At 44.1% G+C, this 576,716-nt stretch overlaps 10 protein-coding genes, 2 long non-coding RNA genes, 1 other non-coding gene and 3 pseudogenes across 23 annotated transcripts; 8 read left to right on the top strand and 8 right to left on the bottom strand.

The window, feature by feature from the left end:
* Positions 1 to 707: 707 nt before the first annotated feature.
* On the bottom strand, positions 708 to 12,729 carry LOC139054208 (uncharacterized). Its single transcript, XR_011511075.1, has 2 exons — positions 12,147 to 12,729; positions 708 to 2,760 (listed from the first exon to the last, which is right to left on the bottom strand). It is a non-coding gene; the product is annotated as an uncharacterized lncRNA (long non-coding RNA).
* An 8,386-nt stretch (positions 12,730 to 21,115) lies between these two features.
* Tango10 (transport and golgi organization 10) lies at positions 21,116 to 49,213 on the bottom strand. 4 transcript variants are annotated; one of them, XM_070530886.1, is made up of 7 exons: positions 49,109 to 49,213; positions 48,394 to 48,500; positions 47,879 to 48,029; positions 39,336 to 39,568; positions 36,659 to 36,907; positions 34,679 to 34,866; positions 21,116 to 23,572 (listed from the first exon to the last, which is right to left on the bottom strand). In XM_070530886.1, exons 4-7 carry the CDS (start codon positions 39,516 to 39,518, stop codon positions 22,786 to 22,788), a joined length of 1,407 nt encoding a protein of 468 aa, XP_070386987.1. In that variant the 5' UTR covers positions 39,519 to 39,568; positions 47,879 to 48,029; positions 48,394 to 48,500; positions 49,109 to 49,213; the 3' UTR covers positions 21,116 to 22,785. The 4 variants fall into 4 exon arrangements, with proteins under 4 accessions (XP_070386987.1, XP_070386988.1, XP_070386986.1 ...); XM_070530887.1 differs by having other exon boundaries at positions 47,844 to 48,029; XM_070530885.1 differs by lacking the exon at positions 47,879 to 48,029.
* On the top strand, positions 48,622 to 58,624 carry LOC139054209 (malonate--CoA ligase ACSF3, mitochondrial-like). Of its 2 annotated transcripts, none has more exons than XM_070530884.1 (7): positions 48,622 to 49,127; positions 49,694 to 50,255; positions 52,881 to 53,135; positions 53,715 to 53,881; positions 53,954 to 54,099; positions 55,207 to 55,440; positions 58,188 to 58,624. In XM_070530884.1, exons 2-7 carry the CDS (start codon positions 49,710 to 49,712, stop codon positions 58,562 to 58,564), a joined length of 1,725 nt encoding a protein of 574 aa, XP_070386985.1. In that variant the 5' UTR covers positions 48,622 to 49,127; positions 49,694 to 49,709; the 3' UTR covers positions 58,565 to 58,624. The 2 variants fall into 2 exon arrangements, with proteins under 2 accessions (XP_070386985.1, XP_070386984.1); XM_070530883.1 differs by lacking the exon at positions 48,622 to 49,127 and adding an exon at positions 49,251 to 49,396.
* A 12,239-nt stretch (positions 58,625 to 70,863) lies between these two features.
* On the bottom strand, positions 70,864 to 147,923 carry LOC139054211 (terminal nucleotidyltransferase 4B-like). Of its 3 annotated transcripts, none has more exons than XM_070530889.1 (9): positions 147,350 to 147,923; positions 98,569 to 98,692; positions 97,679 to 97,725; positions 95,934 to 96,054; positions 95,314 to 95,409; positions 90,227 to 90,578; positions 87,841 to 87,964; positions 81,400 to 81,576; positions 70,864 to 72,980 (listed from the first exon to the last, which is right to left on the bottom strand). In XM_070530889.1, the coding sequence occupies exons 1-9, from the start codon at positions 147,706 to 147,708 to the stop codon at positions 72,548 to 72,550; spliced, it is 1,833 nt and encodes a 610-aa protein (XP_070386990.1). In that variant the 5' UTR covers positions 147,709 to 147,923; the 3' UTR covers positions 70,864 to 72,547. The 3 variants fall into 3 exon arrangements, with proteins under 3 accessions (XP_070386990.1, XP_070386991.1, XP_070386992.1); XM_070530890.1 differs by having other exon boundaries at positions 81,400 to 81,561; positions 147,350 to 147,912; XM_070530891.1 differs by lacking the exon at positions 147,350 to 147,923 and adding an exon at positions 119,652 to 120,123.
* Positions 99,663 to 99,839, bottom strand: LOC139055027 (U2 spliceosomal RNA; annotated as a pseudogene).
* LOC135908508 (uncharacterized) lies at positions 141,449 to 143,289 on the top strand (annotated as a pseudogene).
* A 530-nt stretch (positions 147,924 to 148,453) lies between the features above and the next one.
* Positions 148,454 to 149,020, top strand: NHP2 (NHP2 ribonucleoprotein). Its single transcript, XM_070520701.1, has one exon. It carries the CDS (start codon positions 148,454 to 148,456, stop codon positions 149,018 to 149,020), a length of 567 nt encoding a protein of 188 aa, XP_070376802.1.
* Positions 149,021 to 164,171: 15,151 nt separating this feature from the next.
* Positions 164,172 to 190,351, bottom strand: Pgi (glucose-6-phosphate isomerase). Its single transcript, XM_070530892.1, has 15 exons — positions 189,930 to 190,351; positions 188,527 to 188,758; positions 184,074 to 184,208; positions 183,742 to 183,885; positions 183,592 to 183,663; positions 183,395 to 183,493; positions 183,268 to 183,328; positions 181,422 to 181,501; positions 178,968 to 179,051; positions 176,160 to 176,322; positions 169,535 to 169,611; positions 165,612 to 165,740; positions 164,926 to 165,001; positions 164,777 to 164,843; positions 164,172 to 164,654 (listed from the first exon to the last, which is right to left on the bottom strand). Exons 1-15 carry the CDS (start codon positions 190,067 to 190,069, stop codon positions 164,531 to 164,533), a joined length of 1,683 nt encoding a protein of 560 aa, XP_070386993.1. The 5' UTR covers positions 190,070 to 190,351; the 3' UTR covers positions 164,172 to 164,530.
* LOC139054941 (protein GVQW3-like) lies at positions 177,753 to 178,268 on the top strand. Its single transcript, XM_070532667.1, has one exon. It carries the CDS (start codon positions 177,753 to 177,755, stop codon positions 178,266 to 178,268), a length of 516 nt encoding a protein of 171 aa, XP_070388768.1.
* A 19,585-nt stretch (positions 190,352 to 209,936) lies between the features above and the next one.
* Positions 209,937 to 212,784, top strand: HemK1 (HemK methyltransferase 1). 2 transcript variants are annotated; one of them, XM_070530896.1, is made up of 7 exons: positions 209,937 to 209,999; positions 210,136 to 210,296; positions 210,377 to 210,462; positions 210,522 to 210,735; positions 211,391 to 211,408; positions 211,482 to 211,711; positions 212,508 to 212,784. In XM_070530896.1, the coding sequence occupies exons 1-7, from the start codon at positions 209,972 to 209,974 to the stop codon at positions 212,752 to 212,754; spliced, it is 984 nt and encodes a 327-aa protein (XP_070386997.1). In that variant the 5' UTR covers positions 209,937 to 209,971; the 3' UTR covers positions 212,755 to 212,784. The 2 variants fall into 2 exon arrangements, with proteins under 2 accessions (XP_070386997.1, XP_070386998.1); XM_070530897.1 differs by lacking the exon at positions 211,391 to 211,408.
* A 246-nt stretch (positions 212,785 to 213,030) lies between these two features.
* Positions 213,031 to 304,286, bottom strand: Spg7 (SPG7 matrix AAA peptidase subunit, paraplegin). Its single transcript, XM_070530893.1, has 19 exons — positions 303,877 to 304,286; positions 303,696 to 303,792; positions 303,546 to 303,623; positions 303,303 to 303,466; positions 300,142 to 300,222; positions 299,217 to 299,450; positions 286,478 to 286,627; positions 277,301 to 277,445; positions 269,429 to 269,537; positions 264,453 to 264,517; positions 260,194 to 260,258; positions 259,764 to 259,926; positions 257,928 to 258,038; positions 247,885 to 248,000; positions 241,957 to 242,040; positions 240,256 to 240,328; positions 222,636 to 222,802; positions 215,974 to 216,051; positions 213,031 to 213,345 (listed from the first exon to the last, which is right to left on the bottom strand). The coding sequence occupies exons 1-19, from the start codon at positions 304,069 to 304,071 to the stop codon at positions 213,133 to 213,135; spliced, it is 2,388 nt and encodes a 795-aa protein (XP_070386994.1). The 5' UTR covers positions 304,072 to 304,286; the 3' UTR covers positions 213,031 to 213,132.
* A 150-nt stretch (positions 304,287 to 304,436) lies between these two features.
* LOC139054214 (ankyrin repeat domain-containing protein 12-like) lies at positions 304,437 to 373,462 on the top strand (annotated as a pseudogene).
* Positions 373,463 to 386,340: 12,878 nt separating this feature from the next.
* On the top strand, positions 386,341 to 477,734 carry LOC139054215 (uncharacterized). 2 transcript variants are annotated; one of them, XM_070530894.1, is made up of 10 exons: positions 386,341 to 386,492; positions 387,119 to 387,378; positions 406,950 to 407,198; positions 416,433 to 416,642; positions 419,567 to 419,771; positions 426,345 to 426,567; positions 446,728 to 446,859; positions 465,453 to 465,587; positions 470,941 to 471,019; positions 476,999 to 477,734. In XM_070530894.1, exons 2-10 carry the CDS (start codon positions 387,193 to 387,195, stop codon positions 477,182 to 477,184), a joined length of 1,605 nt encoding a protein of 534 aa, XP_070386995.1. In that variant the 5' UTR covers positions 386,341 to 386,492; positions 387,119 to 387,192; the 3' UTR covers positions 477,185 to 477,734. The 2 variants fall into 2 exon arrangements, with proteins under 2 accessions (XP_070386995.1, XP_070386996.1); XM_070530895.1 differs by lacking the exon at positions 386,341 to 386,492 and adding an exon at positions 386,548 to 386,734.
* TRNAS-AGA (transfer RNA serine (anticodon AGA)) lies at positions 456,337 to 456,411 on the bottom strand. Its single transcript has one exon. It is a non-coding gene; the product is annotated as a tRNA-Ser (tRNA).
* Positions 477,735 to 494,668: 16,934 nt separating the features above from the next.
* Positions 494,669 to 507,003, top strand: LOC139054218 (uncharacterized). Of its 3 annotated transcripts, XR_011511077.1 has the most exons (3): positions 494,674 to 499,479; positions 500,701 to 500,815; positions 501,282 to 507,003. It is a non-coding gene; the product is annotated as an uncharacterized lncRNA (long non-coding RNA). The 3 variants fall into 3 exon arrangements; XR_011511076.1 differs by having other exon boundaries at positions 494,669 to 500,815; XR_011511078.1 differs by lacking the exon at positions 500,701 to 500,815 and having other exon boundaries at positions 494,669 to 499,479.
* On the bottom strand, positions 505,230 to 555,817 carry LOC139054217 (twisted gastrulation protein homolog 1-A-like). Its single transcript, XM_070530898.1, has 5 exons — positions 555,461 to 555,817; positions 520,813 to 521,026; positions 517,656 to 517,853; positions 510,348 to 510,555; positions 505,230 to 507,249 (listed from the first exon to the last, which is right to left on the bottom strand). Exons 1-5 carry the CDS (start codon positions 555,800 to 555,802, stop codon positions 507,051 to 507,053), a joined length of 1,161 nt encoding a protein of 386 aa, XP_070386999.1. The 5' UTR covers positions 555,803 to 555,817; the 3' UTR covers positions 505,230 to 507,050.
* Between the last annotated feature and the right edge of the window lie 20,899 nt (positions 555,818 to 576,716).

The raw sequence follows: 576,716 nt of genomic DNA on the forward strand, positions 1-576,716 counted from the left end.
TCTGCTTATGAAGTGGCTCCAAAGTTCACAAAATCGGTTTTCCATGGAAATGGTAACTTCACCTGCAACACAATTTTTTTCATGCCATGTTCTTGCTTAAATTTTTGTTTTTGACTGATGCACACATGATGAATAATAAAAGATGTGAAACAGAACCTGTTTTGACAGCTTGTGGAATTGCCCATGAGTGGTAAAATGGGCTTGGAGATAACTGGAAGTTGCTTGGTGTAGATGGATGTTTAATGTCCCATAAATAATCATTTACTTGTTAAATTATTGTTTATTTATAAATGCACCATGCAAAGTATTAATATGTACCATACCTTATTGCTTAGCAAAGCCATGCATACACCCCCCCCCCTCCCCCAAAGCATATCGCCAAACAAAATAATCAGGTTAACTTTCTTCTTTTAATTTTGTGGCTTTTTATACTCATGGGCATTTGGTTTGAAGTGTTTATGCATATCCACAAGGCCAGCAAATGAACACAGAGCTCTCTGTCTCCCTAAAAAGTTTTGAGACTGTTCAAATGTTTTCTGTGTACCTGAATGCAGGACCAGAGTCACCGGCCTAATATTACCTACTGTGTGTTTCCACTTGGAAAATGTGTTTTACAACCTCTTGTGAACTATTAATTGCTACAAAAGGACAGCAGCGGAAGAAAACATCCTTGCCATTCTTCCCATGCACTAAATAAAGGTCACTGATGCTCACACAAAAACAAACAACAAACTTTATTTAACAAAGAAGTACCTACAAAGAAATAGATCAACAATACATTACATTGCACAAGACTGTCCCCAGCCAAACTATGGTGGCCTTCTAGCTACCATACCATAATCACAAATCAATGCAAGGGCTTTCGAAGTATGCATATGTGATTTTTCACTAGGCTGCATCCCAATGAACATTTCTGAAGAGCTATGCAAACTGAATCCTAGCACACACATTCGGAGGGGGACAGTGCAAAAATTTCCGAAGCAGGCTGGCTCCATGAAAATCACAGTAAAGAGTAACTGCAGTGGGAGCATCTTCTGCTACCCAGAGCCAGTGCCAGTTTATCAAGTGACAAGGCTATGTAGTACAATACTGGACAGCAGAATGACAATCTCTGTTCTTGGAAAATTATTGCAAACCTACTAAATTACAACTAGCGCTCAAAAGCCAAATAAGCTTCCCAATCCTTTTACTGGCTTAATTACTTTTCATAAATGACTGAATCCATCTTTTACAACAAATACCCTGTTTGTAAGAGCCACTGTTGGCATGGGAGAGAGCAGAAAATTTGCAGTGCACTTTGTGTTAAGAAAGGATGCACCAATATGTCAGGGCAGCCACAGTGCATTCTTATTATGAAAGCAATATTACATGCCTCAAGTCACAGCAAAGCTCTGGCTTCTGGTTCCCAGAGCAGTAAACACCAGACAATGTCCATCTCATGGGCACGTTCATGCACAATGTCAATTTACACTTTAAAACACTGCAGTAATATCAGCACTCAAAGATGAATTATAGACTAGGTGGAATACAGACTAGTTTCAATACCTAAGCTTTTTCTTTTATTTTAAAGATTTTACAGACACAAACACTGCACCAGATCAACACCAAACAAAATGAACACACTACCAAGTTTGCAGCCAATGATGCAAACACATGGCACACCACTGCTATTTCAAGAAAACAGCATGAGGCAAACTGTTACAATCCTAAGCAACCTCAGAAAGACAGCAAATGGTAAAATGGTGGTTCGCAAAAGGAGTCACAAAGACTACCACAAAAATGGATGCAACTACCTGATAAAAATGGTATCAACAGTGTGTCACCTGTTCCAGCATGTTTGTCTAACCCTGGTCCTTGTGCCAGAAACACCTACACATCAAATCAAATCAATGTCTGTCTAACTCTGTACACTTTAGTATAACACTGCTTAAATAACATTGTCCAATAAAGACCAAGATGTCTCTAAATGGATATGAATACTATAACTCCTTCAAATTACGATATGTAAAATGAACTGTGGGTGATAAAGAGGCTTTCCAGAATTCAGTTTCTTGGACAAGCAGCACCTTCTAGTGCACAATAAGAAAACTTTCTTCAGTTTTTGTCTTGATCATATGTCATGTGCCAATGCACAGGAGAGTCCACAAAAACTTCAGTCTGAGGTAAGAACTCATCAAAATACACCTACGAGAAAGAGTGTCACGCTTTTCAAAACATAAGACAGCAGCTGCTTTGACTGCAGGCTGTTTTAATGATAGCTGCTCTTTAGGCAGATTAAGGGTGTGGGAACATCATACAACCGACTATGGCAACAACATTTCACAATAGAGTTGTCAAACTTGCACAGATACTCAGTCCAAAAGTACTTCTTTAGCTTTTATCAGACACATATATGCCAAGCAAGATTATCTATGGAGGCAGTTATTTGTTCTTAACCTTTAGGATCTCAAAAAGGTACAAACAAGATACTATGCCACATGTGCTGCAATACAGTTTTTTTTTTTGCCTATACAGCAGCCATATCTTTCCTTCACGTTACTTTTGGTATGACAGCCCTACTGTCTTTTTTTTTTCTTTTTTCTTCATGGCATCAACATTGCACCTGGAAATTTTACTCTTCATTACACATGCAACACACAGTGCTTAATGTTCCTGAGCTAGGTTATACTGCTCGGTGACACCGGCTTGCTTTCTGTTCACTGCTCATCAAATGGATCTTCAGTTCCAAAGAAAGCCACAAACCTTTTCGACTATAATAATCTGTGCCGAAAGTCCAAACATGAAGTGAAATTAGGAAAAAGAAAAAAAGAACTGCAAACTGATGCAACACAAAAGCAGATAATTATTATTCTTTGCGTGATATACAAAATATGCCCACATTTCATATGTACAGAGGTCTGTTCTTCTGACATGCACATGGAACAAGATTGCTACAACAAAGACAGTAATCTTTTTAGAATGCTTTACTTTCAGAAGTCTAAGCTGCAGGCATGGTATATTTTGCATACTTTGGATCCCATAAATTACAGTAGATTTCAGCACAGTTGCAATCATTGTTTTTTGTAGTTTGTACTATTTTCAGTGTTTACTCATAATTTTGAATAAATATTTTCGAAAGTTCTTGTGCAATCTGTTGTCCATGTTTTGCTCGACAGGCAGACTAAAAAGCTACACTGAATATATCACATTAATTTGTTATGGCCAGCAACCTCCAAAGCAAACATATTAATCTAGCAAAAAGCTGCACATTTTCCAGGGACAAGCATAGAGTCAACAACAGCTTCTTTCCACATGGTTTTGCATGTCCACTCAAAAATAGCCCAGAAAATTATGTTCCCAAACCAGCAAAGATCCAATATAAATTGCAAGCCATACAATGAACAAAGGTAATTGGTGTAATTTATAATTTAAAGGGGTTCTTTAACACCCCCCCCCACCTCCCTCTTTTGAAAAAAGTAAATAAAACCATCCCTGTCAGTATAGAATGATGTGTTTGAAAAAAATATTCCTGTATTTAAATGCCAGCTGCAGAGAGCCTACAATATTGCTCCAAGATTGCTCGTCCTTTCCAGCAACATTTTGAAATACTTGCCACACACCATGAGCACTGGGTTGACATTTAAGCTAGAGGCTAAATGAGCTGCATTCCTTTAGTGGCCATGAAAATGCAGTGCCAGTTACGAAAATTGAGGGCTGAGATCAGTAAGTCAAGCAGCAGATGAAGCAAAAGTCAAAGTACAAAAACGAAAGTGAGTTACAGTATGTCTCATCACAATGGCATTTAAATGTGGGAGGGAGCCAGTGCATCCACAAATAATAAACACAGTTGTGTACTACTGAAAACTGTACAAGACAGTGAAAGTGAAGGGTTGTGAAAAGCATCTGAAGCCATCAAGAGTACTACAAGAAGAATTACTGTATGCTGGTAACACTTAGCAGTGCAATCATAAATGTCAAAAAGACTTCACAGAATATTTTAGCATCTTGTTTACTTGAATCGAAGCATCCTCTTTTTTTTTTCATGCTCATGATGATCAAAGTACTTTGATTCAAAGGAAACAGAACAATATTCCAAAGTCCAAAACAGAAATATTTTCTTACAGAAAAAAACATTAGGCAGTTCAGTGTGCCTACCGATGGCAAAGGTACAGATTGAGGAACCATTCGGAGATATCAAGACTGTAGCAGCAGCCTCCAGTGGGAGTTCAGTGCCAGTTAAATGAAAAGTTAACAAAGCAAATTACTGCTAACAGCCACCATACTCATTTATAGTTACTGGCTCAGTAACTTGACATGGAATACTCTGTGCTGCAGTTTGAGCTGCTGCTCCTGCTGCTCTTGGTATCTCAGGACAAATTGACAAACTTTTCCGTGAAGTCCCTGTGTGAGGCCACCTTTTATAAAAGCATTTGCCCCGTCAATGGCTCAAATGCCAACAGCTGATATTTAAATCCAAAGGGGCTGTTACATTCACGTATTCTTTTTTTTGTCCTCTTTATCCTGATAATGCAGGATACTTGCATTTGAAAAAAAAAAAAAATTGCTGTCAGTCTCCGTGGCCAAGAAGAGCTTATTCTACTTGCAAGCAGACATAGTAACACACACATATGTATTCTGTCATTCTGTCGTACGACCTCTCTCCTTTGTTGCAAGCGAAGTCAAGGTTTCATTATGCTGTATGAATTTATTGAGGCCACCGATGTAATAAGCACTGATGCAAAATATCTGTGAACAACTTATGCATTGAAGTGATTCTTCATGCAAAAGACATTTTGCAACTTTGCCTTATAGTGTTGCGGGACCTTTTCCAGCAAAAATAATAGCTCTAACCTAATTTCAGTCGTGTTCTCACAGCATCTAATTTTAATGCTCGCCCAAAAGCAGTATTTCTGTAGTCATCACATAAATAAGCAAACCAAATTTAAAACTTCAGAGACCTGGTCAAGCTGGGAACTGAGCCTACAGTTTTTCAATTGTCATTAAAGGCCAACTGCAATGAAATTTCACTTTAGCTAAATTTATTATAAATGAGTAATATATAGCACTAAAGCAATCTTGGCAAAGCCACAGGGCTGGTAATTGCATTGTTTTCTTGTTAGCAGCCTCTAAACAGCACTTAAGCAGACACCTGGTGGTTGTCACATGACCCAAGTCCCAGCCTGCCACCTTTGAGATTTCTTTAGCATGCCGCAGGTGCCACCTCATCCTAAAGGTCATGAGGGTCATGCTGAGGAGCCTCGCGCTCTAGGTCATGTGCCACTTCTGTCGAGCAATAATGGCAGTGTTCTTTTCAGTTTCGGTATCAAAAGCGGTAATTTTTGCCGTCTTTTTCTGATGCTTCTACCTGTCTTTTCAAACAACAAATTTTGCATGGAGGCTTCTTTATATCTACACTATCTCAAACTAGGCTTTTTATGCACTCCAAAATTTTGTTGCAGTTGGCACACAACCATGAGCCAAGCAATAGGAGCATGTACTCGGAGAAGCAAGCACTGCTTATGGAAGATGCCATGCGTGCTGCAAGACATACACGAAAATAAGCAGAGCTGTGCTGTAGATTTGCCATGGATTTGTAATCTATGTATACATCATTGTGAAAGGTGTTCAGAAAATGGCAAAGAAAGCAACTCGACTAGCGTACAAGAGACAAAAAAAATTAGTCAAAGAGCGAATCTGCATGAAGCCAATGATACCGATGTCGCCAAACATTGGGGCACTGACCCCCAATGGTGTAAAAACATACATGTTACAATGCAGAGGATGCATGGTGTGCACCGCACCTGCGCCGTTTCGCACATGCGCTTGGTTTTCGCTGCTTGCCGTACATGGCGCAGCATGAGCCATGCGCTCGCATGTTCCCTCCAACAGTGGACCAACCTGTACATCGGGGTTCTTGCAGAAACAACTGAGTGTAGGGTTTGCAAATTATTTGGCCGACAGCACAAAAGTATAGATAACAAACTTAAAACTAAAATTTTCCAAAACTGCTTAAAGGATGCTAACTTCCTGAAACTTCCTACACCCTGCAAATTTTCATAGGACTCACTTGCTTATTCAGTATTACTGTGCTTGAAGTTGCTGATGAACTGGCTATAACCTTGTTAGCTGCCAGCTTCCAACTCTGCTGGTAGAGAAACTGCCGAGGAAACGTGGTGGTGCTGTGTTTGAACAAGATGAGCTTTCCTGCTGTGACATTTTATTTCTGAAGAAGCCATACAAATTTCTTTAGTGGCTTCATGTTACTTTCTATCAGAAGCCTACCTTTCTTTTCACTGTTCAAAGTTGCTTCAGACAAGATGGGCTTTAAAAGCATTTTGTGTTTAAGGCCAACATGACTAATAATGCTTCAAAAAAAGAGAGAGAAGGCATTTCTTCCAATTTGAGGGACAAGTCACAAGATGTATGGCAATCTAGTGTGATAAGTAACTGCTACACAATGAGTTTTCAGATTTTTCATCCCCCCCCCCTCCATGCGTGGCTTCTTCAACTCGCATAGCACGGCTGGCCACAAAGAAAGCCCCCCCCCCCAAAAAAAACACTGTACGTGGCATGCATACTCTTGAATGCATGCATCCCCCCCCTCCCAATGTACAGAGTAATACCTACGTATGTAATATCAGCGGCAAGAAGGCCGCATATGCAAAAATGCACGGCCTTTGTGGCAATATAAGGAGGCCTGACTGAGTTAGCCATTTATACATTTTTATACCAGCTTAATAATGTACAACAAACACTCATCGTAACAAATTTACTTGATTTCATTGGCCACTTTTCTCAAAGTGCAGCAAAAATGTGCATGTGTTTGATAATGGATTATTTGAAGTGAAGTAACAGAAGCCTCAGTTGTTATAAGGAGAGAACCAGATGACAAGGTGAAAACTGCCTTCTCTGCATGTCCCGTATCCATGCCTACACACGCATTGAACTCAATGCATCAGGTAAGTTGACATGGAGTATTAGAAAGGTAAGAATGCGAGGATAAGGATGGCCCACTTTGGTTTAACTTTGTCTCCACTCTCACACAACTTTACACATCAGTGCAGATAGCTTCCTTTGGGAGTCAAAGTGCATGTAGAGCCTGTCTGCACTGAATGCAGCTACAAATACAGCCTGCATCAAAGGTTGCATGGCACCTTTTGTGCTTCAGAATGTCTGCGAATGAGTGGCTCACATACGTCACTGAGGTTTGCACCATTGTTCTCGAACAACCCTCACAATGCTGTCATGGTTCTAGAAGCGTGGTACTAAGTATGGCCATCATTAAAGGCCACTGCAAAAAAATGTTGGGCCATGTAAAAAGCCTAGCTTCAGATAGCATAGATATATAGCAGCCCCTGTGCAAAATTTCACATTTTAAATATGAGTGGATGCATCCTGAAAAGCTCACAAAAACAGACACTTTTAATACCAAACAGGGAATAGAAAAAAAGATGGTGCTCATTGTCTAGGCACTGTAAAAGCAGTGTCATGCATAACCCGATACCCATCCTGGACAGAAAGTCATTGTGGAGTGTGACAATGCACAACCTCAGTTTACTCCCTTACCCTTCGGACAAAAAAAAAGGGAAAAAAGTGGAAGTTACTTCGTGCCCACACAACAGTTGTAATAAGGTAACTTCATACCTGAATCAATTTACCCCTCTATGCTTCTTTTTCTTTTCTTTTAGCAAATCACAAAAATATTTTGAATTTTTTAATGACTGATTTATTTAAAGAGCTTTCACTATTGCAATATCAACAGTTCATCTGTCATTTTCTGTCATCTTTTACTGCTAGATCTTATTTTATTTAAAAAATTTTTCGTCTAAGCAAGACCACAGAAACAGTATATATGAAGCTCAACATTTCTTGGAACCGAAGTCACATGTGGGTCTGTTGTCCTACATGCAACATGTTATTCCTCGAGCCATGAGGAAAGGAAATAGCAGAGGCGCCGGTGGCAAAGCATTTTTGTCGAGCCACATCCACGCAAAAAAGAGCTCCAGTCAGGGACTCTACATCTTTCTCACAAGTCAGTACTAAGTTGAAGCTTCGAACAAGACTTTTGCAATTTTTGTTGTTTATTTTAGCGAAGAAATGTCAACAATCACGATTCTAGGATTAAAAAAAGGTGACTGCCGTCATTGCAACCGCTTCGCTTCGCACCACATGTAAAAGCCAGGTTGGCCAGACTTCTACTGTGTTTCCATCAACGGCGCCCTCAAGAAATCTGTTTTCTGGAAAGCTGGTGCCATATCATAGCTCAGCGTTCACATCAAACTCATGCAACTACTGCCACTCATATGATGCACTCTGTAGATGAAAGGAAATACTTGCATTAGCGAGACTCATCTCTGGCATATTTTGCAGAAAATGCCTGGACGAGTGAGACTCGTCTAAACATGTTGTATAATTTGTGTTCTACAAGTCCGTATGACAGCTATTTGAAGTGACCCAAGCAACAGAGTTCGCCAACTTCAGAAGGCTGGCGAACTCGGATGGCGAACAGGATGGCGAGGGTAATTTTCAAATGGTAAAAAAAGAGAAAAAAGTAAGGAATGAGGACTTAAAAGGAATAGTATCCACTATGAAATGTTACTCTTTCACTTCCAATATCGCAGCAGGAAAATTGAAAAAAAAAATACTTTCAGCAGGACCCTGCTATATAAAATATGTTATTTCAACTCACAACTGCACTAACATTACTGAGGAAACCACAGTACCCCTATGTGGTGTTCAAAACAGAAAAGAAAATAGATTTTAGTCCCACCCTTTACTCCCTGGCTTTGTTTGTATATAAGCATCTTGTATTAAAGGGCCCTGAATCTATTGTCAAACCTAGGAGAATGTATTAAACACAAGAAGTGTCCATTCAATCAATACTTTTTCACAAGAAAATTCACTGCAACATGCTGTATTAAAAGAAGGTGCATATATAATAAAATTACTTGCATTCCAAGCAGTGGCCTATCTCCTCAATTCAAATTTTATTTGTCTACATCTATGTTCCACTTACTAAGGTACAACATTGCCCCTTGGCATGTGTTGTCTACTTTCAACCAGTCTGAGTAAGTGTGCTTCTGCATCTTTTGCCTCCACTGTGGGTATGCAGGCTCCGAGGTAATAAGGTACCGACTACACCCTTAGCGCATAATCATTGCCTGCACACACAAGCTCCTGTAAAGAGTTAAGGTTGACACCATGCCTCTTCATACAGAGAACATTGTGAAATCACAGTATGTATGGTATACATGCCATACTTAATCCAGAATATTTTACCTTGTTTAGGGCCCCGTTAAGGCTTACAACAAGAAACCTAGATACCTTTTTTTTTTTCAGTCATAAAAATGGTTGTAATAAAAGAGAAAATTAAATTATGCATTATTTGTGATCGAGGCTAGCGTGAGGGCCTGAGACACTCTTTCCAATAATTACAGTTTTTTTTCTGGTGTCAGATATAGCTTTTGGATGTATATTCTTAAAAGTAATTTGTAGCTACTAGGTAATACTTGTCACCACATATTTAATCCCATGAATTTGGTTTCATACCACAGTTATATGTATGATGATGGCAGGGCCTCAACACTGCTTTCTATGCATTCTTTATAAACACAGTGTAAAAAACTCGTGGCTATAAGATGTGCTCACTCAAGTTACCACAAAAAAAAAAGGAGGCAAAGTGTCATGTAAATACAGTTGACCATTAAATTTGACTCTGATGTAATCAAAAGAAATGGTTGAATTACCCAGCAGATCAATGAAACAAAAAAGAGAAGCTGTCTCTTAATGTTCTACAAATTCATTTGCCAACATAATCTGTGACCATTACCATTAAAAAAATACTTGACATTTAAATTAAGAGTGTGCAAATGTTATAAATTTCCAATATAGATCTAGTACTTCTGTTTCAAACAGAAATGCCTGATTCAAGAATTTGATGTATGCTTTCTTCAAATATTCACATTTGATTATAGCCAAATACACTATGACTATTGTTGCTTGTTTGCCATGAGAAAGGGCCGATTCACATGACACACTGGTGTGTAAGCGTCTGTTGTGTGCCAACCAGCAACTTAGGTGACCCTTCTGTGTGTGGACTGAAAATGTGTGGCTGCTAGTTGGGACCTTCCCCAACTGCATCGTAAGCAAAAATTCAATGAACCACAGTTACATCAACAAAGTCCACTAGAGTGACAGATAACCAGCAACCCAACCCCTTCATGTGAATAATATGGTTTATAGTCAACAATATATAGTGACCAAAAAAAAAGGCCTTATGATAAAGATCAATAAAAGTGTGTCAAAGTTTAAAAAAGAAATAGAAACCAATAATGCTGAACCCTACTTCAAACTGCTACTTGCACAAAGTACTGTTATAGTATAAACCATAACTCGTCGCCTCCGCCATCACTTGATGGCGAGGAAGTGAGATATTGACCACTGCCACCCACATGCGGTGCACTGAGTGACTGCATTGTGTGCCATGTTTTGACTGACTTCCTGAACACAGCAGCATGGTAGACATCATGCTAATACATCTCCAGAACTCCATGTGATTTTAAATAAAAGAAAATGTGTTTCCTGAACTATTCAATTACATGTCGCAATCAATACACATAAGTTTCTCCAATTAATCTTAACATTATGTGCATTGTGTATAAGTTCAGTGCATTTTTGCTTGAAAATTGAGTTTAAGCATGCTCATTTCTTAACGGTTAATATTCACCAAGGTAGTCACTTCCACTCTAAAGTGGAAGTGCAGTTAGTCAAAGTACCAAGATGCCTCAAAAGGTGCACCCTCCTAAAGCAGCACCCTGCCAAATTAAAGAAGTGCAGCTTTTTGTACACGAATATTTTTGTGTTGCAGTTTTAGGGTCAGTTCATATATATATATATATATAAAATTACCAAATGGGATTCCAGTTTATTAAATATCTATATATATGGTATGCACTGTACAGAGTAAAGCTCTAGACAGATGGAGAGGGAACAAGCTATCAGTTTACTGTATAGGCAGGTATAGATAAGCAAAATCATCTCCAAAATGTCGCTACTGGAAAGACTGCTTGAACAACAAACAAAAGGTTTGTTAAATAAAGCTTATCAACAAATTGTGTGAATGTGCAGTCCCCAATGAATCAAATGAATACATTAAATTCAAAGTAATCAATACATTTTACGTTTCATCTTGATGTTCTGGGCAATTCAAACCAAAATACAATAATTCAATAGTTAAATCCTCTCCTCACTTCAGCATACTATAATGAACAATTAAAAAATGTGCCCATAAGTTTCTATAGTTCTACAGACAATAAAGCTTAATTTTGAACTTCACAGTGTCAGACATTGGATAATTTAAACTAGCGGGAATCAATGATGAGTAGATTATGAATGCTAACAGCCATTCTAATAATGTAACAGCAATATTTTCTGATCAAGCTGTAAAACCCATGTCATCAATGCTGCTACATGCCATTTTCCAGGTGCATGCAGTATTTTAAAAAGAGATGTGAACAGGAGAAAGCCAGAAAAAGTGATGGAGAAGTTGGGGGGTGAGCAGGTTTTGCAAGTATGATAAAGGCACTAGATTCATGTGCAATAGATAATCAGTCATGACAGGAACCCACATGTGCTAGAATGGACATGTGAATTTTCAAGTGAGCTTCTTTTGCAGGTTAGCATATCTACATATCGTAACCCCTCTATGCCTTCATTTAGGTTTGTATGATCACGACAGGTTGAACTCAACTTTGAGACAGAACACTTTTTCCTTTCATGGAAACAATGTTGACCATGCTTTACAGTGTATGTCGCTGTTTAATGATTATACTTAGAGTACTTGGTTACACGACCACCTATTCACAATATTTTGCAAAACAGATATTGATATTTTGGAGCACATTTGAATTCATCACTTAGTTTGAACATAGGATAATTTAAATTAGCTTTGTGTGTCTTGGCAAGGTGTGATTATGGAGCTGAGTGTAGTCATTCATGCTAGTTTAAGGCAGTAGATGTGATGGCATTGCATGTTTTTTTATGGCCTTCCAAGCACGTACAGGGCAAATGGGGGGGAGGGGGCTAAGTTAGTGGAAGCACACAGCCGTGCAGTTTGCATTCCATTCTATGTTAGATGTAGCATGCTAATGAATGCAGTGGGGACATACCGCACAAGTGCAAAGGGCGAAGCGAAAGTTGCCTTCACCACACCATCTGCCATAGCATCGATGCTGTCTGATTTGCTGCGAAAAGAGACCGATTCATTCACACCAAATGTTGCTCAGCTTTTCCCTTCTTAGCCAAAAGCCATAAACCGAGCACACTGCAGATTAACTTCCAGTGCTCAGTAATGGGCCAGCAAAATAGAACTTAGCACGCAACAGTCAATTTCTTTTTGTGGCAAGCTAGTCTGCACCCAGTGCCATAGGAGATGACACTTCAGAAGCAGCTGTCTCAATGCTGTTTGCGCCAGTGGAGTGGACTCAGTTTTGCCATCGGTGCCTGCATCTGGCAGAAGAGGGTTTGTAACCCATGCACCTGTGCATTACCACTAAGTTTAACTCCAACTGAATGCGTCACAATGCTACAGAAGGTACAGCAGGCCAAGAGCTCATATTATCGCTGCTTGATTCAGTGAGGGCTATATGAACAGAAATAAACTGCAGCATCTTAAGCTGGATAACACAGGGTGTCCTAGACAACACTAGCCAAGCTGTTAAAACAAAAAAAAAAAAAAAACTGGTGCAAGATACCTACGGTGTTCGGTCATTAGTCCTCTTCAGTCACAAGGATAATTTTTTCACATTAATTACCTGACTAATTAGAAAAGACTAACTAATAAACTTCTTTATTTTTAATTAAGGGCATGGCTTCCAATGGGAAAGCTGTTCTCTCCTCCTAAAACATCCCATTCTGTCATTTTCTGTGTGTTAGAAACTAACTGCAGCTGCCGAGCATTCCTGACTTGGCAGCAGCCTGTTCATCGTGTACGTTGCAATCTTCATGCTTAAAACACAGCTCGCAATCAGCAGAAGCCAACAACAACATAGACAGCATGCCACTTCCAGGAAAATTGCCGAGTCAGGTATTGAGCAGAGTTGGTCCCTTCAAATAACTGCCGAGGCTACTAATGTCGCAACATGTGGGCGTGTAATTTTGCAGCACTTTTTTATTTTACATGGTACAAATAAAGCGTGGAAATAATTGTGCAGGTTGTAATGCACTGAAAATGGTGGAAGGGGATGTTTTAGGATGGTATAATAGCTTTCTCATCAAAAGCTACGCCCATAACTCAAGAATGAAAAGTTGATTATTTTTTCTGATTGGCCAGGTAATTAGTGGACAAAAAGTATTGTGACAGTGGAAGAGGACTGTGACCAACACCATAGATTTTATAATCATATAATGTAGCAGTTTTCTTTTATAGCTTGGCTAACATTAGCTGGGACACCACGTATATGACCTGTACATTAAAAAATCATGGAAGCACCCAAAGCAGAAGCCTTAAGCCATTAGTGGCAGAAAGCTTCCCTGGTATGCCACCATGTGTTTTGGTGCATCATGTGTTTTGGTGCTAACACCAACAGCTTTGGAAATAAATCAGTGGTCACTACAAGAAGTTGTGCTCTTTAAGAAATGTAATAGCACTGCCAAGATTGCTGGTGTTCTCTACTACAGGTTTATCAAGTTTCTTTCATTGCTATACTGAGACTTCTTGCCACAGCAAACGTAGGAAGTTAATACGGACTACAAAATTTTCTTTTATTAATAAATTGTTAATACCTGCAGAGATATAATTTTCTACATCATGCAGCTTTGGGTAGCAGTAACAAGTAGGGCATAAACTACAGAAATAGTAAAAGCTCAAATAGTTTCATACACGAATTAAATGTCTACTATTCAGTTGTTTGAATATAGAGCATATTAAGTGATATAGATCCTTTTAACAGTTACACAAAGAGGTCCCACAAGAGTACCTGTTTCTCTCGCTGGAATAGCCTGCTCAATTTAGTGGGCAATGAAGAGAATAGCAAGTTGCAATAGCTGGCAGATATGTAGGACCCTCTAGCTGGCACCAATTTTGCTGCGCAGTTAAAATGTAAATTGATTATATTTACTCCGAAACACACAAGCAAGCCACATACATAATCTCAACACACAAGGTGTGGTTCTTATAAATGAATATATTAAGAACACATACCAATAGTTTAATACAGGACAAAATACTTTTGTTTTCTTAGCAAACTTGGATGCTGAAAACATGCGACTGGAATTTTTCTGGGGTCATAGACACACTGCTGCCACAGCACAGAGAAAACTATCTATACCCGCATTCGACATCTGAATCGCACAAAGCCTACAATGAAAGGTCTACCTAGGGTAGCAGGAATATGAAAGGTAAATAAAAATAACAGCAAAATTGGCAGTTGCAACCAAAACTATTTTCATTGCCCCACCCCAACGCGCAAATGCATCTTCAAATCCAATTGCAATGCACACTTTGAAGTGGCTGGCAACAAGGACCAAGAATCCACAAGCTATATAGAAATACCACAGTAAAATATTATGCACGGATGTGGGCGACCTGACAGTTAAATGCTACATGGCATTGTTCACAAAGAGTTACAAAAAAACTAAACTTACAGCGCCCCTAGCATGTATAATAAAGGCAACAAAAACCAACCTCAGCATACAATTTTTCACTTCTCCAGGTTATGATTACATGATTAGACTTTTTTTATTATTATTACAGCATTCAAGAAAAACTGTTACGGCTGTTTCAGTTTGCTTTTCTGATTTTCCTTCGTTGAAAACTGAATACATTAAATGATAGTATCTGTGAAAGTATTCTCCTAGAAAATAAATATTACAGTGCCTTTCCCGAGATGTTGGCGTGGCCTTAATCTCGCTTCAGCTGACACCGAATTTATATCTGAAGCAACTATAGGCCCTTTCACTGTTTACAAACATAGGCAGAACGACTTCCAGTTTTGCTCACCTATGTAGCCAGCTAAATCTAGCGAGCAAGAAAAGCATTGGCCGCTATAACAAGTAGGAGCAGTGCATTAAAAGCTAAGCACGCAGATTTTTAACACTTTTCCTCTGTACATAATGACAATTTTACAAGTCAACATTACCGCAAGTTATACGAGAAATTTTATGTATTAATATTAAGGCGTAATGCGCGTGTCTTTATCACAAAACTTAAAAATAGATTTTCCGCATAGTGGAAGAACTTAAAGGGACCCTGAAACGATTTTGGCGATTTTCCACAAACGTACTGAGTCGTTAGAGTAGGTCCTTCTGATCATTAATTGATGCATCTAAGTGCTCTGCGTAAAGCGCGTAATTTATTATAAGGTTTTAAAAATACACATCGCTGCCGATCGTAGCACACTGCTCGGCGGAATTTTAAGCCGCCCCTACCCATATGATGCAAATAACCCATATGACGTCACGTGGGCGAGCTATCTGATTGGCTGACCAGGGCGCGTGGTCGATAATTTTTCCAACTGTATGGTAAACAAATAATCTTCGTAATAGTTGGAATGTTAGTTCATTTGTTTTTATAAAAAGAAAGTAACATAAAGAGAATGCACAAGAACAATTTTTCCATACACTTCAGCACTTCCAGCACACAGCAAGTGTTGTCTGCTTGTGTTACAACGTACTCCATTTTGACGAGAGCTCCGCGGTCAGAGTCGGTCTCAGTCTTTTCGCAAGCACTATGATTCGACTTTGTTGCCTTGTGGACTGCAAACCTAGCGACTCGCAATATGTCAAGCTGCGACATCGTGTCCCTCTGCAAGGCAGTATACAAGCGAACTGGCTGCTGCGCATGGGACTGCCGGTATCCGATCGGCGCCAGGATTTGCGCGTTAGTGACCGTCACTTTACACCGGAAGATTATTAACGCAATACCTTTTCGCGAGTCCAGTATTAGGGCAAACGCAAGCGCAAGGGGACAGGGTCTGGCCGCTTGACTGTGCAGGGATGAGCCACGAGATGAGCAGAAGGGCAAATGTGAATGGTCTGCACGGTGCAGCCACCTGGTGGCACAGAGCTCAACCATACACAGCAGCAGCAACGAAGTGTATTCTTCTTTGCTGCTGGTGTGTATTTTTCGCAGGAGTGTAATCATCAACACGTTGATTTATAAATGTTTAAAATGCTTTACACTTGGTTAGAGCAATATTAGCGCTTTGTTTGACTGGTTAAGCGCTGCGCCAGCAAGTGTCTGGACCGTGCAGACCGATCAGGCTGCTCACGTACGTCTAGGCTAATGTTCCTTCATCAGCTTGAGTTTATGCCTCCAGTCATTTGCCGAAATGACCAGCTTGCCTGTTTTTAGCGGAGTATCGGACACGTTTGGCGCTACGACAGAATGCTCGCAACGCACGCTGCTTCGATAGCTCTCGGTCGACGGCCAAGCGGCTAGCAGAGAGGTCTCGCGCGGGAGGGGGCGTGCTCCTAAACAACCGGAAGTGAACGATGTGACGTCGCATCGTGACGCTAAACCAGTGAAGGCGGAGCTTAGCGCCGCTCGCTCGGCGAGCGAGTTGAGGAGGAAAAGCATAGCTAGGGAGGCGGGTAACTTCTAATCGCTTGCAGCTCCATTAATACGTAACGCTTCACTTAAATTGTGGTGCGAATGTTCTACTTAAGCCGTACCCTACGCGCCTACAAAATTTGTCCGAAACGTTTCAGGGGCCCTTTAAAAACACGCTTTGTGTTCCAGCACACCATATTGATGAGGCCTGTGACTGGAAGTTCCTTGGGGCTGCTCTCTCACTGTTGTTATCGCGCGAGTGAAACCGTCTATAGGTTGGCATGAAAGACAAAGCCTGTCACAAGCATCTAAATAAGCACATCAGCAAAAACATATAAAAGGTAGACAGTTCAACCCTGGTCAGTGACATTTCAGAAAGCTCACTTGAGTTGTAATCAGTAAGAACTGATTTTCCAAGCACACGACTAAGTTCTGCGGTCTACAAAGAATTGTGTGCTTCTTATTGAATGCACACAATAAGCTCACTATTCAGAATAACAAATTTCAAAAGCACATAGTTTTCAATAACCCAAACAATGAATCACAAGTAAGAATGATTTGATTTGACATTCAACATAGTATACAGTCGAGCCAAGCCACATTGAATTCAAAGGAAACTACACAATAACATGATACATCAATAATAGACTGATGGATCGAGAGATGGTGGTTATGTTCCAAAGCAACCCTTGGGCAATAAGAACACTAATGGAGGACTCCAGATTGATTTTGATTACCTGGTACCTCGGGTTTTTTAGCATGCACCAAAGCTCAGCACAAAAGCATTTCTGTATTTTGCCCCTACTGGGATGTAATGCGGCAACTGGGAGTTGAACTCCGGATCTCTTGCTCAGTATCAGAATTACATAACCACTACACCACTATGGTTGATATAGGGGGTGAGACATGCAACAGTTGCTCCACCTGAACACAGTGCAGCTAATTAGAGATGGGAGATGCAGTCAATGCTCTGTGCATGCTCATATAGGCTGATGCCATATTTTCTTCGTATTTTTGTTGCGCACTGTATAGTGAAGTGTGCATGCTAAAGTTGCAACTATCGCCAACATCCTTAGATTGTTTCGCAACAAACTGACGAGTGCAAGTGCTTGTAGCACACACAAATATATGGCTGTATGTGAAAACTGTCCTGTCGGGACATGACTCTGCACCAAGCCCATATTACTTGACCATGGTTACGCCTCACGTAGCAATTACAACTGCCCACACGAACTACAGTCGAACCCACTTATAACAATACCGGTTTAACAATATATTGGTTGTAACAATGAGAAGCTGCTGCACCGTCAACTTTTGTATGTTTTCCATGATGAAATAACCCGCTTACTACAATGCCCTGACACCAAATTATTGGTTATAATGATGAAGTCTGGCTGCTGGGTGTCCGTACCAAAAGGTAGTGAAATGCGAAATCCTTGAAAAGAAAAAAAGAAAACGAGAAATTCGAGGCCTGTTGCCCCAACAGCCGCCATGCGCTCATTTTCCAGCCTTCTCTGCGTGCCTCTCTCCCATCGCCCTTCCACCCCTACGAACTCAAATAGGCTGCGCCCATAGCTCTATGCCATGCCACCCTCTGAAACACGCATGGACCATGCCAACTGCACTGCTCCCAGATTGCTTGCTGGCTCCTCATTTAGCGTAGTTCTGCAAACAGCTTAATCGCTTGCGTACATTTTTGTTGGTTGCTTCGAAATCGTTCCCGGTCACGTGGTTTTTCAGCCTCGTTTGACTCGCCGCCAAAACGGAAGATGGCTGATCCGCCAACTCATCATCGGCAATGCACGACATTGCCGGTGAAAAGAAAGCACACGGCTATAGATTTGGAAACTAAGTGCTTCTAACGGATGAGGCGATCGTTGTGAACGTGCTTGCATTGGATAGCGACGACCACGACAGCAGCAATGACATGGTAGGGCAGGCTGCCTCAATGTTGTCCATCACAAGAGCTCCGGCAAATGATTCAGTCCCTCCAGTGCTTCGTTTTCGTGAGGAACATTTTGCTGCACTATGTGGAGCACCTGGATGCCTTGGAGAAGGACGTTGGCAAGCTTCGTATAACGCATGCAAGGCTGACGGACATAGGGTTTTCTCATGCAAGCCAGTCAGAAGCACGTTGCGAGATGCTTGTGGTGATCTCGCCTCAGCGTTTCTTTTGGATTTCTCAAACTGACAGGGTGCTGCGGCAACCTTCTCGCATATTTTAAAAGGCCCCTTTTGGATCCACCATAGTGATGCCTTGGCAAAGCTCGCATATCGCTTGCCACCCATGATAACTCTTTGCAGTTGTTACAGCAGTGCCATTCTTTAACGCCGACAGCCACAGCTTGTTATACGCGATTGGAGTGGCCAGGAAGCTGTTAAACGAGTGAACACAATCAGCAGCCAGATGGAGGAAGGTGGTGGGGAGGGATACTGACCTTCCCACCATCATAGTTTTCTCGCAACAGCTCTGCCATCCCCCTATTTTGTTTTCATGCCGGTTATAACAACTATCGGTTACAACAATGAAATTTTCACGGCTCTTGAATATTGTTATAAGTGGGTTCGACTGTATTCTATTCGGGCACACACATGAATACCATCAGTGTGCTTAACAATCTTGGGCCTGATGCAGTCGGTGCTTGTTGCCTTCTAATGTAAATGTTGATGTTTCTTGATTCATTTGTGCGCAGGATTCAATACATTGACGAACAATCAGTTCATGCAGTCATTGCCACAAAGTTCATCAACTGAGAGATCATTGATACAGTCTACGCTCGTTACAATGGACCCACATACAACAGAATTTCGGATATAACGGACCATATTTCAACCTCAGTTTGCTCTACCTATTTTTTTAATGCAATGACGTTCACTCTTAACGGACCGCGCTATAATGGACTATCTGCTACAGCGGACGAAATTAGCGTCAATTTTTGTCAAAATCGGGGGTATAAAACGGACTTTTGCCGTGTCGACACAGGCTGGCAATTGACTTGCGGGAATCATCCAATGATTGCGGCTAAATATCGAGCGCGCAAGGGAGGGAGGAAAGTGGGGCAGAAGTGCGCAGTCTTTCACGCGCGAGGTACAGGGGGGTTCTACTCCGGTGGCTGCCGTTAATAGTGTGGCTGCCGTTAATAGCGCGGCTGCACGGGTGCCATATCTTGAAAGCAATCTGCGATGCGGACAAAGTGCGCACCCACGCGGGCGCAGTATCCAGAAAGTGATCTGCAATGTGGACAAAGTGCATCAAGTGCCTGTGGCTTCGTATGTGCCGTGCATTCGACATTTAATTCACATTGAGCTAGAGATAGCATGAACGTCAATTCGCTCGTTGTTGCTGTCGCTTCTCCTCACTCCAATGTTTTGACAGGAAGTTTCCATGGCCAACAAGCGAGATGTGTTCAAGTTTACTTGTGCGGGCGTGACACGGTGCTTGTTAATTTAATTAGTAAGCTAATGTTTACAACTTTATACGGCCGATAAAACTACTATCCCTACTTCACGTAGCTGTCTACTAATTTGCTATCGCAATCAATGCTTTGCCTATCAGGCAAAACTGATACTTTTTTGTCTGTTTTTTACTTTCAACATTCGTCACTCACTCTTTACAATAACATTGTTAAACATCGCGACCAAAGTTTTGAAGTGAGGAGTTTCGAATGTTACGGACTTCGGATAAAACTGACATTTTTTGTCGGATTATCAGGGTCTGTTGTAACAAGAATCAACTGTATCATGATGCTCTTTCAAAGCACAGGATCGCTTACAATTTTAAACAGGCCCTTTTGCCTCTTCATAACATAAGCAGCAGCTGTTATTTGACATCTTAATCTTCAGTAAGCGCTGAAGGCATTACGCAAAAATGAAAACTGCAGCCTTTAATATATGCATCCGAGGCAGCTATCTAACGCAGGAAATGGCTCTCATAGAGAAATATAAGGCTGTGAATCAAGCTTGCAATACCATGTACCACTGAGCATAGACAACTTCTAAAGTGCCAGCAAGGAAAGGACCGTGCATACAGCTGTATGGATAGCATCTTTTTGCATCTTCTCTTACCTCATGGGCTTCGCTAGTTTAGGGTTATTGTAGACCAGAACATTACATTGGGCGCTTGCTCGTGCAATCTTTTGAGCCTATAGCTGTACTTTTTAACAATCCATTTCATTTAGCAATCTTCCTTTCTTATCCGTCCCGCTGTGTGTCCCATCTAGGCGATAACTGCAGGGTGTTGTCATCAGAGCCAGTTATGAGTGTTGTAATAAATGGTATGTGAAGTCTATCATTACAAAATGTGCCCCATGGACTACATACCTTTATAAGGAATAGCAAGCTTCCGTTACCAATAGCTTGAAAAGTGCCGCTTTTCTGCATGGATGGCAATTCAGTACACTCTAGGTTGGAAACAAATGCATGGCTGCTGTTGCTGTTTTGGGTACGTAGATTTGTCACACGAGTACAGCAAGGTCATTACGTTAACTAAGAGATGCAAACAAGTCAGCACTGGGCAATTGCAAGAGGTATGAAAACGACACATTGTATTCACAGCTGGGCATTGTCACGCTTGTCTGAGGAAAGCAGCTAGCTCGTTTGTAAAATGGGCCATCTTAAATCACAATAACATTGAAAACACGTCTCGTTTCATAAAGTGTGTTTCTTTTGTGGATGCTTTCACTACAGAAAAAAGCTTGTTTCAAGTGCACAAAGCGAACAACACAGCCCCATACATCTGTCATCCTTAGTGCACAGGCGGGACAGCCGCACTCTTTCTCCCATACGCGATTCTGAAGTCCACAGTCAGGTAGCTTTCAGTGGTGCCCCTACAGGCGGCGCACACAGTCTAATATGATAAGTCAGTGTATAAAAATGTGCCAATGTGGCATATAACTGAAACCTTCAATTCATCTCTGATAATTTCCTGCTATCGTGACAAACTGCAGTGTCAAGATTATTGCAATAAATAACTGCAAACAAAATGAAGTACTCAGTTGCAGAAATGCGCTCAGCTTTTGCCCACCAATTGCATTATGCAAATTGCATACTGATAACTGGTGTTGTGGTGCAGCATGACAACGCATGATCACTGGGCAAAAATTACTAAAATGACCACGTTATGCTTGTCGTACACTCTGTGCTTGGCACATATGCCCACATTACGAGGCACAATGCATAGCAATGAATGGTCCACCTAAAATGTGTGGTACTTTCACAGCTGCTGTTCGTTGTTGCTCATCAAAGAGGGCATCTTGAGGAAAACAAAGAGATGCAGGCATTACAGTGACTTATTTTTAAGTAAATAGATCATGGCCAGTCATGTGCATTCCACTAGCAAAAGCAATCATCAGACCTGAATGCCACATGGACCTTCCACGGAGCGTCGAGTGTCTCTGAAACACATCTATTGCAATGAGAAGAAATTGAGGTCACTCAAGTCAATGCCAGCCAGGTGGAACTGCTCAGACAGACATCCACTTCATAGGGCACAGTGCTGCATGCAGTTCAATATGTTGAATGAATTGGTGGAAGGAGTTTCAATGTAGCCCCACAGTGCACTTATACATCTACATGGTATTTTCAAGAGCATATTTTCACTGTTCGATGTAGGCAAGAATTCAAGCATCCAGGTTCGACATATAAATGAGCTCGAATGCAGTGTGAAACAAGTTATATCTACTAGCGACTACATTCTTGGCCTGGTGAAGACATATTCAAGGTAAAAATGGTGCAACTACAGGCAATCAATAGGAAATATAAAAATTTTAAATTCAACAATGGTAAACAATATAACAAGCATAAACCACCATGAGTTAGCCATGTCCAATGCAGGAAATTAGAACAGTGAAACACAAAGCTATGTGTTACCTTGATGATGCCAACAGTCACAAACATAACTGCCTAATCTTTGCTGCAGCAAGCAAACTGAATATACTTCTGGTAGGTTAGCCATGTCACTTGACCATGATTATGCCTCACATAGCAATTAGAACTGCCCAAATGAACTATTCTATTCAGGCCCACACATGAATACCATCAGTGTGCTTAACAAGCTTGGGCCAAATGTCATGGACCTTGAAAGTGTGCAAGATGACATATTCACCATTGGTCTTCACTTAATTGAGCGCACTTAGAGCAGCACGTACACCACCCTGCTAAATGCCGCAGATACAATGGCCACAACTGCAAGTCCAGAGAGAGGCCAGACATCTGAGAAAGGCACAAAGACCAACAACCTGAAGTATAGCCCTGCATGCCTAGCTCTTACGGCACAGGGGTGTGATGGAGATGCGCAAACGGAAGAGGTCACAGTGGGGCCCCACAAGGAAAGGCGAGGCACCACGGGGCACATCGTTGAGCTCCGCATAGGGTACCAGGTCATCCAAATTGAGCATGCGCGACTCCTGGGTGAATGTGTGCTCGCGCTGCACTACTGTGCGCACATGCTCCACACCATCCTGCATTCCACTCACCAGAATGCTCACCACCACCGTAGTGTCCTCGTTGAAACGACTTGAAGTAAGCGACAGCCGCACAGTCTTGGTCTGTGATTCTGGCCCTTCTAGCGTCTCACGCAGTGCAATCAGTAGGAACCGGTGGAAAAGCACCCCCTTAGGGTACACATCAACAGTCCATTCAAGTAGCTTGTCCGCCAAGGCTCCCGACAGGCTGCCAGGTGTCATAAAGATGAGTGTGTGCACACCAAATCTAGTCCGGCAGGGGTAGTTGTCAATGCACAAAGAGGCTGACCATGTGTCCGACGTGTAAATGCGAGGCACCATCAGTTCGGGCCACTGCCGCCAAAACCCATTAGTACGTGCTCGTGTTTGGAAGTCCAGTGCTATCACCAGGCGGTCAAAGAAGATACTCTGGAAGCGCACCACCAGTGGGTGCGAGAGGAGCCCATCCAGCTCATCAAGTGTCAGCATGGGGAACCGCACATGTGCCATTACCTGGCTCACCAGCTGCCCAAATGCTTCCTCGTTGCCAGGCCGGGCACACTGGGGCCATGGCTCCTGCAGGGACAGCCACCGGGCGGCATAGCTGCCGGGACCACACAAAGATTATTTAATAAAGTGTCCATTTGAGGCTTGCGACACAAGGCTTCTGCTTTGTTAACATAAACATAGCCATCTACACATAGGGTACATGAGAACTCTGAAAAGTCAATGATTTCTTGCCTTCATCTCGACCCTCTAATCCTATCATGGATCATTTGCTTCCTGACAGATCGCCTCCAGTTCACCTGTGTTGGCGGTCGCTGTTCAGATACTACCAAAGTAATATCCGGTGTACCACAGGGATCCGTCCTCGGCCCACTCCTTTTTCTAATATACATTAACGACCTCCCAACAGACATATCATCCACAATACGTCTATTCGCCGATGACTGTGTTATTTACCGTCGTGTCACTACTAACACTGACCAATCCATTCTGCAAAATGACCTAAATTCTATTGACAAGTGGTGCTCACGCTGGATGATGGATCTAAATGTCTCCAAATGCAAGTTAATGCATGTATCACGTAAACGCTCTACATCCAAATTTCTATACTCCTTGGGCTCTGTGAATTTATCCGAGGTCGACAGTTACCGCTACCTTGGCGTTATCATCACTAACAAACTAAATTGGTCGAACCACATCCAACAAATAACCGCCGATGCTTCAAGATCCCTTAACTATATTAAAAGATCCCTATCCTTGTCTCCTCCGTCGATTCGTAAACTAGCATATGAAATTTTCATCCGTACCAAGTTAGAATACGCGTCTGCAATTTGGAATCCACATCAAAAGTACTTGACTGACACTTTAGAAGCTACTCAAAATCGTGCCTCCCGCTTTATCTTATCGAATTATGACAACACTATCAGCGTTACTAACTTAAAGTTATCCATTGGTCTACCCCTTTTAGCATTAAGACGCATAATTTCGCAACTCTGCCTATTCCATAAATTGTACTATAACTTTCCTGACCTTCGTTCCTCACTTTTATTTCCACCCATTCGCTCATCACATCGTCTATTCAATTCTTTATGTATCCAACGCCTTCATGGTTCTACAAACGCTTTTAACAAATCCTTCCTTCCCTCTGCAATAGAACAATGGAACTCGCTCCCGGAATCCATTGTTGTAGAGCGAAACCCTTCGAAATTTCGAGAGTTACTAACCACCCATATTTGCAGCTAATCATGCAAAAACCTGTACTTCTAGTGTCTTTTCAGTTGTTGCCTTTGTTTTTTTTTTTGCTTTGTACATGACTATTCATTCGATGTTTGTATTATTGTTTTGCCTCCCCCTTATGTAATACCCCAAATGGGGCCCTTAAGGGAATAATAAATGATGAATGATGATGATGCAGATGCAGCACAAACATCACCCACCCTATACTGATATGCTGAAGTCTGCATTCAGCTTGCTTTTTTCTAGTGGGGGTTGTTAAGATAACCAGTCAACACTATCTGCCTATATTGAATTAGTCAACATTTATATTTGTGATAGAAACATAAATTTCACCACAGAGGGTGTCATCCAACAACAACAGTTTCTTCACAGCAGATTGATTAATTGATTGATTGATCTTAATGTTCTAAAGAAACATACACATTGTAATAGCCGAGAAAGATAGATAAGCAAATGTCTACGGAATGTCCTGTCCCTCTCTCTGCTCATTTGCATCTTTTTCCTGCTAGTACCAGCTATCTCAGCTTTTCATTCTCTTTGACAAAGGGACTATTAAAAACAACATAGTGGAGAGCTCAAGGTTAATTTTGACCACCTGGAGCTCTTCAACATGAACAGAGAGAATTTCTGCATTCCACCCTCATAAAGACGTGTCTGCAGCAGCAAGAACTCAATCCTGTGACCCTGTGCCCAGCAGCAGAAAGCTATAGTCACTTAACCACCCCAGTGGCTTCTTCAGAACAGACAAGAGCAAAATTCTGGAGACCATACGAGTGGCGACAAAACTGCATTGCAATGTCCTCAGACATTAGAATGCCTACATTGGAGATTGGTGTGATGTGCATGCACTTCTTTTTTAATCTGCCAATGTACTCATTGGGCTCGTTAAACGGCACACACACAAGAATGCCGGAGAGAGCACAAGGTGCTGCTCTGGCAGTCACTGTGCACACGTTGCTTGTTGCTATCGAAGAACAGCAAAGTCTCGAATCTTCATCATGCTTATTACTTTACTTTCGAGAAGGACAAATCTGCAGTAGCTTTGCCTTATTTTTTGTCATTCTCTCTAGGTCTTCTGTCTTTTAATGCATGTGTCTGGGCAGATGGTACTACAGTCTACGCTTGTTACAACGGACCTGTACACGATAGACTTTCGGATATAAGGGACCATATTTCAGCCTTAATTTGTTCTACCTATTTTATCAGTGTAATGAAGTTCACCACGCTACGATGGACTATTGGCTACAGCGGACGAAATCAGTGGCAGTTTTTGTCAAAATCGGGCGTATAAAACTGACATTTGCCGCGTTGACACCAGCTGGCAACTGACTTGCGAGGGTTAGCCAACGATCGCAGCTCAAAATCTTGCGCACGAGGGACGGAGAAAAGCAGGGCAGACGCACACCGCCTTTCGTGTGCGAGGCACAGGGGGGGGGGGGAGAGTGGGGGGATTCTACTCTGGTGGCTGCTGTTCACGGCACGGCCGCGCGGGTGCCGCATCTTGAAAGCGATCTGCGATGTGGACAAAGTGCGCACCAGTGTGGGCCCCGTATCTTGAAAGCAATCTGCAATGTGGACAAATTGCACGCCCATGCAGGCCTCACTTTCAAAGCGATCTGCGATGTGGACATAGTGCACCCAGTGCCGGTAGCTTTGTATGTGCTGTGCTTTCGACGTTTAGTTCGCAATGAAGCAAGAGACAGCACGAAGGTCAATTTGCTTGCTGCTGCTGCCAACATTACTAGACTAGCTTCAGTTGTAAAACTCTCCGCCCGTGCGCTTACAGCCGCTGTCGCCACTTCTGTGACAGCCGCCAGATAGCAGCACCGTTCCATCGAGCTCCACTGCAGGCGCCTCGCCGCAGCCTCGAGCTTGTGCGGACAGGCAGCTTGCGCATGTTTCACGCTCGCTGGCATTCTCCCTTGTCCGAATTAGTGATACCATGAGAAAGCGATATCCACCTACAGCAACAAGATTTATTGGGACAGTTGGTTCATGCTGAAACGAGGGTAAACTGCACGAAAAGAAAAATGCATACAGCGAAGCGCAGAAGCTGCATTTCTTCCTGTCGTCTTAATGTTTTGAGCAGTTTCTTAATGTTTCGCGCAATTTAGGCTCAGGAGCCTGAAGATCTGGCCAAAGTGCATGATTGTAGGATGATCTTCATCCCTACCCAAGCTTCTCACCATGCCAAAGAAGCGCTACAAAAAGAAAGATGAGGTCGGTAGTCGAACACACAAGCCACACACAAAAAATGTTTAAAAATAGTCGGCTCTTCCACTCCGTGAAGATGGTTAACCAGCGAAGCTGAAACGTGCAGCCTCTGTGTTTATCACTGGGTTAATCCCGAAGGTTCATTAAAGTATTTCTCAATTATGAGGTAACACACACAATCGGCTGCAATGGAGAGAACGACATCACTGACGGTAAGCACGCAGTCTACTGTTGTCGCTCGCGTTCAATGTCTCAAGTTTGCTCGGCGGCATGGTTAGCAACTTTTGCCCGCCATTTGCCGCTTGTGATTCTTCGAAATTAAATTTCTTCAAAATTAAATCTGACCGTTACGTAAGACTGAGTGGCTCATACTCCCCTATGCAATGGCTCATACCCCTATAAACGCGGCCTCCCCATTTCGACGACAGAAGAGAAGTGAAATTCTACACTGGAATTGATGAATGGCAACGCAGCCAGCTGTGGAAGACGACGACGACAAACGCGGGAGCAGTGGCACGAGCGCATGCCATGGATTTCACATAGAGTTGTCGGTCGGCATGAGGAATCGCCCTGTTACATGCCGAGCGAAGCGTCGCATTGCTGGGAGCACAGAAAAAGTGGTGCATCGAACTGTCGACGTCGTTCCGATAGCTGCCTATGCAGCCAGGTACGCAGCACGTTGGCATCGTCTGCTGATATTCTTAACAAACTCGGCGAAGGCTACAGTTTCACGGATGACATACTTGCTGAAATTCACCGTCAACAACAAACCACAGAATACACCAAAGCTGCACCGCGTGCTTAGTCCGGCCCACCCGCGTAGCCGGCTAGTGAGGAAGTGAAGCTGGGCGTGACTGCAGCGCCACGAAGGCGTGGGCGGGTGGCGATTCCGCGCAACGGCGCAGAGTTTGAAAACTGAAGCTAGTCTAGTAATGTTGGCTGCTGCAGCGCTTATCTTGCTTAATTTGCTATCGCAATTGATGCTTCGCCTTTCTGGCAAAACTGCGCCTTTTCTTTGTTTTTTTTTTTACTTCGGACGTTCGCCACTCACTTTTTGCAATAAAGTTGTTAAACATTGCGACGAAAGTTTCGGAAGTGAGGCGTCTCGGATATTACGGACTTCGGATAAAACGGATGTTTTTTGTCGGATTATCAGGGTCAGACTCTCGTTACGAGAGTCGAGTGTATTTGGAATGAGCATTACAACTAAGGTATTGGTTTTCCATAAATCCCCATATTAGCGCACAGTGAGCCCATTGCTGGCTGGGCTTAGCAGTGAGGTCACCTGAGGTAACGTAAAAGTATTGTTGTTCATGCAGGGAAGAGTCTAGCAAAAAAGCATAAAGAGGCCGGCATGCGATGCAAGACATCTGACATTCTTCAACGCCATCGAGCAATATGTGCACGGCGCCAACTTTTTCTTTCCATTCTTGTTGCATGCCATTGAAACCTCCACATGAGCTGTCTTCCAGATAAAAAAAAAAGGATGTATTTGCCCAGTACACTAGCCTTGAACGCAGGAGCACCAATGTCAGAGAGCACAGCAATGCAGTTAGGCCGCCACTCCTTTGGTCTCCAGAATTTTGCTCTAGACAGTATCATCAACCTGCTAATCACTTCAGACTGAATGCTTTTCCCAAATATTATAGTCACGAACAGAAATGAGACGATTTGCTAATTGGAGCACAGAAAATGAAATGTTAGGATTTCTCATAAAATACTGTTTCATGGTCCCACTGTTCAGATTTCCTGAACAAGTGGTGTTCTCCGAGGGTTTTCATAACTTGCTCTGACTGTCTGTCAAAACACTACAGCTCTGTTTACAAGTATTCTTTACTATCTGTCAATTAAATAACCAAACACTTAGTCAAAGAGATTATCATTAACTTCATAACAAATGGTAACTATATGTATAACACAGCAATAATTATCTGGATAAATCTACTCGCAAGAAGCTTAGCTTTGAGTGATCATAAAAAGTGATCTGCATCTACTTAATAGTTCGTATTGACCAATGAAATCATGATTTAAGCTGCTGATGTATCACCGTTAAACTTACTGCAGATGCAATACTTACTAAACAAATTTTATTGTTTGGTAGAAAGGGATATTGTTAAGAGGTTCTTACTTACAATATATCAAAGACAAAAAGTATGATGCAGACACTGAGCAACTGCTTCACAGGAGTGTGAGTTAGAGTAAGACAGTGATACAAAGTGCAGCAGCGTAGTACATGGGAGAGGGAGAAAGAGGGGTAGAAAATAAAGGAGTATTTGCACACACAAATAAATTGCTGGCGCTGAAGTGCAATTTATTGAGACTGTGAGTGTGCACATGCACTTGTTATTATAGCAAAACAGAACAAACAAAACTGAGGTAGGTACAAGGGTTCAAAAATATCACCTCGTTTTGCACTAAAAACATGGAAAGCATGCTGGCAAACTGTTCCCCATAAGGTTATAGTTCCACTAACTTCATGGTTATTTGTGTGCACTGATTGTTATTCCAATGTACAGTACAACTGCCAGAAAATTGTGTGCGTTATAACCACCATAATAAGAGTGAAAAGTTACTCAAACTTCCACTGTTAAAAAGTTTGTCATGATCCTGCTTAGTGTTGTTGTTTGCCTTTTGACATTGTAATGCACGCTGCACTAGAGCAGTATCTTGTGCATGACACATTGTCCACAGTAAACAAGAAGAATCATGAAAACAGGGATATTGTTAAGTGAATAAATTACCTAAGAAGCCAACATTACCAGAAGACAAGGAAAGCAAAGGTGAATTAAAGTGACTTTCAAGCAATGTGAGAGGCAGCATTTCATAAGTTCGTTAGAGCCATAATCCACATAATATGATTACACAATTAAGTGGCAAGGTTCAAATGCCTCAAAGCAACAAAGAGGCTAAGAGAGATGCCATAGTAGTGGGCTTGGGATTAATTTTGACCACCTGGGGTTCTTTAAGTCACAAACAAAGCTCCGTGCAAAAGTATTCACGCATTCTGCTCAAACAAAATGGAGCTGTCACCGTAGGGGTCAACTATACATTGTGGCCAGCAGCAGAATGCCACGGCCACAACTAACTGCCTGCAGCATGAGAAGTCTATCACCAAACAATGTCACATTTCTTGTCCCTTCAAAAAAGCTGCAGTACCTAGACGAAATAAATCTGGCTGTATATGTTCCATGTCTTAATATCAACTTTGTAGACATGCTGTATAATATATTGTACAAATCATTAATGCACCATTCCACCAGGGTCCACACAGGACACTAATTTATTCACAAAATGCAAAAAAGAAGAAATAGCTGATAATTTTATCAGCATTCACATGAATTGCTGCAATCCGCCAGTCCACCAGTACTTGGTTAGTACCTTCACATATTTGTCAAGCACACCAAAATTCAATGAAATTGTTTCATTCCATTTATATATCAAGCATACTTATGCTATACTTGCATCTGTGATGCTTCATAAAAAGAAGAGCAAAAATAAACAAGTCAAAGAAAACAGTCAAGTAGCAAGCTTATTAATGGGTTGATCTGAAACCAAGTGTGCACTCCTTTTAGTATGGTCTCTTGTGATGTACAATCCAGCCACCAGATGGTGCCTCAACTACACAGGGTGAAATTAATTCGAAACCATGTGACAAGCCTCAACATTGAGAGACATACATGGGGGCCTGTGTGTGTATCCACTAGAATGAAGTACAGTCGAATTCTGCATAATGAATACTGATTCAACAAAATTTCTGGCACAACAAAGTTTTTGTTATTCCTTATCAGTGTCCTCTAGAACATAACACATCAAAATTACCGCTGCAAAGAAGTCTGCAAAAGATGCATGCACTTGCACTACAATTAAATTATTCACAGGGCAAACCTGGCCACTGCCATTAGCGAAAGCTAAAAAATCTATACTCAAGAGCTACTCTGGCGAGTCTTGAAGCTGAAAAAAGAAGAAAATGGGCTTCTTGCACCATTTACTGTATAGGATAATATATATTATACAATGAAGGAAAGTGTGGCATTGTGCACCAAAAATGTATCCTCCAACACTATGCTATTTCCGCCTACCCTGCAGCACCAAGCAGGGGAACACGAGTTTACCTGCAGTGTGGAAAGTGCCTTTTAGCATGTAAATACAGTCGACTTCCATTAATTCGGCCCTGACGGATCTAACAAAATCGATATTATAATCTGGTGGGTCGAATTAAGCGAGATGGAGAAAAAACGCTATTCAGCAGTATTTTCCCCGATTCTAACATGCCCCCGAATCAAACGTGCACCTGTTTTATATGTGTTCGAAGTAGAAAAGTAACGCAGAAATGACATTAAAGCTCCTAAAGAAGTATATATCTAACATGCGCCGGATTTTTATAGCAAGAAAAATGGGCAAGGGTCTAATATGTGTTGTTCAATAGCCACCGGCTTTCTATAGTCAGCTTTGCCACACGGTTTTTAAAGTCAGCTTCGCTGCCGTACACTCTTGTTATGCGGTAGAACATTCGACTGCTGCAAAGCGGGAAATGTGTCTGCACCACGCAGGCAATTTTCAGATAATTTTCTTTTAAAAAAAAGATGCATTAGAATTGGGTAAACATCGAACTTCCTAGGGCAGGCCGTAAATAGGTGTTTTCTATGGGAGATGACATGTGTCCAACGCATTCACTGTCTCCTAAGCTCCGCTGAGACAGACGCTGCCACTAAAGGGGTTGCTATTGCGGTCACCATAACGGTCAGGCACGTGCGTGCTGACTGGTCAAGTTCGAATTACCCAGGGAAGGCCATTTTCAGGATTTAAATAGTGAAAGCTTGGGCCCATAGAAATGCATGGGCGCTGGCCGGGTCCTTCAGCCAGGATCGATTTTGACAAAAAAAATCAAATTGATCAGAGACGAATCAATGGCATTATACTGTAGTTGTGCATCATAGATGAATTGGTAAGTTTAAAGTTTAGCTGGTCAGCTTTGAAAAAAAGATGTTTAACTCTGATATAAATGTGTCAAGAGCAGTTACAAGCCCGAGTTAACTAGGAATGCCTGAGTGTCTTTTCTATCTCTTTAAATGTTGCTGCCTTGCCATGCTTCTTATAGATTTTGCCTCTGGTAAGGCACGTTATTAAAAGGAAGAATTAACTTGTCAGGGTCGTATGGATGCTTAATCGCAGTGGACAGCCACATTCAATCATGATAAACCAAGAATGCCTCCTTGGTTGTGTAAACACAATTTAGTGACTATGTTGTAAGAAGTGCAGAAATTAAAAAGGTGTTTCACTACAAATTCTGTTCAGAGCACGCGAAGCATAACTGAATCTCCTCAGCCAACAGTAGTTTCGTTGACGGGCAAAACACCAAGGCACTTTCAACGAACTTTTAATTGCTTCTAACCTTTTTCTTCATAAGTATGACTAACTTGGCGAGCGATAAGCTAATGTAAGCTGAGCGTAAATAAGTGGGCAGACCTTCATGTATATAGCTTTGACTGTTCTGGCTGCTTATGCATGTTTGGAAATGCATGTGCAGAAAGAAGCTTTTGTTGCAGGAGACAGTGAAAACAACACATACTTTTTTAATGGCACAGAAAACAATATTATAAGCAGATTGCTCGCACATCACTGTCAAGACAGATTAACCCATTGAGGGTCGAGGCCGTAAATATACGGCGCCGCGAACAGGTCCGAAAATGGTCGATGCCGTATATTTACGGCGCCGTCTGTACGTTTAAAACGCGCGCTAATTTCCTAACTTTTTCTTGCCTGGCATGTGGTGCTACTATGTTGGAATACATGAAATTTTTTTCTCGCATCTCTCTCTTTCAGTTTTCGTTCTATAGTTTTTTCTTGCTCCGGCGCGTCTGCTACCGCTCGCACATTGGCGCGCTCGCGGGCGCGCGGCGGTTAGTTTCGGTTTTGTTCCGCACGCGGTTTCGGCTTCTTTTGCTCGCAAAACTGATGGCTATCTCGTTCTGGTCACTCAAAGGGTGACCGCCTGTTACCCGCTCGGTTGTAGCTCACAAGGGTCTGCATACGAAGGATGCCGCCGTGCATGCGTTTCCTTTTCTGGCCCTTTATTCCTAAGTTGCCTCCCACGTCTACTCAGGGAAGCAGTACCCAGAGGAGGTGCCATGTCTGCGCCAACACCACTCGGCAGCAAAAATATCGCGAGGACACAAGGTACATGCGCGCTGAGTGCAACAAACCGCTCTGCGTGGAGCCATGCTTCAAGAACTACCACACGCTGAAGAAGTATCAGTGCAAAAGGAACATTTGAGACTTGCAAAAAATTTTCGTGTGCGCATTCTTCTTGTGTATTTTTCTCGTGTGCACATTGTGTATAACAATGCGCCAATTTTTTTAAAATCTTATAACTTTATTTGCTATTTTTTATTGTTTTTCGTGAATAAACAGTCCATATATGCCAACGCCAAACATTTTTTTCTCACTTTACGGTCAGCCTAGAAAAATTACACTAATTTTTTTTCGAAATAGTTCCCTCTGAAGAATTTAAATGTGCAATAAAAAAAATCGACCCTGAGTGGTCGCATGTGGCGAAAAAAGTCGACCCTCAAAGGGTTAAAGAGTACTAAGGTGGTAAGTGGTAAGTGCAATAGAGTAGCGCTTCCTAGGAATACAGAACCTTGGTATAGATAAATAAATGCTCTTAATATAGACTGTAACATATGGGAACCAAAGTTTTGGGATAATTAAAGCAACACATAGAAGTTCCCTAACCTTCTTATTCCTGCAAATTTTTGTACACATATTTGATTTTGCAAATATAGTGTAAGTGTGATCTGTCATTTTTGTGCCCACAGGAATACAAAATCAAAGTAATCCTGGGAAGAGACTAGTCTTAAATTTGAAAATGAGTTTTATCCCTGGAGGTGATTCAGAACAATGTGCTGACATGAATTAAATTCATTAACTAAAATGATCAACTATTAAGATATGCTTTGGAGGCCACACTTGTACAGTATAGTCAAGCCATAAATTCATCTGTGCAAGTAGACAATAAAACTGTCACATGTAGGTCCCATTAGCCGTCATCAAAACTGGTTCCACATTCCTTGTTAAATTTTCACTCTGGCTCACTAAACACATGAATGTTGACACTAAAGCGAATACACTTTCTCAGTAGCTTTTGCTTTAGTGTGTAAGGATATTTCAACTATGAAATCATGAGATGCAACACTGCCTATTCCAACTATTGCGATTTACAACTCACCCTGCCTACTGTTTAAAATGGAAAAAAGAAAGTCCACTGGGGATTGCACTAAATGAACTAAACGACTTGAAATGGCCTGAGGAGCAATGTTGCTTTCTACCAAGCAAAGGACACTAGTCATGACCTGAACACACAAAACTTATCATTAGCAGTAGTGGTACTATAATTACCAAGGTCAGAGCAGTTCAGGTTGCCAACTTTAAAGTGTTTTGTACACTGTCTAAATTGTTTCTTGTGTTTTAATTACTTTAGAAAGTATGACAAGGGCCACAAGTCTTTTCTTTTCAATATTGAAACCGTCCAACCCACCTGCACCTATACATCAAGCACATTCATCTGGATTATGTTAAATGAACAAGCCAACATTTTCCAACCATGTACAAGACACCGACAACTTCCTGTTGGCCACATCCGTGTAGCATGCACCAGATTTGTACATTACTTATCTAGGTCACCTAGGAAGATTTAAATGTATTGCCTATCAACATTATATGTATCTTACAAAGCTTCAAAACAACCACTTACTTGAACAGCTGAAACTCACTGGCGATGACTAAATCTGATCTGCGCAGAAATGAGGTCAGGACATCCAGCTCAATGTTTCCAAAGTCTTCTGTGTTGGCTACAAGCTCAAAATTCCAGGCAATAAAGTTGCTAAATGCTTTGTGCACTGCAGTAGAGCCGCAGTTTAGTGTGTACCGGTACCAGGAGACCTAAGAAACAAAGAAGAAAGATAATTATCAACTGCCAGCATAAGTCCTCATGACCCAAAGTTGTAAATATGGTTGCAGTAAGTGTAAGAATGAAAGCAGTTTAGTGGAATCACCCTGTGAGCCACCAAACTCTGAAGTTAAAGATGATATGCCAGGTACTGACAACAAAGAAATGACCTACCTTTAAAAAAAAAATCAGTAGCATGCTCACACACAGTACTGCTCAAAGTATACAAGTCACTATGTCATGCACAAATGAGTAATTTTGTATCCCACTTTACAAACACAAGTTCAAGTCAGCTTATTGCCATGCTATAATGAACCTCTTCAGAAGGTCATGTGCGCCATTAACGGCAGCCTGCTGCAGAGTGCAGATGAAAGCACACCCGCTCCGCAATCATCTGCTACCACGATGTGTTTGCATGGATGTAATGATGGGCACTAGCAACGTCAGGTGTTTTCTTGCTGTTTTAGGTGAGCAGGTGCTGTGTAAGCAGTCTGAATTTTTCTCATATGTACAAATATTCGCTCATCGCACGTCAAAGCTAGAAAAATGATGTAAGTCAACACGTCATTATGTTGTTACTGGGAGTACCGTCGGCAAGGGACATGCATTTTTCTCTTATACTGCAGAAAAAAGATTTGGTGCTTACCACCGCTTCATTCTTGCTCCACTTTTGCAGAAGGATCATATTTTTCGACCGGGTTCGCTCAACGTAAGACTTCGTGTCGTTGCTTGCCTAGTTTGTCAAAAAAGAATTGCGAATTTGTGTTCTTCTGCACCTTTCGGATGAATCCCGCAGCAATAATTCGAAGCAAATCTCAAAGGCCATTTGCTGCCCCTTTGCAGACAGCATAAATGACAGTACAGGCACGTTTCAGATATTACAAACTGCGATGAGTGCAGACAAATGTAAATTCGCAGTTTTGTTCTCGACACATCGGAGAAGTAACAGTAAGAGGCTCTATACATCTAAATAATGTCTAAAACATGGTGGCTATGTCACTTCCATTGTCTGCAATATGGTAGAGCATGGCCTTTGAGATTCACTTCTATTATTGCTTGGCGGTGCATCTGAGAGGTGCAGACGAAGACAAATTAGCAGTTCTTTCTTGACAAATTATGCAAGTAACAGCACAAAATGTTACAGTGAACATGTTGTCTTGAGCTAGTTTTTTTGCCAGCATGTGCAACATGATATGTACATTATAAGAATAACAAATGAAAAAACAATTTCTTTTAGATATTTTTGTCTCCAAGACTTATGTCCCCTTTTAAATTTGACTGTTATAACAGACAGTGAACAATCAGTAGCTAGCATAGTGGTATCATCTGCATATAAATTATATACAAGATTCTGTGTTAGTAAGGTAATTAGGTATGAAGATCAGTAATGTAAATTAAAGATAAGATAGGTCCAAGAATTGATACTTGAGGCACACCTTAGTGTATAGACATGAAATGCAATAACACAGGTAGAATATATACTGCTTGTAGAAAACCTTTATTCTACTGCTAGATAGCTAGATACATCTAGATAGCATCTAGATAGCATCTAGATGCTAGATGCTAGATAGCTACTGCTTTCTACTGCTAGATAGAAAACCTTTATTCAAAAATAAGGTAGGACCAGTAACACCCATTGTGGAACTTTGTTCAATAAAATGTCATGAATTAATAAGTGAAGTGCTGCACTGTTGCACTTGCAGTGTGCCTAGTGCCATTGAAGTGCACAATACAAGACAAAAAAATGATGCAGTAATTCTTTCAACTGCTGTATGCAACTCTCACCAGTTGGTTGTGGTAGGCAGCAGACACAATGTGGTGAGCCATATAGCTGATGCAGAGGCGCATGAGGTCCTTGACATTATACTTGTCGGCTAGGGCCACCAATGGCAGCACACGCAAGTGGTCAACACGCATGCGGCCGGTGTACAGATAGCCAAGGAAGTCACCAAAAACAGTTTCGCAAAGGGGTTCCTCCTTTAGCTCAATGTGTGATGTCCTGCTGGAGCTCCACTTGGGGTCCATCAGCATCACCTAGTACAAGGACAGTATGGTGTACACACAGAGGTCCTCGGCCAAGCAACTGAAGCTGATGTAGGAGTTACCTGTGGCCCTTGACTAGACTAAAATGCACCTGTAAGCTAGCATATGGGAAAGAAGCTACTACTGCTCAAGAGCCAGCTGAATATCAGAAAAGACATTGATTGATACAGTAAATGATGATGAGCCCACTCCTATGCCACTGCAGTTTATACGAGAGTTTCACTCCAGCACCGTCATGCTACCATAGTTTTCATGACAGTCTCACTCTAATAGCATGTGCACTTAGTATTTTGCAATATCTGTAAAGCCACTATACCTCTTCTACACAACCCACAGACCAGATATAAATATCAGTGAACACCTTACCTTGGTAGTTTGCAAAATTAAAGTTATATTTAATGAATACATAGCCATATTCAGTTTAAGTACATATGTTCTAAAACAAATAGGGTTTCTGGGAAGCGCATCGTCACACTGATCAAAATTAGAAAAATGAAAAATTTAGTGCAAGTAGAACCCTGTAGATTGTACAGTAGTTTAAGACACAAAAGTCTATATCCCAAGCAGAGCACTTTGTCCCACTAGTATTAACAATAGCAAATCACTTCAATTTATTTTTGAACACCTAGGCAAAAACACAATAAAAAATTATTTTTGGAGCATACATGGCTGATGGAATTTCCCTTTAGCACGCAAATTTTCATTAGGCTATGTTCAGAACTTTTATAGTTGTAGCAGCCAAAGCGTAATTATTCTTGTTTTGCCATTTGTGCTATATAAACATTCTACGGGATACATATGTTACCTACTGACAGAGCAAACAGTATGTATAATAATATCCATATTTATGCATACAAAACAGTACATTCTTTCGTGAAATTAACTGCTAACGGAAGACCTCATGTTAAATTTAAACCATCCTCCAAGCATAGTGTTAATTTTTTTTTCCCTGATTCAAAGTTCAGAAAGTTCAACCACCACACAACTAAGTATTGCGGAAAGGCCAGCCTCTTCATGTCTTAGGTCGAATACAAATGCCAATGAGAGGAAGGTGAAGTGGTTCAGCAAGGAAGCTAGAGAGACAAATAAGAGAGAGGGGGCAACAGTGCACTTGGTACAACCAAACCTTTTGATATGCTCAATTGAAAAGGCTTACCCAAGAACTTTATGGTCAACTAGAGCCTCTTTACAGCACTTTCAGAGAGGCACATTGATAGAGGAAGTTGCAACAAACACAACAGTGGCATAATGCCTTCCACTGCATTGTTTTCTGGATACTGGCTGCCAACCAACGGTGGTTGCATTATTGAGCGCAATCAGCCTATCTCCTAGCCCATAACTGGTGTTTGCAGAAAAATCAGCTGAAGGTAGGTTGTCACACAAAATAATGGATACTACAGTAACATTGTTAAATTGTCTTTTGTGACAAGCAATGACCACTCTCATGTCAAATTCAATTATAAACCAGCTACCCAGCCATTGGCGCACTGTGAAACAATCTGCTTCCCTGCTTTGTGCCCATACTCTGTGGACAATGGCATAGTAATTATCCCTGCCTTTCAAACCCTTTCTTCTGTCTCTCTCTCCATAATGTTTTTGTGTGAAATTATGCTGAGGGTTAAGTAAAGCATTTACAAAACTATGCATGCTAAATCAGCAGACGTTCTTGGAGCACCGAGCACTGTGGCATCAGTGTATAGTGCAGCCATGCCTCACTGTAATGGATCATTCATCACACTATGCTAAAACACCTCATTTTAGGCAGATAGCTGCAGTTGCATAATACATTTATTCACTCATGCTACAATCATACTATTAAGTTTATTTTATTTTCTTAGCTGTCAAAGTCCCTTTCCAGATTATAATGATGTAACCACAGTAACTTCACTGTAACAAAGTTTCCCTGGATGTATTATTGGAGTGTGTAATGCATGAGATACAATATACGAGTGACAAAGCTGATGGCTGTCTAATGTGTTGAGAGTTAAAGGAGAAGCACTTTGCAAAACACAATGGACAGATCATCAGCAAAGTGGCTCAAAAGGCATGGCACAACAGTTTAGGTGGAGCACAAATGGTGTCGAATGGTGCACTGCCAATGTCAATTTAGTGTGTACAAAATGAAGAAAAAGATGGAACAGGAGAACATGGTATGCATTTGAGTGTCAAGAAAGCCAGTCGCTTCTACTGCAGTTTTTGTGCCCCAAGTTCCCTCACCAGCACTTGCATCCCTGCTCTCTCTCTCTCACGCACGCACGCACACACACACACACACACACACGTGCACGCGCATGCATGCATGCATACATACACTTATTTATTTATTTATGTGAATATGGTATATGCAGCTCAGCATATCAACACAACAACATTGAAATCAAATCTTTGTCCATGAATGGTAATAAAGACTGGAACTCACCTGAAAAACATCGCTGGAAGCACACAGGATCAGACGGTGTGCAGCATACTGCTTTCCACCAACTTCCAAGGTAATATCACTGAGGAGACGCTCTGCATACAGGCCAGCAATCTTCTCCAAGACCGTTGAAGAGTTGTCAAACTGTTGCTCGTGATCAGTGGTGCACTTATCTCGGTGCGCCATTGTCACCCTGCGTGCCAGTCACGCAGCTCTCCAACGTCCACGGCTATATGCTGAATGAAAAACATAAGCCAGAGGGATTAGATAAGGCACCTTGCCTAAACTTCCCACTGATGAGACAGAACAAACAGCTCATACAGTGATTTTCTAAATGTTCAACATTCTTCCCTGTACCTCGCCATAGAAAAACTAACCTTCTGCCTATCATACTATTTTAAAAATAGTGCTCCAAAGTTTCTCTTTCTTCTTACTACGTGACAATTTTGACACATTATCAAACGGAAGTGTGATTTCAATAACATTCATTTATGTGAACAAGGTAGTGAACAAAATTTTCAAGAGAAATGCTTCACTGTGTCGCATGCGATCACTATTGTGCATTTCCTTGAAGTCAAAAGAATAAATATTTTTTTACTAAACAGCTAGCTATCTAGGTAAAAAAGGTTGCAATGAGATGGACTCTACACTGGACTCATCACTACAGCATGTACGATAGCTCTTGTTCATCAGACTATATAAAGCAGTCCTATCCCCTCAGGGTGACTTTCTGACCCAAAGTTGATTTATTCTTTATCCTGCAAGTCCCAGACTTTTCTGGTCTTTCTCTTTCTTTTGTGCCAAGTTTCTGCTATGGGAAACAGCAGTTAATAAAGCGAGCACCACTTTTTGCTGTTGTCAGCACTAAAATTAAATTTGGCCACACTTTTTTTTATCTTTTCCTGCTATGTCGTGTATTAACAAAAACCACCTGTGACTTATAAATGCACTCTGCTTGTGCTTGGAAGGAGAAATAAAGCTTTCCAAAGCAAGTACAAGCTAAGCTCATCTCTAGTAACATGCATGCAAATCATGTGAATGAGTTGAACTAGAATACAATAAGTAAAAAAGTAAATTCACTGTTGTTGTAGATGGGACCAAATGAACACATATTAAAGTACTGTCTTTATGCAGAATTTTTGTGCAATACATGCACAGGTTGAACAGACATTTGTTTTAACTTTCAAGTAACTATATCAAACAATTCACAACATTAAATGACAATTTATTGTCATTTTAATGACATTAAAACAATTGCACACCAACTCTACTGGAGTTGTCCAAGTATGCACAAGCATTGTGCTACTTGCTTATCTCTATGCATACGACACGATGTATGTTGTTTACCACAATTGACGAAGCAGTAGACAGTTCATTAAATGTATGCTTTATTGGCCTTGTAATATGTTTTGGTTTGACCAGTATAAACCCTTACCAACCCTTATCGGTCGTTATCAACCTGATCGAGATTGATCCAACCCTTATCGACCCTTATCAACCTTTATTGGTCGTTATCAACATGATTGGGATTGATGCAACCCTTACCAACCCTTATCAACCTCTGTTGGTCATTATCAACCTTGTTTGACTCAATCCGACCCTTATCAACACGTATTGGTTGTTATCAACCTTATTGGACTCAGTTCGACTCTTACCTGCCCTTATCAACCATGATCTGACCCTTATTGCTCCAATCATTATAAGCCCTTCAGCACCTTATCCATCTGTGTTAAACCATTATCAACCACAATCAGACCAACATAACCCCTTTATCATTCCTTATCATCCTTACCAACTCATTGACTGCTTACATGTCTGTGTTGTTGCAACATGGTGCAACACATTCATATGGTTCAGATATATTTGCCTTCTGCAAGTGTGGGCGTTTAGCCCACTGGGTAAGACACTCGGCTTCTGAGCGTCACACGTCAGTGATGGTTTTCCTCAGGGAGTCGACATAGAAATGCTTACGCATTTAAAATAGAATGTTAACAAAACGCTTATGCTGAAATGAAGCTGAGAGGAATGTGGCAATATAGTATCTGTATAAGTGAGGAATTATAGACAGTGACAGGTCAAAAATGTAGGAGAGGCTCTCCCCCCAAACCATGTCATGCATGCTCTTTGCACTTCATGCAATGGTTTTACAGATAGCATAGGCACAAAGAAGAGGTGCCCCAGTGCTTCAGAAAAAATAGTCATCATGCACCACATGAATAGCCTGTCAAGATTAGCCAATGTGTAAATGAAGTAACATATGTGCAGTAATACTGTGCACCTTGGAAAGTGATTAAAAGAGGGATTCTGATCCTGCCTTGCATCTAAGGAACCTGTTCACTGCTTGCCCTTAAAGAACTTGCTCAGTGTATTCCTGAGAGTGTGAACATATGGGTACTGCAGCATTTAGCTGCAGCAAGCATTTGGCTTCCGAGAAAAGAGCAGGACAAGATGCCAAACCTGACTGTTCATTTTGACCACTGAAGCTCAATAAAAAGTTATTTTAGACAGGAAGCGCAGAAACTTTTGAAGTAAAACTGAGTTCACCAGGTAGGACAAGATGTGTTTACCTTTCAGGAAAAATCAGGATAAGATGGAAAATTTGACTGTTCATCTATATTTTAGACTTCGTTCAAGCTTGAGCTTGTCAAGCCCCCTTCACCTATGTTCCCATTCTTTTTTCTTTCTCATATAATAACATGAAACACACTCGAGTTATTCTTTCTTGAACATTTTAACCCTTTAACAGCCAGATTTTCTTCTGGGGTGCTCCTCGACCTGTGCCATATTATTATGTTTTTTTCACGCATTGGTTCAGTGGTCATTTTATGCTGCACAGACGTTGGTTCCTCATAATCACTTTTGTCTGAATCAGAATTTATCAACACTACATAATTTTTCTCATCTATCAAAGCTTGGATCGACCTGCCATGCTAACTTACCATGGCTGCCCTGCCGAGACATGTGCACCAGCTAGTGTCAGAAATTTATCATACTTACTCTAACACAGGTTGGCCTCGATTCTAAGCCAACCCATAAAATTTGGAAGGTCAGGATATCCTTGAATACAAGCCAGCCAAGACAATAGTAAATGACAAAGCCACAAAGAGCAAATGACATTTATTACCAATGTCCAGCGCCAACCACATACTTGCCCCAGCTCGCGATGTACTGCCACCGCATGCTCAGTGCTATTGTGTCAACGTCTCGGCGAAACCGAACATAAAAAAAAAAGAAAGAAACAGTGACTGTGCCCACACTTTACGTATTCAATGCAGTCAAAATGACGTACCATCACAGTGAGCTGCAGTACAGTGAGGCTGGGGTGGTAGATAGTAATGGCTGGTGCAGTGTATTTTAGAGCTGGCATTAGTCAACATGCAATTTTTCCAGTTGTGACAGCTCCAAATGAAACCCTCAAATCTAAGCCGGCCTAGGAGTTTCGTAGCTCATGTTTAAAAAAATGAGCTACTGGCGTAAATAACAATAAATATGGTAATCTACAAGTTCTATGCATTTAGCTGACTTCATGGATGGCACAATGGGTCTGCAATACTCTTTATTTATATGAGTTGCTTCGGGAGAGGCATGAAATGCGTATATATTCAGGAGTAGCAGGGAGTGTGCAGGAATGAGTCTCTGAGCTATATCAGGAGTGGCATTGTAAGAGTTAATCAGTTTTATCAACCTTATCACCACTTTTTCATGCCTCACACAATGTGATTCATTAAAGCAAGGCAAAGCCACTGTCATTTTAAATGCTCACACATGAGTCTGGGAACTAAATTAATTAATTTATCTGTGAAAATTATTATATTTTAATTATTAGAAGGCATGCACGTCCCTTTTAGCCATGACTGTTGTAACTTTTACAATAAAATAAGGTATGTAATTAAATTAAAGATTTCTTTTTTTTCATATGCTATTACAAGCTAGAATGTTCCACTTGGTCGTAGTGGCCATTCGCTTAAGTACCATGACATAGATACATCTAACCAGCCTCAATTTACACTTAGCGGTAAGTGTTTACTGACTTTGTACTGGAGACACCAATTACTGTTATAAAAGGGGGGGACTAAAAATAATGAAACTTTTTTTTTTTTTACTGTGGCGGAAGAGTTAACATCGACGCCTGCCTAGTGGCATGCATATTATGCGTTCTTCTCCATCAGTAGGCCAAGTAGTGTCAAGATTTGTATGCTTACTGCATTGCTTTCTTTTGAACCTTTGTCCCCATATCTGTGTCAATTTTGCGATGGCAGATGCCAAGAAACACGTGTGCACCAAGTTTTGTTCCCTCTTGAGAAAACTATTTACATCAAAGAACTTGTTCATTTTAAATTTGTATCACAAGGTCAGAACATCAACCAGGGGGCATGTTCTCAAGCGGTCACTTTTGGCAATATCACTTTCAGTGCACGCTTATTGGCTGGTTGAGCAAAACCAGATGAGCTGATTGGCTGGTTGAGCACTACATCACGTGAAAGCAATAGTATCACCGAAAGTGATCGTCAGAGAATACGTCCCCAGCATTTTTATACTGAAGTGCTTAAGGAATTGTGCGGTGCAGTTAAAAAATTATCCAATCTGCAAAACTCAAGCTTGCTCACTACCACAGCGCTCCCTTCCACACAGCACTGAACCTGCAGGACTTCCTGTCTATAGTGAGATGACAAGGCTACTTCACCCTTCCTGCTCCCTGTATCCTGCACCTTGCTGAAATCAGACCGGAAACTGAAGCCATACTTAAAGGACAGTGTTTTTTCAAAAAGTGAAGAAGGTAAAGAAGAAAATGACCGAAATACTGGGGCGCATCAGTTTGTAAGTGTTGCTGAACAGTTTTCAACAATGGGTCAAGAGGCGGGATAATTAAATTGCATCTCAGAGAGAGAGAGAGGAGGTACCAGGAAGGTGATAGATATGTTAATGCTATCATGATATGCTAATGTTAAAAACAAACTATGTGAATTAGGAGTCCCCCCTCGTATAATCCTTCCTTAGCCATCAACAGTACCGATAATAGTAAAGACTGCCTCAGCACATATATAGTAGCGCTAGTAACCTGTTACCTCCACAAAACAAAGAACCTCTGATGTCAATGAGAATATCATGCATTCAATACACTAAACTTATCACTGAAGTATGTCAACTATTCAAATCCTACTGCAGCAACCATAAGCTATAAGGTGGCTTCCTTGATTTTCCATTTTTAAGTCCACCACTGCAGGTTCTTAAAGTTCAGCTACATAAAATCTGCCCCCTACATGTTGTTGAAGAATATTTCATTACATTTAAGAACCAGACTTTCTTCAGGCCATGAGTAAACAGTGAAATGTTACATGAATCATGCAATAAGATGCAGCTAAGTGAAACACACTCCACATTTCTCATATTGTGAACAAAAAATGAAGGCCTACTCAGACAATCATGGAAAACCTCACTACTTGTAAAATCTTTTTGATGGAACCAGCTTGCCACAACGGTACAGGAAATTAAAGACCACTTTGCATGTGCGCGTGTGTGTGTGATACTAGGCAGCAACTTCTGCAGTCCTCTTATCTCACTGTACCATTTAGATCACTGCAGCTTCCTGCTCCATTTTATGCAGCAAGAAACCTGTGACAATAGCTTAGTGGCTATTACGCTGCTAAGCTTGAGGTCACGCATTCGATTCAGGCAGCAGCGGCCACATTTTGGTGGGGGCAAAATGCAAAAACACTCATGCACTTGTGCACGTTAAAGAACCAAAGGTGATCAGAATTAATTCGAAGTTCCCCACTACAGCATGCCTCATGATTAGATTGTGGTTTTCGCATGTAAAACCCCAGAATTTCATTTTTTTTTTTGATGCAGCAAGTGTTATTTTAGGTCAATCACAATTAAAATTTAATATTTCATGTGTACCTCTGACAATATCTTTATTAAATTCAGCAGAGTTATAAGAGAATGTCAGGTCCAGCTTATTAGACAGCATAATATGAAATGAAAGTAACTGGAAGTTTGCACCTCGATATTTTTTAATCATTTCTTACTTTTCCAAAAACCACATTTTTCACAGATGTAAGAATGCTGCAAAGTCACTAACTACACATTTCTGCTTTTGGTATCCAAAGAGCAAGACAGAGTTAAATAATTATCGCTTAGAGAAAGCATTGCAGTACATAAGGCAAGGACAAAGAAAAAAAAACAAGAAGAAAAGACACAGGGGATAACAGTGCACCTTGTGCATGTGGTGTCTTCTGTGTTTCTCTGTGTGTCTATTTCTTGTGTGCTACAATGTTTTTGAAGTATCTGTTGTGTTGTCAATCTACCATTCTCAAAGCAACGGTCAAATAGAACGTTTTTAACAGGGTTCTCAAAGATTAAGTGCAACTGGCAGTATTGAAACAGCGACCTCTCGAAATAGAAGTGTTACAGTACCTTGCTGTTTACCACAGCACCCCACATGCGACAATGGGTGTGCCACCAGCCGTACTTATGCATAGTCATGCTTTGCGCACTATGCTGAACATAGCTGAGTGTCCCAGCACATCCTTCTCAGAGAAGCCTACACCCGAGATCGTCAAACTGCGGGAGAGAGTGAGAGAAAGACAGAGGACCTACAAGGAATACACAGATAAAAGTAGATGCAACCAAGACTCCGAAGTTTCATCAAGACGAAGTTTCATTGTGAGGGTGAAAAAGCCTTTCACTTTCAGGAAAGGCGATTTGTTGTTCAGCAGAAATATGAAGACAGTGGGTCAGAAGGGACCCCGTGCCTTTGTCCTTGAAGATCACAGCACGTGGAATGCTACAAGACTGTCTCACAAGCCTCGTACATCTCAAAGCTACCCTCATGATGGCTCAGCACTGGCATTAACTTCTACTCTGTCGATGGGTTCACAGGCTGGTGTATCAATTGTGCCTGAACCTTACGACACTCCACTGCCATACTTCACCTGGCAAGACAATGGAGAACAGCTGGCAGAACAAAGAGTATAGAAGAAGCAGGTGATCAAAATTCAATACGATCCTCTTCCAGGCCACAGGATGAGACCTCACAGACCTCTGGCCTGGCTGAACAATTTTGTGACCATATACACTGTGAACTGTCTTAGCTGTGTCCCCAATATATTTAAGGGGAGGAGTACATTGTGTTGTATACCTAGTTCTGGTTTCGGTTTCAACTCTGTATCACTGTCATCATAATCATGTGTGGATACATCATATGTTGAAGTAATAATATTTGGACACTGCCAAGTTAGGGCAGACACAACAGGAGAAGGTGTTGCGGTGTCAGTTGACGAGTGCACAAGCGTGCGGTCCATAAAGCTACCTCAGGCGTGGCTAGATCTCCATGTGACAGTTACCACAGTATCAGTACCCAAGTTCAATAATCAGCTTTGTTGGAATATTTGAGAGCATTACACTGCAGTCTTATGGAAAGCAAGCCTGCAACGTATGCGCAGAGAAACTATACTATACCTGGAAGGAGAGCAAAATAATGTACCCATGCTTTTATTACACCACTAGCTCCCACTAACGAGTCCTTACTGTGTTCTTCATTTACATCTATGTCCTTAATGTATCCACCAATCCGGACATAGTCACTCATTACCTTCACGAGTAACCGAACATTGTGCAACATTTGTTGACTTCTGTGTCTACTCAACTGCGCTTTGCAGAGAATTAATTGCTGATAGCATAGCTAGTAAACCTGCATACAGGGAAAATGAACACAGCAAAAAACAACAGTAGTTGAAAGAAAAAGCTTCAGATGTTTGGGCATGTTTTGTGCAAAGAGGGTTTCCACAATGAAATGAACACCGAAGATGTTCTTCAACATAAGCTCACCTCCATACAAATGACAAGTCGCTTCTATGTTACTACAAAAATGGCCAAATCATAAGGACTATACTACAATCCTGCTGCTAAACATTGTCATGCACACACACATGCAGCCTGCTACTTTTAACAAGGCTGGTTGAACACTACACTCTAGCTCTGGCCTGAACCGCAGAAAACAATCAATTAGATCACGGCGCGTACGGGGCCCGAAACGTCATGTTCTTTTTCTTTTACTCTTGGCGAGTGCATGTTTTTTGGGCACCAGAAAATCGGTGCTGCGCTGTAACTTGCGTATTCCAACGGTCCCGTCACTACACCACAAGAAAGAATTGGCAAATAATGGGAACCACAGCCCCTTTCACAAGTCACAGTATTGCGGTGGAACGTTAGGTATCAAAACAAGATCAAAAACAACCCGAGCAGATTATTGCAACTATTAGTAGCTTAGCTCAAACCATTTAGTTTGACCAAACTGTCTTTCACTTCTTCACTAGCAGTAATGAACCGAAACCATTAAACCATGCATTTGGTAAACGTATTTCACTATTTTTTTTTTCTAGCATAAGCTGGAGTATTCAGGTTGAAACTGCAGCCTCCGCACTTTCAGGCTACCGCTAAGCAAAATTAACTTGTCAACTATTAACACACATGGGGGAATTACTGCGGTTTGAGGGCTGTCAAACGTACTCTAACGCAGTGGTGCACCTCGTACGACGACGCACCTGGGTAGTTGTGTTTAACGGAGAATCAGCTGTTTTGTTCCAGTAATGTTTGTGGCAGCAAACCGCAACGTGGAAGCAAACGCACAGCCTTGCGGCAATTTAGATTGTTGTGGCTTAATGCGTTCAGCGCACTTGCGGTCAAATGTCCGAGCTGCAAAGGAGGAAATAAAAATGTCCGCCTTGCAATAAATTCACAATAGATCATAAGAGTGATCGGCATCATGAAAACAGTCTGCAGACGTGTCTAATGCTGATGAAATCTAAGTGTGAAAGTGCAGCATAATTTGCAAATGAGACAGGTGCACTGCCCTGTTGGTTTCACAGAGCTAGTGGAACGGAACCACCAAAGCATGCAGCTTGTTCCTCAATCCGAAAGCCAGACTGCGCCACATAGGCGAGTCTCTAACAGTCTGCTACCAGGAAAGTGCTTCACTACAGTGATGAGTAAGTATTCGTTATTCATGCTACGACTTCAATGAGTTACGAAATGAAATGCTTGCTAAGCAGCAGCTCACCTGATGGACAGGAGGACGCATTTGTTCAGCCACGCAAAGGTACCGCCGAGGTTTCGGAGTCAAACGTAAACAGCGATTAAACTTCAGCTGTTAAGCTGAGCTAACAACTGAAATGAATAAATCCGCCTGTTATTCTAAAAATTACTAACAAAGTACCTATGCGTTTGTAATAAAAGAAGCTATTTTGAAAGTTAATGACGCAAATCGGTGTTTTCTGTGTGAATGCTGTGGTTGTTTTGGTTGTTTAACCAGTGGGTTAACCTCGTGGTTTGACCACAGTCACGGCCCAGTCATAGAGCATAGATCATTTCTCTATGGTTTAACCGGTTTAGCTCTATGATTCTATGAGCGCACGGTTCTTTATTCTGTGGCTCTTGGCTATGGCCAACACAACTCGAGTGGTAGATGACTGCCGTGTTTATGCAACGCATTTATAACGGTCCCAGAAAACCTTAGTGCTTAAACCGAAAGCACGGTCCTTGTCACAGCACCAAGCAGCAAGAGTTGTTGAGATTTTACGAAAGCGTCCAGTGGCTTCCTTGTCGTGCCGTGATGTAGTTCCTTTCATTCAGGCAAATTTCGTTCCAGTGACAAGTTCGTGGGTTTGGCGAATCGTAACGAGCGGATGTTTCGGAAATTGTGTTGTTAATCTCGGCGGCAACGCGACAACGAAACGAATAAACAAAGAGGAGCCAGACACGGAAATTCTACACACCTAGAGGAACATCTCAAATGTGAGCAAATTGGACCACACCTCTGCCTTGTCATTTTTCACCCCCTGTGTATGTGCAGGCCAGCCACTGGGCTGGCCGCGTACGCGGCAACACATGGTAGGCATTGGTAGGTGTGGTCACATGTTAGTGTACGATAAGCGGCAACAGCCGCAACAGGTGTTGGGAGCGTAGTTGGGACGAAGCCGTGCACTTGGCTATCCCATATTCTCGCTAGGCTACAATAGTACCAGCAGTAATCTGCTTTCTTGTTATTCCCTTGTGCACATAAGGTGAGTCATACAGTAAGATTTGTATGATGCATTAGTGGAAATATTGGAGAAAAATATAACGGCGAGGAAATAGTTTGCTGAAGAGGAGCTGACATAGCGCGTGCATGTAGGAGGGGATGTTGCAGCTGAATGTGACGGGCGATCTCTACAGCTCAGTACATGGGGTACTAAATATCACCAAGCCTGTGCTTTAAATTGTGCTTAAGTGTTTATTTCACGCTGTCTTATTTTACATTATTAATGACAAGTGCTTTCCTTGGGGTGTTTTTAATTGAAGTATACAATTTCTTTTTACAGGGGCTTTTAAAGAAAAATGACATTCATATATTTTGCAAGGTTGCCAGGAACCCTTGCGAACAAGTTCAAAAATCTGCGGAAGCTAAAACTAGGACCTGTTGCCTCCATAAGATGTTCCTCATCAGCCACTTTCCCACCCACATTCTCTCCAGTGTTTGGAGGCATTCAAGAGCACTTGGACAAGTTAGCTGTGGTTGATGCACTTGGCTCACACACTTATGATGAACTACTTAGCTTTAGCCAGCAAATCCAAAAACAGATATCTAAATTTGCAAGCTCATGTGATCAAATGCGAATTTCATATTTGTGCCCTAGTGATGTTCGATATGTTGCTACACAGTGGGCATGCTGGCTGGGTGGTAACGTAGCTGTGCCCCTCTACCATCAGCATCCAGATGCCATGCTGGAATACTACATTAAAGATTCGCAGACATCTATTTTGCTCACAACCCAAGAATACAAGGAACGCATTCTGACGCTTTCAGAGAAACTTTCTCTCCCTTATATTGTAATTGACAGACCAAGTAAAGAAAAAGCAGAAGAAATTGAAACCAAAGATTGGGTAAGTCCTATATCACAGACATACTAAATTGATGTGGAAGTGGAATAGCCAGCTTCTAAGCATTTTTGCTCAACTTCTTCATATATTCTGCCGAGCTGGATTGTCCGAATGTCAGTGCTGTGAAAGTGTGTGTGAAGTGTGTTATTTGTGGTTGTTTGCCAGCTGCATACATTTTTGCTGTGAGTGTCAATTTGGAATACTGCCACAAATATTGCTGATAGATGCCTGTGCATACAGGTTCACTAATACATACTTTAAAGATAATTATTGGTGCATTTTTATCTGATTTAAGCTTGTGTTTGCAATTTTGTAAACGTGTTGTGTAAGACTGCTAATGCTGAAAAATTCACCTTGCTGCTCTGCAAGAACATTTCAAACTCTTCTTCTAATTTCATGTGTGCTTAGAAATCTGAACCATTACAGTGAAGGTAGGCAATAGATGAACAAAAATGACAAAAATGCAGCTTGTGAGACATGCTAACATGTATTTTAAAACTGAGATTAGTAAGGCATAGAAAAGCATTCTTCTAATTGTAGGTCTGCCCTTGTGACAATTTCATTATTTTTGCAGTAATTCACCATGCCAAGTTGTGACTAGTGCAGTGCATATATGTGTGGAACATGCATCTAAAAGAGACCTGAAGTGGTTAGGTTGAAAATTTAAAGCTGCACTCTACATGCGTGCAGAACCAACTCGATTCACTAATTCTAGGCTGTGTTGCCCGGATGCAGTAGCATTTCAGCTCTTTCAGAAATCCTGTATATTGTAACCTTCAGGTGCCCATAGTTTGCAGGTAGCTTTTGAAAAACTTGATACTTGTGCACACTTGCTACATGGCTTCAAAGTTGGCAAGTTGTTCAAGCAGCATTTTCTTCCCTTGTGGCATATATTCATATCTTCGGCTAAGTTCTTTTTCCTATAAAACTTATTAGCTTACCTACCAAAGGAAACATGATTGTGCGCATTTCGATGGGGGCGAAATGCAAAGACACTTGTGTACTTAGGTTTAGGCGCACATTAAAGAACCCCAGGTGGTCCACATTTCCGGAGTCCCCCACTACGGCATGCCTCATAATCAAATAGTGGTTTTGGCATGTAAAACCCCATAATTTGTGTTTGTGTGTGCGTGAGCAATCATTTGAAAGTCTGTGTGTCACACGGTGCACTTTCGATCATAGCAGAGTCCAATAGGGATCGCATTTCTTGGTCATGATTGCCTCTTTTATGCAAGCTGTGGGAGGGAGCCAATTGCAGTTGATAATTTTGATCCAGATCGTGCCCTATAGTGATTGAAAGTGGTTGCATGATACCAGTATAAGCTAGCCTTATTGCCACCAATTTTGTTTTTGTATAGAGAAATTGTTCAGCCAAAACCTTTCTATTCTGTACGAGTAATCGTTAACATTAATCAAGGTCCATTTATCTAAAAATTTTTATTTTATATAGCTAAGCTGTTTTATGTGAAATAAGAAGCTAATGTGAGAGACTATTGAGGAAGACAGTTTAACAATTTTTGATGTACGAAAGGGTAACATCCTTGTTTAATGCAATTGGGACCTTCTGTATATATCAGAGTTTAAGGTAACGTGCATTAGAACAGTGATGCATTTGCCTGCAGAATTTTTGCCTGTATTCTTGAAAAACAGGGCGCTACGAAGACGCGGACTAAAAGAAGAAACATGTACGACTGACAAGGCGCTACTTCCAACTAAATGTTTTTTTGAAGAAACAGGACTTTAAATAGATACAACCTAGAATGGCCCATCGTGACATCACGACCTCCTTATCTCATTAGAAAAGCTATCTCTTTTTCGGTAAGCGTCACTGAAGGGCAGCTAATGCACGTGCCCTTGGCCTTTGCAATGTAGAAAGCTTCTAATATCTCCCGTTCTAGTCTATCTCTAGACCGTGCCAGAAACCTGGTGTCGCGAAGATATGGACGGCAATTGTGACGTTTACAGAGTTCTGCCAGATGGCCCCCCGCATTGTTATTTACGGCCCAATTGTGCTCACGCGCCCTTTCATTAAAACACTGTCCGGTTTGACTGATATAAACCTGTTGGCAACTTAGGGGTATCCCATATACGACATTACTTTTGCAAGTCATGTATTGCGCTGCATGTTTCTTAGAGCATGGTTCGGGTTTTGCTTTTGTCATCATAGGGCATATCTTGGCCAGCTTACACGGTGCACTGAAGAGAAGATTAACACTGTGCCTTTGCGCCACCTTCTTGAGGTTGTGGGACACCCTGTGCCAATAAGGAATCACATGTAATCTCTTCCTATCAAATGACTTTTTTGTGTTAGTGCCCTCTCTTGCAAAACCAACTTGCCCACATCAAGCTTCTGTTGCCTGTATTGTTTACATTGTAATTTCAGTACTCCAATGCTAAGACAGATGTGAATGTCTAATAATGGGGTTTTATTAATGTAAATTGTGAGGAAGGTGATTTGGCAAAATGTGTTATAGAATAAATAAAGAAAAAGAGGGAGAAAGGCAATGGCAGATGGGGAGGGGTCATTTGTACCACTGTGGTGCTATGAATCTGTTTGCAATATTCACATGTACAAACTGCTTATACTTCATGTCTGCATGATTAAAACACACTGATCTTCTGTTTCAGGAAAGCTTGAAAGAACAGGATGCTCTGATGATGTACACCAGTGGGACGACAGGGCCTCCAAAAGGAGTTGTCCTTTCATTCAGCAATGTGCACTTCCAGGTGGCACAGATTAGGAAGGCCTGGGAGTGGGCACCTGCAGATGTGATGCTACATGCACTGCCACTCCATCACACACATGGAATTATAAGTGGCCTGCTCACACCATTGTACTCTCGTGCGGCTTGTGTGATGCTACCCAAGTTTAACCCTGCAGAGGTACGTCACATGGCCTTTGGCTACTTGAAATCATGCAGTGGCGCACCTAATTTTGCTTTGATGCTTATCCTTAAGCATATGTAGATAGCAGACATGAGGGATGATATGTATATTTATTTTTTTATGTCATGTGGATTGACTTTTTTGTGTGTTTTGAAAATGTTTCTGTGCATAACAGATTAATGAGCCACAGTTTATTCAGCTTGTTTCTAAAAGTCAAGTAGTCATCCAGATGAAAAATGTGCAAACCACAGTCATTAATATCTCCAGGATTCTGTGCTAGGTGGCGCTCAGTCCAACTTTTCATGCTGTTAATTTCCTTCTGGCCTTTGCTGTGTGGGTCTATAGCCAACTTCAAATTAAGGTTTTGTGGTACTAGCTCAGGCTGACCTCTTTGCCTTTCTGTTAATAAATTTCGCACTCACTTGTGGCTTTACTTTATATTTAACAAAATTTGGAACCATTTTTAATGCTTGCACAGTGCAGTTTTAATGCACATTATTTACATTTCAAACAACCATATGCTACTGCAAGGCTTGTTTTTTATTCACATTTCCTGGTGTACTTTGCATGTGAAAGGTGTGGGAACATCTGCTGCATCTAGATAAGAGCAAGCCAGCAGTTTCGGTCTTCATGGCTGTACCTACAATGTATGTAAAGCTGATTGAGCACTACGAGCAGCATTTGAAACACTGCAAAGAGACAGCACCGAATGTGGTTCGTGACACATTTGCAAAAAATATCAGGTATGCAATTGAAATCACCGACATACACCAGTGATGATACTGAATTAACTTGTTCTCTTTAATTTGATGCAGGTTTGTCATTAGTGGTTCAGCTTCTCTTCCACAACCTATATTTGAAAAATTTCACGACATTACCGGTATGACTATATTGGAAAGATATGGAATGACTGAAGTTGGTGTACCACTGTCAAATCTCCTTCACGGCAAAAGGCATCCTGGTACTGTGATTCTTTTTTCTGCATAGCTTTTGCTGTTTACGCAGTGAACTTCCATCAATTCAGCATGGGTAATTCAACCTGCCATTTAATTCACTCAAGTTCGAAAATGCCAAGAGTTGCCCATGCATGTTAAACACTTCATTTAATTCTGGCATCAGACATTTTGAACCTATTTTGCATGTTTTGTCTGGGCCAAATGAGAAGGCGAGTGCATATATGCTTGCACTCAACTGTCTCAGTGACAAGCTCCTATAGTGATTCTAGCACTTGTGGCTTTACTTTCAATTCATCAAAATATGAAACTTTTTTTTTTTCATGCTTGCACGGTGCAGATTCAATGCAATGAATGTGCAGGGCTTCTGCTTTATTTACTTTTCCTGATGTACCTTGTATGCGATAGGTGCAGAAGCATCTAATGCAAGCTAATGTGCAGTACACACACAGAAAAAAAAAATTTTGTGGCTTTCCTGCTGCTACAGGCTTTGGTTTCAAATGTAACAATTTCTGTCACTTATAGGAGAACACTAATTACATAAGATCACATTGTCATAAATACTCTAAAGCCTGTCTGCGGCATAAAAAGTGCTGCTACTATGTTATAGCTTAATACAGCCATTTATGAAGGCATCCTTTTAACACCGGACTTCATGTCACACAATATGCAGACTGGAGCATGAGTATGTGCTGACACAGTGCTATCACTGTGCTCAGTTGGTTCTGGCTTCTTATTGCTGCTGGCAACCAGGTTTCTTACTAAAATTAGAAAAATTATGGATGCAATTTTTATTTTCATGCCTGCCTAAACTGACTGTGACATTGTACTCCTATGAACATCAAATTTACCATTTCTATGTTGGTCAATTCACATGAATAGTAGACGTGTTTGTGCTAGTTTCCTTGTGCAATGTCTCTCTTATAGTTAAAGTGGTTATATACTAGTACTAAGCAGTAAGAGCATCCTAAGGATGGCTGTGACTCACAAAGTCATATTTTTCCATATATGGCATAAAGGAAAGGAGCTCCTGTACTTTCTGACTTCTTTAGCCCTGCTGGCATTTGCATACATCATGTATATTAACATTGCTGCTTCCTGAATTTTCTTTGTAGGATGTGTGGGATACCCTACAGCAGGTGTTGAAGTGTGCATTGCTGAAGCGGACAAATCCAAATTAGGATACAAGCCTCTGGTATTGAGCACAAATGGAGAGACAAAGTACCTTGAAGGATCGGAAAACAACAGTGGTGAACTGCTTATTAGAGGCCCTAATGTGTTCAAGTACTACTGGAATAGGCCTGAGGTAACAAAAGACTCATTTACCCAGGATGGCTGGTTTAAAACAGGTAGGCATTTCTTTGTGTCCATTTCAACTTCAGCAATCACACTTGCGGGTGCTGGTCGAGACAGTGGGAGAGGGCATGTCTCTTGCAGGGAAGGTGGGCCTCAAGAGTTCTTCACTTCTATGTCTGCTACTACTTAAACCCTTTTTAAGAATTCTTGCTAGAACACTGGATGGATGACCGTTTACAATTCTCCTAGTGTCAAACCAAAATTTCTCACATAGCCTAGTGAACGCCCTTTAAAGAAAGCCATGCTTTTAGAGTGATCGAGCCCGTTGGCACCTTGGGATCAACGTGTCAGTTGTGTACACTATTAGCATGGTGGGCAATGTCTGTGTGTAATGACCGAGATTGAAAACTAGAACATAGGTAATGGAAAGATAACTTCCTTTCAGACCTCAGTTCCAGTTACTGACATTAAAGTGTGTCACATTCTTCTTTCTTTCTTTCTTTTTTTCTTTCATTCTTTCGAATGCTTAATTCTTTGTATGCTTAGGTTAGTCCACATAGAGACTCTGTGAGTGCCTAGCTTGCATAAATTCTAAGGGCTTTATAGGCATCTGCAGCCTGGGCAGTCCAAAGTCTTATGGTTTGTAGATACTCATTTAAAGTAGCTTTCATATACCGCAACACTGTAAACAGATAAAAGAGCCAAAAGGGCCATGTTGTAAAAGAACCTGTATTAGGATCCTATTTACAAGTACTCGCTGTTCCAGAGTCGACATTGTAGAAAACTAGCCATTTTCTTAATACCATAATTTATTTATATTGCGTCCGAACAAGATAGGTCCACGGGAACATGAAGACTTGAAGTGATCAACAGTGGTCGAGGGACTTACTATATGTCTCAGACTGGAGCCACTGTTCTGACCAGGGAACAGGGAAGGGGGAGGGGGACAACTGTTGTTGCCTTGACAACGACGAGTTCCCTTGAACCTTTTTTGCCCTGATGAAGGCAGGTCCGCTTGTCAAGAAGTTGACTCCGGCCTGAGACTTTCCTTGTTTGACCACGGCTGATAATTTCTATTGCGTATCACATTTGTCAGTGTTTCAGTACAAAGCATATCTTTTTAATTTGCTCAATATGCCTGCTGCACTGCTCAATATCCAGATTAGTACACTTGAACCTCATTATAACGAAATGCTATATAACGAAATAATGGATATAACGAAGTAAATAAAATTCCCCGTGAAATCTTCTAGAGGTCCATGTATTCAAGATTTCGTTTTAACGAAGTGAAATTATTCGGCCAATGGATATAACCAACTGTATACGTCTCGAAAACCAAGATATGCTTGACTGTTGCGCACTGAGTACATCGCTTTCCACGGAGTTCAGCACTCATTTGCCGCGGCAGTTAAAAAAACTCCCGCCTCCCTGCTTCGAATGCGTCTTCGAGCAACACTGGTCTTTCTCACCTCCGCACGTAGCTGCGCATCTATGTACAAGCAGGTATTGCACTTCTTCACTGACCCCTCTCTCTCTTGCGCGTGCCTGGCTGCACGAGACGTGCGGAAATGCGAAAGGCGCGTGGCAATGTAAAAGATTAGTGCATATAACTTCTACTGCGCGCCACGCATGCAGGCACAGCCAACTAGTCTAGTAACGTTGGGTGCAGCGGGACACGGCCTCCTAGATCTCCCCGGCACAATCTCAAGTGGGGGGGGTCACGCAGAAGCCTGTGTGGCTACACGTGGCAGTGCGAAAGAGTGCATTCCTCTACGGCACGTTGCGCTGGCAGCCACAGCTGGGCCTGGCCTCGGAGATCTCCACGGTGCACTCTCGGGGGTCACGCCGAGGCCATGCTTTCATTTCCCGTTCTTCATGCAGCGGGCCGCGCGGGCTGGCAGCTGGGCGTGACCGAGTTTGCATTGGCATTGGTGCAATCTCGAAGGCCACAAGCCAACCGAGCCGCCGCGGCGAAGTTCACTTGCCTCCTTGATCACACAGCACAGCGCTGTGTTGTGTGCCATGTGCTGCTCGACTACAACGAGCCAAGTGAAAAGCGGACGAAAAAGAGCATCACAGTGAAAAAGAAGGCAGCTATCTAAAAGCTGTCGCGTCAAGTCGCGTCACACGCCTAAAATTATTTTGTTGTTGTACAGTATTAAAATTTCATCGCATGCGTGGCTGCATAGTGGTTCTGCAGGCCGTAAAGCCGTGTTGTGCACGGCTTTTTGCAATTGTGCACTCCGTTAGGCATATATGGCAGTAAATGACAATATTGGATATAACGAATTAATTTTGGCTTCCCCTTCAACTTCGTTATAATGTCGTTCTCGTGTACTGTGACTACAAGTTCTGGAGAGATTTAAAGAAAAAACATTCCTTGCATTGGCAAACAATGAAAAGGAGATTTCAGCTGTTTTCACGGGGCTAACCACATTACCAGGAAGAAGACTTATGCCCCTTATTGACTACCACTTTCTACTGCATTTCTGCTCTTAGTGAAAGCCTCTTTTTGGTTTAATTTCTGCCTGGAGAGTATGAACACACTTTAACCATACTGTATGAGCTGTATTCGTTGTTCGATGACCTTTGTGGTGGTGTGCAGAGAATGTGTGGACATGTACTGTGCATCCCTTGGACATATATTATGAATATTGGTTCACATGGTTGCCTAATTAGTGATGTCTACATTATGCACCTCATGAAGGACGGTATGGAATATGCCAATTTATTGAGGGCTTTACACTAAGGGACTGTATGGTCTCTGCATGCAGATCCCCTTATATGAGAACATTTACAGGTGACAGTGCAGCATGCATTGATGGTGTCTACAAGATCCTAGGTCGTACATCAGCTGATATCATCAAGACTGGTGGTTACAAGGTCAGCGCACTAGATGTAGAACGCCACTTGCTGGCCCATCCATCCATTAAAGAATGCACAGTAGTGGGAGCCCCTGATGCCACTTGGGGTGAACGTGTTGCTGCAGTGGTTGTCTTGCATGAGCCATCAGCCACCCTGGAACTTGAAGCCCTTCGAAACTGGTGTAAAGAGCGCATGCCCACATACAATGTACCCAGTATTCTGCTGTGTGTGCCTGCTCTAGAACGCAATTTTCTGGGCAAAGTCAATAAAAAGGAACTTGTAAAGAAATTGTGGCCTGCCCCACAGGAATAGCATAAACACTCATGCAAGTTAGGAAACTGCACAATAAAATTTAAATATTTGTAATCTAAAGTTGTGTGTTTTTCTTTGGGCTTCGGCTGGAAGCTCCGTTCAACCCGCCGTGGTTGCTTAGTAGCAATGGTGTTAGGCTGCCAAGCACGAGGTCGCAGGATCAAATCCTGGCCACGGCGGCTGCATTTTGATGGGGCGAAATGCAAAAACAGCCGTGTACTTGGATTTAGGGGCATGTTAAAAACCCTAGTTGGTCCATATTTTTCCAGAGTCCCCCACTCATGATCAGATCATGGTTTTGGCACGTAAAAGCCCATAATTTAATCCTTTTGAAGCTCCATTCAGTGCCAGTCTTGAATAATCACAAGACAGGCCCCCGTTTCCACTGACCAACATGCATGTGTAACGACAGAGCTTGGAACAGTGCTCTAGCAAGTCTACAAATAAGATAATGGTTCCAATGTCTTGTTTATTTAAGCAGCTAAAACGTGCTTGTATTTTGCACTAGTCTTTTCTGTCACAAACAACTGCCAACATTTGGCCAAAAGCTTTATATGTGGCTGTTTGCCTCCCCCTTCACACAAGTCTGAACATGTAAATGAATCATTAAGCTTATCTTTTGCAGTTAAAGCAAATCTGAGAAATTAAGAGTTAATAGGAGCATACTTTTATTAATAATTCAAAAAGGTGAAGCAGCAATCTTTTTACACCTTCACAGCAATAGAGTAGCATTGTAGCAAACACTGTAGCAAACAGAGTAAAACAAATGAAGTGTTGATGTGGTTTTCTTGTGCTGTGTCAAAAAAAAAGTAAATAGACTTGGTTTTAAGCAAAAGGTGCAATAATCAGGAGCTACAGTAGGTGCATAATCGGTAACAAACTAAAAATTCAGGTACAAAAATGTCCCACATCTGCTTTTCATCCCTATGCACTCCAGAAAACAGTTCCCTTATAGCTCACACAGGCTCAGAGAAGTGCAAGAGAGATTCAGCTGTGAACTATAAATGTGCAGTATGCTTTAGTTGCACACTACACAAAGAACAGCCAGGACTGACGTGTGGTAGTGAAAAAGACGCCCGACTATACAAATGCATGTGCAGTAGCAAACACGGTGGACATTGCACTGGTCAGACTAGGGATTATCCAGACGTCACTTCCAAAAATCTTCCACGCTGCCCTCTCCCCTCTCCCTGTAGAAGAGCAAGGTCATACACTGCTGCTGAGAAGAGGCACCAGCGAAGACAAGCTGATTCCTCCTCTCCCTTGAGGAGATCTATGTTATTGCCAGCACTCCAGAACCTGACTAGGGCAAAAGTGAGAAAGGTGTATTGAAAGGATGGAGAAGAGGGGAAAGTCAAGAAAGACAAATGGCTGATGCATGCCTACAAATTCACATAGAGGTTTGTTTGTCCCTGCATGCTGTAAGGACTGGCAGGCTAGTTTGTTGTGCATAATGTGGAAAAGCCCAAAACTAGGAGTATGGAAAAAAAGATGGTGGTGCTGACTTAAAATGTTTGCGTTTATTCTACTGAAGGAACAACACGCTTGCAACGCAGCCAACAAAAGAGGAGATAAAGCGATCTACATAGGCCTATGCCGTCATGCCCTCTACTTATCTGCTAAGTCTCACAAAAGTATCTCTTGCACGCTATAAACAATTCTCGTTTGTTGCTAAAGGGATACTAAAGAGAAAAATAATTTGAGCTGTATTAATCGATAATCTTTTTACAATACAAAAAAGCCACTCTTATGAGAGGAAGCTTCGTAGGTGCGAAAAGATGCCAAAACGAAAGACTGGTAGTGATGCCTCGTTGAAATTCCTGCACCAGCTTGCCGGAACTTCATTTTTGATGGCGACTGCTTAGGCCTAGTTAATTTTTCATCGCTTATGGTGGACTACATTGTATTCTAAAAGACACAAGGACTGAACTTGGCAAGTTTTAAGTACTCTTACTGAGCCATAACAGTTCAAAATAGGAAAAAATAGTTTGAAATCGATGATGTCACAATGTTGTACTGGCACTGAGGTTTTGGAGCGAAACTCGAAAAATAAACTTTGACCTTTATTTTCTCTTCTAATAATCAACCTATAACTACAAAAATAATGAATATAGAGGTTTGAAATAATACTTTATCACTCTGAAATGATTTAGTGTTTCTCTTTAGTGTCACTTTAAAAAAAAGCAATGGACAGCTTGCTAATGATTCTGTCCTTCAACTCGAGAATACACCTTGGTTCCAAAGTAAAATATTTTTCTATCGCCATATCCAAGGAGCACTTTGCAGTTTGAAGTTCAGGTATGTAGCCACAGTTGCGGCAATGCAGCCTGAGGTGTTCCGATAGCAGTGGTGGGATTGCAGTTAAGTTGGGCTTCCTCCTTCCCCCCAACTTTTATTCTGGGTAATGAAGCACACTCTCCCTTTAACTGGCAACAAATCACTACGAGAAAGAAAGTATTGTTAAATGGACAATAGATGCAAACAGACAAACACACAGAAAGGACAGACAATTCAAGTCTGTCATCCATTTTAGCAATGTTTTACTAACTTAGCCTAGCAAGAAGTAGACCAGCAGATATCTGCAATGGCTGCCTCCACAACAAGAGAACGCAGCTGTGCTTTCTTTCTGATGTGGAACACTTAAATAAAGCTGTTAATTATAGACCCCAGCTGTTTCCACAGCTAGGCTACAGTTATGCGAACAGTACCAGCAAAAAAAAAAACTAATTTGACTTATTGCTTAAAATGCCCTAATTAGCATTTTAATTAGTCCTTTTAGGCCACATGTTGCAGTTATGAAATTGAAGCCAAGCAGCAGTGGTCAACAGCAGAAATCCTAAGACTAGCATCTCTTTCAAGGTAACCATCCTTTGAATATGCTACGAAATACACCAGCATTCCATTTGTTTCTGAAAAACCATCCTCTAGCAGTTCGTGACAATCTAAACTGAACCGCCAATGCATTTTTTAGCAGATTTGACTTCAGTACTGTACTGTTTCAATTTTGCAATTATTGCATGCATTCTAAAGTGAAGAAAACCCACCGTGGTTGCTCAGTGGCTATGGTGTTGGGCTGCTGAGCACGAGGTCGCGGGATCAAATCCCGGCCACGGCGGCCGTATTTCGATGGGGGCTAAATGCGAAAACACCCGTGTACTTAGATTTAAGTGCACGTTAAAGAACCCCAGGTGGTCGAAATTCCCGGAGTCCTCCACTACAGCGTGCCTCATAATCTGAAAGTGGTTTTGGGCCGTAAAACTCCATAATTAAAAAGAAAGTGAAGAAATATAACATAATCAGCATATTTGAGGTAATTAGCCATATTATTCCTGAAATTTCCTTTGCTGCTAATGCCTGCTGCTATTATGGCTGTCAGAAAATTTACCAAAATATACTTTTTATTTGAATCAGCTACTGACAATTATGACATTTTATAATCTAACAGTGAAGTTTCTGGTGTATTAAGGTACGTCATCACATTTGCAAACGTATGCACCCCACCCCCCCTTCAAGTAAAATTAATTTACAACATTTTAAGCACCAATAGACATTGAAAAACATGTTGCATAAAGAATTGTGTAGCGTTTATACATTTTTTATTCAGAATCTATAGGCAATTCTTGAACTTGGCGAACAAGTTCATGGTGGCTAAAAAATATAATTTTCTACACTTTATTTACGTGAACACTCACTACGAATAGATGTTTCAATAAAGCTGTGTATGCTCCTTCCTTACCATGCTGTGTAATAGGATAACTGAAACACTAACATTTAAGGTGTATGATTTTTATTTAAAATTGTCTAAAAATGGTAGTTTCTTTTTAGTGTGCAAACTACGATGTGCTTCGACTCAACATAGCATTCGCAAATGGTTATCTGTCCACAGAGAATGAACCACTGATCCCTACTGCGATAACTGGTTGAAAGATCGTGTCACTGTTGCTTGAGTGCCTTACGTGTTGCAAAGATGTAGTTTGCAGCATCGAATGGACACAATTCATTGTATTCCAGTGACATTACATGGCGTCCATAAAAACGGTGGAAAGCCTTGGATTTATTCTCTTCTTGAACAGCTCTAGCCGAAGTTCCCTTCATGTTATAGAAAGGCGAGAGTTTTTTGCCATTGTCTTCTTGCCTGTATCATCAGCTTCACCTCCATGTATTTATCAACTTTTTTCTCGCCTTCTTAAATCCTGATCCCTTGCCCCCTCCCTAAGCTGAGTAGCATGTCAGCAGTCATACACATGCCAGCAAAAGTTTTAAAAAGAGCTGCTCTCTGCTGCTTTGCACTCCCGCAAGGCCCACCATCGAACTGTGCAGTACTGTGATTAGCGATGCACGTGTGGCAGTTGTACAACACTTTGCACAGATGTACAGAACGCCTACGTATGTCGCGATATCACTGGCTATGGTGCAGCACATTAAAGTTGACCTGCATGGGGAAACAACAGAAACAAGCAGCATGCTTAGCAAGAGATAAAAAAAAAGAACAGTAAGAACTAGTGATACGTCCAATTTAATTGGCAGCACGTTATTCACACCAACAGTTGTCAGAAATTGAGGAATTAGCTTTTTAATTTGCAACATGCATTTTGCCATTGTAGAATAAAGACAGTCAATGCTCAAGGCATGTCCATATGGCGGGTATACCAGGACCTGCAGCAGTTCAATGTGTCAGTATGCAAATGTTTGTGGAATGCAGTCATTTCACATATTTTCTGGGAGAGAGTCACTATTGAGAGCTGAAGAGCTTAGCCGACATGCCTTGTATGCTACCCCAGGCGATTAGGGTGAAAGAAAACAAATGAATAAAAATGCACACACAACTGTAATGCCTCACACTGTCCTATGGGGCAAAACAATGTGGACACCAATGCATACTGCAAAAATTTTCGGGACCAAATCTTTAAAACTGGTCTTTGATTTAAGAGACCAGCCGAAGTAATTTATAAGACTGCTGTACGCAATAGTAGCATTAAGCATGCAGCGGATCTGAATGTTTGAAGTGTTAAGTTTTTGGCAACGTCTGCAAGTACTGTCCATCAAGAGACAACCAAACAAAACAATGCATATCTAGAATCCCCCCCCCCAGAAAAAAGTACAGTATGTATCATGTTTAGAGAGAGAGAGAATAAACTTTATTTACACACATAGAAATGTTGCCCCCTGAAGGCGGTGCGTCGCCAGTGCTCGAGGGACCTAGTCCAGGGCCCCGCTGAGCCTTGCCATCCTCTCTACCCTTTGGACCAGCCTAAGCTGGTCTTCAAGGGCCGGGCTGGAGAGCAGTGCCTCCCATTGTTCCTTTGTATTGTTCATGCAATATTCTTAATTGTGTAATGTACACTCCCACATGATGTGGAACAGAGTTGGTGTGGTCCCGCACCATGGGCATATACTTCTACAAGCTGTGAGGTAGAACACATGTAACCTGTGTCAGTTTGTGTTTGTCTGGAATCTACGTAGCGATGCAGACTCCATCGCTTATGTAGTGGTGCATCCTGATCAGTAAGCTGTCATTAGAGAGTTTTAGCCCAGCGGGTTTACGGCCAGCGGAGCGGAGCGGGCGAGCGGAGACGCGACTGCGCATGCGCACCACGCATGTAAACCATATCAACTATGGCTAAAAAGATAATCTATTATTCATCACTAAAATTTTCTTTTGTTATTTAGCAAATCTAATGTTTCAGCGTTTAGAAAATATTCATTTAAATAATTTAGTCCAAGGTAATGATATATATATTCCTCATTATGATTACTTAGACATTATATTTAGATTTTCTTAAGATTTAATTACTGTAATGCCAATATAATATGCTAAAAACAAAAAAGCATAATACTACACCTATTTGAAAGAAACCTTCTAACAAGCTCATTAAACTAGCATGTGTTTTTGAGTCATTTGTAATCAAACCAACAGTTGAAAAATAGTATCTTGGCAGTTAGAAAGCTATATATCAACCTTAGCTAGTTTAGCCACAAACCTACCCCATTGGATCCTAGGTTTAGCTTCAAACGCAGCATAGTACATTCCTGGCTTAGTGATCGACTTACCAATATTAGATGCGCCGCCTAATTACATAATATAAAAGGTTATGCTTTGATTGTAGTTGGGTTAAGCTCATTTCTACTAATTGATAAATATGCGGGACAAGCTTAATTCAGACTGTAAGCTATGCTGCTATTATTTGCCAAAACTATTTTATTCAGGGGCAAAAACCTCATCCATCGAACCAAGTAGTCCCGCAATGTAACCTGCAGCGAACAGTTTGAACGCTTGTCATACAAAGTATAACATCACAGCTCCTATCACCCGCCGTGGTTGCTCAGTGGCTATGGTGTTGGGCTGCTGAGCACGAGGTCGCGGGATCGAATCCCGGCCACGGCGGCCGCATTTCGATGGGGGCGAAATGCGAAAACACCCGTGTGCTTAGATTTAGGTGCACGTTAAAGAACCCCAGGTGGTCAAAATTTCCGGAGTCCTCCACTACGGCGTGCCTCATAATCAGAAAGTGGTTTTGGCACGTAAAACCCCAAATATTATTATTATTACAGCTCCTATCGTAGCAGAACGGTACCCACGCTGTTACGATCGTCGCGTATGTTTCATGGCTCCCAAACCGCAGCTTAGAATTGACCACTTGCAGAAGTACGACTGCGCATGCGCCAAAACCGGCCGCGGGGCGGCGCTTCGTGAGCGCCGTCTCCGTGGTTGGAAAGCAAACTGCGCTGCTCGGGCGTGACATGCCGGCCAACTGAGTCGCTTTCGGCTGCACGAGCTGTTATTATGAAAATGGACATAGTAATTTCTTCAAATTTCCGCCCGCGAAGGTTAATGTGGAGAAGTTTGTGGACGGCAGCGGTGAAGCGGTCGAACCCGGACGGCACGCCGTGGCAGCTAACAGTGCATTCTAGGATCTGTGGCTTATGCAGGCGACTTCTATTCCCTTGTCATCTCCTGCCAGTTCTGCAACGCTGAACAGAAGGCCAGCGACGTGCTGGCAGGGCTTGCTGAGGCTGTAAAATATAAAGAATGTAGTTTTCCTTCGCGCTCGTCACTGAGTGACCCTGAGTATATGCGAGTACGATTAGGCGATTTGTGAAGAACGGCGCAAACAGATGCGGCCAGTCTATGTACGTCATGTCATTTGTGAGTCTGCGCTCGTCTTCTTTTTTTCCGTACATGTCAGTTGTGTTGCGCTCTCTTCCAACATGACTTTGAACCAATTCGTCAAACTATCTGCCTTGATGAGTATTCGCGAGTGAGCGGGTGCGTATTGGCCTGCGGATGCACGCGCTGCCCATATTTAAGCTAATATAACGTATAATAAAATAGGTTGGCGTAAGCTTTGAGGCCTTAGCGCTCGCAAAAACAGACTGAATAACCTACCGCGTACATATAGCGCATGCGAAATCTGGGATACGGCTTCGTAAACCACAAGCATGCAACACAGCAGTTTGGCGAAACAGCACGAGATGAATATCAAATTTGCAAGCTAGAACGCGTACATCTGTTATTCCATGCAACAACTAAGAGTTCGGGGAATGCGACAGGCTTAAAGCACTCATCCGGCCACACATTCACAGTGCTCTCCGGCAATGTCGCCAATGGCTTTTGTGAACCACGCTGTAACCACGTAGATGCCCGACTTCATGGATGGCGTGTACGTAGCTCCTATGAGGCCAAGTGGAAGGTCCACGGTGTTTACGTTAAGTTTTATGTGCTTAACTTAACCCTCTTTCTTTAAAGCCCATCGGTGGTGTGCCTGACAAACGGACGAAGTGTTGGCATGAAGATAACCGCACGCATTGTCGATCATTATCCAGCGCTCTGAGAAGTCAGCTGTCCGTCCCATTTGCAAAAATGGCAAGAGAATGAAGTCCTCTTCAATCATGTTTAAGGCAGGTCATATATGGCAACTACCAAAGAACGTCGACGCTTTCACAAAACGTGAAAGAAGCTCTGCAAACACAACGTCGCCACTCGATGCCGCCGTACCAAAGCAAGGCTGGAGCCGGGATGTTTTCCAACCAAGCGGCGAGGCGCAAGCTTCCCGTTTTTCGCGCTAGGTGGCGCTCCGACTTCTGCAAGTGGTCAATTAGAGGATAATACTACAATAAGGTCACATTAATGACTACAACATTCAGAAATACACAACTGATCTCCGAGGATGATTGTAGGCTCAAATATGCACGCACACATCGCGCTGCTTGTTCCGTCCACCTCAACGCCAGCAGAAATTCCGGCCATAACGCCTTAAACCACTTCAGCACGTCTCACAGAACCGTTTACCACGTAGGATACGCACGTCATACCAAACAGAGGAGGCTATGGCCGAGCGTATACCTGCCATGCAAAAGACCGCTTTCACCCAAGCCAGTATGGCGCTGCTCATAGGCGGCGCCACTGAGCTCACAATATGGCGGCGCCTACGAAAAAACGAAGCGCGCGAGCATGCGTAAGGGCGCGCGGGCGTGTATGGGAAATGCAAGACGGCAGCCGCGAACATGAACGCCGGCAGTTCTGCATCGAAGACGGCGACTGCCGCGCTGACCCGTACAGTAGTACTCAGTACATAATTAACAAATAATGCACTGAGAACATGTAATATATCTTTATTCAACATTTCTTGCATAATAAAAGCAAGCGTAATTCAATTTCATTTCTCAGTAACTCCTATTCGAACCACTAGGTGGGGCAGCAGAGCGCCTCGCTCTTTACCCCGCTCGAGCGGGTGTTCCGCTGGGCTAAAATTCTTTTTTCGCGAGCCGCTCCGCTGGCGCAACGGTGGAGACCGCTCCGCTCCGCTGGCCGTAAACCCGCTGGGCTAAAACTCTCTATTGGCTCTTTCCGATAAACAATTAATATTTTTGCACAAGCAATGACATCAATGCATAAAATTTTCGCTTTGATTGTGCAACATGTTCACTTGGCTGTGACTCACGATGGCTGAGTGTGAAAGTACAACCTGGTTTTTGATTTTAAAAGATTGTTGGAAATTAGTGCAGTGCATGTCCTTGTGTCCTCTTTCATCCCTTTTAATCACAACTACAAATTTATAAAATGTGCAAGATGAAGCAGCACATAGATGCCCAACCCAAAGCATTGTTCTTGGTCTTACACAATACTTCCCATACAAAGCTGCAACCCAATTTAAAAGGGGGGACCTGCAAAAAACTTAGTGGAGATTATGAAGCAAGCCCACTGCCAATATCTTGCAAACGCTTCTCGAATTCATAACCGAGGGTGAACTTTACCACAAATGCAGAATCTGTCCGAAACCTACTGTATGCAATGAGAGCTGTGCCTGCATCCCTATTTAAAGAAACATTAAATGATCAAGCTCGTTAAGGTGACACTTTTTTGACGACTTGGTTCATATTGAACTGCTAAGGAAGATTAAAAGTATCAGCCCCGTTACTGTTGGTGCACCGAGAAAAAAAGCTCTCCGCATAAAATAAAAGTGGTGGTGCAATATCGTTATCAGCCAGATTTAGCTTAGTGCCACTTATGCTCCACTCGCATTTAACGCACCGAGATGCTGCAGGGAACTATGTAGATTTATTTGGCAAGTCTGTCTTGCCAAGGCATGAGCGACGCACGATTAGCTTGGTCGCGAAACCACAGAAGCCAAGCAGACTCGTTCAGACGCTGTGCCCATTTGGCTTGCAAGCGGAGCAAGGGAAGTGATCTTCGTTCCACTGATGGCGCAAGTGTCGTGCACTAGCACACGAGTGTTCCCACTAAGCAGTCGTGTGGAAGTAGCTAGAATATGCCAATCTGAGCAGGCCAGCCAGTTCGCTGAACTAAAACACCGTTACAACATTTGACACCTATATCAACAATCTCTGGCAAAAGCACGGAGATTCTAGAACTTTGCTTCATTGTGTAGTGCAAAGTGGAGCCAAGTGGGAATGCTACACAAGCACACAGGGGAAGGAATACTGATACTTTGGGCCACATTTTCTTCACAATTCTTCACCAATTATTCACTTCCTCTACATGGAATCTGCAAATGATCACTGCTGAGCACGCTGAAGTACTAGTTCCAGACTTGCCTTTCATTACACTTGCATTTCCTTGAGAAGCAAGTCCTTGCAGGTCTGCACTTAAACAGTCAACAATTGAAGGATTACTGCCCATTTCTTTAGTGGACATGGTCCAACCCAGTAATTACACCATGAACAAACCCTCGATTCCTCGATAATGCAACAAATAATTGCACCATGGCCAGATTATTACAGAAGGAATTCTGGCTCTTCAATCACTGCGCCACCTTATGGGGCATAGTAAAAATTGTTATACGAATTGGCATGGTTTCATAAAGGAAAATTTTTTTTGGTGGTTCAATTGTGTTGCTTTATGCCCTGAAAACAATATAGACAAGTGTCAATATAATAGCAATGTCCAGTGCTATAATTGCAACATACGTCACTAAATCTAAATATTTGGTAAGTAACAATCATGCATCACTATTTTTCATATTAAGTTTTGCTTGCAATGCTCAGAAAACTACCGAATGGTAGGAATTGTCGAGTATCAAGAAGGGCAACATAGCGGTCTGACAGGCAGTATTTGAAGCCAGGTGTAAACTAGGAAATCCCTGTACTGCCCATCATTCCTATGCTGGCTGGACCACTGATATGTAGCATGTTTTGCTGGATGCTGCCTCGCTGCTTGCCAAGCTGGTGCACAGGTGAAGCCAGCAGAAATGCGGTCTTGCAGCAGCCTGTCCCAGAAGCAAGACATGCTGCACTTCGTAGTGCACTTGGTCAGATAATATTGTGGCTGTAACAGCTTTTCGTTTTGTTCTCTTCATGCCTGGTAAGGGCTTTTACGATAATCTGAACCCATACGGAGATTTTTCCTACATAGTGTTTTCTCAATCACTAGTGTTTCCAGCACATGCCACTCATGCTAGTGACGCTGTCAGTGCAATGATGGCGAATTCTCGATGTACACCAAAAGTGTCACTGCAACGTGCCGAAGCCTCGACATCCTGGACAATGCAGCTTGCTTCCAGTGGCTTCAGTCAATGGTGCTCGATGCACTATCCAGCCCCCTAAAGTAGAGATAAGAGGGCTGAACAGTTATACCAGCACCAAATTTCCCTAATATTCCTTGCAACACAGCTTTATAGTCTCAGACTAAATGGAATTGTGCTGATGTGATACCTGCACCACTGATAATTGCACCTACGTAATGCCCATGCCACTGAAATTAGTGCATTGAGCATACAATGGCACAAGAGGTGGTAAGAGAGGAATGCCCCTGTGTTCACATGGAAACAGCAGAGGACCAAGCCTAAGCTGCATCAAATGCAAAGAAGAGCTGGATGAAGGATGGAAGGGTCAATGGGGTGGCAAACAGCCACCCCTTTGACCTGACAAACTCTGACAGACATTGTTCAGACTTAAACTGCAGCACTGGCCTACTGGTTTGTGACAGGGTCCAACCGAAACTTTTTTGTTCCAATCCAGCAAAAAAAGCAAAAGTTCAGTTCCGGTTCAACGCCGGAGTGAAAGCTGCACAATTTAAAACCTGTTCATGATAGTTTGTGAAACGAAACAGTTGCAGGTAAACAGCATAGATTTCTTTTGTACAACTCAATAGTGCTAAGCAGCATGGAAAAGAGTGGGGGGAAAAATAAAGTGCATGTTGCATGTACAAAAGAGGTCGCATGCTATTAGAATAGCAAATTGGGCAAGCTTGAATGATCTGTACTACAACAGCACCACTTGCAACAGGGCCGAGCAAAGAGAACACAGCACAAATCCTGTTATTGTTGCTCATCACTGTTGTAAGTGGTACTGTTGTATTACAGAGGTAAGATGGGTGAGCCACAAGTGCACACAATGCATGGATGAAAAGCTCCGGAGAAGGTGACCAGCCTGATTCGAATAGAGCTTTTCGATTTAGTTGTGGAGTGGGGGAAAGAACATACTAGTTCAATACCCTGGTTTGCAATACCACCTGCCCAGCACCTTAATTTCTAAACTGCACTGCACTTACGGTATTCTTCAAAGCCCATGTTTACAAAGGAATGTTGCTGCACTAGTGGCATTGCTTGCGCATGTTGCTCGCTTTGCCAGGCTGCTATAAAATGCGGCCTTTTCTCTAGTTTCCATGTTCTGAATATCTTGTGTGCAAGCTGTGCTAACAAAGCATGGTGCCTATCATAACGTTAAGAAACCAAGCACCTTTAAATAAATACTAGGCTGGAGCAGTAGCACAGGCACACAAGTTTATAGAGTTCATGCACTACAGAAGCTTGAGGTGGAATGCACTCGATACGTCCAAGTCATGATGATGTGTCTTGTTTATTCTTTTGAAACATTTTTTGATGAGCATTCCCAGCAAAATGTAGTTACAGTGCATAGTTATGAATGCCTTTGCTGGGAGGTTTAAGTAACACAACTGATTTTTACACACAGTGGCAACATGTACTGTAAACTCACATTCGTGTGACTAGGATGACTTGACATAAATGGAAACCACAAGATGTACTTAATATATACATCAGAAGTTTTCGCAAAGCAGCCTAAACCTGGCTGCTATGCCATTTCGCATTCACCTTGTATTTAAACAACATGACCAGGTAGGTGCCCATAAATAGGAGTCACCACTTTCACGTCATAACCGTGAGCAGTGAATGCCCCTCTGGGCACCAAAGCCACAGTGCAAAGTGAATTGCCTGGTAAAAGGAAACTTGCCACCACAAACAATTGTGAGGCAAACAAACACTGCATGTGAGCAGCTTGGTAGGCAGTATCCTATTGGCACACCACGGAACATGGACTAGCTCCTTTTAACAACTGCCACCATCCACTTGCAATGGAGAGCGATCTCCACAGCTGAGAGAGCACAATGTGACACTGCCAAGAGATGGCACACTTTTCACAAAACATAGGACATCCAATGAGAGCCCACTCAAGAACTTGAAATGAAACGTGGAGACTTAAAAGGAAAGAGCAGTACAGTGTCCATTTCTTGAGAAACATTGTCCAAGGCCTTCATGAAGCACCAAGTTTTGAGCACTTCACAACAAACTTGTATAAACAGCCAGTAAGCACAAAAAAACTACACTGAAATTTTAAAAAAAAATCTTCATATATATATCTTTCAAGGACACAGTACTCCTCAATGTCACAGCACTTTGTGGATAGAATTTAAAAAATCCTAGAAACTGTATAGCAGTAGATCAGGAACGAAAAGTTCTTGTCAGCACTGAACAAAAAGCTGCAGTTCTAGTGCAAGGTACAGAAAAAAAAATCCAAACATAATCCCTCAAACCACTGAGTGACCTGCTTTCGTTTTGAACATTGTACATTATTAGTAAAGAAACGGTAGAGGATTGGTTAAAAACATGTACACGATCTACATCAGAACATTAACATGATTATGTACAGAGTCACGAGCACTGTTTTCATGAAACTAAAAAATATACATGGCAATATATTTGTAGATGTGTATACTGTCATCGCTATATACAGACAAAACCACAATAATGACATCCACAAATAAGAATAAATACAATTCGTTGAAAAATCTCTGTACTATAACTTGACCACTCATTCATAATCACACACATGCACAGGTGGGGGGGGGGAGGAAATAAAGGAGGAAAGAGGGAACTAATCCAGCATAGATGCTTACTTAGCCAAACTAAGAGTAGCAGCCCAGCATTAGGCTGCACTTGCATAAATGCAATTTTTTTTGTGTGCAATATTACATTTCAACTTTATCGAATTTTTACTTTTTTTTCTTTTTTTTTCTTTTAGCATACATACAAGACAAACTCATACATTCCTCAAAAAAAAAGTTAATAAATAACTTCATTCAACATAAAAACAAGTCTGTAGCAAAGAGAAAGAAAAAGCCCACAGACAGGTGAAACCAATGGTGCACAGATGGCACAACCGAGCAAGGTCCCAGAGTCGATGGCTGACTGCCACCAGCCACAGCAGTCTACGCAGTACATGGCACTACCTGAAGGAGGCCACTGTGTACACGTCCCGGTGCACAAGGCCCTGTGCCACCAGCACCGTCTCACGGGCAGGCCGACTCAAGTTGCGCTGTCGTCGCCGGGCACTGCTGTTTGAAAAGCCCCGACAGCTGCTGTGCTGCTCGGCTGCCTCAGGAGTGCCAGTCGAGAATTTGCGCTGCTTAGGGAAGAAGGTGCGGCTGGTAGCAAGTTGGCAACCATCAACCAGCTGCCCACCAGCTTCACAAGGTGCTTCAGAGTCCTGGGTCCACACAGCAGCCACGCCATTGGTGCACGTCCCTTGACTCCTGGCAAGTGCTTCACCACTCACGCTGTCACTACCTATGCTTGACCCCGAGCTGTGCTGAGGACTACCACCAAATTGTCCACTGGAAGATGTTGAGCTGCTGTCAGCCTCATTGGTGCCACCCGTCCTGCACAAAAATGTTTGCCCACCACTGTTCACTGCAAAACATTAAAGCTTGAATCCTTGCAAAGGCACTATTTCACACATGCCTTTAAGGGCCAAATGAAATAAGGCACTAGAAAGGACTAAAAATTATTTTCCAGAAGGGTCAGAACATTAAACTTTGCACTGCAGGCTGCCCTTGCAGACCCGTACCAGAGTTCAATGCATTGATGCAAGTCACATAAGAATATTAGCACTGCCACTGTAACACAAGTTCGTAAGATTGGGTTGTCCAGCCCGTGCTCTTATTTGAAAAGTGAAAGGCAGATTTTACTTCCTGTGGCTTTGTATTCATTTACCCGTGACAGCAGTTACTCTTCCAACTCCAAACACTCCAAACCTTGTGTAAACGTTTTGAACTATTAAACTGCAGCATGACAATGACAGTGGTGCAATGGCAACAATGTCAATGTGACTTCATCTTGTGAAGAATGTGTTGGATGTGAATGAACAATGGGAAATGCTGCTGTACTGAAAACCATACTGTAAAGTGTTGCATCGCACACCAGTTATGCTGCACAAGCATATTGTATTGAGTGCTGCCGCCTCCAAAATGCCTGCAGACACCACCACTCTGAGTCAGCATCGTGGACACTACATCGCCCAAACATCGCATCATAAGCTCAGTGGTTGGCATGTCTGTACTCCACTTCATACTTGGCAGGCAATGCTGCAGAAGCTATAAAAGTAGTGCAGTCATAGAAGTCTTACTCCATGTGTTTTGAAGAGCAGTTTTTAATCTGCAAAGCTTTCTTAGGGTGTCTATTAAGTTGACATTTCCAAATTCCCAGAGTTTTTCAGGTTTTCCCCGAGTATCCTTGCAAAACTCCCCGAGTGACAGAACTTTGTTTTATGTCAAGACGGGCTGACCCCATGTTGCCTGACGCTGTCACTCTATTAAAAAAAAAAACTAAATCCAGTTTGAATAGCAAGGAGTAGTGTTTATTTTATTCAAAAAGAAAACAGAAGGAAGGGTTTGGCAATACGCACAGCAAATAAAATGGTAATACCCACTGCAAATGGAGTCTAACATTCTCAAATGTGAATGAAAAGGAGATGCATGCAGAAACATATCTTCAAGTGAGCTAGTTCTCTCAACTGATATCAAGCTCATTGGTATGAAGCCCGAACTTTGTCACAAGCGAGATCCTCTTCTAACAGCTGGTAGATCAACCTCACCTGTCCTGACACTCTCTCAGCCCATGCACGACCCCTCAGTGTTGCGTTTCACTGCTTTAAAGAGTTCATTTTGGTTTGGGTGATGGACACAATGGCGTATGCCAATGCTGTTTTTTTAAGCTCAAGCTCCTTCAAAGAAGTGGCGGCAGACTTCCCTTCCCGTTCATTACTCAATGCGTAGGTCCTTTGTGTTCTTGTCTGCCTTCCACTGCACGTTCGCTACACGGACCATTTGAAGCATCCTCTTAGAGAGCTTTACAGTCAAAGTCTGATTTCTCAAACTCCCTAGGGACCGTGAAACGTCCAAAAATCAGGCAGTTAAAAAAAATGAAGGCATATCTTTTACTGCCCTTAAAAGGCCCCTCACCAGGTCTGGTCGTTTTGAGCTGATAAGCGCAGAGCATACAATAGGCAATAACGATCGTAACGCTTTGCAGACACATCGCTACGTGCCACGGAAAGACCTGAAATTTCAAACCGAATGCTGTTTGCCCTTCTACACGCGGCCGCTGCACTCCAAGCCGAAGGATGGTGTACACGTGGTAGTGCGCCTACCTGCACGTGTGTGTGTGTGTGTGTCTAACGTCACTCGTGGTGACATGTGACAGAATTATTCAAAGCAACACCTAGGGAAAACGGGGAAGGCAGGAGATGGAAAAATCAGAACAAGGTGAAAGCAGGAGTTAATGTTTCGACAAGTGGACTTTTCTTCAAGGCCACAGGTTCAAGGCAACATGTTATTTGTGTAATATGTTGCTTGAATAGACAAGTTCAAGCTTAGAGAAATAATAAAACACAAACCGAATGCCAGCATGTTTTTTTGTTTTACTTCACACCACAGCAATAGAGGTACTTCCGCTTCATCTGCTTGTTCCCACCCACATCATGCAGTCATGCGCGCAGACACCGAAACTAAGTCACTTTCTACAGTGTTCCAGCGTGCGATTGTGTTCTGTTGTGCAGCATGAGTGAGCACAATCGTGTGTAGTCATGAATAGTCATGCTATAATTCATGTAGCACTGACTTATACCGCTAGTCAGGTGTCCTCGTGCACAGTGCACAAAATCGTGCGCCGTGTAAAACGAGACAATCACAACAGCTCGCACACGACTCCGTCAGCAGAAGTGCGTCGCACCGCAAAAAAGCGAGGAGGCAAAAAAATGATGGCGGGGCCCCTGACGTATGCATCACACAATCCTCGAGCTCGGGTATGGGAGAAGGCAGGGAAGGAATTTCACTTGCGGAGGCTAGACGAGGCATGTGGAGAAAGCATCTATATTTGCAATGAAGCTCACCTCCTGAAATTATGGGTTCGCGGCACTAAATTATTTCTATCTCGGCTATTACTGAGCCGATTGGAAAATTTTTTGCGGCAGAACGCTCCCTAGAGGACAACAATTTCCAGCATATAACCGAAGTTTGCTGGGTGACCTGGTCAGGGGTCCTTTGAGGGCTCAAATCACCACACGCACATCTTAAGAAGATCTGAAGGCCTGCCAGTACACTTATTGGGCATATCGGTGCTCACACTATGACAGGAGATGGAGGTGCACACATGTACAACTAAGGAATACATACTGTATCCAGTGACAATTGCCTCTTCCCACGCTTGTTATGCTTCACTGCAAATCCATTTGCGTATGCTTCACGGCGTAACATTGCTGTACAGAGGAGATGCTCACTTTCGGCAACCGGCATCATGCAATGCGTCATGCTTTCTGAGCTTCGAAGCCACTCGCAAGGATCACAAAGGCAGAGCCGGTGCCACTGCTGACAGCGGCGAATTCTTTCAAAGAAAAACACGATACCGAATGGCAAGAAGCTTAATAATGAACATCGAAGCAGCTAGGCCTAGTGTTACTGCAGTAGTGGCTACGGCTGCCAGCGCATCTGCGTGCGAGAGTGCCGATTTGAGGCAGTCAGGTAATCAAAACGGCCGCAGTGGTGGCTTTGATTAATGCCATTAGTGCATGTTAGACGAAACAGCATAAGCGCGCGTCTGGGAATTTAGCTCTAAACTGACTTTGCACAGCACAGTTCAAATTGAACACGCTTGCATAGCAAAGGTCACGTGAGCTGTACTGGCTGCTCCATTCAGTCACTCTGAACTGTAGATCTGCAGCACCGATAGTTTTGGCGGTTTTGGCATCCAAAACCACCCTGTACTTACTATCGTGTAGCTCAGATACGGGCGTAGTACATGTATGCCATTTGCAATTCTGCACTGTGCGTACAGCTGTGCAAATTGAGAACGCACTGCCATTTGTCAAATTTGTAGTTACATCCTGTGGCAAGTAGCGCCACCTAATGCTTAGGTGTTGTCCAAAACATGGCAGCAATGATTTTTCTGGCTCCTAAAATCACTTCCAGTGCATGCAGCCACGAAGAGCATGCCCTTTGAGATCTGCCATTGCTGGGTCATGGATTTGGACACCGCCTAGTAAAAGCTTTCGAGGTAGGGAGTCCTGTTACTGCAGCCAAGTTTGCGAATTAACAGCTTTATTCTGTAACGGTTCGCTCTGGCTGTTACGTCTCGGTTACGTCACCCGGAGAAAGAATGGAACACCATGCCGCAAGGGAGACCAATGAATGAGCGGCGTTCTGCCACGAGGTCACGTCATAATTTGTTTCTACTTTGGGAGGGAGGATGCTATAGTAACTGAAGGATGTTGCTAATTTGGTAAAAAATATTGGTTTGTATACAACACTTACACATTTAATTTCCAGTAATAACTGAGCTTCCGACACAGACTGCTGATGGTTTAAAGAGACACTAAAAGTTACAATGAAGTCAAGTTAAAGTGATAAAGCGATGCTCTAGTAACCGAGAAATTGTGGTAAATGCATGACAATTTGAGACCCTCCAGCAACATTCCAGCACTAGATAGATGACGAAGGCACTCCTGTCATAATTTATGTCACTAGTACTCAACTACTCGTATTAAAAAGATCATTTCATTAGGTTATAAGACGGAAGAAAATGCTACATGTCTACTTCTGTTCGATTCTGAAAAAAATAACATTTTGACGTTACCCTTCCGTAGTATGCGTGGTCAAAACGTTTCGTTTTCACTCGACTCTGCTCGCTCGACTCAGCGCGGCGCACGCTTTGGAGTTTGTTATTTTGTTATCGCGTCGTGCTGCGCTGGTTCTGCTGGCTCGCGAAACTTGCATTTGGAACAAGCAGCGAGAATGCCACGTCCATGTGATGTGGGATGCGCGAACGGTCTGCGAAACTAGGCCAAGGGCAGTTGCAGTGGCAAATCCAACGCTAGTTATCACTTTGTGCGAACGAGTGAACCTCTTTGTTTGAAGTGGTTAAGTGCCGTACCTCTGCCACAGTGCGTTGGCAAAGAGCTGAAAAATCGCTGCACTTTTGTCCAGAAGATTACGAGTTCAACGCCGACTTACTGAAGTCGTGTGGAGTGCCTTTCAAAGCAATGCTTTCCCATAGCGCTGTTCCGTCAGTCTTGCCTGCATTCTCTGAAGCGCAAGAACAACTGCAGGTCGAAGACGGGGTTGGTGAGTGCGGCATTTGGTTTTTACGAAGGAAAAGCTAAAAATGTGCGAATATGTACAGCCATGACATACAGTTGCCGTCGTAGTAGTACGCAACGTCGCCGGAAGCGCGAGCCCTCAGCAGCAGGTCGCTTTCATCAGTGCTTAAATCGCTGAAGTCGAGCCCAGCATCGCAAGGCAATGTGTCGTTGTCAGGGTCATCCATTGCAACGAGCATCAAAGTTGGCGTCATAAAATAAAAAACCAGCTTATTGTTGCGCGCTTTCCCTTCCACTAGCCACTATAGTTCCGCTTTCGCACTGCTGTCGGCTCTGTCTTAGCTCTGTTTCTGGCCGCGTGTTTGCGTTTTGCGCAGAAAAGCCATAGCGCCATCTGTGGGTGCCGATTTACTCACCGACGGCGCAGTGTCACTATGAGACCATGACGTCACCAATCCTCGATCGGAGGGTGGGCGAGTTGAACTGCGCTAGAGGTACGCGGATGCTTCAGAAAGCATTCTCTCTTGTAATAAGTCTCTTCTTCACATGAAACAAGAGTTTTGAAGTTTCTGGGATGGTATTTCAACAGTCCACGTTGACTTAATATGAACTTTTAATGTCCCTTTAACTTTATCTGTTTTATTGTATATATATATATATATATATATATATATATATATATATATATTTTTTACGCTAGGTGGTGCGGCATATGTTAAGCAATCAAAATGGTTCTTTGCGTGTAGGCCGTGGCTCTAATAGGATTTCGTTTAGCCATGGCTGAGCTTAGGGCGGACGACAACTTCAAGAATCTTTCCACGGCCAAGGAACCGTTCTTAACTGCAGCTTTCTCCTGCACTGTGGAAAAAAATCTTGCACTCCTTTTTTTTAAGTTCCCTCAACCCTAATGACCTCAACCGTAATGACCCTAGCAACAGCACTAATGATGCAAGTGACTGATGGGTGCGACAACCCAATAGCTTCTACATTCCAGATGCACTTCTGAAAACAACCTGTCGCAAAGAACACGCAGCGCACATAGCACTTACGTCGCAGTGTCAACACTAAATCTTGTGGTCCACGATATTCTGGCTCGTCGCAAACCGATCTCACTCCGTTTTTGGACAGCTTAAAATGCCTTTGGAACTCTCCTTCGCTCATGTGGAACATGTCGGGCCGTTGCCTCTCGTCATGTCGTTTTTGGCCAACATTCATCAGCAACACAACCAAAGAAGCTGCTATCAGTGCCTCTCTTGTCATGCCGGCCAGCAAGAGACTAGCAGACGGCCACAGTTGTCCTACCAACCCTCGAGATGATGGTTGCAACCGCGCACGACCCTCGCTCGAGCAAACCACTTCTCTGCGGTTCTGCTCATAGCGGACGACAAAATTGCTGCTAGATGACTGACAACCTTTGCGACAACAAAATTTCTTGTCACGCCCATCCGGGATGATGACAATGAATTGCCGACCAATGACGTTTGCGAGTGTGAACCGGTCCTAAAGTGAACCGTTACGGAATACAACTCCAGCACGCAGCAGGCTGGCTGCTTAACTTATCCCGCCACATTTGCATGGAAAATGTGGGGACTGAAAATTTTACAAATGATCCGATTCTCAACTAACCGAGTTCAAATTGCCAAGGCTTTACTGTACTGCCAAATGAGGCAGTGCTGTATTTTGGGTCTTTTTATCCTCTCTAGTTTGATCCACTGGGTAATTCAATCAGTTTTGTCAATTTCATCAAGGTGACATTAACAGAAGTCTACAGCATTTTTCTTTTGCATTGTGACAGAGCAAGTGGAGTGTGGCACTGAAGAATCAGCTGACTGAACAAAGAATACAATTTGGCAGGAAGAGTGCAGAACATCTTCAGGCAGCCATCTTGTTTATGCACCATTGCTGCAGCTTCTTAACCCTATAACTAAACCTCTTTAAATTTATGCTTCACGAACTGTGCCCCATGACATGTTACATTTTTTTGGGGGTCACAAATGCTAGCAGCAAGGTATTTCTAGCCTTAGTGTTGCATGCTATGCACGAAATGGAGTGTAGCACCTAAATGGACATTGTTGCTTTGGCACGATTTCAACCTACAGCGGCGGTAGCAAGTAAAGTTTTGTTTTCTGTCATATAGAGCCGAATCTTGATATAACGAACCTTGATGTAATAAAATTCCCGATGTAATGAACTATTTTCATTTCCTGATCTTACTTGGATTAAAAACAGTTTTCTTTCGCAATTTAACAAAGTAATTTCGTGAGATGGTTTTGGTTTAACGAAGTTTTTGGCCATCGCAAGCATGAACTTGCGAGTCTGTATAGCTAGTTTATCTAACAAAACTAAAAATGTCGGGCGAGACAAAATTTATTTCAAAAGTCTTCCCGCATTAAAAGTTTGAGCGGCAAAACCGCCGTCAAAGCGCACGTCAGTACGCAGGAAATACCACTGCGCCATTTGTCGAATTGGTAAACAACCTGCAGAAGCAGTGGGCATGCGGCAGCTTGCAGTGGTCCGGAGAAACGCAAGACCTGATGATGCCTTCTCCGCACAAGGGATGGGGAGGGAGTGACCGCAGGGTAACATGATTAAGCATATGATGGGGGGGGGGGGGGTGAAATGTGTGCGTCGCATTTCACGCATACACTCTTCGCGGCAAGTGCAAAGGTACGAGTTGAAATGGTTGGTGCCGTCACACGCATTTTGTTGTTCCCACGTGTCTAGTGTTGGCAGTCACAAAATGTGAAGTTTCCAAAACCAAGCACACATGACGCCAACAAAACTACAAACCTTACTTAGTGCAATTTCTTTGCTATTGTCATCAATGTTCTGCCTTTCTGGCAAGAAATACTTTTTCTTTTTCTTTTCCGAGGACGAATACCCTTATCTTTTTGCACCTTTGGTTTTAATTTGTGGGCACCAGCTGCAGGCACTAAGCGCGGTCAGCCATGGTGTCCAAGATTTACGGCACCGCACGACACAACAGACAGAAGTCTCTGATGCTGTGAGCCCCTTCGAAGCATTGCTCCTGATGCAATCTGCACCGCACACGCTGGCACTCATGTTCACGCTATTATGGCCCGCCCTTCTTGAAATTTGTTTATAAGCACTTACTAACAAGTTACTATCTACAAGGAATGTTCTGGGAATTTGTGAAGTTGTTTTTAATGCTGGAACTTTCAAACCTCGAATTAATGAAATTTGCATTTGAACAAAGTTTTTCGCTGCAAATACAACTTTGTTATATCAAGGTTCGACTGCAGTTAGCTGCAAAGGTATCATGATATGACATGACAGCAGTGCATACCACAGCATAAAGGAAAGAAAGAAAGACTTCGATACTGCATGGGTGGGTAGCTATCCCACTTTCGTAACCCACAAGTGGCTGTTTAGGTTGGAAGCAATCCAATAATGGTTGTCTTTGATTAAAGTATTTACAGTACTTCCTCAGAAGAGCACAGTAAGAAACTAAGTCAATCTGCTACTTTCACAGAAAAATATATGGCACTGTAGCAGGTACAAATCTGCACTAGTTCAAGGCATTATCCAGCCCCTTCTGTGAACTCTTCGAGCTTCAATACCTTAACTGTGCTTCAACTACATGTTTCTACAAGGCAACCAAAGTCTATAGGTGACCATCGCAACATTCTACTAGACCAACACATGAAAACTTGTCCAAACAGCATGAACTAGCACTACTAACTCACCTCTTTCCATGGGACCTATTGTTGGCTTCCTGCCTTGTGCATTCAGGATCGGGAGGCTGAAGTGCAGAAAGCTCTTCATTGTTGTCCACAGGGAACTTCTCTTGAATCCACTGACGGTACTGGATGACCTCGTCAGTCACTCGGATGATCCTACCCAGTATGCTGCAGCAACAGAAACTATTGATTGGTTGTAGCTACGTGCAAATCACAACATTGAAAGTGCTTGTATGCTTAAGGTGATCCCAAGTTCAAACTTCAATTTTTTTTTAAGAAAGCAGTTGTTTTTTGCCCAATTAGATGAGGGATTCATTGGAGAACATCTTGAAGCAAGTATTATGTTCCTGCACTTTCTCTTTGTTAAGATTGTGGGACTTGTAACTGCACCTAGTGTATTTCTTTTATGTTGACCCTTTGTTGCACAAAAAACAAACATGCAAACTGCGGTTTCTTTTACTTTTCTATCTTATCAGCATTGAGAAAAAGCCAAGAAAATTGTTTTCTGTGCTTTCAAGTGCTTATTTCACAAGATACAGAATGTCCACTACAGTGGACAACATGCGCACCAGCTCAGGCGAGTGTACACACTGACAGCTTTCTTTTGGTTCAACAGGCAAACTTTTTGCCACCACATTAACAAATTTACTTCAAAACAAAAGTCTAGACACGGCGCACATTACCCTGCCTTATGGTAAAGGAAAAAAGCGGCCACTTTTGCCAGTAATGCGCAAGCATACCTTGCTGTGACACTGCCAACAACTTATTTTTGGAGGCAAAGGGGTGACTGGACAGGCAAGTGTTGTGGCATGTTGCTTTATGCCACATATCCCTATTCACAGGAATTCCAGAGTGGGGAGGAGAGGGGTACACATGCACGGTGTGAACCCCTTTCCCTCTGCCCCCCTGGCTACACCTGTGATATCTTGCGTGGTGCACAACTGTATGTCGCTTTGCACTTGCCAACCGACATTTCACATATTTGTACAGTAAATTATTTTCAACAGAAGAGACGAGTAGCATTTCAATGACACACGCAATGGCAAATAAACTTTCTTAGGCAGGTGGCTTTCGTTTTGCTGCGGCAGGAGCTGCAGGTAACTCACTCAATCTGCCTTTCTCATGGCGAACGGTGCATGCACCCTGCCCTAGCAGATTAGTCGCGAAACATTTTGGAAAGGCCGGGCGCGGGACCACGTACCGGAAAGTCCCCAGAAAAAAAAAAAAAGTGCTCGGACGTGCGCTGCTGTAAACACTCGTGCCGTCTGCCGCGCTGAAACTGCACTGGTAGCTTGACGTTGGTGCAGTGCCGGAAACGTGCATAGCATAAGACTGCAACTCCAGTTTGAAACAAAGCAGTCAGGGCTTTGTCCGAACTGCACCGTGAACCATGTAGTTGCCCACTTGCACTGACAGCTATCAAGTTTAACGAAAAACCTGTGCGTTACACTTGAGCAACACTTAACATCACATTGCTGATGAAATCTTGCAGCATTGGCCCTCTCTTGCAGGTGGTGGCAGCGCGTGCCCGACTACACGTACTTGTTTAAGAGGCGCAGTAACGATGGGTCGATACGGAACCGACAAGACGCCGACGACTGACTGACTACATGGTTCATGCTGGTGTATATGACAAACATTCAAGGGTTTTTAAGGACTTTCAAGGTCCTGTGTGTGGATTTTCAAGGACCACATGCAGGGCTATAACTATGCAGCCGTCGACTGATTTTCCGGACTTCGAAAATTTGGATATGCCCGATTATTCGGTCAGCTTCGCGGCACCGCCATTCTCCCCATAGACCATAATGTAAAACAACTGCCGAAAGTTCAGACACCTTGCAACCTCTCGTCTGATTTTTCGGACACTCCTTGAGCCAACTCGATCAAGAGCATCATGCACCGACTCTCACCGGTGCATATTTCGACTTGCTGAATGCCATTTTTGTTTTGAATGGAGCCTCGTTGCTGCCCCACGAAGTGGCGCTACTGGAAATCCCCCCTCATCATCATCGTTTCTGCCTGCTTCGATAGAGTGGCTCTACAGCAGTTCCCGTTTCAGCTTAGTAAGCCACGTCAAGACAATCCGGCAGCTGATTTGTTTCTTCGCGCACAACGCTGCGAGCAGGCCATGTTTTTCGTTTATGCTACTGGTGTCGGCATGGTGGTGTTTGCTTTGTGTGCCGTGTCGAGGTTTCGGTAATCCAATGCGGCGTACGGAAACATCGCGTCAAGTGTCTAATGGCGCCGACAGTGCCCGCACAGACTGCGCTGGGGAATGCCGGCAAGCGGGTGCCGGGAGGCCCAAGATTTGTCGCCTTCCGATGTGCTTCCTACTGACGCAAAAAATTTTCTGCCAAGACCTGCGCAGTGGTTGCATTGCAATTCCGGACACCATCTCATTTGACAGTTTCACAGGTGCTGACACTGCTGTACTGCTATGCGCAGAACTGGACGACAGCGAGATCATTCGTCAGGTTTCTGCTGCACCGCCGGACAATGACTCCAAGTCGGAAGATGACGCACCATGTGCTACGCTGTGTTAGATATGGCGCCGTTTCCTGAGGCTACTTCGAGTTCCCCAGACCACATCGAATCGCAGCACGGCTAATTGAGGAATGCAGAAGCAGGAAAGCACATTCCAGAGGAGCGCCCGAGCAGGAGCGCCCGAGCAAACAAGTTGAAGGCCACAAGACACGTGCAAACAAGTTTGCGGCCCCCAGGTCGTGTGCCACCGAGGAATAATTCAATGCTTGACTTTTCCAGAAAGCGAGGGGATAGCACGGCATTGTTGGAAGTAAAGTGGGTGCCAAACCAAGACGGCGGTAATGCGCTGAGACAGCCGGACGTGCCGGGAAGGCCCAAGCGTACCTCTTCATCGCCTTTGAAGAAGACATTTGCTACCGCTGCGCGGCCGTAGCACTGGGAGCAGATGGGCACTCGGACAATGGAGCATGAGCACCCCCCCACTTCTCCTTTGAAGAAGCGCATTACAAGTCTGCGAGGCAAGACCGCAGAGAGCCGCAGGGTGTGACAACGCGATACGGGCGCCAACCATTGGCTGAAAATGGCGTCATCTGAGCGGACTCTCCCATTGGTCGAACATGACGCGACTTCTAGTCCTCGAAGGGTTTAAAAGAAGCATTCCAGAGAGACCTGAGGATTCTGGAGCATTCCCTGATTCCCTGATTGACCTCTCTCGAACTTCTTGCCGCGGGCCGCAGCGTCCGAGTTGCTGCCGGCCCGTAATGACTGTACGACTGTTACTTGTCTCTCACCTCCTTGTAAATAATGTACAATAAATCCTCCCAAGTTTTGTTTTCCGGAGTCCGTCTTTCAACCCCTACAGCTGCCGTCGCATGCGGAGCGTGCACAAGCAGTGACTGTGCTTTCAGCCGCCTATAGTGATCGTACGACCCTCTCCGATATTCAGGCTTATCTGACTGCGCGTAAACGGAACAGTGTGCAACAGCACATTCACGATTTCTTCAAGCCTACTGCCGAGCCCGAATAAGTGCGTGGAAATAAAGAATCTAATTTTTTTTTTTGTAATCTGCTTTTTCAGACACTTGTTTATTCGGACATTTCCGCAGTCCCCGTGAGGTCCGAATAAACGGTCGGCGACTGTACATGCGTGTATAATTATGGAATAATATAATACGTACTGTGTCCCGTGACAATTGCCCCTTCCCACGCTTGTTAAGCTTCACCGCAATACTTCACGTACGCTTCACCACGTATCGCTTTGTTGAGGTGCAGCTGCCTTTCGGGAACCAGCATTATGCAATGCGCCACGCCTTCTAAGCTTCGAAACAATACGCGAGGATTGCAGATGTGGAGTTGGTGCGATTACTGACAGCAGTGAATTCTTTCAATGAAAAACACAGCACTGAACGGCAAGAGCCTTAATAGCGAACGTCGAAGCTGCGAAGCCTAGTGTTGCCACGGTGGTAGCTACTGCTGCCAGCGGATCGGCGTGTGAGAGCGCTGGTTAATTTGAGGCGGCGAGATAATCAAAACGGCGGTGATGGCTTTGATTAATGCTATTTGGGACCTGCGGTCGCGGCAAGAACTCTGGAAAATCTGATAGCGAAGGGTTCTTGCGTCTGAAATTAGAGACGTTCTTATACCTAGACTCTGTGGGACACGTGGTGGAGCCTCAAAGCCGTCCGCACTATCAGGCATTTCACTAAAATGGGGCATCCAGAAAATCGATTGTTGACTGTACACAGGCAACTTCTCCAGCCAACGACACGGCGTCAAAGACAATTTGTAACGAGTCCTCTCTTCTACTCGAGCCAGCAGTAGATCGCGACTTTCGTTCCCTTTCAATAAAACGACAGCCAATTTTCCCTGATTGAAGCACTAATTCCCCGAGTTTTTTTAGTTTTACCAGACAATTTAAAATGCCTGAGAATTCCCCTTTTTTTTTAACCATATCGCAGCGGGAATTCAGGAGGGTTGAAATTTTCTCGAATACAATCACTGGAAGTTTAATAAAAATTTAAATTTAGGAAATTCAAGGATTTTCAAGGATCTCCGAAAATTCCAGGACTTTCAAGGCCTTGAAAACATCTTTTCAAATTCAAGGGTTTTCAAGGGTTTCAAGAACCCGCACGAACCCTGAGACTATTGTGCGCCACTGAAACCATTTTATCAGACCAGGCCGACAACAACTCAACCAACGAATATGAGTTGACGCACTGCGATGGGCTTTCTTGTTGATGGCATCGATAAAATCAGCGTGCCGACCATCATTCGACCGAAACCCGCATGATCGGCCACCGAACTGACAATGCGATAGCTGAAGAGTCTTCGCTTGTATGTATAATTAAGTGCGCTCAAAATGAGTCAAACAGGCCGACCAAGCTGAAATGCAGAAGCTTTAACCCTCTCAGGCCATGCACATGAAGTTTGAGCCAATGTTGATCCTGTTAAGCGAAGGCCTGGCACCGTCGGGTTTATGCATCCACTATAAATACACTAGCAGACCTGAATTGAAATGTAAGCAGTTAGGAAGATAGGATCTGCTTTTATAGTTCAGTTCTGTCCTTACCCATTTGAAATCAGCTACACTGCACTTCGCACGGCGCGTACACAATAAGCCGCAAGCGGCGACACAGCACTGTCCCAACATCTGTACGTTACTATACCCGTAGGCTGCCGGTCGCATTCGCTACGTAGATGGGTGGGTCTATATGTGTTATGCCGACACATTTCTCAATTTCAGAGATGCACTGTTTACATCTGCATCGAACGAGAAACATGAGACAGCGCCTTTTGTAAACAGCAGCATAAACAACTGCCTTGCTCAGTTACCAACAGTGTCAGCTATGGAATCCATATTTTCGCGAGGGAATGACATGGCCTATAAATGAGCACTTATGCGAGCACTGTTTTCTCTAATAATGCTTTATGGCATGTGCCATTGTAAGTATGAAGGGGTTAAAGAAAAGCGAGAATCAGTAATAAATTAACAGCCCGTAATATCCTTATCTAGATCACAGTTGCCGTTGTTTAAGTGGTTCGGCCGCTCATATGGACTCATCTCAGGGTAGAACAACACGGCGCATGTGCGTAAATATGTATGTTTTGCTACATTTTGACATTTCACATCAGCGATGCACCTTTTCTCCAATATTTCACGCTAACAATGATCTGTGGCTGTAGGTGCGAGTGCAAGCAAGTGCAAGCTTTGCTAAACTTCGAAGACTTCTTGAATATGCGAACTGTCTAAATAATGTGCAAAAAGAACACAAAAAAGCAAGCTCCAAGTGCAGAAATCAGCAGCAACAAACTACAAGGTGTCCGTATCGGCAAACGGAGCTCAGCATGCCTTTATCGGCTGCACTGTTTGCACAACAGTGCACTCAGGCCTGCTCACCCAGTAGTTGGCGAGTGCTACATAGGCAAAAATAAAACAATCAGGAAGGGAATTTAGCTTTCCTGAATGTTTTTAGTGAGCATTACCAGTTTCAAATCTTTTTTTGTTGATTTTCTCAGAAGTTATTTTTTTGAAGTTCTTTCAAGCCAACGAAGAAGTTTAAAGATAGTTAAATGAAACTGCACACTGTCTCTCCAAAGTAACTGCCAAAAATTGTTTAGTTACGATCAGCTAAATTTAAGTGATGTGCTGGCGTAAGACCCGCATTTGTGAATTCCTTATTAAATAAAAAAATTGAATTTTTTTACAAATTATACAACACTTCAACTTGTACGAGATGAACTAGTCTCATGCTCACTCTTAAATTTTTTTTTTCCAAACTTGACCTCAACCTTAATGTATACACGACAAAGGTATTGCAGCACTTATGCCCTTTAGCCTAAGATAAAGCCAGGATGCAAACGGCTTTCCACACAATATCCCTGATCATCCACTTGTCTTAATTTCTGTGAAATTAACAAAACTTATTTAGTCCCTAGGATGCAAAGCTCAATTTACACACTAACCTTTGTTTTGGGTCACTCGTAGCAGGATGGAAAGAATGTACGGCCTGGTTGAGGACCATGTAAGCATACTCAAATGCTTTCTTCACTGTCAATGCCCCATACGAGCTACGGCCAATGTCATTACCTGAAAAGTCAACCAGCACAAACAGTTCAGAATGAAGTCTCGAGTTCTACACTGGATGCATTTTTATTTTTGCAATTCTGGGGTTTTACGTGCCAAAACCACCATTTCATTATGAGGCACGCCATAGTGGAGGACTCTGGATTAATCATTACCACCTAGGAATCTTTAACATGCCCCCAATGCACAGGACATGGGCATTTTTGCACTTCACCCCCATCGAAATGCGGCCACTGCAGCCAGGATTTGATCCCACAACTTCGTGCTTAGCAGAGCCACACCATAACCACTATGCCACCGCGGCGGGTATGCACTTTGATAATTCACATATTGAATCTCTCTCTCTCTTTCACACACACACACACACACACACACACACACACACACACACACACACACACACACACACACACACACACACACACACACACACACACACACACACACACAACTTCCTGCATTTGTATGAACGAAAGAACAGTTGAATAGAGCTGGGCCATATTTTAAGATAGGCCTGATAAGCATACCTGCTAGCGACGAAGTTTGGTACCTATTATAGAAAACGTCGGACATTAGAAAGAAGCTTTACTTCATGACTTTCTCCCATTTTCCCTATTTTGAAATGCCCAGACACAGAAATACCTCTCGGACAGCTGCTAAATTATTCTGAAATTTGATGCATTTAGAAAGCTGAACTTTACAAACTATTCAACACAAAATTTTGACAAACGGCCTCAACATTTTTTTATTTCCCAACCTGAAGCTCAAATTTCACAAGTCCATAACTCTGCACTCAGCAGATACTATTATAATTCTGCAGACCGTATGCTAGATCGTCAAAAATGAAGAAATGGCATGTTTACTGCATTATAGGTTGAGGGTGCCATTCTAGTTACGAGTTCACAGAGTATTCTAATTTCCAAGATCATTAGACAATTTTTATGTACATAGGCCTGACGAGACGCATCGGCACAGAAACGATAGGATTGTTGCTAATAGAATGTCTTGGCTAGGATATGTTTGGCACAAGGCAATGATAGCGCCCTGCCTTAACTTTCTGTATGTTTGCTTTCCCGTACATTAAAACGAGTCTTCAAGGGATGTGCACTGTAGCATTCTGCAAAGGCCTTGTGTCTAACGTACGTCAGGCGTCAGTCTCAGAATAGTGTTCATCTACTGATGCTCAAGTTCCCCCCAAAATTCAGCAATATCTGTTAAAAGTTGATGCCCCCCCCCCAACAAGAAGAATCAGTTTTCAACATCTGATAAATTTTAACTTCTACCTTTAAGCTAATAAACCTATCTTGATATGTTCCGCAAATGCCGAACAAAACCATTTCTACATTCCCTACCTCAAAATGGAAAGCAGCAGGAAATGCACAATAAAAACAAACACCCAAGTTTAACAGATTTCACGACAATGAATACCTAAACACGGCATCTCAGAATAACCAGTTCAATATGTTCATATTACTTTTACGGGGCATGTTGATGCTCATTGGCCTACTTTTATAGATGAACTGATAACGCTGCCAATGGGACAAGAAATTGTAGCAATAGCTTCCTCAGATGTTCCAAAGTTACCGTAAGGAACACACAAGACTTGAAGAAAGGAACAAGACTTGAAGAAAGGGACAACACAAAGCGGTTGTCCCTTTTGGACAACCGTTTTGTGTTGTCTCTTTCAGCAACTTCCCAACATCATGAACCACCAACTGGCCTAAACCCACACTCCAGGGGGCACATTCCTCAGAATGTGCCCCCTGGAGCAATATGGGAGGGAACACTACAATTGCTTAGTGTTCCCATCCTGTGTTCAACAAAATTAAATGTGAAAGCAAGTTGTGTGGATTCGAACCCCACATGTTAATATGTAACATGAGTAATAGAAAGATTTTGGTGTTTCCCCTAGTATTGCTCAGAGCTTTACATATACAACAATATGCATATACAGCCATTATTATACGAGAAAATAGTATTACATAACAAACACCTTAACAAAGAAGATAAAAGATGCCAGCAAACAGCATACAGAATCCTCATATGAGAGTGCACATTAAGATACTGACAACAAATTTTTTTGTTAATGAATGTGTAATGAGCAACCAAGACTGACACAATGAAAAATAAAATTATTTTCAGTTCAGATTTCTGTAGGCTCAAGCAATGCACCAAAGTGGCTGGTTTGTTACTGTCTTCATAACTCTGAACAATTTGCACAGCCTTAATATGAGTAATAATACGAGTAATAATAAGTAAAATCACCTGGAGTGAGAGGATCCTCTATGCAAAGAATTGATGGACGGTAAGAGTCTCCTGCATCACGCTGCATCTCTTCTTTCCGTATATATGCACCACCATCCTTGATGCGAATTCCAGTCACAAAATAGTTGAAGTGTTTTCCATACAAGTCAAAAAACTCCAGCAGCAATGTGCCAAGATTTGGAGATGGAGCATCCCCACCTCGTGGGTGCAATTGTAGAAAGCTCACAGTCATAAGGATCAGAGAGTAGGAGCTGATACCACCAGTGAACACTTCATTCAAATCCCGTTGCAGCAGAAACTGCTTCAGCACCAGCACCAGCTTGGGAAGTGCAGGAAACTTCTCCTTGAATGACTGCATGAGAGAGAAAATTATTAGTAAATACTAAATCTTGCAGAAAAAGAAATATGTTTATCCTACAATTCAATAAGGAACACTGCAATGTTCTTGAAAGTGTGCAAGCAAGAGTATGCTGAAAGCACATGCAGAGCAGAAAAAGCTGCAGGGCTTTGTTACAGGTAGAACTTGGATGCGATAAGAACACCAAGTGTAAACGCAGAATGGTAGAGGAGGACAAGCAAGGCAAAGGGTGGAGAGAAGTTGGAGTTGTAGGTGTTGGGGAAAAGAAATCTAGAATTGTCAAGCAGTATGGATTCTGTATACTTGTTCCAAGTGATGTACAGACTCGGCCACTGCTAGCAGGAACGCGGAGCCTGTGGCGTAGCTCCGTGGAATGCCCCACCACCGGCGCCTCCTGAACTCTTGCGGCGTAGGTGCAATCAGCGTGACTGGCGAAAAGCCCAAATGACTCGTCTGCTATGGCGGGTCATTTGCTAATAATTCACGAGGCGCCGGTGGTGGCGCTCCACGAAGCGCTGCCAGCGGCTCCCGTGTTCCCGCTAGCAGTGGCCGCACCTGTACATTTCCGAGATCATGAAATATAAGAAATGACCAATGATATCTACCATTCATCACCATACACTTATGGTTGCCAATGCAGTTGAGATTTTTATAAGCATGTTCAATTCAACTTCTCACAAGTGGCTGACTAGTATACACACTGATGGCCACCTGGAAGCCCATCTATGGGCTTGCTGAACGTAAGAGCAATCAATAGACAATGTGTCAATAGAGCAAGTAACCAGCAAACAAAGGCTAGCAGCATCTTTCAAAGTACAATGATAACTGTTCCAAATACCCTCATGATGAGACACGAAAAAACTGCACAGCTGCTTTCAAGATGCTAATGTGAAGCACTAAATATGTAAATTACACTTTCAGGATTATGCCTCCATTTGAGCGACTTATTACTGAAACAAGGTACCCTTTGAAATTCATGCTGACATGGGATACTAATTGTTTCCACTGAATTTCAATGCAGGAACTGCATAAAAATTTCCAGGCACACTGTTTTTTTAATGCAGTTTAACGATTACATATTATTTGACTTCGATCGAATTTTCGCTACAAGCTATGGAATCAGTGTGTATAGAAATTTCATAATGGTGGTAGTACACTTCATGTTTCGATGTTTCAGTTGATGCACTAAATGGAGTTGAACATTATAGGAAACATGCGCACAGTCGCTGCCGCACTCTAGAAACATTGCAACAGAAGTGTGAATTTGCATTTGCCTCATGCACAAGGTGCACTCTACTTTTATGCACCTTTAATGAATGCCACGATATTGTCACGTGGTAGCGACTGAAGAAAGCAAAACGATGAATGGTGAAACTAGCGTTTTATTGGGCAAACTTGTGCCCACAAAAGCAAGTTACACTTAAAGGAGAGCAATAGCGACGAACACGATCGGCGGTCGTCGAAATCTGATCAGCTGGGCAAGCGCCTCGGCTTTTATACATCAGTCGAATGTTCCAGAGTAATCGCTGGAACCTGCGTGTCTTCCACAAAGTTCTACATTATTCGCGTCGCACATACATGCAACCAGATTACACAAGGTTTGGTCACAGACAGTGGATGGAACCATCGATAACATTCCAGAAACTTCCGATACATGCAAGTGCGTCCTGCGCTGTGCGATAACATTTGTTAGGCGATGAAACGTCACCCGATAAAGATAAACAAGTACACGTGTCAATATCATGGCAAACCAATCTTCTGTACGATATTTCTACGCATGTGAATGATGACCAGTCAACGTGCTGCTTAGGCAATGAAGAGAAGCTTGTTGCATTTCTAGCAGCTGTATCAGTGAAAGCGAGTTGTGCGACCAAACATGTGTCGCATCAAAATGCAGAGAAAATACACAAGGTAGCTACGTTGCCTTGTGCCAATACCAGATAAGGTGCTACTGCACACTTTTTAGCAGTAATCAGTGACACTTCATGACTGCATTTCATATAACTGGCCTACAAAGTGGCCTACAGCAGAAGATGTCATGTCATACCCAGCAGCTTGCAATCATGGAAGCAGCAAGGTGTGGACAAGAACACCACAAATGTAGCCATGCACATAATATTTGAAATACCAACTGTGACAATCAGATAATAATGGTGTGCTGTGAATTAACACTTTATTTCTTCACATTATTAATCTGAATCACTAAAGCTGCATAGGGACGAGGACTTCTGCTACACCTGCACACTTGTCATTCAAATTTAATGTGTTGGATGCCTCACTAAAAGAGAAGGAAAGAAAAACATTTCAAATTTGAGATAAATCTGAAGAAACTGAAGCTAGCATGCCCATTATTATAGCTTCTAATACATCCATAACCTGATACACCTCTTCTGACACACCCTTGCGACCATTGTGTAAAGCATTACTAAATAACAATGAAAAAATTAACACACTAACATTGCACCCAGAAGACGCGATTGTTACGATACATAATGATCATAGCACATATTTTTTAACAGATGGCTGTATTTTCAGTTTTATGAGTGCGTCAGCTGCAAGCTGGTTTGCGCGTGTCGACGAGAGACCTCACGCCTACCTGTGACATCAGCCTACAGATGCTGACAGCTTGGCTGATCTTCGCATAAATTGTGCTGTGCTATGCGCGTGCATAGAGAGATAGAATACATGGAAAGTCAGGGAGGTTAAACAAATTTATATATATATATGGTTTGCCATCTTGCATTGGGTAAAGCGGCAACTAAATAAGCAAGTACACACCTTCGGGGGAAGTGCAGGTGGAATGTCTTGCTGAAGTATAATCGCTTGCACTTGTGAGCGTGTAAGTATTCAAAGTGCTAAGTGACGGCATGAGTGGTGATTTGGACTCCGACGCAAATATAGCCGGCAACACATAAGGTATGATCCGGCATCTGACTTGCACCAGCAATTTCCAACAAGTTCGAATATAATCCAGTGTCAGATTGGATGCTGAACAATGACAACCTGCCTGTATGTCATCATACGATGGCAGTAGCGAGTGGACGCTTGCAGCCAAACAGCGCAAAATGTACGTTATGTGGCAGTTGCCTGCCACATAACCAGCACCTTCAGCGTGCCTGTTCCTTAACGGTCCAATCAGCTCGGCCGAGGTGTTCACGTCTATCACAACTCACAGCGGCACAAGGATCAGCTAAAATTTGTTTCTAACATGAAATAGTTTTGAATTGAATTTGGGGGTTTTACATGCCAAAACCACGATTTGATTATGAGGTACATCATAGTGGGGAACTCCGGAATAATTTTGACCACTAGAGGATCTTTAACGTGCCCCCAATGCACGAGACACGGGCGTTTTAGCATTTCACTCCCATCAAAATGTGGCCTCCGCAGCAGGGATTTGATCCCACAACCTTGGGCTTTGGTGTTGTGCTGCTTAAGCACAAGCCGGCATGGCGTGTGCAATAAGGATATGTCGAAATTGCACCTGTTCAATCCACTGGAGAGATCAGGAGCTGCGATATGCGAAGATTTTGCAGGCACGCAGCACACACTGGCAGTCTCAGCAAGGCGTCTCTCTTAGTTTGTATGTTGGCCCTCTTCGGACCGATGGTGTCGAGAAACCCATTTGTCTTTGTTTCATATGTGTACAAATGTTAATGTGTGTCGCCCAAAATATGTACTCTATGACAAGGTGGAGCTGGCTCGCAAGTGCCGTCAACCCCGCTGTCCAGTGAGCTCTGCCTAGCAGCCCTATTGGTAGCTGTCAACGAAGCCACCAGTTGATGGCGTGCTGTGTTTGTTGCATCTGCTGGCATGTTTTTATTGGCAATATTAGCATAAAACAAGGCAATAATCACGCAAAACAATGCAATAACCATGTAAAACAAGGCAACGTCGTCCAAAGATGTTTCTTTTGCCCTTATTGACGAGTATATGAAACCTTCCAAGAGTATATGCAAGGCGCCGTGGTCTAGGCCACCGTGGTCTAGGCCACCGTGGTCTAGGCCACCGTATTCTAGGCCACCGTATTCTAGGCGGAGGAAGCGCTGGTCACGTGTCTGTCTTATGTGTCCTAAATTGCCATATGCGGCAAAATTATGGCACAAATAAACTACACATTGCACATCGTTTGCCACCCTCCATACCTCTTTATGCTGACCGAGGTGCAGGCTATGCAAGCGAATGGGCCATGATGAGGGAAATGAGCGAGCACAGCAATGTGGCCTTCGAGATTGCTTCAACTGCACAGAACCATCTCAGAGGCCACAGCTGCAGTATCTAGTAGGATTAACGTAACACCCTGTGTATTGCAGCATGCCTGTTCAGTGCAGCAGTTTATAATAAAATAATTAAATTCATTATTTTTTACTTTATTAAGCATAATTACTTAAAAATATTAAAAACAGTGCTACGTTTGTCATTTTTAGCATCCCAGCTTTCACTTGGGCTAAAAATCTTGGGGGCAGAAGTTTTATTCAGTATCCCTACGAGTTTGAGCAAGGCATTCAATCCCTAAGGCTCATGGCAACACGAAGTGGACAAACAAAGGTCTTGTAAGTAGAGCAGCTATAGGGTGCACTTGGAAAAAGAAAAATCACCCCGCTGCATGAGGCTCAAACAGTTTCACAGCGTACCAACACTAAGGCTGTGTGCCTTTAGATACCTGTAGATTGCAAGATATGCCACGAAAAGTTACATTACTCGCAGCTTAAAGGTGATCAAGGATTACCTGAATGAGGCAGGCACTTTTTACTCCATTGTTCATGTTGAAGCTGATGTCAACCTTGACTGTTGTTTTTGCATCAGTCAGCTTCACAATGGGAACCTAGAACATTTGAACTGCAGATGTGTGCTCAAGACCAAAAATGTGAGGAACCATCCAAAAGAGAAAGCATTGTCTACTTATACCATTGCAATATTCTTAAGAGTATCAAAAGCTTACGGAGATATCTGAACATTATTAGTGCTTGGCAATGCCAAGGTACTCCAAAATTACGAAAAAAAAAATGCATAAAATGAGGACCAGTCTGGTATCAATTTTCCTTGCACAGAGCCCACTGCCAATGTGAAATTGAACAATCCTGAATTATGTTTTCCAGAAAGCAGCTAGGAACCTTAACTGAAGTTCATATTTCCTACCCACTTACATAATTCTGACATGATTCACAGACAGGCAAGAGATCCTTGCCCATCCATGCACAAATACATCTACTACTCAGTTGGGTATTTAAGATTATATGAAATGAAAGAAAAATCCGCAGCGACCTTGCAAAAATAACTACTCTGCGCAGCTCTCCCCAAACACATAACAGTAACATTCACACTGTTTTACATTAAGAAGGAACTTACAGAGGCCTTGTCAAGGACCTTAATAGACTGTGGTTCAGCTATCCCATGACTTAGCAACGCCTTCTCCAGTGTCCACATAGGCAATGTTTCCCACTTGCCAAGGACAACCACGTCAATGTCACTAGAAGGAGAAGAAAAAAAGGAAAGAAAGTTGAAAGCAGAGCACAAGTTTAAAAAGTTATGCAGATCCCACGCACCATGGGATCGATGTAAGCAAAGCTTTCTGTGCTGTTTGTTTTAAATGATGACAGAAGTGATGATGGCAAATGTTTAATTTCTTCAGTGTTTAGTCGAATATGAGTGGTGAGTTGATGTTAAATGTTACCTTGCATACACCACTGCTGTTTGTCTGGCTAGCACACAGAACACACAGTGAGAAGTGTTTACTTGAGGCGTTGTTGTGCACAGTTGTTCATAACCTCCAAGAAGTTTAGCGTGGTCATTACCTTACACGGCACATTGCATCGTGGCAGAAGCTTTAATCTAATTTAATTATGGGGCTGCACGTGCTAAAATCACAAGAGGATTACGAGGCACGCCCCAATGGCAGACTCCAGCCTGGAGTTCTGCAACGTTCACCTAAATCTAAGTACCCGAGCATAAGTATTTCGACCCAGTCGAAATGCGGCTGCTACGTTCAAGATTAAACCTGCGACCTTGAGCAATGCCATAGCCACAAAGCTACTGTGGCAGGCAAAGAAATGTTGGCTTGATATGTGACCACTTCCGTATTGTCACCTAAATGCTACGGTGCTTTAATGTGTTGTGCATCAATTGTACGCTTGAAAATTTTGCATGGCGTTTATTTTTCAGAAATAGCAGAAACGTACTGTACCGTACCCTGAACTTAGATTTACCCAGTTTGTTTGCAACCGCTGTCATGCCTAGTAGTGGTGTTTCCTTGCCTCCTTACGTGGCCTTTTCCCTCCACCCCCCCCCCCCCCCCCGTGTATGGGTGCTGTGACACTTCCTTTATAGCGGACACCTACACAGATAAGTCAAGCTAAGACAAAACAACATACAATGCCGAAAATATGGATTTTTATGGCAAAAGGGCCAGGTATCACCAAAGAGTTTCACAATACACATTGCAGTCCTGGTAACAGTGTGAAAGAAGCTGGGAATATACGCAAAGTGCCTCGAGCAACCAGTCGAGCGGCAATTCTGCATGCACTTGCGGGCTCCTTTCACGCTCGGAAAAACATTTATGTAGCATGCATTGAGCAACAGAAAGCTGTATCGGGAGTTTTTCATGTCACTACAATTTTCTCATTGACACTTTTCATCTAATTATAATATTTTAGAAGTTGTCCGGTAAGTCCTGAAAGCGATCTGCGATGTTGACAAAGTGCACCCAGTGCTAGTAGCTTCGCATGTTCTGTGCCTTCCAACTTTAGTTCGCATTGAAGGGAGAGACAGCACAAAGGTCAATAAGCTCGCTGCTGCTGCCGCGCTTGCTTAATTTGCTATCGTAATTGATGCTTTACCTTTCGGGCGAAACTGCGACTTTTATGTTTGTTTCTTACTTTGGATGTTCGTCAGTCACTCTTAGCAATAAAGTTGTTAGACATCGCGACAAAAGTTTCAGAAGTGAGGCGTTTCGGGTAATACGGACTTCAGATAAAATGGACATTTATGTCGCATTATAAGGGTCCGTTGTAAAGAGAGTTGACAATATATATAATATTCCTTATACATATTAAAAGAATGGACCATGGTCCTCATGATAGAAATGCTTTGATTACCTGGTTGGAAGGTACAGGCCTGTCCGAAAGCTCCCAAAAATCTCCACCTGAAAGCAGCAACTCATGTATAAAGTGAATCATTGTTCCTTGAAACTTCAATAAGCACAGCACGACCAATATGCAAACTCGGGAAGACATGGCGTCTTTTCCTGCTGTGTGAATTCCACCTATTCAACTATATTGTTCTGCCTAGTGAATAACTAGAGAGACATGCAAATGCCAACAATAAAGTAAATAAAAAAAACTTTTGGACACTGATAGAGACTTGCATTAACATACCTGTCCTGTTACACACACACAAAAAAAAATGCAAACTTTAAGGCAATTGTTAACTAAATGGCAAAAGTTTCTAGATGAGTAGCTTTGAAGCACCTAAGCTTGCACACAAACTACCCCATTACATGAACAAGTGCAATATTCTGTACTGTCAGCGTAACACTGATGACATGCGAAAGTAAAAAAACTAAACTGATGCATAGATCCATAAAAACAAGCGATGCCTTGCAATAAGAGTTGCACCTATGAACACACAATTTATATCAGTAATATTGCTTATTGCACCTGCATGCCAGGCAACATTCAGAAAATGATTAGTATGCAATATCACTATGCACGGTAACATCGAAGTAAAAAATTTAGCATTTTTACAAATCAGACATTTACAAGATTTATCCAAGCATTTAAATCCACCTCCCTAAAAAGAGTTAAGAAGGCTCAATGTTTAAGTAAGGTGTGAATTTACACTTCTCTTGCTCGTTGACAGCAAAAAAAGTTGTTTTGATTTTATTATTTATATCGTCTAACAGCAACAGCTTCCACAATATGTACACGTGCATGAGAAACATACTGCTGAAAAAAATGGTAAAAGGAATGAGAAATCTAAAAAGCACCTCTGCTTGTGGCCAAAGGCCTAGGATGACATCTTTTATCCTTTGGATTACCCCCAACCGCATCTGATGCTCTGCTGGAGTTGGCTGCATATATCTGTAGAACTCTTCAATCTCGTCATGAAGTCTGTAAAGGCAAGAGCAACATAAATCTTAGAAACCAGTAATAATGGAATAAAGCAGTAGACAATCTGGAATGAACTTGGGTTAAAAACTGTTGCAGATACAACCTTTGGCTCGCATAGCAACAAAGTTGCCCACATCACACACTTGATCGACAAAACAAGGAATGGTTGTAATCACACCTCATTTGGTCATAAAGTTATTAGCATTTGCAATTCCTTCAGACAACCACTGTTACAGTATGCTATATGCAAATAAATAATTGGGAGGAAACTAATAGCTTTCTGATAAAGCAACACACAAACATATGATAATACCCGAAAATCAAATATGTATAAAAAAGATGTCAAATATTTGCTTAAATATTTAACAGCCTTTTTCACCATTAGTATAACATAATATTGGCACTCAGCATTTGCTACATTCACAAGTTTGCAATTAAGCTGTTTATTATGAAGCAAACGTTATCAGAAACTTGAATGGAGCATCATAAATAAATAAGCCAGATTTTTATGAGCGCTTGTTATGAATTAGCATAATGGAGGTTTAAAATGACTTTTGTCAGTCTATTAGCATCCGAATATACCTACGAGAATCAAACGAAAATGCACACTAGCTGCTGCAATGGCTAAGTAAAGAAAGCACTTTGTCTCCAGTTGGAATGGTCGCTACAGACGGTGTCACTATAATGTCAAATGATGCTGTAATTGAGTATTTAAATTAAATCCTAAAAAAAGAAGAAAATGTGCAATTGCAGTGTCTATAAATATTACCAAACAATACTCATTGCCAAATGCCAGTGAAATTTGAATGCAAATGACTGGTTTAAACGAAAAAGTCCCGCTTTCCCTGTAACCCATCGCGTTGCTCTGCGGAAGTTGTAAAATTTTATTTTAAAGCGAAGCTGTATACAGCTAGGTTCTGGGAAAAATTGCATGCGTCTGTTGAGCCATGTAGATCGGAGAATTTCTCCCCATACGTCGGCCGATCCCGAAGATAGTGCAATACCGGCCTGACCCACGGTGGAGTTGAAGCAGGCTCTAAGCACTCCGCCAACTTCCAAAAATAAGTTTAATATCTTAGGTCCAAATACAACCCGTATCAGATACTAAGCTGATAACAGATACTACACTTTGACCAGTGTCAGCCATGTCTATGTTCATGGTCATGTCAGCCATGTTCGCACCGCCCTCTTTTTGTAGGCATCCAAGCGCATGCATGTCTCCTTTCCTTCTGCTCTCCCATGTTGGCAGTCCCGTAAGCATGCAGCCCGCCAGGACCGCGAGGCAGAAAGAAATGCGAACCCAGGGCATCTACCAAGTTAACATTTTTGAATTTCCAGAGTTTTCCAGGTTTTCCCTGAGCACCTTTGTAAAATTTCCTGTATGAGCCAGAACTTTTATGTCAAGACAGGCTGATACCATATTGCCCGATGCTGTCGCCCTCTATTAAGCATGTTGAAACAAAAAAATGACAATCCAGTTTGAATAGTAAGGAGTAATATCTATTTTATTTAAAAAGAAAACAGAAGGAAGTTGTTAGTAAAATGCACAGCGAAAAAAATTGTAAATTCCAAATTGAGTCGAACATTTTCAAATATGAATGAAAAGGAGATGCATACACAAGTAAATATTTTTGAATACGAGCTATTTCTATCAACTGATAGCAAGCTCATCGTTATGAGGCCTGAACTTAGAACTAAAATTCTCTCTCAGCAGCTGGGAAGTTAACCTCAACTGTCCAGACATACTCTCAGCCCATACACAACATCTCAGTGTTGGGTTTCACTGCTTTAAAGAGTTTATTTTGGTTTGGATGAGAGACACCTGCACCTCGGCGTCAGTCAACACTGTTTTTTTAGCTCAAGCTCCTTTAAAGAGGCGGCGGCACGCTTTCTTTCCCGTTAATTCCTCGGTGCGTCCGTCCTTTCTGTTTTCATCCTCCTTCTGCCACGCGTTCACGCCATGGATCATTTGAAGCATCCTCTTGGTCAGTTGTACAGTCAACGTCCGATTTTGCGGTCTCCATGGGCCGCAAAAACAAGCAAAAAATAGGGCAGTCCGGAAAAACTGAATGCATGTCTTCAACTGCCCTTAGGGCTAAAATTGCCACAGGCACGTCCGAAAACGCTCTGCTCTTAAGGCCTCCCAGTACACGGTGCTCGTACTGTGACAGGAGACGGGGGTGCACGCGCGTTCAATTAGGGAATACATACTGTGTCCCATGACAATTGCCCCTTCCCACACTTTTTATGCTTCGCCGCGTAACACTGCTGTACTGAGGCGAAGCTAACTTTCGGAGCCTTGCATTACGCAACGCGCTGCGCTCTGCGAGCTTCTCAGCCAGTCGCGAGGATTACAAAGGCGGAGTCGGTGCCATTGCTGACAGCGGCGAATTCTTTCAATGAAAAACACGGCATCGCATGGCAAGAAGCTTAATAGCGAACGTAGAAGCAGCTAGGCCTAACGTTGCCGCAGTAGTGTCTGCTGCGGCCAGCGGATCTGCGTGCGAGAGTGCCGGTTCGAGAAGGCGAGATGATCAAAATGGCGGCGGTGGTGGCTTTGATTAATGCCATTTCAGTACTGCAGTCAGGGCAATATACATTGACTCTATGGAGTATGGTGGTGCCGCAAAGCCGTGCAAGTTATCGGGTATCTCCAAAAAATCGGGCGTCTGGAAAATCGGTCGTTAACTACTCTGGAAATACCTCGTGCCGGTGACACGGCGTCAATGACGATTCGTTGCGATTCCTCCGTTACTGGGGCCACCATTAACACGACTTTCGTCCCCTTTCAATAAAGTTACCGGTAATTTTCCCTGATAGAAGTACAAATTCCCTGAGAATTCCCGGTTGGTAGACACCCTGGAACCATTCATGTGGCCCCGATCCCGCATGCTTGGAACGTTTCAGCAGAGCAACGGCCAGGTTTCAGAGGGACTATGTGGGGAACCAATTTTGTGGGGCTTGTGTGTGACCGCTTGTGGTTTTCAAGTGACCTCACAACCATTAATGCACTGCGGGATGTTGACCAACGCACGATCGCCTTGGCTACGGTGAAATAGTGTGTGCCCTCGTAGTGCGGTGAGGTGCTTGTCTGTTCTACGTGCCGGGATTCGGTAGTAAAAGGTGTGCTGCGTTTTGCAGCAATACATGGGTATGTAAACCCTCCGGAGTCTGCTCACCTTCCGAGGCTCAACATCGTGGAAGAGCGACTAGTCACGCCTCATCTTCCATTTACGTGCATACGGCGTTTGAGGCACGGCAATGGAAAGCTCACCATTAAGGGGCCCCACATACACAGCTTCGTTGGTCATCCACCTTCACAGAGATGAATGGAACTGCATTTTTTGCTTAAAATGAACGTAGAAACGCAGAAAGTCACTAACAGCACTAGGCTTCCCAGAGTAACCGAAAATGTACCGTACTTGAACCAAAACAGGGATCTTATCTGTCAAGATTGTTTCAATCTACTTATTTTTCAACTGATAACTGTTTGTTCAAACTGCTTATTAGAAGTAGTTGAAATTCGCTTGAAAAAAATTTGGGAGTGGCTTAGCTTTTGATTGCAAGTCCAGGTTATTCTGGTTGTCTAGCTATGTTGCGGCGTTGCCAGTAGTTCGGCGCGCTGTTCGTCTGCTTCCTAGGCGATTCGTTTCCTCTTCATCTCGTTCCGATGTCGACTCCAGGCCTCCTCCTGCTTATCAGAGTTGTCGCCGTAAATACTGCCGCCTCAACTGTGGTTGTGGCGCACGCGAGCTGTCCTTTTCAATCCTCCGATATGTTATCAGGCATGCGACGCAGCTGGCGAAGCGAGCGGAGGCGAGCGCAATGACGAGGAGCATGGTGTGACGCCATACCAAGCGGCGGCGGCGGAGAGGCGCGGCGCTGCGCAGCTGCGGGACACCTGTGGCTCGGTGCTACTAGTGGCGCATGCGCAGTAGTGAATAGGGAGCGAGGGAGAGAAATATCCGCGGCGAGGCGTGCGTTGTGACGTCATGTGCCTCCTCGGAGCACCGCCACGGTGAAATCTCAAGTTCGCGGCCAGTAAAGCTTTTGCGTTAAAAGAAAAAAAAATGAAAAAAATCCTCCCCCCTTCCCAGTCCGTGAAGATCGTCAAACAGCGATGCTGTGTTAGTTACTCAGAGTGTTACTGTTACACCATGGAAGTCAAACTTCGCAAGCAGTCTATATTGCATATCTTTTTTGTTTCACCATTCTTTGACCTCCCGGTGCTGCCGCTGTGTTTCCGCGTCTTGGGCGTGCACTTCGGCATCGGCCTCCCAGCGCTGCCGTTTAAACTTGGCATCTCTGGCGCGCAGTTCGGGGTCAGCCTTACGACGACAAGCTTGTTCACGAGCCAACTCACTTTCGCTGACGCTCGCAGTAGGCAGCTTCTTCCTCAGGAGTACGCACTACTCGTGGTCTTCCCGTAGTTGTAGCTGGGATGGAATGTGCGGAACCACTGATCCAAGGCTCCGTATATCGGGTGCAATGCCCACCACTGGAGATATGGGCGCTGCAATCGTTTTGACGATTGGTTAGACGTCTGACGTGGCTGCCGGCACTTCTTGCTAGCGCAAGAAATGCCGGCAGCCACGCGCTCTTAGTATCGCGTTTTAATCGCTGGGCACTGTTCGTTGGCCGCAAACCGCCAGCATACATTTGTTTCTTTCGCTGTAGGGTGGAATCAATCCAAGTTGACATTTGCAGGTTTTCCCCGAGTGCCTTTGCAAAATTCCACGAGCGTTTCATGTCAAGACGGGCTGACACCATGTCGTCCGATGCTGTCACTCTCTAAGTAAGCATGCTAAAAAATAAATTACTTAATCCAGTTTTCATCATCATCATCAGCCTATTTTATGTCCACTGCAGGACTAAGCCCTCTCCTCCAATTACCGCTGTCCTGCGCCAACCGATTCCAACTAGCGACTGCGAATTTCTTAATTTCATCACCCCACCTAGTCTTCTGCCGTCCTCGACTGCGCTTCCCTTCTCTTGGCACCCATTCTGCAACCCTAATGGCCCACCGGTTATCTAACTTACGCATTACATGACCTGCCCAGCTCCCTTTCTTTCTCCTAATGTCAATTAGAATATCGGTTATCCCTGTTTTCTCTGATCCGCACCGCTCTCTTCCTGTCTCTTAACGTTATGCCTAACATTCTTCGTTCGATCCATCGCTCCTCGCGCGGTCCTTAACTTGTTTTCGAACTCCTTTGTCAGTCTCCAAGTTTCTGCCCCATATGTCAGCGCCGGTAGAATGCATTGATAGCACACCTTTATTTTTAATGATAATGGTAAGCTTCCAGTCAGGATTTGAATGCGCTCCAACCCATTTTTATTCTTCTGTAAATTTCCTTCTCATGATCAGGGTCCCCTGTGAGTAATTGACCTAGGTAAACGTACTCCTTCACAGACTAGAGGCTGACTGGCGATCCGGAACTATTGTTCCCTTGCCCGGCTATTGGTCATCTTTGTCTTCTGCATATTAATCTTCAACCCCACTCTTATACTCTCTCTGTTCAGGTCCTGAACCATTTGTTCTACTCGTCCCCAGTGTTGCTGAACAGGACAATGTCATCGGCAAACCGAAGGTTGCCGAGATATTCGCCGTTGATCCTTACTTTTAAGCCTTCCCAGTTTAGTAGCTTGAATACTTCCAAGCATGCGGTGAACAGCATTGGAGATATTTTGTCTCCTTGTCTGACCCATTTCTTTAAAGGTATCTTCCTACTTTTCTTGTAGTAAGGAGCAATGTTTATTTTATTCAATATAGAAAAGGAGGGGTAGTAAAATGCACAGTGAATAAAATATCCTCGAAAAAAAGATGGTGAAGCCCATTGTAAACTGAGTTGAGCATTTTCAATTACATATAGAAAGAGAAGCATACAGAAGCAATTATTTTCGAAAATGAGCTATTTCGATCAATTGATAGCAAGCTCATTGATATTAGGCCCGAACTTTGTCACAAGTGAGACTCTCTCAGCAGCTGGAAAGTCAACCTCAACTGTCTTGACATACCCTCAGCCCACACACAATGCATCAGTGTTGCGTTTCATTGCTTTAAAGAGTTTATTTTGGTTTGGATGAGGGTCACCTGCACCTCGGCGTCAGGCAACACTTTTTGAGCTCAAGCTCCTTCAAAGAAGAGGCGGCACAGTTCATTTCCCGATCATTCCTCAATGTGACGGTCAATTCTGTTGACGGTCAATTCTGACGGTCAACACAGGCTTGCGAAAGCGAGGGTGACAAGGCGATGCCTTCTCCTCTCAGGCAACACCTCGCGCTATCGCGGCGGCAGGTGTTCCCTTTCGCCCGCTACGCTCCGTTGAGGCACACTCGTGACGTGGCGTCGCAGCCAATGGAAACTTATCTGCCGTTTTGCGGCTACAAACGACGGCTTTTTCGCTGAATGGGCCACTGGACACTTTCGCCATAGAGAAATTAAAGAAAAGGGAACACTCGGCGAAAACTGGCAACAGGAAATACGTCTCGCTAGTATTAAAGCCGTCCGTTAGCTGCCGCGAGCATCGGAAAAAATTACTGAAATTAAAAGACTTATTTTTTTCTATTCTTTCCCGCTCAAGCTAAAAAAGATTTGCGTATAAATGAACTCATATTTTGCGACCCATTTTTCTTGCTTTACCCTATAGCAACAAGCTGACGGCACGTTAGACCCGACAGATGCGTGCGTCATGCGCCATAGCGAGCGAGGCCGGCTGCGCATGTCAAGTTCGCATGTTCGGCGATCCATCCTTTCAAACATGAAATGCTTTTAGCTCCCGTTGTCGGTCACCTTCAAGTGATTTTTAGCCAAAAGCCAGAGCCATTATCCGGCCACTCAAACGAGAACATCCGGGATAGTTGCGAGAGCAAAACGAGATCATCCGGGCAGTCAAAACTTTCAAAAATGCGGTCTCTAGCCCCCAAACTTTTGTACAGGACCGCACTACATACGCTAGTTACACCCGAACAAGTTGCAAAAATATTGTTTCCGAGTTCTTCACATTTTCACAAAATCAATCAAGCTGTAACTTCTAGTGCACTGAAGTTTTTGTAGCTTCCAATAGCGCCGTTCAAAATACAGATGCAGGGCACCATACACTTCATTGTCATCTTTTAGCCTCGAGAGACAGCGCCACGCTGCGTGGCGCCTCTCCCAGGCGCTTTTATACCCGCCGCGGTGGCTTAGCGGTTATGGTGTTGCGCTGCTAAGCACGAGGTCGCGGGATCGAATCCCGGCCGCGGCGGCCGCATTTCAATAAAGGCGAAATGCAAAAACGCACGTGCCCCGTGCATTGGGGCCACGTCCGACCACCAAGGGATCCCTGGTGGTCAAAGTTTAGCAAAATAGTTAGCAAAAAAGCTGGTGACAGTTTGGCATGTACTGAACCTTAGTGGGACATGTTTGTGAAGCTTTCTATGGCCCGGTAACATATACCTTCTCTCAGTACTCATGCTAGCCGAAGACGCGACGAGCGATTGCCAAGAGTGGTAACACTGGAGTGTGTTGCTTGCGCCGGCAGAACGCGCAGAAGAAAACTCCAACGAGCTCAAGAACTCAAAAATTCTGTCTTCTGAACGACTGAAAACAGGCTTTGCACGCACGCATTTGTCATGAGTGCGAGTAGAAGGAATTCTGCCAGCGTCTCGCATGGTCTGGCTGAGAGCCTGTGTTGTGGCCAGTTCTGTAGTATGTAGTTCAGCATCACGTTGGCTGAGACCAAATTGTTTTGGAAACGCGCACTCACCCGCGTAGTTGTGCTCTTAAAGTGCAGGAAATAATGACCAGGAATGAGGAATGCTTGCAAATCAGATGTTTTCTTATTTTATGGTATTGTTTGGAATGAGTCGCATATTTTGTACGCCATGTGTACGTAGATGCGAATCGCTTTGGTTTGTAATGCCGCCCATTCACGACTTGGGCACGCTTCGCCTCTAAACGCTTTATTCCTAAAGGGTCTAAACATCAAAATGACAGTTAATTTTTTTCAGCTGATGTCATCCGGTGGAGCTTCGTGCGAGAACTACTACTGCTTACCTGGTGCCACAACATTGGATGAACGCCAAAAAAGCCCGGAACAAGCATTTATATAGAGTAAAATAAACATTTCCTAATTTACAATGCGTCTTGAGTCTGCGTTATGAAACTGCATGTGGCACAGATTCGACGGAGGCTTGTAAAGATCGTTCGCAACCATTTGTGCTAAATAAAACGATTCCGTACAAAGAACGCGCGCGGTTGAGCAACAGAAGCAAGCGAACAAACAAAAAAAACGTGCCGATTAGCGAAGCCGGCGCAACGCGTGCTAGCTAGCGCTCAAAACACGCGCGCCCAAAACCGAAAGACGTTAATCTCATCCGCTTGGTGTGCTACAGTCAAGTCGGCCGCTGGGCTCTATGAGAATGTCCACTCTTGTTTAATGTCTTTTTCTATGCCTCAACGCCGTAACATTTTGTTTGTAGCAGAGCCCGCTAAGTTGCCGTAACATTTTGTTTGTAGCAGAGCCCGCTAAGTTGCCGCCACAGCGCAATGCAAAAAGCGCACTGATGTCGCTGCTCATTGGCTTTGAACCGCAGTTCAGCCCCAGCTTCGCGACCCTGTGAGTTTACCTTGGGCGCAGTCTTAGTAGTCATTCCAAGCATTTTTTTCTCCGACCGACAAACAAGCAAATTGTGATAGGAAATTACTACACTGGTGTTGTGACGACGGCGGCACGCCTTAAAAGCGCAATGCATTTTCGGCATCCTGAAAAAAACAGCGATACCCAGCACTCCCACAACGCTACCTGCCCTACTAACACTGCTGCGTGAGATCATGTAAAGGGGGCCATACTTGAGGGCCTAGCGATATACCGCTGCGTTCGTCTGCAGGATGGAAGCGCCACTTTTCAACACGCGATGGCCGAAAAAAGAAATTACTCACGCGAAGAAAAGCTCGCAGAAGCGCTTAACTTTAAGGCAATACTATAATGTATACAAGCAAAACTTCCTGCACAGCTTCTGGGTTACGTGACGGTGAACAGATTAGTTGAGCTGTTTCACCGTCGAGCGATACCCCATGTCACTTTTGCGCCTATTTTCAGACCCAATATAAAGATAATTCCAGCTGAACTGAAGGGGGGGGGGGGGGGTCGTCTGATGGTGAAAGTGAATAGGTCAACCGATTTCTTTTTTCGGCAGTGACTGATGTGGCGAAACTTATCGCCACTTCAAGCTGATAATGGCTATGAAAGCCATCGACTTGCACCGTCGGGTCATACCTGTAAGTTTAGTGCGCTATTTTTATGGGATGCAGGCATGCTCGTGCGTCAATGTGGCACACAACCTAACTTCCACCGCAATCCAAAGACATGTTACGAACGGTAGACCGAAGAAAACACAGCGGCCGTCGTTCCCAGGCGATGGAGAACTATACTATTTCGGTCAACGTTAGGGTACAGTCGCTGAACTCGACGGAGGCGTCGTATACAGCAGGCGTCTCCGTGCCTTCGCTTGCCGCCAGATGGCGGGAGCGCCGCTATATGCGGGTGCACGTAGATGGATGTTATGAGCGTCCCCTTTGGAACGGGACGGTGGGTTGCAAGCGCCACCAAGCTCTTATTGCCTAATGTCCTACCTATGTTAAAAATAAAAAGTTAAAAAAAAAGATCCCACGATGAATTCCCACAACCAAAGTTTCTGAACTCCTATTGTGAACTTTGTTTTTTTACGCCTCCGTTGTTTGTCGTTTCCCAACCTTTCTTCCACCAATCTTCCAGTCGCCTCTTGCTGATCTCTATTGCGGACATGTTTACTTCCCCCCTGCTTTCGATGAACCCAAGGGCTTCAACGAGGCCAGGGATGCCTAAATCGCCCGCTGGGCAGATATCTTCACACTCTAATAAAACATGCTCCATCGTTTTCCTAGCTTTGCCGCAACAAGCACATGCTTAAAATTAAATTATGGGGTTTTACGTGCTAAAACCGCTGATTATGAGGCACGCCGAAGTGGAGGACTCCGAAAATTTCGACCCCCTGAGGTTCTTTAACGTGCCCCTAAATCTAAGTCAACGAGTGTTTTCGCATTTCGCCCCCATCGAAAAGCGGCCGCCGTGGCCGGGATTCGATCCCGCGACTTCGTGCTCAGCAGCCTAAAACCATAGCCACTGAGCAACCACGGCGGGTAGGCACATGCTTCTTCCTTCTTATATCTCGCTTGTTAAGTGCGTGTTCTAAGGCATTCTAATCTCGCTTAAAAAATTAATGAGCTTCCCTTTGAGTTACCATAAATTGTTTCTTTCCCGATTTCGTTTTTCCTCTTAAGTAGTTACTCATGGCAGGTTTCTTTTCCATCGCGGCCAGCCATGAGATTAGAGAGGTTTAGCTCGTCCGGTATTCGGGTAAACGCAGGTAGACTAAATAGTAAAATTTTACTTAGCTGCAGGTGTAAATTTTTGGCAACACGATTACGCCAGTGCCGAAAATTTACACCAGCAGCGAAGTAGAATACACTTGGTTAAACAATATTAGCTGTTTTTGTCAGCTCTGCGCCAACAGGTGGCTGCACCATGCAGACCGCTCACGTTTACGCCTCCTGCGTTTACCCGAATACCGGACAAGCTAAACCTCTTATCTCAGTCTCTGACTTTCCGCTTGACGTTCTTTGTTGCTGTGTTGCCCACCATACAGGCCGCATACTTGCTGGTAAGCTTCGTAGTTCTTTTCCTCCACTGTGAATCAATGTTATTCCAGTACAAATACCGCAACACTCTCCCAGCCCATTTAATTTCATCCGTATTCCGCATTCGTTCTTCATAATTTTACTGCGAGCTTCCCTCACTTCAAAATTAGCCCAGTCCATATCACCCTGCACAGCTTCATTTGTAGTCTTCCCGTGAGCACCCAATGCGAGGCGCCCCACCGACATTTGGTTCCCACCTATAGTCGGATACAACTTTAGTCGCGGAGCCGATTGCCTCCGCGACTGAAATAGTCACGCTCGAAAAACCGTGCTCCTGAAACGCGTAATTCTCGGTATAAATAAATACTTTTGTACTTTGATGACTGGTTTAGTAGTGCTCTTATGTGCTACAGCACATGCCGGATCGCGAGAGAAAAATAACCCCGTGCCTTCTACAACGCTGCCCGTCGTCAGCTCTTTAGCTTCATTGCAAGTAACAAAAGTAGAAAGAGCAACTCTGCAAGGCTTTTGGGCTTGTTCACATGTACACGGCGTGTATACAGTGGCGTAGCTAGGTCGTCTGGCACCCGGGGCCGATAGCTCTTCTGTCACCCCCCCCCCCCCCGGGTGTAGTCGAGTAAGGCGAGGATATCGACAATTTTCGGGTGTTTTCAGACGTATATGACACCCCCCCACGCAGTTGCTACGCCACTGCATGTCTACTACTCGTTTTCCAAGCTTAACATGAATCAGTTGCTATTGAAAAAGTACTTATATAAAACAATGCATTTATCGCAACCATTACAAGCCTGGGGGAGAATACGGTCGAGGCAGGAAGGTACAAAAATGCTTCATTCATCGTTTTAAACAAGTACTCGGTTTTAAATAGCATAAAATTAATATTTTCTTTTGTGTGTGTTTTCACAATTTCACAGCACGCATCCTACAGCTTGCGAGTGTAGTGAGCACTGGTGGACAGCAATCAACCGACGGTGCTACACAACGCTCGAACACCGTCGCTAGACTCTCGGCTATCTCACTGCTGACAATTATCGTTCACGCTAAGTTGACGGCGATAAATCTGCGTTGAAGGCTTCTGCTGTTGAGACACTCGTAAGTTTGTTTCATGCGCGCACACTTTTCTGATTTCGCCTGAGAATGGTTTTGCTCAATGACTTCATCCCGTCCGACGAAAAACGCAGCGACACAGTACACGAACACACCCGCCGCTAACAGTAGGCACCAGTCTTTGGAAAACTTTTCTCGTCGTAACTTCACTCGGGAGCGAAATAAAACAACATGGAACAAACACGCAGGTTCGTAGCGGTCGCCGCGGTATCCTGTTTTCAGGCAAAGTGCAGCGCAGCGCCAGCGATGCTCGCTGCAATGTTCCTTCGCCAGATCACGGCTCAGAATAAACTCGCACGGCACAAATGCGGCATCGTAAGCTCACAGTAATATTTCCGGCATGATAGACCATACAAACAGTTCTGGAATCCACTCTGACGAGGGGCTGAAGCACACAGCTGACGCGACCTCGCCCAGTTCGAAGCGCGGGCGGCCATCTTCGTCGGCGGAGTCACCGGCCGTCCGGCCCATGACGTCGGTCCAGAGTGTGCGCCCATTGGTGGATGCTCGTGTGCCTCCGCCTCGGAGGAGAAAACGCCCCCCTTTTTCTAAAGTTGTATCCGACTATAGTCCTGATTGTACCCTTGATTTCAAGCAAACAACCGCATTTCCAAAAGTAAGTCCTGGAACCATTACACCTTTCCGCATACCTCGGAGCACCTCGTACCTATTGTATCCCCATAGCGCTCTGTGCTTCATCATGTCCACATTTCTTTTCCCCTTTACTGTTATCGTTTTTTCCTGTGTTTCCATATATCTATTGCCTTTGTTTATCCATATACCTAGATATTTATATTCTCTTACGCGAGGTATTTCCTGGCCCTGTGCTGTCACTGTCTGTCCGTTGTTTTCATTGTCACTGTTCGCGCGTGATCCGCTGCAACACCACCTGACGGAGGGCATACTCGGGCGCACAAGGAAGCGGCCTCCTCAGCACGCGCTCAACTGGGCGCTTCACATGATCGTCCCACGGGCGCCTTATCGTTCACTCGTGTGTTCGCTATTCCAGGATTCGTCAGAATGAATGAAAGAATGAATGAATGAATGAATGAATGGTGTTTATTGGCGCAAGGGCCAGGTATGACCAAAGAGTGCCAGGTCCGTGGTGATGGGTTCGCAGTGTAGGTATGAGTTCTATGAAGTTGACCTGACGTGGCTGTAAAGGAGCCTAAAAATAGTCGCTCTATGGTGAGTAAAATATCTGTAATAAGATTATGTCGGTGACAAATGACATGATCTATGAGCTTTAAAATCCATCGTGAGAGAATGATGCAATACAGAAAATATGTGAGATGGTAAAATTACCTGGAGCACTAATGTCTCGCCAGAGCCCTTGAAACACAAGAGCCTAGAAGCATGTGCTACACGAAACAGCTATCACAGCGGCATCCTCTGAAGAGAGAAGACGCTACGAATGCGTGGCGGCTAACATGTAACAACATCTTTCAAGAAACCTAGGACTGCGTTGGTGTCAAAGAGTGGTTCTGGGCCGAGTAACATTACAGGATGAAGGGGGATGTGCTGCCGGTATGCTAGGGGAAAATGTTTCTCTCAGATTCGGCTTCCCGACACTCCAGGAGGAAGTAGAGGACTGTCAGCCTCTCCCCGCATCTACCACAGGTTGGAGGACCATTTCCACTGAGTAAAAAGTTATGCGTGCCAAATGTGTGCCCTATTCTGAGACGACAGAATAGCACATCTGTTCGCCGTGATTTTGTTGCGGAGGGCCAAGAACCTAACTGTGGCTTTATCACATGCAGTTATTTATTTCTGCGTCCCACATACATTGCCAGTGGTTTCGTAGTTTCATTCGTAAGAAGGGATTCAGGTCTGTGACAGGGACTGCAGCGGTAGGATTAACAGCATGCGATGAAACTGATGTGGCCATCTGATCCGCTAGAACGTTACCCTCGATTCGCCTATGGCCAGGTACCCAGCATATAATGATATGCTGGTTGGTTAGATAAGCTTTGCACAGGTCGGAATAGACCTCAGTAAGTACGGGATTTTTATGTTTGCCGAGTGACATTAAGGCAAAAAAAAAAGTTATGGGGTTTTACGTGCCAAAACCACTTTCTGATTATGAGGCACGCCGTAGTGGAGGACTCCGGAAATTTCGACCACCGGGGGTTCTTTAACGTGCACCTAAATCTAAGTACACGGGTGTTTTCGCATTTCGCCCCCATCGAAATGCGGCCGTCGTGGCCGGGATTCGATCCCGCGACCTCGTGCTCAGCAGCCCAACACCATAGTCACTGAGCAACCGCAACGGGTAGTGACATTAAGGCATTCACTACACTTAGGGAGTCTGTATATATAACGGCTTTTTGGAGTTTTGATTTCCTTATATGCTTTACAGCCGACAATAATGCGTAGGCCTCTGCCGTAATGATACTTGTTTCTAGATGTAGTACATCGGATTCCGAGAAGGATGGACCGACGGCTGCATAGGACACTCCGGCATGTGACTTGGAGGCGTCTGTGTAGAACTCTGTGCACGAGTTTTTGTGCTGAAGTTCTAGGAAATGCATTCGGATTTCGACCTCTGGAGCATGTTTTGGAACTTCTAGAACGGATACGTCACATTCTATCACCTGCCAGTCCCAAGGAGGTAATAGCTTGGTTAGGCGCATTGAGCGAAGCTCGAGGTGTGGGGCATGCATTTCATCGTTAAGCTCTTTCACACGCAGCGAGAAAGGCCGTCTTATAGAGGGACGATTGCGGAAAAGTGTAGCACACGTCATATCGGTAACGGTATTAAAACATAGATGTTCAAGATTAGAGTGCACTTTAAGGAAATAAACAAAGGGAAAATCAGACATCCCCCCGTTCGTAGCAATTGCTACAAAGGAAACCCATACGGGTTCCTCGAAAGAAATACGTAAAGCGTAAATAAGTAAAGGAAATACGTAAAGCTGATGTATGATCTCTGCAGGTGGAGCGACCACTCATTCGATTCGGCATATGATAAGCTTTCAATCGGGCTTGTTCTGAAAGTGCCAGTGGCTAAGCGGATACCTAGATGGTGGACAGGATCCAGCATCTTTAGCGCGCTCGGGGCGGCAGAGTTATACTACGGCACCATAATCCAATCTTAACGGAATTAGGCTCTTGTAGAGATTCATTAGACACTTCCTGTCGCTACCCCATGTAGTCTGGGATAGAAGTTCCATTATGTTCATTGTTTTTAGACATTTTTCTTTCAGATATTTGATGTGTCGAATGAAAGTGAGTATAGTCAAGTATAATACCTAGGAATTTCTGCTCTTTGTTGATAGGCATTTGTTGTCCACACAGTTCTAAGCAAGGATCCGGGACCAGGCCTCTTGTAAAAAGAACACAAGAACTTTTGTTAGGATTGATTTTAAATCCATTTTTCTCTGTCCACTTTGACACTTTGTTCAAGCCATGCTGTACCTGTCTCTCGCACACTGCGAGGTTACAGGATTTGAAAGCTATTTCAATGTCGTCCACGTAGACAGAATAAAAGATGGCCGGTGGTAATGAAGCACGAAGCGTGTTCACCTTCACGATAAAGAGCGTACAGCTGAGCACGCCTCCCTGGGGTACACCAGTTTCTTGCGTAAAAGGACATGACAGTATATTGCCCACTTTTACCCGGAAGGTACGATTGGACAAATAGCTTTCTATTAGGTTTAGCATATCATGGATGCCCATTTCTGACAAGTCTCTGAAGATTCCGTAACGCCACGTTGTGTCGTACGCCTTCTCCAGATCGAGGAATATGGATAAGAAAAACTGTACAAATGCGTCACGGATATTTCCTTCAATACGTACAAGTTGATCAGTTGTGGAGCGCCCTTCTCTGAAGCCACACTGATAGGGATCAAGCATTTTGCTCAGATCAAGGAAATGAATGAGTCGCCGATTAATCATTTTTCAAATACCTTACAAAGGTAACTTGTGAGGGCTATCGTGCGGTAACTTGCCACTGAGGAAGGGTCTTTGCCTAGTTTCAAAACAGGGACCACAATGGCTTCTTTCCATGCAGTTGGAAGGTATCCTACAGCCCAAATGGTGTTGAAAATTGTGAGTAGTGCAACTTGGGTGTCATTGTGTAAGCTTTTGATCATTTCATACACTCTGAAAACGGTTGCACCCTTTGGGGTGTATATTTGTCCCACAACAATAATCGTCATCTGTCCTGCCCGCGTTTCCTTTCTTTAACGCTGCGAGCCCGGTACTTCCCAGTCACGAACGGCATGCGCGTTATCAGTGTGACGCAGCATTCTCGACAAGAAAGTAGCGAGCGCCGAGTTTTCAAGAAAGGAAACGCAAGCAAGGCAGATGACGATTATTGTTGTGGGACAAATATACACCCTAAAGGGTGCAAACTGTTTTAAGAGTGTACGTGATTCTGTCAGATCCCGGTGCAGAGCTCTTGCATGCGCTCAAGGCAGCTCTCAACTCGGCCATACTAAATTCGTCGGGCTCCATCAGAATGTTCTATTAGTTGCAAATTGGCTAGTTGGCATTCGTGCATAAAAGCAATAATTGCCATTTTGTTTCTGCTACTGTGCTGTCATTAAGCCCCAACCGCACGCATCGGTTCGAATAATTTAAGAAAGGCTTACAACCACTGTTAAAAAAATAAAGTATGCCTTATCGGAAATCCTTATAACAGGGTATAGCTGATGCGTAAATACATTATCCTCAGGCGGTTCCTCGAACGTGCCTGCCTGGATGGAATACGCGATGAAGCAGAGTGCCGCGCCAATCCACAGTAGCAAAGAGAAACCTCCAGAGAGGGTATTACAGAATTTCACCCACTCTGGTGTCTGCTTAGTGGGCGTTAAAAAGTCTAGGCCATCCCTTTGAAGAATTTCTCTAGCTTGTTGTGAATAGTAGGAAATTGTGGGAGAATAGTAAAAATAAATCCGCGACACTTTCTCTTCATATACTGAGCCTTCTCGCGGAGCAATTTGTTCTAGAGAAAAGTTATGGCGCTTTCGGCGGCGCGCCGCACGTCGCCTTAGCGACAGCGCACGAATACGAAACCGTTACCATCACCTCTTCCACCTTGTTTCTGTGCGTTCAGCTGTCGGAAATGCAACTGACTTTTCGCTAACGCACTGTGCTCCAATCATGCTGGATTGAATGATGCGGATTGAAGGCTGGTGCAGTAGTATGTTGCAAAAATAGTGACTGGCATATTAAGGAATAGAATTAAATGAATGTGTAGCGAAGTTCGGGGACCGCTCCTGTAGCTCTCCGTACGTGTTACCGGCACTTCGAGATCCACGGCTTTCTTCAAGGATACAGAAATTTGTTGATCCGCCAGCGTTATATCGCTAACCTTCAAAGAAAGTGCTTCAGCCCCGGAACGTCGGCAAGAGTGAGTACTGCTCGTTAAACAAAGACGAAGAGAGTAGCGCCACTTCCTGTCATAGCACGTTTTGTGCATCTACACACATCTACCGCAACTGGCGTGGAATCCTATGCACACTATCGCCAAAGTGTCAATAAGTAAATAGGCGCACACTTGAATACATGCGAATGACGGACTACACCGATAGCGCACAAACGGTTGAATGTTAATGTTTCATGACGGTCCACAAGAGTAAGTGAGTTACTGCACTAACAAGTCTTTGCTACAACGTGCTACAATATGGGGCTCTTGGATTGCCAAGGGGGCGCTGCGAAAATGGTGCTAAAAAGCGCCCTCTGTCATGAACTGCATAGTACCAAGTTCGGTCGCCTGCTTCGCAAAGCACGTTTACAATATGGACCCACCACTTTCGGTTTTGTTGTACCACGGCTTGCGGCGAAGATCGGGCGCCGAAGATTTTTTTTTTTTTTCAGGGGTGGCACGTGTACGTGTACGCCGTTTAAGAAATAAGCGGCGAAGATTTAGCGCGGTGTCAATCGCAAGTGAAACGAGTCGCGTACGAAGTTGAACTTCAGGTAAGGTTTGCACGCTGCTAGATTCAGGCGCACAAACGCGAGGAAATGCTTGCTACAAATGAATTTACAGCAGCGATAAGCAGACATGTGTACGGAACTGCTCGAGGACACGACGGTACGCGCCGCGACGGCAGCGGTCTTTCGACATGCCGTTTCGCGGCATGTCGCAGTAACATAGGTGCGAATAACGTAGCTCGAAATAACGTAGGTGCTAATCGTGCACTGCTCGCTTGATGTAGCTTTTAATGACAGCGCTCGAACATCGATGTGCTGCAAACAATACTACCTTGCTGCGCTGCCTCAACGTGCTGGCTTGAGGTCAAGCATGAGCACATTTAACTCTCTAACCTGTGCTGCTCGTAGTGGGATAGTGAATTGACGCCGAATCAGCCCGACTATTTGTGCTCATTTGCACACACCTGGTCACTTCACTACTTCGCATCGGCCGAATTGTTAATTGTCGCTGTGGCCGGGTCTCGAATAGTGAATCGCCAGCCATGCCTGCTGCTATGTCGGTCTGCTGTCGGGTCTGTAGGCCGAATTTTAGAACGCAGGTAATCAAGCTTGGCGCGAAGTTTCGCTTGCCCAGCGCGACGAACTGCAGCTATCCAGCGCGCCCGACGCTCCGCGAGGCCTTGAAGGAAAGCGGTAGAATCTGGTGTTGGGATTCAGGCCTTGTTCATGGCAGCCCGCGACGCAGAAGTAACGACGGTGACGTTTTTTCGAGGCTGAGCTAGGTCTCTGGATCGGCGTCGCCGATTCCTTCTGCTAATTCCAGCATTACGTCTCACGGAGAGTTCGTTTTCGTTAGACTAATGGCAGCGGCTAGCTCGTAGCATGGTCGGCGTTGTCTGTGAGAAATGAGCCTTTCCGCCCTCGCAACAGGGCAGAAAAAAGCACCGAGACGGAAGCAAAACACGCATGTATACACACCGCCAAACCACGTAAAGGCCGATCCACACGACGGACCAAATTGCTCTTTGGGACCGCGGTCTACGCATCACGTGATAGGACGTCACCAGTTCGTGCGTACCGCCGTTGGCCCGCGCAAGACCGCGGCCCTCGCGGTCCAACAAATCACCGAGGCTTTCCCCGCTTGTTTTGGCGGCGGACCGCATGCAAACCGCAGCAATTTTGGCGTAGCCAACGATTGTAGGCCGGCAATAGTGTCTTCAGCCAAATCCAATCTAGTTTTCGGCTCAGCAAAAGCCAGTCCAGCCAGTCGCTTCAAGTACGCCGTTCCGCCTACACGTGCGTGCAGCAGATATATTTTTGAAACACTCCTCTTGGAGTGACGAGGAGTTTTTTTTTATTTTGTATCCCTCGTTGAGCAGTTCCCGGATTTGTGGGACTCGAGCCGGAATGATTACAATGACAACGCGAAAAAGCGTTAGTGTAGCTGGTTGGTCTGCTCTGCCGTCTGCTATTGCGGTCCGCCGTGTGGATGTGCTCTGCGCCGGACCGGACCGCGGCGGGCCGTGACGTCGCATCACGTGACCGAGCGGCCCGCGGACTTGGTCCGTGGTGTGTATCGGCCTTAAACAGCCGCGGACAGTGCTTCGCCGCGCCGTGCTGACCGAGCATAGAGCGAGAGCAGCGCCACGAGATGCGAGAATCGGTGGCGAGTCCACGCAGTCACAGAAGTTTGAAAACTACCTAATCTAGTAACGTTGCTTTTGATCGCATGTCTCAGCTGGAGAATGATAGGAGACGGAACCGGAATGTTACTAGCCTGCATGCAGCATCAGTGACAGAAGCTAAGTGACGGTAAAAGGGCTATCAGTGTGAAAGAAAAATTGCAATATAGTATGGCTGTTTTTGCTCCATTCAAATTAGGGGCGTTGCCTTCAGACGGGTTACAGATAACACAACTAGCGAAACCTACTAAAGGTGATTGGCGATAAGACTAAGAAAGTACGCACGCAAAAATGGGGAACGCCCACCAAGATCACAGTTCCCCGCCGTTGAGCCAGTTTCTGTGCCGACATAAGCAGCGCACATATATTAAAAACGTCCTCCAACTGCAAAAATTTTAGGAGCACGAATGCCATTTAGTAGCAGCCAATCATCCGCCATAGGTCTTCCGTGCTTCGAAAACTGACGGTCGAGTATCCAACCACGTCCGCCTCATTCGTATTCATCAGACTCAGCTTAAATTGGCCATGAAGGCGTACGATTAATGAATATATTGCGTAACGCGTCACGTTGGCCACATTTTCAATTTTGTATAAGCAATGTTGAACTTATATCGGACAGAACCATTCCGAGTTGCCCTCCATAAATGCGGACGACCCTGCACAGCCGCCGTTAAGGCTATCCACAGCGTGGGAGCACGGCGCTCAGCATTTGTGCCGGCTAGTTAAAACCAAGGAGGAGTGCCGCTTCTGTACATGCGACAGGCCACCTCTGTACGTGCATCGAGCTGCTTTATGTACCATCGTGACACCATAACTGTCGAACGGAGCGAGCACCACGGCGAACACCGGCACGGCGAGCACCGGCACCTATTAGGATCTTCAAAACGCACACATCGAGTTCATATTTTATCGTGTGGCTTCGGTAACTAAAGAGCAAATCCGTACCAAGACCGAAGGGACACGAAAACTTAAAAATGAACTACAAACATTCAGTGCGAAACAAGTTCCACAGAGCGGGTACAGTGGGCAAAGCGTTAAATTCTTGCGCGTGCGCCACGAATAAACCAACAAGCCGCTTAAAGCAAACCGGCATCGCGCGACCATCGTCGGGCTGCCAACCACCCCTGTCACGGGTGAGGGGAACTGCTTTTGGCTTCGAACGCCTCAAAGCAACGCTGAAACAACACGGAAACCACGATAGTGGACGAGCTCCGCTAGGACGTTTACCAGACTAATTTGGGCCAAAGTTCCGGGATTTACGTATGCAAAGTGGCTGCGAGGAGCTTTCCCGACGAAGACCGGTATGAGAACGTAGGTAACGCGGAAAGCATTCGCGCGCAGCCATGATCGGCAAAAGGAAAGAATGAATCGCCGAAGAACACAAATGTTGGCCGAACGTGCGCGATTTGCTTTCGCCATGCTTTTTTGTTTTTTCGCAAATGGGGAAGGGGGAAGCTAAGCGCCGGCCATGACGAATTAGGCGGAATTATCAGCGTCCCCTCTTCACTAAACAGGGCAAAAGAGGCCTCGCAGTCAGTATAGCACGGATTAGTCACGTCAAAGGTGCCCTCTGCAAATCGGTGAAGTGCCCCGAGTCGGGCGCGCTTACCGCTGCAGACCCTGGCGTGGGTCCCTGCACCAGAAAACAAAGCCTGGCTGCGTGTAGATCCCGCTCCACGGCTGTCGACACGGCGGCAGCTGCAGCAGGCTCATCACACTTTTCGCACCGCTGGCGGCACTGTAAGCAACTCTCGACCAGCGCGCTATCGGAGCGGCTGCCGGTGGCACACTGCCGCGCCCGGTCCAGATTGCAACATCATGGCCAGCGTCTTTTTTCCCGCTGACCGCGGATAGGTGGTGTGCGCAGCGACGCCAATGGCGATCTGACGATAAGGAACCATTCGTAACTGCCGCCAGACGAGGCTTCGCTGATCGCGGATTTCACAGCGAGGGGTGCAATATACACCTGCCACATCTTCACAGATCCTCTTATGCACGGTGCTCGACAACGCCAGGCCGGACCCACACTGACGCTCCGAAGAGAACGCACCAAGCTAGTTGAGCGTCACCAGAGTCACTTCTATATACGTTCGCCGCACGCTAAAGGACGTCCGAGCACGTGACAAGAGAGCAACTTCAGGACGGCACCACCATAGTTCAGTCCGGCCGCATTGGAATGCGGCCGGGGACGACCTAGTTCGTGCTAAGCAGCGATGCCATAGCCACGGAGCCACCGCGGCGGGTTACGTATCCTAAAAGAGCCAAAAACAGGTATTTGCAGTCTTTGGCTTAGTGATATTACTTACAGGGTCACAACGGCCTAAATAAAAAAAAAGTTTTGAAACACGTGACGAGACAGATCTCAGCGTAAAATTCAGAAAATGAGCTATTCACCTTCAGTTTCTCTTGCCAAATTGACATTGTTCTGAAACAATACTGTAAGCTCACTGAGCACTTCTCTGTAGTGTGATCACTAGAGTGTCAGCAGACCAGTAATGGCAAATGTGCTAACCAGCGCTGTATCTTCGCGTGCCAACAACGCCGAATTACACCGCCAAGCGAGCAGAGAAAACCTTACGGTATAAATACAATTTCTTGGCGAGACCTCGCTTTTCCATATCTAGTATCTGAATGTCTAGCCTTTTTCATGGGCCGATCCCGAATTATATGGTGCAGTTAAAAAAAAAGCAGGAAAAAAACATTCCGACGTTCCTCCTACTCCCCTCACGCGAGGAGTGACGCGATACAGTGACTCCACCATTTCAACTTCCAGTTCGCTCAGGAAGACATCTTTGATTAGTGATTTCGAGCCAGATAATTCACTGCTCATTTGGACACAGTCTGGGCACCGGCCAGAACGCAAAAGCGCATGCGCTACAGCTTGGCCGGAAGCATCCGGATTTGCGTCGGAAACGTTAATAGGGGCGCGCTTTCGTTATCGTTCAAAATGCCCTACCACTTTCGTGGCCTCCCTACCAGACGGTGTCAACATATATTAGTTGCACACTCAAACTGCCGCAGAACTTACTGACAGTGCTCTGTTCCTCGTATCGGCCATTCTTTACGCACGACCACTTCACACCGCTCTAAAAAAAAAGGCTTGTGTGCGCGAGCACGCAACAACCGCTAAACTTCATGCCGGTGCGCGCAGCTATAGCCCCGAGGATTACCTCACCAAGATTAATCGACAACAGAACCTCGCGCAGAGCGCCTAGGTGTTGCTGCGGCGATCGCAAGAAACGGTACATGTGCAAACTTCGAAATAATTTTGATCGGACATTGATCTCAATATCGCTGGACGCCACAAGCACGATGGCAACCGACGCATCGCAACGGCGGACAAAACGCGTCATTCAGGTCGCCACGTCTGTTGATAACTGAGATAGCTACTGCAAATGCAATGTACTATTCTCAAAAAGCATGGCCGCCATTATCCGCCGTGTTTCAAAGCTTCTAGCGAGAAACGCAAACTTGCGTAAAACGCAGTTATGAAACGCGACGTGCAGCGGTAGTTTTTTACAAGTAAACGTTTTCCTGGCCCTTGGCAGCTACACTGAAATGTTTGCGTTGCGAAATACATGTGTTACATACAACCGTACTTAACATTTACACAGTCCTGGAAGTCGCGAATCGGAGTTCCGCGAAAATATTAGTGTTTGAAGATATCCGCCATTATCACTTGCTCACTAGTTGAAAATTAATGCGAGTTACGCCAAAGATATCTGTACTGCAGGTGCAGGTTCGCCACCGTAATTTGGAGAGCAATACACGGCCACAGAATGGCAAGTGAGAGAGGCTCGAGTACTGCCGAGTTTTCGACGCGTTCATACAGTGTGAAATTCTTGCGTTCGTTGCTTAAGAGGAAGCTTTAGCTGGGGGCCAACTCCAATGCCGCCTATTCAAATACTTGTAACACGCAGAAATGCTTCTATGAGACATCCCCTGGCACGATTTCAGTAAAGTGTGTTGCATTTAAGAAAGATTAATTCCAGCGGCCGTAGGAAGCAAATTTTTTATGAAGGTCATTGATTTCGTTTACAAAAATTACCAGAAATCGGCAAGTAAAAAAAAATGCAGCATGTTTACAAATCTCCAACGTTGCGCCAAAAACCGATATCGTAGTTCTGAAATTGCATCCGTTAGAGCATATAAATCGGAAAGATCAAATGATATATCAATTTATATGAAAACGCGGCAGCGTAAAAGAGACACGGACGGAGACAAGACGACAAGGGCGAGATATTGGGCCCTATAACGTTAAACAATATTGCAGCCTGTTTTTATTCCAATCTCCCGACGTCAAATTTAGGTAACCGCTGATGCAAGCATCGGCCAGTGACCCACAGCGTTGTCTGAACAGCCCAATCAAACGCACTCCTCGAATATAGGCCACTTTGCTTTCGAAACGAATAACATTGCCTACATTGAGCGTTTTTCGTTACTTAATGAGCTGACAATAGGCGAGGATCATGCTCAAGTGGAGAGGGTTTCTCGCAGGACCCGAGCCAGCGCAGTAAAAATGACTGAAGATAGATAACTGGATGAAGAGGGTGCTGCCGGCGTCTGCGATTGTCCGCTTCCCCTTCTTAGCTTGCGGTGGCTGGTCGAAAATCGCGGGGGCGTGTAACGGAAGGTGAAAAATGCCGCTAAAACGGATCCTCAAGAAGTTGGTTAAGCGATCTTGTAAACGTGCCGAAAGGGCTCGATAACCTTATACTGCCGCGCAAAAAGTTGTGTTATACGCAACTAAATCGATGCTCTCTGCCAGGTGCGAGGAGCCAGTGCCTGAGCGATCGGCGGGCAGCCATTTTCTATTGCTTTCGGAACGGGGCAGTACTCGTCTATTCATTAAAAAAAAAAAATTGTTTTGCTCGGGATATTAATGCATCTTCAACGCATACACATCACTTTGACGCGGTGAGTTTTCGCGGTTTCGTGCCGACGCGTGACAGAGAAGCGAAGTGGGCACAACCCGAAATTTTTTATCAGTAGCAGAGGGCTAATGGCCAAAAGGCGTCGAATCTGAAATAATTATTTCTCTTTCGTTCGGTCTAAAGCCATGTATTATCAGTGTGCACACGTCACATCAGATGGGGAGCTATCGCGGTGTTCGTGACGTTTAGTGACAGACAAGCGAAGTGGGTGTGGCCCGAAACTTTTTTTGACCAATAGTGGAAGGCTGATTGCAAAATCGGAACAGCTTTACGTTAAAGCGCCCCTTGTCTCTGTCCGTGTCCATTTGCGCTGACGCCTTCAAATATGTACCAACACGCCCAATTCGCCACATCAATTTATACCTTACGTGAATTTGTTACAATTTTTACGAGGATTTTGCAAAAGTCCTACTCACATTTAAGTGGTGTACTTGAGAGCCATGAATCAATTTTGCCCGCTTTTGATGTGCTATTATATGCAGTTCAGTAAATTGATATAGTTAATTGACGAGTTACGGAGTTGTAAACTTGACAGTCTCGTTTCTTGAAAAGTTCTATTTTCATCGATTTTTATAAAAATTATTGCCGCTCTAAATCGAAAATTCGCTTTCTACAGTCACTAGATTGTAATTTCCTTTTAAATGCGACCAACCTCACAAAATTTAGTGCAGTGCTTGTCGAGAAAAAAAAACGATTTCTCTGTTCCCACATATTTAGAAGGTCATATCTAGAAGAAATAAAACGTCACTCCACGCCTGGATTGCAGCGTTCTTGAACGCATTTCGAAACAGCAAAGCCCGGACGCCGAATAGCAAAACAAAGAAAGCGATCTGCCACTGTGTCAAGCCGCATACGTCCCCACCGTCATTAGCTTTAGAATGTCGCCTTGTGTGCGCTAAGCGCCAGCCTCTTTGCGCAACGTCACAGTCCGCCTCCCTTCCGTTTTAGCAGTGCAACGTTACCGTACGGAAAGTGCGGTATACTAACCTACCGCGATGACCGAAGACGTTCGAGCCTTGCAGAATACAAAAAAAAAAAAAAAAAATTACGGGCTGCGCGCGAAATATTCATTTTGGCGAAAACTAGAAAGCTTCAGCCTGTCCATATTTTTCTTTAGGGAAGCGCCCGGTTACGGCAAACGTGGTCGCCAGTCACAACGCCGGCAGCGACATCTTGCGACACTGTCATACACCACGCGAAACTTTTTTTTTTTTTCTGTCTAAGCAATATATAAAAGACCGTTTCTTCTAAGTTGCCCCGTTTCCGACACTTTACACCCGCAGATAAATAGAACGTACTTAATTACTGCAATAAAAACTCTGCGTACCCTCTAAGCACTCTGCGTCACTAGATGCGCGCCACCAACCCGAAGAGGAGTTTTTTTTTTGCCACTTTTTATTTTTGATGATTTTCGATTTTCTAATATTCTTTTCTCACTCGACCTGAGTATATTACTCGCCTGTCACGAGGAGTACGGCCACAAGTTAGTTCAGCCCAAATTTACCTTCCGGTTAGAACGGCTGTCATACCTGGTGCCGCTTCGTCAGGCCGCAGAAGGTGAATTAAAGTTTAGTGTCTTGGTCCTATAATGGCGAAAAACGTACGCGAGACACGGAACGGCGTGGACTCCGTGGCCGATGCAAATTCCTTGCTATGTTTTCGCTTGATGCGGCTCTGCTCGCAAAACACGGTGCAAGCCGAGCTATAGTGTACTAGAGATACACTATAAGCCGAGCCTTAGCGACTTCTTACCGTCTAGAATGCCGTATTGAAAGTATCCGTAATGTGCACGCATGCGCAGTCCTCGGCCGTAACGGTATTACCGCACTTATCGTACGGTAACTTGTCAGTGCTAACACTCTATAATACCTATAGTTTAACCAGCGCCTCCTGTAACTATAGTAGGATACAACTTAAAGCAAATAACAGAAGAAACGAAGTCGTTTTCAAAATGGCGTCGCACTTGATTCCTCCGAAGCGTAGGCTGTTCTTGAAGAGGCTTTTCAAAGGCGGAAGCGAAGAGGTGTGCAACAGACATGGACAAAGAGTATGGAGTCTGAGCATTTCACTGCTCACCCCGTTTTACTCACGAACTTCACGGCAAACTGAACTGAAACTTGACAGTATATAGTTGCAGCGAAGCAAGTGTTTTATGTCAGTTCAATAAGGAATTAGGCTTTCACCTTTCCACTATAACATGCGAGTGAAAACGTACAAAATTGCGCGCTTTTAACTTTATTTTTGTGGTTACCGCCTTATTTGGGTACAGTGGCGTACCATTTTTCGAGTGGGGGGGCAAGACATATCATAAGCAGCCAACAATGACACCAAGGACCGCATAGGAGAAATTATGTGCAGTACTTAATTGAATTAAATTATAATTAAATGGAAATGAAAGTGGATGAATAAACAACTGGCCGCAGGTGGGATACGGACCCGCGTCTTCGTATTACGCATGCCATGCTCTCCATTTTCATTTATTTATCCTCGGTGCTCTAAAGCTGTAAGCCCGAGGACGTACTCGCTTTGCGAACCGCGTGTATTCTTTTTTTTTCTTTTCCCGCATATGAGCTGGACCACAAGATCGCCGGAACTGGCCGTGCGTTGTATACGTGTATTGTGAAACCGTGTTTCTTTCCTCAAGTTGCCGCTTTTCTGTGTCCCTTCCGGGCCCCTTCACTATTGTGCCCCCCATCGCCCTATTAAACTTGCCCCCACTTTTCCTTTTCGATTCTGACTGTGGGGGGAGGGGCATATTTCCCCTCGAACCGGTAGACACACCTATGACGAACATGGTGTCAGCACGTATAGACTAATATAAACACATCTCATTCGATGACCACGAGCACTTGCTGTCACAACGCTGACGTGACGAAGAGCGCCGGCAGCAAGAAGCGAGTGCTTCGTGCTGCCTCAGTTTCCCCGCGAGAACACCTTTCACGAACAAATAAGTGAAAGTAGCCTTCAAAGTTCTGGGAACCTCAATTGCACTATTGAGGTTCAAATGCACTATTGACAGACCAAGTAAGCAAAATCAATGTCTAGATCAAGACTTGAAAGACTACTGCACACTTGCAGAGGTGGGGAAATTTACCGACTGTTACCGAGTAGACTGTGTGCTATATAAATACCAGTGATGAGTGCGCTGAAGAACCAATGTGGCCGAGACTCCCCGTGCAGCTGGTGGATAGGCCAGACCCCCCATTATCAGGGCTTCAAGCCGCTTTCTGTAGACCCGAGTGATCTTGGTTGGGACTCTAGGCGCGTATACTCCCGGGTTTCAAGTGGGGGGGAGGCAAATTACCTATGTTGCCCCCCTCCCTGTCCTGAGAGGGGGGGGGGGGCAAGTGCACCCCCTTGCCCACCCTCGGTAGATACGCCTGTTTAAGTAACAGGGAAAGATTGCCGTACAAACTATTTGCAGCCTCGCGGAGGAGATGGCTGGCGGTTATGAGGGCGTGAGGGGGGGGGGGGGGGACTTCACTGCAGACTTGAGTTGTATCCGACTATAGATGCCTGTGACGTGAGCTAGAAACCCGCTGTCCTTTCCTTTCCCTCCTTTCCACTTGATATTGCCACCAGCGTCCCTTGCGGTGGACGCTTGCGACAAACCGGCCACTACGCAGCCAGTAAAACTCGAGCAGACGACGACCGCACGTTATGATCTATGCGTAAGCCCACAAAATTCATGCTAGTTCCTCAATCACTCAGCTTACCGTACGTTTTGCTCAGTAATGCGCCACTGCAGCATGCCACAATGTTCGCATAGACAGACATACTCGGATGTGCCTTTCCATGAGATAACTTCCGACAACAGCTTGCGTAACTAGCGGCTAAGACAATTTCGAGTAGGGATTAAGGGCCATTAAGTTACCCTATAGTGCTCCGTAGTGTGCAATCAGCACATCCACACTGTACTCAGATTATTTTTTGCATTCCGCCTAATTAGATAATTCGTGCTAATGAATTAACTTATCAAATATAATTAGATGAAAATTGTGAAGGAGAAAATTGTAGAGCAACATGAACTCCCGATACAGCTTTCTGTTGCTTAATACGTGCTACATAAGTGTAAGCCCGCAAATACACGCAAAATTGCCGCGCTACTGGGCGCTCGAGGCACTTTGCGTGTATTCGCGGGCCTTGTATAACGCTCGGAAAAACGTATTGAGGAATATAAAGCTGTATCGGGAGTTTTTCACGTTGGTCTGCGATTTTTTGAATCACACTTTTCATCTAATTATATTTCAGAAGTTAATTAATTAATTAAGGCTAACTACACGATCAAAAAAGTTTACGCCCTTTGGGGTGTATATCTGCCACATAACAATAATCGTCATCTGCCTTGCTTGCGTTTCCTTTCTTGAAAACGCCGCGACCGCTGCTTTCCTGTCGGCAATGCTATGTCATGCTAATAACGCGCATGCCGTTCGTTACTGGGAAGTACCAGGCTCGCAGCGTTAAAGAAAGGAAAGGCGGAAAAGACAGATGACGTTTATTGTTGTGAGGCAAGATACGACTCAAAGGGTGTAAACATTTCCGAGAGTGTATATAATCAGGCGGAATGAAAAAATAATCTGAATATCTCCAAGCGACGGCAAACAACATTACTTTGGTTCAGTCCAGCTACGTGGCATTTGCATATTTTTTATAACTTCTCTGCCTGCCGAATCATCGGCGTATCAATGGGAAGCTGCCGTCGTTTGTACTCTCACACTCTAAAACAAAATTACACCCTTTCGGTCGTATCTTGCCACACAACAATAAACGTCATCTGTCTTGTCCGAGTTTCCTTTCTTTAAAGGGGTTGGGACACCAAATTTTAAGGCTATAAAAAGTATGTTGTAGGCTGCTTCCGTATGCAAGGACACCCAGAACGAGGTATTGGACGCTACAAACATTTCGAAATAATTTTAATTCATCTCCAAAAAGTCATTAAAAACTCCTCGTAGTCGAGACCCATCGCTAGCGCGGCAGTTACTACGTCACAGAGGAGGAACGAAAATATTGACGTCATAGCACACTAGCACAAAAACGTGACGTATGATGAGTAGCGATGAAATGCCGATTACGGAGCCTGCTGAGCCGAGCGACCGAGCATAGCCTCCACTATGACCGAGCTTCAGGCATATAGAAATCCTTTCTTAATGCAAAGAAGGGGTAAGGCGTGCAGACATGGACACAAGAGGAGAGAAGTGGACAACACGAACGCCGCACGGCGGCCCGCGAACGGCAAACTGCGTGCGGCGAGTTGCCGTGGGGACGAGTGTAACACTAGCCGGCCGACTCCGAAAGGGACCAGGATATGCGGCGTTCGTGTTGTCCGCTTCTCTCCTCGCATAGTCGCATAGTTCGGCAGCTCGGAGCGGTCTCTCGTTCGCTTGGCCTTTCTCAATGTGAAGGCCCGTCCATGTTACCGGCACGGAAACTAGCCGCACGCCGTTTGCCGTTCGCGAGCCCCCGTGCGACGGCGGTTTTGCTCGCGAACGGCGAGATTTCCTTGCCGTAGAGAGGACGGGCCCGGGACCCAGTTGTGCGGCAGCCGCATGGCGAAGCGGCTAATCAGCGACTGAGGAGTGGTCACTCTGGCACCGACGGCAGCTTCACCGCCTCTGATCGTTCGGCGCCGCCGATATCGTCTCTAGGCCTTTTCCGGTTCACTTCAAAGCTAAAGCTTACGGCGCTTCGGAATGAATCACAGACTCTCACAAGCCGCAATATTTTCTTACCGCTGTTGTCGCTCTTCGCATTAATTATAATAATCGCGACATGCACTTCGATTCGCCAGTTGTTGACCTCTGCTGGCAGAGCACGCGTATGCGCGAGCAGACGACGCAGCATAGTTTTACGTCACTATTTTTTGTGGCCCACGTGACCAAGCCATGTTGCGTTTCCTCCTCTGTGACGTCATAGCATCCCCCGGAGCCCAGAAACCGAAACCGAAATCGCTCGGTATAATAATGCTATTATTAAATTATTTATCGGATATATATGAATCCCGCTGTGTGTATCGTGCTCCCCGAAGCATGACGCAACGTTTGAATAAAGAAATACATGAACGAAAATTTTGATGTCTCCACCCATTTAACGCAGGGAGCCTGGTACTTCTCAGTAACGAACGGTACGATCGTTACCAGTATGACATAGCATTCCCGGCCGAAAAGTAGCGGGCGCGGCGTTTTCAAGAAAGGAAACGCAAGCAAGACATGACGATTATCGTTGTGTGGCAAATATACACCCCAAAGGGCGTACATTTAAGAATGCATGCACTCTCAAGCAAAATTACACCCTTTTGCCACACAGCGATAACCATCTGTCTTGTCCGCATTTCCTTTCTCTAACGCGGCGAGCCCGGTACTTCCCAGCAACGAACGGCATGCGCGTTATCAACATGACATAGCATTCTCCACAGGAAAGTAGCGGGCGCGGCGTTTTCAAGAAAGGAAACGCAAGCAAGGCAGATGACGATTGTTGTTGTGGGACAAATATACACCCCAAAAGGTGCAACCGCTTTAAGAGTGTAGCAGTGGCGCAACTAAGTTGCCTCGAGCACACATTTTTGGTTCTCGCTATTGACAAAAAAAAAAACATGTACTATCAGCGTCAAATGAAAGTTGAACAGCGGAGCGCGTGGCCCAAGCATAAGTGAAGATATAGTGCGTGCCGTCCAGTCATCACCATTGACAAGCGCGCACATCCGATTTGGCCGCACTGCGCGATCCCCCTCTAGTGAGATAATTTCGCTTCTGTCCTAATAATAATAATATTATGGGGTTTTACGTGCCAAAACCACTTTCTGATTATGAGGCCCGCCGTAGTGGAGGACTCCGGAAATTTTGACCACCTGGGGTTCTTTAACGTGCACCTAAATCTAAGCACACGGGTGTTTTCACATTTCTCCCCCATCGAAATGCGGCCGCCGTGGCCGGGATTCGATCCCGCGACCTCGTGCTCAGCATCCCAACACCATAGCCACTGAGCAACCACGGCGGGTCGCTTCTGTCCTGGTTCTTACATTTGAAAGGGAGGAAATAAAAAAAATAAAAACGAAGCTAAAATATTGCAGTTTACGGCGAGTCTTGTCGCACACATCGCCGAAGCCACAAGTGCTGTCAGCGCGAATCATAGAGTTTCTCACTATAACACCTAGAGGGTAATCTGGCGCCACCGTCTATGGGAGTTTCTTAAGGGGGCACCGTGCCGTCATGGGAATGACGGTATATGTGTCTGCGAGGCTCGTGTTGGCTGGTGTTGTAAGAGGTTTCGTCTAAAACGTGGATATGGCTACGCAAATAACGCGTTCTCAAAGTAAAATCTTCATAAAATATTTCTATTCACGCATATTACATCTTTACTCACCCCCGATGCATGACCAAGCGAAGAAAAGCAAGAACAGGCGACCAACTGTTGCAAAGCGAGCACGAACCTTGTCGTCTGTTCTCCAACTTTAGCGGCCCGCTGATACTTTTTTACGTAACGTGTAGTCGTACACACCATAACAAGTTCTCATAGTTAAACAAAACATGTTTTCGCGTAATAATAAAGCTAAAACAGCTTTTCACGTGCTGTTCCAGTAGAAAATGAATCATTGTGACAGACGGAACGGTACTTGCCAAGCGCGTCCAAGGTGTCCTGTCTCCACGAGAACGATGCCAATCCGAATCCACAATATACCGGCATTCCCATGCATACCACAGCGCAGCAGCGCCAGATTTCCCTCTAGGTAATGTAGTGATAAACTCTATGGCGCGAATAGCGGTGCGCGTGGTGCAGTTTGCACCGTCATCGCCCGCACCGCGCGGGCGAATCTACCTTGCGATGACGGTGCACGGTGCGGGCGATGACGGTGCAAACTGCACCACGCGCACCGCTATTCGCGCTGACAGCACTTGTGGCTTCGGCGATCTGTGCGACAAGACTCGCCGTAAACTGCAATATTTTAGCTTTGTTTTTATTTTTTATTTCCTCCCTTTCAAATGTAAGAACCAGGACAGAAGCGCAATTATCTCACTAAAGGGGGATCGCGCAGTGCGGCCAAATCGGATGTGCGCGCTTGTCAATGGTGATGACTGGACGGCACGCACTATATCTTCACTTATGCTTGGGCCACGCGCTCCGCTGTTCAACTTTCATTTGACGCCGATAGTACATCAATAAATGAGCACAGAAGAATTCTGCTTGCCGAATTATTAGCAAAGAATTAAAAAGCGGCCGCTGTTGGAACTTCTGCTGGAGGCGCCACTTACAATGGGGTCTGACCCGCTGTTTCAACTGCCCGCAACGACCGCTAAAAACTATTATGTGAATAACTGTTGCCGTCTGCTGTCGCCACTCTGCGGCAACGCTACTGTGTTCTAGAATACTCTAAGACACGCCGTAGCATGGTCGCCTAGCGCCTGGTGAGGATTGCTACCCTCAATATCCTGACTCTAACCTTAAGTGGCGGCTACAGTGTGCTAGTGGCGGCTCTATAGATGACGGCAGTTTTGCGGTCATCTAGCAGGTATAGAGTTTCCTACAACATACTGGAGGGAACTCTGGCGCTACAGTCGTTGACCCACCATGGGAATGATGGGAAGCACATGGATCTGTTTGATCTTCGGGCTTGTTGACTGAGACGCTCTTGTGGCTTTGTTTATTACGCTTTATATGTCTTCGTTGTCGTAAACTTGAGAGCAATCTATACTTTTCTAAATGCAGAAGACACTGCGAACATGCTCAATAGCTACTAATTGCAACGCTTGAGCTTGTCGAGGTGGCCAAATCGAAACGCGCCAAGCGTCTCAAGGCACTGGCATGCCTGCGATAAATTCATAAGGGCGTTTCACATCGCTCGTCGATGCATGCATCCGTGGCTTAAAGGGACACTAAAAGCAAATAACAAGTCGACGTGGACTGTTTAAATACCATTCCAGAAACCTCGCACCACTTGTTTCATGCCAAGACTTAATTTACGAGAAAATTGCATCTGAAGGGCCCGAATACCTTTATCGAAATTCAAATCTCCCGCCACCCAACCGAGGGCGTGGTGACGTTGCATACGTCATCACCACCCTTTGCTGCCATCGGTGAGTAAAACGGCGCCCGACAGACAGCGGTATCGAGCCAAGACAGAGCGGCGAATTCGCCGCTGCAGCTGCTTTTTCGTCAAGTGGCGTAGATCATTCGGGCATCCCGCGAAAACACATGGAAGTTGAATTATCCGCTACTTGCAGTTTGTGCGAGTTTCCCGAGCCAACAAAACCAGCGCGGCCCTACGGGATAACTACTAAAACGCGAAAGCGTGGGCGGCGCGGGGTCAAGCGAAAACGAAACATTTGGACCGCCGGCGTCGTGGTCAGGGATACTTCAATGAGTTCTTTTCTCCAAAAGTGAAATAGAACTGGACAAACAGCATTTTATTTCGTCTTATAATTCAAGGATGATTTGCGCAATGAGTACTGAGTACTAGTGACAGAATTTAACTGAGGAGTGCTTTCATCATCAGGCAAAAGTACTCGAATGACCCAGGGGAGTCTCGAATCATGTCCTGCATTTACCTCAATTTCTCGATTATTAAACCTCTGCTCACGTTAATATTGACGCCTTAGAGATTCTCGAGCACTAAATCTGTCACTTTAGCTTGACTTAATATTTGCCTTTAGTGTCCGTTTAAGATGAAGCTTTAACTCGGGCCCAACTCCGAAGCGGCCTATTCAAATACATGTAAAACGCAGAAGCGCATTTCTGAGATAACCCCTGGACCGATTCTAATGAAATTTGTTGCATTCGGGAGCGAAAGTTAAATTATATTGAATGTTGGAACCGACATTTCGATTTAAGGCCTGAATTTTGTTAGAAATATTTTTAAAATTTCGGAAGTTCGGGAAAGAATACAAGCACGAAGTTTAAAAACTGATAGCTCTGCATCAAGAGCAGATATTATTCAAAGTGGACAAATTTGAATCTTACGTGAATTCGTTACGTTGTGTACAAAGGTTCTGCAACAGCTGTACTTCCATATAACTTAATTTTTTTGAGATTCATACGTAACATATCAATTTTGTCCGCTTTCGATGTACTATTAAATGCAATTGACAGAATTCTGACATTTTTCATTGCTGAGTTAGAGTTGTAAACTTGATAGTTTTGTTTTCTGAAGATTTGCGATCTTTGCCAATTCTTAATAAAAAATTGACCTAAATAAAAAATTCGAAACCAACAATCCCTACAATTTAATTTTCTTCTTTGAAATGCAACAAACCTAATAAAATTTGGTGCAGTGGTTGCTGAGGAAAACGAATTCTCCCTTTACATGTATTTAGACAGGAGCACCCGAGCTAAAGCTTCCTCTTAATGGTTTCAATGTCAGGTTTCTGTGGTAGAGGTCCTGTGTTCGAATCCTGCCATCGAACAATTTTATGTAATGTTTATATAATTATTTATTACGCAGTACATTGTTGCAAATGACGAGTTTGCAAGGCCACAAGGCTGTTCGAAGCCAAAATGACGAAGTTCAGGCAAATCCACGTACTTCCCATAATTCCCAAGCTGGTTCAACCGCTACCATTGCAGCTCCCGTAGAGACTAGCGCCAGAGTTCCCTCTGGTAATCATTGTGCGAAACTCTATGCCGGCAGGCACAGAAATATACACTGGCAACTCCAGGATCCGTCACTTAATTGCGCTGCCAACACTGTCCAAATTAACAAAGATGGCTACGGCATTCAGGTTCACGGCGGCTCTTTCGCTTGGCGCTGGGCTCACGCGTTTCTCGTTCGTGGCGTCGGAACTAGGTGTTTCGCCAAAGCCGAAAGGGTCCCTGCTGCCGATTACGTTATTTTAATAGGTATCAAGGATTTCAGCGACGTAACCTCGCAAATCGTTGCGCTGTGCGTGCCAACGTCCGGCCTGCCCAGCGAGCTGCTCCATTTTCTTTTTTATTGCGATAGCAATGATATGGACACTCCAGACGCATTTTCCCCACGAACTTTAAGTTTCGTCTAATCAGCTGCTGAGCACCTTGAATTGCGGTACATATTTTCTTGCTAATTTTTGTCCCGCTGCCTTGCTAGGTACCTAGAAAGAGACGAGATGTTTTGTTGGACAGAGCTTTGACGTGTCTTCGCTTAGTAAAAGGCTATCCTGTGCGTCTTTCATTTTGAGAGAAATAAATAGCGTCAGCCTGCACTCTAAACGCCGAAGTCGTCGCCTTTTACAGCGAAGCTGTTAAGGGCTACTCTCCCCACTATCTTGTCTTCGTGTAGAAAAAAATCCCGAAGATAGTGGAATGCCGGGCGGACCCGCGGCGGAGGTGCTTCCGTTGCTTCCATAACAAGTCGCCCATTTTTCGTTCAGCCATGACGCAGGAGTTAAGAAGTCCCCATACGTGGGCCGATTCCGAAGATATACAATACCGGGCCGACCCGCGGCGTAGGTGAAGCAGGCGTCGAACACTCCTCATACCTGGGCCTATGCCGAAGATAGTGCAATGCCGGGCCGACCCGCAGAGGAGGTGCAGTTCAACATTAAGGGGCCCACATAGATTCGCTGGTCATCCTTCTTCACAAAGTGAAGAACACGGACTTTTTTTTTCTTCTTTTTTTTCCAATTTACGTGTACTAGTTTGTAAGGTTCTGAGGTGCGACGTCGTTACGTTGTTGAGGCGCGCCTGTTTGAGTTTTCGCCGGTCTGCTGAGAGGCCGACGACAGCGTCTACAGGGACCGTCGAACCACCGCGCAGACGTCGGCGACGGCGACGACAAGGCGGCAGCGAGCGCTCCCGGAGACGAAGTCCGAAACCACGTCAGCCGGGGCGGCCCGCGCATGCATCCGTCGCGCTCGGCGCAACTTTCACGCGAAAACAGTGAAAGTTAAACAATGGGCCGGCACGGCCTTAAATATGTTCGGGCTCCCCGGCTCGGCAGTGCATTCTTGGGTACAAGAAGGGACGATATTTTTGTCCCACGGGAATGCAGTCGCTGCAGACTGGACGCTCGCTTAATCGCCTGCACATGTACGCGGGGGCGAAAGGCGTCACTGTTTCCCAGAAGACGTCCCCAAAAGCGACGTATCACCGTCGGAAGGGTGGCCTGGTTAACCGCACACGTTTGCACGGCGAAAGCTTTCCTCGTTTCCCTGAAACAGTGGTGGCACAACCATTTAGGCGCAGGTCCTGGCGCAGGTAAAAAGCCCATTTGGCGCAGCAGCAAGTACTTTTGGCGAGGTGCCCAATGCACGTGTGCTTACCATATACCATGCAAACTTTAACTGGCATAGCCAATACCTTGTGGAGTATAGGGTCTGCGTGATGCTTACCCTGCAAGTGCAGTCAGGAAAGTACGCGACGCTCCTCCACATCGCGACGCACAAACGGCGCTGCGGCCGGGTTCGTCGACATATACGGCGCAGAGAAGGCACCACAGAAAGATCGTCAACAAACGCGGGTATATTAACCCAGGCTGCAACGCAGTGTGACAGTCATGGCTAGTGGGCAAAGGGTCACCGAGCAAGACCGATTGAGTAAGCGCGCCTGCACTGAACATGCCATGAACATTAGGCAGTTTTCGAACAGGAGCCCCACTGTGTGTGTGTGTGTGTGTGTGTGTGTGTGTGTGTGTGTGTGTGTGTGTGTGTGTGTGTGTGTGTGTGTGTGTGTGTGTGTGTGTGCGCGCGCGCGCGCGCGTGCGTGTATATATATATATATATATATATATATATATATATATAGCGTCAGCGCCACTGCACATTCGCAAGACTCAAATAGGGTTTTGCGTTTGCGTCGGCGACGCTATTTCACCGAAATAGCGCAGCGACCCCAACTCGACGCAAAAGTTTTGCGTCAATGAACATGGCGGCACCCAACGAAGTGGCGGTTCTCGCCGTGGCCCGTGTACCACATTCGACCTCATTCGCTAATACCATTCTCAACTGTGCAGCACGTGCGACTGTGATCGCAGCGGCTCTTTTGCAAAGCCCAGTTACAACCTATAAACATCAAAATAGCCTACCTCTGATACTAGAATGTGACATCCTACTCTGACAAACTCTGCGGTACCACGATGGTTCGATGAACGCCGAATAAACGCGCAAGCAAAACGGTACAGCGGCACTAAATTATACGTCCGTCAGAGAAAAATGCGCGAATGACGAACCGAACGATACTCACGGGCCCAGAGAGTTTCTCACTATTGGGGGCGAGCACCATCACTGGAAAAGCTGACACCACCGTCGGCGTGACGTGCAATGAGGGATCACGTGGACCCAGCGGCCGCGTCAGCTGCTTCGGAAGCACCGAGCGAACTAAAAACGAAAGTTTAAAGTTCCACCTGCGCTGCGGTTTTGGTTAAGTGGTGAATTTTTCCAGCCTTGGGTATCTGCGTGACATCATTTGAAAGCACTATAATAGGTAATGGCTGCTTTTGGAGGCGTGCAGCACGGTAGGCTACTGCTTCGTGCCGCATAGCCGGACGTACGCAACGGAGCCTGGTGTCAGCCTTATTCACACGTAGCCGCAGGACAAGAAGCTGCGTGAAGGTTGGCTCGCGAAACTTAGAACCGGCAAACAGCCATCGGCTACAACTCGGGTATGCAGCAAGCACAGACGCGAGGAAGATTTCTGCTACGGCGTCGGGACTGCGATGTTCGGTGAGTAGCCGGAAACGCGCACCGAGACGCTCGCCCGCGCCCGCTGCCCGGCTAATGTCATGACGCTTTATTTGGTCTACGAAATTGTTGATGCTAGGTTCTGGGCAAATTCACTGGAATGAAAAGGGAGCGGTAAGAAGCACATTAAAAAAAGGCAATGGCACATGGTCATGTTTGTGTTATGAATTAATGTACTGGATTACGAAAAAGAAGCAGCGGAAAATCGCACGCTGAGAAAAACGATAAACAGACAGTGCGACGCAACTTGTCTCTAACGAAATGATTTTTGAACAGCTCTGATAGCGTCTACGCAACAATGGTTGATTGTGTACTGCCAAATGCCCATATTCTGCGGCCTAGGCTCACGGCACGGTGCGTGAACATCCATGCAGACGCGTAGTCGGTCGCAGCGAACCCGTGCGATCGCTGCATTGAGGTTTCATTCTGTTATGCTCCATTCGATTACACAGACAGCCCACTCTAAGAACATATTTCAAATAGGTTGCTCTCAGCTTTTGCCTACCTTTCACGCAAGAAGCCGGTTCGGCAGCCTTCATCGCGGCGACCGCGCACGGTGGCGTTCACTGTACGTATTCGGTAAAGAGATAGCGTCTTTAAACGATTATCTATTTTCAGTTTGCCCAAGATTATTATTTTCACAGTAAAAGATTTCCCTCGTTTTGAGAGTACTTACAAAAATCTCCAGTAGTGCTGCCGCGTGGTGTTTTTATTGAGCGCCGTAACCGTAATAACCGTAACCGTATTAACACGGTGCCAGCCGAGCCTTAGCGACTCCTTACCGTCTAGTATGCCCTACGGAAAGTCATTCCGTACGGCAAAGTTCGCGCATGTGCAGTCCTCGACCGGTACGGTATTACGCGCCGCGTTATCCCTCAAACTACGCAGTGGGGGGGGGGGGGGGGGGGCGCTTTCGACAGCTGGCGACTCCGTAAGTCCTTGCCCACAATAGAGAGTTTTAGCAGTGCCGTATTACGGTACGGTAAGTACGGTATACGGTGCGGTATACGGTACGGTATTACCGTTCCGCACCAACGTACCGCAATGAGCGAAAACGTTTTAGCTGCGTGTGCCGCTCGATGCGTACGGTAATGTGATAATGATGATAGTTGCTAACATTGAGGCCTTGCAGAATACAATAGCTATGTGCTGAGCGCGAAATATTCATTTTGGCAAATACTAGAAAGGTTTAGCTTGTCCACACACACGTTATTCTTTACGGAAGTTCCGGGTTATGGCAAGCGTAGACGCCAGTCACAAGGCCGGTAGCGACCTCTTGTGACATTGTCCTGCATCACGTGAAACATATTTTTGTTACATAGGTGTTTTTGCCTAAGCAACATATAAAGATATGGGTTTGTCAGTTGCACCGCTGCCGGCACTTTACACCAGTAGACAAGTAGAATATAGTTAGTTAAGGCTATATAAATTCGGCGTCCCCTCGAAGTAAACTCTGCGTCACTAGATGGCGCCACCAACCTGAAGCGCTTTTTTTTTATGCCACTTCTTATTTTCAGTTGTTTCTTTTAGATGATTTTCGGTTTTTCGGTTTCTCATTCTGCCAGAGTATACTAAACGCTTGTCAGAAGGGTACGGCCACAAGTTCAGTTGAGCCGAAGTTTCCTACCGGTTAGAAGGGCTGTCTTGCTGCTACTTCGTCATGTCGCAGCAGGTAAATTAATGTTAACTCGTGTCTTGGTCATATCATCGTGAAAAACGCACACGAGACTTGAACATGCACGGCGTGGACTCTGTGGCCGACATCAGCTTCTCACTGTTTTGGCTTGGCGCAGCTCGGCTCGCGACACACGGTGCCAGCCAAGCCTTAGCGACTCCTTACCGTCCAGAATGCCCTACGGAAAGTCATTCCGTACGGTAAAGTTCGCGCATGCGCAGTCCTCGACCGGTACGGTATTACGCACTTACTGTACCATATACCGTACTTTCCGTAGCACCACTAAAAGACCATAATACTGAGTGTACTATAATACGGTTGAGCGGGACGAGTGGAACGGAGCAGCGCATGCTTTGCAGTGAGGCGCCCGACGACGAAAAATACTGTGGCGGTGCTGCGATCGAAGTGTATTGTGCCGCATCAAGGTCGGTAACTGCTGGTAATTCTGCTCGTCGGGGCCATTCGTGTTGTTTCGCACGCTGTTGCTTGCAATCAGACCACTCAAATTATGTTCATAATTACACATGGCGTGTATTTATGTCTTAAGAATAAATTCCTTTCTGTGGCTTTACGCCGCGCGGTGATTGCGCGTCCATTGCAACCGCAGCTAGCGTTGGCTTTCATTCTGCTATGTTATTGTAGTTGCCTTGGCGGGCAATTATTTTGCTTGTTCTACGAGCAGCATGTGTCCGTCGTGTGTATCCTTGCGCACAAAGATGATTATATGAAACTTATTCATAGGGCCAATGTAAAACGGCAACCGGCAACCACTACTTTAATGTATCAATTTTATATGTTAGTATGCTTGTATGTGTTCCTGTAATCCATCGTATAACCATTCTGCTTGAACCACTGTCAATCGCATTATTGAATAAACTACAATCCTTTGAAGCAAGGAACTTTCACACACACAACTTCAACCGGACACAAACTCGCCAGAAGTTATGCGATATTCAGAGAAGTGTCTTTAAATGAACCAGTTACATAGTGCCAAAGGTAGCTCCTAGGTTGCAATAAAACTGCATAATTTTCAGATTCGGATGGTGCCTCTCCTTCAATGTGCAGAAGTAATATCTGAGGAACCTACGAAGCAAGCATTACAAAATTTAGCTTCTAGTATAGCTATGGTTTCTGCCACGCTAACTGCAATTTTCGTTACTCAAGACAGATACATGATTTTACCTCATGTACTCTATTGCTACTTCACAATTCACAAGTTACACATAATAAAGAACAAGACAGTTCAGGCTATTGCAAGTGTCCCTTTTAACAGTCATACCACTCTGCTCCTTCCTGAACTTAAGCCTGTTTCACACTGTCCCAATTTTCCTCCTGTGATTTGGGATTTGCAACATCGCAAATGTGGCCAATATGCTGTTGGCCCCACCATGTACCTGATTTTTTTTGTTTGGAGGAGCTGAACTTCCCTCCAAAACTGGGCGTGCAGCGTGGACAAAGAACCAATAACAATGCAGATGGGCAGACATGTCACTCTGGCTTGTCTACTTATGTTTTTGTTTTCATTGAATAGGGCGTTCAAACATGAGAAGTATTGCACGAAAGTAGTTTCAAGTATGCTTTACTTTGTTTTCACTGAAGCAGCCTAAGAAATTCTGCATCAACAATAATTACGAGTTAAACCGAAATTCGTCCATGTGAAACGGCAATGCAGTCAGAAGTGTGGAAATTACTGTGTCGAAAAACGCAATGCAATATTACACCCCTATGGAAAAAACTTTAGTAACTATTTTGGACAGTTACACTACCATTCTTATGAAACATGGTCACCTAGGCCTCGAAAATAAAAATACATTTTAGATACTTGCCTCAATAAATTATGGCACATTACACACTTTACACCTCAGCATTTAAATCAACAATAATCAACACTGAATATTGTGCCTCTCTGTCCTGTTGTGTTGCTTTCTTTTTTTCAATTGTGCATCCAATGTTCGTGCTGTATGTATTATTTGATGCACATATGTGTAACTTAATGTATCACATTCAAACCTTACGTTTGTGCATTGTACTTGTGTTAACTTATCCCTCTGCATTTTCATTATTTATGCACTGATTTTGCACATACTTAACACGGTTTCCTCAACTGCTGTATTTTGCACCTTCCTTGCATGCTGGAACATGGGCCTTGTCAAGCCCATTTAGTGGCTTTTTGATGATGGTCTTCAACATCTTAATCCCTGTTTTCACAATAAATATTGATTTATTGAAACAAAAAAGTCGCACTTTTCGCCCGAAAGGCGAAGCATCGATTGCGACAGCAATCGATGCTTGAAACATGAACACATCACACTAGATGAGCGCGGACACTCGCTGCAAAATGCTGGGCGCTGGTGTTAGCAAGCGCGGCAGAAGCAGCAAGCGAAGTGACCTTCGTGCGGTCTGTAACTTCAACGCATGAGCGGCGAGAACACAGTGTACACAAGGGTATGAACCGTCTGCAGATCCCTTTCAAGATACGGCGCGCGCGGCCGTGCAAACGACACACCTGTTGGCGGAGTCGAAGCCCCCCCACCTCGCTTTCCTCCATATACGACGCGCAAGATTGAGCCGGGATTGTCAGTTCCACTTGCGCCCGGTAGCGAAAGGCGCAGTTGCATGCGTACCAAGGCACAACAGCTCAACTCGCGGACACGCTGTGTGACAGGTATCTCTGTCGCATAGAGGACCCGATTGGGCCAGAGTACGAGTATGCGGGCAAGCCTAATCCAGACCTTGATGCCCCTTTTACATTTCACGACCTTAGGGCGGCTTTAGCTAAAATGCGCAGTGGTACGGCTTCGGGCCGCGATCGCATAACAGTGAAACTATTGGCGAATCTTCCGGACTCGGCCTGCCGTCACTTGCTAGAGTACATTAATCAGACCTGGGACGGGCGTCCACTCCCTCCCAATTGGAAGACCTCCTTGGTCCCCTTCATTCCTAAGCCAGGCAAGGCCGTAAATACCGACAACCTAAGGCCCATCTCACTGACTTCGTGCGCGGGCAAACTTATGGAGAAGATGGTTCGGGATTGCCTCTCTCCGTACATGGAGGCTAAGGGCTCTTTGCAGACACTATGTTTGGTTTCCGCCCGCATATATCTGCACAGGACGTCTTCGTCCAACTACATAGCGACATAATACGACCCACGGCCATGCGCCACAACGACAAGGCCATCCTTGCCCTCGATCTTAGGGGGGCCTTTGACAACGTTCGACATGGCAGCATCCTGGCAAACCTGAGCACCACGGATTGCGGGCACAAGGCATTTGCCTATGCCAGAGATTTCCTCTCGAAGCGTCAGGCCCTCCTTAAGATCGAGGATGAGGAATATGGCCCATACACCATGGGCACACGGGGCACTCCCCAAGGAGCGGTCTTGTCGCCACTCCTTTTCAACATTGTCATGATGTAACTTCCACAACAATTAACCCGGGTAGAAGGCATCCATCACGCACTTTACGCGGATGACATAACAAGTTGGACTACCGAAGGGAGCGTTTGGGGAAATGGAGGACCGCCTCCATCGTCAATAGCTATATTATCACTGTGGTCTCCAATGCGCTCCTGCGAAATCAGAACTTCACACCAGAACCAATACCAAAGACAACACGAGTTTGTGTCTCTTTCTGGTGGGAGGTCCTATTAGAGAGGTCGAGGAGATCCGGATCCTGGGTCTGTTCATCCGTCACAGACTCAACCCGGAATCCACAATCGACAAACTCAAACGCGTAGGCGAACAAGTCAGACGTATTATCCACCGCGTTTCCAACAATGCGGCGGGTTGCGGGGCAGGGAAGCGCTTCAGCTCGCCCATGCTTTCGTAACCAGCAGGATCCTATACTCCGTACCCTACCTTCGCACTACAAAAAAACACGAACGCACCGACGCCATCATAAGGAAGGTTACAAAGCGAGCTTTGGACCTCCCAGTGGCTACCTGCAATGCTAAGTTGTTGGCTCTAGACGTGCTTAACTCCTACCAGGAGTGAAGGAGGCCCACCTTGTGAACCAATACACGCAACTCACGCAGACGGTGTCCGGGCGCCACCTGCTAGACCGCTTGCACACACAACACGAGTGCATTCCAGAGGAGACATGCAGGCTCCCGGAGCTCTGGCGTCACAAGCTCTGGGTTCCTCCACTCCCGCGCAACATGGACACACAGACACATGAAGGCAGACGAAAAGCGCGCGCTCGGGCCCTCGAACACCAATATGGATCAAAACAGGGTGTATACTACGTTCATGTGGCAGGGCCGTCGCCCACTGGATTCTACACGGCTGCCGTAGCTCACCAGGACCAACCAGTTAACGGACTTTCCTACCGCGCTTTCAACTCCACGCAGGCCGAGGAGGTTGCTATAGCACTTGCCGCCTCGGACCCGAATTCGAAGGTAATCATCACAGATTCGCGCAGAGCCTGTGAGCACTACCTGGCGGGCGAGGTATCACCATTAGCCTACCGCATTTTAAAGCAGGCCGTGAGGGAATCGGACCCCTCACCCAAACACATTATTTGGACTCCGGGCCACCAGGGCCTTAGAGGTAACGAGGCTGTGGACGCAGCCGCCGGAGCGCTTACCCACCGGGCACCTCAACCAGACTCTTCGGCTCAGAGATTAGACAACCGCTTCTGCAGTTCAGAGAAATCCTGGCAGACTATTGCGAACGTCATCAGCTTTTCCCGGTCCTTGCTAAGGGCCTGAGTAAGGCCGACGAACGAACCCTGCAGCGCCTGCAGACAAACACCCTGTTGTGTCCTGCAATAGCGAAACATTTTGACCCAAAAGTTGATGGGCGATGCACTCACTGTGGAGAAGTATCCGATAACTTTCACATGGTGTGGGCATGTCAGATGAATCCGTCCCTTTCCCCCAACCCTTCCCCCACTAGAGAGGCATGGGAGGCAGCCCTACTCAATTGCTCGGCGCTGGAGTCTCAAAGGGCTTCAACGGGTGCGGGTAGCAGCTTTATCCAGTGGGATCCCTGACTAAGGACTCCACCTATGTTAAAGGCTATTTTTGGCCTGCAAACTCAATTTATAGAATAAAAGTTTTTCATCATCACCATCACCACCCTGTGCTTTCATTCGCACACACAGCATACGACGCGCGGCGACGGGGTTATAGCTCTTGGACTTTATACGGAACCTCGTCTAAATACATCTCATTCAGAAGGAGAATTCAAGCAATGCATGTGAAATCAATGAATAATGATCTCAATGCAACAAAGGAACATAAATAACTGCACAGTAGTATGCTCTTCATACTCACACTCAGTGAAAATATACGGAGAAAATATATCTCTTAAGATCCAAATGAGATAATGAACAAAGTAGGCTTAAAATAATGCACCCTCACAGAGTCAATTTTGTCCCCACTGGTTAGTGAACTGCTTCAATTACTGCTCTAAAGTTGTGTATGTGTACTTGACTGCTTTTTGTTCTGCAATGTGCATGCAATGTTAACTTACACTAAAGGCAATTGGAGCAGCAGCAGAATATGCTGAAATATTTCATTTGTTCTCAGTATAAGTGGCTTTTGAATACAGTATTTCTTAGCATATACATGCTCAGAGATTACATACAGCCTTACGTTATGTGCACATACCCTGTGTGTGTGAATAGTTGCAAATAACTAGAGAAAGTGTATTAAGGAAATATGGAAATGAGCCACCCCACATAACTGTTTCATTACCAGGCCAATAGAAATAGATCAATTTGATTGACAATTCTTCCAAGCGTTGCTAAACATTTCCATTGGAATTCTTACGTTAGCAACATCATGCACCGTCAGAGATGGCGACTGAACTTTAACTATTTGTCAGATATGACAATTTTTGACACATTAGAGAGTATGGAAAAAGAAAACTTTGAATGGCAGTATTATGGAAACTAGCCTCCAGTGCTTTTAGCACTTCAATTAAATGATGCAAAATTTGCACTTTGGTTGACTGGGCAATATAATATTTAAATGACAGTAGCAGTGAAGAAATAGAAGCCCCTCTTGTGTTGTCAATTTTCTGATCAGATGCATAGGCTGTTTTAATGACACCTCAAACAATGGTAAGCACTCATGAGTGTATAGTGCATATTATTTTGATAATTGTGTTCAGTTAACATCAAGTGCATTTATTTTTCCCATCATGGGGTGCTTTTATTCATCAGCGCTTCGACAATATTTGTACAAAGTTTTACGGGCAATCCTTCCTGTCGCGTGGTGCTTTCATTCAGACAAGACTACGTAGTTAAAATTAAATTATGGGCTTTCATGTGCCAAAACCACAATCTCATTATGAGGCATGCCATAGTGGGGGACTCCGGGAATTTGGGCCACCTGGGGTTCTTTAACGTGCACCTAAATCTAAGTACATGGGTTTTTTTTCGCATTTTTCCCCCATCGAAATGCTGCCATAGCTGGGACTCGATCCCGCGACCTCATGCTTAGCAGCCCAACACCCCAGCCACTAAGCAACCACGGAGGATAAGACCAGGCAGTCAATTTCAGACTGACCTTCAGCTGAACCTTAACTAGCTGCCTAATGCCTTACATATTAGAGCCACCTGTGGAAGTGCTCTTATTCATTACTGTAAAGCATTGTACAGGAACTTAAAGCATGTGGAGGCTCCCGTGCCAGTTGAACACATACTAGAGCAAATCGCTTGCACAGAAAAGCTGATCAAAGACAATATACACAAATGAAGAGGCTTCTGAATGATTCCTAAACTGACAGCCATTGCTTCACAGCCCTAAAACATGCCTTAAAAAAAGAAGACAGGTGCCTGCTGCAATAAGTAAAAACAAATTCTTCCTTTACAATAGGCACTTAACCTGTTTTCACATTTGCAAAGCCACTGCTTTCTTGCATAGCATGGGCATCGTATTGGCCATAGTATTGGGCGTCAATACTATGGCTGGTACTGCTGCCAACAACTCTTTAGAACTTTTTCATGTGGTCTGACTTAAGTTGGGAACCAGGAACCAGATGCACATTTCGTATATCTCAGTTTTTTATGTTTATTTACTCTCAGTACTTATGCTAAATATGGCAAATTCTCACTTTCATTTGTTTCTTGAGGTGCTTCTTTGAAGTTTTACATAGAAATGCTTAAAAATTGTCAGAGAAATTATTACTGCTATAATTTCATTCAAAACACCAGTGATCAGGCTATAATTTTATGCATCATACTATACGATGGGACCACTATTTCTTGAAATAAAACGTAAAAACACAAAAGCAGCGAGTTAAGGAGGTTTTGCTACTCTGCAAAAAAAGTAAGTATTTGGAAGGATTCACTTACGAAAATACATACAAGTGTTAATAACTCTGCCACAGATTCACAAGTGAATAAGACCATGTTACTGAGTTTGACATGCAAGTGCCCCTACAACTCCAGAAAACCTGTACAAACATATGAAAGAAATTATTCCAAGGTAATGGAAGCTTTTAAGTATACCAACAATGTTCTGTATACATATATTTTTTCACACTATACACAGTATGAAAACATGGAGAAGGCGGGAGATTGGAATTCAAGACAATAAGCAAAACGAGAACAAGGTAAAAGCAGGAGCCAACGTTTCAAACGCGGACTTGTCTCTTTCAAGGCAAGATGTACACACAAATACATATACACAGTGTGATAATATATGCCGTCAGCAAAACGGATGTTAATGTTAGCTTCTACAAATTGCTAACAAATAAAATTGTCACATATTTCATCAACGAAGGAAAATAAAACCAAACTGTCATTCAAAACACAGGTCATACAGACCAGGCCAAGACAACCAACAATCCCAAGATGCGCGAGCGCAAAAGTACGGCCCTGAAATATATAAAAAGCCAGCAGCAAACGACAAGCCTTGCCCTACAAGCCCAAACAGAATTGACCATGGAAGCTAACGTCAAGATGTAAAGAATTTCAAGTTTTTAAACATCTAAAGTTTTAGTAAACATCAGAAGCTGCACTAAACCCTGGGTGAAGTTGCTATACCGAAAGCATACAACACATTGAGGTACATGTTCGCTCATGTCTGTGCTAAGCAGAGCTCATCAGTAATTTGCTACAGACATTGAACACAAGCACGAGTGTGTTCAATGTCTGTTGTTTCGTTTTAAATACATAATTACAAACATATCACACAAGCCATGCCGATCGCTAATATCATTAACATTTGGCCGACATTTGTTTCCATCATCAGTACATTACTGTAGCAATTAAATTGGTGACGCTTTCCCGTTACGGCGAACTATGTCATGCTTGAAGTTTGGTAATAGGCTAACAGCAACTTGAATATTAACACTGACATGTAAGTGAAGCGTTCAAATTTGAACATCACCAGAGGGAGAAAAAAAAAGTACTGCTGGTTATTCGGTACCTTGTGTAGACAGTTAACATTCATCGGACACAGTCTGCACACCACAAGTGAAAGTACTACATTATTTCTTTTCAACTAAACTGGCGCTCTCAGAATTAGGCCTTAATGAACACGTCGGAACACAGCCGCGTGGCCAGCAGGCAGAAGCTTCGATTGGGCGAAGTAAAAACCTGGGAGGTCACTCAAGGTGTGGCTCGTAAAAAATAGAACCTTAACTAAGTGAGCTGTTGTTAATGACCCTCACCTCTACGCAGCACACGGGCACAAACGGTGAAAAGCAAACGGTGATGCTTGTTTTCAGACGCGAGTTTGGTCGCTGACAGGGCTAGCTGATGGCAATATTTGAGAGCGCTCGCCGAATCGCACGTGTTTTCACCCCAATCGCGTAGCACCAAGTACTGACGCACAACATGCTCCAACAAAGGCGTGGAGTGCGATCTCACTGCTTAGCATGTGTATTGAGACGGCTGTTAAAGTAATGACGGCAATATCCCACCCTCAGCAATCCTAAACTGTGCGTACACCCGCTTTTCGACAAGCCTCACCATACAGCTATCACGTGATTCACAGCGCGCACCAGCACTGCGAGCAATTAAGGACAGTCAAATCTTCACGTGCAACCATTGCAGGCTTGACAGGTAAGCATGCTATATTTACTACAAAAGTCGCTACTTACCCGAGGATTCCTGGACGAAAGTGCTTCACCTCAGTTCTCCACGGCGTGCCGCCATATTGACTTATCAAGTGTTGGTTCCTATTGAGAGCGTAAGTGCTTGCACGGTTCTCCCTTTTCCGCTTCGTGGGATTGTAGAACTTGTCTGCACCACCTGTCAGTTCGTTCTGTCCGTTGACGCTTTTCTTCACCTCTGTAACGCTTCCGGCTGTACTGTTAATGGGAATATAGTCAGGTGCACGGAGATTCGAGTTGTTGAGATCCATCGTTTCTAAGCCTTGCTGCGTTTCCCAGATGGAGTTCCACAGTCGCAGAGCCGGCCCGTGATGTTCAGGCTGATACCAGCCAATACTAGGATCCATCCACTGGACCAAACACACAGTGCGTACAGAGAGGCCCACCCCGTGCTTCTCGAACACTGATTGCTACGAGAAGAGCGAGGGAGGGAGCGTTTAAAAAAAAAAGGGGGGGGAACTCTGCAGCGGGGGTCCACCGAAGTGCACCAGATAGCCGACACGACCGATACACACGCCGTTTAGAAAGGCAAGAAAGGCAAGCAGGCAAGCCCCCTGGAACGGCGCATGCGTGCGAACGTGCATTCAAGGTACACGCGCCAACTATTCACAACCGAACGTATGCACGTTATAAAACAATGTTTCGCAAATTAAAATACTTAAATTTCTGCTTAAATAATACAAAAATGTCATTTCAAATTTATTGGAGTTTTAGTTGGCCGAATTCTTTGTTCAAATGATGTCAACAATGAACTCTAGAAATATATCCTACCTCTATCCGGTTTCTTGCACGTCTCCATAAAAACGTAGTGCCTCAATAAAAGTTACGTTATTGTACAAACCCTTGGATAATGTCCAAAATTAAGTTTTCCGGTTATTTTGCACATTGGTTACAAAATATCTGAGCTAATGTTATACTATGTATCTTCATTTATTTTGCTGTCGGGTGACGGCGTGAGCGCCCATGTGGTGGACTAGTGGTGGAAGCGACGGCCACCACTGTTTGTTTTCTCCCGGCAACGTGGTTGAGTAGGTTGAGTAGACCAAGGCCTGTGTTTCACGTGCGTTAAGGCGATCTCCGCCATCCTTGAAAATGCCGAAAATCAAGAGGGAGCGAACGGACAGCACCTACGACGACGATCACTCCACTATGCATATTTCGAAGAAAGCCAAGAAGATAAAAGTCGAAGATGGTGCTGCTGTGGATGACGGCATGGACGATTCCGCATTTGCCCACGAAAATGATGGGATGGATTCTTTGACTTACGAAGAAAAGTTGGCTTTCGTCAACCCTATCGCAAAGCCCATGGCCTCGAAAAAGTTCACAAAGAAGTTGTTGAAGTTAATTAAAAAGGCTTCGAAGCACAAAGGTTATCTGTATAGTGGGATAAAAGAAGTGCAAGCCAAGATTCGCAGGGGCGATATTGGTATGTTGGTGTTGGCGGGAGATGTACAGCCTATCGACATATGCAGCCACATTCCCGCCGTCTGTGAAGAGAAAGGCTTGCCGTACATCTGGACGCCGTCTCGACGTGACCTGGCTGCTGCGATGGGAAAGAGGAGAATGGTGCTCATATGTCTCATCAAAGAACACGACGACTACAAGGAGCTGATGGCGGAATGTGCTCAGGTGATTGAGAAGGAGTACACTATGGTGTAGAACTGCGTTACGCGACCTTAGGGACACACAAAAACTTTTCGTTCACTGCATCTCAACATTTTGTGCGTTTATCCCAAGAATCTGATTGCGCTGGCTGCCACTACTGGCTTTGTATTGTCCTTGCTGTATACCATGATGTTATGATGCTATGATGCTTGCGTTTCCATGTTACATTTCGATGTATTCACATTGTTGTCATGCGTGAAGCATCTGGTTACGGTTACGTTGCGGTGTAGTCGCCACGTCTTATTAATGTAGCACCTGCTTGCCTGCCAGCCAGCATGGTGAAGGCAGTGGTGCCTACCGTAACTAGTGCCTACAATTTCCTGAAATTCGCAGACATACGCAGTCATGCTCCACATTACTGAACGCTTAAACCAGTTATAGTGCTTTTATGTAATGCATTGGTCAGCAGTATGCAGTTTACCAATTGGTGTTGTGTGTTACCTGTACATAAAGCATCCAGAATAAACTAATCTTTGGAAACCTTGTCACACTAACTGCACATGTTCTTGTTGCCAGGCTGGATGAATGGTTTTGATATAGGTAGACATTGTATCTGTAATTATTCAATCTGTAAATGTAATGACAGAAATAGACTGCCGATTGACCCATACAGAGAATCTTGCAATACAGCAAATAAGTTCTTTAGAGTTTTGCACATCAATTCTGCGGAAACCCATATGGGTTTCCTTTGTAGCTTCGTGCAACATTTAGGTGGATGACAATACAAAAGTACTTGCATGTCTCACATCCTAAGGTGTCCAGCCCAATATGAATTTAGAAAGATTACTCCAACCTGGTAGTTCACTGCGACAATAAGAAACTTTGTGTCAGGTAACCCGATGTATTTAAACTCAGCTTCAGTATTTTCTAAACTTTATACGAAAGCTTTCTATAGCCACTACATGTTACTCAAAGCCTCAACATAAAATCATTGGAACATACCTATGCATACTTCAACAAAACTATCCTCAATATATAGCTATTCTTCACATTACAAAATTAACATAAAGACAAGGTATTACATAATTTAAGCTATACACAGAAATTGGTGCAACCAAATGGCCCAATATTGAGATTAGTAGTTTGTGAATACATACTTCACCAATTCGTCATTTTCCAGTCATTCAGGTGTGAACTGCCTCCATGCGCACAAATCCCTAGCACTGGGTGAACATTTTGAGCTAGCTTGGAACTTGATGCTAATACTTACATATACTAATGAAACTGTCACATTCCATGGCTAACTCTTTAACAACCTTACTTCAAATGAAAACCTTAAAATCATGCCAAAAGGAAATGCACACCGTTATCATAAAGCTTTGCAACATTTTTGTCGGAGCCTTAAAAAAACTGGATGAAGCTGCCACAGTGGAGGTTGCGTAATGAGGCACTTTTATGTTATTTGTGCGTAATTCATTCCATGATAAAAAATAAGCATTACATTCGAACCATCATTTTATTATAATTTGTTATTTTATTCTCCATTGTGAATTATGTCTTGACAGTGTGGCAACTATAAAAGCAGAGAATAACAAAATTTCTATTGCTGTAGAAGAGTTTGAACATCATCATGCAGTGACATCATTCTCTGTACATTGTATGAAATGGTGTAGTACGGGCAAAATGGAAAGTGATGGTGCATTATGCAGAGCTCAAAAAAAGATATGAAAATACTAAAGTTTGTGCTCCCAAACTGGCTTCCTCTAACTGACATAGTCAGTTTCCTTGTTCCTTGGGAGCAAAGCTGTCTTCCCCTGCTGCCGCTGCCTTTGTTACTTCTTGCCATCAGAGATGGGGTAGCATAGACATTTTACACTTGAAAAATAATTAAGCTTTACGTACAAATATTTACAGGCAATTATGTACAGATGAACATTTGGTCTGATGCATAAAACTCAGCAGAACTGAAGGTGCAAAGAACTACTCCTGCATCCAGAACACTCGTGAGGGGTTGGGAATGCTTAAAACCTTAGTCGGTCCTCTCAAGCCACCTCACATCACGTCAATAACCTGATTGGGTCAACCAGGGTCTGGCATGCGCAAAATCACTTTTCTCTCTACACAGTCTACACAACACTGTCCAAAAAAGAAAGAGACCAGAAAGACACCTGGGTGTAAAATGTTGCTACTTGCACCACACTGTTTGTGCACCTTTCCAAGACAAATTTGTGTATTGACTATGAATACAAGTACTTTGCGCTACCCGTGCTATATAGTTTCCTGAAACGTCCATAGGAAAAGTGGCATATTGGCATCAGGCATTGGGCAATGTCGAGCCCTCCGAATGCAGGGACTCATTCAAATCAACTGCCTAAACAGTGTCGGAGTGACACACAATGGCCACACCACGTTCCAACAGGATCTTGTTCTGTGAAAGCTGCTTAATTGCAGGTTGGTAAAACTAGAAGTGGCAATTGTTTTCGCTTCTCCACAGCTTAGCTGCTTTTGATTTCCATGCCTTGCTTCGCGAACCTTTACAAAAATCAAGGTCAACTCTGTCAGGTACCTTGGTTCAATGACAGATGAGGAAAGTTGTGTTGAAAGGTGCAAGCAGAAAAGGCTAGGACAGATGGAAGAATGTTTCAAGGAATGGTAGGTGACTATATGCCATACGTGTTGAAAGAAAAAGCATTTAAGACAGCAGTACGAACAGATGTGCACAGAATTGAAACATCTTCAAAGGGGTGCAGCATTTAAAGGATTGGAGCATATGTCAGCAAACTCGCTTATGAGTCGACTCATTCAGACCCAGACCAACCTGTCAATTCAAGTCCAAATGAGTTCAATTTATTTTGCTGACCTTTGCCAATAGCATGAGAGATCAAGAACAAAGTACAATGCGTCAAAACTGTTTTGTGAACTGAAACTAAACTGGGACGAAGTTGAAGTACATTGGACAAGAACCAAACAGGCACTTTTTTCAGTTAAACACCCTCTGGACACAAAGAGGTCCACGGCAGCGAAGAAAGAAAACAATGACGGTGACACACAATAATAGCTTGGTAAGCGTGATGTATTTTGTGATGCATGGGTAGGTTCGTGTATGTGTACCAGGGAGGGGATGGTTGGTGCTCGCATAGGTAGCGAGTGTTTTTGTTTGTTTTATTGTTCTGCCTTTTCAAACAAAGAGGGCATCATTGTAATGGATACGTAATTGAAAGTGAGTGAGTGGTGCATGCTGGAGATGTGTGCTTGGAAACACTTGCACAGGCACAGGCAGTGCACAGAATGCAAATCAGTTTATTAGCTCAAGTGCACTCGCGAGGTCGAATCAGGTGAGTGAGTGATTCAATTAGAATGGAGTCTGAGCCCATGATTCCGTAGGACTGAAACAAATACAAGACTCATGTGTAAGCAAGCACTGTCAATACAACCCCCTGAACATAACAACATAACCCCCTGAACATACAACCCCCTGAACATAACAAACTTTACCTTGGAATGTCCAAATGGGGAAACAAGAAATGGAATAGAATAGAAAGGTGAGCTAGTTGGTGAGTGATCATCATGTAAAAGAATGGCAGGAAAACGTATCCTTTCCTTTGTAATGCTTATTACAAAATGAAATAAATGTCATACTCTCTGCTAACTGCAGCATTGTACAAGATGTATAAGTTTAGGCAACGTAGAGAGCAGTGATCACAAGTGGGTGAAGTCCAGAATAGCCCTGAATTTGAAGAGGGAAAGAGAAAAATGGAGAAATAGGTTAACTTAGTAGCAGTCGGAGTAAAACAGATGAATTAATGTTAGTGCTAGTGAAGAAATATTATGCTTTAGAACAGGAGGACTCAAGATAGCATCGAGATAATGAATGAGATGCTGATAAAAAATTTCAGATGCCACAATCAAAGTTAAGAGGTAAGACAGCAAACGGGCAAACTCTCCCAAAAACAAAGGACCTCGTAAAGAAATGACGGGTCATGAAATTGTCAAACACCAGAGTTCAGATCAAATTGGCTGAAATGTCAAAGCAAATCAACAGGAAAATAAGTGACATTCAAAGCCATAAGGTTGGAAGAACAGAGTTTCTAAATACCCTAGAGGGAAATGTGGCACTAGTGTCTACGGGGGTTCTCCTGAGCGTTGTGTCAACGTACATGGGAATTATGGGAAGTATAGGCTTCAGATTGACTTCGATCGTTAGACTAGTGCCGTTTACTTGTGTTGCAGTTAACAAAGCTATACTAAAACATTTTAACGTAAAATCTAATTTTGTTTCTGCAGTGTCTTATATCATGCACAATACATTACATAATTTTTTTACGACTTTGAGATTGAAGCACGGTTTACCACCACGGCACACCAGGATATGCATTCTGCAACTCGGTTCTCTATTTAGCACCAATGAATAATTATTTAGTTTTACAACAGCAACAACAACCATGCATGTGCTTATATAATATGCTTATATGGAAATAAAAATTTTGTATTGTGACAAAGTGTTGCGCCTTTGAGAGGAATGCTACAAGTGCCGTCTGCTACGACGCCTGCTCGCTGCAAACGCAAGAATTTTCATGCAGACGACAAGCACTTGCAAACTCTCTTGCTATTTCGAAAGGTTGCGTGGCTTTCACGATTACTGAGTGTCTTCAAGTACTTTTAAGCACATCTGCTGCAGTGCTAGCTGGGACGCTTGTGGCCTCCTACGAGTATGCTTCATTATATTTTATATTTACATACCGCTTCTTGAAGCGCGCGCCAGCAGTTGTTACGGCGTGGCTTTGTGGTTAACCATTTTGCGACAGCAGACTACAGCCAGGAAGCAGCAACCTTTCCTACAAGTAAGTTTTTGTTCTCAAATGTCCTGAAACACATTTCTATGATCACATAAACGAGCAATGCATAATGAAGCCCTCAATCAAATTTAATTGTCAAGCCACTAGAAGTACAACTGTTTATGTAGTAAACAAAATGCGTTGTACAAGCAGTAAGTCTTTCTATTGAACTAGTAGAACAATGTTACTGGCAGGTTATTAAAAACCCAGCACATGAGTGCAGCTAAACTTTACAGCTTTAAAGCTCGCACTGCAAATATAAGCATGTACTATAGTGAGCAATATGAGCGGGAACACAGGAGCGCGTGTCAGATAGCCTCGAATCCTGCTATGGGCGATAAGTGGCAGCCGTCGTCGGAAACAAAATGGAAAGGAGGACGCTGTTCTAATAATCGTTGGCACTCCCACCATGTGTCTCTTTATACAAAGTGTGGAACTTTGCATCGCCAGCGCACATTCATAAAGCTGTTTGATATTGCGGTTACTGATAACTGTGCAACAATGCGTGGCCAATAGTAGCACTGTTTGGAAGCGTAAACATTCAAGAGCTACTTCCCTGGAAAATCTGTCCATCTGTCTGGAACGCGTGACACAATGCGTTCCATAAGATATAGATCAAGTCCTATGAGGGTATATCCGAAAATACCTTACGCTAAACGCAGGAACGGGCGTCATTGAGCTGCGGTCTCAAAAAAACAAGAAGCATGAATGAAAAAAAGAAATTTGCAACTGTAAGTTACTGTGCACGTAACCGTCCTATCGACTATCGTCGGCCAGTTAAATGTCGTAAGCTGCCATTTTCGACGAACAAAGGCGCGGTGCGAGTGCCAACAATTTGCGGAAAAGCGTTCCTCTTTCTCCTCTGTTTTCGACAGCGCCATCCACGTACCACTCCAACTCGGTTTCAAGGCTGTTTGCCATGCGTTCGTGTGTTCCCGCTCATATTGCTCACGATAGTATAGGAAGCCAAACAGCTGTAGCAAAACAGTAAGTTGCATCTACGCACTGACCACACAAAGAGCAACTGAACGAAAGTTGTTACGTGCAACGGCAAGAGACAAAAAGAGAGCAGTGCAGATGCAAACGGGGAAAGCCGATGTCCTATTTGACATTAAGAGAAAATAATCAAGCTGGGCAGCCCATGTAATGTGTAGGGCATATAACCGGTGGACCGGCAAACGCCGACTTGATCAGTCATCCCAGAAGAAAGCACCAGTAGATGCACAATCGCGGTGCATTTTAATGAAAGCCCCACTTAAGCTTATTAGTAGGCATGCCACGTTTTTTACGTGCTTTAAAGGTTCTAAGCATAGAACACGTACATAGTATTGTACTTGTATCAGTAGTGGCTCGTTCTAGCTCTTCTGAAGTTTCATAAAGCACATAACGTTACAGCACCAACCCAACGCACCTAATAAAGCAAGGTCAAAATGGTCAAAACATGTTCTTTCAACTTTTCCAATGCCGTCGCTTTCTCGTCAGGACTTCGTCACCACACCGCGACATAAACATCGACCCAGCCGCTGACCCAGCGCACTATTGCCACTTCAAGCAACAAAACAAAGGTACAGAGCTTTGCCTCATACTGCCCCACTACATGTTATAACGAAACCAAAACTGCCAAAAAATACCTGTAGACTAATTTGCCAATGAACAGAATACCAATCCGTGGCCTGTACTTTCCATCATTCCCATGATAGTTGAACGATCGCAGTGCCAGATTTCCCTCTAGTTATAGTAATATGAAACTCTATGGTTGGAAGATTCGGGAAGCAGTAAAGAAGATGGAAATCTTGAAATACCTAAGAAAAAATGTGGCACTGGAAGTAACAAGGTGTATGCAGTCAGAGATAAGCTGGGCAAAGTCATCAGCAATTCGATATAGTAAGGTATGCAGAGGAATCCTATTTTGAACTGTACAGTAAGTACCCAAAACAGTCATGTAACCATTATAGGACATAGTGGCAAACTCGAAACAGAAGTTCCATGTGTAAAAAGGGATGAGATTAGAAAGCCTGCAAGATATGTCCAAGGGAAAAGTGGCAAGAGAAAATGGAAGCACAGTCTGATAAACAATAAAGAGAATACTGTACTTGGGAAGCTTGCAATCTTTTATTCACAATGCCTATTGACTCCACAGAAACTTGGAAAATGGCAAACACTGTATTAATCTATAAAATGGCAGACATAAAAATATTAAAACTATTGGGCTGTTAGTTTGCTTTCAATATTGTAGAAGATATTCACTAAAGTAAGGAGTAAGGTGAATATCTTGTCACGACTCTGTGATCTTTTCATGTGTTCCTTCGCCGACATGGTACTGGCAGATGTGGTTAAAAGTGGTTCTTTAAGAAATCATCTCAGTAGTTGGCACTTGTCATGTCACATCTTTTACACTGTGTTTTAGCCTTATTCACAGAAACAGCATGTTATATCCAATTGCTACCTCTATGAATTTAGGATGATAAAGATAATACACACAGCAGAACACAAAAATAATGCAGTTGCACACATACAATTGCAAATGCTGAAAATTAACAATCTTCATCTCTCTGCTCTGCTAGACAAATGATTCTGAACAGTCAATGTCTTCATGGAGACTTCTTGGCAAGGTCTGCACGACATGTCCTTCAACATGCAGTAAAAAGGTGTTTAATGGTACTGTATAACAAATTTTGAAACTTTTCTATGTATACAGTGATAAAACAAGCATATATGCCTTCTCAGATGAGTCAAACAAAATGGCTGGTTTAGCCTGCTCCAGTGATAAATCTTACAGTTTCAAAGTGGGCTTGCCTCATGACAAACATGCATTTATATTTCATGCTGCACAACTCAAAATGATGACTGACTGAAAATGCTGATAAGGGTTCTACAATGTTTTGCCAATGCATCTGACAGAACTGTTCCCCACAAACAAACAGGAATCTGTAGCAGTACTAACATGTGTTCATACTTGAAGAAACAAAGGCAGGTGGCAGAAGTGGGCTTATTTTTGCTGAACTGCACAGCAGTCTAAAGCAAAGGTCAGCACCCTCACCAAGTTCCAACCTCAATTTGAGCTACCTTACAAAGTGAGACGAAGTTGGTAACTGCCAGAAATTCGGTGTGACCTCAGCCTCATGTGCAGATTTGAGGCCGAATGAGATCAAATGCTAGGCAAGGTCGAGGTCAGAGATTCCCAGAACTGCTTAGCTGCATATCTGCTCCTTTTAAATCAATGATTTGGTGGTATTTCATGAAAACTTTTTTCAAATGTAAATTTTACATGCTCAGAAATCAGTCTACATTACAGTCCAGGTTACCCAAGCCATAAAATGACTAAATATAGCATGTATAGCATGCCTTGAAGCCAATACATCCTAGAGGACAAACTTTTTTGTGAAGCACTGTTTATTTTGCTGTGTCATGGGCTTCCGTGCCAGAGGCAATAGAACATATTAACATATGTCTATGCGAGGGAATATTCTACTTAAACATTGTAACTCAATTATTTTTGTGAGTAACTTCGTAACATAAAATTACTTCTGTAAGTCAGTAGTTAGCATGCTAACTTCTTGATGGTGACTTGTACTCATAAAGTATACAAGTTACTTGAGGGATCACAAGTGAACCATGTTTGTGGCCCATCTAACGCTTCTTGCTGCATTCTCTATCACGAAGAGCTTGTTGAGACAACAGAAATCCTATGCATGGAAAAGATGCTGCAACAAAGCTCAAAAGAAAGGTGACCCAAAATGCGTACATAAGGCAGTGCTGTGGGAAGCAAGGAATAAGCAAACTTGCATTAGTAAGATCTTGATCTTGATCTTAGTAAGACCTCAGTTCTAAATAAGCAAACAAATGTATCGGTATAGGTTATATTAAATGTAAAAAAAAGGTGACTAAATCAGCTACACATATTTCACCAATGCCTATTGATCCCTTTTCAAATATCAAGAAATACCTATTAAAAAAAATCAATCTACATATATAAATTTTCTCGTTCTCCTGTACTTGGACCCTGGTACACAAGCATTGTTCTCTGTCCTTCTGCTATTCTGCTTTGTACTTGTACACCTCCTGCCTTTGTCACTAATTAAATATGGTATCCTATGATTGCACTTATAGCTTTCCCTATTATTTCCCTATTTCCCTGTTTTGTCACTCGCTATATCAATATCTCGGGTGTGCTGCAAAAGCAGTTCAATATTAGGCTTTGCATCACATTGTCATAGAATTCAAGTATAGCAGCAACACAAACTACAATCTGTAACCATATTTGTCCAGGTAAATACATAAACTTCAGACAACTTTTACATGTTACAATTAGTGAATTGATTAACTTACAATAAAAGCCAGAGTATGTTTATTTTTCAAAGCTGAATGTGTTCATTACTTGAGGTTATAAAATTCCTAGTCACTGTGTACTTTGAAATTAGCAGGCACCAAACTTGGCCTCAACACCCCATACCATGGGTATACTGCAGAATGGGCATATATCCACTGTGCACACACATACGGATACCATGCCAAGCAGTACAATTTGGTCCGATCCACTTGGGTGACGGCTCACTGCCTTGTTCGAGCCATATTGCTGAAAATGTACATGCTTTGGCATACTGTAACATGCAGTAGTGTGTCCTGGCCATATTTATATGGCTAAAACCAAGACTGTGCTGATCATTTGCATGCTTGAATGCCAGATATTTCCATACCTGTGCTTGCCCAACACCGAAGAACTCTGATGACCCAGTGAGTGTAGATTTTTTTTTCGTCCCAAAGAAACTTGCCCATCCCTGCTCCTGAATCACGGGATGCGCAGTGAAGCACGTCAACCGCTACGCGAAGTGTTCCACAGGAGTGGCATACCAAATTCCACTAAGCTGTGGTAGAACCTACGTCAGCCAAACTGGCCGCTGCATCAATGACCAAATGGGGGTGCATGCAAACAGTTTCAAGGATTTGAGTGTGCACCTTTCAGCACATTGCCAATCTTGCCTCTGAACTGCGGTTTTCTGATGCAAGGATCCCGAGTAAAAGCAAAGACAACTGCGTGAGAACTGTTGCAAGCTTTTCACATTTTAATTAATGGTAAAGAATGTGTCAGCTAAATCTCAATTTTTTTATATGATACCGAAATGCGATTGATAAGATCTTGCCGTTGATAGAGCCTTCTGCACTTTGCCGCCCCTTGTTATTGCATATTTGCGCTGTACATATATGTAGCATGGTTGGCATCAGAATAAAGAGTTGTGAGCGTAGCGCCTGTCTTTCTGTCTGCTCTTTCCTTTCACTGGTTTTTCCTTTTCTCAATTTTGCGGTACAATATCACCAACTTGCCCAAGAAGTTAACTTTCAATATCGAATAACAAGCACCACATGAGGTCCTGGGTCATGATAATGTAAAACTATTCCACTGCTTTCATTCCAAATCTGCCATTAGCCCTCAACAGAGGGGTGTTCCAACTCGCAACCCGGATAAAACAAATATTGTTGTTCAGTTTAAATCTAGAGCTACACGTGACGCCGCCTTGAAAAAAAAAAAAACAAAGAAAACAAGAATCATGAACAAAGACCTACGATTAGGATCTATGTGCCCCGTTTATGTGAATGAACATTTGTGCCCAGTACTAAAGAGGCTGCTTGGCATGGCAGTGAAAAGGAAATATGAACATAAATGGAAATCCGTGTGGACCAGTAACAGAAAAATCTATGCAAGGGAAAATGATAGCTCTGATGCTGTGTAAATATCGGAAGAGTGTGATCTTGGGAGGGTTATGGCTGCCGTTTCTGATGTTACTGGGAACACTTGCTGAAAATTGCCATGGAATATCACGATTTCACCTTACCACATCATTTAGTTACAACCTAACTCCAGTATTTCTGTCATGCACTTGAATGCTCGATCTGCAGCCAATAAACAAGAAATTATTAGTAATTTATTTAATCTATTCTCTTTCAAGTTCGATATCATTATGCTAACCAAAACATAGTATCATGGCAGCAGTGCTCGGCTGTACCTTGATGGCGATGCTGATTGCGCTTTAAATCGAACTGATAGGCAAGGAGGGGGTGTAGGAATCTACGTCGCGTTGGGATAGAAATGCAAAGCATCAGAATTTCATAAAACAACATACTACTATGAAATTTTAACACTTAAACATTGCTCTGATATAATTTTGGTCATATATCGCTCGCCAATGGAAATATTTTTGGCTTTCTGAATTTCTTTGATAATTTACTGGAATATGTTGGTGCTAACGAATTTCGGCTTCTCTGCGGGGAAGACACTGGCATAAATTTTCTTGAATATACTGCTGCCACACTGTATTTTACTGATAGACTTGGTTGTGCTGGATTTGTCAACCTAATTGGTACACCAACTCATATTACGCTGTCTTCGTCTACATGTCTTGACATTTTTATCACGAATATTGACATTGTCGTAGAGCATAGCGAAACAGTGACGTCGGCCATCAGTGATCATTGTCCTGTGTTTATGACATATCCTATCAATGTGAGAAAAAAGTCATTTTGGGTCAAATACGTTTGCTATAGAAGACATAACTGATAGAAATATGCATCTTTTTCAACATAGCGTTTGCAATTACGACCGGTCTTTCGCATATGAAACAAGTGATGTAAATGTCGCGTATTCAAAGTTTATTTCTGCGTTTCTACAAATTTACAGCACACATTTTCCTTTCAAAAGGATTAAGCAAACCGAAAAGATAAGAAAACCCTAGATTACACAGAAACTTTTTAAAATGATAAAACACAAAGATATATAGATTTCTTACTATACGCTTGCCTGAGGCACTGACACTTTTTAAAAAGCACAGAAACAAATTAAATACGGAACTTAAACGTGCTAAGAATGCTTATCATGAGCGTCGGTTTGCAGACGCCATGAGTAAACATCCTGATGCCCTGTGGAGCATTATCAATAAGGTTCTTCGTTGCGAAAAGCATTCTACCTCACCAGACAAGATAATTTACAATAAAAATGAAATCTCAGGTTTAGTGCTTGCAAACCATTTCAGCAAGTATTTGCAAGCATAACCATGCCACAGCAAACTCCGCCTGATACATCATCATTTCTTTCCATTTTGAACAGTTTATTTTAAATACCACTAGTGAATCTAAGCTATTTAGCACTTTTATGAACCTTAACACAGTAAAGCTCTTGACATTGATGGTATTCAAATAAAACCTATAAAGTATGTTTCAGAATACATCACTCTAGCCTTAACACATATCTTTAATCTAGCTTTACAGTCTGGGGTGTTCCCAGAAAAATGAACATGATAGGATAACTGTACTATTTAGAGGCAACAGAAACGATGTGTCAAATTACAGGCCCATCTCAATAATTCCAGTATTTTCCAAAGGATTAGAAAAGATTATTTTTTTCTCGCTTGTCAAATTTTTTCGACAGACAAAACATTCCATCTAGTGCTCAGTTTGGCTTTCATAAAGGCAGGTCAATGGAAATTGCGTTGCTCACTCTCAAGGAGCATGTACTAAAAAACAGAAATCTCTTCACATTGGCACTATTCTTTGATTTCACCAAGGCATTCGAATGCGTAAATCATAAAACTTTGCTATGGAAATTATTACCGAATGGCATTAGAGGTACTCCATTAACATTATTTGAGTTTTATTTTACTGATTGGAAACAATAAGTATGCATAAAACATGAGAAGTCATGTTTTCTTCCTTTACTAAGTGCCATGCCACAAGGGAGCGTATTAGGGCCTATGCTTTTTAACCTCTACATTTACGACATTACTAATAATGATACACCTGCAAAATTTATCGTGTTTGCCGATGAGACTACTCTTCTAAATTTCTGGTCCGAATTCACAAGAATTACTGAAAAGATTTAATGACCTACTCGCTAAGCTATCTGAATGGCTAATCGGCAATTGTCTAAAAATAAACCTCATGAAAACTAAAGTAATGTTATTTCGTGCAAAAAATAAAGCTCTCACTAGTAATCCAACTTTAGTGTGTGCTGGTTAACTGGAAATTCTTGATGAAAATAAAATATTAGGTGTCACTTTTTCTTCACACCTTACTTGGGATGAACATATTGAAAACATCTATAAAAAACTCTGCTATCACAGGTGCTTTGTCTCTATCTCAGTGTCTTCTTTTACCCAAAGCAAAACGTAACATTTATTATGCCTTATTTCCTTCCCATTTAAATTACTGTACCTTAGTGTGGGCGAATACAGGAAAGACGAATATAATGACAATCCTTTCTTTGCAAAAGATGATTCGGCACATTGACAACACAGGTTTTCTGGGGACAACACGGCCAGCTTTCTTAAAGCATAATTTTCAAAAGATGAAACACCAACAGTGACAGCACACTAAGAGGGAACAAATACAGGACAAGGCACTACTTGCAACTATTTATTGAGGTCAAAGGCGGCCGATTACATAGCCATGGGGAGAGGGGAAGGAAAAAGAGGCACCAACTATGTGAATGCACACGTGCGAGGACACACATGTATATGAAGGAAATCACAAGATTAACTAAAATCTAAAACTCATCTAAGAACATGCTTTCATTCGTGTAAATATTCAGAGACGGGTGCTGACACAGGTGTCCCCTCTTTTCTTAATCTGGTTGGCCTCCAACAGTTCAAGCGCCACAGTATCTTTGCTTTTAAACATGATTGTTGTATCATGAAGCCTTGCTTCACATACTTGCTTATTCTCATTCCCGCAGGCCTTGCAATGAAGCGGCAAGTTTGAACCATAACCATTTTTCAGTCGAAGCTTATGCTCATGTAGGCGTTCATTAATACATCGGCCAGTTTGGCCGACGTACTCTTTCCAACACTTCAGCAGTATGTGGTACATGACCCCTTCTTCACACTTCGCAGAAGGGTTTGTATGTGTAATAGAACACACTACTTTCTTAGAGCCATCAGATCCAATCAGGCAGCACAAAGTAGCAAGTTTTCGGGGCACGGCAAAAACCACAAGAATAATTTATTTCACGGCGGCGCGTTTACAAAGTTTCTCACAAAATAGAGCATAATCTTAAACACGTCACCGCGATTCCCTTCATATACATCTTCTGTGTTCTCCCGTGCGTGCATTCACATAATCAGTGCTCCCTCTTTTTTTCTTCCCCCTCTCCCCAAGGCTATATAATCAGCGGCCTTTGACCTCAATAAACAGTTGCAAGTAGCATCTTGTCCCATCTTTGTTCCTTCTTAGTGTGCCGTCACTGTTCGCACTTCATCTTTTGAAAGCTATGAACCAACCAGCCCCACAACGTCTTCTATTTAAAGCATAAAATTATCAAAATACAATATTCCTACACTTTTCGCCTTCTAAGCTCTTTCTGCTTCTCAAATACTGCCTTTAAAACTTTCCTAGTGTCTACTGCATCTTTGACACCTAAATTCATTTCTTCCAATACGAGAAATAATGATACATGGTATGTTCTGTGGTTTCGTAATAAATATAGTCAGTCATTACAATGCAATCTACCATACATTTTAAATAAATATCAAGGTATATATGCTTCCTCATCCAAGGAACTTTGAATGCATTCTGTAAACATGTGATCACTGACAGTTTGATTTATCAGTCAATTGTTTCCATTTCGCAACTCTTACAGACATACATTTCTATCTTCGCATGTATCAAATGTGTTTTCTCTGAAGTCTTATCTAGTGTCTATATCAAAGCAAATTGTGCTATCTTTTTGTAACCCTTCCCCACATATATTTTTTTTCTTCCGGTAAATCAAATGTCTTTTTTTTTAATCTCTATTTTCAGTTGTTTTTCGCGTTTATGCAAGTTAAATTTATTCTGAGTGTCTAACAATATAACTATTTTTGATGCAACCACCATGTATGCCTTGTAACAGATCATTGGCCCAGTCAAGCTCTTTTTCCATCAGCTTTTAGCCTACGGTATCCACCAGAACTCTTTTTATAGAAATAAACCTGTACTGCATTGTTCAGCCCTGTGTCATTTTCCCACCTTTGGGTATCAAGCTAAATGACTGTATGCTTGTAGTGCCCACAACTATATGGTCACCGACGAGAGAGAAAGCCTGAGTGAATGGTGCCTCATGCACATTGTGCATTCCACTAAAGATCAATTGCAGTCCAATCTGTCACTCCCTGATCTTCACCATCAATGTATACAAGACAGGTAGACTAACATGACATTTATTTTCTTTAAGTACACCACAGGAGTACAACACACACACACACACACACACCTATGAATTCCAACAATTACTAAATAAAACTACAGGGAGAAGGCAACAGAATATAGGGCGCAACTTATGCATATAAAGTCCTATTAGAATCAGATCTATTGCAAAATATATCAGTTAAATAGAAACAAATAGAACAAGCTGAGCAATCACTTTATTGAAATAATGCAGCTGCTCGCTACTGGAGCAGTATCACTCAAGCAGCCTGCTCTCTGAATGTGCACTTATACCTGAACACCAGTAGTACTTTCTTGCAAATGTTTCAGAACCACAAACTGATCATAACTAAGCATATTCGTTTTTCTGTGTTAATGTCTGTAGTTTCCTAAGTACATCTACTGCTTGATGTTGCAATGAAGCTTGCATTTTTACAATGCAAGCTTCATTGGCATGCCTTTCACAGCTCCCAGATCACTACTTTTATTGAAAATTAAGTTTGGTGCTGCTCAGCTGAAAATGTTTCTTTAAATCATTAAGTGTATTGCCACCAAAGAGCTACTGGTTGAATGACTTAATGAAGTTGATCAAGCCATTTGTCGATGAATCATGAGTGGACACTTCATTCTTGCCTTTCAGCTCTGGCTGGATGACTTTGGCCAGTTGCTTCCCGAGTTCAACACTGGAAAACAAGATCACTTAAAATGTTATATTTTTCTAGCAGAAGCATAACACCATAGTAAATTTTTTTTGTGCATGTATTTGCGAGTTGGGGTAGAGCATTGTGTGCAAAGAGAGACATACCCCCATTGATCAAAGGAGTTGATGTCCCACATAACGCCTTGAGTGAAGATCTTGTGCTCGTACATTGCTGGCAAAATGAAACATAATTTTTGTACGACGTTTTCAGGGAAGGCAAATAGAAGTACTACTTGAATTGCTGATGTACTTACCAATCAGCATGCCTAGGTTGAATGGTGTTACCTTATCAACAACAATAGAGTTAGTTGGTCTGTTGCCTTCAAAAACCTTTAAAAGATGGGATACAAAAAAAATAACCTTTGTGACAAAGCCAGAAGCAGCAGGACACCATACAGTATATACAATGCCTTTCAAGCATGCATCATGTAAAGCTTCATCAATTTTATAAAGCTGCCATAGCTAAAGTTGTTGCAGGGCAGTGAAGAGTGCACACACTGCACCAGTGGGTATGGCAAGTTTGTTTTCCTGAGTGCTATTGCACATAATGCCAGCTAAATTTTAGTGCTTCACACCACTAAAATTTATCAAACAGACAAAAGAAGCAAAGCCTAGAAGTCACCTTCACAAGTGATCGTCATGGCATTTTCCTTCAATAGTTTTGTTCATCTTGCCTTTGTTTGTAAAGCAAGTAAACACCTACATATGCTGCCAGAACTGTCCCACATCACTGAACGCTGCTACCAGACCGCTTAGAGTTTAGCAAACGTCAAAATTATTCAACACAAAAAGATTTTCCATTTGAAAACACCGCTCTAAATATAACCTTCAGTCTCAGTTTATACAGCGACATTCATTAGCAATTAAAACAGACACACTTTCAGTTTTGCATAAGCTCAGTTTTGCATAAGCTCCTTCCACTGTTCTTGGGCAAACTTACCTTGTGCGGAAGAATTTTCTCAAGTACATCTTTACTCATTCCAGTTTTCTCCAACTCAGCTTTCGCTTCTTCTTTTGTCTTCCCTTTCATGAGAGCTTCTGGCTGAGCAAGGAAGTTAGCCAACAGGATCTACATATATATTAAAAAAATATATCAAAATAATGGCCAGTGACATTGCCAGAAATTTATTTTGGAGGGTGGGGGGGGGATCTCTGCTGACAACTACCACTCCTCCCTTCTCTCTCATCTCTCTGCTTGTGCGTGTACATGTGTATGCTCGTTTGTGGAGGTTGTACACCACAAGAATGCTTTAACAATGAGGATGTAGATTTTTGCATTGCCGAAACAACACCTTGCTTAAATGCTGACAAAAGTTTTTAATTGCTAAGGCGTGCAGCCATTTTGCATCAAATTATGCTGTCATCCTTATGCTACTCTTAAAACTGATCATATTAAAATTTTTTTTTTTCGATTACGAATTGATGCATTTATTAAATGTACGTCGATTACCTAGCTGGTACATGACTAGGAAAAATGAACAGTGCTAAAAACGGAACCAAATAAAAACAAGACAGCACACTATCACGTGTCTTCTTGTTTGCAGGCCAGACTTGTTGCAGCCCAGGTAACAGTGCAGATCATCGTTGTTTTTCAGCCAGGTCTTCTAGTGAGTGGTTCGACCACGGCTACGTACAGAAGAGGGCGGGCACTATTTTGCAAGTCGTCTATCACTCAATCATGCTTTCGATGTTGTGGGCATGCTACATTATTGAGATTAAAAATACAGGAATGAAGCCTTGCCTTAAAACTTTGATAGTATCATATGATGCAAGTTTCACTCACTTTCAATGACCCGCTGTCAGACTTGTTTGAAAAGATGTTTGGAAGTAACTTGCCATCATGGTATTGTAGTCATCACGTGACGTATATTGTTATTTGATCACACTTGGGAATTGATGAGGCAGACAGTCAGAAGCAGGGATGCTTCCTGTTAGCCTTTGCGACACCTACAGCATCTGTAGTTTGTAGTAAAATAAGTGCCAGTAGCTCAGAGAGATTTGAAAGTGTCTTGATTCCCAAGACCCATCTACTATGAAAATTGCCGAGACCTTTATTTAGGATGGGCTCTCCACAGCAAGCAGCACATGTCACGACGGGGTAGGGCCACGACCGTCTGGTGTTGAGCGCTGCGGCAGTGATGAGACTCTCTTCCTATATCCGTAATTATCCGCCAACTTCGCTCTTGACGCCTTTTATGCGCGTCCCCCCCTTCCCCCGTCCTCGTATCCATTATTTTCCGTTAGTCACTGCCACACTCAACATTCACCGGGTTATTGACCAGTGCGGCGGCCCCTAACATTCCTATATATCTGTTTCTGCGTGGACTTCGAGGCCATTCACCTACCTGCCCTCCCACCTGTTTGTTGTGGCGGTTTGTTAGCTTCCCTGGCCCAGCACCCTCGTCGGTGATATATTTTGTCGTGTGCAAATCAGCATTCTCCAGGTCTTTCTTTTTTGCCCCATTTTAGAGTGCAGCTCTTATGCATCCATTCATGCGTTGAGCATCGGCTTGCCTTGGCCTAAACGAGCGAGTGACCACAGAGAAAGATAAAAACTAAGCCGAATCCAGTGGGAGATGAAAGAAGAGAGCATGAGGAGGAAAACAGAGGAGGAGTATGACGAAAGGGTGAGAAGGAAAACAGAGGGCCGCACGAGACTATGAGATGGCATTATGGTATCAGCAATCTGATCTTATGCACGACGTGAATTGTGTCGTACTTTCTGGAAACCACACAGGCATCAGCAATTATACTGGAACCTTCAACAAGTCATGTATTAAAGATGACGCGCTTGACCCACAGATCAGATTTTCGATGACCACCGACTCTGCTCACCGCTATCGTTGTGCTTAAGTGTTACTTGGTTTGATACGATTCGTTCCGTTCGCAACGTGCCGCACAAGACAGATTGTCCGCGCTGACAAATGTATTGCAAAATGAAAAGACGAACAGTAAAACCTCGCTAAACTGTACTCACTTAAACAGTAATTTTGTTTAAAAAGTAGTGAAATCAAATCCCCGACTAAGCTGCCATTGAACATGATGCGTTTTGTATCCACATAAACCGTACCAGCTTATTACGAATGTATCGGTTAACATGTAGTGCTTGCGCTTTTCATTGAGCAATCCCGGCGGTAGGTTGGCCAGGGAGAAGAACGAGTCTCAGAGACCAGAATGACCTCCAAGTGCAAATGCAGAGGGCGCTTGGAAACCACATTAACATCAACATCATTTCGGCGCCGAGCCAGAAAGCGTTGTGGCTGGCTATTGGTGGCCTGCATTGTGGCATCGAAAAGAAAAGCATAAAAAAAAAATTTGGACATCGCTCGTGCTATTGAACGTGGCACGAAGTCGGTGCTGGCACGCAAGAAAGATCTACCGTTGACTACGGTGTGTGGCATTTGGAATGCGAATTAGAAGATGCTCAGCAGTGCTGTTGGGACAGCAAAAAAAAAATGTCGGCCAAAAGGTTCAACTTTTCGAGGTTCGACTTTTCGCTATCGTTGCTTCTGTTACTGCCGAAGTGTCGCCTAACAACAGTGATGAGGATGACATGAAAAGCGACAGCACGATGATTCAGGCCCGTCAGCGGCAGAAGCTGCACGTCATGTCAGCCTCATGCGGATGTTTGCTGCTAAAAGGGGGCTGGCGGAAAAACTGGCTTGTAACTTAAAGGAGTTTGAGGCAGCCGTCACCGCTGCTAGGCCACCGTGGCATCAAACGAAGATAACAGACAAAACAGAAATACTGCATGTATTTTGCTCTTTCATCGCATTCTCTCCGAGTTCCGCTTTTGACAGGTAAGTGGGCAATCTCGCGCTATTTCAGTTAAGCAGTACTACTGTTTACTACATACTTTCTCCAAGCAGTGGGCAACTACAGTTTAACCAGGTTTCACGGTATAGAGTTACGCTCACATTTCGCATTAGGAAGTTTCATAATCATAGGTTAATTTTTTTGCCATTTTCATTCTTAGCAGCGTGTACAAGCTAGCCTAACCACAAGCTCTTCTCAGCATAATGAAAGTCAGAGACGATGGAAACAAAAAGAAGTAAAAAGAAAGGTTTACTAAACACATTTACTAAACAAGCAAGTCGCAATATTTTCAGAATTATTTTCCTCCATGCAGCATGGTCAACAATTCGTTCAAGTACCAGAAATGAGAAGCTCTTCAATCACACAAAGGCCTGGTGGGAAGCAACAATGCCTCCAAGTTTTATGCATGAGCTCGTCCCATCTTTATCTGTGTGTGGAATTTTTAGCACTAATCCCGCCTAAGCAGTTATGGTTAAGATGATTAGGAATGAGGCTGAGGCGCGCTATGAGTAGGGCCGCAATGTTCTGTGCATGGGAGAGGGGATGTCCCCCATGAAACCCTCCCGTTTTTGGGCCGCCACTAGCCCTCACCTTGCTATCACATTAAAGCTTTCCCTTTCATTTCCATCACTCTTTCGGAGCCCACCTCCTGAAACTTTCTGTTTCATAGAAAAGGAGGAAGAAAGGGGAGGTTCATTTTTTAAAATTTTTTTTTAGGGGGGGGGGGGGGGGGAGTCGAGCCTCATTCCTTGGCTATGGCAATGATAATGGCATTACTGTTTCTTCATGGCACTGTGAAGGCGTTGGTATGTGTGCCCATGAATGAAAGGATGTGGACCACAGGTTCCTGAAATGAAGTCCTTAGCATCAATGCATATAAAGTATGGAACTTATTTGAGAAGCGTAGCCTAAGCTTGGCTGTGGAAACGGCCCAATCTGCAGAAATTACTGTGCATAGCTATTCTGACAATATAATTCACCTATTTTTGTGGGATTCAATGTCCATATAACTTCACTCATAAAGCTACAGCAGACTGAAAAACTTGCCTCATGATGAGTTCCATGACTGATTGGGTTGTGACTTTTGACCGGTGCAATGAAATCACAGGGAATCAGCCGGGTTCCTACAAAAAAAGAAGGAATTAATTTTTGCAAGGACTAAGGTACCAATAAATGTGCAAAGCAGTTATGATCTACATTGCAGAATATTTGGCCTGAGCAGGCATACATGAGTGCAAAGCAAAAAGATTGCCTGAAATTGTAATAAAGATGTAAGTACTACAACTGACATTTTCATAAAGAGGAAGAGTTGGGCAGGTCAAGTAATGAGCAGATAACCAGTGATCTCAGAGTAACACAATGGGTGGCAAGGGAAACTTAAAGATACAGCCAAAGGTGGCAGAGGATTAGGCGATGCAATGAGCTTAAGAAATTCGCAGGCACACGATTGAGTGAGCTGATGAAAGAAAGCGGTAACCCGAGATCACGAGGAGAGGTCCTGCAGTCAACATAGACATAGATGATGATGTTGACTGTACCCGACTCCAACATGCAGGTATCTTCTAAAATTCAGTGTTCTTGGCAATGCATATTATACACTGGTGTTTCAATGAACACCAAGTAACTCTTAAATACAGATAAAGAGCATTTATTGCAAATGAGATGTAATCACAGGAACCATGAGGGCATGAAATCCAAGTTCACGACAAGATTACAAAGTCTAGCTGTATAACAAAATTGTAAAATTCAGTGGCAGACAAAGAGGGTGCAAACTACAGTTGTACAATGAGGATGCAAAATCTGATTGCACAATGAAATCGCAAAAACCAGTTACACAATGAGAGAGCATGAGACCTGGTTTATGTTAAGAGATGAGGGTGCACAATGAGACATCTTAACAGTATGTGAAGTTAAGATTCAGCCACATTTTAGCTTGATACTATATGAGCACCTCCAACACTTGACATTTATGCTGATCTGTATTTCAACACCATCATTTGGCAGTGACAGCTTTTTCCTCTTATGATCCATCCTGGAATGAGGTGTACAATCCATCACTTCAGCAGAAGTGCAATGGTAAGAATTGGAATATCTACATCGCAAAAGAAAATATATTTCACCATGTAGATAAATTCAATTGACTAAATTTATAGTCAACTATATGAGTAATACGCAGGTGAAATTATGCAAAGTTATTTCTTTACCTTAATTTAAGAAGCTGGAAATGTCAATGACGCTAAAGATGTTAGATGCTCTAAGATATGTTCCAATATGTTTAAACATGTTTTCTGTGCATAAAGGTGCTAAAACAGTACTTGTTGTTTAACATTCTTGTATTTTACACAAACACAGATACAGGTAAGTGCTCCACCAATAAAACAGTTTAATGATCAGTGAAGAGTTATAACTGCACATATTAAAATTTTAAGTAACTGCTTTAGGGTAAACATAACTACAGAAGTGCAACCAGACATTGCTCAAGGTATGTCCATTTTGTAGGAATCCCAAAATTCCAAATCCTACATCCATAAATCCCAAATCCCAATCCACCAAGAAATACATTGGCCTTCCACAAGTTTTTGTACCACAGTGCTTAAAGAAACCTTGATGAGAAAATAAGTGGAACATTAAAGGGAACAATATTTGCAACCAAACACAGCCTTCGCGGTACTTTCGCTCCTTCAATGCCTTGCACTGCATGTGGTGTTTCTTTTTCTACGTCTTTCATGTTTTTAGCACTAAGATTTTATTAAAGCGAGGAGGAGAAATGCATTTGAAGCTAAAATAGGCCATTTCAGAAATACTTTGCCGCAAAATGTACTTCAATGCGTCGAGCAGAAGCAGCGTTATTAGCAATCAAACACAGCCTTCGCGGTGCTTTCGCTCCTTCAATGCCTTGCACTGCGAAAGCTACAGCAGAGCAGGGCATGCCCACAATGCTCTTCCTTCTAAATGTCACCGTGGCGCAATTTCAATTTTCATTTTGGATGTTAACGTAGATGCCACTACTTCCGATTTTGGTGCCTACAACACAATAAACGTAAGCCAAATACGATTGTTCTCAGTGAGCCGAGTGTGCTTAGCCGGTGGACTTATCACAGCACCTTGCTGCAGCCGCGGTATCTACGCTATGTAGCAGACTGCAGCTACCAATAGCAGCCGAGTATGGGAATCCACTTTATTACAAAATAAAGCGCCCAGAAGAAACTGAGGAGCAGGCTTCTGCTGATAAGAGAGCACTTGAGAGAAAGGCGACTTTGCACTCCGCTTGCGAGCTCCACACACTGCGTACAACAGCAAAACTTAGCCAATATTCTTAGCAGCGTATGCTATCCGCGAACTATGTTATTTCACCAAGCTCGAGGGGTGGTTCAGGACCCATTTATTGGATTTTGCCACAAGTTTTCCAACGCTATATCCCAAAACCGACGCCAGTGTTGAGAGACCTAACTAGGCATGCCTTGAGCACCAGCTCTAATTCTTCAACTGCAGCATGTTCAGTAAAGTGATTAATCTAGTGACTACTGTGAGATTCATGTGCTTTCACACTATGGTAGGCTTCACCCATAGCAGAGTGCAATTGGTCACCGACAAAATGACATCCTTACTTCTTCTGCACTGTATCGGAAATCTCTGGTACTGGCTGGAATTACTGGAAAAATCTGGCATGCATGTTGTTTCTTCCTCAGTTCTCCTGATAGGTGCTCAGAGGGATAAAAATTGTGGTGTCTAATTTCCCAAAGCTGCACGGTATGCAGTGAGATGCTATAGTGGTGGTGGTGCGGGCTCTCGGGATTCATTTTGACCACCTGTGGTTCTTTAATACGCTCCCAAAGCATAGTACAGAAGCGTTTTTGCATTCCAGTGCCATTATAATATGGCCACGAGGTCAGAAATCCAATTCTTGACATCATGCTGAGTAGCAGAAGCTTTGAGAGATACTTAAGACAACATTCTTCCAAATTCCAGAGAATGCTCTTGCGAATTTAAGGAAGAAACACGAGACACCACTTTCAAGGATTGTACATTATGAAATGTTATAATGCAACGTCAAAATTACATGACATCATGCTGAGTAGCAGAAGCTTTGAGGGGTACCTAAAGCAGTGTTGGTACAACTTCTAAAGAATGTTCTTGCAAATTTTGAGCAAGAAACATAGGATGCCACTTTCAAGGATTGTATAGTATTATGAAATGTTATACTAATCCATAGCCATGTCTACATCATTTTACATGCACAATGATACATAGAATAGTTAGTAGCATTAAAGCAGCACCGCATTCCTCTCTGCACAAACATGACAGCTCAACAAATTGATCAGTGAATCATGGTACAATAAATGCTCATATACCTTACAGGCAATAATTTCGGAAACATAACGCAACTTGCATTGTTGTGGGAGTACACTTTAGCTGAGGAACAAATGGGTATTCAAATGGTTAAACATTTCGCCTTAATATGCATACTATTGTGCAAGAACACCTGTTCTAAAGCATGGCAGTGCAGTACCCACTCAGCAAACACTATTGCTAAGGGCTGTGAATGTGTTTAGATATTTCAGCAGAGATCCAATCATATTATACCGCGTAAATACAAGTCTGAATTACAGTCGCACATTCTGCTGCTATTTGACAAGTTTACTGTGTCCTTTTAAATACATAAGTTCGAAATCTCCGGCACACAGCTTAAAGATGCACTTTTCAGGCAAATGTATGCAATAAATGAAAACATTATATAGTGCTGTATTTACAGGCTGTTGCCTCTCCACAGAGGCTGAACTTTCCTTGAGTATATGCATCTTTTCACATTGGTGAAGTTTAACTTTTGGACAATTTATTTCATTTACCTCTTTTGTTACTGTGCCTATAGAAATCGACCAAATTGATCTAAAGTTTTTGTATACGCTGTTAAACATTTCAGTTGAAATTCTCCTACAAACACCATGCACGATCTGAATTACGATGACTGAAACCTTAACTTTTTGTCAGATTTGGCCATTTGTGGCAGACTGGGGAGTCTGGAAAAAAAGTTGCAGTTTTGCTTAAAAGGCAAAGCATGGATTGCGATAGCAATTAGTAGACAGCTATATGAAGTAAGGATATTAGTTTTTTTTATCAGCCGTATAAACTTGTAAACATTCGCTTACTAAATTAACAAACACGGTGTTACACGTGCAGAGGCAAACAGAAAACACATCTCACTCGATAAGTGCAGACTGTCAGAACGCTGGTTTGAGGAAGAGTGGCAAGCAAATTGACCTTCGTGCTGCCTCTCGCTTCAACCCGAACTAAGCTGCGAGAACATAGCGCACACGAAAGTACGAGTCCTTGGCGCACCAAGACTCTGCGCCCACCGTAGATCGCTTTCAAGATGGGGCCTGCGCGGTTGAATCTATTCATCGCAGTTCGCTTTCAAAATAGGGCTCGCGTGGCCGCACTCTGCCACGCCATATACAGCCGTTGCCGGAGTAGAATGCCCCCACCCCATGGTGCCTTGCCCACGGTGGAAGACGGCTTGCTTCCTCCTTAGCGCACGCGAGATCAAGTCGTCATCCTCGGCACACCCTCGCGCCTGCAGTATACGGAGTGTGGCCATGGTGTTATCACACTTAAGACATTATACGGAACCTCATGGTGACATCAAAGGTGGAAATACGCCTGGAGTGTCCACATAATTGATATCGCAATAATAAAGCTTCAACTGGAGGCATCATCAAAGGTAGACTCCAGCGCTCTTAGCACTTCCTCAATATGACAATGCGAAATTGGCAGTTTGGTCATTTCGACAACATACTCTTCAACTGACAGCAGCAGTGAAGAAAAAGAAGCTTTTCTCGATGTTGCCTAATTTTCCGATAGAACGTCTAGGCTATTTTAACCATATGTCAAACAAGGGTAGATGGTCACGAGTGCACATTATTTTGATAATTTTGTTAGACTAATATCAAGTGCAACTTTATTTTTGCCACCAGAGTTGCTTTTTCACAATCAGCTTTTCTACAGCATATTTACAAATTATTACAAAGAATCCTTCCCATCTTGTGGGGTTTTCACTTACACAAGAACATGTAGTCGATTTCAGACTGACCTTTAACCAAAACTTTACTAGCAGTTTAATCTCTTACATTTTGAACACTGGCTATGCAAGTGCCTTGTTATATATGGACCACTAATTAGCATCGGTCAAGTCCTCCAAACACAAAAACTCGTAGTCGCATTCCAATTATGGCGCACAGGTGCGCGGCAACCGTGCTACCAGACCCGCCAGACAGGTTGGCTATCCCACCCTCGTGTGCCGTGCGTGGAGCTTTTGTCTACCCCTGCATGACGTTTCTTGAAATAGCAGCAGGAAACCGGCACGGTTCGAGGTAGCTGACCCCCGCAGCACTAAAAGGTCGTTCAAGGACGACTCATCCTTTCCAACTGAACGCCTTCTAGGCAAGGAGACAACGCCAGACGGAGGCAGCCATTGCAGGATAGAGCTCAGGGAGTGTCCCCATTAGCCGTATATGACGCCACTTGCACGGGCCCTACGAGTGGATGAACATGAAGATTCCTGCACGAGCTCGACGATTGGAGGAAAATGACATGACCTGACGAACTGAAGGGGTTATAAGCCAGAGAACCATTTGAAAGAGAGAGACCTTCTTGCCGCAGCGTCTGATTTGCTGCCGGCCGTAACGATGACTTCTTACTGTTATTTTACTTGTTTCTAGTATGGTTTCTACCCGTTTCTAGAACTTCGGCCAACTCCCGCACGGAACGGCAAGAACAAATAGCCCTTATTTATTACTGTACCATATTGTGAAACGCTCCACGTAACTGAACAAGGCATGTGGAGGCTCCAGCGCCAGTTGAACGCACGCTAGACCTCCTTGCTTGCACAGAAGAGCTGATTAAATGCACCAATCGAGTATGAGGAGGCTTCTGCATGCTCCCTAATCTGACAACTATTGCTTTGCAAGCCTAAAAGATGCTGTCAAAAACAAAATATGTGCCTGCTGCACTGCATAAAAACAAAATATGTGCCTGCTGCACAGCATAAAAACAAATGCTCGCCAGAGTTTAGGAACTTACTCATTTTCACATTTGCACAGCTATGGCTTTCCCACATAGCATGGACATCGATATGGCTAATACCAATGCCACAGATCTGCATAACTTTTTTGTGTGATCTGTTTTACAAAAGTAGGGAACTAGGAGCACGCAGGATATATTGTACATTTCAGATTTTTTTTGCGCTCAGTACTTGTCCTAAAAATAGCTAATTATTACTTTGAGTCATGTTCATTGAGGTGTTTCTTTGAATTTGCACATAAGGATTCTAAAAAACTGAGCAATTATTGCTGCTTTTACATTCATTCAAAACACCAGTGATGAGGTTGTCACTTTATTTATTGCGCTATACGTTGCGACTGCTACGCCTTGAAATAAATGTTAAAACATAAAAGCCTTCAAAATGAGCACATTTCTAGAAATAACAAGAGAGTTAAGTAACAGGTGCCCTCACCAGAAGCATTTCATCATGGCTTCAGTCTAACAGCACCAAGAACACAACAGATGCCAATAAGCATTTCATGCAGGTGTGCCTTTTAGTTTATTTACCATAAACTGACAACAGTAGAGTCAGCCTTCAATAATCAAACAATGCCATTTTTCATGAGATACGTACCCTGATGAATGAGCTGGTAGAAAGCATGCTGCCCATTGGTGCCTGGTTCACCCCAGACAATGGGTCCCGTTGTATATGATACTCTCTTTCCACTTCTCGTAATGTATTTGCCATTAGACTCCATGTCACCCTGCTGAAAGTAGGCTGCAAATCTGTGCATGTACTGAAAAGAAGATACCAGATTACATCAGAATCTGGCACAGTAATCTATAAAAAAAAAAGCTCCAATCCTAAAAATGTTCCAGCAAGCATTCAAAAGAAATGGAAGTCACTGCTTTATAAGAGGTGCACGAGATATGTACTTGAGAACAAACTGACTGCACGGAAAGCAACAATAATGCCAAGAAAATAAAATATTTTTGCAACACAACTGCTTGTTTTGAGGTGGAGAATCGATGGTGGAGCAAGAAATCTTGAAGGCTGCTCTTTTAGATGACACAAGCTATGAGACTAATACAAAATAACACAGAGCACTTTATTTTCCACGTAGAAACATGCCACATATGAGTATGAAACATGCCACAACTGTGAGTATGCAAGACTGTTGGCACTGCTGACACAATGCATCGCAATGAGCACACAGAGTGGAAACTCTACAACTACTGCACTGGCCACTGTTACCAAACAAAAACATAAGAATGGAGAAAAAAAAAAGTGCCACTGTATTTAAACAAACTTATCCATTACATGCCAGCACCATGCAGTGGGTGCAGCAAAAGCTACAAATTGCATGCGCCAATCGAGAATGAGAAGCAGCTGCATGTGTCAAAAAAGGAGCCCACCCACTCTCCATAATACCACAATTGTTCTATTAAGCCAGAGTTGCCAACAGCAGGGCTAGCAGTGGACAAATGGCAAACCCTTCTCGCTCCTGATTGGCCGCCACACTTTCACTGAGCTGGTTCATGGTCTTCAAAAGCAGCAAATCAACATTCAAGGCTCCAGTCCCATTAAGGGGTGCAGAACTCAACAGGTGACCACTACATTCTATTCCATGACAAGCCTTAATGTGGCATCTTCTGCTGTTTTTCTCACATCAGCTAATCCAGTTACAACACGTTCTGGGCATGAAGCATCCTGTGCTCCCCCTCTTCTGCTTAGAGGTTTTAAATATTAGATTGTGGGGAAACAAACTGCACAGTGGACACTATAGTGGAGGGCTCGAAAGTAATTTCGACAACCTGAAGTTATTTAAGGTGCACCTAAACAAGTGTTACTGCATTTCACTCCCATCAAATGGCTGCTGCGGTGGCCAGGAATCGAACCAGCAACAGTGCTCAGCAGCAGAACGCCATAGCCACTAAGTGACCCAAGCAGGTTGCTCAGAGCTTTTACTTGTTTTCTTCCAACACCACTACTTATTTGGCATGGGTTTACACCAAGGTGCGAAGTCTGTTGGAAAAGTATCCGACCTTTTTTTTTTTTTTTGCGAACACCTGATGAATAAGAAACGAGCGTGCTTGCATCAGCCGACCTTGAACTTTCGTACGCATGCGTGAATTTTTCTCGCCTGCCGATAGCGTCAGTCGCAGGGACACAGCGTTTGAGTGAGGTAGTGCGCAGTGCTCTCGTCGGTTTTTTATTGGAAGGAAAATGGCGGAGCGACTGGAGCCACACTACTGCATCAAATTTTACCAGAAACTGGGCAACAGCCGAGTGGAAACCATTCGGAAGATTCAGACGGCTTTCGGTGACGATGCTATGAGCAGTACACAGATTAAGGAGTGGTACAACCGGTTTAAAGATGGCCGCACATCGGTGGAGAGTGAGCCACGCTCCGGTCGACCATCAACATGCCGAAATGACGAGGTCATTGCCGAAGTGAACACTGTGGTGATGCGGGACCACCGCGACATTATCCAAGACATTGCGGAAGATGTGGACAACAGCAATTTTTCAGCACATTCCATTATGACCAAAGATTTGGCCATGAAGAGAGTTGCGGCGAAATTCGTGCCAAAGCCGCTCATGGTGGAGCAAAAGCAACTTCGTTCTGAAGTCTCACAGGACATCCTGGATTCCACAAACAGTGACCCCGACTTCATGAACACCATAATCACCGGTGACAAGTGTTGGGTGTACGGGTACGACCCGGAAACCAAATCCTAGTCGTCACAGTGGAAGCATTCCACATCACCAAGACCAAAGAAGGCCCGCCAAGTGTGCAGTAACGTCAAAGTGATGCTGACTGCTTTCTTTGACTCCCGTGGTGTAGTACACCACAAGTACGCACCAAAGGGTCAAACAATCACCAAAGAGTACTACAGGAATGTCCTCCGTCGCCTACGTGATGCTGTGTGGCACAAGAGACCGGAGTTGTGGTCAACAGGAAATTGGCGCATCCATCACAACAATGCTCTTGCACATTCCTCACACTTGATTCAGACTTTTTTGGCAAAAAACCAGACTCCTGTAGTTCAACAGGCTCCTTACTCTCCCGATATAGCCCTCTGCGACTTCAGGCTGTTTCCAAAAACCAAGAGGCCATTGAAAGGAGTGGGATTTCAGACAAGAGAGGATATTATGGCTGCAATGACAGCCAAGCTAAACTCCATTCCGAAAGAGGCCTTCTCGGACGGCTTCCAACAATGCCAGCACTGCTGAGAGAAGTGTCTGGAGTCCCAACGAGACTACTTTGAGAGTGATTAGGTTTCCAACGCTCTAGTTATGCCAGTTTCTTTCTTCGGCCAAAGCTCTGATACTTTTCTAACAGACCTCGTATGGCACTGAGGATAGTTTGGCTGCAATATAAAAAACTTGGGGAAAGAGCAACAGGAGAAAGAACCAGTTGTTCAAATGTTTGGCTACCTGATCATAAGGCAAAAGGGCATGGCTCTCTGCTCCAAAAAAGTTGTGGTACCAGAATCCAAGCACAGCAAGGATGATCGGTATCTGAAAACAGTGGTAAATGATTCCATATCATGAAGTAAAATCTAAGCTAACCTTATGGCAAATTATGCAGCCACTACAGATATTCAAACTGTATTCATATTTATGAACAAAAAAAAAGGGGGGGGGGGGGTCACTGAATGGTCAGATTATTGCAAATCACGACATAAGCCCAACAGTTAATGAAACCAAGGAAAGCAAGGGGGAAATTACTTGTTTTAATCGAAATTGAGAAATGATAGGGTAAAGGGAAACTGAAGTCAAAAAATGGCAGGCGGCCTTAATCTGACTTCGGTGTCTCTTAGTGACACTCGCACCTCGACGTTGGTGTTCTTTAGGTTAACTTTAGGCGAACGCAATGCATGAACCGAACTTATCGGCAACTGTTTTTCATTAATTAGCCGGTTAAATATCATGCCACCTTCTTGTGTGTGACGTCGTTAGTGACGTCATTACTTCCGCTTTCTACTTCCAGGTTTCCAGAAATTTCGCCAAAGTCGTGCTCACATGGCGTGTCTCTAAAGTCTGACTCTGTGCTTTGGTGTGTGGTAATCAGTGATTTCTAATTAATTCTGATTATTCCAGACACTTCAGTAACTCAACTTGTAACTAAACTTATGCTCTGAATTATCAATTATGGGTTTTTACGGGCCAAAACCACTTTCCGATTATAAGGCATGCTGTAGTGGAGGACTCCGGAAATTTCGACCACCTGGGTTTCTTTAACGTGCACCAAACATCGAATTACATGGGTGTTTTCAAATTCAGGCCCCATCGAAATGCAGCCGCCGTGGCCGGGATTCGATCCCACGACCTCGTGCTCAGCAGCCCAACACCATAGCCACTGAGCAACCACGACGGGTTAAACTTATGCTCAGATATATCTATAATGAAACCAATGGTTTCATACTGCACTGTCTTTTTTCATTTTTTTTTTCTTTTCCGATTTATTATGAATTTCCTCCCCGGTTTCTAAGGAGGTGAACAGGGAGTGCTGCACAACAAACAAAAGTGTCACTCGATACTCGTGCCACTAAAAAAGAACTTGCTACCAGTAGGAGCTGAAACAACATCCTCCGGATTATTCCTGCAATGCTCTACCATTGAGCTAAGGCAATGAATGTTCCCTCTTCCAGATTCTTTGGTACTTATAGGTACGTTCTAGTCCTGGAAGTGCTAGGCAGTGCCACTTGTGGCCATGGTGACAGATTAATATTCATGGCCATAATAAGACAAACAGGCTAGCTTACCTGTATACATACAACAGAAATTTAGGTCAACTTCATGAACTTTTTTTCTGTTTATTTTTTCTTCTGTATGATGTTTCTTCGAAGCGCACAGAATAATTACTTCACACTTTTGAATCAAGCTATTTTATACATGTCTTGAAAACTTCAAATACTTCAAATTCAAGTTAGCAGAGGCATCAGTATTTCAAATTTGAAGTTGTGGTGTCATGAATGGCAAGCGAGTTTAAATTATTTAGTTTAAATTACCCAAATTTTTGGCTTTCATGTTCCGAAACTGCACACTAGATTATGAGGATTATGAGGGACACCTTAGTGGAGGGCTCTGGATTTAGTTCAACCACCTGGGGTTCTTCAATATTCACCCAATGCACAGTACACAAATGTTTTTGCTTTCCACCCCCATCGGAATGTGGTCGTTGTGGTTGGGATTGAACTTGTAACCTTGTGCTCAGCAGTGCAACGCCATAGCTACTGAGCTGCTGTGATGGGTAAATGAGTATAAATCAAAATAAATGTGTTCAGATGACAATTACTTCGAAGAAAGTTCTCATTTCATTTTATTATTTTATTCACTTACTGGCTTTGAAAACAAATTTATATACTTGGATCTCACAATCACTTATTAAATGAGCTGGGCTGAGCACATTATCACTAATGCAAAAGTCTCTGATAAACTGTGATCATGGCATCGAATTATGGACTATTGTAACCCTTAAAACTGAGCTTGCGTCTTATAAATAATTGATTCAACCAGTATTTATGAGGATACTGTTCGGGACCCTCACTCACGGACACTTATAGATCATTAGGAGGGCATCTAAAGAAGATATTTTTAAAGTTTCATATGCAATTTCTATTATAGAGAATCTGCGTCACTATTCTATAACTTTTCGAGACAGCAAGGCGTTTCAACTCGTAAAAGCGTAAAACTAATAAACTTTTTTGCATAATACACAGTAGAAACAGACTAAATATTGACAATTGTTTACAATCCATTTGAAGTCATGAGACGTGGCAGAAACATGAATATCTAATTCAAGAGTTTCATGGTAAGAAACCTACTAGTCCTTAGTAGCAAAGCGTTTTGTCCCCTGCATAGTTGCAAAGTGATTTGAGTACCTACATTTCCCTCCACTGGAGCTTTCAGAAAATGTTGGTCCATAAAGTGAGCACCACCCAGTAGCTTCTCAAAGTTGTCCATACCTGAAGTCATCACAAATAGATGCCAAATTGTGACATGCACTAGAACAGTGTGCTCAGAACAAAGAGGTTACCTTGGCCATATCAAACCAGACTGTTATATACAGTGCACTGCACTATTCTCTCAAGACAATTTATCAGGCAGCGATCAGCCACCAAAACAAAAGATACCCTGTTTCTTAGCTGCAGAATGCTGCACTAGACACACCAGCACCCGACAAGAGAATGCTATAGGCCAGTAATGACAGTGTGTATAAGATACCACATACACAGCAAAGAATATTGAAATACAAAGTACCCGTACACATACATATTCTTCCAGCTATGATAAAGTGAGCTTTTATATTTAACATGTTCTCTGTGGTGTGGGTCACAGCAATTATTCCCACTGGGTGCCTTTGCAGCACTGCGCAAGCCACATCTTTGCTATAAATCAACAAAAAGAAAAAAATTATTGTTTCCAGTCTGACACATTGTGGCACCATCTGTCTGCACCTTGATGAACTTTCCAAGAAGCCCAGCCTCTTGTTGACTCACTAGTGGGTCACGACGCACAATAGAAATATGACAAGAGACCCAGCAGCGGGTTCTCCGCACAGGAATCAAAACTTCAAAAAGTTCTGCCACAGCGAATATGTTAAAGAAAGAAAGGTTTAATGAGTTTATCTTGCAGAACTTTTTTGATCACCACACCTTTCCCACTTCAAGTAGCACAGCCTACCTTCATATTTGTTCTTGCCAGCCTAAATTTACAAGCATCAACACCCCAGACACAAGTAGTTAAGTTGCTGCTGATTGTGGCAGTGAATGATCATGTAAGCACTTATGCTCACAAGGGAAAGTCAGTCCATAATGTTTTAAATATATTAATACAAACTAGAGAGGCATAATGGGACAGACATATGGTACCATGAATGTCCTTTTTTTAATTCCTGCCTAGGTAATGCTATATTCTAAATCAAGCCATACTCAAGTATTCTGCAGCATGTGCCCACTGTTCGAACATGTGTGCTCTGTAGTGCGTGCAGTACCCATGAGATGCTGGCGAAGTGCACATAAGTTCAAATGGTACGCCAGGATGGTAGATCTTGCTTTCCTCCAGCATTCGGCACGATTTCATTTATTTCATCAAGAAACTATCCGAGTAAAGGTACCTAGGCATACTTTATCCGTGGGCACTTCTTTGGAGGTCCAAGTGAAAGGGGGCATTTTAAATTGCCAAGTTCATAATGAGTTTGCTAACTAAACTTTTGCAATTACACAACCTCCAAGTCTCCATGCCTAAGACCACTCATTTTTCTGCACCTGTAATACTATATTCACAGCAGGCATGTGTGGGTGAAAACTGAACTTAGAAAAAGCTTCATCACTTTATTTTGCAACTAAATAATAAACTTTGAGCCTTTTCACACTAGGAAGCAAGACCCTCATTCCAAGGCATCTTCCATGATCGCACGTAAATGGCTGCTCTAGATTACCTTGTTCACTGCAATTTTAGTAAATTCATTGCCTTACTCTAGAACCAGTGCACTTTCGCTCTCACTTTAGTGTTTCGACACGAATAATATGTCAAGTGGAAATAATACATTGCTCCTGTTTTTTTTTAATTTGCATGGTCCTATTATTCTGCCCAGTGTAACCATGAATAAACTCATTTTTCAGCCTCTTCCCTTTTATGCAAGTGACTTGACTCTTGATTGCCCACTTTGATGCTGCTGCATACATTTATGTGCATGAAAGCTAATATTTCAATATGCCCATATTCTTACCAACAAAAAGTGCAATGGAGAGTCCAATGGCTGACCAGAGTGAATATCGGCCACCAACCCACTGAAACAGTAAAAAATGTGTTGAATTTCTACACAGGGAAAACAATATATGCACACTAGTACTTACATCCCAGAACTCAAACATATTCTTCTCATCAATACCAAAGTCCTTAACTTTTGGAGCGTTTGTTGAAAGTGCCACAAAGTGTTTTGCCACATCAGCTGGCTGAAATTACAATTGTACAAATTAAAAACTACCTGCAATGTAAGGCAACATTCGAACAGTTCATACAAACCTAACTATGAGATTATATGCTTTCTTACGTTCTTGGTATGATTCATCAGCCATTCCTTTGCCGATTGGGCATTTGTGATAGTTTCTTGGGTGGTAAATGTCTACAAAGTAAAAAAGAGCATTACTCTTTTAGCAGTAGTTTCACGATAAATAAAGGATGCAGACCCTACAACACTTGCCTTTGATGCAATGATGAATAGAGTTGTCTCTGCACTTAAGTTTTTCAGTGTCTTTGCAAGATGAGTGCCATCAATGTTGGAGACAAAATGAACATTTGGGCCACACTGAAAGGGCTGTAATGCCTCAGTCACCATGAGAGGGCCCTGTAAAAATTTTCAATATGAGTGAAACTCAGCTGTGACATCATCGGATCACCATAAACAAAGTTGATATCTTTGAAATGCAGCACCACAAGATTATCATGCAAGTTCACATAACATGAAGAAAAACATGCCAAAATTAGAAGCATAATTATTAATTTCACGGGTGCACAACTATCAGAAAAACTTACTAGGTCAGAGCCGCCAATGCCAATATTCACAACATCAGTGATGGATTTCCCTGAGTAGCCCTTCCATTCACCTTTACGGACAGAGTCTGAGAATTCTCGCATGTGCTTTAACACAGCATTGACGCCAGGCATCACCTGTAACAAAATTCCAATGTTAAGATGAGGTGAAGGACATAAAAACTTGTACTACCACTCACTGTATCAAAAATTATCCTGGCTGTTACTTCACATCACTAGGACATCTTATTCACAAAACTATGCAATACTATGCATTATTACACACTGGTTGTCTCGCGTAAGATGGAGCAAGTTTTAAATGGAAGCGAAGCCTTCTGGGTGGATGAAACCACCTGTATGTTAGCAACTTCATAAGAGAACCCTCCAGTATTGTTTTTTCTCATTAATTAGTAGCAATGAATTAGCTGCATTCTATTTTACACATGTTAATACGAGATTTGTAGAGCATGTTTTAAACATCACATTCAATTGTTTCCAACATGCTACTTTTTGTGAAACTCCTAACATATAGAAGTGAAAGCAACTGTAGCATGCAAGCAGCAGGCCAGGCTATGGTGGCTTTAACAGTTTCCTAAGCTTCCTTTGAAGCACAGAAAAGGAAAAGTGATGCAAATACAGTAGAATCTCGATAATTAGAACTCGAAGGGGCCCGAAAATGTTTTCGAATTAAAAGAAGGGCTTGTTTTCGACGTATTCATGCACCGTAGCATGATGCACGAACGGTGCGAGTCGTGAAATATTGCGGCGCGCAAGCACACAGCGAGCGATGACCACGAAACTGCCCACGCCGGCCAACGCTCTTATGGCATATAACGGAACTTCCAAGGAGCGGGCTAAGCTGGCACCGGGCCGGCAGGGCTGGCGCTGAGGCGCGCACGAAAACAGTCAAAGGTGAGAGTTATGAGGGAGTTGAGGGAGGGCGAAGGGAGCGTAGTTGCGAGGAAGGGCGAGAGGCAAGTGGATTTGCTTTCCCGCCCGCTTGCTGGATGGCACTCAGCCACTTCAGCTACCTAGGCTGTCTCGATCCTACAGCCATAGAGTTTCATACAATACCTACAGCCACCGAAGTGGCGGAGTTGCTGAGGCCGCACTGGGCCTCCGCTGCTGCTTCCCTCTGCATGCTTGCGCGTTTTTTAAGGCGAAGGCTCATGGTGAAGTTTGTGTCAGCAGACCTGACCAGCCAGAGTGTCCGCCGAAGCGTTATCACGCCATATGAAGACAGATTAAGAATGAAAAATGATTGATAGTGACAGTTAGTGGATGATAACGTTATAATAGAGATTGGTAGAGGTTAATAATGATTAGTAATGACTTACGACTTGTAATGACTACTAATGACTCCGAAATGACCAATATATCTAACGACGGCCTGTAATGACCAGCTTGCCCAATTTGCAATCCTAAGTTTGATTTCTTGTCCAAGGGGCTCTTCTATGTTACAATGTTTCTCCTACTAATCCTGCCATGTTTTCATTCATGATAGCTTCACGCATCTGCAAGGCAAGAGTGGCATCGTGGTATGCTAGGCTGTCGCTTTGTTCTCCAGACTTGCGATCACTCCATGGATGATCTCCCAGGGCACTCTCAGAGGATTTGTTGTATTCCTTGTGCTGAAGCCTGGCAACAAGTAAGGTTTTTAAATACTGACTGAAAGTAGCTTGGACCACGCTCGAGGGAAGACTTAAGGTTTTGGCTGAAGACTTCTATGCAGGCGAATGAAGCATCGTGAATTATCAGACTTACTCTTCTTCAGTAGAAAAACACTGCAGTCTAGCCACAGGAACCATCAGTGCTTGGTGGGCAACTAGTGCCAGAATATGCGCTGGACATTCTGTCAGAGGCCCAAAGTACTGCACTGAGCCTTCTCTCAATGAGGAGAGAGGAGTGCTGGTAGGGGAAGTGTGCTGACCAACAACATAGGACGATTGTTCTAGGTGCATGCCTGAGCACATCGACGCTCTGTCCAAGATGTGCAAGACGCAGTGTGGTTGCGTGAAGCTGGAACCAGTAGTGGGTTACCTCTGAGAAAGCAATTCCAGGGTGCTGATCTCAGACAGGGAAGGCTTCTTTGCTGTTATGCCAAGGAGCATTTACATGGATAAAGCTGTCCAGGATTCACAACCAAGCCATCTTTGCTGCATGACATGAGTGAAGATCGCATTGCTGATCAACTGAAGAATGAAGGCGACAAGGTGCTGAACATTACCTTCAAAGAAAAAACATGAGGTCCTTTTCAAAGTGTTTTCGGAGCACAGGATTTGGCCAAGTGTCATTTCTAGCTCACTTTTGACACATCTTAATAGGCTAAGATAGGATGACCCTCTGAGGTGTCCAGCTCTGTAGATGTAGTGGCGTTTATCAATAACTCCAATCCAGTAGGGTGTGCTGTGTTTAGCTTAGATGTTGTTGCCATGTTTTATCCTTTGCTGCAAAACTGTCTAGTACATTTTGTTGAAGAGTGCATATATGCAAGGGTAATGGAGAAAGATAATTTTTCAAAAAAAGTGTCCACTGCTAGTTTTGTCAACGCTACAGAGCTTTTATTTTAAGTCAGCATTTGTTGAATGGCAATGGAAGCAGCAAAAGAACAGCGCATGTCCCGTTTTCTTTCGCTTGTCTGTCTTAAGATGAAGCTTTAGATCGGGGACTCCCATCTAAATACATGGGAACAGAGAAATCGCCTTTCTTGGCAGCCGCTGCACGAAATTTGATTAGGTTTGTTGAGTTTAAAAGAAAAAGTTAAAATCTGGTGAATGTTGAAAGCAGATTCTTTATTTAGGCCACCCATCTTTATAAAAATTATTGAAAATTGCTAAATTTTCAATAAGAACGAAACTATAGAGCTTAAAACTAACCCAGCAATGAAAAATTATACTAGAATTCTCTAAATTGCACCTAGTTCTACATCTAAACTGGACAAAAGTATCGCACACCATTCTGAAATATACTACATTTATGAGTAGGACTTTTGCAAAACCCATGAAAACATTGCAACAATTTCACATACTGTAAACTCATGTATCAAATTTGTCCACTCTAGATGCTCTAATGGATGCAGTTTACTGAACTGCAATATCTGTTTTTGTTGCAGAGTTATAGATTGGTAAACTTTGTGCGACTATTTTTTTAAAACTTACCAATCAGCAATTTTTTTAAACTTCTAGACCCTAATAAGAGCTGTGCTTCTAACGGTCACTAGAACGAACTTTCTCTCTCAAATGCAAGAATTTTCATTCAGATCGGTCAAGAGGCTGTCTCATAAAAGCATTTCTGCATTTTAGATGTACAGTGGTATTTCGATAAATGGAAATCGCTTAAACAGAACACCACCCTCATGGTTGGTTAGTTTTGTATTCATGCAATGCTCTCTGCAATGTCTATCAGTAAATCGAACTACTGATAAACGGAACTAATTTCCCTGGTTCCTTGAAGTTCCACTTAAGGAGTGTCCACTGTATTTGAATATGCAGCATCGGAGTTAACCCGAGCTAAAGATTCCCCTTAAGTGGTGCTGTTCAAGATGTATCGTTACCAATTGGCCTGATTTGCAATCCTAATAAGTTTGATTACTCAATAATTAACACAAAACCTACTGAAGGATAGATGGAACACCCAGTATCATTGAACAGGTACAGCAGCAACGAGTAAAGGATAATCAAAACCATGCATTTCTTTAATGACTGAAGCAGAGAGAGATGTAGAATTCCCAAATCTGCAGAGCTCTATTTACTACCCCCAAGTGCGCTACTCAACATACAGTAAATGCACATTAATCTCATAGGAGCCACATATATTGAAGAAATGCAATTTTAACTTAAATGAGCTCTCCAGAAATCCTGATGGTTGAGGCGGTTTCTGCAAAGGAAGCCCTAAACGAAGCCCCAGTTTGCGAAATAAACTCGGGACTGCCGCCTGGCTGAGACGGTCACTACCCAACTAAGATGATGGTAGAGGGCAGCGTGAGGCCAAGTTATTTGGCAGCCTGTATACATGAGGTGGAAATAATGTTTTAACAAAATGCATTGTTCCTGTCAAGCAGGCTGTCACCGGACTCATGAAGGGGTAATAATATTTTGCAAAATAAATCAGTTTTCTTAAGAAATGCGTGAATGTTTACTCTCTATTAAAACACCAACACTGCTCAGAAATTTATCTTAAGGCAGTATGCATCCTGCTATAACATGCACTACAAACTAAATTAACAATGTCTCGGGAATTACCAAGTGCACCATTGACACAAATACAGAGTGTAATTTCCCATTTCAACCTGTGACCGTTTTCTCGGAAGCAGAATGCCATGGCGAACTACAGCGAGTTTTGCATGTTTTACATCGCAGTCGAACAATTTTAGAGCAGGCTGCACTTTACAATAGCACTAATCGAACTCAACACAGCCTATAGTCAGAACTGCAGTACGGAATGCACGACTACTTACATCCTTTCCATCTACAAGGATGGGAGTATTGCTGCGGTTTCGCAAGGCAATGTGAAGCACTGCCCTCCCTTCAGTGAAGTTGATCTTTTCCCCACGAAACATTGCATCACGGGCCAATGCGACCTTGCGTGACTTGACGAGGTCGAACAGTTTCGCCAAAACTTCTTCACTAATGATGTTCTTGGAGTAGTCAAACAAGAGGACGCCAGAGTCAGGTGTATTTAGTTTAATGCTGCAACAAAAGCAAAACAATTGGAAGTTACACGCTAACAAAACAATGCATCACGCGATAACTTGCACGAGCCGCTGCAAGTACGCTTGTAGGCAATGATTTAGGGCACATTCACACCGGCGACTTCAGCAGGTCGCGCGACCAAGTTTGTCGCTTTGCGACCAGTCGCAAATGGTCGCAAATGGTCGCAAACGGTCGCCTTTCTCGAAAAGCGACCATTTTGGGCGAGTCGCTCTCTGCGCGATTTTTCAGTCGCGCGACCGTGGTCGCAAAACTGATAAACCAATCAGCGGCGCACCGGAAGTGATCCTTCGTGTGTCTACATCCGGCCTCCTCCGGCGTCGCGTTCAAATTCCGCGTAGATTCCGAGAGTTCTCGCTGAGAACGATAATCTCCGGGATTGCGACTTGCGGGTCGCGCTCAGCCGGGCTTGCCGGTGTGAACATCAGTCGCCTTCGGTCGCTTTTTGATTGCGAGTCGCAAATGGTCGCGCGACCTCAAGTCGCCGGTGTGAATGTGCCCTTACTCACTAGAAACCCCCCAAAAAAGAAGAAAAAAAGCAGAATGCATTTCACTTGGAATTAGCCGTGCGGACTGCTTATCGGTTTGCGAAAGGAGTAGAATGCGCGGTAACCCGCGCGAAAATTTTGCGCGGTTACCGTATTTATTTCCCCAGCTGAAACCAGAACCATTAATCAAGTCCACCACTAAAAATGCTGGCAATAAAACATGTTTTACCAGGAAGAATAAAGTAAAAAATGAACGGTACGTTATACCTTCCAATTGTATTCCTTGCAATTAAACCAAGTATTGCTAATCGTAAAGCAGGATAGCACGTACATTTGCTTCAAAACACGAGCCGTAGGAAGGTGTGTGTCGGGATGATACACTGGTAAATAGCAGAAGAGGAAAAGGTGGCCCGTGACAGGCTACAACAACAACAACAATGCAATTATCTCGGGCGAGTTCGATTCCTTGCGTCAAGCATGTTGCAGGAAAGCGCCGAACACACAGGAAATCCCAAGGTCAGTGAAGGACATGATGAATGGGGGTCTCAACCAGTTAGCATCAAAGTTTTGACATAGACAGGATATACAAACAGTAAATGTTAACGTACTCGCACAACTCGCATTAACAGCTCCTGCTTAAACAAGCGCAAAGGACACCTCACCTGAATTTCTTGAAGCGCTGAGGATCCTTCTTGAAGAGCTCCGGCATACTGAGCTTCTTGCCATCAGTGTCATAGTATTCGCGGAGCTTCTTGAAGGCGGGATCGTCTAAGAGGAAGTGGTCTTGAGCAAATGTGGCCATAACTATTACTTCCCAGCAAAGCGAAATGCCCTCAGTCGAAGACGCCGTCTCCAGCGGCGATTTAGCGGCGAAATCTGATGGCTTCCGCCGGTGCAAGCCAGTAAGACAGCCAATCCAGCAGCTGTCAAATAGCACAGCAAATAGGGAGGGTGGGGGCTTCCGGATCTTTTGGCTCGTTCGGTATGGAAGGTGAAGGCAGTAGAAACCGTAGAAACAGAATGAAGAACCAACTGTAGAAAGTGAAGGCTGTGACAGCAGTGAAAGCGTGAAAAGGTGGGCAAGAGAAGAGTAAAGAGAGAGGAGAGCTCAAACTCCGCCCATAGTGACTGCAGCGCCTCCTACTTTGGAGGGAGATTCAAATGCTTGTACCGCAAGCAAGCAATCTTGCGCGCGACGATGACAAGCGACGCGATGGTGCCTGTCGCGTCCGCTCGTCGCCTACAAGTCGAACCCCACGCGAACGACCATTTTGATCGACATGATTACAGTGTACTAGAATAATGTCTTCTAGTACACTACAGACATGATGTACATCCAGTTCCGGCTTCGCGCTCTTGGCTTGTCGCTCATAGCACTTCCGGGCGACAAGCGACGAATTTTATCCCAGGTCGCTCCTGCCAACTCCCTCACAACAGACGTGGGAGGAGCTGCTCAGAACGACGGATGAAAAACTACAAAAAGCCCTCGTTGCCTGGGCCGAAAGGGTTGCTGCTCGTGAGGGGCCATTCTAGGACTCGGGCCTGCCAGATCATAACTAAAGCCCCTCAATTTTCCAAAAGTAGCGCCATTCTTAGATCTTTCCGCCACCCCGCTCACCCAGGCGCTTCCTCCTCCACTCCTCCTGTCGCCCCAGCCTCCTCCGCTCCCCCATTGGCCAATCTGTGTCACGTGAAAGCGGGCCCCGCGCTTTTGTATATTTTTTTCTTTCCGGCGCAGAGCAGGCGCCGCGCTTTTGTATATCTTTTCTTTCCAGCGCGCTGCGACCCCCAATCTTGGGCCTGCGACCCCCATTCTTGGGCCTCCGCGACGAAGTACGGCAGGCGGTTTGAAGGAGCGCGGTAGTTTTATACAATGTGTTAGGGCCGAGTGCTTAATTGCGATGCCGTGCTGCTGCGCCTACGGTTGCCACAACAGACCCAGTGACGGCAAAAAGCTTTTTGTTTTACCATCCGCCGGGCGCAACGCAAAACGAAGAAAAGTGTGGATTCACAAGATCGGGCGGGCTGACTTCGAGCAAGTGGCAAAGAACGCGCGGCTTTGTGAAGTGACACGGCTCCTCCAACCTCTTCTTTTGACGCCCGTGTCAAAACGGGCCCGTGTCCAGTGCATTGGGGGTGCGTTAAAGAACCCCAGCTGCAAAAAAAATTAATCCAGAGCCCCCATTATGGCGTGCCTTATGAGATCGTGGTGTTGGGATGTAAAACCCAAGAATCAACTTTTCTTCTGTCTTGTGTGCCTTGACTGTTCCAGTTAACGCAACACTGCTTCCTTGTGAAAAATTACAACGCAAAAGAATACAGACGCACGTAGTATACAGAGATAAAATTAGCACTTCAACAAAAGTGTTGCTGGTGCCAATGAGGGAGGGGGATAATTATTTTCTGAACCTCTTTCCAGTTGTCCCATCAAGTTCCTTCTTTCTTTTCTATCAAATTCTAACCATTTGCACTGTAATAAATAAATAACGATTTCATATGCTGGTAAGTTGTTAAAATTATCTATACCGCCTATGTGTGAAAACGTTGCTCATGGCCACCACAACCTGTGCATGAGCTACGTACAGTACATCTGTAAAAGGCGCGGAACAGAAACGGCCCTGCTGCCAGGCATTGCTGACCGCAGACAGTCGGAATCTCTCACGCGCCGGCCGAACAAAAGCATCCTGCAGGTACGTAAATTAACCTACGAAACCACGTGCACATAGTTTCGTGCTGTCAAAACCTGAAACTCTGGTAATTACTCGCGTGTCTGAGCACACCGCGTACTTGTGTCGTGTTTCAGCAACACGAACTTTCAACGTGCGCGCGCTTTACGCCTTAAATACGCCTTGAATAATGGTGCTTTTCTCTATTTCTTCCGCAAATCCGACACGACATTCTTAAGGCCAGTTACCGACTGACAAAGCAAGATCTAGATTGAAAAAACTGCTCCGCAGGACTCGAACGAACTTTTCCGCGGATTTCCTCCCGTAGCGTGTTAGCCGTCGTCTGCTACGGCAGGCCCACTGCCGGCGGCGCCACCGTCGAGGCCGCGCCGAGCGGAGGAGGAGAGAAGTGAATGGCGCTACTTTGGGAGATTGAGGGGCTTTAATCATAACTGAGCATAGTCTCAATAAAGTTGTTACCGCCTATACATATTTCCAGAACCGAGCGATTTGGTGCGCGATTGGAGATCTTTGTTCAATAGCGTCCTGTTCAGTTGCTGCAACGTCACAAAGTTGCAGTATGCAACATGTGCCAGAACGGAGCGGAGAGAGCAGCCAATCGGCAAGCGATAAACTCCCCTGAAGTTTACTTCCCTCGTGTGTCGTCTGCTTCCAGACAGTGTACTACAAAGCGAAATGTTTCTCGTCTTCCAATGAATGAAACCTTTATCTAAAAATGATTTTTTTTCTCAAGGTTAAACACGTTTTCAAATAGTAATAGTTATGACTACTACAATTTATAACTATTAGTTTCTCTGCGTCGTCCCTAGATGGTGTCGCGCACAGCGAGAAAATGTGAAGAAATGCGAAAAGTGAAGGAGTAAATACATGTGGTATAAAGTTTGTAAACAGGGATGAAGTGCCTCAGACAGGCTGGCCAACGTTTCGATAGGAATAGCACACTGTAGGTCCTCCTATCGAAACGTTGGCCAGCCTGTCTGAGGCACTTCATCCCTGTTTACAAACTTTATACCACAGTGTGCTATTCCATCTGTCAGCCCCTTTCTAGTAAATACATATATGTATGCATGCATATAGAACCATTAAAGGCTAGGTGGCGCGCGCCGCCACCGCCCGATTCAAAGGGTTGAGCCTCAATCATCCATCCATCCATCCAAAAGAAGGAAAAAGAAACGACAGGAACAGTGGCGCACTTTTCGAGAGGCAGCAACAATATTCCAGTGGCTCGCTGGCACCCGATGATGGGGTCGATTTCGCTGTACAACCAACGCACTATTTGTTTCGAGAAACGAAAGCGACACCGGAATTCGCTTTCTGCCATTTCTTCAAACACGCTTCGCAGCTCCACTCGCTCTTCTTCCTCGTCGAGCAACGCCAGCGCAACAACCGAAGTACCCAACGCAAGCGCCATTTTCTCGAATTAAACTGTATGGATTGGATCCAAACGTGCCATTCCACAGTCGCAGTCGCCGGATTGGATCCAATCCACCAGGGGCGCCATGTGAAGCCGGTCTCGTAAAAAGCTCGCTTCCCAACTCCCGTCGGGTTCGACGCCTAGCAGACGACGTGATCGGTTGCACGATGATTGACAGGAGCGTGCGTCATTTTGACGTCACCAAAAACGTGGACGCGCCCCGCGGCTGGGGACGTCGGCGCGGAGTAGGCCGATCGCGCGCGCCGGTAACCGAACGAACGCACCGAACAACCATCTCCGATCGCACCCCAGATCGGAGATCGGAGGTTGGGTCAGCCAAGCGAGCAGAAGCTAACAACCAAACACACGTATATGCAAAGGCAGCATCAAGTAAAATAAGAATGGTCGCGTCATATTATTTGGCGAATACATCCGTATGAATCGGAAAAAGTGAATGACTGGCCACCAACCCGTATTGCGAGAACTGTGGTACATTAGAAACTGTGGAAACCATTTTGTTGGAATTTCAGATTACAGAGTTCGGTAGAATGGGCTCTGTTTCCCAAGAACCACTAGATTTATTAAAAATACTAGGTCCTATGCCGATAGGCGTATTTCCCGAGGGGCAGGGGGGGACTTGCTCCCCGACTGTGAGAAGTGCAGGGGGCAAAGTATGACATTTGCCCCCCTCCCGCCCCCCTTCCACACAAACACGCACACTTTCGAAAGTGGACGCATTTGGCTGGATGCTGGAAAATCGAACAAAACAACAGCTAATCGAGGCCCAATTCTCTTTTGAACGCACTGGCCACGCAAGTAATGCTTTTCTTTATTACGTATGCCCTGTCTGGGCTGTGAGGATTGTTTTTCACTAGATTGTACTGTGGATTACTCTACTTTCGTGCATCGCCACGAAGAGTTGTAGCAGACGACGAACGGGGTGCGCCATACATATGCTGTGCCGCCTAAACAAATTTCACTTTGCGCGTCTTGCATCATGTGCAATTTATTGGAACCGCATAACCACATCTTAAAACACACATGTACAGCTTGCTATATTTAACCTAAGGGATTATAAAGTATTTTTAGTCTGCCGCGCCCAACGATGGTGTGCTACAGCATGAAGTTGTTGGATTATCAAATACAGAAATTATTGAAGATCTATGGGTGTCACAGTTAATTTTTGCCAGAGTTTAACAATATGCGAATGCCACGTAGCTGTACAAAACGGTATTGTTGTTTGCTGTCGCTTGTTCTTCCATTCCGCCTATATAATTAGATCATTCGTCTCTTTAATTAATCAATCAAATTATCAAATATTATAATTAGATGAAGATTGTCGACGAGAAAATTGTACAGCGACAGGAAAAACTCCCGATACCTGCAGCTTTCTGTTGCTCAATAGGTGTTACATAAATATTTTTTTCCAAGCATGAAAAAAGCCCGCAAATGCACGCGATATATTGCCGCGAACTTCATTTTTGATGCCTTTTATGCGCCCCCCCCCCTCCTCGTATCCATAACCCCAGTCACTTCATAAAGCTCTTAATCATCATCACCATCATCATATAGGTGTTCTGCGATTTTATGTCCACTGCAGGACGAAGGCCTCTCCCTGCGATCTCCAATTACCCTTGTCCTGCGCCAACCGATTCCAGCGAGCGCCAGCGAATTTCTTCATTTCATCATACCACCTAGTCTTCTGCCGTCCTTGACTGCGCTTCCTTTCTCTTGGCACCCATTCTCTAACCCTAATGGTCCACCGGTTTTCTAACTTACGCATTACATGACCTGCCCAGCTCCATTTCTTTCTCCTAATGTCAATTAGAATATCGCGGTTATCCCTGTTTTCTCTCTGATCCACAACGCTCTCTTCCCGTCTAACATTCTTCGTTCGATCCATCGCTTTTCGCGCGGTCCTTAACTTGTTTTCGAGCTTCTTTTGTCAGTCTCCACGTTTCTGCCCCATATGTCAGCACCGGTAGAATGCATTGATTGTACACCTTTCTTTATAATGATAATGATAAGCTTCCAGTCAGGATCTGGCAATGTCTGCCGAATGCGCTCCAACCCATTTTTATTCTTCTGTAAATTTCCTTCTCATGATTAGGGTTTCCTGTGAGTAATTGACCTCGGTAAACGTACTCCTTCACAGACTCTAGAGGCTGCCCATTGGACCACGAATATCCTCTGGACATCCCGATAAGATCCGAACGTCCAAGTCCCGGTCAGGATGTCCAGTGGATAACATGTGGACATTAATTTCGGGATGTCCTATTTAAGACATCCTTCAGACATCCACACGATTAAACTTCTGGGATCTAAACAAAATCCCAAAACTTTAATCCTATGGATGTCCGAAGGATGTGTTCAACGGGATGTCCCGTACCGGCCTTATGTGGGATCAACACACAGTCCAACACGTACTATGTGATCATATCGAGGCATATAAATCTCTACCACGGCTGCCTTCAGCGCACGCTCTTCCGAAAAGACATGTCAGCCAGCAATATGAAGTTGCTGCACTCATAATCAAACTTCCAATGCAGACGATAAATGGAGAAGTTGAAATGAACGACTGAAACTGCACAAGCATATCGGGAGGAAACATCACAAAGCGGCAGGTAGAACGCCGGAACAGCTGCGCATTACCACGTACCGCAAAGCGTAACCCGCGTAACCGAATCAATCGTGTCCTATGCTCCCACTCTCTCCGAACATGTCGAGAAAGAGGAGTACGGCAAGCTCTGCAACGCCTGCAACCCCTGCCGTTGTACAGAGCAGTGACTGTCTTCACCCAGTCGAATCACCACTGTCTGTTGCATGCACACGCACGCTTTGCGCTGATTTGCGCGTAGTCGGTCACATGACTTAACTACGTGGTCTTATTGGATCTATTCACCCTTCTTTGCAAGCTCGGAATGCCTGAAGGCTTGCAAAGGTTGCTGGGTTGGTGTGCTCCGCGCTCTCACACGCTCAGTTCGCGCGCTCTCTTTGAACGTGGTGGTTGTATCGTTGTGCCGTATGCTCATGAGTTCCAGGGTGAGCGTTGGTCAGCTCCAGGTGAACGTTCTTGTCATGCGCTTTGGAGCTCCATTTCTGCGGCGCCTGTACGTCTTACGCCTATCAAGAGGTAAGTGACAGTTCATGAAATCAATGTATTTCTACTAGCAGCCCCGCAAGTGTCGTGTCTGCGCATAATCGAAGGACGGGCATTGTAGTACATCCCCATCTTTTGCAGCGACGGTAACATCAATCGGCGATTGACCATGCGTTGTGTTGCGTTTGATCGCATCGTACTACTTTTCTGCAAACTTCTGAGCTTACTCTGTCCTATATTTCTGCGCAGCGCTGATATCCGCTAAAAAAAATTCTGAATTCGAAACTTTAGAACCGTTAACTCCCCTGTAGCACACAGGATGAGCCCACGAAAGTTATCGTTGTTTTTACTGAACATGCAGTGGCGAATAATAAGAGAATGAATATTAATTATAATAGCTTCCCGACACACACTGTCCAGAATAGCCTTGCTTCAGCTTCGTTTGCGTTTTCTTTGTGTAACCGTGATTGCGATAGCAATCAATCGTACAACTGCGTAAGCTTGAAATAGCTGAAATTTTGTACGCATTTGTATCGCGGTCGGGGCACATTTCTGCACGTTATGGCCGGCAGCGCTGCTGAATTTTAATACACCTGTCTTTAGGGCTGCTATATTCTTACTAACAGTGCATGCACTTTTCTTGGAATAACTAAACTTTAGGGCGACTTGTTAGACTGTTAGACTTAATGGCTTGTTCGCAAGAGGTCGTATTTTTTAGTACGTAACAGTGAAACGTTTTCTTACTTGACTGATTCCTTCGCGTGCTCGCAGTGATAACCGTGTCGCTTAAACTTCGGTACGTGTGCTGTTGGCGTTTTGTTTGCGTAACAGGGATTTCCAAAGTAATAGTAAAACTGCGTTCGTTCGGGATAATAGAACTTTGTTGTCGTTTGTATCGCGATTTCAGAATTTGCAGCCCGTGATGGCCGGTCGCGCTGCTGAATTTAACAGCTCGTGTATTTACGGCTGGTATTGTTTTTTGGCTAACAGTGTCGTGCACGTTGTCGCGATAACGAAACGTCTGGGCGACTTGTTAGGTTTCTGCTTATTTACACGTGAACTGATGCATGCTAGTATGGTGTTACGGTCAACTTCACGTCTCAGCTCTGTAACGACGAAACGTGCGCGCTGATGAGCTCGTTCGCACATGGTCGCAATTTCTTTATTATAAGAGTTAGTGAGGGTTGACTCCATCACACGCTCGTAGTGAGTAACCGTGTTGCTTAAGCTTCGTCTGCCATTGCTGTTTTGTTTGCTTAACGATCGCGATAGCAATCGTAATAACTGCGTAATGATGGATCAACTGAATTTACTTATTTCAACACTCTTAATGTCACGCAGGGCGTTATAAAGAGGGGTGGGATCCTACACATTAAGTGGAAATCGTGGTTTTGAAGTATGATGGGACAGCTTGTCGCTGACCTCAGAAGAAGGAATAACCGTGCACGTTTGTACGTGAACTTGGGACGTGGAATACAGATGTAGGCATCTGTATCACGATCGGAGCACTTGCTGCCCGTGATGGCTAATTGGGCCGGCCGCACTGCTGAACTTTACCACGCTTGTCTTTACGGCTGGTATACCAACCGTAAAGACAAGCGTGGTAAAGTTCAGCAGTGCGGCCGGCCACTTCACCATTACGTACAGCATACATATCTGTGCCAAACAGTGACATGCACATTTTTCGAAATAACGAAACTTTGGGACAACTTGTTAGGCTGCTGCCTATTTGCATGTGGTCGGATGCATGCTATTATGAGGGTAATAAGATCAAGCTTAGGCCTCAGCTTCCTGTAACGATTGACACATTTACGCTACTTATACTATAGCTCGTTCGCACGTGGTCGTATTGTTTCGTATTAATAATGGGGAACGTTTGTCGATCTTCGTTGACTGCTAAATTTGCGTCACGCTACCGCCCTCACTGATTAACCGTGTCGCCAATTGAGCTTCGTCTGCCGTTTGAGTTTTCTTTGCGTAACTGCGACTGCGAGAGCGATCGTAAAATAGCATGCGGTTGAAATAACTACACATTTGTGGGCATTTTTACCGCGATCCCAGCACTTGTTGCACGTGATGGTTGGCCTGCCGCGCTGCTGAATTTTCCCACGCGTTTCTGTCATACAATGCCCTACACGTTCGTTTCTGGAAATAGCGAAATTTTGGGCGACATCTTTTACACGTTCTCAGGTGCATGCTAGTATGCTGGTGAGGTCAAGCTTACGTCTCAGATGTCTGTAACGATCGAATCGTTTACGCCTATTAGGCTATCGCTCCGAATTCGCACGTTGTCCTATTTTTAGTAATGGAGTCCCGGCCGCGGCGCCCGCATTTTGATGAGGGCGATATGCGAAAACACCCGTGTACTTAGATTTAGGTGCATGTTAAGAACCTCAGGTGGTCGAAATTTCCGGAGTCCTCCACTATACGGCGTGCCTCATAATCAGAAAGTGGTTTTGGCACGTAAAAACCCCATAATTTAATTTGACTGTTAATTAAATTTCTGTCGGGTGCGCGCTTTATCGCGTTTTGCTGGACACAATAAGAGTTTGTTCACTCACTCTGTCAGGTGATTTACCGTGTCGCCTAAGTTTTGTCTATCGTTGGAGTTTTATTCGCATAATCGCGTTTGCAAGACCAATACAATCGTGGAAGTTCCAATTAGCGGAACTATATTGTAGGCATTTGTATTTCAATGGCAGCACCTCGCACACAGGGCGGTTGACCAAGCGTGCTGCTTCAGTTTTCTCGCATTTGCTATCATTTGGGCCAGCGTTTGTGCTGACATGTGTGCGCGACGCGCTGGACAAGATTACGAGCCTGTTGCATCCCCATGTTGTCATTGTATATTTACTGGAGTTATATAGTCGACAATCGCCTAATTTTTGTATTATTATTGCGATAGGAATTGTACGGACACTCCTGATGAAATTCCGCTGACGCGGACGTGCGCCGCGATGGGTAGTGGCTTCGTGGGCGCTGTTCCCGCGCAACTTAGTGTCGAAGTTCGCGTAAATTTGGCTCTGGAAAGGCATTGCGGCTGGAATTAAGCAGCAGGAAGCGATCGCGTGTTGCTACCGCCCCCTCTTCACACCAGCGTTCATACAGCGTGTTTACCGTCAGGGAGATGTGTTCATGCTTGGCTTTGGGCACGACACTGTTTCTTAATTTAACAAGGAAGCGAAGGTTTACTGTAACTTAAAGTGGCGATAACACGTACAGCTGCTTAAATATAGCCGTTTGGTAATTTGCTGTTCCAATCGCTGCTTCGCTTTTCGGACGAAACTATGCTATGCTGACGTAGTGACTAGGAGAATTCCTTTTATCTTTGTACAGAGATGAAATCATTACTTTTCTAATAACTGTTCGCTCAACGAGTTTGTATGAAGCCACAAAGAAGCAAAGTTGCTGTCAGAACCTGCAGATTGCTGTTAAATGTGCAGGTTGTTAAATAGCAATTTTCGTAAACATTTCTAACACGTTTTTATTGCATACTTTACAGCCATGCTGTGTGCTGTGCATACTACAGCCTGCCATGAGCCTGGTGTCACTTTGAGTCGATATCATTCTTCGTTGATGACCAGCACTGGAACAAGCTCACGGAAATCTGCTAACCTTCTTAGTACCTCTGGTCTCAGCAATGTATTTTCTTGTTTGCGACCACTGGAACCGATCCTTCAGGATTACTAGTAAATTGTGTAGCGTACCCCGGATCTCTTCTGTTCTGCATCTGAAACTATGGACGAAAGACTTTACCCAGCGTGTGGCGACTTCCTTATGCGCTGATATACCTGTGAACTCTGGATTACTTTTTGTCTCTGGGACTGTTCAAGCAAGCCCACAGAAATGCCCCACTAAATTTCTTAGTACACGTGAACTGCAATGTAGTTGTCTTCGACCGCTGAGCCAGCCTGCAGTGAGCCTTAGTAAAATGTCTAGTCGCCAAGATACCTGCAATCTTTTCACAAGTATTTGTATCTGCTGCCATGGAAGAACAGCCACGCTCTGCCTCTGGTAACTTCCATTGAGGCTGTCTGACACCCGTGAATTTTTAGGAAGAAATTGTGTTTTTGTGTGGCCCCTGAAGCAAGCCCACACAAATCCTCTATTAGCGTTTCATATGAGTGAACTCATATACCCAATGGGCATTGAAACTCCCTCGGACGTCCGGATAAGATCCCGACATCCAAGTCCTACAGCAGTCGTCCTGGGGACATCCAGTGGATATCATTATCGGGCTAACGTTAACATCCACTTCTTATCCTCCTGCGGACATCCTTAGGTCATTCGTGCTGGACATTTCGCCAATATCCTGAGCATGACTTTGTTCGTATTTGAGTGACGAACTGCTCTCTTGCTGAGCATTTCTGCGCTTGCAAATACCAACGTAGAACCGACCTCGAGTTCGTTCAAGCTATAGCCACAGCTAACTTTGTTCAATAGAGGCATCAACGTTTGTCGGCGAAATATCAATCAGTCTTCAAACATGCGGCATAAAATAAACCACATTCGATCTAATTCTACCCGCCCATGGGATTTCCTTCTTCTGGTGGAGAGCATACAGGTACCCACGGAGGCAGGTTAGTGGACTGGTTCTAATTATAACGAACAGCGTGATCGTAAAAGGTACGTGCATGCACATGTGACCGCCTCATTATTACTACTTGCAGAGCCACAGAATGATTTCTGTGCTTACAGTGCTCACGCGTTATCACGCATATCCTTTGCGAGCCATCACGCTCGCCAGGCATCGATGTGACCAGAGATCAACTGCGCCATTGTATAGTTGACGTCCATTCACGACGCTTTTCAAATAATAATAATTAACAGCAGCCACACATTTGGAAACTTCATAAATATTTCGATCTTCTCTAGAGATGCAGAAAACGCGCCGCAAGCATACCCAATACTACCAATGCAATCTTTTCTGAAGCTTCGCATACCCAGCATTTTTTTTTTTTTTTTTGCGGGAGGCCATTTCTTTTTATCGCGCGGGTTCTTTCCGGCAATATTTTTGGAAGTGTGCATCGGCAGAATTTCACTGGTGGCATTAACCCTTTCGTGTTTACATTGATGTTGTGACAGTTAACAACACAATAATTTCCAGTCATTCGAAGAGGCGCCGTCGGAAACAAGAGACGCTAAGCGCGGGCGCGACCTTGACGGGAAGCAGCGAAAACGTACACCTGTGGGAGGTGAAATCATTCCGCCGGGAGAGAAGCGAGCACCATGCGAGTGCTGGCCTCTAGGATGAAACTTGGCCTGCGAAAAAGGCGCGAAGGCGAGCGTTTCGCGCGTTTATTGTGAGTGCGGAGGCGCCATTTTCAGTTGTCACTACGGCTGCGCAAGGTGATCAAGACTGTTGTTTCTTTCTCCTGAGCTCCTGGCCGGGTTGGCCCCGCAGTAAAGGTAAGATGAAGCGTGCCTGGACTTTATACTGTACCATGTGTTGTCGGTGTGGTCTACAGGCCACATATGCGCAGTAGTTCGCGTGAGCGCCTTTCTTTTAGTCGCATATATGCAAGGAGGTGCTGCTGTACGCGATTGCTTGCGGTCGCATATGTTGCTGGGAGCTGCTACCCACTATTAATACAGTGTAGTGCGCGTAAAGTATGCAGAAAGCTCGCAAGAGATTTGCTGAAGAGAAAGCGGCATGGGAGACGAAAAAATCCCTTCAACTTCTCCATTCTGCGTGCACCGGGCAGGAGTGTTCTTCGACCGAGCAGCCGAGCGCCAATACCACTGAACCACTGCTGCGGGCTAGAATACTTGTGACTTTAAAATTCCTTTTCTGGTGTATTGGCTGGAGTAGTGCCTTCATAGACTGCAGTTGATCATTTGATATTGTAACATTATTTGTGCACAATTTTGTGCTTAAATTCATTGTTTTCACAGTTTTCTTCTCCATTGAATGACTGATTTACAATGCTGATATTTATGTCACTTTTCAGATTCTGAGTGACAAAAGGGTGTGAAATAGAAGGCATCAAGGCATCAGTGGGCATTTTGCCTTCACTGAGTACTTCAATAAGTGAAGGGCAGCCAGTCCACTGCAGTCTTTCTTTCTCGCAAGTCATGGCTGCATGCTTCTGAACGGCCTTTTTTGTGTGTATCGATCTTAATAGATTTGCTGTTGACATGTCTCCTTTCTTGTAGTCCTCTCACTATATTTCTATTATTTTGTAATCGATTCCATTGCAGTATTTTTGTCAGTCTTATGCGGCTACTTCCGTTGCAGTTTGTGTTACCACTAAAGAAAGCTGAACTAGCTGGTAAATGTTCACACTTTTGCATACAGCACAACATGCATAAATGCACAGTACCACTTGTGTGTACTTCCTGTTGTCCATTGTCATGTTACGTGGTATCGTAGGAACCATGCTAAAGTGTAAGCTTACTACTATCTCAATTCAAGTGATGGCTAAGTTCTAGTGTGTTGCAAGGTGAGGCTACGAAACAGTTTGATTACATTTTATTATGCCTCTTTTGTGTTACGATGTGGCCGTGAGTCGGAAAGGCTGCACTATATTGAGCAGTACTGCATGAGGACTCCAGTTTCAGTATATATCAACCGTTCCGTTCATTGCTATTTACTTCTTTTCCTCAGGAAGAGGTGGCAGGGCTACTAGCATGTAGCAAGTCAATGCTACACATATTTCACATTTAACCATTCTGTGTCACTTCCAGATTTATGTTTATTTGTTACAAACAATAATTTCCTTGATAGTTATTTCACTGTGAAGTATTTATCATTTATGCTGGTCTTTGCTGGCGGCAAAAAGTCTGCTCTCTTCTAGTCGTTTTACTTTTATGCGTAGCGTTGTATTTGTTTTCTTGCTGTCAGCCCAGAGTTTTTATCTAGTACATAGCGGGAATCACTGTTTCAGTTCTTATTTGCATTTTGTTTTACTGTGACTTACTTTTTCGAGAAGAAACAGTATTTTATTTGTAGTGCATTGCAAGTTTGTCACATTTCAGCTACTGTTTGCATAGTTTTGTTCATATGCATGTGTAAACCAAGGAGGGATCATTTGCCGTTTCCAAGGTATTGCTAGAATATGAAAAAAAAAAGGCGCAGTCCAGATAATTTATGTCTCAGCTGTGTGATATTTTAGGTGTGAGGATTGCTAGTACCTTTATGTTCCTTGTATACTCATTACTGAATGTAGTGAAACGCGATAGCGTACTGATCGCCAACTTTTTTTTCGGGGATAGGAGCCTCACCTCAAGACTCATTCACGCTAATGAAACAGTGAATGCCTGCGCTCTGTTGCTGTCTCGTATACCATGTGGCATTCTGAGCTTTTTTCTCATGCTCCCTGATGTCAAGGTGAAGAATAATCGTACTATAGTGAAAGAAGTGTACCATGCTTTTGAAGTACCCTGAGTGCTACACCTGGCCCTGCCCACCTTGATGTTTCTAAAGATATACTACCGATAGTGGTGCTTAGTAAACACTCTTATATTATGTGATCACATCTCACCCTTGTAGCCCTTGGGGGCTGGAAATTTTAATGTACTGCTGTAAAAGCTGTCACCTGCAGACTTTGTCTTAGTTTGCGCTAATAAGTTGTTGGCTTTTATTATAATGCAGGACTGTCACATATTCTTTCTCTGAATGTTACAGGTTTGCAGTATATCAATTGTCTCGTGACCAGTTCTGTGTTTGAGTACTTGTAACACTTGCATCACTATACCGGCTCTCCATGTATTAAATCGAGTTTTTGTAATGGAAATGAATAAAAATTTCCGTGAAAGTGATTGTCCATTTTATGTAAACTTAGCTTGCTTTGGAATCTTTGTTCCATGGGTGCAAGTTGTATTTTCATTGGTGCATGTCAGTATACTGCATCATCTTTGCAGCACAGATTCTACACAAAGCCGATGTTTACGCTAACTGTGCTATTCAGCCCATTTAAATAAAAATGAACATCCTGCAGACATCCCTTAATGGTCCGCAGTTCGTCGTACGGATGTCTGACGGACGTTTAGCAATGAAAACCTAAACAAATTCTTGCGTCCGAGGAACATCCGTATATCCGTTCTAGACATCCACGGGACACCCTTCGGACTGCCAATTAGTATGCGCCTGCTAGTCCTGTGGATGTCCGCCGTACGCCCTTAGGCGATCTGCGGACGTCCTATGGATGACCAAGATATCCAGAAGTGGTAGTCCAGTAGACGTCCAGAGGAGTTCGAATGCCCATTGGGTAATGCTGAAGCGATCATGCTGCAAGCTTTTAGTTAATTGTGTAGTCGCCAGCGTACCTGTGACGTTTCAGCAATATTTGGCTGTGGCCACGGAGAGATCACATTCAGCTTCTGTTTACTTGCTTAGAGGCCTTCAAGCCTCTAAGCAAGTAAACAGAAGCAGAAGAAACAGAAACACAAATTCACTTATCGTGAATTTATGTTTGCGACCACTCAAGTGCAGCAAGTGTCTTGTAACTCTAGTACTTGTGACATCAGTTTGGTATTGTGTTGAAGCAAGTGTCTTGTAACTGCTTTTGTATCTGTGAACTCTCCAATAATGTTCGTGTTTGCAACTGCTTAAGTGATCCTTGAGTAATTTTTTTAATGCCCAGTGTGTCTATAAAATATGTAGTACTTCTACTGTGTGCAACCGCTGAAGGAGGCCTGCAGAAAGTGGAGTAGCTTCCGTCATGGCTAAGACACCTCTGAACTTTCCAGTAAATATTGTATTTATGGGCCCGCGACCGTTGAAGTGAGCCAGCCCACAGTAGCCCTCCTACTAACTTCCTTTGTACCCCCCACCCTTGCATAGGGCTTTTGAAGTTCTTTTACTGGCCGAGGTGCATCTGCGAATTATTAGCTCAACTGAAATGGTCTTGTCACTGCACACGAAAGTGTCGATGTTTGCTCTGGTTACCTTTGCCAGAACTTGTTATGAATGCACAGTGCATTTGCTCTACACTCTAAGAACAGTTGCACCCTTTGGGGTGTAAATTTGCGACAGAACATTAATCGTCATCTGTCTTACTTGCCTTTCCTTTCTTGAAAACCCTGCGCTCATTACTTTCCTGACGAGAATGCTCTGTCATGCTGATAATGCGCATGCCGTTCGTGACATGGAAGTACTGGGCTTGCAGCGTTAAAGAAAGAAAATGCAGGCAAGTCAGATGACGATTATTGTTCTGTGGAAAATATACACCCCAAAGGGTGCAACTGTTTTTAGAGTGTAAATGGATGATCATACAGCAGCTGTTTGTCTATATATGATCACTGAACTAGCCTCGAGTAATTTTGTTAATTGCCTAATGTAGTTGTGACATCTTAATTTAGCATACCTCGTGTTTGTGTATGTAACTACTGAATATGGCCTAGGGAAAGGCTCTGGCAACTTACAGTGGCTAACATATCTAAACATTTCAGCAAATTTTTCATTGATGTGCCTGCGACCAGGACAGTGAGCCCACAGCAAGCCGTGTGATAAGTTCCATAGTGGCCCCACTGCGAATTCTTAAATTTTCTTGCTACCCAAAGTGCATTTGCAAAGAGTTTGAATAATGTGCACGTTTACTAACCATGGTGCGGTATAAATAACTCCTAATAGCTGAACTTGTATGATGAAATTATCGAGTTTTATTTGCATTGATGGGTTTTACTAAAAACTGTTAGTGCATTTTAGAGTTCAAGGAGTGATCTTCCTGCAACTGTTCTATTGAAATAAATGCTGTATTTTTAATGAGATTGTCAAATGATTCAGCAGCCTGCAGAACTTAGTTCTGTAGCTTCGTCCCTGTTAGCACAAAGAAGTATAGGTTGCATGTCTATATGTTTTGAATGAATGCATTTTCATCAAGTTGTATGTAATGTATTTGCTTAGCGTAGCAGGGAAGCATGTGCACAATGCTTAGTTGCACTGCAGCCTTCATTTAACGTGCTTTGAGATGCGGTGGGCTGCATTCCTGGCTTATCTCCTAGTACTTCAGCTTTTGCATGACAAAAATATTTGGTTGACTTATTGGATTCCTGGATTGTTTGTGTTGCTCTGGTATACACTGATGCCATGAATGCTTAACCAATTTTCTCTGCTTGCATATAACTTACCATTTATAAATGTGAATTTCAAGGCTGTATTTGTATCATTTTATACTATTCACTTTCTGTAATATAATTTCTTGCAGCATTCTATTGTTCATTTTTTTACCCTTATGCATTTCTGTTATACAATGTTCACTAATGTTCACCTTTTTTTTCTCGTTTATCCATCATGTTATGTTTGTGTTCTCTTTATTGTGCACGGTGCCATTCCCGTAGGGGGTACAGACCTTGTCAAGCCGAATGCATTTGGCTTTTTGTCTGTACTCCTGTCATCTGTACATGTATAGATGCAAAATAAACTTGAATTGAAATTCACCGCTGGGATGGATCTTCAAGAGCCATGCAGTTCCTTTTCATCATTGCCTACAAGTCATCACAAAACCAGCTTACTTTGTTAATGGTATGTAAACTGCAGCAGGCTTGCTGCACTGTAGGGCCCATTCTGAGGAAAGTCCCAATTATGGTAGTTTGTAATCAATAAGGACGCCCTGTGGATATCCTCAATCCCCAACCAAATGTCCCACAAACGTCCTTTGGACGATTGGTAAAATGTCCCAGAAGCGTCCTACATCCTCGCAAAAATGTCCTTGGGATGTACTCCGGGTTATGCAATAAGAATAATCCATATTTAAACATCTCTTGGACGTCCGAATATCCCATTATGACGTTCGGGGGACGTTTCTATGAACGTCAATCCCAGGGACGTCCGAATGTCGCGTTTTCGATCTCTGCTGGGCATCTGTAGGACGCTGGTGCTCCAATGGGATTATCTTCAAAGGTCCTGCGGACGTCCGAAAATTTGATTTTGATGTACGATGGACGTTCGTGGGATGTGCAATTCTCTTGCGTCGGACGATCCTATGGACATCCGTAGTACATCATCGGGACTTCTAGGGATGTCCGACGGACATCAAAATATCCTTTGTAGGACGTCCTTTGGACATTCACTGGAGATCTGTGGTCCAGTGGGTGACTGGCGATCCTGAACTCTTGTTCCCTTGCCCGGATATTGATCATTATCTTTGTCTTCTGCATATTAATCTTCAACCCCACTCTTATACTCTCTGTGTTAAGGTCCTCAATCATTCGTTGTAACTCGACCCCAGTGTTGTTGAACAGGGCAATGTCTTCTGCAAATCGAAGGTTGCTGAGATATTCGCCGTTGGTCCTTACTCCTAAGCCTTCCAATTTTAACAGCTTGAATACTTCTTCCAAGCACGCAGTGAATAGCATTGAAGAGATCGTGTCTCCTTGTCTGACCACTTTCGTTATAGGTATCTTCCTACTTTTCTTGTGGAGAATTAAGATAGCTGTGGAATCTCTGCAGATACTTTATAATTTATACTCCTTGATTACGTAATGACTCTATGACTGCTGGTATCTCGACTGAATCTAACGCCTTTTCGTAATCTATGAAAGCCATCTAGAGAGGCTGATTGTACACTGCGGATTTCTCGATTACCTGATTGATGACATGGACGTGATCCATTGTAGAGTATCCCTTCCTGAAACCTGCCTGCTCCCTTGGTTGACTTGAGTCTAGTGTTGCCCTTACTTTATTGCAGATTATCTTGGTGAATATTTTATATAATATTGGAAGTAAGCTAATGTCCCTATACATTTTACATTCTTTAACGTCTTCCTTTTTGTGGATTAGTATAATGTTGGCATTCTTAAAGTCGATAGACAGTTCGTATAAACGGCCGCTAGTTTTTCAAGCATTATGTCTCCACCGTCTTTGATTAAATTGACTGGTAGCTCTTCTTAGGGCAATTCAGATATTCTGGCTCTTATGCCGGGGACACACCGGCTCGTGGGCAGTTAAGAGGGCCCATTTCAAGAGTCGCGAAAGTACTTAAAGGTGTGAAATTTAATAGTGATCAAGCTGAAGACTATGAACGATGGATTATAGAGAACACATTTTATAAGTCGGCCACTTTTGCAGTATCACTATGAAACGGGCCTGTATTATAGTTAGTTTCATATTGATGTTAAGCCGTGCGGCATCCCAAAAGCGAGTAAAAAAAACGAGGAAAGAAAAGCTCGACGGGTATTGTATCTTTTTTCGGGAGCCTTGATTTACGGCCGGTGTCGAGGTGTTTTTCAAGTACACATACAAGTTCATTCGCGATACTGCTCCCGTGTGTGCTATATGACAGGCACACATCGATTACGGGAGCGGAGAGAAAAACGCTTTATTGAAGGGAAAATCGGCAAGCATATATACAGTTGAGGGATTTATTTGTTTCTTTACTGAAAGAATTTCTAAAATGCGAAACGCTGTCTCAAGCTGCACATTTTTTTGTTGTTGTTGTTGAAAGGATGATGGCATTGTCGTTCTCTGGAGAACGAGCATGCAGCCCTTGCTTTTGTGCCTGTCATGCACCGATTGCGCACACGAAGTGCACTAGGGTAACACCCCTTAAACTTCGTAAAGTAGTGACACTCTCCCGCTCCGCCTTCACTCCGCCTCGTTTCTCCTCTCTTTCACTCTACCTTCTCGACCGTGGCGCCGCCTACACTGCTCGAGTGTAGCGACGGCGCCAACATGCGCTCCTCGCCACTCCGTAGACGCTTCTCAAGCAAAAATGGCGCTGATGCACGGCGCGAGGGCCCACGTGATGCAATTAGGCCAATAGCGACGCGGCGTCGGGCTAGGCAAGAGCACGCGAGGAGGAGGCGACATTCTTCAAAGCGTGGCTGTACTTTACGAAGCTTAAGGGGTTTTACAACAGGGTGCCTTGATGCGCCCTCTCGCCCCCGTGCAGGGGTGGGAGGACGCATCCAGGTACTCTAAAGTGCACCACTGGTGAGATCCTCCGTGGATGAAGATGTGCAGGCTGACCTTGCTGCTTGAAAGCATATTTGAGTAGTGAAAAGAGAGGCAAGGAAAAAAATAAATCAGTTGTGGAATAGGTGGGAGGGCAGATAGGTAAATGCCTTCGAAGTCCACGCAGAAACAGAAATGTAGGAATGTTAGGGGCCGCCACACCGTTCAATGACCCGGTGAATGTTGGAGTGCGACAGTGACTGACGGTGGCGCCGCCGTTGTGAACCACTTGCTCTCATTCCTTCATGCTCTTATGCCAATATACAAAAGGTCGCAGGGAAGAGGTAGCTAAATTGCCGAAGTTGCTTGATCCACAGAGAGTTCTACCAGTGCAGCCGGCGAAACACGTACTAGCCAGCGTTCAAACTGCGCGCGCCCGAAAAATGTGGCTCAGGTGTTCACATCAGCCGCTTGTGCGCAACAGTAATTTTGGCCGCTCACGGGATTATTTAGAGTGTACTACAGTACACTCTAATTTGGTTATGGGAATTCATTGTGCGTTCTTTTTTTTAACTAGGTAGGAAATTAAACAGTATACATAATTTACACTCACGTCATTTTCGGCAGCTTCCATGACCGCGTCCGCCATTGCTGAGTACACAAACTTTATGAACGGTTGCCGAGTACCTACCCAAAGTTGGTTCTTTATTCTATGGTCCTGCTTTGTGGCTTGATTGGTTTGATTAGTTTGACAGCTTAGCTTTTTTTTTTCTCTTTTAAGTCTCCCTCTCTCTCTCTTGTTTCATTCATAGCGGAATTTTTGTGGTTTCAGCGTTTGGTTTCAGCATGAGGCAGGCTTGTTCATGCTCAGCCGTTCAGTTCACAAACTATTGGATGCGTATGTTTAGTCATGCCGGAATCGAGCCAGAAGAGGCAAAAGCTTCACTCAACTGTTTTTTTAGCAGTGTACTTGGCAGAGTTACGGCGTTAAAGGTTTGTAAATATGTAGTATTTCACCTAATAGACCGATGAAAAAGAAAGAATAGAGACAGAGACCTTTCTTTTTCTCCCAGATTCACGCACGTCCCGAAAGCGTAAAGCGCATTCTACCACGGCATATGAATCGGCTAAACTTCTACTGCCAGAGAAGAGCACAAAGGTTAATCGAACTTTAGATATTAGACACACAATATCGTAACTCTTTGTTTGTTCGTGTAGGTTGCCTGTTCAATATATCTTGGGAGAGTGGACGTTTCACGGATTGCCATTGAAAATGTGCCCACCAATATTCATTCCAAGACCCGAAACAGAAACGCTGGTGGACATTGTTCTGTCGCACATTAACCGTAGCGACGGTGGCACTGAACATATCTTAGATGTCGGCTGCGGCACAGGTGCCATTTGCCTCGCTCTTGCTTCCCGTACTACTAAGGTATGTGAACGTTCTTACATGATCGGCTATGCCGTCTGATCGGGCGCGTGGCCGGGGTGGGACGCAGACTACACAGCCGATTCTCTCCCCTCCCTCCGTTTTGCGTAAAAACCAAGGTCGCCCTTGCCTGCCACCTCAAATAATGCACTTTTGATGTTTTCTGGTCTTGCAGTTGCTATGCGGGGTTTAGTTTCCAGCATGCACAGATCACTGTGAAAATTCAACACAAGTGCTGAAATAGACCGGAATGAACTGTGAATTCACAATTTTAAGTATGGAACATGAAAATGGCAGGTATTTTACATGAATTTTCAGTAGCCATGTACATAAATAACGGCCGAAAAAATAAATTGTAGGTTGCGTGGGAACATCTGAACCCACAAAGTGGATGTGGTAGTCAAGGAAAATGTTCTGTAGTACAGTACGTATTATGTCAGGTATTTACGACATAATCAGGGTTTTATTAATGAACGGTATATTTGTTTTCATCAAAATGTCTTTCTAGTGTTTGCATCACCAAAAGTAAAAACTTAGTGGGGTGGCAATTCTTCCAGCACACGTAAAATCATAGAATGTAGAGTGCTATGTTGTGTTAAAAAAAAAGAAAAGCGACTGCCCATGTGCGAAAATTGTCCCGACTTTCTTTTTCTTTCAGAGAACGAAAAAGCTGCTTGTACGTATTGCGTTTGCGTACTGGTACTTGAGTATAGTGAAGTTATGTGTGTGTGCACTGTTCATGTTTCTAGGTTCATTACACAGGCATTGACAAAAATTTGGTGGCAGTAAAACTGGCCAAAGAAAATGCATCACAACTGGGCTTGTCAAAAAGAGTTTCCTGCTATGTGGCTGAGGTCACTCCAACTGGCTTGAGACATTTAGAACCTCAGTTAATGAGCTCATTGTATGATGCCATTGTCAGTAACCCCCCTTACATTGCCACTCAAGAGTACTGCAATATTGAGCCAGAAGTACTGAGGTGAGTGATTCTGCACCTGTTTTGTGTGCAGCTGCTGTGTGGTTCTGATGGTGATAGATCTTGTGTCTCCTTTCATTGGCTGGTGTGCATTTGAAGCTATTAAAAAAGAAAATGAAAAAAGGAAGCCGTACAGTTTTCCTTCAAAAATTACTAGAGGGAACTCTGGCGTTGCAAATGTTCAGCTACCATGGGAATGATACGAGACATTAATTTCAGGATTCGCCATGCTACATGGATTTGTCTAATCTTCATGTTTTTGGCTTCAGATGTTCTTGTGGTATTTATCACACTTTTTCTAAATTTCCGAACAATTACTTTTTTAAAATGCATTAAGACTAAGTCTACACACATGAATGATTATTGCGAACTGTTGCCTTTATAGCACAATATTTGGTTGAAAATGGTCAGCTTGCTAAGCTACAAAGTTGTTTGAAGCAAAAAAAGCACAAAGACAAGTCCATGTACAACCTATCATTTTCATGCTAGCTGAACTGTCATACTTGCAGCTCCCATAGACACTAGTGCCAGATTTCCCACCAGTAATCTTTAGAAAACTGGGCAAAAAAAAAATCTATTGGCTTCAGCCATTCAATTGAAGAAGGTGGTTTGCACTGGGCGACCTAAATGTGCAGGAAAGCATGTCATCTTTGTTACTTGCCCTTTGGTGCACCTTTTTCTTTTTAGTATACCACCAGATAGTTTCACGACCATAATATATATATATTGCTGTGGATCTTTAATATTCAGTTGTCATGCCTTAGAAATGCATCTTTAAAGGTGTCAATGCTGCCTTCAGGCATGAAGACCATGCAGCTCTTTTTGCTGGCATCGATGGTTTGGACGTTGTGCGAAGCATTCTGCAACTTTCGAAGACATTGCTCAAAGTTGGAGGGCATCTATTTATAGAAGTAGGGCTCTCGCAGCCACCCCTCATTCAAGCCATGTTGACAGCACAAGAGTACAGCCAGATGTTCAAGCTGCTGGCAGTGCACCCAGACTTCACTTCACGGCTGCGGTTTGTTGAAATAAAACGAATAAAATAAAACAGTTTTGGTGGAGCCAGTGGCAGGAAATGTGCTTGAAAAAGTGTACACCATACAGCTACTGTGGGATAAGCTGTTACACTTAAGCACACATTGGTGGTCCCCACATCTGAGACAAACCAGCACTTCAGCGATCACAATATTGAGTGTGTTGCCCCTCCCCCTCTTCCCCCACTGGTCGTTGACAGTTGTGATGAGCTGCCCCATCACGTTGATGGTGCCTTGGATTCGTCCGTGTGTGTGCACAGTGTTATCATTACATTTGAAGACGCAGGGTACTGTTCTAAACATTTAATTACAGACTGTACACAGAATTGCTCAATGAACTAAACCGAACTAAGCAAAATTAAAGTTGTATAACACTATCAATGCAACTTTCTAGGCTGTGGTAGCAGTAGCACCAGACAAGTTCTGCTGAGGCTTTCCAGGTGACCCTTCTCTCTCGGGAGATGGCTTGCTCTTATTGTCAGAAGAATTGGGGCCCAGGTCAAGAACTTCAATGAGCTGTTTCTTGCCAAATGGGGGTGGCCCGATTAGGGCTTCAATATCTGCATAGTTGAGGACTTCTCTCTTGAGGAGCTCTTTAGCCAACTGCAACAAAAATACATAAGCGCATGAAATTTGCTGTATTATACAGGGTGTTTCAGCTAACTTGGGTCAAATATTAAAAAGAGAAACATAGGTGCTACATGTGTTGAATTGCTGCAGTATTCTTGTGAGCCACATGGAGCACATGACATTTTTTTTTCAATCCGCCAAGCAGGGTAATTAACATTTTAAATATTAACTCTAGTGAAAGATCTTCAATACGAAAGTAGCACTTGTTCTGAAACAGCCTATTATTTAATCTATGATAAGACAACCAGCCTTTCTTTAAAGGGCATGAAAATAAAAAAAAATGCCACGTGACTGCCAGCTAATGCGCCGCGCTTTTAGTGCCCTCAAATGTAAGTTGAACGAATTAGCAAAGGCTGCTCTGTGCACAGCACAGAGATTGAGTGCACAGGCTGCAGCATGGTTTTTACCTCAGTCTTTCATCACACTGTCAGTCTCACCCCTTCCAATGTGTTTCTTCATTGGCCCAAAGAGAAAAGAAAAAATACCTGCGCTGCATCAAATGCTGCCTCTGGTCCCATATTTCATTCACACATGGTCGCCGCTTTTTTGTTGGAAGAATTTCTTAAAACGGTATGCCTCTTTTGCGACTTAACGTTCATCGCAGTCACCAACTACCTGTTCAATCGGTCTCTGTGCACAGAGCAGCCTTTGCTAATATGTTCAACTTACATGTGACGGCATTAAAAGTGCGGCACGTTAGCCAGGAGCCACATCAAATTTAAAACATTTTGCATACTTTGAAGACTGGAAAAAAATTAAACAGGGCAATTAGCATAGATGAAATAATCCGATGTTTCAGAACAAGCACTACAACTTCTGTATTGAAAAATGTTTCACTAGCATTAATACTTTGAAAGTTAATTAAGCAATCTTTGTTAATTACCCACTGCACCAATTGGTCAAAACAATACTGTGGCAATTCAACATGCATAGCGCCTATGCTTTTTTTAATTTTTTTTTAATGCAGTGCCAAGTTTGCTGAAACACCCTGTGTTGTCAACTGCACTGTTTAGTACAGTACATTTAAATTATAACTTTGGGGCTCAAAAATTGCTTGAAAGTCTTGTACATTGACCAGCATATGTATCGAATACCAAGTCCGTATGGCCCTTGATGTGGCGCCAACAGAAAACTTGCGGTGCACTATGACAGCATGGAACTCGCAATTGCGTGCTGAAAATTGGAGCGTGCAAAGGCTATAGGCTGAAACGCATGCATTGCAAGCCACATGCATGTTGCAACTTATTCAACCGCATCATGCCCTGCTTGTATCGGAATCGTAGTAGATCGAGTACAAGAGGAGAAAATAATGCATGCAGTGCGGATTTAAATGGATGCTAAAGAGCAAAAATAAACTGGCTTAGACTGGTATTCTTTCAAAATTCTTTTTTTTTGTTCATTTGGCAGAAAAAGCACGGTTATAGCTGCTGAAAATGAAAGTGAAGCTTCCATTAAAAAAACACCTTTTGAGCTGAAACTTCAGTGCCATTTTGTCAATGCGACGGTTCAAGTTCTTTCTATTATCCCTACAAAAATCCAGGGAGGAGTGTAAAGCTATAAAAGATAGCTTGAGAGTGTTTGAGGATAAGTGCAAATAAAACAAAAATGGTAACACTGTAGCAATGATGCAGTACTTGCACTATCATATAAGGATGAGGAGCAGCTACACTCGCTTACAAACGTTATTGTATAATGCCATTGCAAAAATTAATTTGCACATACAGGGAAAATGTTAAAAGCACATCTAAGACAGAAAGAGTTTAAACATCGGGTACAAGTTTACAAAATCATATACATCATGTACCACCAGCACAAACAAAACAACATAACGTACCAATAGCTGAAACCGCACTACTGGTAAAAGAGGTTATTCTGCACTATTGATAAAGTTGCATTAAAGTTTCTTCACAGTGCACCTGTCACCCTGCATTAAAATAAATTTCATATGCTTTTGAGACCATGTGATAGTGCCTACGTGTGTTAACTGAGATCCTAGTGTCTAGTTGTGAACTTGAAGCAGTACTGAAACTGCTTTGTTGCCACCACTGTTTCATTACATCTGCAAAAAATTTCATTTCCTTTTCTGCACCAATGACCTCCTTTAACGGTACATTTATCTGATCTAGTTGCCACTACTACATCCTAGATGAAGATGTACATGAATTGGTTTGAACCACTACTCCTTTGGCTACGGTGCTAGGCTGTGAATGAAAAGGTTTGACTGAATTTTGCTAAAACTCGTATTCCTTTTATATAAAACAGTAAAAAACAAGAACATTTTGAAAATATTCTGTAAATTTTGGTGAATATGTAATACCCTTTAGATATATTAGCACATTAAACATTTCTTTTTCAGCAAAGGACTAATTTGGGTGCATGGACAAGTCCACTTTTATTCTGGCTATGCTAATTCATGTAAATAAATTTATCTAGTTCAGCAATTTTGTTAGGAATTATTTATTATTGAAGCATAACATAGGCTTTAATAATTATGTTTCCATAGTGTCACAAAATGTCTTTACTAAAGTAAATTCTGTTCACCGTCAAGCACTAAAGACCTAAATGTACTGCAATTGGTGTGTAATAAACATGCATACTCACCAATTTCAGCTTGTCGCTGTTTTCCTTTAATATTTTTTCAGTCTCCTTGTAAGCCCTGGCAACCACAAGCCTTGCTTGCTGTATGCAAGAACATAAGAAGCCTTTGTGACTTACATATTTACACAAGATGTTTAATTCCTCAAAAAGGAGTTAGTGTATTAAAAATTGCAGCATTGAATTTGGTCTTCTACTATATCAATTACATAAAAAAAAAACTCTTTATTCAAAGGGGCCTGTTCGCAATCTGCCTCCACACCACAACGAACATCTATATAAAAAGCATTGCACAAAAACCACTGAAGATGGTTGACGATTGTCAGTATAAGCAAATATTCAAATGCTCGTGTTTGGAGCCAACATTTTGCAGCATACTGGAAACGTGTTTGTTCAGCACAGCGCTACTGTTACTTTCAATGTTTCTCGGGTGATGACGTGTTTAGGGGACATATTATAGCAGTTATTAAATTTAAAAAAAGTTTAAGGCAAGTACATGGGAAAGAAGAGAAATACACTAACTAGACAGAGCTTTAATAATGGCATGCCAACAAGCCTAAATGTCATAATGCAAGTACATGGGAAAGAAGAGAGAATATGCTAACTAGACAAAGCGTTAATAATGGCATACCAACAAGCCTAAATGTCATAATGGTGAATTTATTAGCTCTTTAAGCATTTAACCCCCAAATTAACTTTAGAAAAGCATACCAAATTTCCCAATGTTCTTCTATGTAGTAATGTTTTCTATGTCATTACGATTCTGAGAATATATTGCTTAATTGCTTTCTGTTTAGAAAGAAAAAAGAAAAAAAAAAGAAAGCTGCTTTTGAAGGCAGCTTTCCTTCAATTCCAACTGTAATTCGTCTTTGGTAGTGGAAGCAGCAGAACATCGGGTTGAACAAGTGCAACTTGTCATGGGCAATATTGGTATAGCCTCCCATGACGAGTACAGCTTGGCATTGGGGGTTAAAGGCTTAAGTGCCAAGGATGAGTCTCACTCATTTGGGAATTTCCTTCAGTCAGCTGGCTGGCAAAGACGAGCGGCAGTTGCTTATCATTTTGGTGTGAATACTATGTTACTAGATGGCAACAGTTCTCCAGAAAGCATTTGTGGGCAAGGTTGCTAGAAATGCAGTGGAAGTCTGGCTCTCCTGTGTTTTAATATTGGCAACGCAGAGTTAAGTGGCTATCACGACGACGGCTACCTTTTTCAATGCCAGAATCGTGGTGCTTTTGCACGTTTCTTCAGCTAAAGTAAACAATTAGGCCTGGCAAGCTACAGTGTTCATGTTCAAAGGTTCAACTTGGTACAGATGGTTTCAAGAAAGAGTTCGAGCCTATGGTTGTTTCTCTTGTGTGGATGTGGCTTGATGAAAATGCTCTACCACCAGTGCGTCTACGATTTCTTTTCCCTGGAGTGCCAGGAATGACGCCTTGCATAAAGCATAACAAAAGCACGCTTCACTTCTGGTCCAAGAATTGTCAAGTTTCATATAGACTTTCTGTGGCCATGCCTACCAGCAGCTCAAGAACATGAAAAAGCGGAAGTAATATGCAATAGAAAATAACAAGTGAATCAATCATAAAACAAACTGGCAAGTTTTGGTGGTTTCCCTACTAGCATGAAAAGGGCTAAAGCAAATTTGAAAGCACTACAGGACTTGTTTTTTGTATCTGTAAGTGTCAATAAACTGCTAAAGTGAACAGCAAGGCAAATGGCAAATATTATAGAAAGTTATTTGCTTTTAAAGAATTAATGCACTTGAACATAATTAGTTAATGTTTGTTTCATTGCAAAATTCTGTAGAGAACAAAGCTAGTAACCAGCACATCGGTAGCAGTGGTATAGGTGGTTATACCAGGTGCTCCACAGAGCTTGAACTAAGTTTTAAAAATAGAATGGCACACCATTTAGATGAAGGAGACCAATGGCATATTGTTCGTCGCCTTGAGTTACTCGGAATACATTTTTTAAGTGCGATTAGTTAGCTAATTAGTTACATTTCATTATGAAAACAAATTTTGAATCTGTTTTAGGACATAAGATGCACTTGAAAAGTTGTACAGCATGCTGAGAAACGCCCAGTGATGTTTCCATAACATTAGTTTTTAGAAAAGAAAAAAAAAAATGTCATTGCTCTCTTGTGCTTCTGGACGCCAGCGCTCTCAAATGTGTTTCAAAAGAATGAAGCCGACATGTTCATTGCAAGAGAAAAGAAAGTGATAGGCTATGACGTCCAGTGTACGTCAGCACCTTGATTGTAAATACTAAAATCCGTTATGGTCTCAAATGATAAGGGATAGGCTGCTGATGGACATGGATGCTAACACACTCGTCAGCTTTCGACAGGCACTCGAGATGCGTTCTTTGGAAATGTGATTGAGAGTGTTACAATCTAGGTATGCAAGTGCGCAATGACGTTTTGTTTTCATATTATGTCGACAATGTCATGAAAGCAACCTTACCGAGTGTTTTTGAGAAGGCTATAACTTTTCAAATATGACTTATGACCTAAAAGAAAGATATTTAAAAGCTTGCATAATTAATCACAGCTCATTAGCTATCTAACTGCACTTCCCGCCACTACAAAAGTGGAGCGGCATGGCAGCAGTGAGAGATAAAAGTGGATGTCGAGAGCATTTCTGCATTGCTCTTTCCTATAGGCAGGATACAACGTCCAAGAATATGTGCAAAGTGGCCAACGAAAGCCTTAAAAAGTCTGCATAACCTTTACATATTGTCCACAAAGTGCCAGTATAATAGTAATTGGCTGTAATCATGCATGCTAAGTGAGATAAAAAAGATGTGCTATGAAAACTGCTTCGCAGTGTGATGGAGTCTTAATACTGCTGTATTTCATGCCACATCAGTCCTATGCACGATGCTAAAATCTATAAAAACGAGCTAAAGTGGTATCACTATCACAAAAGTATCACGGCTACAAGACTCTACAACTCAAATGCCACTGCTCTATATGTCACATCCCTAGTATCACATTACTTGACATATCCATACTATTTAGATTACATTGACTCGAACATTTTCGTTGACTGGCACCGACCATGAACACAGTACCCAGTTGCTTGTATCACACCATCCTAGTGGCATTGTGCAGTCATTGTGCCTAGCAAAAGTAATATTGTCGCTTGTTGAACACATTTCACTCGTGGTTCTCTGAAATACTCGGATGTATCTTATCTACTAATATCATTAGTGAACTTGTTTTTTGTTGAAGGTGTAACACTGTAATCTAAATTCCTGGAGAATTTTATAACTAGACTCATTTCAATAAACTTCCTGTGCAGGTACTAATTTATGCAGCAACCAGTAACACTGAATTCCTTTTTCATATGTGTATGCATGTCCACTTGCACAGTAAACAAGAGAACATGTAGTTGATGTGCTCAGTGGGGAGCCAAATGTGTGGCACAAGAACCACGCATGCAAGAGCACTTAAGGCTCCTCAATCGATGTGCGCTCAGTTGCCTTCATAAGCAGTGGCACTTCTTTATCTGTGGTTTCTGCGTGTTGATTCACGGCTTGAAACTGGTCAAAACTTGAGATGTACACGTGCTTTCCCAATCTGCCATGGAGGCATTTCTATTCTACGTCAGAATTTTTTTTAGAGTGAAAGCGGGACGAGAACACTTAAGGACGAGGGAGAGTTATTGATACTGAACCTGGGGCCATAATTCGTAAGGACTTTTAATGCGATCATTAAGGGCCCTGTGTCGCAGAAAATCTGGCATTGGTGTCCAGTGTCCCACGTCTGGCACCCAGTGTGGGACGTTACTTCGGCAAAAGGAATTCTGAACCATGCATACCCAACCACTCTTCTACCACCAAAGTTACTCCTTTGGGGGTACCTTGTCTTTCATTCTTTATGTAGTGGGGATGAAGCAATGCACGCAGCAGTGGGACACTGTCTGGGCGGCAGATTGCGAACTGTGGACGCCAGCTGAGACTATTTTTGCTGTGCCCGTTGTGCCCGCCTGCCGTCCAACCTTAATAAACCTCCTTTCAAACTGGTGGAGGTGTGAGGTATTCAAACCTGGAACTCTGAAGTCAGACGCTACCAACCGCCCCGACAATGCCCGACGAAACCACCCAGCAGGCCGTCGCCCAATCCCCACAGGTTTTCGTAACCAGTGCGCTGTGCCAGCGCGACACTCCCTTCTTTAGTGGAACAGATGACCACGATTTGAAGGATTGGTTGGCGACATTTGAAAAGGTGAGTGGCCACAATACTAAATGGGACGACCCGTCGAAACTATGAAATGTCTCGTTTTATCTCATGGATGACGCAAGCCTGTGGTACCACAACCACGAGTCCGACTTTGCTACATGGAGTGCGTTCAAGAAACGCTTTGCAGACATGTTCGACCGCCCCGCCATGCGCAAACTCCGCGTGAAACAGCACCTCCGCGGACGTGCGCAGCAGCAAGGCAAAAATTTTACTAGCTACATAGAAGACGTGATCGACTTACGTAAGTGCCTGAATACTTCCATGACTAAACAAGAGAAGATTAAACCTATCCTGAAAGGTAATGACGACAATGCCTTTCAAATGTTGCTGGCCAAGGACCCACACATCGTCATCGAGCTTCCGACCTTGTGCCAGAGCTTTGATGAGCTACGTAAACAATGCGTCTTAGTTCGGCGGCCGACAACAACAGACAATTCCCTCGCCGCCTTAACCATAGGTGGTGACCACAATACGCTACTTCGCAAATCAACGAATATGTGCTTAAGGAAGTGGCACAGCAGCTCATGTGTTTGTCATATTTGTCGACTCCAGAAGTGCCTATGCACAATCTAGCGCCATCTATCACAAATATTATTCAGGAGCAGGTCTCCGAGGTGCTGCCGCCCACCTCTCAGTCGACACCTGTTGCCACACCACTCACTCATGTGGCTGCCACTGGACAGCCACCGCGTCGACTGCCAGCTATCCCTCGACCTCTCCGACGGCCACCGGCCCCATTCCCTGGTGCACAGCAGCACATCATAAATCCATGGCGCACGGCTGACAACTGACCAATATGCTACGCTCATGGAATTCCAGGTCACGCTGCATGCTTCTGTCGTCGGCTTTTTGTGGCAGCCCCGGGTGCACCACGAGACCGCGACTATTCTTTCCAGCCCTAGAACTACACGGCACAGGATGCACCAGCTGATATGTATGCCCGAGACCCCCAGCCTGACTCCGCCTTTCAACCCTTCTCTTCCTGTCACTCACCCTCACCATGCCGCTGTTCTTTGTCACCTATGCGTTGCCGACCCAGCACTGAGATGGAAAACTGACTGCTGCAGCTCCAGAGGCACGAGCTGCGTCGTTGTTGACCTGTGTAAGTCCTTGCTTGTCCCCCACCAATTTTGTTCAAGTTTTTGTTGAAGGTGTTCAAACTCTTGCGCTCTTCGATACCGGCGCCACTACATCCGTAATTAGTCAGAAACTTTGCCGCTCTTTTCACAAAGTGACAATGCCACCTACAGCGTTTTCCCTCAGTACTGCAAGCGCATGGCAAATTCATCCAGTTGCAGCCTGCACGGCTAAAGTCGTCATTGGAAACGTACTGTACAACATTGAGTTTATTGTGTTGACTTCGTGTTCACATGATGTGATCCCTATTACACAAACTGTCCCCTATTACAACCTGGAAGAGCTTTCATTGCTGAATTTGTCAATTACCATGCAAGACAGACTTGCACTATCAGTATTCTTGCACTGTGTCTGCTTAAGAATCCCCAAAAGATGGTCTTGTACGTGTTCATCATTAAATTTGAGTGCCAAATGCCAGTTAACTTGGGGTGTGTGATACTGCTTTTAAAATTAATTGGCCAATTGATTGGACAGTTGTTGACTGTCGCCACCACTATCGCCACAGCCAAAAATTTTATTAATTTTTTGGGTACGAGTTCACCAAATGGAGAGCTTGTGCAGCATGTTCCCATCACTTTCACATGACAATATTCAATACAGGCAAACCACATTACAACGAAGTCGCATATGATACGAAAATACCGTCATCATATTCAATATTAATTATGAGCATGTGCTCGTTACATGTTGATATCGCCAAGAAACATTTTATATTTACTTTGTTATATCCAATATATTTGGTATTTCAAGACCCAACTATTTATAGCATACAAGTACAAAATTTAGTTATATATGTATAGATGTATTCAAAATAACCTACATAGGCTACCTGCTTGTGACATTGCATAAATTAAGCAAAGAGCAAAATAAAGCACTGTGCAAACCTCGTAATTCTTAATGTGTCATATATGTAAAAACTCCAAAACATCAGAATTCTGATTTAAGCACAGGGAACTTAATGCACAGCCTATAATAGTGTTTTTTATGCTGGAGTGAGTTTTTTCAGTTGTGAGCAGCTCATCAAACCAATTAGTAATTACTGTACTAATTATGTTTTGAATCCAATGACATTTCATTTTTTTTTTATGCACAAATGTACTCTATGACCTGAAATAAAGGTGAAACAAGTTCTAATTTTTCCTTGGTGTGGAACAGTGTTGGGTTTTACTGGGTTAATAGCTCATATAAAGGTTGCACATGTGAAAAATACTCACTGCCAATGGAAACATTACTAAAATCAATGAAAATACCACACAAAAATTATGTCAGAAGAAAAGGCACCTCATCAATGGTGTTTGCTAGGCGTCGGCTATACGGTTTCTTTCCAACCATAGTTTGGCTCTCATCTTCAGCAGGAAATGAGAGTGGACCTATTACTGGGTCCATACCATACTGGCGAATCATGCCATAAGCCATCTTCCGCACTTTCTTTAGATCATCTTCAGCACCTGCAAGAAACATTAAAGCACAAGAGTTGATTGTCCCACAAGCAACACATTCATCAGTGTAGAAAATATCTGCACACTGTATGCCAACCTATCTTTTGCAATTCCCATACAATCCAGATACAGTTAAACCTCCATTTAACGAAGTCATTAAAAAAGGCAATTTGCTTAACTATATCGAAATTTTGTTGTATTGAAGTTCGATTTTTCATGCAAATAAGTACAGTTACCAATCAATGTTTCTTACATGGAAAGGGGCCACAGAATTTTCCGAATTTCGGGCATATCGAAAAAAGCTAATTTGAATGAGAAAACAATCTTTTTTTATAAATTTAAGAGTTGGCGACGAATGATACGGTTCCATGCCATGTATGTCGACGATATCTTCACATCGGCAGTACGAATTAAGCGAAGCCATGCCACGCTTTCGCGTGCACTCCGCCCCTGTGGCTGATACTCTCGCCCACACTGTGGCGACGCTATCAGAAAAAGCGCGGGCAGCGAGGAACGAATGCTTTGTCTGCCTCTCACTACACTGAGTCATCGAAACTCGAGGTTACGCAACCTCCAATACTAAACGGGCGGGAAGACAGCTTACAAAGTGCCATGCCGTCTCGGAACACCCAATCCTTGCAGATGCGGCAGGTTACCTCTAAAGCAGGGTGTGAGGCTGTATATTCACTCAGCCACACTTACAGCCATGGTCAGCCACGGCCAAGACGCGCCAGAAATGGAGGCGCCTGCCAACTTACCCCTTACACTCCCTCGCGCGCACTTAATCGCGTTACCGCGAGCTTGCTCCCCTCCCCATATTGCCCTCTGCTGGTGCGGGAAGGCAGCAGTCATGAAGCCAGCATCTTTCTTGTCTCACCCTTGCACACTTTCACTCACGCCTAAAGCACAAAGTGCGTGGGGCATGATGGGATCTCATCGCCCTTGGACTTTATATGGAATGTGATGCGGCTCCATTTCGGTGGTCGCTCTTGTTGCGTCGCGCGATTTGAGAGGTGCGTTTGCAAGCAGCTGCTTGTAATTCAATCAATTGACCATCTGCGTCTGCGGAGGTATCTATTTATTGTCTCGGCATTCCTTTGCAGCGGCAGTGAAATTTTGTTATATTGAAATCGCACACAAACACTTGTTATATTGAGATTCTAAATATATGGTGCTCTATGGACATGAAGTTATGAAAAGTTAAATAATTCGTTACATCCATAATTTCGTTATATCGAGGTTTAACTAATTGATTCTGGAAACAATTCCCATTATACAGCACATTCCGTTTAATGGCAGTGCATGTCCTTTAATATTGTGAAATCTAGTGCTTGCAGATTATTCCTAAGCTCTGGGTTTTCTTTAATGTAAAATCCTACTATGAGCTTGCAAGTAATACACCATTATGAATATACCAAAAGGTGCTTTCATGAAGTTATGCACAATTTCTGGTAACATTGGCTAAGGTGAACCAGCATCTTTTCGAACCATGGTATAGAGCACAGCATTAAATTAGCAATCATTTTGCAACAAAAAAAACTTGCACAAATAGGCACCGCAACTGCCACACACCAGTGGTCAGCATGTTTAGTGCTAATTAATGGGGCAAAACTAATCAATCCAAGAAAACTAGATGCTTTTTTTCCATAGGTGATATGAGGAAACTTTCTGAGTGAAATGAGGAATTTTTTTTTTTTTTTAAATAGGCCAAATCCACAAACTGAAACTTTGTGAGATAGAGCTGTAATGACAAGAAAAACTAGGCAACCTTCCTCTAGAGAAAGTATAACTACGAAGTGGGTCAAATAAGGCAAACAAACCACGTGCGAAGATCATATTTTTGATCGAAAATGAGCCAAATCCTGCTGGTGCATGGATGAAAATGAGCCAATTCCACTCGCCCAATAGTAGAGTGCTTACCACGAAATGTGATCAAGGCACCATTGCAGTCTCATATCAAGTTGTGTTCCTGACTTTGTTATACTCTTCAATGCTGCTCAAGAAAAATATCATGCGAGACATTACAAATGAGGCTCCCTGTGCATTCAAGCAGATGAGTGTGCTCTCTCCAAATATTATTCCCAGTGTTTATGAAGCACAGCAGTGCCAATAATTGTCAATGTTTTAATAGCTTTTCTGCTAACATAAGAGCATCCTGAAAGTCATTTCAACAAAGTTTTTGGACCAAAACCGCATGAAATCGAGTGTTTCAAATCAAAAAGAATCAAATCCCAACTTTACATCCTAATATTGGTCAAATGTGATACATAATTTTTCATTATTTGTTGCGGCAAGGTTGCTCTAGCTGACACGTAAAAAATGTCATATAAGTTGCTTTTATAGCATTGCATTATGGTTCAATAACAATTTTTAGCATTTTCCTCAAATTCTGTTTAAGTGGATGTGACTCATTAAAAAAAAAAAAAATCCATTTTAACAATGACTGATCTCATGTTTTTGTTCGGTTCTAGTCCATATGCGTCTGACACAATATCATCAAAGGGTCCGTTTACTGAGACAAATCATTTCAGAATACAGCCCTTCATCCATAACCTGATGGCTTTTATCTTTTGTGTGACATCATATTTTTGGATTGGATTGAATAACTTTAATGAGAGGTCCTGCGAGCTACGGGACGCAAGGTCCCATAGAGCGGGCTACTCCCACGTTGGGACCGGGAGTTGTAACTCCCTGGCTGCATCGTGGGCTCGCTGGACGGCCCAGAGCTGCTCCGCCAGGTCCGTGCTGCGTAATGCTTCTTGTAGCCTGGCGGAGTCTTGATCCTTGTTTGCGTGGGTCCGACCACACGGCCAGAGCAAGTGATGTACGTCTAGTGTGCTATGGCAATTTTCGCAATATGATGTTTTGTATAGGTCAGTCATGTAGTGATGTAGTCTGTTCTGCATGGGGTACGTGTTTGTTTGAAGCATTCTGAACGTGAGGGCTTGAGGTCTGGTGAGCTTATTGTGAGGTGTGCTGTATATTCTGCGGTCTAGATAAAAGTGCTTTGTTATCTCGTTATATGTGGAGGTAGGGTCCCGATTCTCGCTGGGATGGTCACAACCAGAATAGGTGGCGTCGCGGAGGGTTAGGTCTCGCGCGCTCCTGTGAGCCATCTCATTGAGATTGTGAGGGGCGTCCTCGATATCTCCAAGGTGTGCTGGGAACCAGCAGATGGTGTGATGCTGCAGCGGTGCGGATCTATTGATTATTTGTAGAGCTTGGCTTGCAATTGCTCCTTTCTGAAAGGCTTTGACAGCCGAGCGTGAATCGCTGTAGATGTGGGTGGTGGTCGGGTCTGTGAGTGCGAGTGCGATGGCGACTTGTTCTGCTATCTCGGACTTGTGGGTCTTGACTGTGAGAGCGTTTGTGACTTGACCTTGCTTTAAGTGGTGGCAACGAAAGCCTTCCTGGTCGGGTATTGTGCCGCGTCTACGAAACAGGCTAAGATCTTCTTATCACGTATTTCGCGCAGGATGAACGATCTGCGTGCCAGCCTTCTGGGTTGATGGTGCGCAGGGTTCATGTTCCGTGGGAGTGGGCGAACCGTGTAGGAGTTGCGTGTGTCTGTCGGAACGCTTTGATATAGTTTCTCCATTACTGTGGTGTCATGACCTAGTTTGGCTAGGATTTCTCTACCTGGTTTGGTTCCACAGAGTCTTGTCCATTGAGCCCGTTCTTGAGCTTCGGTGATTTCTTCAAGTGTATTGTGCACCCCCAGTTGCAGCAGGAGCTCTGTCTCGGTGTTCTTGGGGATTCCCAGCGCTAGTTTGACTAGCTTCTTCAGTCGTACATCGAGTCTGTCCTTCTCCGCTACCTTCCATCTGTGCATGGCCGCCTCGTAGGTGAAGTGGCATAGCGCAAAGGCGTGTGTTAGCTTGAGGAGATTTTCCTCCTTAAGGCCATGTTGTCTGTTTGCTACGCGTCGTATGAGATTCAAGGCATTATTCGACTTGGTCACGATCTTCTCCACTGTCGCGGCGTTAGAGCCGTTGCTCTCAATGATCATCCCAAGGACTCTGATTTTGCTGACGTGTGGAATGGTTCCTCCGTCTTTTGTACTGAGAGTAATGGAATGTGTGTCTCTGATTTCGTTCTTTGGCTTGGGTCCGCTTCTCGATGGTTTGTAGACGAGGAGCTCCGACTTCGCAGGCGAACATCGCAGGCCGGTGGGAGCAAGGTATTCCTCGATCGCGTCGATCGCTTGCTGCAGAGCGCTTTCAATTGATCCCAGGCTACCTCCGGGGACCCAAAGCGTTACGTCATCTGCGTATATCGTGTATTTGACGTTCTCGATTTGATCCAGTTTCTTGCCTAGGCCGGCTAGCGCAAGATTAAAAAGCGTCGGAGAGATGACTGAACCTTGCGGTGTGCCCTAGCCACCGAGTTTGTATTTCTGGGACTTGATTTCCCCTAGACGGAGGGTGGCCGTTCTGTCGCTCAGGAACGATTTTGTGTAAGCGTAGAGTCTCGTGCCGAGGTCGAGGTTGGAGATTGTGTCGAGTATGTAGTCATGTGATAAGTTATCGAATGCCTTTTCGAGGTCTAGCCCTAGGATTACTCTCGCGTCTCTCGTGTCTGCGTCAATGATCTCATGCTTGAGGAGCTTCATGGCGTCTTGGGTGGATAGTCCGGGCCTAAAGCCGATCATTGCTGTGGGGTAGACATTTTTCTCTTCGAGATGCCTCGAGAGCCTGTTTAGAACCGCGTGCTCGGCTACCTTGCCGACGCAAGACGTCAGCGAGATAGGTCTGAGGTTATTGATGTTGGGCGCCTTGCCAGGCTTTGGGATGAGCACGATGAGGGCCGTTTTCCAATCTTCGGGTAGGGCTCCATTCCTCCAGATTTTGTTAATTTCCTCTGCGAGGGTTTCGATTGAGGTTTCGTCGAGGTTTCTAAGTGCCTTGTTAGTTACGCCGTCCGGCCCCGGCGCTGACTTACTGTTTAGGTTCTGAAGCGCCGTGCGTATCTCTTCGGTTGAGAATTCCCGATCTAGCTCTGGGTTGGATTTGCCGCGATATGCTTCGGCGGTCGTGCCTCTAGCATTTTTGGCCAGCGGGAGGTACTTGTCGGCGAGACGGTCAATGAGCTCATTTTCCGTGGTAATTTTGAGTTCCTCGTGCATGATCCTGTTCAGCGTACGACCCTGATCCGCTTTGGTTCTGGTTCTGTCTAAAAGATGTTTGAGCAGTTGCCACGTCGTCCCGCTGTTGATGCGGCTGTCCACGGCATCGCACACCTCGTTCCATTGCTGGTTAGATAGTTGCGTGCAATATTCTGCAATGAGCCGGTTGAGGGAAAAAATTCTTTTCCTCAACCGTCGATTGTGTCTTTGTTCTTTCCATCTCCTGGTGAGCGATTGTTTGGCTTCGAGCATGTGAGCCAGTCGGCTGTCCATGCTTTGAACGGGGAGATCCGTCTCTATTTCCTTCGTGGACGCCTTAATGTCGGCCTTTAGTTGCGATGTCCATTGTTCAATTGATTCATTGCCTGATCGGCGTTCCGTGTCTGAACTCGCGGAACTTGTCCCAGTCGACGTACGTCATTTTTCTGGGTTCTCTGGATGGGGTGTCAATCGCTGTCTCAACAATGTGATGATCGCTGCCCAGATCCTCGAAGAGGTTGTTCCACTGATAGTTTGGAACGTTGCGGACGAAAGTTAGATCTGGCGTTGTGTTGCGGTTGACCAAGTTACCCGTTCTTGTGGGGTATTCGGCGTTCGTGATGAGCGTTAGGTCAAGTTCATCGGCGTCGTTTAGTAAGTATTTGCCCTTGGCTCTGCTGGCGACGTATCCCCAGGCCGTGTTAGGGGCGTTGAAGTCCCCGGCCACGATCATGGGGTTGTCGCAGGCACGGTAGATCCACAATGAACTGTCTTCAAGTATACAGGCTGTTTCAGCAACAGCTATCTCCAGTTATTAAAATCAAGAGTTGAGAGACAAAAATGACATTTTTCGTTGGCTGAAATTCATAGCAGGGCAGACATAAACATTGCGCAATAATGATGCTCAATAATGTTCATTATAAAAATGAGTAATTGAAGCCAGTCAATGCTCAAGACATATTCACTCAAAAGGAGTGCTAAAACTGGCACTACTATTAGTGGTACTGTCACATGGTATCACAAACAACCGATGCATGCACCTGTGAGCCAGGTAAGGTGGACACAAGCTGAAGAATGTCTGTGTTGCTAAAAGCTGGACACTGTTGTGCCTGCTAGTCCTTCTAGACCAAGGATACTTCACCACCAAACCTGCAGCTTTGAAATGCTCTTGTGACATCGCCGTGCAGGCAATTATGCTCCGATCATCGACGCCCGTTGCCTCCCCCCCCCCCCCTCCTTAGCGACCAAAAACGACCCAAAAGAGGAAAAAATAGCACACTGCGCACTGGTGGTCTCCCCTCTTCGGCGCCGGACACTGATCAGGTTCGGACAACATGATTTCAACGAACTGCCGAATTCGTAAAAGGTTGCTAGAGGTGTCATTTGTCAGCACCCAACCTCAGCATTCCTGAGCCGTTACCTGGACACTGACCTTTGAGAGGGAGAAAGGTACCCCCTCAGTCCAAGTGCAAGTGCGTGCTCGTGAATTATGACGACCCAAGGTTCCCGGATTGGTGTGACTTTGGCCACCGCGTGGAGAAAGGAAAATGGTGATTGATCCCAACCTGGCTAGCTAAGCCGGTACACTGAGGAGGGCCGCAGTCTGTCGACCGAGATCCTTGAATGATGTAAATACCTGTCTAAAGTTTTTCTTCCTTCACTCAACTTGTCCTGATGACTGCTCCAGCATGACGCCAACTCGAGATGACATCGGCCACGCAACCCCAGTCCGAACAACACACACTACGCTGAGCCTATCTTTTCTTTTTCTCTCTGCACTTGTCCACATTCCACACAGAATAAGGTCGATCCTCTAATGTTGCTCATATGCAGCACCCTCCTCACTTTTCATCCCCTACTCCGTCATCTAAAGCTTTTGGCAAGACATTCATAATGCAGCTTCTACCACTACACATCAGTGATATCACATAACTCCTCCCCGATTTCCATGATGTGCAGAGGAACCATTGTAAACACACTCTACACTACAGCACTGCAGGGACTAGATTCGTCAGCCCAGGCCCGGCCTGGGCACGTTGTCTGAAACCTGAGCCTCGTGTCTTCAAGCCCAGCCACGACCTGGGCTCGCTGAAGTAACTAGGTCTACGTGCACATGCAATAAACATGTCATAGCTTAAGTGGTATATCGAAAGACATTACAATAAAACTACAGTTAAAATAAAACATGACAATGAAAACTTTTTTTTATTCCAGTAAGTCTATTAACCACGAGAACGACCTACAAGGGCTCTGCGAGCGCCGCTCACGTGATGTCAGGGTACGGATTCGTCTGCTGCAGTTTGGGTGGTGTCCGGGCGCCTTCTGCAGGGCTTCCGTCTGTTCGGTCTCGTTCTCTATGCTTGTATACTTATGATGGTCGTCTCAAATATACTTTTACCACTTCTTCATTCGTGAAAATTTATTCAAGAAGCTGAAGGAGCTGAAGGAGCAACAACTGAAGGAGCTCAGACCAGCCCACTGTGGGTTTTTCATGTGTGGATCTATACTTTCAGTGGTAGCTCACGTTAATAGTAAAAGCACAAACACAATAATATAGCACATAAGAATCCAGTTAGAATATCATACCTGCCATGAAGCAACAAGCATCTCAGGAACGCTGGTGATATATGGCTTCTACAACCTTTACTTTGATTTTAACCCGCTAAATCATGTTTGCTCACAAGAGTAGTTCTAGGTGTAATAACGAATTTTTGAATTTCTTCACAGTAGCGGTCGGCAGTAACACGAGGGCTAATAACTACTTTTCTTTGCTACGCAAGACAATCGACGTAGCAAAGAAAAGCAGTTCTTAAAAACTATGCTGTAATCTAAACCCTGCTTGATATGATATATTGGTTGGCTTGATAAGCAGGGCGCTTGCACGATCCTGGTCTGCTGTGTACTTAAGTAGGCAGTCTTCAGAATAAAATTTAGTTGCGAGTTAGCGCTTGTCATATGCTTCTGCGTCCATCTTCTGTCCAGTCTTGGAATTGCGCTTACCAGTATTCAGTTGTTAAGCTAATTGAGGCTTACAGCTGTTTGCAGCATACGAAAAGGAAGGTACCAATATTTATTCTCTTTTCCGTGCTACACGTTCCAACTCGCTTGAGCAATTTATTGGTGTTTGTGGCTTGAGGAACAGACCTGACGAATCTGTTTGGAGAATTGACACTCGCTTCTCGGCTTAAATTTTTCAGTGAAATCAGAATTCTTGTACTGTTTGGCTACAGCCAGAATAAGGCAGAAGCATCATTTATTAGTAGTATGGAACATATTGAAGATATCATTATTTCCTGGTAAAGGTAAAAAATCAAGTGAATTCAAGTGAGACTTCTGGCGTCTTCCTTATAAGGCGGGTATGCGACGTTCTGTTTGACGTACTGACGAAGCAAATAGTTCTCAGTTTGTATAAGTAAGCAATGCAGTTTCGAGACATGATGAGGCAGAAGGTGTTTGAATTTTCATTTTCAAGACAGTCTATGCAGCACTGTAGGGCCTCGAGTATACTTTAGGCATTGCAATTGGCACTGTAAAAACTGCATCAGGGTTTTAATTCGAAGTTGTAGAGAACTGATGGGTTTCGTGAACAATGCGTGCCTCGCCACGGTGACATTCGGTTGCTTCCGTTGGATGAGGGGTATGCCATATTGACACGTGTACTTATCTTTATCGGGCAACCATGTTTCGCCGCTTAACAACTGTAATCGCAGAGCGAGGGACGCGCCTGCATGTATCCGACGTTTCTGGAAAGTTATCGACGCTTCTATCCGCCTGTCTGTTGTCGCTGAACCTTGTGTTATCAGATTTCATCGCGTGACACGAATGGTGTAGAACTTTGTGGAAGACACGCGGGTCCCATCAGTTAATCTGGAACATTCGACGACTGATCTATAAAAGCCGACGCGCTTGACCCGCTGATCAGTTTTTCGACGATGGCCGAGCGTGTTCGCCGCTATCATTGTGCTATAAGTGTAGCCTGTTTTGTGGGCACAGGTTCGCCCAATAAAGGTTAGATTTGTCGTTCACAGTATTGCTACTGTGTTATTCAATGTCACCACCACGTGACATCTGGTGGAGGTGCTAGTGCGTTCATGTACCGAACGCCCCCGCAAAGCCGCGATCCAAGCCCGAAGCCCGAGGACAAAACCGACACCGCCCAAGACCAGCGTGCTAGCCGCAGACTGCAAGGACTGCCCCCAGAGCACGGACTTCTACCTGAGGCGACAAAGAAGATCGTGGTCAAGACAACCTCAATGGCTGCCCCAGCGTCCCCCGTTATCTTACAACAACCCCGGGACCCACCGACCTTTCATGGAGCAGCGACTGAAGACCCGGAATCCTGGCTGGAGACCTATGAGCGAATCGCGACATTCAACAACTGGGACTCCGACGACAAGCTGCGGCATGTCTACTTCGCCTTAGAAGACGCCGCCAGAACGTGGTTTGAGAACCGGGAGTCGACCTTAACGACATGGGACCTCTTCCGTAGCGGCTTCCTGCGCACCTTTACGAGCGTCGTGCGCAAGGAAAGGGCCGAAGCCATGCTGGACGCCCGAGTGCAGCTACCGAACGAGAACGTTGCTACCTTCACGGAAGAAATGAAACGTCTCTTCCGCCACGCCGACCCGGATATGCCCGAAGAGAAGCAAGTCCGCCTTCTCATGCGTGGTGTGAAGGAAGAACTTTTCGGCGCAATGGTACGAAGCCCACCGAAGACCGTAGAAGAGTTCCTTCGCGAGGCAACCAGCATTGAGAAGACACTCGAAATGCGGAACCGGCAATTCAACCGCCGTACGAGCTCTACCCACTACGCAAGAATTCAATCACTGGCCACAGACGATCTGCGCGAGACCATCAGGGCCGTTGTGCGCGAAGAACTGTGCAAGGTCTTGCCTTCGTCGCAGCCTCAAGTGGCCTCGGTCGCCGACATCGTGAAAGAAGAGGTGCACCGATCCCTTGGAGTTCCTGAGGTGGAACCAGAATCACCGCAGCCGGAGGCAATGACCTATGCCGCCGCCGTCGCCCGCCGTCAAGGCCCCCCTGCGCGACCGCGCCAGGGTCCTGCAACGCCGCAATTCCGTCGTCCGCCGCCGCCGCCGCAGCCAGCACGCCAATACGTCGCCCAGCGCACCTACGCGAGGAAGACGGACATTTGGCGAGCCCCCGACCACCGCCCGCTCTGCTATCACTGCGGAGAAGCCGGCCATGTGTACCGCCGATGCCCATACCGCGACCTGGGACTGAGAGGGTTCGCCGTCAACGCGCCGCGTCCACAGCTTGGCGAGCGCCCACGTGAAATCGCCGATTACCTAGCCGCCACTCAGCGGAACTCTTGACGACCATCCCGTTCACCGTCACCAGGCCGCTACCTGTCACCGCAGCGCTGACCGTACACTGGTCCAGCTCGAGGCCGCTCTGCGAGCCCATATCCGGAAAACTAAAAGCAGCAACCGATGGAGGTGCGGTTGCTGTTCGTCGAACTGACGAAGATCCTCCGCCGCCGACGAAGTCGATGAAGAAACCATCTCGACGACCTAATGACAACACGCCGCCGTCCCGACGAAGTCAGCAAGCCAAGACTACACCGACGAAAGACGACTTGACGACGCGACGTTCCAGTTTCAGTTCAACACGACGCAGCCGTGATCCGACGCCAAGACCTAACTGCAACGCCAGACAAAGAACCACCAACCTCGACGTGCTTCTCGACGGCCACGCAGTTACCACCTTAGTGGACACCGGTGCTGATTACTCCGTCATGAGTGGACACATCGCCGCCCAGTTGAAGAAGGTTAAGACTGCATGGGAAGGCCCTCAAATTCGCACCGCTGGAGGACACCTGATTACGCCGACTGGAATCTGCACGGCAAGGATAACCATTCATGACCGGACTTACCCTGCCACCTTCGTTATCCTCCAACAGTGTTCTCGAGACGTCATTCTCGGTATGGACTTCCTGAACCAACACGGCGCAGTCATCGACCTGAAGTCGAAGTCAATAACGCTGTCGGAAGATAAAGCGATACTGCCGGAGAGCCCTCGTAGTCAACACGCCTTGAGTGTGCTCGAAGACCAAGTGAGCATCCCGCCCCGCTCCAGCATTGTTATTTCGGTCGGCACCGAAATACCCACTGACGTAGAAGGTGTCATCGAAGGCGACCAACGCCTCCTGCTAGACCGTGAAATTTGCGTCGCAAGAGGGATCGCTCGACTGCATGGAGGGAAAACTGAAGTGTTGCTGACAAACTTCAGCCCGGAGTTCAAGCACATCAACAAGGGCACGACGATCGCGTACATCAAGGAAATTGTGGAAACCAGTAATGCGTTTGTCCTCTCGGATTCCGCCACATCTACCCCGACGACCACGGTTCCCGAACCAGACTACGACATTAATCCAAGTCTCCCAGTGATTAAGCAACAGCAGCTCAGAAGTCTGCTCCGACGATACAAAGACTGCTTTTCGACGACATCGAGGATTCGACAAACACCAGTCGCCAAGCATCGCATAATCACCGAGGAGTACGCTCGACCACTCCGCCAAAGCCCTTACCGAGTTTCGCCGCGAGAACGCGAAGCTATAAGAGAACAAGTCGACGAAATGCTGCGCGACGACATCATCCAGCCGTCGAAAAGCCCGTGGGCATCCCCTGTTGTCCTGGTGAAGAAAAAGGACGGAACCCTACGTTTCTGCGTCGATTATCGTCGTCTGAACAAGATCACGAAGAAGGACGTATACCCCCTTCCACGGATAGACGACGCATTGGATCGGCTCTGCAACGCTAAGTACTTCTCCTCGATGGACCTCAAGTCTGGCTATTGGCAAATAGAAGTCGACGAAAGAGATCGCGAAAAGACCGCCTTCATCACCCCAGACGGCCTCTACGAGTTCAAGGTTATGCCATTTGGACTGTGCTCGGCGCCTGCAACGTTCCAGCGCGTGATGGACACGGTTTTAGCGGGATTGAAATGGCAGACCTGTCTCGTTTACTTGGATGACGTCGTTGTATTCGCCGGAAATTTCGACGATCACCTTAAGCGGCTTGCCACAGTACTAGAGGCCATCAAGTCATCAGGGCTCACTCTGAAGCCAGAAAAATGCCGCTTCGCTTACGACGAGCTTCTGTTCCTAGGCCACGTCATCAGTAAATCCGGAGTACGCCCCGACCCGCAGAAAACAGCTGCCATCGCAAAGTTCCCGCAGCCCACCGACAAGAAGGCAGTGCGTAGATTCCTTGGCATGTGCGCCTACTACAGGCGCTTTGTCAAGGACTTTTCACGCATCGCCGAGCCGTTGACACGTCTAACTAAATGTGATGTTGAGTTCAAGTGGGAAACGCCGCAGGCCGACGCATTTGAAGAACTCAAACGACGCATGCAGTCGCAGCCGGTACTTGCGCACTTCGACGAGTACGCCGATACAGAAATCCATACTGACGCCAGTAGCCTAGCCCTCGGTGCCGTTCTAGTCCAGAGGAAAAACGGAGTCGAACAGGCGATATCTTACGCTAGCCGGTCGCTGTCAAAAGTGGAAGGCAACTATTCTACGACCGAAAAGGAATGCCTCGCCATCGTTTGGGCTACAGCTAAATTTCGCCCTTATCTTTATGGCAGGCCATTCAAAGTCGTCAGTGACCATCACGCTTTGTGTTGGCTAGCGAGTATAAAGGATCCTTCAGGACGACTGGCGCGGTGGAGCCTCAGACTACAAGAATACGACATCACTGTAACCTACAAGTCCGGACGAAAACACTCCGATGCCGATTGCCTATCACGTGCCCCCATTGACCCGCCGCCGCAAGATGACGAAGATGACGACGCCTTCCTTGGCATGATAAGCGCAGAAGACTTCGCTGAGCAGCAACGGGCAGACGCGGAGCTAAAAGGCCTGGTGGAATATTTGGAAGGGCTCACCGACGTTGTCCCCAGGGCATTTAAGCGCGGACTATCTTCCTTCACGCTTCAAAACAATCTCCTCGTGAAGAAGAACTTTTCACCAGTCCGCGCCAACTACCTTCTTGTTGTCCCGTCAGGACTTCGTCCAGAAGTATTGCACGCCCTACATGACGATCCGACCGCTGGACACCTCGGTTTTTCCCGGACACTCTCGAGGATACAACAAAAGTATTATTGGCCGCGCCTGACCGCCGACGTCGCCCATTATGTCAGAACATGCCGAGACTGTCAGCGACGTAAGACACCGCCAACAAGGCCAGCCGGATTACTACAGCCAATCGAGCCTCCTTGCCGACCATTCCAGCAGATCGGGATGGACTTGTTGGGACCCTTTCCGACGTCAACAACCGGAAATAGGTGGATCGTCGTGGCGACAGACTACCTCACCCGCTTCGCTGAAACTAAAGCACTGCCGAAAGGTAGCGCAGCCGAAGTGGCGAAATTTTTTGTCGAAAACATCCTGCTTCGACATGGCGCCCCAGAAGTCCTCATCACCGACAGAGGAACGGCCTTTACAGCGGAGCTCACCCAAGCCATTCTGAAATACAGTCAGACAAGGCACAGGAGGACCACGGCCTACCACCCGCAGACGAATGGCCTTACGGAGCGGCTGAATAAGACCCTCGCCGACATGCTAGCGATGTACGTCGACGTCGAACACAAGACCTGGGATGCCGTCCTGCCGTACGTAACATTTGCTTACAACACGGCGGTGCAAGAAACAACACAGATCACGCCGTTTAAGCTGGTTTACGGCAGGAACCCGACGACGACGCTCGATGCCATGCTGCCCCACGTCACTGACGAAGAGAATGTTGACGTCGCTAGCTATCTCCAGCGCGCCGAAGAAGCCCGACAGCTCGCCCGCCTACGGATCAAGAACCAACAGAGGACCGACAGCCGACACTACAACCTCCGACGACGCTTTGTTGAGTACCAGCCCGGCGACCGTGTTTGGGTTTGGACACCGATACGCCGACGAGGACTCAGTGAGAAACTACTCCGACGCTATTTCGGACCCTACAAGGTCATCCGACGTATTGGCGCTCTGGACTATGAGGTCATGCCAGACGGCATTTCGCATTCACAGCGGCGCCGCGCACGATCTGAAGTGGTCCACGTGGTGCGCCTTAAACCATTTTACGGACGCTGAAGAACTTCCTTAGTTTGTTGTTTTCTTTGCTACGAGTGCTTTTCTTTGTTACTTTCGTTTGTTTGCAGCATCGGGTCGATGCTTTTTAAGAGGGGGGTAATGACACGTGTACTTATCTTTATCGGGCAACCACGTTTCGCCGCTTAACAACTGTAATCGCAGAGCGAGGGACGCGCCTGCATGTATCCGACGTTTCTGGAAAGTTATCGACGCTTCTATCCGCCTGTCTGTTGTCGCTGAACCTTGTGTTATCAGATTTCATCGCGTGACACGAATGGTGTAGAACTTTGTGGAAGACACGCGGGTCCCATCAGTTAATCTGGAACATTCGACGACTGATCTATAAAAGCCGACGCACTTGACCCGCTGATCAGTTTTTCGACGATCGCCGAGCGTGTTCGCCGCTATCATTGTGCTATAAGTGTAGCCTGTTTTGTGGGCACAGGTTCGCCCAATAAAGGTTAGATTTGTCGTTCACAGTATTGCTACTGTGTTATTCAACGTCACCACCACGTGACAATACTGTGGATAAAGGCGACTCAGGACCACTATGAAGGCCACTATGAAGGCCACTATGGTGCAATATACATAGCTCCAACTGATTGGCTCTCAATCTTAATCACGAAGCTTTTCTTCCAGGTGATTGCTGATATGGTATTCATGAAGCATTTACATGACCTGCCGTTGTGTTAATTGGCATCAGCAACGAGTTTTCTGGGTGCCTGTTTCAGAGAACGGTGAAAGTATAGTAGCAAACAATTTGATACAAAACGTGCCTAACTCTTCTTTTTACGCATTAATAAAGTGGCCATATTTGGCTAGAACAACTTACAACAGTAATAGAATCATGGTAGAAGCTTCGCTGGGCAGTGTCCTTCCAACACGGATTTATAATGTCGATACCAAATACCAAGATTTTTCTTCCATGTAAAATGCAATGTCTCTCATAGCTAAGTACTACGGGAATCTTAAGCCTTTAGCCGAGCATAGTACACAACTTCGCATGTTGAATTCGCAGATATTCTTTTTACGCAAAATTTATGGACAGATATGGCACATATATACGCATTGCAAAACCACTATATCCCTTCAAAGCTACATAGCATGTGATATCCAAGCCGCAAATTTTCTCGACTCATGCAAATTTGAAGAAGTAACTGCGGTTCAGGCATGGCAGCAGAAAGAAGCCGACATATTCTCTAACTTCTCGCCGCTAATAGCTAACATGAAAAATCCAAGAAGCAAAGGCTGGGTTAAACATTTCTGTAAATGAACTTTATTTGAACCTCTTGCATACACTTTGTTGAAAACACTAATAAGGTCTAGCAAACAAATTTGTGGAGCAGTCTATGATTTATGATTAATAAATAGTTCTTACACCAAGCCAAAGCAGCTGAAATTTTAAACATGCACATTTCAACTTTTGCACGAAAATAATAAAGGAAGCAATGATCATGTGCAATAGGATCAAGCTATCACAATATGATCAGGTTATTACAGCTACGAGTGTTTCCTCCTTTTTCATGTAAAATTCAAGACAGCAAATTTCCTTAACATCATACACAGTTACATGTGCATGAGTAGGGAATGAGCTGCGACTATAACCCTGCCGAAGTGGTGGTGAAGCACTTCTCTTCCAGGCCCACAAAGAACATTGCAAATGCAGCTAAAGTGGAAGCCATCGCTATGTACTGCAGCGACTATTTTAAGAAATCTTCAATGTAGTTCAATAAAACAAGAAAACTAGCAAAATAGCGTAAATTAAATAAAAGTAATGAAAGCCAGCCCTATCAGTTAAATCGTATTGTGAGTGCCTTTTAGTACTATGTTCTCTTTTTTTACTTTTGGGGGATAAAGTTAGCCTTTTAAAAACAAAAACTAAATAAATTTCAATTGCTTTTTATTTTGTCTGTTAAGGCAATCAAGAGACAGTATTCCAACTTCTCACTTATGTTTCGCACAAAAGGCCTTGGATCTATGCAGAACATGCGGGTGGCTTATAAACCTGAACTAGTCCCATCAGTGAATGGACGCGGGCTCCCGGCTCCAAGCCTGAGCCTGGCCTGGGCTGGGCTGGGCTCGCCAAAAAGCTCTTTACCTGGCCCAGCCCACTAGCCGGTTTCGGGTTTTCGGGTAGGGCCAGGCCCGTGCAGTGCTCCACACTACACCAAAAATCTGCGCCCCAAATAGTGCACATTTCAAATTTGCCACATTAAAAGCAGTATAATCAATGATTTGTTGTGCATTTCAAGAATTACAACTTCATACCGTAATTAGGTTCTTAAAAAATTTGTTTCAGTATTTTTTTAAGGTGCAAGAACAAAACATAATTACCACAGACGCAATGGTCCTATGTATGTAGAATGTGTTACCAAGGGCATTAAAGGGACACTAAAGACAAATGTGGAATATCAAAATACCAGTTGAAAAACATTGCAGGGCTTGCTTCGTGCCATCAAAAGACTTAGTTAGAGAGAAAATGACGAGTGAAAGGGCACCGTTCTAGGGCAATTCAAGTCACCCGGCATGCGCGAGATGGTTTGACACTGCATACATCACCGCCCTTTACCGCTATCGGTGAGTAAAACAGTGCCTGAGTGCTGGCGCTACAGTTTTTTGTGTAAGCGAAAGCATGGCTATCAAAACTATAAAAAATGTGAGAGGGCGAGTGGCACAGAGTCAACCAAAAAGGAAAACTTTGACCAGCCGGATCGTTGTCAAGGGTAACTTTAACATGTTCATTTTTCTGTCTCGAATAGAAGTGAACAAGTAGCATTTTTTTTTCAGTTTTAATAAAAAGATCATGAAATGCAATAAATTTTTTATTATCAGAGGTTGAGTACTAATGACACAATTATAATGAGATGTCATCAGGCTATTATTATAATGTGGTAGAGCCTCAAATCATGTCCTACATTTACCTCAATTTCCTGCCTACTAAAGCTCTGTGCTTGATAATACTGACGCCTTACATGTTATCAAGTATTAATCTATCACATTAACTTGATTTAATAATTCTGTTTGGTGTCTCATTCACAGTAGGAAATAACATACAAAATTGGAAAATGTTTTACTTTGTTCATTTCCCTCTTTCTGACTTATCTATTGTAGCAATGATAACATTAGAGTAGTACTAACAAAATGCACAGCTGTCTTTTTCAACTGTTTAAAAGGACTTGATTCAGACTATTTAAGAAATCACAGTTTCATTTACTCAACACCAATGATGGGAGCAAGCATGCAATACCATACCTGTGCTCACACGGTTGAATGTTAATGACTCAGCGACCCTTCCTCCAAGTGCCATGCACATTTTCTGGAACAACTGCAAGTTACAAATTATTCTGCATTACTCCTCTACCAACTTTCAAGTATTCCAAATATGATGGCAGAAATATCTTTTGAAAAAGAAAAGGGAGTTACACTAAATTGTATTGCCATATTAAAGGTAGAAATGCACAAGGAAGAGTGAAGTGTTTCGGCAAATTTGCCCACACGCAAAAACTAGCAGGCAACTGCGCGTAGAACAGTGCTGCTCAATTTGAATTCCTGTTTGCATATCTGACTCCCGCTATAATACAGCTCCAACCCCACTTTACCCAACTTTAATTTAACTACATTTTTATTTTAACAGAGTTTTTCATTCCCCTAGAAAGCTTCCACAGAAGATCACACATTTTAGTACTAGGCTCGGCGCAGTCGTATGGCAATGCAGTCCTAACTTATTGAATTTAATGAATCCTTTCGAGATTAGTGTTGTAACAATGGCCAGTACAAGTCACTACTTATGATGTTTCTAGGCACATAATAAGTTAATTTCATGCTTACAATAATTTGTTTTCATCACAACTTCATTTCTGGTAAACAGTGACTGGAGAACTAGCTGCAGTTGCTGCCATACGTTTTGCCTGCTCCTGGAGACAGATATCTTGGTGCACTCCACACTGCAGTGCCTATGGTTGTTCCAATGCACAAATGCGCTCCCTACAGTTCCATATCATCGTGGCATGAAATTCCTCCGATGCTTAGCGGAATCGAACCCACATCACAAGGGTTCCTCAAGGACAGCAACCCGATGCTTTCGCAGGTTGCATCACAAATGCACTGGGTATGTGCTGCTTCTTAATGAATGTCTTTCATAACAACGCTTTGGAGAGAGGCACCGCGAATGCATGGGTTATGTGCTGCTCTTCAATGAACCTCTCGCCAACTTGGGTTGCTGAGTGTGTGCCACTGGGTGCGCAGCAAGCGAAGGAATAATTCTCTTTGTTTGCATGCACCAGTGCGCTATGGTTCATGTCTTGAAGGCCGCGCACAGACTTCTCAGCAGCATTACTAGATGGTGCAGCATGTCAAGAAAGACGTGAGAGAGAGGAGCTTGGTTGCCGCATGACACGTTTTTAAGCGTTTGCATGCACCAGTGCACCAAGCAATTTTGGAGGCCACATGCAGGTTCGGCGATGGCAGCGCTAAATGGCGCTGAGTGTTCTTAGGGAAGTGTGAAAGAGGCGTCCCACTGCAGTAAATTCCTCATACATAACTCATTTCGACAGCAGCAATACATTGTGTCTTATTGACTTAACGCTAAATACATTACCGTCAACAGTCATCGCAAGATGGGTTCTGTCAATTTTTTTTTAGTCAAATAATTAGTCTAAATTTCTATTGGAATTTTAATAGTGATAAAACACAAACATCAACAGAAATGCAGAAAAACTGCTTTAATGAGCTTCTTGGGCTGCACTTTGTAAAGACACACTTTCTTTCCCACTTTCCCCTTCTGATCTTGCACACTGAGTGACCAATTCCATAGACAATAATGGGGGCACAATGCTCATGACGAAAGGTCGAAAGAATGGAAAATGAAATGCATTCTTGCAAATTGTGGCCCCTGGCGGTAAATATAGCACTGTTACATAGAAGATCAAGTGTAAATGTGTATAGTATAATTACCTGCTCATATGAATACAGCTTTTGGTCTGAGGGCAAGTATTGTGCGAATCCCAAGGCATTTGATGTCCGTGGCACAATTGATACCTGTGTGAAAGAATAAAATTGACCTTCATAGTAACACATGTAGCAAAAATATTCTGATTTGTATTCATTTAAATAAAGTAAAGGCACAAGAATGGGTAGCAAGAAAATAAAACAAAAGTGAGTACTAAAAGGCAACTTAAAATGCATCACTAAAATGTTCACACTAATGGCAAAAAGAAGTTCTCCATCTCAGCCTAACTCACGATGGAATAAAATCCCTATTGAAAGGGGCTGCAAGCACCAGATATGAGGAAATTCTAGCTAAAGCATGCCATTGAATATGCAAGATCACTACCTCTACTGATTTACCAGGCCCACCTTTTGGCACTACAAGCCAATGCAATTTTTCTCATCTGTAACACTAGCTTCTCACTCCATCTGTGCACACACTGACATGTACATTCCACGTTTTGCAGCTGACAGACATTTTTTCTCTTAGTTGCTAGCTGCAGCCTCCCGAGCCCATGTTTGCTTCGCAAATCTGATTCAGATGTGAATTGGGTGGTCTACTATTTTACCTTTTTAAAGATACAAAATGAACAATACATGCAAATGAGGCACAAGACAAATATTTTTAAACTACTTAAAAATTCCACACTTCCTTAATATTAAAATGGACCTATGTCACATTATGCTCCTGTCATGAGCATACACCAGTCTCAGTGCAATTTTAATGGTTGGAAGCAATCGTGGAAGTCATTTCTGTCAGGCCATTCAGTGTACCTTGCATTGCCTTCAAATCTCATCAACCATCTCAAACCTTCCCTCTCTGGCATAGTTTTTGTTAAGCAAAAGAAAATACAGAAAGCCATGGCTGGCATGTATACCTAGGTTTGGTGTCCTTTATTGATCAGCAAATTAAGTATTTATCATATTCAGAATGCTGCTTTAGCATTGCGCACACCTGTACTTTAATATTAAAATTAAATATTGGGTTTTATGCGAAGCATATTACGAGAGGTCAACCCAGCTCCTCAGGCGCGGTGGTATCGCCTTCAATACCACGTGACACCGTGACGTCACGACAGAGGAGAAACGGGGCTCCAACTCGCGCCGTCGCTCGCGGCGTCGCGGTGGTATATAAGCAGCTGCGCTTGCCTCTGCCAGACACTCACGAGGTGAGATGTCTCCTGGAGACAGAGCTGCTCGTTGGAAGGAGAAGCGAAGGTTGCGGCGTGCTACAGAGACTGATTTTCTAGGTGGCTTTGGCTCAACTCTTGCAAGATGGGCTGGGTGGGAATCGAACCAGGGTCTCCGGAGTGTGAGACGGAGACGCTACCACTGAGCCACGAGTACGATGCTTCAACGCGGTACAAAAGCGCCTCTAGTGAATGCGGTGTTGCCTTAGAAACGAGCTGTTTCTAAGGCTCAGGCGTGCGTCGCTTGCTCAGGCGCACATTTCGTTGCCGCGCCGAAGGCTGCGTTGCTCGACGCTCACCGCGTCCAATGCGGGGCGCGTAGTCGCTGCGCCGTAGCCCATCGTCTCTCACCCCTTGGCGGGTCGACGGGAACACTGTCGCGTTCCACTCTTGAAGGCGAAGCAGAGTAACGCATGAGTTGTTTCTTCGTCTAGCCGAACCAAATATAGCCAAGCAACAGCAGTACACCAGGCTAAACAGTGGTTCAACAACTAAAATAAAGGCTAGTATGCTTCGCATCCTGGGCTTAACCTTAGCTAAGCCACAGCCATTTTTTACTGCACAAAGCAAGAATGCCCTAAACAACTGAGTTTGAGCATCCGTAACACCACACTGTACCATAAAGCTCTGAGTGCACAATTTGAATTGTTCTTCCGAGCAGGCTAAAAGGGATATGGAAGTCAGACTTGAAATTGAGATAGCTAACAAATTTGGGATGAGATTTGCAAAATTTCAAGGTCATGGTGGTAATGAGCAATACTTTAATTGCCAATTATGGGCTAGCTAAGGCAAAGTGAACCACAGCGCTACGTCACGAAGATGCGGGGGTACTGTTGTCGGGAGTGACTTTTGCATGCTAGGCACTTTATCGCCGATCCACCACGCCTACCTCAGTAGCCGCCGAGTTTCTTGGGTGCGCGAGAAGTTCTATGTGTGCAATCCTTATTCTGTATGTTTTACAATGAAGGAAATGCAGTATGCCAACAAGCTGCATTGTGTTAATGGACGCAAGAGGCTTAACTTTTCATAGGTTTCCTGTTTACGAATACCGTCGCAAACAATGGGCCGTCGAGGTAGAAAGTGAAAATTGTATTCCAATATCAACGCATCGATTATGCACCAATAATTGCATAACAGTTAAGCTTCTGTGTTATTTTGCGTGGTGTGTATTAGCTAACGAGGGTACTTATGATTGTTAGTAGCATGTAATTAAAATTTTTTACCACACTGTGGGAAGGCTTCATTAGGGTTAGCCTTGAATATAGGTCAAGCAATAGCAGATGCACCTCAAAGCACATCACATTAGCAATGTTGATAACCTAGCACACGTTCACATACACAGGCAGCACGGTCAAAGCTATGTTAATTTTAGTGTGGATGTCATAAACACGCCTAAATGTGTTAATGAATTTTCATGCGCAAAATAAAATATACAGAGTCGGAGTGATCGGACGGCTGCGGCCAACAGCCCAGAATTCACGGGCCTACACAGTTGGTGCTGCCGTAGAGGCGGTACCTCGCTGGTCCCAGCATCCAGCCGAGGCGATCACTTCTATCACCGCTCACGGCGACATAAAAACCAGCTACAGTTTGTTTTTCACATGAAATAGTACTTAATAGAACAAAATTACATTGAATGTGCCCATGTTCCGTAAAGCAGCGCCCATTCTAAAGAACTTGCATGATCGCAAGTAACGATCTGACGGCATTTCGTCTCGCAGACAGAAACCAAACGCTGACTGTCTCTCCAAGGCGGTGAGGCTGGCTTGCAAGTACTATGTTTCGTTTACTATTTGCACCGACGACACTGAGAAAACCAATTTATTTAAGCCCAGGTTCATTGTGCAGTCAAAAATAAGCACACTAAACCAAGCTGCAGCCAGATCACAAGAACCGTCGGCCGTGATTGTGGCGGTCAGCAAGCTAAGCCTACCGTCTCGTTCGGCTGTATTTTGATGGGGTCAAAATGCAAAAACGTACATTGGGTGCATGTTAAAGTACCCCACATTGTCAAAATTACTCTGGCGCGATGGTGCTATTCGCAATGCATGCAGATAGTTATGCTGCGGAGCAGCCAGTGAGATAAATGCTTCAAAGATTATCCGCATAGTGCCTCTGTAGGGCTCCGTGCACATGGGTGCGTTCCTGATGTGTTGAAAGCTTGCATCTATGCCATAAAAAATTTAAAAACAACAGGATATGTTGTGTGCATCAGTACAACAATCGAGCAGCGAAGGGTGAAATAAGTCTTCATTCCTTTACAACAGACACATGTCAAAAAAAGAAGTGGGTTATGAAGCTTTGGATTGGCTAGCCTCCAACACTGCCAGAAAAAATTTGTAGTGCAAACTTTGTCGCCAAGGACTTCTTCTAGAGTAGCTCCAGTCAGCGAAATGCAAATCGTCGACATTGATGACAAAAACATAAACATTAAACTTTTACGATGTTGTGGGTGTAAGTTATGTGAAGTGGACGTTCAATGCAGCACGAAAAGACACAAGCTAACGACTTCACGCCTATGCCTTACGACATTATAAGGCTGTCGGAATGCTACCGCACCACTTGATTATTTGTATACCCGTTAGGCAACTGTCTCTGCTTTTCAAGTACCAGCCGGAAATGAAGGCTACGCTATTTCGAGGAACGCTCGATAGTACCGATGTGCAGGCCATATGTGACATTGTGTACGTCAGTGGGACCGTGGTTTGAAGTATTTTTCAGGTCTGGTCCTATATTTTAAAAACCCGGTAGTTTTATTACAGGTTCTGAAAGTTCCAACCTATTGTGCATCAAGAAGAAGTATGCATACCACTCCTTGTGAGAGCAAAAGAAGCAATTAATTGAATTCGCTCTCACAAGGAGTGGTATGCATAGTTCTTTAAGCACAATAGGTTGGAACTTTCAGAACCTGTAATAAAACTACCGGGTTTTTAAAATATAGGACCTGAAAAATACTTCAAGCCACAGTTCCACGGACGTACACAATGTCGCATATGGCCTGCACATCTGTTCAATCGAGCGTTTATCCCTGCAGGGGCGGAGTGACTGCATTTCGATGGGGGCAAAATGCAAAAACGCCTGTGTACAGTCCAACAGGCACACACGCCCGGCTGGATAGGGAAGATACTCATTTATATTTACGCAGTACATGAATTATTACATTCAAGAATGTCATTTACATATTTACACAGGGCATGCAAAGCGTGTGGACAACGCGACTCGAAAATACAACAAAAAGCTCAGGCATAATGATGCGACTGTCTTTGTAAAAAAATAAACTCAAATTCATATCAGTCTTCTCTTGAACATCCGACGTACGTACAAACCTTTAATACAGTACTTTAATAGCAACAGCTTCAGCGCTGCATGCTTTGACAGATGCTATAACAAATTAGATAGCCGGTGTTCAGAACTTTCCTGCCTTCTATTAGGCATGGGATCCTTTTCTTCGCAGGTTTGGAGGTGATCCGGCATGTCTGTTAAAAACAGCTACTTTGTAAAAGGTAGCCCCAACACTGCCCTTTCCCGCAGTCGATGAGAATAAGCTCGGCGTGTTACGACACAGACGCGTAGCCAACAATCCTGATAATCTCTCTGCCAGCCATAATAGTTGACCTCACGTGCCACCTATAGTCCATGTGCATCGCAAATAGGGCCTAAAATATATAAACGGTGCCTACCGTTGTTTGCAAACATAGTGTAAGTCTCTAAGTAATTCTTAGTCTTCCTCTCACGCAGACGGCTCTTACTGCCTTATATGCCAGTCAATGAAATGTAGCCATCGTCAATGTCATCATGTTGCTACCACTGCTGTGCTATCGTCGTCATACCACTGTCATAGTCATCAAATTGCTGCCATTGTTGTTATGCTGTTATCATCATAATCATGCAACTGTCATCGTTGTGTCATCAAAGGTTTGTCACATACACAGAGGAAAAGTAGATGTGTGTGTTTCTCAAACATTACAGAGCCAATATCATCTTGTAGAGGGCCAGTTGGTTGGTCTTCAAAGTAAGCTGAAACAGCACAACTAAGCAAGGGCAAAAACCTTATCTCATGAACTTTGTTCTAAATTACTTAAGGATAGAAAAGGTGTTCAAGTATGCGTCTGTTTTTGTCCCAAGGCCACAACCTGGCCCTGAGGTGCATTAGTGGAGAGCTCTAGACTGATTTTGATCTCATTGTGCGCCGTAACATGCACTCAAACCTTAGGTCATGAGCATCTTTGTGTTCCACACCAATCAGAATATGGCTGCCACAACTCTGGAGGAATCAAATTTACCACCTTGTGCTAAGAAGAAGAATGCCACAGTCACCAAGCCACTACAGCAGGTTACACCAACACACAATGCTCCCCTGGCGCTCTTTGGCCATACTTGGCCCTTGTGCCATAAAACATCAGACATTCATTCATTCATTCATTCATTCATTCATTCATTCATTCATTCATTCATTCATTCATTCATTCATTCATTCATTCATTCATTCATTCATTCACAATGCTCCTTTTATTAGGTTGGCAGGAGGTGACTCACTGCTGTGTAGCACCAGAACATAATCCCCCTTATCACCTCTCTCTCCCCCCCCCCCCCCACCCCTTGAGCCTACCTAACTTATGGGAACATTCAGAATGCCCTGACACAATGTTTACAGAACATGTATAAGTATGCATTTGGCAAAGTATGGCACAATCCACCTACTGACCTTCATGAGGGCATCTGTGTGTTCCATCAACCAGCCGACAAGAGCATGACCACACTCATGGAAGGCAACCACCTCCTTCTCAGTCAAAGACATAACCTGACTCCTTTTTTCTGTTCCTACAAGGAGGAGATAAATGTCTCATAAAACAAAAATGAAGAACATGTTACCTTGAAAATGGTGGGAAGGGCCAAGTGTATTTTAGTGCAAATTTTGTAGCAGCTGGCCGAATTATAACGAAGTTAAAATACAAATATATTACAATTACAAATACATATATACTATATCTTGTCTTGCCTTAATTTCAAATCTATACTGTGTGTGTGTGATTACGAATGCATACTATATGCTGTCTTGCTTTAATCACAAATACTACCTATATATGTACTGTGCGTGTGTGCGTGTGTGTGTGTGTGCATATATACTATATCTTGCCTTGCCTTAGTTACAAATCTATACTGTGTGTGTGTGACTACAAATGCATACTATATGTTGTCTTGCTTTAATTACAAATACTACCTGTGTGTGTGTGTGTGCGTGTTTATGTGTGTGCTATTTTAGTTTGAACAGAATGTTTAAAAATTGTATAGAGCAGATATGCAATTTAGCCTGTTCCAAGTGGATCACCTAAAGAGGTGGATATTACGTACACAACAATTTTCAATGTTCAGGTCTCTGATTTAGAAAGATTCATTGCAGATTTTGGGGACAAATATCTTGAAAGTAGTGCTAGTCTTGAGATTTCTGTTAAGCAGATATGACCACTCACTGCTTGCAACCAACTGTAGGGAAGATTCACTACAATTGCAACATAAACCCCAAAGTAAATAATTAAAACATTAATTAGTGATTTTAAAAAAATTAACTATCTGGACAGTGCTATTCCTCATGCAGGCAATTTCCACAACTTGCAGAAATACACCTGACAAGGCAAAAAAGCGTTGTGAGGCGATTTTTTCTTAATATGCATGAACTTAAAAGAACACATGCGGTATGCCTTTCAAGTTGCCACAGATAGGGCAATCGTAACTGCATAAAAAAAAAAGCAAAATTAAATTCTGACTAGAATGAATAAACTTTGAGAAGGGTAAAAATTCGGCCTTGTTGGTACGACATACTGCAAGTGAAATGCAAGAAAAAGGGACAGAATACAAAACAGTACAGTGCATGCATTGTACCCTCTGTCTGTCCCTGTTTTTTGTGCTTCACTTGCAGAATAAACCTTGGCTCAATTTATTAGACATGTGTTAAAGTGACAATAGGAATGTACAAAATCCTTCTGGATCAGCAGCAAACAGTTATACACTAAAACAAAGCACCACACAGAACACGCAAAACAACAACGAAGAAAAAAAGATTGATCAAGAAAAACCTTGCCATACTGACAGTACCATTGAACACGTGTATCTCCTGCACCAACACAAGCATAGAATTTACAACTACAACATCAGTAGACAGATATGTACAAAATGGGAACTGCTCAACACACAAACACTTTGCTGTCATAGCAATGTGCCAAAACCACAACATGAATATGGAGCACACCCACTGATAAAAACAATATGCATTTCATATACTAAGCAGGATAACACAGCATATACAAGGCTGTACAGAAAACAAAATAACAACTGTCTGGAATGAATAATTACCACTTCAGCAGCAATGAAACCAGAACGTAGAGAAGACTAACACAAAAAAGAAAAAAAAAATGTTGCAGTTTGGCCCCAAAGACGAAGCATCAATTGTGATGTAAAATTAGCAGAGAGCTATACTAAGTAACCATATTAGTTTTATTGGCCGTATAAACTTGGAAACATTTGCTTACTAACTGAATTAACAAGCATGGTGTCAGCGTGCACAAGTAAACATGAACACATCATACTTGATGAGCGCAGAAACTCGCTGTCAAAACACTGGTGTGAGTGAGCATCAGCAGCAGTGAGCAAAGTGACCTTTGTGCAGTCTATCGCTTCAACACAAAAGCAGTGAGAACTCAGCATGCGCAAAGGTACGAGGCACCTGCAGATCCCTTTCAAGATACAGCAAGCGCAACCGTGCAAAGTACGCACTTTTTAGCAGAGTCGAAGTCGCCCCTTCTCCGCTTTCCTCCATATATGGCGCGCGAGATTGAGCCGCGATCGTCAGTTCCCCTTGCGCCTTTTAGTGAAACGTGCAGTTGCTGTCGGAGCACAACGCTGACCCCCTGCCTCCCTCCCATCCTCCCATGGCTTTTTAATTATGGGGTTTCACGTGCCAAAACCACTTTCTGATTATGAGGCATGCTGTAGTGGAGGACTCTGAAAACTTGGACCAGCTGGGGTTATTTAACGTGCACCTAAATATAAGTAAACGGGTGTTTTCGCATTTCGCCTCCATTGGAATGCGGTCGCTGTGGCTGGGATTCAATCTCGCGACACCCCCACAGCTTTCGGTGCGACAGAAGATGGCGCATTTGCTCTCCGCTTTCTTTCTTCATGCATGCCAGATTGAGCCGTGATCGTCAGCTTCCCTCGCATGTTTGTACTCGCACATACAGCATACGACAGGCGGCGATGATGTTATTGCCCTTGGACTTTATACAGAACATCACGGCGATGGCAAAAATGCATCTGGAGTGTCCATATAATTGCTATTGCAATAAAAAATTAGGACTACAGTCGAACCTCAATGTAAAGAACCTCAAGTTAACGAAATTCCTGTTGTCACGAACTATTTTATTTTCCAGATCTTAGTTGCATTGAAAACTGTGTATCTATTTTCTTTAGATTTAACAAAGTTTTCAGCCATTTCAATCATGTACTTCGAGCCTGTATGGCTAGTAAATCTAGCAAAACACTATTGGCCAAGGCAAAAGTTATTTCAAGCGTCCTTCTACATGAAAAGTTTGAGCGGCAAAACCGCTGTCAAGGCACGCGTGCCCGGACACAGTAGGCAGGAAACACCGCTCTGTTATTTGTCGCGTTGGTAAACAACTCGGAGAAACACGAGCTCACGATTCCTTCTATGCAAAAGGGATGGGGAGGGAGTGAACGCGCAATAATGTGATCAAGCACGCGCTGAGGGGGAGGGGGACCAGGAACACACCAATCTGCCTTCTGCTCCTTGTGCGCATCAATGTGCGAGCCACATGCCATATCAATTTTGGAGGTAATCTCTCCACTGCAAGCCAAAATGAATTCTTGCTTCACGCACATTTTGTTGTTCCCCAAGTGTAGTGTTGGCGGTCGCGTAATTTCAAGTTTGTGAGACGCGGTACGAAGAGCTTGCTCGCGTTGTGACTGCGAGTTCGTGGTCATCAAGTGAGATCTGTTAATGTTTGCCTGGGCGCATGTGACACCAAACTATAAACCTTACTTTGTGCAGTCTCTTTGCTATCGCCATCAATGCTCCACCTTTCTGGCAAAAGTGACTTTCCTTAATTTTCTTTAATCTTTTTTTGTTGTTGTTCAGGACCAATATCCACATCTTGTTACACTTCTGTTTTTCATTTGTGGGCACCAGCTGCAGGCACTAAGCACGGACAGCTATGGTGTCACAAAACTACTGCGGCGCGAGACATAATACACGCAAATCTCGGACACCGTGAGCCACGTCGATGCATTGCTCTCAGTGCGATCTGCACCGCAAGCACTGGTGCTCATAACCACATTATTATGGCCCGAACTTGTGATTTTGTTTATAAAAGCTTACAAACAAGATATTATCCACCTGGAATGTATTGGAAATTAGTGAAATTGTTCATTGCTGAAACTTTAAAACATCTAATTAAAAAAATTTTCGATTTAACGAAGTTTTTTGCTGCAAGTACAACTTCGTTATATTGAAGTTCGACTGTATTTGATTTCTGAACCAAACTGGTTACAGCAAAAGCTGCAGCTGCTGAGTGCTCACTACGAGGAACAGTGGACATGGGAACAATGAAAGCTATCATAAATAGGTTTATAAGTGTATGGCATTGAAATGTGTATTACCAATGAAAAAATTTACATTTTGAGAACATGGACCAGAAGGCAAAAAAATATTTATCGGCCGAGAAATGTGAAACAGCATCAGCACCGAACACAGGATCCGCATCTCAAACAGCTAGTTGCCGTTCGTAAACAAATGCACCGATTTGTGTACGAAAGTGCGTGGAGAAAAAAAGAATACATTCTGGAGTTTTACGTGCCAAAACTGCGATTGATTATGAGGCACACTGCAGTGGGGGACTCCGGATTAATTTTGGCCTCCTGGGGTTATTTAATGTGCACCCAATGCACAGTACACAGGCCTTTTTGCATTACGCATGTATGAAAGATCCAAAAATACAAATTTAGTTTATCAAAGGAATGATGTGCTTGAAGGTTTCAGTGAGGATATTTAAGTGTTTATTGTTTTTTTTTTTCCGTTATTCCGTAGACAGTAGAGCCAGCAATCAGCACATCAGCAATCAGCAACCAGGAGTAGTACAGATGGCTGGCTATATATATATATATATGCCAACTCGATATACAGATATGCCTCTACAAGGAAACGGCCAGCATAACGAAGGAATAATTCTGTCCTGGTTCCACAGTGAACTATACAGTATGCGACCTTTAAAACAAAGTGACTTGTACAACGAATAGATTTCTGAGGCCCCAAGTACTTCGTTATAAAGGCGTTCGACTGTATGTGGGCTGTCCTGTATTGAGCCACATGAGGAGATGACAGTTTCCATGAAACGGAAGTGTGTGAGAGGCCTTGAGAAAAACAGCTTCTGCAGTAAAATAAACTGACTAGCATAGGCGCTGCAATATGGTGGGGCTGTGTTATATATATACGTAGTCACCAACCAATTTCCCAAAACAGAAAGGATCACAAAAATGTCTAAATAATCGGGCAGTCCAGAGAAATTAATTAGACTTTTCCTCAGTGTCATCCTTCACCAAAATAATATCAACTTGAAATTTGGAGGTGGTAGAGGCCATGAGTGCAATGTCACATGCAAGTTAGCTTGCCGATTGGTTACAGGTAGATCCAAAAGCAGGCATCAACTAATGCCACCTTAGGTCTAATCGCCATTGATGACTATTGGGGCCAGGGTAGCATGGGATGGGAGGGGGGCCTTATGAAACCAATAGAGAATGGGGGCAGGAGGTTTACTGCATGCCCAAATTTTCTGCTCAATATATTATACCAGGTGTTTATTTTTATGTGGAGTCCTTTTCAGAAAAAAGAAACTGCCATATCAAGGCCCTCGCCATTTTTGCTGATAGGCTATATGGCTCAGTGGAAATTAGGAGAAAGACAAAATTTAACCATGATTTTGCTAATTTGTAACTAAAACATGCCAATTATTTTTTTATTAACTTTACTGCACATGATGCAACTGAAAAATTGAAGCCGAGTAGTAAAGTCATGTTTGCTTAAGGGGCCACAACAGCAAATTTTAGAGCTGAAATTATGCATTGCATGTTAAACTGTACGCGTCCCACAGCAAGCTGGCAAAATTTGAATGCATCTGGTGCAGTAAAAATTGTTTATTAGAATTTTTTAATGTTGCACTTGAATCATAAAGCAGTCTGGAAACAATGAGTGGTGATAAAATAAATAGGCACCCATGGAAACGGCTCCCTCAGGTAATAGAAGCTGGTCTCGAAGGCCGTGTTTTTGTGTACTAAAAACACTGGAAGTGACTGTAGTAATTGGAAAACATCAAGGCTGCACTCGCTTTTTTCACGTATGTCTCGGTGCATACCTGTGGTTTGCTAGTGCTTTTACGTGCAAGTGTAACTGTCCAGCTCTTCAAATTGGCGGTGTCCGTCTGAAGCTGTGAAGCAAGCGAACGAGAAAGGTGCCACGAGGTGAAGAAAATCCCGTGTTGGGGAAAGTACGAAAGAGCGCAAGCACGCGGCAAAATACCGCCACTAGAGGAAAGTGTAGATAACATTGAGCGAGGGCCGAAAGGACAAACGAGGCAAAGTGTCGCAAGGCAGATCCACACCGGGTTGACCTTTTCTGGCAGTTGCTACAGGTATTGTTTGCGATACAGACGTACTTGGAAAACATCGTCCTTGTGCGCCATAAACTGTGTGTTGTTACGGTTCACTGTGCGACGATGACGGAAACGGATGCCAAACGCCTGAGGCACGACGTGTCTAATCGTCATGCTCATCAACAAAAGACTTGTCCATCGGGTGTGTGCGATGGATTATGCACCAGTGCAAATCCTACTCTCCGCTGTCCTCTGTTCAACCCCTCTACGCCAGTGACTGGTTTTTCTCCGAATTCCTGTGTGTAGTATGGCCGGTGTGTTGACCCAACATTACCTGCGCTCCCCACCTCTCCACCAGTGAGTCAGTGGTTTTTCTCTGAATTCCTGTACGTAGGATGGCCAGTATGTTGACCTGACATTACCTGCGCTACCCACCTCTCCACCAGTGAGTGTTATTCTCTATTCCTCTGTGTGTGCTGACCAGTGTGCAGACAACGCCCTCTACCAGAGAGAAAGAGAGAATGTGGTTGCCCAAATGGTGTGGCATATGAGAAGGCCAGCGAGATACCACAGACAGATATTCTCTGCCCATGCGTGCAGGAGCATGCACGCTGAACATTTCTGTACTTTTTGTCTTGGAGCACACTGCTCACCCGTAACGGTGTATAAAACTTGTTATTGTTTTTACATCACCTCTTCTTCCCTGCCGGACTCTCTCTGATGGTAAATCTGGTTCGAGCTCCAAGCAGACGCTGTAGAAGGTCGCCAAAACCCCGTGCCCATAACAGCTGGTGGCAGCAGCAACAGTGTGCGAGTGAAAGCGTACGACGGTGAGCCGACAATGGTGGTTCAATTCGCATGCGCAAGGGAGGAAGCGTGGCATATTTCGTTGCGCACATGACACCAGGGAAGGTGAGGGAGGCGGGCGCGGTTGCATGGGCTTTATCTTGAAAGCGATCTGCTTTGGAGGCACAGTCAAGGTGGGTCGACGGCTCGTAGCTTTGCGTGTGCAGTGTTCTCAGCTCTCAGTTTGCATTGAAGCGTAACTTCGCTCACTGCATCTGCCGCGATTTCTCACGCCACTGTTTTGACAGTGAATGTCTGCAGTCATCAAGTGTGAAGTGTTCATGTTTGCCTGTGCGAGCTTGACACCATAATAGTGAAGTTCGTTAGTAAGCAAATGTTTACAAGGCGGCGTTCTACTCCGGCGGCTGCTGTGTATGGCGCGGCCGCGCGAGCCCTGTCTTGAATACGATCTGCGATGCGGACAGTGTAGGTGTTTAGGTGCACCAAGGGTCAATAGCGTCATGTACACTATAGCACCCATATGCTGGCACGTCACCTGCGATCACAAAGTGAAACGTCCCTCTAAACTTTTTATCATGCAAGTAAAGGAATTGTGGACACAATTCAGCGGCGACGTCGTTGCTATGCTGTTGGGTCTTAGATTGTGTGGAGAAAGACGCTCGATATGGTCTCGAACAGTTTCAAAGCAGACAAGATGGAGGTGATTCCTCAGTTCCAGACATCAAACAGCCTTGCTAAAATGACTGTTGGTGTCGGTGGGAGGAGTTGAGAGGCAGCGATTTCAAAATTGAAATTTCGAGTTAAATGTGTGCTGAGAGCCCAGGTTTTTGTGTGTGTAACCATATGGGGCCTTCTACTCTCATTTACGAATATAAACTGAGAACTGGCGTAATAGCTCTGCGGAAACCTGCAAGGTGGAGAGAAGTAATTCAGGGAAATGAGACATCCACCAATTCATGGCAATTGCTACAAAGGACACCCATACAGGTTCCTCGAAAGAAGCCTCGCAGTTGAAAAATTCGTCCTGGTCCGGGACTCGAACCCGGGACCACCACCTATCTGGGGCAGCCGCTCTACCATCCGAGCTGACCAGGTGGCTGGCAGAGGGCACGGCGAAGTCGAATTTGTCAACAACTTGAAGCAAAGGCAAGAAGTTTGACATAATAGTTGTGCAGAAACCCGCAAGGTAGAGAGAAGTAATTATTAAAGGGAAAATGAGACATCCACCCAAACGTAGCTAAGTGCTACAAAGGAAACCCATACAGGTTCCTCGAAAGGAAAGCTTCGCAGCTGAAGAAAAATTTGTACTGGCCCAGGACTCGGACTCGGGACTACCGCCTTTCTGGGGAAGCCGCTCTACCATTCTTTGACATATTAGCAGCAAGCTTCACACATTGGCTTTTTGCTTTAGCAAAAATCCTAGAACTAGCACTACTTTCGAGATATGCATCCTTAGAATGTGCTACAATATACAAGGGTATTCCAGTTAAGTTTCCTAAAGGTGTGCCTCAGGACAGTGTTAACTGGAATGCCAAAGCATTATTTAACAGATTTTGGGGGCGGATATTTTGAAAGCGGTGTTAACCTTAGGATTTCTGGTAAGCCATCGTAACTTCACTACTCCTCAGCTTCAATTTTGCAATTACAACATGTGCCGTAAGGTTACTAATGAAAAAGTTAATGACATATTTCAGTTAATTAGCGAAATAATTGGGGAAATTTTTCTTGCAGCTAATGTCCCCCTAGGCATGTGCTTGCATATCTGCAAAATGGCAGAAGCCTAGACATGAGTTTCTTTAAAGAAAATTTCCCTATATAAAGAAGCACCTGGTATAACAAGACTACATTATGTGTCAGAAGTCCTACCAGTGATTGGTGCGAACATATTAGCAGCAAGCTTCACGCATTGGCTTTTTGCTAGGCCGAACCACTTATGTTTCATGCAAAGTTGGTGAGCAAAAGTTATATTTTAGTGCCGAGCCAACAAATATCTCTTTGCAGCATCCAAATAGCATGCAGATGGCTGAGAACCTGCCCCACCAATAACACGGGGAATAGTATCAACTTTGCTTCATGGCTGACATTTTTTGTGATGTCACATGCATCGAACATATTCTAAAAATCCAGCGAGATGTAGTATGGCACCTGAAATTTTATCACCATACACATAATGTTCTTTGGAGTAGATACTGGTGGGTCCAAAGGATCAGTTTGGAACTGTGTTAAAGCAGGAGTTTCTTGGCAGCCATAATAAACAACAACACGAGCCTTTATCGTTTACATGACAGAAGATGAAGCAGGGTGGATGGATGTTTAAAAACATCAGTTGCAAGTCGGGACCCTTCAGCTGTGAGAGGAGACGGAAGGGCATCCTTCACATAGGATGATAGATCCCGCGATCTGGATTGACCACAGTGCCACTTGGCATAGTTTTTCTCATTTGTAGCATTACAATGTAGCAGCTGTTATGAATTGGTGCAAACGGTGTGCCATTCTCACCACTGCACTGAAAAACTGTAACCATGTCATTGTTACAGCAGTTCTTTGCCAACTTCCCAAACTTTGAATGAATCATGTCTCTAGCTGTGTACAGTGATGTGGAAAAAGAAAGATGAAGAAAGGAGAGGCAAAAAAAAAAAGGAATTCAAGGAGCAGAGGAATGCCTAGCTTGGTTGGCACAAGCACTAACATCACCTCCTATTCATCATCAGGGTAGGGAGAACAGTGAGCATTCAGTGTTTCTACTGGTGTCTACTGGTGTTGTGTCAACTTGCATTGATGTGAAGTGAGGTGACAAGCCAGAACACTCAGGATGAGACATGAGAGATCTCAGCCCTTGCGCTGAGACCTCGCGTGTCCAGATCTCGGTGTTTTGGCTTGTTCCCTCTGTATTGGCGACAAGCCCAGCATGTCACACTGCTTGATGTGGACAATCATTCTTAATTGTTCTGCCCGATTCTTTCTTTCGTTCTTTTTTTTAGGTCTAAGAGGACATTGTCCTTGAAGGTAGGTGGCACATGCAAATTTTAGCAGTGATTCTATCACTAAGCTTGGCAACTCTTGCTGCCTGATGGCTACTCTCCTGTTGCTCTACAACTGCTATTTTCTTAGTGCACAATATTTTAATGTAGCTCAGTGCTACATAAAATTTATACTGACAGTAACGGTATGGGAAACAAAATATTGTCTATATTTGTGGAACAGCAATATAACCCTGTTGTCTCTAGCTTCACACTATACATATGAACAACAATGTTTGGTACCACAATATTAAAGCACTTACCTCCAACAACTCTCTCAACAGCATACTCCAGGTTCCCTGATGAGACTACCTTCTCCTTGTTACGTGCAGCATGAAGCGCAGCTTCATTGCACACGTTGGCAATGTCTGCACCTGTTCAGAAAGATGCAAACAAAGAATAAACTTTATCTAAAACTAAGTAAACATTATTAAATGTGAAGCATTTCTTGGCGAACATTTGCCACTTTGACAATATCTACCAAGCCGCTTACATCTTGGTGCTCTCATTGTCGTTTCGTTAACTTGGTGTGTACCAAAATTGGTGTAGTATGACAAGAGTGTATGGTGAACATCAATGATAGGTCATGACATGCATGTCATGTAAGTCATGAAACAGCCACCTACATCTTGGTGCTCTCATGGTTGTTTCGTTAACTTAGTAGGCTCCCCGGGGAGCACACTGCTTCACATAACATCAATTCCTACAGAGTGTGGGATCTGCCAGATTTTTATGTGGAAGTCAATTAACCTCACTTCTGACAACCTTGGCTTGTCACAAGTGACTGCCACTTTCTGGCTTATGGTAATTTTGCCATGTCACGGTAACTTCGCAACAAAGAGGCCTTAAAAGTATGTTTTCCTGTTACTACACAGATGCCAGTAGCTGTTCTATCGTTTGCAATTTAATAAGATTTTTTAGACCAATATGGCGGCTATCGATACTGAAATATAGGACGACACAGGCATATGGGTCGTCTGCCACTTGAAATGCGACAGCAATAAGAAGAACATTCACAATGAAACCAGCATCCGGTGTAGATGGCGTGAGAAAGTGCAGTCCGGAGCATCACGTTTTCAGTGCTTTCATACCGCTGGTAGTCTGCAGTAGTTTGCACAGCATCAGTTGAGGAACACTACAATCTCAAAACCATATTTTCAACAAAGTTCCAAGGAGTGAAGCGGGCAGTTCATAATAGTAAATGAACAATTATTCTTTGCTATATATTAAGGTTGCAAGATATTTTTTTTAGCTTTAAGCACACTCATGGAGAATTCCAGGTAAAAAAGAAAAGCCATTTTTGCATCGTTTTTTAATAATAAATAAAAAGCCCTTACAGGGTGTCTCTCACTATGTTCGGCTATTTTAATGAGACAAGTTCAGCGCATCCTTAACATGCCATGAAAAATTATGAAATTGAAAACCAAACACTGTGCTTCCTCCCTCTGGAGGAAAAGCCATGCCCAGCTTTAGAGTCGAAGTAAAACATAGTCCTAGCAATGTCACTCACCATGACAAGTTACTTTGGTAAATCATACAATGTAGAACATGCAACGATGCCACTGGAAATGGTGCCGCACAGTAAAATAGGAGGAAAAAAAGGAGGAGGTGGCGCTCGCCATGCGAACCAGAAGCAGTCCCACGGCTCCGGTATGGGAGAAAGAGGGGAAGAAACGTTTCCTGCAGACAGTACTCGAGGCAGAGGGAGAGGGTGTCTCTGTTGGTAGTCACGCTCACCTCCTGGTGGTATGGTAACAGGGTGTTCACTTTTTCTATCTCCTCCAATAATAAACTGATTTGTAAAATGATTTCGGTGAAAAATAACGTACAGCGCGAAGGACAAGGACTGCGAGAGACGACATACACAGCGCTGTGTATGTCGTCTCTCGCAGTCCTTGTCCTTCACGCTGTACATCATTTTTGATCATGAATTGCCAACTAGCCCAAGCAACCGCCCTAGATTTCGGTGAAATGATCCCTAGGTGGTGTCTTAGAATTGCCAGTATACGTGTAACTAAAATTTGCGATGTGGCCTGATAAGGAGCCCTTCAAAGTTAAACATAGAAAGACTGGGAAAAGTGAAAATAAGACAGACTTGCCACTGAACCCTGGAGTGAGCTGAGCGAGACGTTGGGAGTAATGTGAAGGGGGGTTGTCCAGATTGATTACTTTCAAGTGTTGCTCAAATATCTCTTTTCGCTCTGCCAGACTAGGCAAGTCAATCAAGATGTGGCGGTCAAATCGACCAGGCCTCAGAAGAGCCTGAAAAGAATGAAAATGAATTTTATGAAGTGCGTTTAATATTGCTTTCTGAGCACACGTTCAATCGCTAATGTATTGGATTCATTATTCACTACTTCTGGAAGTTTTCTGCCTCTTCACTACACCATGACATCAACAGTGTCATTGTAATGATACTTCAAGTGCTACATTTAGCAGAATAACTTTAGTCTTAACTTTACTATTTTTTTTTCTCCATCATGAACAGGCCTGATAACAGTGGTAAGAAAAGATTGTAGATCATTTTACCTTGTCTAAGACCTCAGATCTATTGGTTGATGCGAGCAGAATGACACCTTCCTTTGTGGCCATTCCTGAAAGAATTCAATATTTACAAAGAGGTATTAGTTTAACACCAAGAAGCATTTTGAAAAATTCTAGCAATAAATGGAAACTAGATTAGTACCATTTTTCTCTGTTTTCTACTATAAACATATCAAAGAATTTTAACGCCATCTCGACACAAAGCAAAATAATTTGACATAGTAGCGTAATGGCTCTGGCGTTGCACTGCATAGCTCAAAGTCGCATGTTCGATCCTGGCTGCAGCGGCCGCATTTCGAATAGGGTGAAATCCAAAAATGCTTGTGTACTTAAATTTAGGTGCATGTTGAAGAAATCGAAGTGGTAAAAAAATAGACTTCGGCATGGTTCATAATTAGATCATGGTTTTGGCCAGTATAACTGCAGAACTTAATTATTTTGAATTAACAAAACAAAGTAGGTATAGTCTGGGCAATATGCAGAGCATTAAACTCTAAAGCTACTTCTCTGTTTCAGAGATACCCGCCATGGTTGCTCAGTGGCTATGGTGTTGGGCTGCTGAGCACGAGGTCGCGGGATCGAATCCCGGCCACGGCGGCCGCATTTCGATGGGGGCGAAATGCGAAAACACCCGTGTACTTAGATTTAGGTGCACGTTAAAGAACCCCAGGTGGTCGAAATTTCCGGAGTCCTCCACTACGGCGTGCCTCATAATCAGAAAGTGGTTTTGGCACGTAAAACCCCATAATTTAATTTTTTGTTTCAGAGAACACCATGCAACAAGTTTCTTATGACTTTATCAGCTGCAGAGCTTGGTTTCAATGGCTAAGCACAAAGGTGTGAGAATGTGTAATATTTCCTTTTTTTTAGGGTGTGGGTGGGTGGGTGAAAAAGAGGGTTTGCCTACCTACTGCTTTTAAACACTAGTTAAGCCGGCAACCAAAAAAAGAAAGCCCTTTGTTTGGCATAATAGCTTTGGCCCAATGCTGCTGAATACGTTGTCACAGGTGAGACTTCTAAATGCCTGCCTTTAGTGGCAACATTTCAATGTAGGTAGAAAGCAATAACGCTTGTGTACTTAATCAAAGGTGGTCAAAATGAACCCGGAGCTCTAAATGATGACAACCTGTGTGGTTTAATATGACATAAAACACTAAATATTGACTACTACTAAAAATGAACTTTTAGGCTGGAGGCCTGCTACAGTAATGTTGTATAGAAGCACAAGGGTATCTTAGTTGACCATCGGCTACACCTTATCTCGCAGTTTAAAGATTAGGTGGATACACAAATTCAGTGAGGACACTTTGTTAATGTGATTCACTACAAATTTATGGTATAGTCTTAATTAAACATGTTCATTTACAATGTGGTAGCAGTAGGACTGTTATGGCTGTGTGTAGAATTAGTCTCACATTTAAGATACGGAAGCTTTAATTTGATAAAACAGTCCTTTATTGGAGTTCCTGGCTACAAGTACAAGGCCATTAAACCCAGGTATGACTGTACAGCAGGAACTTAAGGCGGTCAGTAAGTGGCACTAAACCACCCATAGATTCCTTTAAGCAAAACTTCGACTGGGGCTGGTTGTCGTGACACAGCAGATGAATATGCACTTTTCTTGTACAATACAGTAGACTGCAAAATAATAGACATGCGCATGGATGCGATGTGCATATACAGGGTGTCCCAGGTAATTTTCAACAACATCATCATCAGCCTATTTTATGTCGACTCCAATTAGCTCTGTCTTGTGCCAACCGACTCCAACAAGCACCCGCAAATTTCCAGACTTTAAGAATATGCAAATGCCAGTAGATCGACAGAACCAAGGTAATGTTGTTTGCTGTCGCTTGGAGATATTCAAACTATTTCTTTCGTTCTGCCTAATTAGATAATTACTCAATTAACTCAAAATATTATAATTAGATTTAAAATGTCAATAAGAAAATTGTAGAGTGACATGAAAAACTCCAAATACAGCTTTATGTTGCTCAATGCATGCTACATAAAAGTTTTTTTCACAGCAGAAAAGAAGCCCGCAAAATGCACACAAAATTGCCACATGACCGGACACTCGAGGCACTTTGCGTGTATTTGCGGTCTTCTTTCACGCTCGGAACATTTTTGTGTAGCACATATTGAGCAACAGAAAGCTGCATAGGTAGTTTTTCATGTCGCTCTACAATATTAATATTGACATTTTCCATCTAATTATAATATTTGAGAAGTTGGTTAATTAATTAGGACTAATTATCTAATTAGGCAGAATGCAAAAAATAATTCAAGTATCTCCAAGCGACAGCAAACATTAACCTTGGTTCTGTCCAGCTACGTTGCATTCACATATTTTAAAACTCTGGCTGAAGTTAGCTGGGACACCCTGCATGTACGTATGCATGTATGTGCATGTGAGTGTGTACACACACACACACACAAACACACACACACGCATGCGCGCGCACACACACACACAACACACGCGCGCGCGCACGCGCGCGCACACACACACACACACACGCACACACTGCATTCGTGTACATGTCTTGTACTCCAGTCCTCTCTAAATAAGCAGCAACAGCATATTCTCATCTGATTAGTTGTTCACATGATTCAGTAATATGTGCAGTCTTTTTTTTTTCCAACTCCCATACAGTAGATCCCCTATGGCCCTTCCACTGGCCCACTGCGACATTCACTGGGAGGCCAAATTAACTTTACTAGAGGAAAAGAAGACATGATGGTTCTTGTGCACTTTATGTAGGGTAGTGAATTAGCCAAGTGTCAGATAGACCATGAAGGCATGGATGGCTGCTCAATGTTATGTACGAGGGTTGTCTCATAAATATTCAGCCCAATGCAGTAAAACATTTCGACAGAGTCCGCCCTTTTTGTATGGTAGACGTGCCTCTAAAAAATAATGTGACAAAAACTGGCACATGTGCAGCACACACATAGAGTATGGTGGCTGCTGAAAGGTGGCAATGCATGCAACTAGATCAAAATGAGCTTCAAAAGACCGGCAATGATTGAATTTAAGTCCCTGAAAGGGTTAAATTCGGCTGGTATCCATCACAGTATAGTGGTGACCTTGGGAAAATATGCTGCCTCCTATAGCATGATAAAGAAGTGAACTGCTCTATTTAAGCAAGCGCAGAGGAGTTTCAATGTTGACGTATGTTGTGCTAGGCCAGCTGAAGTCAGGTATTGAAAAACATGTTCAATGGCCAAAATCACATAACAGGAGATTGCCAGCTCAAAATCTGGAGAATCAAGGAGCCGACAGGAACATCGAAGACCAGAGTATGTTGCAGTCTTACCAACAAGCTCCAGTGACATGCACAAGGTTTCTGCAAGCTAGGTTCCAACATTGATCACATGTGAGCAGACGTGCTGGTGTGCAACATCCAGAGACAACCTGGAGCTGTTCAAGGCAGATTTGCTGAACCTATTGCATGGTATATGACAATTGATGAAATGCGTGTGCACTACTTTCTATCCTGAAATTAAATTGAAGTCAAAGCAATGGAAACATTGTTCTCTCCAGCATCAAGAAAATGCCTGGTTCATTCGTAAACAACCAAAATGATTGGTATCCCCTTCTGAGATTCCGAGGGCCTCTTGCTCATGCATTTTCTCTAGAAAAAGCTGCCCATCACCTGAGAATACTATGCGACCCTGATTCATCGCTTGTGAGATGCCACCAATGTTAAACTATGTGGTATGCTTAGCAAAGGGGTCATTGTCCACTAAGACATGGCTCCACACGGTGCTGGTATGGCGATAGCTGCCATCCATTCCTGCAGCTTTTCTGTGCTTCAAAACCAACCATACCAGTTGGATATCGCCTTGTCAGACCTATTCTTAAGTATGAAGAAGTAGCTCTCTGGGTTTTTTTTTTTCAGTGACGATGTCACTCAAGCCGCAACCCTCGTTTTAGAAGGCAACTGTCTCATCCTCTCCTTGTTTTCTTTCTAATTTTGGGGGGTCCAAGTGCTAAAAAATTGTCAGGCCAAGTGTGTGGTCAATAAAAGGAACCATGTTCAAAAAGAATACACAGCCAGTGATGTCAGCCACTTTCTTCCAGTTGAGACCGAAGTACTTTGGTACTACCTTTTTTTGAGTGCACTGTAAAGTGCTGTAAGCTATCAAGATCAAGTCAATTAATACACTCGCTCATAGTCTGTATGATTCAAATTAGGTCAAATAATTGCACAAGCCTAAACTTATAAGATGGCCCTTACCATCCATTTCTACCAAAAGCTGATTTAATGTCTGTTCTTCTTCCCCAGTTGATCCTTCAGTGCCACTGAAAAAGAATGTAAAGACATGACATCATCCAAATCCATTTTGGAACACTTTTTGTAAAGGGTGAAGGCATTTGTATATCAGGTGTTTCATGTAACTTGAAACAAAGTATTTTATGAAGTGTACTTAGCTATGGGGGGTGCCTGAAAAGTTTGTGGCCTGACCAGGACGCACTGACCGTGGGTCGAAATTTTGCAGTTAGTTCTCGACATAGCCTGCCTTCACGGGCACACATGTATGCCATCACTCTTGGAGTTTCATTATTCCACTTTGGTAGAACGTTTCATCCTGCTCCTCTAAAAAGTCCTTTATGGCATCCACAATGGCTTTATCAGAAACAAAACGGCTTCCACCAAGGTGTTTTTTCATCTGTGGGAATAGGTGGTAGTCTGAGAGCCAAATCAGGGGAACAGGGCAAGTGCTGAAGCAGTTGGAAACCACAGGAGTGAACTGCAGCCATTGCAATAGCCGATGTGTGAACTGGCGAATTGTCCTGGTGAAATAACACCCCTTTCCGGAGCACCCCTCGCCATTTTTCCTATGAGGATGGCCACTTTGAGCTGCATAGTATTCCCCGTTGATGGTTTGACCTTTCAGGAGGAATTTCAGGAGAAAAACACCCTTGAAATCCCAGAACACTGATGCCATAACCTTGCCAGCGGATGGAACCACCTTTGCCTTTTTTGGGGCAAGAAAGGTGAGATGTTTCCAATGTTTTGAGGCTTTTTATGACTCAGGACAAAAGTGATTAACCAAAGTTTCATCCATTGCAACGCATCTCTGCAGAAAAAGATTAATATCAGCTTTAAACAGCTGGAGATTTTCTGCAGAGTGAAGTTCTCTCAGACGTTTGTTCTCTAATGTTAAAAGTCTGGGCTCCCGTCGAGTCGATACTTTGTGCATTTTCAGGAGCTGTGTTAAGATATGGCCAAGCCTCACCACTGATACGCCTACACATTCTGCAATGTGCTGCTGTTTGACATGTCAATCAGCCATTACAATGTCTCTCTCTTGCACTTTTTGGTCTGTGCATGCTGTTGAGAGACAACTACTGCGTGCAGCATCTTCAATTGATGTCTGGCCTCGCTTGAAATTGGCAACTTACTTTTTCACCATAGCATAAGAAGTAGCATTGTCCCCTAATGTCTCCAGCATGACCTTGTGAATTTCTTGTGATGTCAGTCATTTTTTCAAAAGGTATTGAATGACTGCTCACTTTATGAATTCCTGTTTCTATATTTCAGCTTCGTAACCTTGCTTTCAACCGCTGTACCCCCCCCCCCCAAAAAAAAAATCAAAATAAATCCAGATTGCTCATGAGATCATTCAAATAACTGAATAACATATTGCATTGCAAAACAAGACCACGCAAAAAAGATTTCATGGGTCGGCTGCAAACTTTTCAGGCACCCCTCGTAATTTGTTAAGTTCAATCATGCAAGTCAACGCTCCTCAGAAACCTTTCTTTTTAAATATTATTGCTAGGCAAATGAAAATTGTACCACTTATACAGCTTGATATCCTCATTACAAATCTGTTTTTAGATTTAGGATAGCTCGATGCTTTCATGTCCTAAGTGCCACGCATAAGTGAGAAACAGTGCATGTTTGTGCAGCTACTGGACCTAGCAGTTGGCATGATATAGCAGTGCAAGATGGCGTTTCTTGTCCCCAACACTCCATTGAGTGCTAATAACCAAGATAATGCATTTCCCTTGACAGGCAACATTTTGAGAGAATTTCATATCTGATGCTTCGTTTTCAGTGACTGGTACCCAAGGGTATTGAACATTTCCATTCTTAAAAATAAACTGGTTGCACTAAAATCTAGACCAGTGCATTCTACACATCTTAAAGATGATGCACACCAAATTTGGTCTTGATTGGACCACAATAAGTACATCAAATGTCGTGCACAAAAGCCATGTTTGGCCAAAAATATGAAGCTGAGAAAAACATGATTGAAAGTTATAAAAGTTATTTATTTGTGTTGTAGCGCTGAAATCTATATAAAAATTGCACATAATGCAGGCCAGGGTATCTAGATCCAGTGCACTACTTTACAATTCACCAACGCCATATGTTCTTCTCTCATGGAGTCTTCGTGAGCACCATGCTGACCCACTTCCTGTGCTGTTACTTTCCGAGCCAACTCCAAGTTCAGCCACTGCTTTTGTAGCAGCGAGATGCACTTTCTTTGTTATGGCGGTGAACGATTTATGGTGCATCGTTTTTGGTAAACCAAGAACTGCACGAAATCGGACGAGTTGATTGTGTCCAGCTCTAAATGCGCGCGCTGCAACTACTGCCTTGATATTCACGGCGAAACTCTCTCTTGGGCTGGCCGAAGGGCGCGCTCCACCGTTAGCGTCGTCTGCCGGAGATGCACGCCGCGACGAATACGTTGACGAGATAACGGACGTGGTACACGCCGCAAATTGTTGCAACACAACCCCAAAAACGACGCGAGTCGTTTCCGTTATTTGGCCAACTCGCGGATAAAAAGGTCGCGCCGTCCGCACCCCGGACATGCCGCGGCGCTCACGTTCCCGACGCCGATCTCGCAGATAAAGGGGCTTCCCGTCTCCTCGCCGCTCCTATCTTGATTGTCGAAGATTATCTACTTTTTCTCCGATGCGCTGACGAATTCGTCTGCGCTGTCAACGAAACTTGAGCGGCCGGCCGGCTCTGAACCGTCGAAGGCGTCGCCGTCACCTAGGTTAGGCTTAGCTGCCGCGGACGTCTCCATTGCACGCCGCTTGACTTTGCGGTGAGTCCCCTTGAACTTGTGCTTCGACCGATACTTTCGAGATCGAAAATCGCGTTTCTTCACGGGATCCATCGAAACAAGGAGCAGAAAAATGCCGAAAGCCTGGGAACACGTCGAGAGAGCGGCGCGTCGCAGAAAGAGCAGACAACCCGCGGCCGCGTCGCGCGCTAGCAGCCAATGGCGTGGCCGGAATTGCACCACGTGAGTTAGAAATCCAGCGGAAGCGCTTGGTTTCGGCGGAGAAATGTTGTTTTTATTATTACTTCCCGGGGAGATTGTGACGCGGCAAAGCCGACCTCGGAGAGAAGAAGTGTAGGCCTACTGCCTTGCACAAGCCCAATGGCTTGCGACGCCGCGATTTGACGCACCACGCGCTGGAAAATGGGCCAGATTTGCACCTTTTCTTGCCACCTCGAGTGCTTTCACCGAGTTTATTTATAATTTACCGATCATTTACGGCTCTGATTTCTTTATATATGAAAGAGGAGGGATCAATCTTGTTGAAACAGTCGAAAACATAAAACTGACTTTTTTAATGAAAATCGCCGTTTTTCGACCCGCGTCTCCCCTTAATACTATTATTCATTTAAGGCATAATAACGAAAGTAACAGTTCTAGAGTGTGTTCAGAAACAACCAATGAAGTTGTTTCCATAACGTAATCTTTGACATGGTTCTTTTTTCTGGGCTCTAAAAAAGGAAAGGAAATCACTGCATGCTTTCACATGTAATCTGCAGCACTATCAATCATGTTTTCAAAGAATGAAGGCTGCACAGTTTTTTGTAAAACGAAGCGATGGGGTGGTGTTGAAAGCAAATCGAAACACACTAGTTGGCTTCTTAGGACAACTATAAAGGACACGCAGGACAACTACAAAACAGTATGTTTTTGGTTGCAACTGCCTAAGATGCACCCCCTTTTTTTAAAAGGTTGGCTTAAGTTATGTAAAGTGTCCACAATATCTAGAAATAAAATTATGGCCAATGCTACATTGACTAGCGAGTGCATGTAGACCGAATATTGATACATCCACGACAATGTGTATATGACAGGACATGGCATACAGTGAACTCTCATTTGAGTGAACTTCAAGGAACCCAAGGAAATAGTTCACTTAATTGAAAGTTCACTAAACTGAATATGCACTAGAATATGGAAAAGCATAGGGCACAGCAGACGTCGAGTCATAACTGTGAAATGCAACTTACAGAGTTATGTACATCAATATATATGAAGTGTGTAACAGTTACATTGCTGTTTAGAATATGGGAAAGCATAGGGCACAGCATCCATCAAGTCAAAAGTGTGAAATGCAATTTATGGAGTTATGCACATCAATATATATGAAGTGTGCAACAGGGACGTTGCTGCCTATCTCACTTTGAAAAAGAAAAAAAATATACTTTTCATTTGCACTGGTACTCTTAAAGCGCGAGAAGTAACAAAGCTGTCCCGAGAGTTTTGTGCATTTCTTCTGGCACAGCTTGTTGCTGAGATACGAAATCTTGTAACTTCCCAAGGCATCCTACAGCCTCGGCTAGAATTACAGGATTTTAATCTGCCTCTACCATTGCACCTTCCTCACTGTACTCTTCTTCTTCGTTGAACTGATTTAAAAGATGAGCCTTGGTCCACTGATCAAGTTTACTCAACTGAAATATTTGTTATTCAGAAAGTCATTTAACTGAAAGATTTTTGCATTGAATGCATAGGAAAATTGCCACGGATTTTCTAAAAGCTTGTTACTCTGAAATATTCGTTAAACCGATGCTCGTATAACTGAGAGTTTACTGTATAACTCTGACATGGTGTGGGGACTCGTGTGTTGCAAAACTACCGAATGTTGCACTTCCGGACAGTATTCTGATGAAAAAAAGAATAAGATGATAAATGGCCAATTTCACTGAGATATCACACATTCCCTATATAGTTGTGCACATCTTGCACACACAGTGAAAGGGGGAAAGCTTGCTGCTTCAGGATCAAGAGTAAAACCCTGTTGCCGTCTTTACACTGTTTTACACAACATTGCACCTACTACCTAAAAATCTCCACCATGCTACTTTTAAGCTAAGAAACAGCAACAGTAACTGCACAAAAAGGCACAACTATTTCACCCCTCTGTAAACACATGCACACTCACACATTGCTTCGTTTTCGGCCAATAGCGTCGATTTCATCTATGTAGATAATACAAGGTGCTCGCTTCCTTGCTTCCTTGAAAAGGTCCCGGACACGTGCTGCTCCAAGGCCTGCACAACAGTTAGTCATCAGAAGAGTGTCAGCATCTAGTATAGTTAAGCAGACGAGCTGTAATGAATTCAGAGCATGTACTCTGTCTGCTTCTGCGCAGGTGTCTCATTTACTTGTCTTGTTTCCTGGCGCCATTTTCAATTTCGAAATCATGTACAACTAGCCCAACAGCAAACTCTCCCAAAGTTTTATTTACTTTATCATAAATATGATCATAAAATTAAAAATAACTATTTGTGTTTAATTAAACAGACTTTTATTTCCCTTTGCTTTTCTTGTCATCAAAGTTTTCCAGTACATTAACATACCTAGCCTCATTCATCCACTCACTCACACAGTCCCGCACACACACTGGACTGCAAAAGCAGCGGGGATGAAAGAAAAGATGAGTAGCCCCTCTATGATGATAGAAATGCTTTTATTAATGATTGGCTTGAAGGCCTACGATGTGTATTAGGAAAAGGAGGGCGAGATAGGGGGGTGAGGCATATTCGTAGCCTTCCTAGGAGCTGCATGTCCTTTGCCAAGAGCAAGTCCAAAATGGCCCTGTCGGAATCTGCCAATCCAGTTGACAGACTAATCCATTTTTCATAGCACAACACACGCACCACCCTCAGGTGGCAGTCCCACTACTGAGTGTGGGGCTGGCACTTCCAAAACAGATGGGTTGCATTTGGCTGCATAGCCACATCACTGTTCAGGCACTTGTGTGGCTCCCAACTCGGGCACTTGTGTGGCACCTTTTGGAGTGCAGGTATGGGTGAGCCATTTGACAGTGCGCCAGTGAACACAGCACTCACTGCTCTCATTCATGCTGGAAAGGTTTGAGCAGTTCGGACCCTACTTTATTCTAGCAGGCATTATAAAGCGTGAAAAATGTGTTGAAGGATGATGGCGCCTAGGCAAACAGGCCCGTTAAGTGAGCTGGCCACAGTCCTTCATTGGCCTCTTGGTTTTGCAGCGGGTGTCACACTGGCACAAACAGCGCTCAGACCCATTCTTCCCGAAGTAGGTAAATGTTGCCATTTTGCAAGGAAGCGTTCATTAACCAGATGCCAGCCCTAGCCATAGGCAAGACACCGTGCCACTAGTGTGTTCATGCTCCAATCCACACTGAGAATGCACCAGCAGGTGCCAATCGGATTGCTTAACACGTGGCAGCTGCTATGGAAACGGCAATATGGGTCTGCTATGTTAAAATGTACTAATGAAATCGAATGAAAAGATTGAATACAAAAAATTTGGCGTGAGCATAACCACTGAAAGTGCTGGTGCTCTTGTTGTTTTTGCATTGAAAGTTGGGTCACCTCATGCCACTTTGTCTTGGTAGAGTTCGCTCGGCTTGCAGTGAGTGGTCTTGCGCAGTTTAGGAGGCATGCTTAAGTATTTTTTATTCAGGAACATCGTCCCTTGTTGACAATCTCTGACTGCTGTATTATCAATTAAAAGGTTGCTTTGGAAACCTCAGAATGCCGGAAGGTTCGAGACGCAGATGTGTGATGAGCTTGGCTGCGGGACAGAGGAGATAGCATATGGTGTTCTTGATTGCAGGCTCTAAGGCATCTAGACATGAAGGGGTTGACAGCATTTCTGCGACGTCTGCAAAATGCTGAACATCAGTAAAAACAATGTCGGAATCTTGTGATGAGCTTTCTTTTTGGCCATTTGAAACTTTGACTTACGGCTTCTAACCTGATGCACAGTTTTAAACTTCTCATTGAAAGGTCGCTCACCTGTGATTAAAGCCCAAGTACAAACATGAAACTAGTCGCACCGATTTTGATTGTCCTGGAGAAATCCTGAACTGAAGGAGCAGCTGATGTGCCTGTAGAGTGAGCATCAGACTGATGGCGAAGTGCACTGGAGTCATGTGACGGGTGTGGCCAACTGGAGACCTTGAAAGAACCTTTTTGTGTGCTTATTTCTGTGGGGAGACAGCTGAAGGGGCAAATTTGAATATGGAGAAACGAGCTTTCTGTCAAAACCAAGATGGTGGCAGTCAGTTGAGGAATGGCGGAGATGCCGTGGCTTCACTAACCCAATTGCTTTCACTATTTCCAAGAAATTTTTCAAAAGTCTTGGCTAATTCAACAAATATTTAGAGCACTTGTAGTTTTCAGTAAAAAAGTTTCGGAACTGTAGAGATCAAGAGTTACAGAAACTGAAACTGATTTTTCAATAATCGATGTTTTGGCCATTTCTCGCAGTACGAAAGCTGCCTCTACCCTTATAACTGAAATAGCCCACACAGGCCCCATACAAAGACATTGTGGGTTGAATGTTTGAAACCATTGCTGCAGGTAGAAAAAAACCAGCAGAAAAGAGAATAGTCAGTGAGGACAAAAAATGTGACTCTATCATACTACATGCTGCATTCTACAATTAAAAAAAAATAATGGTGTTACGAATAAAACAATAAGAAATCTAGATGACCCCTTGGTGAAACTCGCCGAATACATCAACAACTGCTGGCGCCAAGGATCCATTCCTCCGACATGGAAAACGGCCAAAGTAATTCTCATCCCCAAACCCGGTAAGCCATCTAGCCTCGCCAATCTCCGGCCCATCTCGCTAACTTCATGTGTAGGGAAGGTTATGGAGTGCGCACTCCTAACCCGTGTAAACACTCACCTCGAAAACATATCTGTTCACCCCCACTCGACAACTGGCTTTAGAGAGCATCTTTCCACCTAAGACGCTATGCTCCAACTTCAGCATCAAATCCTAGATGGCGAATCCCGTCACACGAAGGCGATCATGGGCCTCGACCTTGAGCGCGCCTTCGATAACATCAGGCGCTCCACCATCCTCAAACGCATCACCTTGCTCAACCTTGGAGAACGCACTTACAACTACGTAAGAGACTTTCTATTCAATCGGAAGGCCTTCCTCTCGATCGGAGAAATTCGATCGGAGGAACTCTGACTTGGCAGCACGGGCACACCGCAAGGCTCTGTCATTTTCCCAATACTGTTTAATCTGGTTATGCTCGGATTAGCACAAGAACTATAAAAACTCGACGGCACTGAACACACCATATACGCCAACGACATTACAATCTGGGCTGCAAAAGGCAGCGACGGCCAAATCGAAACTGCCCTACAAGACGCCACTGACGTCATAGAAAATTATCAAGGCACGGGACTCCGCTGTTCCCCTGAAAATTTATAGCTTTTCCTATACTGCCCCACAGTCCGTGGACGCCCCCCATGCGGCTCCATGAATAAACACCAATATGAGAAAATCAAACTCCACCTGAGGGATGGCAGACCCATACCCGCGGCCCCTTGCATCTGCGTTCTTGGTATGACCATAGAAGCCAACTCTACGGCTATCTCCAAGATCCTTCGACAGACCGCTAATACATCCACACTGCTGAAACGAGTGACCAATCGACGAGAGGGTATGAAGGAAGAAAGCTTCATCTGCCTTGTCCAATCTTTTATCATCTGTCACCTTACTTAGGTTGCGCCCTTTTTCAACTAGTACAAAGCTGAAAAGACTAAACTGGACATCATCATCAGAGGAGCCTATAAGCAGGCCTTAGGACTACCCAACGCACTAGCACGGAACTTCTACTACAATTAGGTATCCACAACACGCTAGATGAGTTAATCGAAGCACAACATCGATCCCAATTGGAGCGGCTTACCCTCACGGAAACGTGCCGCAGCATTTTAACCAAGCTTGATATCACCTACCACCGCCAACATGGAGACAAACACCCAATATCACATGACATTCAGCAATGGATACATGCCGACCCTATTCCCAACAACATGCACCCAGACCACAACAAAGAACGCAGGAAGGCACGAGCTACCTCCCTCATCAAAGCTTATGCCAACACCGCGGTCGTCATCTTTGTCGACGCAGCTGAATACCAAGATGGACGTTGCTTTGCGGTGGTTACCACAGCAGGCGGCTTGCTCCGACATGCTGCCAGCATCATTACCCAAAATGCCGAGACAGTCGAGGAAGTGGCCATCGCCTTAGCCACTCTTGACCCAGTTTGTCACACCATACTGAGGGTCATATCATATCACCATGTCAAGGGTCATATTTCACAACAATCACTCCGTATCTTACAAGCCCCGCATTTGTCTGAAAATCAAATCACCCTCGTCTGGATCCCAGCACACGCCGGCGATGTCCACCCGCACCTCACCAACCTCAACAAGGTTACACACTCCGTAGCATGAGGACTAGTCAACTGTGCCGGAGATGGTGCAGGTGCACCCGCAGGTTGCGACCGTCTTACAAGATACAACGACCTTGTGAAGTCATTTTACCTCGAAAAAACAACTTTCCCCATCCCTCACCACAAGTTAAACAGAGCACAGGCAACCACCCTTCACATGTTACAGACCAATACATACCCCTCCCTCACACACTATCGCATCATATACCCCGACATCTACCCAAGCCACACGTGCAAGATCTGTAAAACTCAATAAGCAACACTCCCCCACATGCTATGGAAGTGCAGACATCAATACCCAGACCTCAGTCCCGTGACCCTTTCATCGAGGTGGCACGCCGCCCTGCGCAGCTCCCATCTCGACAACCAACTCTGGGCTACCCAGCAGGCCTACGAAGAGGCAAGACCTTGACGTCCCATCGTGGGAGGCCTAGGCCCAGCCGACTAAACTGCTGGTTCTCATTAAAGTTCTCTCTCTCCCGCTCTCCCCCCCCCTTTACTTCAAACACTGCTATTGTACACAGGTTTTCCTTTTTTCAATAATTATTGGTTTTGCTGGTTTGGCACCTAGGAGGATTATGTCCTGGTCAGAAGCATGCTCTACCCATATCATCATACTTTTCATTTCAAATTTCGGTAGGTATCAAAATCAAGTGACTGTTTGGTAATCACAATACTAAACTTTATTGCCCAATGTTCATAGCTACCATGCTAAGCACTACAACTTATTTCAGACCAATGTCGCTATTTGGAAACTAACACTATCTTCTAGTTATTTCCCCATAAAACCCATCAATACAGTGTAATGAGAATAAAAATGCACATAAAAAATTTATGCATCGCACAAGGAACTTCAACTGTTCATGGAAATAAGTCCTTTGGAAAATCTGAATTAACAGTTGGGAAAGGTTTTTAGGTTTTAGTGATGTGCTTGACATGCAGAAAGCTCAAACGTGCTCAAGCGTTTTGTTAAATTTTTGAACAAACTTACAGTTCCCAAAAGAGAACAACAGCGTAATCGGTGTTTTCTGAGAGTACTGAGAAAGCATGTGACTTTGTAGAAAATTAATGTTTGTTTTGTGAATGATTGTTTCCCCTAGAAGAAACAGTTCCTTTGTTTAAAGGGTCCCTCGCCAGGTCTGGCCATTTTGATCTGACAAGCACAGAGCATACAATGCGCGATGATAACGATCATGTCTGCGAAGTATTACATTTCTACGTGCCGCGGAAAGATCTGAAATTTCAAAATGAACACCATTTTCCCTTCTCCTCACGGCTGCTGCACTCAAAGCCCGTAGATGACATACACGTGCTAGTGCAGCTATGTACACGTGTTCGCGCTATGACGTTGCTCGTGGTGACACGTGACTTCGAGAATTATTGAAGCCAACATCTGTTACTTGTGTAATATGTTGCTAGAAAAGACGAATTAAAGCTTAGAGAAATAATAAAACACACAAACCAAATATCTGCATGTTTTTGTTTTACTTCACACCGCAGCAAGAGAGATGTACTTTCGTTTAGTCTGCTTGTTCCCATGTCGTCCAGCCTCCTGCGCAGACACTGAAACTATGTCATTTTATGCCGGTCTCCAGCATGGGATCATGCTCTGTGATCTGCTTGTGTCTGCCAAAGTATACGTGTAGCATACTTATACTGCTAGTCAGGTGTCCTCGTGTGCAGTGTGCAAAATCGTGTGCTACGCAAAACGAAACAATCCAAACAGCTTGCATGCGACGCCATCAGCGGAAGTGCGTCGTGCCGCAAAAAAGTGGGAGGGGAAAAGGAGGAGAAGGAGGAGGAGGAGGGGCCCGTGATGTATGCGTCACATGATCCTCGAGGTCCGGTATGGCAGAATACAGGGAAGGAATTTCGCTTGCGGAGGCTAGATGAGGCAAGTGGAGAGAGTGTATGTTTGCGGTGAAGCTCGCTTCCTGAAATCATGGGTTTGCGAGACTGAAATATTTCTATCTTGGATAGTAATGAGCCGACTTGAAAAATTTTTGTGGCAGAACACTTCCTAGAGGACACGTAACAACTTCCACTTTATAATCAAAATTTGCTATGGAACCTGGTGAGGGGCCCTTTAAGAGGTGCTCTGGCAGAAGTTTAACTGTGGAAGAGCCAGAGGAATGGTACTCAAAGACATTTATATGGAGCACAATGACAATGTGAATTTGTTGCTGTCAAGCACTGACGATGTTGTGAAAGATGAAAAAGAAAGAGGTGGACGCGTTTGTGAGCTCAATTCCTTGCCTGCAGATACCGGTGGTGAAGTGCAAGTACATACAGGAGAGAGAAAGGAATGTGAAAAAGAATGCGGCCTTTTGAAGTTGATGTGCACATACCACTTCTGAAGCTTTGTTCACTCGAGCAAATCTTTTCTCTCAATAAAGTTTTCTCTATCTTTTTCTCTTGAGCAACCAAAGCGGAGCAGTTTTGCCCAAATCCTCTGTACTATTCCAATTCAGAACCAACAAAACATTTCAGTCATTGTTCAAGAAAAAGATAGTCACAATGTTGATAGAAAAGCTATTTATATTTATGCATGAAATGAATTACTACCGCTTGATGTTAGCACCAAAAATTCTGTTGAAAAGTTCAGCACCTAAACCATTCCAAAAGAGCTCCCTGGGTGTTGTCATAATGTCCTGTAGACTGCTGGAAACCTGTGTGAGCCCCCTCTCAAAAGCACTGCGGAAGCAGCAGTACATGCACTTATACTCCCAGACTGCAGCCCAGAGAGAAGGTTCACTTTCCCTTGACAGAAAGGTCAATACACTGCAGGACTAAATGTGCGTTAAATCTTGATGGTTTGCATAGGTGACTACTGAAAATATGTACTACATGTAGCACATGACCCTGTTTGAACAACACCTTTGCGTGACTGTGAGTAAGTAGTCCGTGAGGCAGTACGCTGAAGTCAGAAAATAGCTGCTCCTGGATGAGCTAAAATTGTAAAAATAAGCTGCTATGAGCATAAGGATCAAAATAAAGAGGAATGGGGCTAGACTAAATCCAACCTTAAATATCAGGAAGACAGCACCGTAAATTTTGAAAAGACAGAGAGGAGAACCAAGGGCCACAAGAAGAGTATGCTCACATTAGTAAGATTAGCAACATGTCTTCCTGCAATAATAGCTGTAATGCCTATCCCTTACGAGAACCATCATGATCCTCATCAATGCACAAGCAAGGCCAATACATAGTATACACATTGCACCATTGTTCCCAATGGGACCACCATTGTAAATATGCAAAGAACAGCACATTGAAGAACTTTTATTCTTGAGCACAGAGTACCAATCTAATACAGCTGCAGAGACCAGTGTTGTTCTGTATCTTGCAGCGCCACTTCATGGGTTAGACACAAGATAATTTAACAATTGTGCGACAAAAGGAAGTAACATTGAAAACACGGCAAAATGCCTATATACTTACTTCACGTCTCAGACTGTGTGACACTCATGTATGGTTTTAACAAAGTGGATGGCAGTGGCAAGCAAATCTTCACATTAAAAAATGAAGAAACGAGATATATAGAGAGACGGGAATGCTTGCCTCCAATCATTTCAATGAATTCGGATCCAGCCATAGCCAAAAATGGTACACTGGCCTCTGTAGCAACTGCTTTGGCTAACATTGTCTTTCCACAGCCAGGTGGTCCTAACAGTAAAATGCCCTTAGGTATCTTGGCACCTAAAGACTGTAAAGACAAAAAATTCCAACACATATAATACACCATGAGAAAACATGACACAATACCCATTTATTCCAACTCTGAATCACAGGGCAGTAAAAAAATTTTGTCACAAGCAATCAGTCAATAAAAGCAAATGTGTCCAACATAAATGAAGTATTTATAAAATATTCTAAAACAAACATAACTGCTGGTATTTTGATAAAAGTGGAGAAGGCTAACAAAGTTCGTGTATGTTTATAAGCAATACTGAAATTAGCAGACAATCTTACTACTGAAGACATGAGAAAATTTTCATGTTTGAAAAAAGAAATGTCAGAAGCTTCTAGCTGACGATGATTTGGGATTATAAATGACGCAGCAACTGTGCAGGCTATAATGCACGAAGCACATGTTTGTCAAAGGAGCTTATTTGTTCAAATGTGGTAAAATGGTGGAAATGGCCACGTAAAAATATAGTAGCATGAAATGTGCTACAGTTTCTGTAGAGTTCATGTGGCCTTTAAATAATTAAAAGTACCTTCATATGGCACAAGCGGTTCATCGTTCAATAATAGCATGGGATGGAAAGGAATTCTTTTTGTTAAAAATGTTGAAATATTTTTGCTCCATTTGTCTAAGCCGGGACATGTTATTATTGTGCGTAACTTGTTTAAAAATTCAGCGCAGTGTGGGCATGTTGGTTGTGGTTTATTATTTATTAGGTAACTATGGGTCAGACTTGTGTGAAAGTCTGACCAGCGACATAGAATTACTTTATAAAATCTTTCTCTGTGGCGAAAACTGCGCCCATTCTTGTAAAACGGGTTTAATGCAACGAAGCTTGTTACGTTCTCGCTGATCCCACAGTTTCTGCCAGTGTGTTACAACTGCTGTTTTTAATGTGCCTTTATAATCTTACAAAGTAAGGCCAGCATAATATAGCTCCAGATCTTTGGTGCTGGCTGCCATAAAATCTGCTCTTTCGTTGCCAGGGGTTCCTACATGACTAGGAACCCAGCAGAAAGCGACGTTTAATGCTCTGTTATGACATTTGGTGTATTTATTTTGTATTTTCCTCAGTAGATTATTTCTAAATGGTACCCTAGATGCGAGGAGCTTGAAGCTTCTAGCTAGCATTTACGCGAAGTTTCTGCACTAGCAATGCACCTCAATATGCTTTTATATTCCCCGCTAGAACAACTCATTTTGGTGTGGAGCCAACAAACTCCTAGCATCTCCAACACCATAGGTGTTTCGCACTGTTCCTTGATGCCCATTCACTGCATTCTTGATGGATACCAGTGTTCACCAAATTCATGCAGTGTCAACTTTTTGCGGCTCCTCTTACTTGGCTATTTCCCTTCATATACGAGATTTCATATATGAGATTACTATACCAAGATGAAGTTGCCCATTCATCACTCCCCACTGACCACCATGTGAAAAGTGAAGCCAAAAGGAGTTGGCATAACAAGCTGGGATGGCCTTCGCAGTGTCTTTAAGCGGCCATGTTAGGTTATAGAAAGCAAAGGATCACCTCCACTGATGCCTGCAGGGTTTCACTATTCTCTTTGTACTATATATGAAGTTACTGCCAACGCATTTACCATGGCCTCATGTAATACATATGGGTATGGAGGAGGTACCACAATTAACTTCAAATAAACCAATACAGTAAAACCTCGTTAATTTGACCCTCGTTAATTTGGAAAATAGGATAATTCAAACTCGTCTTCTGGTCCCGTCAGGGGTATGCATTATTTAGTGCAATCAAACTCTCGTTAATTTGGATGTATTTGGCGACACATCGGTTAAGTCAGACAACTCTTGAGCTCAGCGAGTGCGGAGCATCACAAAAAAGCAAAAATGGCTGTAGCGTCTAACCGAAACGAGGCAGTGGAGCGCACATCGACATAGTCATCAGCGAAAATCATACGTGAATGACAGCAACACTGAAATGCTTTGTCCTTATTTTCACTTTTAAAGCGTCTATTCTTTCATTTGCCACCACACATAATGCTGCATCGGCTGTATGCCTTCATAAATGCATAGTCAGCACCTATGATCACAACGATAGCGACTGCAGTTTCATCCGCAGTGGTTGCAGCAAACAATAGTTTCCTTTTGACTCAGTGCATCAACGGCCACGTGCCTTCAGAAATGCAAGGTTGCCGTCCATGATCATGTTGATAACAGTCGTGGTTTCATCTGCACTGGTTGCAGCAAACAGTAGTTTTTGTTTTGACTCAGTGCAAAGCTGTCAAAGATGAAGAGCACCGGATACATCACAATGGATGGACAATCTGTTGGCGACCAGTTCACTGGTTAAAAAATATATGGGATGTGCATGCGGTAGTGAAAAGTGTGTCTCAGATGAAGACGGAGCTGCGGCTGTGCTCAAGTCGTGAGGCCTTTGCCGCTGCGAGCACTAATCAGTCACAAGATGACGAGAACTGCAGCTTCCACACTGCTTTTGTGCAAAATAGAAACAGGATTTGCCAATTCATTCATTAAATAAAAGCATTTAGAGGTAGTAAGCATTTGTTCATCGTTTTCTTGGTACACTTGATAATTCGACATTTGGTTAATTTGGACATTCTTTCTTAACTTTTTCGAATTAATTTAATCTGAATGAACTAGGTTTTACTGTATTTAAAATTAGTCTACTTTACTATAGTAAGCGTTTAGATGTGGTATGCAGCACGCCATTTTTAAATAAACGAGCTCCAGGAATGCGAAGCATACACATGTCTAGTTATAAACCATTTTTTCCGTCCTAACGGACAAATTTGTGAGCTTATGAGCTGGTACAGCATGGCACACGTTTTCCCATCAATTTAATAGAGCAGAAGGCTGAAGGCAGGGATGAAAGCAATAACCTGCAATAAATAATGACATATTGTAGCAATTCATTGCAACGGGAGACAAACCATCATCATCACCATCATCCTATTTGTATGTCCACTGCAGGACGAAGGCTTCTCCCTGCGATCTCAAACTACCTCTGTCCTGCGCTAGCCAATTACAACTTGCACTTGGAAATTTCCCAACTATAATAAAATATTTCAAGGTACAGATATGCACTGAGTAACGCTCTTGTTTTGGGCTGACTGGTGCTTAATCACATATCACAAGACGACGCACATGTTCCGAGTGTAAAATTGTGAATGAAAGCATAGAGGCTCCAAGTGGCATGAAAGAATTTGTTTCTGTCGTAGCCTAGACACGATGTCTGAAATCACATGTGCAATGCATGCATGTGGTGTGCTAAACTAATAAAGTGCGTGTCCTAATTCAAGGCTACATAGCCCTGCCAGAAAAAAAATTTAAATTGCTTTACAGTGCCATGGTCTCTAAACTTTTGTTTGCTAAGGTACAAATCCTTCCTTTGTCTTGTAAATTTGTACTTTAATAGAGCTTGAATGAAGCACACATTACCTTGATGAGTGCCGTGCCTGATTGTCTATTGCTAGTTGAGTGTGGCCTAAGGTGGGAAACTCAATATGCAATCGTGCTTTAAGAACATCCTGCATTCAAAAGCATTACAAAGAGCTAGATCTAGATGGCATCTTTACTTGGCTTTTAGTATCTTTTGGCAGCTGCTAGACAAAAAATACAAAAGCAATGTCTTTGCATAAACTGCAGCAGGCAGATCCATTTTGATGATAATGCAACATGCTGTTCATCTTATATGTAAAAGTTACGAAGTACAAAGATATGATTCCTGCTACCCAAATGCACAAACTAGTTGCAAGTAGTTCATCCAGATCTCAAATGAGCTATCTAGTACAATGCGAGTTGAACACTATGGAACCCCAAGGCTTGCTGTGCTTGGCACTGTGCATAATGATTTTTGGCAAAATTTGTTATAAATTAGTATATACCATTAAAGCAATCCTGGCAAAGCTGCAGGACTGGTATGCATAGTTTTCTTGTTAGAGGGCACGTGCACCTGGTGGTTGTCGCTATAATGCAAGTCCCAGCACAACGCGTCCAAGATTTTTCAGCAGTGTGTGCAGCAGCTTTATTTCAAAGGTCGTGCATCACTACAGTCATGCATCACTACCGGCGAGCGGTAATGATGTTTTTTTTTTAAGTTTTGGTATCAATGGCTATTTTTACGAGCTTTTTGTGACGCTTCCGCTCGTATTTCAGCCATAAAATTTTGAATGGAGGCTCTTTCATATCTACACTATCTTGAACTAGGCTTCTTACGTGGTCTAAGATTTTGCTTCTGTTGGCTTTTAAGTACTATGGGCTTCAGGTGAGGCAATATTGTCTTCTGCAGGAGCTGCCAATAACACCATAAAGCCATGGCTTTAAAGATGAGCTAATGATCAGCACCAAGTCTTCAAGTTGAGTTAGTGCCCAGAAAATGAGGAGTTACTGCCACATTCCAATGTATTCTCAAAGGCTGCTAGTCCCCAATTCTGCACTGCCTGTCTCTCTTTGAAAACAACCTTTTTGATGACATACTGCAGCCTCTCTGAACCACTATACTACGGCTTATACACCACCAGCATGCATGCATCCACCCTGTGTGACAAGAGGTCATTAGCTATGCCACCCTTTCTACAAAGACAATCATAGGAGTTGTTTGGCACACATGTCACTTAATGAGAAACTTAATGCATTTGATGATTGGCACCCAACAAAACTATCAATAAAGCAGCAACTGAGAAGCCAGTGTACAGCTTAATGGACTCTTTTGTTACCCTACTGTACTTTAACTGGATTTGGAATGGATCGGCATAACCCTAAGCTTCCATTCTATTCCATTCTTGCAATCTACCACCTAGAATAGCTGAGCCTGGTTGCTAATAAATGCAGGTAAAATGGAGCAATGTCAGCCAATGGCAACAGGCAAAAAAGGATCAGTTTGAAATATAAATGAAATAGGTGGTCGTGGTAAACATTTATTACTCGAGCCTTTTTACAACATTACTTGTGAGGGGGCTCAGGAGCGCATAGGGTGTCTGGGAGTTAGTGGCCCTCGGCGACCCTCAGAGCCCAGTGCACCAGCCGTATTTGGTCGGCTGGGTTGGAGCTAGACACCTCGGTCTCCCATCCCTCGACGTTTGTGAGTTGCCACTCAAAGGGTGGCTGGAGCTCAAGGCATAAGAACACTATGTGACGGAAGTTGGCTCTAGGCGTACCACAGAGCGTACATTCTTGTCGATATAGGCCTGGATGAACCAGGGTGAGAAAAGCTGGAGAAAGGAAAGTTTGTGACTGAGGCTGGCGCCAGGTACTTTGTTGGAATTTCATTAAGGATTTATCTGGGGGAGGATAGATATCTCAACCGCATTTCGCGGTAGTGGAGGATGATCTCATGATATTCTACCAATCGGTCTCTGGCGTTATCCAGGTCATCGGACGGCGTGGCTCGATTGACGACTACTCGAGTGATAGAATGGGCCATCTCATTGCCTGGATGGCCTGCGTGCGCGTGCACCCAGATGAGCTTAATTGGCCTGAGGGGGGTCTGATGATTGAGAATTTTCTGTGCCAGTTCATGAACTCGGCCTTTCGAGTAGTTGCAGATTGCAGTTTTGGAGTTTTGGAGTCGCTAAGGATAACCTCGACAGCTGAGATAACTTTGGCAGTTGAGATGGCCAGCGCTATGGCAGCCTCCTGCGCCAAAGCTCTGTTGTTTTCTCGCACAGCACTTCACTTCTTGCACTGAGTACTTGCATGCTTTCGAGCCCGAATTTCCAACAATTTCGCTTCGGCTCACCCTGTAAGTTGGACCACATTAACCTTCAAAAACTTCTTTCTTTGCATTTGAGGATGCTTCTTTCATTTCCTTGGGGGGAGGGGGGAGTCCTTTAAGGGGAGACGTGTCTCAGAGACAAAAATATTTAATAAAAAGTAGATTTTTTTCTTTTCTGTTATTTTTTCTAACCTACATATCATGGTGCATCTGCTGGCAAAAAACTACCTCAATACATTGTGTCATTGAGGAACAAAACACTATTTATTCTCTGAAATGCTCAGTTTTTCCCATAGAAACTCTGAAAATAACCCATTTTAAGCTGTTCGCCATTCTAAACCCACTTACCATAGCCAGGCCATCTCAGTTTCGTTTGAAACAGCATCTTTCCAGCTTGTTTTCCTGCCAAAAATGAGCCTTCAATGCTGCTTCAGAAGAAAGCTACCTGGTTTTGTAGTGTGAAATGTATATTTTTGCAGACTTTTTAGTTTTTTTTTAGTGCTTCTCCTAAATAATAATTTTTGCAAGTCTCAAATTTTGGGAGCAGCAAGCGTGTCCCTGCTACTAATTCAATTCTAACATTGCAAAGTTGCAACTTTAGAATTTTATAACGCTGGCTAAAATACAGATACAAACAACAAAATGCAAACTTGCACTCACTGAACATTCATGAACATACCTGCTTAATTTTAGCCCTTTGGGTGCAGTACGTTTTTTTGCAAGTCGCATCCAAAATTGATAACACAATAAAAATTTTAACATTCTTTTATTAACCTAGAAAAAAGCTAATTGCATATTTATCAGCACAGAAGATTGAATTTCTTTCTGAAATTTTCATGTGTTTAGAGTGAACAGAGATTTTTAAAATAGGGGCCCCAAACGTTTTGGGGCCCCAATGAAATAGTGTTGAAGCCATTGCGCATGCGCGAGATGCAAACTGTGTTTGGGTTTTGCGTTGGGTACGCTATTTCCCGGATTTAGCAGGAGCCCCAAAAGCTTTGCGTCAACAAACATGGTGGCACCATCGAAGTGACGGCTCTAACACAGCACCAAACTGGGTTCAATTCGTGGTAACTAGTGAAGTTCGCAAGCTAGGAAAACTGGGTGCAGTTATCACTTTCTCTCAACTAACGTGGGTAATCAAGATTGATTCACTAGATGCCGCTGATTCCGAATTCGATTGTAGATTCGATGGTCCGTAGGCCTAAAATGGCTTAACTTGGCTGGTGAAGGCATGTAAAGTTGGTTACTCAAAACTATGTGCAACAAATTGCTTGCTGCTAATAGAATAACGTCTAAATTATAATTAAAAGCGAGAACACAAAAGTCAGGATTACTCTTATCATAAAATGGCACATTTTACTTTAATATTTATAATAGCTTTTCTTTGACACTAGTGACGCTGCAAGCGCATGATACTATCCGTAAACGTAAAGCCCTATTCTCTTCACTCCTGCATTCCCCAATGCTAACACCTGCAAAGCTTTTTGGGGCCACAAACATTTAGGGCTCCTATTCTAAAACTCCTTTATAACAAAAATGCGTTTTTTTTTTTTCTGGGACCCATGTTCTGTCATGACACTGACATGATATTTTCGACTATTCATTTTTTCATGTTAAATGAAGGTTTGACACCCCTAAACCCTAGAAAGAATAGTGACAAGCCTAAGTGTATCAAAATTTAATATAATAACCTTCATACAGCCATTTTCGGTTTCATTTCTCAAGAGTCTACTATGTCATCATATCACGACACTGTGTGGTCCCGTGGGAACAGGACATTACAACGTTCTGACACTCACTCCAGCTTGTTGGCTGCCTCGTATGCTGTTACTCATCATGAAGGCTGAAGTAGCTGCTCAGTGGATGACTGAGTGAGCCAGAACTACTGTCGAAAAGTTGCAATGATCTGCTGCCACATGACCACATACTGTGTCATGACATCATGACAAAGTAAAAACCAAAACTGGCTATAGAGAAGCTAATATACATATTAAATTAGTAAGTAATCTGAGGCTTGACAGTACTTTCTCTGGTGCTTAGAAGTATCGGGCCTTCATTTAAAGCAAAAAGGAAGACTAGAAAATATTGTGTCAGTACCCTTTAAAAAAAGTCTGCTTTAGCATGCATAGAAAGCACCTTTGATTGCATTTGACTCGAGTTCCTGAAAGCAGACTTAAGTCATTTTTTTTTCTATCTATCAAGGTTGAAAAGGCCACTTTCTCCGCAATAAAAATGAATTTGCAATTTTTAATGGATAGTTCAGCAGGAATAGCCTTGCACCATCATGCATTACCGAAATCCTTACAAAGGTGAATGAACAAAGCCTTATAAAAAAACCTAAATTATGGGGTTTTACATGCCAAAATCATGATCTGATAATGAGGCACACCAAGTGGAGGACTCCAGAAATTTTGACCACCAGGGAACAAAATTTTTGACACCTTAGAGAAGAAACATGCAGTTGCTGCTTTAGCTGTATTTATATTATGTAGACTTGCTGGCATAAATATATTCTCGGTTCCTTCTTCAGGGGGTTGACGATAGGCGGTGGTGGGGTGCAGATTTTACAAGTCCTTCATAATAGGTGGGGGATGGGGGCAGACAGAGCTTCACTGTGGAGGGGTGACCTTTATTTGCATCTCTGATCTACAGGAAGCGAAGTGGGGGCCAGAAGTGGGGGCTTGTGGGTCAGGCTGTAGCAGCGCTGGAGCTGGTAATAAGTTCATTTTGGGTGGAGCTACTCATAAATTTCTAATTAATTGTCCCAACTGGACAGGCAATTCTGTCAAAATGTTTACCTTCCAATCTATTCTTTAAGTATCAAGTAACATCAGAGCAAGATTTTTAAGGTAAAAGCCTTATATGTCTCATGGGTCAGTTGACCTTGAGCGAAAATGCATCGACAAGAAAGGTACAAAAGGGCTACGAATCCTCGATCTTTGGCAAGAGTCGAACCCATGACCTTTGATGTTGATGAAAGCAAAGTTAATTCGGGCACAGTTATTTAAGATATAGTTAAGGCACCTAAACTCACAATCATTGGTGTGAGTTGAACCCTAGACCATTGGTGGGAGTCAAACCCAACACCTTTGGTGGTAATTAAGGCAAAGTTAATTAAGGCACAGGTAATTAAAATAGAGTTAATAAGGCACTAAAACCCATGACTTTGGGTGGGAGTTGAAACCTCGACCTTTGGAACGTAGAGGGATGACTAAGTGAAGTACATTAAATGGATTCAAGGGTATGGCTAATGGAATTAAGAGGGACCACTAAGCAAAGTAGACAGCTAATTAAGGGCAATGTGTACATCATGTGCCCCTCTTTAATTTTCTTTACTTACAGTGTAGCGTTCCGGTTTTTTCAAATAGTCAACAAATTCCATTATCTCTTGCTTGGCTTCTTGCAGTCCTGCCACATCCTTGAAACGCACACCTTTGCCAGATCCAGTAAGTGGGTCTACAATTGTAAAACGGGCTCTGCCCATCTGAGACTGGTGGGGTGGAGAGAGGGGGAGGGGGCAAAAACACAATTATAGATGTTGCTTTCAAAATTTATATGATTCATCGAAGATAAGGCAATTCATTAGCAGCCTTTACAACAAACAAATTGCATCATGCACGCTCCAATTCTAGTTGTAGTCAGCAACAACCTAATAATTCAAAAGCAAACACACCTCAAAGGGGATATGCTACACTACATATGCCACCAAATTATCTTTGCTGATTCCTCCTTTCCTTTCTCACACTTGAAATCCAAGTCACTGTTTTTGGCTTAGCCAGTCACTCTGACAGTGTACACTTGCTCCCCATAAGGTGCAGGTGATTGCTCAAGAGGCAAGAACACATGGTAGCAACGGGATTAACCTGGCCTTAGACAGCGCATCACAGTGACAATGTGCACCTTGCAGTTTGCACTCTTGGCTGGGACAAAAGTATGGCGACGAGAGTGTGTGCGCCTAAGCGAGGTTGGGATATTTGTTCCCCCAATCTCTTTTCAGAGCCCTCCTTATGACTGTATATGCACCATGCAATTGTCCCGTCCTCTTTATCCCCACACCTGCCGATTAACACTCCTGCTGCTTGGCTGTCTATGCTTACGTGTGACTGGCATGTTTCTTGTTTACTGCTGAACAACTGCAGCACACTGTCTTCATGCCTCTGAAATCTGTAAGGCAACTACATTCTGGAGACAGAGAGACATACGCGCAATATAATTTTGTGGAATTCTCTTGAATTCCCGACACAAAACTGGCTATAGTGCAGAACATTCACAATAAGCACACTTCTGCAATAAGTGCAGGTGTCCTGTGTAGAAATGCATTCGAATACTATGTGCATATAACCTGAATATTCTTGATTTCCAGTCAACAGAAAAGTAGCTTTCAATAACCTAAGCCATTAAGGTGCACCAAAGCAAATATGTAGTCATTAGAATTGTAGATTACACTGCTGAAAATGTGTCGGCATTAGTCATGTGTCAAGAGGCGAGTTGAACAAAAAAAGATAGCAAAATTGATGATAGCACATCTTCTACCCTCAATTGTCTGAGAAAGCAGAGAGGTAAAAATGTTATCCATACGGCAAAACAGTGCAGAAATCCTGCAGTGTGTCAACCATTGTGGAGGTTTTGCTCCATAAACAAAACAGTGCAGAAATCCTCTGCTGGTCACTAGCTTCCATATAGTCTGAGGGAAATGCACAGAAGGTGCCATAGGAATAAGGGTGCGCGAATAATTAAAATCATCGAATAACAAATCAAATAGTGCCCTATTTGATTCGGTCTTCAAATCGCATAGCCACTATTCGTGAATATGAATATATTTTGAATACTTTTCAAATATTTCAAAACGCCAACTGCGCCCAAATGAACATCAAATTGGAGCAAAAGTATGGTAACCGTTCACTTCCGAGGGCATAGTATAGACATAAAGCATAACTTGTGTTGTGGAGTAGGCTGTGTCACTTTACAGGCTATGTCACTACTTTCCATGCTGCACAGCGACCATTCGCGCTCTCTGAAGAACCATGTGCATGCAAAAAAAACTCGTGTGTTCCATAATGCAAAGAAGGGGTAAAGTGTGCAGACACGGACACAAGAAATGTGGACAATATGAACGCCTTTCGTGTTGTCCACTTCTCTTCTGTCCATGTCTGCACGCCTTACCCCTTCTTTGCATTATGAAACCTTACCAACTAGCTCAGCTTTCTGTCGTTATAAGCTTCATATGCTCCTAATGCTCCATTTGAATGAGAAGGAAGGGGGTTAACCGAGGGGTCCGATTTTTATTAATCATAACATAATAAGCCAACAAACAAAGACATCAAGGACAACACAGGGGAAATTACTTGTACTTACTAATTCTATTAAAGAAATGATAAATTAGTGACAATGAAAATGGATGAAAAAACAACTTGCCGCAGGTGGAGAACAATCCCACATCTTCGCATTATGCGTGCAATGCTCTAACCTATTGAGCTACTGCTGCGCCATTACCCCATCCACTTTCTTAGGTATTTATGTTTTTGCTACTAGAACTAACCTTGGGAGTATTAGCCAGCGCCATCACTCATAAACCTTGGTGGCGGGTGTAGAACATCTTTTCTGCCGCAGGTGTCACGAGTACGTGATCTTTTTGGGTGAAGGCCCTCAGTTAACCTCCTTTCTTCGCGTTCATTACATAACAAGGGTCTTGAATCTGGCAACATTGATGCCTTGAGGTAGTATGTATGGGTTTTTTGACCAGTTGCCTTCACCCAAAAAGATCACATACTAGTGAAGCCTGCGGCAGAAAGAATGTTCCACATACACAGCCAAGGTTTGTAAGAGGTGGCGCTGGCTAACACTCCCAAGGTTAGTTCTAGTAGTAAAAACATAAAGACCTAAGAAAGTGGATTGGGAAACAGCGCAGCAGTAGCTCAATTGGTTAAAGCATCGTACACGTAATGCGAAGACGTGGGATTGTTCTCCATCTGCGGCAAGTTGTTTTTTCATCTACTTTCATTGTCATTATTTTTATCAATTATTTAACGCAATTAGTAAGTACAAGTAATTTCCCCTGTGTTATCCATGGTGTCTTTGTTTGTTGGCTTCTTATGATATGATTGATCAAAATTGGGCCCTCGGTTAATCCCCTTTCTCCTCGTTCATTACATAGCAAGGGTCTTGAATCTGGCAACATTGATGCCTTCAGGTAGCATGTGTGGGTTTATTGACCGGTTGCCTTCACCCAAAAAGATCACATTCTCGTGACGCCTGCGGCAGAAAGGATGTTCTACATCCGCTGCCAAGGTATGTAAGTGGTGGCACTGGCTAACACTCCCAAGGTTCTACTAGGAAACAAAAAAACCAAGAAAGTGGATGGGGAAACGATGCTGCAGTAGCTCAATTGGTTAGAGCATTGCATGCGTAATGTGAAGACGTGGGATCATTCCCCAACTGCGGCAAGTCGCTTTTCATCCACTTTCATTGTCATTATCATTCTTAATGCAATTAGTAAGTACAAGTCATTTTCCCTGTGTTGTCCTTGGTGTCTTTGTTTATTGTCCTCTTATTTATTTATTTATTTATTTATTTATTTCAAGGCACTGCCAGCCTCTGATTAGAGGCCTTAAGCAGGAGTGGTTACATACATGACAAACAATACATTGAGTACAAGATGCGAAGCATGAGCGAAAATGAAAGAGCACTGAATTTGAAAATATGAACAGCGTGTCATTTGCGAAAACGTAGCATTTAGTGCTAACAATGTGACGCTATTCCAGAAGAAGAAAATGCAGACTGCTCTTAGTGCTAATTTGATGAACATTGAAGAGACAGAAAAACAAAACTAGAAGAATATATGTATGCAACGCGTGGCAAACGATTTCAGAACATACATCTTATCAGACAAACATAATGTAGTAGTGTGTATAAATATATGTAGCAGTGGCAGACACATCAGAAAGCACGTGCGTTGAATTACGTGGAAAGGCAGGCCGAAAAAAAATAGGAAAAAAGAAAAGGAGGGCAGTCGATGTAACCCGTTCATGTATACAATTTTTTAAGCAGTTTTAAGAATGATTCAATGGTGTCGCAGGAAATCACCACAGCAGGAAGTGCATTCCATTCCCTAATGGTTTGGAGACAATATAAATTTCTAAATGCCTCTGTTTTGCAGTAGTAGTCTTTAAGCTGCTTAGCGCGGCTAGACTGAGTTGATCGACGAGCGAGAGGCTAAGTATACGTGTCCTTGTCTATACCTAATTTTCCATGATAGAGCAGATACATGTACTTTAATCTTTCTTTATATCCTCGTTTTTGTAGGGTAACTAATTCTGCTGTTTCGAGCATCACACTTGGTGATGCATACCAGCTAAAGAAATTGAATACAAATCTTATCGCCTTTCTCTGAATTTTTTCCACCTTTTTTATGGTAATATCGCTGTGTGGATCCCAGACGACAGACCCATACTCAAGAATCGGGCGGACGGAAGTTTTGTAAGCTAGTAGCTTTATCTCACGGGGTGAATTTCTTAAGCGACGCCTCAAGTAACCAAGCTTCTGCATGGCTTTCTGTTCTATGTATGACATGTGCTCATTCCACTTTAAGTCCGAGCTGATAACTACACCCAAATATTTATAGCTTGTCACGCGGTCTAAAATTTGCCCATCGATTGAATACTGATTGTTTAAAGGACATCGTTTCCACGTCACGGTCATCGCTGCAGTTTTTTCCACAGTGCTTTTCATTTGCCATGCGCTGCACCATGATTGCACTGTAGACAGTGAGGTATTTAACAGAGATCGGTCAGCAGGACTACGGATTTTTTTATATAATACGCAATCGTCGGCAAACAATTTTATTTTAACTGTGAATTCTTGGGCAATATCATTAATGAAAATTAAGAAAAATAAGGGATCAAGCACCGATCCCTGTGGGATTCCGGATAGTACAGGTCTTGAAAGTGAATGTGTTCCGTCTATGTTTACTGTTTGCTGTCTTGAAGTAAGGTATGCTTGAATCCAAGAAAAAAGGGACTTATTTTTAAGTATAGGTTTCAATTTTATCGTGAGTTTGGTGTGCGATACCCGGTCAAATGCTTTCCAGAAATCTAAAAAAATAATATCAATTTGCCCTTGCTCATCCAGAATAGCTGCGAAATCATGAATGGTTTCTAAAAGCTGAGTAGTGGTTGAAAGCCCTCTACGAAATCCATGCTGCCTTGATTGAGGCAGCATGGAACTGTTGGATGTTTAAAGCTAATGTGCTCCATTTGAAATGCTCCATTTGTGCTTTTAATAAACAACACTTCCTAACGTACTATGTAACGGCAGAAACTTGCTAACTTTAAGAATACTGGGATGTGAACATCGCCTTATATTAACTGTGATAATGGCTATTCATTATTTGAAAACTATTCGGAAAGTATTTGATATTCGATTCGATTCTCTTTTGGCAATATTCAATTCATATTCAATTTGGTCTCAAAAATCACTATTCACACACCCCTACATAGGAAGGATACCACAAACTTGAGAAGAGCACTGACACAGTGATGTGAAAAGGAAGAGACAGTGAGCCCTTGCCTAGGAAAATCCATTAAATTGGCCAGATTGCCTTTTCAATCGTATTCTCTTGGAATGTCATTTGGTTTTTATTACCAATCATTGACTGCTCTTGACAAATCGCAGTCAAGAAAATTTGTCAGTCAAATGTGGTTCCACATTTACAACGTAATGGTACGACTTCATTCTCATGTATAAGTACTTTACACATTTATGGAACCTCTTTTTTGAACAATGTAATAGCAACTGCTATTTTTCAACACTAATAATCAATTTATTAACACATTTTTTTTTCCTTTAGTGTCCCTTTAATTTTCAAATATTGATTCACAAATATACAGCTCTAACGGTGATTTGCATACCTCACACCACAAAGCAACAGCAGTTGTCACAGGTGCCCTAAACATGTCCACTCATATAGCTATTGTGTTAAGTCCCTGTAATGTCATCACTTGCACATTTTACACAGTGCCTGATATAAAAAATTTCCCATCAACAGTTCTTGCGCTTTTTATGTCTGGTCATACGAGGAGCTAAGTCCACATACAGAGTGATGATGAATTCCAAGTGATGACATTACTTTAGTCAGATTATTCCAGCTATGAGTTAATTAATTAATTTATTTCTTTATACTGTCAACCCTCTGCCAAGGGTTCTTACAGGGAAGGTTTTAAACAGGGAAGAAGTTTGGGCGTGTTTTAAATGCAGGCAGACCATATGTACAGGTGCATCAAGCTGCAGCGCAATCAAAAAATACATGTCTAACAATTTTTTCAAATTCCCAAAGATCACTGGCATTTGCCACAAAGCTTGGCATCGCATTCCAAAGTTCAATCATGGGAGGGAAAAAAGAAAAGCGGAATGCATCACTGTGAGCAAAGTATGGGCGTAAAACATATTGGTGATTAACACGACAGCTTCGTTTTCCTGGAAGTTGCACATACTCATCTTTGTTGATTTTTAAATGTTTATGTAGTATTCTAAAAAAAACACTTTGAGACGATTTTTTTGCCTTCGTACTTCTAGTGTTTCCAGTTCACAAGACTGCAACGTCAGTGTGACGGAATCTAAACAGCGGTACTTTGAGCATATGAAGCACGCGGCACGACGAACTTTTTCTAATCTTGTAGTCATTTCTTTCTGATGATATATGCTGGATGAATACTGCTGGTACGGAAAATGCAATTTCAAGACAGACTACAGTGCTAAATATTAATGTCCTGGTGCTTCCACTGTCCTGATGCGGTGAAGTTTCACCGCCGCATCCCACACAAAGAATACAAAGAATATGAACTACACACTTGACAAATGTTACTGTGACCCTCCACAGGCAGGCAATATGAAAGTTGCAGAAAATTAACTATTCAAGCATCCTCTGCTTGAAGGAAATTCATATCATTCAGCTTTCTTTTTATGGAAGATGTGTCAAACAAGTCTTCAAGAATCTTTCAGATTCTTAAAGGAGATTAAGGTTTTAGAAGTGTGAGCATCTAAAGTATGCATGGAAACACAAGTATTCGCTACACTATATAATATTGACGGGAACCAAGGGGTTGCAGTGGAGTGCCGGAACCATCGAGAAAGATAGCAAGTTCTCAGAACGTCTAGCATGTGCCATGCTTGTGCCGCAAGCACGCGTCGCCAAACTTTATTTTCGTCATCTTTTGCCATGCCAACCAAAAGTGCCGACTTTTAGCGTCTGTGTGCAGCGGCATCGGTGGGCGCTACGGGGCCCCCCACCCAGATGGAACGGCGAAACGTACTCACTGACGAAGTGGTGATGGTGCTGTATTGGTTACATGCAGATCCGCAGATACACCGGCGACATCCGCGGGGTACACCGTGGGAGGCATCTTGAGGTAGGCCAGTTTGAGGCGGTGTAATGAGACTGATATCTCTTCGCAACCATCTAATAGGATGGTGGCGGACATTGGCGTCTTGTCGAGGACATGGTACGGCCCATCGTAGGAGGGTGTAATAGGTGCCTTTACAGCCTCTCGTCTAAGAAAAATGTGGGTCGAACACCCAATGTCCAGATGCACAAAGATGCTTAGTCTGAAGATCGAGGCGGGACAGGACGCAGTTACTGAATGCAGTCCACTGCAGAAAGCTGGGGCAAGGGGTCCAAAGGAACGAACATGTCTCCAGGAAGCCACAAGGGTGCACCATAGGTGAGTTCGGCCAGAGAACAGCCAAGGTCGTGACGAAGGACAGTGCGTAGGGCGAGAAGCACCATAGGAAGGTGGTCTACCCAGTGCTCCTGATCCAGGCGCACAGTGAGGGCAGCCTTGAGCTGGCAGTGGAGCCGCACAACCGCGCCTTTGGCACAAGGATAATATGCAGTGGTACGGCAGTGTTTAGCACCAAGTAGGCGGTTGAGGGAAGTGAAGAGGGTACAGTAAATTGCCGGCCTTGATCAGTGGTCATGATGCTGGGGCAGCCAAAGTGTGAAACCCATGCTGAAACTAAGGCTTTGGCCACCGTTTCTGCAGTGATGTCTGGAATGGGCACAGCCTCAGGCCAACAGAAGAAGCAGTCAATCATTGTTAGAATGTACTGGCAGTTCTAAGAGGGAGGAAGTGGTCCAACCAAATCAAGATGGATGTGGTCAAAGCGACAGCCAGGTGACAAGAAAGACTGCGTGGGAATCCTCATGTGGCAGGTCACTGATGCGGTCTGGCATGCAAGGCACAAATGTGTCCACTGGTAAACATTAATGTTGATGCTTGGCCAGATGTAGCGCTGTGTAACAAGGCACTGCGTGGCTCGGATGCTGAGATGGCAGATGTCATGAAGGGGCGAGGTGCAGCCGCTTACATGTCGCACCAGAATGAGCCAAGCACAAACAGGTAGGGAACGAGTAGTAGACTGAGGGAAAGGGGATGGTCACGCTGTGCTTGCAGCTCAGGGTCTTCCATCTGCACCTGAGCTAGACGTTCCCAGTCCACAGTTGAGGTAGAAGTGCCGAGGAGGGTGATGTGGGAGAGTGCATCAGCTGCCTCGTTTTCGGTGCCTTTGATGTGCCAGGGGAGGTATTCTGCAGGAATCCACCTAGTGGACTGTCCATTTCGGCCGCTGCTGATTGGCTGGGGCCGCTTGTCTCCTCCTCTCTCGTACAGCTGCATCCAATCAGCAGCAGCCAAAATGGACAGTCCACTCGGTGCACTCCTGCAGAACACCTCCCCAGATATCTGTAGTGAACTCCGATATATAGGCCAGTTGACGAAGTTCACGTGCGACATACTTGGAAGAGTTTGTACGGAAGACATACACCAGAGGCTTGTTATCCGTTAGAACATAAAATCGCTGGCGCTCCAAGAAGTGCCAGATGTGCTAGATGGTGGAGTAGAGAGTGAGCAGTTAGCAGCCAAAAACCCTGTAGTGAGTCTCGGCAGGTTGGAACTTCCGAGAGAAGAAGCCCAGTGGATGCCACTCAGAGTGGAGAACAGTGCCGATGGCCACACTGGAAGCATCCACCACGATGTGAGTAGACAAGTCAGTTTTCGGGTGGATGAGAAGCACCGAATTGGCAATGACTTGTTTAGCAGCCCCGAAAGCAGCTTGAGCTTTGGGAGAACAAGAAATCGCGGATGCAGAGCTCTTGGTCGTGTGAAAAAAGTCAGTCAATGGGTGCAGAAGCTCAGCACAGTGCGCAATGAAGCGTCAGGAGAAACTTACTAGGCCCAGGAACTTACGCAGTTGACGTAGAGTAGTGGTTGCTGGGAAGTCTTGCACGGCCTGGACATGGGAGGGCAATGCACGAATTCCCAGCGCTGAGGCGTGGTGACGCAGGAACTTGAGTTTGGAAGACCCAAAGATGCATTTCTGGGCGTTGACAACCAGGCCAAATTGTTGAAGGCGTTGAGAGTTTCCGGAGGTGACGCCCATGATCTTGTGGATTGGGACTCGCAACGAGGATGTCGTCAATGTGGGCAAACACAGCTGGTAGTCTGCAAGTTACCTCGGCAACGAATTTTTGAAACATTTGAGCTGCGTTGCATAGTCCAAAGGGCATGTGCACATACTCAAACAGGCCGAATGATGTAGTAATGGCTATCTTCAAATATCAGCAGGCTCAACAGGGATTTGGTGATAGACGTTGACAAGGTCCACTTTACTAAAGATTTTGCATCCTTCCAAGCAGCCTGTGGAATCTTGGATGTGTGGAAGGGGATAGCTATCGTGGACCGTGTGAGCGCCTCGTAGATGCCGCATGGACACCAATCACCCGGTTCTTTCTTGGGCTCCAGATGGAGTGGAGGAGGCCCAACCATTGTACAAAGGGTGAATAATACCCAGCTGGAACATGTGCTCAAATTCCCATTGAGCAATGGCCAGACACTCACTGACTAGGCGGCGTGGACGAGCTGCAGCAGGTGGACCACACATGACAATGTGGTGGGTTACGCTGTGCTTGGGTGGCCGATTTAAACTGCAGGGCCTTGTCATGTCAGGAAAGTCTTCGAGGATTTAGCGAGGTAAACTTGTAGGCCAGTTGGTGGGACATTGTGAATAAAACCGCTACAGACAAGGGACTGAGGGAGACAACAACACAGGGTTGTACTTCAACCAGGTAGTCAGACCCACCGATTTTGAAAGGATCTTTGCATTTTAATTTGCTCAAATGGTTTTTAAGGAACTCTGACTTGTACCTGCTAACTTCCCCTTTCCGTTACAATGGCCCTGAACGGGCATGATTGCTTTTGAGTCTTTGCGGTGAAGAATATGCTCAGAACATTCAAATCACTCCCAGAGACCAGTTTTGCCAGCTTCTGCAGGTTGAGATCTTCTAAAAGAACAACTGCTCTGCTCTTCACCTTGGAGGGCTTTAGAGATACGGCCCTTCCTTCAAAAAGTTTCTGTAGAAGCACGGTGAAGCCACCTTCCTTGTCAGCCTGGATGAGAGCAATGTCATTCTCATGAAAATGGCAGGCCATTTCATGTAAAACTTGAGAGCTACTGGACTTCTTGGTGAAATTCTTGCGCAGACATTGTACACTCTACAAAGGGGATGCTAGCATGTTCTCTCATCAGCCGGTGCCTTGTTAGCCACACAGAGCACCGAGGCTAGAAGGTCGTACTTGCGAACGTGAAGAGCACGGCACTTGCTCTTTTAGAAGATCTCAACCTGCAGAAGCTGGCAAAACAGGCCTCGGGGAGTGATTTGAATGTTCTGAGCATTTTCTTCACCGCAAAGACTCAAAGATTCATGTCTATTCAGGGCCACTGTAACAGAAAGGGGAAGCTGGCATGTGAAGTCAGCAAGTTCCTTGAAAACCACTTGAGCAAACTAAAACCTAAGATCCTTTCTAAGTCAGTGGGTCTGACTACTTGGTTGAAGTACCACCCTGTGTCGTCGTTTCCCTCAGTCCTGTGTCTGTAGCAGTTTTATTCACAATGTCTTCGAGGATGCGAGCGCACGGGCATGGTGGAATCAGCGTGCGGTTGTCAGTGGGAGTGACAGCTGACAGAACTCCATGGATGGAGAGTCGTGTCTTGATGTCAATCAGGCGACAGTGGTGCATGCTGACGTCGAGGTCGAAATGGGTCAGGAAGTCGGAGCCGAGGATAGGCTGATTGACATTGCCTATGATGAAGACGCACTAGAATGTGTGCCACAGGCCAAGGTCGAGAGCGACAGACCATAGACCCATATGTGGTGATGGAGGTAGAGTTCGCTGCACTGAGTGTAGGGCCAGGTGAGTTACAAACGCGGTCACACTTGGAGGATGGCAGTATGCTGACCTTGGCACCCATGTCTACAAGGAAGCACAGGCCAGAAATGCGATCCATGATGATGAAAAGGCGACTGGGTTGTAAGGCGAAGTCACATGCCACCGTCAGTGATCTCTCAGTGCATTTCCCGTCCACTGGCATGGGGACTTGCACTGGTGGGCGGGGTGCGGGAAAGTGCAGTGGTACTAGCAAATAGGCGAGTTTCAAGGACTGTGCGAGCGGGGACTGATCGGGGAAGAGGGTCGGTGGCTGGGACATGAGCAGGAGCTGCACTGGTCATGAGAGGACATCCGAAGGGCATCGATGGAAAAGGCGAGCTTGGTGTTCCAGGACTCTAAGCAGACCATGATAGTGAACTCTGGTGTTGAAGAAAGGGTGGCGACAGAAGAACTCACGTCATGGACTCGATCAGCAAGCTGGGCGAGGTTGTCGAGGGTCAAGTCTCCAACAGCTGCCAAGACAAGGCGGGTGGACTGCGGCAAGCGTTGCGGGAAGAATTCCTTCAACAGCGCACCATTTGCGTTGACACTGCTTGAGCCAAGGAGCCGTGCATGCTATTGAGCAGCTGGGAAGGGCGGTGATCTCCAAGCTTCTTTGGAGGCGAGAAGGCGTTGCACGTGCACGCTCTCAGACGCCATGGTGTGTCCCAAAATACTCTGCTTCAGTTGCTGGTACGAGGCACCCCGTAAAGGTGCAGCAATGATGTCCTCCACCTCGCGAACAATCTTAGGAGACAGGTTGGCAAGTAAGTAGCAATACCAAGAAGTCTCCGAGGTGATGTGGTGTAGATCGAAGGAGGCTTCAACCTGGGTGAACCAAACCTGTGGGTCCTTGTACCAGAACGTGGGCAGGCAAAGCTGTAGAGGTGCAATGCCCTGAGGGCGCGAGGTAGCACCAGGCTACCTCGTACTCAGGTTGCCTGAGGGTGGTAGGTTGCTGGGGTCGGTCATCTCGTAGCGCTAGAACCAGAGGACCAGCATAACAGGCTCTCAGAACGGCTAGTACATGCCATGTTTGCACCATGAGCATGCGCCACTCCACTTTATTTTTGTCATCTTTTGCAGTGCCGACCAAGAGCGCTGGCCTTTAGTGTCCGTGCGTAGTGGCATTGGAGGGCGCTACACTATTTTAGCTGGTCAAATTCTCAACAAGAGCCGTAAAAGCTCTATAGGCAATCTCGGTACCATGTTTTCTTGAAAAAAGATGTCCAAATATATACTGGTTAGAAAAATATTTTCATCAATTTTTTTTAAAATTTTTCACGGCAGTAAAGGGATAAAAAACTGCATTAAAACCATGCCCCCCTAATTAAATATAAAATTTCTTTTACATATGTTTAGTGTTTTGCTTGCACATATATTTTGTTATATCATAATGCAAAAGGCATGCATCACTCCATGCCTTTGTACCAGAAGTAATAACACTTCCTTATATAATCAACACAAGCATACATACTCTTAGTGAAACATTTTTGGACCTCACCAGCACATGACTAGAGCTATTGTTGGTTTTTTATTTACAAGCTCGGGAAGGTAGAGAGAGTTCCCCTATGCTTCCAGAACATTGCAGCAGGAGGAATATGGTACTGACCCTACTGCACAATCCAAAATAAGTTCTGCTCACTGGAGCAGTAGCTCAGAGACTTTTGAAAAAGAATGGTTCTTTTCTGAAGAAATGGTCAATAAGCCATGTTTGCTCAAGGTTAACATAAATGCTGCAAAGTACACCATGAAGTACAGAAGTCCTACATGGACAAGCTGCATGAGCTTAGCACTGTAGACTCATGCAGGCAGACTCACAAAGAAGTCCATCGCCTGAGGCGTCTTGATGGTGCCACTGCGAAACATGAGTAGGATCATCAGGGCCACCGCAATGAGGGAGGCTAGCAGAAGCCATGTGCTCTCCTGGTTGCGTTCATACACCAGTGGCACTCCAGCATCAGCATGAATGCCAAGGCTCTTCTCAGCCATACGCAGCTTCTCTTCAAAATGTTCCACGTCGACAATGTTCATGTGAAAAGTCTTGTGCTCAGCCTGCACTACCAAACACAACCATTACTGCACAATTCATTAAACATACAGCAGTCCTCAACCATACAGTGGCAAGGACTAGGGCACAGTGAAAAGAAAGCAAGGAATATAATGAACATAAGTACAACTTTCATTCTAGAGTAACACATTTTCATAAGGGAGTGTCTTTGTAGCTAGAGAACATTGATCTTTTAATGGGGCCAAGATGGCACCTAGTCCACACATCTATCCATTAAGCCACCACTTTGCTTGCAGCATTATGAATTGCACCCAGGCCTGCTAGCAGAACTATGAATGCTCCCATTAAAGAACAAGTTATTTCAGTATTAAATTCAAATTTTAGTTGTTGCATCATGTGTGACTTTTCTGTATTAATTTGGCTCTTGTTGCATGCACCAACAAGAATGCAAAAGATAATACATAAAAATAATCTAAACGTAAGCTGAATATGGTGATATCCATAGGTGACTATTCTAATAGACTGCAGTCCTGAAATGTGCGCTTTTGACACGCAAAGTACTCACGTTACCACCATCTTTATTTTAGAATGCACACAAATGTCTGGCATTCACTATAACATGCAGAAAGTTACACACATTACGACACTTGTTTTAGAAAGGGGTGCAAGGAAGAGCAAGGCCAGGCTTTACACAGTGCATGATGCACTGAAGTTGTTTTCATTTCTTTTTCTCACCTTTCTCCCTTTAATGATAGCATTATCATGCAAGTAGATGGTCACCAAGTCAAGCTCTGGTCTCACAATGATTTCTTCAACCTATACAACCACACAGACACACAGAGAAAAAAAAAAGAAGAAACAGTGATACGACTGTATTTCCAAGTGAGGATGGTGCTACTAATAATGCACAAATATATGCCAAAATCACACAAAAGAAACGACACGTAACATAGACATACAGTGTTTCAAACAGTAGCAGTAGTGGTAGGTTCTTCAAGAAAGTATAAATAAATTTTAGCTTATATTTTATTCCCCCTTCACATTTACATTTCTGCACGCACACATGGACCCTGTACCTCTAGAGTTGAACTTTTGCTCATTTTATTCAAACAACACGGAAGTTACACAAATGCTTGGCACTCCTTGGTTGACATATTGTGCAAGAGAAGTTGACAGCAAAAATATAGAATTGCCTAAAAATCATTAACTTTAAAATGTTTGTGCTTAGAGTGCACATTTCCATTGGAAACTTGATGAGAGCTGTATTCTAAAGCAAGTTCATTTTGTTTTCCTTACAAGGGTCATGTTTCAAGGCAGTAATCCTGAACTTTGTCTCTAATTTTACATTCTGAGGTAGGATTGCCAGCACCAAAGTGAACACCGAAGCGATTAATTTTATGAGCTCGAAGATTCCTTTATTTTGCCAAGCAAGAGTGACAGAACAATTGTTATCAGCACTGCCCTGCTTTCAGACTAACACATAATACATAACTGGTTGCATCACCCTGGGGCAAGTCTTTGAGGTGCAGGAACTTCGCAAGATTAAAGGTTGAGGTGTATACTGTGACACAACTGCAGGGGGCTCACAAGAAAAATTATTGGTAGACTGCAGGTGAGATTGCTGGGCTTACTTTAATTTGTTTTGTGCTTATCTGAACACACAATTTTTTTCCCTTACTATTTTTCACATGAAAGTTCACCTGCATTTGTGGCAACCCCTATTCTATCTATATATGGCATGACATGCTGAAGCCATCTTTATTACTTTCAAATTTCTGCATTTTCAAAGAATGAAAACATTTACGTCAAAGTGATGCTTCTACAAAGTATACAGAAAAGTCATATATATGCCAGCCACTCAACTCTATGAATGCCTCAAAAATATGGTGTCAAGCAATGCAAAGTGGCAATCTGTAGTGCTATCTGTAGCAGACTATGAATTTTTACTAAAACATCAGAAGGTAAAGGTAGGTGTGTGCAATGTCAAAAAGGCATGACCAGAAGCGAGTAATTCCACATTATTCTTACCTTCATCAATCAAATATAAGTGCAATGGATATAACTGCACAACACTTTACTAGTGTCATTAATCCTATGTTTTGTTTATGTGACGACATACTAAAATTGAGCTTTATTTAAAAAAAAAAAACAGAGGGTTGTTCAGCACACAAAAGAACATAATTGTACTCTGCTTGAGTTTTCAGACTCTACTGCACAAGACATCTGTGCAGGCAAATTTGTTGTCCAGGAATTTAATAGAGCTGTCACATTCTACGTAACCCAGCATAATTCCAGCTCCATCTGCCATTCGGACCAACACTATATAACACGCACAGAATTATCTCCGCCCTACTCAATGTCACTGGACATCTGCTTTTCTTCATGATCTATACCTAATTTCGCTCCTATTATGTGATTAAAATCAACTGAAATGAAACTGCATAGAATAAAAAGCCTAATACTGCACATATCTGCAATATGCTAAATTTTAATTGCAAGTGGATGCATCACAGAATGCTTGCAAAGATTAATGTTTTTAATAACAAAACTGGGAAACAAAGAAATGCTATTAATACATCTTGGGAGGGTTGGAGAACCCAGAACCCCTTTGACCAAGTCAAGAGTAGTGTGGCTGCTTGTTTCTTTAGATTTAAAGTGAATGGTTGTGCACCCACAATGTTTTCCTCATATTGAAAGCAATAAATACAAAGCAGAAACACTAACAGGCTTGGCTGATATAAAAAGTTATGGGCCTGAGCGTCTCCAAATTGCAACAGTGGGTTATGAGAGACGCTGTAATGGAGGGCTCCAGATTAATTTTGACCACCTTGGGGTCCTCAATGTGTACCCAAAGCACGGTACACAAATGTTTTTGCATACTGTTCCCACCAGAATGCATTCCAGGATATATTCTGATGGCCCTTTATCTCGACATGAATTCCAGTCGCGGAATGCAGCTGCACACCCCAGCAGCCCCATACTGCCTGGTGTTCTTGTCTGCTAAATGGTCATTTAAATGCTGTTAAATTTTAAAACTATGCAACTACCAGCCCTACTGCCTTTACACAGCTGCTCGAGCTTTGTGCTGCTGCAGTTGCAATGCAGAAATTAACATGTGGTTTAACACACGCAAACTGTGCAAATACCTGGTGGACTTGATTTTCTTGACTATATATTGCAGTCCAATGTAGCTTTTGGATTGCCACTGTTTTATGTACCGTACACCAGCCAATGGCCGCTGTTATAGCTGTGGCATATCTAGTACCCACATTCCACTTTGAATGTTACTGTGTTTATGCAGTCAACCAACCCTGGCACACCCATTCCATTTATCTGCTAGTTACATTTATGCAAGTTAGATTTATCCAGAGTCCACAGTAAATAAAGTATAAATTTTGCACCAAATTTCTACTGCTCCCATGCTATAAGACTTTAAATTTTTTTAATTTTAAAATTTTGTACTTTTCCAGTTACCTGGAATATTGACTTACTTGAGTCAGAACTGCATTTGTGAAGATAAATTCTGTTTTTTGGCTTTAACTAAAAACAATGCTAAATATTGGTGACTGGTCAAAGGTGTAAAAATTTCATTTTTGTAAAGAATTTGATTGCTTACAGTAGGTTTTATGAAAACTTAGATTTTCAGAAAGATGTATTTTCCTCAATGCAGGTCTAAGATTTAGCATCGCAAATGCCCGAACACAGACTAGCGACATGAATTTAAACCATGAAATAGAATACACGCCTTCCCAGGTGTCCAGTTGGTCTGTCATAGATGAAATAGAAGAGCTGGAACTTTGCAATAACACTGCCATGCACTGCCTTGCCCCGCTATAAGGATAAGTGCTTACTCTAAACAGTCTGCGATCACGATATTGCCAACGCTTTCACTTCACCTCTCCTTTTGCCAGCATTTGGTGATAAAACTCGTTCCATGATACATAGCGCAGCACGTCTGGTTGGTTGCTTGTCGGGAACAGGAGGGACATTAGTGTGATGACTATATAGGCTGTCATCATCCAAATGGCTGCCTTGGCAAGCAGCGAAACCTTGGACTCTTCTGCAAGAAAGTTTTTAAATTAGGTCCATAGCGCTACGACTTTCATTCGTCCGAAAGCAAGAGACTGAAAGACACTCACCATCTTCCTTATCTTTGTTATTCTTGCCATTATTATCTTGTCTAACAGTACAACTTGTATGCAAAGATCTTGCGCAGCCTGGCAAACGAAACCAGACAAGGAAACTACAAATTCATCGAAACACTGTAGACGACTTAACTACTGGCTTACCTAGACTAGAAATTATACGATGGTCTGCGGCGAGAATCCCAGACCTCTTTAAGAGCCCTCTAACAGCCTTTATTTCGGAATTAATTTGACTGTAAAGCTGAAAAGCATAACAGAAAGAGCATTGCAATCAAATAGTCTGGCTTCGAAAAAAATAGAAAATGTTTCAAGATCTCTCACGCACCCGTTTTGAAGCACGAGTCCCAAGATAGTTGCTCGAAAGGCGCGCTATTTGTGCCCCTTGCAAGCCTCGAAAACCTAAAGTGCGCAAATGTGTGCTTATGAATGTCACTGCCGACGACACGACCAGGGACTGTCGATAACGAACTTTTCTGGTGCTGCCGATGACTGAATTCACCCTTCGCGACAAACTCATCATGGTGCAAGTGACAGCAAAATATCAAATTAAGAAAACGCTGCGACCTTGTACCTCACGCCAATTGCTTTCAAGTGTCGTATCATCAGTACGCCGCATCACAGCAGAGCTCTAACGCAGCTCCGAACCCGCTGAACCAACCTGCCGCTGCCCGCACAAGTTTCATCACGTTTCATCCATGTGGATACGGATGGATGTGGATATCAGCGCATCCACGGCGAGAGCCACGCTAGTTTGTGCATGCGTCTTCAGCCACTTTAAAAGTTTTATATAACTTTCCAGTTTACTGAAAAAGGGGATTTTTTTTTAGTTGGGAATTTTTCTCTTTTTTGTTTTCTTGGCCTGGATCGTTTGTCTTTTTTTTTTTTGTCCGCGTTGTGCGAGGGCTACCTACGGAATAGTGTATTTATTTGTATATCTTTTGTTGGAGCTCTGGTTGAGAGTAAATTTTTTCGGCTGCATTCTTTGTGAGCACGCGTTTGGAGAACACTTGCGAAACATCAGAATAAAAAGAAGAGCATATGAGGTAAACCTTGATCTTTTTGTGCCGGTGTCGTTTGTCAATTCTACGAAGCGTCGTAAATCGCGGATTTGCTGACAAGTATGTGGGATATGAACAGAATGACTTTAGGCTTAGAGAAGTAGAAAACTACTGTGAACGCGGCTTGGTTACCTTATTTTTTTCTTTGCCTCAGAAAGGGCGAAGCGTGTCGGAAAGAGTAAGCAAAAGTGAGTGGCAACCCAAGCGTCGTGTCTGTGGCACGAAGCTGAGGTGTCGCGGAAGCTAACCCAGGACTTTCAACTTGTGTGGTAATACTTAAGGTGCCTACGCTTTGCTGCCGAAGTTCTTGTTAATGCCTGCTAAAATAGTCGGGAGGGTGCGCAGAGTTCATTCTTTTGTCGCAAATCTCAACGGACATGTGAAATGAAGTGATGTTGAACCTGTCTCCATCATTTGCCGGCATGCCTTTGTTTTGCCTGACGCGTTAGCTGTGGAGCCATGATGCGTCAAGGCGTGTGATCGTACTTTTTTTTTTTTTTTCTGACCATAGCACGCAGCTTATGTTTTGGGTAGGTATTGTAATATGCCCATGCTTAACGAATGTGATGAGTCTTGCCTGTTGTCGTGGCCAGAGGCTTGTTTGCGGCCTGAGTACTACCTACTAGTAATTCGATGACAAAATAGTCGTTATGTAACGTCTTCCTCGTACTATTGTGTGATACCGTAAGGGTCTGTGTAGTATTGGCGGCGATTTTTGTTCTGAAGGGGGGCGGGGGGGGGGGGGGGTATTCATAACATTACTGCTTTATAGCTATAGAGTTTATGAGCGTGTACAAATTAGCAGGTGGGACGGGAACATCCTCTATTAAGTACAATCTGTGGAAAGTCCCGGCTTAAACTTGTGGAGGTAGCTTGTTTCACCCAGTTAAAATTGCACCTTCTGTCAAAAATAAATTTTCGCAGTGATGTATTTCTTTTTGAACAGCATCGCTCGGCATGGTTTATCTAACAGTTTTTTTTAGTGCTTAAATGAAATTGTTTATTAAGAATGGGAGTTTGTAATGCAACCTAAACTCTTGACTTACGGTAACGTCTGAAGCTGTATGAGGCTACCTTGTTGGTGTATGTGGACACTTCCCTCCTTGTCAGTCTCTGCTACTTGATCAGAACTGTCTGTAGTACGTGTTTCTTTCTAGTTGAGATCTGTCAGAAGGTGGCTGCTGTATTGGGCGCGAGATAAAGCTTAGCAAAGTGTGCTGAAAGCTGCTCATAGTTGGTACAAATGTGTATTTTGTGGTGTGATGTTGAAAAATAGGTGTTTTAGGAGGTGTAAAAGCGCAAGCAGCTGCAAAATAATTATCACACACAGGCAAATGTTTTTGTTGACTGCTGCTAGGTGTGTAAGTGAGCTACACAACCCCTTGTCTCTTGAATTGAAGTAGCGATTGCATTAAAAGGTGTTTTATTAGATCTTGATGTTGTCCATATACATAAACCAAAGTGCCATGTTTCTAACTGCAAAAAATACTATAGCCTGAAAACTCGAGAACTGTTTCATGAAAAAAAGCTATATATACAGGCATGTGAACATGGTTTCAAATACGTGAATATTAATGTTTTGGTTCATATGTGATTGAAAAATGTGATATTTAGGATTTTCAGGTACTCACTTATGTCTAAATACACAAGGTTACTTGAGTTATCCTAAATGCAGAAGGAACCATGTAGTTTACGGGCCACAAACCCAACCAGGAACACTTCATATGTTATTGCAGACTTTGTTGAAGTACCAACAGGCGTGGCTCAGTTGGCTATGGTATTCTACTGGTGTCCACAGTATTGGTGTTTATTTTTTGGCTTTGTGATAGTGTGCGAAACAGCCCTTGCCTTTACGTTTGATTATACGTAAAAGAAAAACCCAAGGCACTTAATAATTTTTCGAAGCCATTCACTAAAGCAGCCCCCAATGCCCCTGTTATGACTTAGGAATGTTAATTACTGTCAGATTTCAAGCTGTTTCTGAGCAAGATTTTTCTTTTGTGAGGGGTGTGGTTGGCTCGGGGGGTGCAGCTGCGAGGCATTTACGGACGTGGACATTAAATATTTTATTGTTATGGATATTTATTACACAAGATTTACAGCAATAGAAGTTGCACTCTTTGGCCAAGTCTAAATTTCTGATCATGGTCTAAAAGAAGCTAATTTTTCTTCTTTTGGTGAGGTTCATGATTACATGTGTTAACTGTGCTGGTATATTTTGCATAATGAGTTTTGGTTTCATTTCTGAGTGGGGTGAAGTCATTTTTATTCTTAAACTGCATCAACAGTTAAACTTTCTACTTGTAGCTTGTCTTGTGCAGCTTCTTGGTGTTAACATCATTGCCATTATTGCATAAATTTTAATTAGCTGCTTGCTCATTTATGGGTTGTCATTTTGGCAGAACATTTTCGTATAGTTGGCAGTGTGTGTAAACAAGGGTTCTATACCTGCTGTCTCTTCTTTCATTTTTGCTCTTCAAAAGTAGAAAAAATGTTTAGTATTCAGTCTGATTGTAAAGCCAGTTTTTGGTGTTTGTATTTGACCTGATGAGAGAAGTTTCACTCTTTGTACTTCCCTCATATTTGCTGTGTGTACTAGTGGCTTGATTTCTGTTAAATATCTTTTCAAATGTGCAGGTAAAAATAACGGCTGGCATTGAAGCATTTGTTAATGAATAAAAGCAAACTATTATAAATCTTAATGGAGATCTATAAATAATGAATTCCTCAAATTTAATGAAATATAGATGTCCAAAGTAGCTGGCTATGTATGAGTCAAGCACTGAATTTTTGTTGTTCTAGGGGTAATGAAAAGAGACAGGCCGCTTGTGGCTAGGGGTAAACAGAGTGGATAAATATTATGCAGTTAAGCAAGAATAATGTCTTTGACAACTGGAAGGAAACAAAAATGGCAGAGAATTGGGCAGGATGTAGACCAAGACTGCATGAAGTGAATGGCAGTCACTGTTGAAATAGCAAAATGGAGCATCACTATATGTGCTATGGAAATTCGGGTTTTTTACTACTGTGGGTTTGAATGCTAATGTTAACAGGATGCTGTATAGAAACATCTAGCTGAAGATGGGCTAGTTGGTACATTTTCATCAAGTTAATGGAGAACGCCTGTATTCCTCAAGAAAATGAGGGCCAAAATGCGGTTTCTTGAATTCTATACCAAAACCTCAGTGCCAGTATGTAAGTGTAACACCAGATTTCGAAGTATTTGTCAGTGTAATGTCACAGATTTCAAATATTTCACCATTTCAAAGGTCATTTTTAAGCTTCCACACCAGCTGCGACATTATGGAATGCCACAGCTGTTGCGAGAACTTAAGACCTTGCCCTGTGCCTTGTTCTTGCATCATCTCTGGCTTACCAAGTGCCCTCTTATAGTATGGGTGGCCACTTTGCTATGGCAGAACCATAATTTACTAATTTGACTTAGCATAATGTTCACCTCTAGTGTCACTTTTAAGGTTGTCCTTATTGTCAATTGCTTGCTAAGTGATTGTTTTTTAACAGGTAAAAGGTCACTGCAACAACTTTTTAGCAGGTAGTAAAAATGTTTTAAATTTGTAGACAATGCTGCCTGAACATGCGAGTGCAAATATTATTGCACTGAGCACAGCAGGGAGCCTACAGTCTTGCACAAAAGGTTGTACCCCTCTATTTTGCCACTGTCCACAAGGTCATGCACTCATAGAGTTTCTCACTAGATTACCTAGAGGGAAATCTGGTGCTGCTGAGCTGTGGTATGCATGGGGATGCCGGCATATTGTGACTTCGAATTGGCATTGTTCTCGGAGAGACAGGACACCTTGAAGAAGCGCTTGGCAAGCACCGTTCCGTCTGTCACAATGATTCATTTTCTACTAAAACAGCACATGAAAAGCTGTTTTGACTTTATTATTACGCAAAAACATGTTTTGTTTAACTATGAGAACTTGTTATTGCGTGTATGATTATATGTTACGTAAAAAGTATCAGCGGGCCGCTAAAGTTGGAGGACAGACCACGAGGTTCGCGCTCGCTTTGAAACAGTTTGTCGTCTGTCCTTGCTTTTCTTCGCTTGGTCATGCATTATAGGTGAGTAAAGGTGTGATATGCGTGAATGGAAACATTTTATGAAGATTTTACTTTGAGAACGCGGTATTTGTGTAGCCATATCCACGTTTCAGACGAAGCCTCCTACAATACCAGCCAACACAAGCCTCGCAGACGCATATATCGTCATTTCCATGACGGCACGGTGCCCCCTTAAGAAACTCCCATAGACGGTGGCGCCAGATTTCCCTCTAGGTGTTATAGTGAGAAACTCTATGCATGCACTGTGCAACAGCTAATATATGCGAGCCGTTGGGTAATTGTTCATAACCCTCGTGCATGCACACCCCTCAAATCTCCTAGCAAATGGGGAAGCAGTGGCTGTGAATGTGACCAACTTCAAAATGTTACCATAAGTGCACCCCAGAAAAAAAAAAAGAGCAATTGAGTGATCAAAGAAAACGGTGTGCTCTTTATATCTCCGTTACGATTCTGTTTCTTGTAAAAACATTTTTTGGGAATATATTCATAGAAAGGAATTGATTGCACTTGCCTTCCAATGCGTTCCTGTATTTGAAGAAAAGGCGTTTTAAGGCCCCTTTATAGATTATGTGCCAAATTAAAACAAAAGCTGAATTTTAATTTTGGGAGGCTTTTTCTGGTACAAGAAGGATCTATGTTAACATGCCATTAATTGGTTGTATAATCTTGGATGTCATGATGTGGCTGTACAATTCAAAGGGATTAGAGGTGGCTTCAATTTTCTCAGTTAATAATCCTTTTCCGCTAATGGCATAGGGTTTTTAAGAGTGACTTACTGGTCTGTGGTATTAGTGTATCTTTAAAGGAAAAGTGACACAAGGTTTTTGTCTTGGCTTTTTTTTTTTTTTTTGCTCTACAGGTCATTTGTGTACATAATGAAAACTGGGGGAAGGGTATTCCAGACCTGTGGGTTGGTGCAGTAGAATAATTTCATCAAAAGCTTTAATAGATGGGACAATAGGAAAGACAAGGTGAGAAAGATGAATGGTGCTGCGCATTTTAACAGAAGTGACAGCCAGTCCCCCCCCATGGCGGGTATCAGCCATGAGTTCAGACGCCAACAACGACAGCAGAGGACTGACAGAGGAGAAACAAAGAAAGAAACCAAGCTTATTAGGCTCTGTAAAATGCAGAGAAGTGCAAAGTGAAAGGGGAAAGAATGGTTTATGCAGCATATGTTCAGCAAATCACGGCCATTGCATATGGCTTTTGTCCACTGGACCAGGCTGACCGACACGTGCATCAGTGGATTTTGACCACTTCTATTTTCTTAATGTGCAGAGATAACTTGTAAACAAGCTCTATGCCAGAGGCCGTGCCTCATTTGGTGGACATTTTGAAACAGTCACTTTAAATATAATTGGTGCTTTTTTGCTTACTCAAAGAATTCAGACACAACACTGTATTTACGGGGTTGACAGCTGTCTGATAAAGCAAGAAAAGCGAGATAGAACATTTTTGTGTCAGTACCCCTTTAATGCAAACATAGTAGGCTCCACATAAAGAGCACGAGTTAATGTCATAATTTGGTGAGCAGGCTATTCATGTACCAAAATGGGACTTCGAACTAGGACATTCTCAAATGGTCATTAAAAATGGCTGTTCTTCATGCTGGGTCAGGAACCACACCCCAAGTTTTTGCAGTTTCTGAAGGTTGCCAGCAGCAGAACACCATTTTCATGGGTTTTCTCCATGCAGCAATTGTGGTATACCTGTATAACTGCCCATCAGTGAATTTATTTTCTTTCAAGGCAGAAGCATTGCAGAGACGAGGTGCAAGATTACACTAAAGTATGAAATAGAAAATGTTGCAATGGAGTGCAGGTACAAATATTCGTGAGCAGTGGCTGTCTTCAAAGCAGGATTTGTGCACCTCCCGGAAATACTTTGAAACCCTTGAATTTGGAAATACATGTAAGGGCCCTTAAACCTTCTTGAAAATAAATGTTCTCCTTGAATTCCTTGAAAACTGGGCGGCTTGGTGGTGGCTTTTGAACATTCAAATTAACTACCAAACTCCTTATAGGGGCTATTCCATGGACCTTGTCTACTGGGAAACAATTCTAGAATATTTTTTTCTTTTAAAAGTGTTTCTAAGCGATTGCAATGTGGTGTTTCCGCAGCCACCGTCGACACCCTTGTTTAATCACCACTGCCATCGTGGAGCTAGGCAAAACCAGATTAAGAGACCAAGCCATGCCACCGTTTAGCTGTTTTGCTAGTTTATTTACACCGCAGCTATCACAGCTTCATTTTCCTACCTGAGGCTCTCGAAATAATTGAAGGAAAGTTTATCTGACATTAACATCTCTTTTCCTGATGTTTAGAAATAATTGTGTCAGAAGGCAAGTGGCATCTTTACAATGAGAAAGTTAACTTTTAAAAGCCTGAAGCACGTGTCCAATTCACCAGCTGCTTTGGAGTGAGAAATTGCTGCTAAGAATTCACTGTGTTTCATTGTATGTGTACAAATAAGGTTTGTTTCCTCCTCTTAGAAATTTGGCCTTCGGTATCCTTGAAATCCTTGAATTGTCCTTGAATTTTGAGTCAGAGGTGCTGTATGAACCCTGCTTGAAAGCATTGATATTGGTGATCGTGGCAATGGAGCGGGGGAGGTGGTTCCATTCTGAACTTGTTCTGGGGATGAGTGGTTCTGCATACAAAGTAGTGTGGCTACGTGACACACCAATTTTGAACTGATCATCCGTGCGGGATGAAATGTAAGAAAGTTGCCTTAGGGTTGCAATCAAACGGCAAATTTTGTGAAATGGGTGAAAATGTGCAATTTTGTAGCACAGTGAAAGAATGGTCTGGCGGGTTTAGGGTATTTTTCATTAAAGTGACTGTAGAAGTACTAGAATAGTCTGACTAAATGAAGCAAATGGAACAGTTTTGAATTGCCTCAAGGTTATGAGTGAGAGATGCTTGGGAATACTGAATGACTTATTCTCAATGCAATTATACACTCAATATTTTGAACTGGTTGTGTCATTTAAATTGAATTTTACGTACAAGCAGCAAGTTTCGAATAGCTAGTGCTGCACTGAATTTTAATTTTATTGCCAATAGAAACTGTGCACTAAGTGTAATATGCAACTAGCTACTATGTTTTCTGTGTGTGGGACACTTATCCTGAACTTTTAAGTAGATGTTAAACACTTCAGGCATTAATGAAACATTTCTTTATTAATGCCATAATAATTATAATGTAGAAAAAGTGGGCCATTTTGCAGCTATTGATCTTGTCTGTAGCGTCAGTCTTGTTTTATTTATTTACAACACTTCTGTTACACTAAGATTTAATATAAATAATCACTTGTGCGTTTCACACTGATAGTTCTGATAATTTCCATATTGACAGTACAATTGATTGCCTTAATGTTAACTGCTAGATTGATACCTGCCATCAGTGTAAATTTCTCTACATGGATGCAGATGCTGTCCATTCATCCGAACCTGAAGATTCAACAGACATGAATCAAGATCTGTCTGAATTGGATGCTTTGGACAGGAAGAACAGTGGCCAAGGTCTCCTGTACCTTGCAACCTTTGATGGTGAAGTTAAAACATTGAAGTGCTTTCTCCAGGAAGGAGCAGACCTCAGCTTCTGCAGTCCAGCTGGTCTGGGAATGCTTTATTAATTTTTTAAAGGGACATTTAAAAAAATATAAGGTGAGTTAGATCGGTATGTTATTCATCTAGAAATCGGTCATCGTTTTCTGTTTGGCAATATATGACATTTTTGCATAAAAAATTGCTACTCAAGGTTCTGCTACTCCTTAATTTGAATTGCCCATGCCAAAATGGACGAGTTGACGTAATGTTCATGTGACCTCCCACTGTGCTGCTGTCTGTGAATCAGTTGGTGCTTGATGGGTGCCTCTTACACCATGTGAGAGGTACCGTATTCCAAAATTGGGGGTGCCATTGATTTTTCATTTTTGTCATTTTCTTGCTTGTAAAAGCTCTGTTCTCGTCTTGAATGACTAATTTGTTATTACAGGAGCCTGTTATTTCATTCTAGCTCCACTTCAATATTTTCCTCTAGTGTCCCTTTAAGAATATTTTTCTAGAATCTTGTTCAAGGGCTTGCTTTATCAAATGTTTATACAGTAGTCTGAACAAATGGTGCTCATTTCCTTGCCATTACTTTAGAAATAATAACCAGCATTTGCTTCTTTTTTTTTAAGCTTTTATCCATGTTCCAGTTTCCAAAATGCAAGTAACTCAGCCGTTGGGTGGCGTTAGCAAAACCACACGTGCCATCTCTCATACTTCCCTGCAAGCATACCGACCGCTGCCACAAAGCCACGCGGCACAGCCAGATTACAGGAGACGAGTGAGAGTCTCGCATCCCCACAGTATATGTATATGCCACACCATTCTATCACTTCCCTGCCTTTACTCTCCATCTCTCTCTCTCTCTCGCAGCGCAAAACTTGAAGGACCACTCAGTGGCATATAATTGGCCATTAATGCTTTCACATTTACAACTTGTAAGAAGTGCTTAGAGGTCTTCTGATCTTTTTTTTTTTCCGGAATCGCTTTACTCTTGCCATTTTTCTCCTTTCTCCATCTTAAGCGCGTAGGTGTGTGAACATGATTTGATCGCAGTTATCTGGTGCCCCTAAAGGCACAGATAATTTTAACACGATAGTGTTAAGGGCCCCGTGTTACAGAAAATCCGGTGTTGGCATTGGCATCCAGCACCGTCGTACCCGTTAGTGAAAATTCTAGTATATATTTAAGTATATGTATATGCCACCTTGCTACATGACATGCAGTATATGCAGGTTGTATTGCCACAACATTCTTTCACTAAAGTTGCTCACACCATGTCTTACATTCTTGACAAAGTTATTCGTTGGAATTTTGAGAATGACAGTCCACAAACAAATCTCATGAAAGAAAACCAACAATGCATGCCTTTTATGTTAAATTGTCTGAGGCTGAAATATTAAAGGTGTGAAACAATAAAAGAAACCTGAAAATTATGTAATTTTTTTGGCATGGCTGTGTACTACCTCTGGGATCGGCCCACACAAGAGGCTGCATTAGCAGAAAGCTCGCCTTTGTGCATAGCGTTCACTGCCACCGTTTCCCGGTAAACATTATGGTTACATAAGCTGCAGTTGCCGGGAAGTGCGAGAAGCAGTCTGGGATCTTTGAATGCTATCGCGTTCCCCTCATAAAGGTGAAACTTAAGCATCCTCCAAATTTTTTTATGTTGAGTTCTCATTATTCTCTCCGGCTTGAAAGGCCCCGTGCAACAATAAAAAAAGAAATTTCGACATTGGCAAATTATTTGTAAAATTATTCTTGGCAAAGGGTTGTCCACGGCCAACATGTAAAATAAACCAGGTTAGTATATTTGAATTTATCTAATGGTGAATTCCATTGAGGGAACAGGAGTAGAGAACGGCGCAGTGCGGAGTTGGGTGGCAGTGCAGTGAGAGCCGGAACACACTACCCGCCACTGGAATGCAGCCTACATCCGGAGAGCAAGTTGGAGGGGGACATGTGAGGAGAAATGTACTATGTGACACAATCACTCGACATCCCAGCATTCTCTGTGGGAGTGCAGCAAAACATGTGTAACCGTGCTGTGATCATCGGGCGTTCACCAGTTCACGGCAGCATACAGCATCCATTTGTGCAACACCGACACATCCCGCAACGTTTCCGCCTGCGAAAGTTATCTAAAATCATGGATTCTGAAGCTCGGCACATCCTGCATTCAGGGCAATTCAGCTACAAAGTGGTCCGCCACTGGCCTCGTGATGCGGAAATTTCTTATGAACTAGAAAGAAAAAACAGGCACCTTAACAGTCTCACTGCCCGCGGAAGCCGAACAACGCACCTCCTCATCAGAGTAAGAAGAGGCAGTCTTTGCAATGTATGAGCCCACTTTTGGTCTTTGCTCCGGCAACGAAAATAGCTGTTCAGACATCGCTGCATACATTTCGTAGTCATCATTCCTACTACTGTCGTCTGTCGAACTGCAACTCAAATCCGAAGTTGAGCTCCAGCAGCTTTCGCTGCTGTCACCATCGAGCATCTCAAGCACTTCAGCAAGGTGAAGACTCTTTGTTGCCGCTGTCCCCCACGCATCCAACGAGAAGCAATGTGGTCTAGAAATGCCAGTATCTGTTGCTGAATGGTTGCGAAGCTTGTTCATATCAACGGCGTCAAAGTGACTGGCGCCAAAACAGCGACTACGCTTGGCTGCCGCGCTTGCCAGCTGAAGCAAAATAAATACAAATTGGGAGGATATGACGGCTTGAATCACATTACTTTCTCTGTACTCCGCTTTTCAGGCGAGAGCAGTGCAGACTGCTCTCGGCACCGAAACTGCTCTTGTTCTACCACTGAATGACAGCGCTCCCACTCCTGTTCGACCACTGAAACATGCCGCGCCTGTAAAGAGCACTTTCAGCATGTTTTTGAGTGCTCCTGTTCTCCCAATGGAATTCGCCTTAATAATCGAGGTTGCCAAGACATTTGGCAACCACCTTCATATGGGGGGTGATCATTTTCAAGATTTACGGATTTTTTAAAAATCACTGATGGCCGCATAATTCTTGTCCTTGGGCTGTATTATTCAAAGAGGCGGATGTTACTAGCATGAGAAATTGGAACACATATTCAGCTAATCAACGAAAATTCACTAATTAACTTAATTTCTTTAAAGCCCATATTGCAATTTACAAATTGCAGCAAGTCATTTTGCAAGACATATCCACTTGAAAATAATTTCCAGGAGGACACCATTTTTGAAATATTATTGCCCAAAGTCTGGGACGATATACATGGGCATTCCAGTTACTTTTGTGCTTAAATGCATAAAATGTTTTGTTTAGTGGAACAGCACATTGTTACGATGACTTTGATGGCCCATGTCTCTGAACTGATGTCATCCTGGAAGTTCATTGCAAGTGATTATGCCGTACAAACTCGCCAACTACAATTTCCAAATTGTAATATGTTCCGTAAAGTAATTAAGTTAATTAGTGTTTGTTTAATCAGCTGGGAATGTGTTTCGATTTCTCTTTCAAATAATGTCTGCCTCTCTGAATAATCGAGCTCAAGGACTAAAATTATGTTATCTGCAACAGGCAATGTTTAAAATTTCCATAAAACTTAAAAGTGATCACCCTGCATAATCAGAGACTGATACAGCCTTCAGCTGTGCATAAAAGGCTTGTCCTGCAAGTCAGCAAAGTTGTGTTATAGTTTCATGATCATACAAGGTGTTCTTGGGAGATGCAGGAAGTGTTTGTTTATAGGCATGAGATTACTGCTCTCATACACGAAGTGCCTTGCATTGTAGCAGCTTTGTGGGCAGTGGTTTTTTTTTTTTTTTTTAGTATGCTGCTTTGACCCTCACGGCTCGGCCATCATTAGTAAGAAGCGGCCTGATAAACTTCTGTCAATATTTATAGCATCTTCACTGCACAATTATCCCTTGTGTTACACATGACACCACCACAAGCACGTGTGTAAATCGTGGGTTAAACTGCATGCAGTCCTGGCCAGTGTATACAACATTTGAACATCAGATTGCCATGTCACATCACTCCACCCGCAGGAACTTCATAAATCAGGCTCTTCTGCTCGGAAGAGGGCTTATTAACACAGCTGGAGCAAAAGTGTGCTGGTGCAGTCTTACGACGGCATGTTTTGCATTATGCTACTGTATGTAGCTGTCCTTGTAGCCAATGTAGCTGTGTTGTCATCTTGCCAAGCCATAAACATTTTCACTGATTACTAGATTGATTGAGACATGGGGTTTAATTTCTCAAATCAACACCAGGGTTGTGGGAGACACTGCAGTGGAGGTCTCTAGATAAATTTTGTCCACCTGGGATTCTTTACCATGCACCTAAATATAAGCACGTCAGCGTTATTGCATTTCACCTCCGTTGAAATATAACTGCCGTGGCCGAGAATCGAACTTGCGGCCTCATGCTGAGCAGCAGAACGTCTTAGCTACTACACCACTGTGGTAGGCCTTGCCGATTACTTGGAGAAATGTTTGCTCAAATACTTTATATTTTACTTGGCAGTTTATAAGCATTAAAACTTCTTTCTGGGCGGGTTGTTGCATACTTGACATAAAAATTGTAACAGCACAAACACATGCAACCACAAACTAACAAGGACGAGACACTCTCGTCCTTGTTACTTTGTGGTTGCATGTGTTTGCGCTGTTACAATTTTTATGTCAAGTTTGTAAGCAGTTTGTAGCAATGTTGGATATTATAGTCTGATATTTCATTCCAAATTTGTTTGCTGTACCTCACTTCTGCATTTCCTCATGAGTATTACGTTCATGTTATGTGGAATTATCTAGGCACTGACACTATGCTTGGTTGTAATTATCAGTCATTTGTGATAACTTATTTGCTGAAGAGGCAAGCTTTAACTCGGGTGCTCCTATCTAAATACATGTAAGAGGGGTATTCATATTTCTCGGCAACCACTGCACCAAATTTAGCGAGGTTTGTCACATTTAACAGAGAAACTTAATATCAAGTGACTGTTAGTTTTGAATTTTTTGTTTAGGTCGCCAATTAAACATTGGCAAAAATTAAACATTTTCAGAAAACGAAACTATCACCTTTACAACTCTGTAACTTAGAAACAAAAAGTGATACCACATTTATGTGAATTGCATCTAATAGTACATCTAAAGCAGACAAAGTTGATATGTTACATATGAATCTAAAAAAATTCTCTGATATGGAAATAGAGCTTTTGCAGAACCCTTGTACACAATGTAACAAATTCACGTAACATATAAATTGACATATCAAGTTTGTCCGCTTTGAATGATCTAATGAAATCCGTTTACAGAACTGCGATATCTGTTTTTGATGCAGAGCTATTAATTTATAAACTTCATGCGTCTATATTATTCAAACTTCTGAATTTTTGAAAATTTTTAAAACAAAATTCGGCCCCTAAATCGAAATTCTGCTTCCAACAGTCGCTAGAATTTAACTTTCTCTCTCTAATGCAACAAATTTCATTAATATCGGTCCAGGGGTTATATCAGAAAAAAGTTTTTTTGCGTTTTACATGTATTTGAACAGGCCGCGTCGGATTTGGGCCCGAGCTAAAGCTTCCTCTTAAATTGAATACTCTAAGCATGTTGACTGTATTTCTCCATGTCTTTTCCATTTTATAGATTATTGCTATTCTGCATCGACATGGTGCTAACCGCTACACCAAAGTTCTCCACGATAAAGCACCATTGGACTTTGCATGGAGTCCTGATGCCGTCCGAGTGCTGAATGCAGCATTCAGAACCTGCATCTGTGCTGGTAAGTTGCTGATTGGCTTTTATAGTGCGAGATGCAACCACAGTGCAGTTGTTTCTCACTTAAATGTATACTTGGCATTACATATGTCTGCACGCATGTGTGCGTGGGCCTAAAGGAGAAGGCAGTGGCTGCGTGCATTTGCACGCAGGGTGCTTTTGACAGCAGGAAAGGAGGCACGGAAGTGGACTTCAAGCAAGGCCTGCCACAGAAAGGCCCCGTGGCAGGTGGTGACGACTCCCAACAGTGTCCTCTGCCATGAAAAACTGCCTGCAAAGAAGTCAATTGCAGAAAGGTGGCCTCCCATGTTTCACCATTCGATTTCGGCTCTGTCTCTTCTATGCTTCTTCACCTACTGCTCTAATCACATGTAGTTGTTGTGGTTGCTTTTCAATCTTTTCTTCCACTTGCTAACTGAATGCTGAGATGAACTGTTACTGTGGTGCTGGCAAAAATTTATGGTGTGGCATTCACTTTTATTAATTTTTTTTCATGCTGTTAGCATTAAAATAGTACATGTCCTATCATTTTGTGTTATTGTCCTCACAATCTTTTTGCTCCTCTTTGTCCTTCAGGATCCTAAAATTTCCCTTTGCTTTGTTTCATGTGCATCTCTGTTGAGTTGAAATTTGTGAACAAAGATATGTGTTCTAACTGTACAGGACAAAAATGGTTGATATTGTGTTGCTAAAATGTTGATATTGCTCGCTAGAAACCGAAGCTTTCATCTTATTGCAATTCAGGCGGAGAAGGTAATGAGTATGCTGAGTATGTTACTTTTAAATTATTTTTATTCATTCATTTTTAGCAAATCGTAATAGATAACAGTCATTCACTGAAATTTAAAATGTTGCCGCAAGCTGGTAGTTAATTAGTTAGGCATGTCTTTTTATGCACAGTGGTTATAAGTCAGGAGACGTTATAGAGAAGCAATGACACTGCGAGCACTGAGCTTGCAGCATAACGAAAAAATTATCGTATGATAATCTGAGATATCTAGTACAGAATAAAATAGCAAATAAAATGTCTAGTGGAAACAAAAGTGAGAAAAACCTGTCAAGTTACAGGTGTCATTGAGTGGTCCTTAAGGAATAAAGCCTCTTAGTGTAAGGAAGAAGTGTTACAGTGCTGACACATCTCCTTAAAGAAATAGTGTCACAAACTTTTTGTTACTATCCCCCTCCCTCTTTTTTTCTGATGAGTAGCTGTGTGCCCACTAAGCACAGAATGAAACCAAAAAGCCCCAAATTAATGGCAGCATTGTTAATTGTGACCAGTGCTGGTTTGCTTTCAAAATGAGTGCCAGAAGATTTGGCTAGCTGAGCGCCGCATGGTGATCATAGCTAATCATATGAACTCACAAATAAGCAATGTGATGGGCTGAACGAATTCAGTTGCCTGTTGCCGACTTCGTCTAGTATCAACAAACTCTCTACACCACGTCACTGTCAGGATTGTCGTCGTCATCATTGTTATTACGGGTGGCAGTAGTACAGACACCTTTACTTGGGGTGGGGTAAGCCTCGGGGCCTATGAATGGGTGAGGAAAGTGCTACACTTCTCATGTCACTGTGGGGAGTCCAAATTTCTCGTGTGTGTAAGAGGGGAGAGTGGGATGCACTCCAGAGCAGGGAGTCGGGAAGTGACTGCTGCAGGCAGCAATCAAAGGGGGTCAATTCTCCATTTCTTTCTCCTTTCCTTTTTTGAGCATAGCCGTTTGGTCACGCTCAGTGGTAGGATAACTGCTTCATCTCTGAAGCATTTTCCTGTCCTCTATTCATACCCTGTCTACCCTTTTAGCCAGGAACAGTGAGTTTTGCTACTAGCAAGCCACTGCTAAATGATGAAAGCACATATGGCTGCATCTCTCTCTTCTTATTCCTTGCATCAGCTGCCAAAGACTTTGTCTTGGGGTTTGACATGTGAAATTAATTAAAAGTTGTTGTTCCTATGGTGCGATCCCTCTGCTGATTGTACCATGCACTGATGCTCTGCTTTGGCGATCTGATTCTAAACGTAAACCCATTGCTTATCACTTTTGGACTGCTCACACGAGAGGGCAAAGAGTAAAAAACAAGCAGGCAGGCAACCTGACAGAAAAGGAGCCTCTTATTTTTCATGCTCTATAAAAGCATCATGATCGGCATCATCGGCAGTTCTCCCGTAACGTCACAAAGAGCCTAGAGGCCACAGAAGCCACGTTTACTCGGATATGGTACAAGCGTATTGTATTAATTTACCATATCACACACACCCCTATGCCGCTGTTTACATGAATGTGCATTTTCCTGTCTAGCCAGGAAACACCATCTTGTGCCATATTTGAAAGTTAGCGCTCTCGCTTCCAACATGCGTGCTTTTGCAGTTGCATTTTGAATTGTTCTGATACTACCTGCAGGGTGTCATCTACATTACGTCAGATTTTCCTTCATTAGTTCGCGTGTACAAATTTATGGCACATTTATTTCGTGCAAACGTACCATATTGTATCAGGATATTAACATTTCCTGCATGGTGCCATATTCAGTGGTAGCCGAATGTAGCTGTCTCGAATTTCTATTTCCTCTTAGTGGACTTGACCATGTTAACGCTGCAACTCGGGTAACTCACCAATGTTAAGCTCATTAAGTATTGACAAAGAAGACACTGTTTAATGCGTGTAATGTACTCGCGAGTGAAAAGAAATCACATGTGGCCTCTTCCATCAGCCGTCATTTTTGTTTTGATATCCTGCAGTGTGGCAGTGGCTGCCGTCAGTTGGTTGGCCGAGTTTCATCCCACAGCGAATGCATTCCCATAATTTCTGGTATGATACTGGGCCGATGAAATGCGCTGTATCCATCTCAAACTACCTCTCTTTGGTGCATTTGATGCGATACGCCTTCCTAGCAAATTATGCTTTGTTTACATGAAATGTGATATGCTTAAAAGTTAATATGATAAGCTTCTGTTGCATTCATGTAAACATGGCTAGAATGTGTCAATTTGATATTAATGTCGTGAGGTGCTGTGGTTCGATGAAGGTCGCCTGCATGGTCTTTATACTCTTATTGCAATGATCTTAACAACTTTCACCATTAATACTCTGCCAAATATACCTATACATTGAACTCTCATTAAACAGAACCTCAAGGGACTGCGAAAATAGGTATAACTTATTACGAGTTCCATTTACCTAGAGATCGTGCTCGAAGGTGTACAAAATGCTCTTTCGAAAGGGGCAGATACTTTATTGCCAACAGCAGATATGATTACAAAGCTTCTTCCTGCAAGTTTTCTACTCGCACGCACTTTCTGACAAGAGCTAGCAGCACAGAACATACTTACGGAAAGAAACAGGAGCCATTTATTAAAAAAATTGACATTTTAGTGAAGCAATGATTATCAATGTCATCGATAACTTCGATCTTCATCTCAAGCATGAGCTCGATGTGCAGACATTTCTGTGTTGCCATCGTAAATGCTAACTAAATTCTTAGCTCACTGACATTGCCAACACAAAGAAACCACAACAAGCCACAACCATGGTAGAGCCACACAGCCACATTAAACACAGCATCAACAAAAGCCCGCAAAAGCAGTGTCGGCGATAACTTAGAGAACTGGTGAAAAAACACAAGGAAAGCCACAAACAGTGGCAATGCTGCTGAGATCGGGTGGTGAGTTCCATTTTCAACTATATTTTTAGTTCCGGTTAACCAGAGTTACATTAAATGTTGTTCCGTCTAACACAATTTCTTTCTTTTTTCATTTCTTTTTTTTTTTCATTGCCTCTAAGCAAAAGCAACCAAACATTAGGCTGTTGTTGAAGCTGCAATTCCGTTTAAGCGATTTCCGTTTACCAAGCTTCTACTGTAATTGCTGAAGAATCGTACAACACAAACATCTCATGTTTGAAATTTTGTATTTCTTTCCCTTAGATTTGTTTCTTTTTTCTGTCTTATTTCTGTGTGTGTGGTTTTGTTTATTCTCTGGATAGAAGTTGATCCAAACATTAATAAGCAGTCAGAATCCTTGCATTACCGTATATACTCGTGTAAGGGCCGCACTTTTTCTTCGAAAATTTTGCTAGGTGCGGCCCTTACACGAATCAGGCCGATTTAGTACAGGCAGTACAGGCCAAAGGTCTGTACTGTTTATGCAACAGTAGCAGAGTGCAAGAGTCACAAATGACATGCCAGAAATGTTTTTATTCGGATTCCATTTCGCTGTCCTCGTTCTCGGAGGAGCTCGCCTCGGCGTCCGCGTCTTCCCAGAGACGGTCATCTTCGGTGCCGTTCATGGAGTTCGAAATTCCCGTTACCTTGAAGCTTTTAGCAACTACTTCTACTGACATGGCACGCCACGCATTCAAAATCCATTCACACACCTGTTGGAGCGACGCCCGCTTCAGCCGTCCTGTAGGGGTCTTCTCGTGGACGCCTCCAGCCATCCATTCAGAGTAACATCGGCGAAATTCCACTTTGAATGGTCTGTTGACGCATACGTCGAGCGGCTGCAGCACACTCGTCAGGCCACCGGGAATGACGGCCAAGTCCGTACGAGTTGCGGCAACTCGGTTCTTGACGCGGTCGGTCAAGTGGCCCCTAAAGCTGTCCAAAACAAGGAGGGCTTTCCGTTGTAACAGCCCTCCAGGTCTGTTTGCCCAGACGGTCTTAATCCAGTCAACGACCAGTTCCTCGGACATCCAGCCCTTCTCTTGCGCACGTACGACGATTCCCTGAGGGAACTTCTCTTTTGGGAGAGTCTTCCTTTTAAATACGACGTACGGCGGAAGCCTCCTGCCGTCTGCCGTGATGCACAACATCACAGTGCACCTTTGGCGTTCTGCACCAGTCGTGCGCACAGACACACTTTTCGCACCTTTTAAATCCACTGTGGTGCTTTCCGGTGCATCGAACCACACAGGTGTCTGGTCCGCATTCCCAATTTGGGACAGGTCGTATTCATGCTCCCTCCTGAGAGCATTCACGAAGCGATGAAACTTAATGACGTGGTCTTCGTACTCGCGCGGCAGTTTTTGGCAAATCGTCGTTCGGCGCCGAATAGAAAGCTGGTTACGGTTCATAAACCGCGTAGCCCAGCCCCGACTTGCCTTGAATTGTGCCGGGGGTATTTCCATGTGGCGAGCGATGCTGAGGGCTTTGACGCGTATCATGTCAGTCGATACGGCGTAGCCGTCCCTTCGTGTGTCGACGACGTAGTTGACGAGCTCGCTTTCGAGTTGCGGGTACTTGCACTTTTTCCCGCGAAACGCCTTTCGGCTCCTGTTAGTAGCGGCGAGGGCATCTTTCTGATTCATCCAGTAACGCACGCGCTTCTCATCGACGTCGTACTTTCGTCCAGCTTCCCGCTTCCCGTGCTCCTCGGCATAGTCAATCACTTGCAGCTTAAATGCTGCAGTGAATGATCTCAGATGCCGGCCCATCGTCCGTCACGTGCGCTGGCTTCTGCAGGGTTCACTACAACCAACAAAGTGACACCGACGACACCGATCTGAAGTCGCGCTGCCAACGTATCGACACGATGCTAGGAACGATGCCAACAAAGAGGCCGCACAAGGCAAATATGGCGGCGCGCTGTCAACAGCGTGGTCGGCGCGTCGGCGGAAGTAGAATAAAAGCGGAAAAGCGTGCAGCGCCATCTGGCTGTAAATGAACTAACTACACTTTTCTGGCGGGACATTTTGAACTTTTGTTTTTTTTTTTTCGAAATATCCGCTTTCAAAGTTGGGGTGCGGCCCTTACACGAGGGCGGCCCTTACACGAGTATATACGGTAGGCAGTCAGATCTTATGACTAAAGAGTCTTGAACATTGTATTAATCATGCTCTTTTAATAGTTCACTAATGATTACTGCAGTGGCCAGTCTGTCCCACATGTATCTTGTAGCAAGAAGATGTTATACCAATACAGTGCATACATTGTATAGAGACCATGAGTAGACCTTTCAGTGACCACGCATATGTGACGTCTCTCACTCTGACACTGCTAGCAGGAGCAGCCCTCCCCCCTTCTTAGAGAGAGAGAGAGATGGGGCAGGCGCCTGCAGACTACTTGTGGGGTCGGCTTTCTTGTCTTCATATATGTTATGTGCTTTATTTCTTCTCAGTTTGCTTTCCTAGCTACCATAAAAGCTCTCATTGTGCAGTCTTGAATTTGATGCAACCAGCAGATGCAAGCTGCCTTAAGCATTGAAAAATGTGCCCGGAAGATTTGCATTTGTTGAATTCTTGGAGCTCTGAACAGAAGTTAGGGCTTTCCTACTCTATGACTACTGTTTATTAACTGTATGCACAATAGCTTGAGCATTCAAAGTCGGTTTTAGAATTTTTATATTATTGACAGTGCTAAATAATTGAGAGAGTATGAAGTTAGGCTAGTTGGTTTGTGGGGTATATAATGGTGTTTATTATGTTGACGTTCATTAGTTTCTTCCCGGGTGCAGTCGAACCCACTTGTAACGATACTTGTTTTAACAATATATTGGTTGTACCAATGAGAAGCTGCTGCTCCTTCAACATTTGTGTGTTTTCTATGTGGAAATAACCCGCTTACTACAATGCCCTATGCTGCGTTAGTAATAATGATGAAGTCTGGCTGCTCAGTGTCCATGCCCAAAGGTAATGAAATGTGAAATCTTTGGAAAAGAAAGAAAAAGAAATTCGAGCCACTGCACGATTTCCAGCCGCCACAACGGCCGCCACGTGATCACTTTTCGGTGTTCTCTGCATCGCCAGCCTCGCGCGCCTCCCTCCCATCGCCCTTCCACCCTTCTGAAAACGAATGGGCAGTGCCAACAGCTTGATTTGAAAATTACAAAAGCGCTAACACATGCATCCACAAAGGAACAAGGACGAGACTGCGCTTGTGTCCCATCCTTGTCCCATGCCTTGGAGAAGGATGTTGGCAAGCTTTGTGTAATGCAAGCAAGACTGGCGGACATGGGGTTTCCTCGTGCAAGCCAGTGAGAAGTATGTGGTGAGATGCTTGTGGTGATCTCGCCCCAGTGTTTCTTTTGGATTCCTAAAGCTGACAGGCTGCTGCGTCGGCCTTCTTGCATTTTTGAAAGGTCCCTTTTAGGACAACACCAAAGCAATGCCTAGGTGGAGCTTGCATGTCCCTTGCCGCCTGTGACCTCAATCTGCAGTTGTTATAGCAGTGCCATTCTTGAATGCCGACAGCCACAGCTTATATGCAACCGGAGCGCACAGGAAGCAGAGTTAAACAGTTAAATGAGTGAACACAATCAGCAGCCGGATGGAGGAAAGTTGAGGGGAGGGGCACTGGCCACCCTGCCATTATAGTTTTCTCACAACTCCGGCATCCCCCCATCTTGACTTTTTTTTCATGCAACCCGGTTATAACTATTATCAGTTATAACAACATAACAGCGGAGTTTTTGTGGCACTAGAATATTGTTAAAAGTGGGTTCGACTGTAGTGTGAATGGCCTAGTTAGCAGGTCTTGCTGCCAGACATACAGAGCATTCTTTTAGGTGCACTCTTTTTGAAAAGTGAATGGACTTGTTGTTGAGGAACATACTGTGACCTCTTTAGAGTATGTATTTGGTGCTTCAATGCCCAAGAGACTTCTGTTTTCACTCGCCTGAACATAGGAGTGCCAGCAATTTTCAGATCCTCATTGTCATGAGGTGGGGTTATGGGTTTTGTAACTCGCAAACTGCCTTTGAAGCTTTTCACAAAAACTTCATCTTGCATTATAAATTAAGTGCTTTATTGCAGAAACTTAGTATGAAACTTGTTCAATACACAAATGAGGTTTACAGCATTGTCGCAACCTCCATAGTGCATAGCCTTCTAGTACAAGTATAGATCCTTTTCACTGACTAGTGTGTGCACTTCTGGTTCGCTCGGCCATTTCTCGCCTCAAGACCCGCCACAGCGCGTCAGTATTAGTTTGTTTTCCTGTCACAGCGTTTATGATCAGATTAGCTGCACGTAAGAGCTCCAGTTGGTCAAAATGAATTCGGAAATCCCAACTATGGCGTCTGTCATAGCTCATGTGTTGCTTTGGGAGGTAAAATCCCATAATTTGTTTTATTCCTGCCTCAAGCCAAAGTGCACTCTGCATTGATTCATGCACTGCCACAATGCCATTTTCACGTGGTAACTGCTCAAAAGATTTGTCCCTTCGGCAAATTCTCTATAATTGATGATTGGTTTGCTGTTAGAATTTGCTCTCCTATATAGCCAAAGACAACTGAAACACAGGTGTAAAATGATGATAATGCAGTGCAGAGAACACTTCCAGGTAGCAGCTCTATTTGTCTGAATCCTTTGTAGAGCCCTAAATGGAGTCACCATGCATAATTGTGCTAAATGTGATCTGATCAATGTGCTGTACGCACAACTCTAGTAAGGCTGCTTTCTGGTTGACTGATAGCTGTGTCATTCTCATGTAAATATTTGTATTAAAAGCTGATTAGCACACAATGTTTTGTGAGTACAATGGAGAAGCATTGAATAAAGATGTGCCACTTGTGACCATGCTGACTGACGTTCTGCTAACTCTGCTTCAGTGTAGCTTCTGTCATGTGTTATTAGCCCTTTCATTGTGCCACAACCCTGGAATAAATATCAAACTACCACGGGCCTAAATAAAGTTCTTCATACCATACCATACCTACCTGTAACCATGCTTTTGCTTTAGAGGAACAGTTTTGCAATTTTTATTTAAATCAAAGGCAAAGTTGCAGGGAAAATATGGTAACCAGATAGCGCGGCAGAATAATACACGCTCATAAAAATGTTTTTATCCAATAACATCTACCCTGGCTCACTCAAGTTCACCGAGACTTGAGCTTGCACCTATACATGAGTGCACTCATTAGTGAATATGCAGACCAATGCGTAGTTTACATCGGTTACATACGAAAGTTTGCAGATGAACGCTTCATCAAGAGCCACAGTGTAAACGAGAAATAAGGGATATTTCATCTTTTCTATAATTAAGCTGCTGCAAAACTTCAAAACAGTCATGTCCTAAGCCCAGAGCACAGCAAAAACATATCTACATTAGCTGGACATTAGGGTTCTCTCTGCAATTGGTTACTGCTGCTGCATGTGCACAGGAAGCGCCCTCATTCGCTTGTACAGATCTAAATCGCTGGCACGCATTTTGAGTACATTTTGGCAATGGCGGGCTGTGCATTTCATTATCCCGGCAACGTTTGTCGATTGCAGTAGGCGTCGCTGGCTCGCATTTCTTTTGTTAATGCATACAAAATGCAAAATTGTTGGATGTACCATTTTAAAGGGTGCAGTGGTCGCACATAAAAAACAAGGAAACAAAAATTTTCGTAAGTGCTCCTCTGCCCTCGTCTTCCTCCTCAGTCTCAAGCCGTCCATCCCACCCCCCTTCAAAATTTTTTAGGAAGACCTTGCTGTTCATATTCATGAGTGCTTCTATAAAAAATAACATAACTCCAGAAAATGCTGTCAATAATCAAAGAACAAGCTGAGGCTTTAAAACCATAATCAAATAAGGAAAAAAATCAAAAGCAAAGGATAGTGATGCTGATTTAATTCAGGGGCAGAAAGTATACACCACTGTCTTGGAATCCCTGCCTTCTAGTATGCGCACTGTTGGCGGTGATTGCACCAATTGGACAAGGCATAAAGAGCTCGGAAAGATTGCTATGCAACATTTACATGTACTCTGAAGCCTTCGCCAAAATATTCGTGTCGCTCACCCAGTCACTGTCAGTAATAGCCACTGAAACAGCTATTTGCTGTGCTGCGCGGATATTGGGCACTGCCAATTTAAACAAAGGCCGCAAAGACTGGCAGAAGCAAGCTGTGGAGGCACCGCTACATGGTCAAATATGAGGGCACCCACGGGAGTGCAATGAAAAGCATTTGTAGTCAAGGCAGCTATTTTTAAGTCTCTATTAAAACAAGCACTCACTTATAAAGTGTGACCATTGGGGAGAGAGGAACTAAGGAGAAGAAAGATAGGAAGGTCAACGAGGAGATCCTCTAGTTTGCTCCTGTACACTGGGCTTAAAGGAAAGAGAAATCGGGTCAGGAAAAAGGAAGAGTGAGCACTGTGCACACAGCAAGACTACGGTTGGTCACTGAATCCAATGTACCTTAAACTGCAGTAGCACACAAATAGCTTTCTACATGAGCAACAGTTGTGGCCAGGGTCCAAGAATTTTTGTTTCAGAAATTGTTGAGTTGGCTATGGGCAGTCTGTAAGAGATGCCTTGGACCTGGTTTTAGGGCAAGTGCACAACAGGTGTTTGATAGTACATTCATACCCTTAAATATCGCACGTTGGTGTATCAGCCATTTCAAGACTGTAAAAATAGTCTTCTTCCTCTTTCATGGTAGATAAAAGTTAAGATGATATGCGCAGTTGCACAAAATTATAGCTTTTAGTAACTGATGGGTCAGTGAATGAACATACCGCTTGAAATGGTGTGATGAAGAGCACCACCACGCAGACAAACATGCACAGACTAGATGGATGTGGTGAAAGCGACAGTGTGGTGAAACAAATGTAAACATCTTGGACATGTGTGGAAAAGATTTTCCGCCCGCTCTGGCCTTTCCATTCGCTTGCCCCTTCCCAAGTGTGAACGTAGCCCAAGTGTTTGCTATTGCCACACCCAACCATAGGCGGAATAGCAATTTTACATCGCCATTGGAGAGGCTAGTTAAAATTTGCAACCTTAACAAAGGGTCCAAAGTACATCGGCAGCAATTAGAGAAACTCTGCACCCGCCGTGGTTGCTCAGTGGCTATGGTGTTGGGCTGCTGAGCACGAGGTCGCGGGATCGAATCCCGGCCACGGCGGCTGCATTTCGATGGGGGCGAAATGCAAAAACACCCGTGTGCTTAGATTTAGGTGCACGTTAAAGAACCCCAGGTGGTCAAAATTTCCGGAGTCCTCCACTACGGCGTGCCTCATAATCAGAAAGTGGTTTTGGCACGTAAAACCCCAAATATTATTATTATTAGAGAAACTCTGCAATGCTTTGTCGAGGATAAAATAGCACAAACGACGGGACGGAGAGCAAAGCGAGAAATACTAGTTCTAACTTGCAGCTAAACATCACTAAGAAACCCTCCCTTTGTCCTCGAACTGGCCTGCACTCCTACTCCTCATCAACCATGTATCGTGCGAGCAGCCATCAGAAATTTTATTGTGCAAATGCATTGTCCCAGATATATGATGGATGTACTTCCTGTACACTATGTCCTGGGTTCAATCTTCACAGCCTCCAGAAAAGTTTTCTTTACCATGTTGTTTAGTGGATTCTTCGAAAATACAGAATATATTAGGTGAATAAGAAATATAATGAAAATATTCATATATTTTTGTACAGCCTTACTCGTGAGTCAACAGGTGCTTCCAGTTCGTCCTAAGAACATAAAAACGTGTTTTCAAATACAAATTTTACCATCTTCAATCTCCAAGCCTGTATTTTAAATAAAACCCTTTCTTCACAGGTGTTTCACAGGTTTAATTCTAATTTAATTTAATTCTTAGAAAAACGCTGTAGATAGACGTCCATTGTAAAGCAATGTAATTGAATGTTATGTTCAGTATTGACTGGTCTTAAATTAAAAATGAAATGGAACTAATATATGTTCAAACGTTTAATGCAATTGTTCATAGGGCTTCATTGTATGCTATTTATGCACAGTGGTCAGATAATAATCACTATTGTGGAGAAGCTGTGTGTGTAAATAATACTATTACTATAGTGTTGATGTATAATGTGGACTTATAATAGCACAGTATAATATGTGCTTGCTGCTGCTTTCTCTCTTTAAGAGAGTAATCATATTTGTATGTTATATTAGACTTTTACTCAAGTAGTTTCAATGGTGACTGTTTTTCTTGCAGTGGTGAACAGTCCTGGCTCGGCCCGCTTGACGTTGCATTTCCACAGTCTGTTAAGACAAGTGATGATAAGGAGTTGCTCCCGAACCACACTGTCCCAGTGTACCATTCTTCAGTCTCGTCCAGACACCTTCCCTGTTTTTCCAGCATGGAAGCTCGAGCAGACGGTTATACCTATAATGGGAAAAAAGAAGAACCTTCCACCACAACTATTACCTCAACAGCAGCTGACGTAGTGTCTTCCAGCAGTCCTCTGACTGGCAGTGAACAGGGTTTGGCTTCAATGGCCGAACCTTCTACCCTAAATGGTTCAGCTTCTGACACGCATGGTGAAGATGCTCTTGCAGAAGAGCCACTCCGCAAACGTCGACGCAGCAGCAATGACAGCACTAATGGCACTCTCACACCCACAGGCAAAGGACGCTCTTCACGTGGCGATAAGGCACGGGCTTCAGAAAGTGACGCTGCGTGCCCTCGTAAACGAGGTAACAATTCAAGTTCAGACACAGAAAGTGGCCCCAGTGAGCAAGAGATGGATGGTGACCCTACCACCCAGGACTCTTATGGAAATGGACATTCTCCCAAAGTGCCACCACTCAAGATAGTGTTGCCTTCAAGTGGCACAGGTAATCTTGAAGGTACTGAACCAGCTGGTGGTGCCAACTCCAAGGAGCGCAAGGTTTCTTCAAGCAAGCCTGCCTTGCCTTATGTAGTGAATGCTGCCGAATCCTTGAGTGAAGGATCTCCCAGTGAGCAGGCTGTGGAAGAGAAGGAGCGACGGCGAGAAGAAGAGCGCTGTCAGCGGGTCACGCGTAGTAGCCACAGGGCTGCCTTGACCCATGAGGAAGAAGTGGAGGATGCACCTGAGGTACACCCTCGGAAGCGCAAGCTGAGGGCTCGAGAAGATCAGCAGCAGCCACAACAGCAGCAGCAGTCACCTCAGCAGCAGCAGTCGCCACAGCAGCAGCAGCAGCAGCAGCCACCACAGCAACAACAGCAGCAACAGCAACAGCAGCAGCAACAGCAGCCACCACAGCAGCAACTGCAGCAGCAGCAGCAGCCACCACAGCAGCAACAGCAACAGCAGCCACTACAGCAGCGGCAGCAACAGCAAGAGCAACAGCAGCTGCCACTACAGCAGCGGCAGCAACAGCAGGAGCAGCAGCAGCAGCAGCAGGCAGGCGTAGCTTCTCCTTTAGAGCCTCCACATCTCATGGAGGAAATTAGTCAACCAGTCACCAATGGCTTCCAGATGTATCTGGATATCCGCAAACAAGTGGAGAAGCGGCGTCAGGCCATGCTGGTTGTGCACCCCAAACCACCCCAAGGTTTCAAGGACTACCTTCTCAATCGTGGCTCCTATGTCCTTGAAGGAAATCCGTCATCGCGCCTCTCTGTGCCCATGGTAAGAATAGTTTGCTATCTGTGCTAGCTTGTCCAGACTGGCGAGTTCCGAAATCTTTGCAAGGATAAGATTGCCGAGTTCTGTGCAAGGCTAAGGTTAGAGAAGAGAGTAAATGAAATTCTTGTAGGGCCCATCTTGCCAAGATCCTGGCCTAGGTTGAACAGAATTTCTACACCTTGAAATCCTTGAAAGAAACCTTTGGATTTGCAAGAACAGATTCAAGTGCCCCTAAAGCTCTTAGAAAATAAGTGTACTTCTTGAATTCTTTGAAAAATGGGTTTGGAGTGTGACTTTTGAACATGCTAAGTAACAAAACTCCACATTGGGGTGTTGCGATGGGCACTATCTCTCGAGAAGCTGTGCTCAATGTTTTCTTTGAATGTCATTGAATGATTGCAATGTGGCATTTCCACAGCCACCAACAACAGGCTTGTTTAAATCACCATTGCCATTGTGGAGCTAGACAAAGCCAGATCAAGTGACCATGCTGTGCCACCATTTTTTTGTTTTCCTTGTTGGTTCACATCACAGTCCTCGTGGCTCCATTTTCGAGCCCTAGGCTCTAGAATTGCCTGGCGAAAAGTAAGCTAATTGTTTGGCTTTAACACGGTGAGTATCCTAAGTTGGTTGAAGTCTCACTGCTAACTGTCATTCCAGAAGGCAATTGACATTATTACAATGGGACTTAGAAACTTAGGTAAACTTAGAAAAGCGACCGGAAGAACTTGATGTATGTGTTTAACTTAGTGGCTGTTTAGTGCAACTTCTTGCAGCTGAGAAGACTCGCTATTTTTCCCTCTATGTGTACAAATAAGGTCCTCCTCTGAATTTTTGCCTTTGGCATCCTTGAAATCTTTGCATTATGTTGGAATTTTATCTCAAATGTGCCGTGTGAACCTTGTTTAAAGTTTATAATGGATGTTTCATTTGCACATGCATGTGTGTGTCTGCTTTAGGAAAAAAGCTGATTTCGTCATTTTTATTTGCTTTTCATTTTTTCACGTCTTACATATTACACTTACACATTAAATCAAATTTGCTAAAATTTAATAGTATTGATTGCTGTCTATGATCACAGCATGTTGACAAGAAAACAAATGAGAAAAGAATATCTGCAGTAAACGATCAAAGAGAGCGAGAGAATGAAGAGGAAAGGCAGGGAGGTTAACCAGATATGAGTCTCCGGTTTGCTACCCTACACTGGGGATGGGGGATAGGGGTTAGAAAGAAGACAGAGATGAAAACGCAATAGCGCTTGCACGGCCTTCTTCTGTGACGGTAGGTCCTTTCGATGTTGTAGTATTCTTTTTTCGGATAGCGCTTGGTCGTCCAGTTGGTTAAGTTCGTGGCGAAGGCATGCCCTCTGTGTACTGTACTGCGGGCAGGCACACAAAATATGGCCAATTGATTCTTCATGGCCGCAGTGGTCACAGGTTGGGCTGTCGGTCATCCCTATGCGGAATGCATAGGCTTTAGTAAAGGCAACGCCCAACCAAAGTCGATATAAAAGCGTGGCATCTCTACGGCGAAGCTGTGATGGCGCTTGAAGACTTAGTGTTGGATCAAGTGAGTACAGTCGCGTGTTTCTTAAATGTGGCTCATTCCATTGCGACGCGGTGCACTGCCGAGCAAGTAGGCTGAGCTTCCGTGCTGCGTCAGTTCTAGAATGAGGAATTGGGACGCGGCGCTCCTCAGTATGGGCTGAGCGGGCAGCGTGATCCGCCCGTTCATTGCCGATAATCCCGCAGTGACTTGGAAGCCACTGAAAGGTTATCTCATGGCCTGCTTCACTTATATGTTGCAACGTCTCTGTAATATGGAATATTAGTTGTTCGTGTGATCCGCGTCGTAAAGGTGACAGTAGAGACTGCAGTGCCGCCTTCGAATCGAAGAATATTGTCCATTTATGTCGTGGTTCATCACCAATGTGATGAAGGGCAGTAAAGAGCGCTGCGAACTCTGCTGCCGTCGATGTTGTTGCGTGGGTCGTCTTAAATTTGATTGTTGTAGCTTTCGCTAGTATGACGATTGCCGCCGCGGTGGTACTTGGAAGGACAGATCCATCAGTGTAAATATGCGTAGAATCACGGTAGTTCTCGTACGAATGTAGTAGCGTGAGCTGTCTAAGGGTTGGTGATGATAGGTCACCTTTTTTCGAGATACCAGGTATTGTGAGGTTGATTTTTGGCTGAGCGAGGCACCATGGAGGAATTGAAGGTCTCGCAGCCGGGGTAAAACAAGCTGGCAATGATTCATCATATGCGGTTATCGTCCGGCTGAAAGATGTGTGTGGTCTGTCCGCTGTTAGGGAGGCCAAGTGGTGATGAGTCCTGGTCAGATGCCTTATATGGGTCCTGAGTACTTCAATTTCAATGTGGGTCTTGACAAGGCGATCTCCAGCGATTGCTGTCGTAGCCACTGTTGAATCACTCTGAGGCAGGCCTAGACAGATCCGGAGCACTTGACCCTGAAGACTTTGTATTGTGCGTAGATTTGTTTTACCTGTGTTGTTTATTGCTGGCAAGCTGTATCGCAGAAATCCTAGGAAAAGCACCCTGTACAGTTGCAACATCGCACTTGGCAACATTCCCCAGGTCTTGCCAGCGAAAAACTTGAGGAGGTGACAGATGCCTGTCAACCGTTTTTTCATGTATGATACGTGGGGGCTCCATGACAAGCCCCTGTCGATTATGACACCTAGGAACTTGTATGATAGGACCCGTCGTATTATTTGGCCATTTATCATTACACTGTAGTTGGCCATGGGTTTGCGCGTAAATGGCACTAGTGCGCATTTCTCTGAGGAAATTCCAGGCCTCGATTACGAAGGTAGAGAACAGTTTGTGTGGTGGCTCTGAATTCTCGCTCGCAACTGTAGGCGTGTTACTGCAGACGTCCATATGCAGATGTCATCCGCGTACATTGATAGGCTGACTGTAGTTGGCACATGCTCAAGGAGAGCAATTAGTGTTAGATTAAATAACACAGGGCTAAGTACACAGCCCTGGGGGACGCCGCGGTAGCTATAATGTAGATAAGTATGGCCTTCTTCGGTGCTTACAAAAAAGGACCGCATGGATAAATAACTGGCGATCAAATCTGCCAGAATCATCAATGTGCTTTGCCAACAAGCTTCATTGATGCATAAGTAAACACACATATTTGGCTAGGTACCAAGAGCAATGCTTGCAAAGCAGTGGTGTCATTTCAGTGTATTTACGATTACTTCTGTGGCAGAATTGTGTTCATCAGGCAGTGGATCTTGAATGGTGCTCTTTAGCAATTCTTTGGTGACTCAAGAATACTTTGTGCATATAAAGCTTCTCTAAAGAGAAAAATTATTTCGTCTCAATTAGTAAATTTACCTTCTACAATAACGAAAAAGCCACTCTGACAGTGAGAAGATGCTTTCTAATTCAGAAAAGATGCAACAACAGAAGACGGTTGGCACTGCTGTGTTGGAAGTTCCTGCACCAGCATGATGGGATTGATGCTATGGATTTTGACAATGTGAGCTTGGGTTTAGTTAAATATTTATGTGTAAAGATAGACTACATTGTATTCTAGAAGAGCGAACAGCTGAACTTAGCAAGGAGGAGGAGGAATAAACTTTATTTGTAGAAATGAGCCGACGGTAAAATCGTCCGAGGTGGGCGGCTTCCCTAGTCCAGGATGCCGTGAGCCTGAGCTGATAACTTGGCCCTGCTCACCAGGCGATGCTGGTCTTCAGGGCTCGAGCTTGTCAGCTGGGCCTCCCACTGCTCGACGGTTGGTCCGGTGATGGGCGGTGTCGATGGATTTTGTTGACATTCCCATACCATGTGGTAGAGGGTATTGGGCGTAGAGCAGAAAGCGCATTTGTGGGTATAGCTCGTAGGATACATGGCGTGTAGCAGGGTGCCGTGCGGGAATGTGCCGGTCTGTAGTTTTCGGAAGATCACCGCCTCTTCTCTTGTCAGCTGGGGATGCGGGGGTGGATAGATCCTCCTACCCAGCCTGTAGTGGCTCAGGATATCGGCGTATCTTTTCGGGACGCTATCTTGTTGGTCTACCGGTGCTCGCGAACCTGGTGGGATAGCCCGGAGAATGTGATCTCGGGCAGCGGCATTAGCCGCTACATTACCCGCCAGGGACTCGTGTCCCGGGGCCCAGACAATGTACAGTTCTGGAAAATTGTCTCGTTTTTTGAGGATGCTCAGGGCTTGTTTGGAAATGCGGCCCTTTTGGTAATTTCTACATGCTGTTTGTGAGTCGGTGATGATTGTGATTAGATCTTCCTCTCGCTGGCCCGTAGTGGCCGCCAGGGCTATCGCCGTTTCTTCCGCGCAGTCGATGTCTGGAGTGTTTACCGAGGCCGCAGCTACCTCTTGTCCTTGGCCGTTGATCACGCTGATAGCATGGGCCGCTCTGTTCTTGTACTTTGCCGCGTCGGTATCGGACTTCTCCTTGTTTTGGTCCTTCGTAGGCCTTACGTAGAGCTTTCACTCTCGCTCACCTCCTTTCTCTGTGGTATTCAGGGTGCATGTTTCTCGGGATGCTGGCCACCGTGATCTTCTCCCTCAGGGGTAGAGGAACCCGCTGTTTTGTAGACTCATATTCGACTGGGTAGCCCAGTCTTATTAGCGTGTCCCTACCCGTGCTGGTGAGCTTGAGTCGCTCCATCTGGCTGGTCTTGTGGGCCTCTACCAGTTCCTCCCAAGTATTGTGGATGCCCAGGCTGAGTAGCATTTCCGTCGACGTCGTCGGTGGAAGCCCCAGTGCCAGCTTGTAGGTTTTTCGTATTAGGGTGTTCAATTTGTCTCTCTCGCTGTTCTTGAGACCCAGGTACGGGGTGCCGTAAGTGACTCTGCTGATTATCAGGACTTGTATTAATCTGATTGTATCCTGCTCTTTTAGGCCGTGCTTTTTGTTTGTCACTCTTCGCACCAAGTGCGCGACTTGGGTAACTGTCGCTTGCAGTTTTTTAATGGCGGCGAGACCGGCACCGTCCTTCTGGAAAGTGAGGCCCAGAATACAGAGTGTGTCCACCTTGGGTATGTTGACTCCATTTAGTGTCAACGTTGGGTCAGGTGTGTCCGGCGGAGGCCGCCCTCTTGTCCTCTTTTTGAGGATCAGGAGCTCCGACTTTTCCGGCGCGCATGAAAGACCGCAGCGGTGTAGATAATGCTCGGTCCTTTCGATGGCTTCCTGCAGGGCGTCTTGATGTTCGCCCGCCGATCCCGTGCACGTCCACATGGTCAGGTCGTCTGCATACATTGCGTGACGAATACCACTGATGTTCTCCAAGAGGTTCGGCAATCCCCTCATCGCTATATTTAACAGCAACGGGGAGATCACCGACCCCTGGGGGGTTCCTTTCTGCGGTATTGGGAACTTCTCGGTCCTGAGATTCCCCAGGCCTATGGTCGCCGTTCTACCCGTCAGGAAGTCCCGTACGTAGTTGTATGTCCGCCGTCCGCAGTTGGTATGTTGTAGGCTGTTTAGCACTGCTTCCTGTGAGACGTTGTCGAAGGTTCCCTTCACGTCGAGTGCCAGGATGGCACTCTTAGCAAGTTTCGTGAACTTTTATGGAGCCATAATGGTCCAAATACGTATAAATACTTTGACGTTTGTGATGTCACAATGACGTACAGGGACGGTGAATTTGGTGCCAAACTCAAGAATTTTAAATTTGCCTTTATCTTCCTTTGTAATAATCAACTCATAGCAAAATTAACGCAAATAAAGTTTTGAAGGCATACTTTATCAGTCCAAAATTATTTAGTGTTTCTTCTTAGTGTCTCTATTAAGGTGATTTTGGATGCTGCTTAAAGGGATACAGAATAAAAATTGAAGAATATAGAGAAAGCCCCACAGTTGCATTCTTAAGACACGATTGCTATAGTATATAGTCATTATTCGGGTTACTTTTGAGCGGATGGCTTTATTTTTGACTCTCCATGAGCGGCCACCGCGTCACTCGCAATGCGCTCCCGACAACAAGCCGGCGGATCTGACGTCACACCTACCTTCAGCAGCCGTGGAGCGAGCTGGCCGGCTGCGCAGTTTTGTTTTCCTCGCGCTGCGCAGTGCAAAATGCGAAGTTCTAGTGAGAGCGATAGCGGGAGCGGAACTTACGACTCCGACTTGGATGAGCGGCCTACTGAACGACCACGAACGATAAAGGCGTATGCCTACGATCAGTCCGCGTCGTCAAGCGAAATTGACAACGACCCGCCGCAGCAGTCCCCTTCCGCAGTGCCGAGAGAGTCTGGACCAGCAAAGTGGTGTTTACACTGTGCATTCCATGTACGCGCGTTCGCCTCGAGAGATCAGGGGCTGCACCATAGGTGGAAGCCAGATATAAACGCGGTTCCTGCGGCTCAGATCGCAAGCTCGCACCTGTCACGAATGAGTTATTAGCGAGACCAGAGGCGCACGCCTCATTGACAGTGTTGCATCCGTGGCGGTACGCCCAGCGTGATTCACTCACGCAAACGCTTTGCCATGTTTGGCTTCAATAGAGCGAGGACGCTTATGCCTCAGGCTGTGCAATGTCAGGCGACGTAAGGAATTTACCCTGCATTCTGCGCAAAGCGGCTTGCTCCGCCCGCTTGGATGGGTAGTTGCTAGCGCGTAAAACATGAAAGCCACTAATGCACAATATGGGCGCCGTGAGTACACACTGTACAAAAAAAAAAACGTAGAAATCGTTGAAGATATTGACGCGTGTAGACCTCCCTGTACCTACGCCATCGGAGCAGGTGTGGCCGGCAGCGTGAGCATAACAGTCGGCTGCCGACTCTCGCGTGGCAGGTGCTTGATGCGCGCAAGTAGCTGTATTGAAAATAGATGCGATGAAGCAACGGGTGAGGATTGAAGCCAGGCATGTGCAGTGACTGAAATGCACCTCTGTAAGCAGGGAACGTCTTGTTATTCACGGAATGAACGAGTACATGCGCAGCAGTTTCAGCGTCCCGTTGTTTCATCGCAGCCGAGCACTCCTTCTCTTGGTGCACACGAGATCACGCCACCAGTCTCATGTCGGCGAATTTTTTTTCGTCATCCGTCGCTTCAGACGATGCGGATTTCGATTCATTCTGGCAGAATTGGCCAAACAGCTGGCTCAGAACCTCGTACAAACGACAAATTACGGTCAAACGGCACCTGTGCGCAAAACTACAGCGTGAACAAGTACGCGAGAAAAAGACTACCGCTGCCTGCCGTTTTCAAATGCGCACAGCAGACCCTCGGCATTTTGCGGCGCTGACACGGCTGCTCCACACATCAAACGACAAATCCACGAGATGAAAGACGAGGTTTTCGAACAGCTCACACAAGGAAGCGGTACGAATATGGTGGTCGAACAAAGAAAGCGCGTTGCTGCAAACGTCAACTCGCCCCTTCGCGCGCTCAGTGTGGACGATCGCTCGCAATGGGCCTCGAGGTGGGTAAGCGTGACGTGACATCCGGTTTTGCCAGAGCTTTCGGAGGAGGCCGGTAGGTGCTGTGATTTGAGAAATATTCATTAAAATAATTACTTTTCGCTCACTTCTCCTCAGAAAGAGTGTTGTTTTGGTCGCTCTCGGTACGACAGCTATCACTGGAGACAGAAATCTCGGCGACAAATTTTTTATTCACTATCCCTTTAATGGGTCATTCAACTGGTCCCTGCTACACTTCAAGTTGGATTACAACAACATGAAGCCCACTGCATATTGGAACCCGAGGAAGCTTGCCTGAGCCTAACACCTGGCTGCTCGCTAGAGCACTTGGAGGCTGGTAGCAGAAACATGACAGTGCTGCTTCTTTTTTTTTTTGTAAACAAATACAGTTGACACACAAGGTGTGCACAAGCAAAGTTCCCGCCAGAAAGGCCATGGCAGACACCATGCCAACAGAACTTTCAGTAGCCAGGTGACTGGAACTGTTGGATCTTGATCTTTATCCTCAGTGCCATGCTTCCAAGACAAGTGTCTCTGAGCTCTCCTAATTAACAAGGTGAACGGGTTTTGAGTGCTTGATTTCAACTGCTAAATGTTAAGCTCACTGCAAGAACAATCTAGAGTGCTCAGAAGCGTCCAGTGTAATGTAGTGCACTGTAAACACCTTTAATGTAAATTGATGCAGGTGGGAATATCTGCACTATAAGCGTTACCACACCATAAGCACAACATTTTTCAAAGGCTACATACATGCAAAACGTGGACCAAGCAGCCGCGCATATCTGGGAATAGGAGTATGTGACTGGGACGTTTGCATCCGTTTAAATTTACGAACCTTGAAAGGTTAATGTTGAAGTGCTCGTGGTCATCACAGGAAGCAGTCGTAAAAAAAAGCAGCTGAAATTTTAGACTACCATGTCTCGCTCGGTTTTTGGAACGGATCCGCATATGCGATGTTGGAAACATTGCAACCATGATTTAAGCTGTCGCCATTCTGGCTGTCACCCGTGCCCTAACTTTTGTTGCCAAGGTGGTTCCTCCGCTTTTCTAGTGCTATCGGTCGCTGCGCAGAGTTTCGTAAACTTGGCACCAAACTGCAATTTTGGTTGCCAATTCCTGACGAGGCGGCGCTGGTTAGGCCTAGCTTGCATAGATATTGGGCGGCATGCCATTGTGGGTATCTGATGGCAGCGCACGTGAAGCCATGTTTAGTTTCACTATCTGGCCATCGGCCGGCAACTACTGTGAACAGCTGTGTGCTTGTACTGATAGAAACGGCAAAAGCTCATGTCTGGACATAGAGCTCCGAACTGAATTTGCAGAACACCACCTGAGCTGAAGGGTTGTGGAGTGAAGGTGGCACGCACAATATGAGCCAGTGCAACACGCACTCGTGACCTCAAATGTCAGAAAATTTGTATGTATTCCAATAAAGTAACACATAAAAAAAATTCTGTAAACAGATTTTTCATAGCACCTTTTTTATTGTCGAAATAAATTTACTCGACCTGCCCGGTCATTCAGGCATGTTTGCGACCTCATTCTTGTCCGACAAATCAGTCAATGGCTGTATTAACTTTCCACTCGCAAACTAAAGACCTGAAAAGCAATAATGCACATGTGTTGAGTGCAAAGCGTGCATTGCTGACAAGTGGTCAGAGAAGAGGGTTCTCCATCACCTAGGAAACACCAATGTGGAGAACAGATGCCATGTAACATAATGCGCACAGCCGCGAAGTTTTTTTTCTTTCTGTCTTCCGTCTTGCACAGCTGCGCTATAAGCAGTATACATATACATGGATTTCTGCGAGATGGTAAACAGGAGAGAGAAAACACCATGTTATATTTGTTCCTGCACTATAAGCGGTGTGAACTGTACCATAATTGTTCCAGGAAAAATGACAACAATGATTTTTGTAGTACCTGTGTTTCATAATGTTGACAGTACAATAGAACTCATGCATAGAACTAATACATAGAGCTCATGATAGAACTCGTGGTACAAATAGTCTAACCGGGATACTTCGTAATTTACATAGCTGAGCTGGCACAGGACCTTATAAGGCCCTGTGTAACACGGGAGACGTTTTTCGGGCAATCCAATGCAGCAGCGTGGTGTCCATAAAAGAACTGGGGACCCAGGGGAGAAATAAATATTCCGGTGGCGGGTGTCGCACCTACTCTTCTGCGCAACCTGGGAGGCTGTGATCTGGCGAGCTGTGTGAGCCCTGACGAAGATGTCGTGGTCATACCCAGTTGGGATGGAAAAAGTGTGTCGAAGGACAAAGTTGGGTGGCGGCTGAACAGCAGATAAAAGGCAGAAAAACCAGCGGTCTTGTGACGGGACGAATTATATGCAAAGGTTATGTATGGTAGAGTGTCGTCCCAGTCACTGTGTTCCGGAGAAACTTACATGGATAGCATCTCCTTCAACGTCTGGTTGAGCCGCTCAGTTAGTCCATTGGTCTGTGGATGATATGTGGCGGATAGTTTGTGCATGGCAGAACAGGCACAAAGAAGATCTTCGACAACGCGGGACAAGAAAGTGCGGCCGCCTCAGTGCCCGTGGTGCAGTATGATGTCATACAGAAGGAAATCCACAACGTTCGTAGCACAGCTTGTCGGCAATGCTCGCGTGATGGCATAACACGTGTAGTCAGTCGTGACAGCGACCCACTTGTTACTGGTTTCAAATGTATGAAAAGGGCCTAGGAGATTGACGCTGATGCAAAAGAATGGTTCAGCAGAGACATCGATAGGGTGTAGGCATTCAGCAGGTAACACAGCAGGTTGCTTACGGTGCTGACAGAGTGCACAGGCAGCAACGTAGCAGTGCACAGAGCGATACAGGCTGGGCCAGTAAAAGTGTCATTGTATATGGTCGTAGGTACAAGAGACACCGAGGTGGCCGGCGGTGGGTGTGTCGTATAGCTGCTCGAGAACTTGTGCCCGAAGATGTCGAGGTAGAACGAGCAAAAGTTCTGGGCCGTCAGGGCTAAAATGGCATTAGTACAGAATGCCGTCGCGGAGTATGAATGCGCCGACGTGGGGGTCAGGATGCATAGAAGCTGCGTAATTGATGAGGAGATGTAAAGAGTCATCATGGCATTGTTCATTACGAATGTCACGCAAGTCTGAAACGACTAAGACAAGCATCAATGTCATGGGAATCATAGTCTGGAATGTCTACCGGGTGACGAGAAAGACGGTCAGCGTCCTTGTGTAAACGTCCTTGTGTAAACTGTTGCAAACACATAGCACTCATGCGAATATAATATTTATTCATGAGCAAAAAAGAAAAATTACTTTTGTGAGCATAGGCTCTCTTGGACCAAGAAATTTATTCATTCATTCATTCATTCAATCATTCATTCATTTATTCATTTACCTCACAGGCTCCCGAAGGAGTATTGCGTGAGTGGAGGATACAGGGAATTAGCAAAAAAGAGAGGAGTAAAAATAAATTATACATTGTTAGCGAGTAAACATGAAAGAACAAATATCTAACAATATAAATAACGCGATAAATGAAACAAAACGACTGTGTGAAGTAACAAAAAAGGAGTACAAAGAATTTATACAAATGGTAGCAGGTGAAGATGATAGAACAAGTCTCTAACAATGTTAAAGCAATACAAAACATACATTCAAACAAAACAAGAAGAAATGAAAAACTATACAACTTCGCTAAAAGTATTTACTTAGGTGCGCAGTATGGTTGTGATGAATTATGGAAATAATGTGCATAAGCGTGCTTTGAAGGATACTGGGTCAAGAATGTCAACTATGTCGTTTGGTAGGTTATTCCAATGCTGAATGGCACGTGATAACGCGGAAGAATTGAAAGCGTTTGTTCGGCCAAAGATACACTGGAAACTGAGATGATTATGCAGACGCCGAGATGTACGAGATGGATGAGTGAGAAGCAGAGTGGACGGGTGCGTACTATGGATTATTTTGTGAAATAGACAAAGCAATCCTATGGTTCTTCGTGATTCAAAAGATAAGAGAAATAAAGATGACTTAATGCTAGTCACGCTACAGTCGCGGTGATAATAGAGAGTTTTAGTTTAGGGGACGCAAGCGGCTTGCGTACGCAAGAACTAGGAGCGACGGTACTGCGCATGCGCAGACCGCTACGTCTACTTGCGTCCTTGGGTTGTTTGGCCGGCCGAAAACATTGCTGCCCCTAAGTGGTCACGTTACCCACATGACTCACGGTGTAGGAGAACTTACGAGTAGCTAGCGGGTAGATAATCTAATAAATCTTTCGCCAAGTGTTGACAGACGTCGTTTTTATATATATTGGAGAGGTTTAGCGTGTCCGATATTCGGATAAACGCCGTTGGGGCATTGGGGCGGAACCATAAATGGGAGCGGTCTGCATGGTGCAGCCGCTTTGTGGCGCAAAGCAGAAACGGACAAAAGCAGCTAATATTGCTGTAACCAAGTCTATTCTACTTCGCTGCTGGTGTAAATTTTCGGCACTGGCGCAACTGTGGTGCTGCCAAAAATTTTTACCCGCAGCAAAGTAAAATACACTTGGTTACTGCAATATTAGCTGTTTTTGTCTGTTTGAGCTTTGCGCCACCAGGTGGCTGCACCATGCAGGACGCTCCCGTTCATAGCTCTGTCCCAACACCCCAGCCTGGCAGCGAGCGCAAAGCAGAAACGGACAAAAGCAGCTAATATTGCTGTAACCAAGTCTATTCTACTTCGCTGCTGGTGTAAATTTTCGGCACTGGCGCAACTGTGTTGCTGCCAAAAATTTTTACCCGCAGCAAAGTAAAATACACTTGGTTACTGCAATATTAGCTGTTTTTGTCTGTTTGAGCTTTGCGCCACCAGGTGGCTGCACCATGCAGGACGCTCCCGTTCATAGCTCTGTCCCAACACCCCAGCCTGCGTTTATCCGAATACCGGACACTCTAAACCTCTCTGTTAACAGTTTTTAATAAGAATAGATTTATGTGCTTTACTTCATATGCTTGATTTCATGTTTTAAAAAATGATAACGCAGCAAAGATGAGACGATGGCGCTGCGAGCGCATGCGACCACTGCGGCTTGCGTTTGGGGCCGCTAACCTATAACGTGTTTCTGCTTGCATATGCAAACGCAAACGCACCCAATCACTAGGGGCCCCAACGCCTTGCGTCCCCTACACTAAATCTCTCTAATCTCTGACAATGAAGCGGGCGGCGCGGTTTTGGACCGATTCAAGAGTCGCGATTAGGTAAGCTTGATGAGGTGACCAGATAGAGGCTGCAAATTCCAGTTGTGGCCTTACGAAAGTCTGATAAGCGATTTGTCTAGTGAGGACAGGAGCATCGCGCAGATTGCGTTTAAGAAAACCGAGCATACGTGAGGCTTTAGCAGTTATTTTTTTTATGTGCGCAGACCATGTATGGTTAGGTTTAAGGAGAATGCCAAGGTATTTGTATGAGTTGGTGCGTGACGGGATTCTTATCAAGTGAGTAACCGAAAGCAGGAAATGTATTTTTGCGAGTGAATGTTATTAGTTTGCATTTATCAGTGTTTAGGGTAATTTGCCAAGAAGAGCACCAGTTAGTAATACGGTCAAGATCTCGTTGGAGCGCAACATGATGGAAGGTGAGCAGATTTGATGATAAATGCGAAATATAGGTCAAGGCGAAATATAGGTCGACCCCCTTACATTGAAGCAAAGAAGTCAACATAAAAATTATAAGGCACAAAACTTTGTTTTATTTAGTGGTGCCGCCAGAGTCGTCACCTGCTCATTCGTCTGAGCTGTCTGAACTCTCGTCCGAAGACGACTGCTTTTCGCTGGCTGCGTCCCACAACATGTCATCCTCGGTGCCGTCCAAGGAGTTGTTAATGCAACACTTCTTGAATGCCCGCACCACCATATCGTCGGGCAGCGAGCGCCAAGCCTGCGACACCCATGTGGCCACAGTGGCAAGAGGCGGCCTGTGCAGCCGGCCGGTTGGAGTCGTCGGGTTGTCGCCGGCCATCCACTGATTATATTGTTCACGGACATGGTCTTTAAAGGTCTTGTTGAGCATGACGTCCAGTGGCTGAAGGGTTGAGGTCATGCCTCCCCGAATGACGGCGAGTTCCGTCCTCCCGTCGCGGACTGCCTGCTTCACACCTGCTGTCAAGTGCCCGCGAAAGGCATCCAAGACGAGCATGCTCGGACACCGCAGGAGTGCGCCGGGTCGCCGATTCCAGACGGTCTTAATCCAATTGAGCATGAGGGCCTCGTCCATGTAGCCCTTTTCATTCATCGAACGACAACATCCCGCGGGAAAGCCTCTTTCGGCAGCGTCTTCCTCTTGAATATTATGTACGGAAGCAGCTTTCTGCCGTCTGCAGTACACGCGAGCATCACCGTGAAGCGCGAATGCTCATTCCCCGTAGAAAGAAGCTCGACTTCTTTTGCACTGCGTTCGCACACTGTGGTGGGCAACGGCATGTCGAACCACACCGGCGTTTCATCAGCGTTGCCGATCTGTCCCAACATGTAGCCATGCTGCTGCCGGAGTCGGATAACATAGCACTGGAATTCGACCAGCTTGTCCTCGTATGCCTCTGGCAGCTTCTGGCAGATTGATGTGCGCCGTCGAAGTGCAAATCCCTTGCGTCTCATGAAGCGACGAACCCAATAAATGGAGCCCTTGAATTGTTCCTTGGGCAGTCTGGATTCTCGGGCGATCTCAATAGCTTTGATGCGGATGAGTTCCGCTGTCACTGTCACTGGCCACGATGCTCGCGGACGAAATCCGCCACCTTGTCTTCGAGCTCCGGGTGCACCGCGCGGCGCCCGCGAAAGGACGTCTTCCGCGCATTGCAGGCAGACAGCTTGACTTTCTGCGTTCGCCAGTACCGGACGCTTTTTTCCGACACGCTGAATTGCCGCTGGGCAGACAAATTCCCATGCATTTCAGCATATTCGATTACTTTCTTCTTGAACGCCGCGGTAAGCTGACGTTGAGTACTCGTACTCATTTTGCGGGTTGTCTGGAAATTTAGCTACGCCAGGAACGATCGCTGCACAAAAGGGAAGATGGCGTCGGTCACCAAGGAGGCGATAACGATGCGGATGCCGAAAGGTCTGCACTCCTACATGTTGCCAGACGACTATTCATGTTGTGCCAAGGGCCGGTATATAAGTCGAAAGGTGACCTTTTAGTAATATTTTTTGGAAAAAACCTCGACCTATATTCCGCACTATACGGTAGATCACACAATCATCTGCAAACAAGCGAATGGATTACGTTATTTTGGATGGCAGGTTGTTAATATAAATCAGAAAAAGTAATGGTCCGAGTACGCTTCCTTGTGGTACACCAGATGTTACATCGCTGATACTGGAATTAAAGTTATCGACGACAGTGAATTGCTTCCTTAGTGACAAGAAATTTCTTATCCAAGATACTGTTAGGGAATCAATGTTTAAGCGTGAAAGTTTAGCTATGAGACCGCAATGAGCAATGCGATCGAAAGCCTTAGCGAAGTCTATGAAAATGGAATGTGTTTGTGTGCCCTTATCCATGTTTATAAAATATCCGCAGTCAATTCGAATAGTTGCGTTTCACATGATAGTCCTTTTCTAAAACCATGTTGATGTTTAAAGAAGACCTTGGCAGTTTCCAAGTGATTTGCTTCGTTTGAAAAGATTATGTGTTCTAGTAACTCACCGGGAACGCTTGTTAGTGATATTGGGCGGTAATTGTTAACAGCACTTTTATCGCCAGACTTAAAGAAAGGTATAACTATACTAACCTTCCAGTCATACGGAACTTCCCCTGTTGAGAGGGACTGTTGAAACAAGCAGGGGGGGAGACTGTGCTAGAGGATACTACTGTATATTATGATTTTTTAGTTTATACTGTCCATGCCGGAAGCAGTTGACATCTTGGGGTTGTTGATCAGCTCAGCAACACCTGTGGTTGTTATATTGATAGGGGCCATGTATGTATAATCGAATTCGATGGGTGTTGGTATTTTCGAACGGTCTTCCTTTGTAAATGCAAACGTAAAGTAATTGTTAAAGATAGATGCTGAAAGCTCTCGTGCAATCGGCAAGCCATAGCTATCAAGTATTTATGAAATGTCGGAATCTTTAATGGGAGAGATCGTTTTCCAAAATTTTTGGGGGTTGTTTTGAAGCAGTGATTGCAGATAGCAAGAGAAATACTTTTGCTTGGCTCGACGCAGGGCATTACAGTAGACTACAAGACTTATGTTTGCTCCAAGACACAGGTGTATCAACACATTTGGCAGTCCTGTAAAGACGCTTCTTTTTATTCTTTAGATTAAGAAGATCTTTACTGAACCATGGTTTTGATGAGTCAATGCGAAATGAAACCTTTGGTATATGCACATGGGCTAATTCCATTAACTTTTCTTTGTACAGGCACCAATTCCCGTTAAGTGTCCGCTCAGAAATCATTGCTAAGAATGAGGACGTGAAGCTTTCCATACCATTGTTAATTGCGCTGACGTTTGATCTTTTGTAATCAAATACTTGTTTAGTTTTCAGGTGGCGTGAGCATCAAGGTGTATGAACTGTGAATTGTAATAACCGGTGGTCACTGAACCCATCCGTAAAAGTGATAGTGTTAACCCTCTCGAGCGCGGACGATAGAACAAAATCCAAAATGTTATTGATACGAGTAGGCTGGTTTGTTAATTGCACAAGTGAAAAATCAAGTGTTAGTTGAATGAACTCACAAGATGCATGCGATTGGCCTCGCAAGTTTTGCCAGTCAATGTCTGGAAAGATCACCAAGAAGAAAAATGTCAGCTTTGTTATATTTGGATCGAATAGTAGACGTAATGTTATCGTGTAATTCGGAAATGAAATTGTAAGAACTATTGGGTGGACTGTAGCATACACCATAAATTGTATTCGATTGGGGAAATGTTACGCAGACCCACAGAATTTCGAGACTGGAAGGCATCGGCACAAGAAATGACGTGATATGTTTTTTTATGGCGAGCAATACCCAACCACCTCTTCTGTCGTCCCTATCTCTGCGATAGATGGTGTAAACATTAGAATCGGATAGAACTTCGCCATCCGCAATTTCAGAGCTGAGCCAAGTTTCCATAAGTGCCAATATATCACATTCACAGTCATCTAAGTATGACGAAATTTCATTGCATTTTGGAAGAATGCTACGAATGTTAGTTAATGATATGGATAGGTGCGAGGGCACGATAGGCTCATGTGGTGAATTGGCTTTTTTTGTTAAGCACACGTGTTCCCAGCCTAGGTCCTTGCTATCAAGGTAGGGGAACTACAGCAGCGTATGCTGCATTGTATGTGTACACATTGTTATCGATTCTTAGCTTATTGAGGGTTATCTTAAATTGCATTTTTTTTTTTTTCGAAGTCAATCCGTTTGCGCCAAGCAATACGGGTTTGCATAAAAAAATCCTCATAAACAGCAAAAATTATGGGCTAAGGCTGCACTGAGTAAAACGGTACACATTTTAACTTGTTTGTGACAAAGCAACTGGCATCGTCTGGTAAGCTAATGTCGAGTTGCAATGCTGAGGCACCTAAATGAGCAATAGACTAATTTCACGGTAATTTTCACCATGCCACTGCTGCCACAAAGCATGGTAGTAGTATTTGTAGTCCTCAGGGGTCTAAAAGGCAACTATGGTAAGAGGCATGTTGTGTTGTGCCATTACAAGCCCACTTAGCCCTGGAAATCAAAAGGCAGGGAAGTGAGAATAAAGATTCTGCAATAGGTGTCATGTTGAGCAGACATACACCCTAAGATCGCTCTAAAGTTCATAGGAAAAAATCTACAGTGGGATTCTCTTTGAATTCCCCTCAATGTTACCTTGAATCCATGTACAGGAGGAAAGCAGTGAGGAGTACTGTAATCATGCCACTGGCAGGCCACTCTGCATGCACTTTGAAAGTTAAAAATTGTCTATTCCATTAAAGCTAAATGTGCCATTATGTAAAAGGAAAACTGTCCATCTCAGACTAGCATTGTAATGAGTCTAGTGCAGCAATACCCGAATAAATTTCAAAGTAATTTGAAACTTATTGGTTTGCTGTGACACATTTACTCATACTTTTCCCAAAACATTATTAAATTATGCCGGACATGAGTTCATTAACTGTATTGCTTCAAGGTTTTCAATTCATTAGGCTCTATGAATATGTGTCGGTAAAACTAATGCACTTAGTTAAATAGAAAATTTCATGAAATCAATTTTCGGTATACCATATTTCGGCTGTATAATGCTCTTGGATTAAAAGCAATGGTTGAAGTACCTTGGCATTAGCTTTGAATATTTGTATACTTTGCATGCTGCTACGCTGTGCTGCATGAAACAGGGACAAAACCTACTTCTTCTGGTGGAAGTATATTGGCAAGTCCTGATGCTTCAGAAAAAAAAAGGATCTCATTTTGCACTCTCAAATTTTCATTTATTTTAGTTACAGTTCTTGCAATTGGAGTGATCTTAAGAATCTAGAACTTTATTGACCAGTTAACTTATCTGTGCAGTGATATTCTTACAGCTTGCTTACTGTGAAGCACTGCATTTGATAATGCGTTTCTTCAATCCTCAGATTCCACTGCCACAGTCACTGAGTGGGTCTCCAATGCGGGACCTGTTTCTAGACCAGGAACGTGAGCGGTACAAGTTGAGGTTGCAGCACCTGATTGAACGGGTAAGCTGTCTCAGAAGCACTTGAATTTGGGTTATGTATTTATCGGTGCTTTCCTTATTTCAGGAGAAGTTAGTTTTGTCGGCTGAGCAAGAAATTCTTCGTGTGCATGGGCGAGCTGCCCGTGCAATTCAAAATCAGGCTGTGCCTCTGTCTGCTTGCAGCATACTCAGGGATGAGGAAATCTACAATGTCCTAAAGCCAGAGCAGGTAAATAGACCATACCATGCTTATTTTCGTGATGAGAAGAATGGTGCTACTGGCTGGGTACAAAAGGAGGGAAATTTGTTTATGGTCTCCCAACTACCTAGTTGTAGTCTACAAGGCAGACAGGCAGCTTGTGGTCGCCATTGCAACATATTCCGGAGAGGCACAGTGTAGTGTTTTCCCATTCACCAGCAAGGCACAGGCAGGCTGCAGGTACTGGTGTCAACAAATGTATTGCAAAGAGCATGCACAATTTTTATAATGTACATATTATATAATAAACTATTTGACTGCCAGATTTCTTTCCCCCACTGCCCCCGTTGAGTTTTTGTTTGCGTGTTTAGTAGACATTTCATGCTACTAGCAGTGCACTGTGATACTGCACATAAATGTGTTTATTAATGATGGCCTTAACCAGATAAATCTTTCTGATTACAGTCAACACATAGCAATTATCAAATAATAATTAACTAGGATGTCCACCTGTTTAGAGCACCTTTTTAATGTGGTGCTCATAAAAAGAAAGTGCTATACAAAGTAGCACCTGACAGCTGGCACACCTGTAGCAAGGTTCCCTTTGTTGCCTTGGTCAGACCTATGTGGGTGCAAACATGACAGGCTCATGTTGGTTTTAACGCGATAGCGTTAAGGAGCTCGTGTCGCAGAAAAGCCGGTGTCGTCGGCGTCGGTGTCGGCGTCGGTGTCGGCGTCAGCGTTTTGCGGCGTTGACCGTGAGCGATAAATCACGGCAGGCACTCCATAAATAAAAAGCAACTTCAAAGATGGGCTGGGTGGGAATCGAACCAGGGTCTCCGGAGTGTGAGGCGGAGACGCTACCACTCAGCCACGATTTCGATGCTTCCAAAAGGTACAAACGCGCCTCTAGTGAATGCGGTGTTGCCTTCGAAACGAGCCGTGGAAAGTTATACTGTGGTGTATATCGGTAATTATGAACATGTAACTTACAGAAGTCGCAATTACACGAGTAGCGATGTGCGTTTCGCTGCATTTCTTCTGCGCTTTCCGCACACGGAGAGCCATCTTGCGGCAAACACAGAAGACCCCCTCCTCTCCATGTACGGCGCTGCCCCGACAGATGGTGCGCCACGCGCGCATTGGAGCTGTCGCGGCTCGGACCAGCGCCTCCTCTATAGAGGAGGCGCTGCTCGGACTCTCTCCCCTGACAACGCTTCGCCTGGCTCCCTCTGTAGAATCAAGCGTCCTTCCTTTCTTTAGATCACTATCTCTCTATCTCTCTGCCCGTGCCGATCACGGCGTTTGGCTGGCGTGCATCATTTCCCCCTCCGGGATACCGAGTTCTTTGGTTCGCTCCGCTTGCTCAGGCGCACGTTTCGTTGCTGCGCCGAACGCCGCGTTGCTCGACCATATGGCTCGACGCTCACCGCGTCTGATTCGGGGCGCCTCGTAAGTGATGGCTGCCCTGTAGCCCATTGTCTTACACCCATTGGCGGGTCGACGGGAACGCTATCGCGTTCCACTCTTGAAGGCGAAGCTTAAGCGTCCTCCAATTTTTGCTTTCACTGTAGTTCGCAGTATAACGGACATTGCGTCTATTATACTGTGACACAGTTACCAACGCTAGCAAGGCTAGCGGAAAGAAAGTTAGTACAGAACAGAGTGCTAGACTTCAGCTGACAAGCTTTATTCATAAAAACATGCAAGAAACCATTGTATGCTCAAATAAATGTGCAGACAGACACATAAACGAATGTGCCACCTAGGAGAAAACCAAATGCGCAATGAAGCCAATAGGTGCCCACAGCAAGTTATTACAAAGCATTGATCAGGTTCTTCTCAAGGTACACCATTTCTTTATCAGTGAGTGCCAGTGATGGAGCGCTTACACATCCATCAGCAGCATTTGAAATGCAATGCGCCTCAAATATTTTCCTATCTAACTTCCTAGCGAACCGTCTGAGCACTTGCGTGTTACGAAAACACCAGGAGCATTTACATGTACAGTGTCGTCCACTCTTAGGGTGAACACGGCTCACCCTGGCCGCGCTGCGCGGGGGGCGCCAGTGCGTCCGGCGCGGCGACGCATCGAAGCGAAGCGGCGCAGGCGCACATGCACTCAGAGGAGGCGCTTTGTGTTGTCTTCTACAGCGCTGGAGCAGACGACGCGAAGCGCCTCCACTAAGTGCATGTGCGCCTGCGCCGCTTCGCTTCGATGTGCCGCCGCGCCGGACGCACTGGCGCCCCGCGGAGCGCGGCCACGGTGAGCCGTGTTCACCATAAGAATGGACGACACTGTACATCAGCGCAGTGGTCAGCCAAGTGGCCAGCTCCTGCCATAGCATTTACAGCATTCCGGTGCTCCCTAAGCCGGTCATTCGGGCACCTGCCTGTTTGTCCAATGTAGCACTTTCCACAGGGAAGTGGAACTTTGTATACCACCCCCACATTGCAGTCAACCAAGTGGGTGACATTGTCCCTAGCTCATGTACCTTGACTCTTCGCATTATTTCCCAGCCTGCACATTTGTGCGTTAGCGGTAAGAGGGAAAATAGAGGAATTCCGGATCAAGCTATAGAACAGGCGTTTGGCCTTAACTCAGGAAGAGGACCTTAGTGTTGAAGATATGAATGACAATCTTATGGGCATCATTAAGGAGTGTGCAATAGAAGTCGGCGGTAACTCCATTAGACAGGAGGACAGTAAGCTGTCGCAGGGGACGAAAGATCTGATCAAGAAACGCCAATGTATGAAAGCCTCTAACCCTACAGCTAGAATAGAACTGGCAGAACTTTCCAAGTTAATCAACAAGCGTAAGACAGCTGACATAAAAAAGTGTAATATAAATAGAATTGAACATGCTCTCAGGAACGGGGGAAGCCTAAAGCAGTGAAGAAGAAACTAGGAATAGGCAAGAATCATATGTATGCGTTGAAAGACAAAGCCGGCAATACTAATATGGATGAGATAGTTCAAGTGGCTGAGGAGTTCTACAGAGATTTATACAGTACCAGTGGCACCCACGACGATAATCGAAGAGAGAATAGTCTACAGGGGTTTGAAATTCCCCAAGTAATGCCGGAAGAAGTAAAGAAAGCCTTGGGAGTCATGCAAAGGGGGAAGGCAGCTGGGGAGGATCAGGTAACAGCAGATTTGTTTAAGGATGGTGGGCAGATTGTTCTAGAAAAAATGGCCACCTTGTATACGCAATGCCTCATGACTTTGAGCGTACTGGAATCTTGGAAGAACGCTAACATAATCCTAATCCATGAGAAAGGGGACACCAAAGACTTGAAAAATTATAGACTGATCAGCTTACTGTCCATTGCCTACAAAGTATTTACTAAGGTAATCACAAATAGAATCAGGAACACCTTAGACATCTGTCAACCAAAGGACCAGGCAGGATTCCGTAAAGTCTACTCAACAATAGACCATATTCACTCAATCAATCAGGTGATGGAGAAATGTGCGGAATATAACCAACCCTTATTATATAGCTTTCATTAATTAGGAGAAAGCGTCTGACTCATTCGAAACCTCATCAGTCATGGAGGCATTACGGAATCAGGGTGTAGACGAGCGGTATGTAAAAATACTGAAAGATATCTATAGCGGCTCCACAGCCACCGCAGTCCTCCATAAAGAAAAAAACAAAATCCCAATAAAGAAAGGTGTCAGGCAGGGAGATACGATCTCTCCAATGCTATTCACAGCGTGTTTACAGGAGGTATTCAGAGACCTGGATTGGGAAGAATTGGGGATAAAAGTTAATGGAGAATACCTTAGTAACTTGCGATTCGCTGATGATATTGCCTTGCTTAGTAACTCAGGGGACCAATTGCAATGCATGCTCACTGACCTGGAGAGGCAAAGCAGAAGAGTGGGTCTAAAAATTAATCTGCAGAAAACTAAAAAATGCTTAACAGTCTCGGAAGAGAACAGCAATTTACAATAGGCAGCGAGGCACTGATGGTCATGAAGGGTTACGGACTGGATTCCAAGGGAAGCATAGCCGGGGGCGGCAGAAAGGTGTGCAGTGGAGATTAAGAAGTTTGCAGTGACAACATGGCCACAGTTAGTACATGACCGGGGTAGTTGGAGAAGTATGGGAGAGGCCTTTGCCCTGCAGTGGGCGTGATCAGGCTGATGATGACGATGATGATGACATTTGTCGAGCTTGAGTGGTTCTGAAAAAACGCCCACACTGCACTTGTTCACCACCTTTTTTAGGCGGTGGGACAAACAGGCAGGTGCCTAAATGACCGGCTTCGGCAGCATCGGAATGCTGTAAACGCTTTGGCAGGCGCTGTCCACTTGACTGACAACTGTGTAGATGTGTACCATATTTCGGTAGAGGTGCCGTAAGTCGGCTCAAATGTAAGTCAAGCCCCCCATATCGTGTGTGACAGGGGAAAAAAAGAAGAGGGAGTATTCGATAACGAAAATTTATTGGTAGCTGGCATGGTCACTGGACTATGTGTCTTCACTTGTGCCATCGTCCTCACTGGTGCTGCCATCATCATCGCTGCTACGGTCGCACAGCGCATCGCCCTCTAGCGAAATTCCACATTTGGCAAACGACCACACCACAACATTTTGTGGAACAATTGCCCATGCCGAATCCACCCAACCACACGCAGCCGTCAGGGAGGCTCTTTTGACGAGTCCAATCGGCATAGGTTCGCGTTCTTTTGCCACCAGCCACTCGTACTCACGGCGGAGCAGGTCCTTAAAAGGCAAAGGTCCGGGCTTCTTTTGCGACCATGTCGCACTTCACTGGTGTGATGCCCAATTGGGGACAAAGCCGTTGGTTTCGTAAACACACACAAACTTTTAATAGAACTAGAAAGAGGCTTAAAATAAATAGAAGGAAAAAGAAAGCATAAAATAAACACTCCAGCAGACATCACGACAGTAAGGAATACACTTAGGGCTAGTATAAAGTTAACTAGTGCGCGTGTCCGGCCTTGCCATGACGGCAGGGACGCATAGCAGTCTCGATGCGGAGACACGGCGACAAGTTGATGAAAGGAGTTTCGCTGGTCTCACCGAACATTGGGGTATAGGATAGTTGACCAGGTGACCGGAGCGCCCTTGCTCTGGCTTGTAGATAGAAGGGAGGCGGCTTGGCGGAACGAGTACACGGCAGCGGCGTTCTGGCCGGGCAGCTGGGCATAGAACTCGGGCCAGTAACCCGACTGCTCTCGTCCTGCCCACGGGCACAGAAGCTCGAACGCCGGCCTTGGGCAGCAGGCGGCACGACAGACGGGGTTGGCGTTCTGGCCGGGCACCTGGGCGTAGAACTCTGGCCTGTAGCCCGACTGCTCTTGTCCTGCCCCTGGGCACAGAAGCTCGCTGGCCTTGAGCAGCTGGCGGCACGCTCGGGTAGACTGGCGACGCGCAGGAACGGGTTGGCGGGAGGCCCTGGTTGGGTGAAGTCCTGGTGGCTCGGGTCCGGTGGCCGACCTTCTCCTGGCGTCGCTTCCTGGAATTCTCCCAGCATCTCCCCCTTCTGCCAGCGCGCCTCGCCTTTTCTTCCGCTCTGGCCGATTAGTCATTTTCCGATTGGCTGCCTGATGCCCCGTGGTCTTTCCTAATTGGTTGGCATTTCTTCTTTTAGTTCCTTTTCTTGCGCCGCGCGTTCACGTGCCGGACGCTCTTCGGCGTTAGTCATTTTCTCCTTCCAGCACGGAATTCGCCTCGGCGCGCGCACTCCTTGTCGTTTGCTTCTGGTTGTCCCAACCGCCGCACTATGTCGCGCACCACACACATCACAACTGGCAGGGATTGATCACGCATTTCAATGACATAGGCTGCAAGCTTGGCCTACAGCTCCAGAAAGCGTCAAGACTTCGGCCCGTGGGAAATTCTTCACTTGGCGTCACAGGTGAAAATTTTCCTTTGCTGCAGTCGCCATTCTCGCACCACCCGATCAGAAACATCGAACTTGCGGCTCGTTGCGCAGGGATTTGTTTTTTCGGCGTAAAGAATGGCAGCCCTCTTGAACGCTGCTCTGAACGAGCGCCGAACGTTTGGTGGGCCTGGAGCACTCATGACGACTGAAGAAGCATCGAAGTAGCACTTAGCCGGCAGTCAAGTCGAACACGTCAAACTAAGAGCTAAAGGGAAAGAGAAACACGTGAGCGGTGTCTGCTCTTCCATGAACTAACGATACTCCCCGCAAGCGCCGCCGTTCTGAGGGTGCTGTCCCGAATGGAACAGCAGCACTTTCATCAACTATCCTTCACCCCCCACCACCATGAGTGTTGTGTGCACTGTAAAACTCTTAAAAATGTTGAAAAACACTTCCGAAAAGCAAACAAATGCACGGGATAGCGAAACACTACGAGTAGTGCCATAGAGCAAACATAAAATGGTAACTCCGTTGTAGCTCCCCTGATATCTTGTTGGTCTCGCTTTTTTGGCAGTGCCATGTTTTGGTTTTGATTGTAAGTTAACTTTAGATCTTCAAATTTTAAAAGATAGGTCGACTTACAATCGTGTAAATACAGTACATATAAATGCTCCCCATGTTTTCATAACATGCAAGTGCTCAGACGGTTCACCAGGCAGTTAGATAGGGAAATATTTGAGGTGCATTGCATTTCAAAAGCTGCTGATGAATGTGTAAGCACTCCATCACTGGCACTCACTGATGAACAAGTGTTGTACCTTCTGAAGAACCTGATCAATGCTTTGTAATGGCTTGCTGTGGGCACCTCTGGGCTTCATTGCACATTTATTTGAACATGTCGTGGTTTCTTGCATGTTGTTATGAATAAAGCTTGTTAGTTGAAGTGTAGCACTTTGTCCTATAACAACCTTTTTTCTGTTAGTCTTGCTAGTGCTAGTAAGTGTGTCACAGCAAATGCAACTAGCCCAACTTTCTGCATTGATTACTCTGTTATACTGCCAGTGCGTTGCTCACGTGTCTGCGACCAACATGAAATAATTAAAAAGTGTTTTTATTTTCTTTCGTGTTAGACATCCTCCTGAGTTTACAGCACCACAAAAGAATTTACGTGTGATGAGCGAATGAAATTGGCTTACATTGATCAGTTTTCCTCCGACGATCCTAAATGAGTACTGGTCAGTAAACATCTTACACCCGTTAAATTGTCTACATACGTGTGTGCCTAGGTTATATAACAAATTGTGCACACCATCTATTCTGGAACTTATATTTTAGCGAAACTACATTCCCATACCTAGAAACATCTAGAAATTGCAGATTTATTCAATGTGTTTCCCACAATGCACAGTTTATTCCTACAGAATTTCAACCTTTCATGTACCCAGCAGTTTGCAAGCACCAAAGTTTTACTCTCCCTTTAGGCATCGAGAACACCAATTGGCACAAATTTCGTAATTTCTTACAGCGGCCGCAAAGTGCCTATAACATCGAAATTTCTCAACCTTCTTCCGCCAGAGACGCCAGCAAAACTCAAGATCATGTGTGGGATCACACCTTAGTGTTCTTTGCTTACAGTTTTAAGTGCTTTTTTTCATTATTAATATTATTATTATTATTATTATTCATTTACAGATGTGTGTCAAAAGTCCTGAATCTATCCCAGACAAGAAGGCAAGTAATTGACTTTGCTGTTTTCTTTGTTTTCTCTCTCTCTTTTTCTTTCTTTTTTTTTTTTAATAGTGATATGAACTCCTTTAGTACTGAAGGATGTTGAAAATGTTTCATTTTTGTGCTTTAGGATGATAAAGACAAGAATGTGCGATCTAGGTATAATGGACGTCTCTTCTTGTCGTGGCTGCAGGATGTTGAAGACAAGTGGGAAAAAACAAAGGTATGTTTTATGTTGTAATGACATAAAGGTTGTGGAATGAGGATTTTTAAAAGAACATATACAGGGTGTTTCAGCGAACACTTTCAAAAATTTGTAAAGGTTGCCTGTGGCAGATAGCTCAATTCTAGTTTATGAGCCGGTCTATTCGAAGCGGCGAGCACTACTTGCACAAAAAATTGAAACGCAAAATCGACTTATTAACAAGATACACTAATTAACTATTAGCCAATTATCTTATGACCCATATTGCAATTTACAAATTCAAACAGGGGACTTCCCAAGGGAGATCCACTTGCAACGAATTCTCAGGACGACACCAGTTTCGAGATAAATTCTCGACCTTTGCAGAGAAATGCATTAGCGTTCCAGTTACTTGTGTGCTTCAGTGCCTGAAACGAAGTTTTGTTAACAAATTAGCTGGAACACCAGTGCATTTCTCTGGAAAGTTCGGGAATTTATATCTCGAAACTGGTGTCATCTTGAAAATTCGTTCCAAATGGATCCGCTTTGTGAACTCCACGGCTAGAACTTGTAAATTGCAGTATTGGTCATCATGTAAGTAGTTAGAAACATAATTAGTGAATTTTTATTATTAGTCTATTTTGGATCTCAATTTTTTTGTGCAAGTATTGTCCGCCGCTTCGAGTAGTCCAGCTCATGAACTAGAATTGTGATATCTGCCACAGGCAACTTTTAACGATTTTTGAAAGTGTTCACTGAAACACCCTGTATACTTTAGACAAAGCTCAACTGCTTAATGTGCAGAATATGGTAAAGAGCAGCTTTATTCTTCTTTTTGCAAGCTTCCCTTTTGCATTAATTATCTGCCACTTAGGTGAACATGCATGGTTCAAGGAAAACCAGGTTATAGTTTATGTTGTGCATTAACCTGTCTGGTACAAAACACATGCGTCACAGCCTGTTGCCAATCATGTGGGTACTGCTGTGTAGCCGTGTAGAAGTGAAAAGCAAGCATGAATGAAGAAATATGTAATGTGTGGAGCGCTTAGCTTCTTCCACACTTCTTCCACACTCTAATCATTTTGACAGCATTCTGATTAAGAGCTCTTCACACACACTCAGAAAATTTGATAGTTGTTAAGCTATGTTACTTAAATATTCGGGAGGGTAGCATCAACGCAGATTTTGCATAAAGCTTGGTTGCATAAAGTTGTTCCATGCTGGAAGCTTACACAATCAGAAATGATACAGTAAGGCTAGTTGGTGCTTGGTTATTATTTGAATGAAAACAAGTAATACACATTGACAAGAAAACTCATTTAGGGGCTTAGACTTTCTTGGGTATGCATACACACTGTGGTAGACATTTGGGTGCATTGCTATTGCTTCATTGGTTGCATGCGTAATTGTAATTCTGAAGTATGCACAATTCTGTGCAAATAAAGGTAGTCATTAGTTGATGCTATATACACCTTATTGAGTGTTTGCACTGCTGTACTGCTGTTTTGTTAAAAATCTGCTAGCCGTTTTTCCCTCTTGATGATAAAAAAAAAGTCAGGCATTCAGGTGCATACATGGCATTTTACAGGGAGAATAAATACTTGTGTGTTGCACGTGCCCTAGGTCTAGGGCATGCCAACTATGACTGCAGACAGAATCAGCACATATGTACTGTGCAGGCATGTAAAGAGGAATTAGTGTTCTTGCAGTGCATTATCTATGCATCTATGAGATTTAAAGGAACCCAGAACAAATTGTACGAAAGGTGTGGTGTGATTGTGGTAATAAAGGGCATCGTCTCATGAACCTTGTGCAACAAAACATTATTATTATTATTATTATTATTATTATTATTATTACTATGAGCTGAGCTATTGGCAACCATGAGCGAAGCTCTACACATCATCATACCCAGCTTTGGTTCTGGCATGGCTTCCAAGGTAGGTGAATCTTAGAGACCATGGTACTTGGTACAGTGATATCATTTATGACCAATGGTATGACTGGCTGATGTGCTGGCCTGTTTTCCACAACTGTGATCTGTCATTTAAATGGCTAAGTTTCGCACCTTTTAGTAGAAACTGAATTCTCAATATTCATGTTTGGCAGGTCTTTCTCTCAACATTAATAAATAAATGCCAAAAACATTGTTATCCGAGTACAAAAATTTCGTAATTTCTCAGGAAATGCATTATCATCACCTTCATTGGAATTTACAGTGCTTCATGCACTTTGAGAAATGCTTAACGAATGTGAGAAGACCAAGGTTGCAAGATCATTGTTTGGCATAGCTTGCTTTGTATGCATGGGGCATACCATATGAGGCACTCTCAATATGCTGCCTCCCCTTTCCCTTTTTTCCCTGTATGCACCACATATAGGTTTCGTGTAATTTTTTTTGCTTGAATAGTTACTGCTGTCATGGTATGCAGCTTTTACTAATGTTCTTATTGTTAATACAGTCTTCCTTGAATGCACTCACTTTGTTACACTGCTTTTTATAGAAGCATGACAGAGCATAGAAGAAGCCAATGCTCTTCTTTCTTATCTTGAAAGTATGAGTGGTTCCTGGATGGAAGCAACTTGCGTAATATGGTAGCTAACCTTCTCTGCTCTGTTTTCATTCTGTCTTCAAGTTCTAGACAAATTGTGCCCTATGTGACTGAAATTCTTTTGCGATGAAGTGCCTAAATGTGATACTTTGCTGTAGACATAGGCGAGTTCCAGCACTTACCACTAGCCTATTGAATGTAAAATTAACACACGCCATAATCTTTTTTGTTGTTTATTGAGCATCACCAATGAAAAAACTGTTTTTAGATGTGTTGAAGATGTGGACATCTAGAAAATCAATAAAATAGGTTCTGAAATGTTTTCAAACCTTTCTTAATCACTTCTCCTGATGAATGCCAACAAGCAGCTATAAACTACAGACTTCAGTGATTCCCTCCAGTACATAGGTTCATTTACTGTGACGGCAGATATAAATTTAACAAAAAAAAAAGTTGCCCTCATTCTCTTGAAGCTTGAATTTTGCGTCATATATCTAATTACTTTTAAAAAATGAGGTGCATAAAACAGTTCTCTCCCTTTTTATAAACATATTATGAACAGTGACAAATTTGTTGTTACTCTAAGGTGCAATGTGAAAGTGCTAATAATTATTTAATTAACTTGGCAAGAACTAGTCTTATGCTGGGGACGTATTCTGAAACGTTCGCCGCGGCAAAGTTTCGCACTGGCCACGCCTCCGCCGTTGCGGCGCGCGCTGAATGGCTGCTTTGACAAAACCGGAAATTCACTTGCGCCACCTGAATTTCCGGTTTTGTCAAAGCAGCCATTCAGAGCGCGCCGCAACGGCGGAGGCGTGGCCAGTGCGAAACTTCGCCGCGGCGAACGTTTCAGAATACGTCCCCTGGGCACGTTCTGTGAATGTAACACTCTGGAATGCAGTTGTTATAACTTCATTAGAACACATTTCTTCTGTACTACATATAGTACCATAACCAAAGGAATGTACTGCAATATTGCAGTAGTTTCTTGAATTTGTTTGCCATGTTTCAGCTGCAGTATGTAATTTTTTAAACCAGTCCACATAATAAATGTGAGTACCTGGTTCTGTCAGTGAATTTTTATCTGATGCCACGGAATTGTTAGAACATTTTTTTTTTAATCTTGCGCACTTGCCAGCCAAGGTTCACAGTGCCAAAATTAGATGTACAGTTGACTCCCGATAATTCGAAGCCGCTTAATTGGAATTTTCGGTTAATTAGAAGTGAAGTGCTGGTCCCGTCAGTTTTGCATGTAATCCTATAGAAGAAATCGCTCGATAATTCGAAGTCCTCATCCAGTAATATTGTTTAATTGGAAGTTAATTTTCAGCCGGGATCCTCGAGGTGACCATCATTCTTCGGTAGAATGTGCAATTTTTCAAGTGTTGCAACAGTTCCGTGCTCCGCGTTGGTGTCATCGCCACCGCAGCCGCCCGCAACGCCATCCTTCTTGGAGCGGTGCGGTTATTCATTGCTACGGCTGCTGTGGCCTCCGCGATCAACTCCGGCGGGAGGCAAAGCGGCTCCCGCGCGTGGCCGGAGCTGATTGCGGAGGCCACGTAGGTGCCATAGGTGCACACAGCGCTGCATACTGCCAATGGCGAGATTGTGCGAGATTAGTCTTGCAGCGTGCGCAGTGTATGTCGAGGCGTGTGTTTGTCGAGCGCCTTTGTGCGGGAAGCTCGTAGGCTAGGTTGTTCCACGGGTGATTCGGAACAGACTTTACCTAGTCGCGCAGTTTATAGCCATGGCAAACTGTGGCTCTTATCGCACGCTCGACCTGGCAACGAAAGTCGAGGTTTTGAAGGAAGTTGAGAAGGGAGGTGCCGCCAAACAAGACATAGCGCGGAAGTACGGGATCAAGCCAAACACGCTCTCAAACTACATCAAGAACAAGCGCACAATAATGGATGCATTTGAGAACGACAAGTTCAAGACTTGTCGGAAGCGAATGCGCACCGGCGCTTACCCAGAGTTGGAGAAGGCTCTGCTGGTTTGGATTAGGGAGGCCAGGAGCAGCAAACTTCCTATCAGCGGAGACATCGTTGCGATGAAAGCCCAAACTCTTGCAGCAATGTTGGGGATCGATGACTTCGTTTCGTCAGATGGATGGTGACGCGCTTTAAAGATCGCCATGACCTGGTTTTCAAGAGCGTGTGTGGTGAAAAGGCGTCCGTTAACCAGGAAACATGCGCCATGTGGAAGGACGGAAAGCTGCGTGAATATCTCGCCGAATACAGACCGGAAGACATCTTCAATGCAGATGAGACTGCACTCTTCTATCGGCTTCTACCAGAGAAGACCCTGACATTCAAGGGCGACGACTGTGCTGGGGGCAAACGCAGCAAGGAGAGAGTGTCGGTGCTGATCGCGGCAAACATGACTGGCAGGGAACGATGTCGGTTACTTGTGATCGGGAAAGCCGCGAAGCCAAGATGTTTTAAAGGCGTGAAGACGCTGCCTGTGGACTATGAGGCGAACAAAAAAGCATGGATGGCAGCTGAAATCTTCAAGAGCTGGATAAGCAAATTGGACCGCAAGTTTGCTGCTTCGAACCGCAAGGTGTTGTTCCTTGTCGATCACTGCAGTGCTCACGTGAATGTGCCAGCCTTGAGTGCAATACGCCTCGCATTTTTGCCTGCAAACACAACGGCTATTTTGCAGCCAATGGACCAAGGCATCATCAAGAATGTTAAAGTCCTGTACAGGCGGCACCTCCTCGAGCACATGATTTTGTGTATGGATAGCTCCACAAAGTACGAGGTGAGCCTGCTTAGTGCCATCCACATGTTGGCGCGAGCATGGGATCGTGTGAAGCAAGAAACAGTCGCAAACTGCTTCAGGGCTTGCGGTTTTGTGGCAGCTTCTTCGGAGGATGCCTCTGAAATTTCAGCGGAGGAAGCGTCAACAAGCGAGCTTGACGGCACTGATTTTGGTGATGCTCTCGGGGACGTCAATTTTGAAGATTACGTCGCCGTAAACAAGGCGGTCGAAATGTGCGGTGCGCTGATGGATAGCGAAATTGTAGAGATTATTCGGCCCCAGGAAGCGACCCAGGAAAGCGACGATGACGTTGAAGGCGAGCCGCAACCTAAGGCGGCCGATGTAGCTACGGGCCTTGCTCTCGTGGAGCGCTTCTTTGCCGCTGAAGGTAACGCGGAAGAAGCGTTCCGCCACATCTACAGCCTGCAGAACTTGCTTTCAGCAGCGCGATTCGGCAAGAAGCAGCAAAGCAAGTTGACCGACTATTTTTCTTAGAGAAAATACTCGATTTCGCCACAAATAAAGTGTTTTTTTTTGTGTTTTGTGCTTAATTGGAAGTTCGTTTAATTCGAAGTTTTTTGCGGTCCCCGTGAACTTCGCATTAACGGGAGTCGACTGTAGTGCTTGCTAATTGCAGAAGTGCAATAGGCTAATGTATTGTATCACTACAGCGATATATTGACTAATAGGAGTACTGTTCTGGGTGCTAAAATGACTTTTTTTTTAAGTTCAGGGTTGCTTACATTAAGCTTCATTTGAGATATTTAACCCTTTGAAGGTTTTAGCCGTACATGTACGTCGGCGGTTTTCTGTCCCGCAAGGTCTTTGCCGTACGGGTACGGTTCCGACCCTCCATTTGAAATTTCGCGCCATAATGATGATGCGTGCTCACCGAGAGGTGCTGCTACCTCTTAGCACTTACAAGAAGTGTTTGAAATTTGCGCTACCTTCTTGGGGAGATAAACAGAACTGATTGCAAGCTTCAGTGCGTCGCTCAGACTGCGGCAACACCCCTTTGGCGGTTTCGGTTTCGCCGCCTGATCACAACGGAGGCTCATGAAACGTCATTTTCTTTGTCGGCACTCTCTTGCAGGGTGGTGGAAGTTGATTTCTATCTTGATTGGCGCTGCTCTTAGCTTGTTTATCAGTGCTGTTCGCAAGGTATTCTTGCTCTCAGCGGCAACGCGGTTTCGGTTCCGCTGCGTGATCGCAACGGAGGCGCGCGAAACATGGTTTTTCTCTTTGTCGGCACGCTCTCGCAGGGGCGGCGGAAGTTGATTTCTATCTTGATTGGCACTGCTCTTAGCTTGTTTATCACCAATCTCTTAGCTTGTTTATCACCACCGCTAACGAGGTATTCTCGCTCTCTGCGGCAACACGCTTACGCGAGAGGGTGCATCAGACCTCCGCCCAAGGCAGCCGCACGCAGAGATGTCATGTGTGCGCCAACACAACTCCTCACTCCAAGAGAACAGACACGCATTTTAGGTGTGCAGACTGCGATAAGGCGCTGTGTGTAGACCCGTGTTTCACGGAGTACCACGCTCGGAAATACTGTTGAACATTTTGCAGTTCTGAGTGATGCCGACACCAAAATACTGTTCCTAATTATTTTTAGTATTAATTCCCGACTTTATATATTTTGTAAATTCAAGATCCGCAATAAAGTAATTTGACCACCTAGGAAAGTTTTTTTCAAAATAATTCGACTCTCAAAGGGTGAAATAGTTATTTTTTTGTTGTTCTCTTAATTGTATTTAAAATGAACTTTCAAGGTCATGTTTGAATATTGTGTGCAGTTTGCTTATGTCACTAGAACATTGGCAAGTTGCATGTGCCAAGAGGAGGATCTTCAGGGTTGGGACTGCTACGCCATTCTAAAGAGACACGGCATATTAATTTTGACCGATGTGAGCCGAACCCGTCAATGATGCATGTGGTATGCTTTGAAACAATTTATTCCATTCATCAGTAATAAGACCAAGCAACTCTAAATGCACTTTATCTCTTCGTTTGTTTGCACAGATTTCACCTCATTTAATAAGAAATGCAAGTTGGTTTTGCAAGCCAGTTCAACAAATACTCTTTCGCATATATTGTGAGAGATATTTGTGCAGAGTAGGTAGCTGATTGACACAAGAGTTATTGTCGTTAGAAACTCCGTACCTGCCAACCCTCCTGATTCGCCAGGGAGACTCCAGATTTTTACTGAACTTTCCGATTGTGCAATCACTGTCTTATATCTCCCAAGAAGTGATCTCTGTTCGTGCAATTATGGTTTTTGTGAAACCGGCACCGCGGAATTTACAGCCACATCATAATTGTCAGCATCACCAACAACGGCCGCACTAGCACCATCGGTATCATAGACTAAGCAGCTGACTACGGTGCCTAGTAAGCCGACAAAAGCCAGAGCCAATGTAGCTCTTGCATTTCATGCATGTCTTCCTCCATGGCGCATCTTGTTGCTGCTTGTGTGTACGATTAGTGTTGGCTAGGCCATCTGTGTGCAATGCACCGTGTAAAATTAGAATCCCCATGTGCTTGATGCCATGGCGCTATCAAAGCCCAAAAAAATGTATTTGCAGAAGTTTTTTCGATTTTCGTGCTTTTTGACATCAAGAAAAGGAGAACATTTTGCATTTTGTACAATGTGTGGATGCGACGTCAGTGTGTCTCACGGTGGCGGAGGCGGCTTGAAACTGCACATTTCCACGGCAAAGCATCAAAGCTAAGTTCGCACCGCTGGGCAGCAAGGCAACATAGTGAATTTTCTCCGGAACAACTGCGACAACAGTGTCGTATGTGTGGAGTGCCTGTTTATAGGATTCCTCGTCGAACACAACCTACCCTTTAGTGTCAGCAACCACGTAGGGCCTCTTTTACGGAAAGGTTTCCTAAATGCAATGAGGCGAAGCATTATGGAAGTGGACGCAACTCTGAAATGCAACTCTAAAGAATGCTGAGGTGGCCAACCTGAAATTTATTTCACAGGCATCACTCTCAAGTCTTCGTTTCTTTATTCAGCTTTCCTCAGCTGCTGCCCCCGAGATTCCAATGAATCTGCTGAAGATGTTTTAGATGCTCTCGAAGGTGAGTTTGCCACACTACAGGTGTACAGTCTTCCAGAGGACATTCTGAATGAACAAAGGTGGGGCGGGCAGTGGTCTATAGTTGGAAAAATTAACAACACTGATGAAAAACATGTTTCACCGAGTTGCTAAGGTGATCCTGGATTTCCTCATGATACCGCATAGCAACGCAGAGTGTGAGATGATCTTTAGCATGGCATAAAGAACTAGGACTGAATTTCACTCATCAGTGTGCAACACAACCCTCCAACACTTGCAGTTATTGAAGGGCCGTCAGTCTGGACCATGTTTTGAGCAAAGCTATTCCAGCAAATTTTTGAAGGGAGCGAAGTCTGCTACTGCAGGGCCCCTGCAAAAGGACTTGCTGAGCTTTGCCTGAAAGTTGGTGACGTGTATGAGAAGCATGCAATTTGTATAAGCTCTGGTATATGGTATAGCTCCTGCATTGATAAGAATTTTCCGGGCAAACTTTGACCACATACTGTCAGACAGTTCGGGCCAGGACCATGTGGTCAAGATCTTTATATACGTGGACGTCTTCTTGGTACTCGTAACACTGTTTGATTTTAGTTAAAATCTGTGGCCACAGATGTTCTGAAATGTTTTAAAAGCGCCTGTGCTAGGTCACTTCATTTTACTCATGAATTACCGCAGAATTATTGTATTAAGTTCCTTGACCTAGAATGAACTTTCAACAGGAGGAGTCCTAAGTAGGAGCTCCTGCCGTACAGCTCATGCCACTGTATACTAACAAAGAAACATATAGCCATGCTCTGCTTCAAGAATGCGCTGAAGAAGAGCTGTTTTCACACAATCCAGGCGAATGTGGAGCAACAAGCAAGAAGACTAAAGTCTGCTGGTTTTGCAAACCATGTAACATTCTCTTCAGGCACTCTTCAGCATTCCACTTTCCAACAAGCAAGGCATATGCGTGGCTACTTCATCATTATCATGATGCACTGCACGAGTAAAGAATTAGGACATGCAACACTTCATCTGTGTTGAAAGGCAGTTTATTAAAATTTGAAGGATAAATAAAAAGCTGCAAGTGCTCATTTTAGTGCTCGCCTTTGGCTGCATTGTTCGGACTTCTGCATTCTACTTTAGTTTGTTTCACTCCTATTGAAGTGGTCAAGGAAAGCATAGGACAAATTAACTGTTTATTTAATTGAAATGTAGAAATGATGAGGAAAGTGGACGAAAAGACAACTTGCCACAGGTGGGAGCTGAACCACCCTTATGTTCCGCATTACACGTGTGATGCTCTACAAATTTATCTACCGCGGCGGCCATTCTCTTCTGCACTTTCTCAGTTATTGGTTGAAGTGCATGTACCTTTTATATGGTTGAATTACATGCCCATGTCTGCTGCTCAAAGGCCTTTGAGATTTTCGATGAGGTTCCGTGCGAGAACATTAACTCGATGGGCTATTGACTCGAAGCCCATTGAAACTGCCCCTCCGATTTGCCACCGAGTCACTAGGTGATTGTTCCAGTGGCCTTTGGAATGCCTGTGACACCAGTATAAGGAAGGAATAAAAAAGAAGAAGGCTTTGTATAAAGTCTTACAGTTTCTATCTGAATAATTGGTCTAGCATTGATAGCGATGCACACTTCATCATCGAGTTTCAGCTGGATGCTATATACGCACTGAGTTGCACCTTTGCAATTTATGGCACCTTGCAATCTTAAGTCTTATCTTAAATGGTGCACAACCATATACCACCAAATCATTTGGGACATACGCAATAGAGCAATGCGTATGTTGGGTGGGACAATACAGCGTGATCAAATGATCTCTCTCACTGTAGCAGTCTTGCTGTTTGTGCATGCTGTGAATTAGCATATGGGATTTGTGAATGTGTGGTTAAATGGAGATAGAAAAAATGACAATTTGTAGGGCTGCAAGTTTTGTCACACGCCAATTTTTTAACTTTAGCTTTAATTGCGTTGCATCTAAGGCAAGTAGTGGGTGGGGTTTCATTAAAATATTTGTGCAAAAGCATAGTTTCAATCAAGAGGTTCGGTGCCTATGGAATTCTGCTGCTGAGCGCTGTTACGACTTTGCACCGCCGCACCACTATTACGACTTTGTGGTCCCGTAGCGCTCGTCACCCGTTTCGTGACAGAGCGTTGGTAGCGAAGACTCCGAGCCAGGCGTCGATGAGAATAACAAAAGGGACTTTATACACTATATACAGGTCATTATACAGGACATGAACGGGTCGGCACTGGGGCCCGAGATCTCGCAGCAAATGCGATTGTTCCCGCATGGCGACGTCCGGCGAAAACGCATGACAGATCTCACCCCAGTCGAGAGCGGCACTGTGCTCCCGGTGGGTCGGCGGATCCGGTTTTTCAGGCGGCGCGTCGCGGCTTTTATAATCCCTGAGGAACCATTGTCACTCAAGCGGCCCAATACAAACTCAGCACTCGACGGTCGTCCGAGAGGTCCAACCAGCGACCGCGCTGGCCACCCGGTTCAATGTTCGCGCGCGCGGTGACCTCCAAGCAAAAGGAGGTGCGGCGCCGGGCTGTCTGGCACTTGTGTGCATGTCTGAACATGCTGCTCGCCGATGCTTCTCCGCAGAGCAGCACTGCCTGACGGCTCAGCATCTTGACTTGTGAAGGGAGAATTAGGGCGCTCGCAGGAGAAATTCTGCATCTTGCAGATTCGGAATCCGGGCTTGTGGTAATGGCGCAACAGCGCGAAGCTGCACTATTGAATCTCGGCAGCAGCAGCCACATTATAGTGGGTGTCGTCTTCAAAAGCAGGTGTGTACTTAGTTGTAAATGTAAGGATTCTTTTCATCAGCAGACGACAAACACAACAGGTAGACTTCCTCACAGAGCTGCAAGATAGCTTGTACTAAACGTATGGGCAATATCAGTAAGTTATCTTTCTGATAGTGGAAATAATACTTTGATAATTTACACAGTGTGCACTGCCAGCTTTGGATCATGGCCTTTGGCTTGTTCTTGTGTTTGTCACATTGGGGGGAATACTTGTTTGAAATACTTATGAACTGCATTAGGAAAATGTGGGTACCGAAGGTGACCTGGGGTCTTCAGTTTGAAGAAAATGAGGGCTCTCCACAGGAAACTGAGAAATATTTCAGAATAAATACTCCAGGATGCGAGATGATGCATGTGCAGGTTTGGATATGCATATACTGATTTTTCTTTAAGAAAAGGGCAATACTTCTGTATCTGAACTAAATATTTGCAAGCATGCGTGCCTATCAATAGCTCCATAAGGTTGATTTGCTGCTCCAGAATGGCTTGATTCAAGCACACTAGTGCTTGATGCTTGTTCTTTAGCAATGTCATGGTAGTGTGCAGTTGATTGAAATTTCTTCTACCAGAGATGGTCCCACGTTTAAATCTTGCATTGTGCCTTTCATTCTTCTATTATAGTATTTTGTTTATTGTGGACATGACATTATCTAAGCTAACAACACTTGACACACTACGAATTGTAAGAGTTGGTGTCGGGCATGTCGAAAAGGGTAGCTGGCCCATGCCATCATTGGACTCATCCACGCTAAGGACATTGTTGAAGGGAAGAATGTGTTCTCGTCGAAAATGGGGAGTACTGGGTTTACTCACAATATCTACATGAAGAGTGGAGAATGTTATGTCTCGTCAGTCTAGCACGACTCCATTGAAGCACACTGAGGAGCCAAAAAAGTCCACTTAAACCCCCTCTGTCCTCCCTGGATCCCTAGGCCAGGGAAATCCAAACTTGTCAAAGGACCTGCACTCTTGTTCACTGAACACATGGAAAGGAGGGGAGCTTCATTGATGGGGATTGTCTCGCCTTGAGTACTCAAGCCTGGCTCATGCCTGACTCAAGTCTTGGTTCCTGGGATGACCCAGCAGTTAGTTGGAACGTCTATCAAATGACCGTGGTGGTTACCGGAGTCCGTGAGGAAACACCGTAGAACACCCTTTTCCTGGAGTTTCTTGCTCCCATCCTCCGTGAAAGCGACAATGAACCAACAAACAACACTCTATCCGCCAAACGTGTCTCGCCTAACTGTCGCTGCAGGCCTGTCCGAGGGGGACGCATTGTTAGCATCACGAAGCAATTCGTCACAGTGGTGCAGGAGAGGCTTGAAGTTCACTACCCCGCTGGCCGATCGTAACAAAACGTAGTTGGGAAGTACCTATAACAGTTATCGCTGTAATGAGGATATGCTTTGGTTGTTAGAATGCAAAGGTCTTGTGTGACAATTGTTGCCAGAGTCAAGTGAAGTATTTTAGGGAAATATGAAAATATTGTCAGATTTGTTTTTTTAATTTTGTTTATTTACATATACAGTAAAGTCTCGATATAACGAAGAATTTAACTTTTCATAACCCCATCTATTTAGAACCTCAATATAACGAAGTGTGTTTGTATGACAGACAGACAGACAGACAAGAAACTTTAATTGGTCCTGTGTTTGTATGAGATTTTAATATAACGAAATTTCGCTTCTGCTGCGGAGGAATGCCGAGACAATAGAAACTTCCGCAGGTGCAGATGGTCAAATGATTGAATTACAAGCGGCTGCTTGCAAACGCACCTCTCGGATCGTGCATGGCACAACAAGAGCACAAGAGCGACCACCGAGATGGGGCCGAGATGGGGCCGGCATTATGTTCAATATAAAGTTCAAATGCAAGAAGATCCTATCGCGCCCCGCGCACTTTGTGCTTTAGGTGGGAGTGAAAGTGTGTGAGGGTTAGACAAGAAAGATGGTGGCTTCACAAGCGCTGCCTTGCTGCGCAAGCAAAGGGACAGGGGGAGGGGAGCAAGCTCATGGTAGCACGATCAAGCGCACATAAGGGGCAGGGGTTAATAAGTTGAGGTGTGCGCGATTTCTGACACGTCTGGGCCAAGGCTGCGCATGACTAAGAATGGCGCAGAGCATCCGCAGCTGCGCACCCTGCTTGAGAGGTAATATGCTGTCTTCCCACGGGCCTACTATTGCAAATGACGTAATCTGCAGTTTCAGTGACCCATTGGAGCGAGAGGCAGATAAAGCATTCGCTTCCCGCTGCCGGCGCTTTTCACGATAGCGTCGTCCCAGTGCGACGCTATCAGCCACGGGGGCGGAGTGTATGCAAAAGCATGGCTGGCTTCGCTTAATTCGTACCACCAATATGAAGATATCGTCGGCGAGGCAGGAAACGGTATCATTTGTCGCTGACTACTAAATTCATCAAAATGAATTTTCTCATTCAAATTTGCTTTTCTTGATTGCCCAATAATTAACAAAGTTCTGTGACCTTTTTCCGTGCAAGAAAAATCAATCAGCTACTGTACACATTTGCATAAAAGGTCGAATTTCAATACATCGAAATTTTGATATAATGAAGCAATTTGCCAATTATACCTAGTTCGTCATATCAAGATTTAAGTGTACTGCTGTCTCAGAAAAGAGACATGGCAGGAGTGAGCATATGCAAGAAGAAAAAATGGGAAAAAAAACACTTGGTTACAGGAAATGCTTCATTGTAAAATTGAGACATAAGTAATCTAATACTGGCTTTTAGGAAATCTAATCTGATAATCTAATCTGATGATCTAATTATTGCTTTCAAAAGGAAAGAACGGCATATGCCAGTCCACATTAATACGATTCTTAGAGGACCTCATCACTATGACCTTATGTCATAACTGGTCTTGTAACAACACTTTCTGTTCAACGGAAATGTGGTATCTGCCATAACATAGTACAGAGGAAACCCATAAAGATTTCTCTGAGCAGAACCTATGTATGTGAAGCAAAATTCGTCCTGATCCCACCCACCACGGTGCACTGGCTTAGCAGCTATGGGGTTGCACTGCTAAGCACAAGGTCATGGGTTTTATTTCCAACCATGTGCCGTGCATTGGGTGCACATTAAAGAACCCTTGGTGGTCAAAATTAATCCTCGCAATCATATCGTGATTGTGGCACGTAAAACCTTGGAGTTTAATTTCATCCTGGTTTCAGTGGATGCCCTTTTTTTTTAATCTGCTTCAACTTTGCAGGTCTCTCTTATTTATAATGTAGCCGACTCAGGTTATCATTGTGACCTATTATTGTAAGTCATTATCAGAGCACTTTGGACACTTTACAGGGTCTTCAGGCACATGGCCCCAGGCTCACATTATGGAAAGGGTAAGGGCTGCCCCAGCCCACAGTTTTCGGAGACTTCCTCCACCTAAGTCATATTACGAGGAAGGGAGCAGATACACCAGTAGATTGAAGCATGCACATCCCGTTAGAGTAAAGAGTTTTGTGCTCGGAAGTGTCCCTCATATTATAGTGCTGTTTTCATTTGCAGGAATGTGCATGCTTATTTAACTCGTGCTTCTTTTTCATATCCTCATTATTCCAATAGTACTCTATCCATGCTACACTTTTTGAAGCAAGTTTGAACAGTTTAGTAAAGATTGAGCTGTTTGAATAACCAAAAGAGCCTATGCTACATTGTTGTTCAGAATAACGGAACTATAATCATCAAAACAGTGAAAGTAACCCCATAGAAAATCTGTCTAGTGGTACGTGTTTGAAATTTATGTACACCTTACATTTGTATTGCAATCACTTTATGTAGATCAGTTGTGTCACTTGGACGAAAATTGCTAACCCTCTAACACTGTGCGAGTCTCCACATTTCATGTGTGTTTTTGTTTATGATGCAGGAAAAAATGCTTCTTCGGCAGCACAATGAAGCAGAAAGCTTGCATGCTGTGCAGAAGTTGGATTGGGAATGGAAGCTCAAAGAACTTGGCCTTTGTGAAGTCAAGGCAACACCTGTCATCGACGACATTTGCGTGCCCAGCGTGCATGTTAGTGACGAGTTTGATGTGCTGCCTGCATGACAAGGCCTAGCAAGGAAGACATGCCTGATGGACTGCTGTGAAAGTGTGTGTGAAGTTGAGAACCACAAAGATGTTTTCTACACAGGGATAGTATTGATGGAACTGGGTAATTGTTGGTGTTTTAATGCAACACGCTGGTTCACAAGACCTTACAATTTTTTAACAAACGTTCAGGAAGTGCATGGTCACCAGCTAGATAGGTACAGTTTACAGCTGCAGTGGTATGAGAATGAAAATAAAGCCCTGGCAACATGCTCTTACCTTTCCCTTGAAAAAATGCAGGGTTCCACAAAATTTTGTACAGTAGTAATTAGAGCATGCTGCCAGCTCGTAAATACAATTTGCCGGACAACTTACTGTTGTCTACTGAAAGCAGAATGGTTTGATGCAGGCATTCCGCTGGTTGCCTGTTTGAAACTTGTGATATTTGTTCAGAGTCCGTTGTGCCATGGTTGACCATAACCATTGGAGCCTGGTTTTAAATTTTGTGTTTGCCAGGCGTGGTAGTTTTAATGGGCAGATCCTTTTGTAACTAGATGTTGCGCTGTGGAAGTCACCGAATGTGTCAACTTCTTGCCCCTATGGGATCTTGCATGATGCTGTAGTTCAATGAAAAGGTTTCTTTTAAGGACAAAAGAATATTGCTGCTGTTTTAATATCAGATATACCCATCAATGTTTCGAATGTTTACAATTGTTTATAGGCAATAGCGGCATTGACAGTGTTCATCCCCGTTTTTAGACATTTTTTTAATGGCATGTGTAAATAAACATTCTCACAGTAGTTGACCTTTGCTTGTGGTAAATAAAAGTGGCTGAATGCCATGCATCTGCTCATTGGTGTAGCTTATGGCTGTGAAAGTTTGGTGGCATTGGCTATACTCCTATATCTTGCCAAACGACATACAGCAAATGCAGGTAAAATTGCTGTGGCTGCATGCTGTAAATATCCATTATATTTTTCAGCGTTTTCTTATCGATTGTGCTAAGTTGTTGAAGACGCATTGTGGCACAGAGGTGCCTGGCTCTCAGTGGTGACAGGGTTCATCATGTCGCTATGTGCTGTGGTCCTGAAGTTGGTCCAGGTGGATAAAGAAGACGGATTTGTTCTCGAACCCAGTGCCATGCAGAACGAGAAGGCCGAGGCTGCCATTTCTGGCAACAAAGCTGTCAACATCAAACCTACTACAAAAATCAAGCCGGTGGTCACTAAATTATGTGAAGAGACCAGACTAGAAAAGCTAGCGTCTTCGGAGTGCCTATCACAAGCCGTGAACCTTTCCAGGTTCTTCACGGTGAAGATGCATGTAGATGTACCATTCTACATCATCATGTCCAAACGAAGCACTTCGCTGCACCTTGTAGGAAGGTTCCTTTAGCACTCCCTTTCCGTACTTTAGACGATCCATGCTTCATCAGTAGGCCTTGGACAGCCCTTCTTGGGCAGTTATGACAGATGCCTCATGGATAGCCTGCAATGAAAAGGCACTGTGAAGGTATTCATATATGTCTATTATAATTTTTATTAATGATAATGAATGGGAAGCTCAGCTACATACTGGACGTTGGGTGCATTGACATGTTTTGTTCTTGTGTGAAGGAACGACAACAGTTAAATTTCCAATGAATATCAAACTAAGGTTACTAGACATAAAATTGCTTTTTATCTATTGACTAAGGGTGGTGGCAGTATACCCCCAGATCTGAGAAAAGCCGCCTACCTTGTAGCTCTTCACACTTAAAGTTAGTGAAATGAGAAATTGCAAAAGCATGTTTTGGGGCTGCCTTGTCTTTCCACCACACTATGCTCAGCAGCTTTAAGAGACATGAGTTTAAGCTGAAAATGGCAGGTTTTTTTGGACAGTTTGCTTTCTCTTGCGGCTGTCTCCTTTGGCAGTCTTTAAATGACCAAAGCGAGAAAACCAATTCAAAAGAAAAAAAACTCCGCTGTCATTCTGTATGTGCATAGAGCAAGTTGTTCAATGAAAAAAGTAGAGGGGGAGGTCAAAAAGGTCCAGTATGTGCCACTAAGTTGACAGAGAGGATACCAGCCAATGGAAGATGTAAAAAGATGCACAAGAAAATTTGTTGAATGCTACTTCAATGCCGAGTTCGTGCAGCAGTTTCTGCATTGGTCAAACTGGCTGGTGTATCAATGACTGCCTTGGGAACATACCCGTCTAGTTATGGGGAGCGTAGGCAGCCACTTTGCAGCGCATCGCTCCTAATGTGGTTGTGAGGCATTGTTCAATTGGTGCAGGATGCTAGAGTGTTATGAAGACCAGTGTGCACACAAAATATATGAGGCTTCTTAAAAAAAGGAAAAGTGACATGCACAAGCACACTGTTGGTGTCGCTACTCTGCAAAAAAATAGATTTCTTCTTTCATGTGTATGACTGGGGTACGGATTATTGCTTTTTATGCCCTGGTAATTTGCATGCTTGTTTCCTCTTCTTCCGGCACCTCATATTGCCTTTTGCGCAAAAAAAATTGGGTTGACAGTCGGCACTTTGTTCATTCCCTTTGCCTTGTTCTGCACTTACTCTACTTAGCCGTATTATGTACTAAACAGTCCAAATTGGTACTCTTTTGTGGTGAAGAAAATTGATTTGGTGCAAAATAAAGCCCCTGGTATTGGGGATTGGCCGGGCTGCAGTGTTGGAGATACAAAAATGTGGTACCAATGTACATGTGTACTACTAGTGAAGAGCATTTCGCACCAGTGTGGTGGAGTTGCCACTCCAGAATCCTTCCACATTTTCGTGACCCCAGAATGGAATGGAATGGCAACAATGCTTGGAGAAATGGGAATGGAATTGGGCATGTTTGCGTCTAAGTGCTGTTTTTTCTCAAAATATGCCGAAGAACCAACGAGCCCACGTTCAAAGATTAGTAAGCCAGAGCCTCGAATTTAACAATAAAGCAGTACTATCTTTAAATGTGCTTGGCTGATAGCAAGCATGGCACATTTATGAGCAGCACGCCTACTACAATTCTGTCCTTGTAGACCGAGTTGCTCTGAAGTTAGTCTCGATTCTTCACGTAACTGCGGCTCTATGCCATTGGTATCCATCGTGCGGAACTACGGTGGCAGCATACTCCCCCCTCCCACTTACGCCTTGTGATTTTTTTTTTACTTTGGCGGTGCCTTTGCCCTGGCCGCCTGCTGTCTCCCCATCCTTCACTTTGTTTTTGCTTCTTTTGCCGTCAGTGACTCGGGCGCATATTCAAAAGAGCGCTTCTCTAAGTTGTGATGCGTATTGACACTGGTGTGAGGCTTGTGTTCACTGCAATCCATACCAGTCTGCACGCCGTCTCACCTCGCACTCCTCCCCCACTGTTTAGACACATGGATGCCTTTGCCTGAAACTCTGTCGAGGAAGGTCTGCAGGTCAGTGCAGCACACAGTCGTATACGATGAACTGTGCGCCCTCTCCCTCCATACAGAGAGAGAGAGAACAAACTTTTGAAAGCATTGGTTTGGAAAGCCAGCCGAAGCAGGAGAGCCCACATAACTGCGGCCATGGCTGCACGTCGCCGAGCCCCGACGTGACAATTCGCGCTGAAGAAAACCCACATTCACCCCGCTAATTGTCGTCCTCGCTTTATTTTAGGACCCAAACGCTGAGGAATTCATACAAAAATGCGGTGCCATCATTGCATCTTTACGCAAGAGCACCGCCTACACAGAAGCAGTGCTGAATGTGACCGGTCTGTATTTGGAATCTCGCAACGCGACAAGGTGGAACTTGCAGCGACGAATGATGAAAAAGCTCGTTAACACTTTTTCGAGTCATCCAGGCCTGACAGAAACTCTGCACATGTGCAAGAAGGCTAAACTGTTTAATCAAATTGTTTAATATCAACTGAGGCTGGTGACAGACTTCATTGAGCTTCTCTCCCCTGTAGAAGAAGCCACAGAGTTTCTGTAGAAAAGGCACAAGACCGCCAGCTTTTGCTTCCCGCATTGCGAAATATCGAAGTTTCCCTTGTGGAAATCTTGAAGGCACACTTCGTTGCAAAGAGGCGGCTAAAGGCCTACAGCGTAGCCTGGAGAAGTGGTTCACAAGCACGTGGGCCGACTTTTTTTTTTTTTTTTTCCCCTCCTAGACCCACGGTTTAAGTCCTTTGTGTTCAGCTGCAACAGCCAAGCAGATGCATTCTGCTGTGCTGGGGAAGGGCCTCTTTTGTTATGGCAGGACAGCGCCAGCACCGTCACAAATGCAGACTCTGAAGCAGGGCCAAGCAGACTGATGTTTAAAAACATCAGGCAACATGAAAATGCCCACCAAGATGATATGCCTGGATCCATATTGCAGGGGAAATTTCTCTTTATCTTACAGAGGGAACTTGCGCATACACGGTTAAGCCCCTGACCTATTGGAAAGCAAACACTAGCCGCTTTCCCGCCTCGCAAGGGCAGTTTTCACTGTGAATGCATGTTAGCTGACGTGGAACGTGTGCTTTCTACAGCATCCCTGATAATGGCAGCGAAGCGAAATCGGCTGTGAAGCACTTCTTTCAGGCAGCTCATGTTTGTGAAGCGCAACACATGGGTAGAAGGCATTTGTTTTATCTCACTTTTTTTGTTTTTAGAACTAACCATTGAAGCAGCCGTCATTTACACTTCATTCATTCAAACTAAACGGTAAAGCGCCCATTTAGCTCATGACATTTTGTTGCAGAATTTCTATGAATAAAACCAAAATAAAGCTTCTTTTTGCACCTTGCACTGCTTGCGACCTTTATTGCAGCATTTAAAAATCACGAGGACACCTAAGCAAAAATTATGTCATCATTTTAGCATTAACACATGTAAGCTTAAACAATATTAATATGCCACAAGCCGTTAAAACATGCTGACCGTGCAAATACTGTAGATGCTATAGATAGCGGGAGAAGTGCCCCTCTGGGAATTAGTAGGGTGGTTTTACTGTACGGGATATGTCGCCAAGGTACTATCCCTCAACCTTGGTAACGTGTTTTGCATATTTTTGCAGGCCTTCACGCTTCTGATGACATCAGCTTTATGGTGCGTTCATCGGTAACACAATAAAACTACCAAAATGCTTTTCCTACATTGAAGATATTATAGGAATGGAATTGAACTGCCTGGCCATTCCTGGAGTGGGAAAGGGCTGAATGTTTTTTTCATTCCTAAGAATTGAAAGGAATGGAATTGCGGCACATTCTAATTCGCTGGAATGGAATGGAGGCACCTATTTCGCAACACTGATTGGCGCTCCTTTCAAGTTGCTCTGGGTTGTTCTGTGCGGACGATGTTCTGTGCAAACTGTTTGTCTATTGGTTAACAATGAAATGCACATTTTACCATCTTTCTGTGCTTTTAGAAAATTTATATTAAAAGAAGGTGTTGCAGGGGTACAATTCAGTAGAGACAGGCATACAGACATTTGTAGAACTAACGAGGCTACATTTATGATGTGCCGGATAGTACTATTTAGGCTACACTAGTAATAACATGGTGCCTGATAATGGGCACCCAATGGCTGCTCGCAATAAGTGAACTACTGCAGGAAGCCAAATGTGAATTTTGGGAAAGCTGCAAATTAGTCTTGCTAAACGGTGCAGCAACTAGAGCCTGTATCTGCCATTTTTTTTTCATAGCAAATTTTGCATGTTCATGTATGAACCCTTTTCCACAGCTTTAGAAAATTTGGGGCTGCAGTTGCAGCCACTGTGCAGCATGTGTATGCAGACAAAATACTCTTGTTCTTGTTCCCCAGTGAAATCGCACAACCCACACCGGGGGGGGGGGGGTTGCCAATGAATCGGTCGGTGAACGAACTGTTATCTTTTTTTTTTGCGTAAATTAGGTTGAAATGAAATAAGTATCTTGCAATTGGGATTTAAAGTGTCTACTGTTACAGGTACAAATAACCAGTCATCTAGATATTTTGTGAACAAATAAGTATTTAGAAGAATTCTAACATGCAATTCGTTTTGTCTCATGCAGAAAGATGCAGAGGGCTTCACAAACATTCCTGTGGCTATAACCCAGTATGGTAGCCCCAAAGGAAAGCGTTACAGGAAGAATCAAATTCAAGCCAAGCTTTTGGAAGGGTTCTTCTAAAGATCTTTTCCGTTGAATAATGAAATGGGGGTATGTCAAAAAGAAGTGTTTCAGAGATTCACTCGTTGCATAAAGGGCACAAGGGCGATATAGCCAGACCATACCTGTGGAGGTAAAAGTTCAGTGGGGGGACTTTGCACCGTAGTCTTGTAATCATTTCTTCAATTTTTCTAGAGGATCACCATTTGTTGTTCCAAGTAAAACTGAGATGCGGGAAATCAGATGCTGCCAATGATGACTGCGCGAATTTATTTGTAGTAGTATATTTTCTGAATCTCCCTACGATCTCTCCGATGCTATTCACAGCTTGTTTACAGGAGGTATTCAGAGACCTGGATTGGGAAGAAATGGGGATAAAAGTTAATGGAGAATACCTTAGTAACTTGCGATTCGCTGATGATATTGCCTTGCTTAGTAACTCAGGGGACCAACCGCATTGCATGCTCACTGACCTGGAGAGAAGAGTGGGTCTAAAAATTAATCTACAGAAAACTAAAGTAATGTTTAACAGTCTCGGAAGAGTACAGCAATTTACAATAGGCAGCGAGGCACTGGAAGTCGTAAGGGAATAGATCTACTTAGGGCAGGTAGTCACTGCGGATCCGGATCATGAGACGGAAATAATCAGAAGAATAAGAATGGGCTGGGGTGTGTTTGGCCGGCATTCTCAGATCATGAACAGCAGGTTGCCATTATCCCTCAAGAGAAAAGTGTATAATAGCTGTGTCTTACCAGTACTCACCTACGGGGCAGAAACCTGGAGGCTTACGAAAAGGGTTCTACTCAAATTGAGGACGACGCAACAAGCTATGGAAAGAAGAACGATAGGTGTAGCGTTAAGGGATGAGAAAAGAGCAGATTGGGTGAGGGAACAAACGCGAGTTAATGACATCTTAGTTGAAATCAAGAAAAAGAAATGGGCATGGGCAGGACATGTAATGAGGAGGGAAGATAACCGATGGTCATTAAGGGTTACGGACTGGAGTCCAAGGGAAGGGAAGCGTAGCAGGGAAGCGTAGCAGGGGGTGGCAGAAAGTTAGGTGGGCGGATGAGATTAAGAAGTTTGCAGGGACGGCATGGCCACAATTAGTACATGACCGGGGTTGTTGGAGAAATATGGGAGAGGCCTTTGCCCTGCAGTGGGCGTAACCAGGCTGATAATGAATGATGATGATGGTGAATTTTCTTAATCGTGCCACAGTGATGAAAACTGACGAAGGTTGAAATGGGGACTATAGGACCATCATGGGATGCTACTGCAATGTGCATATTCATTTAAGGCTAGACCTTTGTGTCCTGGCACCCACACTAAAGAAACGAGACGTATGTGTCTTATTCTCCTCCCACACATACGTAGATGTATGTGTGGGAGGAGAGAATAGAAAGCTTTTAATGAACCTGACAATTTGGGTGTGGTTAATGAAGAACAGACAGACAGGCAATTTGTTATTATTATGGCTGATGTCACAGATGGTGATAACTTGCGTAAAGCTAAGATAATTGCCAATAATTCTGCCTGAAAAATAGGTGTGAAGTCAGGTAGCCAAATCGAAAAAGACCAGGGTGGTTGCTTGGGCTAGTTGGTAATTCATGATCAAAAATAGCGTACAGCGCAAAGGACAATGACAGTGATAGACGACATACACAGCGCTGACTTCCAACAAGATTTTATTGCGTTGCCACATCGTGTGTATATATACAAGAAGAGGCATGCGCAGAAAATGTACGATAGTCACAGGGGGTGTCCTAACAGCAAGTCATTCAACTAAGAACATGTTCTTAGTTGAATGACTTGCTGTTAGGACACCCCCTGTGACTATCGTACATTTTCTGCGCATGCCTCTTCTTGTATATATACACACGATGTGGCAACGCAATAAAATCTTGTTGGAAGTCAGCGCTGTGTATGTCGTCTATCACTGTCCTTGTCCTTTGCGCTGTACGCTATTTTTGAAAAAGACCAATTTAGATGTGTTGATAAAATGCTCACAGCTGCTTCACAGACGGAAGCGTCAGTTGCTATAATGGTCTTTGTATCTAGGTGTGCTAGGTGGTCTTACAGAATACTATTCAGATATTGATAGGGAAGATGTTTAGCATTATTTGGAAAAATATCATCAAATTCAATTTTAGCATCTGGAACCGAGGAATTTAGTAAGACCACCTCGCATAGTTTAAGGGTCCAATAGTTTTTGAGCGAAAGCAACTTGACGGCAATGTGAGCAATACCACTGATAGTTAAAAAAATAAGGCCAGTTTAACGAAAACACTGTGATCTCCTCTGTGGTGATGCATACATCTTTGGAAAACTTTGTACTGTTAGGATATGACATCACATGAGAAGAGATGGCAGGCATGCTTCTTGATATAAGATATTGTTAGCGACAAATTTAGGAAGCCCAAGACATAAATGTAACGCCTCTCGTTCTAATAGAATCAGAAGCGGAATTTGATATGCAAGTCCCCCAGAAAACAAAACGCAGCTAAACTCTATTATCGAGCGAACATACATGCAATAGATCATAATGAGAACATGCCGACACAACCCTGATCGATTGCTGCTGAGTCTACGCAGAATTCTTACTGCGCATGCTCCCTTTGAGGTAATATGCTCCATATGTGGACCCCAGTTATGCTTTTCGGTGTACATTTCCAAAATATTTATGTGAATTCACCTGTGGGATACTGTCTTGTCGATAAAGAACTGAAATTAGCACAGGAAAGCTTTGCGGGAAAACTAGGACGGTGCTTTTTGTGATAGGCTCTTAATTTTCTTTTTTTATATAATTTCCTTTGCCATGTCAACAGCACTGATAATTTTCACTGTGCAGTACGGTTCATTGTTATGCATTTACGGTTATTTTGCATCTGTCATGCTTTTCGATACCTTTGGAAAGCTCGACAATGAGGGCAGAACAGAAGCTTAATTTTGGGGTCTTATTTTCGCCCATACATTTGCACTACTAAATTTGCAATAATACATTTGCATTAGGAAAAGCCCAATGCAAGATATCAATGCTGGTATCATTGTCGCCGATCTAGGTGATCACTTGCCAATATGCTTGTTTTCCAAACGAAATAACACACTTAAAGCAAGCCGAAACCAGTGTAAATCTTTCGTCATGCAGGAAATAAATCCAAGAACAATGAATGACTTTCGTAACCAACTTTGAAGTGTAAACTGGACACCCGTATTTGAGTGTAACGATGCTGATATGGCCTACGATATGCTCATGCATATAATAAAAAATATGTACAATAGTTGTTTTAAATTAAGAAAGGTAGACATCTAGAAAGATAAGGAAACCTTGGTTGACAAATGAGTGTGTAAAGTTAATTGGTAAAAAAAAAAGAAACAATTATGCTCTCACTTTTGTGCAGTCTAGAAGGCCGGATGATCTTTTTGCATTTAGGAATTCAGAAACATTGTAACTAAGTTTCTTCGAGATACAAAAAGAAGAGTATCTGGAAAAGCTATTTAGTGATGCGGATACCAAAGGCAACCTAGTTTGGCGTGCGCTTAATAAGCTCCTAAATCGCGACAGAAGTCGTTATGAGCTTGAGATTACAGAAAATGGGAAGCAGCTAAAAGGTATAGAATTAGCAAATCGACTCAATGAACACTTTATAAATTTAGTGATTAGCGCTCACAATATAGATGCTCTCAATTTTTTGGGTGCGCCCAGTGTAAATACAGCGTTTTTTGAACCTACGACACCTGACGAGGTTTACTCTGCTTTTATGTCCTTGAAGAACAAAAGGCACGTGACATCAATGGTCTCCAGATTAAAGCAATTAAATTTGTAATAGACTTGTTAGTGCCCGCTTTCAGCCACGTATTCAATTTTTGCTTGTCTACTGGTGTTTTCCCTACAAAAACGCAACAGGCAGAGGTTACTGCTCTGTTCAAATCAGGGCACAGAAATGACATGTCAAATTATCGGCCGGTGTCAGTGCTCCCGGTCATATCAAAAGGCTTGGACAAGGTTATGTGTAAAAGGGTTGTGTTGTTTCGTGAAAAATATCAATTATCTTCACATCAATTTGGGTTTCGTAGGGGCCGATCGACTGAATTAGCTCTATTAACACAGAAAAATGTAATCTTGAACGGCTATGAATAAAAAAAATTAACATTAGGCGTATTTATCGATTTTTCCAAAGCCTTTGACAGGATCAATCGTATTACTCTACTAAAAAAACTCGAACATTACGGATTCTATGGATTACCCCTAGACATTCTAAAGTCATACTTAACCCATAGGAAACAATGCGTTTACACTTCAGGAGAATACTCAGACCCCCTGAATTTAGAAGCTGGTTTTCCCCAAGGGAGCATATTAGGACCTATCCTGTTCAACATCTATATAAATGGTTTAACAAACATCAGTAACTTACCACACTATTTAATCTATGCAGATGACACCAACCTTTTCTTCCAATCATGTAATGCTGATAACTTATCACAACTAGCAAACACTGTCCTTGATAAACTATATTGGTGGAGCAAAGCAAATTCTTTACAGATCAAATCTAAAAAAACAAAGCTGTTCTTTTTGCACCCGCCCGAAAGCCTGTAAATTGTAATCTAAACATATTCTAACGATCAGAACGAATTGATGTCACCGCGGACGTGAAAACACTGGGAGTGATTTTTTATCAGCATTTAAGGTGGGACAAACACGTAGAACGCGTGGTAACAAGTATGGAAAAAGCATGCGGTGCGCTCTGTAGACTTCGAGATGTTATTCCATTAAAACTACGGCTATTGCTGTATAACACCATATTTATTTCTCATGCAAATTATTGTAGTCTTCTATGGGGGACAACGTCGTCATAGGGGGACAATCGTCATCTGCCTTGATGTGTTTCCTTTCTTTAACGCTGCGATCCCGGTACTTTCCAGTAATGAACGGCATGCGCGTTATAAGCACAACATAGCATTCCTGACAGGAAAGTAGCGAGCGCCGAGTTTCAAGAAAGGAAACGCAAGCAAAGCAGATGACGATTATTGTTGTGGGACAAATGTACACCCCAAAGGGTGCAACCGTTTTAAGAGTGTTAGAAAAATTTACACCCTTTGGGGTTTATCTTGTCCCGCAACAATAATCGTCATCTGTCTTGCCCGCGTTTCCTATAACGCTGTTAGCCCGGTACTTCCCAGTCACGAACGGCATGCGGGTTATCAGTGTGACGCAGCATTTTTGACAGGAAAGTAGCGAGCGCCGAGTTTTCAAGAAAGGAAACGCAAGCAAGGCAGATGACGATTGTTGTTGTGGGACAAATATACACCCCAAAGGGTGCAACCGTTTTAAGAGCGTAGCGGGCGCGGCGTTTTCAAGAAAGGAAACGCATTAAGGCAGATGACGATTAAACTAAAGGAAATGTTAACACCCTTTGGAGCGTATGTTTGCCGCACAACGATAATCGTCATCTGTCTTGCCCGCATTTCCTTTCTTGAAAACGCTGCGCTCGTTACTTTCCTGTCGGGATTGCCGTCATGCTGATAATGCGCATGCTGTTCGTTAATGGAAAGCACCGGGCTCGCCGCGAAAGGAAATGCGGACGAGACAGATGACGATTATCGTTGTGTGGTAAATATACACCCCAAAGGGTGCAAATGTTTTCAGAGTGTATTGTTGTGTGGCAGACATACACTACAAACGGTGCAAACTTTTTAAAGAGTGTACACTCTTAGAAACGTTTACACCCTTTGGGGCGTATCTTGTCCCACAACAATAATCGTCGTCTGCCTTGCCCGCGTTTCCTTTCTTTAACGCCGCGAGCCCGGTACTTCCCAGTCACGAACGGCATGCGCGTTATCAGTGTGAGGCAGCATTCTCGACAGGAAAGTAGCGGGCACCGAGTTTTCAGGAAAGGAAACGCAAGCAAGGCAGATGACGATTATTGTTGTGGGACAAATATACACCCCAAAGGGTGCAACCGTTTTAAGAGCACCATTCCTGTCAGGAAAGTAGCGGGCGCGGCGTTTTCAAGAAAGAAAACGCATCAAGGCAGCTGACGATTATCGTTGTGTGGCAGATATACAACCCAAAGGGTGCAAACTTTTTTTAGTGTGTAAGAGTGAAGGGTGCACTCTACACTCTTAGAAAAATTTACACCCTTTGGGGCGTATCTTGTCCCACAACAATAATCGTCATCCGTGCTGCCCGCGTTTCCTTTCTTTAACGCTGCGAGCCCGGTACTTTCCAGTCACGAACGACATGCGCCTTATCAGTGTGACGCAGCATTCTCGACAGGAAAGTAGCGAGCGCCGAGTTTTCAGGAAAGGAAACGCAAGCAAGGCAGATGACGATTATTGTTGTGGAACAAATATACACCCCAAAAGGTGCAACCGTTTTAAGAGTGTAAAAGCAGTTTGCACCCTTGGGGTGTATATTTGTCCCACAACAATAATCGTCATCTGCCTTGCTTGCGTTTCCTTTCCTGAAAACTCGGCGCGCGCTACTTTCCTGTCGAGAATGCTGCGTCACACTGATAAGGCGCATGCCGTTCGTGACTGGGAAGTACCGGGCTCGCAGCGTTAAAGAAAGGAAACGCGGGCAGCACGGATGACGATTATTGTTGTGGGACAAGATACGCCCCAAAGGGTGTAAATTTATCGAACACTCTACACTCTTAGAAAAATTTACACCCTTTGGGGCGTATCTTGTCCCACAACAATAATCGTCATCCGTGTTGCCCGCGTTTCCTTTCTTTAACGCTGCGAGCCCGGCACTTTCCAGTCACGAATGGCATGCGCGTTATCAGTGTGACGCAGCATTCTCGACAGGAAAGTAGCGAGCGCCGAGTTTTCAGGAAAGGAAACGCAAGCCGGGCAGATGACGATTATTGTTGTGTGACAAATATACACCCCAAAGGGTGCAACCGTTTTAAGAGTGTAAACACAGTTGCACCCTTTGGGGTGTATACTTGTCCCACAACAATAATCGTCATCTGTCTTGCCCGCGTTTCCTTTCTTTAACGCTGCGAACCCGGTACTTCCCAGTCACGAACGGCATGCGCGTTATCAGTGTGACGCAGCATTCTCGACAGGAAAGTAGCGAGCGCCGAGTTTTCAAGAAAGGAAACGCAAGCAATTAAGGCAGATGACGATTATTGTTGTGGGACAAATATGCACCCCAAAAGGTGCAAACTGTTTTTAGAGTGAAGAGTGTGTGTACATTATAAAAAAAAGTTCACACCCTTTGGGGCTTATCTTGTCCCCAAACTATAATCGTCACTTGTCTTGCTCGCATTTCCTTTCTTCAACGCTGCGAGCCTGGTATTTAGTCACGAACGGCTTGTGCGCTATCAGTTTGGCACAGCATTCTCGACAGGAAAGTAACGAGCACCGCGTTTTCAAGAGAGGAAACGCAAGCAATTAAGGCGGATGACGATTATTGTTTGGGGACAAGATAAGCCCCAAAAGGTGCAATTTTTTAAGAGTGCAGAACAAAAATTAGGCAAGCCGCTTGTGCCGGAGACACAGCACACCCCTGCTACGGAATCTCCGCTGGCCTCCGGAGCCGAATTTTGCCTAACCGCGGCGCCGTGACCGAATAAAGAACCAACTGCGCGAGCTCGGTGGCTGCGAGCGATGCCTTATGTGTCTTCCGCTCGATTCTTCTTTCTTGTTTGGGTGCGTTTCGGCAGCTCTACGATAGATGGTGCACGGGTCGCTGGCGATATGTATAGCTTTAAAAAAGTTTTGAACTAAACCAAGCAAAGCTGTGAGCGTCGCTTTGCATAATTTGCGTGATGGACTTGCTAAGGTAGTGTATAACAACACAGCTTTATGATTCAGAGTTTAGTTTGTGGCGATGGTGCTGGATAAGCCTAACAAATGCTCGCGGCACGAACGTATCAGCAACTTGTGTGCGTTCTCCGTGTCCGTTCGATCAGTAGTGTGGGGCGTTGACTATACGTAATACAGTCGCACGGTATTTGATTTAGTTGCAAATTAAACGGCTGTTACGAAGAATTTTGCTCGTAGGGACCATCCGTTACAGATCTGGTAAGGTTTCGAGCTTGCCGTAATTGTTGAAGCATATTGCCTTCAGGGAAAAAAAAATGTTATTTTGAAAGCATGGGCATGGCAGTGCTCGTATGATACTTCGACATCACAGCGCGAAGTCGTAATAATTCGCGCAACGTTCTTTGTCTTGTGCATTGACAATGTCTACTTCCTCTGACTGTTGTAGGCCGCTGTCATCGTGCTCACGTTTATGGTGGTTGCTGAAAACCGCGTGGGTGTGTTTTGCTTGCGATTCAGCATATTGTGATTGGTGTCGTATTGCTTGTTTCCTGCATTCACTTCAGATGGCTGCAGCTGTTAGTGCAGCGTGTGTTGGGAGCTGCGGTTTATCGGTTTATCGTCGTTATCTTGTTTTCTATGCAGCCATGGAAACGATCGTCTCGAGAAGTCTGCTGAGTGATGTTTAGTGCTGCTGCAACGTTACCTCACTCGTACTAATGGCAAACCTAAGACGACACTTCAATTTCGGTTCTCACAAGAGTGGATCTGTCAACACGTTTGGGCTGTCACATGGCAATCAGTCAAACTCTGAAGGCATCGCATTTCCCGACCATGCATTTAGCAGGTCGGCGTTTATGAATGAAGTCTGCAGTTTCCTCGACCACTGTTCGGCGTATATACAGGTAAGGTGAGCACAAAGCTATGTATGTTAGAAAGAATTATATAATGTAGGAGTACTGTCACTTTCACGCTAGCAACCGTACTTTCGTGATAGAACTGAACACATTGCAAACGCTGTAGTGATGCAGCTAAGCGTGCTTGTTTTAATCCGTTTTGAGTGACAAGTATCGGGCTGCACTGACCACTGCCGACTTCGACATTAATCTTGTGCCCTGTTCACTGTATCGAGCCGTCCGCACTGTAAAGCTCTTGTATACGTGGGCACGATCGATCGGTAAGTGTGACCTACAGCTTGTTCTTGTTTCAGTCGGGATTAGTTGGTTAAACAGGAGCATTTTGGAAAAAAAAGTTCGCGATGCACATGGGAACGCATCAGAAATTCCTTTTCCGTAGTCATTGCTGTTGACTGAACAATGTTGCTTCAGCAGAAATAAATGCATTGTTTTCAGCTTGTCCCAGTGAATTTCTTTAAGGACGAACAAATCAGGGATAAGCCGAACACTTCTTTGGACTTTTGTAGTTACATGTTCACTGTGCTTAATTCTGTTGAAGTGAACTTATCACTATAAGATTTCCAAAGGCCATACATGTTCACATTTAAAAGATGTAACTATCATTTTTGGAGCTCGATTTTCAAGAAAAAGGTTTCAAAGTGTGTTGACGATTGGGAAAAAAGGATTGCATGAGATTTTCAGCTATGTGCTTGCAGTAGTCATGCTCACCATTGAAATTTTTTTGTAAGAAAGTTTTATAGACTTACATTGGGTTAGGATAAAACTTGCAGCTGGTGCTCATTTTTGTGTATAAAACTGTCATGAAAGTATGCATTAGGTATGTGTGCATAAAATTTTCAGTTACATGAAACTTGTATAGTTTGCATGTTGCAGATGAAGTTAATTTGATTTGACCAAACCCTAACTAATTAATCTGCATACAAAATTCACTATTGTTTTGGCCATTAAACATGTTGTACTTTACAGTAAATATTGACCCTTTACCTCCTGTAGACGAGCTCAGCACGTCCACACACCTTGTATACGCTCTACCGTGGACGAGCTGGGCTTGTCAACAGCTAAAGGTTCCAATTTCTCATCCAAAGACGATTTGAGCAAGCCCATGCATCTAGTTCTCTTTTTCATGCACAAATATTGAACATTGCTGACAAGGAAAATGGCAGTGACATTGTGTGTTTAGGCCAACTTACTCATCTACTTAATTATTTGTGCGTGTGTTCTGCAGTAAAGAATATTGTTTTGAATGCATTTCTTGTGTTTATTTACAGTGCCGATTGCATAGAGCATTAAAAAAAATCGGTAATTCGGAAGTGTCCTTTTAAAAAATAATTTGGGAAATAAAGGGTTAACTGGTGCATAATTAGGGCTCGCGTTTATGAGGATTATGCTAATGGACTGTAATCAGGGAGGAATCGGGCTTTTTCTAAGATATGTTGACTTTTTCGTTTTGCCTCTTGTTTTCTTTCAGATGCAACTTTCTTTTCCACCCTCCCTTTAAAAATAATATACATCTTAATAAAAAAAATTATTCTGCAGTTTTATGTGCCAAAACCACAATCTGATTATGAGGCATGCTGTAGAAGGAAGGACTCCAGATTACTTTTGACCACCTGGTTTTCTTTAATCTTCATCAAATGCATGGTATGGTACACAAGTGTTTTTGTATTCTGACCCCATCGGGATGTGGCTATCACTGCCGGCATTGAAAACGCCTCGTGCTCAGAAGCGCAGTACCATAGCGGGTTCTTCCAAATATTTGTTAAAGGCTGCACTGAGAACCCATCTTCCTATTCATGTGTTGTTTTTTAATTATTTTTTATGGATTACCATTTTTCACTGACATAAATATGGAAAAGACTGATAATTAATTAATAGGATGATGGTTCCTTCTAAAATAACTTGGAATATAGAAGTTACTACTGCTGTGAAGCCAGTATACATCAGTGAATATTATTTTCCTTTTGAGCCCTTTACTCTTCTTTTTCTAGTTTTTCTCTCCCCCCTCTCTTATAAGCTGATCATTCAGTGAAAGCACTGAAAGTGGAATGAGAATGGAAGCACTGGAAGAGTGGGATGTTCATACATTCACTCCTATGCAATGGTGTGAAGCTATTGCACACAGCATGATGAGAGGTGCAAAACAATTCATGTGGGGTCTTCTTCCAGTGGCTTCTCTTTCAGTGCAAGATGCATCGCAAATGCGGGGACAGAGTTGGCATCGTTTTCAAAATATAGTAGACCCTGGTGTCTGCTTGGAAGACACTGGTATTTTCAATCTTCATTTATACTTCCAAGAAATGAAAGTCGCCTGTTGTGCAGAATTCCTTTGTGCAGTGTTGTAGATGACCGTTGCACAGGGCAGAATGCTTTTTGGATATTGATCACATTGGACAGCTTGACTGGTTTCCATTTACGTGAAATGTTGTGCACATTTGATTACTACGAAAGAATTGAAACACATCCTTGAGCTCTGTTAATAGATTTGATAATGCCTGGAAGCAGCTCATTCTTGACTGGTAGTCTGTGTTGGCTTCTCTGGCTTCATTTATTTTGTACTGCAAGTTTCGTCATCACTAACTGCTGCTGACACATCAATGTCTTGGTCTCAGTAGCCGGACGGTGTTTGCTGTACATTATAAAATCTTTCTTTATCATTGTTAGCTTAGATGCAAATTCTTTGCTATACTCTCAGTACCTCCATTCACCTCAACAAAGAGGCACATTCATCAATACTGTCACGTGGTAGTGACGTTAAAGAACACAGTAGCAGTACTGTTAAAGACAAAACTAGCTTTTATTGGGCGAACCTGTGCCCACAAAGCAGGCTACACTTAAAGCACAACGATAGCGGCGAACACAGTCGGCGATCGTCGTAAATCTGGTCAGCGGGTCAAGCGCATCGGCTTTTATACAGGAATCATCAAATGTTCCAGATTAAACGTTGGGACCCGCATGCCTTCTAAAATGTTCTACACCATTCGTGTCAAGCGATGAAATCAGATAACACAACGTTCGGCGACAACAGACAGCGGATAGAAGCATCGATAACTTTCCAGAAACTTCGGATACATGCAGGTGCGTCCCGCGCTGTGCGATAACATTTGTTCGGCGGCAAAACTTGTCGCCCGATAAAGACAAGTACACATGTCAATACTTTTATCCTCCCACACATTCAAATCCTTTCGTCATGCTGTGCCTGTGTGAAGTTCTCAACAATGTCTTTAAACAGTTGCATCTCCATTGCCTGCGACATCTGCAGCTCTCACATCCACTCTTGCATCCAAAATTGCAGTGGAGCCAAGTATCCATCAACATTCCTTTATTTTCTTACCCCTTCATCTTTTTCTGCTTTGATGTCGAATGGCATGCTTGTCTGTTGTCTCCTTTCTCATAGTATTCACTCGTACATAGTATTTTGTGCTGTTGTATATGGAGAATACAATATTTGAGCAAAACAATTCAAAGTTACTATAGCTGCCATGTCATGGTTTTCTACCATATCACTTGCTAAACCTTTATTCAGCTAACTTTGACCCGTTGTGGTGGCTTAGTGGCCATAATGTTGCGCTGCTAAGCACAATGTCCTGGCTGTGGGTGCCGCATTTTGATAGGGGCGAAATGCAAAAACGCTCGTGGTACCATGCATTGGGTGCATGTTAAAGAACCTCAGGTGGTCAAAATTAATCCGGAGTTCCCCACTACGGTGTGCCTCATAATCATATTGTGGTTTTGGTACCTAAAACCTTAGAATTAAATATTTCTTAAGCTAACTTTAAGAGCTCATCAATAGTTTTCTGCAGCCTGTATGTAGCTCACTGGCTGTGGTGTTGTGCTGCTGAGCACAATGTTGCAGGTTTGATCCTGACCATGACGGCCACTTTTCATTGAGGGCAGAATGCAAAAACGCTTGTGTGCATCCGCTTTGGGTGCACGTTAAAGAACCCCCAGCAGTTCAAAACAATCGGAGCCTTCCACTAGAGCTCTGTACGGGCTGTTTTTTCAGGCCTGGGTCCGGACCAAGCTCCAAAATGTCATACGTTGGCCCGCCTGTGCCCGGCCCAGTTATTTCAAACCTGGCCCATACCTGGTCTGGGCCCGAAAGATTCAGGCCCAGCCTGGTTCGGTTAGACTCATTAGCCATTGAGCCTACAGGAAGCTAGGTTGAGTTCTCGCTTATTGTGAAAATACTGTCATGTGATCGAGGGGCACCGGGCAGTCTTTACGCTGCATCAAAGTAGCTTTTTGCCCTACGGGACTCTTCCTGGCTATTCTGAAACTTTTAAGAGGCATGAACATTTCATTACTAGCCAAACCCGCTCAAATTATTCTATATTCAAACACACATATACAATGGACAGTGAAGAAAATGGGGAGATCAGGACTAGAAACTGACACCAAAAGTGGCACAACTCCTGCTTACACTTTAGGAAGGATGATGTATTAAGTGAAGGTTATCAAGGTGAAGGTTATTTTCAAGAGGCAGATTTCAGTGCATCAAGTTTTCCGTTAAGGTTGTTGCTAATAATGAATAAAGTGAATCCTTTGATCACCCATGCTTGTGCTTTAATATGTGATATGAACAACCTTACTAGACTTTCCAACTAGCTCCACGGCACTATATAGCAAAGGCAGAGTTGAACACTCCCGTACCCATCGCTAGCCATTTCATCTTACTTTAGAATCTCATTTAATCATTGTGATGTACAGTTATAGAACTCAAGCCAATAAATGTGGCTCGAATGTAAATTTAAATATGCCGGTCTATTCGCATTCAGAAATACTATAATACATGGCCACTAGAAGTTTTTTTTCATTAAACAGAAATTGGTGATCTGCATGAGTAACGCTCATGTGCAATCATATTGTGACATGGAACATGCGATTTTTATTGCATTATTTGACCTCATTATATTGCGGTCACTATTCACTATTCACTGCCTGCTTGGAAGAAGTATTCAAGCTATTAAACTAGGAAGGCTTAGGAGTAAAGATCGACGGCGGATATCTCAGCAACCTTCGGTTTGCCAATGACATTGTTCTATTGAGCAACAATGCGGACGAGTTACAACAAATGATTGAGAACCTTAGCAGAGAGAGTGTAAGAGTGGGATTGAAGATTAATATGCAGAAGACAAAGATAAGGATAAATGGCTGGGCAAAGGAACAAGATTTTAGGATCACCAGTCAGCCCCTAGAGTCTGTGAAGGAGTATGTTTACCTAGGTCAATTAATCACAGAGAACCCTGACCATGAGAAGGTAATTCACAGAAGAATAGGAATGGGTTGGATCGCATATGGCAAACATTGCCAGCTCCTGACTGGAAGCTTACCATTATCATTGAAAAGAGGGGTGTACAATCAGTGCATTTTACCAGTGCGGACATATGGGGCAAGGAGACTGACATATGGTGACCTGGAGACTGACAATGAAGTTTGAGAAACTTAAGGACCACGCAAAGAGCGATGGAACGAAGATTTCTAGGCATAACGTTAAGAGACAGAAAGAGAGTGGTTTGGATTAGAGAGCAAATGGGTATAGACAATATTCTAATTGACATCGAAAGGAAAAAATGGAGCTGGGCAGGTCATGTAATGTGCAGGTTAGATAACTGTTGGACCATTTGGGTTACAGAATGGGTACCAAGAGAAGGGAAACGCAATCGAGGACGACAGAAGACTAGGTGGAGCAATGAAATTAGGAAATTCACGGGCGCTAGTTGGAATCGGTTGGTGGAGGACAGGGGTAGTTGGAGATCGCAGGGAGAGGCCTTCATCCTGCAGTGGACATGAAACAGGCTGCTGCTGATGATGATATTGGGGTCAATTTTTCATTTAACAATTTAGGCATCCTTATTTCGCAACATGACCTAAGTTGGACTCTGTCTACTGTTCTTATCGCTTAGGGTGTTAAGCACAGTGTATGTACAGCATAGGCAACAATTTTTTTTCGTCAGATTGGGATTTGATATGACCTATTTTCACGTAATTTCACGGGAAACCCACCGAGTTCTAGAAAAACGTATACAAGGCTGTGACGATGTGGGTTTAGTCACCTAACATAACATTTAAAAAGAAAGAACTGTGAGAGTAAAATTTTCTGTGTTGTTTTTTTATTTTTCACATCCCTGTCACCAGTGTTGCCAAATTCTGCGGCATTCACATAGGCTTAAAGTATTTAGCTAAGAACAATGGACACTTGAAAGTCTAAATTTAATTAGTTGGACTAATTGTGCAATAAACTACTGCCAAATATTCAACTCTCTTGAACAAATAGGGAAGAAAAATAATGGAACCCAGTAGCAAAGTGATTTTCACTATCCCTTAACATACAAATTAATTTGTTAATGAATATTCCAGAATTTATTTATACTACTTTATTTCAATCCTCTAAGAACTAATTTAAAATTTATTTCATTTTTGAATAAAATGATCACCCATAGGCCAGTACCAAGCAGCATATCAATGACTCCTGCCAAAAATCAACATATTTTTGTGTGGCAACATAATATTGTAAACAACTCTGCCTTTAGACAAGTCTTAATTCTGTTCTTGAAAAATGTAACTAGCTATACTGAAACTACTGTCAACAATTCCTCTTGTGGCTACAATACAAATTATGCTTTTTACAGCTGAAAACAGTCTAGTAATTTTTTTCTTCCCAGCGAGTCTCCCGTCACTAAAATAGCTTCCGATCTTCAACACCATTGCACTGCAAATATCTTTCTAACTCTTGGTCATTTTGATCCAACTATGTGATATCTTGCCACTCTTGGAATTCAGCCTTTGCTGCCACTCCCAACCACCCTAATGCGCTTGAACATGTTTACCGTCGGGGCGCTATCAAACTTGGCACTACCTCCATTCGAGCTGTGGGTCATCCATCTCTCGCCTGAGCACGATCACCTCCAGGAATCCGAGGTCTTAATAACCTGGGCACAATGTTGACCAAAGTTTTTTTATTGGCAAATCAGCTCTAGGTGGAATCCTGCGAGGTGTAGGAAGGTTCTTGACAGGGATAATTGTCATCGACCCAAATATAGCACAAAGCTCCATATGAAACCCATATGGGTTTCTCTGAAAGCAAGCTTTGCAGTTGAGGAAAGATTTGTCCTGCTTCTAGATTTGAACTCATTACCAACGCCTCTCTGAGCCACCCACTCTCCCATCTGAGCTAACCAGGAGGCCCGCAGATCACATCGCGAGGGCAAATCATTCTACAACTCAAAGCATGGGACACTGAACATGGCCAATCACTTCTCCAAAATCCTGCTAGGTGGAGGAAGGTTCATGAATAGAAAAATTGTCACCCACTTGAAAGTAGCATGAAGCTCGAAAGGGTTTGTGTTTCTCTTAAACAAAGCTTCACAGTTTAGCAAAAATTCATCTTGGTCTGGCATTCATTGCTAATAGCATGCCCGGGCCTAAGCCGGGCTTTCCTCTGTAGCTTAGCATTAACGAAGTACATACAGTGTGGCAGTGAAGGTGTGTCGTTTGAAAATTTGTGTGCTTCTGAGAGAGGCTAAAGAACATTCCTGGTCAAGATATTATTTGGAGTTTTGAACACCTTCTCTGTGTAGTTCTGCCAGCTGATTGTTTTTCTACGAGGGTTTTTCAAAGAAAAATGGAATTAAATCTAAATTTTCCAAACCTAGCTTGACTTGTGAAAGTAAGAGTCAGTTGGGCAGTTAACTTCAGCATGCTGTTTTACATGTACATTTGTGCTCAATGTACATTTTTTCTTCTGTTTTAAGGTAATTTTCCTTAGTGTTTAGGGTTATATATTTAGAAATTGATGGTCAGAATGACGAATTTTATTATTTGCTTTATGACACCGGTATTTGGTGCACATCCTAGGTATTAACGAAAATCAACCACGAAGGCCCTGCTTTGCCATACTACAGACAGTAGAAGTAACATAGCTGCCTTGTTTTAACCATCGGTTACTGCAAGGGGGGCAGACAATAGCAGGTAAATTGCAAAAGAGTACGCATTTGGGCTGGTTGGTTCATGACTACGAGCAATAAAAACAGCGCTAAACGACGGGACGAGTGAAGGGACACATACAACGGCGCTGCACATGCACAGCGCCGTTGTATGTGTCCCTTCACTCGTCCCGTCGTTTAGCGCTGTTTTTATTGCTCGTAGCAGGTAAATGTTTCTTCTTTTACAACCAGGCACGTAACAGTGCCAAGTGTCATATTAAACGATCCAGACCATAAAATGCTATCTTTCAGTGCAATTTGAGCAAGAACAAAACAATGGTAAAAGAGAAATGATTATTCTATGATATTAAGAGGAAAATGCACATCCCTGTACAAAACCTGGTGGCATGAGACTGACATGTGCATAAGATGGCATAAGGTGCTTATCACTCACGCATTATCACTTCTTCTACTGGTTATGCTACACGTCATCGACACTCACAGACAATAACGTTGTTAACTACTCAAAACAATTGCTTCAAATTTTCCTCTTTTCCTAGAATTATTGTTAAATGGAATAATCTTACTGACAACATTTTAACTCAATGCTCACCCCCTTTATTTGAGTCGCATCTATGTTTATGTAGCAAGTGATTTACTGTGTGTGGTTCAGTTACTGCTTGCTTTTGCACATAGCGAGTCACCTATGTTATGTACCGCTGTATTTTGTACTTAGATTTTTCAATTTCACTTTGTATCCACCCTGCTGAGATCCTGGAAACAGGACCACATTATCAATAAATAAATAAAATAAAAGAGGTGAGAGGCTACTAGTAGGCCGTCAAGAAAAATGGTACATGGAATATTGCACTCATAGATAATTCACAAACCTCCGTACAACTCCTGCAAGAAAGTTCTTAGGTATGTAAACAAGAAATAACTGCAATCTTGTGTGCTCCTTCATGAAAATTATACTTTTCTTAACCGACTAAATAACACGACAACTCATGTAGAACCGATTGTCTGACACTGTGCTTCCACTCTTTCTAGGTAAGTGACGAGGCACAAAATGTTTATAAGGTCCTCTGCTTGTTCATTTTAAGTTGAGCTTTCTTTCACAAGTTTCCAATAAAATGTATTGAGCTTCATCTAGACACTGTGCTAACCACACAGGAGGTACTTCACTCTCTGGCCTTTCTCCATCGGATCCCCTTAAACATGGCGGATTTGCGCAAGGCTGCCGCTAAAAGTCAGCAGGTAAAGTTTATAGCCAGCTGACATTATCGTAAACCTGCACTAGGAGTATGTTATCAGAACTTCAGAGAAGTCATTCGGAATGCATAACAACAAATGTTTTATTTGCTAGTGTGGGTTAATATATAATGCCATAGCACCAAAAAGCATTAAAGTCACATAAGTCATCATTAAGTCACTGCTACCTGTTCTTGCTATCGTTGATTTTCGTAGTGTTAAGCTCTGCGTGAAACATATCCTAGAGACAGGCTTTCGGTTGCAGATATGGTTTACAAGACCAGTGTTTGTAAACCACATTTACAAAAATGCCTTCATGATGCAGAAATTGTGAAAATGTTTATTGTGAAAATGAAGGCCCTGTTTTAATATGCTTAGAGCTGAAGAATATATAAATCATGTTTCTCATTAGTTAGTTATAGCATAGTGTGATCCGCAACCATGAAAAGCCATCTTCACAGAGACATCTGCATGGCTTTGCGGCATCACAGGACAGCAGAGCCAGACAGACCTTGGTATGCACAGTTGACTCAACACGGTGCCCCGTAGCAGCTGAGTTGAAGGAGGACTAATGCATGCACAAATGGCACCTCACGTTAACGGATCATGGTATTCTATGGCTATTAGCTATGGAAACAGGATTAGAGGATGTAAATTTAAGGCAAGGGACAACCTTAAAGAGAAACACTAAGATCTGTTTAGACTGATAAAGTACTTTTTGAAAATTGTTCTCATTAAGAAGTCTTTATTGAAAACTAATTTCGTTAATTTCTAGATAATAGGATGATTATTAGATGAGAAAATGACGGCCAGTGTTTGAATTTATGCCATAACTCCAGCGTAGGTACATCAGCGTGACATCATGAATTTCAAAGTATTTTTTCGTATTTGGCCTGCATTGGCTTCTTAGAACACCGTGTAGAGAGAGAGAGAGAGAGAGAATAAACTTTATTCAAGAACCCCGGTCCGGGTTCGCCCGCTTTGTTCTAATTGTCTGCCAAGCCGAGCATCGTGATGAGCTCGATCATGGCACGTACGTAGTCGGAGGAGGAGTCCGCCAGCCACTCCTCAAGTGCCGTAGGTCTACGGGTGGGTGAGAGTTTGGCAAGGCTAGCCTGAATAGCGAGACGGCTCCCCGGACAATCCCACAGAATGTGAGCATTATCCGGGAAGCCGCCACATGCCATGCAAGCAGGTTTACCAGGCAAACCTTGTATGTAGTGTTGGAAGTGTGGGGACAAGAGAGAGTGCGTCTGTGCACGCCTCCATAGTACCGCCTCTCTTCGATTCATGTGTGTATCCGCTTGTGGATACTTCATGGAGTTGTTTAGTAAATCATCAAGTTTTTCGCGCCTTTCCGCCCGCGCGAAGGCATATTGCTCATTCAGACTCAGTGGGTCCAGCCACCACAGAGGAGGGCCCGGGAGATTTGCGCGGGATGTGGCATGTGCCACTTCGTTCCCTCTGATCCCTGTGTGACTCGGAATCCACTGAATCCGCACTCTAATGTTAGGGTGTGCGTTGAGGTGCGTTGTTAATGCTGAGTGTAGCGCCGCGGGAACGTTTCTGGCGGCGAGTGCCCTGCATGCAGCCTGGCTATCTGTTCGAATGAGCAGATTTCGTTCGTGTGGATTTGGCATGGTCACGGCTTCCACGATAGCTGTAAGTTCCGCTTGATGTTGTGACGTAATATTGCAGTGTAGGCCCCATGATAAAGGTGTAGAGTCGGTTGCCACCCCTGTGCAGAAGCCTCGATTATTTGGAGAGGCGTCCGTGTATAGGATCCAGTCGTCGGTGTCGTCCTTGAGGTGTAGTGCTCGACTTTGTCGTCTTTCTGGTTGTGTGTCTGCCGCCATATTTCGAGGTATTGGGTCGACGGTAATATGGTCTAGCGTGTCCCACGGGGGATATTGTTGTTCCCTGTCTGGGCATTGTGGGACATCGTAGCCTAGATCACGCATAAATGCCCGTCCCTGTCTAGATAGCTTCAGGCGACTAAATTGTGCCTCTTGGTGGAGTTGTTTCAGCTCATCCAGTTTAGGCAGCACTGCCGTCTCATCAACTCGGTTGGATGGCGAATATGCAGGGGTGCCTAGAATAACTCTCGTTATCTGCCGGAGCATGGTTTCAAGTTTGTTTTTTTTGTGTTTTGGTGACTTGTAAGTATGGGTATTGGTACATTATCCGAGGTATAGCCAGGGCCATGGTGAGTCTTCTAAGCTGGTGCTCTTTGATACCTCTCACCCTTTGTGTTGTTCTTGTAAGTAGCCTCTTGACTTCATGGAGCTGCCGAATTGTTTGCCGCACCCAAACGTCGGTCTTACCATTGTCCTGCAGCCAAAAGCCCAGGACCTTGATATACGTTTTTCTCGGGACAATATCTTGGTTCACTTGTAGTGTTATTAGTTTTCGTTCCTCTTCTGCCTGCGGTTCTCTTTGGTTGGTTACCACTATGTGCTCGCACTTTGCACTGGACAGGGCGAGGCCCCTTTCTTGAAGGTATAGCGCCGTGACATTAATACCTGTTTGCAGTGTCTCTTGAATTTCAGCTGGAGATCCTCTGCTGGCCCAGAGAGTAATGTCGTCCGCATAAATTGTAAAGTGAAGGTCTTCTACACGCCTCAAGAGAGTTGGCAGCTTGCTTAATGCTAGCGAGAATAGTGTGGGTGAAAGAATCGACCCTTGGGGTACACCTCTTGTCAGGTACCTTTTTTCGGACTCTTCTTCGTTTACCTTCACGGTAACTGTGCGGTTTGTAAGAAACCCTTTTACGTAGTTGTAAAGCTTTTGACCTGGTTGTATGGTTTGCAGTCCTTCGAGTACCGCTTCATGGGTAACGTTATCAAATGCTCCTTTGATATCCAACCCCACTACGGCTCTGAGTTGGCTGCTGCTCTGTGCTCTGTATATTTCTTGTATAGCAAGCATCGCATCCTGTGTGCACATGTGCTTTCGAAAACCAATGACTCGAGGATCGATAGCAGTGCAATTTTCCTGCTGCCATAGGAGTCGTGTTAGGGCCATTCGTTCCATAATCTTTCCCGGACATGATGTTAAAGAAATGGGGCGCAGGTGGCTGATGGCGCTTGGGGTCTTATTGGGCTTTGGTATTGGGATCACAGCAGCCATTTTCCAGGTCTCCGGTATGTCACCGCTTTCCCAAGCTTGGTTTATGATAGCCAGAAGGTGTTCCAGTTGTGTGTCTGGCATATTGCGTAGCATCTTGTTTGTGATGCCATCCGCTCCAGGTGTCGTGTGTCTTTTACTTGCATTGATGGCTGCTTTAAGCTCCCCAATCGTAAATGGCTGGTCTGCAGGTACCTCGCCGCAATCTTGTGTGGATGGTAGTTGTCGCTGATCTTTCTGTAAGGTGGCCGAAGGGAAGAAATGGTTGGCTATTTGTTCTGCGAGATCGCGCGCTCCGATTTCCTCCCTTAGTTGGATTGCCTCCAGGTGGTTCTTTCTCCTGGGTTGCCCAAGAAGCACCCGAAAGAGCGACCAGGCTCGGCTTGTGTGCATGTTGTTTCCGGCTTGCTCGCATATCTGCATCCAGTTGTCAGTTGCGAGTTTGTCAGCGTATTCTTGCGCCTCCTTGGTGATGATATCTATACGGCATTTTAAGCGCTTGTTCAGCTTGTTCTTTCGCCATTTTCTAAGTAGCTTGTGCCTATTTTCCCATAGATTGAGTAAGTGTCTGTCTATTTGCGGGTGGTCTTCAGTTCTTTGTACTGTCTTGGTTGTGCCCTTGTGCACGGTGCGTAGTGTTTTCGCCCATTCTTCCGGGTTATCAGAATGCGCTCCTTGGAGAAGACTCCTGAAAGCATCCCAGTCTGTGATATTTGTGGCTGTAGTGCGATTTCCTTTAGTCGTGCATTGCTTCTGTGGTACGGGAATGATTATTTCTATGATGCTGTGATCACTACCCAACGTTTCCCCGGTGTTTTTCCACTCCACTTCCTTAGCTGTCCGGCCCCAGGTCAGGTCTGGGTTTGTGTCTCTTTCAACTGAATTTCCCATACGAGTGGGAGTTTCTATGTCATTCAGAAGTGATAGGTGGGCATCACTTGCATGTCGTAGGAGCTGCCTTCTATTTGGCGTACTATGATTGTAGCCCCACGCCTCATGGTGGCTGTTAAAGTCGCCTACCCATAGCAAGTCCTTCTTGCCATGCTCTTTGAGCAAGCTCGTCCATGCTTTGCGATAAGCCCCTCCTTTAGGAGTACGGTAGGTGTTAATAATGGTTAAGTCGTATCGTTTGAAGAAGCGGCATTTAACCAATACGCTTTCCTCTTCCCCGTTGTTCATATGACTGAGGTCCTCGTGTAAGGCCGTATGTTGATTCGCCACCAGTGTCACCGTCATTGTAGGATAACTAATCGGATCATCATTGGTTCGCCTTCGGGACCGGTGTGTAATACTTGGATTGTGGTAGGCCGTGTAACCCGGTAGGGAGATCGGTGCATTGGTCTCCTGAAGAGTTATTACGTCCGGCTTATGCGCAGTGTTTGTGAGGTATTGTATTAGAGAGTTTTTTTTACGGCGTATTCCTCTACAATTCCATTGCCATACAGTAACAGCCATTTCGTGTAGTGAGTTACATTTGCTGTCATTAATCGCCATAATTGCTAGAATGACCTTGTTTATAGGGGTGTGCTTCCTCCCTGGCGGGAAGTCGTTTTCTAAAGGTTCGTTGTAAAGTTTCCACGCTTTGCGTTAGCGCGGCAAGTTGTTGTGTAATAGCACCGAGTTGTTTTTGCATTTCCGCTACTATTCTGTCGCGTTCTGCATCTTCTTTTTTGAAATCTACTTGTTCTTTTCGAATTTCTGCTATCTCATTGAGAATGTAGGCAAGCGTGCTGTCATTGGTTGTTTCGTGGGTTGCGTTTCGCTGTGTTCCTGTAGGCAGCTTTCCTGACCATGATTCTTGTCTTGCATGTGACTGAGTGGGGTTGTGGGGAGGATTAGTTTTGTTTTTGTCGTCAGTACGGCTCTGAGGAGTGGGAGATGGCGGACTTACCTCTGCCCGTGACCTCCATGCTCCTTTGACTTCTGCACTGCCTTGTTGAGGTTTCTTGTTTGCCTTGTTCTTGGCGTTGTTCGTTGGTGGTGTAGTGCCCTTGTGTGGTTGTCGCCTACTGAGGTCAGGTAGGCTGCCGTAGTTTTCGGAACGCCTCAGGACGTTCTCAGGTGATGGCTCTCTTAGGCAGTCGAAGCGATTCTGTGTCTTCAGCGGTGGGTAGTTGGTGTCGTTTTTAGGTGGTGGCTTATTGCGGTATGCTTGCGGGTGTCGATTGCTCGTGTTTTCTTTCCTTGATGTGTGTTGCTTGCGTTTTTCGGCCGCCAATCTGGCCATGCGGTCTGCTTGTTGTTTCTTTGGACAATCGGGATCTCTTGCCCCATGAGGCCCGCCACAGTTCACGCACTTCATTTCACACTCGTGCAGTGTTCTGTCCGGTCTTTGGTCCGGTGGGAATTGAAGCCCGCATTGTTCACACCGCACAAAATTCCGCGCGTTGGGGCAGACGTCGGCTCGATGCCCAATGGTGAAGCATGTTGTACACTGGACCGCCTTGGGACGGAATGGTTGTATTTTGGTGACTGATCTTCCAAGAAGGGCTCTCTTGGGTAGCTCTGGTCCCTTGACAGTGATGAGTATAGCTGTTGATCGGCCCAGTCTTCTCGCTGCTAGAAGTTCCCGATCTTCAAGAGTTATGACTTTTGTCAGTTCGTCGTCCGGGACGTCAAGTGGGAGCCCTTTAACTACACCCCTTGCGTTGTCCGGCTCATGCGCCACGTATGCTGTTATTTCGTGTTGTTCCCCTCTGAACTTCAACGTCTTGAGTGCGGCGAGCTTCTGCGTCGCAGATTCCCGCCGGCTTTCCGCAACTACAAGGTTCTGCAGCTGTCTAACTTGGGTAGTGACGTCCCGAGATTCGGTTGTGGTAAGTCCAGCTGCTGCCGTGATGGCAGCGCTCACATGGTAGGGCATGGCTTCTCTTAAGTTGATTTTAGTCCCCAGCCGCAGAATGACGATCTTGGGCTTGGCGTGGCGTATCACGGTTGGAATAGTAATGAATTCTTCCTCACCGTTTTGATCGTGTGGTTCCATGGCTGCCTCGTCGTCCATGACGCTTCAGGCGTCGACGTGCCTAGCCGCCGGCGAGGCTCCGGCGGTTAGGGTTAGCGACTCCTTTACACGTCGCCTTCGGAGGAGCAGCCGTAGAGCTTCGAAAAACCATTCAACTCACCCCAAATTGCGTCCTGAGGTGCCGGCCCACTACGCGTTGCTTTGTGCCGAAAATGGCACCAATGCTGTTGGTATTTCTGATGTTTCAGGTGATTTCAACGGAGCCGTTCCGTCGCGCGTCTTATCGCCTCGAGCCGGCGTTCCAGACCCCGTGTAGACAATTTTTGCCAATAAAGAACTAACTAGGCCCTGGCAGGTGCTGTCAAAAGCTACTTGTCTGTCATTTTTGAGCGTTTTCTGGATTACCAAGCATCCTGTCATGGTAGGAGTGGCTTTTTTGGTGTTGCAGAAGGGTAGTTCAGTAGAAGTAGGCAAATATAAACTTTCTCGAATGCATATAGTAAGTATTGAATAGTTACATGCAGATGCATATATATCTACAACAGGAATATTTGTATCGATATACTTAGGTACCATGCTTGTACTGACTAGTAAAAAAAAATAAATAAATAAGAAAGACAGCTAGCTATCAAGAACAGTTAGAATTAGTTTTAAACACTAGATAACAAGCTTTCCAAAAATGAATGGCTGGTGTAAGACTAGCTTTGCAAATATGCTAAATAAATGGTTGCTGAAGAAAGATCAGAAGTTGGGAAAAATAAAGTAAAGTTTCACTTCTGATAATTTGTGATACTTTGTTTAGTAGACAGAGAACAGTGACCAGACTAACAGTTGGTTGTCGCAAAATATTTGGTTAGTTTCAATATTCAAAGATACTGATTAGTTCATTTTCCAATGCAAATAGGTAGTGTACAATATTCAATTTATATTCTAAACTTTAGGTAATCGTCTACCTCTAATTTACTAATACAGGCGAAATTATTTTTAAAGGAGTACTGGCAATATTTTATGCTCCACTTGCTTTATTGGATAGCTGTCAAGCCAGTAAACACATTCTAAAGCCTCAATTCTTTTATTGTGCAAAAAACGAATTATTGCCACGAGCTCTCGCAACATGTATAAACAGTGCGAATGACAATGGAGACAGAAAGTAGAGAAGGAAGACGGTTGGCTGGCTGCTTCTGTACCGGTCTTGTAAACGCCAAATGTCCCAATTGATCTGCCTTGTATTTTTAAGGAGAAGTTTCGCCCGTAATATTTGGTGGAGGTGCGGGGTACCTCTCACGACCTACTATAGAGCCATCAGTGCAAGACTCTTGTAGAAGCCGCCCCCTTGCCAGCCTTTTACCATCGCCCACGATCATGATTAGAGAGGAGGATGCTCCCAGTGCTGCATTGGCAGGATCAGCCCCATTTCAGCACTACCGAGAGCTTCATATGTTCTCCGCAAAGGCAGGAGATGTTCATGAGTAACTGACCAATTACGAACAAGTAAGCCAGTACAACCACTGGAATGCTGCTCCCCAACAGAGGAACAGTTTCATTTTGACCGACACAGTGATGGTTTGGTATGACGACCATGCAGATGCGCTATGTGGACGTGCTTCGTTAAGGAGATCAAGAAGTGTTTTGGTGATTCAAATGCTAAGAAGAAACAAGCAGAATTAAAGTTAGCTCAGAGGGCTCAGGCCCCCAGTGAGACTTGCGCCACTTACATTGGGGAAGCTCTTAAAACTGTGCAAGACTGTAAACCCTCGAATGTCAGAAGAGAATAAGGTTGTACACCTTTTAAAGGGAATCGCAAAAGACATGTATAACTTACTCATTGGAAAAGACAATCTGAACACTGTATCAGACATTGTATGGCACTGGCGTGCCTTTGAAACTCTGAAGAATTGTCGAATTGCACCGAAATTTGGACGGCTGTCAAATGTGACAACTGTGGCCAGTGTTGACACGAGTTCCCCAGCAGATCGATCTTCCACCATTCGGCAGATTGTCCGTGAGGAGTTCCTTCGACACAAGCACGTTATGCGGTGCTTCATTACAGCTCCTGTGCTTTTGCAGGCGCTTTTCATGCAACCCCCTCAAGTCCTTGGCAGCACTCGGTAAATGCTACGGACTTTGGAAGCTATAAAGACGGCCACATTATTACCTGGCCCAACCATCCTATAACAACCCTTTTGACCGATGCTTTGATTAGCACTCATGCAGTGTTTGTTCACAAAGACCAACCACTGCCTACGACTTGCAAGGAGAGAATATTTGTTACTCTTAACGCATGGCCATGGCTGAAGATTGTTATCACCATATCGAAGTTCGTCTTCGGCCCATGTGCTACAATTGTAGCACACCAGGTCACATAGCTAGGTACCGTAACCAACATCGACCATCAGGCTATGGGTAATTGAAGCAGTCTGCGTCGCACAGTGGTCGTATCGTGGACACTCAGCGGCCAGGGAACTCCGTTCTAGGAAGCCACTACCAAGAAGAAAGGCCATGTAACTCCACCCTAGGAAACTTACTTGGAGAAGAAAGAACCGGTAACCGTTCACATGCTTCCGATTGTATCTGACACCACCACCAGCTTTCCAAGTGCACCGATCACCATCTCCCTGGCGGTGCATTGCGTCATCATCTCCACAGCGCCACTTCACGTCATCCCCACAAGAAAACTAGCCAGTGTGTCCGTAGGAGGTGAAGTCACTGAAAAATCTTTGCTGCCAACTGAGATACCTACAACTATTTTTATGCTCAAGTATAGGGTTCATGTGCTTATTGACAGTGTCTCTACCATGGCTTTAGTCGACACGCAACTGTTTTCTTCATGAGTGTGGTGCTTAAAAAGAGTATTCGGGACGCTAGGTCATGTTTTGTTGGGCCTAGTGCAGGTAAGTGGGAGTAGACGCGAGTATGAGCAAAAGTGAGTGCCGGTAATATGAATTTAAGTGACTATGAACGCAAGTGAGTATTGGTGAGGATGAATGGTAGTTAATAGTAACCTAAGTGAGTGCTGTGTGTGAGTGTACATGATATGAGTGAGTGCATAGCCTGTGAAAGTATAGGTGACATAGCATGAGCGAGTATGGCTTATTTTTCTGTTTATGGTTGCCATTCAGTCTGCTGTGGAGTACGAAAGCCGACAGCCATTGTGGCAGCGGTGGTGCAGTGTAACTGGCTGCAAGATCGGTTTATTGTATGTTTTGCTGAGTGACAGCATGTGCAGTCTATTGCCCCATTAAAGGCGGCTGCAGAAGCTCAGTTTTACTTATGAGCCTGATGGGAATCTTTCACAATGTTCCTATTTAACGAGAAGTTCCTGCCCTCTTTTTGGTGCCTGGAAAGACTTGGGAAGAGTAGCAGCTTCCAGTATAGCATTGAAGACTAATGACACTTGAGCATGTCCTGAACAAGTGTGAGCGAGGCTCTCCTGGGGATGAATCTGATGCACCTGCTTAACATTGTTATCTTTGCGCAGTTATTTTTATTCGGACACCCATTCTGTCCTGCTTTAAGTCTCCACTACCTCTGGGAGAGATCAGTCATTGCACCTTTCCTTTAGTTTGCTGTCATGTCTCTTCTTTCTAAGAATTTGCATTTCTGTGTTTCATTTTTGGAATACTATGCAAAAATTTTCAAGGCAGCTTTCTGGATGTTTGCTTTTCACTCTACCACAGTGGCTATTACATGCCGGTACACTGCACTGCAGTGCATTGAATTAAAACTGTTTCCAGGAGTTGCATTCTGGATCAGCAGATTTTAGGATTAATTTCCCTAACACAGCGCAAACAAACAACGACAGTGAAATAAAAAAAATTGAAAACTGACAGTATGAGTAATTTTGATGATTTCATGCATCATCTTTGTGTTGTCGCTGCACTGTTTGGGAAAAGAATCCGTACCAACTAGCTCAGTTCAGAGTACTTGTAAATTTGAGGAATTTTGCTATCGGAACTTGCCAGGTAATCAGCACAATTAAACATTATGAACAAATGTTGTAGGCGAATATACTTTCTGTGTATCATGCACTGCATTATTGTCAAGAAAGTAGTATTAGCAGCATAAATATCAGATAAGGGCCTGCACTTTGCTTCCATGAGTCATCGCACTGTATGCTACATCCATGCATGTGTTGAAAATGATGGTTTCATGATGTGGTGGCAACATTTCAACCCCACATTTGGTTACATTTGGTTCTAGTCTTTTCCATATGACTTTAGCCACAGGGCATCAGAACAAGTACAAGTAGTACCAACTTCATTGCCAAGCTCACTGCCTTTTTTCTTCATTTCTTGCAGGCACTGAACTCATTTTGTAGCTCCAGCAGTGTCTTGGCCAAGAGCCTGGTGCGCGTCTTTCACAATGTTCCTGTTTACCGAGAAGTTGCTGCCCTCTTTCTTGGTGCCTGGGAAGACTTGGGACGAGTGACAGCAGCTGCCAGTGCGGCAGTGAAGACAGAGACTCTGATGACAATTCAGGATGTCCTGAACAAACTGGAGGGAGAATCTCCTGGGGATGAATCTGCTGCACTTACAGAGAGCATTCAGGTCTTTTGCTGATTTCACTCAAAGTAGACATTACAGTCTCAGATCAAAAGAAGTAACATTGCAATGTAATTACATGGCAGATGGAAAGCAAAGGTGTTGCAAACATTAGTTTAACCTCCAATTCGATTCATGAGCCCATCAAAAATAGATTTAGCTCAGCTTGTCGGGCAGTGTTGTAGTATGTGAAAACTAAGGTTGCCGTGAGTCATTCTGTCTGCAAGGAAAGCACTGCTTTTAAATATATCTTTAATTGGACTAAGGTTGCCTAGAGTCATTCTGTCTGCAAAAAAACCACTGCCTTTAAATATGTCTTTAATTGGACTAATAGGTCGCACTAGACAGCAACTTTTCATTTTTAGGACTTTTCCATGGCTGATTAAGTTTTTTGATACTGTGTAAATTTGTCCCATTACATGTTGCTGCAGATCACTGTAGGTTTAAAGACTCAGTTACTGAAGCCGTGGGCTAATGATTAGAATGCCTGGCTCAGCTGCAGGAGGTGCATGGTATGATCCCCATCACCGGACACCCACCTGTTTAAAAGGCTGGTAAAGCAGCCTCCTGGCCAGGTGTCCGGCTTTCCGGAGGTGTGCTGTGTGTGAGAGGTTTGTAAGACCGCTATGCTTGTTGTGCAAGAATCAAGATAAACATCCTAGGTGGTACAAGTTTGTTCAGTTAAGGCCACCTTGTTTGTTTTTGTGTGTAATGTTAACATGAAGACCTTTTCACAGTGCTGAAGGCACTTGTTCTTTCGAATGTGGCAGCCACTTGCAGGAGTCTTGCACAGCTGATTTGGTCAGTTTATTTCAGTTGCAGTCAGCAGATGCCTGCCACAGTTCAGTCATGCATAACTGCCAACTCTCCTACTTTGTCTGGAAGACTCCTGAATTTTGACCAATCCTCCCACCATTCCTCCCAACTGAATGGGCACGGCCATGAATCTCCTGAAAAACTGCTAAAACCCACCGGGGGGAGGGGAAAAAAAAAGCTGTCATGCTGCACAACCACATTGTAACCGCCATTATGCACTAGGTAGCTAGCCGAAATCAAATGTAAATCTAAGCTATTTGTGTGTAGGCAGTGTAAGCTTAACTTGGTTCGCTTCAGATGAGGCATGCGTTGAGTGCGCGTGAGGCAAGGGTCCAATAGGCATTGCATAATGATCAGTTTTATTAAGTCAGCTTCGCCACAATACATCTTTGTTAGGCAGTGAAGCATATTAAGATTGGTAAGGAGGTACTGTCACAGGACGTAGTACCTGTTCTTTAATTATACATCACAGTAGTACAAATGCCAAGATGTGGAACAACAGTAGTGGCAGCCATACAGTAAAAAAAATGAGCTAGATTTTCTCTTTTGTCCTTTTCTCTAGAAAAATGCATATTCTGAAGTTGACTTATTATTTTTTTTTATCATTGGGGATCGAAACATACTTTTTTTTTCTTCCAAAATTAACTTTCGGAATTTTATACCTATGCATAAAAGAATTGGGGTGGAAATAAACGCAGAGTTTTAAAAGGTCACAGTTCTGCCGGAAAGGAGGCAAAGAATATGGTGACAGCAAAGTATTCAACTGCACTAAATAAGGTTTGTAGTTTTATCAGGCCTATAAATTGATGTAAACATTTGTTTAATAATTAAATTTAGCAAGCGTGTGTTCACATGCAGCCACGCAAAAATGAACAGATCTTGCTCACTGACCACGAACACTTCGCAGTCACAATGCTGAAGTGACAAAGAGTGCCAGCAGCAAGAAGCAAATGCGTCATTCTGCCTCTCACTTCGTGCTGCCTCTCACTTCACTATGTCTCGGAAATTCGAGATTACATGGCTTGAACATGAACATAGTGCACATGAAGCCACCAGCCATTTCAGCTTGCCCTTAGCCTTTGCGTCCGCTGCAGATTTTCTCCAAGATATGGAGCATGGGCCATGTATGTGCTCAGCTGTGTGGATAGCTGTGCGTCGCCACGGTTTGGCTAGAGGAGGAGATTCGTGCTCACCTGCCTCCCATCTAGCTCGTGCTTGATTACATGACCTCCAAGGTCGGGAGTGCGAGAAGACTGCACACGTCAAGCTACCATCCTTCTCAGCTCACCGTTGCACGCTTTCCCTCTCATCTGCAGCATATCGTGCGCTGGCGCCATGGCCGGGATTCAATCCCGTGACCTTGTGCTCAGCAGCCTAACACCATAGCCACTGAGCAACTCAGAAACCATTGAGAAATTCATAAACTTGTGATGACTTTTTTCCCAGTGTAGTGAAGAAGATGACGAAGAAAACGCTCTTGTGTCTGCTGTGCGCACGATCAGCGTTCGTGTACTGCCGGTGCGACCTCGATTGTGTCTAGTGTCAGAATAAATCGCCATACTACATTTGGTAGAGGTGCTGCATTCCCTGACCTCACCCTGGAACTTCGCAGCCGAATGTTGACCACTGCTCCAACCACTACCATGAACTAGATAACCAACAATCTGCCTGGAGCATCCGCCACTCCTATCATTCGCGGCGCCGGCCAGCTACAGTGGGACCCTGCTTTCTTTAGCGGATCAGGGGAGACTGATGTGGCAGATTGGCTCTCTACCTATTAGTGCGTCAGTGATCACAACAAATGGGATGACCCGACGAAGCTACGTACCGTCATCTTCTATCTTGCTGGTGTTGCAAACCTCTGGCTCCACAATCGTGAGTGGGAACTACAAACCTGGTCCGCGTTCAAGACAGCATTCACAGAAGTCTTCAGCTGTCCGGCCGTGCGAAAACTCTATGCTGAACAGCGTCTACGCCAGCATGCTCAACAGCCCGGGAGACTTATACCAGCTGCATAGAGGATGTCGTGGATATTTTTGCCCACGTCGATTCCACCATGAGTGAAGAGGACAAGGTGAAGCATATCCTCAAAAGCATTGAGAACAACGCATTTTAAGTTCTTCTAGCAGGAAACCCAACTTCTGTTGCTGCTGTCATCACTCTTTGCCAGAGCTTCGATGAGCTGCGTTGACAAAGGGTCCTTGCACCCAGCAGTGTTGCACCTGGTGACTCTCTCTGGCCTCACGCTTTGCTCCAACTCCATGCCCGCTTCATCGCTCTCCATTACGATTAAGGATTTAATTCGTGAGGAGGTGGCACGCCAGCTGTCTATGGTGCCTCTCAGTGATCGACCTCTCCAGCCTGACACATCACTGGCCACTCCCATTAGGCGGGCCATTCGCGAAGAACACCCTGAGACCCTACTTTTAGCTCAACCCTATCTTCCTGTGGATGCACCTCTGACCTATGCCGCACTCGCAGCGGGATGCGCGGCCAACATTTGCATTTCCTGTGCCAATGAGACCTCAATGCCTCCCGCGTCGCCTCCAATTCCGCCTCAAAGCCCAGTTCAGAACCCTTGGCACAAACGCAACAACAGGCCCATATGCTTCGCTTGTCGTTGCGCCGGCCATGTCACATGCTTCTGCTATCGTCGCATGCCACCTGCAAAGCATGCTGTCACAATGCCTGGATATGGCTATTCCCACAATGCTACCGGGCATGTCATGCTTCGCAACCCAGAGTTTTCGCCGTCTCCTCGATGCCCTGTCGGCACCCATGGTTCGCCATTACTGCATTGTTGCTCACCTTCCCCCTTACGTCATCACCAGTCACCTTGCGAGGGAAACTAGTTGTTGCCGTTCCGCAGGCAGAAACTGAAAGCTTCGCAACTGCTACAAGGCCTGCATAGTCGCCAGGCAATTTTTGGACGTTTTGGTCAAAGGAACCATCGCAACTGCGCTTATTGATAGTGGGGCTGCAGTTTGTTATAGATGAAAAGCTTTGTCATTCTCCCTGCATACAATTGCAGAATAAAATTCATTAACATCAACTTTATCCTTACTACGTAATACTTTGTGACTTGTTAACATGGATGTTTTCTTTTTTCTTTGTTTGCACCTTCTCCTGCTTGGACTGTAGTCTGCAGTATTGTACCAAATAAACATAAAATAAAAATAAACCTCCACAAGGTCACAACGTCATTGTCTGATAGGCTTCTGCCCCCGACTGCCCAGCATATAGCACCGCTTGCTCAATATACTGCAAGGGTGGTCATTGACGGCAGTGTTGATGTTGAATTTCTCGCGCTGTCTTCGTGTTCATGTTCACATGACGTCATTCTCTGCTGGGACTTCTTGTCTCACCATCATGCCATCATTGACTGTGCCCAGGCCAAAGTGGTGCTTTTCCCGCTTGCCAATGCCCCGCTGCCTGACCCTTCTGCAAATAAAGCACCCAAATTCACCCTTGTATCCGATACAGACATATCACCCGAAAGGTCGGTTCTTGTGCTCGTCTCTTGCTCTACCGCGCCAGACGCTACAGTACTTTTTACATTGTCGCCTATTTTTCTATGTCGCAAGGCTCTATCTCTCCCGTTTGCTGTCCTTAATGCTGTATCTGGATTATCTTCTATGCTTGTCTGTAACCCATCTCAATACCCTGTAACCTTACTGGGCAGAGAATCACTAGGTCATGTTCAGCCCCTTGACCCGCTTCTCATTCTCAATATTTCTGATGACACGGTCTGTTATCAGCTCGATGCCCTCACTTCTCCCGTCCTGTGTGCATCATCGTCATCATTGTCGTCGTCGTCATCAGATGTTCTCGAATCTGTCATAGGTGCTGATCTGCCACCTCAGTATCGCCAGCAAGTCCTCGCGCTACTTCAGAATTTTCACTCATCATTTGATTGCGACCAACCATCCCTGGGGTATGCGGCTACCGTCACTCACAGCATTCAGACTGGTTCCCATCCTCCATTATGCAAGCGACCATATCACGTGTCGTCAGCCGAACGACAGATAATTAATGAGTAAGTCAACGATATGCTGTACCGTGGCATCATTTGCCCTTCCCACAGTCGTTGAACATCCTTGTAGTATTAGTATGCAAGAAGTACGGATCAATACACTTCTTTGTGGATTTCGCCGGATTTCTCGACGCACCTCGTTCGCTTGTGTGAGATGCTGACCTGCCTCACCTCTGCCGGCCTCCAACTCAACATCAAAAAGTGCCGTTTTGCTGCTCGCAAGTTAACAATATTGGGACACATTGTATTGAAGGGCAGTATGTTTCCTGACCCAGCCAAGCTTTGCGCGGTCAGAGTTTCTGAAGCCCACTACTCTTAAGGCTCTCAACAGCTTTATAGGGCTCTGCTCTTATTTTCGGTGTTTCATGCACAATTTTGCAACTATCGTCACACCACTGACCAATTTGCTTACCGCTACCAACGGCGTCTTCGCGTGGTCAACTTCTCGTGACGAAGTCTGCAAGCAACTACATTGCCTACTTACTTTGCCAACGATTCTTCGACACTATGATCCCATAGCGCCTACAGAGGTACACACGGATGCCAGTGGCATTGCACTTGGTGCCCTCATCGCACAACGGAAAGACGACTATGACGAGTTCATTGTCATGTATACGAGCCACACTTTAAAGAAGGCAGAAGCCAACTACTCTGTTACAGAAAAGGAGTGCTTGGCCATTATTTGGGCTCGTCAAATTTCATCCATACCTATACGGTTGCCTTTTTAACAATGTCACCGACCACCACGCCCTTTGCTGGCTGTCCTCATTGGAGGATCTGTCAAGTCACCTAGGCCAACGGGCACTTTGCTTACAAGAATATGACATCCGCATTATCTACCAATGCGCTTTCCCAGTCACTGATACCTTCTGATGTGGCTTCAGTGTCTCTGCCGTTCGCATCCATGTCGCCCATCAACGTCGCTGATATGCCGGATGAGCAGTGCAGGGATCCCCTGCTTTCAAATATGCTGAATTTCCTCCACCATCTATCCGTCATGGCCTCTTCTCGAACACTTAGTCGCCAAGCCACTCTCTTTGCTGTACGCGACGACATCCTTTATCACAGAAATTATTTGCCTGATGGTCGCACACGGCTGCTTGTGATACCATGACATATGCGTTCTGACATATGCACTTATTTTCATGCAGCTCCTCATAATAGTCACGCCAGCGTTCTGAAAACGTATACTCGGCTAAGGCAGCGTTTCTACTGGCACGGCATGTTCCACCTTTTGCGCCAGTAGCTACACTCTTGCACGGCGTTCCAACGGTGTAAAATTCCACAGCGCCCTCCTGCTGAGCTACAGCCGCTGCCCTGTCTGGCTCGGCCCTTCGATCGTGTCGGCATAGACCTATACGGACAACTTCCCTGCAGCTCCTCGGGTAACCGATGGATAATTGTAGGTGTTGACCACTTGACACGCTACGCTGAGACTGCCGCACTCCTGGCGGCCTCTGTGCTTGAAGTTGTGTTTTTTATCTTGTGGAACTTCATTCTTCGACATGGTGCCCCACGCGAACTGCTCAGCGACAGGGGGCGTGTTTTCCTGTCCAAAGCAGTCCAAGCCCTTCTCGCTGCATGCATCGTTCGTTGTAAGTGTACAGCCTAATACCCGCAAACTAATGGCTTGACAGAGAGGTTCAACCGCACACTCGGTGACATGTTGACTATGTACGTCGCCTTGGACCACAGTAACTGGGACACTGTTTTGCCGTTCGTAACGTATGCCTATAATACGGCCACACAAGCTACCACTGGGTTTTTGCCCTTTTTTATGCTGCAAGGACGAGAGCCCTCGCGTACTATGGAAACACTGCTCCCATACCGACCCAATGCTTCTGAATGCACGCCTGTGTCTGAAGCCGCCAAATACGCAGAGGACTGTAGGCGGCTCGCTCGAACCATTACAACTGCCGCTCAAGATCGTCAAAAGCTGCAGCATGACAGTGGCGCGCTTAAACTACTTTTTGCGACTGGTTGCCTTGTTAGGTCGTGGGTCCCGCCTCACAGCCTTGGCCTTTCAACCAAACTTCTTGCACGCTATCATGGCCCTCACCGCATCACAGACCATGGCTCCGCTGTCATCTGTGTTGTAGAACCTGTGATGCTATCACCCGACCTTAGGCATCGCGGGTGTGACCCAGTTCATGTCAACCGACTTAAACCATACTATGACCTCCTGATCCTACCTACGCCATAAGTCATCAGGATGGCTTTTCTTGTCACCCAGGGGCCATTGTAGTGAAGAAGAGGACGAAGAAAACGCTCTTGTGTCTGCTGTGCATGTGATCAGCATTCGTGTACTGCCAGTGCGACCTCGATTGTGTCTAGTGTCAGAATGAATTGTCATACTACACCAGGAACACCTATTCAGAAAGGTGCTATATGTCCTGTCATAAGTACATATAATAGAACCTTTCATAATACAGTAGAACTGCATTGATATGCTACTGTTCGATGTGTTTTCCTGGCTCTCGCACTCTGTAGCACTGGTCCCGTTTAGTTTCCTTAGAGTCATGTGTTACATTTCTCTTTATGGTTATGTTAAAAAACTTCTACGGTGCACTACTGACGCAGTAATGTCCGTCAGGAATTCCCACATTGACAATCTCATCTCGCTGATAAAGTAGTCGCTTCACAGAAGCTGCTATGCAATGCATATGGCCTCTGGCCCTTGCACCATAAAACTCCATACATCATCATTACCATACCATGCATCGCCTTGTTCAGATCACTGCTGGTCGCCAACCTGAACATGGCTTACGAAGTCAAAAGCCAAGAAGTAGCTGACAAATGTATAAGGAGTAACCCCACACCCATATTAGCAGCCGCTCTTGTCACCCTTGATACCTTGCATACCTAGTACTTTGATATACAAAGGTTGTATCAGAAGTAATGCAAAATTTGGCATAACTTTTGTTAACTAACATATGTTGTTCAAATTCTACATGCTTGTAGAGCTACTCTTTCTCAATACAAAGATACTACTCAATATAGTTGACATCACAAGAGGTGCATTTGCACAATTTTTGAATCCAATGCTGGAATGCTCTCAAAAAAAAAAAAATTTGTCCACATCGAATCAATTTGTCCACTCACTGACAGTTTTCACTGGTAACAGTTGATGGTCTCCGATTTTGTGGTTTGTTTTCAATGCTCATTTCCCACTTTTTAAAACTTGTTATCGATCTGTGCACTTTACCCTTGTCGATAGTGTCATCGCTGCAAACATTCAGTAGCCTTCTGTGAATGTCGGACAGCCTGCACCCCTTGGTCAAAAACTCAATGACAGCCCTTTGCTTCTGCTTGGAATCCATTAGTTACCTGTAATGAAAAAGTAGGCTTATTATGGGATATTATAGAGAAATATTTACTCTACAAACACGTAGAGTATGAGAAACTTATGTCAGCTAATGAAAAAGTTATGCCAACTTTTGCGTTACTTTAGTATAGCCTTTGTACAAGCTGGTGCAGAAACTGAAAAAGGGCTGTGGTTGTTTAAAAAGCAGTTGCTATTTTAGATTTCTACCCAAAGGCTAGATGGAGATTACAAGCAAGCTTTATGTACTTTTATTCATGGCTGTAACCACTCCAAAAAAGTGCATGACATTCAGCCTGACTGCCAGGCAGTGATGGGTTTTGATGGGTTATATCCACTTCAAATAGGGTTTTGTGTGAGTGCAGCATTTGTATCATCAGTAATGCTGCTGCAAGCATTGTCAAGTGTGAGCTTTTCACAGATCATATATTCTTTTTCCATCGTCCACTAAACAATGGATCAGCACGGCTGTCCTGTATGAGCAAATCATTATCGGGTCTTAGTCGCCTCTGTGGATCGCTGTCCTCTCATGCCCACTGAAACCTTCAGTAAAAAATACTACCATAACCATCACAGTCTAAGCTAACTATTTGTATCTCAGTTTTGTGGTGAAGTTTAATTTAGATAAAATCACTAAAATTTGATATGCTTACTTTTGTTCCCTGGCATGTGCGAAGAACTTTAGTATCTATCTACTGAGGAACATGAGAAAACAGGTCTGCACGTTTAAGATTTTTTTTTCTCCTAACATGAGTAATATCTTAAGTTAATCGTCATTTGCACTGTATCTTTAAAATAGAGGAGAAAAAACTTCAGCCCTGTTGAAAATGATGTAGAAAATGATGTTACCCTACCCATTCGGCTGTGCTGAACATGTACAGCCATATACATATATATATATATATATATATATATATATATATATATATATATATATATATATATATATATATATATATATAGATTTATTGACGTTTCGGCCTGGGTCCAGCCTTCATTAGAATGATTTTTGTATATATAAAAATCTCTTTGCTGTGTCTTTCTCATACAGCAAGCATGCTTTTTGCAGGCCGTGGGTTCATGCCTTGGATCCTACCTGGAGCTGCAAGTGCAATTTTCCTACTCTGCCTGGAAGGCCTTGAGCAAGATTTCCAAAAGTTTTCCTCAAGACAGAAACTCCAGCAAGTCGGCAGCTGCAAAGTCATCAGCGGAGCTTGCAACTACTATTAAAAAACACTTTGCCAGCCTGCTGCATAAGTTAGGACCAAGCACAAAGCAGGTATGTATGAAGCATTGGTTAAGTGGAACATACTTTAGTCATGACTTCAACATTGGAGTAATGCAATTTGTGCATGTTGAGGGAACCACTCAGGTTAATGGGCAGAGTCGGGGTCCAGTGGCCCTACACAGTTCATGGTGTCAGGAAGAGTGGTGTGCTGGATCATGCTCACATGGTGAGTGCGCACGAAATGTGGCATTAAAACACTTTAGCCCATGTTTTAGGGTGCCACAGAACAAAAGTGGTCATAGCTGTTTAAAATGGCTCTGATGCAGTGTCATTTGCTATAGAGGCTTCATGACACTAAAAATTGAGAAACAGCATTAAGGAGGCACTGAAACGCCTTTTCCCAAAGGCTGAATATATGACGCAATGAGTGCAATGAATTTCACACAAGTATACGAGTATATTTTATTTCCTTGCACTCCCCAGTTCTGCCTGCGGCTGTTGCGTGATTCTGTGTGCTCTGCATTGATGGCAAATGCCAATGCAGCGGTCTGTTTACACGCCGTCAATGCCAGCCTTACATGTGTACAGGCTACTGATGCCAGTTCTTGTCGCACCAAGCTGCATGAAATAGACCAAAACTGAAGACTACGCTAGTTGCTGAGATTAATTTGTCAAAGCATTGGGGGGGAAAAAATAAATAAATAAAATGGACAGAGAATGGGAACATATCGACACATGTGCTATGAGCAAAGCAACGGAAAAAAAAGAGGCAGACGTAAGTCTTCCTTTGTGTGTGATTTTTTGTGCTGCTTTGCCACTCTACATGCATTAAATACGTGACAATTTTAACGTGTACAGCAAAATAATATGAACTGCTGGAGAGCCACACCCAAGCTTGCAGCTGCGAGTTTTGTTCATGGGGTCATTTGCATTGCAATTAACACTTGTTTTCTGCTTTATATTGGCGGCGAGGAGTTACGGAGTCGCCATCTATCGGAAGCGCCTCGCTGGCGTAGTTTGAGGGATCACGCGGCGCGCTCCTCATAGGTTTTGCTGTCAGCGCTCACTGAAAACACCACGCGTGAGCTCTCCCGGACATTTCTATAAGTACTTTCGAAATGAGAGAAATTGTTTACTGTCTAAAAAATAATCTTGGGCAAACTGTAAGCACAGAATCGTTTACAGACGCTATCTCTTTACCGAATACGTACAGTGAACGCCACTGCGCGCGTTTGCCGCTATGGAGTCTCCCGAACCGGCTTCTTGCGTGAAAGGTAGGTAAACGCTGAGAGCAAACTATGTGAAATATGTTCTTACAGTGTTTGTATAACTAAATGGAACGTAATAGAAAGAACCCTCAATGCAGCGATCGCGCAGATTCGCAGCGACCGACTGCGCGTCTGCATGCTTGTCCGCGCACTGTTTCGCTTTCTCCGCGCACTGTTTCGCTTTCTCCGCGCGCGCGTTCTCGCACTGTGCCATGAGCTTTAGGCAGCAGAATATGAGCATTTGACAGTATACAAGCAACCATTGTTGCGTGGGAGCTATCAGAGCTGTTCAAAAATGATTTCATTGTAGAGACTTCGACGCCTACGGGGACTGTGATGTGCCGTCGCGACGATTCAATCTTTTTTTTCTTCTAAATTCTTTGACCTTTCAATATTATTTCTCGAGTTGCGTCGCATTTCCCGCTGCTCCTTTTTTGTAATCCAGTGCATTAATTCATAGCACAAACATGGCCATATGCCATGCTTTTTTTAAATGTGCTTCTTACCGCTGCCTTTCCACTCCACTGAACTTGCCTGTATCTATGTCATTGACAAGTTGATAGACCAAACCGTCAGGACGTTAGTCGTGCAGCAGACTCGGGCGAGCGTCTCAGTGCGCGTTTTCAGAACATCACAGACCGGGCGCCGTAGCAGAAATCTTCCTCGCGTCTGTGCTTGCTGCATACCCGAGTTATAGCCGATGACTGTTTGCCGGTTTTATGTTTTGCGAGCTAAGCTTCACGCAGCTTCTTGTCCTGCGGCTACGTGTGAATAAGGCTGACACCGGCCTCCGTTACATGCGTCCGGCCCTGCGGCACCGAGCAGTAGCCTACCATGTTGCGCGCCTTCAAAGGCAGCCGCTACCTATTGTAGTGCTTTCGAGCGTTGTAAAGGAGACACTCGAAGCGGGAAAATTTCGCCACTAAATGAGGACCGCAGCGTACGAGGGAATTCAAACTCGTTTTCAGCTCGCTTCGGCGCTCCCGAAGCAGCCGACGCGGCCGCTATGTCCACGTGATCCCTCATAGCACGTCACGCCGACGGTGGCGCCAGCTTTTCCAGTGGTGGAGCTCGAGGCCAATACTACCTCATGCTGTTTATGTGACCTGTCTCAAACAAGAGGTGACCTTTCTCAAGAGCAGATGCACGAAAATGTGTTTTTGAGTTTGTCAGACCTTCAAAACGCAGTGCAAGATCACTGAAAGCGGCGCTGTTTGCCAGCGCACTGCTGTTGCCTATAGGCGTAATATTTCTAAAAGGCGTTTTTCGGGATGTCCCACGTATTAATATCAGGAAACACAGCGAGTGAGACATTCTGGTTGTTGAGTGACACTTTTTAATAATGGTTATGTATTCTAAGTGAATCGGCATAAAATTTCCCAAACTAGTTCATCTTATTGCTGCATCCAAGCAAGGCTGCTTAGTGGAAGCCTAACATTACTCTTTCTTTTATGTTGCACCTGGTAGCTTTCCTTTTCTCCTGTCCATCTTCCCAACACAGAGTGCACAAGAGGATAGAGCAATGGCATAAACTGGCAATTTGTTGCTGCAATTGTGAGTACATGTAATTTAAACAGATGAATTGTAATGTGATAGCTTTCCAAAGCACCATGTCTTTTCTACATCTGCAACCTCTTCGGCTTCCCTCTAGCAAGACCAAGTGTGCAAAGCCAAGCCATCATGGAATGATTATGTTTACTTTCATAGGGTTCCCTTGCCACTGGAGTTGCAGACAGCCAGCAGAGCCAGTTCTATGTTGAAGGCGCAGTGCCTGCCTCCAGCAGCCTGACATCTGCACCTGAAGGGCCTGCTCAGCCTGGCACCAAGGCTCTTGGTTGGACGCACCCTTCTGAAGAACTTATAGGGTCCACCGCAGGGTCCACTCAGCCTCCCGTGCAACCAGGACAACAAGGTGACTGCCCACTGCTTTTGTAACCACTGGATAAACTTCAATAAGGTCCACACTTACTGTTCTGTTATGTATTTTCGCAATTCTAAGCACCCCCTGCTATTTTCACAAAAAAAATTGGAAAAAAGTTTGCATGCGAATCTAAACGTCCTCTTTTGTACTAGAAAGAGCGCGTAGACAAGGCTGCCAAGCATGCTTGCTAATCTAAGTGTCCTCTTTTGTTACTAGAAAGAGCGCGTAGACAAGGCTGCCAAGCATGCTTGCTCACTCTATCGTCGAGCCGAAGCTGTCGAAGTCCCAAGGTGGCATGGTGTCAGCACAATCTCTGGCTTCTTGCACACAGCCGCCTGGATCGGTGGCGCGATCTCTGGTTGCTTGCGCACGGCTGCATGGATCGGTGCGTACAACGGGGGTCCATCGCCGCGGCGCGCCGATCCAGGCGGTTGTGTTTTGCGTTGCTGCATTCCTACACTACACGACAGCTGGTGGCACAGAACGCCAGAAACTAAGCTCCTCCCGATAAACGGCCAAAAGCGACCTTGATCAGCAGCGCAGTTTCGCGGGCATAAGGGGCGCACATTGCCTTGTGAACTCACACAAGCACTAGGTTCACTGTCTGCGCCTAGGTATCTTTCTTTTGAATGTTGGTCATATAAAGTGTTAATTTTCGTGCCTGTCTCGTCGAGATATCGCTACGAATAGAAGGTGTGTGTGTGTGGGGGGGGGGTCATGTTAGATTTTTCGAATCTAAGCACCCTCCTCTCACTTTGGGCATTGCAATCATGAAAAAAGGGGGTTGCTTAGAATCGAGTAAATACGGTAAGTTATTTCAGAGCGCAAAGGAACACACTCACATGTACACATGCACTCACACATACCAACACCTCAAGGAAGGATATCTCCCCACTTTTCCACATGAGCGCCCATGTGAAAAAGTGTGGGTACATCCTTTCTTGGGGTGTTTGTGTGCATGCGCTCATATGAGTGTGCTCAATCTTGGGAGCACGGCACACATCAAGCCACCATCCTTCTCAGCTCACCCTTACAAGTTTACCCTCCCACCCACAACAAATTGCATGCAAGGTCTTATCGCACTTGGACTTTATACGGAACCTAGGCTTCTTCTGGGACATGTCTTCAGTCGCGTGCTGATGGAGGAAAGATAAGACTTTCAATGCGAGCCCAGTGATGGTTTTGGTTTTGTGTCCTGTACCACACAATTGATTAGGCGCTATATAGGATGTCCCACACAACTTGAGCCAAATCTTAAAAATATGCAAATGCCACGTAGCTGAACAGAGCCAAGGTAATGTTTGCTGTCGCTTGGAAATACTTGGGTTATTTTCTGCATCCTGCCTAATTACATAATTAGTCACAAATTAATCAGCTTCTCAAATATCATGATTAAAAGTCATCATCATCATCCTCATCATAAGCCTGTTTTATGTCCACTGCAGGATGGCCTCTCCCTGCGATCTCCAGTTACCCCTGTCCTGCGCCAACCGATTCCAACTAGCGCCAGCAAATTTCCCAATTTCGTCGCTCCACCTAGTCTTCTGCCATCCTCGACTGCACTTCCCTTCTCTCGGTATCCATTCTGTAACCCTAATGGTCAAACGATTATCTAATCGGCGCATTACAGGACCTGCCCAGCTCCATTTTTTTCTCTTGATGTCAATTAGAATATCGTCTATACTCGTTTGCTCTCTCATCCAAACCACCCTCTTTTTTGTCTCTTAACGTTATGCCTACCAATCTTCGTTCCATCACTCTTTGTGCGGTCCTTAACTTGTTCTCAAGCTTCTTTGTCAGTCTCCAAGTCTCTGTCCCATATGTCAGCACTGGTAAAATGCACTGATTGTACACCTTCCTTTTGAATGATAAGGGTAAGCTTCCAGTCAGGAGCTGACAATGTCTGCCCCTATGCGATCCAATCCATTTTTATTCTTCTATGAATTTTCTTCTCATGATCAGGGTTCCCTGTGATTAATTGACCTAGGTAAACATACTCAGTCACAGATTCTAGAGGCTGATTGTTGATCCTGAATTCTTGTTCCTTTGCCCGGCTATTTATCATGATCTTTGTCTTCTGCATATTAATCTTCAACCCCACTCTTACACTCTATCTGTTAAGGTCCCCAATCATTTGTTGTAACTCGTCTGCATTGTTGCTGAATAGAACAGTGTCATCGGCAAACCGAAGGTTGCTGAAGTATTCGATGTTGATCCTTACTCCTAAGCCTTCCCAGTTTAATAGCTTGAATACTTCTTCCAAGCATGCAGTGAATAGCATTGGAGAGATTGTGTCTCCGTGTCTGACCCCTTTCTTTATAGGTATCTTCCTACTTTTCTTGTGTAGAATTAAGGTAGCTGTAGAACCTCTGTAGATATTTTGCAAGGTATTTACGCAAGCGTTCTATACTCCTCTATTACGTAATGACTCTATGACTGCTGGTATCTCTACTGAATCAAATGCCATTTCATATTCTATGAAAACCATATAGAGAGGCTTATTGTACTCTGCAGATTTCTCTATAACCTGATTAATGAAATGGATGTGATCCATTGTAGAGTATCCCTTCCTGAAGCCAGCCTGTTCCCTTGGCGACTAAATTCCAGTGTTGCCCTTATTCTGTTGCAGGTAATTTTGGTAAATATTTTATATAATACTGGGAGTAAGCTAATGGGCCTATAATTTTTCAATTCTTTGTCTCCCTTTTTGTGGACTAGTATAATGTTCGCATTTTTCCAGTTTTCTGGGACCCTTGCAGTTGATAGACACTTCGTATAAAGAGCCGCCAGTTTTCCAAGCAGTACGTCTCCTTCACCTTTGATTAAATCGACTGTTATTCCATCTTCTCCTGCCGCTCTTCCTCATTTCATGTCTTGCAAGGCCCTTCTGAGCTCATCGCTAGCTATAGGAGGAGTTTCTGTATCCTGTTCATCACTGTTTCTAATGGAGGTATCCTGACTCCTCTGGGTATTGTACAGATCAGTATAGAATTCTTCTGCTGCTTTTACTGTATCTTCGAGATTGCTAATGATATTACCGTGCTTAGTGTCAATGAGAAAATTGTACACCAATGTCAAAACCCCTGCTTCACGTTCTGTTGCTCAGTGCATGCTACATAATAGTGTTTTGCCAAGCATGATTGAAGCGTGCGAATAGATGAAAAATTGCCAAGTGACTGGCTGCTTGAGGCACGTTGTGTGTATTCGCAGGCTTCTCTCATACTTGGAAAAACATTTATGTAGTACATATTGAGCAATAGAAAGCTGTATCCATAGTTTTTCATGTTGCTGTACAATTTTCCTTATTTACACTTTTAATCTAATTATAATATTTGAGAATTTTATTAATGCCGGCTAATTATGTAGTAAGGCAGAATGCAATAAATCATCCAAGCACCTCCAAGTGATGGCACACATTACCTTGGTTTTGTCCGGCTACCTGGCATTAACATGTTTTTAAAATTTGGCTCAAGTTACATGGGACATCCGATATATAAAGGGGCTCTTACCGTATTTACTCGCATAATAGGCGCACTTTTTTTTTCAGAAAATCCGGCTCGAAGTTCGGGGTGCGCCTATTACGCGGGGTAAAATTTACGAAATATTTTCAACTCGCATTCCCGCACTTTAAATTTTAACATATGTCAGGAATATGGCTACTCTCACATAATTCACCAATAAATCTAGCATAAAAGGGAAAATAAAAGCTACCTACTTACCTTTTAATGAACAGGCGAGAGACGTTGACTGAACACACACGTAATATTTGTTAAGACTATTCAGAGTCCAAGTAGTAGTCGGAGAGAACATCCTCATCACCGCCGGGTGGAGACTCGTCTTCCTTGTCTGAGCTCCACAGCATGTCGTCTTCGCTTGCATCCAGTGCATTGGAGATCCCAGTCTTCTTGAAGCTTTTCCTGACGACGTCATCTGAGATCTCTCGCCAAGCTTCCACGATCCATTCGCACAGCATTTCCATAGGCGGCCTCTTAATTTTGCCACCGGGGGTTAGTTGACGCTGTCCTCCAGCCATCCAATTGGTGTAAAGCCTTCGAACGTTGTCCTTAAAAGGCTTATTTAGGGAAACGTCCAAAGGTTGCAGCACGGAAGTGAGGCCTCCCGGAATCACGGCAGTATCCGTACGCACCTCTGACAACTTCTCTCATACACGTTCTAGGAGGTGCCCGCGAAAACTGTCTAAAACAAGCATGGCCGGATACAACAGGCCGCCCGGCCGCCGGCCCCAGACGGTCTTGACCCAGTCTACCATCCATTCCGCGGACATCCAACCTTTCTTTTGGACCCTCACGTGTATGTCTCGAGGGAAATTTCCCTTTGGGAGCGTCTTTCTCTTAAAAATAACATAAGGCGGTAGTTTGCGCCCATCCGCAGTCACTGCCAACATGACAGTACACCTTTGTTTTTCAGCGCCAGATGTTCGAATAAGCACACTCCGTGCACCTTTTTCCTCTACTGTTGTATTTCTCGGCATGTCGAAACAGAGAGGAGTCTGATCTGCATTACCTATTTGTGACAAAATGAAGTTTTTCTGCTGCCGGAGCCGTATGACGAAACGGTGGAACTCGAGTACCTTGTCCTCGTATGCCGAGGGCAAGCGCTGGCACAACGTTGTGCGCCTCCTCAGGTCCGTGGCGTCGCATGAAGCGCGTTGTCCATCCGGAGCTTGCTTTGAAGTCTTTCGCTTCGATGCCCTGCGCTCGGGCAATTCTGCACGCCTCTGTCTGCACTATGTCGAGAGACACTGCACAACCGTCCTGTCGAAGGCCCCGTATGTGTTGGAACTAGTTGATCTTCTACTTGCGGATACTTTCCCGACTTTGCACCGCGGAAGGCCCGTCGCGACTTCTTTGTTGCCTGAAGTTTTTCTTGCTGACCTCGCCAGTTGCGAATGCTTGTCTCTCCGACACTGAAATGCCTGCTTGCAGCACGGTTCCCATGCTCGAGTGCATACTGCACAGCTTTCAGTTTGAATGCAGCCGTGTAGCTGCCGTACTTGCCCATTGCGGAACACGCAACCACACGAACTGCACGCCGTTTGCAAAATGGCGAGATGTGGCGATTTGTCTTTTCTTTGCCTGTGTCAGCATGTGTAGAGCATTGATGGCGATGGCACTGTCACTTGTGTCGAGTCGCCCGGCCTCCGAGAGTCGCCCAGCTTTCCGAGCTGCCTAAAAGCGAAGGTAGCGAAAAGCTTATATCCGCGCGGCGGTTTGGAGAGGAGGGGGGTGTTATCGATAGTAGATGGAAGAATTATTTTTCGCTCGTTGATGCGTTTTTCTCTCTCTTTTTTTTTTGTTTCTACGGACGCGTTAGGTCGTCGTGCTCGCTGGCTTCGCGGCGGTTCGGGGAGGGGGGTGTCGGTAGTTAATGGAAGAGCTAGTTTTCGCGATGTTCTGTGTGCTGTGGGCCCTCAGCAGCTGCGACGGCAGCAACAGTGAGACGGCAGCAACAGTGAGACTAGTAGTCCAGCAAATGCGTTGATAAGCTTGGGTTGTGAAATGTGCTTGCGTTTTTTTTTTTTTTCACCTGAGATGGAGGGGCAGGAGGGTGTAAATGCGTAAATAGTGTAAATGCGGCACTGATCACAGTGCCAAGTTCGGGGTGCGCCTATTATGCGCGGAAATAAACAAATCAAATTTTCCGCGACCAAACTGGGGGTGCGCCTATTATGCGAGTGTGCCTATTATGCGAGTAAATACGGTAGTTCAAACTCTGTTTTATTTGAGAGAGAGAGAGAGAGAAACAACTTTATTTAGTCGCCTGCAGAACTACACCATGACCAAATGGCGCCGCGACGTGGGCCCTGACGTCTTCTCAGCGGGTGGTCTCTACTCAACTCCAGCGCATGTTACTCCCGGGGTTGGTCATACTGAGGGGCAACGTTCCGTCGGTTTCGCTCGGCCTTTGTCTTTCAAGAGCCGCCGAGACCTGCTGGATGGCCCAGGTTTGGTTTTCGTAGTCGTAGCATTTCGCCTCAGCCGCGAGTCGCGGCGGAATCATCGTACTTGTCGAAGCTTCGTCGGGGAACTTGGTGCAATCCCATAGGATGTGCGTCAGGGTGTCCCTCTCCCGCTGGCACATGCGGCACACATCACTCACGTATACTTTCGGGTACAGATGATTCATTAACACTGGGGCAGGTAAGGAACCAGTTTGTAATTGTCTGAACAGTACCGCCCCCGCTCAGCTCAGCCCCGGGTGCGGGGGTGAGAAAGTCCTTCGAGCCAGGCGGTGAAACTGTGTAAGTTCGTTGAATGTCGTCATGCAGTCCTTGGCACTACACCCCGTTGGACGGTCGGTTGTAGTGGCGCAACCGTCTATGCAAATTTATTCAAATAAAACTGTGTGTTTTATTTGAATAAAGTTCCAGTCCCCTCGGAGTTTGAATTAATGAGATTCTGCTGTTATCTGTTCAACTAATGTGTTGGTTGCAATTATGTGTTCAATCAAGTTATTTTAGCTGCTGTTGTATGTTTCGGCATATAGAATGGTGCCGGGAGGAACATCCAGAGAAAAGTATCATTGATCACTGTGTTTGTGCAGAGAGTGGGCTTCTTGGCGTGCTTGACACGGGGAGTGACCTGGAGGACGTCATAAACCTGCTGTCTGCTGCACCACACCCTAGCCCAGCAACAGCTTGTCCTAAAGGCTTTCTGCGCGAAGCTGCCCTTTCTGTGTGGCCCCCACCTGCAGCCAGTGCCCTGGGTAGCTGCAGTGGCAAGCGCACTTGGCCACGTCCCACAAGTGGGGCCCACCAAGGCCTTAGGTGATTGCACTTCCTTCACGTTTTGTGTAGCCCTTAGATCTGTGACAGGTCACTAGAGGAAAATATTGTCAAGCTTAATTGGTAGATAATACCTGCAAAGTAGAAAACAGCAAACGAAATAGCACAGAGATTTGGTACATGGGAAAATTTCAAATGACAGATGGTGATGCCATATTCAAGTATCCCAAGTGCCTCTTGCAGCAACTAAGACGAGGCTAGTTAAGTACCGATGATTTTTTAAAAAATTACATTAAAATTGTGTTGCATCTGAAAGAAAATATACATTAATTCTGGTGTCTCAGTTGACATTTGCAGAATAAAAAGTGGCATTTAGCACAACTGTGAAACCATCTGCAACAGTGACACTACTTCTACCAGAAAGGTGCCACAGTTTGTGAATAGAGATTATGGCCTAATGCTTTCGTTTTCTCTGACAATGGAACCCCGGTCTTTACCAAACATCGGCTTCTAAGGGAGTAATTCACCAGCATAGACGAAGTTTGTCGGCGTTCAGTGTTTTATTAAATTGCACTTTAACCCTTTCGCCGTCGAACCTTTCTGGCCGTGACGCACCTCCAGTGTCGGCTTGGTTTCAGGGAACGAGCATAACAGGGAATGAACATAGCAATTTATTTTTGCTTACGATTGGTATACAAATAACATAGTCAATGGAATATGCACATTTCAGTGTTCTGCAGCTGTTGTTAGTAAACATCATCATCGTCATCAATCTGACTATAACATCAGTTCAACATCTGGATCTGACGATGCGGACCTCACCTCTTCCTCGGATAAGACGCTGTCTGAATCCGAGCTCGGCTTGTATTCTGAATCGGAAAAGCCACCGCTTCAATGAGCAAGCGAAGGTCCCACGCACTCAGCCATCCGAAAGTAACCGCGCCCAAGGAGGATGCGTTTTCAGTCGCCCACACAACAGAGAGAAATGGGACGTTGCGTGATCAAAAAGACAGAGGGAGATGGAAAAAGGCTAAAACAAAGTTTGAGGGGCTTTATGTTTATTGCTGCAAGCCGGAAGCGAGGGTGCGGCGAGAGAGCGAAAGCAGCAATCAAGTCATGTGTCAATCTCTTTTCGGAAAGACAATGGCACGTGCCCCTGAACTTGATGGGCCATAGCAGACACACCAACAGAAGAAAAATAAAAACCTTCAAACCAGCGGAGATGGCAGAACAACCCTTGAACTCATAACTACACGCGCACGATGCGTAATCCAGTGAACGCTGAGCGACCGCATGGCTCAGCAAAGAGAGAAGGGGGAGTGGCAGTCGCACCGCGCTCTTCAATACATGTACCAACGCAGTGCGGGGTGAGAATACGAACTTGTAGTAAGATTCAACAGATGGCGCAGCCAGTCCAGGAGTGCCAGCTTTGCACTCAGGCGCGAAATTTTGAACGCATGATAGAGAACGTACCGGTACGTCAGTGACACTGTGGGGAGGAAGTGCGAAGACGTACTAGTACGTCCGTGACGGCGAAAGGGTTAAACACCGCAATATTTGTACATCTGTGAAAAACTGCACAGAACTAGCTGTTTAACCTTTTAACCCCCAATTAATTCCAGAAGAATATACCAAATTTCGCAAATTTTGTTATGTTGCCTTGAAGTTTTTTTTAGTCAATCTGATTTTGAAAAATGTATTACTTCATTTGTTTCTGGTTATAATTAACACAAAAATAAAAAAAAGCTTCTCTTGAGGGTCGCTTTCCCTCAATGCCTATTATAACTTAATTTGGCAGGGCGAGCATCACATCATCGAGCTGAACAAGTGTAACTCGTCATTGGCAATATTGGTACAACTTCCCATGTCGAGTACAGCTCCAGATTGGGGGTTAAAGGGTTAATGCTCAACTTCTATAGACAATCGTAGCGTTTCATACAATTACTAGAGGAAACTGGTCCTAGTGTCTATGGCAGCTTAACTAGCATGGGAATGATGGGTAGTACATAGATTTGCCTAAACTTTGTCCTTCTGGTTTTAAACGGCACCATGGCTTTGCAAAGTGATCATATTTAAGAACATACTGCGTTATAAATAGCTAAGTAAACATTATTAAAATTGTCCGATGGCAGGATTCAAACACGGCATAAAAGCCCGATATTGAAACCATTATGCCACGGACCAATGGACATTTAGAACCACTATAATTAGCAGTGATTATGCATGCTTGCAGAGTGCTTGTACCTTCTGCATTAAAGAAGTATAAATTGCTTTGAAATTTAGGCCAATTTAAGCCCAAATAACACATAATAAATGAAGCCACAAAAACATGTGAAGCCCCAAGCATGAAGATCAGACAAATCCATGTACTACCCATCATTCCCATGATGGGTGAATGATCGCAGCGTCAGAGTTAGCTCTAGTAATTGTAGGAAACTCTATGTAGACAGTGTTGTGCTCCTTAAGTTTTCTCAAACCAGTTTAACTTAATTCGGGGCTGAACTGCTTTTTAGTGTGAAGACAACAGCATGTCATAAATCTTCTGTTTGCAAATACCAAATACACTAAATTGTGCCTGTGGAAAGCCAGTGAAAACTTTGGAGAACTTTTTTTGTAGGGGTGTACCGAATCGTAGATTTCGAATCGAGTATTGAATCCAATGAAGAAAAACAATGCCAGATGTTGAATCAAATATCGAATATATAAGTTTTTCACAAAATTCAATGCTTACAAATTTTGGGCAAGAAAACACAGTGCTGCACATGCTTGGGAATCTCCTAACGTTGCATAGCAAGAATGTAGCAAGCTATCAGTAACTTAGGTACCGTGAAACCTCGTTAAACCGTAGTTGGCCGGAGCTCGGAAAAAGTAAGTACTAAACGGTAGCACTGCTTAACGAAAATAGTGCGAGATAGCCCACCTACCTGTCAAAGACGGAACTACGAGAGAGTGCGATAAAAGGGGACAAAACATGCAGTATTTATTCACTTTGTGTGACAAAAGTATGTTATTTTCGTTTGACGCCGCGACGGGCTAGCAGCGACAACGGCGGCCTCAAACTTGCTCAAGGTACGAGCCAGCTTTTCCACCAGCCCCCTTTCCTCGGCAAACACCCACATGAGGCTGACGTAATGTACAGGATCTGCCACTGTCGGGCCTGAATTGCCGATGCTGTCGCTTTCCGTGTTGTCCTCATCGCTGTTACCCACCGTGGTTGCTGAGTGGCTATGGTGTTGGGCTGCTGAGCACGAGGTCGTGGGATCGAATTCCAGCCTAGGCGGCTGCATATCGATGGGGGCGAAATGCGAAAACACCTGTGTACTTAGATTTAGGTGCACGTTAAAGAACCCCAGGTGGTCAAAATCTCCGGAGTTCCCCACTACGGCAGGCCTCATAATCAGAAAGTGGTTTTGGCATGTAAAACTCCATAATTTAATTTTTCCTCATCACTGTTAGACGACACTTTGGCAATAACAGAGGCAACGATGGCAAAAAGTTGAACTTCGAAAAGTCAAACCTCATAGCTGACGTATTTTCATGGTCACAGCAGCATTGCTGACCAACTTCTCCTTCGTATTCCAAATGCCACACACCGTAGTCAACAGTATATCCCTCTTGCGTGCCAGCACCGACTCGTTCGTGCCACGTTCGGCAGTATTAACGATGTCCAATTTTTTTTTCTATGTTGAGCACGTGGTTTTTATCCTAGTTTGCACGAAACCACGACACGGGCCACAATTCTTCGACTGGCACATCGCTGAAATGATGTTGACGTTGATGTGTCTTCACCCTTCCAAGCGTCCTCTGCATCTGCGCCTGGAGGCTGTTCTAATCTCTGAGTCTCATTGTTCTGCTGGGCAGACATACCGCCGTGATTTTGCGACGAAAAGTGGAAACACTATGTGTTAACCAATACGTATGCACTAACCTGGTACAGCATATGCGGATACAAGATGCATTATGTTCAATGGCCACTGAGTCAGGTATTTGACTTTACTACTTTTAAAAAGAAACTACTGTTTAAGCGGATACGGTTTAACGAGGTTTTACTGTACATAGAAATCAAGATGCACAGTGCAGTCTATTCTTATTAAAAGGAACACCTAATTAGTATGTCATCTTTGATTGTAGCTCACTCCCAGTATATGAAAGCCGTGCAAATATTTTTTGTTAGTAGAATTTCTGTAGAACAGAATCAAGTGTTTTTTTTTTTTTCCTTCTGAAACTAATTAATTAGTGGCGTTCAGTTGTACTGATTACCAGTGAGGTTCTGAGTTTAATAGTTGACCTTTGTTTTGTGGCAATCTTTTATTTATTGCACAGAAAGTTTTGCTTTCCAGTTTTTCTCCAAAATACAAAATGGCTGTCTCAACTTTACAGCAGGTGGGTTAGCATAAGGCCAATATGCGCGACAAATGAAAAAACTGTGCATCCTGTGTCACAATCACTGCTTCATGCGTAGCTGGTGCGATGGTAAAGAACAGGCACTATCTGCGTAGTTTTGTTGTCAGGTTCGGCATGTGATTTGCCATCTGTCACAAATTATGTCCTCATGGAAGGGGGGAGTATTCTGTAAGTGTCTACCTAGTGGATATGTCCATTTCGCACATGTCTAGTGTTAATTGGCTGGGGGCACCTGTCTCCTTGTACATACCCTAGCCCAACCAATCAGAACTTCAGCAGCAGATAAAACGGACATCTAGGTTTATTCTTGCAGAACACCCTGGAGGGTCACATCACATTAGCACCCACCCTGTAAATCCAAAGCTAGTCTTGTGGCAGGTTGCTTAAAGGGGGCACTGCTATTAAATTATTGTTCATCATCTTTTTCCATCAATATTAATGAAACTTTGCAGTCTTGTTAAGGTTTTTGTGCTGATTTCAAATATGTAATTATTTTTCCAATGGGCCATTTAGTTCTGAAGATAAATTCATTGTCCATCGTTTGCGGAAACAATAGAAAAAGAACTGCGCTACAAAAATTCATATTGGCACACGCCTAGGTACTAGAAAACATAAGGAACACAATGGTAGAAATACTTTTTTGATATATTAAATATTAGTAATTTTATAGCAATTCAATCTTCACTGTTCCAATTGTGGGTCCCTTATTGTCTGATCTAAAGCAAAACTGAAAAATTTTAAAGCATAAATTCCAAAATCTGTTCCTACCCCTGTGTGCTTTGTACACTCAGCTACGAGCCACAACAAAAATTATGCCTCTACCTGCCTTGAAGGCAGAGATATGGTTGCTGCAAATCAGCAAGTCAAAAATCGCTGTTTCAAGAAAACGAGAAAAAAGAAGTGAAGTCACTTTTAATTAAAAGTGCAGAAAAAATTGTGCACTATTTTGCAGTGAAAGTGGCTAAAAGCCACCAGGAATGTAGTCACTTTGACTACGGCCACCCAAATGGTGTTTCCTGAAAGAATTCTGGATGTCCGTAGTGGTCTTGCGCTTTTTTGCAGATGCAACTGCTCGACGGCGGTCCTTCTCCACCATGCGTTTCATGCTGGGTATTCCAGGGTTGAGGTGCAGCTCTTTCAATATTGCTGCAGAGGTCGTCTCACAGCCAGCACTGAATTTCATGACTGCCTCAGCTACTGCGGCTTGCACGGTGAACAGTGAAGCATCCTGTTCCTTTGGAGCCAGTGCCCATATCAGGGAGTGGAGAGACTCATTGCTGTTCTGAGTACTGCCCCATAGGCACCGCTCAAGGAGCTTTTCATCAGACAGGCACTCATAAATGGGCAAGAGGGCTTCACAGACATGAGGAGGCAAATTGTAGCAGTACTTAGGGGCTGTCTCACCCTTAGCGCTTGCTGCATTTTGCTGGCACCACGAGCTTGGTCCTGGTGGACAATAGCTGTGCTCCGATATCAAGTCATTTGATGTTGTGTGGTGATAAGTAGCCATCACAGCCCTTTTCATTCCCTGCATATCACCCTTGTGAGTCTTCAGGGCCCAGCCATAATATCGTGTCAGCATCGTGACTAAGTCGTTAGTTTGCCTTTACCACCAAGGCTCTCCAATCCAGGTCCCTTATGCTTTACGATAAGGTTTCGCAAGCTTGTGCCCAAACGTTTTTGTACGTGGTTTGTACAGTCTTCCTTTTCCACTGAAATGTATCCATACACTCTGGCTCCCTGCAGCGCAAGGAAAGCGCGACTGTCACCATCTGAGAGTAGGGTGGTGTACCTCAGGTTATACCGTTGCAGTGACCTTTGGAAAAGGATGAGGGCAGCTTCAACTTCCATTTCGCCGGCCTTCTTGGAGGTGTTTTTCTGACAGGCATGGCTCTCCTTCCAAGCTTTATAACTCGGGTCATTATCCTTTGGCCCACGCTCACAACCAGCGCCTAAGTGGCTGAGCACCACATATTCAGTGACTAGCCCCGTAAACAGCTCTGTGATGGCGCCTACGCCAATGTGAGATGAATGGCCGCGCGTCATCCAGGAACAGTCGTGTGACTCGGCAATATTTCCCGCATTTCCAAGCTCCAATTCGTCGTACAGTTGCCGAACCGATTGCGCGCACAGTGCCGTCTGCTTCTCGGCAGCAAGTGCCGCCGCGGGTGCCAACTTCCTTTTCACATACCGCAGCCACGTTTTCGTGTGAAGACCACGGTGGGAGATGTTCATTGTGGCAAAAACATCGTTCAGCGCCGTTCGCCGATTCCCGGTGGCTTGCATCGCGCGCGCGGCAAGAACGTTCACAACGAACGGGTTGCACTTCTGGTTACCGTTCACGCGGGGTGAGCTCCACGCCGACGCGATATCACCGCAACACGCACACGCGATAGCAATCTTTATGGCAAGGCCATATTCACGTTCGCATTTGCCTACTGTGACGCTACCGCCGCACACCTTGCACTTCACAAACGACATCAGTTCGTTCACGGCATCCAAACAAACGATGGCGAAGCCTACCTCCACGTCGACTGGTGCGGCCGCAACATCGTCAGCGTGAGTGAGGGAATCCAACTTCCGTTTTGTTGCTGGCGTTGAAGCAAGGACTTGAAGTTTTCTTTTGGCATTCATATCCCTCTGCAGCAAATCCGCATGTTGCAACATTGCAGTGTCACGCCAAACGCGGCCGCTGTCCGTAACAATTTCACTCGTTGGTGAGCTGGCTAGGCCTACTTTGGCGTCGTACGCGGCTTGGGCATCATTTGCGGTTGGCGGCGGGCTATTCTCTATGTTTTCCGAAGAAACAGAGCGCTTCTGAAAGTTATAAGTTGATCGCTTCTTCTTTTTGCCGAACTTGTGCCTCGTGGCGAACTTCCCCGGTGCATTGGACATAGTTCCGCACTTGTCACAAACGTACGACTGAGAACAACGAGACGCGCCGTCGCGTCGCCTGCGGAGTGGAGCAGATGACGGGAACCTCGTGCAGCCAACCACAGCATGCGTTTTTGGTCACGTGCGCTAGTCAACGAATCGGATCGCGTGTTCGGACTTCTTTTTCTCCCCGGATTTCAATGTCACTGGCGAACCAACAGAGTCACTTTTGGCGGGAAATTAAAAAAGGAAGGCTACTCTTTCTGACAACACCAAGATGGCTGCGATCGCGCCCATAGAAAAAGAGCTACGCGCCGCGATAAAAAGGGCTGTCTTTGTGCGGAATTCAGTTCACAGTGATGTTATAAATTGATATTGTGGACCAAATACTCTTCCCCGAGATTCGAAACTTAGTGAATTAAAGGAATATTAGCTGTAGATATTGAAAATCTCATTTCCAAAAAAATCGATTTTATCGCAATTTTTTCGCCGCAAAGAGCCGTGTCCCCCCTTGAACCTACAAAAAGACACCCATGTGCATCTTCGAATGGGGTCAGAAAGGAGAGGCTGCTGTACGGCGTGTCACAGAGGTGGTGGCCATGAACAACTTCTGTACACTGCTATCTCATACACTCGCTTTGGTTTGTGAGTTTACCATAACATTATGGTACAAACCATAACTTTAGTCAAAGACACCCGATAAGGCAGTGCCGATTAGGCCTAGTAGCCTAGATAGTGTGGCCGTGACGAGGCGGCCCTGCCTGCCAGCACAATGTGGGTGCAATTGCACATCAGGCTGATGTCGGGGAGTGCTCGCAGTGACAGTCCGCTACTGCGTTAGCTGAGGTGGCTTGTCAAACGATACCCAAAGGCAAATGATCAAGATAACGGCCCTTTCGCACAAATCTATGTCCGGCGCCTAATCCGCGCTCGATGCCTGTTGGGTGGCACCAAAACCAGTGTCCTTGAAGCAAGCGATGCATATTCCCGGATGATCGCTCATTCATGGCCGGATGCATGACGCTCCATATGCTGCAATCGCTATCTCAAGCACCATCGGTGGGACGTGGATTTCTTGTTTTTGCTGCATTTTTCTCACTGAGACGCGCATTATGCAGTGCACTGTCGCGATCGGTGATTGGTGTTTGAAACATGCGTTCAGTTAGCGTTCAGTTCCGCCTCACATGATTGGCCTAGACCTCACCCAGTCGCCAGCCACGGAGAATGTAAACTGAATGCACGTTTCGAACAACGATCTACAACCTCGCCTAGTAGGCGTGCAAAAACCATCGTCACATATCGGTAGCAACATGCGTGCCGCTTCAAACGGGCGATCAACAAATAAGATGGTGGCCATGACATGTTTCCAGTGCACTGATCGCTTACGGTACTTGGTTGTTTTTGTGAACAAAAATTGCTGTGCCCACACGTGAAATTGGGGGGGGGAGGGGGGGGGATATTTTACACAATTTTAGTGCAAAACAGTTGCATTCTAGCACGTTTTGGAGCCTGCTAGCCTTACGCGAGTAGTAAGTATGTGGAGTTACGTTCCAGCGAATTTCGTTGACACAGGATTGCAGTACAGCGACATTTCGTTGCCGCGAGGTACGAAATGCATTGAATCCTATGGGCGTTCGCCGGGGATATGAAAATGTTTCATTTTCGCGAGAATTTTGTTGTTGCGGAATTTCGTTATCACGGGTTTTGACTGTAGTAAATATTCGAATCGCGAATAAAATTATTCGAACATTCACTATTCAATTCGATTTGGTGATACTATTCGAGTATTCGCACACCCCTACTTGTTTGCCATTCCTGAAAAGAATTTTAGTAAGGTAGCTTAGCTGACTGCTTTGTCAATACATCATGGTATGGTATGGTATGATGAACTTTATTAATGTCCTGAAGATGAACCCTTAGGTTGATGCAGGCGGCTCCCACGTCGGGACAGTAAAGTTTAACTTTACAGCCGTATCGTGGGCCTTCTGGGCGGTCTGTACTTGATCGAAAAGAACTCCACTGTGTAGGACTCGCCGCCACCAGTCTCTCTCCTTGTCACCGTCTGTAAGACACAGGACACTGCCAAAGCATGTGATCCTGAGTAATGATGCTATTACACTACTCACAATCGATTGGTACGTCTCTTTCTGGATATAGCTTGTTAATAAAGTTTGGACAGAGTCACCGCTTGAGCTCTATTGAGCCTAGCGTGTCGCACTGGGAATTCCCTTCTGTTCATGTAGTAATGCTTCGTGATTTCATTATATGTTAATAATTGGTCCCTGTTCTCCTCCTGTATATTATTAAGGTCCTGGTCGCTTAGTGCACGGATAGTAAGTCATCGTGCAGCTGCGTTAGCCATCTCGTTTAAATTCTTCCGAGATGGATCGACAGACCCCATGTGCGCAGGAAACCAGCGGATTTCTATCCCTTGGCTGTCCAACTCACCGATCAGCTGGGCAGCCCTTTTGGTTACATCGCCATTGGTAAAGTGTCTAATAGCCCTCTTAGAGTCACTGTAAAACCTTGTCCACTTATTATTCCTTAAAGCCAATGCTATCGCTACTTGTTCCGCGACTGTCGTGTCTTTAGTCATGATTGTAATAGCATCCTGAGTGAGACCATCTGCATCTGCTACTACTGCCGTAAGGGCTTTCTTTCCTCTGACCCATGCAGCATCTACAAAAGCCGCATCTTCTCTGTCGTGTTCTATCTCTTGCAGGAGAGCTTTGGCGCTTGCCTTTCATCTTTCCAGGTTGTGCACCGGGTGCATATTTCTGGGGAAAGGAATCGTCTTGACTATCTCTCTTATGCTATCTTTTAGTTCTACTGTGCCTTCATTTGAAATTTTGGATTTGGTTGGGCACCACCTTAACTCTTCTAGTATTGCTTTACCGGACCTTGTTCCAGAGAGCCTTTCTCTGTGGGCAATTTGCTGAGCTTCAATTATCTCGGCAATTGTGTTGTGGAGCCCCAGTTTCACTAATTTATTATCTGGCGTGTTAATCGATAACCCCACTGTTGTTTTGACTAGAGTTTTAATTAATCTGTTCAACTTGTTTATCTCTGTCTGTGTCGAACTGAGCATCCCAACTACATATGAGAAGTGACACAATGCGGAAGCGTGGACCAGTCTCATTACGCTCTCCTCTCCCAACCTTCTGTGTCTGTTAGTAATTCTCCTTAGCACTTTTATTACCTCCCCAGTCTTGCTTGTGATGTGTTGTATTGTTCTTCCGTTTGCCCCATTAGCCTCCAGAAATAACCCTAAGACTCTAATGGATTCTACTTGCTTAATAGATTCGCTTGCCTTCGTGGTTAGTACTAACCTGGGTTCCTCCTCGGGAACATATCCCCTTGGTTTTCTACCTCTTCTCCTGTTATTGAGTACAAGGAGTTCAGACTTATGAGCAGAGCATTTGAGTCTCATGTCTTCTAAAATAGACTCTACCACATAAATGCTCTTCTGAAGTCTGCTTTCCGCATGTCCCATATTTGCTTTAGCGGTCCATATAGTCACATCGTCTGCATAAATGGTAAAGGGAATGCCCTCTATCCCTTTTAATCTCTTTGCCACTTTTGACATGGCCAGGTTGAAAAGCATAGGTGACAAGGCCCTTGTGGCGTCCCTCTGTCACCGAGATCCGTCTTCTTTGATTTAATATCCCCAAATCTAAGGTGAGCTGAACGATTTCCAAGAAAAGTTTTGAGCACTTCATAGAGTTTTCTGCCCAATCCCAGTTCGGAAATCACTTCAAGTATTGCTCTATGCTTAATTCTGTCAAAAGCTTTTTCGACATCCAACCCCAAGAGAGCTCGAGTGTTTTTTGGTTTAGCTAATAGCAGTTGATGTTTGATTAACAACATGGCATCTTGTGTGGACAAGCCTGATCTGAAATCAATCAGATTATACGGTAGGATGTCATTGTCCTCCACATATTTCGTTAACCTGTTCAATATGACATGCTCCGTTGTCTTCCCTAGACGTGATGTTAACGAAATTGGCCTGAGATTATCCAAGTTGAGTTGTTTGCCCGGCTTTGGTATTAAGATAGTACTGGCTGTCCTCCATTCTTCTGGATATACCCCATCTTTCCATATTTCATTAATGTATGTGGTCGGATATTTTATTGATTCGTCGTCCAAATTCTTAAGCAGTCTGTTAGAGATGCCATCTGGGCCAGCTGCTGACCTTCTATTCAGATCATACAGTGCTGTGCGTACCTCAGTTTCGGTGAATTCCTGATCCATATATTTGCATTCTACCCCTAAGTAATCGGGATAACTCACATCCTGATCCTCTTTCCTGAGAGGCAAGTATTTAGTTTCCAATCGCTCCATTATGCTCTCTGCGCTTGCAGTCTGACTTTTCTGGGGCACCAGTTTCGCCACTGCCATACGTCTATTCGATTTAGTGCCTTTTTCGTTGAGTAGATGCCTGAGCAGACTCCAATTGCCTCCATGTTTTATCCTTCCATCTACACATTTACCTACCTCATCCCATTTTTGTTTCTGCAAATATTGTGCATGCTCCTTTATATTCCTATTGAGCTGAGCAGTTCGTTTCCTAAGTCTTCTGTTTAAGCGTTGTCATTTCCATCTTTGTAAAATCAATTACTTGGCTTCTATCAAATGTGCCAATCTACTGTCAATTTGTTCGACCTCTTCCTCTGTCTCTATAGCCTTAGTTGCTACATTCAAGTCATCCCTAAGCTGAGCCACCACCCACTCTTGTAGTCTGATGCGCCCCTTTCTATCTGTGTCTGCTCTGTCTTTTCTGATTCTTCTAAAGTGATCCCAGTCTATATAAGTGAAATGCTTTACCTCCACCCCTGTCGTTTCCACCATTGTGTGTAGTATATAATGGTCGCTTCCTAGGTCCACACCAGAGTTTATTCAGTCTGCCCTTGGTAAGTTATAAGTGAAGGATAAGTCTGGGGTAATGTCCCTACACGTGGAACTGCCACACCTGGTAGGATAGGCTGTGTCCGTGATAAGAGAAAGGCCTAAATCTGTGGTGAGATGCCAGATTCCTTCCCCTTTCTTACTACTCCAGCGGTAACCCCTAAATTGGTTTGGGGCGTTGAAGTCCCCTCCTATTATGGGGGGCGCAGTTTTGGCTACCCTCATGGCCTTATTAAAAATTGCTCTGAGGCTCTGTCTCATCTCTCTGGGACTGCTATATATGTTGAGGCAGAACAAGCTTTGCACTTTACCTCTGTGCCTTTTTAGGACCATTTCTATCAATATGTATTCAATTTTACTCGCCCCTAATTTTAGATCGTGCTTTATGTATGGAATTTTCTTGTCAATTAGGGTGGCAGTTCCTCTGCCCAGTTCTTTGCCTTTGCAGACCGAGTTGAAGCCAGACAGCCTGATCTCCTACGCTGGAGTTTCCTGCAGCATTATTAATTTCGGCTTATTTTCAACCGTTTTGATTATCTGTACTAGCGACACTCTTTTTTGCTAAATCCTCTGCAGTTCCACTGCCACACACTAAGTCTCTTTCTGTTATACATTATTATTGTCGTTGCCCCCTGACTTGCTACCCCCATTCACTGTTCTCATGACTGTACCATCTACCTCTCCTGGGAGTGTTCTAGCGCTTTCGGCTTCCGAGGGCATATGTTCTTCATCCTCTCCTTGGGCCTCTAGCTTTTTCAGCCTTTTCTCGGCTATTAACTTCCACTTCCATGTTTTATCCACCTTAAGGTTAACGCTGTCTACCATTTCCTTTAGGTTTCTAATCGCATTCCTAATCTCCTCCGGAACCGAGCACATTGATTCTACCTTCGGAACTACAGCTCTCTTTTTGGGCGCCGGTGTGTCTTCTTCCTGGCTGTTACTTCTACTCACCGGCTTAGCTATTGCCACACTGCCGCTTTCTGTCCTCAACCCTTTCTTCATTTCCTGCATCTGCTTCTTAAGTTCTTCATTTGCTTTCTTTAGTGATAAAACCTCTCTGATCAGCTATTCTACTTTGGCATCATTGCCTTGTTCCTGCGAGGTGATTGCACCTGTGACTTTCATAGTACCTTTGACTTTCTCAGCCCAGGTCGCTCCTGGCTCTTTTTTCTTGTTTGTCTTCAGCTCCTGCTCCTCGAAGCGCACCTGTGCCTCCCAAGACCTGAAACGATTTCTTCCCCTCGATGTTGAGCGCTGTCTTGATCTTGATGTGCTTCTTGAGCGTGAGCGCCGTCCGACGCCTGGAGGGGCTTCATTTGTCGGTTGGGTCGATTCCATCTCGGTCTCCACTTTGGACCATTGTCTTCTTCTTACTCCTACTACATATGGTATTTGGTACTGCTGCTTGCAAGCCTTGTCACCTGTGGGGTGATCTTCACCGCAAAACTTGCATTTGGGAGAGCAGATACAGATACTCCCCTGGGTCTTGCATACCACATCCCCTGCACTGCACAACATCTGGTGTGGGACAGACGTCTGATCTGTGTCCAATTCTTCCACATGCGTAACATACGTCAAATTGCTTCCTGTACAGAGAGCACCTCACGAGGGTTGACCCATATTTGATGAAGTTGGGCACTCTGAATCCCTCGAAAAGCACAATAACCGAGCCCGTAGCTTTGATACGTTGTGCAGCCAACGCCATTGGGTTGTATTCATGCACAATCTTTTTCATGATCACACTTTGCCTGTCGTTGAGGTTCACTCTTCTAATAACCCCCTTGCACGTAGAGTGAGAGGCTGTTTCATAAGCGCTCACTTCATATTCTGCCTCCACGATCATAATGGACTTGATTCTCACATACCTTTCGGCATGATAGGAGTCCGGTGTACTAACCACCACAATATTCTGTGTGAAGTTGGGGCAGACGATGTCTTCCTTCACTTGGTCTGCTGCAAGTCCGGCTGCCTCGGAGATCGCTTCTCCAGTAGCTGTGCTGACCTTGTTCAGGTTGAGGCCTCCCTGAGGCCTAACGATGATTTTCCTGTGCTCCTCCAGCAGTTGCGGCATCCTTGACGCCTTCACAATCCGACGCTTGAGCTTGTCGGCCCCGGCAGCACCTTTGTTGGCGATCTCCTTTCCTTGTGATTCTTGGATCAAATTGGCGGCTCCACCAGCTCCCCAGGCCTTTTTTGCAGATCACGATCTTCGGTTGGTGACCACCTGCCGACCCATTCTTTCCTTGCCACCTTCCGTCTCCGAGGAGAGTTCGTTGTCGATACGTATATCGGCCATGCCGGCTTGGCAGGCTCGCTAGGCCTACGTGGCGTTAGGCCCAGTGTGGCGCCCACATGTGATGCACAGAAAAGAGGCGATAGAAGTCCAAAATATGCTGGCCTACCTTGTCCAAAGGTATCCACCGATTCGCGTTAACCTCATGAATCCGATGTTGAGCTTCCATGCGTGGTCCTGCCAAAATTGCCTGCAGAATCATTCAAAAAGACGGAACCAATGCAGGGCACGTCTGCACTCTTCTGCTTCTTCTTCTTCCCTCCAATACATCATGGTGTAAGAAAAATAATTTAGGTGTTCACACTGCCTAAAGATGTGATCAGATATTGTTTGCCGTTACTCGTGTGTTCCTTCAAACAATGACAGATGGCACCACGAGGAGAGGTCCCACCAAGCCGCGATGCTCTACTGCTACTGCAGGGGCTCTGGAAACACCTGATGCCGTGGCTTGTTATGCACATGTTTAAAGGGACACTAAATGCAAGTACTAGTCGACACGGACTTTTAGAATGCCATTTCAGGAACCTTGCAGCACTTGTTTGTGGCAAAAAAGGACTTGTAACCCTGTCAAGCAAGCAAGTTTAGTGCACTTACGAAGAGTGTACTTCAGTATCTTGAATGACACTTAAGGCTATGCGGTGCTAAATGGGAAAACAGACTGCACTCGCAGTAAAAAAAAATTGGCGACAGACTATAATCGCGTTTTTTGAAGATGTAGATTAAAGTAAAAAAAGCTTCTAAAAAGTAATTACTTTAGTTGTATTATAAATAAAAAACAATCTTAATCTATATTTACTCAACAAAAAAACAAAATAATTTTTTGCTAGTCAATGCCAGCCAAGACGAGTGCCTAGCCAATCCAGAACAAGATGGTGGTGCGTGACGAGGTGGCGTTTGATCCTGCTAGAACAGAATATCAGCGAGTTCTGTTCTGATTATTTTGTTAAAAGCTCTTCAACAGCTAAAATTAATTTCTGTTCCCTTTTTATGCATTGCATTTTGTATTGTTGAAGCCGCTGGTGGTGAGGCTACGCACTCGACCAGCAAAGTGCATTCTGTGAACGCACTCTGACCGGAGTGCACTCTTTTACGAGTACACTCTGCTTGCAACGCTTGGATTTGGGAAAGTGCACTTGAAACCGAGTGGCTCTCTCCGTAAGTGTACTTGCCTGCTTGACAGTGATATTAGTTTACGACACAATTTCATCTGGAGGGTCTGCACGTACTCTATTGCAGTTCGAATTTCCCGACCCGAGCATTGAGTGGGGACATTGCGTATGCCATCATCGTCCTTTATTGCCGTCGGTAAATAAAATGGCGCCCAACAGATGGCACTACGGGTTTCTGTGCAAAATGCAAACACGCAGCCATGGAGATACTGAGCCAAGACAGAGAGTTGGATTTGCTGCTGCAGCTGCTCTTGGAAAAGTGGCATGGACCGTTGAAAAATCCCACGTAATCACATGGATGTCGAATTCTCTGCTACTTGCAGTTTGTGTGAGTTTTGTGAGCCAGCAAAACTAGTGCAGTGCTATGCAGTAACGAAACTGCTTAAACGCGAAAGCGTGGGTGGCGCAGAGTTGAGAAAACAAAACCTTTTCACCAACCGCGTCCTTCTCAAGGATAATGTCACTGAGTTATTTTTTCTAAAAATAAATTAGAACTGGACAAGTAGCATTTTCTTTTGTCTTGTAATGCAATACAGTTATCTTTTTATTACGAGTGGTTGAGTACTAGTGACAGAATTATGTATAATGAGGAGTACCTTTGTCATCAGGCTAGTACTTAAATGTCCCAGGTGAGTCTCTAATCGTGTCCTGCATTCACCACAATTTCTCAATTACTAAAGCTCTGTTTGCAAAAATATTGACGCCTGAGATGTTCTCAAGCTCCGATCTATCACTTTAGCCTGACTTAATGTTTGCCTGTAGTGTTCCTTTATGTGTGGCAAGTGAGAAGTACTTCAGCTGTAATTAACACCAGATCGTCTCACTTTAGTTTGTTTTCTGTTTACTGGGACTGAGTTTTAGAAGTGCAATAACCCTCATTTTAATGAAAACGGTTTATTTGAAGTTTTTCATGGTCCCAGCTGCAGTGCGTGCATTTCATACGGAATTATTTTAAGCACAGTGGTACCGGACTTCGGTAATATGAAGTGTGAAGAAAGAAATCTGCATGGGACTGCTCAGTGCAGCGTATATAATGACACTGGAGTATATAATCAAACTGGAGAAGCAAATAGTGCTACAAAGGTAATTCTGTGACATGGCAGTATTCCTTCGGGCTAGCTGTATCATGTGATTATACAATTAAATGTCGATATATAACAGTAAAAGTACAAAATTTTTAATGTCAGAAAAGTTTGCTTCAGTACATCAAAATTTTATTTTGTTGAAATTAAACTTTTTAGCTAGTAGGTACAGGCACTGATGAATTTTTCTTACACAAAAGGCCGCAAAGTGTTCCAAATTATCGGGCAATCGGACGAAGCAAATTTTAATAAAGAAGATCATTATGCTGAATTTGAGAGTCAGTGACGGAAGATAGTTTCATATTGTTAGGCAATATCTTCACATTGGTGGTCCAAAGCGAAGCCAGCTACTCTTTCATGTCCACTCTGCCCCTGCAGTTGATAGTGTTGCCTGCAGTGGGATGACACTATCATGCAAAGTGCCGACAGTGGGGAGGAAATTTTTCGTCTCCCTCTTGCTTCAACGTGTCTTTGAAACTTCGAGATTATGCAACCTCCAGTACTAAATGCGCGGGAAGATAGCGTACATGATGCCATGCCATCTTGGCAAGCCCACTCTTAAGCACACGCAGCAGATTACCTCTAAAACATGGCGCATGACTTGTGCATGCGTTGAGCCAGCTGACAGCCATGTGCAGCCATAGCCACGCTAGAAAAGGAGACATGTGCCAACCTGCCCGCTCTCGCACTTGTCCCTGAGCTCACTCCCCTCCCCCCTTTGTTACATTTAGGATAAATTGTATTCAACTGACAAAGTACGCTCTCTGGTATCATCAGAACTTCACCACTGTTGAGTGCTGCTTTGTTTCATAAACATTCTATGAGCTCCTATGCTGTTGGAATGTGTATCCTGTGTTACTATGGCTCTTTTAGAGCCTCCCTGCTTTTAAAGAAATACCACTTATAACAAAGTATTTTTCTTGACTCCATGACCCTGTTAAACAAGTATTTGCTCTAGTTTTGTGTCCAATGTACTTACGGCCATTACATCATTTTTTTTATTATTTTATTAACAGAATTTTTAAAAATTCCCTGTGGCATGTAGCACAATTCTACTTCTTGAGCTAGATTACGCTCAGTTAGCAGACATTATTTGCACGAAAAACAAAACTGAGTATCTGACTAATTAACAGTTTTGCTTGCGACCACGTCATAACGAAGTCGCATCAGAAATGAAAATGGTTTCGTTATATTTGATATTCATTATAAGCATACACACAAATATCAGCGAGAAAAAAATCATGATCAGGTCTGTGCAAAAGAAACGTTAAACGGGGAGCCTCCGGCAGGTCAGCAACGAATCTCCCAAGAATTTTGGTGACTCATTTACATCTTGCCATGATGATACGAGGCACAGGAACAACAGTAAATTACACACACATGCTCTGTACTGCCGCAAATGCGGAACTGTGGAATCAGTGTTATCGTGCGCTATTGGCAGGTTGGCTTGCCGACTGCGGTCCAACTAAGCATAGCTGTTGGCTAAAATGTGCTGCAGCAGACAGACTTTTCAGATACAAAGGAGACCGCACGTGGATCCGCATTTTGCTACTATGGCCATTGTCTGACCTCGTGTGCCTGTGCTTCTGATCCCACACTTGATTGCCAATAAGGTCTATGAGTGTGAACCTATTGATGGCGAGCTTCCCGCAACAGCTTGCCACCAGCCACTCCACTGGCCGCACTGCTTAGGTCACTAGGCTTAACCAGCGCTGCTTCGTGAGAAGTTGGCAGCCAAAGTTGCGATTTTGTGCCAGTCAACATGGCGGCAACATGGTTCATGGCCACCTTGTTTGCAGTGTTCCACATGCAGTTCATGCCCGAAACACTGTGTGGTATCTAAAATTTTGATTATTCTCATTATATGCAGGTGCTAGGGATATGCAGCAGTGCAGCAGTTCGAAAAATCAAGCATCTCAAAATCTTTCAGCAGCTGTATTTGACATGTTTGCTACCAGAATATATATTTTGAGGCATGTGAAAACAAAAATTTCCTCGCTATAACCGATAGTATGTTGGATAAGGGACCTCCCATGTGAGCACATCATCAAGAAACATGCTTGCTGCTTTGGTCATCATCTGCAATATCTTTCAGCCGATGCACTGTAGTCTGAAGTCTATATCCCACTTTTTTTGTTTCATTATAGCAGGAGAATACTTCATTGTATTAAAGAATGACCAACCAAATTTTATATTTACTTTGTTATATTCGATAATTGGTTATATCCGTGTTTGTTGTACTGAGGTTGAACTTGATTGCTTTACGGCACATATTGCAATTTACAAATTGTAGCCGGTGACTTCAAAAGTCATATCCACTTGGAAGAAACTGAGGATGGCACCACTTTTGAGATGCGCGTTCCCAAAGTTTCCGATGAAATGCATTGGTGCTCCACTGATTTTTGATCTGCAATGCATAAAAAGGCATTTCGCTAAACAACTAATTGGAACAACACTGCATTTTTACCACAAGTTTGACATTGCTTAGCTCAAAACTGGTACTAGTTTCAAAATTCATTCTACATTTGTGAAATCAGTCTCTTCAATTTGTGTATTGCAATATGTGCGCTAGGTAAAAATTTTTGTTGATTAGTCAGTTTTTATTTATAGTGTAAGTAATGTCTGTTTCTCTGAGAAATCCAGCCCAATGAGTAGATTTGTTCTATATGCCACAGGCAATAAATTAAAGCTTATGTTAATGTGCTATGACACCCGCTATGCACCAATAATGCTAAGTGCAGGGTCAGTGTGCAACTACCTGGAAGGCAAAAGGAGCACCACATAGGTTTGTCGCTGCATGCAATGCACGCCACATATGCCGTGGTATAATTCATACCTACAGGCACCCTGTGCATGCAGTACATATGGGGTAACTACTGGCCACAGCTCAACCAAGAGTTCTAGACAGACATTGTGTGCCATGATGACATGACTCGGTATCATGTTTGTCACACTTTGCTGTGTGGTCCTAAAAACCGGTATAGGTCTATGCACAACAAAATGTATTCAGTCAACTGGCTCAGCATAAACAAAATTCTGAGGGAAAGTGCACTCTACAGGGGTACCACTCTTCTTGGGCCCTGTTCAAGCGTACTACAGAGGCATGATGTCTTTTTTTTTTTCTTATGCTCTTTGTTGTATTCGTGTTCATTCTGCATGTGCTCCTCTCTGGCGTCACCTTCACTGCTGTACCTCCCATCGGAGCACCTCATCAAGAAACATGCTTGCTGCTTTGTTTGTCTACAGGATCTTTCAGCAGATGCACTGTAGTCTGTATACAGTATCATAAGATGGCATTGTAAGCAGTATGCATTACATTCATACCCATAGGAGGGAAAATGGCACTTACAAAAAGCTGTGTTGTACATAGTTATGCACTAAGGTGGTTATAAGTAGCCTGACTGTATTTCCCCTATTTTTCATGTTTTGTCCATGAAAGTGTGAGATCTCATGTCAGGTTTTTTTTTTTTTTCAGTGCTTTTGGAGTAGACCCTTTTATGTGGAGCAGCTTGGGGCAGTTTGATCAACGGGCACTCTGCTCCGGCTTGCCGTCTAGTCAGAGTGACTGCATGTCTGGTGGCTTCTGGTCATCTGGTGAAAGGCAAGGGTATGTTGAAAGTCACCTTGGAAGTAGCAGTTTGTTATGTCTTTTTGGCTGTATTTATGTTCTGACCTGTGAATGCACATTCGTTCAGTGGATACATCAGTGCAGTAGTTGGCTTAACTAATGCTGGAGTAATTATGCGAAAGCATCAAATGGCCCATTGAACGAAAAAGCCAGCGTCTGTAGCAATGAAACGGCACCTGAATTCTCATTGGCTGTGATGCCATGCCAAAAGCACGCCTCAGCAGAGCAGAGCAGGCAAATCGAAACACCATGCTGCTGCTGTAGCACGTCAGGTCTTGCGTGAGTGGAGAGGGAATCGTCGCAACACTAGTCAGCAGCACACCGTGATGAAGCAGATATAGCAATGTGACGCCATGAGGCGAGACTTATCGTTGATGAGGCAGTCGCGTGACGCATGCGCATGTGCAGGTGCCGTCGTCTCTCTCTCTGAAGCCAGCGTGCAGTTCGTATATCTCTCTCAACCCCACTAGGTTTAGCTGCGGCTCGTGCCTGCCAGTCTTAATCGCTGCTGCTGCATTCTCAGTCTCTCGTCACACAGGCTGTTGATGGCAGGCGGCGTTGGCACTGCAGGCTGCTGTTAGTTGCTAGCTCGGGCAGCGTGTACCGCTATCATACATGATTCACAGTGCAAAACTCGAAGGACCGCTCAGCAGCGTTCAATTGGACATTAATGTTTTTGCATTCACAATTCGTAAGAAGTGCTTAGGTGTTCTTGAATTTTTCATTATGCTGTTCTGTATGCATCAAGGCTTTGCGTTCAGAAAGTATATCAGTACCATACTGCACATTCAGTCATTGTCATATTCGTGGCTGTGGGAAGTCCACGAAGGAGAAAGTTGTGCAGACGTTGGTTGAGTGTACTAGAATGTGGTCAAGTGGGCAGAACGACGCTGTCCCTCCGAGGCGCCACGTTATGAAGAATGGGCTGAGGGCACTGCAAGTGAACTGTATTGAGGCTGCGACGTACTCTGCATTGTGTTCAACGTGATTTCAGTGTGGGCACCGAGACTGATTGCGCTTGCATGCTCTTATTGTGGTGTCTTATTTCAAGAGCATAATAATGCTGTCACCCTTTGCCACATACACCATGTTTCCCACGTAACTTGTGTCAAAATTTGAAAATTGCACTTGCATTTAAAAATGTGCAATTGCCATAAAGCTGGACAGAACCAAGGTAATGATTGTCGTCGCTTGGAGCAAGTCAGATATTTTTTTTATGTTGCCTAATTACATAGTCATTATTAATTAATCAACTTCTCCAGAACAAAACTGTGAATGAAAATTGTAGACCATCCTGAAAAATTCCCTATCCAGCTTTCTGTTATTCAATAAGTGCTGCATAAAATTTTTTTACAAGCCTGAAAGAAAGCCTACAAAACACAAGAAAGTGCCACATGGACATGTCTGAGATGTACAGAACTGCAGTCGCAACCACTTATAACAGAATTTAAGTGCCAAGAAAATCCTGTAGTTATAAGCAATAATATTTATAATGGGGTTGCACGAAAAAAGCAGAGGGGACAAACATTCAAGCATTTTATTTAGACTGAAAAAAGCAGTGTCGAACCCACTTATAGCATTACCAGTTTTAACAATACAGTCGGCTTCCATTAATTCGACCTTGATGGGACCGACAAAATAGACTGATGGCGAGTCATATTAAACAAGATGCAGGAAAAACTCCAAAACACACCGCCTATTCATTTAGCAGTATTTACCCGATTCAAACGAAACTTGAAAAATTGGTCTATGTTATGCAATAATTCATTTCATTCTTTTTTTTTTCTTATCATTTGTCACGTCCAGTGTCAAAGTGATAACAATTGTGCGATGGCATTGGAGCCTTTAATGAACCATGAAAAGTGTCAGAATTGAAAGGGATTTTTGGAAAATCTTGCTCCTATCTAGCTAAACAGGCATTTCTAAAGTTTAGCCTTGCAAAGAAAAGAGTATTAAACGTGTAGCTTGCCACCCCCCCCCCCTTTTTTTTTCATATTATTGGCATTTTCCAAGTCGCTGTCCCAAAATGTTGCTTTGAAACGCTGCAGAGTTCTTAGGGTTCTCGATATGTGTTTACAGAGTAGTTCAACGACTGCTAAATTGTTTTTTAAATGCAAAACTACATGTTTGCAGTTTGTGTGCAACAGTCACTCATATCTAGATGCATGTATGCGCCGCGGCACCAGAAGAAATTCTTTGGTGTGCTTTTGTACGCAGTCAACTGCAAGAAGACGTTGTAGATGGCAGATTTGTTAATATCATAGAGAGAAAATGTGATGAGACAGTCTGATCGGGTGCTTTGTTTGCTGACCATCGTACGGTGCCGGAAGAACAGTACACTCTAACAGCCTACGCCTGTGTTCTGGCTTATCGCTTTCAGCTGTCAAAACCGTATCGTCACACGCTGTCACAGATCAAGCAATTTCTTTTGCCATCCAGCGGTTCTTGCTATGAGCAGCTCCTATTTAAAAGGGTTTGAACTAATTTGCATTTTCACAAGTGCCAGGTTTGAATATTTTATGTACTGAGCATATAACATTCCGTGTGTCTCTTTTAGCTCTCCGAATTCTGCGAGTTCTGTTTTGGGCAGGCGAACTAATGCTATATTCGGAAGTCTGGTGTCAAGTAAATTTGTCATGTCCAAAGCCATCGTAATTAGACATGTAGCCCGCTCTCAAAGATTGTACAGTGTCGCTTGATGTTTCACAAGCTCACTAACTCCATCACAAGCATTTGTGCCATTGCTGGTAGCTGAAAACAACCATTGAGTTGACACCAAACTTTTAGCTTTATTTAAGAGAGTTGGAATGTGTTCTTTAAAAGGCTTACTGTGCCATCACTGACACAAGTAAACATAGAGAGGCACCATTCCTCTGGCTATTCATGCGCCTGCTTCATCAGGGAGCATGCATGCACTGAGTCATGACAGGTATCACCACTGATAATGGCACATCATTGAGCTTTTGTAGTGCTAACAGTGCAAGTGAAAACTTTTTTTTCCAGTGGTATGACCGGATTTTCAGGTAGCACTACCGTCCAGTTCTCCGCAAAATGAAAATGGAGCACTACATTGCCTATCTGCAGCAATAGTCCTGCTTTACTTAGTGCCTTGCGTTATACACCTTATAAACTCGTGAGGAACCCATTATTTTAGGTACCCGTGAAGGGTGCTCTACAAAAGCAGTCACCATCACTTCTATTCTGATTACCTCTCTTCGGAATGTTTGGGTCCATTACACTGGGAGGAAGCAACGGCTGTCTTTTCAAAAGAAAGGACGAGCTGTGGAAGGTGCCACGAGAGCCTTGAGCCACACGACATTGTGGCAGACTGAGGCACTGGGGTGGGGTATATTGGTGGGTGGCCATCGGGGAAGGTGGCTGAGGCTAGCCACAAACAACTAATTGCCGCTACAGAAATAGACCAATGGCGGAAGGATTTCAAAAGAAAAAAAAATTAATGGGCTCAGAGATTTACACTGATGACGCGTGCCCTGCTTGCGGGGATAGATCAACACTTTCGCACATGCTCTGGGGATGTATCTCTATAGCAAGCCCTGACCTCAGCTCAGCTAGGTGGGAGACGGCCCTCCGCAACCCACTCCTGGCTGAGCAACGTTGGGCTGTCCAGCAGGCCCACGATGCGGCTGGCAGGCTAGGCCTGTCGGTCCCGACGTGGGGGCGGCCCGCGACGTGCTAATACGCGTTCTGCAAGACTGTAAAATAAAAGTTACTCAATCAATCAATCAGCTAAAACAGCCCCAAGATATGGCAACAACAGTACACTAAAAACAAAAGGGGGGGGGGGGGGCGTGGGAGGACATAATTATTATTAAAAAATAAATACTGGCGTAATTCTTTTATTAATTTTTCAGCTAACCTCTTTCTTCTGTGAATATTTACAATTTGCTTTATTTTATGGAAACCACTACCGTTTGTTAAAATTCTCATGCATGTCGCTGGATTAACGATACCCACCCAAGAAATGTGAAAAGCTGAAACGTTGGTTGAATTTGTTGTCGTATGAACCAAAAAGATAACGAAATGTTGGAAGATGTCTTCTTTTTTTAATATATTCATAGAAAGGGTCATCAAAAAATACTGTTGTCTTTTTTTAAAGTGATTTTCAATGTTTTACTTTTTGTCTCACGGCATGTATATGGATGCCGCTTTGTATAAAATAAATGCTATCTAGGAATATGAATTTTGACCTACTGCGGTCGCTTAGTGGCTTTGGCGTTGCGCTGCTGAGTACGAAGTTGCAGGATCAAATCCCGGCCTCAGTGGCCGTATTTAGATGGGAGCAAAATGAAAAACGCCCATGTACTATGCATTGGGTGCATGTTAAGAAAACCCAGGTGGTTCAAAGTAATCCAGTGTCCCCCACTATGGCATGCCTCGTAATCAGATCATGGTTTTGGCACGTAAAACGCCAAAATTTAATTTTATATGAATTCCGGGTCTCGGTCAGAGAATGGAGATGTCTGCGTTCCTAGCAAGTTTTGTTTTCCTGGCTCTAATAGCTCGTGAGAGAGAAGAATTAAAATTTTTGCAGTGCTGTTCCATTTGTCAAACTTGGGATTTTTCAGTCGAAAACTAAAACACAGTATAAAGAAAATTGTACCTTCTCGAGGCTTTGCAGCAAACATATAAAATAAAAAAAAAACATGTTGAGCCCACACAGAAAACATCCTTTGAGCAATAATTACCCAAATTGACATGATCTCTAATGAAGGCAAAACCGGTGCTTGTCAGCAGCGAAACTGGCTCTGTGTGCAGATAGCAAATATATATTATTTTCATGAAAACTAAAAATGTCAACTGGACATGGTTGTTTGGTCTTCTGTGAATTCATCCTAATACACTCTAGCCTAACCAAAAACAATCCTACATTTTTTCAGAAGGTGCAGAGACCAGCCGCTTTTGTACGGATGATGGATAATACTGAATTTACTCGAATCTAACGCACACTTTTTTACGATAAAATGGGTCCAAAAATTATGTGTGCGTTAGAATCGAGTACGACTCTAAATCTGCGTTAGCGTTACCATATTGCCATCGGCGGTTCAAAGTGGCCACCTCATACACGCTTTAAGCCTAGCTTGCTCCATGGCACGGTGGAAGAAAAGAGGTGACCTGATGGTGGCGCGAGGCACGGCCACTTAGTGTCACTTTTGCGCACACTGCTGTCACGAGGGGCAGCAGCTGTTCTGAGGGCGTACTTTTTCGCTTGCTTTGCTGGCTCTTCTATGGGCGCGCTCGGCAGAGGCGCTTTATTTTTATGTATATATGCCGCTCGCCTGCTTCAGACGGCTCTATTTGGTTGGAAAAATGCTCCTTTATATTTCTGCCGACATTCCAAGCCTTAAGTTGACTCGAGACCGCATGAGTGATTTATTAATTGAGGGCTCTAGCAGCTATCATCTCAGCGTATGGCTGCATTAAACTATAATTTTGATATTTGCGAGAAACATGGGCAATATAATTGCATACCTACTAAAAGTTCCAAAGTGAGCACCGTGTAACATGCATTCGGAGGAGTGCTAGATCACTTGATAAGCCTCCACAGTTGCCAACGTGTACAAGTCGGGCGTTGCTCAATCTGCAAAGTCTCAAGGCACAATTTGAGAGTTGCTATAATCGATTTCTGAATTGGGTCAGGAGTGCAATAGCCAAAGAAAACTGCATTTGCTTTCCTTATTTTTATTGTAAGAGAAGTAATGCCCAGCATTATAAGCAGGTCGTTTATCTTGTTTAAGGAAACAGGTAATTATATACTTGAATGGTTACAAAAAGAAATTCAAAACAGAAAAATTAGAAGCAACGCAGAAACACAACCAGCTTCTTTGTTCTTGTTCTTTCTCTTCAGCAGACGCACGGTTGTAAGCACGTTGCAAGCTTGGGCTGTATCGATGGTATCGACTATCCTGCCAGTGGTTGCTGCTCCGCAGATGTTTGGTTTCGTGTTACTGTGCATTGCTGTATATTTCAAGCCATGTAAAAGTCCAGGAAGATGTGCCTTCATTCGAGTGTAATCACTCAACGGCCGACTGTTTCCACCAAGAGCTTTCACATTTGTACCCTCAGCTGTAGCTCACACAAGCTTCACCAGCTTTCTCAAGTTGCACAACTTGCTGCTGTCAGACCTTTGTTTACTGAACTGTCGCATCCTCATTGCAACATACTAGTTTAAGATATGCACTGCAATATCTATTTTGTGCTCAGTACATGGAAATCTAATGCGATGCTTATCAAGCATTTCATCGATGGTGAGGTTGTAAGCATCAGGCATTTCAGAACGTTTCTGGAAAACTGCTTTGGCTCTCTCCAGCATTTGAAATATGTGAGCAGCCAGGTGCAGCACCTGGCCTCGTGTCTTGAGATTTACCAGAGCAGCCTCTGAGCGTGCGTCGTCTGCTCAAGCTGACGACGTGTCTCTCTAGTGTCGGAAATGATGGTATTTTGACAGTAAGTGGCATAAAACCTTCTACCTGCTCAAAATTAGGCGTTTAAATAACGAAAAAGGGCATATCTTTAGGTATGGGTGTTTCAATGCTGACTGAGGTCATAAATTATCCATGCTTGTGCCGCTGCTCCGTAGAAGTGCCAGCAGAATTCGCGGAGAGCAAGGCCCCTGGAACACTTGCTGTCCCTAGCGGTGCCAGTTACTTCCAATCAGACGAAGTGGCCGCTCTCTCACTCCAGTGCGGGCACGCCATCGGAGCACCTCTCTTCTTCCACCATGCTCCATGGTTTGCTCTATCAGCATGGAAGTGCCGAAAGTTCACCACGATGCCGCAGTTAAAAGGAAAGTGATCACGTGTGCGGAGACGGACGAAAATTGGGCCGCATCACGGCTGTTCGGAGTTCCCGAAACTTGCCTGTGGGACTGGTGCAGGAGAGGCGTTCTACTCTGGCAGCTGCTGCGTACAGCGCGGATGCACGGCCCCTATCTTGAAAGCAATCTGCGATGGAGACCGAGTCTACGCGTCTAGGCACACCACACCGTATTCTCGTTGCTTAGTTTGCGTTGAAGCAAGAGGCCGCACAAAGGTTAATTCTCTCGCTCCTGCTAGCGTCCTACCTCACTTCATCATAATCATCATCATCAGCCTGTTTTATGTCCACTGCAGGATGAAGGCCTCTCCTTGTGCGATCTCCGATTACCCCTGTCCTGCACCAACCGATACCAACTAGCGCCCGCAAATTTCCCAATTTCATCGCTCCACCTAGTCTTCTGCCATCCTCGACTGCGCTTCCCTTCTCTTGGCATCCGTTCTGTAACCCTAATGGTCCAACGATTATCTAATCAGCGCATTACATGACCTGCCCAGCTCCATTTCTTTCTCTTGATGTCAATTAGAATATTGTCTATACCCGTTTGCTCTCTGGTCCAAACCACTCTCTTTTTGTCTCTTAACATTATGCCTAGCAATCTTCGTTCCATCACTCTTTGTGCGGTCCTTAACTTGTTCTCAAGCTTCTTTGTCAGTCTCCAAGTCTCTGCCTCGTATGTCAGCACTGGTAAAATGCACTGATTGTACACCTTCCTTTTGAATGATAAGGGTAAGCTTCCAGTCAGGAGCTGACAATGTCTGCCATATGCGATCCAACCCATTTTTATTCTTCTATGAATTTCCTTCTCATGATCAGGGTTCCCTGTGATCAGGTAAACGTACTCCTTCACCGACTCTAGAGGCTGACTGTTGATCCTGAATTCTTATTCCTTTGCCCGACTATTTATCATTATCTTTGTCTTCTGCATATTAATCTTCAACCCCACTCTTACACTATATCTGTTAAGGTCCCCAATAATTTGTTTTAACACGTCTGCATTGTTGCTGAATAGAACACTGTCATCGGCAAACCGAAGGTTGCTGAAATATTCGTCGTTGATCCTTACTCCTAAGCCTTCCCAGTTTAATAGCTTGAATACTTCTTCCAAGCATGCAGTGAATAGCATTGGAGAGATAGTGTCTCCCTGTCTGACTCCTTTCTTTATAGGTATCTTCCTGCTTTTCTTGTGTAGAATTAATGTAGCTGTAGAACCTCTGCAGATATTGTCGAAGGTATTAACGTAAGCGTTCTGTACTCCTTGATTGCGTAATGCCTCTATGACTGCTGGCATCTGTACTGAATCAAATGTCTTTTCGTATTCTATGAAAACCGTATAGAGAAGCTTATTGCACTCTGCAGATTTCTCGATAACCTGATTAATGAAATGGATGTGATCCATTGTAGAGTATCCCTTCCTGAAGCCAGCCTGTTCCCTTGGCGACTAAATTCCAGTGTTGCCCTTATTCTGTTGCAGGTAATTTTGGTAAATATTTTATATAATACTGGGAGTAAGCTAATGGGCCTATAATTTTTCAATTCTTTGTCTCCCTTTTTGTGGACTAGTATAATGTTAGCATTTTTCCAGTTTTCTGGGACCCTTGCAGTTGATAGACACTTTGTATAAAGAGGCGCCAGTTTTCCAAGCAGTATGTCTCCTCCACCTTTGATTAAATCGACTGTTATTCCATCTTCTGCCGCTCTTCCTTGTTTCATGTCTTGCAAGGCCCTTCTGAACTCATCGCTAATTATAGGAGGAGTTTCTGTATCCTGTTCATTACTGTTTCTAATGGAGGCATCCTGACTCCTCTGGGTATTGTACAGGTCAGTATAGAATTCTTCTGCTGCTTTTACTGTATCTTCGAGATTGCTGATGATATTACCCTGCTTATCTTTCAGTGCATATATCTTGGCTTGTCCTATGTCAAGTTTCTTTCTCACTGATTTCAGGCTGCGTCCATTTTTTACAGCTTCTTCAGTCTTTCTCACGTTATAATTTCGAATATCACCTATTTTCACCTTGTTTATCAGTTTTGACAGTTCCGCGGATTCTATCTTATCTCTTGAGTTGGGCACTTTCATTCTTTGTCGTTGCTTTATTAGGTCCTTTGTTACTTGGGAGAGCTTGCCTATTGGTTGGCTTGGTGCCTTGCCTCCTACTTCAATCGCTGTCTCAGTAGCCAGCCTAGTTACGGTTTCATTCATTACCGATATGTCGTCTTCATCTCTCTGTTCTAAGGCTGCATACTTGTTTGCAAGTGCCAACCTGAATTGGTCTGCTTTTACACTTACTGCCTCTAAGCTGACCTGTTTCTTCTTGACCAATTTTACTCTTTTCCTCTTCAAATTGAGGTGAATCCTAGCTCTCACTAACCTATGATCACTGCACTTTACCCTGCCTATCACTTCTACATCCTGCATTATCCTGGGGTCAGCAGAAAGTTTGAAGTAAATTTCATTTCTTGTTTCACCATTAGGGCTTTTCCAGGTCCACTTTCTGTTGCTACGCTTCCGGAAAAAGGTTATTAAAGGGAAAGCAAGACATCCACCCAAACGTAGCTAAGTGCTACAAAGGAAACCCATGTGGATTCCTCGAAAGGAAAGCTTTGCAGCTGAAGAAAAATTCGTCCTAGTCCGGGACTCGAACCCGGGACCACCGCCTTTCTGGGGCAGCCGCTCTACCATCTGAGCTAACCAGGCAGCTAGCAGATGGCAGGCAAAGTCGAATTTATCAACAACTCAGAAGCAAAGGCAAGAGTTTGGCATAATAGTTCTGCAGAAACCCGCAAGGTGGGGAGAAGTAATTATTAAGGGGAAAACGAGACATCCACCCAAACGTAGCTAAATGCTACAAAGGAAATCCATACGGGTTCCTCGAAAGGAAAGCTTCGCAGCTGAAGAAAAATTTGTCCTGGCCCGGGACTCAAACCCGGGACCACCGCCTTTCCAGGGCAGCCGCTCTACCATCTGAGCTAACCAGGCGGCCAGCAGATGGCAGGCGAAGTCATATTTATCAACAACTCAGAAGCAAAGGCAAGAGTTGGCTTCCTGAGGAACACACTGTCACTAGACAGTGTGTTCCTCGGGAAGTTGTTGTACTGCAGTGGTATCTGACTCAGAATCATGACAAGCCACGCCGGCACCATTTGGAGACTAAGCGGCGTCTGTGTAAAGTTGAATTGCCCCATCTTGGGCTAGCTCGCATGACGTCTTCGCGTGGCATTTTGCGGCAGCTTTACGCCTTTGTAGATTAGCAGAACTCATGTTTTTTGGTAGTGGCATACCATCTATAAGATCGATAAGTTCCCATGGTGGGGCAGGAGATGAGAGCGGCTCTAGATTATCGACATTGTTGCCTCATGTCCGTAGGATCTGACGGCCAGATGCTGCAGGGCGTTGATTCTGCTACAAGCGTGTAGCTCAGCAATAGGGCAGTACGTACTGTGGTAAGCCAGTAACCAGGCACATCACCTTGTGGTTGATGCACTCAAGCTGAAGGCATTGGGTTGCGTTAAGGCGCATGTAAGGATATGCGTATAGTACTTTTGATGCGACGAGAGCTAGGGCTTTTTGACGGAGCCCAACTTCTGTAATTCCCCACCCATGCGCAGAGACACGACGCATAAGGTGGAAGGCCTGATGGCAACTGAGAACTGTGCCACGAAGCCAGCTTTTGGCTCCTCCATCCTCGTCGATTAGCATGCCGAGTATGCTAATTGTTTGTTTCCGGCAAATGACGGAGTCCCCTAAACGAAGGGAGATAAGGTTGCGTTCGGCCTCCGCTCGTAGCCGCAGTCCATTAATGGCAGCCACGTACTCGGTTTTCTGCAGTGAGGTTTGCATGCCATACTCCTTAATGTTGTTGTGGACAGCGTTGAGGCCTGCCTGCAGGGCTAGTTCTTGCTACCCAGGGGACCCCGAGTTGGTCCACAGGGTTGTATCATCCGTATACACGGCATAATTAAGACCGGGTATCGATGTCAGCATTGGTGGGAGGCCTGACATGGCAATGTTAAAAAGAGCGGGAGATATGACAGTACCTTGAGGGACTCCAATTTCATTATGTTGCCATTCACCGAGCGTATCCCCAACAATCACCACGAATGTTCTGTTCGCAAGAAATGCTTTCACGAAACGATACAGGTTCCCACCTATCCCCACTGCCTGAAGTCGGTGAAGTATGGTAGTGTAGGGCACGGAATCAAACACCCTTTTGACGTCGACTCCAACGACTACCCGGAGCTGTGCACTGCTAGGGTATACGAGAACGTCCCTATGAAGCCTTCTGAGAATATTTTGTGCGCAGAGCCCGCGGCGAAATCCTACTTGCATAGGGGACAGAATGTTATGTTTGTCTTGGTACCATTCAAGTCTGCCTAAAGCCATGTGTTCCATCACCTTACGTTAGACGTTAAGGAAATTGACCTGAGGTCTTGTAATGACCCACTTGGCCGGCTAGATCTTGTAATTGGTATCACCACTGATTTCTTCCAGGCAGGGGTAAGATCACCGTTTATCCAATGTTCATTGATCAGTTTCAACAGGGCCAGCTTATACAATTTGGGAAGGTTCAGAAGCGTTGAATAACGTACTCCATCCGGTCCCGGGGCGCTATTGTGGTTGGAGTCATACAGTGCTGCCTCTAGTTCATCCAACGTGAAGGGGACGTCGTATTCGTGGGATTTGTCTGATGAGGGGTCTGCAGGAAGGGCGCCCACATTTTCAGGTTGGGGAAAAAAGACCTTCTCTGCTTGAATAGCTAGTTCAGCCGGGGAGACGTTCAGTTTCAGAGCTATGCTTTGGGAGAGTGAAATTGGTCGCTTGCGTCCGATGATAGCGCGACATATGCGCAAGGCCTTCGATAAGTTACCTGTGCCATTAAGCGAGTGGCACAGCAGCTGCTAATTTCTGAGAGCGAGTTGCATAGTATACCGCTCAACCTCCTGAGTAATGCGAAAAAGCGCGTGCCTACGATGAGCTGTGCAATCAGATCAATGATGTGCCTTGAGAGCACGGAGCCTACAATTCCACAGGCTCAAAAGATGAGATACGGCTTCGGGGTATAAGATTTAACTGACAGCTTTGTTGTAGCTTTCTTCTTAGCATGGTTAATTTGACTGATGATCTGATCTAAATGGGTGGGATCGTGATCCTCACCGAGAGCTTGCCGGAATTCATCCTATGAGATGTCCTCCTCTGTGCGATGGCGTTGTTGAAGTTGCCGAGATTGTCGCCCTCGAGTTGTCCATGACACCACCACTGGGTAATGGTCGCTGCCCATGAAATCTTCAGCCTGCGTCCATACAATTTCTTGGATATGAGAAACTAGTGTCAGGTCTGGAGAAGTATCTTGCTGGCCTCCGTGTTGGCCAAGGCGAGCGTATAACATTAGTTCGTTGACAATGGTTAATTTGGCTTTGGCAATGTGCTGCCATAGGTGTCTTCCACGAGCATCTGACCGGTGGTAGCCCCAGCATGTGTGCATGGCCTTGAAATCGCCCCCAACTATAACGCGATCCTGTGGGTATATTCTTAAGTAATGTGCCACAAAAGATATATCCACTAGATATGTCGTAGTGCCGAACGACCTGGCATAAACCGAAAACGCCCAGGCTTGTTTGTCACCGTTTAGAGTGAGGCACACTCCCGCTACCTCCTGCGTCTGCGTGCACCATGCGCAAATATCGAGCTATGTGTAGCCCGTGTGTGAGAGGACAAAAACGCATGCCTGTCCATTGGCTACTGCAGGCGTCCTTTGCAATCCTGGCCCAGGACGTCGGTGTTGAATGGAAGGGGTGCAATAAGGTTTGTACCCTATTAGATTAGGGCTATAAGTGCTAGTCTCCTGAAGTAAGATAGCTATTGGAAGTCACCTCTGGAGTTCTGCTCGTTTACGCCAGATTCCTTGGCAGTTCCATTGTAAGAACCAAACAGTAGAATTCGGAGCAAGGATGCCATTAGTTTTCGCACTAGTACCCGCCATTGTTAAACTGGGAAGTCCGCGAAATTGAAGCTGATGAGTGCCCAAGTCCAATCTCTTGCCTTGGAAAAATCTGTGGCGTACCCAAGAGTGGAAGCATGCGCTTGATAACCTCGCTGGTAACTAGTTCAACTATTTGCCTAAGCTGGTCGTCTAAGCGTACGGTGCGTGAGCGGTCAGTAGCAGGATACATTTCTATACCTTGTCATGTATTGCAGAGGGCTTCAGCATAGGCCCTACGTACGAATGCATACTTGGGGTACCGCCACCTGTATTTCAAAGAGTGTTTGTGAAGATGAAGGAGTGGCATTCGTTTGACAAACGCTCTCAGATTCGCTGGTTTATTTGTGAAGGTCGTGCCTTTTAACTTTACCCCTACTATCTGTTGTCTTTGACAGTGGCTGATTTTGTATCGGAGGGAAGTCCTTGGGAGCAAACACATATTGCCCCGAGGATGACAGCTGTGTACTGGCAGGGCTCTTTTGTGCAGCCTGTGCAAATGTTTGGTTGCCTCGACGAAGCTCGGCTCGTTGCTGACGCTCTTTCGTCGGGACAGTCGGATACGGCGCAGAATGCCGTTCCTCAGGATTTTCGTAGCGAGTTGCCGAGCAGGGCACTTGGGTCTGTTGCTACATGTTGACCTCCACAGTTGCAGCATAGGGGTTCTGCCGGACAGCTCTCGAGGTTGCCGTGTGGAGGGCAACCGCAGACCGAGCATCGATCTTGGTCGACTACTGGGCGCTAATTTTTTTTTGCCCGATTTTGTGACAGGTCTCACATATGCCAGCTTTAGGATGGTAAGGTATTACCAGTAGGAGAGTGCTGTATAAGTGGATTTTGCGTGGCAGTTTAGAGCTCTCAAAAGTGATAAGAGCTGCTCCGTTTTTACCCATGGGCCTGGCACTCACTACCCTGCACAAGATGCACTTGAGGTTGGCCATAAGCTGTTTGCTTGTAAGCCCATTGGCACACTAGATGACGCCGCAGATCTGGCCCGGGCGAATGGTTTCGTAAGCCTGTATTGGTGTTTCCCTTCCAGAAATTATGACAGACTGAAGTCCAAGAAGACGGTCCCTAGCATGAGTGTGCGAAACATCAACTGCAAACTGATTGCTTCGTTCAAGAGGGCGTACTTGAAAGCCTGAGTGAAAATGAATTGTCTGTAGCTCATCGGCAATGGCTCCGTGCAGCCAGTGTGCTGGCAAAGGGCCTAGTAGTCCAGGCGAGGTGAGCTTATTTATCACAGTGTGTTTAACACTGATTGGATCGGCGGATGTAGTTTTGTTCTTTCGCCGGATATATTGCCAATCATCCTCTTCAGTATGCCCATTATCAGCAAAGTGACCTAGTCTGCCTGACAAAGTAGCCATGGAAGCTGACACAGCCCTGCACTCGGAAAAGCGTATTTGCGTTGCGGCCGTTGTTAGCTACGTTGAAGCTGCTAAGTTGTCCGCCGTGCTGTTTACTCGCGAGGCGCTCATTGTGTTGAACTATATGGGGAGCGCCAAACGGCCCCCTTGATTTCATAGATGGAAAATTGCAAGATCCTACTTGAGAACAGCTCTTTCCAGGCGAGTTTTTCGTGGCAAGAACAGAAAAGGGATTGGAGACAGGTATCGTCGCTACCACTTGGCTGGATTTGTCATCCGCATCCGTCATGCTTGCATCGGCGTCAAGCAGTTTGGAAGATTCCGTCACGTTATCTGTGCCACCGCACTGAAGTGATGCTGCCATCGCATCTTGCTGCTGCTGCTTGGAAGCCATGTTGGAACCGGGGGCATGTCCAATGATTCCCACTGGTTTTCTGAACCAGTCGTCGACGTGAAAACGTTCGGAACGTTATCCTGGGGTGTAGAGGAACTGGAAGGTGACGGTCCATCCATCTTTGGCAGCCTAGCCTAAATCCTTCCGGGCCCGAAGCTTCAAAAACGTTGGAGCGATGCGAACGTGCGTCTGATTGGGACGGCTGCTCGCAACACCACCCGTCAGCACTTCGTGGACACAGGATTGCACAGACACACCACACTTCAGAGTATTCGCACCCCCGCCTTCTTAGTAAGCTTCTCAATGCATGCGCGGGGGGCAGAGAATATACAGGGGCTCCTACAAAAATCTGTTGGGGCTTCACGGTCACACCGACGACAAAAACGCAATAATCTCTAAACCTGCCTTCGACTTCTCTCGGCCGCTTGCCCGAGTGGCCGGCAATACCTGTCTTGCTCGTCGGTTGCTATTACTACAACCCTTTTGGCGCCCAGTGATCAGTGCCTGGCCAAATCGAATAATGCTGCACCGTGACACCCGGCTACGCTGAGAGTGATCTGTCCTAAAAAGAGGTGCATGACTCCAGACGAGCTGGTGAAGTATGTTCCTTGGACTTCTCATTGGACCATCCTCAGAAGATGCCAAGAAGGTGGAACTGCAAAATGTGTTATGAGGACCGCAAAGCTGAATAAAAACCAGACATTTTGTGGGAAAAGTGCAGAGTGCACCTATGCTTCACAAAATCCAGGAACTGTTTCGCCGAAGCTTGGTATGAACGATGAACTTGTCTTAGTTTCTTTTTTGTATCTGAAGAACAGCGGTGTACTGAGCATTTATTTTTTGAGACACTATTCCTGGGTTATTTATCTTTGAAATGTATATTCTGAATTTACTTTGATATTAATGTTTTGTAGATATGTCTTTTTTATTGTTTTTATCAACTGGCAGTAAAAATGGTGCTTTCTATAATTTTTTTTTACCTAATAAATGTTTTTGTTTGGCAACGTATGTTTCTGGAAAGAGCATTACATTATCTAGAATTGCTATGCTGCAATGTGTGCTGGAATATTATTTGTAGTGGTAAATAATTTTTTTCCTAGACCTATAAAAAGTGACCATTTTCTTGCAGTAATGAAATAGTTAACGACCTATGTCGCCGACTGGCTTGTTAAGCCCTTAAGCTGCAGAAGTATGACATTCGCATTCTTTCATTCCAGCTGCAAACACACGGATGCTGACCGCCTTTCTCACTCGCCAGTCTCTTCTGACAGCACTTGCCTATCTGCCCTTGAGCCCACACTTACATCACATGCTCTGCACAACATGCCGTCGGAGCAGCGCAAGGATTGCTAGATCAGTGCTCTCATCAGCATCCTTTCTGATCCATCCACCTCTTCATAATCTCACACTCTTCACCACCAGGCTACACACTTCTCCATTTGTGACAGCCTTCTTTATTGTAACTACCTTTCTAATGGTCACAAGTGGTTTTTTGTGATACCCCGCCATCTCTGTGACTTTATCTGCGACGCTTTTCATGCAGACCCACGGTGCGCGTATTCCAACATCTTCAAGACCTACGTTCTACCACGCCTCCGATTTTATTGGTGCAGCATGTATAACTACATCCGAAAGTTCATTCGCCCCTGTGTTCAGTGCCAATGCAGAAGATTACCTCCCAGACAAGTCTACCCATCGCAACCCCTTCCCTGCCCTAGTTGACCCTTTGGTGGTGTTAGTATCGATATATACGGACCGCTACCATCCACTCCAGCAGGGAACTGCTGGATTATTGTTGCAGTGGATCACTTGACCCACTATGCTGAAACAGCTGCTCTGCCGACTGACACCGCCCGTGACGTTGCCTTGTTTCTATTGCGACATTTTGTTCTGCGCCACTGTGCCCCTCGCAAACTTCTGAGCGATAGAGGCCACACCTTTCTTTCCAATGCTTTGAAAGCACTACTCGATGAATGCCGAATCATCCACCACAGAAGTACAGTGTACCATCCGCAAACTAAAGGGATGACAGAACGCTTCAACCATACTCTTGGCGATATGCTCTCAACGTACATCGCCTTTGATCATTCAAATTGGCACCACGTTCTCCCTCTTGTAACATATGCATGCAATACTGCGGTCCAAGGAACTACTGGATTTTCCCTGTACTTTCTCCTATACGGACTAGAACCATTTAATACGTTTGATACCATTCTAACATATAAACCTGACGCGTCTGAAAGTTCTCCGCTATCTGAAGCTGCTCGGCATGCTGAGGAATGCCACCAGCTTGTCCACTCTTTTTCCACCGAGAACCAATGGCAGCAGCAATCCCGTCAACCTGCCGACCGTTCTGCACCAACTTTTCCCCCTGGCTCTCTGGTCTGGCGTCGGTTACCTGCAGCAACGCCCAGCGTCTCCGCAAAACTTGTCGCAAAATACCTCGGGCCCTACTGTGTTCTGGAGCAAACATCCTTCGTCAATTACCTCTTGGAGCCCCTTATGCCATCGACTGACCTACACCATCGCAGCCGCGAACTTGTCCGTATTCTCGCATTAAATTAGTGTTGTCATTGTGGAGCTCAACAAAGCCAAATCAAGTGACCAAGCCTTACCACTGTTTTTGTTGTTTTGCTGTTTGGTTCACACTGCAGCTTTCATGGCTCCATTTACGAGCCCTAGGTTGTAGAAATGCCTGGCGGAAAGTAAGTTTCAGCCATTTGGCTTTAATGCGATGATTATCTTTGACTGAAGCTGGACACTACTAACACCATGCCTAGAAGGTGGTTGACATCGTTACAGTGCAAAAGTAAACTTTGAAAAGCCACCTGAAGTGTTTGAAGCATATATCCAACTCTGCAGCTGCTCAAGTGCAAGAAATTGCAGCTAAAAAAGAGATTTCACTATATATTCTAGTGTATTCGTACAAATAATGTTTGTTTTCTCTCCTTGAATTTCGGCTTTGGCATCCATGAAATCCTTCAATTGTGGGTCTAATGTTCTGTACGAACCCCAAGTTCACTAACTTGCAAGCTCATTTTCATTGGACATATTGACAAACTGAAGCGTAGACATATTGTTGAGGTACCCTAGGATTGTAGCATTCATAATGCTGGGGTTTTTGTCAATTTCTTACGGTAATACAGAATCCAAACCAATATTTAGTACTGCAAGCAAGGCCCGTCTCTCTGTGACCATACCTTGAAGTCTTGATGTTGAACGTAAACAAGGGATTCTTTGCTTCGAGCAAATTTATTCAAGTAAGTTACCGAAGCAGACAAAAATGGCTACAGTGAAGTCACAGAAAAAGTTGCTGTTATCTAAAAACAATGTGTTATTTGTCTTTCTCTGCTGCCCCAAGTTTGCTGCTGCCTGTGTGCTGCCACTAACAGTAAATTATCAATAATAAAGTCTGTATGTATCCCATAGAAGTTGCATTCCCAGGCACAGGGCAAACTAAAGAAAAAGAAAAAAAATGTCATGCTATTCTTTCCCCCCACCTCACGTTGTACATGGGGATTCTTACAATTTCTTAACGTTTACAGCTTGGTAGGTATGCAATAACAAAATAGGCCTCTCCAATAAAATGCTATACACATCACAGATAGTGTAGCACATTCACAAATCTATGGAAGCCATACTGCCCACTCCGGAATCTGAGGGAAGTGCAAGCATTCTAAAACATACACACACACTTGCATCGCATGTTACATTTACTTCCTTTGACATAGGCTAGTGTACTTGTATGCTACACATTCATTGGAAGCAGCCATAATTTTGAATTTCTACTCAGTCTGCAATAAAATACGTGCAAAACAATGGTACTTTTTTTTACTGCTAGACTGTTAATAATTGTGAAGCTCATCGAGTTCTAATCTTGTCTCTTATGTGAAGATATCATTGTGTTGCTTCCTGTGCTTTGTTTATCCTTGACTTGATTGGCATGGATACATACGTTCATTTGTATTTTTAATATGTCGATATATTTGCGTTTCAGGTGGAGCAGTTTAGTAAGTGGAGAAAATGGAAGTTCCAGTGATGAGTCGTCATCAAATAATGGCCAAGATTCGGATACATTCTTAATGGGGCTCAATTTGGCAGGAAGTGACCTTGTGGCATCTGTTCGACAGAGGTATGCCGTGTTTGAGTATTTCAGTTTATTATTTTCTTTGATGAGGTATGTTGTAGACTACACTTTATTTCTTAATATTCAAGGATAGAATCTTAGGCACTAAAATGATTTAGGCACCAGAACTAAGTGTATAAAACTGCAAAAAGTGCTAAATAGGCACAAATAATTTTGTCAAATGCGAGCTATAACTCTTGGGTAGTAACATGCATATTTCTGCTACCAAAAAAAAAAGAAAATTGCATAAGTATGATTTGTGTTAGAAAAGCAAACACCCTATTTATTCATCAACCTGATCTCGCATTGCTGGGAACCAGAATGACTAGGGAAGTGTCTGTCAAAGGGACACTAAAGGTAAATAGTCAAGCTAAAGTCATAGATTAATGCTCGAGAATGTCTAAGGCATCAATATTATCGCAAGCAAAGTTTTAGTAATCGAGAAATTGAGGTAAATGCAGCACATGATTAGCAACTCACCAGGGTCATTCAAGTACTAGCCCAATGACATAGGCACTCCACATTATAATTCTGTCTCTAGTGCTCAACTTCTCATAATAAAAATCGATTGCATTGCATTATAAGACAGAAAAAAATTTTCTTGTCCAGTTCTATATTTTGTTTAGAAAAAAAAAACTCGGTGTTCTGTACGAACCCCAAGTTCACTAACTCGCAAGCTCATTTTCATTGGACATATTGACAAACTGAAGCGTGGACATATTGTTGCATCGTTGTGGCCCTTCACAACGATGCAGGTGGTCGAAAGGTTTTGTTTTCACACGGCTGTATGCCTCCTGTGCTTTTGTGTTTCAGTAGTTTCGTTATTGTGCTTGGGACGTATTCCTGGATGATTGCTTTCAGCAATATCACTTTCAGTGCATGCTTATATTGGCTGGTTGAGCATTGCTTCACGCCGAAGTGATAGTATCGCCAAAAGTGATCTTCCAAGAATACGTCTCCTGGTTTTACTGGCTTGTGAAACTCGTACAAACTGTAAGTAACAGAGAATTTCACGTCCATGTGATGTCACGGGATGCCCGAATGGTCTACGCCACTTGAGCAAAGGCAACTGCAGTGGCGAATCCAACGCTCTGTCTTGGCTCACTTTCTTCATGGCCACACGGTTGCGTTTTGCATTAATAACCGTACCGCCATCTGTCAGGCAATGTTTTACTCACTGACAGCAGTAAAGGGCAATGATAGCATTTGCAACGTCGGCACACCCCAGTCGGGGGCAGGCAATTTGAATTGTGCTAAAGGTATGCGGACTCTTCAAACACAATTTTCTGTAAGTCTTTTCTTGGCACGAAACAAGTGCTGCGACGTTTCTGGAATGGTATTTTAACAGTCCACGTTGACTTAATACAGTTAAACCTTGATAGAATGAACTTCAATAGAATGAAATTCTTGATATAACAAAGTATTTAACTTTTCATGACCTCTTGTTCATAGAGCACCATGTATTTAGAACCTCAATATAACGAACTGTGTTTGCATGAGATTTCAATATAATGAAATTTTGCTTCCGACGCAAAGGGATGCTGAGACAATAGAAACTTCCAGGCATGCAGATGGTCAAATGATTGAATTACAAGCAGCTGCTTGCAAACGCACCTCTCAAATCACGAGCAGTGCAACAAGAGCGACCACCGAAATGGAGTCGCATCACATTGCATATAAAGTCCAAGGGCAATAAGATCCTATTGCGCCCCGCGTATTTTGTGCTTTAGGTGTGAGAGAAAGTGCGAGGGTGAGACAAAAAAGATGGTGGCTTTATGAGTGCTGCCTTCCCGCACGAGCAGAGGGAAAGGGGGGGAGCAAGCTTGCGATAACACGATCAAGCGCGCTCGAGAAAATGTTGGGGGTAAGTTGACATGCGCCTCCATTTCTGACGCGTCTTGGCCATAGCTGACCATGGCTGTAAGTGCGGCTGAGCGCATACACAGCTGCACACCCTGCTTTAGAAGTAACCTGCCACATGTGCAAAGAGCGGGCATGCCGACAGGGCGTGGCACTTTGTAAGCTGTGAAGGTATCGTCGACGTACATGGCATGAAACCGTATCATTCATTGCCAACTCCTAAATTTATCAGGATGAATTGCTTTCTCATTCAGATTTGCTTTTTTCAATTGCACGATAATTCGGAAAATTCTGTGGCCCCTTTCCGTGTAAGAAACATCGATCAGTGACTACACTTATTTGCATAAAATGTCGAATTTCAATACAACGAAATTTCGATATAGTGAAGCAAATTGCCGATTTTACTGACCTTGGTATGTCTAGGTTTAGCTGTATTTCCCTTTAGTGTCCCTTTAAACTAGTTTAGCCAAAAAGGTCTGTATGTTGGTATATGTTATGTAGAGTGTGTTTTGGTATTTTGTGTTTAATAGCCAAGTGAACATGAACCACACTCATCAAAATGCTGGTTATTTGTGGAATGTTATTTGTATTAAGAAAATTACAGTGAAAAGTGCAATCTTATGCTTAGTTAGCATATAGACAACTGGTGTCAACGGTGAATGGTGAACCACCTAATACAGCTATTCATGCCTCTGCTGTTTGAGAAGACAGAATGCAGACAAGTTCTATTTGATCATACAGCTTAATAAATGACGAAGTGTATGCACCAGCCTTGAGTTGTGGAGTGAAAGACCATTGTAAACGTAATTCATCAATAAATCATTGTTAAAGCTATGAAACAAACAGAATAGAATCAAATCCGTCAGATTACTGCTGGAGAAAACAATCACAATTGTTGCATGATGAGAGTTCATCAGTACTAAGAAAAATGAGCGGTGCCAGACATTTATTTATTTACTCATTTATTGTTTGTACAAGTCAAAAGCAATGCTGCATGGCAAAAAAGGCATTTTGAGCCAAGCACAGCCAGATAAAGGCATTTTTAGGCAGGTTAGCATATGCATTTATAGGCATTGGTATATACCGGCACTCTCAAGTTCTGCTTAATGGCTTATTATCACTAATTTTTGCTTAACAGTGACAGAGGGAGGAGCTAGGATGCACAGAAAAAGAAAGGAATTTGTCTGTGATTGCTTCTAATCATTTCCGTAGTTACTATACCTGTGGCATAAATGTGTGTGTGGCTGCGCGTGCGCGCACACCTTTTTTTTTTTTAAGATGGTGCATAATATGAGATAATATGAGACGAACAAATTGGTGCAAAGCGCTACCTGAGTAATTTACGTAGCCCTGGCATAGGCACAATACTTTCTGCTGAGATAAACCAAATGGATTGGCAGTGATACTGTATTTGCCCAAATCTAGTGTGGAACTTTGTGTGTGTGTGTGTGTGTGTGTGTGTGTGTGTGCGCGCGCGCATGCGTGTGCGCGTGCGTGCGTGCGTGAAAGTAAGTCTGAAAATTGCCCCTGGGCACATTACGATCGGATACGAAACCAAAACCGCATTCAAGGCGTCGGCAATAGCCCACCATCAGAGCCATCAGACGCAGCGTCATTGCCGTTACAAGATGGCGACAGAGCACGTTTTTGTGAAAGTTGCTGTGGGTTCATTTTGTGCTCGACTACAATCAGTTTTGCGAGATTTTGTGTAACTTGGCACTGGATGTGTCAACATATATGGCTGTCATTGTTTCCGGCACCTTGCCATGCTCGCTATCTGCACGTAGCGCCAGGAACACTGTTGACCGCATACTTCTACAATTCCGATGTAGAGTCATGTAAACTCATGCAAAAGTGATAGTAGTATCTCTAAAAGTGATCACTAGAGATACCGCCACCGCATGCTTATTACCTGTGGCCAACGGCGCAAATGGCAACGATGGTGTGCCGCTTGCATAATGAAGGCTCATTAAAAGAAAATCCACTCTGTGAAGGTAAATTTTCATTTATAAATCTGGGGCATATTATATTCAGGTGCGTTCTTACTTTCCTAATTTAAACTGGCAAAATTTGGGTGTGCATTAGATTCGGGGGCATTTCAGAATAAGATTAATATACGTAGTTAATAAATTCTTCTGCAATTAGATTTTCTATATATATATAATGTTAGTACTTGTCAGAATATATTGTTATCAGTATTCTTCAAACGTCAGTGAACCACATAGTTTGGGGCAAAAGGTACTTCAGGAGACTATTATGGCTTCCTGCTAGAATTGGCATGTGGTGTATATGCAGTTATTCAGATATTTTTCTTTTTGAACAGATATATATGTGTAATCTGTTAAAGAGCCCCTCACCAGGTCACATAGCAAAATTCGGTTATATGCTAGAAGTTGTTACATGCCCTCTAGGGAGCGTTCTACTGCAATAATATTTAAAATAGGTTCATTAATAGCCGAGATATAGATATTTCAGTAGTGCGAACCCATGATTTCAAGAGGCGAGTTGTCCCTGTCTAGTCTCGGCAAGCTAAATTCCTTCCCTGTGTTTTCCCATACTGGAGCCCGAGGATTGCGTGACGCATATGTCAGGGGCCCCACCTTCTTATTCTTCTTCTTTCTCTCTCTCTCCCTCTTGCTGTGCGGCACGCTTCCGCTGACGGTTTCTGGTGCAAGCTGTTGCATTTGTCTCGTTTCGTGCAGCGCACAATATTGGGCGCTGTACACGAGAACACCTGACTAGCGGTATAAGTCAGTGCTGCACAAACACTGAGGCAGATACTAGCAGATCACAGAGCATGATCGCGTGCTGGAGCACGGTAGTGACATAGTTTCGCTCTCCATGCGTGCGACTGCACAACATTGGAACAAGCAGACGAAACTGAAGTACATCTCTCGCTACAGTACAAAATGTACTGCAGTTTCATCTGCTTGTTACAGTACGAAGTAAAACAAAGACATGCACACATTCGATTTGTAGGTTTTTACTTCTTCTCTTAACTTTAATTGGTCTATTAAAGCAACAGATCAAACAAATACGTAACTGCTGTTGCCTTGAATAATTCTCACAGTTATGTGCCACTATGAGCGATGTCACAGCACTGCCATGTACGTAGGCACACTTGTGCAGTATAAGTAGACTCTCCAGCTGGGAGCGCGGCACCCCTGAGGAGAAGGGCAAACAGCATTTGATTTGAAATTCAGCTCTTTCCACGGCACGCAGAGATGTAATACTTAGCAGACACGATCGTGAGTGCGCATTGTATGCACTGTGCTTGTCAGCACAAAATGGCCAGACCTGGTGAGAGGCCCTTAAATTTTATGAAATATCACAGCTTTTTCCTCAGCCACTTTATTCCATAGCAAATCCTGCTAGCTAAACTGCTACAAAGATTCATTTTGCCTTCTACAATACCTGTTACAGATTCATCATTGTTGTTCTTGTGAATGATTCCTTAACCTTTTGAAATGTGTAATTGCTGCCATGTCACATTCTTCAGGAGACACAGCAGTAGCGATGGACCCCCTGAAGGTTTGCACAATGTGCTTGACAGTTTATCAAACACAGACGGTGGACTGGTGAGTCCTGCTTATTTTTGTGTGCATTTCCTCAGCATTTGGTTATGTGTGCGAAATACAGCACTGGTCACTTAATGGACTTTCCCTGAGCTGGCAGATCTGCAGTGTAATTGTGATTATAGTGTGCATGTTTTGACAGCATAGGTACCCGCACAGGGTTTTCTGAAGAATAGATATATTAGCATAAAAATCCAAAGACACCTAAGCACTTATGAGGTATGAATGCAAAAGCATTAATGTCCAATTGAACGCCACTGAGCGGTCCGAGTTTTGCGCAGCCTTCAGTGCCAACGCTGCATGCCATCGATGTCCTACGTGACGAGAGACCAAGGAAGCAGCAGCAGCCACTAAAGTCAGCAGGCACATGCAACAGCTAAGCCCAGTGAAATTGAGAGAGAGAGATATGTACTGTGCACCGACTTCAAAATGCAAAAGCAAGCACAAGTTGTGGGCCCACTCTATGTATTTCCGTAGTAAATCGCCCCAAAAGGGGGCTTCATGACATGACATGTTAGCCTGCAGTAATAGACCCACTTCAAGTTCAAGCACTGATCCCAAAGGCCTGGCTGGCCCTTGCCCAGGGTGTCTACCAACCGGGAAAACCGGGAATTCTCAGGGATTTTCAGTAGTGTGGAAATACTAGGGGAAAACTCGGGGAAGATTGCTTCTATCAGGGAAAATTAGCTGTAATTTTATTGAAAGGGAACGAAAGTCGCGATAATGCTGGCTCTAGTAACAGAGAGGAATCGCAACAAATTGTCTTTGACGGCTTGTCATCGGCTAGAGAAGTTGCCAGTGTACAGTCAATGACCGACTTTCCGGATGGTTGATGCTTCACGGCGCCACCACTTACCCCATAGAATAAATATATAAGAACGTCTCTGATAATGTATCTTAAATTTCGGATGCAGGAACTGTTCACCATCCAATTTTTCAGACCTTTTGCCGTGACCGCAGCTCCCAAACAACATTAATCAAAGCCACCACCACTGCCGTTTTGATTACCTCGCCGCCTCGAACCGGCGCTCTCGCCGGTTCGAGACGGCGTAGAGACAAAGTTAATTAAGGCACAGTTACTTAAAGTAGTGTCAATTAAGGTACTCAAACCCATGACCTTTGGTGGGAGAAAACAAGTAATAAGAAGTAACAACACATTTGATGAGAATGTGAAGTAATTTAATGAATGCCTCTTGAGTGTGCAGGCTTTTGCCTTCACCCTCTTTGGCGTATGCTAAAGTGACTGCCATTTCTTCCTTTTTTTTTTGTTTTTCGTTTCTTGTTTGCAAGTTCAACCCGAGTCTCCTTCTCCATTTTCACAATGCCCTCATTGCTCTCCGCTCGGCCAGCGCACTTCGTTAAAACCTTGCTGCCTCGCTTGTCTGTGGGACTTTCTGGCAGCCACATTATTTATTTACTTACTTACTTATTTATTTATTTCGTTTGTTTGTTTGTTTGTTTGTTTTAATGCCTTCAGGGCCCATAGGGTGTTACAGATGGGAGTGGTAACAATAAATAGAGAAAAGAAAGCAAAGCAAATATTAGGTAACATATTCAAGCGCATTTTTAAAGTCACTGGGGTCTGTAATAGATACAATGGAGCTGGGCAAGTGGTTCCAGTCATTACAAGTATGAGGAATGAAAGAATGAAAGCGGTGGTTAGTGTGACTATGAGGAACAAACACTTTATAATGATGGTCAATACGAGATTATTTGAATGAAGGTGGGAAAGTAATTCTTGCGTAAGACGAGTGTTATGGTTGTAAATCTTAAGAAATGAGGAGAGATGTGCTATTTTCCTGCGTAAGGAAAGGGACAGAAGCCGTAACGCTGTTTTCATAGATGAAACACTGGAAAGATGGGAGTAGTTGGGAAAAAAAAAGTTTTTAGTAGTTGGAAAAAATGAAACATGCGCTACGATTCTGTACAGTGTCAAAGTGTACGACAAGACTCAGTAAATGGATCCCACACTGCTGATGCATATTCTAGTTTGGAACAAACAAAAGTTTTATAAAGAAGGAGTTTTAGAGAAGAAGGAGCCATTGAAAAATTACGGCACAGGTACCCAAGCATGCAGTTAGCATTACTGACAATATAATTAATGTGTGGTTGCCAGGATTGGTTAGAATTAATGTGGACCCCTAGGTATTTGTAAGCAGTCATTTCTTCGAGAGGGGAACCATTTATGTTATACTTACAAGCATTAGTGGAAAGTTTACGAGAAATTTTTATTAGTTTGCTCTTTGTCGCATTGAGTTGCATTTTCCATGTGTTATACCAATCAGAAATATTGTCAAGGTCAGTCTGTATTAATGATGTCGTTATCAGAGCAAATCACGCGATATACAACACAGTTGTCTGGAAAATGCCTAATAGAGGAGTTAATACAATCAGATAAATCGTTTATGTAAACTATAAAAAGAAGGGGCCCAAGGACAGAACCTTCGGGCACTCCTGAAAAGGCAGGACAGGGAGAATAATTGTAGCCATTAGCAGTTACGAATTGCTGTCGGTTTAACAAAAAGTTTTTATAAAGTTTAACAAAAAGTCTGTAGGTCAAACGCATGTTTGAATGGCTTTTCTTTTTTCCTTTTTTTGGCAAGGTTGGGGATAATATAAATCTGCATGATATCATTTTCACTTGTGCTTCACCAGCAGGCCTGACACATAGGGTTCCTGCCAAGGGAAGCAAAGTGACTCGGCGCGAAGCACGGGGGTGGAGGCTTAGGTAGATGCCACTTTAGCAGTTGCAGACCAATGAATAATGGCACGTTGTTACTGCGCATTTGTTGTTTTGTATGCTTCTCCATTACTGACTCTGTGTCGGCCACTGTGATCCCGTTCGAATGAAAGTTAAGCACCGGTTCTCACATAGTGCATATTGCCATCGGCTTGGGGAGAATGGAGCAATGAATGCACTCCTCCATAGTGACTAGGTGGCATCCCCAAATATCTCTCTCACACGTGCTCACCAGTGTCGGGCAAAGGCAGTGCAGCTTTCGCATGTGTGTGCCATTGACAAAATGGAAATACGCGTGGCTGATGCTCAGCTCTAAAGGCCATATTGCCGAGACCAGCAAGACCTTTGCAAATCGTGGCATGTATTCTGCAGTAGCTTCCACTTTCAGCCACCTAGAATGCTTTGTTCATGTACCCAGAATCCACTCAAGTCCTGCTAATTGTAAAATACAAAATCAGGTGACATGTTGAAAGAACTATGGGGCAGCATTTCGTTCTTTAGATTGATGTTACACACAAATTAAGCAGATTTTTTAAAAACTAGCTACCAGAAAATGTCATGTTGTTTGTTGCCATTGCAAAGGCACAAGCTTTGTAAAGTCTTTGCTAACGTGCTTTGCTGCTGCATTTGAAAATGATGTGGTAGAATACGCTGAAGTGAACAGGAGCATCGAGGCACTCAACTGTTTTAGGGTTTGTACTTGCAGAAACTAAATTGGTGCAACTGTCAGCTTTGACTGAAAACTGCTGCACGGTTGATAGTGAACACCGAGGGAGGCATTTCTTCGTGGGTATCGTGCACGAGTTCTTCCAATAACTGCATATTCGATTCATTGCAACAGTGGTTCAATTCATGTGTAAGCACGCAGCAGCAGGAGTTGCTTCACAAAGCAAAAAGGCTTGCTATTGCCGGAGGGGTTGCTATCACTTTGTAATAATACTGTGGCAGAAGAATGACTGTGCATCTAATTTTTTCAGGTTTTGAAGGGCCAGCCCACTTAAACTACTGTTATAACGGCCACTTTATGTGGAACTATCAAATTCATGAGTGGGTTCGACTGTATTATGCTTGGGAGCATGTCAAGTGGCAAGACCTGGGAAAGACACTGCGCACTGCCTGATCTTGAAAACCATAGTCTGCATGTATATGTGCATGCATGTGGGCTTTTACTGTGGTAGCAAATATATGGACACTAGGTGGATTTCCATGGTCGTCGTTGCCATGAGGTTCCGTATGAAGTCCAGCATTAATAAAATTGCGTTCGCATGCTGTATGCTGTAGGTGCAAAGAAAAACATGTGAGGTTGAGCTGAGAAGGATGGTGGCTTGGTGCGACATCTTCTTGTGTGCCACACTTGGAGGAGGGGGTAGGGGGGTGCAGGAAGGGGGGCGGCATATCGCGCATCTCCACTTCTCTCCGGCTACGCATGGTGCAGCTGAGTCTTGGAAGTGATCTATGGTGGGTTCGAAGGCTAGTCAACCCAAGATAGCTGACGGCTTCACGTGCGCTGTTTTCTCGCGCGCCTAGTTCACGTTGAAGTGAGACGCAGCACCAAGAGGAATTCGCTCGCTACTGCTGCTCTTCATCACAGCAGTGTTCTGACAGCAAGTGTCCGCAGTCACCATGTGTTTATGTTTGCCTGTGTGTGCATGACACCGTCCTTGCTAATTTAGTTAGTAGGCGAATGTTTGCCACAGTTTATACAGCTGCTAATACTATTAACATTATTAATAAGAGGAAATGAGACATCCACCCAAACGTAGCTAAGTGCTACAAAGAAAACCCATACGGGTTCCTCGAAAGAAAAGCCTCGTAGTTGAAGAAAAATTCGGCCTGGTCCGAGACTTGAACCTGGGACCACCACCTTTCCAGGGCAGCCGCTTTACCACCTGAGCTAACCAGGCAGCTAACAGATGGCAGGTCAAATTCGAATTTGTCAACAACACAAGGCAAAGGCAAGAGTTTGATGTAATAGTTTCCCCTAATTTCCACTTATGAATTACTTCTCTCCACCTTGCGGGTTTCCGCAGAACTATTACGTGAAACTATTAACGTTACTTTGTATAACTAATAATTTGCTATCGCAATCAATGCTTTGCCTTTCGTGCGTAACTGCAAATTTCTTAAGGGTAATGCTGCCGTGAACATGCGAGCCAAATATTATTCTTCTGCATGCAGCAGAGAGCCCACAATCTCACATGAGAGGTCACTCACACTCTCCTGCTTTTGGGGTCTCCTCTATTTTGCTACCCTCAATGACATCAGTCATTCGGCGATAGCTCATGACCATGAGTTGAGCATGCATCCACAGTCGTCAATCTTTAAGCTAACAGGGAATCAGTCAGCGGTTGTTAACCTGTCTCGCCTATCCTGCATCGCTCCTTTATCATTCTCAGGAAAATTATCAGACGCCAACCTTAAAGGATTACCATAAGTGCACTGCAGAAAGGAAAAAAGTATGAAAGGAGCGATAGGCAGGCATGCCAGTTGAGTAGAAATTTTCGGTTGAGGTGTAATGGGGAAAGTAAATGTTGTGCTTTTTATGGTTCCATTATTATAGATTCTTCTCAAATTTTTTTAGAATGTTTTCATTGAAAGGCTTCGCACTCACTCCAGTATGTTCTCATGTTTGAAGGAAAGGTGTTGCAGGGCCCCTGTAAGCATACAGCTGGTATCCTTCTTCAACTTCACATTACGTTCCACTTGGTGCAGGTATTAAGATTCCATTTTAAAGAAAATGTTAAAATGAAGTATAACATTTTTTTTAATGAAATCTTAATACCTGCACCAAGTGGAATGTAATGTGAAATTGAAGAAGGATACACTAGCACATACAAACTGTTTTTGTGTTTGTATGTGATCCTGTGTCTTGGATGTGTTACATTCTACTTTATCGTAGCAGTCACTAGTGATGCATATTCCTTGGCAGAGGGTTTGGAAAGGGCAACTGCAGTGACTGTTTCTGAAGAGACTGTGCACAGTAGCATGCACCAGTCATCATGGTTGTGCACTTTTGCGGGCGTCATGGTAAATTTATGCTAAGCTCACGGGCCACTCAGCCTTTTAAGGAGCATATTTCTCCCTTCTTCAAATCATACAGGCACTTATTACTTGTCTCACTGGCAAGGCAAACATAAGTGGCTACATGGGGTAACGTACAGCAGAATGTATTTAGTTTCAGTGGTATTCATATTTGTCTATCTGACTTAATATCATGTGGTGCCATATTTGCTTTTTTGCAGCTGGATACAAGAGCTGTGAAGACCTCCACGTGGCCTCTGAAGCAGTCCAGCTCTTTTCCTGTCAACTTACCCCTCTCGCATTCTGTGGGTGATGCCACCAATGATGGAGGTTGCCTTGATGATGCTGCTGGGGCTGGTTTCTCAGGCAGTGTCAACTCTTATTTTCTGTTTGGGCACGGCTCGTGACAATATCGCTTGCATCTCACATTCTAGTGAGTGTACCCAGCTTTCTCTTAGCAAAGCTGTGTAACATTTTCGCTGTGTAACATTTTTGGTGCAGTGGTGCCAGTAACAGGGATTCACGTTCTGCCGCTGCTTGGCTAACAAGTGTTCTGCACTATTGTGTGAACGAACTGTATTGAGCACAAGTGCAAATCATCTCTGGACATACATTTGGCTTTTCAGGAACTACTGTGCTGTGCAGGCATGGCACTTTGTATGTGTGCTTCTGGAATGTTTCACTCATGACACATGCTACCTGCAGCACCAAGAACATATGCATAGCCATGATTTTATACTGGATATTTTTGTTGTTCATTTATGCTTAGGATTCAAAGCATTGTGTTTTCAGATTATCAAGGGCATTGCAACTTTACCATCATGCCAACCATCCAAGAGAGCTTCCAGGCTGTCACCAACATAGCAAATTGCCTTCCAGTTGCAACAGTTTTTTGCTTTTTGACATTATTTTGCTTAGAAATCTGCACAGCATTTTATTAAAGCTGTAAGAGCTTTTTTTCTGTGGTTTTATATTTTTTTAAAAGACAGCCCATAAGGGTAAGTTTTTAAGCTAGTCATTCAGGATTTCTAGTTCACTTGTATGAAAAGTAAGCGTACTGTAATATTCTAATCTGGAAACATACCATCACTGCTCAAATTTAGATGACAATTATAGACCTCCCTACATACTTACGTTAGAAAGGCACAACAGAGCTTAGGTTTAGTGGCAAGCACAACCTTCACTCATAATCTGCCGCTTATTGAATGCACCAATTTGCTGAGAAGTAGCATGCAAGTTTGCAATGTAACAGTAGTAAGAATGCATAAAGAGGAATGAATATGCAAGTGTGAAACTTTGATTGGTGGCTGCTGACACAAAGTGCTATGAAAAATGGGCCACCTTGGCCAGGAGAGTTAGCCTCGTGCTCATCTGAATGAGAATTTGTGCAAGCGTGCATGTCTTTTACTACCTTATTTAGCATGATACATATTAAAGGGGCCATGACACGGTTGTCCAACTTTTGTCAGTTTAGCATTGTAACTTAGAGTAGAGGGGCTAATATGGTTACAGTAGAACCTCGTTAATACAATCCCATTTCCTGCGATTTCCCGGTGCCAGCATTCGTGATCGAGAACAACAAAATGAGCCAGTGCAGTTACGCTTCTTTTTACCGGTTAATACATTCCTGAAAAACTCAATATTGCGGAACCAACATTCAGTATGTCGCCAAACTGCGGTCGTATGATAAGTTTTCAAGCCGCTAGATCCCATCTGAGCAAGAGGCGCTTCCCAACAATACTCGCCTGGCTGTGTCTTGTGAAAATGCCGGCATACACTCAGTTTCCTCTTTTGGTCCCGGCAAATCTCGCAGATTGTCGCATGTCGCATTCATGGCTATCGCCGCCAACCCTATTGCAATAAGCATCTTCACCTATCTGTTTCACATTGCATGTGGTGTAGTCCGTTTGTAGTGTACCATGCCAAGAAAAGAGTTAGTTTAAGAGACAATTGCATCTGAAGGGTCCGTGTACCTTTATCACAATTAAAATCATTTACCCTCAAGTGGGGAGTGGGAATGTTGCATACGCCATCGCCACTCTTTACTGCCATCAGTGGTGCCTGACAGACGGGTGCCACAAACGGCACCTGACAGACAGTGCTGCGTTTTTTTGCGCAAAACGCAAACGCTCGGCCTTGGAGAAACTGAGTCAAGACAAAGCATTAAATTCGCCGCTGCAGCTGCTCTTGGTCAAGTGGTGTGGACTGTTCTGCCATGCCGTGACAACACATGGACATGTAATTCTCTGCTACTTGCAGTTTGTGTGAGTTTCATGATCCAGCAATACCAGCGCAGCACTAGCGATAACGAAACTACTGAAATACGAAAGCGTAAGTGTTGCAGAGTCAAGCAAAAACAAAACCTTTCAACCGCCTGCATTGTTGTCAAGGGTAGGGTTGATGGATTCTTTTTTTGTAAAATTCAAATAGAAGGGAACAAGTACCATTTTCTTCCATGTTCTTTCATAATGTAATGCAAATATCTTTTTGTTACAAGTGATTGAGTAGTAGCGACACCATTATAATGAGGAGTGTCTACGTCATTGGTCTAGTACTTGAATGTCCCAGGTGGGTGTCAAAACGTGTTTTGCATCTACCTCAATTCTTGATTACTAAAGCTTTGTTCACAATTGTATTAATGGCTTAGACATTCTTGAGCATTAATCTGTCACTTTAGCTTGACTTAATATTTACCTTTAGTGTCCCTTTAATATGTGATAACCCAAATGTCCCGCTGTTCCCTGCTGCAGGTGGCATAAGTTGAGCATAATGTTTCACTCTGGTGGCATTATAGTTCATTGTTGCTCACCAGCTCGATTTCGTTTCGGTTACCCATCACTATCTTAAAAGATTTTGCTATGCAGTAGGAAAACAACAAAGCATGTCTCAAGTCGCTCGAGCCCCACCAGCTCATCGCGTGTTGGCATCTCATATTGCAACGATTCTGGACGAATGGGAACATGTGAGAAACGCCTCGCGCGAAGAAGCTGCCCACCCAGTCCAAATTCGATGAGCACAAACGTAAACTTGCCAAAGCTGCAAAAACAACATGCATCTCAGGCCACTCGAGGCCCACGAGCTCAGCATGCACTGGCATCTCTTACTGCAATGATTTGCGCAGTGCCTCGCATTAAGTAGATGCCGACTATAGTTGAGTCTGCCAGATTTTTTAGTGACTTTGGGTCATACATTTTCCCAGTTAGTATGTCTTTCTTTCCTCTTTTTTTTTCTTCTTCCAATAACGTATGAACAATATTCTGCCATACATACACAAAAAAATAAAGGGGCTCTCGGTGCACATTTAAAATCCGATATTCAATTTGAATCGCCTCTAAGCCACCCCTCCCACCGACAGCTATCACCATTGCGTCGGGAAATGTGGGGCCACTGGTGTGTCACCTGCTCCAAAACAGTCCAAAACTTCATCGGACATCTTGCTCTACACATTGTGGCGCCCGACGGCACAGCAAGGCCATTGCCTATGATTTCTGCCTATAATTCCCTTAAACGAGCGGTAAAAGCAGCAGAAACCAGTGAACACCTACAGAAGCTTTCTCAGGCTGACCACCAAGGTACACATGTGAAAACAAAACGACACATGGCGACCATGAGGCATTTCACGTTTCTGCAGTCATGTCCAGCTCTTGCAGCACACAAAAGCATGGCTTTCACGATTAGCTTTTGTTACTCCGAGGGAGCTGTTGCTGGGGGTACAATTTCATTTTATTGCCAGTTTGTCTTGCTAGACTGCTCTACAGTTCAACTGCAATATAAAAAAAAAATTCAAATACAGGTTTTTTCACCATACCGAATGTGCTAAAATTTTGTCAGCTTGCTGTGGGGCACATACGGTTTTAACATGCAATGCATGATTCAAGCTCGAAAATTTGTCATGGCCCCTTTAAGTAAGCTCGAAGTATTTTAAGAAAGCCTTTGGTGTGAAAAGGCACCACCTCATGAATCTTTTTGCACAGGAAGTTTTCAGATTTTTTACCAGTAGAGTTATGAAAGTCCAAAAATTTTCCTTAATTTCCTTCAAGGCTTTCCTCTCTAATTTTTTTAGCATGCTGCAAGCTCTCCATGCTTCACCCATTGACAAGTTGTCATGCTGTGCTTATAACAAATTTAAGTGGTTGTAGGATTGCTAGCTCATTAAGTTCATTTTCTCCACTGGACTGCTCATTTGGGGCACTTCAAGGAATCCAACGAATAGCCATTCATTACTGACTTGCATACACCTTGGGCAAAAGAGATGAAGGATCTTCCAAAATACACACAGGAAAGGCTTAGCAAATGCTGCTGGGTTTTGTGGTTATCTAAATATTGGTTGCGAATGCGACTGATGGTAGAACTGCGAGCACTGTCAATGCTGCCGGATGTGCATGGTACAGTTCACTCAGTTACTGTAGGTTATTGTGTTCATTAACTTATAAAGGTGGATAGTTTGGGGCCAACAAATGTTCTGTGTTTTATCTGCTCTCTATAAAACTACAGCCATTACAGCCAGGCAGCTCAATCTCTGTCTCAATCTCTCAATCTGTCGTTCTAAGCTCAATCACATTGGCTAGCTTCAAGCTAACTAAAGGTAACAGGTACAGTGCGCTTACGAAATGAGCAACCAGAGAAGTGCACACCTCTTGAAGTGTTGCACTTTGAGGTCTGCACTTGCTTCTTTGCCTATATGCTAAATGTGCTGCATCTACATATCTGCAAACGACTAGTAGTCTTTCCATTGAAATTGTAGGTTGCCTGTTTCACTTAGAGGTTATCTTGGGTGTTCATGACAGTATCATATGGTGATTGGACAGGGTTATTTACTATGGTCAGTAGTGTTGCTGGGACTGTGCTATGTGAGAACTTACATTTTTATTCCAGATAACTTTAAAAGGACACTGAAGTGAAACACTACATCAGTTATACTGATAAGGTAGTATTTGAAAACTCTATATTCATTAATTTTGCAATAATATGTTGATTATTGGACGACAAAATCGGTCAGTCTTTTCTTTGTTTTTTTTTTTTAAATTCTGCACCATGATCTCAGTACTATTACACAAGTGTGACATCACAAATTTCATTGTTTTCTTGGGGGGGGGGATGTGGGCCTAGTAAAGGTTCCTGAAGCTTGCCATATTCTATCTTTGGCTCCTTTAGAAACAATTTAACTCATTTTTAGTGATAACATTCAACGAAGTCCTAACAGACACTGTCAAAATCCACAACGTCACGGCTAGCTGCTGCGGGGACTTGAATATGGCGGTGCCACCCGTTTTCTTTGTACCTTTTCTGGCTTAGCAAGTCTCCTTTCGCAGTAAGAGTGGCACTTTTGGTATTGTGGAAGGGTAATTAGTAATACAGGTGAAACCATTTTTCTCTTTAGTGTTCCTTTAAAGAACTTTGTGTATTGCTAAACTAGAGAACAAGGGGAACTGAGGGGCTCGTTTTTTGTTAATCATGACCACATAAGCCAACAGACAATGAAGCCAAGGAAAGCATTGGGGAAATTAGCTGTGGTTGAAATTGAAATATAAAGAAAAAGGGAATGGGGGGAAAATAGACAAAAAGATAACTTGTTGCCGGTGGAAGCTGAACCCACAGCCTCCGCATTACATGTATGTTGCACTACCAATTGTGCTACAGCAACGGCCATCAATTAGTTCACTAACTTGGGTATTTATGTTTAGTAGATATAGCCCTAGGAGTGTTAGCCAGCGCCACTCAGAGCCACGAACGGCAGATGTGAAGCATCCGTCTTGCCCAATGGTGTCACGTAACACATGATCTTGGGAGAGCAGGCGCATGGCTAATAAACCCTCATATGCTACCTAATGACACCAAGACTGCCAGATTCGAGACCCTTGCTATGAATAAACGAGAGAAGGGGAACTGAGTGCTCAATTTTTGTTAATCGTGACCACATAAAGCGAACAGACAATGAAGCCAAGGAAAGCATTGGGTAAATTAGCTGTGGTTGAAATTGAAATATAGAAAATAATAAAAAAGGGGAGTGAAAGGGGAGAAAAAGATAACTTGTCGCCGGTAACTTGTGCCTGTAGCAAGTTTTTACATGAAGTCCGCATTCTGTAAACTTGACAAAAGTCACCAAAGGATTTAAAATTATTATTCAATTAGGTAGCTGTGTACACTTTTACAATTCTTAAGATGTAAGATATTCGGTGAAATTAAGTTTTAAATCAACAGAATTAATTGGCACCTTAAAGAAAGGGTTAAATTAGGTTCCTGTTCAGTCATTCAAAATATTTATTGAAAGATGTCTTTTGAAGTAAAGTGAATCTGTAGTTCATTTCTGGGTTTTTCATCACGTATTTCTGTCATATATGTCAGATATTTTACTGCACCAATGAAAATATTTTTACACTTAGGTCATGTTTGCAGATTGCACTCGATAGGGAATGCTGAAGGGGCTGTGTAGCGTTGTGAATATGGCAAGTAAAGCTGCCCACTCACTAGACAGTGCTGTCATGAATAGCTTAACTAGGTGTAATTCCTGTACCAAGCAGCAGGGAACTTACAATTTTAGTCAGTGTCCTCTTGCCCATTCCTTTAACTTTTTGTAATCTCCTCTTTTCGTGTTTATTGTAAAAGTCGATGAAACACAATGGCCACTGGTTGGATTTCTTTGTTCATCACAACTTATCAGTGCCTCCTGCCAGAACAATGCCATTATATTGATCAAAGTGAGTTTGCTGAATAAAACATGTAAATGTCCATCATCTCAAAGAGCGCAATAAAGTACATGAGTTTTGAATTTTCGCTCTTGAGCCACAGTTGTCTGCTCAAGTTGGGCTGGCTCCTCCAGCGTGGACGACATCATCCTCACTTAAGTTGGTTTTTTATCTCTCCTGTGCGTTTGCATGCTCCAGCACCTTTATTGTGCACCTACGAATAAGGTGCAATCCAAGCATTGTACAAATGTATGTGCACATGCTGCAGTGTTTTTGTTCATAAGTGTGTGAAATTTAGTGTTTTTAAGAAGTGACAATTTGGAATGTGGTGTGTCAACCATGACTTTTAGTGACTGTAGCCATGTGCTTTATTCAGCTGAGCCATAATGCACTGACTGCCATGGCAAAGCCTGAGGACACAAAATGGGGAAACTTTGTTTCTTGTAATGTGGTAGCACTACATATGGTATGGCACGCAATGCCACTGCACCCATAGTGTGGCCTCCGGCATCACCTGGCACAGCATGAGCCTTTTTGTCATCCCACCTGATCTCGGAGATGATGCTGATACCAAAGCCCAGTGTGATGATAGGCAGAGCATTGCAGGTATCCCTGCACACCAGCATGGCAGCACAGCCTGTAGAGCAGTGGGAAAGGTATAAAAAAGAAAGGCGATGAAGGCATGGGCAACATTTTATTGCCAATAACTCTGCCCATACAAGGCACAATAACTTTTAAAGCGAAGCTTTCTTTGTGAGCCCCCTGTGCCTCTTTTGCTGATCGTTGCTGCCGCCTGCTGCTGTTGTCTCGCCAAATAGCTCAAACTTGACTGCAGTATGGCGGTGCCGTCTAGGAGCGATGGCTTAGCTACTTCGCCTGCAGCATTGGAAAATAAAAGCGCCTACGCATGCGGGTTGTTGGCCACTGGTGGCGAGGGTGAGGGGCTGTGACATGGAGAGTCTTGATGAGACTGGAGAGAGGGCACCGGAGGAGATGACCTCACATTGCACATATGTTGCACTGCCTGGCAACCATGCAGACGGTCGCATCAACGCGCCTCGAAGGGGAGGTCTGGTATTCCAAACAAATAGCGTAGAAACCAGCCTGCCCTTTCAACCCCTATAACGCTGGTTGCATTAAAAGGTGCATTGCATTGCAGAGCTCCTCGTTTGGGGCATCCTTGAGCTAGATGACAAGGTGAGCGTGAACACTGCCTCGTAAACTTCTCTGTGTATGTATTCCAACAAGTCACATTGGATGTGCTGCATTTTTGGCAAATTTTCATAAAGCGACAGCCCTAATATGAGACATATTCCACACTTTTCTTAAAAATTGTTGCAGAGATACATAAATAAAATGCCCCGAGTACTTCGAAATAAGGTCGAACTGACGGTCCAGCTCAGCTTCTTCAATTTTGATAAAATTTACATATTTGCAGATGTTTAACCCAGCGGGAGACAATTCTGTAGATGTGCCAGCTTTCAGTGGCTCAGCAGCGTTAACATTGTGCTAGTGAGCATGAGGTTGTGAGTTGAATTCCTGGCTACTGCAGCTGTATTTTGATTGGAATGGAATGCAAGAACACTCGGTTACTGTGCTTTGGGCGCATGTTAAAGAACTCCAGATTGTCAGAATTACTTAGAGGTTCCCCAGTTCGGTGTGCCTCATAATTCCTGTGTGGTTTTGGGACATTAAACACCACAATTTAATATTTTGTTTTGTTCTGTAGATTGTTCCAGGAAAAGAAATTTCCTTACCCACAAAAAAAAATAATAATAATAATATGGGACCTGTGACTGCCAAAAGGTGAATTTCAGAATATCTCAAACTTGAGGTTTTATTGGAAAGAAAGACTGTGTGATATAGTACACTGTGTTTGTTTTTTTGTTAGCTATGTTTTGTTGGGTCATTTCACTGACGTAATTTTCTGGAAGAAATCGCAAATATGCCTCATAAGCACATAATAGCTTTAATTTAGAAACTTCTTTCTCGTAAACTTTTAAAATGAGAATAATGTAATTTGACAAATTGATTTACATTCCAGGGCATTGTTCATTGCTCTAGCAAGTATCTTTCTGTATTAAAATTTCATGCATATCGAAACAGACAGAGGTTCACAGGAAGATGGAACCTGCTGAATGAAAGTTGTAAATGTTTATCTCGAAGACTGCAATAAAGTGCATGAGTTTTCAACAATATTCAGACAAGCTGGACATCGCTGGATGGCAAGCTGGACAACAAGGGGACTTGTCTTCATCAGGGCAACAACAACAAAAAAGACAAGCAACATTTAACTTCTTCAAGCACTCTTAAACACGCTATACTTAAGCAGTTTAACAAAAATTTAATGTTTCGAAAATAATTTTGTTGATATATCAATCTTTTCTTACGAGGAACCTATATGGGTTTTCATTTGTAGCAATTGCTGTTTGTGTAGATGTCTCATTTTACATTTATTTATCACTTCTCTCTATCTTGCGGGTTTCTGCAGAACTATTATGTCAAACTCTTGCCTTTGCTTCGAGTTGTTGACAAGTTCGACTTCGCCCTACCTTCTGCTCGCTACCTGGTTGGCTCAGATGGTAGAGCAGTTGCCCTGGAAAGGCGATGGTCCCGAGTTCAAGTCCCGGACCAGGACGAATTCTTCTTCAACTGCGAGGCTTTTCTTTCGAGGAGCCCATATGGGTTTTCCTTTGTAGCAATTGCTACAATTGGGTGGATGTCTCATTTTCCCTTTACTAATTACTTCTCTCCACCTTGCGGGTTTCTGCAGGACTATTATGTCGCACGTCAATCTTTATTTGTTCCTAAATAGCACAAGTTTAAGCCAAGGACAGGTTTGTCATTTTCGATAAACATATTGAACTTGCGCACCCTAACAAGTTTAATATGATAAATGGGGCTATTTCAGCTTTATTGCTGCCACAGATTTTTCAGAGCAAGTGCGATGCAAATCATCTCATTAACAAACACAATAAAGTTGCCAGTTTTACACTGACCCCACATAAGCCTTTAACACTACAGAGGTCAAACACAGTTTAACATGAAGGAACATTTGAACAACTTGTGCACATTTATTTTTGGTCATGGGGAGTACATTTGTACAATAAAAACAAAGAAATGTTATTTGGGTCATAACCTAATTAGTGTAGTAATTAACTAGCAATTGGTCTGCTGAACAGCCCCTCACTGAAACCTGCATAGCATTTGTGATATGCAGGGTTAAACACCATCAGTGCACCCTCTAGCTGCAACCAGCAACTCACACGTGGACTGTTTGAAGTTTGTCTCCTGCAGGGTCAGTGTTACTCTTGTTATACTGCGTTTCCCCCTCCCCCATTTTTTTTTTCTCGTGGTACAGACACTGAAAAAATTGAGGCATAATTTTTTTTTTGTTTTTCCCAGCATTTACTTAGTCCTGGCATGGAACATTAGGAATGGTGCAAGAGGATTGGCAGCACAGCAGTGGTGTGCAGCCTAAAAATGATTACATTTGAAGAAGAAAAAAAAAGCGTAATAAAACAAAATACTTCTCTGTAAACAAAGAACATGCTCTGTAAGGCAGTTCTCAAAAGCTGTGTTTTTTTTTTTTTTTACACTGTACGGTTTTTCACCCTTAACACCCAAGTTTGAGTTGGTATAAAATTGACTGACAGGTACTTTGGCAGCTACAGGTGCCACATTTTTTATAGGTAAGCAAAATTGATGTACTGTATAACCCCAAGAGAGAGCTCCGCACCGAAAATCGAGTGGAAATATGAGGTAGGTAAAATTTCAGTGTAGCACACGTTATATTATAAAACTAGAAAATCTTGCCAAAGACTGGAGGGTTATCTTTCAGGGGTGGGAAATCTGGGAATTTTGCTGTATATATGCAGTAGGACCCCGTTCATACGTCTTGGGAAAAACCGGGAACACGTGCGATCAGAAGTAAGAAAAAAATGTCAGACTCGATTATTGTTGACACCTACGTGATGCGTAACGTCGCGCGGATTGTTGCGGCACGAGACGCCGACGCGCGTCAAGCTACTGGTGCTCCGGACTCCGGCGGGCCGAGACGCGTCTCTCTCTTTAATAATCGCGTGGGGTCTCAAGATGGCGGCGGGAAACCGAAACGAAATCAAGCTGGCGGGTGGCGCCGAGGCGAAACTAGATGGCCATATCGCGCTGCGTGCAGCAGGGAACGGTGGCGCGTTTTGATTATCGCCTACTAAGAGCGTACAGTGCGCTGCCGATGGCACCATGCGCTGTAAAACAGATAGAAGATGAGTGATCGCTGTGAATGCTGCATGCGACGACCTCGAAGATTTGCTGGTACTGAAATGAGAAATTGAGTGCGCGCTGGCGTTTTTATGTGAGAGGGGCGGGCGAGTATTGCGGTGAAGCTGCCGCGGCGGGCAGCTGTATACTGTTCTGTGTCGCGCACGCCTCGCGCATTTTCTTTACATGGAGAGATCTGGTGGCCAGAAAACGCATACGATCGCAGTTTGACGACGTACTGAACGTTGGTCCCTAAAAATCGTGTTTACCAGTAACGTATGAACCGGTTAAAAAAAAAAAAACGTAACTCGATTGCGAACGTTGGCGCCGGGAAAACGTATGTAGCGGGAACGTATCAACAAGATTATTCCACTGTATCATTCAGTAGAATTATTTTCAAAGCGAAGCTTCTAGGTTTCAAATGTATGCCATATGTAAATTTTTTCAAGATTAAGGGGAGATGCTCTTGGTAAGCCTTTTTTTTTTTCATTAATAATAAAGATAACTGGATGAAACTTTCGCACATAATAGAACTTCCTTTTTTTACGTTTTTTTTTAGTTTTTCAATATATATCGACAGGTTGAGCTATGCCCCTTGGAAAGGGAAAAAGTGCACTCACTTGTGTAATCTGTGGGTGTGGTACCGAGCTTAGGAGGGTGCTATGCATGAAGTAGCCTAAGCTGCTTCTTAAAGACCACAGAGTTCAATTAGGCACCAACTTTGACTCTCTTGTATTTTTACACTGAGCAAAAAAAGAAAAAGAAAGGATCTATAATGTACCTTGCTTTCACATTGACAAATGCATTTGTCACAACAAGAATGGGCATAAATTATGTAGAAACCTAGCTCATTGCACTCTACACATCCTCCTGCATATGTGTGCCAAATTTGGTTGATATTCAATGCCCTAAGTACATGAAGTTTTGTACACTAACCTGGCAAACAGCCTGAAGCTGGGGCGCTATAACATAATGCTATTCCAAACTTTTCTATTCCAATTCTGCAATCAGCCCTCTGCGATTGGTCAAACACTTTTTTGATCCACCCCCACTTCGCCTGTCACGTGACATCACGAAAACCGCAATAGCTCCCCATCTGATATGACGCGTACACACTGATTATGCATCATTGGACCGAACAAAAGAAAGATAGTTATTTCTGATTCGACGTCGTTTAGCCATTAACACTCGGCTATTGGTCAAAAGTTCTTGGGCTGCAGCCATTTCACCTGCCTGTCACGCGACACCACAAGACCGTAAAAACTCACCGTGTCAAAGTGACTTGTACGCATTAAAGATTCATTAATATGCTGAACAAAACTGAATTTTTTTATGAATAGCTGCAGGCTGCCCTGTTCCGAAAAAAATAAAAGATGGCTGCTTCTGATCGCTCAAGCACTGGCTACTCGCACCTGCCGGAGAGCATGGGTTTAGTTGCATACAATAAACATTTTTGCGTGGCCATGTAACATTTTCAAGCACTTTTGGTATGCTTACGACCTCACTCTGACAACTCTTCTTTGCTGAGGATCCGTTTTAACAGCATTCTTAACCTTCTGTTGCATGCCGCCGCGATTTTCGACCAGCCACCTCAAGCCAAGTAAGGAAAAGCGGACCAATTGCAGGCGCCGGCACCACCCTCTTCGTTCGGTTATCAGTTGTCAGTGTACTGGCTCAGCCCCATCGAATCCCTCTCCACTTGAGCGTGCTCCTCTCCTCTTGGCAGCCAATTAGGTAAGACAAGCCGCTCACTGTAGGCAATGTTATTCGTTTTTAAAGCAAACAAAAGTGACCTCCTATAAACGAGGAGAGCGTTTCATTGGTCTGTTCAGACAAGCCTGCGGGTCACCGCCCGATGCTTGCATCAATGGTTACACAAATTTAATTTCAGGAGATTGGAATAAAAACATATTGGAATAGTTTTACGTTATGGAGCCGCTGGAAAGTGAGAAAAGTACGTTTCAAAGTTTTCAAACACGTTTACTGCTCAACAAGATCATCAGTTGGCATGAAATTTGCTTAAATGCAGGTCAGTGCATCCAAGTTCTTAAAATTTCCTGGCCGCATGTGTCCCCTCGGACTCCTTGCATGCTGATTCTTCTAAACTAGCTCTATTCAGTGCACTGTGGCAGTGAGACTTTGAATCGGCTATCTGTCTGACAGTCATTTTTTTCATTCTTCTCTGGTCCCTCTGCTCACTGAGTGCAATCAGCTGCTTTGTTGGAAGGACGCCCAACTCTTGCAGCGCCTCCTCAAAGCCTTTGTGGCCTTTATTGAACCACAATGTGGCTATTGCCGTGGCCATCTCCACAACCGCGCGTGGGGCAAATTTTGTCTACCATGGAGGAAGGAAAAACTAACGAGAGACCTTGACGTCACTCTTTGCGAAGCTCAGCGACACTGGAATTTGGCGTTACTCTGTCATGTTGTCGTGGCAGGTTCTCCTCTCTTGGGACAAAGCAGCCAAATCTTACAGTTGAGCAGTTCAGCAGTGTTCTGTGTCTTGCCTTGGAATTGACCGAGACAGTAGCTTTTCATTTGTCAGCCTCTCGTACATCGGCAGCATGACCTTGGCCTGGGCGCTGGTGAGGATAGGGGTGTGCGCTGGTGCTGGTTGAGCCAGGGTTAGTGCCTGCTTGTGTTTGCACTAAGAAAGTTCCCTGTCTGGGCAATCTGGGCAAAACTTGTGGTCGTTAGCTTCATCTATTGAGCATGAATGGAAGTACGATGCCCACGCAGCCCAGTACATCTCATTCAATCTTCCTCTGTTCCTGGTGATTGCCACCCGAAAATAGGTTTGCTTATAGATGCTTACATCCCTCAACTTCTGGCTCCATGACATCTTCAGTTTTCTAAGGCCAGTCCCAAGATGTTTTGCCACATGATTAGTGCAGTCCTCTTTCATTATGACAGTACCACCGTACACCCCGGCCGGTGACACAGCAGTGTATGCCTTACTGTCACCATGCATTGCTGAGGGAAAAGGCAAACTGGAGCGGAATGTTGTAGGATGATGGCCTCCAAATCCCGAGTGCAGCTTCTGTTTCCTTTGCGTGGGCTGAGTGAGTAGTCGGTGTTTTTTTTCAAACACGGGCATGTGAAAAGCTTTCCAGACCTCTTCCTCTTCATCTAATGCCTTGTGCCTGCTGCAACCGTGGCAGTACTTCAAGAGCACTTCATAGTCTAAGCCCAATCTCGTGGCCACTGAAATTGCTGTGCCAACACCACTGTGTCATTTATGTCCCCTTTCTTGCCATGTGCCATCATACATAACTGCAATATCACAGCCTCCTACCTCTTGTGCTGTAATCTTCCTGACTTTGCCGAGGTTCTGGCTGACAGCTTTCGTAGCAGTGAGATGCACTTTTTTGGCAATGACAACAAACATCTTGTGGTGAACTGGCCTTGTGGTGAACAGGCCAGAAAAAGTGTTGATTCTTGGTTCAGTGGCTACGCTACACAGAACCAGATGCCCGACTGTGTAATTCATAGCCAATGGTGATGCCGACATCAAACCACATGATTTAAAAGCAGCGTAGGATATGTCAAGCACCTTGGTAAACACATAGTTTTTTGTTATTTTCTCCACAAATACAAAATTGACGAAGTGATTGTTTACAAAGGAATGGCTTTCTCCACTCCTCAACAGAAAGCAATGGTAGAAGGCATGCACAATATTGAAATGCAGGATCTCAAAATTGGCCTTAGGCGCGTAAATTTGCAGTTTTCCCTAGTTGACAACGCTGAAAGAAATTGATTTTTCACCGACTTCTTGTTCAAAGTACGCTTTCATCTTTTTAAACAGAAGAATAGAATGTTCAAGCTTCATTCTGCAAGCAAAATATAACAATTCATTATTTTTTTTTTTTTTAGGAAAATTCAATTTTTCGACTCGCATCGGATAGGGCCCGGAGAACTCATTTGATCTTATCTGAAGACACCTTCTGACTATCCTCCACTCCTGAATGCCCCCTATGCAGCATTTCCATGCTGACTGAAGCAACAAACACCAGTTTCTCTCTAGACATTTGTGACAAACACTTAAGCCACACAAGTTAACCAAAGCAGCATAATCCATTCCTTGACCAAGCACTTACTATATGTGAGAAGTGCTCGTGGCAGAAACATATTGCATAATGTGATCTAGATTCTTCTCTGCAGGAGGAGTTTGGCCGTTTGAATGAGCAATTGGTATGGAGCTATAAAATGTGGAAAACATACAAATGCTTCAACGAAAATGACATCTGTGTACATTGCTAAACAGCTGTAGAAACTGCTTCTGAAATGGAATGCTGTGGCATCGAAATAGATGTGAGAACCACCCGTGACATAAAAAAAAAAAGGAGGAGAAAAGCCTCACAGATTCTAATGGCTCTGATTAACTTAACGCAATTACTGCAAACAGCAAGTGTGAGCCCCCAACTTTTCAATACTGTTAGGGACTCCCACATGATTGTGGGAAAAATGAGATGTTGGTCATAAGGACATGCCATGGCACCAGTGCACCTGCCGTCAGCACCCGATGGACGTGAGAAGCTTAATGACATGCCAGAGCATCATATTGGGTGCCATTATGTGCATTTTTTGTTGCACTGCCATTTAATTTTAGTCTGCTCTCGGAGTTTTATGCAAGAGCGCTTGTCTTTTTGTTTTGATTTTTAAGGTTGTTATGCTATACGAGAATGTTTGTTGTTTCTCTGTGCTTAGCTAAGCCTGATTTTTCTCTACGTACTATTGCAGAAATAGAAAGCACGGTAGCTTCTAGAGAGGCTGCATGGTCATTAAATCCTGGCGACACATTTTTAATGTGCACACATATAGTTAGGGAGCAGTGGGGCATGGTGTTGGAGACACAGCTGACTGTCAACAAAGAAGATTTCACGGGAAGAGTGTGCAACTGGTTCAGGCAGCCATATTGTTTATGCAACATTGCTGCAGCCTGTAAATATCCTATAAATACACCTTTTTACATAAGTGCCTCATTATTTTTGCCTCGTAACGCATTGGTGGAAGTGCTGGGTAGAACGAGCAAGTGTTACTGCCTTTAGGGCGAGAGTTGGGATGGTATAGAATGCCATCGCTAAGTGCAAACACATGGATTGTGGGTTCAGGGTGCGTAGAAGCTACACGAATAATGAGGAGACATAAGCAGTCATTGCACCATTGTTCATTGTGAATATCACGCAAATTGGAAATGGCTAGGACGCAAGTGTAGGTGTCGGGAGCATCATGGTACGGGCGATCGACAGGGTGACTGGAGAGACAGTCGACATCTTTGTGTAAATGGCCAGATTGGTACAGAACAACAAAAGTAAATTCTTGGCGCAGCAGGCGCCCAGCGATTCAGTTGTCCAGTCAGGTTTTTGAGAGATTAGTCAGCACAGAGCATGGTGATCAGTAGTGGTGGTGGTGAATGGTGATCATGTAAGTAAGGGTGGAATTTGGCTACTGCCCAAACTAACGCCAGGCACTCGGGTTTAGTGATAAAAAATCCAGTAGGCTGTATCGGGGACGCAGCTGCAGTGGGTTATGTGAAACGTCTTGTGTGTGCTACAGACAATATATGGGTGCTATGGTAGAGAAATGACATAACCAAATACACAAATTACATTTATTCACGTGTTAGGAAGGTTAGTACTTGCATAACTTATGTTACAGCTAGCGACTTTTTTTCAGTATGGCAAATGCTATCACCAACTGCAAACCAGCCGAGTCTTGAACGTGAACGCTCTTTGTCAACAAGTTAACTTGCTACCCTGCTAAGACAAAGCAACAAAACACCAGAATGGGCTCTGCCAGCGCTCAGAAATGTAACTTGCAAGTTTTGCATGTTTAGATGACTCTGTGCATAGACGGCACTACGGCTATGAAGTGTTCTTTTTTGCACAATTTCTTTTATGAGAGCACTGGAAACACAGACTAGTGTACTCTGGAGTGTTAAGGGTTGTGTGAGGGTCAGTCCCCAAGATAATATCTTGGGAGGGGCAGTGTAAGGGTTAATATTTCTATCAACTTGGAAATCCAACTTCCAAGCTCTTGATGTCCTATTTTGCAAAACCATCATTGGTGCTCAAGTTTGTGTATTTTAAAAAAACGCAAGAGAGCTTGGATACTGACAAATAAAATAGCATTTTCTCTTGCATAGATACCTTTTAATCTAATCTATTAATAGAAAGAGCCATAATCTACAAAATGGGATTAAGTTCCCCCCACCACCCTACAATCTTTTGTTTTATAATAATCGCTCAAAATTCTTGCAAACAGATGGATACATACAGCCCATTTTGTAGCTCATGACTGCTGTTCACAGTAAGAAATGCAGAGGAAGGACTACACCCAGTTTGATACTATTAAACATTTGTTGCTTTCATGCCCGTATGTACTCGTTTTTGACAGACAGGATCAATCCAATCCCCTTGATGCAGTTGCTTTATTAATGATAAGCAGGCTGCATATTTTAGTTTCTTCTGGAGATTACACCAGGATTTGTAAGCTGCAGTGGCAGGGCTGTACCTCAATATAGAGTGAGCATTATATTAGTGGCCAAACTCCCCCTTGTACAATGCCCTGAAGATTATAGGAGGAGCTCACCACGTTCTGACTGCTAGGCTATTCACTCTCTCTTTGCAGACAGTATCAATCACTGGTGGTACAGCCGTCCCAGTCTGTGCCAAACATTTGCTATTGTATCTTTCATTGTGCCTTACTGTGTGAGCTAACAGGAATACATTGAACTGCACCAAAGCATCTTCATTAGGGCTTGCACTAGTTGTAGTGGCACCAGCATGTTTGGCACAAGCCATTGCAAGAGTGAATCAGTGTCTGTGGAGATCTGCATGTATATATGCTACTGCATTCCAAATATAATGCACAGAACTATGCAAGATGGTCAGTGCTTCTAGATGGACATTAAGGTGGAGACCTTGGAGGCTGGTGGTGTTAACATGAACTAGTTTCTGGAACAGATATACACTGGGGGAAAAACTGTCTCATTATTATCAGGAGAGGTACATTCCATCCTCCCCATAACCAGTATTGGCTTTCAGTGAAATAATTACTTTTTTGTGCCATTGGTAAAAAACGAATGATTGAAGACATTGATGAATGTGGCATTAATGCCACAGACAGCACATTTGTGAACAGGAAATTGCTATGCTGTATAAGGTGTTTGTAAACCCTCAATGCATGACCTCATGAATCATTGACCCTTTCACAGCAAGAGCTGTCATACAATGTTTAGCATTGATGGCATGCATGGGCCATGGCTGCACATCTGATATCATCCTATAAAGCACAACAGTGCATGCTTCAAACTTTCAATTTTTGATGTTCGCTAGCCTATACTTAAACATAGATGAAGTGGTGTGTTCAAACTATCAGTAATTGAAAGCCAAGAAAAAAAATTGTAAAAGTTCTGCGAAAATTTGACAACCAGATCCATTGCAGTTATGCAAGTAGCGTGTTTTTACAACCATAACTGTTATGAGCTCACTCCCCTACTCTTTTTGATGTCTGCCAATGCTCATCATTAGAATCCTATGTTATCTTTGGCTGGTCACTTCAAGGCTCGGTTTTGGAGCAGCCAAACCTGGAGCAGCTCTTTGTCCGAGCCAGAGGCAGAGTGCCTCAGCCGAACACGCCTAGAGCGATGGAAACAGATCCATGGGCAAGTTCCACAATTATGTGACTGCAGAGCCGTCGTGCGCCGCCATGAGAGAAATGGCTGCCTTCCAAGCGAAAAGTTGAGATACTTCAGAATAGTGGCTAGCCAGGCTTGTTGGTATGAACACATTTTTTAGCGAACAGCACGAATAACGGAACACAGAAAAGAGGCACACGACACAGGCGCTGACTTACAACAAGTATGTTTATTGCGCGAGCGCAGGATATATAGGCAGAGAAGTAATAGTAAAAACATAAATGGCATGAATACACAAAAAGAATCACTTGAGATTGCAGGTGGGTGGAGATCAGTTAAATTTGTAGATACGTGATTTCCTTTCTAACAACTGGATAGATAATCAACTAATGCATGAAGGACCACATTAGGTGATGGTGAATGCTTCAACAATTTTACGCGTGCGCTGGTCAGCGTGCTTTTGGATGACAGTGACTTTTCTAAAACAGGGGATGCATTTACACAACCTGCAATGCAGAGCAAGATGTCTGCTGTAATATTGCTTTATGTTGTTGGCATGCTCCTGGAGGCGATCATTGAGACAGCGTCTTGTTTGTCCTACGTAGGCGCGCCCGCACTTCAAGGGTATTTCATAAACGACTCCTGTGATGCAGCTGGTGAGGGGCTCTTGATGCTTCTTGTCGCAACCTTTTTGTGAGGGTTGTCTTGGTTGACCCTTCTGCATTATATGTTCAGCTTTCCTGGGGCTGAAGAAACAACCGAAACACCCGCCCTTCCCGCAGCCTTTTTAAATCTGTGGGACACCCCGTGCACATAGGGAATGACAGCCATCTTCGAAGTATTGATCTCGGTTTTGCATTTCTTCTTTCTTTGGTGCATTTTCGCTAACATGTCTTCCGCTAGCTGTACCAGGAGGACGCTCGGAAAACCAGCTTGCAAAAGCAGCTATACCTGGCCTTCAAAGACTATTTCAATCTCGTGTATGCACAATCTTTGCAGTGCATTACGGAAGGTGGCTTTTGTGATACCCCTCTTCACTAACCTGGAGTCAGTTGACGAAAAAGGCAAGAGGCTTTTTGCTGAGCGGGTGCATACCTCCAGCATACATGTTCTTTCTTGAACAATAGGAGAAAGTCCAGGAAGCGCAAGGTGTTGTCCTCTGGTAGCTACTTCGTGAGTGTGAGACCATTCATATTATCTACAAAGCTTTTGTAGGCGACTTTACCACCGAAGTGAGATTGTCTTCAGTCGCCTCAATAAAGATGAGGTATTCGTCAGCGTACCTGAACACCTTCTTGGTGTGGACCGTTGGGAGGTTCCTTCCGATGTCACGGTCATAGCGTGCTAGCAACAGGTCACTCAGTACAGGTGCAAGGCATGAGCCAATGGACACTCTTTAGTTTTGGAGGAACATCTTCCCTGTGAACTGGACCACCGTGGAGCGCAGGTACAGCACTAGCAAGTCGAGAAACCTGTCGACACTTGTTCCGCACTCATTATGGAAGCGCACGTCTCCGTATGCCTCAATGCCTACGTTTACGACTTCAAGGAGAATGAGATACCTATCAGCCACTCCGTCAATGCTGGAGCAAAGAATACCGCACCTGGGCACTGTTGTGCTTAATGTCTTTACTGTTTATTAAAATGATTGGCTGGTTACCTGCTCTGCAGCTTATCCATAAACCAGTGCTGATGTGAAAGAATATAAATGAAATGAAAGGCAAGATAGGAAAGAGTAGGAAGGAAGAGTCGTGTCTCTGCACTTGTCCACCACCGGGGAAGGAAAGACAACTATGGACTATAGGCACCGCTGATTGAAGTCTTGTTCTTCTCGAAAGGAGATTGCTCGCGCACCTCTGTAGATGTTTATTCCAACTGATACTGCTCAAGACTGTGCAAGACTTATGGCGCATAATATTGTGCCAGATACTGTATCACTGCTTCGCATTAATTGTAAAATCAACTTTTTTTGCGCAAGCAAAGGCACGAGCCCAGTATTGACATTTTGCATACCAGGAAATTCACTTAGTGTGTCAAACCTCAATATAATGAGCACTGATAATGGGAAATAAATCTAAAATGTTTCTGGCCCGATAGTAAGCGTTTTGTAAAAAAATAATTAATGAAGTTATTTTCATGTCGGGTGCGGCTTTCTGATAGCTCAGTTTGACTGTACCACTCCAATTGCCATGCCTTGCATGACTGTCCACCATAATTTTACAATGATAGCTGATATTGGATCATAAATGGCTAGAATATTTCTAGAGTTGTCCACATCTTTCATAAGACATTGCATACGTTTTCTTAAAGCCACCGCAGTGCAGCATGGGAGGCACACCACAATACATATGCAGGTTTAAGAAAATGCATCTGAAAATACTTCAGAATAAGGGAGATGAAATAATTAGGCGATTTTCTTGAGTTTGCGTTTACCACTGTGGCATACACTGAAGCGACAGTAATAATTCAAGTAGACACAAGTCTACTTAGTCTACTTGCCTTAGACACAGAAGTACTTATAAATATTATACTAATTAATATTTTAACAGAAGAGTTATAGAAAAGCAATTTCAAGTGAGGCTGGAAGCCTGTTGTCCAAAGATTTTAATAGAAATTCCATACTTACAAAAAGGTCATGCTGCTAATTCCTGCAGCGTTGTGAATTCCAGCCAATTTCATAGAGAAAACTGAAATGCGGAAGAGCACAACGTCACCTAGTCCCATGAGTTATGTGAATACTTCCACCTCACTTTTGGTTTGAGCATGACACAAAGGAGATTGCAAGTTAATGAAGACATTCACTCATGCTCATGTCAGCAGGGGGGAAGCAATCACATCACTCATGGACATGTGTTAAGGGTATGATGGTTGCACTCTGCAGCTTTTCAGTTTCAGTTTTTGGGCAGAAATTAGCTGGAATTCATTACTTTGCAGACGTTTGCAGCATCAGCTTTTTGTAAGTCTGGAAGCAGTTATGAATTCTTCAGATGACTGGCTTCAGGTCTTGAATCAAGGTTTATCATGTGACTCTTTCAGTTGTAAATTTAGTCTATGTTGTATAACTGTTTATCTAATTACTTTCTTTAGTCATTTCAATATGTATGACTCTGGTGTAAAAGTGATGCAGAGGAGATTACTTGTGGACTCTTTCTTTTATTTAAGTAATTTTGAAGACATTTCTTGACATACCCTGCATGTTCACGCTGGTTTGTATATGTAGTACCTAGAGGAGAACACCCACTGTTTGTAAGGAGTGTATCTTTGCATATGCCTTCCACATGATGGACATTCAATCACTGTGGAGTCATTCAGCTGAACACTTAAAGGCTGTGTGCTACATCAACCATTAGCCAATGCATGTGATTAATCGTTCATGCAGAGGAACTCCTGAGTGTCAATGAAGGAAGGATGTCTGAAATTGTGAACTATCATTTTGCATTACCTGTTTGCTAAGGATCTCTCCAAATGGTGCAGCAATTCTGTGCGACACTTGTTGCACATTCTCTTTAGGGCACCCAGTGTCAATACGTGAGGAGCCCTCAGCTGTCGCTGTACATGTTCTGTGTAGTACTCACATGCTACGAACTTTTTTTGCCCCAGGGCAAATCTGTTCTACCTAGCAGCCCTAGATGCTTTCAGTCAACAGTAATGTAGGGCCAGGAATGCACACACAATACTGCTTTTCGTGCACAAAACCTGGCCTGCAGGCTTTCCAAACACTTTCTACCATGTTGCAATATCCTCTTAGCAGCTGTGCTTTCCGCCCCACAGTTACTCTCTGTTAGCCATTAGCTTTTTCCCTCTGGCACAGAAAAACCAAATACTTCAGTGAAAACCAAACTTGCTAATGTACAGAAAATGGCAGGCATCTGTGAAAGGATTTCTGTTCTGAAGAAAGAAGATGCATGAAAAAGTGGCATTAGTTTGACTTCAGCTGGTGCTTTCAAAAGTAATAAATTATCCCAGTAACGTAAACTGAAAATTAGTGTGGATAAGACAACCTGCCCTGTTTGTGTTTGTAGCAAGTAGGTCTTTCCACAGTTCTAGCCACAAGAAGATTCTAAATGCATTGATAAAGTCTGGAGAACCGTCTGGGAGAGGAAGAGGGAGAGACGAGGTAGGTACTCTACTTAAAGCATTAGCTGATGTGCCATGTGACTGCATGCACCTTGTTCTGGTCGGTAGACATGCCTGATCTCTGCATGTGGTGTTCATTATGATTTATAGAGATCTTGCTCGCCTTCTGACAAGGGTTTTGTATAAGCCATCGGCCCTGTGCACAAATTATCATGAACACACTTTCTCTGAAAGCCTATTGTGATAATATTTTAAAGCATGGAATTGTCTGTGAATCAAACTCTTGCATTCTCATTCCTGTTTCACGTACACATGTTCAAATGTGCACTACTTAAGACATCTTAACATACACTGCTAATTTTTCCACCAGTGCTCTCAGTAGCTGCCGAAGTAATTTGCTTGCAGGAGCAAAGCTGGAGCTGCAATAACAACAGAACAAAATGCTGCAGAAAATGCTCTCAAGGATGCAACACAGGCTAATGCCAATACTCCAAATGTGTAATCTGTGCAAAGCCGTTAGTATAAAGCGTCCTTTGCAGTCAAGCCTACTTATAACAGCCCTACTTGAATTGAACCCTTTCCTAGTACAAGCAGTTTTCTATAATGCAACAAATTTTGCAAGTCTATGGAAGGTCACCTACTTACACCAGCCAGCCACCACTCCAGTTTGGATAGACTGAATGAAACAAACCACGAAAGTTGGCCAAAGAACATGTTCATTGCACAGGATGGCACTAATCATGGCCTTCAAGGCAGGCTCAGGTTACAAAGTCACTATTGCCTTTTCAGCATCAAGTGCATGCTGAAGGATCATGCAGCTACTTGCACTTGGAGCCTCAAGAGCAAGCATTAACTTTTAAAGGGAGTGAAGTTTAATAATGATGTCATTACAGCACCAAAATATCTAGTGCACCAAATTCTGCATATTTGGCATACTCGATTACTCATTGGGCAGTTTCTAGTTAACATTAAAGGAGCATAGTGTTTCTGCTAAAGAGGCTGGAGTGACACTCTCAAAAACAGTAAAAAAAGAAACTCTTAAGAATGGCGAAAGTTTCTAACTACGTTACATTGCCAGACAAAAATATGGTGTGAATACTTGCATCATTGGGCCCTTTAAGCTCTAGCATCATCAGTTGTCGTCAAAGGTAGGTAAAAAAACGAGGTATATTATCCAACGACGAAGTATCTTTTGAGTAGCATTTGACCCTTTTCTAGCGGTATATGCAGTGTTTACATAAGTTTGGGTTTACATTTCAAGATCACGCATACAGAGGAAGAGGAGGAAAGGTGCTGATATCCAGAAAACCTGAATGACTCTAAAGTGAACTTCACAGAATGTGTTCCTGTCACTACTCGCCATGTATGGATAAGAGGTAGCCACTGACGGAGAGAATCTAATTCTTTGACAGTAGGATAGACGGACTGTAGTGCTCGCACAGCTATGAGCTTCTTTTTTTTTTTTTGATGCAGTATGCCTTGTGTAATGGTATTTTTTACTCTTACACTTCCTCAGAGCATGTGTGCCTTCAAAGGTGTGGATTGAATTTTTTTTTTTGTGATTTGCAAGATTTCCCGACCTTACTAATGCCTGAACCTGTGCATGGTGCTCCTTCAGCCTATCATTAACACACCTGCCAGTTTAGTTAATATAACACTTGCCATACGATAGTGGTATGCTGTAAAATAACCCTCTCTGGCAGGTAATGAAGCATGTACTAGTTGGTTTTTTAGCACACAACTTATTTTTCTTTTCTTTCATTGACCGATCAGCATATTTGTGCAACTTTTGGCAATGTTGAAAGTACAATGGGAACACTACATTTACCTGCCATCATTTAGGTGGTGAGACTGCTGGTGAACCTCGGGCATATAACAACTGAGCACTTCTCTGGCCAAGTGGGTGCACTGTTGTTCCACCCACCCAACTGGATCTCTTTGACATCGGCTCCCCAAATTGAAGACAGCAATTTCCTGCGGGAAGCCCACTTCCCTTAGACAATGTTCTTACTATCTGACTCTCATTGCTATTGCATGACTTACTGAAGGTCGCAGTCGAGAGTGATGCCACACTTTAGAGCGATACCAGCGAGATTAAGACATCTTGCATGTTATTGTAAGAGTTGCCGGTGCACACCTTTATTTGAAGGCGCACATGTTTTCGGGAAGTGTAAAATTGAAATATGTTAATTAATGTGAGCACCCTGTAAATGTGAGTCTTCTCAATAGAAAAAGCAGGCTTAATCGTAGCGGACAGTCAAAGCCTTTGTATAAGAGAGACGGCATTTTAGCTCGCCTTCAGCTTCTCTCTCTTTCCTGCACATGCGAAAGGGGACGCGCACTCCTCTATCTGCTTCCTTCATCTCTCCAAGCACCACTACATAGAGCTGATAATGCTACTTGAAACAACAGTTTCAACACCCTATCTATCACACTGTCAAGTAAAGCATTTGGTTTCTGTTATGCTTCACATTACGTATAAGAAATAGGCACGTGTCACTTCATATCTGGCAGATCGAGGTGCCAGGTATATGCTCTGAGGACACTTTTTTCTGTTCCACGTGTCCTGTGTTTTTTCTAAATAAAATCATTTGAAGACTAGGGGAATAGATGGTTTGCCAACATCTCATCTGGTCAGCAGAAAGCATGTTGAATTAAAGAAATAGTGAAAACATCGACTTAAAAGGATAGGTTAGAAAAGCTTTTAAGACATTTCAGCTTCCGTATGGAAGTTCAAACATCTTAAAAGTTCTTTAACCTATCCTTTTTGGTCAGCGTTTTCATTATTTCTTTTGTACAACATTTGAAGACTAGTGTTCCTCCTGTTCTGTTGTTCTTGGTAAAAACAGTGGAAATAACTAATAATGTCAAGTTTCAAACTAGCCCAACTTTCTCCATTAACTGCCTGCAGAATAATCCTTCTTTAACAGGTGTCCCCATAATGTGTTATATTGGCTTCCTTTTTCCCAGAAAGTAAATGTTACTTGGCTTGAATACTAATTAGTTGTCTCTCTAATAGTGAATGGCAATATACGTCCAAATGAGAGCTACTGTACATGATAAACTTTAATGCATGGCTTCAAATGCACAAATAATGCATTTGCCACCAGTCATGTCTGACCTTGCAAAACAAGCGTATTACACATTGACACAAGGGCGTAAATAGCACTGGAATTTAGTGAGAATTGCTTTGGTTCACCTGGCATCACATTGCTTTATCGGTACTCTGGAGGTGTAATGAGAACTGGCATTATTTATATTGAGAGACCAGCAGAATCACTTTGAGAGTTCATTGCAACCTTGCATTTTGCTGCTGAAAAATTGGCTTTCAAGCTGCCACAAATTGATTTCTTTGGCCACATTTTGCATCTTGAGGGTTGGGTCCCTTCTGAGAATTTTAGATCCTCCAAGAGTGTTATTTACTTCCATATATGCTTGGTTGTTGAGCTCATGTGTGAATTCTTGTGAGTGTCTGCACTGTGTGCATAGTGAACATGCTGTTCTACGAATATTGCAATCAAGTTGCTGTGTGATTATCTGATGCAGCGTAGTGACTGTGTTTTCGTACCATTAAACCTTCCACCTGGTTAATTGGTTTCTTGACCATTCTAAAATGTGACCCATAGACCTATAAGTAAATATCTACTAGGGCTGAAAAAGGATATGCTGAAATAAGCAGTTTGAAAGGTTACTTTTCATTTCTTGTTGTCTTGCTTACATTCTTTTGTGCAGCAATTCTTGAGTTTGTCTACTTTGTTGCTGCATGTATTACTCTGTTAGCACACCAGAGAGCAAAGTTCTCATTACTGTTAAGACTGCTAGCATTATGTTACTGAATTTAAATTAGTGCATGCCTAATATTTATCCTCCCTTGTTAAATTAGCTACATCTATGCAATATAATATGGCACTTAGTATGCTCACATTTGTTGATGTTTCAGAAAAGATGTTTGTTCCACATAACTGTTAGAATTGTGAAACTTAAGATCTGTAGTCTCCATGAAACATAAATATCAGTTCAGATGTGTTACTTACTTTAGTCTGAACCATCTCACTTCTAATTTACGAGACTATCATGGACCATATTGTTGTGCTGTCAGTCTGTCATGCCAATATGAAAGTTTCAATGTGTGATAGTGATAACAGCAAGTGTTAATTTCCTCTTGTTATGTAACTCCAGAAAAAAAAACTGTTTACACCAGCTATAGTTGTTTTTTATATTATGCTGCTTATCTTTACTTTTCTCATTGGGAAATTTTGTTGTATGCTACTTCCTCAATCCCATTCCTTGTACAGGTGCAGTATTGAGTAGTACAAGGCACTGCTTTTTTTCTCCCATTTTTATGCTGCTAGGTGTGCGAAAAACCCACTAAACATGTATCTTAATTAGCACGAGTCTCACATTTATAGTAACATGCTGTCTTGAGACAGTCATACTGCTTCATTTCTTTCATATTTCTGTATGCTGTTTTCTGTGCATTGTCCCTGTTAGATTTGTCAGAAATTCCTAGAATAAACCACTTGCTTGATATGAACGACAAATAAATATTTATTTTTGTACTGCTGTCAAAAGAATAGGCTCTTTTTCATGAATGCTTGGTTCCTCACTTGATCAATGGTTGTGCCAAGAATGTGGTGGCACTTATGTGCAGTTGATTGCAGTATGCTGTCAATTAGTGAAGTTGAGTACCTAAATACAAGTGCAGCTATAGTACAAAAAGAAAGGAACCAGCTACATTAAAGTGCTCAAACAAGTATCAAATTGCAACACCTGCACTGTACTTCCTACTTTAGTTAGAGTTTTAGCAAATTAGCGATCTGTTCATAAAGTTCATGAAATTGACAGAGCGCAAAATTCACTTGTCAAGAAATTAGTGTTAAACACAGAAATTTGTTGCTTTCCATGCAATATGACTGCAATCTTTTTATTGGCATCTGTTCTGATGCATTGTTAATGTATCCAGTATTCATTTTTGTAATGCTTTAATATATTAGCTTTGTTTTTCTTTTCAGTTGGCGCATCATCAGTATTTTGTGTTATTAGGCAGTGAAGGAAACTAATTTTCTTGGTTAAGCAGGTTATTATTTTTTTTTTGTTTTCATAGTTATTGTTGTGATCTATGGCAGGCTCATGAAAGGCATCTTAGTTGCCCAAAATAAAGTATTGAGAATTACGACAATCTGTGAATTCTGTTTCAGACAAAATTGTATAGTGTACTGTTGCTTTTCATACTGGTTGGCAGCTTCCATCAAATTTGGTTTGGCTTTGAAATTTTCTCTAGAGCCTATAACTAGTAAATATGCCCACCTTGTTCATACTCAGGACTTGCAATGCAGTTTCTCAGTCTTTTTATGAAACTAGTAAAAACAATTATTGTAAGATTAGTTCACTTAGTCATTGGCTATGAAACTCATTAAATAAGGCTATTGATGTTTGAATAATGTTGAGCAACACTTAAAAAAGTTGTTCATGCTAGGAGCAAGTCCGAACTTGTTTTAATTAATTGAAACTTATAATACATGTCCATGCACATAAGAAGAACCAACCAATACAAGCATAACAGCGGATGTACCAGTGACGATGCAGCTTTCATGTGTTGTTCCCTTACTTTGAGTCACTTATAGTAACTGTATGCATGCAGTTCCCCTACTTGCATTCTTATTGAAGTAGTGGCATAGTGCATTGCATTTTGAATGCATTTAAAAAGTGAATAGTCACTCAGTCTAGATGTTCTTGTGAAATGGCCTTTGTCAGTGATACAAGGACTCTGGTACAATAAATAGAGGCCAGTTTTGCTCATTATGCAAGAATTTTATTACACATCATATAACAAAATCTACACTGCTTGCACTGAGTAAAAACAATTTTGTTGGCACGTATGTGCTGTCTCCTTTTTTGTATCTAGTATATTAGTGAAACAAATTATGAAGGAACATGAGGGTTATCGTTAATGGAGATCAAAATTTACAAAATAACTGTTTTGCAGAACAGAAACAACGCACAAAAAAAAGCACAATTTGCTGGGTTTCAACGTATAAAATGCATAAGATGGAATGAAAGCAATTCCATCAGTACTGCAACCTTTAGGACTAGTGTGCTTGTACCACAATAGTAGCCAATAAAACGAATGATGACATAATTGTTTTTAACTTATCTTTATGTGTTTGTATTTTTAAACATTACCACAGCACCTAATTTAAGCATGAGATATCTAAAGCTCATAAAAACAGGCTACCACAAGTGCTGCTGCTGTTAAGATTGCATTAGAGTGCCATTCTAAAATGCAAGAAACATTTGTGAAATGCTGGCTGGTGCTCTAAGAATGCAAGCATAGTATATTTCGTGCACATTCAGACATGTTCGTTTGGGGCTTATGGCATGTGACAGTGGAGACTCATGTGGGAGAACATCACAAGCTGGCACAAGAACTGCGAGGTATGACAAGCATATTTTTACATGACGAACCAGGGCTTCAATTTTTTTCATGCAGAACTTTGTGACAATTCTGGGGAAAAAAAAACATTCGGAATACTGCTTACGAAGCACACTCAGCGCAAATTATGAATCTGTGTTTTGTACATGTGAAATAAAGTGACACAGCTCTGCATAGTTCCAAATAATGAGGCATTCATGCTGCATTGAATCTATTGTAGGACAACAGATAAACATGCCTTCAGTTTCTGAAGTTGTTAGGTGAGAATATGGTACTGATTGATGCCCCCTGAGTGTGACTACCTAATCTGCTGCATGGCGGTGAAAGATGATTAATGGTCATGAGTCACTGGAACATCTATTCTGCCCAAAGACTTTCACAGAGGACCCTCAAGCACACTGCTCTGCAGTAATGTCTGCAAATGAGGCCCATTTTTTGGCAGCAAGGTGGCAAGTTTCACAGGTACGTGTTACCACTGCCTGTCCAGACTGTCTTTCTCCTAAATAAATATAACAATGTCACAGCATATAAAAAGCCTTGTTCCCCCCTGCCTGCAGGTAGCAGAGATGTAGCACAACAACAGCCATTACAGCTAAACACTCACATATACACACACATACGCACACTTCACATGCACTTGCACACACACAGATCGATACACATGCACACTTACACACACACATTGAAGTATTGTACTTGGAACATGCAGACGAAGCCTAGCGATGCCAATGGGAACAGCCATAAGGCATCGGTTGACTTGTGAAAACTGCACCAGCTGGCAATGCTCAAAGCGTTGCACAGACAATCGGTTTTGAGTCTTTACGAACATTGCCAAAGTACTGAAGATGGCATTTTTCCAGTCCACTTGCATCAGTTGGGCTGTTTGTAGGAGAATGCATTCCACTATGTTCAGTGAATGCGTCTGCTGTACAACACACAATTGGTCCCTAGGTTCAATATATTAGGCTACTACGCGTGCACTGTCCTTGTAGAGATGCAGTCCGAGTGTTTGTGAGTGGCCCAAAATTGCTGCAGGCTTGCTTGCATAGGCTGGCAACCTGAAAGAAACACTTGGCAGTCTATGTACACTGACTACAGGATCCCGGGCACCATTGGCACGCACTCCCGGCACAGTTATATTGCACCAGCAATGTGCAGATGGCATGGTGGTGCTGTCCTCACGTAGAGTTTGCGTTATCGGCAGCAGAGGTGTCTACCACATTGTTTCTATTGTCTGCCTTCTCCTTGGCACTGTAAGAATTGTCACTGTAGTCAACATGTTGGTAAGTGTGCCTGTCAGGATCCTCAATGGGTACCTCTTCATCTTGCTCATCATCGAAGTCCATCAGTTCCTTTGAGTAAGGACACTGGAGGCACCTTTCAGACAAAAAAGACACTGTGTCAGATGCCAGTGAACCTCGTATGCATATACGTGGCCTTTGTGTATTAATCCTTTCAGGCGCTGTGTACACAATACTGCATCAACAGCAAAAGCACTGATGAAAGTTAAAATATTTAAATTGTGTTGCATGCATGTTGAAATACTTCTGATTGGAATAGTGCTGCAAGTTTGAGTAACAAGCGCAGCACGTTTTTAGTAAAATGAGTCGGAATGTAGGCAGTTGTTTTTTTCTCGGCGTCAGTACTATATCGTCGTATGTAGCACGTTTAATTATTTCGTTGTTTTTCACAATGTTTTGCACCAGGCATTATATTCAAGTAGCTGGGTAGGTGCTTTTCAAGCCTGCTAGGCATGAAGTAGTTGATGCTTTCATATTTGATGTTCCTGTAATGAGCTTTTACATGGAGCCCACATTCTGTAGACCTGACAAGACTCACTAAAAAAATTAGATTCCTGATCTTTTCTGCAGCTATATGCTTTTTATGAGTCTGAAGAAGTAAGAAATGTTGTGAAAGTAAGTTTTCAATCAACGTAATTAATTGGCTGACTTCTAAAAATGGTTAAGGAACTTGCACCCATGCGATGAAGGAGCTTTAACTGATAATGCAGCTGCAAGCAGAACCATTTTAATGAGAAATTGTGTCCCCCAGACTTGTCTACAGAAAGCTGAACAATGCTTGAAATTAAAAGATGTGTCTGATGTGTTCAAGCCAAATGGCTGTACACACAATTTTTTTTTCCTAGAATGCTCAAAACCAGCCACTTTGAGTATACAGGCATGGTACCAGCTTATTTGCATCTTCCTGCCTGTCAAATCTTTATTTAATGGTCATTCAGCAGGTCACCATTAAATGTTTCTGTACTAATATTAAGTCTTTGGTGACACTCTAGGTGTATAGAAATTCGGGACAGTTTTTATTTTCTTTATCCTTACATGGCTCTGCGACTATTGTGGTCTCATCTTGACTGACCTCTAAACTTATGACACATATGGCACATTTTAATATTACTGCAGAACATCCAGAAACCCACATTCTGTATATTGTGGCATGAACTGAATCCTTAAAATTAATATAAAGGAGCAATTTGGACAAACATCACCAAAGACTCCAAACCTTGTCAGTATATGGCGGCTTACATCTGTGCCAGCAACATTAGGCAGATTTGCAGAGAAGCACACATGACGCAACTATGAAATGGTGGCCAGATGCTTGGTCCACTTTATTAGTGCTGGAATTCAACAGCTTCCAAAATTGAGGAATTGCAGAAGCATTAATCACGGACATGCATACCCATGATGCTAGAACTATCAGCTTAAGTATTTATTTTCAGAAGCATTAATATTGGACATGCAGGCCAAAAACAAGAAGGGATGTGTAAGCTTCACAGTGCAACACGTTGTACTACACACTACGATAGTGTGGCCACTAAGGCATTGTGCTGCTGTACACATGATCGCAAGCTCAATTCCTGGTCAGAGAACGGTCGGCATTCGCGGAGCTTCAGATTGAAGAAACACCCATGCAGCAAGGTTCCAGTGCATATTAAAATTGAAAGCCAAGATGGTGAAAATTGAAAGTAATCCAATATGAAGTTCCTCATAGCCTGTCGCAGCTTTTCGCGTAAAGTCAGTAAGCGTAATGCTGTTTTCAGTAATTTTCTCTTCCACTGCCATGGCACTTCTCTTCTTTCGGTGGAGATAGCACATGATGGTAATTCATCATGCTGCAGGCTGCATATTTTTGTTACTGCTCTACATTATGGGGTTTGGTAGTGAACAGGCCGAGCACACCAAGGCAACACGGACAACTCGGATATGACCACAGTGGCTGCCAGGAACAAACTATGTCTCTTTACTCACCAACAAGACATAGCGCATTTACTTAAATCTAACGCTCACTTTCTTTCTGATAAAATGGGTCCAAAAATTGCGTGCGCGTTAGAATCGAGTACGACCCTAAATCTGTGTTACCATATTGCCATTGGCATTTCAAAATAGCCACCTCGTATGCGGTTCGAGCGTAGCTGCCGTAGCTACCTCCATGTGCTGCAGTATGTGTGCTTAGGCAATGCTTCCTTCGGCTTAGGTTAGTACACTGCCCATCTTCCCGTTTTCTGCGTTTGCTCTGTCAGCATGGAAGTGGTGACTGCAAAAACATGCTGAGTTCATCACGATGCTGCAATTAAAGAAAAGTGATCATGTGCGCGGAGATGGACAGAAATCAGGCCGCATCACAGGCGTTCGGAGTTCCCGAAACTTGCGGGTGGCACTGGCGTAAACAGGAGGGGGGTTCTACACCGGTGGCTGCTATGTACGACGTGGCCGCAAGGCCCTATCTTTGAAAGCGATCTGCGACAGAGACAAGAGTCTGTGCATCTAGGCGCACCGCGCTGTGTTCTCGTCGCTTAGTTCATGTTGAAGCGAGAGGCCGCACAAAGGTAAAATCCCTCGCTCCTGCTACCGCACTTCCTTGCTCCAGCATTTTGATACAGAGTTTTCGCGGTCACTGAGTGAGACATGTTCATGTTTGCTTGTGCGCGCGTGAGACCATGCTTGTTAATTTAGTTAATCAGCAAATGTTTAAAAGTTTACACGGCTGATAAAACTACTATCCTTACTTTTCGTATAGCTGCCTACTAATTTTCTATTGTAATCGATGCTTCGCCTTTCGGGCAAAACTGCGACTTTCTTTATTTATCCCAACTTTAGTGCATTGGGAGTAAATGTTTTTTTCCAAACGAGAGAAAGTTGTATTTCTATATGAAAGAATGAGGTGCGTGGTACTGTAAAGGACTTTTCTTTTTTTAGGTCATGGCAAACGGGTGCACGTTACAATCGAGAGCGTTTTTTTTTTCTCCCCTTTTTGGTCACAGAAAATGGGTGCGCATTAAAATCGAGGGCGCGTGAGAATCCAGTAAATATGGTATGCACATAAAACGGAGCACACCGCTTCCCACCTTGCGACAGTGATGATAACAGCCTCTACATACATTACGAAGCTATTCATGAGTGTCATGGATGCACACAATGTGGCATCACCTGCTGCCTTCAACCCAGAGAAATAGCACTAACCTGCTTTCATTAATCCCATAATTGATGCACATGCTGCCAACACATTGGCAGCAACCATCATGAAACCACCTGTAGCTTGAAGCTCCCATGGAGAGGCACGACTCTCTGCACTTGTTCAGCGACATGCATTGGGACATGAATGCTACAGTGCAGTTCACTTGCACATCCTCCTCTTCAACTACTTCTGATGTATTCCCATTTGACACCACTGTAAGAAAATTAAAAAATGCAAATCAAGACAGTTACCACAAGTGCAACTGCTGACAAGCTTGCTGCAATGCTTAGTTCGAATTTTAAAAGTTCCTGTCTTTGTTTTCATCGAAGACACTTGGCTGTCATTAAAAAAAAAAGAAAAAAACCTTACATTCAAGAATTACATATTTATGAATTTTATTGTACATTCTATCCCCTACAAAGGTGAAGGGGCAAAGTTACAAATTACTGCAATTTAGACAACCAGCAAAGTTCTGGTTTATGCCTTGGCACACATTTGTCACAGATACAAAAATAGCACTGTATGAGTTGCTTTAGCAAAAATGAGAGTTCATTTTTTTTACACTTGCTATCGGCACAAGATTTACCTGTCCCAAAGATGTAAAAAGCAGCCCTAGACTGTGGTAGCCACATGTATTCATTGTCTAATTACGCATAATAAAACTTAGCAGAAGCTAAGGAAAGAGTTAATGACACCCACACCACAAGGCTAAATGGTACTAAATGGCTGAGGACTTGAGCTCCTTTATGACATTATTTATGACTTCAGTGCGACATGTACACTTTTCAGCCAGGTGAAGCTTAAGTTGCAAATATGCCAAAAAAAAACATAATTTACAATTTTTGTTATACATTTGTTTAGTCTCGTGTAGCAACACTTTAGAACAAAAAAAACATTCAGAACAAAAACATGCACTCTGTGGCCACATGAGATGTTGAAACTCAGTAAACCATTAATGACATCAAGCTATGCTACAATTACATTTGCCTGTGTAACAGCAACCTAGAGCCAAGGTATGAGGTATTTTGTCATTTTCTGTGTACATACACATAATAAACCACAATCCTAGTTGTGTTCACTCATAACAATAGTCAACAATCGGCTCAAATTTTTATCCTATTGCAATTAAAATTTGCGTGCATTACAGAACTGCTCTTGTCTTAGAGGTGGCAATGAAAGAGAGTGCAGTAAGAATGCCTTTCTTGTCCTGTGGTAAGCAACTGTCACCCACCTCCTGGGTCCTGGGTCGCACAGGCTACTCGCATTATGATGCGAGTAGCCTGTGCAAACAGGCAAACTTAAGTAGCCTTACAGTAGCCTGTAAGCAAACAAGCAAGTTTTGAAAGTTCTCTCTCTTAGTGTATAAATGCATGAGACAGATGCTGTTCACAAGGAGAGTTGAAACAAAGCGACTGTCTAAGTGTGTTGTTCCCACTTTGACAGTTTCTTAGAAAATACACTATTGGCATCTTGCCAATTGCTCTTATTCACTAAATAATTGCAAAATTTATTTTCCAAACTTGCGATTTGTTGCTGGCAGGCACAGTGGAGGGTTTGATATTATGATATCGCTTCACATGATATGGCCATTTAGTAGCGTAGCATTGCTTTCAGCTGAATGCAGCAAGTTAAAAAGTGCCTTTTGTATTAGCGTACAGAAACAATATTTTTATTGTCGTTGTTGGAGTTGGATTCAATTTCGATGACAATGCTTGAATAACTTTGAGCATGGAATGCACTATTTTGTTATGTGGCAAGACAGAATAAAAGAAAGAAGCATTAATCAAGCAGCATGATAGAATGAACTAGATCAACACATTTGTTGCAGCCAATAGAAAAAGAAAGTTTGGTTGTGCTCTTCACTTCAAAAAGAAACCTTGAAGCATGACAGAAACTGGACACACGCAGCATGATTGTACAGTCAAGAGCTTACTTTGAGCAAGCTCTTGCTTAGCACAAACAACTTTTCATTAGCACAATTATTTTCAAAAGCCTATAGTGTGCAGCCACTTACAGCAACCTAGTCACTGAATAAGTTTGTTTAGAACAAATGGAATGAACTGTAGTGCAGTGGCATGACAACTACGCAATATGTACACCAAGAGGCACAAGGCAAGGCTTACTACTTGCATGTCCAAAAAGTGGCAGAATGACACAGAGAGGCACTGAACATTTCTTGGGAAATATCTCAACTTCCAAGGCGGCTTCACCTGTGTTCTTTATGTATCAGCACAAAGTGTATACGAAGGAACTGTGCAGCCACCTGTATACAGCTGCTGATGTCAGCCTTAAAGGAACACTAAAACGAAAGACATGTGGCGCCGCTGCCTTGAAACTTTTGCACCAGCTAGCTATGACGTCACAGATTTTGATGCCGTCTCCTCGGGCCTAGTTAGATTTTTTATTGGTAAAAATGAATTGCATTGTATTGTAAGAGAGCCAAAGACTGAACTTAGAAAGTTTCAAGAACTTTTACGGAACCACAATGGCCATAATGCAAAAAAATACCTACTTTGTTATCTGCGACTTCACACTGACGTACCAGCCTTGGGGTTTCGGTGCGAAATTCAAAAATGAAACTTTTATCGTCATTTTCTCTTCTAATAATCAACCTACCGTAGTTTCGGGACTATAGTTCGCGGAATATACAAGTTTTAAAGTTGCAATATTGCTGGGTGCAGACTACACAATTTTATTTATGACTGGAAGCGCTCGTGAAGGAAACGAGGCCAGACTGTGCCTGTAAATTTTTCCCGGACTGAAGCGCATAGCGAAATCAGCTCCGCAACGATCAACAATGCGCACAAGCAATTTTTCCAGCTCATACTGACAGGTTGTGATATGCAAGCGAATGCTACTCGCAATATAGTGGCTGCTTTTTTGTTATAGAATTTGCTAGTAAACGCATCTATACGCAACTTCATATATGCAAATACTACAACAGTTGTTATGGCACACAAGAGACGAGAAGCCTTCATGGAATTGTTCAAGCTTAGTGTAGACAAGCATATGCGAGAACTAAATAATATGAAGGCAACACTGAGGAAATGTTAATCGAATCCAACATGCTTGTTTTTTTTTTTCTTTTTATTTACAGACACTGCAGGCCCTTCTCCGGCCCATGCAGGAGTGGATACTTAGAATACAAACAAGAGAAGTAAATTTAAACTAATTACTTGACATAATTGAAAAAATATAATACATACAAAAGTGGAAAAACATGGCAATACACTGGACATAGAAGACATAAATGAATGCTTGAACAAGGGAATATCATCAACTCAGAGTGTACTCCACTATTGGACTCAAATTACAACAAAAGTTGATATTACTAATACATTGAACAAATTATTCTAACAAGGCGGTGTTCACTGCTTCCTCAGATAAGGTATTCCAATAATAAATTGCACGAGGAAATAAAGAGAACTTGTGAACATTGAAGTGGCTGACTGGTTGTCTGATAGTTTTACTAGGGTGCGTTCTCTCTGATTGTTTGAAAGGATCCTGAAGATATCGTTTCCGTGATAGCTTAAAGGGACACTAAAGTGAAAAATGATTTCTTCTGCATCAGTAAATTACCGTTCTACAACACCGAAAACACCACTCTTGCAACGATAAGACATTTGGTAAGCCAGAAAAAGCGCAAGAACGAAATACGGATGGCGACACCTACTTAAGTTCCCACACCTGGGGGCTGTGACGTCTTGGATTTTGATGGCATCATCTAGGGCCTACTAATTATATGTAGCGGTACAGATTGACTACATTGCGTTCTAAAGGAACCAAATATTAAACATGGCAAGTTTTGGGAACCTTTATTCAGCCAACGCGGCCCAAATGTGAAAACATACTTTGGAATCCCTGACGTCACGCTGATGTACCGGTGCTGGGGTTTCGGTGCGAAATTTAAATACTGATACTTGGACCTTCATTTTATCATCTAATAATCAAACTATTTTTTTAAAATGACTGCCTGCAGGGTTCTCAAACAATGCTTCATTAGTCTAAACTGATTTATTGTTTCGCTTTAGTGTCCTTTTAAAGTTATTGTGATAAAGTTGGTAAATAAATGTTAATCTAGATATTATCCTGCGCTGCTCAAGTTTTTGTAGATTGGCCCTATTACATAAGTTGCTGATACTAGAGTGACGGGAGTAAAGAGAATAAATAAAATGCAATGAGCTAAATTCTGTACTCTTTCGATTTCATTAATCAAGTATTGTTGGCAAGGGGTCCAACTAACCGATGCATAGTCCAATTTTGGTCGTATTAGCGCTTTGTATGCACTTAGTTTTACTGCAGGAGGGGTATTACGCAGTTTCCTTTTCAAAAATGACAATTTCTGTAGTGCAATCCGACAGACATTTTGAACATGCGGTTCCCAATTGAAGTTACTGGTAAGCGTGATGCCTAAATATTTAGCTTTGTCAGTTCTGGTGATGGTAACGTTACCTAAAGAGTAAGTAAAGTCAAGGGGCTTCTTTTTGTTGCTAAACAAAATGGAAGCTGTTTTAGAAGTGTTTATTCTTAAGCCCCATCTTGCACACCATGCATCAATGGAGTGTAAGGAATTGTCCAATTTAATTTGGTCATCTCGTTTATTTATGGCTGTGTACACAACACAGTCTGCAAATAGTTTAATCTGGATTGGTGGTTCGACACAAAGATGAATATCATTAATGTATACCAAGAAAGGGAGAGGCCCGAGGACCGAGTTTTGTGGAACACCCGAGTACACATCCAAATCTTCGGAAACACTCCCATTTATGGCAAAACGCTGCTTTCTATCTCATAGGTAAGATTCAATCCATGCCACTACTTTCTGTTCAATGCCAATTGCCTTTAGTTTTGTTAGTAAATCTTTATGAGGAACAACATCAAACACTTTTGAAAAATAAAACAAATAGCGCCTGTTTGGCCTTTTATGTTGAGTGTACCAATTAATTAATCAGTTATTTCAGCTAGTTGGATTACAGTAGATAAACGAGATGTAAAGCCATGCTGTTGGGGACAAAGCAAGTTATTATTTTCTAAGTAAGCAATAATGGCCTTAAAGATAATGCGTTAGAATAATTTACAACAGGTACTAGTGAAAGACACGGGCCTGTAGTTGTTAATTTCAAGAGGAGAGCCGGATTTATGCACCGAAATGATTTTTGCCGAGCGCCAATCATCAGGAATTACTGCAGTGCTTAAAGATATAACGAAAATGTGATGCAAATATTTGGCCACCCACACAGCATATCTACTCAAAAAGGTAGTGGATAGTTGGTCAAGACCAGGTGATTTCTTCACATCTAGCTTATGCAAAAGGCCAAGAACACCGTCCTCAGTTATCCCTACCTCAGGCATAGGTTTACCTAGAGATATGACGGTAACAGTGCATGCTAAACTGTCCGCGTGAGCAAGGATTGGAAAAATGCATTAAATTTGTTAGAAATGAAAGTCGAGTCAACAATACTTTCACCTAAAACTTTTATCTCTGATATACACCGTTTATCCTTTGATAGATAGCGCCGGAACTTTTGGAGTTCTTTGTTCATAAATGACTGCAAAGTGACTGAAAAAAAAAAAATGTTCTTTTGCCAATCTTGTTTGTTCCCGCAGGTTAAAAATAAGGCTTGAAAGGTCATTTGTACTACCGCGTTTACGTCGTCGCTTAATTTTACGTTTTAAATTAATCATTTCTCACGTGAACCACGGGTATTCCCTTTTAGTGCGTTTCTTTTTTAATGGGACATACTCTTGCTCGCAAAAGAGAAGAATTTCTCCATGACCACATTTTATTAACATCACTGATTTTCTTGAAATTCGCAAAGCCTGATTCCAAATAGTTTAAAACAGCGATATCGTAGGCGTGTGTGTAATCTGCGTGTGTAATGTGTGTGTAATGTAACGAAACTATCTGAAGGCTTAGTAAAAGAACTTGTCCCTGCAACTGGACATGACAGAGCAAGCAACTTATGATCAGATATGCAGTCTTCAACACTAACGGTGTTGAACCTTGAAGTGAGCTGCTAACAAGTGCTAAATCAAGGAGTGAAGATGATGATCTATTGACCCTGGTACCGTTGGAAACTAGTTGGTGTAAACAAAAGTTGAATGTAGTCGTGAGCAATGCATGAGCACTTTTAGAATCTTTGCCATCGTTAGAAAAATTAGACCAGTTTATCCCCGGCAGATTGAAGTCTCCTGTTATTATAATGTTAGACCGGGAATTCGTATTATCTGCAAAGTAGTCATGCATGGCTTCCAAATATTCTGGTGAAGCAGTTGGGGGTCGATGCACGCCCCCTAGAAGTATACTTTTGCCCAGGAATTTCAGTTTGCACCATACACTTTCATGGTTATTAATGCCATCCAATGGTGTGAATACAATATTATTTTTAATGGCGATAGCTACTCCACCACCTCGTGACTCTCTATCTTTAGTGCTGACGAGTGATTTTGACGGTTTTTAGAATTTACTATATGCAGCACAATAAAGGACCAAGACTATTTATTTATTTCGAATACCTCAAAAGCCCCTAATAGAGGGGTATTACATGAGGGGTGGGCTTTGGGTCTATTGACATCACAGAGCAACTATTACTCGTTAACTATTACTTTATGACAATAAAAATGTTTGCTTAACTACGCTTTACGGGTTACTACAGACAGGCTAAGAAAACCTATATTCAGTCGAAGTGCTCCCTACAGACTATACAGCTGGTGCAGACTACCTAAGAAAAACATTTTATTTTAAGCCCAAATTGGCCCTTGCAGATTATATACTGGGTGCGAACTATAGTCAGGAAAAATATGGTATTGCCACAAAATCGATTAAACTAAGGTTCTTCAAGAACAATTTACCATTTAAACCAATTCACGGTTTCTCTTTAGTGCCAATTTAACTTAAACAAGTGGCAGATGAAGCATGGAATAGAGTGAACTATTTTGGTTAAACTAGCACACTGTGACACAGTGACAGCACTAGGCTTAGTATGGCAAGCATCTGAATAGCTTCTTGGATCATAAGAAAGATTATTGGGTAGGTGCTACTTAAGCAGACCTCAATAACATGTTTCTGGCAATAAATCACCATGGTCATTATTTCTGTGCGTCAAATGTTGACCCTGAAACAGGCTGACTGCCTCCACAGTCGTTATAAGGGCAAATACAATTACACTGTATTTATTGTAACACTTTTTATGCCACTAAAACAGTTTGTTGTAAGCAGGGTTGACCATACTACTTTTGAAATCATGTTGCCAATTAAAAAAAAAATTTCAGACCAATACATGCAGCCATTGTTTTGAAAAAACATCACTTACCAGCTTTCAGCTTGATATCTTTGTCATGCACAGGGCTGTACAATGCCACATGTACAGGAAATGTGTAGGACCGCCATCTCAAGGAGCGGTCAGCTTCCTCAGTAAGAAGGGCAAATAACCCATGCGTCGGGTCCGGTAGATCCTCTATGTTGGACTTATGACTTAGAGAGATGGTTTCATTTTGTCGCGGGCACATCTCTGTGAGAAAAAAAAAAAAAACACATCAATAAACATACCTTCACATGTCTTATAGACTGACTACAGTTGAGTTTTATGTCATCTTTCTTAGCTACAAGTAACTTTACCTAATATGGGCACTGCAGTGTTTGAGCAGCTCAGACGTTTATGATGCTGCACACAGCACAGAATAAGTGGGAGGGGAGGCAAAGGGGCTGCAGCTCCTGGCTGTGTGGAATTCCTGTCTATAGCAGCAATATTTTTGTGGGTGTGCTTGTGTACTGAGATATTGGCAAACATTAAACACCATCCATTGGCTGAAACCAGTCTGGGGCACTTCACTACGGCTACCTTTAAAGCAGACGCCATAGCATTAGGACATAAAAAGTGTATTTTATAGGCCTTACTCGAATACGTTTGCCTTTAGTTTCTTTGAACGCCAAGTTTTCCAAAGGAATTGCAAAAACTTAAAATATCTTACGATCACATGTTTTGGTACACTTGAAAAAGATTAGCCTATATGTCAAATGCACTTATTAGTGCTTCTGGCAATGTACATGCACTAGTTACAGAAATGAATTGTGGCAATACTTCCTCATTCCTTGCAAAAACAATAAAATAATCAAGGGAAAAAGATGTTGAAGGCCTTTCTGCATGTCACTTCTGAAACAGAGTTTCAGCAGTGTAGTTAAAAGTTTTTCTAACATATTACTTAATATGCAGTGCACATGCTTAGTGTTGTAGTCACAAAGTGTTCTTTACAGTGATCACGTTTCAATGTATTGCAATACTTCGTTTCACAAAAGCCTCCTTTGAAGGTCAGTTGCACCACTGCCATAATGGACAAGAGTACAGATTGTACAGAAAACTGCACAAAGTGCCAATGCCCCAGCCTCAAATAACATACTAACATAATAACACACTTGTCAACCTTCAAATCTTAAAAGTACAGCAGTCAAAGCCCGAAAAATTAAATATTTGTTAAAAATACTAAAAATTGTTTTATTAGTCAAGATATTAACTATATATTTAAAAATTCTAGAAAATTGCTCTCCAAGGTCGTTGAGAACAGGCACTCTAGTTTATAGTCTCAGCTTTAATGATCTGCACCACAAACAAATGGAAATATTCATGAACTGATCACATAATAGCATTAAAAACTTTTGTTGCCGTTACTTGAGTGGGTGGTGCTGTCTTGGGAAGGTCCGAATAAATTGAGAGGGTTCGAAAAATCAGGCTACGAAAAATCAGTCGGTGAATGTATTTGCATTCTTTTGAAATCAGTTTTTGCCTTAAATTGAATGCAAATGAAGAATCATAGAATTAATCTTGTCAACACAAAAATTGTAAAAAAAAGCTCCACAGTGATTTAGTATTTCATAATGAAATCGCAAAAGTTGGTAGGTATGCATTTAAGTAAGGCCACATAAGTAAAGATCATAACATGAAAGCTTAAAGGGACCCTAATTGCTAACACTAAATCACTTTCGATTGGTATTCTTTTATATCATCCTTTTCATTCATTTGACAAAAAGATATTGATTATTACTGAGAAAAATGAAGGTGAAACTTCCCTTTTTAAAATTTCGTGTAGAAAGCTCAGTGCCAGTATGTCAGTGTAACGTCACATATCTGTGTATTTTCTCGTATTAGGACTGTTTTGGCTTGGGAAAAAGGGCTCGAAGCTTGCTAAATTAAGCCTTTTCTTTTTTTAGGCTACAATGTACTCTTTTACCAAAAAATTAACTAGACCTGAGCAGGCGCTGTTCGAATCCATGATGTCGCAGCGGTATGGTGCAGGAACTTCAGGGTAGCATCACTACCAGTCTTTTATTTTTGTGTATTTACTATTTTACCAAGTAGGCCCCCCCCCCCCTTCCCTCCCTCCCACATCATGGTAAGAGTGGCCATTTCGTTATTGTGCAAGCATAATCTGCTAATACAGCTTGACTTAATATTCTTCTTCAGTGTTCCTTAACATCTTTCGTTCACAAAGCTTTGACAAAACATTTGGCTTCTGATTCAACAGCAGTTGACAAGCATGCTCATTACACAATAAACAAAACTTTCAAAAAAGCAGATATTCTGCACAAAATATGTTTGCAATTTTAAAAGCATTGCAATTTTAAGCAGCGGTTGTTTTCTTCTCTACTTAAAAAAAAAATAACCATTTCAAATTATTTTGCTGTGTTTGTTAGATTCACTTCCCTAATGGAATTCATGACACTAAAAATGAGCCAATGGTACTGTATCTGGAAATGATGGCATAAAAGAAGGACTTATACCAGTGCTTCCGAAACTCTGCTACTCTACAACATCTTAATTTCAAACCCATCATTCCTCCCCCCCCCCTTTTTTTTCATATTTTCACAATACACACAATTACATTTTTGCTGAAGTTACGCTTGTATGTTAATATGACTGGAGTAAATTCACTGGACTAGAGATGATTGAAAAAATTAATTCCAGCAGGAACAAGTGTTGCAAATTGTTGTATACAGTCCCCCAAACTAAAGATGTAGTGTTTGTGCTGCTGCAGTTAGTTTCAGCTTAATTAGGGTAGGTTAGGCTAAGTTAGGTTAGGTTTGTTATAAAATAAGTGCGCACATGTTCCTATCTACTGCCAGTGACTATGGTCAATGGAAATAAAAAGAAACATGCATATGTGTGTGTGCAGACGGCTGTCAACTCTGCGTTTCCTCCATAGCTTCTGCAAAATGGTCTTCGTGCTTGTTTTTGGAATTCTCAAACTGCTTCGCTATGCACCCTCCCCCGAGTCCTGTTGAGTCTGCCACGACACCAAGTGAGACACACAGTTTAGGAAGCACTTCCTTAAAACAATGAATTGAATGCATATTGAAAGATTGAATGCACACTAAAAAGTGTTTGACCGACGTATACTTGGTTTACACTATACTGAGTGTAGAAGCTATAGAAGATAACAAAAACCACATATGTATGTGGAGCATGTTGAACTCACCAACACAAGAGCAGCATTCAGTGTAGAGATAGTCAAGGCAGTAGAAACAGTCTCTGCTGCAGGTGACGTTCAGTTTGTCACACTTGCATGATTGTGTCAACATGCACTTGCTCACTATGGATGCACAAATGGCTTCATTGCAGGCCAGGCTCAGGCTCAAGGCACACGCCACGGCCACTGCCAAAGGCAGCAGCACCTGCTTCAACATTTTGCTCTGCAATGCACAAAAGGTGGGCTGTAGCTGCAGTTACAAGCAAAATGAAGTCGGCACAATAAGTAATTATGTGTAGTGTTACACTTGAAAACATTGCAGCACATAAGATGACACAAGAGCGTCAAAGGAGGTTAACCTGGACTGTGACAAGGTGGCTCGAAACATCAAAGGCCAAAGGCTCCATGATGTGACAGACAAGAAAGACAGCGCAGAAAAAAAAAGAAGAAAAAAAAAAGAAGTGGACTTCATCAGAAGCACAGAACCAGCAGACATCAGTTTCACTTTTGTTGACCTGTTACTCATGCCTTCTTGCAGGTGGAGGCAACACCATAAATAGGGTGAGAGGAAAATGGAGGGGTGATACTTGTTACAATGCATGTTTTTTTGCAGTGCCTCACTTAGAAGTGGCGTACCAGTGTTTTCACTGTTTCAGCGCTCTTATATTATGCAATACAATATTTTTCATGCATCATAAAAGAATCAGGAATCCCAGTAATTAGCACTGTAACACCTAACAAAGGCATTAATACTTGTACTTATCCAATGCCCACATGAGTTTCATAAAAGGAAAAACATGATAAACCTGTATTTCTTTGTGGTCTAGGTCTGCAGCATGGAGTTGAGCAGTGTAGTTGTAAGTAGCCACCACCAGTACAGAGTGAACCACTTCATTCCCAACTACATGCTTTGGCTATGAGCAAATTCAGCTTAATTGTGGCTTTCATTCTGTAGAACCTTCAATCTGCTCAAGTGTGGACAAGGCAGCCTGGCCACAACATTTTAACCAGCACATATGGTTCAGTGAATGTCCCTCTGAGTGTTCAATGGTTCAAAACCACTCTAAGTGAGCAACAAGTTTCAAACAAGGCCCTGCTGCAGAGTTCCTGCAGCATTGCTTGAGAAGCTCAGGACAGTGAGGAGCAATATCACTTAAATCTCTAAGGCTTTGCAGCAAGATTCTATAGGGGCCCCAGTATGTGACCCAACAGGTCTGTTTTCAAAAACATACACAGTGGCTTCAAGACTTTTGATGATTGTAATGCAGTGAGAGCACAATTTCAAAGCAATAATTTTTATCTTTACCTCGCACTAGATTAAGGAAGGACACAAGCCCTTTCATAAGTGGTCAGTGAGAGCACTGGTAAATGAGCAAAGCTAAAGGTGACATCTTAAGTAAACAAGCAGAGGTAAACACTGTTATAGTACAACTACATGTTTTCCATATACACAAGCACCTGCTAATCATGTGGTATTTTCTTAAGACCAAGTGTGCACAGATACAGCCATATATGGCCACACAATATGATCAAAAAGGTGTGTTCACGAGTAGCACAGTTTTTTACATTGCTGTTTTCAACATGAAATGATGTGTTCTGCATGATGCACACACGGTACTGACACATCTTAGTGAGATTAAATTTGCAATCTATCGATGTGCTTTGACTCATACAGCATGGGTCTGCACATATAGGTGCCAATAGGCATTATATAAACCTTGATACTAAAAATACCCTTTCAAGAAATCCTTACACATTATTATTTCCATTCATTATATATTTTTATGGAGGATGCCCAGTGTTTTTATCAACATATTTCATGTCAGTTTTGTGTTTTCCACTTGCACATGTTCTGTAATATACTTGATTGTGTACACTGCCTAGTATGACAGAAACACTAAAGAAATGTATTCTTGTTCAAGCCTTTGTTTATTGGAGGTAGCACAGAATTTCGGGAACAGAAATTTGCTTTTATTTGATGGCACACAAAGCTAGTCATGAGTTTTGTGATTGTCAAGATGACAACATGCATGGCTGAAATGCTGTATGCAATTAAGAAAATTTTGGATGCAGTGTTCGTCAGCAGGAATTTCAATTCAAAGGCATTAAACAGCAGCTTCTGTCAGACAAAATTAACGAAATCGAAACACGGAATTAAACGGTTAATACCGATTAGTTTCAGCTCACGTCGGATACACGAAAGTTAATACAGGTCCGCGGTGGCTTCGCAACGTTCAAACTGTATCCTTCATTAGCTCCATGCAAAACGAAAAGCCGGGCAGTGGTCGCACGGCCATCGTATGTTTACTACCGGTAACCTATATATGTCGGCGCGCGAAACCGAACAAAACACGGCCTTCGAGCGCGCTGGCACGAGTGCACGAAAGACTGCGGCGTCTGCGTGTGCTCGGCCATGCGCGCTCGGCGAAGTCCGCCAACTCTGGCCCGAGCCACGTTGCCGCAGGAAGCCGCCTAATTTAAAAGGCCGGCTAGACGGCGCGGCGGCGGTAGCAGTTTATTGGGCGGCACGTGGTGTCGGCGCCCGGGCCCCGGCTTACCTGGCAGCTAGTCGGCCGGGGGGGGCCGAGCGCGGCGGGCGCACGCTGGCTCGGGCGTCATGGTCTCGGCGGCGCGCAGGCAGTTATCAGGCGACGCAACTTGAGAGAGGGGCGCAAAATGGAAAGTTGAGCGTCCAGTGGTTGGACGGAGCCAAGTGGGCCGCGGCCAGCCGCGTGCCTCGGCCGACGGGGGAGAGCAGCAGCCGAAGGCGCGACTCCCCCTTGCGTGCGGACGAGTCCAAAGAAGAAAGCCCCAGGCAGTGCAGGTGCAGGATTCCTGCGCTCCCGCCCCTTCGCCCCCCTCCCTGCACTCGGTGGCTTCCCACAGGGGTGGTCGTTCCCAATGTCCCCAGAAAGAGCCGACGCAGGAATGCGCCCAAAGAGGCACAAAAGCAAAGCGGCACAGGTGTTGATTTCAAGGCAAATGGTGGTCCATCTCGCCCACATTCCGGCCCAACGAAAGCTCGAACAATTAGTCGCGTGCGTCTCGCAGGACCACTTCCGGCGCACTCAGGTAGGTCTCTGTCAGCACGCCAGACACAGGCGCGCTCCCAATTAGATTCGCCCCCCCCTCCCCCTTTAGTAGATAACGGCCTCTTCAGCGGCGTCAAGTGGCACGCATTCGGCTCGCACGTCCTTCACACTCCAGCGCAAACGCGCAGTACCGCATTGTTGATTTTTTGTGAACCCCCGTTCGCGCGCGCAGTACCGGACTACGCTCGGCGCGGACTACCTCTCTCGAGAAAAAAAGAAAAAAAAAACCGTGATGCGCTTTTGAGGTCCAACGACAATGATCGCGCGAGGGTGAGGGAGGTGTAGGTTCCACGGTTGTTGTTTTTTTCTCTGTCTCTCTCTCTCTTTATCTCTCCCGCCGGAAAGCAAGGAGAGGTGGCGCAGTTTATCGGTTATTTGCCAGGTCCGATTGGAAGGGTCTCATTTTGCGCCGTGACCCTCGGCTGGCATAATATAGAGGCGCAACTGCGCGGTAACCGGTGTTGAACGGTTATGCCAGTTTACTTGCATTCAGTGTACTGTTGTTCTCGGCATCGTTTTACCACATCTACGGTTGCCTGCTGTGAAGCACTCTGGCTTGTGTTGCAGCATTCTTACCAGCTGCTTGTGTAATCTGGTTCAATGCGCCTAAACATAACTACATACTTTTTCTTTAATTACTCCCCCGTACCTGGTACAGCCTGGCTTGAGGTTGAACCTTTCCACTCGTGCATGCACGCCTCTGATACGCTTCGACCGCTAAATGTCTACTTGCTTCCTAAAGCTGCAACATGAGGACTTCGTTGCTACTATCGTAATCGTTCTATATCGTCTCGGCTCACTGTGTAACTTCGTGGACTTTTGTTAACAAACGAGTATGCTCCACAGAACACGTAGCTTATTTTCACCTCCGTTAGTACATATATCCTACAACTCGCAGAAACTAGCATAACCGTAGAAGTACTGTCCGCATCCTGGCTGGATGGAACTGCTAATCAATGATATTCGACCTAACATTTCTTTGTACTACCGCTGTCCACATCAACATTTGTACTATACGTTCGTTAGCGGTAATTCGTTTAACTGCCACAACGTAGTACTTGTTGTAGTGTCACATGGAGTTGCAGTGCCCGAAAGTAAGCATTACGTTGTTTATAATAGTTAACTTGTTGATTTAGACAAACCACATCTACCACCTGCTCGAACGTGCATTGTTCCGATATTGTCGAAATCATCTCACATTCGCGATGTATATTACACTATCATAGCAGGGATTGTGCGCATATATATATGATCGCAAACCACTCGTCTTTTGCATTTGTCGTTCTTCATATATTCTTTGTCACGTAGACTTACAGCGGGACCACAAAATTCCATGTCACGAACTATACGTTTTTTTTAATTATTTATTATATCTTTTAGACTATACAGAATTTCTAAAACCCCATGTGGCAGATTACATAATTGTAGTCCTCGAGCTGAATTACTCGAAGCTACTTGTACGAGAAATCTATATTTATAATCGAGTAGTTAACGAAACATTACTGTTGATCTTTAACTAATTGAATTACGGCACCTGTTGCAATTTACGAATTGTAGCCGTTGAGTTGGCAAGGCACTTCGAACGAATTTTGACGTTGGCAAGGGTTTCGAGATATGCGCCATCAAAGTTGCGGCAAATATGCAGTTTTTCCACTTTTAACAAAACGCCGTTTTGCGCATTGAAGCACAAAAGTAACTGCAACGCTGAAGTATTTCGTCGCACTGGTGTCATTGTCAAAATTCCTTCCAAGTGATACACCGTGCAAAATCACCGGCTACAATTAGTAAATTGCAATATGTGCCGTAATGTAATTTAAAAATATTAATTGTGATTTCTAATTACTCGGTTATGTATTTCGATTTATCGACAAGTAACGTCCGCTTCTTGAGTAATCCAGCCCTAAGATTAGAAATGTGCTTTCTGCCATTGACGATTTTGAAAAATTCTCTATTGTCTAAAAAAATAATAGTAATAAACACCCGTTATAGTCCCGGCAGGAGTTTGTTGAGCAGAGTGGCAAAGGCAGTGCATTTGGCTGTGAGCAAAGTGTGCGTGTGTGTTTGCGTGTGTGATGACGGACGGTGCGCATACTCAAATGCTCAGTGTCACACACTGAATGAGGGCAACTTGCACGCTTTTCAAGACGAAAGTAACCGTCGCATTCGCCAGTGAACCTCTAATTTAAATCGGACTAGAACGGCCGTCGCCACTGTCACATCTGCAAGGGTCGAAGTTGTCAGTCGCTTTCCACCGAAGAGAATCCTTACTGGGTGATTCCAACCTGCAAGAAGTGTTGACTATTTCCACTACATATCCCAAACTGTACAAACGTATAAGCTATTCTGCATTTTCTAGATATCTGGGGCGTCAACAGTGCCACAGGCAGTTGATTTCACTTTGGGGCATTTAATATTATGAATGTACCGTGCTCAGCGATTCAAACGCGATTATCTGACTGCATGACTGCCGGCGCCTTTTGCGCCACCAGTGAGATGTGGGCGATCGCTCAAGAAGGGGGGGGCAGTGCTGTTCCAAATTCGCTTTCATCGTATACCACAAATGCACCAAGTCGGCGTCCCTAATGCCCACCTATGGTGCAAAAAGCGCCGCACACATGTACTCCGAGTAAATGAATCGCTGAGCACTGTACATACAGCACACCGAGGGTCCGTTTTGCCAGACGTAGCGGAGACGCGCTTTGAGCACTCCTGGCGACAGAGGCGAAACGAGACGTCGCCGTGTCCACATGCCTTCGTGAGGCCTTTGTGCTCACGCACAGTGCGTAGTGTGACGATGAAGGCGGAATACACACTCGATTCGCTGCCGTTCATGTATTGGCAAGGTGCCCGCATATTTGGTTATGCTACATGGCTCGTCGGTTATGCGCATGGGTAACGCTAAGGCATCGCGTATGAATCATCGGGCAGCGAGTGTAGCATTAGAAGAGGGAGCAGGGCCACAATCAGGCTCGTTCGTACAGCTGTGACAGGCGCGGCGGAATATTCTAGACGAGCTACGCGAAGTTGTCACTTCACAATATAGAAAAGGCATAAAGAGAGAAAGGGAGTCACGTCAGGAAAGGGTGGCGGCCTTGGGGGTTCATTTGGCATCCCATTTGAGAGGGAACTCGTAAAGTTCTTCAAACTTGCGCAATTACATAGCAAGAAAAACAGCCCCCCCCCCCAAAAAAAAAAAATGCGCGCTAAAGTCAGCCGATCTTGACCAAGGCGGCCCCGTTTAGAAGGCCCACTTTTGATTGGCTGTCAAGAGAAACAAGTTTCGTAACGGCCTGATTAGCGTCCCTGTTTCAGTTCTTGCATAGTTGCCAAATCATCATGACGCGGAAAAAGAAAGCAATAATGTGAAGAATGGTTAGACAAAGAATTGAACCTTGTAAACATGTGTATACGTGTGTAGAGTTGGTCACGTCATGAAAACTGCCCCTTTTCAGTTGACCATTTCCAAATGTTTACAAAAATTTTCCAAAACCGGCTGGTCCCACTAGCAATTCTGCTAGTTATAGGCCTATGCAACAAAGTCAGACTTACGGGCCAGTCAGGAGCGGACGACAAAAACTACTAGTTTCTTTATCCTCAGCGCACCAATCATCTGATTTTTTACAATTTGATTAAGCCAATTAGTATTTGTTAGTATACACGTATGGAATGCTTAATAGTTCTCGCGGTAATCGGGACACCCCTTTTGGAGCTGTGCAATTACGCATCTTAGAAAAATTGTGTGTGTGTGCTTTTTGTTTTTTACCCTAGCGCCTCTAGGAAACCAAGGATGTTCCCCGATATATTGCGGTTTCTTTAAATATTAAAGCCTCATGGTTCGGTCAATAGCAATACATTCGCCGGCAGCGGATGTACACAACTACAAAGTATTTAAAACTACGAGTGTTCATGCAACGCCGAAACATTAGGATGAAAACAGCTGAACGATTCTCAAGGTTGGACAAATCTAAACACAGATCAGTGATGGGAGAGAATGATTTATGCTTAAAATGAGACCTCAATCAAGTAGTTTCGAGAAAGTGTTGTTAGACGTTGCACATTACAAATTGCAGTCATTTTCCTCTTCCATTAGGAAAAGTGTCGAGTACCTAAGCAGGGGAGGTTGCGGTCGCCCCCAACGCCTTTGAATGTGCCCGTGACACGCGATTAAAACGAAGTAATTGCTTGGAAGTTTGAAAAAACATTGAAAAATTTGCATTCACGTGCAAGCACGGTTTCGATGCAGGAATAATGTCCTGTTATTAGCTCAGTATTACCGCCTAAACTTGCGGAACACTTTTGAGCTTCTCATCATGACCCTGAGCTGTCCCGAAGTTCTTTTATGGACCCTCTCTGCACAAGCCCCTTTGTCGTTGTGAATGCACGCACTGCCCTTACTGCCAGCCCAATGAGGGTGAGGGAAAAAAAATCAGCGGTTAATCAGTGGCTTGTGCTTTAGCAACGTTTACGTAGAAGGCCAAAGCCACTAATTATATTTTACATTTATCTTTGTGTCTGAAACCCCCACTGCCAGCCGAGGTGCTCCAACTGCGAAAACTCATCTCGCGGTGTGGCTCGGAGAAGCCGGCAGACGGCATACCGTCGCCATTGCCCTTCGACCTAGCGAGCTCGTCACTGCGCGGGTGAAGGACTACACGCACCCTCGGCTGCGCAGAGCACCACATGGCGCGGCAGCACGCGCTAAAGGCATTCCTGTCATTCTGCCGCCCGAACATCGTTTTTACGACGCGCGCGTCACGCATTCCAGCGGGCCGTCATCGGGGCTCGGCGGCCGTTTTCGCTAGAGCCAGTATGCGGAGCCACGCGCTCGTGACGCTGCAGCGGCGCTCGCTGCCGTCTCTTCCCTCACGGACGGCCGCACGAGGAGATGGACACGCCGCCGCCACCAGAACTCGCCCCGCCGCGCCCGAATGACATTGCGCGGATATATCGCGCATTTCCGGCGAGGACACCAACTAGTTCGCGTCCTCTCCTCCTCGTATGTCGTGGCCGCCGCGGAGGCAAGGGCGCGCAAAACGGCACGCGCTGGCCTCGTTCGCGCATCTTGCTTCCTCCGCCCGCGTCACCGCGCGCCGGAGCGATCTTCCTGGCGCCACGCAAGCACGGCGCACCGCCGTAGAACTTTCTCCAAAGAACGGACCGTTTAAACTACGACGGATCGCGACCTATAGCGACGCGCGCGAGAGCTCAAGGTGATCGTCCGCTTTCTGGTGTCCTACCCACACTCGGTTTAACGTTCTCTCTCTCAACTACCGGCACTGTGAGGGGGTCGGCCAACCTAATACAGAAGGGACGTATGTCCCATCTGTAAAATTAACGTATGTTGACTGTTTCGTTTCAGTTCCATGGCGAAGAAGGTAAGCTTTGTGGAGTTAGAAAAGGTAAGAAAGGCAGTGACCTCTGTTGTCACACGGTCCGGTGGTACGAAACCATCCGGCCCCGTAACCAGTACGTGCTATCATCAGTGCTTCTCTTCATCCAGTTTGTAGATCCCGAAACGAAATTTTGGCTTACCGACCGTCAGATCCGATCATGACTGTAAAAAGACGGTAAACCGGGAGCTTACGTTTTCACTAAAATAGTGCGCACTTGCTCGTTTGCGTGGTTGAAATGTCGCACAGTCGTGCCGCTAGCTGTGTGTTCTTTCCCATGTTATTTGACTTTCTACTATACAGGGTGTCCCACGTAACTTGAGCCAAACACTAAAAATATGCAAATACCGCGTAGATGGACGGAACCAACGTAATGTTGTTTGCCGTCACTTGAAGATACTCAGATCTTTTTTTCATTACACATAATTAGATAATTAGTCTTAATTGATTAATTAACTTCTTAAATATATTTAGATAAGAAGTGTCAATGCGAAAATTGTAGGCAACATAAAAACTCCTGGTATAGCTTTCTATTGCTCGATAAACCGCCGTGGTTACTGCGACCTCGTGGCTAAGCACGAGGTCGCAGGATCGAATACCGGCCACGGCGGCCTCATTTCAATGGGGGCGAAATGCGAAAACACACGTGTACTTAGATTTAGGTGCACGTTAAAGCACCCCAGGTGGTCCAAATTTCCGGAGGCCCCCACTGCGGCGTGACTCATAATCGAATCGTGGTTTTGGCACGTAAAAACCCAATAATTTTGTTGTTGTTGTTGCTGAATACATGCTACATAATAGTGTTTTCCCGAGCGTGAAATAAGCCCCCAAATACTCGCAAAGTGGCCGCGCGACTGGCTGCTCGAGACTCTTTGCGTGTATTCGCGGGCTTCTTCCACGTTCGGAAAATCACTGTAGTGTAGCACGTATCGAGCAACAGAAACCTGTATCGGGAGTTTTTCATGTTGCTCTACAATTTTCAAATTGACACTTTCCATGTAATTATAATATTTAAGAGCTACTGATTAATTAATGAATACTAATTATTTAATTAGGCGGAATAAAAAATAACAATCTGAGTATCTCAAAGCGACGGCAAACAACATTACCTTGGTTCTGTCCAGCTACGCGACATTCTAATATTTTAATGTTTGGCTCAAGTTAAGTGGGACACCCTGTATACGCGAAGCGCTTCCAATGCCGCTTCTTAATCGTGCGCAACGAAGTAACACACTTTGTCACGGACATCGCGACAGGCGACATTTCCGCTGATCTGATTTCACGTAGTAAGGCTGCTACAATTATCCAACACATCGAGCCGACGTTTTGCATCAAAATAATTTTGCATCTACAAGGCATCGACCGACGTGTATCGGTTGGCACTGTCCCGACGCCATGCATCATGCTACAGAGATGATGAGGGGTCTGGGCAGGAAATGAATTGACGGCTTGCTGGAAAGCAGCGTAAACAAGACGATCGATCGAAAAAAAAAAAAAAGCTCACGCAACAGCGCGTAGTGTGACATGCGAGTGTTTGTGTTCTTTAATTTCTTTTCTGTAAGCGTACCGGAAGAAAGCGCAGATGACGTCAGGTCTGCGGTTCACTGACGGGCTGACTACCTTCGTTCCATTTGCTTTGAATGAGTAGTATAACGAAGCGGCGGTTAATGGAACGTACTCTAGCAATCATCTGTAGGTTTTAGAGGTATTGCAGCAAAGTTGTCGTACGGTGCACGTCGTACATTGCAATCAACGCTCAAAGTCCCTTCTATCAAAAGTTCCATGTGGCCTCATTTTTCGACAGTGAACGAGAACCAGACCCGCTGCGGCAATATGTTTTTGTAATGTGATGAACGAGAAGAAAGGGAACCGAGGGGCCTGATTTGTATGAGTAATTCAGAATCAAAATCAGAACCAAACATTTATTATGCATCCCCCCTATTTTCCCCCTATGTTTCCTCCTATGTTTCTCCCCCTGTTTTCCTTGTTGTCTTTGTTGGCTTCTCATGATATGATTAATAAAAGCCGGGTCACTCGGTTCCCTTCCTTCTCGTTCATCCCATTACGAGGGTCTCGAATCCGGTAACACTGGTGTCTTCTGGTAGCATGTGTGGGTTTATTGACCAGTTGCCGCCACCCAAATAGATCACGTACTCGTGACGCCTGCGGCAGAAAGGATGTTCCACATCCACCGCGAAGGTTTGCGAGGGGTGGCGCTGGCTAGTGTTATCCCACGGTTAGTTCTAGTAGCAAAACATAAATACCCCAGAAGGTGGATGCAAAAGCGGCGCCGCGGTAGCTCAATTGGTAAGAGCATCGCACGCGTAATGCGAAGACGAGGGTTCGTATCCAACATGCGGCCGATTTCTTTTCCGTCCACTTTTGTTTCCATCAGTTTATCATTTATTTAATTCAGTAAGTAAATACAAGTAATTTCCCTATCTTGTCCTTGGTGGTTGGCTTCTTATGATTAATAAAAATCGGGCCCCTTTCTTCTCATGCAACTGATCACGGCGGTCTGTTGCGGGACGGGATCTCGAAGAGGCGCAACGTAATGCGAACGCATTTCTCTCGATCGCATTTACCGCTAGATCGCCACTGATCTTTCCTTTAAAGTTAGTTTAAGTAAATATTCAGTCAGCACTTACTTTATTTACGGAGAATGAGCATATGTCGTTCATTTATGATCTTGTTAAATTATATTTTCATTATTACTGCCTGAAGGGCGGAATCACATAGTGATACTTAGCCTACTGACCTTTGGGCTCGGGGCGTCTATCGACAGGTGCGTGCAGTAATGAAAATTACGAACACTGCGAACAGGCAGACATACCTCATATGCGCGAGCCAATTAATCCTATTTTCTGAAAGGAGTGCAGCTGCTCAACGAGCCAGTCAAACAGAAAATTGTCACTAAATCTTGGATATCCTTCCTGTGTGTTTCTTTTTTCCACAGAAAATGTACAATGTCTAGGTATTCGCTATATGCTTGGAACAATGCAGTGGTGAACTTATTTTCAAGGTGCGCCCACTCTGTTGCATGTATACAGAGTGTCATTTTTTAAAACATTAACAGAATTTGTAATCTGTCATTTAGTCTTTTGGGCAGTGTAGTCATGCGGCAGGTTTACGTTTTGCACTACAACCTGTGATGTTTTGCTTGCAACGGGCCCTTTTACATGTGGCATAGAGGTCTTTCAGCATCTCTCTCTCTCTCTCTCTCTCTCTCTCTCATTTTCCCTCAGAATTTCTTCTCTTTTTTTCGGCAACCGTTAGCGTTTAGAGAAAGCTAGTCATACAGCAGTCATTCTTTCGTGAAAAGCTTGTTTGTAAATGGGCCCTACGGTTGTTCATAGGCTATTCGTGCAGTTTTTGACAATTTGTCATCTTGTGTTTAAAACTGATTCTGTCTCCCCGATAGTTACCTGTCTCTTTTGCACCAGTCAGTACAGGCGTCTTCCCTAATTGACCGAAATAAATATTCCTGCTGTAAATATATGCGTCTACATTTAACTATTCGATTTGATACCAGAAACTTATTATTCGTACTCGAAAAAAAAAAAGTGATATTCGCTCACCTCTACTTTTTATGCACTGAAGCAGAATAGTAAATGGAACATTGGGAACGCATATCTTGAAAGTGGTGCCATTCTCATAATTTGTTCCAAGTGCATAAGCCTTGTGTAGTCACCAGCTACAATCCGTAAATTGCAATATGTACTGCAAGGTAATTACTTTAGAAGTTAATTAGCGAACGTTTATTAATTGGTCGATTATTCATTTCCATTTATCGTGCAAATAATGTCCGCCTCTTAGAGTAATCCAGCTCAACAAGTTAAATTGTGGTGCATGCCATAAGTGATTAAAACAGACAGCCGTATGTACAACGATAAATAGACAACCGTATATATGAACGAGAGCATCCCGTTCTCCACTACGACAACCTGCGCATCTGAAATAAGCAGTGTGCCTGCATATCTCGTTCATACTAAGAGTCGTGTTCAATAGAAGAGAGAGATATTAAAAAAAGAAAAACTTTTTCGACGACTCCTCGTCCGAGTCATCGGTTGTTCTAGAAGCGAATTGATAGAAGCCACACTTAGCACCATCATTTTCTCATCCTTTTTGTGCCAGAGTAGCAAGCGATATGAATTTTGGTCAGCAGTTTCTAGTTTCTAATTTAACATTTTTATTGGCACTGCAAGATCCTCCAGCCAGTGGTTAGGCTAGGATTAGCGCAGTTCGCGCTTTCTGTTTCCCGGTCTGCGAAGTAAACGCCGGTTTGATAAGTGCACTTTGCATTCTTTAGAAAGCCACCGACAATGTTCGCATCGAAAGCAAATGTACAGAAAGTTCATGGCTTTTCAACGTCACTGATTTCATTATAAAAAAAAGGGTTAATTTTACACAGGCTTTTTTTTTTCGAACTGCAAAAATGCCACTGAACTTCGCGAATTCGTAAAATGAAGGCTGGAATGCTCAAGCATGTATGAAAAAAAAAAAGTTAGCTCTCACGAGAAGCACATTTTTCCACCGCATGTTTATAATTTGGAAGATGGCGTTCCCCAAGATCGTTTCTCATCTCCACGGCTTGAGCAGGCACCGCGAGACGCCGCATGCAAGCGCGATGCAACTAACCTCTAATCGCCTGCCTGTCACTCGATACGTGTCATGTTATACCACGCAACGTCATTGTCCGCATCGTTGGTAAGTGCGGTTCGCGAGCAGTGTGTGTACAGCCTGCACAGCCACGTAAACTCGCAAACGGTCAAGTTCTGCACAATCGCGGGCGTCCCTAACGCAACCGCAAAGACAACCAGCGGCGCGGGTGAGACTTCGGGTACAGTCGCGATCGTGCCTAACTAAAACTGTCACAATAAAACATGGCGATTTTGGCAGAATGGTCGAGCTAGGGCGTAATAAAGCTAGCACGCGGTCTGCAGAGTTACCGGAAAGCGTTGCATCGACCTGCAAAACAGAAAGAAGGAAAGGAAGAAAAAAAAAAAAAGGCGCTCGTTCGTATGACGACGGCTGTTCACACAGCGCACGCTTCGATCACGTGAGCAACGCGTCGTATTTACGGGTGCGATCGCAACGGCGCACGCGACCCAAAGCCGATTTCTGTCGTCGTTAGTGTTCCTCGCTTTGAACGAACGTTTTGCAGCTCGGCGCATTCGACGTGGGCTCCGACCAGCGCTGGCAAGCATTGCCGCCGTGCTTCGCCGGCCTTCGGTCAAGGTGTGTGTCCGCAGGCCGGCTCGGTCTCCTCATCTGCATGCCGGCCGGGCCGTCGGTGGCCGGTCACGTACACGAGGCGTTTGCCTTTTGTCCATTCGCAACGCCCCGGTTCTTATCGCGTATATTTACGATGGTGTTCAATTACTCTCTCGAACATGCCACTTGAAATGGACAAGTGGGCAGTAGCCGCGACTTCTTTCCGCGACCACTGCGGCGTGCGGCTAAAAAAGGAAAAGAAAAGTGACCTTAAGTTGCGCTCGCGGGCTGCTTGCCATGCACTACAGTAGCGGCCTCTCGCCCATTCCCAGGGTGATGCCGGTGAAGCACTCCGCCAGGCGTGTCGACGGTGCGCAGTAACGCGCAACGTTTCTTTTTGGCCATGAAGTACCATACTTTCGTCATGCGCATTACCGATTGCCCTTTACTTCGAACTCAGAGACGAAGGCGCAAAAACGCACGCGACCCTGCTAGTTTTTATTTTTCCAATGAAGTGTTCAATTTCCATTAGAAAAGACCCATATAAGCCCTCTACCACAACCATAATAATGATCATATGGGTTTATATGGGAACATGCAGATCGTTATACAAGATCCTTTATAATCATATGGGCTTATTATGAGTACAGGGAATATGGGAGTGTACAGGTTTGTTTTCAATTGGGAAGGCCATAAGGCGCTGTGTTCCAAAGCATCGCTGTGGCATCAATCAAAAACGAACTGCAAAGGGTTGTCTTTACTGTACCTGGTGCTATACGAATAAAAGTAACTGTCACAACCGGATAGAGTTTAACCACGTACGACATATCATCATATACTTCGTCTATAAAAGCCATAACGTCAGAATTGGTTGTGAGTTTAAGTGTATGCAGCACGCACGCACGCACGCACGCACGCACGCACGCACGCACACACACACACACACACACACACACACACACACACACACACACACACACACACACACACACACACACACACACACACACACACACACACACACACTTCTGATCTACTCCCGTACACTTTGCATGTTAGCCAAAGTATAGAGTCACGATATAGCGGCGAAGCTCATCAGTTCAAAACACTGTCCCAAAAGCGCTCTACATTGCATCAAAAATAATAGAACGGAAAATCGTGGCACCTGCTAAAATATAAAGTGAACGGAGAGGGAACAAGCTTGTCACGGATGTTGCCGGTTTTTACCGTCGAAGCACTGACCTCTAAAATATGTGACAATTATTCAAATCTGTACTTATCAGTATAGTGGCGTTTACTAAGTGCATCGCAAAAAACAAGTTGGGAAGGCGGTGGTGTCTGCTGCAAAAGCCTGCTGATGTCGCAGCAAAATGAGTCCATAACCGCGGAGTAATCGCTGAAGTCTGCCGATGTTTCCTGCTGCATTTTTTTAAAACTCGCTTTTAATTACCTCACCAGCCTATATTTAGAAAATGTTACTTGGACGTTATTCATGACTGTAGGTACAGCGCGAATTATGTACAGGGCTGACAGGAATAGACACATATAGCGCTGGCTCTCAACAATGTTTATTTTTAAGAAATTACTAATACTTGCAATATGTACTGAAACTTAGCAACCTATTTGACACTGTTTTACTATTTTTCTTACGTAACTACAATGGCGATTTCTAGATCTTTAATATTGTAAGTGCATCCTTCACAGTCTTAATACCAAAGTGTAGTTTCGTTGGTTGATAAAATAAAAAGCAACATATAAAATACTGGTTTGGGACGTAAGCAGCGAAGGTACGGGATGAAGGTACGGCATTTCTAACTCGCCTTGCAATATCTGACTGCAACTCGACCATATGGTACATTGCTTCTGCAAGCAGTGCGTGTGAACGTCTTCGCTTTAACCAGCAGTGCGACGTGTTAGATTTCTGATGACGTAGCAGACTACGTGTCTCGTTACATTCCTTGTTTCAGTAACGAATCCAATACTCGGGGGGGAAGGTGCCCCTCAGCGTTTATATATATGCATTTCCTTCTTGCAGTTCCTCACATCGTTATCTTGAGGTCATCCTTATTTTTATTCCATGCTCATCGAGAACCGAGCCATGCTGTCTGCAAAACCGGCCTCTCCAGCCTATTACTAAACCCATCGCTCTCTATTCTTGCTCTTCAGAATGTATCACGTCGTGCTCTTGCTTCGCAATATTATCGCCGCCTGAAGCGCATTATTGAGTAACGCCTTAAGCTCGAGAAAGACACGGAAGAAGCGCACGCTTTGAAGGTTACCTTTTGAAGGTTTTAGTGTCAGCTTGCGTTTTGCGAAAAAAAAAAAAAGAAGAAAGGGAAGCAGAAGAAAGAAGCCGTCGCCGCTCGGTACCATCGCTAGCGCGAAGGGCGCTGGGTTAGACCAAGGAGGTTAAAACAAAACTGCTGGAGTGGAGATGCCAAAAGTGAAGCCGGACCACCGCCATTTTACCATAGACACGAAAGAACGTTAGCGAATAGGGGAGAATGTACGAAGCGCTTTCTTTACACTCCGTTCAGGTTTAGGGTGGTTAAATGTGCCGCACAGATATTACTCGACGTCTTTCTTCCCGTCACTGGTTTGAGAAGGAAGCCTAGACATTTTGTCTGATTTTTCTGGCACATTGTGGCATCAGTTACGCAGCCAAAAAAAGTTTTAGCCACACAAACACGACCTGTTATTTTTTCGATTGACCTAGCATTTACAATAACTGACAAAGCAATTGAGCTGTGAGCAGACTTCAGTTGTCACGACTCTGTTTCAGAGGTCAAGGCATAGCTCTGGCTTCACCTCTGCTGGTAAGAAACTGTGGAGGCTGCCACTCCGGCAGTTTTGTTTTAGACCTCATTGGGTTGGACTGACTACACACAGCGCACGTGGCCACGTCGTCTATACGACTCCATGCTCTCTTCGAAATGTCACACAACGCCACCGCCCACGCAACTGGAAAAACGTGCAGCTGCCTACCATACGCGGTTCCCTTCGGAGAAGGGCTGCGCAGAAAGACGTGCGGATGCAGGCATTCCTCTAGAAGCACGACTTTCAACTCTGGGGAAATGCTGCGAAATGAATGCCATTCTTCCTTCCTCGGACTCTGATCACGCGACTGTTATTCCTTAGAAGAAGAATAAAAAATGAGCTCCCGCGCGGCCTTTCCCTCTTCAGCAACCGTCGCATGCCGCACGGAAGAAGGTAAACCTGAGAACAAGCGTAACGCGATGCCGCCACATATTTGCGAAGATGCAATGCTGTCAGATGTCTTGTTATACGAACAGACATGATACTGCGGAACGGAGCGCATTCTTAGCGCACGGAAGCAGCGTCGACAGCCGGTAGGCTCCAGCACTTAATTGCTATTCCTTTTGTTTACTTTGCCCCTCACTTACCCGTTCGAACGAGCGTTGTGATTGCTTAGAAACTGCGCGCTTATTAACGGCTATACTTGCCGACGTTGCGAAGGGCGCGCTCGTTATCGCAGCGCGTGTGGGCTATGCCACCAGCCCGCACGTTTTTATCTTTGTTTTCGTTGAATGAAGGAGGTAAGGGAGGATGACGCGGCACGCGATTACAGCTGATCAATATTCTCAATACGGTCACGCTTTATTTCCGCAGTGAAGGCGTGTATTTAACGAGGCCCGAGAAACAGCGACCTTCTGTGGACATTCGATGTCAGGCGCCGTCTGCGCACCGCAACAGTTCTGCCATCGCGAGCTGCCGTTGAAAGTCGAGGAAGAAGGCATCGCATTACGGAGTGCTTCAAAAGGTTTTTCCCGGCGAGGACTGCTGAACTGACGCGTGCAAAAGTGGAGGTACAGAAAGTAATCTCTGTCTGGGGCGCGTCTTGGTTGCCAACGATCGCTTCGGCTCTTAGCTTTGCTATAGCACAGCGTTTCTCAGACTGCGGGTCATGATCGCCAAATGGGTCATGAGCCTTTTTTTTTTTTTCCGGGGGTCATGGCGGGCCCAACCATCACCAACGACGTCAAACTTTAAACTATCCACTACCTTCTTCGCACTCCTTTTATCGGTGCGAAACGACGAAATTTTGCAAGGGTGGTAGACAAAGAAGTGCTCTCGCATTTAAAGTCTGGCCTAAACATCTTTCTCATTAAAATATACGATTAAAGCAATCCTTGTTAAAAAACCCATTAACAAACACTTTTGGTAGCTCTCTCTGCTGTCGTTAATGTCTTCTAAATAAATTAAAATGCAAATGTATACGCGTCATTAAAAAAAGTAAATTATCAGAAGGCTTATAAAGGTACGGGGGAGGGGGGGAGTCACGATGGGTTTGGTAATGATAAAAGGGGTCACGTACTGGAAAACTTTGAGAAAGACTTGCGATAGCACCTCTTGTGAGCTCAAGCGTAACGAACACTACCTAAAACGACATTAATTTAATTAATCGAAGGTCTTGATGCAGCTAGCGGGCGATTTACAAGCTCTCTACAAAGTCCCCCCTGTATCGCATACATAGAGCAACGTTCTTGTCCGAAGTTCAGCGTAGCTCTTTTTGAACACCTTGGTAAATGACGAAAACCGTTGTCTTTACGGTCGCGAATGCGATGGCCTGTACAGGGCTGTATGGGTAACCAGCATGACCAGGAGACGATACGGTAATTTGACTGTGCAAGCGAAATATGCTGACGCCGTCCGGCAGGGAGGCCGCGAAAAAGCACATTTTTGAACGTTATCAACGTTTCCTTTCGCCCGATGCGTTTTGTCCACAATCTGGCCGTGGACATGCGCGTTACGGGGAGCGCATGCGCACCCACGTTCTAGCACGCAGGTGGCCAGTCAGGTCAGAAGCTGGACGCATGTGTCTCAAAAGATGAGCGGTGAATTTGCAGACGCGAAATCGACTGCACGTGCTACTGAAGAATGTTTCCTCCGCTTGCAAGGATGTGTGTTACGACGCGGTTGTTGACACGCCAAGTTTCAGGGTCAAGAAAGCGAATGAGAAAGCGTACACTCAGTGCCTAAGCCCGTGAAAAAAAAAAAAAACATATACCACCAGGCACGAAGTGCTCGCGCCAAAGGGAACTGGCGAGCAAGAAGTTATGGAGCAAGACATTACCATGCTCCCTGTGGATTCAGTGCACCAGCTGCAGCGAGTGGGCTCATGAATCCTGCGTGGGGCCCCACGGAGTCTACTACAAGTGGTTGGCTTGCAAGTAGAAACCTTTATTTTCGCACAGGTTGGCTCATGGTACTGTAAGTGTAGGCAACTTTCATTTTCCACAATATCTGATTGTCATATAAAGAGAGAGAAGTGGCACGAAGAAACAGTAAAAAAAAAAAAAAATAACGCACACTTTAGCGTCAACGTCATTGAATCGATGAAAAATATGGCGGAAGCGTTAGGGCTCATGTTGCAATGTGTACAAAAATGTACAGTTCACCAGACAGCCTAATTACGCACGCACATAATCAGCATGCACCACTGAATTGTAATATAATTTTTTTACTGCTAAAGAGACACGTATTAGATGGCGAGCACATAGATTGTGATCCGCTGGCACGCTGCATATCTTTCTAGTCGAGTGCAGTTTTAGCCAGACACCTCGTGTACTCGCACTCTATACGATGTGCAAACATGTAGGAGTCAACGACATTGCAGCACGAGATGCGTGCATTGCCCTGCTGTACGAGTTTCTCTTTCTCCCTGAGGCACTCTGCTCGCAAATGATAAGTCAAGCAACGCACCCAAGACGTCAGGGTATGATCTGCGCGCGCCGTAAGTGGCTTGCTGCAAAGTGCAGAAGCTCAGCCGAGGTCGCCAACTTATCCGTCGCTGCTCTACTGGTCCGCTTCATTTAGATTTCCGACAAACCACTTGTGCACTGGGAGGTGCGTAAACTACGCCGCCAGCTGACTGCTTGATTTGTACTAAGACAAGATGTGAAACCCGGGGCCTGGTAAACGGCCCTTGGTTGTTCGCGTTCAGCCTCTACTAAATGAAGCTCGGCGCACGAAGAAAACTAGTCGAGGATATACGAGCGAACAAGATGACGCTCGGTGCCAGTTTCGAAAAGCCATATAGACCGTATTTTTCGCCCAGCGTATCCGCGCAGTATAGCGCGCCAGAGAATCCGGACCGAGTTCATGCTCGCGCGAACTGCCTCGCATGCCTTCCTCACGCGGCGCTGCCAATGCGACAAGGGAGAGAGAACTTGGACGAAGGCCGGGCGCCCGTCAAACGCTCCAGCGAGCAGCAGCCGTGTTCGCCGACCGAGTCCATGACGGACGGCTTGTCTCGCGTCAGCGCCGCCGCGGCTCTCGAAGCCCCACCTGTCTGGTACCGACCGCGGATCGGCGGAAACGCGCGCACACGTGGACTGAGCCATTACGTAAACGCCCGCGGTCTGCTGCACCGAACTATGGAGCCGCGCAAGCCGCCGAGACGTCCCGCGCACTGCGTGACGCAGTTTCACTGAGCCGAACGACGGGAACCTACAGGTTAGCGAGGCACGAAAGCGGGCAGAAGTTCTACAACTTGGCGAAAACAATGCTTCCCGCATGACACAAGATGTTTATCGCAGAGTCGACGGGGGACTTGCAAGCTTTCCGCTGCTCTGCTCGTGTCCACGTGAAGAGCGCGACGTCTCAAGGACGACGTGTATCTACTGTTTGTCTGCTCGACCGTCTGTGATGGAGGCCGCAGTCGGCTACAGAAACCGTAATCAAATCGTAACATTTCGGAAGGGCCAGTAGCAGCGGTATATATCCTGACCCGTACGAATTAATCTTTTCATTAATTAGTTGTTTACCAGCAAAACATGTTGACCTAGCCGACTACTTAACTTAGCAAGCAAAAAAAAAGGGGGGGGGGAAGCATGCATGTCCTTTATTTCTTCAGAACAGCGATGGCTGGCCGGCGACAAGAACGACAACGACGGCTCACGTGTCGCGGACCCGGGACTGAACCCTGGGTTAATGTGTGACTTTTTAAAACATTTCAAAGCGCTTCTCAATGTAGCGGTTAAGGTCGCGCAGCGCTCGCAGAACGTGGCGCAACTTATTCCAAGTCGCCTGCCACAGCATCATCCGCTTCGACGGACGCTGTTCCTTTCGCTGCACCCTTGCCCAGAGACGTCGCCGCGCAGTCGCAAGGGTTTGTCGAGAGAGAACAGACGCGCTCGCTGTCGGCATGCCAGACGCCCCGCGCAAGTTTATGCCGAACTAGTGCCTGCAGAGAGCGTGCCGGCAGGCACGCACTTGGGAAAGCAAACATGCCACGCGGCTGCGGTGGTTTCGCCATCTCGACATGCATGCCGGCGTTGCGCTCCTGTTTGTCTTTTTTTTTTTTACTTTTTCCTACTTGCCGGTGGTGGACACATACCTTCGACCGGGAGTGGAAGGCAAAAGTCGGTCGATTTCAGCCCGCATTTCCGGCCGGCCCGCTCTCACTGCACTGGAAATGACGCTGCCCGCTGGGACGCAGCACCGACCTTGCCAACGGTACACCAGCGAGCGCTCGCACTGCTCGGTCGGGTCCACGATAGCGAAGGCCGCGCGGAGGGAACAGCAGCGCGCGTTTGTGGCGCCCGGCTGTTTGCCGTGGAACACGCGAAACGTCACCGTTAAACGGCACGTGATTCGAGAAATGATCGTTCATTACGCGGGCACCGCAGTGCAGTGCCCAATTCGCGCGCGTGGTTCCGTACGTCAGCGGCTCGTTAATGACCGAGCTAAAACTGATTAATTTGTTGATTCTTTCATAACACGTGCACAGACTATAATTTCATATAACCTCAGAGTATCAAACAAAACGCCTAACGGTCGCACCTTCCGGAAATAGTTCATTATCGGGGCAATTCGCTGTATCGAGGGAAATTCGCGCAGGATAACTTGCACAAACTGGCGACTATAGCGGCTTATTGAGCGCACCATGACAGCCACACGTGGCAAGATTAAAGCAGTAAATGGAGTCAGCATTAATTGTGCCTTATGCAGCAGAACTTTTTGCTGGGCTAGTTGGTGCATGTTACTGAAGTACTATGGCGCCAAACAGACGACACAAGAAGAGACACGGACGAGCGCTTGTCCGTGTCTCTTCTTGCGTCGTCTGTTTGGCGCTATTGTACTTCAGTAACGTGCCTTATGCAACGTTGACATTACCCGTGACATATTCGACATTGTCCCTGTGATAAGTCGACAAAACCGGGGGCGTCCGACGGTGTACGTATACTGTTCAGTGGTGTAGCTGTGGTTCGTTTCTCCAGCACGTCCTGTATTACACGTTATAATGCCAAATAAAGCTTTCCCTTGCTCTGCTGCCGTTTATGGCTTGGGACCACTACGGGACTCACTCGTTGCTGAAAGTCCCTCCGCATTCATCGTGATGAGCCGATTTGTCTTCCAGCTTACAGAAAGCTTCGCTTCAGCGATGCCCACATTGCATGCGCGGATGCAAACTTGTAAAAAAAAAGTGGAATATTGCAGAGCTTATATATATACTCTGCAATATTGCAAGTTTTTTCAGCCATCCTTCCGGTGCTTTTATTGTCGAGTGGTCGCTTTGAAATGTGCTCTCGGAATAATGGGCCCAGTTGAAAATTGTGCCACGTGCGCCGTAGGACCGTCAAGAAGGATCCGGCTCTACCCGACGTCTCTGCCCGTGCGATGGCAGCCCGAGAGCGCGCGCGCACTCATTCTTCGCGCCCCGCCAGCAGAAGTGGCGATGTGTGCGCACAAGTTCCACGTCATCACCCGAGGTGGTCGCAGCGGGACTCTCGTGCTGCCGGCACGTGCTTCCTCGACGCGCATTCAGGCACGGCCGCCGCTCTTTGAGCGCCCCGAGCTCCAGCGGCCACGGGGCATGCAGCCGTGCTTAAATTAGAGGCGAAGGTCTCCCTCGCCGGGACTGCACGCACTCCGCCTCGCGGTTCTCTCTTTCTTCTTTTTGGCGAGAAGCGCCGGCCTTCGCCTTTAGCCCAGACGGGCTCCGATTGCGCGAACGGGGCAGACGTTGGAAAATGAAACCAATCTGCGAAAGCCGTCCCTCGAAGTCGGCGTACTTGAGGCTCCCTTCGCCGCGCGTGCTCCGAGCAGGCAGCATCGCCGCCGCGCAATATAGGATTACTAGGGCAGCAATCGCGCGCGCCCTTTGCCGGCCACGAAGAAATAAACAAGGACCGGCCTCCGAACAAATACCGGAAGTGCGCAGATGCACAATGCCCGGCGCCGACGCTCGTGCACGACGGCAGCACGCCCGTCCTCGGACGATTCTCCAAATAAACGCCCGTCGTTCTAGCCTCCTCCAGAACGTAGGCGCTTTGTTGAAGTAGTGTGCGAGTTAATGAACTCCCGTAAAACGTCTTGTCCAGGCCGTAGCAGTGACCTAATGCGCACGCATGCGATACGCTAAGCGAATAGCGAGGCATGTGAACCCGTGAGCCGGAGAAGGCCTATGTCGGCCGATCGATATATGCTCCGCGCACACCGCCACTTGGAACTATCATGCTTTCTCAGATGAGGGGCTAAAACAATGCTGACTGATTTAACACAGGAGATATCAGAGACGCCGTAGCGGAAGGCTCGGGATTAAGTCTGAACTAGCACCCAATCATGAGTTAAACGCAAGATCGCTTTTTCTTTTCTGTTCCGCGGCCTTGTGCCTTGCAGCAGAGCCAATGCCGCGGGTGAAACGTCGCTTTGACCACGAGGGAGTAGGAATGCAATTCTTGTCGCCCTGGTAAGACCATCGATCTTGCCCAAATATTTCGAAAGAAGTTTAACAATAGATATAGTGGCCGTGACTTGTTGATCTCAGGTGTCACTGTCGTTGACAGAGGCATGCAGCGTCGGCCACAGGCCGCGGAACTCGGCTTCAAGGATTTGCGTGGCCTGATAAATTCCGGTAAGCGTGCCTGTTGGTTGACATTCATGTAGAGAACTTTTTAAAGCACAACAAAAAGAGTGAAAACAGAGGAAGGAACGACAGGACAAGACACACACGCACACATGCAGCAGGGATAAAAATAAAAACGATATACCGATACTAGATCGTACGAAACTTGCAGCCAAACATGCACGAGTGACAACAATCGACAAATGCAAATTTCTTATCATGTAGCATGACAGAAGGGTGCCTGACGCAAGCATCTCCACTTCTAATATGGAAGGCCTCTGATAAACCTCGTGCGTGAGCTGGCTGGTTAGTGCTTTTGAAAACGATCTGTTTCATTAAAAACGGGATAGCGCCCACGTCCTCCACGACGGGCATCCAGATACGACGGCCCTGATTATTTTAGTGATGCCTGATGCTGTATTTTAGACAGACTTCGATACAACGGCCAGACTGGCCCACATAAGCCTTGCCACAGATGAACGGGTTCAGATATACAACGCCTGAAATACATTCTGCAAACTACCTGCTATGTTTAATGTTACATTCAGAGGACTTTAACACGAGAGCAAGTACGTGCAAGCTTATTTTTAGCTCAACACAGAACGTAAACTATACGAGGTGATCATTTCTAAGTTTTACGGAATTTTAAAAATTGCCTGTTTCAGACAACATAATTCTATACCTTGAGCATTCAGAGAGGCGGACATTACTTGTAATAGAAATCAAGCTACATATTTAACCAGTTAACAAAAGGCCAATAATTAACTTCGTAATGAATTACTTTACAGTACATATTGCTATTTACGAATTGTGGCCGGTGGGTTTGCAACACGTTTCTGCTTGGGATGAATTTCCAGGATGACATTAGTTTGGAGATATGTACCATCAAACTCACTGTAAAAATCCAGCGTTGTTCCACTTACTCTTTAGACAAAACGCTCTTTTATACAGTGAAGCACAAACGTAACTGAAACGTCCATGTATTGACTCTTTTCGCGGAGCGGTTTGTTCTAGAGAAACGAAATGGCGTTTTCGGCGGCACGCCGCAAGTATAGCCTCAGCGAAAGCCCACTAATACGAAACCACTACCGCTTCTGGGCGATCCGCTGTCAGAAGTGCAACTGAGTTTTCGCTAACGCACTGTGCTCCAGTCATGCTGGATTGAAGACGTGTGCAGTAGCTGGCTGCAAAAACAGTGACTGGCATATAAAGTAATGTAATGAATCCGTGTGGCCAAGTTCGCGGAGCGCTGCTGCAACTGTCCGTTACGTGTTACCGGCACTTCGAGGTGTACGGCTTTCTTCGAAGATACAGAAATTTGCTCATCCGCCCGCGCTGTATCGCTAACCTTCAAAGAAAGTGCCCCAGCCCCGGAACGTCGGCAAGAGTACCGCTCGTTAAACAATGACAAAGGGAGTAGTGCCGCTTCCTGTCGTAGTAAATTTCGCCCACAGTATCTACACACATCTACACTAACTGGCACGGAAACTTACGCCTACTTTATCGCCAACTCGCCAATGAGGGAATGGGCGCACACTTGAATATATGCGCACCATATACGCACAATAAATGACGGACTACACCGATAGCGCACGAACCGTCGAAGCTGAATGCTTCGTGACGGTCCACAAGGGTAAGCGAGTTACTAGCGATAATACATCTTTGCTACAAGGTATTACAAGGTACAAAATAGCTACGTTTCAAGCCTTGCGCGCAGCAAGAACAAACCTATCGGAAGTGAGCACACCCGCAAGCGATTAGGCAGAAAATAATCACATAGTGACCGCACCAAGGAAGTCAGAAATTTGACATGCCGTTGCTTCAAAATATTTGCCAAATAACGAACAAAGAGCAAAACGCACTAATCATGATTCAATTCATGAGCGGAAAGTTTGGATAGTTTAGAATAAATATTTGGCCCCGCTTTTAGAACACGCACGATATAGGCGCAGTGCACCGCCTAGAGAGGCGCCACTGATAGCCACCTAGCGGGCGGTTCCAAAAGTACGCTCGGGAGCAGCAGAAGATGACAAACCCTTGCAGCAAGGATGGCTAAAGTTCGCGGCTGCGATTTTTCCTTTGTTCGGGTGCCAGACTGCTTCTTCTGCGGTGACAGCTGCAGGAAAGACGCTGGCCTCTATGGAAGCGGACATGAACACGATGTTACCGGTGTTTGGGGCAACCCGGTCCACATACGTGCCAGGTGCGTCCCGCAGACAAGCGCAATGAACCACAGTTACACGAAGTGTTGTTGAATAATGTGATGTCTCGATCGTTATTTTTTTTAACTGTACGCTTGCCGTAATACTGCTTCTGTACATTAATAATAGGTACACGTCGTTAGTGCAGACTTATATCTGAAACAAGACCGCACGGTGCACATGCGATGTCTGCACACCTAGCAGTGATTTTTCTGGCGATGCATGCATGTGACATCGCCAAATAAGTGCCGTCAAAGTCGCCTCATCAAGAGTAATTGCGAATTTATTGTTGGAAATGCGTACACGTACTAGTCAACGAAGTCACCAAACGCACGGTTTAATAAGAGCGCGAGTTAGCGCTGTACCGCCGATGCAATTCTGCTGCATACGCCGACGAACTGCCGTTCCCGCTGCAGTTTTCGCAATTTGAAATTCCCTTAGAGACCTGCTTGAAAACGTACAGAGCTAAAGTCTGACCAACTTTTCATAAGTTTTTTTTTTTTTCTCGAATGTTACGGAAGGGAGGTGCCACATGACATACTTCAAGGCAAAGCAGCGCCAACCAAAGTAGATGGGCGCTGGCGGCAGTTAAGGCCGAGGTTAGTCCTCTGCGGCCTAAGCATATTAAGAATTCAGTTGAGTGCAAAATGCACATACATAAAGGCACAACGTCGTGAAACAAATAAATCACTCGACGCGGTAAGTCTCCTCAGACAGCATCGAGGTGTAAAAACTTCACAAATGTGATGCAAACTTTTCAGTGAAAGTGGAACAGAAATACCACGTGCAGCAACCATTAGCAATTCTCACCCTGAACTACCTATTCTCTGAACATAGTTCCCAAGAAAACACAATGTCTAAAATGTCCTTGGGCGAGAAGAATAAAGCTGTGTTAAAGAAGCGCTTGCCTGTTGTTATTCCGATAAGACACAGCGTGATATAGGCCTTTACAAACGAAGCAGGGTGAAAACCTCGCACTTAAAAAAAAAAATCAGTTCTGCATGAAGCAACTAGCAACAGATAAGACATGCGTGAAGCTACGCATAAAATAGATGCGAAAAGATGATGTGCGCGACAGCTGGTGCAAGGATCGATTTACCGGGCCGCACAAAACCAACAATTTCGGTTCTTGAAAGTTTGCAAGCTTCAGTAGCTTTAACACACAACACGATGCACTCGTGCTACGCCTAGCTAGCGCAACACACTAAAGAAGCGGCAAGCGGCATTCAGAACTTTAGCAAAGTGCCTTTAAGCGCATGCTGTACTGCGGACGAACCGTACAAAACACGGGCAGGCCGTGATCAACTTCATCACTAACGCGTGTAAACATGATCGAGTGCAAAAAACACCGACACGACAAAAGAAAGCATCAGAACAAGAAATTTCCCGCCGAGCGGCGGTTTCCAGTGCTACCGTTGCTCCCGCTGATGAGGCTTTGCGGGGAATGATTAGATCCGTATCGCCGGCACGTCTTTGCCGGTATTAGAGCACCCCAACTTGCAACAATTCTTCGACATGCCTTGAGTCTTTGGCCACCACACACATGCGAAGGGTGTTGCTTATTTTTCTCTGAAAGCGTGAATCAGACAGAGAAGTACGACCAACGACGGCAGAAAACTATACAGCGCTTGGCTGTCGCCTTTCCCGAGTGCACTTTGCAAGGCCTCCACCAGTGGCGCGTCCATCGGCGTGTACTACGCGTATACGCTGCTTGGATATAGCTTAATCAGCTCCAAAGGCGCTTTTTAGAATGATCTATCTCAAAGACGAATTATACTACCTGCCACAGGCAATTTCTTGAAATTCGGTAAAACTTTAATATGATCACCCAGTATATCTGGCACCGACGTGCTTCAACCGATAAGCTGCCACAATGTGGGCACAGAATAACTCTACACTTGTTCTTATGATCACCTCTAAGACAGCGCGCCTTTCGCTAGACGCCTTTCGATTATTTAGTATAGTTATGAACTCACGTAATGACAGCCTGTACGACTTGACATTGGAAACTTTAAATCATTAGACGTTCGCACTATCTTTTAAACTCGCAGCCCAAGCTGGCTTTTACGATTCCTCTATTTACCAGCTTATATATAGTGTCCTGACCTGCAGCGCAATCAAGGATAGGCTTAACAGATTAGCGCCGCGATATTGTGGCGATGCCTTTTCCGATAATATTCCTTTTCGCACTTCGTCAATGGTCAGAGCGACGCTTCGCCCACATTATCAGTAGGATCAGCCTGTCGTGAACGCTGGATGATAAGAGTGGCAATGATTCGAGCCGAAGGTATCGCGACAAAATCGCAGCCCAGAGGTAATGCGGTTATAGAAGACCAATCTTAGATCGAGAAACTGTAACTGCTTATCATGGGGCAGCTCAAAAGCTTATATGTGTATGGGAAGCTTCTTCAGTAAAGAAATTCTTCAGTATCGAGTGAGCGCTCCTCTTGTTGCGCTTTAAAAGGACAGATTAAAAAAAAATTAATAGATTATTTTACAGATTGATTACCTTTGCCCTTCGTCATTGGCTCAAACGCCGCTGTTAACAATGGGATCGTCCACTCAGCGCACAACAGACAATAAAGAAGGAATATTGAAGTAAAAAATCGTTACAAAACGTTGCCCTAGATTCGTATCGCAGCATATCTCAGCAGTGACGCGAAAAGTCAAACGGGACTTCAGGTTTACATCGTGGTATTGTAACAATAGCAGGCATGATTCGGCAACAACCGCTGGACATGACGGGACATGATATGACATGACAGGAGGTTCCCTACAGCCCAGAGCTTTGGGACTTCTTCCTGTATATTTTCTTGCTATGTATCCATGAGTGAATGAATAAATGCTTCTTCTTCTTGCTGTGTGATGTGAGGGTGAGTGAACGTACACGTACACCACTCCGACCTGTCAATAAGTGTTGACACGGAGAGCCTGTTGCACAATCAACCCGCCCCCTCCCCCCCGCCCCACCAAAGAAAAAAAAAACGAATTTTTTACTCTTCACACCGTTATGATGGTAGGGAATAAAACAGAAGCTCATTATACACACGGCAGATACCGAGTAGCAGAGGGAAAGGAAATGTATCTTATCACGACAGCGGCTGACATGCAGCTGGGAATGACGTCACTGAAGTAACAGGGATGACCGTTCGCGACAAGTGTGACGGCTGCTGAGTGAAATGCATTTTTTTTCTTTGTATCCTGGTTGTGCAGAGGTTCACAAATGCCAAGGAACTCCGTCTTGACCCACTCCAATCTTCTGACGTTTATCAAAGAAAGGACACGTGTCTGCAGATATTTCCCTTCTGAAATGTTAAGCCACAGGTCGCCAAAAGCTCTGTCAACACCACAGTAGCTTCAATGCGGCTGTAAAGACTAGCAGGGTACAGATAACTTCACCGTGAGTGTGTAGACATGACTGCACTCAGATACACAAAAAGAAAGAAGGTGTAAACACCACAAAAAAAAAAGGGGGGGGGGTCCGTTATCGTGTTTAACGCACAGACCTTTAAAATTAAATTCTGGGGTTTTAATGTCAAAACCACTATCTGATTATGAGGCGTACCGTAGTGGAGGACTCCGGATTAATCTTGACAGCTTGGGGTTCTTTAAGGTGCACCAAATGCAGAGCCATTTTTGCATTCCTCTCCCATCGGAATGCGGCGGCCGCAGACTGGAATCGCACCCGCGACATCGTGCTAAGTAGCAGGAAGTTATAGTCTCTGATCCACTGTGGCAGCTCGACAATGAGTAACTGTTACCGGCTAGTACTGCAGTGCGCACAAACGGCCACTCACTTTGTAAACGAGCCCATCGACAACTCCTGCTACCACGTTTCGAAAATGTTTGTTGCCGGCGCGTGTGCGCAATAACGCCAAGAGAATACGTGTCTCCGGACTTCCGTGACCTTTCGAGGACTCGCCGGCGGTATATCTCAGTGGCCATTGCGTTGTACTGCTGAACACCAGGTCGCTGGTTCGCACCCGGCGGTGGCCGCATTTCTATGGTTTACTCCATACTCCAAAATTACTCCGGAGCACCCCACTACAGCGTGCCTCATAATCAGATAGTGGGTATGGCACGTATAACCCCATAAGGTAGCGGATTTTAACATTTCGAGGGAAGCTGGCTTCTCGAGCTAAGGTCACGCCAGTCATCCGCAATGACTAATCCACTCCGGGTAAGCAAGGCGTAGCACCGAGGAAAATGCGGCGCGGAAACGCCTACGAAACAGGAGAAAGGCCCCGGGAAGTCTGGCTGCTACGCTAGAGTTAAATCTCTCCGAGATAGCCGGCGAACAAAATCTTCCCGTTTCAACACTTGGCCTTCCCCTTCCCCTTCCCCCTTCGTCTTAATATTTCGTTACTCTTTCTTCCACCATAGTCTTATTTGTGTATTCCTTTCCGCTGGGCGTGATACACTTCCAAGGGAGGCGACACACGTGGAGACACGAAACACGGGCGTCGCGGGAGGAGAAGGGGTGCACAATTGAAAGGCGCGTGCGGCGCTCTCGGTTTGTTGTCTGTCTCCGCCTGCCGCAGACGAGCGGCGGTGTTTCGCAAGCGCTCGTTTCAGACACTTGGTTTCGCAACAAGAGTCGTCGGGGGCAGCTAAAGAGGAACTTGGTAATTGCGCACGAGTCTGCGCGAAGACGCCGCAGATGCCTGCCATGGCGCGTCTTGCGCACAACGCCATGCCGCCGCTAATTGGCGCGCCGCGCACGGGCTTCGGGAGCGACCACGGCTCCGTTTTGCGGTGCCCACCACGACGCGCTTCTTGGCGGTGCGACACATCTGGGGCTCGACGTGGTGCTGACCCTGCCGTACCTCTCTCCCCGCCCTGCTCTCCCATCTCCGTTCTGTCGAGCGTTGGTTAGACGCGCACGTGGCGTAACTCAATATGCCGAACCTCAACCAGCTTCTGATGAGCAAGAAGTGGTAAGATAAAACCGTGCAACGCAATAAACTATTGACGCTCTACTCCATACGCAAGCATGCGCACCTTTCCCCATTATATACATATCTGTGTGTGTGTGTGTGCGTGACAGGGAGAGACACACGAACAGTTGCTGTCCGATTCTCCGACCCGTGTAAACACGATGGTCAACAGCGTCTTTTTCTCCAGAGCAATTAAAAAAAAAAAAACGTGTGCTAGTAATGTTGAGGAAAAAAAAAAAAACTCGCCTAGATCGCTGCTCGGCGAAAGGCGGTCACGTGTTTGAAGCGCCGCGTGTTACAAGGTGCGTCACTCGTTCGAAGCGGCGCGTAACCTCCGTCATGCGTTGTGCATCATCATCTGTCACCGCCGCTGCCGTTTCACTCACGCGTGGCTTCCGGCGAGCGTCTGTGCTCGCGACGCCGCGAAAACAAAACCCACGCACGCGCATGACACGTTGTGGAAACCACGATTATGCATAGGCGGGGCGGTGCACACATATCTTGCAAGTGCACACTGGTTCGTGAAAGGGAGAAGCCGAATTTAAGTAATATACTCCAGCTTTAGGAGAAAAAAGAAAATGTGCGAACATGGCGACGCAAGTAGTAATCTCTCAAACACAAATTAACTACATAGGCTAACAATTATGCCTCATCACATTTCTTGCATCTCCATCGTCGTTAAAAACGAGCAGCACAACAGATTGATAAGTTGGAATTGTTCAGTGGGTTTCGTCGTGTTCGCAAACGCAGACTGTAAAGCTATTCCAGGTACGGGAATACAGTCGACAGCTTTATGTGCAGTATGCTACCTACAATACTCCAAGCCATTTCGGAAGTTTTCCTTACGTAAATTATTGCTGTTAAAAAAACAACGAAAGAAGAGAACACGCTACGTCGCCAGCGACCACTCAGACGTAAGCCTATCTTCCTGCGCTTCTTGTCTAACGAACTTCGTGCATAATATTCGATCTTTAAAATCAGGTCTTAAGTATCAGAAGCATCTTAATATAGATACTTGCGATTCTGGCGTACACAGCTACAGACACAGTGCCCAAAGAGACTGGGCAAACAAACCACTGTCAAAGTCACAACGTTGACGTGCCGCTGCATTTATTGCCACAAAATTTGAGTGTGCGCGCACTTGCGCGTGTGTTGCAAGATCGAGGCAGCAACGTATGAAGAATGCGAGCGACCCTCCGGCGGAAGAATTAGAGCACCGAGCGCCCCACCGACTGAGCACGTGGTTTTCACGCACTATATATATGTGTGAAGCGATTAAGCCCATAGTCGAGTTTCAACCAAAAACACACGATATGCATACACATATGTACAGTGCTCACGCAATGAAACGCGTCAATTTAGGGCTAAGTAATGCGCATACTTTCGTTTCAAGTTCATGTCACATCGACGTAATTCTGGCGCGTACACTTACATCGGGGTCCTCGTCACCTTTGGTGACCAAATTATTAGCGACATGACATGGTGCTCCCGCGTACTTCGCACATATGTAGGTTTCTACTAACTTCATGTCCCATTTCATTCCGTGAGCACTGTACACCCGACCGCCGATTTTGGAAAGCGCGGAACTCGCGAGGAAACTTGGGTGAGGAATGTAGCGGTTGAACGGGATGTGCAACCTTATTCAAGTACACGCATAGGCGCACGCGAATAGCAAGAGACATTCTATGCGGCTTAGCTCGTATGTTTGCTTTGTTTGCTCATTTTTCGCTGTAGGACGTGATTTGTTTGCATCTGCCGAATAATTTACGTACCGTTTGATAATGGCAGCTAGTACGCTTACCTTTACGAATAAGATTCAGGCGCTGCGGAGCAGCAACAAAAATTTTGTGACACCTTTCAGCGTGCCACGAAATGCGCACGCCAAACGCGCGAGGTCGTAAACGCAAGATAACCACCAGCCTGTTCGGATCAAAGCATGCACAAAGGTGGCACGCCAAGGCTAATATCTTCACCTACATTGTTTTGAGTGTAGATGAAACAAGTGACAGTACGACGGGAAGACAATGAATAGTCAGACGACGCCAACGATCCACACTTCAGAACGGTAACAATGTGTCCAACAGCTGTTTCGATTCATGTAACAAGACAGTGGCACTCAACGACGACGTTGCTAAAACTGGCAAAGCAAACACAACAACTAAAAGGTAGCGCTGGTGGCTTAAATTTACATAATGGCGTTCTTTGAAGACGCACGTCGTAAATCGTGGGACTCTGTTTCGCTCAACGTGTTGTTTTAATTCGAGTAAAACGAGAAAAAAACAATAATAATAACTTCCCTTGCTCGGATCCTCACTTGAGAAAGCAGACAATTTAAAGACAAGGGTGAATTCGAATGTTTGCGTATGTTTACCTGGGTGTCAATTTTCTTTTCTTGCTAACGAGCCGAAGCGAAAAACGGAGGGGGATGTACAACTGCTTTCCCCGAGCTAGTGGCTGTGACAGCGTTAAAATTGATAACAACAAAATAAAGAACAAAAATGAGACTGAGATTCTGCTAATAGCTTCCACCAGAACACGGCGAATTCAAGACGTCGTCTGTCCGGTCAACAACAAAAACGTTGAATTTACAAGTTTCGGCTACGCCAACGGGAAAAGGCACTGCAGCCCTTATTGAACACGAGGTGTTTTCACCCAGCAGCTGCAACCCGGCGCGCACGTCAAACTGACTTTCTAAGCTCCCCGCAGCTCCTCTTCGAAGCCGCAATCTCCCGACCCGTCCTTTCCGGATAGCCGAAACGTCATCGCCCGCTCAGGCAGCGGCTATTCGATGGGGCCCCCACAGGACGTGACGAGTTCGTGCGACGTCGTTATGGCTCGAGAAAGCAACCTTCGGAAGAGACCAGGTAAGAGCGAAGAAAACGTGGTGGCTATTTTGGGCGCGCTCGGCGACCCCGGTGGCCCCAGACTGGCCCGAAGTGTGTGCGTGTGTGTGCGTGTTAGGGAGGGGGGTGCCTCGCACAAGACACCGGGCGAGCAGGTCACAAGAGCGAGGCGAGCCTAATTGCGGGCGGATAAGCGAGAGTCGCTTAAACACTTTTCCCGCTACTCAGGGGCGTCCGGAAGACCGCAATTAATGTGTGATTCCCGTAATCACTATAATTAATGTTTGCGAAGCGACCGCCCAGCGGCAGCGCCCAAGGAAAGGGTAAATTTAATTGCTATATTTCCACGACGCTGCTAGGAACAAGGCGATGACAGAGCCGCTGAACGGCACCCGCCAACGAGAGAGCGGTGGCACGCGTCCGGTGTGGCGGGGGGAAGCCGAGGCCACGGAGGCAAGAGGAGAGGGGCGCACGGCACGCGCTTAGGATGTGCAAGCACCAACTGTGGAATACGCACTGCGCGGCAGCAAGTGTCGTTGCGATGGCTTTGCCTCGCCGCACAGAATGTGCACTACGTAGCGAATGTCATTGCGCGCAAGTTTCGAATTCAAATATGCACAGTAAAGTTCCACGCCGCTGAATTTCTTGTCTGCGAACGCTGCTTTGTAGGCGTCAACACCTCGTTTGTGTCATTTGATGTGGACGATGGAAATGAAAAACAAACCATAAGGGAACGTTCGAGATCTGCGAGCTCAGAACAGGAAGCGAACACTGAATCCCTGCTTCGCTGCCCGGATCACCGTTGCGCGTGCGAATGTCGCGGACGTGCATCATACGTCGAGCACAATTGAAAACTCAGTAATATAAGGAGCGAGCACCAGGTAAACGTAAGAGTGGGCCACACACATTGTATCCGTGCACACACCAGCCTAAACAACAGCCCCGCTGCGCACACTCTGCCGGCGAACACGCAAAAACACGCTGGTAGCCCACTCATCACACAGAGGGAGCGCAACACATGGGCGCGCGCTGACATGCCTGGCTACAGCACGAGCTGGCCAGCAGCCAGGGGCATGTCTGCGTCGTCGTGCGAGGGCCTACCGACTCACCTGGCGGTGCTGGTGCAGCGCAGGCTGGCGGCCCTCATGGCAGCAGCAGCCCTCCGGGAGACAATGGCACACTGCCGCCGCAGCTTCGCGAGCGACTGGCGCGTCGGTCGCCGGGCCTCTTCCCGTCAGGCTCGTTCTCGGAAGGGTCCGGCGCTCCCTTTCCGTCCGGCCGCCGCTTCCATTGGCGGCGCCCCGGGGGCTGCCCGCACGGCCGCCTGCGGGCGGGGCCTGTTGGCGCGCCGCTGCTGCCGCCGCCGCAGCGCCCCGGGCGTGGGGCCGGGGCCACTCGCCCCGTGCCGCTGCTCTTGGCGCACCTGCGTCGCTCGTCCGAAGACCAAGCATCTTGCGAGACGCCACCGCGCGCCTTACGACTCCTGCCTTACGACTCCTGTCAATGCGCGCTACGGGCTTCTCGTGTCTGAGAGCTGACAGCGTGTGGGGATCTTTGCATTCGTTAACGAATTACGAAGATTTCTCACAATTTTTACTTCGTCCTGTATAATCGAATTGAATATTTTTGCAGCACAAAGGATAAATATTTTTTACACAGCACTTAGTCCGAGTCTTCGCAGTGTGGCTTGACTGTGGTCCTCAGTCCTGTTCATGAGATCCCTATCTGAGCCACCAGCAGCGACCACAGGGTCAGTGGAACTCCTGGGACGTAGGACAAGAAAGGTGGGATGTGGGAGCGAGCAGAAAAAAATGATGGGAGAGAAAAGAGATTCGCGTACTAGTTCCTTCTTTGCAAGCACTGCATTCTCAAACCAAAGCTAGTGTGCCTTTATAAACTTCAAATTCATGAAGATAAATTATACTAGCCTACAAAGGACGCTTCTTTAAATAGCTACACTGCATAGATTTCCCAACTACGCAACGTTCACACCAAAGTATCCATAAACGTTGGTTCACACGTACTATACGGCAAAAGCTTAGTCTCCTACCAAGACCAAATATTGATAAAGCAGTTAGTTACTTCCTTTATATAAGTCAAGCACCAAACCACTTTTGCTAGATTCTGTTTTGTAAGTAGTTTTACGTCCTTCACCTGGTGCATCTTCGATTCTTGCTCCGTACGGAAATTTGCGTCTATATATCTCATAATGCAAGCTGGCCTTCTCTACTTTGCCACGACCAGCTATTATCGCTGGGCATATGACAACAGATACCGCAAATCACTGCTTGAATTCATACACAACAGTTACAACACAGGCCTGTGTTGGTGTGGTGATGGTGTGGTGGTGGCGGTGGTGTGTGTGTCCGCACGCGTGTGACTAATGGATTAGAGATGCGCCTCCTCTACTACGGAAGACTGGGCAACGGGAAATGCCCGAGCAGCCTAATGTTTCAGACTTTCTCAAGAGACGCCGATTGCGACGTTGCTTTCGATATTAGCTCTCAAACCTGTGGTCCTACACCCCTCTGTTCACCTACTTGGAGTCTCCACTACGTTGCATCACGTTTCAGTTCAGCTAGGTGTGTTAGTTTTGAGTTTCTCTGTGGGGTCCGACGGGTTTAGGTACTGTGTTCGTTGGCGGTGGTCGGAATGTGGAAAAAAGGCTGCGAGCCGTGGGGAGCGGGAGGAAAAGTGCGGCGCCAAGGGGATGAGTGAAGCGCCCCGTGTACTGGGTGTTCTTTGTCCCTGGTTTTCGCCCGTTAGCCAGGAGGATAAATGCGGGTGAAGAGGTAGTAACATGCGTCGACTGGTTGGCGCAAGCGATGACGTCACCACACCGCGGCGGCGGTGTGGATACAGCTCGCGGTCCTGGGTCGGCATGATGCACCGGTGCTCGGTCTGCCAAGGCGGCAGAGTGAACGCGAAAGCTTTGCTTACACCTATTCCTGCTGTGCATTGGATCTGCATGATTTTATTGCGACTACAATAATACGTACACTCGAGGCGCATTCGCGCCGCCGTGCTGTCCTGGGCGCGACTGCGCATGTGTGGCCGAGCGCACACGCGGCCTTCGATCCGTGTGTTGGAGGTGACGTAATCTGCTGCGGGTGCCAGGGCGAAGAGCGCGACGAGAAAGTTCGAACAAGCAGTTGCCGTCAACACTTTCATGCGCAGAAGTTTATTTTGCGAGTAAAACTGAATTTTATTCTAAAAGTGGTAGACATCTGGTATAGCAAAATGCTGTTCTTACAAAGATTTTTTTTTAACGTTTCAGTCAGACAGAGTGAGGTGGTCACCCCAGGTGACCACCATGCACTAACGGTCTCGCAATCACTTTTGGCATAGAGGCCCGCAAAACAAATCCTGTTTCATAGCAGGCACAATGAGACATTGCATGTCTCGTACATCAATGTCGTCCTCGAAAGCTGAGGTTTTTTACTGCAGATAGCGCTCCTGCGCAGAATGCACCTGTTCGGCTGGCGCTTGCAGTGAAGTGTACGTATTGTAGTATCTACGTATAAGGCTTTGATTTGATTATCTGGGCCACCTCACTGGTGGAGCCCCAGAAAAGAACACATTCCGCTAAGATAGTTGGCGTGTACAGTTTACACTGATGTTGAGCGTATACGCTTTTGTCTGAAAGAGCAATATCTGTTTCAAGGATAGCTTCAAGAAAAGGCCTAAAACGTCACTTGGAACCCTTTCTCTCTCTGTTATTATTGGCAAAGACACTTGACTCTATGGCAAATGGTTCGACGGTGGTTAATTGGTGACGGTGGTGAGGACGTACTGACTCCGTATGTACACACACACACACACACACACACACACACACACACACACACACACACACGCACACACACCGCCTTGGGTACAGTGCTCAGGAGAGTGCCGTTGGGTAGTGAAAGAGGGGGGAAGAGTGAAATGGCAAAGAATTATTCCCTATAGTGCACTGTTCCACTCGGCGAAAGGTGCCCGGCCATGGCACAATGCGCTGACTACAAGAGGATGGAAATTTGTAGGAGGGTGCCCTTAATTAGCAAAGCTTAATGACTTAAGTGCTTTAAATCAAAATACATTGCAGACGTCGCCACCTTAGAGGCGCATAAAATATTCCGCAGATATACACCGTTTTTTTCATGGGCGCCACCATATTGCTACGCAGTGGTGCCATCTATGGGCAGTCGGCATGCTGGCTTGGGCGAGCGCTCCGTTTTGCATGGCAGGTATATACGTTCAGTGGTAGTTTCTGGCGTTTGTTTTCGCGCTCGTGCGGTCTATTTAGTATGACGTGGCATCTTCTACGTAGAATACGGTTCCGTGAGACGTACTGAAGGGGTTTAAGTCATGGCAGGACTTTCTGCTGGCGTTGAGGCGGACGGAGCACGCAGCGCGCATGTTCGAGCCTACAATCAGCCTCGGAGATCAATTGTGTATTTCTGAAAGTTCCATTCGCTAATGTGACCTTACTGCAGTATTATCCTCTAGTTCTAAGCTGCGGTTTAGGAGCAATGAAACATACGCGACGATCGTAACAGCGTGGGTACCATTCTGCTACGATAGGGGCTGTACTGTTATACTTTGACAAGCGTTCAAACTGCTAGCTGCAGATTACATTGCGTGATTACTTGGTTCGGTGGATGAGGTTTCCACCCATGAATAAAATAGTTTTGGGTAGTAATAACAGCATACCTTAGCGTATGAAGTATACTTGTCCAGCAAAGCGACCGTTTACGAACTGCAGCGATGCATCCTTAAGCAGTGGTATACGTACTGGATTGCAGATATCTTTGTTCTATATAGCGCATGGTTTAAGCATGCGGTATCAACGCTTATAGATCTATAAATGTTGCGTGGTGTGACTATGCGAGGTCGTACTGCGGTGTTAGCCCGTTTTCTCTATCTTTTTCGAGAAATAGGATGATGACCGATTTTTTTTTTTCGGTTGTGTTCGTTCCATTCTCTACGACGCACTCACACGTATTACGGAAATTTTGTCCTCAAAAATAGCCATCGCATTACTTTTATGCGATCCCTTTCGGATATTGTGGCTTTACAGAGCAAAAAAGCAATACCGAAGCACATAGCTTATATATATATGTATCGTGCTGGTTCCCCAACCGTAGTGATCGCTGTGTTGAGCAGGGCCATCGACCTCATGCAGGAGGCTAGAGTAGACATATAGTGATTTCAAGCCTACTAACATTGAAATGCGTGAGAAAGGTGCCGGTGCATCACAAATATCTGATAGCGCCTGCCGCTTAGATGTTTCGTAGTTGCATTAGGTTGGCCGTAGACGAGCATGAGTTCTTATGTTTTCGTCCCTACGCCAAGCGATCAGATAGTGAGCAGATTTACTTACCATTTCATGCTGGTAATACGGAGACACCGATTTTTTTCCTTCGTTGAATTAAAGCCGATACACCCAAAATAGTTCACCGCACATACACACACAAACAGCTGACGCGCGTCACATGTTTGCGCCCGCAAGAGATATTTCCGCCTACTGTTGTTACCGATGCACCGAAAGGCTTCCCTGACGGCCTTATGTGAACGGACATTGCGTAAATTTCACAAAGTACGATCTAAAGCATCTCGAAATCGTTCCGCAGCACGCGACAGCAATATTTTCAAGCAGCGCCGCGCCTGATCGCCCAAGCCAGAGAGGAGGAAAGGCTCGCCGCGCGCGCCCCTTCCTCCTCGCCCGATTACGCGTGGCGTTCTTTGTAACATGCATGCTGTAGAAATACTTCCCCACCGCGGCCGACTGCGCTAGCGAATAGTGTGATATTAGCACGATAGTGTTCAATAGTGTGACATTAGCACAAATATGTGCTTTAATTTTCTTATGAAAGCTCCTTTAAAATACCACACGTTTTACTGAGGCCGTATTCTTCTTCGCATAGTCGCCTATTATTTCTTGTTCCTTCATTATCCTCTCTTTTCTAGTTTCCCCCTTCCGAGGTGCTCCTTTCAATTAACTTCACTTAAAAATGCGGATAATCTATTCCTTCTATATATCTACGCAGCTACGCATGGAATGTGCACCGCACGTGGCTATTCATACACTGTGCATACACATGCATACACACATTGCTACAGGTCTTTCTGTATGCTGAAAGTTTGCATTTATTGTGTTTTTGTGCGCGTTTATTGTTATAATGTTAATACTGACACCCATCTGACGAAAACTATTTGCTATGTTTAATTTTTGGAGACGTTATCTTTTTCTGAAAGAAAACAAATTGCACTCCTGTTTTTCTGCCTGGATATACAATATAAACACGCAAATATGCGCTTTCGATGTGACGTCATGCTGAATTGGGAGTTGTGCACTCGTTACTTCAAACATTTCAAAATTACATAAAAGTAATTAGCCGTTAGCTACAGAACCAACCCCACGCTGAAGCAAGCCATGAGGACAAAATTGCGCTTCATATATATATATATATATATATATATATATTGGCACGTCTACTTGTTTATCGGGTTACCACGTTTCACCGCCTAACAAATGTTATCGCTCAGCGCAGGACGCGCCTGCATCTATCGGGAGTTTCTCGAATGTTATCGATGCTTCTATGCGTTGTCTGTTGTCACCGGACCTTGTGTAATATGATTGCATGTATGTGCGACGCGAATTGTGTAGAACTTTCTGGAAGTCACGCGGGCCCAGCAATTACTCAGGAACCTTCGATGACTCATGCATAAAAAGTCAACGCACTTGACCCGCAGATCATATTTCGACGATTCGCAGACTGCAGTCTGCGAATCGTCGAAATCGTCGAATCGTCGAACAGCTGCGAACACATGTGTTCGCAGCTGTTGTGCTTTGAGTGTAAATTATACTTTTGTGGGCACTGGTTCACCCAATAAGAAGTTAGTTTCGTCGTTTACAGCGTTCCGACTGTTTTCTTAAGCGTTACTACAACGTGACAATATAGTGACGCCACTGCTGCGGTGGTATAGTGCGAGCTGTGGTGTTTTTTGCTGCTCAGGATGTACTCGTAATTGGGCGTGCCTTGCCAAATATTGGTGGAGAGTCGGAAGCTGGCCCAAAATGTTCCCGTACATCCACCGCTGGGACACTATTGCAACCCCCTCCCCTCGCCAATATATGGTGCTGTCGTGTGGACGTGGGAGAGGTTCTAGTTTGTATCTGTTAATAAGGATCTGTTAATAAGGAGCGAAAGTTCTGTAGATGGACTGGGGAGTGTTGCTTCCTGGTAGTGACGGGGAGTCCGGTCTGAAGAGATGTTGGGGAGGACTGCGGGCACCGGTAGCCGGCGTAATGCTTCTCGAGCGAGAATATTCGTTTGTTCATTTCCTGAGATGTCGTCGTGAACAGGGATGGCAGATTACTTTCGTTTCTGCCCGAATGTAATCATTGATTAATTTAGTGATGTCTGTCGGTAGGGGCCCGGGAAGCGTTGGCGGCAAGTGGATTTAGAGTCTGTACATCGGGCTCATGCTTGGTAGGGTATTAGTGTGGGTTATTGTTTGTGTCTGGTCTATTACTGCTGGTGCCGAGGTCTTCTGGTTGACCGCGACGTACGTACGATAGCGATGTTTAGTTTGGGTGGCTGCTTTTAGTGGAGTATATTGCTGACTATTATAGCTTATGGCTTTGTTGCTAGCGGGCCACAAAAAGGCACAGCAAACAGGTGGTGACAACAGTGGCACATTTCCAAGTGGTGGAAAAAAAAAAAAGAACGTTCACTTCATTGCATGTTTTCCTTTCCTTTGCACCACCACTCTTCCAACAATCTCTTACTGGTCTCCACCGGATATTCACTAACAATTTCCACAGCGGCCTTAAAATTCAAGGCCTAGGGCCGGCTCAGCAATTGCACATTCATCGCTGCATAGGTAAGCGTGTCATTCTGACAGAATAGACTCTGTAGTTTCTGTATCATTTCCACACGCTATGCACCAGTAACCTTCATCTGAACAATTTATTCCATAACTCTTCGTTCTCTGACACCCTTATCTGGCTTCGAGCAGTAGCGCCTGTAAGTGATCAGAAACCTTTTCCCTTCTAATTTCATCCTTCGCTGTTCGATATAACTCTGTAGCTGAATTCCTCTGCATGGCGCCTAGCAAGTGAACCCTTTCTTGTTCGGTTGTCTGCGCAGTTCACCACGGTATTCACAAACCAACTAGCGCAGTTTCCTACACTCACGTAGTACATTGTTTCTGCATCTATGTCGTTATGTTTCACACCCTTTTCTCTGCCGCTGTCCATCACGTTGGGATAGTACTTGATGGTTAGTTTCTTGCTCATTTTCTCCACTTTGAGTCGACGTTTTTCATATGCAGGTTATACCTAAATAACCTAGCCGCCAATCTATTTCCGTACATATTACTCAGTCGTTTTTAGATGTAGGTTTAGCTCTGCACCTCCCACAGATTTAAGGGTGTCCATGTAGCCCCATGTCTCCCGGTATTGTTTCATTTGAGATTTATCCGTAGGCACCCAGTGCTAGTCTTATGACATCGCTCTGTTTAATCGATATTCAACTAATATTCAAATAATATTAAATATTCATCTAATCAATCAATTAGTTTAATCAAATATTCTACTTCTCAAGTATAATTAATTGAAAAGTATATATATATATATATATATATATATATATATATATATATATATATATATATATATATATATATATATATATAGAGAGAGAGAGAGAGAGAGAGAGAGAGAGAGAGGCTTACCCACCCAGATCAGATTACTTCCTGCATGCGCCTTTTTGCCGATGACAGCATAATCTACCGTCCTATTCACACGACTGACGATCACTTGGCACTTCAAGCAGATCTTAATCTTATCGCTAACTGCCGTAACAAATGGCTCATGACACTAAACTTTACAAAGTGCGAGGTAATGTGCTTCAGCCGAAAATGTGTAAATTCTAAATTTTCTATCATCACCTTAATAACACTATACTTTCCCACACTTAATCATACAAGTATCTTACTGTTCTTCTTACAGAGAATCTTTCATGGGTCCCACACATCACTTCTACATGTGCCAAAGCATCACGTTCTCTTGGCTATCTACGACGCAACTTGAGAAATGCCCCGACAAACGTTCGAAAACTCGCTTTCGAAACATTCATTTTGCTACAGTTGGAGTTCGCCTCCTCAATTTGGTCCCCTCATCAAAATTACCTAATCAATATGACAGAAAGGATACAAAATAGAGCAGCCCGGTTCATATCACGTAACTACGGTATAAACTCAAGCATCACACAAATTAAACTAGACCTTCTACTGCCGCCATTAGATAGACGCCGCAACATGGCTCTTCTGTGCTTATTCCACAAATATATTTACACTAATAAACGAACCCTGTTACAACTACAAATACCCCACTCTTTTTTACGCAGATTACATAATCAGTCCAGTTTCATGCGCATATACGGTAAAACAAATGCATTTAATTCATCTACCTCGTGCAATTCGTCTCTGGAATAGCCTCCCTGATAACATAGCCTCCATATCTAACCCCGACACATTCCACTGCCAGTTACTCACGCTTTACCCATTTGATATCGTTCACGAATGTACAGTCTAGTGGATTAATTTTTATCGCACATTTTTTCAATGCCGTATATTATTTTCATAAACAGTATTCTTTTGCTCTGTTAATGGTAACAAGTGTTCGTGTGCCTTAATATATTGCTTTGTATTCCCTGTGCCTTGAATATTGTATAATATGGCAATCATTTCATAGCACTGTCCCTGTTGGAAATTTGCACTTTTTATGACTTTACCGTTTGAAATGCCCCCCCGCCCCCCCTCTGCTTTATGACCGGCCATAGGGCCTGTAAGGTTCTGTTGTTTAAATAAATAAATAAATAAATAAATAAATAAATAATATTCTACATCCGCCGCCAAGGTTTTTGAGTTGTGGCGCTGGCTAACACACCCAGGGTTAGTTCTCGTATAATAAAACATAAATACCCCAGAAAGTGGATGGGAAACCGACGCCACGGTAGCTCAGTTGATAAGAGCATCGCATATGCGTAATGCGAAGACGTGGGTTCGTATTCCACCTGCTGCAAGTTGTTTTCTTCATCCACTTGCATTTCCATTAACTTATCATCTCTTTAATTCAATTAGTAAGCACAAGTAATTTCCCTTATATTGTCCTCGATGTTTGTTTGTGGGCTTCTTATGACATGATTAACAAAAACCGGGTCCCTTGGTTCTCTTTCAATATATATATATATATATATATATATATATATATATGGCAAAGATTAATTCTTCACGCTACCTTTCAAACGTAAAGAACTTGGGCGATGCTACAAGGCAAACAGAACAACTATTTAATTTCAACAGTTTTGACCGGTGGACCGCTCTTCATCAAGGTTTAAAAAAAAAAAAAGACTTCGGCACTGGTAGTGAAGACGGCAGATCACGTGCGCGGTCGTTCCCAGATACATAAAACCGTTAGGAACAGTCATGACAGTGATTGACTCTTTAGGCGCTTTGGCAGATTTACAGCTGCCTTATTGGCAACGATGCAGGGCAAGGCGAAGGCGGAGTCCCGTGTGTGTAGGGCAAGGAGGCCAGTGAGCGAAAAAAAAAATAATAAAACAGATGGAGGATACTTGCGCTTCGCGTTTAAGAGTGAAACGCGATAGCATTCGAAGACCCCTGACTGCTTCTCACGCTTCCCGGCAACTACAACGTATGTAACAGTAATGTTTACCGGGAAACGCTCGCGGCATACCAACGCTATGCACGAAGGCGGGCTTTCTGGTAAACACACGGCCTCTTGCATGGGCCGCGGATGGATGGATAGATGTTATGAGCGTCCCCTTTAGAACGGGGCAGTGGGTTGCACCACCAAGCTCTTGCTATTATACTGCCTAATGTCCTACCTAATTTCCTTAACCAAATTTTCTGACCCCCTATTGTGAACTATGTTTTTGTACGTCCCCGTTTTTTGTCCTTTCCCTACTTTTCTTCCACCAATCTTGCAATAGCCTCTTAGTAGTCCCTATTGCGGAGATGTTTACTTTCCCTCTGCTCTCGCTGAAACCAAGGGCTTCAAGGATGCCAGTGGTACCTAAATCGACCGCTGGGCTGACATCTTCTCATTTGAATAAAACAGGCTTCATAGTTTCCCTAGCTTTACCGCAGCAAGCACATGCTTCTTCCTCCTTCTTATATCTTGCTTTGTAGGTGTGTGTTCTAAGGCATCCTGATCTCGCTTCGAAAAGTAATGAGCTTCCCTTTGAGTTATCATAAATTGTTTCTTTCCTGACTTCGTTTTTTCCTCTTATGTAATTACGCATGACAGTTTTCTTTTCCACTGCCGCCACCCATGAGATTATTTCAGCCCCACTGACTTTCCGCTTTACGTTCTTTGTTGGTATGATGCTCACCATACAGGCCGCATACATGCCGGTAAGCTTCCTAGTTCTTTTCCTCCACTGTGAATCAATGTTTTTCCTGTACAAATACCTGAACACTCTCCCAGCCCATTTACTTTCTTCCATATTCCTCAGTCGTTCTTCATAATTATTTTACTGTGAGCTTCCCTCACTTGAAAACTTGTCCAGCCTATATCTCCCTGCAGTTACACTTGTAGTGTTCCCGTGAGCACCCAATGCGAGGCGTCCCACTGACCTTTGATTGCCATCGAGTCCTGATTATACCCCTGATTTCAAGCAAACAACTGCATTTGCAAATGTCAGTCCTGGAGTCATAACACCTTTCCACATACCCCGGAGCACCTCGTACCTGTTGTATCCCCATAGCGCTCTGTGCTTTATTATGGCTGCATTTCTGTTCCCCTTTACTGCTATTGTTTTTTTCCTGTGTTTCCATATATCTATGGCCTTCGTTTATCCGTATACCAAGGTATTTATATTATTTTACCCGAGGTATTTTCTGGCCCTGTATTGCCACTGTCTGTTCCCTGTTTTCATTGAATACCATAACAACTGATTTTTAACGCTAAATTTCAAACCTAAATTCTCGCCTTCCTGTCCACAGATATTAACCAGACGTTGCAGATCACTTGTTAGATAGCAACACAATACCGTCCGCATAAAATAAACCTGGAAGCTGCTGCTCTACTACTGTACCCGCCTGCTTGTATGGGAGATTAAACCCGATATTACTTCCTTCTAGCGCCCTCTCCATCCTCACCATGTACATCATAAACAGCAGTGGGGATAAAGGGCTGCTCCTGCCTCAGTTCCTTGTTGATATCAACTTTCTCCTCGTTCCTCATACCTTCCCATTCAACGCAAATGGTATTTTCTAGGTAAATCTCTCTCAAAAGCTGTAGACAATGATCGCCTAAGCCTTCCATTTCCAGAATATCCCACAAAATGTAGTGGTCTACGTAGTCATACGCTCCTGTAATGCTCCTGTAATGTCTAAAAAGGCCACGTATAGCGGTGTCTCTACTCTTGATATTTCAATAAACTGAGTAAGAACAAGTAAGCTATCATCCAAACGCGTACCTATTCTGAAGCCATTCTGAAGTTTTCCCAAAATGCCATTATTCTCTGCCCATGCTTGCAGCTTTAATTTAATTGCCTGCATTGCTAACCTGTATATCACCGATGTAATGGTCAAAGGTCTATACGAGTGAATTCTATCTTTCCTCCCCCTTGCCTATATATATTAAGTTCATTCTACTTTGTCGCCAACTGCCTGGTATTCGTCTATCTTTTAAAGTTTTTTTCACTGCTTTCACCAGAGCTTCCTTACTTCTTGGTCATAGTTCATTAATCAGCCTAACGGGAACCTCGTCTATATAGCCATGTGGCTTTGCGCTTAGGAATTTTCTGTTCGGCTTTCTTCCAGTTGAAATTTGTCAGCATCAGCTCCTTTTCGATCTGGTTCTCTTTCATGCTCTTTTTTTTTCCTTCAAATACAACTTCGTCATTGCCTTGGAAAAATTCGGCTGTTATTTTTCGGATGTAATTTAATGCCGTTTCCCCGTCTAGTTTGTTTCCAACTTCGTCTGGGATATGTTGTCGAATTGTTGTTGACTTCCTGCCTAATAATTTTATGTGGTTGCAAAATATTCTAGGCGCGGCCTTCTTTTCACGTATTTCTGACAAACAACGTTCACGTTCACCTTTTATCTTTGCTTGCACCAGTATTGAACGATAGACTTTTTCTCCCGGCATATTTCCCATTTACTGACTACTTCTGCGGCAAATGCGCCCTTTTTACCTGCCTGTGCTCTCGCGATGCTTTCTGTCGCGATGGATGGATGGATGGATGTTATGAGCGTCCCCTTTGGAACTGGGCGGTGGGTTGCGCCACCAAGCTCTTGCTACTATACTGCCTAATATTCTACCTTGGTTAAACAATGAAAAAAGACGCAAAAAAACACTATGAACTACCACGCCCGAATTTTCTGATCCCCTATTGCGAACTGTGCTTTTGTACGTCTCCGTCTTTTGTCGTTTCCCTACTTTTCTTCCACCAATCCTCCAGTCGCCTCTTACTAATGTCTATTGCGGACATGTTTGCTATACCACTGCTCCCTCTGAAGCCAAGGGCTTCAAGGAGGCCAGTGGTGCCTAAATCGACCGCTGGGTAGACGTCTTCACATTCTAATAAAACATGCTCCGTAGTTTCCCTAGCTTTACCACAGCAAGCACATGCTTCTTCTTCCTTCTTATATCTCGCTTTATAGGTGCGTGTTCTAAAGCATCCTGATCTCGCTTCGAAAAGTAATGAGCTTCCCTTTGAGTTATCATAAATGGTTTCTTTCCTGATTTCGTTTTTTCCTCTTAAGTAGTTACTCATGGCAGGTTTCTTTTACATTGCCGCCACCCATGAGATTAATTCAGCTTCTCTGACTTTCCGCTTGACCTTTGTTGTTGTGTTGTCCACCCTACAGGCCGCATACTTGCTGGTAAGCTTCCTAGTTCTTTTCCTCCACTGTGAATCAATGTTTTTTTTATAAAGATACCTGAACACTCTCCCAGCCCATTTACTTTCTTCCATATTCCTCAGCCGTTCTTCATACTCAATTTTACTGCGAGCTTCCCTCACTTCAAAACTAGTCCAGCCCATATCACCCTGCACAGCTTCATTTGTAGTCTTCCCGTGAGCGCCCAATGCGAGGCGACCCACTGACCTTTGGTTTCCGTCGAGCCCTGATTGTACACCTGATTTAAAGCAAACAACCGCATTTCCAAAAGTAAGTCCTGGAACCATTACCCCTTTCCACACCCCTCGGAGGACCTCGTACCTATTGTATCCCCATAGCGCTCTGTGCTTTATTATGGCTGGATTTCTCTTCCCATTGACTGTTATGGTTTTTTCCTGTGTTTCCATATATCCATTGCCTTCGTTTATCCATATACCAAGGTATTTATATTCTGTTACCCGAGGTATTTCTTGGCCCTGTAACTCCACTGTCTGTTCACTGTTTTCATTGAATACCATAACACCTGATTTTCTAACACTAAACTTCAAACCTAAATCGTTGCCTTCCTGTCCACAGATATTAGCCAGACGTTGCAAATCACTTTGCTTGTTAGCTAGCAACACAATGTCGTCCGCATAAAATAAATCTGGGAGTTGCTGCTATATTACTGTACCCGCCTGTTTGTATGAGAGATTAAACCCGATATTACTTCCTTCTAGCGCCCTCTCCATCCTCACCATGTACATCATAAACAACAGCGGGGTTAAAGGGCACCCCTGTCTCAGTCCCTTGTTGATATGAACTTTCTTCTCGCTCCTCATCCCTTCCCATTCAACGCAAACGGTATTTTCTAGGTAAATCTCTATCACGATGCAGTGGAGGCGAGTGCCATCTAGAAGAGTTTCAAGGAAGCGGGCGCGCCGCTCCGTGGACTCTGAGATCTTTACGCGCCGGGGTGCGCAAATGGCAAAGCCGTCTCCGCTCTATGCATTGTAGAAACGCTGAAGAAAGGGTTTGTTTGAGTTTTCGCGTAACAGAACTATGTTTTCTCCTATATTCAGATTACAATCCGAGAGCTATTACGTCTGTAAGTTGTGTAAGTCGTAGTTTACGATTTTCCCACGTGTTTTAGCTTGAGAAATTCAATTAGTTCAGTCAGTTTCTTGCGTCGCATGGAAGGCCTGGGAATGCGTGGTCCGAAAATGTTTTTGCCGAATGGACACCCAACGCCGGACGCGGCACGCTGACCCCGACACCAGATTTTCTGTGACACGGGGCTATCTCGTGTTAAGAGAGGAGGGAGACGTAAGGCGGAGAAAAGAGCCATGAGTGGAGAGAAGCGGTATATAGCTATAAATATAGGTTGTCGTTGACACGAGGCAAGGAAGGAGAAAAAAGCCGCTGCGCAGCACTAGTGCGCGTGTCACTGTTGTAGCGGGAGAGGGGGCAAGTTGAATAGGGCGATGGGGGGCACAACAGTGAAGGGGCCCGGAAGGGACACAGAAAACGGTAACTTGACGAAAGTAACATGGTTTCGCAATCCAGCTGAGATGCGGGGAAAGAAAATTGATAAAGAATATATACACGCGGTCCGCAAAGCGAGTACGTCCGTGGGCTTGCAGCTTTAGAGCGCCGAGGATAAATAAATGGAAATGGAGAGCATGACATGCGTAACACGAACACGCGGGTCCGTATCCCACCTGCGGCCAGTTGTTTATTCATCTACTTTCATTTCCATTTAATTATAATTTCTTCAATTAAATTAAGAACTGCAGATAATTTCCCCTATGCTGTCCGTGGTGTCATTGTTGGCTGCCTATGATATGACTAATAGAAATCGGGCCTTCGGTTTTCGGTTTCCTTTCTTCTCGTTCACACACACACACACACACACACACACACACACACACACACACACACACACACACACACACACACACACACACACACACACACACACTTATATATATATATATATATATATATATATATATATATATATATATATATATATATATATATACTTTGATACTATATATCTATACTGTCTTGGCTATATGAATACACTGCACATTACAAACAGGTTATTATCTATGCGTTTGGTGTTTCTAAATTCGTTCTGCAGTTCTCCCTGTATCACGTTCTCGTCTGTCTGTGCTTAAACTTCAACTTTCATAACTTGTACCCGGCGTGGTGGTTAAGTGGCTATGGCGTGCTGCGACTGAGCGCGATGTCGCAGGTTCGATTCCGGACCGCGGCTGCCGCATTCAGACGGGGCCTAAATCAAAAATAAGACTCGTGCAATAGCTTAATGTGCATGATAAAAAACCCCAGATGGTCAAAATTATTCCGGAGCTTTCCTCTACGGCGTCTCTCATCACCCAAGAGTTGCATTGGCATCTTAAACCCCGTGAATAAATTTCACTACTTACATTGTTAACCTGTATACTACTGAATATGCAGTTCGACTGTCTTATAGCTAACACGGGTCCACCCATAAAAAAAAAAAAAGAAAAACAGGCTGGTGTTCTGCGTTTGCACATATCCGGGAATTTTTACATTACTCCTTCGGCAATCTGTTGAACTTCGCCGCAACACACCAGAGTAACTCAAAAGGCAACACTTTCAAAAATTGTATTTCAAATGATGCACCTTGTTTCAACAAGCTCTTGTTGGCAACGACGAGAGCGTACTTTTTTTGAATAACGTACACATTTGTGACTCTTAACACTTAGCCGACGCTTGGTGCTACGCTATAGGAGTGTGTTCGTCTTGAGCACTGCTGTAGACAACAACGGCACCGCGGAGCGGGGCTGCCGTGACGGCGCGCAAGCGCCGCATGCGGGATAAAAATTTCGCCAGTGGGTGTACATGTCTCCAATCTCTCCTTCACACCGCCTTGGCTGCCTGCTGCACTGCGCGTGTTTGCGCAGGTTTCCTACCGCGCGTGTGTGTCTATGTGTGAGGATTTCATTCGAAGGACATGCGCACGACGTGCACGCTTCGATCTGCCTTTAAGAAGATCTGTGCGGTTGACGACTATTTTTGTGCCTGCAATGTGGCGAAAGGGCAGCGTCTGCTTAGCCACGTATAGGTGACGCGGAGCAGTTGATCAGCGACGACATCGTGTGTGCCGCCGGAAAAATCGTCGGTGCAAACGACGCATGTTGGCGAAAGTCATTTTTGCAGTTTCCCACAAAATGTCCGCTACAAATCCGTGTTGTCTGTGTTGGCGACCACGGAATTCTATCGGCACTGTATAGAAATATACAAAATATGTCGCCGCATAGCACAAATACGACATGCGTACACAACTTGAACTAGTACGTCCCATACAATATAGAATAGAGGCGGCAGCGTAATTAGCTTGGTAATTTTTTAACAGTGGTGGAGAGACGGAAGTTGAAAGCATGAGTAATCATTTCTGCTTCAGCAATGCCGGCGCGACCAAGATGCAGGCGTGTATCTTCCAGTAACTCGATCGATCGATGCAGTGATGCAGGAATGAACTCCGGTCATGTTCAATGCATCGCGCACATATTCAATTTCTCGGCACTCGTGAACTGCGACCACTGCTAGCGCACGCAACAGAAGTGGTTTCCATTCTTGGGCAGTGCGCACAAGAACGAAACATGAGAAAGAAGACAGGCCAAGCGCTGTTCTAACAACTGAAAGTTTTTATTTAAAGAAAAAGATTATATATTCAGTAATCACGAAATTCATGTCGGTTACATGAAAAAATCATCGTATACTCACGAGCGATCAAGGAACAAGATCTCTTGGTTTGCCAGTTGTTTACTTATTTTCTTTAGCAAACAGCGCGAATAACGGGACACAGAAAAGACGCACGCGACGCAGGCGCTGACTTCCGACAAGTATGTTTATTGCGCGAGCGCAGGATATGTAGGCAGAGAAGCAAGTTTCTCCACTTGCTAGTGCTGTACCTACGGTGGTCCAGTTAGCAGGGAAGATGTTCCTCCATAACGAAGGAGCGTGCGTTGGCTGATGCCTTGCACCTGTACTGAGTGACCTGTTGCTAGCCACCGTGACACTGAAAGGAACCTCCCAAGGGTCCGTGCCTAGAAGGTGTTCAGGTACGTCGACGACTACCTCATATTCATTGAGGCGACTGAAGACGGTCTTGCTTCAGGGGTACAAGACGTCTACAAAAGCTTTGCAGATAATGTGAATGGTCTCACGCTCACAAAGGAGCTACCGGAGGACAACACATTGCGTTTTCTGGACTTTCTGCTATTGTTCAAGAAAGAACAAGTACGCTGGAGGTATGCACCCCGCTCAGCAAAATGCCTCTTGCCTTTTTCGTCGGCTCACTCAAGGTTGGTGAATAAGGGAATCGCAAAACCCACCTTCCGTAATGCACTGCAAAGATCGTGCATACACGAGATTGAAATGCCCTTTGAAGGCCAGGTACAGTGGCTTTTGCGGGCTGGTTTTCCAAGCGTCCCCCTGGTATAGCTAGCGGAAGACATGTTAGCGGAAATGCACCAATGAAAGAAGTGCCGCAAAACCGAGATCAATACTTCGAAAATGACTGTCATTCCCTATGTGCACGGGGTGTCCCATATAGATTGAAAAAGGCCGCGGGAAGGGCGGGTTTCTCGGTTGTTTTTTCATCCCCAGGAAAACTGAACGCCTTATGCGGAAGGGTCAACCAAGACAACCCCCACAAAAATGTTGCGACAAGAAGCATCGGGAGCCCCTCACTAGCAGCCGCTCCTGACTCCTGATCACAGGAGTCGTTTATACCTTTGAAGTGCGGGCGCTCCTACGTACATAGGACAAAAGGGACGCTGTCTTAATGATCGCCTCCGGAAGCACGCCAACAACACAAAACAAAATTACAGCAGCAATCTTTCTCCGCATTGCAGGTCGTGTAAATGCATCCCCTACTTTAGAAAATTCACTGTCATCCAAAAGCACGCTGACCAGCGCACGCGTAAAATTATTGAAGCATTTGCCATCACCCAACGTGGTCCTTCATGCATCAGTTCACCATCAATCCTGTTATTAGACAAGGAAATCGCGTATCTGCAAATTCAACCGATCTCCGCCCACCTGCGATCTCAAGTCATTGTTTTCATGTTTTCACGCCATTTATGTTCTGACTATTACTTCTCTGCCTATATATTCGGCACTCGCGCAATGAACATATACTTGTTGGAAGTCAGGGCCTGTGTCGTGTGCCTCTTTTCTATGTCCCGTTATTCGCGCTGTTTGCTAAAGAATGTGTTCGTACCAACAAGCCCGGCTAGCCACTATTCTGAAGTTTACTTACTTTTTTCGGCACACCGCAGTGATCCATGTCTGTCATCTGCCTTTTTCGTAATATTTTCTTGGGAATCGGTAGAATTTCACTGGTGGAATCAACGCTTTCGCGTTTGCATTGCTGTTGCGGCAGCTAACAACGCAACAGCAATTTCCAGTCTTCCGAAGAGGAGCCATCGCAAACAAGAGACGTTTTTCGCGTTGCGCGTGCTAAGCGCGAGCGCGACCTTGAAGGGAAGCGGCGGAAACGTACACCCGTGGGAGGTGGACTCGTTCTGCCAGGGGAGAAATGAGCGCTGGCGTCTAGGATGAAACATGACGTGAGGACGTTATAATGTAGCACTAAATGCCGACTAATTGCCATATATGCAAATTTTATTAGAATTAAGTACCATCTCGACGGTGCTATTTGAAACTTGTTCAAACTCGGCCGATATTTTGAAATATATATGTAGATATTTTAACATGTTGCCCGAGGAGATACACTTGTGTGCTGCGGCGAAGTTCAACATATTGCTGAAACGGCAATGTCCAAACTTCCTCGTCATGGTCGTCTTCCCGAAACTGAGGTTTTTTTTTCACTTATATTTCAAGCTCAAGTTTGTTCAAGTGTTACTACTTTCTTGTTACCAAATGCATATAGTACATTTAATCACATCTTATCCAATCACATCCGATTGAATCATTAGCTGATTATCCCAAATTAATTAGTAAAGCTAATCATTACTGGTATAATGGCGTACGTTCGAATGCAGTTTCCAGCCCGCTATCTTTCCTAAGTTATTTTTCCCGCCTTTCTGAGTGGTGTAATAATATACAGAAAAAATTTGTTGAAAAAAAGTGCCCTTGCTCGCACGTTTTCGCGAAGGCCACACTCTCAAAAGGGTTTCGGACGACTGACTTCTCTAGATGGCCTTGGCCTAGTTGGCGATCGCGTGAAAGTGACGAGGCGTTACTTTCTACACTCTTAACTGCTGCTAAGACAAATCATACTGCTTATCGCAGTCATATTTATTAGCCGGTGGGCACTGCTATAGCTTACAGCGTTACGTCGCTGCTTCCTTTAGCATGAGCCAACAATTCGACCAACGCCTGGCTACCCGGGTCGATAACTCGGCCATTTGGACAAGTCAGTTGTGTGAAAAGCTCTTTGCGAGCATGGGTGTCTCGCAAACGAGCACGCCAGGCTTGGGCTCATAATTTTTATTTGAAGCGAAGCCTGTATTGCCTCACTCGCGTCGGCGTCGGTGTTGCCGTATGAAAAAACTCCAGTAGCGCGAAAATAAAAATGGTTCTTCGGGCTGCGGATTCGAACCACCGACTTTTAGGGATGCGAGACCACCACGCTAATCAATTCAGCCACTGTCGGTGCATCGAGCGCGCCCTTTAAAGCAGGGTTTTACATGCATGAAGAAGTAGACGCAGCGCAAGGCGCGAGCCAACTACAGGCGTCCCCTCCCTCCGGAGGAGGGGAAGGGTGTGATTGCGTGTCCGCTCGCCTCGGGCACCCGCCGTTTCCCGCCACTTCAGGCCTGGCAGTCAGATGGGGAGGCCGCATTTGGTTCGTTCTGCCGAAGAGCAGGCTGCGTTCAAGGAACGGCAGCAGGAGCGGGCCGCGCATCGTGCGTTCGGCCGAAGAACAGGCGGCGTTTGATGAACGCCGCCGGGAACTCGCTCGATATGTGCTATATATCATCGCGTTTACTTACTTAAGCCGCGCCTATATTAAAAGGAACCGCCGTGAGCTTAAAGTAGGTGGCAATATTCTCGAGTTGAACAAATGTCCGCTATTCTTTCAAATAGCCGGCCTATTTATCTGGCAAACGTGAACACGAACGTTTAACCTCTTCGAGGCAAAGCTTTTAGACCAAGTGTTCTCCGTTCTCGGCGAAGAGCAAAGGGCAGACAGGATGAAAACAAGGCCCGTTGAGACCGACCAACACGAAGGGAAGTTGAAAGCGGAATGTTTCATAACAATAAGCCTGGAGAGGTGTGCTGTATAAACGTCGGCGTGCTCGTATCGCGACGCGGCCCCTTTAAAAGACTGCCGATAAGATATCGGGCGCGAGAGCAACGCTTGTGTACACCGTAGCCACCGCACTTGTTGCCGTCTAAAAGCGCGAGACGACGTCTGTCGAGTGTCTGGCGAGGGAATCCGGTGCAGTCCGGTGCGCGGGCTCTTGAGGTGCGAAGAAGGCGGAGGGAAGTCGCGACCCGACGACGCACGAGTGCACAGTCGCGGTAGCCGCGCAACGCTGCCGGCGCGACCTTAGAACCACTGCGGCTTTGTTGCGCACGGGGCCTGCTGTGCGCAGGTGGACGAGTGCCGAACCAGGGTCGTTGGTGCGGACGTGGGAAGCTTGCATGGGCCCACGGCAGCAGCTCGAACATCTTCCCCGCACTTTTGATGCACTACATGTGCCATGACGGAGGAATTTGACATCCCGCAAGTAACACCGGAAGAAGCAAAGAAAGCCTTGGGAGCTATGCACAGGGGGGAAGGCAGCTGGGGAGGATCAGATAACAGCAGATTTGTTGAAGGATGGTGGGCAGATTGTTCTAGAAAAACTGGCCACCCTGTATACGCAATGCCTCATGACCTCGAGCGTACCGGAATCTTGGAAGAACGCCAACATAATCATAATCCATAAGAAAGGGGACGCCGAGGACTTGAAAAATTATAGAGCGATCAATTTACTGTCTGTTGCCTACAAAGTATTTACTAAGGTAATCGCAAATAGAATCAGGAACACCTTAGACTTCTGTCAACCAAAGGACCAGGCAGGATTTCGTAAAGGCTACTCAACAATAGACCATATTCACACTATCAATCAGGTTATAGAGAAATGTGCGGAATATAACCAACCCTTATATATAGCTTTCATTGACTACGAGAAAGCGTTTGATTCAGTCGAAACCTCAGCAGTCATGCAGGCATTACGGAATCAGGGTGTAGACGAGCCGTATGTAAAAATACTGAAAGATATCTATAGCGGCTCCACAGCCACTGTAGTCCTCCATAAAGAAAGCAACAAAATCCTAATAAAGAAAGGCGTCAGGCAGGGAGATACGATCTCTCCAATGCTAGTCACAGCGTGTTTACAGGAGGTATTCAGAGACCTGTATTGGGAAGAATTGGGGATAACAGTTAA

Source organism: Dermacentor albipictus, chromosome 1 (genome assembly GCF_038994185.2).
Source record: "Dermacentor albipictus isolate Rhodes 1998 colony chromosome 1, USDA_Dalb.pri_finalv2, whole genome shotgun sequence".
Lineage (NCBI taxonomy): Eukaryota > Metazoa > Arthropoda > Arachnida > Ixodida > Ixodidae > Dermacentor > Dermacentor albipictus.

Excerpts from the sequence above, each read along its gene's own strand:
- Tango10 (XM_070530885.1), bottom strand. The coding sequence starts at position 39,518 with ATGGCGCACCGAGATAAGTGCACCACTGATCACGAGCAACAGTTTGAC. Across the intron at positions 36,908-39,335 it reads CTTCCAGCGATGTTTTTCAG|GTGATGCTGATGGACCCCAA; the intron begins GTGAGTTCCAGT and ends TCCTTGTACTAG. Across the intron at positions 23,573-34,678 it reads AGTGAGTTTCAGCTGTTCAA|CTATGCCGCCCGGTGGCTGT; the intron begins GTAAGTGGTTGT and ends TGGTCCCGGCAG.
- LOC139054209 (XM_070530884.1), top strand. The coding sequence starts at position 49,710 with ATGACATTCATATATTTTGCAAGGTTGCCAGGAACCCTTGCGAACAAG. Across the intron at positions 53,882-53,953 it reads ACATTTGCAAAAAATATCAG|GTTTGTCATTAGTGGTTCAG; the intron begins GTATGCAATTGA and ends AATTTGATGCAG. Across the intron at positions 54,100-55,206 it reads TCACGGCAAAAGGCATCCTG|GATGTGTGGGATACCCTACA; the intron begins GTACTGTGATTC and ends TTTTCTTTGTAG.
- LOC139054211 (XM_070530889.1), bottom strand. The coding sequence starts at position 147,708 with ATGGATCCTAGTATTGGCTGGTATCAGCCTGAACATCACGGGCCGGCT. Across the intron at positions 95,410-95,933 it reads AGGTCCTTGACAAGGCCTCT|GTTCCCATTGTGAAGCTGAC; the intron begins GTAAGTTCCTTC and ends CAAATGTTCTAG. Across the intron at positions 87,965-90,226 it reads AGAGGATCCTCTCACTCCAG|GTAATGACATTGGCCGTAGC; the intron begins GTGATTTTACTT and ends TTGACTTTTCAG.
- NHP2 (XM_070520701.1), top strand. The coding sequence starts at position 148,454 with ATGCCGAAAATCAAGAGGGAGCGAACGGACAGCACCTACGACGACGAT.
- LOC139054941 (XM_070532667.1), top strand. The coding sequence starts at position 177,753 with ATGGCGGAGCGACTGGAGCCACACTACTGCATCAAATTTTACCAGAAA.
- Pgi (XM_070530892.1), bottom strand. The coding sequence starts at position 190,069 with ATGGCCACATTTGCTCAAGACCACTTCCTCTTAGACGATCCCGCCTTC. Across the intron at positions 169,612-176,159 it reads CTACCAGCTCATTCATCAGG|GAACCCGGCTGATTCCCTGT; the intron begins GTACGTATCTCA and ends CTTTTTTTGTAG. Across the intron at positions 165,741-169,534 it reads GTCATGGAACTCATCATGAG|ATCCTGTTGGCTAACTTCCT; the intron begins GCAAGTTTTTCA and ends ATATATATGTAG.
- HemK1 (XM_070530896.1), top strand. The coding sequence starts at position 209,972 with ATGAACGGTTGCCGAGTACCTACCCAAA. Across the intron at positions 210,000-210,135 it reads TTGCCGAGTACCTACCCAAA|CGTTTGGTTTCAGCATGAGG; the intron begins GTTGGTTCTTTA and ends TTGTGGTTTCAG. Across the intron at positions 211,712-212,507 it reads ATTGAGCCAGAAGTACTGAG|GCATGAAGACCATGCAGCTC; the intron begins GTGAGTGATTCT and ends TGCTGCCTTCAG.
- Spg7 (XM_070530893.1), bottom strand. The coding sequence starts at position 304,071 with ATGATGAGTTTGTCGCGAAGGGTGAATTCAGTCATCGGCAGCACCAGA. Across the intron at positions 258,039-259,763 it reads GCTCACTCCAGGGTTCAGTG|GTGCAGACATTGCCAACGTG; the intron begins GCAAGTCTGTCT and ends CTTTCTGAACAG. Across the intron at positions 222,803-240,255 it reads ATTCAACCGTGTGAGCACAG|GTGCTGAAGATGATCTAAAG; the intron begins GTATGGTATTGC and ends TGTTTCTTGCAG.
- LOC139054215 (XM_070530894.1), top strand. The coding sequence starts at position 387,193 with ATGGCAAACCTAAGACGACACTTCAATTTCGGTTCTCACAAGAGTGGA. Across the intron at positions 387,379-406,949 it reads ACTGTTCGGCGTATATACAG|GCACTGAACTCATTTTGTAG; the intron begins GTAAGGTGAGCA and ends CATTTCTTGCAG. Across the intron at positions 471,020-476,998 it reads CAAACACAGACGGTGGACTG|CTGGATACAAGAGCTGTGAA; the intron begins GTGAGTCCTGCT and ends GCTTTTTTGCAG.
- LOC139054217 (XM_070530898.1), bottom strand. The coding sequence starts at position 555,802 with ATGCTTGGTCTTCGGACGAGCGACGCAGGTGCGCCAAGAGCAGCGGCA. Across the intron at positions 521,027-555,460 it reads CGCTGCACCAGCACCGCCAG|AGCAAAATGTTGAAGCAGGT; the intron begins GTGAGTCGGTAG and ends TGTGCATTGCAG. Across the intron at positions 510,556-517,655 it reads AGATATCAAGCTGAAAGCTG|TGGTGTCAAATGGGAATACA; the intron begins GTAAGTGATGTT and ends ATTTTCTTACAG.